General features: G+C 66.4%; 14 protein-coding genes, 1 long non-coding RNA gene, 1 other non-coding gene and 1 pseudogene across 27 annotated transcripts in view; 12 read left to right on the forward strand and 5 right to left on the reverse strand.

The window, feature by feature from the left end:
* Positions 1 to 10,419: 10,419 nt before the first annotated feature.
* Positions 10,420 to 13,283, forward strand: LOC129151210 (uncharacterized). Its single transcript, XR_008557950.1, has 4 exons — positions 10,420 to 10,445; positions 10,978 to 11,016; positions 11,515 to 11,546; positions 12,975 to 13,283. It is a non-coding gene; the product is annotated as an uncharacterized LOC129151210 (long non-coding RNA).
* A 3,117-nt stretch (positions 13,284 to 16,400) lies between these two features.
* Positions 16,401 to 46,284, forward strand: CARS1 (cysteinyl-tRNA synthetase 1). Its single transcript, XM_054724884.1, has 22 exons — positions 16,401 to 16,490; positions 24,075 to 24,166; positions 25,268 to 25,356; positions 25,726 to 25,822; positions 26,778 to 26,876; positions 30,443 to 30,592; positions 32,112 to 32,252; positions 33,121 to 33,209; positions 33,902 to 34,023; positions 37,956 to 38,068; positions 38,397 to 38,525; positions 38,823 to 38,952; positions 39,250 to 39,353; positions 39,571 to 39,668; positions 39,773 to 39,962; positions 41,350 to 41,418; positions 42,726 to 42,807; positions 43,448 to 43,528; positions 43,965 to 44,032; positions 44,984 to 45,043; positions 45,409 to 45,492; positions 45,937 to 46,284. Exons 1-22 carry the CDS (start codon positions 16,466 to 16,468, stop codon positions 46,069 to 46,071), a joined length of 2,247 nt encoding a protein of 748 aa, XP_054580859.1. The 5' UTR covers positions 16,401 to 16,465; the 3' UTR covers positions 46,072 to 46,284.
* Positions 46,285 to 49,250: 2,966 nt separating this feature from the next.
* NAP1L4 (nucleosome assembly protein 1 like 4) lies at positions 49,251 to 83,594 on the forward strand. Of its 5 annotated transcripts, XM_028138323.2 has the most exons (16): positions 49,251 to 49,313; positions 57,721 to 57,751; positions 58,220 to 58,278; positions 60,371 to 60,470; positions 62,186 to 62,327; positions 62,552 to 62,638; positions 63,943 to 64,074; positions 66,588 to 66,659; positions 71,514 to 71,653; positions 72,803 to 72,948; positions 75,872 to 75,894; positions 76,210 to 76,329; positions 77,789 to 77,818; positions 78,177 to 78,233; positions 79,748 to 79,781; positions 82,613 to 83,594. In XM_028138323.2, exons 2-15 carry the CDS (start codon positions 57,738 to 57,740, stop codon positions 79,751 to 79,753), a joined length of 1,128 nt encoding a protein of 375 aa, XP_027994124.1. In that variant the 5' UTR covers positions 49,251 to 49,313; positions 57,721 to 57,737; the 3' UTR covers positions 79,754 to 79,781; positions 82,613 to 83,594. The 5 variants fall into 5 exon arrangements, with proteins under 5 accessions (XP_027994124.1, XP_008159236.1, XP_027994123.1 ...); XM_008161014.3 differs by lacking the exon at positions 79,748 to 79,781; XM_028138322.2 differs by lacking the exons at positions 49,251 to 49,313; positions 79,748 to 79,781 and adding an exon at positions 49,319 to 49,337.
* LOC114229474 (small nucleolar RNA SNORA54) lies at positions 67,558 to 67,682 on the forward strand. The gene has a single exon (XR_003615508.1). It is a non-coding gene; the product is annotated as a small nucleolar RNA SNORA54 (small nucleolar RNA).
* Positions 83,595 to 90,512: 6,918 nt separating the features above from the next.
* PHLDA2 (pleckstrin homology like domain family A member 2) lies at positions 90,513 to 91,572 on the forward strand. The gene is made up of 2 exons (XM_054724924.1): positions 90,513 to 91,062; positions 91,287 to 91,572. Exon 1 carries the CDS (start codon positions 90,634 to 90,636, stop codon positions 91,051 to 91,053), a length of 420 nt encoding a protein of 139 aa, XP_054580899.1. The 5' UTR covers positions 90,513 to 90,633; the 3' UTR covers positions 91,054 to 91,062; positions 91,287 to 91,572.
* Positions 91,573 to 92,961: 1,389 nt separating this feature from the next.
* Positions 92,962 to 110,325, reverse strand: SLC22A18 (solute carrier family 22 member 18). Its single transcript, XM_054725136.1, has 12 exons — positions 110,275 to 110,325; positions 110,073 to 110,154; positions 107,896 to 108,135; positions 106,390 to 106,487; positions 105,613 to 105,773; positions 104,967 to 105,099; positions 98,427 to 98,545; positions 97,851 to 97,958; positions 96,967 to 97,067; positions 95,072 to 95,173; positions 94,728 to 94,848; positions 92,962 to 93,183 (listed from the first exon to the last, which is right to left on the reverse strand). Exons 3-12 carry the CDS (start codon positions 108,010 to 108,012, stop codon positions 92,996 to 92,998), a joined length of 1,248 nt encoding a protein of 415 aa, XP_054581111.1. The 5' UTR covers positions 108,013 to 108,135; positions 110,073 to 110,154; positions 110,275 to 110,325; the 3' UTR covers positions 92,962 to 92,995.
* Positions 110,326 to 118,546: 8,221 nt separating this feature from the next.
* On the forward strand, positions 118,547 to 120,975 carry CDKN1C (cyclin dependent kinase inhibitor 1C). The gene is made up of 4 exons (XM_054724792.1): positions 118,547 to 118,764; positions 118,921 to 119,591; positions 119,912 to 120,052; positions 120,147 to 120,975. Exons 2-3 carry the CDS (start codon positions 118,931 to 118,933, stop codon positions 120,049 to 120,051), a joined length of 801 nt encoding a protein of 266 aa, XP_054580767.1. The 5' UTR covers positions 118,547 to 118,764; positions 118,921 to 118,930; the 3' UTR covers position 120,052; positions 120,147 to 120,975.
* A 25,825-nt stretch (positions 120,976 to 146,800) lies between these two features.
* Positions 146,801 to 377,860, reverse strand: KCNQ1 (potassium voltage-gated channel subfamily Q member 1). 4 transcript variants are annotated; one of them, XM_054724929.1, is made up of 17 exons: positions 377,828 to 377,860; positions 373,332 to 373,396; positions 353,288 to 353,378; positions 326,001 to 326,127; positions 325,554 to 325,632; positions 325,149 to 325,245; positions 324,467 to 324,607; positions 317,586 to 317,696; positions 316,309 to 316,404; positions 315,579 to 315,707; positions 314,735 to 314,879; positions 282,204 to 282,324; positions 202,843 to 202,918; positions 202,584 to 202,678; positions 201,864 to 201,910; positions 200,912 to 200,973; positions 146,801 to 147,701 (listed from the first exon to the last, which is right to left on the reverse strand). In XM_054724929.1, exons 1-17 carry the CDS (start codon positions 377,858 to 377,860, stop codon positions 147,477 to 147,479), a joined length of 1,740 nt encoding a protein of 579 aa, XP_054580904.1. In that variant the 3' UTR covers positions 146,801 to 147,476. The 4 variants fall into 4 exon arrangements, with proteins under 4 accessions (XP_054580904.1, XP_054580902.1, XP_054580903.1 ...); XM_054724927.1 differs by lacking the exon at positions 377,828 to 377,860 and having other exon boundaries at positions 373,332 to 373,745; XM_054724928.1 differs by lacking the exons at positions 316,309 to 316,404; positions 377,828 to 377,860 and having other exon boundaries at positions 373,332 to 373,745.
* On the forward strand, positions 363,460 to 363,887 carry LOC103303258 (ubiquitin-conjugating enzyme E2 L3-like; annotated as a pseudogene).
* Positions 377,861 to 389,694: 11,834 nt separating the features above from the next.
* On the forward strand, positions 389,695 to 402,152 carry TRPM5 (transient receptor potential cation channel subfamily M member 5). The gene is made up of 24 exons (XM_028137414.2): positions 389,695 to 389,832; positions 390,368 to 390,548; positions 391,088 to 391,254; positions 391,677 to 391,860; positions 392,628 to 392,692; positions 392,774 to 392,965; positions 393,354 to 393,456; positions 393,728 to 393,846; positions 394,200 to 394,502; positions 394,582 to 394,722; positions 394,825 to 394,948; positions 395,205 to 395,350; positions 395,706 to 395,818; positions 395,978 to 396,070; positions 396,170 to 396,428; positions 396,793 to 396,911; positions 397,071 to 397,203; positions 397,344 to 397,518; positions 399,762 to 399,915; positions 400,236 to 400,417; positions 400,642 to 400,774; positions 401,386 to 401,458; positions 401,735 to 401,801; positions 402,049 to 402,152. Exons 1-24 carry the CDS (start codon positions 389,695 to 389,697, stop codon positions 402,150 to 402,152), a joined length of 3,468 nt encoding a protein of 1,155 aa, XP_027993215.2.
* A 933-nt stretch (positions 402,153 to 403,085) lies between these two features.
* Positions 403,086 to 405,943, reverse strand: TSSC4 (tumor suppressing subtransferable candidate 4). 2 transcript variants are annotated; one of them, XM_008160284.3, is made up of 3 exons: positions 405,781 to 405,943; positions 404,343 to 404,462; positions 403,086 to 404,268 (listed from the first exon to the last, which is right to left on the reverse strand). In XM_008160284.3, the coding sequence occupies exon 3, from the start codon at positions 404,246 to 404,248 to the stop codon at positions 403,283 to 403,285; it is 966 nt and encodes a 321-aa protein (XP_008158506.2). In that variant the 5' UTR covers positions 404,249 to 404,268; positions 404,343 to 404,462; positions 405,781 to 405,943; the 3' UTR covers positions 403,086 to 403,282. The 2 variants fall into 2 exon arrangements, with proteins under 2 accessions (XP_008158506.2, XP_054581505.1); XM_054725530.1 differs by lacking the exon at positions 405,781 to 405,943 and adding an exon at positions 404,749 to 405,096.
* A 1,174-nt stretch (positions 405,944 to 407,117) lies between these two features.
* CD81 (CD81 molecule) lies at positions 407,118 to 422,381 on the reverse strand. The gene is made up of 8 exons (XM_054725510.1): positions 422,207 to 422,381; positions 412,865 to 412,979; positions 409,998 to 410,095; positions 409,214 to 409,288; positions 408,878 to 408,982; positions 408,380 to 408,478; positions 407,722 to 407,808; positions 407,118 to 407,646 (listed from the first exon to the last, which is right to left on the reverse strand). The coding sequence occupies exons 1-8, from the start codon at positions 422,270 to 422,272 to the stop codon at positions 407,584 to 407,586; spliced, it is 708 nt and encodes a 235-aa protein (XP_054581485.1). The 5' UTR covers positions 422,273 to 422,381; the 3' UTR covers positions 407,118 to 407,583.
* A 22,907-nt stretch (positions 422,382 to 445,288) lies between these two features.
* Positions 445,289 to 461,320, reverse strand: TSPAN32 (tetraspanin 32). The gene is made up of 9 exons (XM_054725852.1): positions 461,251 to 461,320; positions 460,102 to 460,216; positions 459,423 to 459,520; positions 453,770 to 453,844; positions 449,313 to 449,414; positions 448,704 to 448,790; positions 447,117 to 447,200; positions 446,822 to 446,913; positions 445,289 to 445,737 (listed from the first exon to the last, which is right to left on the reverse strand). The coding sequence occupies exons 1-9, from the start codon at positions 461,314 to 461,316 to the stop codon at positions 445,605 to 445,607; spliced, it is 852 nt and encodes a 283-aa protein (XP_054581827.1). The 5' UTR covers positions 461,317 to 461,320; the 3' UTR covers positions 445,289 to 445,604.
* An 11,173-nt stretch (positions 461,321 to 472,493) lies between these two features.
* On the forward strand, positions 472,494 to 474,366 carry ASCL2 (achaete-scute family bHLH transcription factor 2). 2 transcript variants are annotated; one of them, XM_054725853.1, is made up of 2 exons: positions 472,494 to 473,414; positions 473,972 to 474,366. In XM_054725853.1, the coding sequence occupies exon 1, from the start codon at positions 472,849 to 472,851 to the stop codon at positions 473,407 to 473,409; it is 561 nt and encodes a 186-aa protein (XP_054581828.1). In that variant the 5' UTR covers positions 472,494 to 472,848; the 3' UTR covers positions 473,410 to 473,414; positions 473,972 to 474,366. The 2 variants fall into 2 exon arrangements, with proteins under 2 accessions (XP_054581828.1, XP_054581829.1); XM_054725854.1 differs by lacking the exon at positions 473,972 to 474,366 and adding an exon at positions 473,568 to 473,635.
* A 37,430-nt stretch (positions 474,367 to 511,796) lies between these two features.
* On the forward strand, positions 511,797 to 518,637 carry TH (tyrosine hydroxylase). The gene is made up of 13 exons (XM_054725850.1): positions 511,797 to 511,886; positions 513,066 to 513,275; positions 514,131 to 514,305; positions 514,535 to 514,623; positions 514,803 to 514,870; positions 515,265 to 515,315; positions 515,746 to 515,891; positions 516,432 to 516,567; positions 516,654 to 516,723; positions 517,089 to 517,145; positions 517,343 to 517,438; positions 517,666 to 517,799; positions 518,478 to 518,637. Exons 1-13 carry the CDS (start codon positions 511,797 to 511,799, stop codon positions 518,635 to 518,637), a joined length of 1,482 nt encoding a protein of 493 aa, XP_054581825.1.
* A 2,450-nt stretch (positions 518,638 to 521,087) lies between these two features.
* On the forward strand, positions 521,088 to 522,312 carry INS (insulin). The gene is made up of 2 exons (XM_008160271.3): positions 521,088 to 521,274; positions 522,179 to 522,312. The coding sequence occupies exons 1-2, from the start codon at positions 521,088 to 521,090 to the stop codon at positions 522,310 to 522,312; spliced, it is 321 nt and encodes a 106-aa protein (XP_008158493.2).
* A 17,868-nt stretch (positions 522,313 to 540,180) lies between these two features.
* The window catches only part of IGF2 (insulin like growth factor 2), a 7,563-nt gene continuing 243 nt past the window's right edge, over positions 540,181 to 547,500 (forward strand). The window contains exons 1-4 of one of the 3 annotated variants that reach the window (XM_054725856.1): positions 540,181 to 540,200; positions 545,124 to 545,285; positions 546,535 to 546,692; positions 546,931 to 547,500. The exon at positions 546,931 to 547,500 is cut by the window's right edge and continues 243 nt beyond it. In XM_054725856.1, the coding sequence (XP_054581831.1) occupies positions 545,129 to 545,285; positions 546,535 to 546,692; positions 546,931 to 547,170 (555 nt within the window). In that variant the 5' untranslated portion in view covers positions 540,181 to 540,200; positions 545,124 to 545,128 and the 3' untranslated portion in view covers positions 547,171 to 547,500. Of the gene's footprint in view, positions 540,201 to 542,300; positions 542,734 to 543,606; positions 543,688 to 545,123; positions 545,286 to 546,534; positions 546,693 to 546,930 lie in introns of those variants that run through there. The other 2 variants (XM_054725855.1, XM_028137434.2) reach the window with 2 other exon arrangements.

Raw genomic sequence — 547,500 nt, forward strand, 5'->3', positions numbered from 1 at the left:
AACAATCCGTTTTCTACTCTAGCGGTCTTGCGGTTTCACTGCTTTCTATTTTCTTTTTTTTTTTGTTAATCCTCACCCAAGAATATTTTTTTCAGATTTTCAGAAAATTAAAAAAGAATTTTTATTTTTTTATTTTTTTAAATATATTTTATTGATTTTTCACAGAGAGGAAGAGATAGGGATAGTTAGAAACATCAATGAGAGAGAAACATCAATCAGCTGCCTCCTGCACACCCCCTACTGGGGATGTGCCCGCAACCAAGGTACATGCCCTTGACCGGAATCGAACCCGGGACCCTTCAGTCCGCAGGCCGATGCTCTATCCACTGAGCCAAACCGGTTTCGGCAAGAATTTTTTTTTTGAGACACAGTGGGAGAGGGGGAGAGAGAGACATCTATATGAGAATGCACACGCCCCGCCTGGGCTGGGGATGGGACCCGCAACCCAGGGGCGTGCCTTGGCTGAGAACGGAGTCCATGCCGACACTGACCACTGAGCCACACCGGCCAGGATGAGCGGCGGGTTGCCCAGTGGGTCCTTTCGTTCGGCCCGGGATGGCGTTATGAATAGCCCGCGGCCCTCGCAGGAGAAGGGCTCCCACCCCTGCTTCTCGGGGGGTTGACTGAGGACAGTTCAGGGGGCTCGCCCGCAGCGCTCACTCACCTGGAAGTGACCGCTGTCCCCCGTGATTCCTGGGGACCCTGTGGGGAGCTGCTTCGAAACTATGGAAATATTCCTCCGTGTGCTCTCACTTCGTAATGCTGGTTCTTACCGGGAACCGTGTCTCCCGTGCTGTTTGCAAGCTGCGTTTCCTTCTTTTTAAAATATATATGTACTAGCATTGCCCTAGCTGGTTTGGCTCAGTGGATGGAGCGTCAGCCTGCGGACTGAAGGACCCCGGGTTCGATTCTGGTCAAGGGCACATGCCCAGGTTGTGGGCTCGATCCCCAGTGTGGGACGTGCAGGAGGCAGCCGATCAGTGATTCTCTCTCATCATTGATGTTTCTATCTCTCTCCCTCTCCCTTCCTCTCTGAAATCAATAAAAATATATATGTTTTTATTGATTTCACAGAGAGAGGGAGAGAAAGAATCATGGGTCGGCTGCCTCCTGCAGGCCCCACTGGGGATGGAGCCCACAACGCGGGCATGTGCTCAGATTGGGAATCCAACTCTGACCTCCTGGTTCAGAGGTGGACGCTCAGCCACTGAGCGATGCTGGCCGGGCGAGAGGCCTCTGGCTAAGCCCGTCTCCCTGGCTGATTTCAGGCGGCGGCAGTCGGCTCAGAACCGGATGACCCCAACCAGCACGCAGCGAGGAGCCCCTGTGAGCCTGGTGAGTGAGCGTCCCGCGGCTCCCGAGCCTTCGCCTTCCGCTGACCTGCCCGGAGGGCTCAGCCCGGCCCAGAGCTGCAGGCGCCCTGGCCCTGGGTGGGTGGGGAGAGCCTGGTGGGCGGGCCTCTCCCAGCACTTGCCCTGGCAGCACCCGCTGCTCCCCGCCCTCCCCCCTCCGCACCCTCCTGGGCTCTCCCCTGACAGAGGGACTCTGTGCTTACTCAGACGGAAGTGGGGAAGTGGGGGGCGTGCCCAGGCTCCCTGCTCCCCAGGAAAGCCCTGTCAGGAGCCCCCCGCTTGGGGCAGTGATGTCAGGGCAGTGATGGGGCACCCAGGCCACCCAGGCTCATTCGGTCTCAGGAGGAGGCTCTGAACCAACCCCCAGAGCAGCTGGGAGCCCCGCTTCCAGGGCCTGCTCTGCCCGCCCTCCAGCCGCGCCCCCTCCTGGCCAGTCAAGGCCAGAACCCGGGCCCCGAGGAGCCTGGTCACACCCTGCAGCCCCCACGCCTGGACCCCCCTGCACACAGACGGGACCACATGGTCAGTGAACCTGCCTTCAGGGGTCTCTGCTTTGTAGGACCGACCACACCCCTGCTCCCCTCACCCTCCACCCCCACTCACCCCACCCCACCCCACCCCACCCACACCTCCTTTCAGCCAGGAGCTTCCTGGGGCTCCCAGCTCAGGGACTGAACCCCCAGCCCCGGACCACTCACCTGACTCCCACGCACACACGCCATGCACACGCTGCACCCTCTACATGTCCGCACATCTGAGCGTGCACACCCACAGGCATGACGGAGACGCAGCTGCTCCCACAGCAGCCCGAGGCTCCGTGTGCCAGGGGGCGTGGCTGTGGCTCCAGGACAGCCTGGCAGGGCGGCGCTGGGCCTGCGGGCGTGGCCCGGCTGCTCTCTAGCTTTCCCGGCTGCCCTGGGGGGTAGATGCGGGGTCTCGGCGGGCTCCAGTGTGCACACCCACACCCCTCTTAGCCGAGCTGCGGGATATCCGTAAAGGCCGAGGGGTGAGGCAGGTCCCCAGTTCCTGGGACTCATGTAGCCGAGGCTCGGTCCAGAACATTCCAAGGTGACAGGAGGCGAGAGCTGGTGCTGTGGGGGGCGGGGGGGCGGGGGGGGGGCTGGCCTCAGGGACCAGGAGGGATCGGTGCCGGGCCCCCCCTCACCTCTGTGCCTCCCCTGCCTCAGGCCACTACCTCACCACGGACTGCTACATGGGCCAGGCCATGGGGTGCTGTCCGTGCCCCCATGGGTCCTTCCTGAGGTACCACAACGGGGTAATGTCCTGCTCTCTGTGTACCCCGTGCCGGGAAGGTAAGAGGGCGCCGTCAGGCGTGGGGGTCTGTCGGGTAGAGCTCGCCTCCCCTGGACCTGGCGTGGGGGCGTCGCCCACAGGCGCACGGGTGCTGGGCTGCGGAGCGCCATCCGGGGCAGGTTCGCCATCCGGGGCAGGTTCGCCATCCGGGGCAGGTTTGCCAAGCGAGGGGAGCGAAGCCGGAACCCGTTCCCAGGACACAGGGCGCCTGCCCATCAGTGCTGGGAAGGTTGCAGTGAGCTAAAATAACAAGAATGATGATGATAATAAAATAAGCTGAAATGGAGACGCAGGCATGGCAGCGAGGATGAGGCGTGAGTGGTGGGCGTGTGTACGAGGAGCCCTTAGGCCCTTGGTGTGCGGGGGGGGGGGGGGGGAGGGGGGGGCAGTGCGTGAGCGGCGTCCCGTGCTCCGGGGTCAGGGCAGGGGTCTAGGTTGCTGGTACAATCCCCAGTCGAGAGCGTGCAGGAGGCAGGCAGTCAACGTTTCTCATCGATTTTTCTGTCTCCCTCTCCCTTCTCTCGGAAAATCAGTAAGAACAGCCCTGGTCGGTTTGGCTCGGGGTGAGGGTCAGCCGAGGACGGAGTGAGGGGTGCCGGCTGCCACACCTCAGTGGCGGGCTCCATCCCTGGCCGCAGTTGGGTTGTGGGTGGACGGCATCTCGTCACTGTCTGTCTCTCTCACATCGCTGCTTCTCTCTGTCTCTCCCCTCCCTTCCACTCTCTCTAAAAAAGTCCGTGGGGCCCGGCCGGCGTGGCTCAGTGGTTGAGCATCAACCAGTGAACCAGGAGGTCATGGTTCCTCCCGGTCAGGGCACATGCCCAGGTTTCGAATTCCTGGTCGGGGGCGTGCAGGAGGCAGCTGATCCATGATTCTCTGTCCTCATTGATGTTTCTCCCTCCCTCTCCCTTCCTCTCTGAAATCAATAAGGATGTATATATATATATATTTTTTAATTTTTAAAAAAATATATTTTATTGATTTTTTTACATAGAGGAAGGGAGAAGGATAGAGAGTTAAACATCGATCAGCTGCCTCCTGCACACCCCCTACGGGGGATGTGCCCAAAACCAAGGTACATGCCCTTGACCGGAATCGAACCTGGGATCCTTCAGTCCCCAGGCCGACACTCTATCCACTTATCCAAACCGGTCAGGGCAAGAATCCTATCTAATAAAAGAGTAATATGCAGATTGACCATCACTCCAACACACAAGATGGCTGCCCCCATGTGGTCAAAGATCCTGCCCCCATGTGGACACAAGATGGCCATCAGGGGAGGGCAATTGTGGGCGATCAGGCCAGCAGGGGAGGGCAGTTGGGGGCAATCAAGCCTGCAGGGAAGGTCAGTTAGGGGTGACCAGGCCAGCAGAGGAGAAGTTGGGGGTGACCGGGCCTGCAGGGGAGGGCAGTTGGGAGGGACCAGGCCTGCAGGGAAGGGCAGTTGGGTGGGACCCAGGCCTGCAGGGGAGAGCAGTTGGGGGGGGGACCAGGCCTGCAGGGGAGGGCAGTTAGGGGCAATCAGGCTGGCAGGGGAGCAGTTAGGCATCAATCAGGCTGGCAGGGGAGTGGTTAGGGGGTGATCAGGCTGGCAGGCAGAAGCAGTTAGAGGCAATCAGGAAGGCAGGCAGGCGAGCAGTTGGGAGCCAGCAGTCCTGGATTGTGAGAGGGATGTCCGACTGCCCGTTTATCCCTCTCCCTTCCTCTCTGTAAAAAACCAATAAAATACATTTAAAAAAACAAACAAATAAAAAACCCCAAACAATCAGCAGGGACCTGAGGCTATGCCCTCCCCTGCCCCCGTGGGGCTCGACAGGGGACCTCAGGCCGAGGCCCCATCCTGGCGCCGGGCCAGGGGACCTGAGGCTACGCACCCTGCCCGGCAGAGCTTGACAAAGGTGGGACTGGCCGGGTCTGGATCTAGCCCAATGTGGGGGGGCGGGGGCGGCCGGGTCTGGGTCTCATGCGATTTTGAGGTGCATGTGGGTGGGCGGGGACTTGACTATGGACCCCATGGTGAGCCCCAGACTCTGACAGGAGGAAGGTTTTCATATACATTTTACTAATTTTCTCTCATCTCTGACACTTCTATTATAGAGAAAGGGCAAATAGCGATATTAAATTATTTCCTCTAATTAATCCCCTTTTAATGTGCACGAATTTCGTGCACTGGGCCTCTAGTATAAATATACTTAAGAGAGAAAAAGAAAGGGTCTCTGAGGAGTGGAGAGGTGGACCGTCTCACGTCCGCCAGAGCCGGTGCCGCACGTGCGGGCGCAGGGCAGCGGGGACTCCTGGCCGAAGGGAGACGTGGGATCAGGGCCAGCCCTCGGAAGGAACATTGGGGTGTGGTGGGTGACGTTCCCATGGGCCTACGCCACTCCCCGCCGGCCCGCCCACCTCCGTCAAGACCGGGCCCGCTCTCCCCGTGTGTCAGAGCCGGGGGTGTGCACCCCGTGTCCACTGGCAGAGAGGGCGGGGCACAGCACCACGTGACTTCACACAGTGCCCCCCACGGAGACCAGCCCGGTGCCTGACCCAGCCTTCCCTGTCCCCCGCAGATCAGGAGATGGTGAGTGACTGCACCCCGACACGGGACCGGCAGTGCCGGTGCAAGACCGGGGAGTACTACTGCGACTCGGAGCGCTGCCCGGAGAGCTGCCACCGCTGCACCAGGTACCGCCTCGGGCGCGGGCAGCCGTGCCGCCTGGGTCCCCGCGCCCGCCCGTGGCCGGTCTGCCTCGGTTACGCTGCGGCCCCCTCGGGGCTCCCGTCCGGAGCCTGGTAGCACCTGCCGCGTGGAGGCGCCTGCAGAGGAAAGCGGGCCCACGGCCTGGCTGTGTCCACCGGGCCGCCCTCGGGCCAGGGCTCCGTCCACCCCCGGAGCCACCGCCCGCCCATCCCTCCAAAGCCCCCGGGGAGTCGGGCACAGAGGCCAAAGCACAGGGACCTGGGCGGGTCCCCGAGGGGTGGAGGGCGGGGGCTGTGGGAGACAGCAGAGGCCCGAGGAGGGCGGGCAGGTGGGAGCCATCGACGGTTCCAGAGAGGAAGCTCCGGGCGGGGGAAGGGCAGTGCGCACCGCACACGTCCCAGCTGAGCGGCCGTCCCCGCAGCGGGCCCTGGTTCGGTCACAGGCGCCGGCCCGGGGCTTCACAAACCTCGGGAATAATCTCTCCCAGCCCCGCAGCCGGAGGCCCCACACCCAGGTGCGGCCGGGCGGCTCCGCGCAGGCTCCGGGAGGCCCTTCCTTCCTCCTCGGCTCTGGGTGGCGGCTGAGGCGGCCCCGGCGCTCCTCCTAGACCTGCTGCTGCGACCTCTGCTCTGTCTGCGTCGCCGCCTCCTCCTCCTGCGTCTCTGCGCTGCTCTCTGCAAACCGTCCCTCTTAGAGGAGGCTGCTCACGGGGAGGCCGCTCTCCGGGATGGCCGCACTGAACGCCATCACGCACACATTTCCGGAGCAGGTTCATCCTGGGGTTCCGGGTGGGCCTAGATGGGGGGGCCTTCTGGGGAGACATGACAGAGGAAAAGCGCTAGCAGAATAGCTCCCTTTTTAAAATAAATGGGTTTTAATTGATGTAGAGAGGAAGGGAGAGGGAGAGAGAGAAACGTCAGTGATGAGAGAGAATCATGGACCCGCTGCCTCCTGCACGCCCCGCACCGGGGATGGAGCCCGCAACCCGGGCCTGTGCCCTGACCGGGAACCGCATGTGACCCCCTGGTTCCTAGGCCGATGCTCAGCCCCTGAGCCGCGCACTTTCGGGAGGCGCGTTGTAGGCCCTTCGGTGCAACTCCGACCGCGTTGAGCCGTGGCCCTGGCACCCGACAAGCCAAAGTAGGGGCCGCCTGCAGGTCCGGTTCGATCAGGGCTCGGCTTCTCTCGACTCGCTTGCCCGCCTTCTTTCCATGGGCTTCCTCTCGGGGCTGCTCCCTCTCGGTGGAGCTGCGGCTCCAGCAGGTGCCGTCCTCAGAGCCACACCCCAGGGGCCCCCGAACTCCCCGCTGTGCACTCAACAGTCCCGGAGCCGGGTGGGCCCTCCGGGCGGGGCTGGCCTGGCCGGGCAGTGATGCTGGGTCCTTCGCTCCTTCCTCTCAGCTGTCCCGGCGCCACCCTGCAGTCCTGCAACGCCACGAGGGACACCGTGTGCGCCCCAGCAGCCCCCGCAGAGCCAGGTGAGCGGACCCCCCCTCTTCCAAGGGCAGCTGCCTCTGCAGAGGGCACAGCCCGGCTCTGGGCCTGCGGGTCAGTGCTCAGCTCTGCCCGGAGGAAAGAGGCTGCAGGCAGGAAGGGGTGGGTGTGCGTGGCTTTATTTATTTATTTATTTTTAAATTTCATAAATTTTTATTGTTCAGATTATTACAGTTGTTCCTCATTTTTCCCCCCGTAGCTCCCCTCCACCTGGTTCCCACCCCACCCTCTGCCCTTACCCCCCCACACACTGTCCTCATCCATAGGTGTACGATTTTTGTCCAGTCTCTTTCCACATCCCCACACCCCTTTCCCCCCGAGAATTGTCAGTCCACTCCCTTTCTATGCCCCTGATTCTATTCTATTCACCAGTTTATTCCGTTCATCAGATTTTTTATTCACTTGATTTTTAGATTCACTTGTTGATAGATATGTGTTTGTTGTTCATAACTTTTATCTTTACCTTCTTCTTCTTCTTCTTCTTCTTCTTCTTCTTCTTCTTCTTCTTCTTCTTCCTCTTCCTCTTCCTCTTCCTCTTCCTCTTCCTCTTCTTAAAGAATACCTTTCAGCATTTCATATAATCCTGGTTTGGTGGTGATGAACTCCTTTAGCTTTTTCTTGTTCGTGAAGCTCTTTATCTGACCTTCAATTCTGAATGAGAGCTTTGCTGGGTAATCTTGGTTGTAGGTCATTGCTATTCATCACTTTGAATATTTCTTACCGTTCCCGACTGGCCTGCATAGTTTCTGTTGAGAAATCAGCTGACAATCATATGGGTGCTCCCTTGTAAGTAACTAACTGCTTTTCTCTTGCTGCTTTTAATATTCTCTCTTTGTCTTTTGCCCTTGGCATTTTAATTATGATGTGTCTTGGTGTGGTCCTCTTTGGATTCCTTTTGTTTGGGCTTCTGTGCGCTTCCTGGACTTGTAAGTCTCTTTCTTTCACCAGGTAGGGGAAGTTTTCAGTCATTATTTCTTCAAATAGGTTTTCAGTATCTTGCTCTCTCTCTTCTTCTGGCACCCTCGTAATTCTGATGTTGGTACACTTGAAGTTGTCCCAGAGGTTCCTTACACTAACTTCAAATTTTTGGATTCTTTTTTCTTTTTGCTTTTCCGGTTGAGTGTTTTTTTTTGCTTCTTTGTATTTCAAACCTTTGACTGGATTCTTGCAATCCTCTAGTCTGCTGTTGGGTCTCTGTATAATATGTTTTATTTCAGTCTATGTATGCTTAATTTCTAGTTGGTCCTTTTTCATATCCTCAAGAGTTTCGCTAACTTTATTGGCCTTTTCTAGGAAATTCTTGAAAAACGTTATAACCGTGGTTTTGAACTCTATATCCAGTTGTTTGCTTTACTCCATTTCTTTCATTTGTGATCTGTTTCTTTGTCTCCGCATTTTGGCTGTTTCCCTGTGTTGATAGAGTGGCTTTGTGTGCTGGGTGTCCTATAGGGCCCAGTGGCTTGGCCTCCCCAGTTACCTCAGGTGGACACTCTTGGTGCACCCCTTTGTGGGCTGTGTGCACAGTCTTGTTGTAGTTAAGCCTTGATTGTTGTTGGTATCACTGGGAGGAATTGACCTCCAGGCCAATTGGCTGTGAGGATCAGCTGTGTCTACTCTGGGAGAACTTCTGTGCTGGAGACACCCTTATGAGACAAGACTTGCAAAATTGCAAAGGCCTCTGTGCTCAGCCTGGATGGGGCAGAGTCTCAGGGCTGAGCAGACAGCCTTGGCTTCCTGTCAGCCCTGCCCTATGAGGCCCCTGGGTCTCAGTGTCCCTCGGTAATCGCTGCAAGCACCTCTAAGAAGTAAGCCGCCCTCGAGTTTCGCCCGCTGTCAGACAGTCCACTTTCTCCCCCAATGAATCTGGATTCCCAGATTCTCGCCCGGAACTGGAGTTCAGTGCAGTCAGGAGCTTCCGTTTCCCATTGGCTAGAGAAAGCCAGCGGCACACTCAGCAGTCAGTCCTCCCTTTGCGCACTCGCGCGCGGGCCTCCCGACCTCTGCCTTTCGCGGCTCCCCTGAGTTTCCGCCTGACAGTCCAGAATTCCCCCGTATAGGCCTGGGTCCCCAGGGTCTCACCCGGAACTGGGGTTCAGTGCAGTCGGAACTGGGGTTCAGCGCAGTCGAGAGTTTTGTCTCCTTCCTGCTAGAGAAAGCCAGCCAGGCGCTCAGCCGCCCGCGCGTGCGTCTCCGTACCTCAGCCTCCTGCAGCTCCTCTGATTCTCCGTGAGCTTTCCTCTTTCCTTCTAGTTGTAGAATTTCCACTCAGCCAGCCTTCCTGTGGTTCTGGATGGTGTTCGTTTTGTCTTTTAGTTGTAGTTTTGAAATTGTTGTGCGAGGCAGCAGTTTAGGTGTTTACCTATGCCGCCATCTTGGTTTCTCTCCTATTTATTTATTTTTAATATATTTTTATTGATTGCCGAGAGGAAGGGAGAGGGAGGGAGAGAGAGAAATATCAATGACGAGAGAGACTCATGGACCCGCTGCCTCCTGCATGCCCCACACTGGGGATCGAGCCTCAACCCGGGCTTGTGCACTGGGAATCGAACCGTGACCTCCTGGCTCATAGGTTGACGCTCAACCACTGAGCTAGGCCGACCGGTCTTAAAGCACGTTCAGTGCCCATCCCCCCACAAAAAGAACATAGTTAGGAGCTAATCTGCCATTAAACACAAGTGGTCAGAGTGCTGGCCGGGTCGGCTTGGGGGTTAGAGCCTCGGCCTGTGGACCGAAGGGAGGTGGGTTCGATTCCCAGTCAAGGGCACGTACCTGGGCTGCAGGCTCCATCCCCAGCCCCGGTCGGGTGGCGTGCGGCAGCCCACTGGTGTCCCTCACACTTTCACATCGACGTTTCTCTCTGTCTCTCCCTCTCCTCCCTCCCCTCCGCTCTCTCCAAAACAATCCATGGGAAAAATGTCGTCGGGTGAGGATTAATGAAAAATAAATACACTTCCAAAAAGTGACCTCTCGTGGCAGGGTCACTGCTGTCCCTCCGCCTCCTGGGCCTGCCCCGCCCCCGCCCCCAGCTCCGATGGGCCTGCCCCGCCCCCGCCCCCAGCTCCGATGGGCCTGCCCCGCCCCCGCCCCCAGCTCCGATGGGCCTGCCCTGCCCCAGCCCCCAGCTCCGATGGGCCTGCCCCGCCCCCGCCCCCAGCTCCGATGGGCCTGCCCTCCCCCGTGTCCGTGTGGGGGGCTCCGCTTGGTGCTGTCACGTCACCCTGGAGACCAGGCCCCCGAGCGGTCTCATCAGCTGGCTCCTGGGCTGGCGCTGCCCTGTCCCTCGGGCCGCCGTGCCGGGCCTTCCCGCAGCCACCGTGGGGTGCTCTCCCTCGTCCCCACCTTCGGGGGCACTGCCCTCCGGCCCAGGAGTCCGTGACGCTCGCACCAGAGCCCCACCCTGGACACCGGGCCTTCGCCCCTCTTCTGGGAGGGCGGCCCCTGCGGGTGGCGTGTCCTTCGGCGAGGGACACCCTTACCCGCTACAGCGCTCTCTGTGCCCCCAGGACCCGCAGCCGGTTCCCTTGCTGTCAGCGCCTTGGTCGTGTCTGTGGTGGCCTTTGTCTTCAGCGCCATCGCCTGGTGGCGGACACGAGGTAAGCGGAGGAGGGCGCTCCGGGAGGAGAGAGCAGCAGCCCGGCCGGGAGCCCCGGCAGGTTCCTGACCGGCATTTCCACTAAGAATACAGCTGCGCTCACTTTCTTATCTGTTTTAATACATTTTTATTGATATCAGAGAGAAAGGGAGCGGGAGAGGGAGAGAAACACCAATGATGAGAGAGAATCATGGGTCGGCTGCCTCCTGCACGCCCCACACTGGGGATTGAGCTTGAAACCCGGGCCTGTGCCCTGACGGGGAATTGAACCCTGACCTCCTGGTTCATAGGTCATCGCTCAGCCACTGAGCCACGCCGTCCGGGCTGGGCTCGCTTTCTAACTCGGGGCCCCTGTGCCGTGTGCTGCGTGCCGCTGACCAGGTGCAGGCTAAGACCTCGGCCACGCAGCGCTGCAGACGGGGCGCATTGCGGGGGTGCATGGGGGGGCGGCAGGGGGAGCCTGGGGCTGCTGCAGCCGGGGTCGTGGGGGGGGAGTGCACCGAGGACGCTCACGGCTCTCCGTGTACCCACAGGGGTGCCGCTTCCCCAGTGGCTGTGCCGTTTCACGAAACGTAAGTACTTTCCCTGCCTTTGCCTCTCGCGAGTCCGTGTCCGGTTAATGTCCGTCTCAGCCACGTGCCCTGTTGGTCCCGTCACCCCCCCCCCCCCCCCCCCCGCCCCGGTCTTCACTGTAGTTCATTATTCTCCAGTGTCCCGGGGGGGGGGGGGGGGGGCGGTGCGTGCCTGTACCTGCCGCACTCCTGTCCGACTGCACCCAGCTCAGGCGGCTCCCGTGCGCACCCCCACCACAGGCCCGGGGTGCCCAGGGGGCGGGTTCTGGGGCCGGGGCGGGGGCCGAGGCGCCGGGAGGACTTGGTCCGGGGCAGAGGGGAGACCCGAGCAGGAGTGTGCCGCGTGGTGGCCCCGGACGCGACGGTGTCACTGGTGACGGAGCTTCCGGCCCCGCTGCCCTCTGACGGGGTCAGGGCGGGACAGGGGCCCCTGGGTGACCGACGGCATCAGGCGGCGACGACAGTGCCTTCACCTGCTTTTCTCCCGTCTGGTTTCAGCGGCGTCGGCGGAGCCGGGCGGCCACAGCCACGTGAGTGTCTCCCTGGGACGGCGGCGGCCTGGAGGGCGGTGCAGACAGCGGTGGGGAGGCGGCCGGCCCCCGCCTGCGTGCACAGCGCAGCTTTCGGGGCGGCGTCTGCATCCCTGTCCTCGAGCCCCGGATGTTGCTGGAAGAGCCTGCCCCTGCCCTGGTCGGCCGCGTGGAGAGGAGGCGCAGGGGCCAAGCGCTTCGTACGGGTTTCCGGGGCTCAGAAACGGCAGTTATTGTCCCCCGACCCGGGGGCCGGAGGGTGGGCTGCCGGAGAGGCCCTGGGGGTCCTCGCCCCTGCCCGCCGCCCCCGGGGTGCCGCCATCCGGGCGCTCCTCGGCCTCCGCTCTCCCCTGCCTCCTCCCAGGCGTCGCTCTGAACCGCCCTCACAGGGACCCTCGGCAGACACTGGCTTTGGGGACCCCTCACCCGGCGGGGCCTCTGCGGCAGCGAACACCCCATTTCCAAATGAGGCCCCATTCACAGGCCCGGGGAGGGCGTGGGCATGTCTTTCTGGGGTCACCATTCAGCCCTGTCTTTTTTTAAAAAATTTTTTTATGGATTTCAGAGAGAGGAGGGGAGAGGAGGAGAGAGAAACATTGATGATGCCCCAGCCGGTGTGGCTCAGGGGAGAGAGCGTCGGCCTGCAGACTGAAGGGTCCCGGGTTCGATTCCGGTCAAGGGCAGGTACCTGGGTTGCAGGCTCCTCCCCGGCCCGGGGCCCTGATCGGGGCTCGAGCAGGAGGCAGCTAATCCATGTGTTTCTGACACATCAGTGTTTCTGTCTTTCTCTCTCTCTTCTACTCTTACCCCTTCTTTTTTTTTTTAATATATTTTATTGATTTTTTTACAGAGAGGAAGTGAGAGGGATAGAGTTAGAAACATCGATGAGAGAGAAACATCGACCAGCTGCCTCCTGCACACCCCCCACTGGGGATGTGCCCGCAACCAAGGTACATGCCCTTGACCGGAATCGAACCCGGGACCGCTCAGTCCGCAGGCTGATGCTCTATCCGCTGAGCCACACTGGTCAGGGCTCTCTTTTCTCCTAAAAATCAATGGGAAAATATCCTCGGGTGAGGATTAACAACAACAACAAAAAGTGGAAGCATCCATGATGAGAGAGAATCAGGGACCGGCTGCCTCCTGCACGCCCCCCACTGGGGATGGAGCCCGCAGCCGGGCCTGTGCCCGATCTTGAACCCAGCCTGACCTCCTGGGTCATAAGTGGACGCTCAGCCACTGACCACGCCGGCCGCGCGCCACCTTGTGTTGGGCCCGAGCTGGGACCGGAGCCCACGGGGTGTTTTCTCTGAAACGACAGCCCCGCTGACCCTCAGGCAACGCGGCCTGTCCCCCCCTTCCCCCCCCCCAGTGGCGTGGGCGGCGGTGCCGCGGCTCCTGTCACACGGGAATGGCTTTGTCCTTTAGTCACTTGGCAGCGTCCAGCCCGTCCCGATCCTGCAAACCACGGACCCTGAGAGGGGCCCCCCGGACCCCGATGCGGAGACAACGCGGCTGTTGCAGGAGGAGGCCTCCCCGCCGACGCCCGGGGCCCAGACCCGCCCGGGACCCTCAGCCGACCCCGACCCCGACCCCGACCCTGAGGCAGGAGCGGAGCTGCAGGTGGAGGTTGTGGGAGGCGGCCGGGCAGCCCCAGAGCCGGCGCCCCCGACTCCGGCTGCCGCTGCCCCCGGGGCCCTGGCCTGGGCTGAGGTAGCCGCCGGCCTCCATCCTGTGGAGCAGGTGAGGGGCCTGGGCGGGCCTGGGGGACAGTGATGCACCCGGTCTCTGCCGTCTCGTTCACGCGGCGTCCTCCCTGCCAGCGCGTCTGTCCATCAGGGGGACCCCGTCGTGCTGGGCCAGGGCCTCCCAGTCCCTCCTTCCACCTGCACGACCCTCTTTCCACAAGAGGCCGCCTTCACCCTCGGGGGTCAGGATGCCAGTATCTGGGGGGACAGGACTCCACCTGTAGCAGTCCCCACCCCACCTGTTGTCCACGGACAGTGACCCCGAGGGCCATGGAGACGCAGCGAGTGCCCGCCGGGTGCCGCCCAGGGAGCTGTGGCAGGAGGGGCCCCGCTCCAGGGCTGACACCTCCGCCTGCCCCCCCCTTCGCCCCCCGCCCTGGCTGCGCCCCTACAAAGCCTTCAGGGCTGACACCTCTGCCTGCCCCTGTCCCCGCCCGGCCGAGCCCCCACGAACCGCCTGGGACAATGCTCTCTTCTCTCCTCAGGAACCTAAAGGCCTGTTTTGTGAAGGATGCGCCCTGAGGTGAGTCATCCCGGTCTGGCTCTGCAGCAATTCCTGGGCAGGGCCTGAGGGTGCCACTCACTCTCACCTTCACCGAGGACCTTGGGGCAATGGGCCTTTTTCAAGGATAAGTTTTGGCCCTAAGGCAGTGGTTCTCCACCTTCCTAATGCCCCGACCCTTTCATACAGTTCCTCATGTGGTGGTGACCCCCAACTGTAATTTTGCTACTGTTATGAATCGTAATGTAAATATCTGTGTTTTCCGATGGTCTTAGGCGACCCTGCTAGCGGTTCTCAAACAGGAGCAAAATTGCAGTTATGAAGGAGCAACGAAAATAATTGTATGGCTGGGGGTCACCCCAACGTGAGGAACTGTATGAAAGGGCCGCGGCGTTAGGAAGGTTGAGAACCACTGACCTCAAGGAAGGTGGCGGGCTGCCTGGTTTTAGAACGCGTGGCAGGTGGGGTACTCTGTAACCTCGCCAGTGGGGCCCTCCTGGCTGTGGGCTGCCATTACTGGTGTAAGAGGAAGGACTTCTTTTTAAAATATATATTTTATTGATCTCAGAGAGGAAGGGAGAAGGAAAGGGAGAGAGAAACATCAACGATGAGAGAGAATCATGGATCCGCTGCCTCCTGCACGCCCCCCACTGGGGATGGAGCGTACATCCTGGGCAGGTGCCCTTGACTGGAATCGAATCTGGGACCCTTCAGTCCACAGGCTGATGCTCTATCCACTGAGCCACACCAGCCAGGTTGCCAGGTGCTTTCTGGAACCCCATCCTCTCGGCAGCTCTGGGACACCTCCCACTTCACAGACCAAAGTCCAGCCGCCCGGAGCCCATGAGGCTGCAGAACTCCCCCCGGCCTCCGTCCCAGCCAGGCTCCCTTGGGCCTGGGAGCTGGAGAGGAAGCGCAGGGCCAACCTCCCCAAACTGGTTCCCTCCCCGCCCCCAGGGCTGCCGACTCCCCCGGGTCGTGGGTCCCTTCTGCCAGGGTCATGGGCTCCAGGACGAGCGAGCTACAGGCAGGCAGGTCAGCAGCCGCGCCAGGTCCTGGCCACACGCACCTTCCGGAAGTGTGAGTCCCGTCTTCCCTCCGATTTCCCTCTTCAGCCGCCGATAGGCTCCATTGTGAACTTGGACCTGAGGCCCCAGGACGTGACTAGAGCCTCGTGGTGGCAGTCAGGCTGGAAGGAAATGGCTGCGGGATGCGTGGCCACAGCAGCCCGGAACCCGCGGCCGCGTTGTAGCGAGATGCCGCTCGCTGTATTGGAGGACCCGCCGGGAGGGAGCGGTCTCCACGCCACGGGAACCATCCCACATCATTGATCCACTGCCTCCTGCACACCCCCTACTGGGGACTGAGCCCACAACATGTGACCTTGACCGGAATCAAACCCAGGACCCTTCAGTCCACAGGCCGGTGCTCCATCCTCTGAGCCAGGGTCAGAGACCTTTTTTAAGTGCCTTGCTAAGATGTTCTTTTAGCCGAAGGTTGTGTGAGTGACTGAATACATCCTTCCATACCTGACACTCCAATGAGAAAGCATGCACGCACCGCCGTGTTCAGAGCAGTGCCCCGAGCAGACGCTGGATAAGGAGCCGTGGCACAGGTCCCCCCGGGAGTACGTGCAGCCAAGAAAGAAGGTCCCTGGCCCTTTTCGACAGCACGGAGGGCCCTGGGGAGGGTTCTGCTGAGCGAGAGAAGCCGGTCAGAGAACAACGAGGATCATGTGATCTCGCTCATGTGGAATCTAATGAACAATAAACTGATGAACAACACAGATCCAGAGCCATGGAGCAGGAACAGACTGTGGAGTCTCAGAGGGAAGGGGGTGGGGAGGGGAGAGATGAACAAAGACCTGTGTGCACCGACTCCTGCTTCCCCACCAGAAGTGTGTGCATTGACTTGGTCCCTTCCAGCCCCCAGAGGCCGCCCTGCTGTGACCTTTCTTATCTACAGCCGTGTCCGTTCACTGTTTACAAATAAACACTTGAAACACCAAAAGGACACAAAATGTAGGTGACATTTTAACACAAAGGAAGGGAATATACAGTGAAGAACGTTCCCAGGTCCACCCCCTGAGGCGCCAACAGGGAAACGGACTCCGTGGCGCATTCTCTCTTGTTTTCACCCGAGAGACGGGTTTTCAGGGTGAGCAGCTCATTGTTGGAGGTGGGAGACGTCCAGCGTTGAGGTCCCACAGGACCTGGGTTTCTGCTGTCCCTGAGGGGGCGGCTTCGGCTCTGTCCCCGCTGGTTGGGGAGGAGAAGGGCGAACCGTGTGCTCGGAAGTGTCCTTGGCTGAGGGGAGATGGGTGGGTGAGGTGGCTGCAGCCTGCTGGGCATCTGACCTGCCGCGCTGGCCGCACCGCTGTGTCCCTGGCTGCTCCGCTTCCTGTCCCCTCGTCCCGGCTTTCTGCCCGAGTCTCCACGCTGTGCCTTCCACGCCGTCTCCTCGCTCTCCGGCGGCCTCGCCTGCAGCCTGGCGCTCCTGCCCAGCACCCAGCGTGGTCCTGAGGACGCCACTCCAGCCAGCTAATTCAGAACTACAACTCCCAGAATGCCCCCGGGCGGCTGGCGAGTGACCGGGCGCGGGGCGGGACTTCCGGCAGTTGCATCAGATTCTGGGAAGCTGTGGCTGGGGATCGGGTCGGGATTCCCAGGATGGCAGGTTCCTCCGCGGATCAGGGTGAGTGAGCGCGGCGTGGGTGTCCCTCCCGGGGCTGGCGGGGGAGACCCGGGCCAGGGGACTGCGTCCCGGGCGAGAGGGGTGGGTTCTGGGGCTGGGCGGGGGCCGAGGCGCCGGGACGACCGTGGTCTGCGGGGCAGAGGGGAGACCCCGGGCCTGGCGGGGTGAAGCGGGCCCGGGGCGGGGGGAGCGGGGCTGCCCCTGACCTCGGCGCACCCTACGGGGCCCGGGTGCGGGACGATCCCCGCCGCGCCACCCCCCGACCCGGCCCGCCGTGGGTTGAGCCGGGGGCCCCGCTGCCCCCGCTGCACTCGGGTCGGGCCGAGCTCGCCAGCGTCCCGGGGGTGCGCGGGGTTGGCACTTGGGGAGACGGGGCTGGGGAGACGGGGCGCGCCGCACCGGACCGGCCGGCGTTAGGAAGGCTTTCCCCGCGGCCGGCACACGGCGCCCCGACTCGCTTTATCGCCCGGGGAGGTCCCGAGAGCAGCCGCGCGCGGCCCACCGGCCCCTGGTGTCCCCCGGGGTGGACCGGGGCGCCCGCAGGGACCTCCGGGGGCCGCGCTGTAGGTGCCGAGAGCGCAGCGGGCGGCTCCCGGGCGCGGGCAGCCGCCTCCTCCGGGAAAGGCGGGGTGCCGGTCCTGTGCCCTCGGCTGGCGGACGACACGCCAGGTCTTGGGGACGCCGCCCCCGCCCGCGTCTCCCCCCGACCTCCGGGGCCGTGCCAGGCTCCCCGGGCGCCCTGGGGTCCCCGGCCGGGAGCTGCCTGAGTGGGCGGCACCGACGCCGAGGCTGCGGAGCCACACGGGCGCCCACCCTCCCGGCACGCGGCTGCCACCTACCGGTGCGCCCGGATCGCCGTCCGGCTCCACCCGGGAGCCAGGCGGCCCAGGGTCCACCCACACGCACTCCCCTGGGTCGCGCCGGGGTCTCAGCTCTGCCCCTTCCTCAGGCCCCGCCCTCGGGAAGGCGCCGGCCTCCTGCGGGGTGTGGGCGGCAGGGCCCACAGCGGCCCCCCATAGCGCTGTCCAGGCGGAGAGTGCAGCCTGGTTCTCCTTGTCTTTTATTTTATTTTATTATTTTATTTTATTTTATTTTATTTTATTTTATTTATTTTATTTTATTTATTTTATTTTATTTTATTTCTTATTTTTCTTACTTTCTTTATTGACTAAGGTATCACATATTTGTCTCCTTGTCTTTTAGAGAAGTGTGTTCCTGGTTCATTTGGTGTCCTTGCTAATTCTCACCCCAGGATCTTAATCAGTCTTTCCCATTGGTTTTTATTTATTTTATTTTATTTTTTAAAATATATTTTATTGATTTTAGAGAGGAAGGGAGAGGAAGAGAGAGACAGGAACATCCATGATGAGAGAGAATATTGATGGGCTGCCTCCTGCACGCCCCCTGCTGGGGATGGAGCCCGCAACCCAGGCAAGTGCCCCTGGAGGGAATCGAACCTGGGACCCTTCAGTCCGCAGGCCCACGCTCCATCCATTGAGCCAAACCAACCAGGGCTGATTTTGATTTTTATTTATTTTTTAATAATTGACCATAATGGTGTGTTTTGTTTTGTTTTTTTATTTATATTTTTGATTTCAGAGAGGAAGGGAGAGGGAAAGAGGTAGAAACATCAACAATGAAAGAGTATCATCGATCGGCTGCCTCCTGCACGCCCCACACTGGGATCGAGCCTACAACCCAGGCATGTGCCCTGACTGGGAATCGAACTGTGACCTCCTGGTTCATAGGTCGACGCTCAACCACTGAGCCACGCCAGCTGGCCCCATTCATTTTTAGAGAGTGGAAGGGAAGGAGAGAAGAGAGAGGGGGGGGAGAGAGAGGGGGGGGGGAGAGAGAGAGAGAGAGAGAGAGAGAAACATTGATGTGAGAGAAACACATCGATCGGTTGTCTCCTGCACACCTGCCCCAAGTGGGACTGGGGATCAAATCTGCAACCCAGGTACGTGCCCTTGACTGGGATTTGAACCCTCAGCCCTTTGGTACTTGGGCCGACGCTCTAACTACTGAACACACTGGCCAGGGCTTGGTTCGTTTTTGACCGTAAATGACATTGTTTTTGCTTTCTGTTTCTTTCTTTTCATTTTTTTAACTAGAGGCCCAGTGGATGAAATTCGTATACTTGGGGGATGAGGGGTGGGGTGGTCCCGCAGCCCGGCCTGCGCCCTCTCCCAGTCCAGGAGCCGTCAGTCGGACATCCTTAGTGCTCGCCAGCCTTGAGCCCGGCTTCTGGCTGAGTGGCGCTCCCCCTGTAGGGCGCACGGACCACCAGGGGACAGCTCCTGCGTTGAGCGTCGGCCCCCTGGTGGTCTGTGTGCGTCATAGCGATCGGTTGTTCCCCATTCGGTGGATTTGCATATTAGCCTTTTCTTATATAGGATAATAAAAATTAAATTTTATTTTAAACGGTGAAGGTCTACACATACCTATCTGTAGAAGCAGTAACATTAAACCAGTGTAAAACGTCAGAGTTCAAAATCACAGTTTGGACCTTCCAGGTTCAAGTGTTGTCTGCCCTTCAGTGCAGTGCGGTCAGTTCAGAGAGAATTCTTCCTCCGGGCGCCCCGCTCTCCATGAAGCCTGCCGTTACCGCCGGTGTCTCACCCAGCGGGGAGCTGGCCGCGGGGGCGACTCCACGGTGGATCCGGTCTTTGGCATCTCTCTGTAGCCATCCTTGCCCCGAGCTTTACCCCGGCTGTTCTGGACAATCCAGTCTTTTTTTTTTTTTAATGTATTTTTATTGATTTCAGAGAGGAAGGGAGAGGGAGAGAGAGATAGACACATCAATGATAAGAGAGAACCATTGATTGGCTGCCTCCTGCACGCCCCCCACTGGGGATCCAGCCCACAACCCGGGCATGTGCCCTTGACTGGAATCGAACCAGGACCCCTCAGTCCACAAGCCGATGCTCTATCCACTGAGCCAAACCAGCCAGGGTGACAATCCAGTCTTTATTGTTACTCGATTCTTGTCCTTCAAAGCCATAGCCCAGCACCAGACGCCCTGACCTAGATCCACGCCTCTGCAGCGCCGGTCCTCATAGCTGCCGTCTTCACCGAACCGGAAGCAGGGAGGCTGCATCTGTAGCCTCAGAGGGCCCCGCGGAGCCGCTGCCTCCCGGCGGGCGCCCTCCTGCTGAGGGATGCCCACGGCGCCGGCGTCGTTGGCAACAGAGACCGTGGGCCTGATCTGCGGGTCCGTCTTGGCGTGATGGGGATAGGACTCCTCCAGGTCCAGGCCCCGTTGGACCGAACCTCCTGGAAGGCAGCGTCCCCGGGGCCGCACGCAGCCTCGTGCCCGGAGCCTGGAGCCGTGCACACGCTCCGCTCACTCCGCGGAGCGCGCTGGCCAGTTCTCCGGAGCAGCCGTCCGTCACGGGCACCGGCTGCGCTAAATGCCCAACGGGGACCACAGTGACCTGGCTGTTCACGGGGGTTACAGAGCCGACCGCTCCCAGCCCGCCGCGGGGGAGTCCAGCAGAGGGTCCCACACCCTCTCCTTCCCTCGGCCTCTGGTTTGGATGGCCGTTCAGGCCTGCCTGCATCTTCACGGTCCTGTCACCACAGGCCTTCGTTGCCACGGGGAGGCTGTGTCCGCGGGGAGGCTGTGTCCACGGGGAGGCTGTGTCCACGGGGAGGCTGTGTCCGCGGGGAGGCTGTGTCCACGGGGAGGCTGTCTCTATGGGGAGGCTGTGTCCGCGGGGAGGCTGTGTCCGTGGGGAGGCTGTCTCTATGGGGAGGCTGTGTCCGCGGGGAGGGAGGCTGTGTCCGCGGGGAGGCTGTCTCTATGGGGAGGCTGTGTCCGCGGGGAGGGAGGCTGTGTCTGTGGGGAGGCTGTGTCCGCGGGGAGGCTGTGTCCGCGGGGAGGCTGTCTCTATGGGGAGGCTGTGTCCGCGGGGAGGGAGGCTGTGTCCACGGGGAGGGAGACTGTCCGCGGGGAGGCTGTGTCCGCGGGGAGGGAGGCTGTGCGGGCCCATCCTCGTCATGTCCTCCCAGCCGCTGTCCTCCGTCCTGTTCCTTCTGGAGACACACGTGTAGGCTGTCCTCTCTGCTTCCTTTACAACCACGTCGCCTTCCCCGGTGGATTTGCAGACGAGGGGAGCGCACCCTGGCGGGAGGCCTGCAGGCCCGGAAGCTGTTCCCCGGCTGGGGGGCGACTGAAGTCATTGCCCGGGAAGCGTGGCCTCCAGGGCGGCTTTCTGCGTTCACTCCCCGGAGCCGGGCGCTCCCTGAGGCCCCTCTGACAGCCCGGGCGTCGCCCCCCGCACCAGGCAGCCCTCTGTGTGTCCTAATCAAGGGCGGTTGAGAGGAGGGAGGTTCACGTTCCCCACACCGCCGGGGCCACCGCGGGCCTCGTCTCCGACCGCTTTCCTCTCCGCTCTGTTGCTCCAGACCCCGAGGCTGGGAGCCCGAGGGACGCGGCCTGGTGTGGAGGCTGGTGCTGGGCTGGGACCAGCCGCCCAGGATGCCCGATGCCGACAGGTTTTCCTGGGCCTTCACCTCGGGCATCTCCCGCCGGGCATCTCCCGCCGGGCTGCCCGGCACTGAGCCTCGAGCGCTTGCGTTGCTGCCACCCACGCGGCCCCGGCCCCGGCGCTCCCTCCTCGAGGGGCCTCTGTGAGATGCCGGAGGCCCCCCAGCACTAGGGGGTGCCGGGGCGTCTCCGTTTCTGAGGCTGGTGGTTCCCCAGCCTGGAGGCCTCCAAAGGGACCATCTTCCCCCCCGGCCGGTGTGGCTCAGTGGATAGACCGTCAGCCTGTGGACTGAAGGGTCCGGGTTCGACTCCCATCGAGGGCTTGCACCTCGTTTGCAGCCTCCTCCCCAGCCTGGGCCCTGGTTGGGGCGCGTGCAGGGGGCAACCAATCCATGTGTCTCTCTCACATCAGTGTTTCTCTCTGTCTCTCCCCGCCCCCATTCTCTCTAAAAATCAGTGGAAAAATTAAAAAGAAAAATAAATAAGCATCTTCCCAGCCCTGGTCCCCGCCCGGGTCCCCTCCCTAGGTGGACTCAGACGTGGTCACCCAGCTTCTCGCAGCCCCAGCCTCTGCTCTGGACCCGGGAAGAGAGGGGAGTGGGGTCGGGTGGGGGGCTCTGGCACTGGGCCCTCAGTAAGGGCTGTGTGGCTTCCAGCGAGTTCCGCAGGCCAGAGCGGGAGGCGCCCTCAAGGTCAGGTCGGCCTCGGCCGGGTCTGCGGGGCCTGGCGCACATTTCCGGGATTTCGGTCTTGCCTCTGCGGTGGGAAGTGTTGTCTGTGCCTCCTCAGGTGGAGGGGGCGGCAGGAGAGGTGCCGAGGCCGGGAGGCCAGGACGCGGGGGGCAGGCCTGGGGTGGGTGCAGGCTCCATCCGGGGAGTAAGAAGGGAGGTGCCCGCTTCCGCCCGTGGGGAACGCGGCCACCCCTTCCCTGGGGCCTGTGCCCAGGTTTGGGGGAGACATGAAGCCCTGGTACAGCCCCGCACAGGTGCCGGCTGGCGCTCAGGAGGGAGGTGGGCTGGCGAGGGCCCTGGGGCAGGAGGCTGGGGAGGAGGCCCGGGTCCTCGGATGGCCTCGCCCCCGGGCGCACGGCCTCTCGGCTACCTTCCAGCCCTCCTCCCAGCCCCTTCCGGAGCCCCGGCAGGCGGCGTCCCCCAGGGAACGTGCGGGGCGTGCGGGGGGGGGGGGGGGTCCCCTGCTCAGAAGCCGCTCTGTCACCCCAGAGCTGACCTGCTTTTGCTCCCTCCCGACGCTGAGGCAGCGGCTGCAATTACCCCGTGACTGTCCGCCCCGTGGGACGGCTCCGGGCGTCACTGCCCTCCCAGCCGGCGCCCTGCCCTCTGGACGCGAGACTGGGTGACGCTGGGAGCCCCTCGGCCGGTGTAATAACAGGGCAGCCCAGGGCGGCGCCAGCAAAGCTGCTCGTAAAGGCCTGGCGGGTGGGCTGTGCCGGGCGGGCTGTGCCGGGCGGGCTGTGCCGGGCAGGCTGTGCCGGGCAGGTGGGCGGCACCGAGCATTACGAGGGGTGGGCAGCTCCCGGCTCTGGGGCAGGCTGTGAGGCCGGGCGGTGCTTAGAGCGGTGGGCGTGTTTTATTGTTTTAAAAGTGTTTATTAAGGAAAACGCGAGGGCGGGGGACACGAGGGAATGGACTTTCCTGTGCCCGCCCATCCCGGCCCCCCACAGGCAGCGGGGAGGGGGCTGTCCTCCCTGGAGCGGGGGGGGGGGGGGGGGGGACCCGTGTGAGCGGGAGGGGACCCGTGTGAGCGGGAGGGGACCCGTGTGTGCAGGGCAGTGGAGGGCTGGTGACCGCGGGCTCCGCAGATGGCGAGCAGAGCTGAGGAGGAGCAGTTGCTCGACGCGGCGGCGGCACTGGTGGATGCGCATGTTCAGTGCCGTGTCGTGTTCACTGTATGTTCTGTGCCGTGTCATGTTCACTGTATGTTCAGCGCCGTGTCATGCTCACTGTATGTTCAGCGCCGTGTCATGCTCACTGTATGTTCAGCGCCGTGTCGTGCTCACTGTATGTTCAGCGCCGTGTCATGTTCACTGTATGTTCAGCACTGTGTCATGCTCACTGTATGTTCAGTGCCATGTCATGCTCACTGTATGTTCAGTGCCGTGTCATGCTCACTGTATGTTCAGCGCCGTGTCGTGCTCACTGTATGTTCAGCGCTGTGTCATGCTCACTGTATGTTCAGCACTGTGTCGTGCTCACTGTATGTTCAGCGCCGTGTCATGCTCACTGTATGTTCAGTGCTGTGTCATGCTCACTGTATGTTCAGCGCCGTGTCATGCTCACTGTATGTTCAGTGCCGTGTCATGCTCACTGTATGTTCAGCGCCGTGTCATGCTCACTGTATGTTCAGTGCTGTGTCATGCTCACTGTATGTTCAGTGCTGTGTCATGCTCACTGTATGTTCAGCGCCGTGTCATGCTCACTGTATGTTCAGCGCTGTGTCATGCTCACTGTATGTTCAGTGCTGTGTCATGCTCACTGTATGTTCAGCGCCGTGTCATGCTCACTGTATGTTCAGCGCCGTGTCATGCTCACTGTATGTTCAGCGCTGTGTCGTGCTCACTGTATGTTCAGTGCTGTGTCATGCTCACTGTATGTTCAGCACCGTGTCATGCTCACTGTATGTTCAGCGCTGTGTCATGCTCACTGTATGTTCAGCGCCGTGTCATGCTCACTGTATGTTCAGCGCTGTGTCGTGTGCACTGTATGTTCAGCGCCGTGTCTTGCTCACTGTATGTTCAGTGCTGTGTCATGTTCACTGTATGTTCAGCGCCGTGTCATGCTCACTGTATGTTCAGTGCTGTGTCATGCTCACTGTATGTTCAGCGCTGTGTCATGCTCACTGTGTGTTCAGTGCCGTGTCATGCTCACTGTATGTTCAGCGCCGTGTCGTGCTCACTGTATGTTCAGCGCCGTGTCATGCTCACTGTATGTTCAGCGCCGTGTCATGCTCACTGTATGTTCAGCGCTGTGTCATGCTCACTGTATGTTCAGCGCTGTGTCATGCTCACTGTGTGTTCAGTGCCTCCCCGTGAGGACGAGGCCTGGAGCGTGAGACCAGCTGCTCTCTGCCCGCAGGTAAAGGCCGGCGCGCGCAGCCCCCGTGGGCCCCTCCGGCCGGCTCCGAGCCCTGCAAGCTGCGCCTGTACAACAGCCTCACCCGGAACAAGGTCAGCGGGGTCCCCGGCGTGGGGTGGGGACCGTGTCGCCTGCCTGTTGGGCTCTGGGCCCGTGAGTCCGGGTGTGAGACCTCGCTGCTCACCGGGCGCCCTCCCTGCGGCCCGGGCAGCGCTGTGCTCTGAAGCCGGGCACACGCGGGCACGCCTGGCAGGAAGCCCGCCCTCGCCTGTGGGTGCGGAGGAGGCCCTCGGTCCTTCAGAGCCGAGCCGCGTGTCGGCTGCTCTCAGGCGCCCGGGGACGGCGGATGTCCGAGTGGCCAGCGGGACCGCAAAGCCGGGCGTGTGCGGTGTTGGTTCCGCGTGGATGGCCAGTGGCCCCAGCGGTCGGGCCGTGGGGTTTCCATCAGCGAGCGCACGGCGGCCGGCCCCTGGTGGCCCGAGGCTGCGGGCGGCGGGGGGCGGGGGGCGAGGGGCGAGGGGTCCCGCTTCCAAGCTGCACCACTCGGGTGCGGGCCGGGCGGGTGCGTGGAGCCGTGTCTTCCCGGGGACAGGACACAGCGCCCGCCTCCCGGGTGCTTCGAGGAGCCAGGCCAGGGCCATCCGAGCGCTCGGCGGGGCCCGGCACACGGTGGCCATCACAGCTGCTGGTTTTGTGTGCTTTTTATCGATTTCAGGGAGGAAGGGAGAGGGAGGGAGAGAGAAACATCCGTGATGAGAGGGAATCACGGATCGGCTGCCTCCTGCACGCCCCCCACTGGGGATCGAGCCCACCACCCGGGCACGCGCCCCGACCGGGGATCGAACCGGGACCTCCGGCTCGGCGGATGGGTAGGCGGGTGCTCACTGAGCCGCGCCGGCGGGCGGCCGCTGTTGGCGGGGAAGCAGCATTTCAGCAGGAAGCGTGGACCCTTCCTCCCGCCTGCGTCCGGGAGCAGCGCCCGGGGCGGAGGAGGGCGACCCCAGGGCCTCTCGCTCGGTGGGAAGTCGCCTTCGGGCCTCACGGGCTTGCGCCCGCCCCACGTTGTGACTTTTCACACCTCACGGTCCTCGTCGGCCGGGGTTTGAAGCGCGCCGCGGCGTGGTGGCCGCTGGCCCGGCTGGTCCGGCCTGGCCCTGCGCTCCTTGCGACGGCCGTGCCTTGTTTCTGCCCAGGACGTGTTCGTACCGCAGAACGGGAGACGGGTGACCTGGTACTGCTGCGGGCCCACCGTCTACGATGCGTCCCACATGGGGCACGCCAGGTAGGCGCCCGCGGGCTGGGACCTGCCGCAGAGCCTGGCATCTGAAAGGGGGGCCAGCCAGACGTCTCTTCTCTTGTTGTTGTTTTTTATATATTTTTATTGATTTCAGGGAGGAGGGGAGAGGGTGAGAGAGAACATCAGTGATGAGAGGGAACCACGGATCGGCTGCCTCATGCGCACCCCGCAGCGCGGGTGCAAGGGGGTGGGAGGAGGGAGGAGGGCCCAGGCACTGGGTTTCCCGCCTTCTGACCTGAGGCGGGCGGCCCCCGGCAGGGGTGAGCCGTGGCTGGGGCGTGCCGTGGCCGTGGCAGTAGTGGCCGTGGCTGGGGCGGGCTTGGCATGCAGTGGGAGACGGCCTCTCTGCTCCAGGTCCTACATCTCCTTCGACATCCTGAGGCGGGTGCTGAGGGACTACTTCCAGTTCGACGTGTTTTATTGCATGAACATCACGGACATCGACGACAAGGTAGTGGGTGCCCGAGAGCACACGTCATTTTATTTATTTACGTTACCAGGGGCCTGGTGCATGGATTCGTGCACCGGTGGGGTCCCTCGGCCTGGCCTGCGGACATCCCCTGAGGGGTCCCGGATTGCGAGAGGGCCCAGGCCAGGCTGAGGGACCCCACTGGTGCACGACTGGGGCCGGGGAGGGACCATGGGAGGGATCCAGGGCGTGTCTGGCCTGCCCCACCCAGTCCTGATCTGCCGGACCCCAGCAGCAAGCTAACCTACCGGTCAGAGTGTCTGCCCTCTGGTGGCCAGTGTGCATCATAGCTACTAGTCGAATGGTCGCTAAGGCTTTTATATATATAGATTTCATTTTTAGTTTCTATCTTTTATGAATCCTTGCCCGAGGCTATTTCCCCCCCTCTTCCTTTGATTTCTAGAGAGAGTGGGAGGGAGGGAGGGAGGAGGGAGAGAGACATTGATGTGAGAGGGACACATTAATTGGTTGCCTCTGTACTCGCTCTGACCGGGTCGGGGATTTAACCTGCAACCCAGGTACCTGCCCTTGACCGGGAATCGAACCCGAGACCCTTTGGTGCACAGGGTAACGCTCTAACCACTGAGCACACCGACCAGGGCAAGATAACATGTTAAAGAAACGACTTTGGGGAAAGGAAACAGGACGAGGTCGGCCTGAGCCGGTTGGGGTCCTGACCTGCTGGGCGTGATTGGACCCCCGGAATGAGTGTCGCAGTCCGTGCAAATGGCCGCGCCCGGAGTCAGACCTCAGGGGCAGGTTGCTCAGGACCCGGCTGGTCCCATGATGAGGGGAGGGGCCGGCGGGTGGGCGCTGGAGGGGGTGGTCGCGGTCGCTGGTGGCGTGCACTCGGGCACGGTGGCCCTCACGCCGGGTGCGCCTGCCGCAGGGACGGGCGTGGGCTCTGAGCTGCGCCCGCGTGGCCTTCTCTCGGCAGATCATCCGCAGGGCCCGGCAGAGCCACCTGTTTGAGCGGTACCGGGGGCGGCGGCCCCGCCCGGCCCAGCTCCTGCAGGACGTGCACGCCGCGCTGGAGGTGGGTCCCGGCTGCGCTCCCCGATCCCGGTCACGGCTGCGTGTTCGCGTGTCGCTGGCCTGGAGTAGGGGCTCCTCGGGCTCGGTGCCGAGGCCAGTCCGTCCGGTGGGCGTGGTGGGCGGGTGTGGCTCCTGTGGGAACCGGGATCCTCGGCGCCTCACGCGCCCTCACTGGTGTGCCCGTCCCGCTGTGGGCCCTGCCCGGCCGCCCGCTGCCCCCGCGCTCCTGGCCCAGGGGCAGAGCTGCACCGGCTTTGGCCTCGAGCCCCGGAGTTCTGCAGCGTTAGCTGAAGAAATGGATTCCTTCCAACTTCGTATTTCGTTCTGAATGAACTGTTAGAAATCACTGCGTTGCTTAGTGAGCATAGCTTATGCTGTTTTACTCTCTAATCATCGCTGTCTTCAATAATTAGAGGGATAACCATGGTGCCTTTGTCTGTGGGTAAAAACCTGGATAAAAGGACAGCTTAGCCATCTTTTAGGGAAGGGCCACGTGGCTGGTGGCACCTGTGTAACCCCCGGCACAGCCTCAGGAGGGCGGCTCTCACGCCCATTTTATTTTTTATTTATTTTTATTGATGTCAGAGAGGAAGGGAGAGGGAGAGAGATGGAAACATCAATGATGAGCGAGAATCATGGATCGGCTGCCTTCTGCACGCCCCACACTGGGGATGGAGCCCACAGCCCAGGCATGTGCCCTGACTGGGAATCGAACCCGTGGCCTCCTGGTTCAGAGGTCGATGCTCTACTCCTGAGCCATGGCAGCCGGGCTCATGTTTCTCCATTTTTTATAGAGAAACAGGCACAGGGGTGAGGGTGGCTCAAGGTCGCCAAGGTCACATGAGGTGCCTGCAGCGCCGAGCTGCCTGGGCCTGGCCGGGTCTCCAGCTGCCGCCTGGGGAAAGCTGGGGCCACACTCTTAAGGACACAAACTTCTTTTTTCCCTTCATTTAAAAAAAAAAGATTTTATTTTTTAGAATAAAAACGATACACACTTAGAGGAAATAGGAGGAGCTAGTACCACGAGTTCCCATGTGCCCGGATGCTTCTGTCTTTAACATCTTGCCTTACTGCCTACCGACTGACGCTCTTAAAGCGAGGGGCGTTAACAGGGATACATTGTTACCGACTGACATCTAACAGGGATACATTGTTACCGACTGACATCTAACAGGGACACATTGTTACCGACTGACATCGAACAGGGACACATTGTTACCGACTGACATCTAACAGGGACACATTGTTACTGACATCTAACAGGGATACATTGTTACTGACTGACATCTAACAGGGACACATTGTTACCGACTGACATCGAACAGAGATACATTGTTACCGACTGACATCTAACGGGGACACATTGTTACTGACATCTAACAGGGACACATTGTTACTGACTGACATCTAACAGGGATACATTGTTACCGACTGACATCGAACAGGGACACATTGTTACCGACTGACATCTAACAGGGACACATTGTTACCGACTGACATCTAACAGGGACACATTGTTACCGACTGACATCTAACAGGGACACATTGTTACTGACTGACATCTAACAGGGACACATTGTTACTGACATCTAACAGGGATACATTGTTACCGACTGACATCGAACGGGGACACATTGTTACTGACTGACATCTAACAGGGATACATTGTTACCGACTGACATCTAACAGGGATACATTGTTACTGACTGACATCTAACAGGGACACATTGTCACTGACTGACATCTAACAGGGACACATTGTTACTGACTGACATCTAACAGGGACACATTGTTACTGACATCTAACAGGGATACATTGTCACTGACTGACATCGAACAGGGACACATTGTTACTGACTGACATCTAACAGGGACACATTGTTACTGACATCTAACAGGGACACATTGTTACTGACTGACATCTAACAGGGACACATTGTTACTGACTGACATCTAACAGGGACACATTGTTACTGACTGACATCTAACAGGGATACATTGTTACCGACTGACATCTAACAGGGACACATTGTTACCGACTGACATCGAACAGGGACACATTGTTACCGACTGACATCGAACGGGGACACATTGTCACTGACTGACATCGAACAGGGATACATTGTTACCGACTGACATCGAACAGGGACACATTGTTACCGACTGACATCGAACAGGGACACATTGTTACTGACATCTAACAGGGACACATTGTTACCGACTGACATCTAACAGGGACACATTGTTACCGACTGACATCTAACAGGGACACATTGTTACCGACTGACATCTAACAGGGATACATTGTTACTGACTGACATCGAACAGGGATACATTGTTACCGACTGACATCTAACAGGGATACATTGTTACCGACTGACATCGAACAGGGATACATTGTTACCGACTGACATCGAACAGGGATACATTGTTACCGACTGACATCGAACAGGGACACATTGTTACCGACTGACATCTAACAGGGATACATTGTTACCGACTGACATCTAACAGGGACACATTGTTACCGACTGACATCGAACAGGGATACATTGTTACCGACTGACATCGAACAGGGATACATTGTTACCGACTGACATCGAACAGGGACACATTGTTACTGACTGACATCTAACAGGGATACATTGTTGTTGACTGACATCTAACAGGGATACATTGTTACCTACTGACATCGAACAGGGACACATTGTTACCGACTGACATCGAACAGGGACACATTGTTACCGACTGACATCTAACAGGGATACATTGTTACCGACTGACATCTAACAGGGACACATTGTTACTAACTGACATCTAACAGGGACACATTGTTACTGACTGACATCGAACAGGGATACATTGTTACCTACTGACATCGAACAGGGACACATTGTTACCGACTGACATCGAACAGGGATACATTGTTACCGACTGACATCGAACAGGGACACATTGTCACTGACTGACATCAGGGTTTATTCGTTTCCTTAGTCTTCCCCTCACGGCCTTTTCTGTCCCGGGACCCTGTCCCGGCACCACAGGACCCTTAGTGGCCCTGTGTCTCAGGCCCCTCTGATGGCAGCTCATCAGACTTCCTTTCCTGTGTTTGTCTGTCTTTAATGTTTTTATTGATTTTTAGAGAGAGAGGGAGAGGAAGAGAGAAACATCGATGAGAGAGAAACATCATTGATTGTCTGCCTTCTGCACTCCCCACATTGGGGATCGAGCCCGCAACCTGAGCATGTGCCCTGGCCGGGATTTGAACCCTGACCTCCTGGTTCATGGGTTGAAGCTCAGCCCCCGAGCCACGCTGGCGGGGCGGACTCTTTGTTTTTAATGATCTGGGCCATTTTGAGGCAAGCTGGTTCATCTGGGCACTTCATAGGACGCCCCCTGCTGGAACGTTCCTGGTGTCCTCCCCCCCCCCCCCGCCCCCTCATGGTTGGATTGGGGAGGACGCAGCCCTGGACCGCCAGGGCCGTGGGGAGACGGCCTCTCGGGCTGTGGCCTCTGTGGCGGGGCTGTGAGCAGGGCTCATGGACGCCCTCTTTGCTGCCGTCGCAGCCGCTCTCGGTGAAACTGAGTGAGACCACGGATCCCGACAAGAAGCAGATGCTGGAGCGCATGCAGCGCGCAGTGCAGCTCGCCACCGAGCCGCTGGAGGAGGCCGTGCGCTCCGACCTGGCCGCAGAGGAGGTCGACCGCCGTGCGCAGGTGAGAGCCCCGGCCGCGCTGCACTGCGGGGCTGGCCACGGTGATCCTGCGTCCTGGCACTCGGCGAGCAGTGCGCCTCCTGCCCCCCCTTCTCCTGCCCCTGCTCCCCACCCCTTCCCACCACGCCCTCAGATGAGCAGGAGGCGAGGTCGAGGTGTGGGGAGCAGCCTTCCCTCGAAATTATCTCAGGTCCTCAGGTGGGCCCTCCCCGGCGTTGAACGGCAGCACCTGCAGAAAGAGGGTGAGAGGTTGAAGTTGCAAAGAGCTGGAGGTGGGGGTCACCTGCCGACCTGGGCCCTCCTGGGGCGGCTCTTCTGCCTCTGAAAGGCCTCCCTGCGGACAGTGAGGGCACCGCCACCCAGTGCCCGGGCCCCTCCTCCCGGCGCTCCCTGCCCGAGCTGCCACACGGGGCTGTGCTGTCACCTGCCACCCTCAGCCTGCAGCCCCCCACAGCCATGCCCTGCAGACCCCAACCCCTGGCCATGCCCTGCAACCCCCCACCCCTGGCCATGCCCTGCAGCCCCACACCATGCCCTGCAGACCCCCCCCCCCCGCCATGCCCTGCAGACCCATCTCCCTGGGCCATGCCCTGCAGAACCCAGCAGACCAGTGAGATGGCCCTTCTCCTTCACACCTGCGCCCCCTGCTGGTCGCCCTCCAACCCTGTGAAACCCGCTGAGGGCACTGCGGCTGGTGTCCCGGCACAGCAGGACGTGGGCCTACCCCGCCCTGTGGTTGGCTCTGGGTGTCACCCTCTGTGTCCTCACGTGGCAGGTGGCGTGGGTGCGGGGTCGGGGCCCTGGTCTCGGACGAGGGCGTCCCTCAGGTGTGCTGAGGGGCCCCACGCGGTGGGTGTGCTGCGTGGAGGCCGGGGCCCGCTCCCGGGCCTCTCCTGCTTCCGCCTCAGCAGTGCGCCGATTTTAAAGACATAAACTCTTACTGACATCAGGGAGGGAGAGGGGGAGAGAGACATCAGTGACGAGAGAGTCGTGGGTGGGCTGCCTCCTGCACGATCGGGGACGAGTCCGCAACCGAGCACGTGCCCTGGCCGGGAATCGAACCGTGACCTCCTGGTTCGTAGGTCGATGGTCAGCCACGCCGGCCGGGTCTGACTTCTGTTCTATACGTTTGTTCGGCCGTTGGTCACGGCCCAGCTTGTGGCTGGTCTTGCTGACTGTTCCGTGGGGCCTGGGAGGCGTGTGTTGGATGAGGTGGTCTGGGTGCCCGTCACAGCCGGGGCCTGGGGGCCGTTTCCGCGCCCATCTGCCCGTCTGCGCGGGAGGCGCGTGGAGGTCTCCGCGGGACCGGGGACCCGTCTCCTGCTCCTGCGGCTGCGGGCCTGGCCCTGGTGTGAGCTGCGTCTGAGGGCTGTGAGCTCTTCCCGGTGACCCAGCTGTATCACTGCGTGCTCTTAGCATGAGCGGGAGCACCGCAGGCACGGGAGAGGGAAACCACCGGCTGGGGCACGCGTGTGGGTGGGTGTGACCCGTGGGCCTCACGCGTGTGCCCTGCTCCCCAGGTGCTGCTGGAGGAGGCCCGGGATGTGCTCTCTGACTGGCTGGACTCCACCCTGGGCAGCGAGGTGACCGACAACTCCATCTTCTCCGAGCTGCCCCGGTTCTGGGAGGCGGAGTTCCACAAGGACATGGCGGCCCTGAACGTGAGTGACCCGCTGCCCCTGCCCCACTGCCTGGCCCCGCCGCCCGGCCCGGCTGAGGGCAGGACTGAGGGCAGGGCTGAGGGCAGGAGGGCAGGGCTGAGGGCAGGGCTGAGGGCAGGACTGAGGGCAGGAGGGCAGGGTTGAGGGCAGGACTGAGGGCAGGGCTGAGGGCAGGAGGGCAGGGCTGAGGGCAGGGCTGAGGGCAGGAGGGCAGGGCTGAGGGCAGGACTGAGGGCAGGAGGGCAGGGCTGAGGGCAGGGCTGAGGGCAGGACTGAGGGCAGGGCTGAGGGCAGGACTGAGGGCAGGGCTGAGGGCAGGGCTGAGGGCAGGAGGGCAGGGCTGAGGGCAGGAGGGCAGGGCTGAGGGCAGGGCTGAGGGCAGGGCTGAGGGCAGAAGGGCAGGGCGGAGGGCAGGGCGGAGGGCAGGGCGGAGGGCAGGGCGGAGGGCAGGGCTGAGGGCAGAAGGGCAGGGCGGAGGGCAGGGCGGAGGGCAGGGCTGAGGGCAGGGCGGAGGGCAGGGCGGAGGGCAGGGCGGAGGGCAGGACTGAGGGCAGGGCTGAGGGCAGGGCTGAGGGCAGGAGGGCAGGGCGGAGGGCAGGAGGGCAGGGCTGAGGGCAGGACTGAGGGCATGGCTGAGGGCAGGGCTGAGGGCAGGGCGGAGGGCAGGACTGAGGGCAGGGCGGAGGGCAGGGCTGAGGGCAGGACTGAGGGCAGGGCTGAGGGCAGGGCGGAGGGCAGGGCTGAGGGCAGGGCTGAGGGCAGGGCTGAGGGCAGGACTGAGGGCAGGACTGAGGGCAGGACTGAGGGCAGGGCTGAGGGCAGGGCGGAGGGCAGGGCTGAGGGCAGGGCTGACCGGCTGTCGCCGCAGGTCCTCCCTCCCGACGTGCTGACCCGGGTCAGCGAGTACGTGCCCGAGATCGTGCGCTTTGTCCAGAAGATCGTGGACAACGGCTACGGGTGAGTCAGCCCCGAGCCCCTGGCTCCGGGGGGGTTTCCCGGGCGAGCGTCTCCCCATCCTAGTCGGTTCTGGGGGCGGGACCGGCGCTGTCGGAGCTGCCGGCCGTGAGGGGCCTGGGGCGGCGCTCAGAGGCCCGGCCGTGGCCGAAGCAGCACAGCAGGGCCGCTCCCAGCCCCGGGCCCCGAGGGCAGGTCTGGGCCAGGCCCCTCCAGGCCGGCAGGTGCTGTCCGCACGCCGCGGCTCTGCGTGCACCCGTGTCTCCCTGAGCCCCGATCTCGGGTCAGGACACCGCCCTGCTGACGGCCACCTGGCCCGGCCCCCTCGGTCGCCTCTGGGAGCTGACAGCCACTGAGGCACTGGGCTCAGGACTGCACCCCACGCAGTGGGTCCCTGCGCCCCTTTCACGCTGGCGGTCCCCCTCGCGCTCCCCGCGCCAGCTGCGTGCTCACGGGACACGCTTCCGGCCGGGGAGTGAGGCCTGGGCCTCTGCCTGTGACGTGTTTTTGTTGCGTCCGGATCAGGCCACGCAGCGCCGTGGATTTGAGCACCTCGTCTCGGAGCCGGCAGGCGGGGGGCCAGGAGCCGGGGCTGGGCGGCTGCAGCCTGCCGGCCCTCCGTGTCAGGGTGCCCTGCGGCGGCTCCGGGCCGGCCTTGGGTCGGCCACACGTTCCCAGTTCTGCCTTGTTTCCAGCTACGTCTCCAGCGGGTCCGTCTACTTCGACACGGGGAAGTTCGCGTCCAGCGAGAGGCACTCGTACGGGAAGCTGGTGCCCGAGGCCGTGGGGGACCAGCAGGCCCTGCAGGAGGGGGAAGGTGAGCGGGCGGCCGGGGTGCCGCCCTGGGAGGGTTCAGGGATTTCCCACACGAAGGCTGTGAAAAGCATTGTTTACTTATTTTTATTGATTGACGGGGGGGGGGGGGTGCGGGGGGCACCGGTGTGCCGCCTCACTCGCTCGGCGTTCAGTGGCTGCGGCCTGTGGCCCCGCGTCGCGGCGAGGCTGCAGTCGGCGGCTGTGGGGAGTCGGGTCGGAGCGGTCGTGCTGGGTTTTCCACGGGGCGTGGCGCCCTGACCGTCGCGTCGTACGTAGATGCCGTGCCGCTTGAAAAGCTGGGCGAACCCGGGCCTGAGCAGGGCTGGCGGGTGGAGGTGGGGCCGAGCCCCCCGGGCAGGGTGAGGAGCTGCGAGCGGGGAGCCTGGAGCCGGGCGCGAGGAGCACGAGGGTGCAGGCGGGACGAGGCGGTGCGGCCGCCCCCCGGGCTGGGCAGGAGCTCCCTTGGGTCCGAGTCCCACTTGGCGGAGGCGAAACCCCGGCCGCGGAGTGAAGGGCGCGCCCGTGTCTGTGACAGCAGCCCCCGCCCCCCCCCCCCCCGCTCCTGATCTGATGTTTTAAGCAGACGGGAGGCTCTCGGGACCGGGTCGGGTCCTAGTGGCTCTCAGCGTCTCTCCTCGCGCCCTGAGGGATGGGGCGGGCCACAGCAGCCCCCTAGGCACGGCCCCCACAGCCCCCCACGGCCCCCCCACGGCTGGTCACACCACATCACCCGCGGTGTTTCCGGAAGGCAGTCTGGCGTTAAAATGTTCGCACGTTTGGCTCCAGTGACCACCGTTCGGGCTCTGTGCTGCAGAAACCCCAGAACCGAAGTAAGACCCCGGGGAACCTCGCAGGGAGACTGAGGGGCCATGAGCCCGATGGCGCTCGAGGCGAGTTCATGACGCTGAAGTCTCACCCCCCCACCCCGTCCCCCAGGGGGACCCGCGTGGGCTCCGGCCCGACCAGACGGCAGGACCTCCTCGTCCTGGTGCCCAGCAGGTGGACACACCCCGTCCACGGGGGCTCCTCCTCCAGGAGGATGGACCCGGCCAGGGCCCGGGACCGGGACAGGATGGGCACTCGTGACCGTGCCTCACGGGTCACAGCGTCACCCCAGGAAGCTAGGCATGTGCTCTCCTAGGGAGACCATGTGGGCTGCACATGGGGCCGCACACACACACACACACACACACACACACACACACACACACAGGGCCGCACATGGGTCTGCACACGGGATCGCATGTGGGACCACACACACACACACACACACACACACACACACAGGGCTGCACACGGGGCCGCACACACACACACACACACACAGGGCCGCACATGGGTCTGCACACGGGATCGCACGTGGGACCACACACACACACACACACACACACACAGGGCTGCTCACGGGGCCGCACCAACGTGCACCGCAGGCCACATAAAGGCGTCCCTGCAAGTCCCGGGGCGTGGCTTCTCGTGGGCCCGGCCAGGATGAAGGCGTGTCGTCTGTCCCCCGTCCTCCCCCCCGCACGGCAGGGACACAGACCACAAACCTGGGGCAGCGGAGGCCCCGGAGGCCAAGGGGGCCGCGCCACGGCCACAGGAAGAGGCACGCACGTCACCCGCCTTCCCACGGCCCCCGGCCCCCGGGCGCCCCCTCTCCTGGGAAGGGTGACCCCGGAGAACAGGCCTCACGTGGGACCGAGGACGGCGGTGACGCGCTGTGTCGCTGTGGACGGCGGGGCCCCAGCACCAGGCCGACAGTGACAGGCCGTGCCGGACGCGGCGGAGAAGGCGTGTGTGACTGGGTCATCGGGCCGAGGCCGGCGCCGATTAAAACGTGTTCACTGAGAATGGAAATACCACCCTCACAGCCCGGGGCCATCCCGAGTCTCCAGGAGGGCGGGGCGCCCCCGTGTGGACAGGACGGGCGTCTGCACTGCACGCGGCAAAGGCAGAGGCGCAGACCTGGGCGAGGTGCCGCGTTCCGTCCAGGAGCAGGTGAGGGGAAGGACAGGCAGGAGACGGAGGAAGGAGACGGAGGTAGCTGTCCACAGCGGGCTCTGCACAGACAGACACACAAGCAGGACAGCGCCTGGGGAGACGTTTCGTGGGCAGATTCCGGACGCGCGAGGACCGTCAGGCCCACGGTGGACGCGGCGGCGTTCGCAGGTGGTTTTCACCGGCGCCGCGGGAGTTTGAGCCGCCCCCTGACTTCAGCCAGGGCCCGGCCGCCGTCCCTCAGACCGTCCAGTAGACTGAGCCCGCCGGCTCGGCCACAGCGTCCCTGGATGGACCAGAGCCGTGCCTGTGCTTCTGAGGGTCGGGAAGGTGCTCGGCTCCTGTGCCGGGGCCGGTGGAGGGGGGGAGGGGGGGTGCCGGGCCGCCTTCGAAGGTCCGCGGCAGGAGGGGACGGGCAAAGCCGGAGGGGCCGCAGGGCGAGAGCCGGACCCCAAGGTCACACGGAGCGGGGCCTCCCGGAGCTGGGGTCCCGGCCTCTGGGCCCATGGCCGTCCTGTTCGGCAGCCTCGTCCTGGGCCTGTCCTCCCCGGCCGACCTCCGAGTCCACGTCCCAGAGACGGGGAGAGGCGTCCAACAGCGGACAAAGGGCGAGGAGGGACAGGCCCCTTAGGGACAGGGCCACCTCCCCTCGCGGTCACACTCGGCCGCGTGCCCCTCGCTGCAGGGACGCCGGAAGCGCTGTCTGTTTCGGGGTCCCCGGGGCGGGCAGCCTGCTCGCTCTCCGAGAACCACGGGCGTGGGTGGCAGTGAAGGCCCTGCTGACGGCCCCGAGGTGCGGGAGTGACACCGGAGGGGGAGAGCAGGGGCGAGGGAGAGGCCGGGTACTTCCCTCTCTCAGAAACCTCCAGCAAATCGTCTCGCCCAACAGCGACATTTGGCGAGGGGCAGGGTGAGAGCGAGGCCCTGCCCTCCGACGCAGAATTTGTTCGGAATAAGTTCCTAAAAGTCAGAAACACCCCGGGGGGAGCCACGGACCTGAGCGCCCGTTGCCTGTCAGCGGAGGGCGGGTCGAGGGGTGCCAGGCGCCCATCACAGCCTGGACGCTCGGGTGAAGCTCGCCGGGGGGCAGACAGGACCTGGCGGGTGAGCGTGTGGGGTGTCGGTGTTGTGCAGCCATAGGTTTTAGAGCCCACAAACCTGCAGGTCCGCGTCGGAGGGCGAAGAGGAACTGGGCCCTGGGCCCTGATTCCCGCCTGTTTCCCAGCGCCTCCCGCGTGCTCCCCGCGTGGTCTCCGGCAGCGGACCGGAGCTGGTAGCTGGTAGCTGGCACCTGGCATCTGTGAGGTCGGCTGCCTGTGCCGGAGCCGTCCACCAGGGGGCAGCCGCTCCCAGGACAGGGGCCTGGCAGACCCTGTGGGGCCTCGGTGCGGGCGGCGGGCCTGCTCTGCCCACTCGCCCAGCTCCTCCCGTCACCACGGGGTCTCCCTGTCACCGCCCGGCGTGTCCCGGGGGCGCCGTGGGGAAGGTATCCCCCCTTGCTCCTGCCAGGCCCGGGGCCACAGCGGCCGCTGGTCTGCTCTCTGGGGCCGCAGCCCCTCCCGGCACCTCTGGCTGTGACCACGGGAGGCGGGCGAGTGTCCCGATGGGCCCCCTCTGGCCGAGAAGCCGCACGGGCCTGGCTGGTCCTCACTCTGCCCAGGACCAAGCTGAGGTGTTACCCCGGCCCCGCCTCGCAAGCCAGGTCCCCAGGGCCCCCGCGAGCTGCCGGCCACGTCGCCTCACGGAGACCAGAGCCGTCGCTCGCCAGGAGCAGGACGAACGAGCTCATGACCAGGACTTGGCCAGCCTGGACGTGGAGCCCCCCAGCACCTGGGCAGAGCGCCCAGAGGCGTGCCTGGCCACGGCACAGCAGGCAGTCAGAGGGACGCGCGGGGATGGCGTCCAGGCCGCGCTGACCGACCCCTGTCCGTGCAGGCGACCTGAGCGTCTCGGCAGAGCGCCTGAGCGAGAAGCGGTCCCCCAACGACTTCGCGCTGTGGAAGGCCTCGAAGCCGGGAGAGCCGTCCTGGCCGAGCCCGTGGGGGAAGGTGAGCACCGAGAGGGCGTGGGCAGGCCCCTCCTGGGCCCGGGTGCCCTGAGCCTCGTGGCCTGTGGGCTGCGGGACCCCCCAGGAGGCTGCACCCAATGGCTCTCACCTGAGTATTCCGGGCCGAGGCCCCCTCTGAACTCCGTGACACGCCCCTCGCCCGGAGCCGCGGGGGTCCAAGCAGGACCCGGGGACCGTGCAGGCGGGTCCCCTCGCTTTCGGGTGCAACTCACCACCTGCTCCCGGAAAGCTCAGGCTCCGGGTCGGGACGTCGGGGGGAGGGCAGCCGGAGGGAGGGCCCGCCGGTCACTGGGTCCTTGGGTCCCTAGGGGCGCCCGGGATGGCACATCGAGTGCTCAGCCATGGCAGGCACCCTCCTGGGCGCCTCGATGGACATCCACGGGGGCGGCTTCGACCTCCGCTTCCCCCACCACGACAACGAGCTGGCGCAGTCGGAGGTAGGTGGTCCCGGGGGCGGGCCTGGCGCCCGCGGGGGCTGGGGGAGAAGGGGGGCTCTCGCCGTGGGGCTGGATCCTAACCGTTGAGGCGGGTTTCCCACACGAGCGCCTGGCCTGGGCCCCTGGCTCCCTCCCGCTCGTCCCCGGCCGCCCTCTGAGCCCGGGGCCCCCGGAAAGGCAGCGCCCTCCACGAGGTGGGCGCACAGGGCTTACCCGGCGCGGGCACCTCCCGCAAGCAGCCGCGCCGCGGACTCAGCGCCCCGCCGCGCCCCGTGTCCGCGCCCCGTGTCCGCGCAGGCTTACTTTGAGAACGACTGCTGGGTGCGGTACTTCCTGCACACGGGCCACCTGACCATCGCCGGCTGCAAGATGTCCAAGTCGCTCAAAAACTTCATCACCATCAAGGACGCCCTGAGGAGGCACTCGGGTGAGCACCCCTCCTGCGGCCGCTGCCCCTCGGGCTCGGGGACCGGGGGGGGGGGGGGGGGGGACGGGGAGACCGGGACGGGACGGGGACGGGGGCTGAGGACGGGATGTGGACGGGGACGGGGGATGGGGACGGGATGTGGACGGGGATGGGCACGGGGACGGGGACGGGGACGGGGACGGGGACGGGGATGGGGATGGGGACGGGGACGGGGGATGGGGACGGGGACGGGATGAGGACGGGCTGAGGACGGGCCGGGACCCTCAGGACGATGAGTCGGCGGTGCCGTCTCTGCAGCGAGGCAGCTGCGCCTGGCCTTCCTCATGCACGCGTGGAAGGACACGCTGGACTATTCGAGCAACACCATGGAGTCGGCCCTGCAGTACGAGAAGTTCATGAACGTGAGTTCCTCGCTCAGAGGGGGCGCGGGCGAGCGTGTGGGCGTGAGGGGACCCGCCGGCCGCCGGCCTGGAGCTGCCGTCTGAGCGCCCAGGAGCGAAGGAGCCGCCTGGCCGTGCCCGCGTGAGGGCCTCAGTGCGGCCGCTCTCGGTCAGCGTTCTTGCGGGGAAGGCTGCGGGGACGGCTGTCGCCTGCTGCTGACGGCTTCTCGCCCTTCAGGAGTTTTTCCTGAACGTGAAGGACCTCCTCCGCACGCCCGTGGACGTCACCGGCCAGTTCGAGAAGTGGGAGGAGGAGGAAGCCGCGCTGAACGAGAGGTGAGGGCTCTCCTCGGGGCGCAGGCGTGCCGGGCCCCGTGCCCCCCGACCAGCGACGCTGAGGCTGTGGGGCTCCTGTCCCGTTCCCTCCCCCGCCTGCTCAGCTTTTACGATAAGAAGACGGCGGTGCACGAAGCCCTCTGCGACAACGTGGACACGCGCTCCGCCCTGGAGGAGATGCGGGCGCTGGTCAGCCAGTGCAACCTGTACATGGCCGCCCGCAAGGCCGCGAGGAGGAGACCCAACCGCGCCCTGCTGGAGAGCATCGCGCGGTACCTCACCCACCTGCTCCAGGTGAGCCCCTCCTACCTCCCCCACCTGCTCCAGGTGAGCCCCCCACCTCCCCCACCTTCTCCAGGTGAACCCCCCATAACCTCCCCCACCTGCTCCAGGTGAGCCCCACCTCCCCCACCTGCTCCAGGTGAACCCCTCCTACCTCACCCACCTGCTCCAGGTGAGCCCCCACCCGCTCCAGGTGAACCCCCCCACCTCCCTCACCTGCTCCAGGTGAGCCCCCACCCGCTCCAGGTGAACCCCCCCACCTCACCCACCTGCTCCAGGTGAGCCCCCCACCGCCCCCACCTGCTCCAGGTGAGCCCCCACCCGCTCCAGGTGAACCCCCCCACCTCACCCACCTGCTCCAGGTGAACCCCCCCACCTCCCCCACCTGCTCCAGGTGAGCCCCCACCTCCCCCACCTGCTCCAGGTGAACCCCCCATAACCTCCCCCACCTGCTCCAGGTGAACCCCCCACCTCCCCCACCTGCTCCAGGTGAGCCCCCACCTCCCCCACCTGCTCCAGGTGAACCCCCCATAACCTCCCCCACCTGCTCCAGGTGAACCCCCCATAACCTCACCCACCTGCTCCAGGTGAGCCCCCCCACCCTCCCCACCTGCTCCAGGTGAACCCCCCCACCTCACCCACCTGCTCCAGGTGAGCCCCCACCTCCCCTACCTGCTCCAGGTGAACCCCCCCACCTCCCCCCCCTGCTCCAGGTGAACCCCCCCACCTCACCCACCTGCTCCAGGTGAGCCCCCCACCGCCCCCACCTGCTCCAGGTGAGCCCCCACCTCCCCCACCTGCTCCAGGTGAACCCCCCCACCGCCCCCACCTGCTCCAGGTGAGCCCCCACCTCCCCCACCTGCTCCAGGTGAACCCCCCCACCTCACCCACCTGCTCCAGGTGAGCCCCCCACCGCCCCCACCTGCTCCAGGTGAGCCCCCACCTCCCCCACCTGCTCCAGGTGAACCCCCCCACCTCCCCCACCTGCTCCAGGTGAGCCCCCCACAACCTCACCCACCTGCTCCAGGTGAGCCCCACCCCCTACCTCACCCACCTGCTAGAGGTGAGCCTTGCCCCCCACCTCACCCACCTGCTAGAGGTGAGCCCCCCCCCACCTCACCCACCTGCTCCAGGTGAGCCCCTCCTACCTCACCCACCTGCTGGAGGTGAGCCCCGGGCCCTGGCGCTGAGCGATCACACCTGTGCACCTCGGTTTCCCCTCCATCTTGTGTGGGAAGCAGAACCAGAGGCCTTGCCCTGCGCCCACCTCGTGCCCTGGGTCCTGGGTCTGTGCCGCAGCAGCACCTGCGGGCGCCCTCCCGCGAGCAGCAGGTAGTCTGGAGGACCCGTCAGCGCCGCGTCTCAGGACCTCTGCCTCCCACACCCATCTCTTTCCTAGATCTTCGGGGCCATCGAGGAGGAGAGCTCCCTGGGGTTCCCTGTCGGGGGACCCGGAAGCAGCCTAAACGTGAGTGCGGCCCCCCTGCCCCTGGGACACGGTGCCCACTGCCAGGCCCCTCCTGCGCGCACAGCATCCCCGCCTTTCTCCCTGCTCCCGTGGGGTCAGCCTGTGGGCACTGGGTGACCGGCATCCGGTCCCACTGCCCTGACCTTCCGGACCGAGCCCCGGTCACGGCCGCCCTCCCGGTGCGGACGGTCACCTGGCCGCTGTGATTATGTGGTTAGGACAGGTGGAGACGCTTAGACCTTAGACCTAAGGACGTGACCTAGAGGAGCAGGAGGCGGGGAATCGGAGGGAAGGGCGGGGAGCCTGCAGGGAGTGGCCCCGGCAGCCCCAGGGCGGGCGCAGCAGAACCCCCCCAGCCCCCACGCCCGCGGCCTCAGAGCTGGCCGCTGATGTCTCCGCCTGGGACCGTGGTCGGCTCTTAGAAAGCCCCCAGCTGCTTCCTTCTCCTGCACGTGACCCTAGCCATCCCTTCCCTTCCACAGAGAGCCTCCTGAGGACAGCCTCCCTTTGAACTTGACAGAGAACGCTTTGCACGCTAAATGCCCCGGGGGGGGGCCTTCAGTGGCTGTGGGTGCGGGTTCCCAGGACCCCCATGGGACACAGGACGTGGCTGGTGAGCCTGCCGGGCACAAGGGTGCCGTGCAGTCCACGCCATTTGAAGTTCACGGCTCACTTCCAAACCCGACCAGTGTCAAGAGCCGGGGAGGCAGCTCAGCACCGAGCAGTGCCCGGCGCCGGGTGGTCGCTGCCCGTGGCCCAGGCCCAGCCGTGAAAGCTTCCGCCCTCCCTGCCGGGGTCTCCCCGACCGCCTGCCGGGGGTGGAGGGGGCAGAGAAGTACTGAGACCCCGGAGCCCAGCTCCCCCGCAGGGTCACGGCCCTCGGCCCGGTGCCAGGGGCCCAGAGGTGCAGGTGGCACGGATGGCCTGCCCCTCACCAGCCTTCGTGTTGGAAGGTTAGCTTCTTGGGTTAAGGCGCTGTCGCCTGGGAAGTGTGGCAGATGGAACAGTTTTCCCACTGCCCTGGGTTTTCCAGTTGTGCCCGCCCCTCCCGTGAGGCTTGTCCAGTGGCTTTGCGCTCCGTCGCCGTCCCGTCTGCCGCGGGTTCGAGGGACAGCAGGGCGAGCATGTGTGTGGCCCGCAGGCACCCCGAGGGGCGGCAGGAGGAGGGGTGTGGCCTGTCAGGGACAGTCCCCCGCTGAGGGAGTGAGCAGCGAGGCCGTTGCCCCCCCCCCCCCCCCCCCCCGTGCTGGAGGCGGGGATAATAGACACGAGGGCAAGCCCCTGAGGATCGAACCTTCGCCCCACAGCTCGAGGGCGCCGTCCTGCCGTACCTGCAGGTGCTGTCGGAGTTCCGGGCGGGCGTGCGCAGGATCGCCCGGGAGAAGCACGGTGAGGCTGCTCCCTGGGCCGCTTCCTCGCGGGCGCTCGGCCCGGGGGTCACGCGCGGACGCGCTGCGGACATTTGGGCCAGCCCTTCTCTCTCGTGGGGCCGTCACGGCAGTGACACGCCTGGCCCTACTCCCTGGCCTGGTAGTCCCCTCCCCAAGTTGTGACGCCCACCGACGTGTCCAGGTGCCCCGTGTGCCCTCCTGGGTGGCCTCAGGGCACAGGCCCAGAGCTGGTGGGCCCAGGCCCCGGGCCTGGACCGGAGCTCGCCTGCCTGTCAGGACTGCCGCTCTGGGGCCGCAGGTGCCCACTGAGCCTCACTGCCACGTGGCGGCATCTAGTTCCGTGGACCTGCCGGGGCCCAGCACCCCCCCCCCCAGCTTTTCCCTGCGTGGCACCCCGGGCCTGTCTGTGCAGCCCCAGACAGCGCCCTCCTCTGAGAGGTCCTGAGACGGGGCCCCGGGACCGTCCTGGGGGTGCGGACCCGGCCTGCTGGCTGCGCTGGACGCTCTGCCTCCCGTGGGTCCGGTCCGGTCCGGTCCGGTCCGTCTGGTCGGGTGAGCAGCTCTGCTCCCTCCGGAGGCTCGGGAGGCGCCCGTCCTGTGGGTCCCGGGCCTTCCCTGACTCGCTCCTCTGCGCCCAGTCCCCGAGGTCCTGCAGCTCAGCGATGCCCTGCGGGACGACGTCCTGCCTGAACTTGGGGTGCGGCTGGAGGATCACGAAGGTGGGTGCTGCCCGCTGTCTCTGGGGACTCGCTGCGAGGAGCTTTCGCCAGGATGGCGGGTGCTGGGAGGATGCTGGGGGGAGGGCACGGGGGAGGGAGGACGCGGGGGGATCCTGGGGGCGTGTCAGAGGCGCCACGCCGCCCACTCCTGCGGCCGAGGGCCCGGGCCACCTTCCTTGCGCTGTCACTTAGGCGACAGCCTGTGTCACGCGCTGTCTGGGAGGTTCAGAGACAGCCTGAGGCTCACGGGTTCCGGTGACTCGCGCTCCGTGACTGGTTTTCTGTCCCGAGCAGCGAGGAAGGGGCCCACCTTGCTTCTCCCCAGGGACCCCCGGGGGCAGGGGGGAGGGTGTGGTGAGCGGGCGGCCGTGGGGCGTGCGGGGAGGCAGGACAGATGGACACCAGGCCTCAGCTCCCTCCGGCGCTTGGCTTGCAGGCCTGCCGACCGTGGTCAAGCTGGTGGACAGAGAGACGCTCCTGAGAGAGAGAGAGGAGAAGAGAAGGGTGAGTGGAACCGCGGGTGGTTTAATGTTTTATACGTTTTAAAGATACGTATTTTATTGCTCTCAGAGAGGAAGGGAGAGGGAGAGAGGGATAGACACATCAACGATGAGGGAGCATCATGGATCGGCGGCCTCCTGCACGCCCCCCACTGGGGATCGAGCCTGCAACCCGGGCCTGTGCCCTGACTGGGAATCGAACTCTGACCTCCTGGTTCCTAGGTTGACACTCAACCCCTGAGCCACGCGGCCGGGCTCTACTTTTGTTAAATGCCAGGAATTGCCCGTGTAAGAGGGAAACACTAACAACATAGGTAACTGGCGACTTGATAACAAACGAAGGAGGCGGCCCTCCGAAGGGCCTCTGAGGAAGCTCCGGACGCGGAGGGAGGCGGGTCCCGGTAGATGGTGGAGCCGACCTGCTCAGTCACACCTTGCTGCTGCCTGAAGGGGTGTCTCTCTTGTCACCGGGGTACAGTGTGTTACAGTTGTAACTGCCCCCCCAGAACCCATCCCCCCACGTGCCTTGGGCAGCTGAGCCCCCACGGCCAGGGGTGAAGCCAGGCCAGGGCCCCTGGAGGGCCTTGGTGCCCCATGGAGGGCGCGGCTGGGACACAGCCGGTGCCAGAACTGGGCAGAGCTCAGGGTGCCCACGGGGACACAGGCCGCACGGGCTGCCCCTGGTCACCATGAGGGACCCCGGCCAGCTCGTCCGGGCTGTCCTTCAGACCCTCCGGCCGGCGTGGTGTTGTTGGTGCAGAGCAGGGCTGGGCACCCCGAGGCCCGACGGCCCCGCCCGGCCCAGGGTGCTCCTGGAGCCCATTTCACTCGATGGCTCGTCTCCATGCCTGGGGCAGGCCGTCCGCACCCCAGGGGCCAGCAGGGGCCTTGGGTCCCACCTCCCATCCGGAGGGCCTGGGGCAGACCTGGTCACGGGTGTGCACTGTGCCCCCAGGCGGAGGAGGAGAGGAGGAGGAAGAAAGAGGAGGCCGCCCGGAAAAAGCAAGAACAAGAGGTACTGCTCGCGTGTGAGGGCTTCAGCCCTGCCCTCTGCCCTCTGCCTCCATCCCTCCCCCCCGAGGCCCCTCCAGGCTCCCCGCACACCCCACGGGCTGGGAGCGGCCCTGGGCGCCGCGTAGACAAGCCCACTGCCTCCCCAGAAAGGCACTGCCTCCCGTCCCCTCGCCCGTCGGCGGCATCTGCACTGGGAGCGGGCGGTCCTGGGAGCGGCCCGTGTGGCTCCGTGCAGTGGCCCGTGTGGCTCCGTGCAGTGGCCCGTGTGGCTCCGTGCAGTGGCCCGTGTGGCTCCGTGCAGTGGCCCGTGTGGCTCCGTGCAGTGGCCCGTGTGGCTCCGTGCAGTGGCCCGTGTCTGTGTTCCAGGCGGCCAGACTGGCCAAGATGAAGATCCCGCCCAGCGAGATGTTCCTGTCCGAAGGCGACAAGTACTCCAGGTTTGACGAAAACGTAAGAACCAGCCCTTTTCCCCAAAACAGGGTCACCTGCCAGTGATGCAGGAACTGGCACCTGGGGGGCAGGTCTTGTTTGGGGTGCAGCTGGGGGGGAGGTGGGGTCCCCTGGCGCCTGTGGCCCAGGGTGCCCGGGGCTGAGCCGAAGGTGACCGCCTGGGAATCTGTGGCCTGTCCCCGAGCTGGCCTGGTGTGCCCGCCGCGCCAGGCCCCGCATGGCGCCGTTTGCGCTCCCTCGAGCCCCTTGGCCTCCCCGCCGCCCTGTGTGTACCTGCACACCCCGGGAGCCGGCGCCGAGCGGGGTGGGCGCCGTGCCTGGCCCAGAGCCTTGCTGTCAGCAGGTGGCCCGGGGGGCGGGCGGGCGGGCGGGCTGCCGTCAGGAGCGGAGCCTGTGAGCCGGCGGAGGCCTGGTGCCCTGGCTGACTCCGCGGTGCTGCCGCAGGGCCTGCCCACACACGACACGGAGGGCAAGGAGCTGAGCAAGGGCCAGGCCAAGAAGCTGCGGAAGCTCTTCGAAGCCCAGCAGAAGCTGCACGCGGAGTACCTGCAGATGGCCCCGTGCAGAGGCTCCCCGTGAGCGGGCGGGCGGGGGGCGCAGTCCGGCCACGGCCGCTGGCCCTCTGCCCGCGGTGACTGTCCCTGCTCTGCTCAGCGACCGTGGGGACTGAGGCTCAGGCCCAGCTCCAGCTGCTGGCGCTGTGGTCTGCGCACGCTCACGGCGGCCTCGCCGGTCCTGTGGCTCCGGGGCCTGCCCCGCGGCTCAGCCGTAATAAAGTCTTCCCACAGCGAGGCCCGCACTGTCTGCCCGCGCCGCCTGCTCAGCAGGTCACCCCAGGAGCCCGCTCAGCTGAGCTGCCCAGGAATGTCCGCATGCAGATGCGACCTGCTGACCTCTGCGTGTGGGCGCACCGGGAGGCTGTGAGCAGGAAAAAGCCGGCTCGGCGCGGGGCCCACACAAAGCCTGCCCGGCGGCCTCCCTCGGGTTCTGATGAGTCAGCGCTGCAGCCTGTCGCGGCCGTCCCCCTCGGCCACCGCCACCACCTCCCACGGCTGGCTCACAGGTGGCCGCTGGCCGCTGCCCAGTGCGCCCTTCATGGCTCGGAGGAGGTCTCCACGCAGCAGGGCGGCCCCAGGTCACCGGGCCCTCCCCTCCCTGCTCCCGCGTCCTTGCTCACTAGGGCTCAGGATCGCCACCTGCACCGAACGCACCACGCCGGCCCTGATTGCGGAGGGTGCTGGCCGAGCCGTGCCCGCTCCGCGCCTGGAAAGCTGGGCCACGGGCAGCTCTGTAACCGGACATTCGAGGGGTCCAGGCTGCCTGTCACTCCTTCAGCCAATTCAGCAGAGACAGGGTGGAATCATATGAGCGTTTATTCCACTCCTGCCGGCTGCACGGGAGAGCAGCAGGTCATGTGCAAAAATCTGCTCTGCACCCCCCCCCCACCCCCCCCCCCCCGGCCCCGCATAAGCCAGCTGCTTATCTTGGGTAGAAGGACAAGGATTACATGGGAACGGAGGAATTGCAGGCATGGGGAAGCGGGCACGGGATAGTCATTACAGGGCACAAGGCATGCAGGCTGGGGGGGGGGGGCGGTCACACACGGGGCAGGCGCCCCAGGACCAGATTACAGGCATAGGGGCTGGGGGTTGTGAAGGGCAGGTGCCTCCGGGACTAGGAGGCTTCGGCCACGAGGTTGTCAGTCTTTCCGTGATGGCAGGCAGTTCTCGGGCAGGAGGATGGACTGCATTCCGACGCGGGCTCCCCTGTCCCAGGGCGCTCAGCTCCCAGCCAGGCTAGAATGTGCTCTCCCTGAGCAGAACAGCCACCGCCGGGAACAGCAGGATTAATGTTTCTCACCATTGGAGCTGGTCCCCGCTGTTCACTTCTGCCCCTCAGCTCTCTCAGGACGACGACGGTCATGGTTGGGGGAGCCATCAGGTCTCGGTTGCCAGCGATGCCCACTGGGGACAGGGCGCCTTAGTGGCCAGGGGTGTCGGGCTGGGGGGGCCGGCACCATGGCAGGCAGGGCCCACCCTCTGGACCAGGGCAGGGTGTTTTCCTCACTCCTGTGACGCTGACAACCCCGTGGAAGAGCCAGAAAATCACCAGTCTAGAGGCAGTGTCCCTGAAAGGGCGTGGGGAGCCTGGCACCATTTGGGGACCCTCTGGGCTCCTCCTCTGAGGGGTGCGTCTGCACGGGATGTACTGATACTCCGCCCACCCACACCCCACAGGGCTGCGGGCTCGGGCAGTGCTCACGCGGACACGGAGCGCCGGGCACTCTGAGTAGGGTCTTTGCCGATGTCATCAAGTGAAGGCGAGGCCATTAGGGTGTGTGCTAGTGCGGCGACTGGAGTGGCCTCCTGAGGCACGGGGACTCGGAGGCCACAGGGAGACGAAGGGCATGACGGGTGCTGAGGCCACAGCCCAGGATTGCCTGGAGCCCCCGCAGCTGGAGAGGCCGGAGGGACCCTCCCTGGAGCCTCCCCGGCCAACACCTTGATTCCTAGCCTGGCCTTGAGCCGAGAGCCCACATCTGCTGTGCTTCCTTCCCACCTTCGTGGCCCTTTGCCGTGGGAATTAACGCGGCGTTCCCAGCACCTCCCACCAGCTCACTGAAGTGACCCAAGGGAAGTCCCCACGACCACAGCCAGCCCACCCTCCTCAGACCCCAAGACCAGGACCAGCTTCCTGCCTCCCTACCACGGGGAGGGGAGGGGCGTCTGGGCAGGGCCTGATCCCTGCGGAACGTGCGCCTTCATTAAACGGGAGGAAAGACCTCCGAACCTGAAAATGCTCCTTTTGTCTTCTGTTAGTCGTCTGTCTCCCCCTCCAGCTCCGCCCCCGCCCGGCTGATAGCAAAGCGAGGTTATCACCGAACATTTCCAAGGCAGCCCCCCAACAGTGCACCAGCCAAGAGGCTCGGATGTGGGGGTCACGCCTGGTGCCCCCGGCCACCTTGACCTTACGCCTGGCAGGGCCCCTCAATCAGGGGCCTCTGGATGGCTCCATGTCCCCCCCAAGCACCATGGCACAGGACACACCTTGCTCAAGATTAGTTAGAAACTCTTCCCAAGCAACCCCACGCAAAGAAACGAGAGTTTCTGAATAAACGAACCAAAGCCATGAAAACCCCAGTCTCAGGTGCAGCATGGACCCGAACCTCCAGCCCCGGCCTGGGGGCCAGTTTTCCAACCCAATTGTCATCACTCCCGTGTTTTTAGTTCAATTATGTTCTGCACCCTGGGAGGTGCCCAGCCCCAGGGCCGCACTGCTCGCATCCTGCCTCCTGGCCCGCGGGGCCCCCCATGTGCGTGGGATGCAGGGGGTGAGGGGGGGGGGCGGGGGCGGCTGACTCCACGTGCGAGGCCCCGGGGCCAGAGGAGACCGCGGGTTCCTGGAAAGAGGCCAGGCACGCGGCCACAGGGTCGGAGGAGGTCGGCGGGGCCAGAGCGCGCATTCTGGGGTGGAGCCAAGCTGGAGGGGCCTGGAGGGCGCGGGGGGTGGCGCCGGCCCCCGGGGGCAGGAGACCCAGGAGGAGGCGCCCCAGGAAGCGGAGGGAACGCAGGCCGGCGTCGCACCCGGTATTTGCATATGGCTCCCGGGACTTGCGCGACGCAGCCTCTGATTGGTCCTCTTCGCCGGCGCCGAGGCGTAGTTGACTTGCGCCGAAACAGTCCAATCGTAGCCCGCCTTCCTCGTGGGGGGCGGGGCCAGTGGGCTCGGCCAATAGAAGGAGGCGTTGTTGGCGGCCACGGCGGCGCTATCCCAGGAGCAAGCGAAGCCACAGCCGCCGCTACTGCCGCAGGAGGCGTGAGGTGCGGACGCGCGTTCTCGGCGGGGTAACGGCGCGCTGGGGTGGCCGTGGGGCCGGGGTTCGGGGCCGGGGAACAGGCTGGCCGCCCTCGGGAGGCCAAGGCGGCAGCGGCGGGGCCGGGGCGCCCCGAGCGGCGGTGGCTCGCGGGCCCGCCGGGAGGCCGGGCGGCGGCGGCGGGCGGCGGATGTTCCTCTCCGCTCCGCCCGCCCCCGGCGCGGCCCTGAAGGTCAGGAGGCGCTTTGTTCCCGCGCGGCGTCCCCGAGAAGGGTAACGTCGCGGGCCGGGCCGCACCCGTGCCGCCCGAGCGAGCCGGGGCCGGGCGGGCTGGGCTCCCGGGGAGCGCGGAGCCGCCGACGGGCCTTTGTTTCCGGAACTGGCGCTGCCCGCGGGGAGCGGGCCCGACCTCGGCGGCTCGGCTCCTGACGTCCGTGGGGCGGGGTTGGTGTGTTTACGAGGAGACACGACCGCGTGGCGCCGTGTAGGGCTCCCCGCCCACGGAGGACTCGGGGTGCAGGCCGGGGGGCCGCGGGGCTGCTTCCCGCCACCGAGCACGTCTCGGGCGGGGAAGTCCCACCCGGCGGCCCTCGCTCCGTGTCCGTGTGCGCGGCCCCCCCTCCCCACCCCGCGGGGTCCCCTGCCCGCCTCCCCGCTCCAGCCTCCAGCGCGCACCCCTCCGCATGGGTGGTGGCCGTTCTCCGGTGCAGGTGCCTCGAGTAAGCGGCGGGACCTAAACGTGCGGAACTCTTCGCCCTGAGCGACTGCCTTCCTGCGGTCCTCGCGGCCCCTCCAAGCGACGGCCCGCGGGGGGCGCCGGTCCCCCTCCCCCGTGTCTCCTCTGGGTCTCGCAGTAGCTGCCGGGCGGATGCTGCGCTGCCCGCTGCCCGCTGCGAGGGTAACGGCTGGGGCAGGTGGCGGCACTTGCGCTCGGCCCCGCTGTCCTGCCTCCGCGGAGGGAGGGAAGCTTTCGTGTGGGTTCCGGTTCCCTCCGGCTCACGGGTCCTGGTTCCGCTAGATGCCTCCCGGAGGGGAGTGGAGGCCGTGCCCGCTGTTTCAGACCGAAGTTAGCGGGTGGCAGCGGGGGAAACTGCGGGTGCCCTGGGAGCCGCCGAGAAAGGAGGGGGGCGGGGGGCGCGTTCCCGAGGTGGAGAGAGCGGCCTCCCAGCGCTTCCCTCGGCCAGGCCTCGCCGCCCTGGGGGAGACAGAACCCCAGGAAGTGAGCGTTCTCCCGCCGGGAGCTGCCGTCTGGGAGCTGCTGTCGGGCTTGTATGGGGACAAGGAACATTGTTTCTTCTTCGAGGGTCATTGAAGAGAAGACCTTTTCGCTCAATGAAAACATAATTGCAGAACTCGGTTTCGTAAAGAGCAATAGTGACGAGGAGGCGTCAGTCAGCGGGTGAAACGTTAAGTGTGGGACCGGGAGCCCTCCCGGTTCTCTCGGGGGCGCTCTCCCCAGACCGGGGCACATGGGCGCACGTACTCTTAAGACGTGTATAACGGTGTAACTGACCACTTCAACCCGGTGCTGTCCTAGACGCCTGTTACACACCCACCCGTTAGTGATGTGCGAGTGTCTGCATCACAGCACCCAACACTTTGTGAGTTTGTGTTATTTTACAAAACAAATACAGAGTAGTGATCGGAGAAATTAAATTATTTGCAGTAGTTGACTCTTACCATGTTTGGTTTGATGACCTCAGTAGACTGGATTCTGAAGAGGATCGTTGTTTTTTATGTGGCTTTGTGAACGGGCCTTGTAGGTGACCGACTCCTCGGGGAGTGTGAGTTGAGGTTCTGTGTGCGCGGTAGCTGGTGGTTCTGTAGCTGAAGCGCGGAGTCCCGTGTGGTTCCCTGGCCCTGGGAGGGTTTTAGCCGCCTCTCCCGACCCAGAGCCGTCAGCTCCCGCATCTGCGGTCCCCGACCTGCGCGGCTGGTTGGGCCGGAGGTCTTTTCCGCTTTCCTTCTTCTACGCAGGTGATGGGCTTCTGGCAGCAGGAGGGGGTGACCTCAGATGTACGTGTATGAAAGGCATAATGGAGTTCAGAAGTACTTGTTTTTTAGGGTTTTCCTTTCTGTTCTTCGTTCGAAGTTTTCAAGTGTTTTAAAACTGTTTTGATAAGCTCATGTGGCCAGAGGACCTACTTTATTGGGTTGGTTTGGGGAGAATAGTATCTGGGCAGCAGTGAGGACCTCGGAGTTAGGTCTGAGGTTGCTGGCTAAGAAGGGCATACTTGGTTGTGGTTGTGGTTTCTTGTTTGTTTGTTGTTTTTATCCTCACCCGAGGATATTTTTCCATTGATTTTTAGAGCGAGTGGAAGGGAGGGGGAGAGACACAGAAAGAAACATCGATGTGAGAGAAACAACACATCAATTGGTTGCCCCCCTCCTCCTGGGGCCTGACCAGGGCTGGGGTTTGATCCTGCAACTGAGGTACGTGCCCTTGACTGTAATCAAAACCAGGACCCTTCACTCCAAGGGCCAACACTCTAGCCACCGAGCAGAACCAGCCAGGGCTTTTTTTGTTTTTAAAGGGAAATGCTGTAGGCATCCAAAGTAAAAGGCTGATCCTACTTAATTTGGCTGTCCTGCCACCAGGGTGATCTTCGGAGAAGGAGGTACTGATGTGGAGTCGTAGGAAATCGCTCTCATCGGAGCTCATGTAATGGCATCTCCTAGGTTAGCAGGCTTGTCCCTACGCTGCTATCCTGAGGTTGGTCCATGAGCACATAGTAGTGGGGAAATCCTTACTAATGGGCAGTGAAAATGTTTTACTGCTACAAAATATTTTAAGAAATAGTTTGTGCCCTGACTGGTGTGGCTCAGTTGGAGTGTTGACACCCAAAGGTCTGGGTTTGATTCCTGGCCAGGGCACATTCCAGATTGTAGGTTCAATCCCCAGTTGAGGCCCATGCAGGAGGCAACCGATGGATGTTTCTCTCTCACATCGATTCTCTCCCTCTCTCTCAAATTGATAAAAGTATGTCCTCGGTGAGGATTAAAAAGGAAGAGTTTGTGATGGCGATTCTTTTTTCCATTTGATGGCCATTGGTTTTCTACCCGGTCCTCTTCAGAGAGCAGGGCTCTTTACCTTGTTAGCCTTGAGGAACTGGAGAGGCAGTGAGTTTTTGTAGGAAGAAAACGTTTTGTTCGTAAGCACGGGTAGCCTTAAATCTCCTCTTGCAAGTGAGGATGCTCTATCAGCGTTGTAACTGAGCGTGCTTCAGTTTGGGTCTTTGGGACTTTTTTTTTTTTTTTAGTTTTTTTTTCTTGATTTTTAGAGGGAGAGGGAGAGAAATATCTAAGTGAGAGCCAAACATCATTAGGCTGCTTCCTGCTCACCCCCTACTGGGGATAGAGCCTCACAACCTGAGCACGTGGGGAATCCAACTGGCAATCTTTAGCACCCCCCGCGCCCGCCAACCAACTGAGCCACACCAGCCAGGGCTGGACTTTTTTTTTTTTTAAATAATATACTGTGGCCCTAACCGGTTTGGCTCAGTGGATAGAGCATCGACCTGCAGACTGAAAGGTCCCAGGTTCGATTCCGGTCAAGGGCATGTACCTTGGTTGTGAGCACATCCCCAGTTGGAGGTGTGCAAGAGGCAGCTGAGCAATGTTTCTAACTCTCTTTCCCTTTCCCTTCTTCTCTGTAAAAAATCAATAAAATATATTTTAAAAATATACTGTTCATTTTATTGATCTCCTCAAAAAAGCCTGTTTAAAAACAAGGTGAGCCCAGCCTGCAGTGGTGCAGTGGTTGAGCGTCCTCCCATGCACCACAAGGTCCCAGGTTCAATTCCCAGTCAGGACACACGCCTCGGTTGCCGGCTTGATTCCCAGTAGGGGTCGTGCAGGAGGCAGCCAGCCAATCAACGATTCTCCTCATTGATGTTTCTCTCCCTTCCTCTCTAAAATCAATGAAAACATTTAAAAAATAAAATAAGGCGTTGTTTTTAAGATGAGGTTTCTGTGTAGTAGTTTTGTGGTAGAAATATCTTTACACTTTAAATGTTTGTGTAGAAGGTTCTAAGCGTGCAGCTGTGTTCTGACTTGGAACGTTTGTTTGCCCAGTTATCACCAAATCGCTCTCAGTGCTCCCACCCCTGCCCTCAGTCAGTGCTGACACTTCTGGGTGCAGGTCCCAGGTGCCAGGACCTCACGCTGAGCCGCACAGAAGACCTTTTCCTCTCGCGTCTCCACAGTAGAGGTGACGGTGTGGGGCTTCTGAAAGCAGAGGGAAGGAGCAGGGATTGGGGCCGTGGTGTTCAATAGGGTGGAGAGGGAAGGCCTTACTGACGGGTGACAGGGTCTAAGTACTGGGTGCAGAGGGACTTTTCCGTGTTTGCCTTCCTCAGCCATGTGCTAATGAACGCCGAGAACGGCCGAGGAGGAAATTGGAGCTATAGGAAGGAAGGCCATGTGCCTTGAGTAAAAACAGTGTTTTGGTTAAGGAAAGGAAATAGTTCTTTATTTTCTTCCTGAAGACAGGGCTTGGTCTCTAGTAAGTTTCTGAAAAAGACAGTCCACGCGTGCCTGGTGGCAGCGCGATGTGGTGAGCAGACGTGGCTGCCTGCGCGTCTTCGGAAACTGCGTTGGAGCAGCCAAGGTTCTGGGGTCCCTGCGCCTCGCCGTACCAGGTGACACCTGGGCGGACTGTCACTCAGGAGCAGTGAGCGGACCAGCGAGGGAGGCAGAGACGCTTGGCCTCTCTCCGCCAAGGCGCGTGCTGGGCACGGGTTGCTGCGCTGAGCGAGGGGACAGTCCCTGCCCTCATGGAGCTTGTTTGTCAGTGGGAAGACAAGCGCCATCGATGACCCGTTCTTTTCTTAAAACATCGGAAGACGTGGCTTCAAACGTACACAAAGTAGTGATCTCTCCTATACCTAATACACAGCTGTGTTAAGTAATTGTCAGTCTTATTAGTTCATCTGGAAAAATATATGTGCTTTTTTATTATTTTTAAAAATTGTTTTTATTGCCCTGGCTGGTTTACCTCAGTGGTTAGAGCATCGGCCCATGCACGGAAGGGTCTTGGGTTTGATTCCTGGTCTTGGATGAGGATTAAAGATAGATATCTATAGGTATAGATAAGTATGTTTTTATTGATTTCAGGGAGAGACCTAGAAACTTCTGTTGGTGAGAGAGAAATGTCGATTGGCTGCCTCTTGCATACCCCCTACTGGGGATCGAACCCAAAACCTCCGGCATGTTCCCTGACCGGAATTGAATTTCTAGGTGCATGGGATTACGTTCAACCAACTGAGCCCCGCGCTGGGCTATATGTGCTTTTCGAAGTGAAATCTTTTGATAAATGCCCGAAGAAGGAAGTGTGTGTATTGAATTAGATTATCAGTCATTACTTAGGATTGGAATCAGTTTGAATATAATTTCAGTCTGAATATGTTTAGGTTCTAGACACCTCTTTTTTGTTGTTGTTAATCTTCACCCGAGGATATTTTTCCTTTGATTTTTAAAGAGAATGGAAGGGAGGATGAGAGACAGACATTTCGATGTGAGAGAGGCATCAGTTGGTTGCCTATCACACATGCCTTGACCCTGGATCCAACCCGTAACGGATAACGTGCACTTGACCGGAATGTACCTGGGACCCTTCAGTCCTCGGGCTGACGCTCTATCCACTGAGCCTGCCTAGGGCTCTTTTTAAAATTGCTAAGTGAAGGTTATGTTAAACGAGAACATTGACCACTAGTTGGGGAGCTTAACGTACGTTATTTGGTTCTAGACATTTGTTTCCACTTACCTCTGACATACCGATTCTCACACAGTTATCTTCAGATACTAAAGACTGCAGCGATAGGTTGGGTAATGGCTACTGATCAGAGCACTATAAGTGAGATGGGCTGCCCTGGCCGCAGGTGGGCGGCATGTGTGGGCCAGGTTTTGTGGTGGATCCCAGGGTGGATCCCCTCAGAACAGGTGGCTCCTTGGTCCCTTTGTGTGGTCCTGGGCCCTGGGGCTGCTGGGACTCCGTGGGTGGGTAGGGTGGGATCCCCATCCTTCACTTAGGTGAACCCAGCGGCTGTGCTACATACAGGGCTTACTTGACTACCACCTTGGGGTGATGAGAATTGTAGACTAATGGGATTCTGGTCTGACAGAAACAGTGATTTCATGGGAGGTGATCTTAACCGGTTAACTGCCATGCATCCAAAACGGAAAAATCAATTTGCAATGAATATTGTAAAAATAAATATATTACAATTCAGATGTTCTTGAATATTTTCAGCTGAAAATTCTCATGAAAAATGATTTTAAAGTTGGTCAGGGCTGCCACTTAGGGAAAACTTTTTTTTATAGACGCGTGTGGCGTGTGGGGAAGGTCCACCGCTTGCGTCTGCAGACGCTTATGGCGTACAACGGGTTCATCGTTCATTTACCTCATGAAAGACCTGGGGGCTCTTTGACGTGATTAAGACATCATATCGCTGTAAAAATTTCGGTTGTATTCCCCAGCTCACATCTTCTTTCTCTCTCGAGTGGCCCTATTTGAAATAATATTATTACTTTAGCAGTAGACTAGATGTTTTCAGTTTAAAATTAAGGATTCTACATGATGCTGGATAATTTGCCACGAAAATTAAAGAAATTTCCCCTTGAAAAGTGTGTTCTTGTTTGAAAAGTAGGATCGTGAGTTAGATGGATAGAAGCAAAGGGCTTACGGGTGCCATCATGACGCGTGCGTGCCCGTCCACATGGAGAATGTGGCTCGTGAGGGAGCCCGCATGCGTGCCTGCATTCCTCGGAAGTTTCAGAGTTGTCTTTTGCCTGCGTCCCTTTCGTCCTGTAATTTGGTTGCCCTTCAGCAGTAGGAAAACCTGATGAGGATCGGGACTGTTTCATAAATTGACGTTCAGCTTGGCATACTAACTGGTTGTGAATCCTCACCTGAGGATGTTTTTTCCTGTTGCTTTTCAGAGAGAATGAAAAGAAGGGAAGGATGGGGAGTGAGCGAGAAGCATCATTGTGAGAGAGAGACACTGAGCAAGCCCGCGACCTTTAAGTGCGTGGGCTCCAGCCACTGAGCACGCTCACCAGGCACCATATTAATTTTTTACATGTGTTTTTTATTGATTTCAGAGAGAGGAAGGGAGAGATAGAAACATCAATGATGAGAGAGAATCATTGATTGGCTGCCTCCTCTATGCCTCCTACTGAAGATCAAGCTGTCAATCCTAGCTTTTGCCCTGATGGGGAATCCAACCATGATCTCCTGGTTCATAGGTGGATGCTCAACCACTGAGCCGCACTGGCCGGGCAGTATTAACTTTAAAAATCAGCCTTAAGCCCTGGCCGGTTTGGCTCAATGGATAAAGCGTCGGCCTGCGAACCGAAGGGTCCCGGGTTCGATTCCAGTCAAGGGCACGTGCCTGGGTCGCAGGCTCGATCCCCACTACGGGGTGTGCAGGAGGCCGCCGATCCATGATTCTCATTGATGATGTTTCTCTCTCTCTCTCCCCTCTCCCTTCCTCTCTGAAATCAATAAAAATATATTTTTTAAAAAATCATCCTTAAGTTAGAGTTTGAAAGACAAATGTACGAGCATCGACCTGTGAACCAGAAGGTCAGGGTTCAATTCCTGGTCAGGGCACATGCAGGGGTTTCAGGCTCTATCCCCAGTGTGAGGTGTTCAGGAGGTAACCAGTCAGTGATTCTTATTCATCATTGATGTTTCTATCTTTCCCTCTCCCTTCCTCTCTGGAATTAAAAAAAAGTGTGTGTGTGTGTGTGTGTCTCTATTTTTATTTTTTAATATATTTTATTGATTGATTTTTTACAGAGAGGAGGGAGAGGGATAGAGAGTTAGAAACATCGATGAGAGAGAAACATCAATCAGCTGCCTCCTGCACACCTCCTACTGGGGATGTGTCCGCAACCAAGGTACATGCCCTTGACCGGAATCGAACCTGGGACCCTTCAGTCCGCAGGCCGACACTCTATCCACTGAGCCAAACCAGTTAGGGTGTGTGTGTGTGTCTTTAAAAAAGACAATGTTCATGCCAGTAAATGCTTTGAATTGCTCTAAAGTAGTTGGCCTAGCATAAACATATATTCCTGTTGCTAAAACTTACAGAGACAAGGCAAATTAGAATTGTTTTTATTCTGAAGGCTGGTCATTTTAGTACCAACAAGAGAAATGTTTTGTGAGTAAAGTGTGCACACACTGAAAGGTACAGACCCTAATGTGGGGTTTGATGAGCTTTTTGTGTGCACCTGGGTGACGGTGCCCCATTCGAGATTTCGGACTTTTCATCACCCAGAAAGCCCCCCCGCCGCCCCAGTAAGTAGCTGGCATCCACATAGACAATGCTAGTAAAAGGGTGCATCTGACAAATGTTTTGTTTGTAATTGTTGAGTGGTGTTAACTGTTACAACTCTTCTTTAACTTGCAGGAGATAAAAACATTCAGATGGCAGATAACAGGTAAGCCAGAATGAACTTGGTTTATTGGCGTTTACATTCTAGTTGGCGAGCAGCAGGCAGGCCTTCGAGTTCCTGTGGCGGCTTACAGAGCTGCGGTGGGCGCTGTCCTCCCAGTTGGGAAGGTGGTTTTCTTGGTCAGCAGCCATCCAGACCCTGGGTCCTTGTTGGTTGGGCAGTGGGTTTGGTGTCAGAGCAGGGAGATTATTTGAGGAAAGAAATGGTAGAGAGGAGAATTTAGAAGCTGTGACGAGGGCTGGAAATTAGAACTGTTGGGAGTGGCATGTGGGGGCCCAGGATGAGGATGGGGTTGTTAAGTTACGTACCACGTGTGTCTGTAGTTCTCGCCCATCAAATCTGAAGTCACTGTTGACACCTCTTAACGTGTTAAGTGTGAAGAATGCCCTGTGGTACTTATCTTTGGGACTTTGTTCACGGTAATACTTCCTTACCTTTAACATGTTGCTCTAGCTTTTCAGATGGGGCTCCTTCAGATTCCTCGGAAGCTGCTAAAGATGCAAGTGCTACAGGTCAGTTCACTGCGGGGAGGGCTTCACCTGGAGAGCTGGCGTGCAGAGCGGGTCTCCACGCTGGGCTTCGGCGCCGCGGCAGGAAGAGCGGCTGCTCTAACAACAAAGCGTTCCTCACAGCCGGAGGAGAACGTAGCGTGATGAGAGGAGAATCAGGACACCGTCTAAAACTGACTCGGCAGAAGGACCGCGCCTGCCTCACTGCCGTCAGCGGCGATCACAAGTGACCAGGCTCTTTCCTCCCATCGGTGCCTTCTGATTGGTCTGAAGCAGGTCCCAGACCCCCGTTTCCCCTTCCATTTCAGAAAGGCCCCCTGAGCTTTTGGAAACCAGTTGTGGCCATATTGGCTAAAAGGGTCCTAAAACAATTGGGTGAAAGTTCCCTGAGCACTGGGAGGGATCCTCATAAGCACAACCCAGAAGTTCGTAGCGTTGATGCCATGTTGTGTGCAGTCGTGTTGGTACCTCCCCCCAGGACTAGCCCGTGGGAAGTCCGTGTGTTGCAGGTGGTTCTGTCTCTTTGGTTGGAGAGCCCCCACCCCCTTACCCTCACCGCAGCGACACGGTGCCCAGCTCTGTGGAATGCCCGTGCTCTGGATTGCGCTGCTCTTCCCTCCTGAGAGTCGGGGTAAACGTTTTGGCTGGACTGCCACGTGGGTGACCTTGTGCAGCGGGAAGGGCAGTTGGGCCCGTGGCAGGTGCTGGCGTTGGTGACCTGGTTAAGACAGCGTCTGCCAGGCCTCTCCATCGTGGGGGTCCTTTTGTTAAAGACTGCGCTGGCCCCTGTGGGTCCCGTTCTCCACGAGACGCTCCCCTGGTGTCGGCACCACTGGGATCCTTGCTGCATCGGTAATGACCCTGGGGCTGAAAAGGTGCTTTCTGATTCTCACTGTCCTGCCACAGACCACAGCTGTGGACCCCCCCCCCATTGTTACTATAGAGACGTGGGTTACTTGTCCGTGTTTTACAGTTGCCATCATTACTCTCTTGGGTGCACGATTTGTCCCACTTGATGAGTGGGGTCCCTTCAGGCTGGCTCTGTCCTTTCGCTGCTGTGTCCCCATTACTTGCAGTGCTTTTTTTGAGTAGCTTTGTGCACAAGCCATGGTCCATTTTCCTTTGAACTTGCCTTGCCCCCGACTCGGGCTCAGTTGTCTAGGGGCTCTGTTTTTGTTCGTGGGGAGAGAGTTAAAAACCACAGTGTAGGTGCTAGGTGTCATTGTGTCTGGGCCTTGGCACGGCCAGAGCTAGAGAAGAGGTGTGTGCACACAGTAGACGGTTGTGTGTGGACACGGTGCTTCCTGGTAGTGGTTGCTTGTAGCTAACCTGGGGCCTGCTCGGTGCGCTCTGCTTGCCCACGCACGTTCTCACAGCGGCTGGGGAGCTCCCGGCTGCAGCGACCTGTGAGTCTGGCTGGCTGCACAGTGGCAGGAAGAGGGGGTCGGCTCAGCAAACGGGAGTCTGTGCTGCGGCCGCAGTGGCGCACGCCATGGTCACAGTGCAGCAGGGTGACGCTCCCCTCCTGCTGTCTGGAGTGTGTGCTGTGAGGGCCGCGTGACCTCTGCGAGGAGCCGGTCAGCACACAGCGGTGCAGGAGGTGGGTGTGCGCCGGAGGATGGTGCCGGTGAAGGACCAAAGGGCACTTGGGAAGTCGCCACCAGCGAACTGACTGGTGAGGCCGGGCTTTCCGGGCTGTGTGCTGGGCACACGTGGGCACTGGTTCACTCTAAGGAACCGTCTGCTTACCCCTGTCCTCGGCTTCTGGGCCCACGTGGGACTTGGGGCGTGAAGGCAAGGTGATAGGAAGCGACGATGTCCTCAATTGGGAGATTTGGAGCTTAAACAGCCAAGATGAGACCCAGAAATCCCTAGGGCCCTCTCAGGCTGTAATCGTCCACTCTGGTGACTGACATAGAATATCCAGTGCCTTAGAGTGCACCTGAAGTATTTTCAAAACATGTTTTCGCAAGCCACTGGCCACGTTTAGAAATTCCAGTGGGTGAGCAGGCTCAGTGGCTGTGCTGGCGATGCGGACCTGGCTGCTCTGTGGTGGGCACGTGGTGAATTGTTTCGCCTTGTTTTCAACTTGTAGAGAAGCTCACCGATCAGGTGATGCAGAACCCTCAGGTCCTGGCAGCCTTGCAGGAGAGGCTCGACAGTGTCTCCCACACTCCTTCCAGCTACATCGAGACGTAAGTATGCTGTGCGCGAGGCGAGGTGCCACTTCCAGGAACGGAGGAGGAGGAAAGCGACTTCCCTGTTCCTTAGAACAGGAACAGTGTTTCCATTCCGCGTAGAGCCTGCCGAGCCAGGCTCTGGGCTCCAACGAGGAGTGCTGGCTCGGGTTCAGGGCCGGGCAGAGGGGCTCAGGCCTGTGGAAGGAACGCAGCAGGCGGGCGCTCGGACCTCTGCGCCCGTCGGCCGTCCTGTGGCGATGGCGGACTGTGAGCCAGCAGCACGGGGAAGGAGTGGGCGGGGAACGGGTGCCAGGTGAGCGGAAGGCTTTCTCTTCTGGGGGCTGTCAGCTGCGAGCCGTTCCTCCCGGACTCACCTGCGGTGCCTGCAACACCGCCAGCGGCTCTTTCAGGAGAGGCGTGTCCGGTGCCGCCCAGCGAAGGCTCCTCGGGCAGCTCTCTCCCGGCCGGCCGGGCGGCCTTCCTTCTGGAGGCCGGGGCTGCTGCTGGGCTCCCGCCTGGCAGTCAAGCCGGGACTTGGTCTCAGATGTCCCACCCTCACGGGTCCGAACGCACGGCTCGACGTGTTGCAGGCTGTTAGGGTGGGGAGGGGCCCTCGGGGCGGGCTGGGGCGGCATCTGCAGGCTGTCAGTGGCTGCAGCGCACTGGGCAGCAGTGGGAGAGACGAGGGGGCAGTGCTTTAGAGCGGGGACAGGGTTTGTGGGGACAGACACGCTGCACGTGCAGGGCCTGTTGTGGGGAGACTGTCGTTATTGTCGCTGACTCAGGATGGCCAGGGGACAGCAGGGACCAGTTTGCTTAGGACCTTTTGTTCTCACTGCGTGAGGAAGACTTAAGTTAGAAAACGATTTCAAAACGTGTGACTCGTGCAGGGAGGCTGTGAAGGTGCAGTGTGTCCCCTCTTGTGAAACTTTCTCCGCTGCCTGTGTCCGCCTCCCGCACTCGTCCTAGCCGGTGACAGGGTCTGGGAAGGCCCTTCACGCTGAGGTGGCCTGGGGATGGCTTACCAGTGCAGGGTCCTTGGTGAGCCACAGCGGCCAGGACAGGAGTGCTTTGTCGTTGACGTTCTTTGGGACGTTGAATGAGACCGGACGGCCCTAGCTGGGTGGCTCGGGTGGGTGGGTGTTGTCCCTGCACCCAGTCAGGCACATGCCCAGGTTGTGAGCTTAATCCCTGGTGGGGGACATGGTGGAGGCAGCCGATCAATGTTCTGCTCTCACATCAATGCTTCTCTTCCTCTCCTCTCTCTCTAAAAATCAATGAAAATATTTTAAAAATTAATTAGATTGGAGGTTTCTTCTGTGTTTATTTTTATTTTCTTTTGTGAATTATTTCTTCAGCTTCCTTCGCACTGTTTTTTCCCTGTTGGGATGTGTGACCTTTTTAAAATACATTGTTATTGAGTTCAGAGAAGAAGGGAGAGGAGAGAGACACCAGTGATGAGAGAGCATCATGGGTCGGCTGCCTCCTGTACGTCCCCCACTGGGGATCGAGCCCACAACCCGGGCATGTGCCCTGACCAGGAATTGAGCCGTGACCTCCTGGTTCAACCACTGAGCCACGCAGGTCGGGCCTTTGTTAATGGTTTTAGCTCTTTTTCATAGTAAGGATGTTAATTCTATGTTAACCTAAATTTATTTTAATAAAACAGAAAAGCATGCCACTTTGATTTTGTAAGCATGTGACAGTTTTCTTTTCTGCTTTCTCTTTAGTTTACCTAAAGCCGTGAAAAGAAGAATCAACGCATTGAAACAACTTCAGGTGAAGTGTGCTCACATAGAAGCCAAGTTCTACGAAGAGGTCCACGACCTGGAGAGGAAGTACGCGGCGCTCTACCAGCCTCTCTTTGACAAGGTGGGAGCATCTCCTCTGCTTCGCACGGCTCAGACCTTTGAGGTCGAGCGCCCACATTGCCCAGGAAATCGCCCCGTGCTGCTCTTTAAGTCCCAGGCCGAGTCTTAGAATGAGTGATGGGAGCATCCGGGTTTCAGTCTTCTCATGGGCACTATCTGCAGACTCGGCCTTAACGCCTGCCTTTCCGAATGACATAACTCTAAGAAGGTCTCGCTCTCACTTAGAGAAGGGAGTTCGTCACTGGTGACGTGGAGCCGACAGATGCGGAATCAGAGTGGCACAGCGAGAATGAAGAGGAGGACAAACTGGCTGTAAGTTGTTCTTTTAATGAGCGCCACTTGTGTCCTCTCTCTCACTGTTACAAGTGAGACACGTCTCTTACGGTCTCCGTGCTCCACCCGACTCGACAAAGAAGAGAGCTCCTCCCAGGAGGTGCTGCTCCACCTGAGGCCGGCTGGTGGGGTTCTTTATGGCTGGACACCGAGCAGCTGCAGCAGCTGCGGGCCTGGCGTCTGACGGGGCCATCAGCTCGTGCAGTGGCCCAGGCACCGTCTCCCCACGTCGCTCGGTGACCTGAGCAGCTCTGCACTGTCTGCAGTGAGATCCTGGAGCCGATGAGCGAGGTTGTCAAGCCTCAGTGACAGGCTCAGCCAGGCGTGTGGTGCTGGTCACCAGCAGATGGGGTGTGGTGAGGAGAGAGTACCGGGAACACCCGCCATCCTGCTCCAGGACCAGCACCTCACCACTGGACCCTTTAGATCAGCGGGTTATGGGTCCTTTCCGTGACGTGCCCGTCCCTCACCTGCTCACAGCCTTTGCCTGACGGTCCCATTCCAGTGCCATCGGCTCACTGTCAGCCTGATCTTGTGTTTGGGAGACAAGTAGCGTGCATCTGTAAAGCTCACTTTCAGGGGCGTTTTGAGGTGTGTGCTAGTTTTGGTAGCCACGTGTTTGGATCTAAAAACATGCAGAGCCTGGCCTGCTTGTAGCTGTGGCTGCGGACCAGTGTCCTTGTGCATCAGATCCTTTTTGCTCAAGAAAAACCTGCCTCTGCTGTTTCCTCGGAAGGTCCCGGTGGCACAGCACTCGCACCTTCCCGCGGCCTGTGCACGCGTCTCCCCTCCCTCCAGGGCCCTGTGTCTACACGGGCACCTGGCCTTTCTGGTCACCACCCTCGTGTGGGCACAGTGCCTCTGCTGGCTGAGGTGGCAGTTAGAGCGTCTCCCTGGGCGTGGGTGTACAAAGTGGTTGGCAGTTCTGGTTGCAGAAGCCACTGGAGTTGCGTGTGGTAGTGGGTGATCATCCCCAGGTGGGGGCCTCGTGGAGCCAGCACTGCACGGCCTTTCCCAGTATGTGGCCTTTGACCCCTCTTGAGCTTTTCCACCAATTTAAATTGTTTAGTGGAATTACGTCTGGACGGAGTTCCTTGAATGCTTTGTCCCGGAAACCTTTAAATCGTGACCTGCTCAGCGGGCTTGGCATGCAGGGTCAAAGGACAAGGGTTTGCGATAGCAGTCTGTGCGGGATTCTGGAATGATTGTCTGCGTCAAGCCATGGAGTGTTGGTTGACTTGCTGCTTTGTGGTGACTGTCTGTCCTGCATCGTTACTTTTTAGGGAGACATGAAAAGCAAAGTAGTCATCGCGGAAAAAGAAGCCGAGGCAGCAGAGGAGCCAGCCCCCAGAGGGATCCCCGAGTTCTGGTTCACCATCTTCAGAAACGTGGACATGCTGAGCGAGCTAGTCCAGGTGAGCACGCTTCATCCTGGGAGGAAGGTTGGCCTTAAAACTGGGTGTGAGCTGCTCGCTGGGGCTTCCTCAGTGGTTCATTGTGGGTGGAAAGGCACTCCTGTGACCCCCACTCCGGAGAAGTGTTGGCCTCACAGGGGGGCTGTTACTGTGCGGACCCCAGTCACACCTTACCGCAGCTGGAGCGGGAGGCCTGCTGCCTGAGCCAGAGCCCTGAGTCCGCTCCCCTCCTGGGAAAGGGCTGTTGCCTCAGCCAGAAAGCCTGTCAGCAGGTTCGAGACCCCTTTCCATTTTTTGTTCTTACTTTTAAAAAAAATCATGGCTGGTTTTATTGTTTTTCTTTAAATTTATTGATTTTAGAGAGGAAGGAGGGAGGGAGGGAGGGAGGGAGGGGGAGAGAGAGAGAGAGAGAGAGAGAGAGAGAGAGAGAGAAGCAGAAACATCAGTTTGTTCCACTTACTTATGCATTCATTGGGTGCCCCTTGTGTGTGCCCTGGCTGGAGATGGAACCTGCAGCCTTGGGGTATCGACCCTAATCCCCCGGCTAGGGCAGCCCTTCTCCACCTCACTGATGTGGACAGGCGGGGAGTGAGGGGTGTGAATGTGTGCATGTGTGCGTGTGTGTGAATGTGTACACGCACTGCGCTAACACATACTCGTTACACTTCTCCGTTGGTGGGTATTGGAACTGAAACAGGCCTGTTGGGCAGTGTCCGTGGCCGAGACGCGGGTTTCTCGGGTCTGGGTGGGGCTGAGGGGCTGCTCTTCTGATGTGCTGCTGGTGGTATCCATGCTGCTGGGTGGGCACCTGGGGGTGTGGCAGGCTTGTCGTGATGGGCTCTTGGTGCCAGTAGGTGACTTGCTTGGTAACCTGGCTCCTGGTGCTGGTTAGCAGTCCAGGGGTGGCGTGGCTGCTGCTTCCATGCAGTTCTTGGTGTTGAGGGCGGTAGGAAGCTTAGGCCTCCTTCAGTGAGGTGTCTCCTTCATTCTCCCAGCACCTCTGGATCATGGCCTACTTCAGTGTGTAGGCCACAGAGCGTCTTAAAGCTGTGGGAAGACAGGCTGGCGTTTCCAGAGTGTTTCTCTATAGGAGGGAGTGGTGAGAGGTCATTGGCCCTGACCTGACAGCATCTGTGGCCGGAGGTGCCATTCGGGCCAGATGTTAATTCCTGAAGATGGGCTCGACTGAGTGCTTGGTGCTCGACGTGGGGGTGGCAGAGCGGATGCTGCAGGAGAGTTTAGAGGGTCTGGACAGCAGCTTCTGCTCAGCCCCGCGGTGCCCAGGGCTGGGCTTATGGGCCCCTAGTTCTGATCCTGTCATCAGGGCGTTGGGCTCTGCTGGGAACACGGAGTTCTTGTCCTCGAGGCCCGGGAGGAGCACGGTGGTATTTCATGGACCTGGGACACTGCAGAAGGCACTGCGGGTTGAGGGGAGGAGTGGACGGCCCCACATGAGGGCAGCTCGCTGGGCAGCATACGGGTGATGACGTTCCCCTTGGCATTTCACACGAGGCACGGCACACAGCGACGTGCAGTCTAAGCCAGGCGTTCTCTGGAAGGCGGGGTCTGACGTCTCAAACGGCGATAACTTTCTGTCTAGAGACATGCTTGTGTGCCTGTGTTGTTGTTGTTCTTTGTCAAAAGAATTTAAAATTGGGAACTTGATATTCATCAGGCTCAATTCTTAGAACTTAGTGGAACCTCAAGAGATCTTTCAGTTCAGTCCCCAGACTTCAGGGGCAAAGAAATAACTGTTTGCTCGGGCCGGTGCAGCTCAGGGGTTGGCACATCAACCTGGGCACCAACAAAGGTGGTGGGTTTGATCCCTGGTCGGGGTGCATGTGGGAGGCGCCCTATCGATGTTTCTCTCCCTCTCCCTCCCTTCCCTCCCTCCCTCTCATAACAACAACAAGAAGTCACTTACACAGACGAAGCAGCTCGTTAGGGTGTGGTTGCTGGGTTTCGAGTCTCGTCTTCCTTTTCTGCTCTCTCTCGGACTTTCTCCGATGAAGACATTGGTAACTGCGTGTGAGTGACCCTCGGAGTAAAAGCGTGCAGCCAGTGTTGGAAGCGCTCGAGTGATGCCTGAGCTGTAGGCCTCTGATGCGCCTCGTGCGTGGTGGTCGCTCTGCGTGACTGTGTTGTGGTTTGGGAGATTTATTGCCACAGGCCAATGGCAGTGGGATGGGGGCGGTGGCTGCCGTGTCATAGCTGATCCAGGTGATTTCTGTGATTCTGTCTCTTCAGAGTGCTCAGGACCGGCATGGGGGTGATGGCACCTCTGTCCCGGTCCTGTGCGCTGTGTGAGAGCAGCCAGGGCCCTGGTCTCAGTGTTGAAGGCGCTGCCCCTCAGACCAGTGGTCGGACAACAGCTTGGGTGGCTCCCTGGAGTCAGGCCTTGGCAAGAAGAGGACCCACCAGGGCCCCGCGTCCACCCAGGAGGGACGCAGCAGCGACTCGGCAAGGACGCGTGCTGTTCTCACAGAGCTCGGTTTCTTCTTCTCTTGGTGCAGGAATATGATGAGCCAATCTTGAAACACCTGCAGGATATTAAAGTGAAGTTTTCAGACCCTGGACAGCCTATGGTGAGTACTGATGGAGCTCCTGGTTGGTGTCGGGGCGTCAGGCCATTGAAGGTTAAGAAGGGGCTTGGGTCCAGGGCAAGAAATCAGACCCATCACTCACATGCCGGTGACATGAGCGAGATGCCTCCTGAGGATTCGGGCAGCCTGGCAGGTAGCCCAGGCCGCCTGCTGGGGGAGGGCAGGTGCAGGGGACCGGCAGGGTCGGACTCCTCCGTCCCACGTGGTATCCACTGAGGTGCTGTGGCTTCTCACTAGCTTGTTCCTCTACCATCCTTTCCCTGAGTGGCTCCTGGGTTTTTGAGGCTCTCGTGTCTTTGAAATGGGTTTGAAAGGATGGTGAGTGTAGACTCACTTGAATATGAGAAGCATTGAACAGAAACCTACTAGGTGTTTGTTCCAAAAAGCACCTGCAGACCACCCTGGCCCGTGGCTTGGTTGGAGCGTCCTCTCGTACATCAAAAGGTAGTGGTTTCGATTCCCAGTTAGGGCACGCACCTAGGCTAAGGTTGGATCCCTAGTCAGGGCGCGTACGGGAGGCAACTGGTTGATGTTTCTATCTCACATCAATGCTCCTCTCTCTCTCTCTCTCTCTCTCCTCCTTCCCTCTCTCTCCTCCCTCCCTCCCCTCTCCCTCTCTCTCTCTCTCTCTCTCTCTCTCTCTCCCTCCCCCCCCTTTCCTCTTTCTCTAAAAAAGCAATAAAAACATGTCCTCAGATGCAGATAAGACTGAAAATATGCTCCTCTGCTCTGATTTGTCACAACCCCCCCTTTCCAGAACACCTGAGACTGCGTGTGTTAGTGTGTGGGGGTGGTCTGCCTGCCAGTGAGACTCACCCAGCCTCCCTTTTCTCTGGGGAGCCTGATGGTGCACACGGTCCCCGCTGAGCTGGGCTCGCAGGAGCACTGTTCGTGGCCTGTTCGTCTGGCGGTGGCTGATGGGCTCCATTCCAGCGCCACAGCAGTTCCAGTGACACGTGACTGCCTGGCTCACTGGGGGCTCCGTTTCAGGTCTTGGAGACAGCACGTGGGGCTGAGGGCTAGGGACCTTGGCCAGGAGCTAGCCTGGGCCTCATCGTCCCTCCCTGTCACCGAGCACCAGCCCCAGGTGGGGGTGAGGGCTAGTGTGACTGGGAATTCTCTCCCTAGTGCTGCAGGTGACGCTTGCTGCAGGTGGGAGAGGGAGACATGCCTATATATGTCCCTTCCCTTCCCTGTCTGCTGTACTCCGGGAGTGACATCCTGCTCTCCCTCTGCAGGTGACGTGTGGGCATGAGCCACAGATGTCTGCTCCAGGCTGAGGGCCACTCTGGTGGCGGGGACGACCCCTTTTCTCCTCCTGCAGCCTCGGGGGTAGCCTGGGGCCCTCTTCTCAGCCTCTCCCAGTCTGGGCTCCTCTCTGTGCAGAGGCTTTGCCATAGCGCCCCCTGGGGACCACCTGTGGCCATGGTGGTCTGATAAGATGTGAATGCTCTTTCCCGTGTGAGCACACTTGTATGATTCTGTGAGTTTTTCCTTCCACTGCTTTCTCGCCTGTCGTTCGTCTGGATTCACTTTATTGACGTTTCCTTTTTTCATTGATTCCCTTTCTTCTTTCTCGCCATGTGTCGGATGTGGCTCCCGAGGACTAGTGCCCGAGCGGGTAGGCCACGAGCCAGTGTTCCTCGTGAGTCCTGTGTGCTCGCTCTAAAAACTCAGAAAATCGAGACGGTCTCCAGCACCTAGAGAGATGCTCCAGCCAGTCTCCCTCAGCCTCGTCCTGTCCAGTTACATGAAATACCTAGGACATGAAAGCTCGAGAAAAAGCCCCCAGCTTCAGAATGAAGGGCCGGGTGCATTGGCCCCGCCCCGCCCCGCCCCCACCTCCTTTCCCCTCTCCGCGGCCATTGCTCCTATGCGGCAGCAAGGGGCGTGAAGTGAGAGCGTGAGACACTGTCGTGCTGCTCCTTCCACCCACACACTCGGCTGGGTGGGACAGCGTTCTTCCTGCACCTGTTGGTGTAGATGGTTCCGTAGCATCCCCTGTGTGCCCCACCCCCACCCCGTTCTGAATGGCTGCATCAGGGTCAGCATCCTGTTAAGCTACTGACAGTTCTGTTAGTGGAACGGCTGGGTCAGCGGAGGTGAGCATCCGTGAGGCCCCGAGGTGGTCAGTTCTGCTCCTGCTCGCAACGTGTCTTTCCTCTCTTTTGTAATAACATTTATGGTCTCTGTTTTGGGAGAATCCCGTGTCTCTTGTCCACCTTCACCGCAGGGGCTGGACACGCCATGTCTCGGCAGGACTATGGCGAAGACAGCAGCGGCGACTCCCCTGCTGGGTAGAGACCACCGTGAACCAGTGTGGGAGGGGCACGAATGCGGTGGCCTCACCCTTGGCCCTTTTTGTTGGTCCGTTAAACACTTTAATTCACCCCAGTGCATTTGGGCTAATCTAGATAAACAGAGGCCACGGGGAAGGGAAAGTCAGAAAATAGGAAGAAAGGAAATGACCTGGGTGGGTAGGACCTGGGCCGGGAGGGGAAAGGGAAGCACTCTCCCCGGACAGACCGGGTGCGGAAGGACCGAGTCCAGCACAACGTTCGTTCGCCCAGCCGGTCCGCATTGTGGTCATGGCCCAGTGGTCCCTCCCATCTCCCTCTTCATGCTGGGAGGGAGGGACAGGGACGGTTCCCCGCGGCTGCCTCCCTGTCCTGCTGAACCTGGACCCGCCAGACCAGTGCCTTGTATTTGTTCACCATCCTTCCTTTCCAGCCCACACGGCTCTGGCAAAGGTCAGTGGACATCTCCTGGCCAGACCCTGCTGCCATCCTTCCAGACACTGACTGGGTGTCCCGTCTCTGATCCCGTGTCTGTGCTCTCGTGCTGTCGTGGCCTCTCTCTCCCTTCACCCCTTCTTTGGAGAACCCTGTCTCACTCCCCTTTTGTGTTCTAAGTGCTGCTTCCATGGATCAGTCTTCAACTCGGAGAGGGAGGGTGTCATTTTCACTGTACAGATGAGGAAAGCGCAGTGACTTGCGCTCCGAGCAGTGGGGTTGCCCCAGGCGGTCTGAACCCAGACTTGGCCTTCACAGACGCTCCTTCGCTCACTTACCAGGACAGGCTTCTTTGTCCTTGATCAGCGGGCGGGGTGAAGGAAAGTGCACAGCTTCCTGCGTCCACTCTGCATCTCCTCAAGTAGAAGGCCTTCCTCGAGAGAGGAGCGTGAGGTCACAGGTGGTTTTTCTTAGTTTGTTAGTTATTTTGATATTGCCAAGCCACCCTTCAAAAAGCTATTTACAGTCCAACCAGTGTGGCTCAGCTATTGAGCGTTGATCCAGGAAACAGGTCACTGGTTGGAATTCCGGTCAGGGCACGTGCCGGGTTGTGGGCTCGATCCCCAGTGTGGGGCGTGCAGGAGGCAGCTGATCCATGATTCTCTCATCGTTGATGTTTCTCTCTCTCCCTCTTCCTTCTTCTCTGAAATCAATAAAAATAATATTTAAAAAAAAATGTATAGGCCTGGCTGGTTTGGCTCAGTGGATAGAGTGTCAGCCTGTGGACTGAGGGGTCCCGAGTTCAGTTCCAGTCAGGGGCACATGCCTGGGTTGCAGGCTCGATCCCAGTATGGGGCATGCGGGAGGCAACTGATTGGTGATTCTCTCTCATCATTGATGTTTCTGTCTCTCCCTCTCCCTTCCTCTCTGGAGTCAATCTAATAATAGAGGAATATGCAAATTGTCTGGGACGCCATCACAACCAGCAGGCTGCCTGGGACGCCAAGGCCGGCAGGGGGGTTAGTGAGGGACGACCAAATGACTGAATAGCAGGCTGCATGGGGTGACCAGGCCGGCAGGGGGTGTAGTGAGGGACTACCAAACAACTAAACAGCAGGCTGTGTGGGGTGACCAGGCTGGCAGGGGGGCCGTTGGGGGCGACCAGGCCAGCGGGGGGGGGGGGGTGGCAGTAAGGGACGATCAGGCAGAGGCGGTTGGGGGGGGGGGGGCCAGTTAGGGGCAATCAGGCAGGCAGGTGAGCAGTTAGGAAGTTAGGAGCCAGTGGTCCCGGATTGTGAGAGGGATGTCCGACTGCCGGTTTCGGGCCTAAACCAGCAGTTGGACATCCCCTGAGGTCCCGGATTGGAGAGGGTGCAGACTGGGCTGAGGGGACAGCCCCCCCCCCCCCCCCCCCCCCCGCATGAATTTTGTGCACCGGGCCTCGTGTGTGTAATAGATAGAAAAAATATACTGGAAGTTTGTAAACACAAAACTTAAAAAACAGTTTATAAAGCTATTTACCTTGTGTGAGTATTTCCCAAAACACTTACTAGTAGACTACGTTTTGTTTTATTGTTCATTTGCTTCGGTGCTCCTGAGTGTGCGTGTCCTCTGTGCCGGCCATGGCTGCCGCTTTGCACGCCCGTGCCCATTCTCCCGGTGCAGCTCTCTCTCCAGGTTGCAGACTGCTCTGTGGCTGAAGGGAACTTGTCGGGGGGCGCTTGTGTTGACTTTCCTCCCCCACGTGGGGTCTTGCCACTTCCACTGCAGAGCAAAGACAGCCGAGCTCTGCCTGCACCCCGGAGATAAAGGAGAGGAGGGCGTGGCTGTCGATGCCCAGCTTCTCCCTCCAGACCCTCACCCCACCAAGAGCTCCACCTCCCGGGAGGAGACGCACAGGCCCCGCCCGCCCTGCCACTGGCTTTACCTTGTGCCGCTGCTTTTTGCAGTGAAGACGTTTTTCTTGTTACGTCGCCACGCTGTTGGCTTCTGCCTGTGTGTGCTGCTGAAGGGGGGCTGGTCCCGGGAAGCACTGTGGCTTACCAAGTCCGTCACTGGGTGTCTGTAGATTTTAGGGGTGCTCACCCTGCGTCTCTGTCTTCAGTCTTTTGTGTTAGAGTTCCACTTTGAGCCCAACGACTACTTCACCAATTCAGTCCTGACCAAGACGTACAAGATGAAGTCCGAGCCGGACAAGGCCGACCCCTTCTCCTTCGAAGGCCCTGAAATCGTTGACTGTGACGGGTAAGGAACGCCGTTTCGCCCGAGAACTTTGTCAGATAGAAATGGGGTGAAGCTGGAAGTCTTGAACTTGCCCAAAGCCCCGTAGACCACGAGGAAGTCGTTTTCTGTTTGGGGATGTGATGGCAGCGCTGGGGGAGGGATCACGTGGTTCTGTGAAGGCTTTGGGGCAGTGGTCCGGCTCCCTCGTTTTCGTGAGGGGATCGGTTCCCCAGGCCCCACCGTGAGGCGTGGCCGTCAGCCCCAGTGGTGGTGGTGTCCGCGCAGAGCAGTGCGGCCAGCGGCTTGCTCTGCAGATCGGGCGGTGTGCTTGTCCTTGACTCCGGGGTGAGCACCTCGGCGACCTCAGTGTGCCGGTCGCCAAGGAGTGCGTGCCGTCCGAGTCACTCCTCCTGGGCGTGGGAGGTGCTTTGGCACTTGTTTTCCGCGGTTGAAACGTCACTTCTCACTGAAACCTGGTGCTTGTCCTCACGACGCTCCCTGTCGGGCGATCCAGACCTCAAGCCCTGCTGGGCCCACCCGGCCAGGGGAGCTGAGAAAGGGCCATGGCCCAGGGCAGCGCTCCAGGCTTTCTAGAGCCGACACTGGTCAGGTGCTGTCAGGTGTTACCTGTTGGTCCGCGGTGACTCGGTGGGAGAGAAAGCTCCTGTGCTCCGCCCGCCCCTCCGCACACTAGCAGCTGGTGTGCTTTGCACGGCTCATCGGCGTTGGCCGTGGCCGCCTGCTTCCTTTCTCCAGCTTGTCCCGCTCAGTTGCCTTGAGAATTGGGGTTTGAGTGGTGACTTCAGGTGCACTCGGGGGTGGGGGTGGTCTGTCCAGGGGCAGCAGGTGAGCGGCTCTGGAGGTGCCTTTGCCCGGCCATGGTCAGGGTTCTTCGCAGGAAACACGCTGCAGCCTCCAGCCCGAGGAGGGGCCTGGGCGCTGGCGCCCTTGCGCTGCAGAAGCCGCGCTGGAGGCAGTGCTTCCGGTCAGGGTGAGGCAGGCAGCCCGTTTCTAACTGCCTGCAGGCGAGCTTCCTGGGCGAGGATGTGTGCTTGCAGGTGGGTTGGTGAAACTTCCAGGTTAAGCGTAGAGCCGTGGTTTGCTTGTTACCTGCATTTGTCGTCGGCTTTTCTCACGGAGACTGTATTGACGGCTGTCTTGCCCCTGTAGGTGCACTATTGACTGGAAGAAAGGAAAAAACGTTACAGTCAAAACGATCAAGAAAAAACAGAAACACAAGGGTCGAGGCACCGTCAGAACCATCACCAAGCAAGTCCCCAACGATTCCTTTTTCAACTTCTTCAGTCCGCTGAAAGGTGAGGGTGGCTGTGAGGCGGGTGATGGACAGGTGTCCCTGCTTTCCGAAAGCCCCTGTCCCGCCGCTTGGCTTTTACAAAAGACCTGCAGGAGGGCACCTCTCACTGACCCAGAGAAATGGGAGAGGGTTTTGGTTTTTACGAAAGAAGGGGAGAAGCGACATAGCTCTCAGCGTTCCTTTTGCACGAGCCGTTGCTGGGACGGGGGCGCCTCGAGCAGTGCGCGTGGCCCCCGAGCCCCTTCCCAGGACCACGCTCGGCACCTTTGCCTCCAGCCCCAGCTCTGGCGGTGGGACCTGGGCTTTGCCCGTGATCCTGCGCGTTCGTTAACAGGACGCACACTGAGGTGTGAGCAGAGCCTAAGAGCTCCACAGGGTGACGCTCGGCATGAGACCGGGCGGGAGTTCCATCCTGATGAGCAAAATAAAGACACAGCGCGTGCGCTGATCCTGCCTGCAGCCGCCATCCGCACTGTGTGCAGGCCGAGGGCGCTTGAAAGCTGCCAGGGCTGGTGCTGCCAGCAGCCAGGTGGGGACTCGTGGGTAAAGTGCCGCTAGGGGATTGGCAGGCGTGCAGAGAGTGTGTGTGTGTGTGTTGATCACGGCGTTCTGCTTTCACCACGTGCTGGTGTTTTAGGCTTTGTGTGCAATTGGGTATGATTTGGAGTTACTTTTTGGTTCTGAGAACACTGAAAACATTTCCATCTAAATGAACGATAATTGCTGCTTGGCTTTCCGCCTGGCCGCTTAAGAACAATTTCATAGGAACCCTCTGCTTTTGGATAGCGGGGACCTGTGCTTATGTAAGAGCTTGTATCCTCAGAGTCCAGTCCTGGTCCCCAGGCGAGCTGGGCTGGTAAGGGGACGGCGCTGTGCCAGAGGCACTTGTGCTCACGGGGTGCCGGGGGCAGCAGTGGGGTCCTTGCAGCAGGAAGGGGGGCCGAGACAGCACCCCAAACTCCATTGTAGAAAGCCCAGAGTGCCTGCAGGGGCCCTCCCACGCCTCCCTCTGTCTCCAGGCTGCTCGCAGCCCCTGTGCTGCAGCTCAGCTCTGCGGCACCGGTCACTGCGCGCACTGCGGTCACGCTGGCGCAGCTGCCCGCCCTCTGCCTCACCCAGGACGTGGTGGGGCCCAGGCGTTTGGAAATGTATCTGTTGGGGCGCTCAGTGTTTGGATCGCCATCGTGAGACGCTTGGGGCCGAAGCAGAGCTTGGAAGCTTCTGTTTTGAGTGTTGCCCCGAGCGGTAAAATACAATAAAGGTGGCCCCAGCGGGAAAGGCGAGCTCCTGGCTCAGAGTAAGTTCCTTGGACACTGAGTGTCATTTCCTGATCTTGAGAGAGCGTGAAGGCGGAGCAGCCGGCTGTGCTCACGCACAGAGACGCGGAAACCATTGGCCCTTCCCCTTCCCCCCGAAAACCAGTTGGAGATGAAGAGCTGCCAGCTCTGCCCCAGGACCCGGCGCCTTCGGGCCGTCAGGCAGCGCCTCACGCAGCTCCTCAGGCCTGAGCCGTTGACTTTTGACCTTGTCTCTGAGCCCAGTGCCCCTTCGTCCCGCTCCCGCTCCCCCCGCTGTCCTGTCTCCTCGTCGTGGATGTTTTCTGCGACTTGTCTTTGAGCCCAGAGAGTGCCAGTGTGTGCTGGTTAGGGGGCGAGAGTAGCCACAAACGTGGCCCCTTCGTGTCCCTGTGTGGGAAGATCCCTCCGAGCCTGCGTGGAGTCATGACTCAGAGGCACTTTGATCTGTGGGGAGTTTCCTTAAAACTGGATTTAAAATGATGGATGAAATCAAAACGGAACCAAGGAGACTCGCGGGTGTGGGCATCGATCCTTCGTGGGTGGTCTCTAGAACTGCGGTGGCTGCACAGCACCGAGCCTACAGGCAACGTTGACTTCACACCTGGTGGGGTGAGCTTTATGGCACGTACGTTATAGCTCCATGTTGCTGTGTTCACAGCAATCACATGAACATCCCTACACGTGATGAGCTCCATGAAAACACGGTGAGAGTGGGGCAGGGATGGGGTAGCCAGAAAAACATCAAAATGGATGAAGTGATTTTTGAAAGGAAAGAAACATAAGATGGCCAGTCCAGCAGCCTCTTGGTCCTTAAACCTACAAAACGGGTCCAGAAGTCAAGTTGGGGAGGTCCTTGTACTGATCCCTAACCCTCAGGCCAGGGCCCCCAAACCTGAATCTTAAACAGCCGTGGGGTGCTCGTGTGCCACAGCCTGGGGAGAGGCGGAGACTCCAGAGGATGGACAGGCAGGAATGAGGCCCGCAGTTCAGGGAGGGCCTCGGACCAGCACCGTTAAGATTAGGGATTCGAATCCCTTCATCGATTGAATGTCACTGGCTTCACTGAGGGCGGGTCTGATTCCTGGTCTGCCCGTCACCCTCAGTCCAGCACAGTCTGTCGTGTGTGGAACCGACTCTCAGCGTCATGGTTCGTGTGGAGTTGAGGTGCTCTGGGGTGGGCAGGGATCGTGCCCCCGGCACACAGGGCAGTTTCTCACCCGCAGCCAGGGGTCAGCATGCTCGCTCCCTCCTCGCAGACAGGAGTGCGGTGCTGCCCTCTGGGAGCCTCACTGACGGCCTTGTCTGCCGCACGGTCACTGAGGCTCTGCAGGACCCGAGTTCAAGCCCACTCAGCACAGGGGCGCTCCGTGGCCTCAGTCTGCGCCACTCGGCACGCCTTCCACCTGCTAACGTTTAAACGGCGTCAGGGCCTCGGAAGGTTGGCGTCCTGCAGCTGGGTGCCCGCACAGGGTGCGGGGGAGCGGGCACAGGTGCAGTGGGCGCCCACCAGGAGGCACAGGTTAAAGCTGAGCTGGGAGGCCCTCCGCTGTCTCTGCAGCGCGCTTCCCGAGTGGAGCTGGGCGATCTGCTTCTCAGTGTAACCTGGGTGTGTTCTGTTTTTTCTAGCGTCCGGGGATGGAGAATCGCTGGTAAGATGTGTGTCGTTATCGAGGGCTCTTACTTGGCTGATAGAGTGTGTGTTTCCTAACTAGATACCTACTTGCTTTGTAATCTGTTCCTCTTCCCTGAACCCGGGCGGGGGTTGGGATTTGTGTTCACTGCTCTCTGCGCTGGGGCACAAGCCCGTGTTGCCCCTGTGGGCTGCACTCTGCCTCCCTGCCGTTGCTGTGCCTTTAGAGCAGCTGAACCTCGGGCGCTGTCACCGGGCGGGTGGTGCGGGGCGGGAACGTGAGCACACGTGCCGGTCCCACTGAAGGGAGTGACCACGTGGGCTTCCCTCTCAGGATGAAGATTCCGAGTTCACACTAGCCTCCGACTTCGAGATTGGACACTTCTTCCGTGAGCGGATAGTCCCGAGGGCCGTGCTGTACTTCACGGGGGAGGCCATAGAGGATGACGACAATGTATGTGTCTGCGGAGCCCCGGCCCAGGATACGTGGCGCTGCTGGTGGTGGTTGGGGGGGCATGGAGGGAGAGGGGAGGTCACCACAGTGGAGGAGGCAGGCGTCTGGGGCGGTCCCTGTAAGCTTTGGGTGACTGCCAAACAGGAGGGACCCTCATTCACAGAGGTCTGACCGTACCCCGCAGTCATCAGCAGCAGAGCCGACGCGTGCTGGCCTGTGGCTCCGTGACCTCGGGTGTGGGCCCGCGCTCGCAGAAAGGTCGCTGCATGGAGACCAGCCCTCCCCAGCCAGAGTGGGAGGTGGCCCCGAGCACAGCCTCCCAGGACCTACCAGTCCTGTGCCCATCACCTGAGGCAGTCTCCTCCAGAGCCCAGGTTGCCTTGGGTCCTGATTATTGGCCACAAAGTTCTGTTTCATTATATATATATATATATCATTGACTTCAGAGAGGAAGGGAGAGGGGGAGAGAGAGAGAGAGACATCAATGATGAGAATCATTGATTGGCTGCCTCCTGCACACCCCACACTGGGATGGAGCCGAAACGTGGGCATATGCCCTGACCGGGATCAAACCCTGACCCCTGGTTCATAGGTCAACGCTGAACCCACTGAGCCACGCTGGCTGGGCACCACGTTCTGTTGTGTAGCACGTTGCTGGAGGGGCGTGTCAGGTGATGTTCATCCCTTGCTTTTAGAGCTCTGGCGGCTCCTGGTGCCTCTAGGTTTCCTTGCTTGCGAGGCCTGCTCCCCCCACTCCTGTGCTGAAGGCCCTGCTGGGCTGTGTGGTCCGGACTGGAGGGCGTGGTGGGCTCGGGCATGTGTCCACACAGCTCGGCCCGTGCTGGGCCACCTCAAGTGCTTGCTGAGACTTAGGATTTAGGAAATGCTGGCCACACGAAGAAGTGGAGGCGGGAGTTGTGGGCTCATCCCAGGGCCTGTGCGCCCCCACATAGGACCAGCTCTGCCGAGTGTAAGATGGGTTTGAGACAGGCCTCTGCAGACCTCCAAAGGCGGCCCTGTGAAAGGGCGCACGTAGAAGCTCCGGAAACCCGTACCTGAGCCTGTCGGAGACAGAAAACGACACAGGTTCCTGTGTGCTGCTGTGTGCTGAGCTCAGCGCCAGCCAGTGTCCTAGTTGGCCCAGCGCACCCCAGCTGGCAGTCTCCTTTCTTCACCCCCGTTATTAGTCCTTTTGACTGGCATCCTATTAATGGGCAGGGCTTGTGAGCGAGCATTCCTGTGGCGCTGGCCCTGGCCAGCCGTGGCGTTGGTGCCCAGGCCTGCCCAGCAGCAGATGGCCTCTTAGCACTTGGCCTGGAGTCACGCTGCCCTCTGCTCAGTCCGAGCAGGATCGCCTGCCTTCCGCAGGCCTGACCAGTGGGGCCCTGGACAGGGCAGTGTCTGGGTCGGGTTGCCACCACACTTTCAAAACCTAAAAACATGTTCCCTTCTTTTTCAGTTTGAAGAAGGTGAGGAAGGAGAAGAGGAGGTAAGGCCAGCTTGTATGCGGCAGCTCAGTGCTCCGGGCGGGGAGCGGGGGGACAGCGTGTGAGCCCCGGGGCCTGGTTACATCCCTTTGTGTGACCCGTCAGACGTGGGCCCTGTTGAGAACTGAGAAAGATGGCACATGCCCTGGCAGTGTCCCGGTGGACCCTGCGTTTGGCTGATAGGAAAGCTTCTTAGGAAATGATGGTTCAATCACAGAATCAGCTCGAGGTTGAATTCAGGGCTAAGCACCAAAGACACCGGAAACAGGATGAGTCCAGAGGGCGTTTCAGTCCGTGGTGGGGAGCAGTTGCTTTCCTCCTGAGCGGAAGGGTGACGCCTGTCCCCTCCTCTCCATGCAGGAGCTCGAAGGAGACGAGGAGGCGGAAGAAGAGGACGATGCCGACGCGAGCCTCAAGGTGAGTTGCTCTGGGGCTGCCCAGACCCGTGTGCTGTGCTGCTGAGCACGCCCGCGCCCACTGGGTGAGGAACCTGGACCGTCCCCTCTCCCCTCCAGTTAGAACGTTGCCTGGTACCAGGACACAGGGAGCGGGACTGCTCAGCGCCCTGGACGGCGAGCGAGAGTGCCCAGCGCCTGCCTCCCCAGCTCCTCGCGGCTGTTCCCCTCCCCCAGTCCCGTTCTGGGGACACTGTCACTGACCACACAGATGCACTCGGGTGCTTGTTTTTGGAAAGGATGCAAAGATGGCACTTTGTGGGGGGGCGGGGGCGTTGTTCTTATTTTTTAAATAGCGTAATGAAAACGTAAATATAATTTACAATTGTACTTGGGCTGAGAATGTTTAGAAATGATGTCTAGATTTCTCATAATTTAAAGTAAAGTAGGAAGCTTTTTAAAAAAAATGACAAAAATGAGTGGACAGCCCCGTTAATTTTACTTGTAAGTCCGGAGCTGTACTCCTGCTCTTGATTGGCTTAAACCCAGGTGCTTTGCCACTTGACTCGTACTGACTGCAGTGCCGCCTTCCTGGGACTCGCTCTGGTCTGCGCAGGAGGCCTCTGGAGTCGTTCCCTCACGTCACCTGGCCTTCGTAGCGCGCACCACTAGTTCACCCGTGTGTGCGTGTCCCCGTCTTTCCCCAAGTGCAGTGTGCCCGAGGCTGTGCGTGCAAAGCCTGGTCTTGTCACTCGTCTGTAACACCATGTGTCCCTGTGAACGCATGCTCACCACGGGAGTTCCCGCGGGGAACGATGCGGGGTCAGCGCTGTAAATGCGCTCACCGAAACGAGCATCGTTTCAGGTTGGCCTGTCAATCACGGCAGCTATTCAAAACACACCTGTGCTCACCTCTGAGCGACAGCCGGAGAGGCGCGCAGACCTGGGGCCGGCTGTGAGTGCGTCACCCTTGGGGGACAGGAGTTGGGGGGTGTCTGTCAGTTAACAGAACTGGGTGGTGACCCCTGACACTGCCGTGCCGAGCCCCAGGTGTGTTCTCTGCCCGTCTCACTGGCAGCGGGCGCTGGGCTCCTGTTGTTTCCTTCTGGTGTCCGTCCTCCTGTTCCCTCACGTCCTGTATCCTGGGGGCACTGTCACCACGCGGTCACATGACCTGGCAGAGGTGGAGGGTTGTCGGCACTCACCCCCATGACGTCTCGAGGTGTCTGTTGGGAGCGGGTGGTGCTGTGAGTGCTGGAACTGTCAGCCGTGCAGTCAGACTCAGGCTTGTCCTTGTGAGCCCTCTGTCCCCCGTCCCCTGTCCCTCTGTCAGATGGCACCTCTGTAGAGGCACTTGTCAGAGTCCGTGCGCAAAGGAGAGCAGCAGAGTCAGGTGCAAGGCACAGCTGTGCGTGGAGGCTCCGCTCGGCGTAGCTGCAGCCCTTTCGTACTGAGACGGGCTGCTCCCTCCTGTAAGATCGTGTGCCTTCATTTTCCTCATGCTGACCGTGCCTTTCAATTTTCTTCCCCGTTTAGGTGTAATTTTTGTCTGTTAATCATGCGTTTCTAGGTAAGGTGGAATTCCATTCATTCCTAACTTCCAATTTGTTGATCTGTGCTTTATGACAATGCCTGTTGTGACTGGGGACAGAGCAGGCTGCTGTGCGGGAGCACGAGCCAGGCGGACACGGGCCTCCTGACCAGCCGTCTTGTGGGGGGCTCTGTGTGTGCCCGGGGAACCGGCTGGCCACAACCACTCGTGGCTCCTGCTTGCCGAGCCCAGGGTTTCTTGCTGACCACGCAGCCAAGGGGTAACTGGTGTGGCGTTTTTCTCAACAACAGGACTGCCCTCCCGGAAGAGGACAGAGGGGAGGGAGGCCCTGGGCAGTCTGCAGGGGCACAGAGCCAGGGGGCCAGCGGTCCTGACCCTGGAGGCGTCCCGCTTCCCTGCCCCTGCTGCTCCCTCGGGCCCTGCGCCCGTGCCACCCCCGCTCACAGGCAGTCGGAGTCGATCCCGCGATGTTCCTGGACGTGCATCTGTCCGTTGTGCAGCCAGTGGGTAGTGAGGGTGCTGAGCTTGTGCCAGTTTCTTATCTGGAAAGCGACTGCCCGTGTGGGGTGGCATTAACACGTGTGTTGAGGTCGCTGCGGTTCTGACTCAACGCCAGGTCAGCTGTTGGTCTCAGCAGCAGCAAAGCCCGGGCCACTGTCCCTGTGTGGGCCATCGTCGCCGCGCTCCATGTGGGCTTGCCTGTGGGACACTCACTGCTGCCAGGGCTGGGGCGCAGCAGGGGGGAAGCTGGGAACTGGAGGCAGACACGTAGGCAGCAGGTGGCCTTCTGGGAAGTCGGGTTCTATGGCCAGAGGCAGTTCAGACTGGCCGTGCCTGTGAGAGCCGGGACCGGGGCTCCCTGTAGGAGGCGCCTGGTGCTGGTGTGAGTTCAGGTCGGCGTCGGCGCCTTGGACGGTCTGTCGCACTGTCCTGTCTCGCTCGTGGGGCGCAGACCGGGCTGAAGGTACGTCTCAGTGAAGTGCAAGGATCTGGGCGCTAGGTCAGGGCTGATCACCTACCTGCGTGTTGGCGTGGCTGCGCCCACATGTCTGGGGAGCTTGTCTGCCAGGTTGTACCCGAAGCTCACGCCCCACCTGCCAGCTCCTCAGCATCACGCGCCGTGCAGCCTGGGCCTCCCAGCGGAGGACCGGGTGTGACCACAGCGCCCCATGCCCAGCGGCGCTTGTTAGCCGCTCAAGCCCTTCTTTGGTCCCCGGATTGGCAAGGGTTTGACTTAAGTTTGTGCCTTTGAAACACCAGCTCCTCTCCCTGGTCATCGGCGTGGAGTGACCACGCTGCCGTCGCACTGGCATGAAGCAGGAGCTCGGCCTGCAGCCTGTGCTGTCCTGGGTCCACAGCCCTCCTGGCCTTGGGTGGGTGCGGCCTCTTCCCGTCTCCACAGCCAGGCTGGGGCTGCATGCAGACCAGCAGGCAGTTTGTGTTCCCTGCGGGAAGCAGCACACGCAGCTGATACAGTCCGCCGCGTCACGTGACGCGGATGTGTTGTTCATGGCGCGGGGCAGCGGGAAAGCCCGTGTCACCTCCGCAGCTCCCTGAGCACTCTGCTCGGCCGCAGCGCGGGGCCTGGCCCACGGACGGCTCTTTCCCTGAAAGGACGCTGCTTGTGCTGAGCTCTCTGACCACGACTGCTGGTCAGGTGTGTGGTTTTGGTGTTTCGGTGAGCATGTGACAGGGCAGGCCCCAGCCCAGGGAGGCCTGCCACCGGCCTGGGCAGCCTGTGCTCTTTCCATTACGTGTGCCAACCGGGAGCGTGGACCAGGGTCCGAGGCTGCTGCTCGTCTGTGTGCCCCTTTACGTGCACTTTCTCATCCCTCAAATGTGATTCCCAAAGACCAGCTGGAGCCCAGCTCACGGCTGAGGGTGTCGGTGGTGTGGTCCCAGGTGCTTCTTCTCAGCCCTGGGTGCCGAGTCGATAGGCGGGCCGGGTGGGGTCCAGAGAGGTTGGCAGTCTTAGCTCGGACGGATGGGGGCACCTGCTCTGCTGCCCCACCGCATGCATGGGGCGTGGGTGTGGTTTCAGGGGTCGGGATGCACACGACAGGGCACATTGAAGTGGTTCAGGGGAGGGGGACTCCCCTCTGCCTTGTCTGAAAGGATAGCATTCCCACTTGGGGCTCCTGGGAGGGTTGCGGCTTGTCTGTGGATCTTGGAGTCGTGCTTTGCGGGCATTCCTCATTATCAAGGAGGGGCCCTCCTGGCGTGGGGCTGGGGCAGGAGCCGTCAGGACTCCAGTGTGGGTCCTGTTGGGGGCGGGAGGGGAGGGGGTGTTCTGCTGACTCACGGGGCAGTGCCTGGGCACCCAGAGCTCCCAGCCGCCTTCCAGCCTGGAAACGGGGTCTCCTGTCACTGGTTGACAAGTGAGCGCTCAGCCCGGGCCTCCTGCTGCCCTGCCCACAACGAGAGGGTCTCACGGGCCTCTTGAAACAAGAGGCAGCTCTGCTGTGACATTTCTCTGGGAAGTTGGCTTACGTTTTTGCTACTTTTATGAAATATGTACGTTTTGACTTCAGAGAGGAAGGGATAGAAACATCAGTGATGAGCGACAATCTTGGATCGGCTGCCTCCTGCACACCCCACTCTGGGGATCGAGCCCGCAACCCTGGGCCTGTGCCCTGACCTGGATTCAATCTGGTGAACTCCTGGTTCACAGGTCAGTGCTCAACCACTGAGCCACACCAGCTGGGCTTGTTACCCTTTCATAAGTCCGTTAGCAGTAACCATGTTTTCAGCCACAGTGAGTTGCACACTTGGGTGTTGGTTTTCCTGGTTGGTGGGAAATGGCGGGGGGACGTGGACGGTTCCACAAGTCTTGTCTCTCTCGTTGACAGAAGGAGCCCAGCCAGCCCTCGGAGTGCAAGCAGCAGTGAGCAGCGACCTGTCGGCGCAGCGCCCACACCGGCCTTTTTCAAGTGCATGGTTTTCGCTTCATTTTCCTCTTTCCTTATTATTTTGCTTAACCTGTACAGCGGCCACTTACACGCGTTTCAGAAGTAGGAGGTTGAATCTAATCCCGCACCCTCTGCGGCCTTGGGTGCAGCTCAGTAGACTTCCCCAGGCCCACCTTTGGGGGGGCCCGTAGACCACGTGGGGTGGGAAGGTCCCCAAGCCCAGGACAGAAGTCCGGGGGCTTCTGCTCCCATCTCTGTTTGAAGACACCACACGCTCTGTCCAGCCACCGGGTCCTCTGTCTGACCTCGGCGGAGCCGGACCGTCCGTGCTGCCGGGGTTCTCACTTGGGTTTTCTTTTCCTGGGGTGGGGTGGGGTGGGGTCGTGGCGCCCACAGGGCTGAGGCGTTAGCTTGTGTGGTGCGTCCCCATATTTATTTGTTCCTCTGCTGTGAGCTCGGGTGGGTGCTGGCGCTTGTCCTCAGGTTTCTGAAACCATGTTTGTGATGGGGACGGGGGAGGGGCCGGGAGGAGGGGCGTGGCTCCTGGGAGCGAGGCCTGAGGGCGGAGGCACTCCTGGACGGGGGGCTCCTTGGCCACGCAGTGCCGTGTGCCCGTCTTCTGTGGGAGGGCTGGGCGGGCACGGGTGTCCTCGTGTGTACGTGTCGCGTCTCCTTGCCCATTTCTCAGCCCCGCGTCCATCGTGTCTTAAAGCCCTGGGTTCAGAGCGACCTGTTCTTGGCTGGCGTGTGGGGCTCCGAGTGTGTGACTTGTTCCCTGGTCCCTGGCAGCCGGTGACACGGGCCCACGCGGACCAGGCCTGGAGAGTGCTCAGCCTTATTACTTAGATACATTTGTAACTGAAGATGCTGTTTTCAATTTGTACAGACGAGTTAGAGTATCTATTAAAGTGGTGAAACCTGGGCCCCGCGTGTGTCTCTCTGTGGGGCGGGGGGTGGGGCGGGGGTGGTCACACCCCCTGAGGTGTGGCCAAGTCCGGACCCCCAGTGTCTGGTTTTCCTCCTGTTCCTCAGGCTCATGTCGTTGCCTGCTGGTCTCCAGGCCCTGGGGAGCCCTTTGCTGGCTCCTCACCCTGCACGAGAGGGCGGGCTCCTCCCGGGAACCCCAGCCTGAGGATGCTGCTCGGGCCTGGTTCCCGGGCTGCAGAGAGGAGCCTGCGCTGGCCGCTCAGGGTCGGTGCTGCTGCCCACAGCCCCGGGCTCTCGGCAGGACCTGGCTGTGAGCACCTGGCGTATAGGTCATTGCGACGTCAGAGCTGCTGCACAGAGCGCTGTCCCGGGCCATCTGCAGGGCAACAGTCTTCCAGGGAGAGCCGTCTCCGCTGCCCGAATCACGGGTGGGGTCACGTGTCATACAGAGCGCCGCACCGCCCGGACGTGGGGCCTCGCCAAGGGAGCGGAAATGGAGCGGCCACGAGGACTTGGGCAGCTCAGCATGACGAGGGCTGAGAGCGGGAGGCTGCCAGCTGCTCGAGCTCCCCGTGACGGAGCCCACGCCCGCGAGGGTGCTGCAGGTGGCATATACTCCGCTCCGGGTGGCGTACACTCGCGGTTTGAAATGGCCAGGAGACCGGTCTGGTCCGCCCCTACCCACAGTGGACTTGGGCCAAGAACAGGGCTGCCCGGGGACGTGAGGAACAGTCTGGATGGGATGGAGTGGAGCAGGGGAGGGGCGGAGCCTCATGTGCACACTCGTGTGAGTGGGGGTGTGCACAGGGATTCCGTGGGGAAGCCACAGGTAAACAGGAAGCTGGAGGCGGTGGGCTGCCGGGGTCAGGTGGGCAGGACAAGCAGGTGCTGGCCGCTCTGCGTCCTCCGTGCGAGCCGGGCATTGTGGTAGCGAGGGACCGTGGAAGGGCACGGGTTCTCTCCCTGTGGGGGTGAGGGCCGGCGGACCGGGACGGGGACGGGGACAGGCCTCCAGCGCCAAGCCCAGAGGCAGAGCTCTCCCTGGCCGCCCACGGGCTCAGCCTCGCCTGCACCAGGGCTGTCACGACGCTGTCCTCTGCCCTCCCACGGCTCCCCCTCCTGGACAGTCAGGAAAGGGAAGGGGGTTCTCCAGTGGCCAGGGGGCCGGGCCCTGCCCCAGTGGAAGCCACTCCACTCCCGGTCACAGGCCTCGCCTCCAGGACGCCGCGGAGGCTGCTCTGGGCAGTCACGGAGCCCCAGCAAGGGGGCCGCAGGGAAGGTGACGCTTGCAGCACTTCCGGGTGGCCACCGGCCTGGCCTGGCCTGGCCTGGCCTGGCTAGGCGCACTCGGCCTGGGAGCTGCAGCCACCGGCCTCAGGACCCGTACGCCCACCTGGCTGCTGCTTTGTCTCTGTCCCCACTGATCCCTGGACAGCCATCAGCCCAGCCTCCAGCCCAGCCACCACTCTGGGCCCAGACATCACAGTGCTTTCTGGTGACAGGAGGGTGTCCCAGGCCTCCTCCCGTCCCTGCGGCCCCTGCTGCCCTCGCCGCCCCCAGTCCTTAGGGTGACTGACTCCCCAGGCCACCCTTGCTCTGTTAGAGGCTGGGGCGCCTCCCTCCCTCAGGGCTGGGGTGTTGCCTGTCACACAAGACTGGGTCCCGCTGCCCTTTCTGACTCTCCTGGCATCCCCCTTGGAGGGGCTCGCCTCCCCCAGGCAGCTCAGTGCTTCCCCCAGGTGCCAGCAGTTAAAGGTGGGGTGCTAGCAATGCTGTGTACCCCACAACAGAGTGGCCCCAGCATCAGGTCCCCCACGACACAGGAAAGCATGACCTGAGGGAGGGTGGGCCGGTGGGGGACGGGGTTCTGGGACCTGGGACCTGCTGGGGCGGGCCCTGTTTGGGAGAAGGAAGTGGTTACACAGGTGGTACCCGCGGCCTCTGGGTGTGAATTACACCGCATTGGAGCTCCTTTTTCAAAAGCCCCCACATTGGGGGGATTCCACTTAAAACGCTGGTTTTCCTCTCGAGGGGTCAGGAGTTGTGATCACCCACAGCCTGGCGGCAGCCTCTGTCCACCCCTGCGGTGGCTCATGGCTCCTGTTGGCCCCTGCCATCCCCTCAGCCCCAGGGCTCCTGTTCCCAGAGGGGTTTGCTGGGAGGCTCCTCCAGGACTTGCCCAGCCGAGGGAGGTGGGCGGGGGAGGGAGGGGCTGGGCCCTCGGCTTCAGCCAGGCCGGTCTTGGTGTCGGTGTCGCTGACCTCTGTCCTGCCCTGAGGAGGCCCCTCTGCTCAGAACCTGGGTGTCCTGTCTCCCTCCCGAGCACCCGTGGCGGGGAACATGGGGTGGGCTGTTCTCCCTCACCGGTCCCTCCTGCTGCAGAGCCCCCGGTTGGAGAAGGGCTGTGGGCGTGGAGTCCTGCCGGCATCGCCCGTGTGGGCTGCCCTCGGCTCCCTGCCAGCTGGCCGCCCCGCCACCCAGTGTGGCCGCACCTGGACTTCGGTCCCTTCCTGTCAGAGTGACTTCCCAGCCTCCTTCCTCGGGAGGCAGACTCCCCTCCCCCCTCAACCTCGGCATGTCTGGGGGGCAGGGGAGGCTGAGGAGCCTCAGACCCAGCATCTGGCCCCCCACCAAGAGACACAGTGGTCCCCAACAGCAGGACTGTGCCCCCCCCCCACCCCCCCCCACCCCCCACCACCACCCAGCTCATCCTCAGAAGCTGGTGAGGGTCCTCAGGCACCTTGTCAGCCTTGGACCCTCCAGCCATCGCAGGTCCCACGACAGCTCCCCGGCACCCCTCCCCCAGGCCAAGTCACCTCGGTGCCCCAGACACCACTCCACCCGCCCCAGGTGTCACCACTGCCAGTCACTGGCCCCGCCCGGCCATGCTGACTGTGCTGTGGGCGGCGGCCGGATGTTACTTTCCATGACAACCTAACAGGCCTGGCCCTGAGCCGACAGCCAGGCCCGGCCTCCTGGGGCCTGTGGCTCAGTCCTCCTCCAGGCCCCGCAGAGGCCGGCGGAGCCGCGGGCACCCTCTCGACTCCCAGGGCTCCTCCAGGAGCTGGGGACCTGCCTGCGGAACCGTCCCTTCCCCCAGGAGCTGGGGAACCTGCCGAGGACGCCCCTCGTGCTCAGACCGAGGGCCTCAGCACAGTGTGCCCTCTCGGACGACAGGAGGGGAGCTGGGGACAGGAGTCTTCCCCCACTTTCCTTCATGCACTTACTCACCAGGCTCCCGGAGGCCCTCCCCTACCTGGTTTCACTGACAGGCAGCCTCCACCTGCCCTGGCTCTGACCAGAGTGAGGTCTTTGGGGCAGCGAGGTGGACACTTCAGTCCCCTTTTCCCCAAAATGTTTCCTGAGCACCTGGGGCCCCAAAGAACAAGATTGTCCCTGCGTCCGGGGAGCTGACTGCCTTCTAGCAGGGCGCCGAGGGATGGAGGGAGCTGAGCTGTCCGGAGAGCCACGGGGGGGGGGGGGGGGGGCGTTCCGGGAGCATCACTTTCATTGGACCCCCAGGGCCTGCTGAGGTGGGCCCGCCCATCAGACTGCAGCCGGGGCTCAGCAAGAGCAACAAGGGACACAGCTTTAAGGAGCCAAGGCTGAGCCTGAGCCTGAAACCAGGTGGGAGCAGGCCTCCCCCTTCTGCCCTGGGCCTCCCTTCTCCCAGGCTGCACCTCCAGCAGAGGGCAGGCCTGGACCACAGGCTGGGCCCGGTGCACCGGCGCCGGCCGCCTCTCCCTCTCCCTCTCCCTCTCCGGTGCTGCAGCTCCGGGCAGTGTGGGCCTTTCTCCCCTGCCCCTCTCCCTGCCTCCCTCTTCTCCCCGCCTCCCCTCCTCTCCTGACAGTGGGTGGGAGCGGGCCTGAGAGTGCCCTGGCAATCTAGGAGGGTTCCCTGGAGGAGGCCAGAGGAGAGGGTCTTCCAGGCAGGGGACCCCGTGGCAGTCTGCACCCCCCCCCCACCCCTCCACACAGGAAGGGGTGGTGTCCAATCCCAGGCCCCAGCCGCTGACGCACACCTTCCTCTCAGGCTGGCTGGCAGCAGCCTCGGGCTTGGCTGCGTCACTGCTGTGGAGATGACCTCACGCGGAGTTTCGAAGAGGCGCCTCGTTCTTCATGGCCACCTGACACCTCCCAGCTGGACGGGATGGCCGGTGTCCCTGGCCAGGGGTTCGAGGGCCAGTTTCGCTGCCTGGGAAGGTCCCCGCGGACCCTGAGTATCCCAGGGGCCATACCCACTGAGGAGGCGAAGCCCAGCGCACCCCTAATGCCCCCAACCCAGAAGCCACCTGCAGGGGGCCGTTCCCTGCCCAGGCCTTGGGGTTCGGTGCTGGCCAATCCGTCCCACGAGTCACCTCTCAGGCCCTCATCTTATTCCCAAGAAAACAAGCCCCACAGCCCAGCCCGGCCGTGGCGGAGAGTGGGGTCAGGGGTCTGTCTGGGGCCTAGATCTCGGGGGGGGGGGGGTCCCCGGTGGGCAGCTATCCTGGTGCTCCTCTAGGCTCCTGGCTGTCCAGTGGTCCAGGGAGGGCCTCCCCACCCCCAAGGTGTTCGGCCGGCTTTTGCCTCTGTCTCCCAGGAAGTGGCCCCTCAGACGGGCAGGCCTGCTGGGGGCGGAGACAGGGCCTCCCCTCGCTCCAGGGTCAGGCTGGGTTGGCCCGAGCTGCACGGGGATGGAGCAGCTTCAGACACGGTGGTCAAACCCGCTTCCCCTACCCCCACCCCCGCAGGTCTCAGGCCTGGGCGGGGCTGTTGGGAGTCAGGCTGCCTGGGTGGGCCTGGCCTGGCCGGTTCCCACCAGCTCCCTCAGGGTCCTCTCCCCGGGTCCCCTGTCCAGGAGCCTCTGAGGAAATGAGCGGTGGGCTCCCCACCCCCCAGGACCTGTCCTCTCAGCTCCCGCTCACGCCCACTTGTCAGCACAACCCCCAGGTCACCACCACCGCCTCCCAGGCCCGGGGCAGAGTGAGCCCCCGGAGGGGAGGGCGAGACGGGAAGGGCACCTGGCCCCACTCTCCCAGCCTCCCTCCCACCACCCCAAGCCCCGCCTCTGCTGTTTCTGGTCTCCCCCATTCCCTGGGGCTTCTCTTTCCACACCTGCCAAGTAGGGGGAGCCTGCCTCCCGCGGGGCGGTCTGGGTCGGTGCACAGAGGCTGGGCCTGTGCCTGCACTCCGACCCCACTGACCTTCACAGCCCCACCCCACACCCCACACCCCACGCGCCTGCTGGGGCTCCTCTCCTCCCCTGCGAGGACGAGCACCAGGAGGGCCTGCAGGCACACGGTAGGACCTTAAGCAGTGCCCAGAGTTCAGGTTCCACCAGCTGGCCCTTGGTGGGGGGTGGGGCAGGCTGGCGGCTGGTGGACCTCAGAGGGTCCCTGCAGAGCGGCGGGCACCCGGGGTGGCCGGACGGTGGCTCCCTAGGGACAGTGACAGCGGCACCCCTGGTCTGTGCCTGGTGTCCCACTGCCCCAGGACCAGGTCTGCCCAGCAGCCCCAGACCCCCTCGGCTCAGCACAGGCTGCGCTGGCCCTGCAGGGCCGGGTGCTGGGGTGTCCGCAGGCTGGTGGAGCCTTTAGCGAGGGACTCACCTGCACCCCCAACCAGTCCTCTAGCCACACGGTGAGCACCACCTGGCTGCTTGGCACAGCCCTGAGCCCGCGATGTCCCTCCAGGGTCTGGACCACCCTCAGGGGTCGGGGGGCTTGGCCGAGCCGCACAGCCAGAGCCGGGGTCGGGGAGGGGAGGAGGCGGCTCGCCCGCCCGCTCCTGCCCTGGGCGCCCTGGGCTGTCCCGGGCGGAAATGTTTAATTCGGTGGCACCGGGCACCTGCGTTTCAGTTGGACCCATCCCACAGATGGAGGTGCTGGTTCTCACCGCCCCGCTCCCTGCCACTCCTGCTGGGTCACAGCTTCCGTGGGTGTTGGAAGGTGGGGGCCCCCGGGCGGCTGAGCGCCCCAGAAATCCCCTTGGCGGCTCCCCCCGCCCTGGGAACCAGGAGGAGTGGCCGCCAGTTCCTGCTCCCGCTCAGCCCCGTAAGGAAGGCGGTAAGGAAACGCCCGCCGGGCGCCGGCTGGCAGGCGATGACTCAGCCGCCCCCGCCGCCCTCCGCCCTCCGCCCGGCGGACAGGCCTCCCGCACCGCGCCCCCTGCGCTCCCGGCCGCTCCCGCCGCACGTGCGGCCCCAGCGGATCCGTCCCCCCGCACCCCCCCCCCCCCACGGCGGGACTCCAAGCTCGGGGCCCAGGGAGAGGACAGGCCGCCGCCCCGGGACGGGAGGCGCGCGGCCTTCACCCCACATCTGCCGGGCACCACGCGGAGCTGTTGTAACACTTTCCGCTGTTACCGCATCTGAAAGGGGTGCCTGTCCGCTTCTCACCGCCGGACAATGGGGCTCAGAGCACCTGCTCTCCAGGGGCCCGGCCCTCGGGGCCAGGTGGGCGGGAGGCGATGGTGGCCAAGCCCCCGGAGGGTCTCCCGGGAAAAGGGCCCCTGTGGCGTGGGAGGGACTGGGGGCCGAGACCTGCTTCGCCCCAAGCGCGCTAGAGCGGCAGGGATGGGTGTTGGGGCGCCTGGAGGGTGGGGATCTGGGCGCCCCCTTCTCCGTCCCCGCCCTGGGTCGGCCCGGGCTGCGGGTGCTTCCCGGGGCCCCCGGGTGTTGAGTCACGGCGGGCAGGGCCGGACATTCCTCCGCGAGGCCGGCGTCCTGGGCGGGGCGGGGACCGCGTGTCACCCATGGGTCTGGGGTGCCGGGGGATCGGAGGGGCGCTGATGCGTTTGCAGACTTAAAGGAAAGGGTGACCGCGGGCGGCCGGGTGGCCGGGCTCGGGGGCTGGGACGGTGGGGCGCCGGTGGGCGGGACACGGAGCTGGGCGGGGGCGTGGCCTCCGGGGGCGTGTCGCGGAGGGGCGGGGCCTGGCGCGGGGCGGGGCCGCTATAAAGACCGCGCGCCCGGGCGGCCCGACCACACTGCTCTCGCCACCGCCGCCGGAGCGCGCCGCCTGCCCCGGCCCCGCCTGCCCGGCCCCGCGGACATGAAGACCCCCGGCGAGGTGCTGCGCGAGGGCGAGCTGGAGAAGCGCAGCGACAGCCTCTTCCAGCTCTGGAAGAAGAAGCGCGGCGTGCTCACCCCCGACCGCCTGCGCCTCTTCCCCGCCGGCCCGGGCGCGCGCCCCAAGGAGCTGCGCTTCCACTCCATCCTCAAGGTGGACTGCGTGGAGCGCACCGGCAAGTACGTCTACTTCACCATCGTCACCACCGACCGCAAGGAGATCGACTTCCGCTGCGCGGGCGAGAGCTGCTGGAACGCGGCCATCACGCTGGCGCTCATCGACTTCCAGAACCGCCGCGCCCTGCAGGACGTCCGCCTCCGCCAGGAGCGCGCCGCGGCCCCCCACCCTCCAGGCGCCCCGACACCCGCGGCCCCCGAGCCCCGCTCGGCCCGCGCGTCCTGAGCCCGCGCGGTGAGTGCGCCCGCCCGCCCGCCCGCCCCGGACGGCAGACGGTGGGGGGAGGCCCTGCCCCGTCGAGGGTTCACTTCGGAGAGGGGACCATCCGCGGCGTGTCCGGGGCGCGCGTCGGCAGCCGCCGCTTGCCTCGGTGGCATCGGGACCTCCGGGAACCGCAGGGGGGACCCGGCCGGCCCGCCCGGGCCCTGGCGCAGCCCCTGACCCCCGTCTCCCCGCAGGAGCCCGCACTGGACGAGTCGGCCGGGCCGCGCCGGCAGGAGCTGCTGATGCCCCCCTCGGACCGCGACGAGGACTGAAGGCGGGGCCGGGGCGGCCGGGTCCCTGCCCCGCAGAAGGGGACCTGCCCTGCGGAGTCGCCCCGCCCCGCCGCGCGGGCGCGTTAAATTATTGGACTATCTATGTATTTATTTTATGGCTGTTTGTTTGAACCACGTCTTACGTCTTAATATTCTGTTTTTGCACCGGTGGCATTCCAAATAAACCGCTCGATCCCTCTCTTTTCTACCCGCGGTGCGGCCTGCCTTCCTGGGAATGGGGGGCCGCAGTCACGGGGTGCGGCGGTCAGCAGGGCAGGGAAGGGCCTGAATGAATGAGCGGTGGCCCCTCCTCCCCGGCAGCCGCGCCAGAGGCAGGAAGCCACTGGGGTTGGGCCCTGGCTGACTTCCGCTGGGGCGGGACCGGCAGGACGGGGCGGGGGCGGCTTTGGCTCCGGGAGGTCATTTACACGCGGCGCCCCGTCAGGAGCCTCCCCGGGCCAGCTGCCCTCACGCCCACACGCCACCTGCTCGGCCGCCCGGCCTGCGGGCCTCTGGCCCCACCCGTCTGGCCACGCGCTCCGGGTGGTCCGGCCGCCCGGCCCCGCCATCGCCCGCCGTGCTGGGAGGATGTGGCGGAGCTGAGGCCTCGGAGGGCCCGGACCAGTGACAGGGGTGGGGAGGCCTGAGGGATCTGACACACTGGCCGTGTCCGCCCCCGCCCCGCCCCCTGGGTGCTGGGCCCAGAGAGGAAGCCGCTTCCTGCCAGGCGTGCTCTGGAACACGGGGATGAAGTCCCCGGGCAAATGGGGGGGCGGGGGGTTCAGAGGGTAGGACGGGCCAGCCGCATGGTCCCCGGGCCCCCGGAGGGACCCTCCCACTCGTGGGGACGAATGAGCAGCCCGGAGCGAGATCCCGGTCCCCAAAGGGGTCCAGAGGAGTCGGGCTCCGTCCGGTTGGGGCCGGAATCTGAGGGTTTAATGGCTTTAAAGGCAGCCTGGGGGGGGGGAGGGGTGGCCTTCAGGTCTCGGGCCGTGCACCCGTCAAGGTTGTCGTCGGTCACAGCAGCCCCTGGTCTCTCCTGCCCCGCACCCCTCTCCGGGAGCCGGGGTGAGGGTGCAGGGGGTGATGGTGCACCCAGGTCTCAGGCCTGGCTGCCCGGGCTCCCCGCTGGGCCCCCCACACGGAGGGAGGCCTTATGCCCACGCCCTTCCCAAGCCTGGAATTCCTGGTCTCTAAACACAAAAACGTTTTCTCTCAGGAACAGGAACAACTTGGAGAATTCATGGGGCGTGCGGGGGCCGTGGGGGTGTGTGGGGGCGCCGTGGGGGCCACGTGCTCCCAGGGTCAGGCCCATGCTGGAGCCGGAGGAGGGAAGGGGGGCAGCAGGCTCCCCCTCTCTGGGTGGCAGTGGGGGCACTTCTCACGGGAGGTGGTGATGGACTTCAGGGGCAAGGCCCCCCTCACACCGGGACAAGCTCTGGGTGGTTCTGCCCCCCAGAGCCCGGGGCCCAGCTGCACCCCCTCCTCCACGAAGCCCTCCAGCTTTCCAGGCTCCATCTCTCCCCGCCAGGCCCCTGCCCAACCAGACGCAGGCCTGAGCGGGAGCCGCAGAGACGAGGCCGGAAGCGGTGCCCAGGGAATTTATTGCCAGTCTGCGCCCGGGGCCAAGGTCACCGGACTTTGTCCGTCTTCCGGGGCGTGGGCTGCCTCCAGAGGGTCAGGAAGACGAGGAGGTTGACGGCAAACTGCACGTGGCCGAAGACGGGGACGCCGAAGGCGCGGTACAGGAGGCCCCCCAGGGTGGGCCCCAGCGTGCGGGTCAGCGGCTGCACCGCGGCACAGAGGCCCAGCATGGTCCCTGTGGGGCGGGGGGTATGGGTCAGGCCTGGGGGTCCCTCAGCGTCACCACCGCTCACTTCCTGTCTCCCCAACCCTCCGCTGGGCCCCGCCCCTCCCCCACGGCCTGCGGGCCTGCTCCCTGGGGACCACTCAGCCATGAAGGGCCCGCTGGACCGGCCGCCCTGGGCCGGAGAGTTCCCACGCACAGGAGGGGCCCCGGCCTGGGCCGTCACGGGGGGGCCCCGCCCTCGCCGGCCGCCGGGGAGATGGCGATGGTGCGCAGCCGACAGAAACGGGGTGGGGTGAGCCTGGCGGTGAAAGGTGAGCGGCCAGGCGAGGGCTGGGCCTGGGGAGCAAGGTGGCCACACATCCCAGGGTCCCACACAGCCCCCCCATAGGACCTGGGGGAACGCACCCCACAGGGCCCGGAGGGCTTTGGGGGCTTACGAAGGGCACCCACCGCCTCTGACCCCACCTCCAGGTTCCCCTCGCTGTGGGCGAGCATGTCGTGGCTCCTGGCCCAGCCGGGAGGTCAGGGCCCCGGGCCGGCTGGGAGCCTGGCTGGTCCGGGAGCCGCCTGGGAGCTGCGCTGGGCTCAGGGCCGGAGGGAAACTGCAGAGCAGCCTCTCCCATCGCCCACGCACCCCGCCCGGCAGACACGGGGAGCAATTTACCGCCCCCTCTGTGGCCCGGGGTTCCCAGGCTGGTGCTGGGAACCGGCTCCTGGCTCCTTCCAAGCCGGGGGTGGGGCCTCCGGCACCGTGAGGCCGGGCCCTGCCCTCCCCTCTCAGGCCTGTCCCCGGCTGCTCCTCCCACGCGCTGGCCGCCCCCTCCGGGAAGCGCTCCAGGCCCCACCTGGCCTCCCGGGACCCGGGACCACAGGCCTCAGCCAGCGCCGCCCTGACAGACAGACAGACGCACGGACCGAGCGTCAGCCAGGCCCCCCGAGCTTTCTACCCCTGCTGCTGGGGAGCCCTTCCCCTCGGACAGCCGCAGGAGCCCCTGAACTCGGTCTGCACCAGGCCCGGAGCTGGGTGGGGGCGGGAGCCTGGCCCTCTGAGGCCCAGGGACTCCCCGTGTCCCCCCGGGGGGCCCGAGGCTGCCCCGGTTTAACCAGCTGCGCCATCGCCCTGACTGGCACCTGCGCACCATGCTGGGGGGAGAGGGGACTGGCCCGCCTCGGCCTCCGCCCTCCCCCCGCCCCGCCCACCGGGCTGTCTCCCTAACTCGCCTCGCAGGAGCCTCTCCTACGCCCACCTCCACATCTTTGCTCAGCTGGGCCCAGCCTAGACGCCGTCTCCCCTCCTTTCCGGTGAAGTCCTGCCCGTACTTGAGAGCCAAGCCGGTGCCACCGCCAGGGAGCCCTCCTCCCGCCCCCAGGTCTGGCCCTGGACTGGTCTGCAGGGTCAGGTGCAAGGCCGGCTGGGCCCAGCTGGGCCGAGTGGTGGCCAGCCTCTCACCCCACCCTGCCCCGAATCGGGACAGCTGTTCCCCCCGAGCCCCGAGCAGGCTCCCGAGGGCGGGCCCGGCCCCGGGCCTCCTCGCCGCGGCCGCTGTGCTCACCGGTGTCCGAGGCCGAGACGGCCTTGGTCAGCATGCTGTCCGTCACCACGTTGAGCAGGCACAGGCCGAAGACCAGGCCGGGCATCAGGAGGCAGAAATGGAACACGTTGGACATCAGCGCCTGGCACGGGGCGGGCAGGGCCACGGTGACTGGGGCGCCCAGGGGATATGGCAGGAGGCCCCATCCCCGAGGTCCCATAGCAGGGCCCTGGGAGGGGGTTAGGGGGTGGGAGGGGGTGGGAGGGGGTGGGAGGGCCCGGGAGCTCAGGCGCAGCGGGGCAGAGCCGAGGGTCAGGGAGCCCCCAGGCCTGGAACCCGCCCCGTGGGTGCAGCCGGGTGCTCACCATGGCCAGGCCCACCACGCTGAGGACCAGCACGCTGGCCCGGAGCAGTGCGGCCTCGGAGAAGCGGCTGCTCAGCCGGCCGATGACCAGGCCCTGGATGACCTGGGGGGGGGGGCGGGGGGGACAGGAGGAGGGTCAGGGCTGCGGCCAGCCCCCCACGGCTGGGGCACCTCCACCCTTTGCAGCCCAGCCCTTAGCAGCGACCGGTTCTAGGGCAGGAGGGTGGGCCCCGAGGACCCTGGGGAGACAGAGGAGAGGGGTGGGGGCCTCGCATATGCATGCACACACACACACACACACACACATACACGCTCCCACACATGTGTGCGGCCAGCCACTCAGAAGTCCATGTTCACATTTACTTCGAATCCCGTCTCTTTAATGTCAGCGTCCTAATCCGAGAGGGGCCGTTTCACTGGGGGGGCGGGGGTGCTGGGGGTGCTGGGGGTGCGATGGATTATGTTATGTTAAAACACGTCCTTTATCATTTGAAAATGCTCGGTGTGGCCCTGGGTCCAAGTCTGGGGACCCCGTGGTCCTGTGAAGGCCCCTCCAGTGTCCCCTGGCCCCCAACTCTGCTTCCTCAGCCCCTCTCTGTCCCCTGCCTGAGGGGGAGGGCCTGGCCATTTCACGGGGGGCGGGGAGACGGGCTCAGAGAGGAGGTGGCTGCACTGGGACCCCGGCCCGGCCTGTCTTCGGGAGACACCCCTGTGCCGGGACTGGGCCAGGAGCTGTGTCCTCCCCACGCCCTAGGAGCCACCACCTCAGTTACAACTGGGTAAACTGAGGCCCGAGGGCTGGCATGGCTGCCGCTCCCACCAGCAAGTGCCCGGTCCTGGGAGCTGCTCCTCCTGCCCTCGGCTCCGCTCAGGAGGGTGGGAAGGGTCCACTCAGAGAGCAGGCCCAGCCCCCAGGCCACTCCCAGGCCAGCCTGAGGCTCCCTATCTGGTCCGCTCACCCCTCCCCTGGGCAGGCACCTGGGGCTTGGAGCTCAGCAGCGCCCGCCTGAGCTGGGCGTCCTGGGGCGGCCCCGCCCTGCAGAATGGCACCGACCACCTCCTCTCTGCCTGCTTGACATAAATCTGTTTCAGCCCGGCCCGCGTGGCTCAGTGGTTGAGCGTCGACTTATGAACCAGGAGGTCAGGGTTCGATTCCTGATCAGAGCACATGCCCGGGTTGTGGGCTGGATCCCCAGTGGGGGGCGTGCAGGAGGCAGCCGATCGATGATTCTCTCTCCTCATGGATATTCCTCTCTCTCTCTCTCTCTCCCTTCCTCTCTGAAGTCAATAAAAACGTATTTCAAAAAACCTCTTTCAAATCATCAGCGTTCTCTGAAAACACCCGCTCCCACGTCCCCCTCGTGCGCAGTTGGCCTCAGCGTTCCACGCAGACAGAGGCCAGGACCCGGCGTGTGGGCTTGGAGAAGCCTGACCGTGGCTTAACACGCCGTCTCCTTCTCCCAACACCACACAGCGCTCCTGGAGCCCGGGGGGGGGGGGGGGGCAGGGAAGACCTCGTCTGCCTCCCGGGGGCCCCCTCCTGCGGCCCCACTTGGCCCTGCAGACCCCCCATTCGGTGTCTTATACAGAGCCCGGGGCTCCTTCCCACGCCCAGCACTGGGCCGGCCCCGCCCTGTCCCACCTGCCTTGGGGCACTCAGAGGACTCTCAGTGGACAGGCCAGCGTGGGAGCCGAGGGGGGGGGTGAGCCCGTGGGGGGAGGGGAGCCGGTGGGGGGAGGGGAGCCCGAGGGGGGAGGGGAGCCCGAGGGGGGAGGGGAGCCGGTGGGGGGAGGGCTCGGAGAAGCAGGTGAGGAGGGCAACAGTGCAGGCCCCGCGTTGCCGGGCGACAGGCACGCCCAGAGCCCCTGCCCACCCTGGCGCCCGGCCTCACTCACCATCAGGAGGACCCCGAAGGCGGACATGAGGTAGCCGGCCTGGGCGGCCTCCAGCCGGAAGAAGTCCATGCAGACGATGGAGAACATGACCATGAAGAGCCCTAGGCAGGGGCGGGGTCAGGGATGGGCAAGCGGGGTCGCCCTCAGGACCGTGTCGGGAGGAGCGGGGGATGCCAGCTGGACCAGGCGCTTCCCTCCGTTTGGCCAGGTCCCAGGCACGGGACGCCCCCTCAGGGCTGTGCGAGTGAGCAGGAGGGGGCTGGGCGCTGGCCCTCGCACGGGTGGGCACCCCAAGAGGGCAGATGGGAGACGGGGTCCCAGGGCTGGCGATGTGGGAGGATCCGACCCCAGACCCACCAGTGGCCCTCGAAGGCCCCTTTTGATGGCATGGTTCCAGTCCCTGTGCCCAAAGAGCCGGCCTGGGTGGGAGCCGGGGCCTGGGTGGGAGCCGGGGCCTGGGAGGGAGCCGGGGCCTGGGAGGGTGCTGGGGCCTGGGTGGGAGCCGGGGCCTGGGTGGGTGCTGAGGCCTGGGAGGGAGCCGGGGCCTGGGTGGGAGCTGGGGCCTGGGTGGGAGCCGGGGCCTGGGTGGGTGCTGGGGCCTGGGTGGCCTGGGTGGGAGCCGGGGCCTGGGTGGGTGCTGGGGCCTGGGTGGGTGCCGGGGCCTGGGAGGGTGCCGGGGCCTGGGTGGGAGCCGGGGCCTGGGTGGGTGCCGGGGCCTGGGTGGGTGCCGGGGCCTGGGTGGGTGCCGGGGCCTGGGTGGGTGCCGGGGCCTGGGAGGGAGCCGGGGCCTGGGAGGGAGCCGGGGCCTGGGTGGCCTGGGTCAGAGGTGAGGGCCTCCGTGCCTGGCTGTGCCGGCTCTGTTGCCCGGGGCAGCCGGGACTCACCGGAGGGGAGGCCGGAGACCACCTTGACCAGGAACACGGGCCGGACGCCCGGCCGCAGCAGCAGGCGGGTGATGGCCTTCAGGTCAAACACGCGGGCCGTGGGGACGCCTGGGTCACAGGAGAGAAGCCGTCAGGCCGCGCCCAGGTCCTCCCACCTCGGCCTGACACTGGGCACCCGCCCGCGGCTGGGGCCTCGGGGTCCTGGTCACCACCGCCCTGTGCCCGCTCCTGCTCCGCCCCAGCGCCCACTCCCCACCCAGGGGACCCCTCGGCCCCACCGGAGGGAGGGGGACCGAGGACCCAGGCTCCTGGCACCTCCCCGCCCCCACCGCCTCGGCCCATCCATGGTCTCTCAGACCAGGGCCCCTCTGTGACCCCGCCCCCCTCCCGCCCCCGTGGGCTCCAATGGCGTCAGCACCCGAGAGGCTCACGGAAGGGAGGAGTTGAGGGGCGCCGAGTCCCTCCCCAAGCCCGGGTGCCCGCAGGCGGGGCGCGCAGCCCGCCTCAGTGGACGGCGCCAGCCTGGCCCCGGGCTCAGGGCTGCTCTGAAGGGAGCGCGTGGCTGGTGGGACTCACCCGGCGGGGCGGCCTGGGCGTGGGCGCCGGGCCCCTTGGTGCTGGTGGGGATGCAGGTGACGCTGAGGGTGGCTCCCAGGAGGTTGGCCACGAGAGCCACGAGGACTGGACACTGAATCCTGGGGGGACAGCGGTGGTCACGCTGGGCTCAGGCCCCAGGGCCGGGCCGCCTGAGCATCTCCCCACCCTCAGCCCGTGACCCGGCGGGCGGGGCGGGGCCGCAGGCGCACTTGTTCAGGGCTCTCCCTGACGACCTTCCTGACCTCACGGCCGTCACGCCGTGGCGGAGGCCCTCAGCGTTCACAGCAGGGAGGCCCCCGTGGCCCCCGGGGACTGGAGGGAGCGGAGGTGGCCGGAGCCAGGATGGGGAGCCCCGAAGGGCTGGGGTGATTCTCCCGAGGGCTCTCAGGCTGCCCAGGCGCAGGAGAGGCCGCCAGAGGCCAGGCCGCGCCCACTGCTCCGGGCTGGCAGGTGTCCGAGCCCCGGGACCCGCGCGGCACCGGCGGCCACAGGCCACGTCGTCCCTGAAACTGGGACCCACATGGAGGAGCTGCCCCGTCGCCCGCGGGCAGAAGTGGGCAGGGCAATGTCCCACCCATTTTACAGAGGGGGAAACTGAGGCTGCCAGGCCCTCAGTCCTCCTCCCTCTGGTGGGGCCAGAGGGGTCCCCTGGGATGGGGGATGGGAGCTGAGGAAGCGACTGGTCCGTGGTGACTGGGCTGAAGCGGGGAGACCCGGCAGCTCTGGGCCGGGCACCAGGAAGGGGCCGGCGAGACTGGGCCCGAGGTGCCGGGTGGGCAGGTCTGGGTTTGAATCTCAGCTCCCCCCTGAGGCCCTCAGCGTGGCCTCATCCGAGCCACAGCACAGGCCTGCACGCGGGGCCTCTGGGTCTCCTTCCCATCCCCCTCCGGGGCGCAGGGCACGGGACCTGGGGAGGCGTCGGCCCCGCAAAGCCCAGGACACCACCTTCAGGCCGCTGTGACCCAGGCTGTTCCTGCACTTTCACTTCTGAGGGAGCCCCCCTCCCCCCGCCGCGTCACCACCTGGAAATTTGGCCCTTGACCCCCACCAGGAGGTGAGGACAGGCCTGCGCCCCCAGCCCCAGGCAGCCGGTGTCACCTGGGAACGAAGGCACAGGCGCGGGTGCGAGGTCCGTGGCCTCAGCGGGCGCCCCTGACCTCCACAGGCAGCCTCCCCCCAGCTGCCCTCAGCTCCCCACGGAGGTCAGAGGGGGCGCCCCCACCCTCCCCCCACAACTGTGCGAGTGTCAGACACGTACACCCCCCCACAAACTGCACACACACACAAGCTGTACACACGCACACACACATGCACACACAAAAACTGCACACACATGTACACACATGCACACACACAAACTGTATGCACACACACAAAGAGGGAAGCCGGTGGGACTAGATTCTTGGCCCCCTCGTTTCTCGGGCTGGGACCCGCCCGGCTCACACGGGTGCAGCGGGCCCGTGTTCAGCCTGCACGTGCCGCCCTGACCCCTCCCGCCCACACGGGCCTGTCCCTGCCCCCCTACCCACAGCACCCCCTGCCCACGAGGCCACTGTTCAGGCTCTCCCACTGCCAGCCCCCCCTCCCCAGCGGGCCTTTCCGTGGCCTGGCCGGCTGCAGGCTGCAGGTCCGGGGCTGGACCCGGAGTGGCCGCAGGGACGCCCGGTGCTGGCCCGGAGAGAAGGCTCTTTCTTCAGGGCTCTGCGCAGACGTCACTGCTGGGCCGGGGACAGACCTGCTTTCTCTGCCGGTGCCCCGGAAACGCGGGGGCGGAGCGGCCCCTCAGACGGCTATTTTGGGAGGCTGGTGACAAGCGGGGGTCGGCGGCGGGAGCCAGGCCGCCTCTGGATCCTGATGGTGCCCTGCGCGGTGGCGATGACAGAGGGGCCCGGGAGGGAGGGGGGCTGTCCCCCACCTCAGAGGCCCCCGGCTCCCCCAGGACAGAGTGCCAAGGGGGCGGGAAGGAGGGACACGGGGGCGGGGGGCCTCGCGGACGCCCCTGGGCCCGTGCCACTCGGGCCCTCCCGCCGATCCTGCCCGGGAGCTCGATCCTGCCCGGGAGATCGGGCGCGGGGCCGCCGGGATGGGGCCGCCGGGATGGGGCCGCCGGGATGGGGTCCTGGGATGGGGTCCCGGCTCACGGGGCCCTTCTTACAGGTGGAGTGCCGGCCGCGAGGGCAGCGTCTCCATGCGACTCTGTCCGCCGCCCGGACAAGAGGCTGGACAGACAGCCTCACGGACGCCACGAAGGGCACCTGAGTCCTCTCTGTCCGTCGCTGTGGCTCCCTGGACGGGACCTCCCTCCTCAGACACAGAGGAGGGCCACCCTCCCGGGACCCCCAAGGCTGCACTGGTCGCCGGGGGCTGCCCGCTGTCCCGATGCTCCTTGTGGCCCAGAGGACACTGTCCGGAGGGCGGGGCCTGGCCGCCTGCCCCCCAGGGACCCCGCTGTGTCCTCCCGCCAGCCCTGGCCGGCTCCAGGGGCCGATCCGCGGCTCTGAGGGGCTGGCAGGTGGCCGGGTCCCCTGGCCTGGCTGCAGGTGGGGCTTGGGGTCTCCCCGGCTGTGTGCCCCTCACCTGTCCCAGCTGGAGGGCAGGCTGGGGTCAGCTGGGACATGGGGGGCTAGGGCCGTGGAGGAAGGGCCCCTGGAGGGGGGTTCCTGCGGGGCGGCTCCTGACAGCCCCCCTCCAGCCCCAGGTCCACAAGCATCCCCTGGCCCTCACTGGGCCCACAGGCCTCCCGCGGGGCTCCTGACCCCAGCCCATCACCCCGCCCTTCATGCCCTTGATTGCACACCCGGCGCCTGGCACCCGGGTTGTCTGAGGGCCTGGCACCCAGGTTGTCTGAGGGCCTGGCACCCGGGTTGTCTGAGGGCCTGGCACCCGGGTTGTCTGAGGGCCTGGCACTCCGGGCTGGAGGCAGAGCCTGGCACGGCTGCGGTGAGCCACCCAGCACCAGGCGGGGCAGGTGGCCTGGCTGAGGGTGAGTCACTCCTGCCCCGAGACAGTCAGGACAGCCGGATGCCGGCTCGGCAGCGGCAGGGGAAGCCGGGGTGTTGCCGGGCGGAAACCTGTCAGCGAGATAAGGGTTTCCCACGCCTTCGCCGGGCCGCGGGCGGGATCGGCCTTCCGGGGAGGGCCGGCTCCACCTCCTGATAAAGCCGGTGAGTCTCCGAGGCCCACGGGCGCAGCTGGGTCAGAGCTGGGCCACTCACAGCCGGTGAGCGCCCGGGAGGGCCGGCAGCGGGCACGGAGGCCCAGCTCCCGCTCCGCCGTGGCCTGTGGCCCACGCTGCCCGCCCCGCGTCACACTCTCCTGGCCGAGACCCGTGGCCTGGCAGGCATCTGCCGGAATCCGACCACCGCGGGGGAACAGAGCCTGGGGGTCACAGAGCTGTCCCTGCCCCAGAGGGAGCCAGGCCTCCAGGCCCGAGCTCCAGGCTGAGCCCAAACCAGTTATGCCAGCACCCGTCACACAGCCCAGCCCGGCCAAGGCCACTTCCTCTCGGCTCCCCCTCCCGAGGAGGAGGCGGGGGAGGCGAGCAGGGAGGGGGGACAGGGAGAGGGGTGCCAGCCCTGCCACGGGCATCAGGCATCTGGAGCCGATTCCCCTGGGCCTTGGGTAAGGCCTGGGCGCTCCACCGGGGAGCCTGTCTCCCCGCCCATCAAAGGAAACTCCAAGGACATAAAGCGCCTTAGATCTTGGGATGAAAGAGGGAAGCGAATGGAATGTTCTGGAAGCCGCTGGCAGGGAGAGAGAAGTGGCCTCCCCGGGGCCAGCAGCTGGGCTGGAGAGGAAGCCGGGGGGCATGGGAGGGAGTGGGGACAGGGCTGGCGAGGGGGGGCCGCTGCCCAGGGGAGACCACCCGGCGAGGCCAGGAGCGGAGCCAGTGGGAGCAGGTGCCGGGCTGAGAGGCTGAGGGGGGCCGGATGGGGGGCAGCAGGGGGTCCTCCCTCTCAGCCCCTGCCCCCCTTTTCTCTCCCTGGCAGATGGGGGCCCTCCTTCCCCGGACCCTGACTCAGAACTGGAGTCAGGCTCCCGCCCGCCCGGCACAAAGGAGGCTGTGCCTGACCAGGCGGAATCCGCGGTCCCTCCGGCCTCGTCGGCGTGGCGGGCCCTCCCTCCGTGACCCCATGCCTCGCGGCTCCCCGAATGGACCTTCCCTTCGGCCCTCCTGTGCCTCCACTTTGACACCTGCCCCTCCCCACCCTGCGACCCAAACCGGCTCCCAGGGCTCTGAACCACCCGGAGCCGGCTCTTCCCAGCCTGGCCTCCCTCCCCGCACCGTCCCTCAGCCCGAGTCGGGCACCACCTTGAGTTCACACACGCATCCCCCCCCCCCCGCCCGTCGGCAAAACCAGGCCGGAACCGGCTCTCTGTCCCCCCTCTCCACCCCCACCCCCCACCCCCCGCAGCCGCTCCTGGGCCGGGGCCACCCTGCCCTGCCTGGGGCAGCCCAGCAGCCCCTCGCTGCTCTCCTTGCTCGGCCCCCTCCCCCCAGTTCTCAGCACGGCAGCTCGGTTACACCTGCCTGCTCACGCCTGCCCGGGGCTCCATGGCCTGCCTGCCCCTCGGTCCCCCTCCCCTCCACTCCAGTCACACGGATCCTCTGCCTCTGCCCTCACCTTCTTCTTCTTTTTTAAATTTTTTTATTGATGTCAGAGAGGAAGGGAGAGGGAGAGGGAGATGGAAACACCCATGATGAGAGAGAATCATGGACTGGCTGCCTCCCGCATGGTAAGGGATGGAGTCACACCTGGGCATGCGCCCTGACAGGGGATTGAACCATGACCTCCTGGTTCACAGGTCAACGCTCAACCACGGAGCACGGCGGCCAGGCAGCCCCTCCGTCTCCAGGTGAGGTGACGGCCTGTTCACGCGGCCCCCGGTCCTGCTATTCGGCCTGACGTTACGGGAATATGTGTCACAGTCATTGCGTCTGAGGCCTCAGCCTGTCTGTCTGCCACTCGATCCCAGAACCCGGGTCCCAGGGGCACTCAGTAGGTGTGCAATAAACATTGCGAGGAGCATGAATGTCCTGCCTCCTGCCGGGACGCTCAGCAGAGGGGACTCCCCAAACCCAGGCCCTGATGGATGCTGGGCGGGCACAGGGTTCTGGGACAGAGACCTCCCCAGGGGGCCGCCATTCCCTGGACCCCCACCCCTGGGGTCAGCCACCACCAGCCGCCTCCAGCACTGTGGGCTCGTGGCCCGGGGAAACGCCCCCCCCCCAGCCTAGGGGCTGGCACAGGGTCCTCCAAGATTGGGGGGCCACGTGTCAGTGTCGGCCAGAAGCCGAGCAGCGAGCCGCTGTCCTGTGTGCGTGAGCGTGTAAGGTGTGTGTGTGCATGTGTGTGGGAGCATGTACAGCGGATGTGTGTGCACGTGAGTGTGTGTGCACGTGAGTGTGTGTAGTCCGACACCAGGACATCTGCCCCCTGAAGGCAGCCCCGGGGAAGCTCACCCGCCACCACCCAGACCAAAGCCAAACCGGCCCGGAGGGAGGTGCGGTCAGTGCGAGACTCGCTCCCGTGAAGAAAGCTGGTTTGAGCGGGTGTGGGGGCTTCTGGGGGGCGGGGGGGCCCAGGAGGGCACTGGGCTCCGGGCGGTGGGAGGAGGCCCCGCCCCCTCGCCAGGCGGCCTCTCCAGGGCCAGGCATTCCCCGAGGCGCGCCCAGGCCACAGGGACAGCAGCGGCGCAGCCCCTCCACAGGGGTGGGGGGTGGGGGGTGGGGGGTGCGGCCGGGATGGTCCCTGTGACCGCCTGTGGGAACTGCTGGCTGGGCTCTCGGGGGTGCAAAGCCGGTGTGCGTGTGTGCGCATGTGTCCGCGTGCGTGCATGTGTGCGTGTGTGCGCATGTGTGTGCACGTGTGTGCATGTGTGCGTGTGTGCATGTGTGTGTGCGCGCGTGCGTATCTGTGCACGTGCGTGCGTGCGTGTGTGCGCATGTGTCCGAGTGCGTGCGTGTGCGCGTGTGCGTGCGTGTGTGCGCATGTGTCCGCGTGCGTGCGTGTGTGTGCGTGTGTGTGTGCATGTGTGTGCGTGTGTGCATGTGTGTGCGTGTGTGCATGTGTGCTCACGGAGGGGACAGAGGCCTGTATTTCACGCGCGGTTTTAAACCGCCCACAAGCTGCCCTCCCGGCCTAGGGGCTCGCGGCCCAGCACCCCCATCGCAGGGCCCGGGGCCCGCCATCCGGTTTCCCTGAGGAACTTGGGTTTCCGGATTCCGTCTGGCTGGGCTGCCCCCAGCGAGGCTGCAGCCCCGCGGCCGACGGTGACGGTGACGGTGACGGTGACGGCGCCCCCTGCCGGCTGCGGCCGCCCCTGCAGCCCCTCCCGCCGGGCGGACTCGGCCCCGCGTCCCCGCCAGACCCCGCCCGCCCGCGTGCAGGAGGGGAAACCGAGGCCGGAGGGGCGGGGCTGGGCGCCGGGCCGAGCCTGCTGGCGGGACGGAGCCGACCCAGCCCGCCGTCCCGACCCGCACTCCCGCCCCCTCGACGGCCGCGCCCGTCCACTCACCCGCACGCGGCGCTCAGGGTCCCGCCGAGCAGGGAGCCGAGGATGGTGCCGACGCCGAAGCAGAGGCCCAGGCGGCCCAGGGCCGCGGGCCGCTCCTCGGGCGCCGACAGGTCGGTGATGACCATCTGGGCGGCTGGGGGCGAAGCGGGGGGGGGGGGGGGGGGGGGGGGCTGAGCGGCGCCGCCCCTCACTGACCCCAGTGCGGGCCAGGCCACGCCCCCACCCCTGCACCCCGACCTGCCCCCACAGGCCACGCCCCCACCCCTGCACCCCGACCTGCCCCCACAGGCCACGCCCCCACCCCTGCACCCCGACCTGCCCCCACAGGCCACGCCCCCACCCCTGCACCCACCACCGCCCACAGGCCACGCCCCATACCACCCCCTGCAGCCCCATAGGCCACGCCCCCACCTCTGCCCCCGACCTGCCCCCACAGGCCACGCCCCCACCCACCGCCCACAGGCCACGCCCCACCCCTGCCCCCCCCACCGCCCCACAGGCCACGCCCCCACCCCCTCTTCGCTCTGAGCTGTCCCCCTCAGCCCCAGGCCACGCCCCCACATCACCCCTCATCCTGTCCTGCTCTTAGGTCCAGACTAACATCTTGGGGTGACCCTGCCCGCCCTGGGGTCAGGCCCCCGCCTACCTGGCAGCGCGTGCATGAGCGGGGCGGGCAGGCGCGAGGCGAAGAGCAGGGCCGCGCCGGGCAGGGCCGGGCTGCAGGCGGCCGCCAGGAGCAGGTAGAGCGCCGAGGCCGCCAGGAAGGACGCGGCGAAGGCGGCCCGCGCCCCGCGCTGGTCTGCGAACCTGGAGGCCCCGCACCTGAGACCTCCGCCGCCCCCGCCCACCCCGGGGCTGATCCGGGGGGGCCCCGTTTCGCTGCTGGGCCTCCCTCCCGCGGCGGCCTCGGTCCCCACCCTTCCAATGGGGCGGCTGCGGTGACCTGGGGTCTGACCCAGCCCGGCGCCCCCATCCCGAGCACAAGGCGTGGGGTCGGAGGGGACCCAGGGTGTGTGCAGAGAGCCTGTCCTGTGCGGTCGCCCTCCCTGCTCTGGGCCGCCCGCCCCACGACCTGTCTGCCGGGTTCGCTGCCTGGGGAGGCCCTTCCCTGCGGAGTCCCCCAAGACCTGACTCCTGCCACGTGGCTCTGCCCCCCAAGGAGTGTGCAGGAGGGCGAGGCCAGTGGGGCCCCAGGTCCCAGTCCCCGTGGAGCTGGGCCTTCCAGCCACGAGTCTCACCAGGGAGATCCTCTCTCTTCTCTGGTGGAAGTCATGGGGTGACTCCGCAGCCCGAGGGACTAAAGCTGTTCCGTGCCTCAGTGTGCCCCTCTGTGGAATGGGAGCTGGCGTCCCCCTGGGGGGCCCAGCGTGAGGTCGGGGACCTGGCAGGGCAGCCCATGGCTTTGTGGGGGGGGGCACGGTACCTGCCGAACATGGGCCCGCCCAGCAGCTGGAGCGCGCCGAAGGCCGTCTGCAGGTAGCCGAAGGTCACGGAGTCCAGGCCCAGCCTGCGGGACAGGTACTGGGACACGGGGGGCCGTCAGGGCGGGAAGGCCGGATCCGGGGTCCTCTGGGGCAGGCGTGGGAGGGGCAGCCCTGACAGGCTGGGGGAGGGGGGCCGGGGGTCTGTCCCCGGGGCTCTGCGCTGTGCCCGGAGGGGACGCAGGTGCTCTCGTGGAAGGGGGTGCTCTCGTGGAAGGGGGGGCTCATGGGGGCCTCTGGGTCCAGGGTCCAGGGAGGGCTGCGTGGAGGCATCGGCTGGCCTCCCTCCCTCCCTCCGTGGGGCACATGCGCCTCCCACCGTCGCTCAGAGCTGCCCGGTGAAGGCCGAGTGCCCCCAGGCCACAGGAGATGGTGCCCAAGCGCCCGGTGAGCTCCGGGCGGTGGCCCCGGCCTGCTCTGCAGTCTCCGGCCCCTCCCGACCCCTCCCACTGAGGCCCGTCTGGGGAGCAGAGGGCAGTGACCCGTGTCCCCCCAGGGGACAGGAGGTGGGGACCCCAGTCTCCTGGCCGTCAGCCCCTCCCCACCAGCTGCTGTGCTGGCCACCAGCTCTCCTAGGGGTTCTAACTGTGCACTCATCGCTCCCACTAGCCCTCCGAGGCAGGGTGGCTGGGACCCATTTTACGGCGAGGACGTCGGGGCCTGCCCCGGCCACCCGTGCTGAGGACAGGAGGCCGTGGGCGGAGGGAGCTGGCCTTGAGGGGCGGGTGTTGGGCTCACGTTGCCCTGGAGCCCCTGCCAGTGCCAGTTCGTGGCAAAGGCGATGGCCACTCCCACCCCAGGCCCAGGCAGGGACTGGACGGACCAGACGGGGGCTCTGGCACCCCCAAAGCCCCTGGTGCTGTCGCTGGGTGGAGTGAGAGCCTGTGGGGGGCTCCCAGGGGTGCAGGGGGGTGATGGGCTGCTGGGTGGGCGGTAACCGGGAAGCCACAGTGGCCTGTTCACCCACCGCCTACTCGGGAGGCGCAGGGAGGCATGGATGGGGCCATCCGCCCCCGCCTCCTGCTGTCCTGGGGGGACAGGTCATCCGACCCCGTGGCCGAGGACCTGGGCTCTGGGCTGCCCCTGGGAGCAGGATGGAGGGAAGCGCTGCAGGCGCCAGGCAGGTTGGCCTGGGCAGAGGCGAGTGCGGCTAGGAGGCTAGGGCGTGAGTGAGCTGAGTGGGTGTGAGCGCGGGGAGGGAGGGGCGGGGTCAACAGGGCAGAAGCCCCAGGCTGTGGTTGGAGGGCAGTGGCAGGCTGGGCGCCAGAGCCCAGGACGTGCTGATGGGTGCCAGGAGGCGCGGTCCCGGGGTCCTTCACCCAGCTCCAGTGTGGCAAGGGCCCCCAGCGAGAGGGTCCGGGGCCTCAGGCCCCCCGCCCTGCGGGTGCACAGGTGGACGGGAGCGGGCCTGAGCGCAGCCGGGGGCCGGCGGAGGGGAGGGTGCTCACCGGCAGGACGGAGAACTGCATGAAGAGGCAGGTGAGGTCCAGGGTGGTCAGCAGGTAGGTGAGCAGGAGGACCCTGGGCCGGCCCAGGGCGCCCCCGGGGGCCCCGGCACCCTGCATCCTGGGGATCCTGCGGGGATCCAGGTCGGAGGCTGGCAGGGGCCAAAGTCCTGCTGTGCCGGGCGAGGGTGCTGAGTCACCGGGCGGGCGGGCGGGAGCGCGGGCGCCGGGCCTGCGGAGGGCCTGCGGGCGGGGCGGGTGCTGTGGGACCCGCCGTGCCCACACGCCTTCCACCGGGAGGCGCGCAGCCGTCCTCAGGGGCAGGCAGGCCTGGCGTGATTGCTGACTGCCGCGCAGGTGGGTGCCTCCTGCCTGGGGTGGATGGGGGTCCCCGTGAGGGGGTGCGGGGGCTCCTTAGGCCCAGTGCACCCCACGACGAAGCCGCTTCGAGGGGAAGGACCACTTTCTGGCCCGGTGACCCGGGGCTCAGCCTGGCACTGTCTGGGAGGGAGCCCTCCTGGTGAATTTGAACCCGGCCCATCTGGGCTGGGTGCGGGGTCCCACCCTCCCGGGTTGACCTGAGACTCCAGCCCACCCAGAGGGACCAGGACACCCCCTCTCTCGGGGACACCCCGGTGTCTGTAGCCGCCTCGCTCTCATTGGCCCAGCCTGACGCACACCCCTTCCCCCTGCGGCCGCCCCACAGCCGGGCACCCTGCCAGCCTCCTCCCTCCCCGCCCGACTTTGCCCCGACTCGCCAGCACGCCCATTTCTCCCTGTCGCCGTGGGAGGCAGGACCTCTGACCTCTGAGCAGCACTGGGCGTCCAGTCCGGACATGGGGTGCAGAGGGGGAGGGGCAGGGACAGGCTGGGCAGGATGAGAGGGATGGAGGGGAGGGGCCACAGAGACCAGAGGAGGGCCAGGGAGACTGGAGCATTTCTGGGGATCCTCCCCCCCCCCCCCCCAACCAGGAGGCTGCTGGGAGTAGCAGGCACAGCGCTTTCCCCGTCACACTGGGTGACGCCCCCATGGGGTGGGGCCACCAGAGCCACTTGCTTCAAGAGGTCCCTCTGCGTGGCTGGGGTTGGGGGGCTGCGGGCCTGGGGGGTTGGGGGCCTGGGGGACTGGCAGGCACTGGGGGCTGGAGGCCTGGGGGGCTGAGGGCCTGGGGGCTGGAGGCCTGGGGGGCTGGGGGCTGGCAGGCGCTGGGGGCCTGGGGGCTGGGGTGCTGGGGGGCTGGGGGCCAGGGGGCCTGGGGGGCTGGGGGCCTGGGGACTGGGGTGCTGGGGGGCTGGGGTGCTGGGGGGCTGAGGGCCTGGGGGCTGGAGGCCTGGGGGGCTGGCAGGCGCTGGGGGCCTGGGGGACTGGGGGACTGGGGGCCTGGAGGCCTGGGGAGCTGGGGACTGGCAGGCACTGGGGGCCTGGGGGCTGGGGTGGGGGCCTGGGGGGCTGGGGGGCCTGGGGGCTGGGGGCCTGGAGGCCTGGGGGGCCTGACAGCCACAGGGAGCCCTGGGGAGCACACAGACCCGGCTTCCTGCAGGCAGTGTCCCTGCTGCCACCCCTGCCAGGAGCTCAGAGCCAGGCCGAAGGCCCAGGTGTCAGGACCCAAGCCCCCCGCCCCGTGTGACCTGCAGCTCAGCAGAGCAGAGAGCAGGAGGGACAGGGGCGAGGCTGGGCAGACGCCTGCGAGCCAGGCCTGCGGTGCCCGGAGGCCGGAGGGCAGGCCGAGGCCCAGGTGGGTGAGGGCCGAGCCGGAGCCTGGGCGACCCTGCACCTCTCAGCGGGGCAGCAGGCCTGGGCCTGAGCGAGAGGGCGATTTGAGCCCACACCGTGCCACGGGGACAGAGTGGGGGTTCCTGCCAACCTCCGAGGGCCTGAGCGAGAGCCCGCCCGGCCTGCCAACCAGCCGGCTTTCGGAAGGGGCGTGGCGGCGGCATCAGGTGTCCCAGCCCGGGGCTCCGGCGGGTGGGAGCCCAGGTTCCCAGCTCCCGGGGGCAGGGACGGGGCTGTCCCCGGAGCCTCCGGAGCCCCGGGCCGCGGGCTCCCTGCCTGCTTCCGCGGGCCTGCCTGGCGGTGGGCACGGGGGCTGGCGGTGGGAGTCTCCAGCGCCAGGCGGGGGTGGGGGGTGGGGGCCGGGGCCCTGGAGCCTGTGGGTGGGCGGAGGGGGCTGGCTGCTCACCTCTCCCCTCCTCCTGCCTCCTGCGTCACGCGGGGCCCGTGGCGGGTGAAGCTGGAGCAGAGCAGTCAGATCTGGCTGGTACCTGCCGAGAACAGGCCGGGGAGGGCGGGAGCTTCCTGATGCCAGGAGTGTGGGGAGCTGCGGGCGGCTGGGGGAGAGGAGCGCCAAGCCCCCGCCCGCCCCCGCCTCCTCCAGGGCCAACCTGCTCAACGGAGCCGCACCATACCCTCTGCGTTCCCGGCCCACACCCAGCCCCGGGCATCCAGCCCCTCAGAGAACTCCTGGCGGGCCAGGCTGGGCCGGGCAGGCGTGAGGCCTCTGGGGGGCGCTGGGGAGGAGCCTTCAGGACGGGTGCACCGTGGCCGGGTGTGGGAAGAGCATGCCAGGTGGAGGGGACAGCAGGGAAAAAGCCAGGCGTGGGGGGCTGGGAAACCGAGAACGCCTGCCTGACGGGCAGGGGCCGGTGTGCAGTGGGGGGAGGAGAGGGCGGCCAGGCCCTGGGGTCCCCGGAAGGGCTGGGAGTGGGAGGATCAGGGTGAGATGGGCCGGGGGAGGGCGGAGACCCCGTGAGTGTCCCAGAGCCGGAGGGCCGGAGGGCCTACACCGGGCAGCCTCGCCGAGGCGGACCGGCCTCACTGAGCGCCACGCCACGCTGCGCGGCGCCAGGGCCTGGGCTCGTCAGCTGCGGACTGCCTGGCCCGGCAGCTGGCATCACGGTGCGCGGAGTGCTGTGCGTGTGCACGCCCGTGTTCACCTGTGTGCGCGTGGGGGAGGGCAGACGGTCCCCGAGGCGTGTGGCTGGCTCACGGGTGACGGCCGATGGCACACGCACGCGAGGCTCCGTGCACCGCGGAGCGGCGGGCCCTGAGCTCCTGCTCCGAGGGCTCCGGGGGCCCGTGCTCACGGGGAGGGGCCGGCACAGGCCGCTGCTGCAGGCCACGGGGGACGTGGACGAGGCTGGGGGCGCAGAGGGTGCGAGGGGGCGGGGGATCTGCACCTCCGGGAAGGAAGGGCGGCCGGGTGTCCTGACGGGCGGGGCGGGGGCCCGGTGCCTCCAGCCCCGGAGAAAGGACAGGGGCCGGCGAGGTGGGTCCTCCGAGCTCAGGGCTCAAGCGGGTCCTGCAGGGGCTGCCGTCGGGCTGTGGTCCAGGTTGGAGGTCCGGTTCTGACCTCCGTCCCACACTCAGCCTCTTCTAGAGCCTCCGGCCGCTGGGCCTCCGCTGGGAAGCCAGGAAGGAGCAGGAAGGACGACGGAGCAGGAAGAGGTCTCGAACCCGCGCACCCTCCGCACCGAGGGCCCCGCCTCGCCGGCCCAGTGCCTCCCTCGCTGGACGGCGGCCTCAGGGGGCCCGGCCCGTGGCTTCTGGGGGGCCTGCACCTGACCGCTCCCAGGTTTCAGCAGCGGCACCACCTCTGCTCGGGCACCTGGGACCTGGCGGGGGCAGGCGGGCGTCGGGGCCGCCGCGCAGGGCCAGGCCGGCCAGGGCTCGCTCACCGTTTGCAAACCGAAGCAGCCGGAGGGACCCCCCTCGGGACTCTGCCCAAGTCGTGGCCCTGATCTGCCTGCACCCCTGTGTCATGCCTGGCACCACCCGGTTTCTTCGCCTATTTCTTCCCCCCCACCCCCCGCACCCACTGGCCGGAAGCCCCAGAGGGGAGGGCTCCCGAGGTCCCGGGGAGATGGGTGGACACGGATGAGGACACAGACCAGACACTCCCAGTCCAGGCCCCAATTGGACAGTCGAGGGGGCTGCTAACGGTGGCCATGCTGGGACCAGGCCAGCTGTGCCGTCAGCCCTGCTGGGCCGGCTTCTCCATGGCGCCCCTTGACGAGGGCCTTGTCCTCTTCAGCCTCAGTCTCCCCATCTGTGAAATGGGACACTTGCTCATCGGATACTCGTGACGATGGAATGAGATAATTCACACAGGGGGCCCGGCACGGGCTGCCTGGCACAGAGACGGCGGGTACCAGCCAGCGCCCGCCTGGGCCGGAGCCGGGCCTGTGTGCAGCGGGTGGGGGGCGGGCCGAGCGTCAGACTCTGTGCCAGACTCCTCTGAACCCGGCATTGTCCCAGCTGCTTGTTATGCAAACCCTGCTCCATCCGCTCCCACGGTCCCCAGGCCTGCGTCGCCGGGGCAGCGCCTTGCTGGTGGCGGGCTCTCCCGGCATCCCCGGGCTCGGCGAACGCGCCGTTGTCATCACAGGCAGCTGGGCCGGTCTCCGTGCCGGGGCCGTGCCCTGCCCGCCCCGCTGGGCTGGAGGGAGAGACGGCGGCTGGTCCCGGGGAGGGCCTGGCCGGGCACCTGTGGACATGGCCTCTGAGCCTCGCCAGGAGCCTCGCCGGCGAGAAAGCGGAGGCCCGGAGAGGTAAAGCCACTTGCCGAGGACGCACGCTGGGAAGAGGCCTCGGCTCTGCCTGGCTCCTAAGCCCACAGGCTGCCCCTCGGCCAGCACCGCCGCCGTGCCCGCCATTCCCCCAGCTGTGGGTGCTGCTGGCAGGGAGCGGCCCGGGTGGAAGAGCCGGCTGCCACCGGCAGGGACCCGGGCCACCAGCACCCTGGGCGCGGCCGAGTGTGGGCAGTGGCTGCACCCCCTGGAGCCCAGCAAGGGCTGCTGCCTCTGGCCTCTGGCTGCCTTCCAGCACCATGGGGGCCCCTCCTGGCCCCATCCTCCCAGACTCCCCCCGCTGTCCACCCCCCACTCACATCCCAGGGCCTGGGAGCCTCTGGCGTCCCCTCTTGGGCCCTAGCCCCTGCCCTGGCCTGCCACCAGCCCCATCACCACCTCCCTCCAGCCGCTGGTGGTGGCACGTGCACCCACCCCCCAGTCACAGGACCCGGACCCCGAGCTGGACCCTCCAGGCATCGGGCCTGCCCGGCGCAGCCGCCCCCGGGCCGGGCCCGGAGCCCAGCCCTCAGCCCAGCTCCTCGCGGCTGGCCCGTGCTCCCGGTGAGGGGCTCAGGCCTGTGTGCGGCCCCTCCCTCCTGGGCTCCCTCCCTCCCAGGCTCCTCCTCACCCCAAACCTGGGGGGCCCCTGCCGGGGTTCCTCTGACCCCCACTGCCCGCCCTGCAGCTGTGCAGCTCCAGTGTTTGCACCTGGCTGTGGGCGGCGGGAGGGGGACCCCAGGGCTCCCTTCGGCTGTAGGCTCATTGGGGGGGGGGGGCGGCCGATGGGGAGAGTGGGGCACACATAGCCCTCGGGCCTGCTTGCCTAGGTGACAGCCCCCCACGCCAAGCACCTAGGGGTGCTGCTCCCCAGGCCCAGCTCCTGCCGGGAAGGGCTGTGTGGGGCCCAGCTCCCAGCCCACGAGTGGGAGCCAGGGTTTCCACGTTGGCACGGGAGGCGCTGAGCCCAGGTGCTGAGTGCATGCCCCTCCGGTGGCCCAGGCCCAGGCCCAGGCCGGACAGGCAGGGGGGCAGGGGGGCAGGGGGGCAGGGGCGCAGGGGGGCAGGGGGGCAGGGGGGCAGGTACAGGCAGCCTCGCTCCGCAGCCCGGGGTCTGCCCGGCTGCACTGACACAGAACGAAGGCAGAGGGCGCTGGGAGGCCGGGCGGTGGGGGGGATCGGCAGGAAAAGGAAGAGGAGGAGCTGGGGGAGGAGGGAGGGGAAGAGGAAGGGAGGGAAGGGCTGCGGGGCTGAGAGGGGAAAGCGGGAGGGGAGGCGGGAGGGGAGGGGAGAAGGGGGGAGGGATGGGGAATGGAGAGGGGAGGGGCTGGCCTTCACCTTGCAGCGTTAACCTCGGCCTCTCCCTCCTCCCCTCCCTGCTCCTTGGCCCCCTGGCCCCTGCCCACCCTGCGTGCTATTCCCACTAAGGTGTGAGGGACAGCCCCCAGCACCTAGGGGTGTCATTTATTTATTCATTTATTCATTTAAATAAATCGTCCCCCTGCACAGTCCTGATGGCCACATTGGGCAGACACCCCCACCTCGGACTTGAGGAGACTTGGGGTCACGGAGAGCTGGGCCCTTGCCCACAGGGCGAGGGATGAGTGAAGGCAGCAGGGGGCAGTGTGGCCTGGGGGTCCTCTTTCCCGCCCGGTGCGGGGCCCACAGGCTGCGGGCTGCGCTGCCGTCTGTGGACACCAGGGGGCAGCAGGCGTCCAGCTCTGGGCCTCAAGGCCTGGGGCTGCTGGCTGGCGGGAGGTGGCCGGACTGGTCTGGCAGGCGGCCCAGGCTCTGGGGGGAGGGAGGGGACGGCGCCCCTTCTGCCGAGCCCCCATTCCGTGCAGCCCTGGCCCCCGGGAGGACCGGCCAGAGCTCGGCTGCTTTGACCTCCTAGCCTTGTCCCCTGGAGGATGGATGAACGCGGGGGCGAAGGAGTGGGGAGGTCTCCCCCCTCGACCCCGACCGTGGACGTGGGCGTGGGCGGCAGAGGCCTGAGCCCGCTCTTCCGCGGGAGACTTGTCCCCGAGCGGGCCAGGTGGTGGGTGCTCACCTCGCGTCCACGCGGGGTCTCCACCAAGGCTCAGGAAGCTCTGGGGTGGGGGACACAGTGTGGGGGGGTCTGCCTCTTGTTCCTCTGTGACCACGGGGCCAGGTCCCCGCTGTGGGGGAGGGACGGGTGCTGACGGGACCCTCACGCCTCCTCCCCGGCGTTCCTGGCTTCTCAGAGCACCCCGTGGCGGCGGAGCCCTGGGGTGCCCCGTGGGCTGCACATGCGGACTCAGAGGGGTCCCCACAGTCCAAGAAAAGCAGACAGAAAGTCGGGGCACAGTGGTGTGAGGTCCAGGAAGGGGGCATCGGCCCCTCCCGGATCCGTTTGCTTCCCTGGCAAAGTGAGCCCCCCCGCAGCCCCGGCCAGCCCGCCCTGTGAGGGGCCTGGGGAGGGGCCTGGAGGTGGGGGTGCCCGTGGCTCAGAGCGGGCCCCGCGGTGTCTGAGACCCGCTCCGTGCCCGCGCCTGCCCAGCCGGGGGACGGCCTGCGAGCACCAGTGGTCCAGGCCTCCGGGACGGTCAGTGTTAAAACCAGAGACGTGCCCAACCAGTCGGGAGGGTCCCCGCTGGAGACCCAGGCCCAGCCCCCCTGGGGGTGGGGGTGGGGGTGGGGGCAGTGACGCTCTCCCGTGCAGGGCTGCTCCCGGGCCCCGCTGCCCCTCCCCCAGCCCCGTCCAGGCGGGGGGCGAGGACCCGGCGGGGACCCCTGTAACCAGAGCCCGAGCCGACCATCACCACAGGGGCCGGCACCTGCGGAGGACGTGCCTGGCAGCCGCCGAGAACAGCCCGTCCTGGGGGCTGGGGCGGGGCGAGCCGAGCGCGGGAACTCGGTCGGGAGGAAGGCTCCGGCCCAGGCGCTGGGCCCCCGCCAAGCAAAGCCTCCCCCGCGGGCGGGCGCAGAGCTGGCCCCGCCTGGCGCTGGGCCGGCTGGTTAATCTGTAACTCCCCACACCCGCGGGGCCTCCGGGCCCCATTTTAGGGAGGAGAAGGGGGGCTCAGGGGCCAGGGCCTTCCCAGGGGGGTCTCAGAGGGTCTGCTGTCCAGGGCCTTATGGAAGGACCACTCTGGGGGTGCGGCTTGAGGCCATGGGGGTGGCCCTTCTGGGGCCATGTGGGTGCCCCTCAATTGTGGGGGGGAGTGGATGAGGCAGGGAGGGCTTGGCCCTGGTGGGTGGAGGGGGACAGGCCCAGGTCTGCGGGGGAAAGGCTGCTGGCCTGGCGGGAGCCTGGTCCCCTCCGTCTGGGTGGGAGGTGCCAGGGGTCAGCCATCCTGGGCAGGGCTGTGTCCCCCTGATGCCCAGCCCCGGGCCTGGGGCTTGGGGTTGTCAGGGGAGGTTAACCGGGGACCCTTGACGTTCTTCCTGCTTCCATGCCCTCCAGGCCTCGAAGTCCGCGTCGGGGCCCAGGGCTGGGAGAGGCTCAGACCTGCCCCCGCCGGCTGCTGGGTGCGCGGGCTGCTGCGCTGCTCGGACTCGGGTCCCTCCCTCGCAAAACGGGCACCCAAATGCCTCCTCGGTGGGTCTTGGGAGGATTCCGGAGGCCGGCCGGCCCTCGGAGGCCGGGCTCGAGGTGGCTGGGTGTCTGGTTTGTGTGATCGGGGAGGCCTCTGCAGAAGGGCACGCCCTGGACAGCGTCAGAGGCTGCCTGGTTGGGGTGCACACACAGACACCCCCGCAGGGTCCCGGGGCACAGGAGGGGGTCGCCCCGGCCCCAGTGGGTTTCTAGAGCAGCCTGGCAGGGCTCCCCCGAGAAGGGAGGTTTGGGGCAGCTGAGAGGCGCCGTGGCGGAGTCGGCCACCAGGGGGCAGCATGCGGCCAGGCAAGGTGCCGCCCAACACTTAGGCGAGGGTTGGTGATCCGACCTGAGTCTTAGGCTGTGAAGGGAGCCGATACCGAGCCCTCACGGGGCGCGGGGAGAAGGACACCCCACAGGGGCCGGCCTGGGCCTCTGTGAGCTGCGGAGCCCGGAGCCTTCCCGGTCCCGGGGCCCGTGCCACATGAGAGCAAGCGTGTCTGTAACGGACACCCCAGTTCCACGGAGTAAGATGCAGTAAAAGTGTATTTCTCATCCCACTGCAGGCGCGTGTGCAGCGGGCGCCCGTGGGCCCGTGCTCTGCTCGGCGTGGTCACTCAGGGCTTCTGTGGCGTTCCGGTCCCTCCCCCCCCGCCCCCACCCCCGGTTCTTCCCTGACCGCGGCCACCTCGGGGAGAGGAGGGAGAGGCTGCTGGCGGGAGGCGAAGGCTGTGATGCTGGGCCCCTCTGCTCAGGCCGAGGGACTTCACACGTGGCCTCTCCGTGCCTTCGGAGGAAAATGGAGGCCTGGGGAACGGCACCCATTCACTCCGAGGGAGGGGCCAGAGTGATGAGGGGCACGTGCCAGGTGCCATCAGGGCGCCGGGCCTCCACGCCCCCGCTAAGGGCTCCCGGACCCCAGGCCGCAGGACTGCGGTGCCGTCTCCAGCGCCACACAAACACGACTCCCTTTGCTTCCTTCGGACACACTTTTAATTACAGAAGTAGAACGTGGTGTTCGTATCCAGAGGACGTGGTGTTTGCTTGCCTGGGCCCCTGGGGTGACCCGGGCCTCGGCCTCCTGCCCCAGCCCCGGGGCTGCCCTCCCTCCCTCCCTCCCCCGGCTCTGCCCCTGCCTCGCGGGGAGGGCCTGGCACGGTCCCGGGGCCGGCGGGTTCAGTAAGCCAGTGGCTACCGTTCTTGATTCAATTCAGGGTCACGCCAAAGATGGGGTCACCTCTCTGCTGAGAGAGGAGGGGTCCCACGGTCCCCAGAGAAATAAGCTAGGAAGCCAGGCAGCTGGAGAGGGTCGGCCCCAACCCGGCTCCTTCCCGGCGGCGCGGCCTCGCAGCTCCCTTCCCGGTAAAACGGGCGAGGCCTGCAGGGCGTGTCCCTCCGGACCCCGGGCAGGACTCCGTGTCACGCGCTGCGGGTTGTCACCGTCGCTGGCCCTCACGGAGGCGCTCGGCGGGCGCCGCAGGCACAGGAGGGGCCGCCCCAGTCCGTCCACACCCCTGCCCCCCAGCCCTCGTCCAGCGTGGGGCCGAGGGCACGAGTCCTGCCCGGTCCTTCCTCCGGGCAGCTCCGCATCCCGGCTCGGCGACTGTCCTTCTTACAGTCTTTCTCGGCACCGAGGGGCGCGGTCCGTCCGTGTGGAGGAGGGTGCAGCTGCAGGGCGGCCAGGGCAGGGTGGCAGGGTGTGTGTGGGGGGCTGTGCCCTGTCCAACAGCCCACCCCGCAGGGGCCCCAGCCAGACCCCTGCCTGCCGTGGCCCGGTCCCGGCCTCAGAGGTGCCCACCCGGGTCAGAACCTGTTTCCCACCCGCTGGGCAGGCCTGACCGGGCTCCGCGGGCCGAGGGCCAGCATCCAGGAGTCAGCGCCGCGGCTCCGGAGAAAGACGGGCGCGGACTCTCCCTGCCCCCGGCCTCCCTCTTCCCGCTGGAGGGCCCGAGGGCCGGCAGGTGTGTTAGGGCTCCAGGTGCGCGGAGCCCCGCCAGGGACCCCAGCCCGCGGGCGCAGCAGGCCGCGCGGGGGCAGCTGCAGACCCCGCCTCGCTCCTGCCAGGGACCAGCGCCCCGTCAGCGGGCGCGGGGTGCCCAGGGGCGAGCGCTAGCCGCCGGCCGGGCGCCCTCGGGGGGCGACTCGGTCCAGGCCGGACGCCGGGCTCGCGGTGCCAGGGAGGGCGCGCCGGCCGAGGGGGGGCCGGCCCGGCCGCGGAGCTGCCCCCGCCTGCAGACAAAGGAGCCCTGGGGGGCGGGCGCGGGTGGGGGGGGGGGAATGGGGCGAGGGGGCGGGGCGCGGGTGTCACGTTACCGCCCGCAGCGCCCTTTAACTCCGGCCCCGCCCCCGCCCCGCGCCCCGCGCCCGCGCCCCGCCAATCCGCCCGCCCGCCCGCCCGCCCCCCCGCCCGCCGCGGGGGGGGGAGGTGCGCTCGCGGCCAATGGGCGGCGCGCGGGGCGGGGCGGGCGCGCGCGGGGGGAGCGGCGCGGCCAATCGCCGCCGTGTTGTGAAACTGAAAATACTACTTTATGCTAATCGCGGCGGGGCCCCGCGCGCCGGGGGGGTGGGACCCTCGCGTATAAAGGGGCGCGCGAGGGCTGGGCGTTCCACAGGCAAGTGCCCTGCGCTCGGTGGGTGCCAACCAGGCCGGAGCCAGCCCTGCGAGCGAGCACAGGCATCGAGGGGGCGCGGCCGCCAGCCGACGACACCGCCAGCGACTCAGGAGCCGTGCCCGGCCCGACTGTCAGGTAGCGCCGCGCCCGCCGGTCCCCCTGCAAGTGCGGACTCCACCCGCGGGGTCTCACTTGCGCCCGGCCTCCGCCCTGCCCTCCCCGCTCCCCTCCCCGCCTCTCCCGCGCCCGCGCCGGGCCGCCCCGAGCCCCGTCCGACGTGTGTCTCCGCAGCGACTTGGCAATGGAGCGCCTGGTCTCCCGCCGCGCCTACCCGCCGGTGGCGCGCAGCAGCGCCTGCCGCAGCCTCTTCGGGCCCGTGGACCACGAGGAGCTGAGCCGCGAGCTGCAGATGCGCCTGGCCGAGCTGACCGCCGAGGACCAGCGCCGCTGGGACTACAACTTCCAGCAGGACGTGCCCCTGCGCGGCCCCGGACGCCTGCAGTGGACCGAGGTGGACAGCGAGTCGGTGCCCGCCTTCTACCGCGAGACCGTGCAGGTGGGGCGCTGCCGCCTGCTGCTGGCGCCCCGGCCCCGCCCGGAAGGCGCGGGCGCTAACCCGCCCCCCGCGCCGCCGGCCGAGGAGCCCCTCGACGAGCCGGGGGACGCACCGGCGTCGCCGACCGGCGGCCCGGAGGTGTCTCCCGCCCCGGCCCCGGCCGTGGCTCCGCAGGAGAGCGCTGAGCCGGAGGCGGGCCCGCCGCCGCGCAATCAGGAGCCGCTGGCTGAGCCGCTGCTCGCGGGGCGCCCCGCGCCGGGCGCTGCGGCCGCCGCCGCCGCCGCCGCCACCGCTGCGGCCGCAGCCCCCGCCGCTGCCGCCGCCGCCGCCGCCGCCGGCGCTGCCACCAACGCCGCGGCCGCGGGAGGCGCCGCGATGAAGAAGCTGGCCGGGCCTCTGATCTCCGGTGAGTCCCCGCGGCCCCGCCCCGGCCCGCCCGGCCCTGCTTTGTCCGGCCGGCCGGGCTCCCCGGCCCCGGGGCCTCCCCCGGTCCCCGCCTCCTCCCGTGGCGTTAAAGGGCCCGCACCGGCCCCGCCCTGGCGTGCGGCTCCCGGCCGGCGGCGCGGGGCGGGTTCAGTGCGTGGCGCCGGGGGGCTTGGCCGCGGGACAAGGGAAGCGCTGACACAGCAGCTCGCGGGGCGACGTAAACAAAGCTGACCCGCCGCGGACCCCGGCGAGGGCGGGGCGCGCCCCTCCCGCCGCCCTGACCCGCCCGCTGTCCCGCAGACTTCTTCGCCAAGCGCAAGAGATCTGCGCCCGAGGCCAAGGCGGCCAACGAGGTGCCGGTGCCCGGCGGCTGCGCCGCGCCCGGCGGCGGTCCAGGCGTGGGCCCCGCCGAGCAGACCCCGCGCAAGCGGATGAGATGAGGTGAGTGGCGGCGGGCGCGGAGGGGGCGCGGGAGGGGGCGCGGGAGGGGCCCTGGGCGCGGCCTCGCTCACTCTCTCCCCCCGCCCCCCCGCAGCCTCTCGCCCAAAGAGCCCGCGGGAACCCCCTGAGCAGCGGACAGGAGACCATCCTGGGCCTCGGCGGGACCGGTCATGTAGCAGCTGCTGGCGAGCAGCGTTCGGTTTTGTTAAAGTTTGAAAACTGTGCAATGTATTAATAACTCTTCTATATCTAAATGTATTCTGCACCGAAGAGTACACTGGTCCCAAGGTGTAAAGCTTTAAGAGTCATTTATATAAAATGTTTAATCTCTGCTGAAACTCAGTGCAAAAAAAAATGAAAAAAAGAAAAAAAAAGGATAAAAGGAAACATGTATATTTGTACAAAAAGTTAAAAAAAAAAGTTATACTAACTTATATTTTCTATTTATGTCCAGGCGTGGCCGCTCTGCCCGGGGCAGCTTGGCCACGGGCTTTGCCAAGGCACGCACTGCACCGGGGTCCCCGCCAATCCATCCCATAGCGGACCCGGGGGGGGGGGGGGCGCCCACCAGCCTCGCCCGCCCGCGTGCCAGCCACCTGCGCGCCAGCCACCGGCGCGCCTGCCCACCTGCGTGCCCGCCACCTGCGCGCCCGCCCACCTGTGCGCGCCTGCCCACCTGCGTGCCAGCCACCGGCGCGCCTGCCACCGGCGCGCCTGCCCACCTGCGCGCCCGCCACCCGCGCGCCCACCACCCGCGCGCCCGCCCACCTAGCTTGCAGTCTCTCTCTCTCTCTCTCCGCGCTGTCGCTGTCTCTGTAGTCGCTTCCTCTAAACCTGACATCTGTCGAAAAGGTCCTGAGCCGGCACACGCGCCCGGCCCCTGTCCGCTGGGTTCCAATAAAGAGGCCAAAAAATTGCTGCAACTCGGCGTGTGTGTGCGTGTGTGTGCGTGTGTGTGCGCGTGTCCACTCAGCCCCGCCCCACAGCAGGGCAGCCCAGGGGCACGTCCTCCTGCCCCAGCCGGCGAGTGCCCACCTGCCACTGCCCTTCACTCGTCCCCCCACATACACAGAGTGGAGCCCCCACTGCTGCCGGGTGGGGCCCTGAGGTGCTGGCCTCCCGAGGCCTGAGGGCGGGGCGGGCGGCGGGAGGACAGGCCGGCAGCCGGCTCCCTGGGCTTCTGTGGAAGGACCCGAGGCCAGGCCTGGCTCCCGAGGGCTCCCTCTCCATCTCACCATAAACCCCGAGAGGGGTGGTTTACCACGGGGAGGGCGGGGGGCCGAGGACTCGTGCGCTGCCACCAGTTTCCAGTTTGGGGGCGATGACCCCCTCCCCCCGCTCAGGGACAAAGGCTGGGTCCACCCTGGATCCTGGAGATGAACATGGACTCACAGTTAACCCGCCCAGTTCCTGAAGCGCCTGCCCCAAGGCCCAGCTGAGCCGTGCCCCACCCCATGAGTGGGACCTCTTTCCCCTTCAGCAGAGATGCACCCCACCCCCATGAGTGGGACCACTTTCCCCTTCAGCAGAGATGCACCCCACCCCCATGAGTGGGACCCCCTGCCCCTTCAGCAGAGATGCACCCCACCCCCATGAGTGGGACCCCTGCCCCTTCAGCAGAGCCGTGCCCCACCCCCATGAGCGAGGCCCCATCCCCCTTCAGCTCTGCATCCACCTGGTCACAAGCAGGGAGTCAACCCTGCAAAGACTGACTTGAGGCCTCCAGCCCGGGGGTGGGGGGTGGGGGGGGAGGGCCCCACCCCCTGTGTGACAGCTGAGCACAGCGGGCTGCCGGGGCAGGGTGGCGGGAGGGAAGAGGGGCCCTGGGGGACACCCCTGAACTACAGCGTGTCACTGAGGGTGGGATCTGGAGGGTGGGCACCTACGGTCCCCAAACACCACGCCGCAGGGCCTCCCCCTGTGGGGGGTCCCAGTGGATCCCGCGGCGCGGCTCGCCCTGCCCCCGCCGGCCACCTGCCTCCTGCTCCAGAGGGCGGAGGGCTGGCGGGGACAAGGTGACACGCTCTTACCTGGGGGGGGGGAGTGGGGGCTGGGGGGCTGCGGGGAGCCCGCCCTCCGGAGGGAGAAAGCATGGGGTTTGGGGTCACACAGGCGACTCGGGGGAGCCCTTCTTCCCCTTGCGGGCCTCAGTCTCCCCTTCCAGGTCCTGGGTGAGGGTAACCTGGAGGCCCTGTTTGCAAAGCTCTCTGCTTGCCTGGGGAGCCCCGTGGTCAGGATGCCCCCCCACCCCCCGTCTGGCCCAAGCCCAGAGGGTCCGACGGACGGCGCCCACATGGGGGTCTGCCTGTCACAGGGGACCCCAGCTCCACTGGGCCCATGAGGAGGAGGAGGATGAGGAGGAGGATGACAATCAGGACCAGGACCCTAATGTCTCAGCTCTGTGTCCCCGCTCTGTGCCCGGCAAGTGCTGAGCCCGAGGCGTCTTCTGAGGTCAGACCCCCGAGCCCCCAGCATGCTCCTCTTTGTCCGAGGAGGACACGGGGCGGGAGTCACCTGCCCAGGACGAGCCGCTGACCTGGCAGGGCCGTGGGGCTTTGTTCCGGGGCTGCCGGCTCTGCCGCCTTAAGGGTTGCACGGTCCTGTCCCTTGGAGGGGGGGCTCCGGTGGGGAGGGGACCAGGCCCCCATGACAGTGGGCCCCAGGGGCACAGCCAGGCACAGCCAGGCAAGGATGCGGTGCTTCCTTACGGAGTGTGCGCGGTGTGCCAGGCCCGAGCGAGGCGCCGATGAGAAGGCGGCTCCTTGGCTGCGCTGGGAAAGCGGGTGACTGGCCCTTGACCTATAAACCCACAAAGCGGTGCCAGCCAGAGGCTGGGGAGGGACTGCCCGGCAGCCGGGGCGGGCACGGCAGCCACAGGTGAGGCCACAGCCGGTGCAGAGGTGGGCCGGGCCTGCCGTGGAGGGAGGGCAAAGGCCACGGGGAGGCAGCGGGGGCGTCAGACCGGCCAGGAGTCGGGGGGCGGGCTGCTTGGGGTGCCAGGTCCTCTGGGCCCCCCTCCGGCCTGGTCTGGCGGGTGTGTGTGTGGGGGTGTGTTGGGCCTGCATGTGCTTTAAACGCTCTCAGTGAGCGAGTGCCTTTCGGGGTGTGCCTGTCCGGCCTCCCGCTCCCGGGCCCTCCCACTGGTCCCCTGGACCTTCCCGGGTCCTGGGGGAGAGGCTGGGTTTTATCTGCAGGCAGCAGGGCGCCCTGGAGGCACGGAGAGGGGGTCAGAGCTGAGGCAACTTACAAAGCACCTGGGGCTGCTGGGTGGCCGGGACATGGGGACCAGGGAGGGGCTGCGTGGCCACTCAGGCAGGAAACACACAGGCAGACACTCCGCTGCCTCCAGCGCCGCCTGCTCTGGCCCGGAACCCGGCGGCGAACAAGAGAGACAAGCTCCCTGCTCCAGGTGGGAGCCGACGGGACTAAACCTGCCACGTGAGCAGGGATGTGTTGGGGGAGCAGAGCTGAGTCTCAGGCCGGGCCGGGCCTGAAGCCCCTCCAGCTCCCCGCAGGCGCCATCCGGGCGTGGCTGAGCGAGGCTGGGAGATGGGAGGGTTAAGTGAGAGGAGAGTTTCGAGCAGAGGGAACAGCCAGTGCAAAGGCACTGAGGCCTGCAGGATTCATGGAACAGTGGGCAGGGGTCGGAGGGGGGAGGGGCACGCAGTGGGCGGGGCCGCGAGGCGCCATGGGTGACACCTCCAGGGACAGCGGCTCTGGGACAAGCCGGGCCCTTGCCTGGAGCACAGGACTCTGGGGGCCGCCCCGTTCCGAGGCCCCGGAGACCCGTGCCTCCTCTGCATCGCAGCCCAGCTCCCCCTTCCCAACCTGCGCCTCCAACCCACAGGGGTCCCCGAGAGTGGCCCGGGGCCACTTCCTGCACATGCACGCAACACACAGACACACACGGACACACATGGACACACACAGAGACATGCACACACAGACACAGCTACACAGACATGCAGACACTGTGCACACACACGGACACGGAACCACAAACACACATACGTTCACATACGCACGCACATGCGTCCAGTACTCCGGCTTATGTTTTTCTTTGGTGAGGGGGAGAATCGGTAGGGTTTGGGGTGTCACCATCCTGATGGGGCACACTTGAGCCCCACTCGCTGATCTGGGCATTTTGAAGGTGCTTAGGTCCCGGGGCGCGTGTTCCCGGGGTCACACACGGATGACATCCTGGGACGTGCCTTTGACATGAGGAACGGAAATGGCTCTGGGGGCCTTGGCGGCGTCAGGGAGAAATGGCCCAACCTTTGCCGGCGCCGAAAGCCCTGGGGTGGGGTCCCCGCCTCGGCCGCCCACACCGCGGGGCCTGCTTGGGCTTCCTCACGGCATGGCGGCTGCACGGTCTCTAAGTGCGGGGGGCGGGCGGGGGGCAGGTGCTTTGCACCCCAGGGAGGGGACCGCCCTGCTTCTCCCGAGAGCCCGCAGCCACCGTCCGCGGGCACCCACCTTCCTGGCAGTGCCCAGCGCGGCGCTCAGGGGCCGCCCAGCACGGCCCGGCGTCTCCTTCGGGGCTCACAAAACAGTCGCCCCCAAGTGAAACACAAAACGGTTTCCTGCGGCGTGGCTGTTCCGTGGGCACGGAGGGAAGGCCACTGAGCACGTCTTGTGTTCCACAAGCGCCTGGAGTGGCCGGTGCGCCGCCGGCAGAGCTGGGTCCCGGCGGAGGCAGAGCCCGGCGGCCTGTGCCGGGACCGTGAGGACCAACTCCCCGGGCCGTGGAGAGAGCGCAAGGCCACCCTGGCCCGGCGCCACCGGCCCGGCGCCACCCCGGCCCGGCGCCACCCGCAGCCCGCAGCCCGCAGCCCGCAGCCCGGCTCTGTTATCTGTGTGTGTGTTGCAACCAGCAGCAGTGCAATGTGATGGACAACATACACAAGACTCTGTTTTCCTCATCTTCACAGCGGCTTCGTGTTTTCTCAGCAACAGTATCGCTTGTATCTCCTGGAAAACATTCCGGGGGCCAGCAAACAGACCTGAGCGGGCAGCCGGGCGGGCCTCCGCCTGCCGTCCCTGTCTCTCCCCCAGCGGCTTTATTGTTTTCCAAAGCAGCCCCAGACCCCGGAGCGAGCGGCATCGGCGTGGAAGGGGCCACGTGGACCCACCCTCAGGGCGGTGGCCAGCTCAGCCCGGACACAAAACCCTGGCTGCCCCCGGGCCACTGCCACGCCACGGTCACCGAGACCCTGCCCGGGGCCAGCCCAGTGGGGTCCTGTCGCTCACCGCCCCTCGGGGGCCTCCCTCCCTCCCTCGCTGCAGCTCTGCGCCCTCCGGCTTGGCGGGCGGTCCCTGCGGGCGGGGGACACGCGTGCGCCACGGAGCCCGGCATGTCAATGCTGTTCCGAACCTCTTGTGAGCCATCGGTCCCCTTTGGCGGCGGCAAAAGTCATAAAAATGGTCACGTCGCACGTGCACACCGTCTCGGGCAGAGAGCAGGAGGCATGTTGCCGGGACTGACCGGCCAGGAGCGTGTGGTCTGTATGTGGACACGAATCACCCCCTTTCCTGGAAGCTGCCTCCTGCCTGCGGCTGCTGCCCAGGGAGGGCCGGGGTCTCGGGGGCTCCTGGGGAGGGCAGAGGCCGCCCGGGGGCTACTGGGGCCGTGGGCAGGGCCTTGAGCCGGTGGTTGACTCGTGGCTGATGTGGCCCCCCCACAGGGAGTCTGTACCAGCCCCGCCTCTTGGGGGGCAGTGGCAGTGGGGATGAAGGGGGTGTCTTCCCTCCTCTCTGGGGCCTGGCACCCCCTTCCCAGGGGGTCCAGATGTGGTGAGAGAGGCAAGCATGAGCCCCTCCCTCTCTGAGCCTCGGTTTCCCCTCTGAGCACTGGAGGCTCTCCGAGGGCTGTGCAGCTGAATGTCCTTTGAGTCCACGAAGCTGTCAGGCCTTACACGCTGCCCACAGCCCCGTGCTCAGTGCCGCTGCCCGGCCTCCGGCCTCAGGCCTGGGGCCTCCTGGCAGGTCTAGGCCGAGCCCGGCGGGGAGCCCTGAGGCTCCTCGATGCTCACAGGGGCTTGGCCCCCAAACCCAGACGCTCCCCTCTCAGTCCCGGAGCCCGCACACGGGGTAGGTGTCAGGGGCCGCGGGGGCAGGAATGAGTGCCGGTCACCAGTGTCCCCTGACTGCCGCTCTCGGGCCAGGGGTGGGGGTCACGCTGCACCCCGACTCTCGCAGAGAGCACCCCTGAGGGCAGGGGTGACCCACAGCCTCCGCCTCCACCCTCGCCCGGCTGCCCCATGGAGGAGCCGGCTGGGTGCACCTTCCTCCGCCTTGGCCGCTGTGCCGGGGGGGTCCTATGGACCCGTCGCACCCCAAAGGGGCAGCGACCGTGTCATGGCTTCTGCTGTGCTTGGAGCCCAGAGCCTTGTGCCTGAACTGGAGAGAGAGAGGGAGAGAGAGAGAGAGAGAGAGAGAGAGAGAGAGAGAGAGAGAGAGATGGAGGGAGGGAGAGAGAGAGGGGGAGAGAGAGAGAGAGAGAGAGAGAGAGAGAAAGGAGGGAGGGAGAGAGAGAGGGAGAGGGAGAGAGAGATGAAGAGGGAGAGAGAGAGAGAGGGAGAGAGATGAAGGGAGGGAGGGAGAGGGAGGGAAGGAGAGGGAGAGAGAGAGGAGGGAGAGAGATGGAGGGAGAGAGATGGAGGGAGGGGAGGGGGAGGGAGGAAGAGAAGACAGGGCATTTGGGTTCTGTCAAAAGTCTTGTTTTTTTCTTGTTTTCTTTTCGGTGGCTCATTTCAGGGGTTCTCTCTCTCTTTTGTTGTTAATTCATTGTCTATTATAATTTTAACTATATTTTATTGTTGATAGTATTACAGATATCTCCCATCTCCCCCCCCCCCGTGTTCTCTCAGTTTACACCTGCCACTTTTGGGGCTCCCCAGCCCCCCTCGGAGAGGCTCCCACGGCTGGAGGCCCCGCTCCCCACGCTGCCCTCCCGCCTCCCGCCCAGCTTGCCCCTCGAGGAGGCGGAATGAGCCCAGCAGCCAGCCGCCCCCCCAGGAGGAGCAGACCACCCAGCCCGGCCTGGGAGCGCCGTGGGGAGAGGGCTTTCGGGGGACCTTCCGTGGGAACGGGGTGTCAGGGGCCCGGAGGCCTGGCGGGTGGGGGAGGCAATGGCGTTGCTGGGCCGCTGCACAGGAGGCCGGTGAGGAGAGCAGCGTGCGTGGGGCTGTGGACGCGGCTGGAGGCCAAGGTGCCCGGGCAGGAAATGAGATGAACTTGTGAGGCATCAAAGGTCGTGGGGACGGCAGGGCGAGCGGGCGGGAGCGCTGGCCGCTGTGAGGGAGGGCGGTGTGCGGGGAGATGGCACCAGATGCTTCAGGGTAATTACAATCGAGGGATGGAGACCCGGGCGGGGGCGGGAGACCCGGGTGGGCGTGGACCCTCCAGAGGTGCACCTGCCAGGGGTGGGCGGTGGTGCCTGCTCCGAGGGCAGGGGTGGGCTTGGTGGGCAAGGCTCAGAGAGGCCTCCAGCGGCCCTGAGGCCCCACCATCCCCTCCCCCCAGGATCGGCGTCGCCCGTGCACCGTGGGGGCCACCAGTGCAGGCCCGGCCTTGCCAAGCCCTGGGCGCCCGACGCACGCCTTTGCCTGGAGGAAACCCCGGCTGGACCGAGGGCAGCGGTGCCAAGGACGTGCCCGAAGCCCGGTCCTGCTCCCTCCACGCAGAGGGCAGGGTGCGTCAGGCCAGCAGAGGGGCGCCCCGCCCACGGGGAAGAGCCGGGGCCCACGCCTGCCCGCTCCTCCGGGGCGGCCCATCTGCAGTGCCGCCTGAGGGGGCTGCTGGGAGCAGGCCTGCACCCCACTCCCAGGCCGTGCCCCAGGCCCGCCTTTCCCGCGTCCGGCAGGTCCCAGTGGCATCCCGGCTGGGGGAGCGCCCGACTCCAGGGAGGCAGAAGTCCAGGCCAAACAGGGTCTGGGAGGCGCAGAGGCCCAGCCTCTGAAGGGACAGCGGGCAGCGGGCAGACCCCTGGGCCTGGCACCCAGGACAGGGGGCGAGGGCTTGGCCATGCCTTTAAGGGCGAGCCAGCCCCCCTGGGCCAGGCCTTCAGCTCAGCCAGCGGGGGCCGCGCAGCGCAGTCCCGGGAGCGAGCGGGGCGCAGAGGCAGGTGTTTACCCCAGGCCCCGGGGGGGGGGGGGGGGGCAGGGGAGCCCGGAGCCCCAGGAGGGCGCTTTCCTGGCGCCCAGCCTTCTGGACGCAGCATCAGTCACAGCGGAGGAGAAGGGCCTGGTGCCTGCGGACAGGGGACAGAGGGCCGGGCGGGGCGCAGCCTCCGCCGGAAGACGCACCGGACCGGACCGGACCGGGCCGCTGCGCCAGGGCGGAAGGAGCGCCGGCCCCACGGAGGGCGATGCGCGGAGGCCCCAGGCCGGAGCGTCCCCCTCCGGGCACGGCCGGCCGCGCCGGGCTCGCGGGTCCGCAGGGAGGGGCGGGAAGGCAGCTGGACGCGGGGCGATTTATGGGCCTTTCAGGGCGAGCAGGTGCCTCCTCGGCCGCGCATTGTCTCGCCGGCCTCACCATGGGCCGTCCGTCCGCCGCGCGCGCGCCCGTCGGGGCGTCGGTCCGGCGTCCTGCGCGCGCCCGTCGGGGCGTCGGTCCGGCGTCCTGCGCGCGCCCGTCGGCCTCGGTGCTCGGCCGTGGTCCCCGCGCACGACCCGACCGCCCGGCCCGCCGGCTCCCCGCGCCCCGACGCCGCGCCCTCGGCCGCGGCGCCCGCTCCTCCCGCGCCGTCGGGCAGCGGCTCCGCCCGGCTGGGCTGGCACGGCCCGCGCCGCTGCGTCCCGGGCGCACACAGGGGCCCATTCTTCCCGGCCCCGCGCAACCATATGGCAAATCCGCGTCGGCCGGGCAGCCCCCGCTCATTCAGGCGCAGAATGTCCCGCAACGGGGAACAATCACGACTCTGTTCGCGGCCATTATGGATGCGAGCGGCCCGGAGACAATCGTTTCGCTCGGGAGATGGGCGGCTAATTACCGGCCATATGCGCGCCGCCTCCGCCGCGGAGTTCATTCCGACCGGAGACTTTATCAGGCGCAGGAGACAGATGTCCCGACGGCCACGCATCGCAGGGCGTCGTGTCGGGAGCCCTTGAAATGCCCGGGGGCTCTTTAAATATTAAAGACGGAGGCGGCCGAGCGGCCTTAGCAACAGCCACGGGGCGGCCGCTGCCCTGCCGGCCGGCCTCCTCCTCCACCCTCCCCTCGTGCCCAGCCCCCCCCCCCCCCCCCCCGCTGGAGGGAGGGAGGGAGGTGCAGTGGGAACCCCGCACACATGGATGGCTCACTGCGTTCTCTGGCGCCTCCAAGGGCCAGGGAATGGCTTGGGGGGGGCATCCCTGAAGGATGGTGCTGCATTTGGGGGTGTCTGGTGACCGGGGCCCAGCCAGAGCTGGGCTGAGCTGGGCTGCAGTGGGTCTCCCAGGGCCATTTACTGAAGGAAGGAATGAATGAATAAAGGGAGGAATTGAAGGAAGGGAGGGAGGAAGGAATGAATGAAGGGGGAATGAATGAATGAAGGAAGGAAGGGAGGAATGAATGAATAAAGAAGGAAGGAATGAAGGGAGGAATGAATGAATGAGTAAATGGAGGAAGGAATGAGTGAAGAGAGGAAGGAAGGGAGGAAGGAATGAATGAAAGAAGGGAGGAATGAATGAATGAAGGGAGGAATGAATGAATGGAGGGAGGAATGAATGAATGAATGAATGTATGAAGGGAGGAATGAATGAGTGAAGAGAGGAAGTAATGAAGGGAGGAAGGAAGGAATGAATGAAGGGAGGAATGAATGAAGGGAGGAATGAATGAATGAAGGAAGGAATGAATGAAGGAATGAAGGTATGAATGGAGGGAGGAATGAATGAATGAAGAGAGGAAGTAATGAAGGGAGGAAGGAAGGAATGAATGAAGGAAGGAAGGAATGAATGGAGGGAGGAATGAATGAATGAATGAATGTATGAAGGGAGGAATGAATGAGTGAAGAGAGGAAGTAATGAAGGGAGGAAGGAAGGAATGAATGAAGGAAGGAATGAATGAATGAAAGAAAGAAGGAAGGAATGAAGGGAGGAATGAATGAATGAAGGGAGGAATGAATGAATGAATGAATGTATGAAGGGAGGAATGAATGAATGAAGAGAGGAAGTAATGAAGGGAGGAAGGAATGAATGAATGAAGGGAGGAATGAATGAAGGAAGGGCCGGTGCAGCCAACCAGGGGCAGGTGCCTGGGGTGGGGCGGGAGCCAGGCTGGCCCGTTCTGTGAGGAAGGAAAGAGCTCCTTAACGGGGGGGGGGGGGGCTCCCTGTTCTCCATGCAATTGTGTCCGAGCTTCTCCTCCTCGTTATTCTTTTAAGCAAATGTCTGAATAAAAGGGTCATTCCCGCCCCCCGGCCCGTGGGGGGGGGGGGGCACGCCGCCGATGACCCGGGCCATGGCTTCCGCCTTTCCTCCGTGAACACGCGGGGTCAGCTGCCCTTCGGGGCGGCATGTCCACTTGGAAATTTAAATATGGGAACCAGAGGGCGAGGGGGATTTGCATTTCCGCCCAACGCTCGGAGAAAGGGGCCGTTTCCGGGGTGAGCTGTCTCCGAGGGGGGGGGGGGGTCCCGGACAAAGGCCCTGCCCCTCCCTTTGTTTCTCCGGCTTTTGTTTTGGGCCGTGTTTTCTCCCCTCGAACCCGAACCCGCTCCAAACCCGGAGGTGTTTTCTGGGACGTGGTGACTGACCGGTTCTGAGGACGGAAAGAAAGATGGAAAATCGCCGGGCTCCGCTCGCATCACGCCTGCCGGGCACCAAGGCAAAGTGCAACTGCTCATGTGCAGGAGGAACACAGACACGGGGGCTCCCGGGGCCCCTCGGAGGGGCTAGTCAGCTGACTCCCGCTGCCCTGGGCGAGGGGGCGCTCAATGCAGCCCCGACTGAGTGAGGCCCAGGGTCCCCCAGGCTCAGGGGCCCTGAGCCCCACCGGCTCGCCCTCCAGGACACCCATCCTCCCAGCCACCCCGCACCCTCAGCGCCTCTGTCCCCACTGAGCGGGCCCACGGCCATCCCCTCGGCACAGGGCTCGCGGCCTGGGGCACGGCCGTTGGGGGGCTCCCGTTTCCTGGGTGTTGGGCTGGAGCAGCTGGGCGGGCGTGCTCCCGGGTGGGTGGGTAGGACGCTGGGGTATTAGTTTGCGGGCGCTGCTCTACCCGAGTCCCGCAGACGGGAGCCTAAACAATTCACTGCCCGTCCTGGAGGCTGGAGCCCGAGACCCGGTGCCGCAGGCTGGCTCCCCGGCCTCTGAGCCGACCCCCTGCCTGGCCCCAGGCCCCTCGGCATTGCTCCCCCTCATCCCTCTCTGGTGCCTGAGCCTCCTCTCCTCTCCTCTCCTCTCCTCTCCTCTCCTCTCCTCTCCTCTCCTCTCCTCTCCTCTCCTCTCCTCTCCTCTCCTCTCCTCTCCTCTCCTCCTCTCCCCTCCCCTCCCCTCCCCTCCCCTCCCCTCCCCTCCCCTCCCCTCCTCCCCTCCCCTCCCCTCCCCTCCCCTCCCCTCCCCTCCCTTTTCCTTCCTTCTCTTGTCACATTCCTGCTCTTCCTTCTCTTCCCCCAATGAATTCCTAGAGGCCAGTGAAGGCCGCGGAGGCTGCAGCGAGGAGGCTGGGCAGGGCGGCCTGGGCCAGAGTGGGCCCTGTCGCTAGGTGCTGTGTGGCTCTGAGGGGTGTCGGGGCCTCTCTGAGCCTCTGTGGCGGCCTCGCGGCGAGGACCATGCCAAGCGGACCTGGGAGAGTGAGAAGGCGCTGACACAAATGGCCGAGGAACACGCCGGGCATTGAACAAAGCCACGTCACGGCAAAATAATAACAAGAGCCACATATACCGTGGAATAATCTTGCTGGAACCGAGAGAGGCCCCAGCGGGACAGGCACGGAGCGGGCCTGCCCGGCCCCTGTCTCCCTGGGGGTGCAGTGACGGAGGTGCCCCCGACGGCCCCGGACCCCGGCTGGCAGCGTAGCCACGCCCTGAGGCCCGTGGCTGACAAACCCGGGGCCTCTTACGTGTTTTAGTTCCCCAGTGAAAGGAGCCTCTATGTCCTCGTGGCTGTAGAGCCAGCATGGATGGACTCGCTGTGAAAAAAACCCCAACAACGCAGAAACGGACGCGGGAGGTTGTAAACGCGCCCCAGCTGCCTGCTCCCGCCGGAGGTGACCATGGGTGGCAGCTCGGGGTTCTACACAATTTGGGGGCCCGCGTTTACATTTTCGGCCGAAAGCACATACTTAGTGCATAGTTTAGAGCATTAGAGTAAATAGACGTGCACACACATACACAGATGTGCTGCTTGGATTTCAAAACATTTAACCACGAGGAGAGCTTCGCAGACCCATCCTGCGGCTCAGCCACTGCGAGGAAAGGCCCGCCGCCCGGGTTCGGGTTCAGCGGCCACCGTTGCTGAAAAGTGGCAGCGAGCCCGGCCGGCGTGGCTCAGGGGCTGAGCGGCGACCTAGGAACCAGGAGGTCAGGGTTCGATTCCCGGTCGGGGCACGTGCCCGGGTTGCGGGCTTGATCCCCAGTGTGGAGCGTGCGGGAGGCAGCCGGTCCATGACTCTCTCTCTCATCACTGATGCTTCTCTCTCTCCCTCTCCCTTCCTCCCTGACATCAACACAAATATTAAAAAGAGAAAAGGAAAGTGGCAGCGAGAAGAAGAGGGAGACACAGTGTCTGGAAGAAACAGCACAGGCCCTGCTGGCTTAGCTCCGTGGATAGAGCCGTGGTCGGCAAACCGTGGCTCGCGAGCCACATGCGGCTCTGTGGCCCCTTGAGTGTGGCTCTCCCACAAAATGCCACGGCCTGGGCGAGTCTATGTTGAAGAAGTGGCGTTAGAAGAAGTTTAAGTTTAAAAAATTTGGTTCTCAAAAGAAATTTTAGTCGTTGTGCTGTTGGTATTTGGCTCTGTTGGCAGATGAGTTTGCCGACCCCTGGGATAGAGCCTCGGCCTGCGAACCGAAGGGTCCCGGGTTTGATTCCGGTCAAGGTCACGGACCTCAGTTGCAGGATCCTCCCCGGTCCAGGCCCTGGTCCGGGTCATGCAGGAAGCAACCGACGTGTTTCTCTCACATCGATGTTCCTCTCTGTCTCTCCCTCTCTCCTCCACTCTCCCTAGAAACCCACGGAAAAAACCCTCGGGTGAGGATGAACAACAACAACAAAGATGGCCGAGGGGCACAGACGTGGCAGCCGCGAGGCAGAGCTGGGCTTCGGGGCCAGGACGGCTCGCGGGGGGAGGGGACGTCTCCGGTTCGAATGACGGAGGGCAGGGGGTGGCCAGACCGGATCTGTGTCACATGGTGCACAAATCCCACGGAACCGCTTCCTGGAAAGACGTGCGCGGGGAGGCCGCAGGGTCACCTGCTCTTTCCACAGCGACAGGAAGCAGCTCCGACCCCAGGGCCGTGGAAACTTCCAGTGGCTGCGCGTCCCCCTGCCCATAGCTGGTCCCGGGAGGCCCAGGCCCAAGGCCGGCAGGACGGGCATTGGGGGTCGGCTGGGCCTTCCGGTCCTGGCCCGAGAGCCAGCGGGAGTGGCAGCCCCGTGACCCTCCGGGCGGGCACAGAGCCCTGGCTGGGGTGTGGGCTGGCCTGAGGAGCCGGGGAGCGTGAGGGTCGGGGGAGCCCTGAGCAGCCCGGGCAGCTAGGAGGGGGCACAGGAGGCGGCAGGGGAGGTCTCGGGTGGAGGGCCCACCGCCGGGCACCAGGGCTGGCTGTTGGCAGTGGGGCCGGTTCCCTGGGCAGACGGACCTCAGACCCGGCCTGCAGGTCGCCCTGTGGTGGCTGTCAGCCTTCTGTGGGAGCGGATGCCACAAACACCACACCACGGCGATGGCCACTCGGCCCGAGGATGGGCTGGCCCAGGAGTCACAGCTGGCGGGAGCCACCTCGCCCGAGGATATCATTCCACTGATGGTTAGAGAGAGTGGGAGAGCGAGCGGGAGCCAACAGTGCACAGGGCTGGTAAGTTTGCAGAACCTTCCTTCATTCTTTCTCCCATTCATTCATTCATTCATTCCCCATTCATTCATTCATTCATTCTCTCCTTCATTCTTTCTCCCATTCATTCATTCATTCATTCTCTCCATTCTTTCTCCCATTCATTCATTCTTTCTCCCATTCATTCATTCATTCATTCTCTCCTTCATTCTTTCTCCCATTCATTCATTCATTCGCTCCCCATTCATTCATTCATTCATTCTCTCCTTCATTCTTTCTCCCATTCATTCATTCATTCATTCTCGCCTTCATTCTTTCTCCCATTCATTCATTCATTCATTCTCGCCTTCATTCTTTCTCCTATTCATTCATTCATTCATTCTCTCCTTCATTCTTTCTCCTATTCATTCATTCATTCATTCATTCTCTCCTTCATTCTTTCTCCCATTCATTCATTCATTCTCTCCTTCATTCTTTCTCCCATTCATTCATTCATTCATTCATTCTCTCCTTCATTCTTTCTCCCATTCATTCACTCATTCATTCTCTCCTTCATTCTTTCTCCCATTCATTCATTCATTCATTCATTAATTCTCTCCATTCTTTCTCCTATTCAATCTCTCATGCATCCATTCTTTCTCCCATTCATTCATTCATTCATTCATTCTGTCCAAACATTCTCCCCAGGTCAGTTCTGCAGCTCCCCCCGCGCCCCCTGCGGTCAGAGCAGAGCTGCAGGGGTTACAGAGCTGTAGGTGTGGGGAACCCCCTCCCCCCGGAGCCGGAGGCTGCGTTTAGGTGATGGTGCAGGAGGCCTGGCTGAACACCGCGGCCCTCTGTGCCCAGTCTCCGCGCCCAGCCTGGCCTGGGCTTCGGTTTCCGGCTGGGAACTGGGGGAGGGGAGTCCTCGTTCTGGCGGCTCCGGGGCCGGGAAGCGGCCGTGCCCGCCGGGACTTGCCAGGCCGCCCTCCGGGCCGCGGCCGCCCCTCCCCCGCCCGCGCCCCTCCCCCGCCCGCGCCCCTCCCCCGCACGGAGCGCTCTGTTTGCAGAAGAAAGCGGCCAATTTGTTGTCATTCAGAATCACTTCAGACCCCATTTTGGAGAAATGAAAAGAGGAAAGCGCTTCGGAGCCGGCCCGCTGGGTGCCCGCTCGTGCCCTCGGTGCGCTGGGGGTGCGGCGCCCCTCCTCTGGCCCTCCCCGCCCCCCCACCCCCCCCCCCACCCCCACCCCCACCCCCACCCCCACCACCCACCCCCGCCCCCACCCCCGCGCCGGCGCGGCTCTGGTCCGGGTCCGAGGGCGGCCCCGCAGCGCTCATCTGCAGGAAGCGCGCACTCGCGCAATTAAACGAGGGGGGAGGGCGGGGGGGGGCGGGGGGGCCCCCGAAATTAGCATCTCCGCGGCCATCTGGCGCGAGGAGCCGGACAAAGGGCGCGGGCCAGGGCAGCGGCGAGTGTGCGCCGCATTGACCTGCAAATGAGGCTTTATCTGCGCATTAAAGCTGGACGGACCCACCGGCCTCGCCCTGCAGCGCGACCCTCGGCCCCTCGCGGCCCAGGCCGGCCGGGCACCCAAGGCCTGGGCCCTTCCCGGCCTGGGCAGGAGGCCAGCGGCGAGGGCATGGCCGGAGCTTCGGGCCCCGTCCTTCCAGCAGGGCCAGCGGCGCCCTCCGCCCCGGCCTGGACCCTCTGGGCCTGGGCTGACCCGCCTGCCGCCTGGGCAGGGCTCTGAGGTGCCGCCTCCACCTGCCGGGTGGGGAGGGTGGGGTGTTTGATGCTGGGAGACACTGAAGCCTGGCCGGCTGGCTCCCGGGCCGTTTCCCGACGTCTTCAATGCCCCAGCCTCTGGACTCGGCGACTCGGAAGCATTTCCTGGCTGCGACTCTCAGGGAGTCTTCGGCGACGGCGTGATGGGCTCCAGGGACCAGCGGCTCTCCCTCGGAGCCTGTGCGAGGATCTGGGGCGCCCTGCGGCAGGGCCAGGCCCCTGGGGGCCCAGAGACAGAGGGAGGGTCAACAGCGTTGCTCTGGACGCCCCCAAAGGCCCGGGGGAGTGTGCCGAGGCCCCCAGGACAGCGCAGGGCCTTCCTGGGCCTCTGTGTCCCCAGGTGGACGGCGGAGTCTTGGCCATCTTGTCCGCGTGATGTCCCTCCTGGTCGCCCTGCCCCCTCCCCCTTCGTCACCGGCTCCTGGCACACCTGGAGGGGGTCCTGTTCGGGGTACACGGCGGGGGTTGGGGTGGGAGGGTGGTGGGGTGGGGAGGATGCAGGTGGGCACTGGGTCTCCCGGCAGCGAGTGCCGGACTGGGACTGGGTCGTGATTTGAGGGGGCCCTCAAGTAACCCCTTAGCCGGGGCCAGAATTGTAAACTCTCCCCAGAAATAGACACCCCTGCCCCCCGGCTCAGGCTCCCTTTCTGGGGTGCGGATTCTGTCGGGAACAGTAAGCTGAGCCTGGCGGTGGCGTGGCTTAGGTCCATGAACCAGGAGGTGGCTGGTTTGATTCTCAGTCAGGGCACATGCCTGGGTTTCAGGCTCCATCCCCAGCAGGAGGCAGCCAATCGATGTTCCTTTTTCATCCATGTTTCTCTCTCTCTCTCCCTCTCCTTTCCTCTCCTTCTCAAATCAATAAAAGCACATTTAAAAAAACAGTAAGCTGAACGTTGAGTAGGAAACACTCTCGGGAAAATTCATCAGCCAACTCACTTCCCTGGGCGTGGGGTCCCCGGGACCAGTGCTGAAGGCGGGGCCTGTGTGTGGGTGGGGAGGGGTGGGCACCGAGGCGCCTGGTGCGGGACCGCGGGTGTGGGCTCCGGCCACCAGCGTGGGGGGCAGGGGCCCGGCCTGTGGGCCCGGCCTGTGGGGTGGGGCGCCCGTCTGCCCGGGAGCTGAGGAGCCTGTTGGGGCGTCTCCACGTGGGGCTCTCGCTGTGGCTGTAAGGGGGCAGAGTCACCCCCTCCTGCCCTTACCACGGGGTGCGGGGGGGGGGGGGGGTGCCAGGGATGTGGTGGCACCGGGCACGCAGGTGTTCTTTGTTTTTTTAAAATATATTTTTATTGGTTTCAGAGAGAGATAGAAACATCGATGATGAGAGAGAATCACTGACTGGCTGCCTCCTGCACGCCCCCCTCTGGGGATCGAGCCCACAACCCGGGCCGGTGCCCTGACCGGGAATTGAGCCGTGACCCCCTGGTTCCTAGGCCGACGCTCAGCCACGGAGCCCGCCGGCCGGGCCCAGGTGTTCTTCGGAAGCCGGAACGAGCTTCATCGGGCACAGCTCTGCATCTGAGGCGCCCTGAGCAGCCCTGCAGGGGAGCCCGCCCAGGAGACAGCTCCCGGGGGCCGCCTTCTCAGTGCAGGCGTGGGGGGAGGGAGGAGGGCTCTGGGGGTGGGGGGCCTACACAGCGGGCACACGCATGGGTGGAACCCTAGGGGCCCCTGAGGGATGCGGGACAGCTGATCGTGGGGACAGGAGACAGGTGTGGGGGGCCCCTCTCCCTCTGTGGCTCGCAGTGGACGGCCCGTTCTCTAGGATCAGGTCCCAGCCAGCCCCCCCGGCTGCGCCCTGCCAGGCCCGGGTCCCTCACCCACGCGGTGGGGACAGGGAGACTCGGCTGACGCGTGTGGACACAGCGTGGACAGCCCCCTGCGCCCACGCGGGGCTGCTTGCTCTCTGTGAGGCTGGGAGGGGGCACAGGGCCTCAGCCCCTTCCCACCCCCCTCATGCCTGTGCTGGGCACCAGGGCGGGCACGCCCCAGCCCTCCGTCCCGGCCTCTGGGTGGCATTGGCTCTGGGAGGCCGGTGCCAGGCGTGAGGTGCCCAGGGGTGAGGTGTGCAGGCGTGAGGTGCCCAGGATTGGGGGGCCTAGGCATGGGGGGGCCTAGGCGTGGGGCCCGTGAGCAGGCAGCGCCAGGCCGGGCGGCAGTGCAGCGTGGGTGAATGGGCCTCTGTGCCCCCCCCCCCCGGGGCTGGCATCTGCCGCTGGATTCAGTTTCCTGGAAGCGGGTGCGGCTGCAGGTGGATCCTTCGGGCCGGTGACCTCGGAGCCCGGAGCCGGGGTGTCTGGGAGCCAGGCGGGGGCTGGGGAACAATGGGCCCTTTTCCCGGGGGACAGGGCTGAGCTGGCAGCGGGAAGGGAATCTGCCCGCACCCTGAGGCCTCGGCGCACTGGCAGGGAGGGGGCCGCGGCCGCGGTGCCAGGCCTTGGCAGGGCCTGTGGGAGGCAGGCCAGCCGGGCACCGGGTAACCGAAGCCGCCTGGACGCCCGCGAGGTTCTGGGGAGCGTTTTCAGGGCTCGGCTCTGCCTCACCTGGAGGCTGGGGGCGGGGCGGGGCGGGCGGGAGGAGGGGGGGCCGCTGACCGCCCTGGCCTCGCACCCCCGTGGCAGCTCGGGGTCCACAGGAGGGAGGGGGGACCCGTGCTCCCACTCACTCTGTGGGCGGAGGTGCCTGGGGGGCGGGCGGGGAGCTTGGAGTCAGAGAGGCGCCCGGGCACCCGGCCCCACCGTGGGGTCCTCCCGTCTGCTCCTGGCAGTGTTTCCAGCTGAGTCACTCATCCATTTGTGCATTTGTTCTGTCCACCTGGTGCGGCCACCTGGTCGCCTGGGGCAGAGGCCCGCCGTGCCAGCCAGGTGGGAGGGGCGCCTGGGCCTTGGAGCCTAGGGGGGCCTGTCCCTGGAACCTGAGGGTCTCTCTGGGGGGTTGGTCCCTGGAACCTGAGGGTCTCTCTGGGGGGTTGGTCCCTGGAGCCTGAGGGTCTCTCTGGGGGGTTGGTCCCTGGAACCTGAGGGCCTCTCTGGGGGGGGGGTCCCTGGAGCCTGAGGGTCTCTCTGGGGGGTTGGTCCCTGGAACCTGAGGGTCTCTCTGGGGGGGGTCCCTGGAGCCTGAGGGTCTCTCTGGGGGGTTGGTCCCTGGAACCTGAGGGTCTCTCTGGGGGGGGTCCCTGGAGCCTGAGGGTCTCTCTGGGGGGGGAGGTGGTCCCTGGAGCCTGAGGGTCTCTCTGTGGGGGGAGGTGGTCCCTGGAACCTGAGGGTCTCTCGGGGGGACCAGCTTGCTCTGAGGTGTGAGGGGCAGAGCTAGGACCCCAGCTCAGTTCCGGGAAAGCAGTCTTGGCTCCAGGGGGTGTGGGGTCCCCATTCCGCCTCAGTGACCGCACCCTGGAAACAAGGGGCCGTCCTGGGGACCAGCGGGTGGCCCTCTGCCAGGTGACTGTGGCCGCGCACTGCCCGCGGGAACCGACTCTGAGGCCTGCGCGCAGCTGGAGACCCTGGGCGGGTGGGTGGGTGGGGGAGTGTGAAGGGCCAGCCCTCTCCCAGCCATGGGGGTGGGAGTGGAAGTCTTTACACCTTGAAAAACAGCCACAGGAAGCAGAGCGGGGGGGGGGGCGGGCTCTGCAGGAGGGACGGAGGGACCTGGGAGGGGGCTGAGCGGCCCGGGAACCCCAGGAAGCACCTGCTGGCCACCTCCTTGCTTTGCCCGAGGGCGCGACCACGTGGGTGGGTGTGGCCGCCTCCAAGGTGGATGGGTGCAGACGGGCCCAGAGGGATGGGGGTCCCCGGCTTAGGAAGCTCTGACCCCCACATGGCGCGGCTCCACGCCTCAGGGTCCCCTCCTGCAGCGGTGGGCAGGAGCCTCTCGCCCGTGGCCTGTGCCCCGAGCCAGGCAGCGCCGGTGCCCCTGGGCCTTGGGGGTGGGGGTGGAGGGCGGCCGGCCCCGGGCCCAGGGCGGCCAGTTGGGTCGATGGTCTGCGCCCCTTCCCTCTCCTGCTCTTTCGCGCGGCCCCGTGGACGGGAGGGACTCGACTGAGGTTGAGACCGTAGCAATCTCTGATGACCCCCTCCCCACAACCCCCCTCAGAAAGTCTCTCTGTCAAGGGCCCTTGTCTCCGGAGAAGCCGCGGTCCCCAGGGCCTGCCCAGGCCCCAGCCCATCCACAGTCTCCATCCCCCAGGGCCTGGGGCCCCCACCCGGCCGGGGCTCCTCAGCACGAGCCTCCTCTGCCCTGGCCCCCTGGCCTGGGCAATCCATCTCCGGCCTGTCACTCCCATTGTCCGCCCAGAGGGGCTGTGGCTGGGCCTTCGAGGGAGGGGGTGGAGGACCCAGCTGGGGAGAGCGCTCCCGGGGCCCTCTGAGCCCCCAGGGGGTGCACGGAGAGGTGTCCCGTGAGTGGCGGCTCGGGGCTCCCACCTGAGGGTGCTGGCCCCGCTGTGGGGCAGCCCATCCGTGGACCCTGGGCCGTGTCGCCCCGCGGAGCGTCCGGAGAGCCGCACGGAGGAGAATGAGGCCCTCTCCCTGGGCCCGGCGCCGGCAGCTGCCCATTCAGGGCTGATTTGCTACGGGGCCTTCGATCCCGGCCGGCCGTGTCCCCGCTCCATAAAGCGCACTGCGGGCCACCGCGCCGCTGACACACGTCCTTCCCTGAGCTCCGTGGACGAGTGGCCGGGCAGGGACGGAGGGCAGGAGGACAGATGCACCCTGGGTGTGGGAGGGACTAGCCCGGGGGTGACCTGGGCGCTGGCGAGGAGAGCGGGCTGGGTGGTGCGTGATGAGGGGAAGGGCCAGGAAGGATGGGGCGGGGGTGCAGGCGGGGGCATTCATCAGGTAACAGGACAGACGAGGGAGCCTGTGGCCCTGTCTTTCCGACGCTTGGCGCCTGGCCCGCAGCTCGTGAAGTTGGGGTGCAGGGACCTACTGAGGCTGAGAGAGAGTTAGGGGCTCTGTCTGAGGACACGCAGCGAGAGAGCGGCTCAGCCAGGATGGGAACGGGAGGCCCCGGCTTCCGGCTTCGGTTCTCTCTTCACCCCCACGTTCTTGGAGGCCATTCCTCCACCAAGTGTGTGCACGCGCATGTGTGTAAATGTATGTGTGCATATGTGCAGTGTGTATTTATGTGCATGCATGTAAATGTATGTACGTGCACGTGCATGCATGTGTGCACATGTATGTATGAATGAGTAAATGTATGTGCATGTGTATGTATGTGTATATAGGTGTTAGGGTGTGTATGTGCACATGTGTATCAATGTGTGCATACATGTGTGCATGCATGTGTGCATGCATGCATGTGTATCTGTGTATGTGCATGTATGTGCGTATATATGTGCACATGTGTGCATGTGTGCATGTGTGTATATGTTTATATGCATGTAGGTGTGTATGTATGTGTGCACACATGTATATGTATGTGTGTTTGTGTGTGTATGCGTAGGTGTGAGTGTATGTATATGTGCATGTGTGTATGTGTGTGCACGCGTGTATATGTGTGTATGTGAGTGTATGTGTGTGTATGTGTGGAGGGAGGTGTCTGGTGAGTGGCGGCTCGAGGTTCCCCCTGAGGGTGCTGGCCTCGCTGTGGGCAGCTAAGGAACACCCCAAGTCGGGGGATGGTGGGCTGACTCAGGAGACAGGCTGTGGCATTTCCTGAGGATCCCGTGGGGAGCTTGGCATTTTCCTGAGCTGCTGGGGCAGCGGCGGCCTGGCTGGGGCCGGGGGCATTGTGGGGGCCCACCTGGCACTCGGTTCTCTCTTCACCCCACGGGCATACGTCCCGGCCGTGTGGGCGCGGGCCCTGTGCTCACACCGCGGGGGGCGTTCTGCACCTTTCCATGGAGGGGGCCTCTCTGGTCCCTGGAAGGCCCGTGTCTGCTCCGGCCGCCCGCCCGCCCTGCCCTCCAGCTTCCTGCCGGCTTTTCCTCCGGACCTCGCTGCACAGGAAGTCCTGTTTCTCCTCGGAGGCCTTTCCAATGCAGATTCCCACAAACAGGTGCTGCCCCGGCCTCAGTTTACCCACGTGCACTAGGTGGGGAGGACTCCCGTGCCTGAGGCCTCTCTGCTCTAAGCGTGCCCCTCCCCTCGTACAATCTGTGCCCTCCGAGCCCCGGCAGGCAACCCTCACCTGTGCTGGCCGCTGCTGCCCGCAGGGATGCCGCTCAGAACGGTCATCGCCGCCGGGGCTGGATGCGGCGAGAGGTCACGAGCGGGTGTGGAGGGCCGGACGCGGGCGGGGAGGCCCTGGCAGCTAGAAGTCACTGTGGCGTCCAAGAAACAAGATTTCTTTTTTGTTAAAAACATATTTTTTTATTGATTTGAGAGAGGAAGGGAGAGGGAGGGAGAGAGAAACATCAACGATGAGAGACAGTCATGGACCGGCTGCCTCCTGCAGGCCCCACACTGGGGATCGAGCCCACCACCCTGGGCATGTGCCCTGACGGGGAACCGAACCCTGACCTCCTGGTTCATAGGTCGACGCTCAACCCCTGAGCCACGCTGGCCGGGCGAGAGACAAGATTTCAACTCGGTCTCAACACGCCCCCCCCCCCCCCCCCCCGGTCTCCCCGGGAAGCAGCAGGCGCTGAGCTAGGCCCACGTGGGCACCAGGATGGATCCCGCCACCCAGCCTGTCCTGGCCCACAGGCGCCTCAGGTGCGGGGTCGCTGCCCGAAGAGGGACCCTAAGCCGGGACAGGTGAGGGCAGCCCCCTTCTGGGGCCATGGAGGGCGGATGGCTCAGGGAGGGAGGTCCCCGCTGGCTCGGGGAGGTCTGCCCTGGCACAGCTCCTCCCCCTCTCCTGGCGGGGGGGCTGGCGGCGGGGGGAGGGGTGGGGAGGTGCCATGACTCACTGGGCGCTGGAGGAGGGTCAAATGGCAGAATCAGGCCCGGGAGTTTAGGGCTCAGAGAGACCTCCCACTGGCTTCCACCCCCTTCCACACAGCTCGTGTCTACGGTCTGGGAGGGCGCCGGGGCCTCAGGGCCTTGGCCTGGAGGGGGCAGGTGGTGGCCCCTGCCCCACGACGGGTCGGGGCCCCACTTTAGGCCAGTGTCTCGGCCTCTGCCCAGGCCTGGCCCGCGGGAGCCGGCAGCCTGCCTTGAGCAGGTGAAGAAGCGGCAGCTGGCCAGCGAGGTCAGAGGTCACCTGCTCCAGGGTTCACTTGCCGCCAGGCGGGCGGCCTGTTGCCGAGGCTGCGCTGCCGGCGGGGGGGCTGGGGGGGGGGCTGGAAGGGCCGGGGGGCTGGCAGGGCAGGGGGGGGCCTGGCCTGGGCTCAGAGGGAGCGGCGTTCGGCCCTGCTCTGCCGCCTGGGACCCGGCCCCACTGCCCAGCTCGGGCCGATGCCCTCGTTCGCTGGCTCTCGGGTGCCGCTGGGGCTGAGATGGTGAGCCGCGGGGTCCAGGGTGCAGGGGCGGTCCCGGTACAGCTGGGCCCGGGAGGTGGTGTCGGGGAGCCAGGAAGGGCCCCAGACCGGGACCGCCCGCGGGACCTGTGCGTGACTCTGCGGGTCCTCGGCGCGGAGGCGCTGGCTCGGGGCTGCCCGCTCTGCCTTTGCCACCCCACCCCACCCCACCCCACCCCACCCCAGCTGACTGGCTGCCCCACCCCAGGGCACAGGGTGGTGGGCCCCCCAGATGGCAGTGCCCTCCAGGTGCCCTGCTTGGGTCAGGACCTCGTTGCAGACTCTCCTTTCCTCCCTAATTGAACGGGCACTGCCCGCGCCTGAGGGTCCAGGCCTGAAGGTCCCCGCACAGTTCCTTCTCCGGGGGGGGGCGGGGGGGGGCTGGGCATGGCTCTGACCCAGCCTGGGGGGGGGGGTTGCCTGCCCACACGGTCCCGAGCAGGGAGGGCCTGTGCCCGCTGGCAGCTCTGGGCCTGACCCAGGGCAGCAGGAGATGCTGTGGGGCGTCGGCCTGGCTGGGGCACCGGGAGCGGGCAGGGCCCCAGGGCTCACAGGCCGGGGTCACAGGGAGTTGGGGCCGGAGCCGGCTCGGGTGCAGGAGGCGAGCAGCCGCTGAGCGGGTCCTGGGGCGCAGCTGGGTGCAGAAGGGTAGGAGGTCGCGCTGAGGGGTCGGCAGGCCGGGCGGGGTGCCGGGAAGCGGTGGCGCCCGGACGAGGCACGCCCTGGGCCGCGCGGACTCCTCTGAGGCCCTCGCGGGGTGCCCACGGGCGCTGAGCTCACACACTTCTCCCCCGGCCCCTCCCTCCCCCGAGGGTCACTGTTCCTGCTCCCCCGTCACGGACAGGGCGGCGGGGGGGGGGGCAGCCCTCCCTCTCCTGGCTCCGGGCCAAGCCAGTGCCCGTGAGGTGCCACCTTCCCCCCCCCCCCGGCTCCGAGGGCGCTCTCGTGGGGGAGGGTGTGGCAGAGGAGGTGGGTGCCCAGGAAGCGGGCAGCTGCCCCGCCCCTCCCCCTTCCCCCAGCAGATGCTCGGGCGCCCGCTGGGCACCACGGAGCTCGCCGAGAGCCCAATTTGGAGACAAAGGCCGGGCACCGCGGACAAATGCTCACGGGTGTTGTGAGCGTGAGCAGCCGGGCGGCCACGGAGCCCACAAAGGGGCGGGGGAGGGGCCCTGAATGGGCCTGGCTGCACATGCCACGGTTGCCCGGGCGACGGCCTTCCCCCGGAGAGGTCGGCCGGGCCATTGTCCGGGGCACAAGGACGTGTCACACACCAGATGGCCGTGTGCTGGCGAAGTCAGTTATCGGGGGGCAGAGTGAAGGAATGCGGCGAGGCGGCCGGGGCGCCATCTGTCCTCAGACCGCGGGCACCGGGCGGGCACGGAGCGCCCGCCGGCCGGGCCCCGCCTCCCCCGGGGCGTTAACGAGCTAATTCCATGATTGGGCTTTATTTCAGGTAAATTGCATTTCACACCCGGGAGGGCCGCCGTGCCCGTCCAGGAGGGAGCCCCGGGCACTCGGTGCGCAGACGGGGCCGGGCCGGGCGCGAGGGCGGCCGGGGAGGCCGGAGGCAGCGGGTCCTGAGCTGCCGCCCACCTGGCCGGGGGCTCCCTCCCCAGCCAGCCGCTTCCTGGGGTTTCCGCTGATACTTACCCAACACGGAAAGAGCTCTGCCTTTCCAGTAATTGTTGCTCCGCCCCTCCCCCCGGCGGGCTGGGAGCCCCAGGCCTGCGGCCCCCACTCCCCTGCCCTGCACCGCCCGTCCCCTCGGTGGGTGCCAGGCCGGGCTCTGGGGAGCCCCTGGGGGCCAGACACAGCGGGGCTCAGCCGAGTGGGACCCTCCCCCAGGGGCCCCTCCACACGGAACCCGGGATTCCGGACCCACGCTGGCCGTCCTCTGCCTCCTGCGGCCCCGGGACTGGGGGCTCTGGCGGGAGGAGAGAGTGAGGGACAGTCAGAGGTGCAGTGGCCTCCACCCCCCGCCCCCGCGCACTGGCTGAGAGTCCCCGCCTGTGAGCAGGAGCGGAGGATGGGGCCTCGCCGAGCACTGGGGCACCACCTGGCCTGGGAGCCGGATAGGCCTGGGGGCACTGAGGCCTAGGGGTGCTGCGTGCCGTGGGGACCCTGAGCTTGGGGCCTTCCCTGCACCCACTCTGATGGTCTGAGCACCTCGAGCTCCTGGAGGAGGGGCCTGGAGGCCCCTGGCATGGTGGGCTCGGGGGTCCTTAGACGAGGCCCAGCCCGGCCTGGGAGGGCAGATGGGGAGGCCCAGTGTGGCCCCGAAGGTGGCCCCCGGGGTGTGGGCTGCTGTCCCCGCACCCACAGCCCAGCCAGGCCGGGCCCCGGACTGAGTACGGGCCCTGAAGAGGGAGCCCCCGCCCCAGGGGCTGCTGGGAGAAGGGCAGGGGCCATATCGTGACCAAACCAGGGGCCCCCTCACGGACAGGGGACACCCCAGAACCACCAGCGCCCCAGTCGGGAGGGACCCTGGCTGATCCCAGCCGTGGGCCGGGCTGGCGGCCTCTGAGCCCCTGACCCGCTCACTCCTCTGTGAGGTGGACTGTGGGCTCCTGTCCAGCAGCCACTGGGGCACCTGCTTCTGAGGGGACCGCAGGGTCCTGTGCACGCGGGAGGCCTGGGGCGAGGAGGCTGGGCCCAGGAGGGGGCGGGGCCCAGATGCCCACCGGGGGCAGGGCCCAGATGCCCACAGGGGGCGGGGCTCAGATGCCCATAGGGGGCGGGGCTCAGATGCCCACAGGGGGCAGGGCCCAGATGCCCACAGGGGGCGGGGCCCAGATGCCCACAGGGGGCGGGGGGAGGAGCAGGGGACCATAGGGCCCCTCCCGGCCACACCCAGCGCCATGGCCCTGGCAGTGAGGGTGGAGCTGGCGTGCGGCCACGGGCATAGAAGACGGCTCCCTAGCTCTGCCCTCACTGCTTGTCTGGGGGCAGCGACCTCACCAGCTCACCCCTGCCCCCTGGGAGGGGCACAGGCCGGGAGGGGCGGTCATGGGGGCTATCAGGGAGGGCTTCCTGCAGGAGGGGGCTTTGTGCTGGGCTGGCGGCCACAGCACCATTGTAGCAGGTGGGGAGGGGTGGGAAGAACATTCCAGCAAGAGCGAGGCTGGGCGGCCGGGCCCACTCTGGCCACCTTCTTCCCCTCCGCTCGGTGCTGTGGGCAGAGACAGCCACGGTGTGGGGGCAGCTCCAGGAAGGCCCCCGCCTCAAGGCACTCCTGGCCCCGGGGGGGCCCCGGCTCCCAGGCCAGGTGCTGGGGCTCCTGGCCGCCCTCCCCCCCCCCACCGGGCGGGTGTGGACAGAGCGGGAGCTCTGGTGCCTGGAGGGGTGACAGCTCCGAGGGAGGACGGGGTGGTCCCAGAGGAGGGCCCCCCAGGAACGAGGCGAGAGCAATGCCGAGATCAACCCGGTGACTCCACGTTTATTAGGAAAAGCCGGCAGAGAGAATCAAAATCACACCGTGAGACTCATTAAAACACAGACTCCAATCACCACAAATTACTCTGATTTCTGTGAGCCGTGACGCCCGAGGAGCCGGGTCGGGGTCGGGGGGGCGCACCCCCGTGTGCGTTTGCCCAGCTGCTCCGCAGGGCGGCGGCGGCGGCGGCGGCTGCCGGAGGGGTGGGGCGGCCCCTCTCCTCTCCGGAATGGGCAGGAGAAGCTGCCAGTCCACAGTGGGGGGCCGTCCACCCCCATTCCGCCGGTGGACATCCCGCCCCAGTGAAGCGTGGGGGACGTGGGCCGGTCCCTCCTGCTCGAAGCGCGGCCTCAGGACCGGCTCCTCACAGTCCTCGGCCGTCGAGTCAGCATCTCCGAGACCGAGGCTCAAGGCCCAGGCCCGGGGGCCCTCTGAGCGGGCATGGGCATCCTTTGATTGGCAGGGACTGGGCCCGCCCTGCCCTGCCTGTCTCCTCCCTGGGCCTGCCCGCCTGCCCGCCTGCCGTACCTGGAGCGAGTGAGTGCCAGGGTCCTTGCCCCGAGGGCCCGCCTGACCCCGGCCACTGAGTCCCAACCACCACACACACCATGTGGGGCCACGGTCCCCGAGTGGAGGGGGCGCCCGTCCCCAGCCAAGCGCCGGTACCCAGCGGCAGGAAGCGGCGGCCTCAGCCCGCCCCCAGCCCAGGCCCGGGCGGCAGCGTGGTCCCAGGGTGCCCAGGGGCTGGGAGAGAGGGGCTGCCCCGGGACCTCAGGAGGTGCCCCTGCCGCGTGGGAGGCGGGGCAGGCCGGGTGGGGGCTCCTCGGGGCCGCCCCTCTCAGGCCCAGGCCCCCCTCAGGACCCCTCGTCGGGGCTCCTTCGGGGCACGGTCAGCTGCTCGTAGGTGGGCAGGGCGTTGCTGGGCAGGAAGAGCTGGGGGTCGATGGGGCCCCGGCAGGGCTGCAGGGGGGCCCCGCCGCCGCTGGGGGGCCGGCCGCCCGGGGGGCCGCCCTGGTGCAGCGAGAGGAGCTGGTGGAGCAGGTCCGTGATGAGCACCAGCCGCTGGTCCAGCTGCGTCACCTGCGGGGAAAGAGCGAGGTGAGGCGGCGCGGCTCCCTGTTCCCGCGGGTGAGCTGCGTGCGCTGGCCACATGCGTGTGCGTGGACCGGGCACACGTGTCTGTACGAGCACGGCCCTGCCCGTCGGCACGGTGTGGACACGTGGGCCAGGGAGCCCGCCCTCTGTAGCCAGGACGGTGGCCCAGCGCCCGCGCCCCTCCCTCCGTCTGAATGGCGGCCGGGCGGGGGCTCTGCCTCCTTGGCTGGCACCCGGTGAGACCCGCCGGGCCCAGGGGGGACAGCCACACCTCCAGGGTCCTGTCCCCGGGCCAGGGGGGCCTCATCGTCGATCCCCCCGGACAGAGCTGGTGCGGGAGGGCTGCCCTGGGCCTGGGGCCACGCCCTCAGCCCCCCAGGCGCTGCCCCGCACCCCGTTCTCTGCAGAACTGTTTGGAGACCTCGACTGAGGTCTGTACCACGCCCCCCTCTTCCCCCCCCCCCGGAGAAGGGCCTTGCCCACGCGTCCCCACAGCCCCCACCCCGATTCCATGCTGGGAAGACAGCGTTGGGCAGGAGGGGACGGGCTCAGGAGGTGAGCGAGGGGGAGGCACGTGGGAGACCTGCTCACACCCAGACCCTGTCCCTCTCCCTGGCCTGAGACCCCGGGGTCCCCCTCAGCCCACTGCCTGCTCCTGCCCTGGGGGGCCTGAGCGTGAAGGGGCCCCGGCTTAGGGGTCCACACGGGCTCCCTGGGCCCCGCAGCCCCGTGGCCCCGACGAAGGCCGGTCCAGGCGTGGCTTCACGCCGCCTAACTGCGCAGGCCCGGCTCCGAGCACCGATTGGTTTGGCACCAATTAATGCGCCAAACGCTTCACAGAAGAATCCTGTGGTTTCGTAAATTTTCACTTTATGGCACTTGAACATCTGTGCAGGCCTCCAGATGGGCACGTGGGTGCGGAGGGTTTACGGGGTGCTCTCAGGGAGGGGACAGCGGTGCTGGGATGCAGGCAGGGGTGGGGCTGCTGGGCGTGGCTGAGGAGGCGCAGTCCAGGGCCACCTCGAGGTGACAGTCCCTACTGGGGGGCAGGAGGTGTGGGGGACACGGGGTGGGTCAAGCCCTGTGGCGCCTCCCAGCCCCACCCCAAGGTGTGCCTCCTCCTGACCGCCCAGGGGCTGCCTGCTGCCCCCCGGCTCTGGGTGTCCTGAGTTTGCCCGGCACTGCCCAGCCCCGGGCCCTGCCGTGGCCTCTGCCCAGCACGCACGGCCTTGTCCCGGTCCCCTCAGTGGCTGATCCCACTGCCAATATGTGGCCTGAGCCGTGGCCGGGCTGGTCGGGGGCTGACTCAGGCCCGGCTGCCGCTCGGCTGCCGCCTCCTCCCCGCCTGCTCTGCCCTCGGCGGCCGTCTTGAGGGTGAAGGGAGACGGTCCACAGCGGAGCCCCTCGGACGCTCTTCTGCGGGTGGGGTCTCGGGGGGAGCCCGGGCTGTGGGCGGGCCCTGGGCCAGGGTTACGGCGGGCGGCCTCTCCTGGGCCTTCGTGGGGTGCAGAGAGAGGGTCCCCGAAGTCCCCTCACCCTCTGGCCCTGAGCACAGACTGTCCCTCCCTCACGTGCACGGTGACAGGACCCCGTGAGCGGTGGGGCGGCCACGGGCAAACCCCAGCTGCAGGGAGGCAGCCGTGGGGGGACCTGGAACCGTGTCCTGATTTGCAGTCGGATAGTGACGGCGGGGCAGGGCCACAAAAGCGCCTTCTTCCTGCCTCCACGCGCCCAGCTAACGGTCAGCGCCCACGTGGCCTCCCTCGGAGGAGAAAGAAGCAATGATCAAACCCTCGGCGACGGGGGCCAGCCTGATGTGCTTACGAGTTTGTTTTCAAACGAAAGTCCCGAACAAGAGTCTTTCAGGGGGAATTTTGGCAGAACCTGCTCAGCCTTGATCCCAGCTCCGGCCCGATGGCGGCCCGGCCACGACTGCCGGGGCTGCCTCAGCGTGCTGCCGGGCCGGGCCGGGCAGGAGACAGCGGGCAGGAGGCGGGCGCCAGGCCTGGGGCTCGCGGGGAGGGAACCCGGGTCCCTGTGATCCAGCCCAGGCCCCCCGCCCCCCCCCCACCGGACCAGTGGCCGCCCGGCTGCTCTCAGGAGCGATGCACGCCGGGTGGAGCTGGGTGCCAGCCTGGAGCTGCGCCGGGGGTGCAGGGAGCTGGGGTTCCAGGCTCTGGACCGGGCACGCCGGGGACACGCACGGGGTCACGGCGTGACAACTCAGCACGTCTGTGCACCGGCGCGGTGCTCACTTCATCCTCCGTCCGGCCCACCACGCGGCTGCGAACTTCCCTACGTCCCAGCAAGCCAGGCAGGACCCACCCGACGGACACCCCAAGGCTCACACCTCGCGACGCCCTCCTCCTCTGCCAGCTCTGCCCGCCCCGCTGCACCGACCCCGCGCCCACCGTCGCCCTCCCGCCTGGCCACCGCCTCGCCCGGCGGCTCTTGTTTTATTTATTTTTGAATCCTCACCCGAGGACATTTTCCATCGATTTTTAGACAGAGTGGGAGAGAGAGGGAGGGACGAGGGAAACGTCCATGTGAGAGAAACACATCGATTGGCTGCCTCCTGCACGCGCCCCGACCAGGGCCCGGGCCGGGGAGGTACGTGCCCTTGACTGGAATCGAACCCGGGACCCTTCAGTCTGAGGTCCGACGCTCTGTCCCCTGAGCCACGCCGGCCGGGGCGGGAGTTCTTGTTTTAAATTGGCCAGTTTGGAAGGTTTTGCACGAAATGTGGGTGTTTCTGGAAAACATTCTCTCTGAAAGGTAGAAGCCCTTCAGGGAGACACCCGGCCCCGCGCCCCCTGCCCCGCGCCCCCTGCCCGTCCGGCCGAGGAGCTGCGCTGACTCCTCGCTGGCCTCACGCCACACGGCTCCGAGGCAGCCGCGCTGGAACCCGTCCTCAGAGCTCACTCCTGGGGTGGCCGCGCAGCCAGGTCCCGGGGCCGTGCCCAGCGGGGGCCGGGGGCTGAGGACTCCCCAGGTGGCACCCTGTGCGGTCTCCGGGGGCCCAGGGTTGGGGTGCTGCTGTGGGACGCGCTCAGTGTGGTCTGCAGGCCTCCGGGGCCTGGGGCGCCCCCGTCGCAGCCTGGGGCCCCGCCTCGGGCCGGGGCCTGGGCCTGGGCCTCAGAGCCCCTCCTCCTTACCACTCAGCTCACAGCTCGGGGGACCCACGGGCAGAAGCCCAGCCCCCTTTGTCACCCGAGTTCAAGGTGGGGACGGGGCACCCACCGGTGAGCCCTCCTCTCTCCCCACCGCCCTGTCCCGCACACCCAGCCCCCGCCACCCAGAGGGCTCCACACGGCCACATACGGGGTCAGCGTGGAGGGCCGCCTCTCCTGCTCCTCACCACCTTCCTGCTCTTCCCAATGCCCCCGCCCCCCAGCTCCCCAGCGCCATGTCCTCCCCGCCCCCTGCCCCCCCAGATCCTCAGCGCCATGTCCTCCCCCCCAGCTCCCCAGCACCATGTCCTCCCCCCCAGCTCCCCAGCGCCATGTCCTCCCCCCCAGCTCCTCAGCGCCATGTCCTCCCCCCCAGCTCCTCAGCGCCATGTCCTCCCCCCCCAGCTCCTCAGCGCCATGTCCTCCCCCCCAGCTCCTCCCCACCCCCCGCCCCCCAGCTCCCAGCGCCATGTCCTCCCCCCCAGCTCCTCCCCACCCCCCGCCCCCCAGCTCCCAGCGCCATGTCCTCCCCCCCAGCTCCTCAGCGCCATGTCCTCCCCCCCAGCTCCCAGCGCCATGTCCGCCCCCCCAGCTCCTCAGCGCCATGTCCTCCCCCCCAGCTCATCAGTGCCATGTCCTCCCCCCCAGCTCCTCCCCACCCCCCCGCCCCCCAGCTCCTCAGCGCCATGTCCTCCCCCCCAGCTCCTTAGCGCCATGTCCTCCCCCCCCAGCTCCCAGCGCCATGTCCGCCCCCCCAGCTCCTCAGCGCCATGTCCTCCCCCCCAGCTCATCAGTGCCATGTCCTCCCCCCCAGCTCCTCCCCACCCCCCCGCCCCCCAGCTCCCAGCGCCATGTCCTCCCCCCCAGCTCCTCAGCACCATGTCCTCCCCCCCAGCTCCTCAGCGCCATGTCCTCCCCCCCAGCTCCTCAGCACCATGTCCTCCCCCCCAGCTCCCAGCGCCATGTCCTCCCCCCCAGCTCCTCAGCACCATGTCCTCCCCCCCAGCTCCTCAGCGCCATGTCCTCCCCCCCAGCTCCTTAGCGCCATGTCCTCCCCCCCCAGCTCCCAGCGCCATGCCCTCCCCCAGCTCCTCAGCACCATGTCCTCCCCCCCAGCTCCTCAGCACCATGTCCTCCCCCCCAGCTCCTCAGCGCCATGTCCTCCCCCCCAGCTCCCAGCGCCATGTCCTCCCCCCCAGCTCCTCAGCACCATGTCCTCCCCCCCAGCTCCTCAGCGCCATGTCCTCCCCCCCAGCTCCTCAGCGCCATGTCCTCCCCCCCAGCTCCTCCCCACCCCCCGCCCCCCAGCTCCCAGCGCCATGTCCTCCCCCCCAGCTCCTCCCCACCCCCCCGCCCCCCAGCTCCCAGCGCCATGTCCTCCCCCCCAGCTCCTCCCCACCCCCCGCCCCCCAGCTCCCAGCGCCATGTCCTCCCCCCCAGCTCCTCAGCACCATGTCCTCCCCCCCAGCTCCTCAGCGCCATGTCCGCCCCCCCAGCTCCTCAGCACCATGTCCGCCCCCCCAGCTCCTCAGCGCCATGTCCGCCCCCCCAGCTCCTCAGCGCCATGTCCTCCCCCCCAGCTCATCAGTGCCATGTCCTCCCCCCCAGCTCCTCCCCACCCCCCGCCCCCCAGGTCCTCAGCGCCATGTCCTCCCCCCCAGCTCCTCAGCGCCATGTCCTCCCCCCCAGCTCCTCCCCACCCCCCGCCCCCCAGCTCCCAGCGCCATGTCCTCCCCCCCAGCTCCTCAGCACCATGTCCTCCCCCCCAGCTCCTCAGCGCCATGTCCTCCCCCCCAGCTCCTCAGCACCATGTCCTCCCCCCCAGCTCCTCAGCGCCATGTCCTCCCCCCCAGCTCCTCAGCGCCATGTCCTCCCCCCCAGCTCCTCAGCGCCATGTCCTCCCCCCCAGCTCCTCCCCACCCCCCGCCCCCCAGCTCCCAGCGCCATGTCCTCCCCCCCAGCTCCTCAGCGCCATGTCCTCCCCCCCAGCTCCTCCCCACCCCCCGCCCCCCAGCTCCCAGCGCCATGTCCTCCCCCCCAGCTCCTCAGCACCATGTCCTCCCCCCCAGCTCCTCAGCGCCATGTCCGCCCCCCCAGCTCCTCAGCACCATGTCCGCCCCCCCAGCTCCTCAGCGCCATGTCCGCCCCCCCCAGCTCCTCAGCGCCATGTCCTCCCCCCCAGCTCCTCAGCGCCATGTCCTCCCCCCCAGCTCCTCAGCGCCATGTCCGCCCCCCCAGCTCCTCAGCGCCATGTCCTCCCCCCCAGCTCCTCAGCGCCATGTCCGCCCCCCCAGCTCCTCAGCGCCATGTCCTCCCCCCCAGCTCCTCAGCGCCATGTCCGCCCCCCCAGCTCCTCAGCGCCATGTCCTCCCCCCCAGCTCATCAGTGCCATGTCCTCCCCCCCAGCTCCTCCCCACCCCCCGCCCCCCAGGTCCTCAGCGCCATGTCCTCCCCCCCAGCTCCTCAGCGCCATGTCCTCCCCCCCAGCTCCTCCCCGCCCCCCGCCCCCCCAGCTCCTCAGCGCCATGTCCCCCCCCAGCTCCTCAGCGCCATGTCCTCCCCCCCAGCTCCTCAGCGCCATGTCCACCCCCCAGCTCCCCAGCGCCATGTCCTCCCCCCCCCAGGCCTTCCGCCAACCTCCCCACCCGCCTCCCCATCTCTCTCTCCTTCCCTTCATTCTGGAGCTTTCCGGCCGCCAGCAAGCCCACGTGGAGAGCTCTCTGGGTGCTGTATCCTCCACCCCCCATTCCCGACCCCAGAGGCACCCCCACGCTCTCAGCTGCCCTCGGTACCCACACCGCGGCTGCCGGTTCCTCGCCTCCGCAGTGTCAGCGTCCGCAGTGACTGCCCAGGACGGACGGCGAGATCAGGATTTCCTTTCCCCAGCCCCGTCTGAACCCCCGTAGCAGCGGCACAGCCCCTCCCAGGAGGCACAGGGCAGTCCCAGGCCAACGACTCCTGTCCCAACTCAGGTAAACCTCACGCCGCTTCCCGTCGCTACGGAAACCCTGTTTTCCGCGGCGTCCCGCGGTCTTCTAGGACAACCCTTTGTTTTCCCCGGGGTTCCGCATCGCCTTGTGCTTTGCTGAGCTTTTCATGCACCTGTCAGTGGCTCACCCTCTTCCTCCCATTGAGAACCCCAGCCGCCTGTCAGCGCCCCCCTTCTTCCTCCTGGGGGGGCTTCCTGGCGTCCCCGGGAGCTTCCCGAGGGAGGCGTGTGGGAAGCCAAGCTTCCGACGGTGCACGTGCGGAGGGGCCTGCCACCTGCCCCCGACCGGAGAGCGGGGCTGGGTATGGCATTGTAGGTTGGGGAGGATGCCCCCTCGCAGGTCCGGAGGCTGTTTGCCCTGCGCGCTGGCTTCCTTCGTTGCTGTGGGAGACGCTGATGGCCGCTGTGTGGGACTCACGTTTTTCTCCCTGGAAACAGGGTGTCCCCTTTGTGGCGGGTGCCCTGCAATCACATCTGTGCCCTGAGGAGGGCCTTCTGGGAAGTGAGGGGAGGAGAGGGGAGGGGTCTTACGATTTCGCACAAAAGCGTTCGCCGAGTCCCCCTCGTTTTATATCACGAAAGCTAATCCCTCACCCACAACTGCCCCTGGGGTCCCCAACTTCGGGATCTCTCAGGTTCGGCTCCTCTGGGCGGGGCTGGGACCAGACAGTACTTGGCGTCAGAGGCAGGGGGGTGTCTGGGGGGCCACGGCTGCTCAGATGGACCTTTGCTGAGTGTCTGGCTGTCTGAGCGTGGAGGACACCGGGCTGAGAGTGGGACTGGGTGTGGAAGTCTGGATTGGAAATGATTTCCCCCCTGTCTGAGGCCCGAAGGCCTTTCTCCGTTACGTGCTGGCTCCCTCCGTCCTCCGGCCTGCCCAGGGTTCGGGCTGGGGGCTGTCTTGTTCTCGGGGGCTCTCGCTCCGCCTCCTCCTCCTCCAGCCTCTTGCCTGCACTCCCGGGCTCCACGGGTCCTTCCGCGTCCCCATTTCCAAACTTCTGTCAACACCGTGTGGTGTCTCTCTCGTCGTCTCTCACGGTCACTTGGGCCTCGTTGACTGACACCCTCCCTGTCCTGGGAGCAGGATTGCAGGGGGCGGACGTGACGTTAATTCGCCGCGTTATCCAGAGGTTGTGTACCCGCATTTCAGCCCTTGTCACCCGGACTTCTGCCCCCAGGGCTCCAGTTCCCGGTGACCTCGCAGTGGTCACTTCCCCCATCTTCTCTCCTGACCTCTCCGATGTCCTGAGGGGCGGGCCCTCGCCCTCCCTGCCGAAGCTCTTCCGCGCCAGGGCCCACACCGCCCGGTGTCTCCCCCCCCAACCCCCGCGGCCCCTTTGTCCACTGGCCACTGTGTGGCCGCCGTCTCTGCTTTTGCTCCCTGAAGGGGGCGCTCCCTCCGCTGCTGACCTCACCCCATCCACATGCTGGTGGCTCCCGGGTCGGACTCCTGGGGTCAAGCAAGCCATGGAGCCCGGCGCTGGCCTCAGTGCGTGGTGTCTCAGAAGCATCTGGAACCGACGCGTCCCGTCTCCCGGCGGCGTCCCCCAGAAATGGCAGCGTCCGCCTCTTACGTCCAGGTTCTGCCTGAGTCCGTTCTCCCCGGCCTCCCGGCCCCACGCGCACGTTAGCCTGCGGCAAAGGGGGCTCATGGCCCCGGAGCCCCGGTCTCCTTTCTAACCCGCAGGGCCGGACCTGGCGAGGGGCCTGGGCGCCTGGAGGGAGCCGGTTTCCCAGGGGCCCTTGCGGTGACGTGGGGGGCGCGTTCCATTCTGGTCAATGGAGGTAAGGGGGGAGGGGCTGGCAGGGGGGCAGCTTAACCTTCTGTGCAGCCCTCTCCCTCCTCCCGCGATGGCGGCCGTGGGAGCAGCCCCAGGGCCACGGGCGAGGCCTGTGCTGCAGCCGGTGAGAGGCAGGGAGAGGCCTGGGGCCGTGCTCGGGACCCCTCAGCCCTGAGCGCGTCAATCGGCTGGAGCCCGGGGCGGGGGGAGGGGGGCGGGCACAGTTCTCTCCTGATGAGGCTACACTGAGGGCACCGGCTCAGCAGCAGCCGGGACCCCCCCGTCATCCCGAATCCTGTCCACATCTCTGTGCCAAGGGCCTCGACCGGGACACCCGTCTGTTCTCCACGCGACGAGAGAGTGCGGACCAGAGCATGTCATGGGGGTGGAGGGGGGGCTCCAAGTCGCCGGGGCTTCTCATCGACGGAGAGCCGTCCTCAGGGGGCAGCCGGCCCTGAGCTGGCCCCGCCCGGCACGGGCCCCACGCTCCCCGCGTCGCCCTCGCCCGAGAGCCACGGGCCTGGCTGTCACTGAGCCCGAACGCGAGGTCCTCTCGTGCCCGGACCTCAGGCCCACGCTCCCGCCCGCAGCAGGCCCGTCATGAAGACGCTGAACGCCCCGGCGAGCAGGGAAGGAGTCGCCGCCTTAAAACAAATCTTCACGTGGGGACGTGGCCGTTGATCTTAGAGCGGGGGAGGGGAGGGGGAGAGAGAGAGAGACATCGCGGGGAAAAGAAACTTCACGGGTGGGCTGCCTCCTTGTACCGCCCAGACCGGAGAGCGAGCCCGCCACGGTGCCTGTGCCCTGACCGGGTCTCCGAGGGCGCAGGACGGCCCGCCGCGGGGCCTCCCCGCAGCCCCTGCGCCGCGGGCACCCGGAGGCACGGACCCTCTGAGCCGGGCACCCGGAGGCACCTCCGTCCTGACATCTCCCAGCTCACCCGTCCCGTTCGGGTTCTGCTCCCACGTCACCTCCTCGGGGACCCCCTCCGCCGGCTCACTCACACCCGCCAGCCCTTCCCCCGGCCTGCGTCTCAGCAACGCGCCCCACCCCCACCCACCCCCGCGCTGGCTCCGCGCCCGGCTCTGCCTGGACGAGCTTCCTGAGGAAGGGGTTGGTGGCTCCAGCACCTGGCGCCCCTCCAGGCACACAGTAGGTGCTCCCGTCCCTGAGGCCCTGGGTCCCGGGTGGAGGCAGGGCTGGGCCCTGAGCTGAGGGGCGCCCAGGGGACCCCCAGCCACCCTGCATCCCGGCTCTGCTCCCCGGGGCCCGGGGTGGTAGGCTGGGCTGCTGGCCAGAGCCATTTCCATGTGGGGGGCGCTGGGCTGCACCCCCCTCCCCGGGGTCGGACCGGCAGGGCGGGAGGGGGACGGGGCCCAGGGCGGGAGGGGGACGGGCCGCCTGGCGCCCTCAGCACGCGGTTCTCCGGGTTTCCGTGCCTGTCTGTGCGTAACCGCACGGTGGTTTCCATCGGCGCTGCCAAGCGGCGCTGCCGGGCCGGGCCCCGGGCTCTGATCCCCGACAAGCCTGCTCCCTGCCAGGCACCCCCGGAGGCTGGGGCGCGGGGCCCGGAGGGTTAAGCTGCCCCCCACTGCCCCGGGGTCCGCTCCCCCATCGCCCAGAGGCCGGGCCCTCTTTCCTTCCAAGTCACAGCTGCGGTGCCGCGCGGCCTCCAGCGCAGCCGACACGGGAAACAATAGCGTCCCTCGGAGAGGCTCGCTGCGGCCGGACGGCCCCCCGCCCCCCAATAATTACTCAAGACATGGGCACGCGCCAGGCGTTAGGTAACGGGCGGCGTGCCCCGGAGAGCTATAACTCAGGCGCTTCACATGATCGCAGACAACAAAATCGCTTCCAGGACAGGGGAGCGGGGCCTCGGGGAGAGGGTCCGGGCCAGGAGAGGCCAGGCCGGGCTGGGGGGGGGGGGCGAAGGAGGCCTCCCGGGGGCCCCAGGGGTGCAGCCTGGAACGTGGGAGCGGGAAGCATCTGTGGAAAGAATGCGTCCGCCCGCGCGCTGCCGGCTCCCCACATGCACCCACTCCCCGTGCGGCCACCCTGGCGGGTCCTTCCTGACGGAGCCCGAGGGGCCCACCCCCGGGCGCCCGTCGGCTCCCCGCCGAGGCCCTCGCCCGCCCCCAGGCCGGTCCGCACCCTCCCCGGCCCCCCCGGGCCGCGCGGTGCAGGCCGTCAGGGGTTATCTGTGGAAGACGGGACCTCTGCCTTCACTGCCATGATGCAGGCGCACGTGGAGCCGGCGGGCACCACAGGGAGGCCGGCACCGTGGGCGGGGCTCCCCCCCTCAGGGCCCATCGCCCCGGAAGGAGGCTGAGCCGAGTGGGCGGAGGGTGCAGGCCGCGTGGGCTGGGAGGGCCCTGCCTCGCCCTCCCTGGGGGCCCAGGTCTGCACCCTGGCACCCCGGCCACTGCCTGCACCCAGGGAGCCTCGTCCCGGCTTCCGGCCAGCGCCCACGCCCAGCTCTCCGGCCTTTCTCCTCCGCGGCCGGCTCTGGGCAGGGAACCTCTCGCCAGGTCCGCCCGAGCCTGCTCCCCGCCCCAGGCCCAGGCCACGCTCAGGCCGCCTGGCCTGTCCCCACGCGCAGGCCCCGAGGGGCGGTGGAGCGGCCCCCGGCTCCCCCCGCCTGGCCTTCTGGCTTCGTCGACGCCCGTCCCTGTCCCGAAGGCCCCCTCCCGTCCGGTCACTCAGGCCGCCGGACCTCACAGCACGCGTGTGCCGCACGGAGGACCTGGTGACTTGGGCGTGTGACACGTCCGTAGGTGCGGTGTCGGGCGGGTCCGGGTGCACGTGGCGGCGGTGCTGAGTCAGACGGAGCCCGGAATTCCACGTGGCCATACCCGCCCGGACCCTGGCCCCTTCCTGGAGCCCCTCCCCTGGTGTCTGGGACCTGGGCTCCCGGTTCTCCTGCCGGCCATGCCCGGCGTCCGTGGTCCTGCCTCGTCCCCCAGCCTCCTGCCCGTCGCCTCGTCCACCCCCGGCCTCCACGCAGACCGGCTCCAGCGTCAGTGCCAGCTCCGACCTCTCCTGTGAACCTCACACCTCACGCCCATGGCGCCCGCGGACGCCTGACTGCCAGCCCTCCCGCCCGCTCCTGGTGAGAATGTCCTCCTGAGGACCCCCTCCCTCACCCCGAGCCCCCACTGCCCCCGTCTGCGACTCCACCTCCTCCGTGGTCCTGCCCCCACCCTCTGCCCACCGCCTGGTCCCCCCTCCTCCCAGGCCCTGGGCCCTGGCCCCTTCCCGGCTCCTGTCTCCCCGTCTCCTCTGGTCCCCCAGGGTCCTCCCACGTCCCAGCCAGCTAGTGCGCTGTGGGGAGAGTTAATTATGTGTGTGTGAGTGTGAATGAGAGTGTGTGTGAGTGTGAATGATTGTGTGTGTGTGTGAGAGTGAGAGTGTGTGAGCGTGTATGAGTATGTGTGTGTGTGTGTGAGTGTGAATGTGAATGTGTGTGTGAGTATGAACTTGCCAGTGATTGTGTGTGAGTGTGAGTATGTGTGAGTGTGAATGTGAGTGTGAATGTGAGTGTGTGACTTGCTGGTGAGTGTGTGTGTGAATGTGAGTGTGTGAGTGAGTGTGTGTGAGTGTGATTGTGTGTGTGTGTGTGAACTTGCCAGTGAGTGTGTGTGTATGAGTATGAGAGTGTGAGTGTGTGAGTGTGTGTGTGTGAGTGTGAGTGTGAGTGTGTGACTTGCTGGTGAGTGTGTGAGTGTGTGTGTGTGTGTGTGAGTTGTGTGTGAGTGTGTGTGTATGAGTATGAGAGTGTGAGTGTGTGTGTGTGTGTGAGTGTGTGTGTGAGTGTGAATGTGAGTGTGTGTGAGTGTGAATGTGCATGTGTGTGAGTGTGTGAGCTTGCCTGTGAATGTGTGTGTGAGTATGAGTATGAGAGTGAGTGTGTGTGTGTGTGAGTGTGAGTGTGTGACCTGGCCAGTGAGTGTCAGGGGGAGAGTGTGTGCTCACTGAGCTTACCCTGGAAAAGGCCACTCGGGCTCGGCTTGTGCCCGTCCCATGGGGCAGGGGGTGGGGGAGGGGCAGCTACTAGTCAGGACCCTGAGGGCCGTCGGGACGTCTTGGTGGTGATTTCTTGGTTTGTGACTTCCCACGTGGCTGCGCCCCTCCTTGTCCTCCCTCGGGCCCCGGGCTCCGGCCTTGGACCTTCCCCTCCTTCCGTCCACGGGGCCGGCCCGCCCGAGCCTGGGGCCCTGGTCCTCGCCTGCTCCCAGCCGTGCCTGCCGCCTTTGGGGTGACCCCGCTGGCTCAGCCCGCCGTCCCAGGTCTCCCTGGGAGCCCGCCCCCGTGTCCCGGGGGGACAGGCCTCCTGAGCGCGCCCTCCCCCCACGGGCTGGGCCCCCTGGCTCTCCCCGCACAGGACCGGGCGGCTGCCCTCGTCTCCTCCGCCCCACGCGGCTGGGGCGCCTTCTCCCAACCGTGAGAGAAGGTGCGGGAAGTAACGCGACGACCCCGCGTGTCTGAGGCCGCGTGCCCGCGCCCTGGCGTCGCTGGGCAGAGTGATTCCTTCTGAATTCCGAAGGCAGCGTGTGGCTCCTCTCTCCTGAGAACCAGCCGCTCCAGGGCCCACGGTTTGGGGTGGGGGGTCGGCTGTCAGCTCCCTGGGACGCCGGGGGTTTCTGGAAGGACGTGCGGACGTGGTGGCTGGCGCTGGAGCCAGGTTCGCGGTGGGCGCCCCTCCCGCCGCCTCCGGCTCGTCCCCCGCCCTGGAACGGCCGCTTGGACGGGCGCTCGCTCCTTGGATGCCGCTCTTGGCTGGTCTCCCCAGTTTCCATCCCTCTGTCTCTAGGCCACTTTCTGGGAGATTTACTTCAATTTCTTCCCGAGTTTTTTCACTCGGCGGCATAGTTCACATTTCCAGGGGCTCCCCCCGGTCTCCGACGGGCCCTCGCAGCGTCCTGTGCTGGCTGGCCGGCCCCTCTCCGCGCTCCCGAGCCACCTTCTAGCGCACACGCTTTCTCCAGGGGCTCGGTCGCCAACGCCCTCGGGGCGCCCTGCTGCCCGCACTGCGCGCCCCCGGCCCAGCCCTGTCTGGCCGTCGCTCTCCCTCTCCCTCTCCCTGCCCTCGCCCCTGGCCCCGGCTCAGCCCCCGCTTCCTCTCAGCCCCACCAGCCAGGCCTGCTCCCTCCTGCGCGGGCGGGCGCTGTCTGTACCACCCTCGGGAGCGCCGTGCCTCTCCGCCGGCTGGCGTGCACTCCGCTGCCTGCTGGGCCGCAGCTGCTTCCTGGGGATGTCTTTGCTGACTTCCTGGCCGGGGTCACAGCCCTGCTACGTGCCCCGGGGCGCTCCTTCCGGCCGTCAGCTCGGGCTGACTACCTGTCCCCCCTCCTGGCGGGCAGCCCCGGGGGCAGGGTTCGCCCGCCTTGCCCGCGGCCGTACCCCGGGCGGCACCATGCCTGGGCTGCTGTCCGAAGGCCCCACACACTCAGGACTGTCTCGTGGCCCTGGGCTCAGGGGTCTCCGGAGGCGCAGGACGGCTCTGCCTCCCGCCTCCCGCCTCCCCCAGCGTCCAGAGCTGCCTGCAGGCCTGGGCTCATGGCCGCCCCCAGCGCAGCGCCCTGTCCCTGCTGCACCTGGTCTCCGCGGAGGCCCTTCCGCTGCCTCCGACCCTCCTCCAGGCCCTTGTGAGCACCTGGGGGCAACCCGGGTCACGCCCCGTCTCCAGGTCCCGACCCCCGACCCCCGACCCCGGCACCGTCCCCGTTGCGTGAGGGCCCAGGTGCAGGGTGGGGGGCATGCATCTTGGGGCTGTTCGGGGACTGGGTGCTCCCGGCGCTTTTCCAGGGCACGGCTCCCGGAGGAAGTGCCTCCTACGGAGACGCCGCGGGCCAGGGGGAAGGTGTCGCGGGCAAAGAGGTGATGGGGCCACGAGGGCTCAGGGGCGACGGCCAGGGAGGGTGGCCGGGCCCCCTCAAAGCCCAGGAGCCACCGAGAACTGTCCTGGATGTCAAGGGCTCCAGGGGTCAAGGGCTCCAGGGGTCAAGGGCTCCAGGGGTCAAGGGCTCCAGGGGTCAAGGGCTCCAGGGGTCAACGGCTCCAGGGGTCGGGGGTCCTGTCCTCCCAGGGCTCGGCCTGGCGTCCCCTCGGCTTCCCAGTGGCCCTCCTTTGCTCAAGCTCAGACCCAGTGACCTCCATCCTCAGAGCCCCCTCAGCCAGCCCCCCAGGCCCCCCGGCGCCTGCAGCCTGAGCGACAATCCAAAACACAGCGGTCCCCACCCTGGACCGCTTGAGCGCTTCGGCCGGGATTGGCGTGGAGGCCCAGGAGGCACCGCGCTCCCCAGACTCCCCGTGCGTCCTCCGCCGCCTTCCTGCCCTCACGCCCCTCACGCCCGCCCTGCACGGGCCGTGGCACAGGCAGCGCCTGCTGCACCCGAGGCACAGCCAGAAGCAGGGGGCGTGCTCGCCAGCGCTTGTCTGGAAAGGAAGCCCCTCCCCAGCTACAGGAGCTCACGCCCTGAGAGAGGAGTCGCCACACACTTGAGGAGCGGCCCCCCCCCCCCCCCCCCCCCCCGCTCCCGCCGGGGACGAGAGCCCCTGCCTGCCGGTGAGCTCACCCCGAGGAGGTTTTAGAGAGCTGCGAAGGGTGGGGCGTCTGCAGGAGGAATGGAGGCCTCAGACCTGAGCACCCCTGGGGAGGGGCCGGCCGAGCGGGAGGGAGGAGAAGCGAGGGAGGTGGCGGCTGGAGGTTCCAGACCGGCGGCCAGTGTTCCCGGACAGAAGCCCGAGGGGGAGGGGAGGGCGCGCTCACACGTGGAGCCGAGACTGTTGCACGCGGGGAGGAAAGGTCACGTGTGCCCAGAATGAGGGGAAGACAAAACCGAACGAAACCAACGGAAGGAGGAACCCACCGCGTCGCCAGCAGCTCCCTCCAGAGCGGAGACATCCCGGTGGGAACACCAGAGGAGCAGCACAGGATGGAGACACGGAGCGGCCCAACGGACACGCCCGCCTCAGTCGACGGGCGGGCTCTGGGGCCTCCACGCAGGCACGGCGCCCGGAGGAAGCGCACGTCCAACAGCCCAGACCGCGGGGGAAATGGGAAATCGGCAACAAAGAGAGAGGGACAGCTGATACCCCTGGAAGTGAAAAGAACGCCGTTCTAAGTAAGTCTTTGAGCAAAAAGAAGATAAAATAGAAAGTCAATTCGTTTAGAACAGATCCACTACGAGAGTACAACATATCAAAACCTGTGGGCGCTGCCGAAAGGGTACACAGAGGAACATGGATAGTAGTTTCAGAAAACCAGAAAGGCTGAAAATGAACGTGCGAAGCTCTCAGCTCAAGAAGCGAAAAAAAAGAAAAAACCAAAATGAACAAATACATAAATAAACACACGAGTAAGAAAGGATAAAAGAGGACATTAACAAAACACAAAAATGTTTATGAAAACAGAGTTGGTCAATAAAACCCAATGCTGGCTGTTTGAAGAACAAATAAAATAGATGAACTTTAAGGAAGCAACGTAACCAATAAAATTTAGGAGTGAAAAGAGAATAGTAACCGGAGATGCAGGGTGAATGACCGAGTAATTGTAAGTGATTATGATTTTTAACTTTATGTCCATAAAATTCAAAACTTGATATGACGGATAATTTCAAGGAAAAAAAAACAAAACACCTCAAGTGACTTCTGAAGTGGAAAATCCTAACGAACAGAAACCCAATGGAGAAATGGAAATGATGGTCACCCACCTTTCTCCAGCAGGTTCCAAGCCCAGGTTTTTGGGGGTGATTTCTACAATGTTCTCAGGAAGCAGATAACATCGATCCCACACAGAATGTTCCGGGGCACAGGCAAAAGTGGGATGCCGCCCAGCTCATCTTATGAGCCAAAACCAGGCCCCCAAACCGGGCAAGGAAACACAAGAAAATCCTAGGTAGGCCACGCCCAGTCACCGACACAGACGTCCAAATGCTACATTGTACAGAAGCGATGGAATCCAGCAGCCTAAGAGAGTCACGATCATGTGAATCCCTGGAATGCAAGTTCACTTCTGCCCTCGGGCTGTCCACCGGCCATTTCCTCCACCGGGGCTTTGCCAAGCTGGCTCCTTGCTGCCACGGGGGTCTCAGGTCCTCAGGGACCTCCCTCTAGGCCCCTCCATCTCAACCCTCATGCTTCTCCTTTTGTGGTGCTTACAGCAGTCCCCCCCAGTCTGTGCGGTATGCGTCCCAGGATCCCCCCTGGATGCCTGAGACCTAGGTATACAATGCGTTTTTCCTACCCGTACGCACCTACAATAAAGTGTGATTCATAAACGAGGCCCAGTAAAAGGTTATCGACAACACTACTAACATGGGACCGTTCTAACAGGCCCCATAACACGGTACACGACTGTGGTCTCCCTGCGCTCTGTCCTTTTTATATGTCTTAGCCACACCTGTTCCTGAGGGGGTGTGACCATCCCTCACTTGCAGGAAATGGCCTGGTTTGGTGTCACTTGTTTCGGGGGGGGTGGGGGGTGTCCCTGCTGAAGGCTTCCTGTAGGTTCAATGCTTTCTAGAACAACACAGCGCTGTCCGTCGGAAATGCTTCTTTTCTGTCTCTCACCCACAAACGAATGGCTTTCCCATCCGAACTGGACACGTCTCACGCGTCTCTTTCCCTCTTCTCAATCTCACTACAGACCCCCCAGACCTCGGGTTTTCTTCCTTATGTCAAGAAGGTTCATTTTTTCCCCTTTTTTTAAAAAAAAAATATATATATACACTGAGTAGCCAGATTATTATGATCTCTGAATGCATAATAATCTGGCCACTCAGTGTATATCTTACCTAATAATAGACAAACATGTAAATTGACCATACCTCCACTACGCCCACCAGCCAATCAGAGTGAGTATGCAAATCAACCCACCAAAGATGGCAGTTAATTTGCATACACAGGCGCTCAGCGATGGGGGGTTGGGGCGGGCGGGCATGGCGACGACACAGGGTTCCGCCCCACCCCCGTCTCTCAGGGCCTCCGGGCAGCGTGGGAAGGCAGGGCCAGAGGGGAAAGGGACTGGGCCCGAGTGGAAAGGCCGGCAGCCAGGGAAAGGAAGGCCCATTCTAGCACAAATCTTCGTGCATCGGGCTTCTAGTATATATGTATTAGAGGCCTGGTGCATGAATTCGTGCATGGGTGGGGTCCAGCCAGCCTGGCCAGGGCGAGGGGACATGGGCGGTTGGCTGGCCTGCCTTCTGGTCGAACTCCTGGTCAAGGGGACAATTTGCACATTAGCCTTTTATTATATAGGGCAGACACTGAGTGGCCAGATGATTATGGGTTCAGAGATCATCATCATCTGGCCACTCTGTGTATTTATTTATTTTATTATTATTTTAATATATATTTTTTTAAATCCTCACCCAAGGACATTTTTCCATTGCTTTTTTTTAAAAGGAGAGTGGGAGAGAGAGGGTAAACAGAAACACCGATGTGAGAGAAACACACCGATTGGTTGCCTCCTGCACGCGCCCCGACCAGGGCCTGGGCCAGGGAGGAGCCTGCAATCGAGGTGCGAGCTACGTGCCCTTGACCAGAATCGAACCTGGGACACTTGGGTCCGCAGGCTGACGCTCTATCCACTGAACCACACCGGCCAGGGTACCTTTTCGCTGAACGGAAGTGCCTTCCCGCTTCCCTGGGCGAATCCCGCCTGCCAGCGCCACCACTCTGGTGCTCCGGGGCGGCCGTTAATCCAGCGAGGCCCCTCGGGCCCGCGGCCGGGGACCTGACCGCCCAGCCGGCTACCGAGTGGCTGCGAGGTGGGGGTGGGGGCGTCTACAGCCGGAGACACGGGATCGGGGGACGACCCGCGTCTCGGGGGGGACGGAGCCGGACGCCCAAGATGTCATCACGCCACTCAGAAGGGCGCACGATGGAAAACGTACGAACGGCTTATTTCTGGAAATTCCCTTTTCGCAGTTTAGACCGCGGTGGGCCACGGTGACTGACACCGAGGGAGGTGACGCCACGGGTCGGGGCTGCTGCGGCCACCGGCCAGCTCCTGCGCACGTTCTGTTCCCCGATGGCCGTCTGTCCTTCCTCCAGGTCACAGGCCCGGAGCCGGGAGTCTGCCCTCCGGGCCGCACGGACGCCGGGAGCGCGGGGCGCGGGGCGCGGGGGAAATGCCTGTGGAGTGAGGCCAGGCAGGGACACGCGGGGTCCTGCGGGGAGAACCTCCCTGGGAGAGGGTGGTCTTTCCTTTTTAAAAATATTTCTTTTATTGATTTTGCAGAGGAAGGGAGAGGGAGAGAGAGACAGAAACACCTGTGATGAGAGAGGATCGTGGATCGGCTGCCTCCTGCACGCCCCACACTGGGGATGGAGCCCGCAACCCGGGCACGTGCCCCGACCTGGAATCGAACCCTGACCTCCTGGTTCCTGGGTCGGCGCTCAGCCCTGAGCCATGCCGGCCGGGCAGGGTTGGTCTTTTTGACGAGCAGGAGACGCCCGACCCCGTCTCTGCTGGAACTGGGAGCCCAAGGAGAGGGGGTCTGGTGGGGCCGGGGCAGCCGCTGGGCAACTGCGGGAGGCCGGGCCAAACCCCTCCGGCCACCTGCCTTCCGGCGTGGCCGAGGCCCCGGCCCCCGGCGTGGCCCTGTGTGTGGGGGGCAGGGGTAGGGGAACAGCAGAGCCACGCTGTCTCCCAGCAGTTGTGGGGACACCTGTTGGGGCGGGTGTGCTGGGCTGTGCTGGCAGCTGAGCGGGGGCCTGGCTGGGGCGTCGGGCCGGGCTGGGGGCTCAGCAGCTGGGCTGGCGACAACTGGAGCAGGGTGGGTGCACCCGGCAGGTCCGGCCCCCGAGCTGTGTGCGTGCGTGTGTGTGTGTGCGTGTGTGTGTGCCGGGGTAGAGGGGACCTGGCGTAGGAGGAGGGACCATGCGGCCCCGTGGCCCCGAGCGGCGGTGCCCTGTGGCAGCCTTGGCGTTGGGCTCCGTGGGCCGCGGGCTGTCTGGGCCGGGAAAGGGCTCATTGCTTTTCGAGGCGTCTGGGCGCCCGGGATGCGGACCCCGAGGGGGTGGTTGGAAAAGAGGTCAGGACGTGCAGGGCACCTTCGGTGCGGGGTGCGAGTGGAGGGGGGACCCTGTGTTTTCCTGGGGACCCCTCTCCCGCCGAGATGAGGGGCTCCGACGGCCAGGCCTGCTCTCCGGGAGAGAGGTCTCGGCGGTGGAGCGGATGGCCGAGCCGAACAAACGTCGGTTCTCTGACCCGGGCCCTGCGGGGCCTTTCGCGGGCAAATGAGCCCGTTGGCACGAAGCTGGGGGGAGGGTGCCGGGCGGGGCGGGGGGGGGCGGCCAGGGGGGACGAGGTCTCCGACCACGTGGGGACCCCGAGCTGCATCTGAAGGGTTCGAGGGCTCCCACGTGCTGGGATCTGCCTTCGTCAGGAGAAGGAGAGGCCCTGGGTGAGGGGCGCGGCTCTCACCCTGCCGGTGCCGCCCGCACCCCAGCCCGGGGCGCGTGGCTCCCACGGGCGTCCTGGAGCCGGGCGCCTGTCCCGCGAGCCTTGCTGGCCGTGGCCCCACGGAGCCTCCGGAGGCTCCAGGCACCGACACGGGAACCTGCTCCTCGGGGGCGGGCGGCCCTCTCCCTCCTGGTAGGGCTGGGCCTCCGTCCTCCATCGGGCCAGCCGCACTCGGGGGCTCGGCTAGAGCTGGGGGCCCTGGGTACCCCCTCCCCCCGCCCTCGCCCTGGGGTACGCGAGGTTCGGGGTGGCGCCCAGAAACTGGCTGCAGCCACGGAAAGAGCGGCCGTGCGTTCTGTCCGACGTAGTCGAAAACATCTGACTGCGGCCGCAAGAATGCTGGCAGCGCGGCTGCAAGAACATTCCTGGGAGACGGGACGCCGTCCGAGGAGCCGCTTAACCCTTGGAGGGAGGCGCGTGGGGGGCAGGGCCCGGGGAGCCCACCGAGGCCGCCGAGGGGCGTCCAGGACTCGGGGTCCTGCAGGGGCGGAGGGCGGTGGCACCCGGGGGCGGGGCCATGGCTCACGGACGCGGCGCATTCGCGGCACAAAGCAGCAGGGAAAGCCCCGTGGCGCCCCGGACACCCCGGACGGGGACTGGGGTACATCCCGGTGACACCCCGGAGTGGGGGCTGGGGCACACCCAGGTGACACCCCGGAGTGGGGGCTGGGGCACACCCAGAAGTGGAGCCGAGCAGGGCCCACCCGGCCGCGTGGCTCCGTGGGGAGAGCGTCGGCCACGGACTGACGGGTCTCCGGTTCGATTCGGTCAAGGGCACGTAGCTCGGTTCCAGGCTCCGTCCCTGGCCCTGGCCGGGGCGGGCGTGGGGGGCAACCAATTGATGTGTCTCTGTCACATCGACGTTCCCTCCCTCCCTCCCGCCCTCCCTCCCTCCCTCTCGCTCTGAACATCAGTGGGAACATATCCTCGGTGAGGGTTAACCTCAAACACAAAAAGACGGAGCATGTCCTGTCGGAGGGGGGCCTGGGGGGAAGATACACGGAAGATACGGGGGGAGGGGTGCCCCAGGGAGCGGCCGGGCGGCCCAGCACCCTCAGCTCAGGCCAAGCCCCTGCCCCAGCCCCTGCCCCGTGGCCAGCGCGTTGGCGCCCCTGTCCCAGCCTGGCCAGGTGGCCTGAGCTCCCTTGATAGCAGGTGAGCGTGTCCAGCTCGACCGGGAGCACCTGGTCCCACGCGGCCGAGGGCTCTGCGCTCCGGGAGACTCCCAGGGCGGCCGCGGGGCAGGAGGCTGGGCACAGGGCCCTTCCAGGCCCCGCTGCGGACACACGAGGGTGTGGGGCCTCCAGACCTGCGCCCGTCGCGTCCCCAGCACTGAGCGGGGCTCTCCTCTCGAGTGTTAGCGCTGCCTCTCCGAGCCCGTGCGGCCGGGCCCTGACCTGAGGCCTCCCGTCCCCTGCACGCGGCCTCGCGGCTTCTCCAGGACGGCGGCCTGGCCTCACTGCAGGAGGGGGGCGAGGAGCCTTTGCCAAAGGCGTTCGCGGGGGCTCTCCCTGGGGTTGTCCAGGCTGTCAGCTGTCGGCGTCCGTCTGGGGCGGCCCTCGCCCGCGGCTGTGCGCTCACGGGCCCTGCGCCGGGCCTGCCTGCCAGGGAGCTCGGCCAGGCCCCCGCCCCGCCCCGCCCGACAGGTGTGGGGTGACTCAGCCGCCCTTAGTTTTTCTGCACAGGCAGCTGTTGGAGACCCCTGGGCGGCCTTCCTGGGCGGAGGGTGGGGGGCTCAGCCCGTGCCTCTGGGGCCCCCTCTTTGCTCCACCTTCGCCGGGGCGGGGGCTCCAGCACCTCCTCCCCCACCCCCTCAGGGAGAGTCTTGGCCTCCTGCAAGCCCGGACCGGCCTGGGCAATGGTGCCGGGCGCAGTGACCTTCGGGCGAGGTCCGTGCGATGACCTCTCGGCCAGGCCTTTCCCTGGGGCTGGCGGCCGGGACAGGAGTCCTGTCCCCACACCCCAGGTTCTGGGAGGGGCGCCGGGTGGGGGTCCTGACTGGTACCGGCGTCGGATCTGCAGGGAGGGACTCCAGACCGCCTGTCTGCACGGCCCAGGGCAGGGGCCGCAGCTCCCTCAGAACCCAGAGATGCCCACCGAGGCTCCGTGGTGGGCCTGGCCCAGCGGGCCCTGCGTGGGTGCCCCAGGGCGGGCGGGGTGGAGTGGCCGCTCGGCGCACGGTCTCCACGGGGGCGCGGGCGGCGGGAAGCAGAGCGGGCCGCGTTCGGGAGACCCGGCCTTGGCGGGACGGCGGGGGGCACGGGCCTCGAGGGCGAGGCACCCACGTGCTCCTCGGGAGGCATCCTCGCTGGAGGCCCTCTGCTCACCCACGTTCGCCGTGGCTCCCTCCCTCGCCCCGGCGGCCCACCCCCCGCACCCACCCCATGCAGGCGCGTGCCCGCCCGGCTGTGCGGCCTTCCTTCTGTCCACAGGGAGCAGCGGCCACGTGTGCGTCTGTGGCAGCGACAAGGAGATCCGAGGGCCTCGGAGTGACAGCCACCACCGGCTAAACACAGGCCGGAGCAAGATGCCGGTCCTCTCGCCACGGGGACGCCCGCCACGGGGACGCCCGCCACGGGGACACCCGCCACGGGACCCGACGTCCGGATCAGAGGGGTCTCAGGACGGGACCAGGTGCTGTCAGGGCTCGGGGGTCAGGCACGGGGGGAGGAAGGGTGACTGCAGGCTTTGGCTGGCCTTGTGGACAGTGGCCATCGGCCGAGAGCCGGTGACTGAGGAGGCAGGGTTAGGGGAGGAGGAGGCGCGCCCGCCTCTCGGCCCAGCGCGTGTGGGGTGTGGCCGGGCCGGGTCAGGGTCCTGGGACCGCGTGGCCGTGAAATGGGCCTCCGCCCCTCGCTGGGACACGTGACCCCGGCGCCGAGAAAGACGAGGGCTCGGCCTGGCCTGCGCTCACGGTTCATTCACTTGGGCAGCGAGGCCGCCGCTCGCTACGTGCCAGGCCCTGTCCGGGCACAGGGCTGCCATTCCCACGGGAGCCGGACCACGGCACCCCGCCTGGGAGCGGGTGGGACGGCGATGGGGGAGGGGCGCCGGGGGACGGCGTGCCAGGCGGGGGGAGGGCACGTGTGGGCGGTGTCCCCAGGTGTGGCGTGCGGGAGCCCTCCACACAGACCCAGAGCCTCACAGGGAGCCGTGGGCCGGTGAGGCCGTTGAGGCCGGTGAGGCCGGTGAGGCCGGGAGGTGGGCGCGGAGGCCGAGGCCCGGCGTGGAAGGACCCTGGGCCGCATTCCGGGAGAGGGGAGGCCGTCGGGGGTGGAGCGGGCGCGGGCTCTGGTTTATGTTTGAAAGTCCTCTGGCTGCTGCGTGGAGACAGGAATGTAGGGGAGAGAGAGCCCGCGCCCCTGGGGACGGGGAGGCCCGGCCTTCGGGAAGGAGAGCGGCGTCGTACGCGCCGTTCCCGCCACCGGAAATGCCCTTCGCCCTGGCAGAGGCCGCAGACGGAGGAGGGAGGCTGGGCTCCAGCCCGTCTCCCCGTCACTGACGACCGACAGCGCTGTGGGCGCGTCGCATACCTGGCTGGTCCGCGGGCCCGCCTCCTCCAGGCAGCCCTTCCCGAGTGCCCACCGCCCAGGCGGCTCCCTCCCCGGAGTCTCTCCGCCCCGGACACTACCAGTCACGGCTCCCCGCACCCCCACTGCGCCAGGCTGCCCACCCCACAAGGGCCTTCCCCCTGCCAGATGCCCGTGAGCAGCTCCGCGTGACCCCCGCGTGACCCCCGCAGCCCAGAGCCGTCACTGCGGCCAGGACACGGCCTCCGGGCCGGCCTCCGAGTCGGGACCAGGACCTCGGAGTCCGTGTGGGGTCCCAGCTCCCAGGAGCGAGCAGGCTGCTCCTGCCGATAGGATAGTGGGGCGTGTGCCCCGTGGGCACCAGCTGGGCAAGCAGTGGGGGTGGCTGTGAGGGGGGCTGCGTGCCAGCACCCTCCTCACTGCCCGGGGTCAGCAGGGGGGGGGCTCATGGCCGGCTCCGAGCCTGGGCGGCGGGGGCACATCTGGGAGGGGACGGGCTCGGAGGGGCGTGGGGCCCCTGAGCAAGGGAGCTGGCTGCCGTCCAGGAGCCGGCTCCATGCGCCTTGTAGATAAACACGCCTTTACAGGATAAACATGTCACAGGGAGTAGCTGGGGTACAGTCATGCTAAAAACATGAGACGTTTGGGTGTCCTGCGTCGTTATTGCTGAATCCTGCCCCTCGGGTGGCCCTGCGGCCGGGGCGGCTTCCTGGGCTGGAGCCCGCTCCCCCCGGGGCGCGAGGCCGCTTCTGCGGGGGGGCCTGCCTGCCTGCCGTGGGTCCCTGGCCTCAGGCAGCCCCCCGGGACGCCGGGCTGAAGCCTGTCAGCCCCCCCCCCCGCCCCCCGTTAGCTGGCGAGGTGAGCCTGCTGCTCCCCCTCGGGCAGGTGGGTCTCGGGGAGAATCCCACCCGGGGTCTCCCCTCCACACCAGCTGTGGAAATCACGCACGGCCCCGGCTAGAAAGCAGCCTTCCCGCATGGACACGCCACCCCCGCTGGTCAGCGAGAGCCCCCGGGGGACCCGCGTCCACCATCATTGTGAGGACACGCCCACGGGCCCAGGGGAGGAGAGACCCTGACCGAGGGCCCCTCAGCACCTTCCAACCCCCAGCCCGCCCGCGGCCGCCTGAGCGACCCTCCGTGTAAGACGCGGAGATGGGGGCTGCTTGTTACGCGGCACAGCTGACTGGCGCGTAGGGTTGGGCCCGGCTCGTGCTCACTGAACCCGGGCCCAGCGCTTGTGACCCTGTCTTCCCTCGGCGACGCTGACGACAGGACACGTTCTCAGGGCGCGGCTTCTCCGTCTGCCCAGCCACAGGCCGTGGCACAGCCAGGGACCGGGTCCCCCGCTGCGTGCCCCACCCCTCGCCGGGTCTCGCTCTGGGTGGCCCTCGTTCATCGCGCTCCAGCGGCCGGAGCCGAGGAAGGAGGCGGCCACGGGACGCCGTCCTTCCTGCAGCGGAAAGTCTTTCGCCCGGAGCCGATGCGCCAGCCCCAGGCGGGACGCGGGCCCCACACCATGGCCACAGAGAGGGCGGAGGCACGCGTGCCCGGCGGCAAAGCAGCCCTGCAGGCCCGGCGAGATGAGGGCGCGCTCAGGGAGGCCACGCTGGGGGTGCCCCGAGTCTGCCGGACCCCGAGGGGCTTGGTTCTGCTCTCACTCCCTGGGACCCGTGTGCGTGGTGTGGGCCGCCCGGGAGGGGGGCACGCGGGTTATTGCCGGGGCACAAGCTGCCCGGACCTCCCACGTCACGGGGTCTGGAGCACAGCGGGGGGCGGTGCGACCGTCTGTGTGGCCCCACAAATCACCGTGACGTCGGAGGCGACCGCATGGCCCACATGGGATGGGGGGGGGGGGGCGCCGTTCTAAACGCCTCCCCAGCCATTTCCCATTCATCCCCGCTCCCTGGGAGGTCCCCGGGCGGCGTTCCCCAGAACCGGATCCTAAGGCCGGGGCTCAGGGCAAGGAAGGGGGAGCGAGGGAAGGAGGCGGTGCGGGTGGGAACTCCTGGCTGACTTCCCTGGAGGGCGAGGGCCCGGGGCCTCCCTGACCCCCTGCAGCCTGGCTGCCCCGGTGGCTGCCCCGGGCTCAGGCGGCACCACCTCCACAGGGAAGGGCGTGGCCCTCGGGGGTGGCCATGGCGCTGGGCACCGTGTGTCCCTCAGAAGCCCAGGCCCAGGTGGGGCCTGAAGTTGGGCCGGGTGAGCCCACACGGTGACCCCACGGGGCGCGGCCGCCTGGCAGAGCCCCCCTCTGTGGGCACGCACCGCTCGCAGGGCCCGTTTTCTGCACCGGAGCCTGCACGGCGGCCTCTCTCCAGCCCGCAGCTCCCGGGCTCCCCACCGCGCCCTCCACCTTGCCACCCCCCCACCCCCGCCTGCCCTGGCTGGTGTCTGCTCCGGATGCCCCACCGACAACCTCAGCCAGGAGCACCTGGCCGCCCTCTGCTGAGCAGGTGGCCTGCCGAGCCCTGTGCCCCCTGCCCGCCCACCCTGTGTCCCTGCTCCCTCCGTGGCTTCAGCGAGGCCATGAACCTCAGCACCGTGCTCGGAGCCACCACACAGCCTGGCGTCCCCAGCCTGTGACATCGCAGCCACCGCCTCACGCCCCCTCGCGGACCCGGGGGACACGGAGCAGTGACAAGGGCCAGGGAGCTGAGCTCGGGGACCTGGAGAGGGACCCAGGTGATGCCCAGCCTTCAGTAAGTCTCAGGCTCGGGGCTCAAACCGGATGTGATGTGACCTGAGCTGTGGACACCAGCAGGGCCTTCACGGGAGGCTCCGTGCCGGGCCGCGGGAGCTGTGCAGGGGTGGCAGGCCGGGACAGCAAGGGGGCACCCCGGAGGAGGACATGACACAACCCAGTGTATGGCGTGGGCATGGAGATGTGTGGGACCTCGTCCGCCCTGTCGCCGGGGCTGTGGCAGTGCCCGGGCCAGGGCCATGGCGCCGAAGGCCATGTCGGGAAGTTGCCTGCAGCCCCGCGAGGGCAGGAGCGGGTGGAGGGCCGGGCCAGAGGGCCTCACCCCACCCCCGGCCGCACCACGGGGCCCTGAGCAGTGGGCTCCCGGCCACCAGCCCAGTGTCTCCAGGCAAGCTCTCCGCAGCAGTCGCCTCAGCACTCTGCCGCCAGGGGTCCCCTAGGGAAATGGCTGGCACCCCCTAATCACTGTCAACACACCCCGAGTGCCAGAGAGCCCGCCGGCCTCAGACCTCGAGCCAATGTCTGCAAAAGCTCAGAGCGTGAGGGAGAGGTCGAGCCGCCCAACGGAACCAGAAGAGGAGGAAGGAGCTGATCTGAAGACGGAGAGACGCGCCTGGGGCCTGCGGAAGGACCGGGAGCCGCTAGACGCAGTGAGTGCGCAGGCCAGGGCGCGTCCCCGGGAACAGGACGCCGCCGAAGGACATCAGCAAGAGGGCTGCTAATTTGCCAATCAGATCTCCGAGGAGGCACGTCAGGGCTGTGATCCCAGAAAGAAAGAGAGGAAAGCGGGGAGACATCGACGTGTCATGAAACACGCCTCCAGCCAGACGCAAAGGGATTCTAGGAGAGCAGAGGTGGTAGCACAGAGGAACGATCAGAAATAGCCAGGAGAACCTTCCGGAGTTCCAGGGCTCCAGTCCCCGCAGGGCCCACCGAGGCCCAGCATAGTCAACGAGCGAAGTCACCCACCCAGGCACCTCCCTGGGAGACCCAGACTCCTGAGGCTGGACGCACATGCGGAACTCTCCCAGGAAACAGACAAACAAACACCTCACACACGGCGGAGCGCCCTGCGCAGGCGGGACAGAGGAGCAGACGTGACCCTTCTCGAGGGCACGTCCAGGTGCCCGGAGACCAGGGGCGCGTCTTCCAAGCTCTGCAGGGAAAGCACTTTCAACTCGACATTCTATACCCAGTTCAACTATCCGCAGGGCACCCTGGCCGGACAAAGGGCGCGCTCAGATGCCTGCGGACTCAGTGCTCACCTTCCCAGCTTTCTCAGGAGGAAGGCATGCCTGGTTTCCCCAGGAAACGGAGGAGACGCAGGAGGAAGGACACGGCAGAGCGAGGGAGCAGCAAATCCAACCGACCAGTCACAGAGGCAGCGACGCCGGGCAGGAGCCCTCAGGGAAAAATCCCGCGTGGAAGGAGGGGCGGGGGCAGGGGATCGTGACTAGGACTAAAGCGCCACCTGAGAGGCGGGACCCAGCCCTGATCTGGCCACTGGAAGGAGGACGGGAAAGCGGGAAGAACTGCGGGGCCTCCTAGAATCACTCACTGGAGGAGGAAATCCAAGGAGTCAGAAGGTTAATCAAAACCGAAACGAAGGCCTAAGGGCCCTGGTGAGCCTGACTCCACCTGAGCACCGAGCCGGGGGAGCCGACCGTGGGAAGCAGCACCTCGGGGCAGCGCCGGATGCTCGTGCGCCGGGCCAGCGTCATAAGAACAGGGACGCGAGGCAGGGAGGAGGGTGGGCGCAGCCCCAGAGCCGTCCAATACCACACAAGGCCGCGAGGAGACCATGAAACCCACAGCGACCCCAGCTTCCCACATTCTAGAATTTTCCCCCAACCTGACAGTGACGTGTAGGGACAGACCTCTCCTTAGGTGGAAAAACCCACCATTTGTCTGAATCCAACGGTTTTTCACTTGGTTTTCTGTCTGTTAAGAGAAATCTTACCTTATAATAGACAAATATGCAAATTGACCGCACCTTCGCTACGCCAAAGCCACGCCCACCAACCAAGCCACGCCCACCAACCACGCCCACCAGGAAACCATTGCAGGGACGTTGGGGTGCGGCCGAGCCCAAGGCCGGGAAAGCCGCCCGAGGCTTTCCCAGCCTTGGGCACCAGCGGGGAGCCTGCACGGATCGCAGGAAACCACTGGGGGTCGGCTCCTGCGATCGGTCACAGGGACGCTGGGTGCGGCCGAGCCCAAGGCCACCGCCCAGGGCCAAGCCCCGACCCTGAAAGAAGGCAGAAGGCGGTGGCCACAGCCAAGGCCTGGGTCCCCGGTGCCGGCAGAAAACTGGTGCAGGCAGCCAGGTGAATGAAGGTCTATTGCACGAATCTTCGTGCAAACGGGCTACTAGTGAATAAATAAAAAATAACAGTACCATATTCATAATAATTGCTGATGGTGTGTCTCTTTATTAGTCCATCCACCCACCCACCCATCCATCCATCCATCCATCCATCCATCATCCATCATCCATCCTTCCCCATCCATCCATCCATCACCCATCCTTCATCCATCCATCCATCCATCCACCCATCCACCCATCCATCATCTATCCCTCTATCCATCCACCCATCCATCCATCCATCCATCCATCCATCCCTCCACCCATCCATCCATCCATCCATCATCCATCCATCCATCCATCCATCATCCATCCTTCCCCATCCATCCATCCATCCATCCATCCACCCATCCATCATCTATCCCTCCATCCATCCATCCATCCACCCATCCATCCATCCATCCATCCATCATCCATCATCCATCCTTCCCCATCCATCCATCCATCCACCCATCCATCATCTATCCCTCCATCCATCATCCATCCTTCCCCATCCATCCATCCATCCATCCATCCTTCCCCCATCCATCCATCCATCCATCCATCCATCCATCCATCCCCCATCAGTCTATCCACCCACCCACCCACTCATCCACCCACCCACCTACCCACCATCCTACAAACACATGTCCGTCTGCCTGTCCATCCATCTGCCCTTACCCAGGCGATGGGCCTGGAATGATGGGAATTTCTGGGACAACGAGGGGCCTCCGTAGGGAGAAGCGAGGCTCTGGAGTCTTCACGCTCCTGGCCTTTCTGCACTGCTCGAGTTTTCTAGAGATTCAAACGGAACTAAATGATCCCCCGACCCATCTACCTGCTCCCACTGAAAAGAAGGAACGGGCGTCACGCCATCCGCGGGGAAGCCGGGTCCTCTGTCCGCTCCTGGGAGAGCGTGCCCAACCTATTAATAGCAACCCTGGGCGCTATTTTCAGACGCCCGCCCCGAGGTCTCCCCTGACCCCCGCTCCCGTCACAGGCCGCTCTGTTCCTGCGCAGTAATTATCCCGGCTGTAATTACGGGGTGTATTTCTGACTGGGGGCAGCTCCTTAACGCCGGGAACGCCGTCCTGCGCTGCAGCCCCTCCAGCCCCGTCCACGGTCCGGGCCACGGCAGGCGCGGCGGGTGCCACGGGGGGTGGGCACGGGGTGGGGGTGGGGTGGACGCGGCTCAGCCCGGGCGCACACGCGGAGCTGCAGCCCCCACGGCTCCTGGTGGCTCAGGCGGATGGAGTCAGATCTCAGTCTGGCGCTCGGCAGTGGGCGGGGAAGACGAACCCACAATGGTGCCCGCAGCGGTGCCCATAGCGGGGGGGGGGGGGGGGGGCGGGAACTTCCACCTTGCCACGTGCCGGGCGCCCGGCCAGGCGCTCCGCAGACAGGGCTCCAGGTAATCCTGGCCACAGGCCCGGGAGCACATCCCTCTCCTGCACCCAGGCTCGGGGCGGCGTGCGCGGTGCCGGCCACACAGCTGGGAGGGGGCGAGGGTCCAAGCTCAGCCCTCTGCGCAGCCCCACACCCCTGCTGGGGGGTCACCGGGATGCAGGGGCTGGTGGGACGAGCGAAGAGGGGGCTTCCAGACGCTGACGGGGAGCGCCAGGGGCACGCGGCCTGGGGCACAGGCACGAGGGGCGGGAGGGGTGGTCTGTGCAGGGCAGTGGGCAGTGGGCAGTGGGCAGTGGGCAGGCAGAGACCGGGGCAGAGGGCCCAGGAGGGCTGACGAGAGGGGGTGGGAGCCAGGTCCAGGGCTGCTCCCCCAGCTGCCCACCAGCGCGTGGGGCCCACTGGGCCTGCACAGCCCCTGGGCGCTGGCTCCGGGGTGGGCGGGGTGTCTTTCCTGGCCCCCCAAAGCCATGCTGGTCCCTTCTCCGCAGAGTGGGGGGCCCTGGGCAGGTCAGGCTGAGCTACCTTCTGGGCCCCAAAGTCCAGGGCCACTGTCCCCCACCCCCTGGCCTCGGGACAGCCGGGGGGGGGGGCCGTGAGGGGGCTGTGGGGGTGCGGAGAGATTACCATCCCGGTCTGCCGCCCATTCCAGGCGGGATGGAGGGCTGGGGGCAGAGAGAGGTCACCGAGGCCGGTGGGGAGGAAGCGAGGGAGGAGAGCTGGAGCGGGAGCCGGTGGGGGGAGGACCGTGGGGAGTGGGCGGGGGCGGCGGGGGAGGGGAGAGGCCTACAGGCCGAGGCGGGTGGGCGGGCGCCCCTGGCAGGACCAGGCTGAGCCGGCCACTCCAAGCATTGCGCCCTCGCCGGTGCTGTGCCCCCCGCCCCTCCGGGCGCCCCCCGCGGGGGGCCCCTGCAGCCCTGGGCAGGGGGCCCGGCCAGGCAGCGGGGCCCTGAGAGCCGGAGCCGCGGGGAGCGCTCCAAGCAGAGATTTATTAGTGAAACAAAAGCACATTTTTTCAGGCAGGACTGTTTGTGCAGTTACCTCCTGACACATCGCCTTGGCCGGGGGCCCGGGCGGGCGGGGGGCCCGGGCGGGCGGGGGGCCCAGGGCGGATGGGGGGCCCGGGGCGGGCGCGGTGCAGGCCCACTCCTGCGCTCGGTCCCCTCGCCTCCTTATCTGGTCCCCGACATCAAAGTGGGGCTCTGCAGGCACAAATTAAAGCCGCTCACACACAGCACGGGGAGAGGAGACCCCGGCCAATTAGCTCCACGTCGGGCCGGGCCCCGCGGGGGTCACCGCGGCTTGTCGAACTCCATGAAATATTTTGCCCAAAGCTCATTACAATAATGAAGCCGCGCTTCTTTCCTCCCGAGAATAATTAGCAGACGTCCCCGGGGGCAGAGCCCGAGGTGGAGGCTGCCCCCTAATTGTCCCCTTGACTTCATCTGCGAGGAGGAGGCATTGGCGCCCTCGGAAGGAGCCGAGACTCCCGTGCCCGCCCCTCGGCCTGTGGGGCTGGGAGGCGCCTGGGGCCGCGGAGAGGGCCCCTCGCCCAGGCCCGGCTCTGCCATCCTCCCGGCCGCGGGGGGCACGGTCGTCCTGCCGCTGGGCCCCTTGCCCACCTCCAAACGGGGGGTGGCACCCAGACCCGAGGAGTCTCGGAGAGGCTTTGGGCCGGGCCCTGAGCCTGCCCCTGGGAGGGCAGCAGCCTTTTGGGCACAGAGAGGGGTGGGTGGGTCCTGCCTGCAGACAGACCACCGACCTGGCCGGGGGACTCCTCGGTGGGCACCCCCAGCCCGATGCACCCATGCTAGTGCCACGCCGGTGCCGCCGAGGGAGTGAATGGGGTGCCAGGTGGGAGGAGGGGAGAGTTAGGTGCGGGAGGAAGTCAGGGCAGGGGGAGCCTGGGAGGCACCGGGTGACCTGAGGCCCCGCCCCCCCAGCCAGCCCCACGGAAGCGCCGTGGCCCGACGTGGCCGTGGGCAGCTTGGACAGCATGAGAGCATCCACGTGGAGACGAGGCCAGAGGGTCAGCCTCCTCCGTGGGGGGAGCCCCCCAAGTCCTCCCTCCTCCCCTCCCCGTTTATCCTTACTTTCCCAGCGATGAAAACAAGAGCCGCTCCGGACAGAAAGTCTCTCAAAGACGCGCCGAGCCCTCTGGGGACGCAGCCGGCAGGGAGGCGTGCACGGTGCTGTCTCGTGTGCCCACACCCACCACGCCCCACGCCGGGCCACGCCGGGCCCGTTCCTCTCCACGTCACCGTGGGCAGGTTCGGGGGGCACTTGCCCGGTCACCGGAAGCGCCCGAAAGCGGCAGAACTGTCCCCGACGCGCGGCCCAGCCAGGCCCGTCGCAGTTTCTCGCTGCGGTGAACCAGGCCCGAGGAACGCGCCCGTGCGGACCCTTGGCGGCCACTCTGAGCTGTTCTCCGAGCCGATTCCTGGAAGGGGGCGCCGGCCGCGGGGGGAGGAACAGTTGCCAATAGGCTCCGTGCACCTCATCGAGCGCTTTCCGGGAGGGCGGGCGGGCGGGGTGCAGCCCGTTTCGCTCAGCGTCACCGGAGAGACGCGCTCACGACACGAGTTCCGCCGTCGTGCTGGGCACCATCGAAATCCCTAAGGCGAGGGTCTGAGAACGTCCGTGAAGGCCGGGGCCTGAGTGGACATGGTTGTAGCTAATAAAACTTTATTTATAAAAACAGGCCGAGGGCCGATTAAACCCACGGGCTCAGAGGCCCTCCTTTTGTGAACTGCCTTTCGGGCCCTTTGCCCGCCCTTAGTGCTTCTCTCAGAGATTTTTAAAAAATAAGTTTTTATTGATGTCAGAGAGGAAGGGAGAGAGAAAGAGAGACTCATCGATGATGAGAGAGAAGCATGGGTCGGCTGCCTCCTGCACGCACCCCACTGGGCTGGAGCCCGCACCCCGGGCCTGTGCCCTGACCGGGAATGGGAATCGAACCGTGACCTCCTGGTTCCTCGGTCGACACTCAGCCCCGGAGCCACGCCAGCCCGGCGGGAGTGCCCTCTCGACTCCGCCCTCTCGACCCATGTCAGCGCGCCCCCCGGCCGGGCCACAGTCCCTCCTGCGCGGGCAGCGGGTTGCGGGTCAGCAGCTGGGCCCGACCAGACGCCCGGTTCCAGCCCCGGGGTCACCGCGAATGCACTGGAGGCCCAGCGGCACGGGAGCCCTCAGCCTCAGTTTCCCTCCTGCTCCGTGACCTCGGCAGGCCCACGCCCAGATCGGAGGGCGGGCACCCAGCGGCTCAGCCCGCAAGGCACAGCTTTCCTTGTCCCGGGACCAGATACCCCCCCCCCACTTCCAGTTGGTGATTGGCTGTCGGGGACCGAGGGCCCTGGACGCGGCAAATTGAAGCCTCAGATGGCTCCCGGCTCTTCCCGCACCACAACCACGGCTCCCTGCCCAGCCCTACCTCCGCCCTCCGCGCCGGCCCCGCCCAGGGGCAGGGGCCCGTGCTGCTGGGGGGGGCGGGGGGCGGCTCAGCCCCGGGGCTGCTCAGACGGGGTCCCCTCACCGCCCGGGGGGCTGTGCTGCCCTGACTCAGCCCGTGGTGTGGCCCTGAGGGGCAAGGACACCCCAAGTCCCCAGCTCTCCCCTCCTAACCTCCTTCGTCTCGCTCCTGAGCCTCGCCCGGGCAGGGTATAGGGGGGGCTGGGGCATGGGATCCACGCTTGGTGCCCTGGTGCTGGGCGCTGTCAGGGGCTGACTATGTCCCCCGCCCACAGGTTGAGGCCCAGACCCCACGGGGGCTGCTGGAGACGGCCCTTTCGGGGGTGATTCTGGTGAAGAGGCCCGAGCGTGGGCCTGGTCTGTGGGGTGGTGTCCCCAGAGGAGGAGAGCGAGGCCAGGGCTCTCTCCGCTGCCCAGGGAGACGGGCCGGGGGCGGGCACAGGGCTGCCCAGCACGTTGGCGCCAGGTCACGGGCCCACACCCCCCGCCTGCAGGCACCGCGGCCGCCACTCCGGCCCCGTCCGGCGCCCGCGTGCTGGTCTGTGCCGCGGCTTCTCCCTCTCTCCAGCTCCCGCCCACGGTTCCCACCTGGATGCCTCCCGGATCCCCGCCTCCCCTGTTCTTTCTGGAAAGTTCTGCAGAGTGAGCACGTAGAGTGGGCTCTGCGGTCCTGTCCTGTGGTCAGAGCCCCATGTGCTCCTCCCCTCCCACTCGGCCCCGCCTGCTCCCCGCTGCCGCCATGGAGGCAAGATCCCGAACTTGGAAAGTCGTGGCCGCCAGCTGTGTCCCTGGCGGAAGCTGTGCACCAGCCCTGGGGCACCACCGGGAGCGTCCCCCGCCCTCCGACACTCCCCGTCACGTCAGGGCTGGGGAAGCGGGGGCACAGAGAGGCCGTGCGAGGGGCCCTCCGTGGCTCCGGCCGCCCCTGTCCACCTCCCGGGGCCGCAGGTGACATGGAGGAGGCAGAGCCGAGAGCGGCTGCGGCGGGTCCCGGCCGAGGCAGGAGGAGGACGGGGCTGCACAGCAGGTGGCGGGGGGCAGGATGGGCCCCTGGAGCTCGGAACGGCAGGTGTGGGAGTCACACCCTCCGGCAGCCACAGAACCCTCCACGCACCCTCCACGCACCCTCCACGCACCCTCCACGCACCCTCCACGCAGCCTCCACGCAGCCTCCACGCACCCTCCATGCACCCTCCACGCACCCTCCATGCACCCTCCACGCACCCTCCACACCCCTCCACGCAGCCTCCACGCAGCCTGCCGACCCCTCCCGCGACGGGGAACTCACTCCCACCCTTACACTCGGGCCACGGAGAAGTTCGTGTAAATGCTCCCGACACTGACCCAGAAATTCCCCTCGCAGAGGAGGCGCGGGCGGGGTGCGCCATGACGGTGGAGAACGCCGAGCTCAGCGTCCTGTTCGCGGTGCGCCAGCCCCTGCACACACTGCTGCTCCCAGCACCCTCCAGGCGGGCCTCCCAGGCCCCGAGACCCCCCGGCGGCGAGGCCGCCTGCCCAGGGCCGTGGCTCCTGCCATCCCCTCGGCCCGGAGCCCCCCCGCCCGCCCCTCCCCCAGGAGGGAGGTGCTGCCCTGGCCCTGGCGTCCGGGCCTCCCGTCCGCCTTCTTCGTCGCTTCCCTCACGGGGTCGCCCCCTTTTCTCCGCCCCCCTCCTCCCTGCCCTGTTCTCGGCCCCTCTGGCCCCTTCCCCGGATGGCACCCCAATAATCAACCCAAACCAGCCCCAAATCAGGCACACGCTCTCCCACAAATCGGCCGGGCCCCGGGCCGCAGAGGCGAGAGCTCCAACGATGCGACCGATTTGTAAACCATTTTCTCGGTGATGGTTAAGCGACACCCCAAAAGCTGCTTCCTTTTCTTGTCAGAAAGACCCAGCGTCCACGTTGGTCTGGCTGCGAGGCCAGCAGTTCCCGGGCCTGAGTAAGCCCTCGGTTTGATACCCGCGAGGATGACAACGGCTTCGAGCTGCCGTTTACACGGGGCCAGGAAGGGCGTCCTGATCGCAGTTACGTTAACGAGGAGACGAGGGGGGCGTTTTTGGGGAGCTCGGCATCTCCGCGTTTCTAGCGAATCCGTGTCAGAGGCTCGGCGGCGGCGGCAAACCCTCCGGGGCTGTTTTTAGGGTGACCCCGGCCGGCGAGGGGGCCGAGGAGCGGCGAGCCCCCCAGGAAGGCTTAGGTGGGACCGGCCTGGACGTGGGCCCGTGAGCTCCGGCCCCGGCTGTGCCCACGTTGCTGGCAGCGAGCCGGGCCGGCAGGTGGGACCGGAAGCTTCTCCCAGGCCCTCCCCCTTCTGACGGCAGAGGAGACGGGCCGGCCAGGGCACAGCCTCCCGCCCTCGAGCACCGGGGCACCCGAGCTCCAGGCTGCCCCCCGAACCCCGTTCCCGCTGAGCGCGTTCTCAGAGGCGGCCCAGGCGGGGCGCAGCGCGGACAAAGGCTGGGGCGGGCAAAGGTGCCCTGGGCCCGAGAACGGCCCCGAGCAGAGGCAGCCGGGCAGGCGGCGGAGGACGGGGCGCTGGGCCACGCCGGACGGCCACGTGGCCCTGCCACGCAGAGAAGGGGCCCCTGAGACCTGCACGGAGTGGCCGGCGGTGAGGCCGAGGGCGGGTGGCAGCAGAGGCCAGGGAGGAGCAGCAGACAGGGCCGGCCCAGGGCAGGGGGCCGGGGAAGGGGCAGCCACGCCGGGACCTGGATGTGAGAGCTGGTGTGAGACCTCACCGAGGGTTGGGAAGGTGGACCCCTGTGGCCCGGCCCCGGGCGACGCGGGAGGAGAGGCTCACGGGGGCCGTGACCTGTCAGGTCTGCAGCCTCATCACGGCCAGCATGCTGCACCCCCTCCCGGGCTGTGTCCCCCGTCCCCCGCCCCCCCAGCAGGCAGCCACGAGGCTGCGGCCGAGGCCCTGTAAACCCCGGGGCTGGTGTCAGCCAGGTGAGGGGCACAAGCCCCTTTGCGGCCGTGGGGGCGGCGTGCCAGCCTCACCACCAGCTCTGCAGATCCCACCTCCCCTCCTGGCCCCGGGCGGGGGGGGGGGGCGGTGGTCAGGCCCGAAGCCAGTTACGGGATTAAGGCCACGTCGTGGGCACGGGAGGCACTGCCCTGCCCCCTCGCCCTGTCACCACACCGTCAGGTGATGCCGGCCGGCTGGGGACAAGGACGGCCACGAAGGGAGGAGCGGCCAGTGTCCGGCTCCTGGGACACCATGAGGCCTGCCCACGGCCCAGGCCTGGTGGGCACCTTGTGGGGCAGCTCCCGGGTACAGGGGCGCCCGAGCCGCAGCACCGAGTCAGGGAGGCGCGGGGGGCCGGCCGTGCGGCGGGGTCTCCCCTGACGTCCCCCCTGCCAGGCCCTCAGGCTGGGGAGAAGGGCGGGGACTCAGTAGGGGGTGCACTGGGGGCCTAGAGCCGGTCTCCCTCCCTCGTCCGGCAGACAGAGGCCGCAGCCGCCGTGTCCCCCCGGCTTCCCGCCACCTGTCCTGGGAACGGTGGTCCGAGGGCCTCCTCACCCGGGAAGGCCCCCCTGGACATGGGGGTGCCATGCCGACCCCTCCCGTCGGCAAACACACCTGCCTGGCCAAGGTCACGTCTGGGGAAATGCTGGCTCACAGCCACGAGCCCGGGCCCTCCCGCCCTCAGCCACATCCTCCCCCCCCCCCCGCCCCCCCCCCCCCCCCCCCCCGGTCTCTCTGGTCCCTGGGCCCCGCCCTTCTCCCTCCTGCCCCCCCCCCTGCCCCGGGCGGAAAAGCAGGCTCCCTCGGGGTTCATGGAGCCGAAGAGCTCTCAGTACCGGGGTTCCAGCCGCCCCCTGGACACAGCCAAACAGCATGTGGGATCGCCCCGACGGGTCCCACCTCCAGCACCCTCCAGGCGAAGCGCCCCGCCCAGGTGCTCACAGCAGAAACCAGGGTCCCCCTTGACACCCCGTCCCCCAGGGTCTGCCTCCCCGGCCCTGCACTCTGAGCTGTCTCCCTGCAGGACTGCACCCGGCCCAAGGCCCCGGCAGGGCACCCCGATCCCACGCGGCCTCTGCTCCCAGCCCCACCCTCACCGGCCTCTCCTCTTTCTCAGGCCCCTCACTCAGCTGGCGGTTTGGCCACGCCCAGGCCTGCCTCGCCCACGCTCCGCTCGGGGGCCCTGTGCCCCAGGGCCTTGGCACAGGCCGCTCAGGCTGGTACTCTCCCAGCCCACACCCCCTCCGCCTCATCCACTCTGGGGGCTCCAGGCCCCTGACCCCAACCAGGGAAGCCCCTGCCTGCTCGAGACGCGCCCTCCCCTGCCCACCTGCCCCACCCGTCCTGTTTGCAGGGGGGGCCCGTGGGCATGGACCAACGCGCCCCGTGGCAGAGGGACCCCTTCCTGGTGCTCCCCCCTCTCTGCGCCCCGGGCCAGGCAGAAGGGCCTCGTTTGTGGGGCACCCCTGGTCCTGGGGGGTGCAGGGCTGAGAGGACCCCTCGTGGGACCCGGGAGCCTAATTCCCGCCCTGGTCACGGGCGTGGCCTTTTTTATCAAAAGGGAACGTCACGAAGCCGTAAAGCGGAGACGCGCCTGCGTGCCCGGTGCGCCGGGATGGACCCCACGCGGCGCCTGCGGGCTGGCCGGGTCGGCACACCCGGGCGCTGGGGCCCAGCGTGGCCAGGTGACCCTGCTCTTTTGGGCCTCGATCGGCACCTCAGGCCTCGGCCCCCTGCCCCGCGGCGGCGCCCCTGCCCGGGGCGGGAGCCGGTGGTCGGCGGGGAGGGCGGGGGCCCGGGCGGTGGCAGGCCACCGGCCACCTCGGTGCCCACACAGACGGCTCTTTATGTGCGAGCCTGACCTGCGGCTCCCGGCCGGCGGGGAGCAGTGGGGGCTGTGCCGCTGACCGGCCTGCGCCTGGGCGGGCGGCGGTGGGCAGGAAGCGGGGAGGGTGGGAGGGGGTTTGCGCCGGCCCCACGGGTCCCCTTGCGGCCACACTTGCCCCTCTGCAGTCCGTTCTGCACATGCCAGACTCACGCAGCTAAAAATACGGTCGGATGGAGGCCCCCCTCGGCCCCTCGGCCCCCGGCTCTCTCCGGTCGAAGACTTCGGCCCCTCCGGTGTCCCCCAGGGTCTGGGGTCTGTCCACTCCTTTACCCGCCTGCTCCTACCCTGGGCTCCTCCTTAACCAGTGGCTCTGGCCATACCGCTGTCCTGCTGTTGATCAGACAAGCCAGGCAGGGCCCACCCCAGGGCCTTTGCACTTGCTGTGCCCTTTGCCCTTTGCCCTGACACTGTTCCCTGGGATCCCCATATGCCTGTCCCCCCCCGCCCCCCGAGAGAGCTTTCCTGCAGACCCACATCCCCTCTGTCTCCTTCCCAGAGTCACCGGCCCCCCTGCACACGAGGGCTTCCCCCCGAGTGGGAGCGAGACAGAGGCCTGGCCCCTCACTCGACTCCTTTTGCCTTCCGGAGAGCAGGAGCCATGACAGGGCCTCTGCTGGGCTCTTCCGGGTGCCAGACCCCTAGGCGTGCCCCGCACACGGGTGCCCGGTCCTCCCAGAGGAGGAGCTGGAGGTCAGAGTGGCCCCCGGTGGAGCAAGGTTCCCGGGGAGCAGGCCTTCCTGGTCGCCCCTGCCCCCCGCCCCCTCCCGCAGGCCCTTCCAAACGCGGGGAGGGGGCGAGCTGCCCGGTCCAGGCCACAGGCGTGAGGGAGGAGCGGCCGCGGCGGAGGGGCCGGCGGAGGAGCGGACGCATGAATGGGAGCCCGGTGGTGAGGGCGGCGCAGCGGATGAGGAACGGGGTGGGGAGGCCGGGCGCTGCCAACGCAAACAGCCCAGCGCGCCTCGGCCCCGGGCTTAATCCACAAAAATTTCCATCTGCCTCTGCAGCTCGGGCCTGGGCGGCGAGGCCGGCGGCACAACAACACACAGAGGCCGTCCGCTGGGCTCGGCGGCCATCTTGTGCACACGGGTCCGGGTCCGAGGCCCAGGCGGGGTGGCCCGAAGCGGGGGTGGGGGGGGGCGACTCTCCCAAGTGGCTTTGTGGCCATGGACCTGCCGGCGTCCACCTGCCACCGGCACCGGCTCCCACCCCATCGGCCGGGGTCCCCCCGACGGCCCCCAGTTCCCACCCCTGTGTCCCAGCCCCGCTCTGCGGACCCTGGGGGCGGCGGGGGGGGGGGGAACCCCGAAGTCCCCGCTGCCTCCTTCAGGGCCGGCCGTGGCCAGAGTCGCACGCACGGCAGGGCCCGGGCAGGCTGCCCCGTTCCCGCCGCCCCCTCGCCGCCTCTCGTGGGGACGTCTATTTTTGGTGGCCAAGCCGCTGCTTAATATGCAGGACTGGCCGGGCAGGCTGTGCCCTGACCGCAGGGTGACACGTTTAAAAAAGAGCCCGTTTTCATCAAAATACGTGTTTTTCTGAGGCCGGCCCGGGCGGCCGGCTAGGGTTCGCCGCAAAGACAAGGCCGGGGCCGCCCTCGGACGGGCCGTGCGACGCCGCGGGAGCCCGGGGCCGGCGCATCCCCAAGGAGCACGCGCCGTCTGCGGCCCCCCCCCCCGCCCCCCACCGCCTCGCCCCGCAGTCAACCCACAGGAGTTGACACGGACTTGAGCTACGTTTTAAAAAATGTAAGTTTCCTCTCTGGCCCGGCTCGAGGCCTATAAATAGAGCCATTGAGGGGAGGCCTCGCTGGGACTGCCCCCCAGACTGGCCGGCGGAGAAGCCCCCAGGAGAGAGGAAGGGGGTGCAGGGGGGCACGTCCTTGGGGGCTGCCGAGGACATGAAAAGCGGGCGGCCAGGTGCACCTGGGGAAACTGAGGCTCGGACGCACGAGGCTTGTCCAGGGCCACCACCTCGGGGGCTGGTGTGGGGCAGCGTGAGGCCGCCTCCCGCCGCCAACCAGGAGGCCCAGGAGGCAGCCCCCCGGCTCGCCGCCCCGCACCGGCTCTGGGTCTCAGCGCCGACCTCCCGCCCACACCTGTGGGCGCCACAGGGCCTGGGGCGCCCCCTCGATGGGTGGACAGTCCGGAAGGCCTCGAGGCCACCTGACCAACGCCCGCGTGTCTGGGACGGGGCGCCACGTCCCCGAAATGGGCGGGAAGGCGACCTGACCATCCCTCGCAGAACTCAGATGCACAGATGTGATTGGACGCATCTGTGGGCGGGGGGGGGGTGGGGGCTGCTGGGATGGGCCACCCCCCTCTCTGGCCTTAGCGGGGGGCTGCCTACCGGTGTGGCTCAGCCCCTCAGACCGAGGAGCCCGCGCCACCCTGTGCCCTGGACCCGGACGAGGGCGGAGAAGGGGCTCCGCGGCGGTGCCGACCCCGTGCTGACCACGCCTCCTCCCATCACCGTTTGTCCCTTTTGTGCAAGCTCAGCTCTGCTGCCCGCTGCCCGCTGCCCGTGCGGGGCCAGAGGGCCAGGCGTGGGTTTCCCGCAGGCCCCTCCCTGGCGCCCCTCACCCTGACCCTCCGAATCACGCCGGCACCTGAGCCCCTTGGGTGCTGGGCTTGGCTCCAGGCTCCTACGGGGGCAGAGGGCTGGGCACTGCCTCTGGGCAGCCCCTGACCATCGAGCTGTGGGTGAGCAAGGACAGGCTGGCGGCAGAGGCCACCTCGCGGCCCGGCCTACCGCCTCTGGGAGCGCACGGTGGACAGACGGACATCCTATCACACGGGGACTCCGAAGGTGCCCACTCCTCCCACGTGTGGCTAGAAATCGGTGGTCCTGCTGGGGACTACATTCCCCAGAATGCCTCTGGGTGGGGCCGCGTGACTCATTCTCACCAATGGGATGAGCGGGAGGGATGTGTGTGCCCCTTCGGGGCTGGCCTTCCTGCCTGGGCGGGGCCTTGTCCCCAAAGGGCAGCATCCCATCTTGGCCCCGAGGGGCTCTGGGGGCAGGAGGCTCAGAGCAATGCCCGAGACCTGGGTCGAGACCTGGGTGGCGGGTGCCGAGTGAGCCCAGAGCCTGCAGAGGGGCCTCAGGGGAAGGGTCACAGGCTGGCCAGACAGGGGAGAATCCTGGGGGGACCCCGCTGGCCGAGGGTGGGGTCACAGGCTGGCCAGACAGGGGAGAATCCTGGGGGGACCCCGCTGGCCGAGGGTGGGGTCACAGGCTGGCCAGACAGGGGAGAATCCTGGGGGGACCCCGCTGGCCGAGGGTGGGGTCACAGGCTGGCCAGACAGGGGAGAATCCTGGGGGGACCCCGCTGGCCGAGGGTGGGGTCACAGGCTGGCCAGACAGGGGAGAATCCTGGGGGGACCCCGCTGGCCGAGGGTGGGGTCACAGGCTGGCCAGACAGGGGAGAATCCTGGGGGGCCCCCGCTGGCCGAGGGCAGGGACGGAGCAGGAGGCTCGGCGCGGGGTTCCCTGCGCCCAGATCCCGATCCTGGCACCTCAGGTGTGTGACCTAGCAGCTCGGCAGTGCCCGCCTCCCCGTCCCTGTCCCCCCACCTGACCGGGCTCATTGGCGTCCGGCACGAGGGCTGCGCCGTGGCCGGCACCTGGGCGTCGGCTCCTCTCACCCAGCCACCTCCTCCGGCTTCTCGCCGTTGCCAAGGAGAGGGCCAGGGACGTCCTCGCACCTAAACCCCCGCCTGGCGCTCTCCTCCCGAAGGGCAGCTGTCAGGTCAAAGGGCGCACGTAGCTTCTCTCAACTCCGAGGGAGAGGCCGAGAGTCGCGGAGGCAGAAGAAGTGAGCCAGCCGGGCCGCGTGGGCTCAGGAAACACGCCTCGGAGGCAGGAGCCGGGCCCTGGCGCTCAGAGGGAGGCGGGGCGCCGGGCGCTAACAGGCGGCAGTGGCTGCACGCCCCTTTCCGGAAGCTCCGGGACCCCGGGGACGCCCGTCCCACGCGCGATGCGCACGGCCTGCGTCCCCACCTCGGGCGGGTGTGGCCATTTCCTCCATTTTGACGCTTGTGCACTTCCTGGCCGCGGGGGAGGGCGGGCGGGCATCTCCCCGCCGAGGCTGGTGGCCGGAGCCGGGCCTCCAGGGAAAGGCGCCTTCGAGCCAGGCTCCGGGCAGGCCTGTGGGGCGCCATGGCGCGACCGGACCCGGCCCAGCTTCCCGGGGCCCCACGCGCCAGGCCCCACGGGCTCGGCCTCAGCTCCCTCCAGGAGGGGCAGCCCGGCCCAGGTCCCAGGGGCCTGTCTCCTTGGCGCTCCCGGGCCCGGGGACTCCCCGCCAGCCCGCCCCCCGCCCAGGAATGGGGGGGGGGCGCTCCATGTCAAGTGACGCTTTCATGAGGGGTCTATCTTTGGAACCCCAGACAAAACAGGGCTTGTGTGGTTTGACTGGAGAGCCAGCACCTCGGGACCTCACCATCCACCACGCCGGCTCCTCGGGAAAGAAAAAATACACGGACCTTAGAATAACCGTTCCCAGAATAGCAGCCAATGACGGCTCTGAAGGGGGCCTTTGATCAGCCAGAGCCCCACGCCGCCGCCTCGTTACGGCGCGTCACTCACCAGCAGCTCACCAGCGACGAGGGGAGTGTTGGGGGGGGGGGCGCGCAGAAAGTGGGGGGCCGGGCGGAGAGGCGGGGAGCAGGGACGGCGGTGCCCCTCGGAGGCCGCCCGGGTGGTGGGTGCGCCGGGGGGTGCGGCAGCGGGAATGCAGCCCCACGCAGCCCACGCCCGGGGAAGCCACGGCCCGGCCAGTCAGACGCACGTAAGAACCAGAATCCCACGTGCATGGGCCTCACACCTCGGGAGGCGTGGCCAGGGGCTCTGAGGGCTCCAGGGAGGGAGTCGGGGAGACTCGGGGGCTGGGGGCCCAGGAGGGGTGCGTGAGGACCAGTCCCCGTTGGGAGAAGGGGGTGAAGGGGAGGCCGGGGCCCTAAGGTGCCGCTCCCCCACCCGGCCGGCCCATCGCCCTGCGGCAGGCGCTCACTCATCCTCCCGGCCTGGGTCCGAGGCCGGAACAGCCCCGCCCGCTTGTCGAGAGCGCCCGGCGTGCGGCTCCCGGGGCTGCAGGACCGATCTCAGTGGGATTTGCTTGGAACACATTCAGGTTTAAATCCAGGCCCCGCCCCAGGCGCTGGGGACGCCGACGTAGGGACGCGCGTCTCCTTCTCTGACCGTCAGCGGTGTGGCCTCTGCACGCAGACCAGCCGGTCCCGTGAGAACGCAGCAGCGAACCGGAGGACACCCTGGCGTTGGAGGCAAAGGCCCGCCATCCGGCATTTTAAATACTGATTAGATAGGGACACGGCCTACGGCCGCCTGTCGGGCGACGGCCATCGGGAAAGTTCCATCACACGGTGGCTCCCACTGGCTTCCGTGGGGGTCCTGGGCCTGATGGGAGCAAGCCGCTCGGAGGAGGGCCAACGGCGAACAGCGTGGGCGCCGCGGGAGCCACGCCGCCTCTGCAGCACGCCCGCCCGTTTGCTTAGGTTTTTGTTTTCTTTTATGCGACAGCAGGTGGGGCCCAGGGCGGCCATGGCCACGGTGGGCTGGCCACGGTCTCGGGGCCCCTCCTGAATCAGACCGCTGGTTTCCGGACCAGTTCGGGGGGGGGGGTGTCCCTCCCCGTCCAGCCTCTGAGGGCGGGTGGCCCAGCCCACACCCCCGGGTCCCAGCAGGAGGCCCGGTCACAGCTGGGACCCACGGACCAGCGTGGACAAGGCGAGCTGCCGCCGCCCAGCAGCTCTGGGTTTCACGGGGAGACGACACACGGAAGGGCCCGGAACCAGTGCGGGGGCCGGGACGCAGCAGCCCGACCCCCGCTGCCCACCAAGCCCCGTCTTCAGCATCCTCATTCTGTCCCCTGTGCGTGGACGAGAGCGGTCCCATCACGTGTTGTGGGGGACTCACAGCGTGGACACGGGGAGGGCAGGGGCTGAAGACGCGGCACAAGCGGATCGGCCCGGCCGGCGTGGCTCAGGGGGTGAGCCTCGACCTATGAACCAGGAGGTCAGGGTTTGATTCCCGGTCAGGGCACAGGCCCGGGTTGTGGGCTCGATCCCCGGTGTGGGGCGTGCAGGAGGCAGCTGGTCCATGATTCTCTCTCATCATGGATGTTTCTCTCTCTCCCGCTCCCTTCCTCTCTGAAACCAATAAAAATATATTTAAAAAAACAAACAAAACCGGAAATAACCCACAGAGGAAGGAGGTGCCTGAGGCATCTGATGCCTGCGGCCACTTGAGGTATGGGGTTCAGTGTCCCGGGTGGTGGGCGCGCCCAGCAGAGCCGTGCGTGGAGCTCTCGTGGCAGCGAGGGGGTGGGGACAGCCCAGCCCCACAAAGCCCCTGAGGAACGTGGCCCTGCACCGGGGGCCGTGGAACAGCTTCTGTCCGGAGAAGTCGCGCCCACAAGCTGGTCCCACGAGGCCGGGGAGCCCCCGAGCACCCCACCTGGCTGGTCTGGGAACCTCGGGTCCCAGAGTGTGAGGTCCGGGCCGGCGGTCCTCCCCGTGTACCCCGAAGGAAGCGGTCGGCGCAGGTCTTCCCCCGGGACCGCGGCTCCATCCCAGGCCTCGACAATTCCCCCCGACACCCGGGCTCCGATTCACAGAGGAAACCCTCAGAGGGGACGAGCTCGTGACTGACATCGGAAACGGACGCGCCGAGCAGCTCCCCGAGCCCCTGAGGACCCCCGTCCATGGGAACGAAACACAAACCACGTCCTCCCACGCCAAGGAGGTCCCGACGTTTACATCCACGGCGAAGAGAACGGTGTTCCAAAAAGGACCCACTGAGCGTGCTCACGCACCGAATAGAATTTCCACACGTAGAAATAAGACACAGTGACAGGTTTCACAGCCCATTAGGCACAGCCGAAGAAACGATGAGCGAACTGGAAGACGGATCCGAGGAGTCACCCCGAAGACGGCACAGAAAACCAAAGGGATTAACAAAGCAACACAGGGCGGTTCCAAGACTCGGCGGGGCCTGAGACGGCCCCCCACGCGCCCAACGAACATTCCAGAAGGAGCAGACCAGGAGCACAAGTAACCCGACGAGACAGCGGCCGAGAGAAACCGAAAACCGATGCGAGAGGCCAAACCGCGGGTCACGGAAACGCGCGGAGTTCCCAGCAGAACGAACAAAAGAAACGCGCTAACGCGTCAGCCAGGACACGCGGAGCCCGCAGCCAGAGGGAGGCCTCAGAGGCAGCAGAGAGGGGGGCGTGTTTTCCCGCCCGGCCTGCGTGCTCAGGGGCTGAGCGTCGACCCGTGAACCAGGAGGTCACAGTTCAATTCCGGTCAAGGGCAGAGGCCCCGGGCGCGGGCTTGATCCCCAGTGGGGGCGTGCGGGAGGCAGCCGACCCATGATTCTCTCTCATCACGGATGTCTCTCTCCCTCTCCCTCCCTCTCTGAGGTCAGTGAAAATGTGTTAAAAGAGGAGACGTCCTTCCTCCCGGGGATGCTGCCCGGGGATGTCTCTCTCCGCTCTCAGCAGTGCCCGGGGCCCACCAGCCGGGGGACCGACTCCAGCGAGCGGAGGGAGAGCCATTGGGTACCCGAGGGCCTAGAATTGCACTCCGAGTGGGAATACTTTCTAAGAACAACAGTAAAAAAAAAAAGTTATTTGAAAACAGATAACATCTGCGAGATCTTGATTTTCACCGAAGGGAAAATCTAATGACTACATCAGCCGGAAAAAAAACCCACAAAAAAACAAAGAGCCGAGATGTAAGAGCCGAGATGAGAAATAAACCACGAGACACAAAAGAGGCCGCGAGGTGGGCACATTGAAAAATAAACAGAGCCCTGACCGGTGTGGCTCAGTGGATAGAGCGTCGACCTGCGGACTGAAGGGTCCCGGGTTCGATTCCGGTCAAGGGCATGTACCTTGGTTGCGGGCACATCCCCAGTGGGGGGTGTGCAGGAGGCAGCTGATCGATGTTTCTCTCTCATCGATGTTTCTCTCTGTCCCTCTCCCTTCCTCTCTGTAAAAAAATCAATAAAATATATTTAAAAAAAAATAAAAATAAACTGATCGTGTGAAACGCAACTAACTGAATCGTTGGGGTAGAAAACAAACACGGCTGCAGGAACACACGCAACAGCGAAGCGTGTGCGTGGGCAGGAGGCTGACGGAGGGGCGTGCTGCGAGGCCCTTGTTTGGTTATCCGGTGTAGACAGCACTGAACTCTGCTACAGGTCCATGCAGAATGTTCTAGATTCTCCTCTCCAGGAATGGCAATAGACTCTACGGCTTCAAAGCGGTGGAAGAAGGAATGGAGTGAGAAAGAATCGTTAACCCAACAAGAGGCAGGTAAGAGGGGCAAAATAAACACGAAAACGTCAAAACACACGGCGAGACTTCAATCCAAACGTATCAGAAACTACACGGAGTGCAAACGCGTTAGGACTCTTTAAAACCCACGGACTGTTTACGAAAGCCACCCAAAGCGCGTGTGAGGAATGAAAAGGAACGTGAAAGACTGATACCCAAATCAGAAAAATAAAGAAAAACCCACAAGAAAACCACAGGTCAATATCCTTTGTAAATAGCCCTGGCCGGTTTGCTCAGTGGATAGAGCGTCGGCCTGCGGACCCAAGAGTCCCGGGTTCGATTCCGGTCAAGGGCATGGACCTCGGTTGCAGGCTCCTCCCCAGCCTGGGGCCCTGGTCAGGGTGTGTGCAGGAGGCAGCCCATCCATGTGTTTCTGTCACATTGATAGTATTTCTGTTTCCCCCTCTCTCTTCCACTCTCCAAAAACCAATGGAAACACGTCCTCGGGTGAGGATTCAGTATATACAGAATATCCCTTATAAACAGACATACGAACAGTCTTAACCAGACAGCAGCACACCAAATCCTGCAACTGATAGAGGAGCGGACGTGGGGAGGTGGCGTAACATTCCCAAGTCAATGGCTGCATTATCCCATCTTCACAGCACGAGAGGCAGAACCCGTGGGTGCAGACGGGCCGTGAGGAGAGCCACACCCGCCCCGGGAAGAGCCTGACACGCGGGATGGCAGCAACGCCGTCACCGACAGACTCCGCGGGAGGCCCCGGCTGCCTCACACTTGTGGCAAGTGACTGAATGCTTTTCTCCATCCGATTTCCCCGGCCACTTCCAGTCGACATTCTGCTGGAAGCTCAAGCCAGTGTAAGCTAGAAAAAAAGAGAGGGGGGGGGGGAGAGAGAGAGAGAGAGAGAGAGAGAGAGGAGAGAGAGAGAGAGAGAGAGAGGAGAGAGGAGAGAGGAGAGAGAGAAAGAGAGAGAGAGGAGAGAGAGAGTGAGAGAGAGAGAGAGGGAGAGAGAGAGAGAGAGAGAGAGAGAGAGAGAGGGAGAGGAGAGAGAAGGTAAAGGCATCTGGATTGGAAGGAAAACGTGAAACTGCTTTATTCACACGCGGGATCCTGTACGTAAAACATCGTAAGGAACCAGGAACGACGACATTCACCAGAATTCATGACAGCAAAGTCTCCGTTCACCAGCGTGAGATGAAAAGGCGGTTGCATGTCTACACACGAGTGAGAAACGGTTTGAAAACAACACGGAGAGGAAGCAATTCCATTCACAATAAAAAATAATAAGATGCTTAGGGGTAAATGGGACAAAAGATGTGCAAGGTTTATGCACTAAAAACGACAAGACACTGCGGGAGGGAACTGAGTACAGCAAACGAGTGGAAGGGTGCGCCGTGCTGGGCACGCCTTGTCCCGAGCCCCGCGGCGCTGGTTCGTCTGTCTGTCTGCTTTGTAGAAACGGACGAAATGATTCTGAAATCCACAGGACTGCCCTGGCCAGTGAGGCTCAGTGGGTATCAGTGTTGGCTTGTACACCAAGAGGTTGTGGGTTCGATTCCTGATCAGGGACTGTGCAGGAGGCAGCCGATCAATGTTTCTCTCTCTCTCTCTCTCTCCCCTTCTCCTTGGGTGAGTATTAAAAAAAAAAAAATTCAGCCCAGCTCGTTGGCTCGGTGGTTGAGCACCAACCCATGTACCAAGAGCTCGCTGGTTCGATTCCCCGTCAGGGCACAGGCCCCGGTTTCGGGCTCGGTCCCCAGTAGGGGGCGTGCAGGAGGCAGCCGATCCACGATGCTCCCTCATCATTGATGTGTCTTTCTCTCTCTCCAAAATCAATAAAAACACATTAAAAAAAAAATTCATAGGCCTTCGAAATGGGCCGAACAATTTGGCAGAGAATGGAACTGGAGGGCCTGCGTCGCCCGCCCTCGGACTCACCATAAAGCGACAATCGTCAGGGCGATGCCGCGTGGGACCGAGGACGGAGCGGAGCCCCGCGGACGAGCCGAGCCGGTGCTTACGCTGAACCGGCCGTTGACGACTCCATGGGAGGAAACGGCCTTCGGGGACGTGCGGGGGCTGCTGATGGCCCGGGGCGAGGGGAGCGAAGAGAAACCTCCCCGGGGCTTCGCCTCCCCCCACGCTCCCACACGGCCCCCGCCGACCACCGTCCACGCAAGAGTTAACGCTGCAAACCTTCTAGAAGAAAACGCTCCTGACCCTGGATTAGGCGGCGGCCCCGCGGCACACCATTAAAGGCAGGGGCCGTACGGGAGCAGAGAAATTGGACTTCATTAAAATTTAAAACGTTTGTGTCCTAAAAGACGCGATTAAGTGAGTGAAAAGGCCGCCCCAGAATGGGGGGAAATATTTGCAAGTCATATATCTGATAAAGGCCGCGTCGCCAGCCCCATAAACAGCTCCTCGGGCGGAACAACGGGACCAACTGCTTAATTAGAGCATCGGCGCGAGAGTTGAATAAACATTTCACTGAAGGCGGCGCTGAATGGCTAATAAGCACATGAAAAGTTGCTCAACATCGTTAGCGGGGAGGGCGATGCAAATCGGGCCACAATGAGATGCCGTGACACGCCGGCCACATGAAAGGGCCGGCCGGCCGGCCGCGCCGAGGCGGGGGAGCGGGACCCCCGCACGTGACTGGTGGGAAACCGAGGCGGCCGGGGCCTTGGGAAACGGGGGGCCGCCTTCCAGCCGGGGCCGCCGCGGCCCGCCCCGCCGGCCGGCGTTTCCAGGCGCGGCCCGCACCCCGAGCGAGCGGCGGGAACGTGTGTCCACACATACACGCACACAAAGGCCCGGCGGCCGGCCCACAATAGCCCGGGCTGGAAACAGTCCAGACGTCCATCAGCGGGCCACGGGACTCCCCCATGCGCCTCGGCGCACAACGGGGCGCTGTTCTGCATTCTGCGGGCACGGCGTGGGGGTGCAGCCCGGGGACCCCCGGACCGCCGTCCCTGTGAGAACGGCCGGGCGCAGGCTCGGCCAGCCGTTTGATGCCATTTATGGGACGCGGCCGGAGGAGGCACGGTTCCAGCTGCAGAGAAATGGAGGGACCCCGAGACAGAGCAGGTCAGCGCGGGCGGCCGCGGCCGGGGCGGGGGCGGGGGCGGGAGCTGCGCGGCTGGAAAGGGACCTTGGGAACCTGCTCGGGGGCGGGGGCTGGGAACGCTCCGAGACGCGGGGCGGAGGCTGGCCGCAGCCCGGGCCTCACTGAAATGCGTGGCACGCTCACCCCGGGCTGTGCGACGGCGCAAACGGAGGACATTTTACGGCGTCAACCGGGCCCCACGAACGCTTTGACCAAAGAGAGGGACAGACAAGACGGAGGCCGTTAGCGATGGCAGCAGACGGTCGGGGAAGCGAGGCCACGGGAGGCAGGGAGGGGGCTGCCGCCGTGAACGGGGCCCGGCGCCCCGCGCGGAGGGAGGAAGCGTGGATGTCACGGGAGCCACGCGCGTGCAGAGCGGACACGGACAGAAACATGAGGAACACTGCCCAGGGCTCCCCGGGGCCGGCCTCTCGGTGGATGGAGGGGGTGAGAGCCCCCCAGCAGGACCGCTCGGCCGTCGGAAAGGACGGAACTCGGCCACGGGGGACGGCATGGCGCCCGGGAGGCCGTGCTGAGTGAGCTCAGGCAGGCGGCCGATGCCAAGAGCCACGCCATCTCACGCACACGGGGGACCGAACACGGAAACTCGTGGACACAAACAGCCGTGTCGTGGTTGCCCGAGGGAAGGGGGTGGGGAGGGGGTGGAGGGGGCCTAACAGATGGTGACAGGAGAGGACTGGAGGCCCTGGCTGGTGTTGCTCAGTGGGTAGAGCGTTGGCCTGCAGACTCAGGGGGTCCCAGGTTCGATTCCGGTCAAAGGCACATGCCAGGGTTGCGGGCCCAATCCCCAGGGTGGGGTGTGCAGGAGGCAGCTGACCCATGATTCTCCCTCATCATTGATGTCTCTCTCTCTCCCTCTCCCTTCCTCTCTCTGAAATCAACAAAAAGATATTTTAAACGCGGGGACGGGTGTGTGTGTGTGTGTGTGTGTGTGTGTGTGCAGCTTGAGTGGCAGTTAAAGGGAAAATGCATAGCCTCCCGCTGAGACGCACACCTAGAAGGCTAGGACGCCTGCAACGCAAGGGTGCCCCGACCTGGGGACCTCGGGGGGCCGAGTCTGAGGCTGCGGAACGGGGAGGAGACGGGAAGGGAATGAGGGAGGGGACCCGTGCGTGGAGTCCGCAGGGCGGGGGTCGTTGAAAACGTTAATAAAACCGGCACCTACAGAAAAACAAGGACCGGCCCAAATCGACAACCTGGGCCCGGCTGCGGGGGATACAGACGTTAACATGACAATGACCTTGAATTCCCGGGAGACGCAGCGTGTCACAACGGACAGAGAGGAGACAGCCGGCCCGCCCCACACCCACTCAGGTCGCGGCAGCCGAGGGAAAACCAGGCCGAGGCGCCTTTACCCCTGCGTGCGAGGGGAGACGCGTCCCAAGCCTGCCCGGAATATTCTAGAACACGGAAGGAGCGGGAGCCCCTCTCAGCGCATCCGCCCGGCTCGCATGCCTTCGGACGGGACCCGGGGACAGTGTGGGGAGCTCGCGGTGGCGTGTGCGTCTCCCACATCGATATTGTCACAAGACGACGGCGAAGCAGCGGGTTTCAGGGCGCGACCACAGAGACTCGGAGAGATAACCTAAGCACCGGGCCATAGGCCGTCCTCAGCAGGGAGGGCGGGGCTTCTGTGCGGGGCTGAGCTCTGGGGGTGGGGGGGGGAGGAGAGGGAAATTGTTGGGGTAACAGTATCTTGGGGTGCAGCTTGTAGGCCTGGGAGATGGCGGGAGAGACAGGAGGGGCAGTGTCGGGACAGATGTCCAGGGGACTGGGCCTGCCCGGTCTGGGGCAGCCGGGGTGGTGGGGGTCCCAGGCTGGAGGGCATGACCGGGCGGGAGAGGGTGGGAGGAGGGTTAGGGGGTGCGGCCCCTGCGCCCCCCCTCTGGGCCGGGGCCTGGAAACCCAGGGCTTCCCTGAGCCTGTCTCTGAGCCACGGACACTTCCGGCAAACACCGAGCAGGAGGGACCCTGCGGGCCCACTGCGCTCCTCGGCCGGGCGCTCACTCCACCTCACGGCCCGAGCCGGGGCCCTCGTGCCCGGTGGCCCGGGCGTCGGAGAAGGGGCTCCTCACGGGGAGGCTGAGCCCGGCTTTCCCCAGCAAACGGACCCCAGGCCCCTGCCCCTCGGAAGGAGCGGCCCCAGGAGCGGGGCCCGGCGACCAGGCACCCCAAAGGCCCCTCCCATTCTCTCCGAGCCCCTGGTCCTGCGGCTGAGGGGCCAGCCTGGGACGGGACCCTGTCACAGCCCCGGTCTGAGCCGATGAGGAAGCCGGGGGGGCTGGAGCCCCGGCTCCCCCCGCCAGGCAGGCTCCCTCCTGGCCCCAGGCCAGCGGGCGGGGGGAGGACGACATGGGGGCCCGAGGGCCGGCGGCTCTGCGTTTCCTGCCCCACTTCCCGCGCCAGCCGGCAGGATTGTGGGGGTTGTTTACGGTCCCGATGGCGGCGGCGATAAGTGCGACTGCGTGGGGCCCAGGACGTGCCACGGTGCCCGCTGGGCCTGGGGGGCCCTTTCCCGGGGTCTGTGCCAAGGGGGCATCGGTCAGCACGGGGTGGGGCAGGCAGGCCTCCCCTCGGTGCCTGATGGACAGCGGGGCCGAGACCCAGCGGGCAGTGTGGCCCTGCCCGCTCCCCAGGCCCCCGGGCAGGGGCCCCCACCTCCGTGGGCAGCACAGGGGGTGACGATGGCACAGACCAGTCTCCCCAGGTGCCACGTGTGCAGAATGTGACCGGTCCCCCGCAGCCCATTCCCCCCCCCCCCGACCACGGCCCACCCTGGGCTGGTCCAGGCTAGGCCCCCGGTGGTGTCACCCCAGCCCTGGAGGGTCACTGCTCGGGGGACCCTGTCACCCACCCGCTGTCACCCCACCCAGAGGACACCAGGCTCCCGGGTGTGCGGAGAGCCGTGGGCAGAGCCCCCAGAAAGGCCGGACAGCCAGGCAGGGGAGGGAGGAGGCCGAGCGCATCTGGAAGGTGGGAGGGGGTGCCCCAAGGCTGCACTCGGGGGTCCCCCCAGCAGAAGCTGCCGAGGCCAGGCCAGGCCGGGGCCGGTGAGGAAGCCGGGGTGCCCTGGACCAGCCCCTGCCTCCTCTGGGTGCTCCCCTGTGTCCCTGCCCCAACTCCACGACTGAGGCCAGGGACCCCTCCGCCGAGTGGCCGAGCCCAGGCCGCCGGCTGGCCTGGTGGGCTGGCCGCTCCCGGCTCCGTCCCCATCCTGCCAGACGGGCCATGCCTGGGAGGGGGGGCCCCAGGCCGCTCAGGCCGTGCTGACCCAGGGGCCAGGCCCGGCGTGGGAGCCCATGGGCCTGGACGGCGGCCTCCCTTCGGCCTGACCCCTGGACTGGTCTTGGGGCCCCGCGGGGCGCAGCCGGGTGCAGGTGAGGGGCCAGAGTGGACGGGCCGTGCCCCGCCCGCCTACCCGGCTGCAGCCCACGAACACGGGCCAGAGCCGGGCGTTGCCGGGGGAACGAGGGGCAGCACCCCCTGCCCAACCGAAACTCCTCTATTTTTAGCGCCAGCGACTCCGATAAAGTCCGCGCAGCCCGGGAGCCGCTCGGCAGATAACCGCCGCTCACCGGACTTCAAAGGCGGCCCAGCCTCCCGCGCTCCCAGGCCCCTGGGAAGGGGGCACGGGTCCCACCTGGGGCCCAGCGGGGTCTCGGCCGACACCCCACACCTCCGAGCGCAGTGGGGACCACACGGCCCCTCCCCCAAACACACCCCTGGGTCCCCGAGTGCAGGGGCTGGGGGGCGAGGGGTGCTCCTCGGGGAGGGGCCAGTGAAGAGGTCACTGGTCAGAGGTCAAGAAACCAGCGGCCTAGGCTTCCTGCGCGGACGATGCCCAGCGGTGCGAGGAGTGGGCACCGGGGTCACTGGCGGCTGCGTCCACCTGAGCACGGGGAGGGGGCACCCCCGGGCAGCTCCGTCCACGTCCTCACACCTGGAGAGTGAGCGGTGCTCGTGGGGGCACCGTGCCGGCCCCGGCATGCCGACCGCCGACGCGGGGAGGGCTGGGCCTCGCGCCTACCTTGTCCTCCACGCGGCTCAGGCGGGCGCCGATGGTGTTGCTGCCCCGGTCCTTGCTCTTTTCTGGGGGCAAAACATCGTGTCAAGGACGTGCGTGTGGGGGGCAGGCCTGGACCCCGACTGAGCGGGGAGAAGCGTGGCTGAGGGAGGGGAGCCCACGGGGGAAGGCTGAGCCCTGACCTTCTGCGGGAAGAGCGTCAGAGGGTGCGGGTGCGGTGGGTGCAGTGGGGTGCAGTGAGGTGAGGTGGGGTGCAGTGAGGTGGGGTGAGGTGAGGTGGGGTGAGGTGAGGTGGGGTGAGGTGAGGTGAGGTGGGGTGCAGTGAGGTGGGGTGAGGTGAGGTGAGGTGGGGTGAGGTGAGGTGAGGTGGGGCGCAGTGAGGTGGGGAGGGAGGGATAGCCGTGGCCCCTCCTGCTGCACCATCTCAGCGCTGTGGCCTGAGTCCCTGAGACCCGCTGTGCAAACCCACTGCAGCCCCCCCAGGTGGGAACGCCCGCTGCCCCCCGTCCTGCCCCCCGTCCTGCCCCCGCGTCCTGCCCCCCCGTCCTGCCCTGTGGAGCTGCGGCTTCCCCGTGACCTCGGGCGAAGGCGGCCTCGAGGAACCTGCCGGCCCGTCCTCCCTGGAGTGACCCGCAGCCCGGTCCAGGGGGCACGCGGAGTTGGAGCCGGAAGGCGGCACCGCCCGCCGCTGCCCTGCCCGGGAGCCTGGGCTCGCCCTCCCCACCGCCCGCCAGGCCCCCCCAGGTCAGGCCGCAGGCCGGCCCGGCCCGGCGCTCCTGCACGGGGCGCCTGGGTGAGCTGGGCTTGAGGCCGCTTTGCTAGGGGTCCCCTGCCCCTCGCTCTGGCTGTCAGGGCCTGTCACCCGCTGCGGAGACCCCGAGGCCCGTCTGGCGGGGGTGGGGAGGGAGGGAAGGGTCTGGCGCCCGCCGTGCCCGGCGCTCTGCCCGGAACCCACCTGAGATGGAGATGAAGAGGGAGGGCTTCCCGATGGACTGGTCCAGCCTGGGAGGGAGACAGAGAGCCGCTCACGCCCGGCCGCACCCGCCTGTGGGCGAGCAGACGGCCGATGTGCCCAGCGAGACGACACGCCGCCCGCCCCGGGGTCCCCGCCGCCGCCACGGACCTGCCAGCTGCCTCCCAGACCCGAGGCCCGTGCTCCCGCCGGGGCTGGGCGGCCCGGTGGTCAGGACGTCCCGCAGACTCCTCCTGGGCGGGCAGGGCCCGGGGTTGCCCAGTGTCAGACCGGGCACCGCGGACACGCCCGGGAGGCAGGCCTGTGGCTGGGCCCTTGGGGAGGCCAGGGCCCTGAGCGGGGAGCCCTCGTGTCCCAGGGGTGGGTCAGTGCCAGGCAGCGGAGCCCCCGGCCTGTGGGCAGGACCAGCGCCCCCCCTCGCTGTCCCTGTGCAGCCGGGGCGGGAGAGTGGCCCCCGGGCCGGCCCCCGGGAGACATGGCTGGTCTGAGCCTGTGCAGGCCCCAGGTCGGAGGCCAGAGCGCGCCGCTCCCCGTGGCAGGCAGGGTCCCCGCGCCAGTCCCGGGCGGGAGGCCAGGGTGGGCGTGCGCCTGGCGGGGTGTGCCCGGCGAGGGCTCCTGGGGCTGGGCTGGCGGGGAGGGACCTGCAGCTCCGAGCAGGGCCAGGCGGGGCCACAGGGGGGCCCGCAGGTCGCCGGCGCCCACCTCCTCTGCAGCTCCTTGATGCGCACCATGAGGTTGAGGTGGCCCTGGGAGTACTGCTCGATGACGTCCCGCACGTCGTACGGCTTCCGGGCTTGCTGCGGGCAAAGGCACGGTCACCCTCCGCCGCGCTCCGCGGGCGCACGGGGCCCCGGGGTCTCTGAGGGATGGGGGAGGGGACCCGCAGGGCGGACAGGTCACCGCTGCTGGGAGCTGGGAGCCCGCGACCTCCGACCCCCGGCGGAGGGGCGCGGGGACTCACCTGGAACCTCTTCTTGGCCACGAAGTACTGCATGCGGCGGATGACCTTGATGGTGGCGCGGTGGTGCTCCCGCAGCCTGCGGGCAGGGGAGGCGTCAGGGCCACCGCGGCGGGCACGGCCCTTCCCGGGTCCCCGCGGCGCGGCCGGCGAGAACCAGGGGCCCGGGGCTCGCCTGGCTGCCCCCTAACGCACAGCAGAGCCACCGACACGGCTCTCTACGTTGGGCCTTCAGGGCCCACGCGTAATGGGGGGGGGGCAGGCACCCCGAGGCCCCTCTCAGCCGGACGCTCCGACCGAGCCGCTCGGCTCCGTTTCTAAAGCTCCTTCTAGAAACACCATCGACAGACACCACAGTCCACCAAGTGCGTTCGCAGAGAAAAGGCGGGAAGGGCCCGGGGGCTCCGCTCCGGGGCCCGATGTTCATTCCGGCCAAACCTGCCGAAACCGCCCGAAGCCGGAGCAGCCGCCCGACCCCCCGCTGGTGACCCCAGCCCAGCAGAGCCCGGCCGGGAGCGGGGACCCACCCGAGCCTGCGGGTGCCGCCCGCCTCTGTCCTCGGGGCACCTAGGGGTCACGGTGCGGACACAGGCGGAGAAGCAGGGCGTCCAGGGCACATGGACATCACGGGTTTGAGGGGAAGAGACCCCGGTCATCGGGGGACCCCAGAGAGGGGAGCGCCTGCCCGCCAGGCGCTGGGGGCGTCTGGAGTTAGGCGGCGCCGGCGTGGCGCGGGCGTCCGATGCGCTGAGTGAGCCACAGGAGCTGCGAGGAGGGAGACGCTCAGCAGAGAAGGCCACGGGCGCTGAGAAGAACGGGGGTTCAGCGTTTACTGAAGGAGGGGGGCTTCCGCCTGAGACCCCCATCGCCTCAGGTCGTCCCGTCCCGGCCTGGACCAAGGTGCCCGCCGGCACCTTCCGCAGCCAGAGGGGAACGGGTCACCTGGAAGGAGGTGATGCCAGGGCAGGGCGCCCCGACATTGTCTCAGCCCCCCAAAGACCGAGAAGTGGGGGGAGCTCGGTCCGGGGAACAGATCCGAGAGGGGGGAGGCTCAGTGACGTACGTGCTCTCAGCTCCTCCACCGAGAGACACGGTTCCCCAGCACTTGAACTTGAGATGACCTTGAACTTACCGAGAGGGAAAGCGTGCCGGGGAGGTCCCACTGTGTGTAACTCACGTGCCCTGGGGGCCCCAGGAGGCCGCCTGAGTGGCCGAGGAGGCTTGGGGAGGACGGAGGTGCCCCGGCCAGGAGCCCGCACCGAGCACTGGACACGTGGGTGAGGCCATCTGCGACCACCCATCCTGAGCGGCCACCGCCTTGGCAGCTGCGTGGGTCACCCCTCCCCTCTCCGCGCCCCCCCCCCCCCGCCACGCCAGCAGAACCGCCTCCCCGCGGAGCCCACTTGCCGACCACCGTGAGCGGCAGGAGCTGTGTTCAGCCACGAACGTTGGATGTATTTGCTACCAGCAGCGGATTTCAGGTAAAGAAACGGGGAATTGAACGGTGACCTCCTGGTTCATAGGTCAAAAGTGGACACTCTTACATCAAAACCCCCAACCACACGGAGCCGGTGTGGGTCCCAGGCCCTGGGCAGCGGCCGGAGGAGAGGCCTGTCGCCGCGTGCCGGCTTGGAGCGTGGTGCCGTGGCTGACTGGACGAGGCTCGGGGTGTCTGGGAGGGGTGGGGATTGTGGGGGGATGTACGAAGCTACGGCCGGAGGGCCAGCTGCGGTGGAACAAAGAGGGGTGCAAATCCTTCACGTTCCCCTCATCCGAGATGGGGTCTGTCTCCCCCGTGGTGGGTGGGAACCCCGGGTTCGGAGCCACGGCCACAGCTTCCACTCACCCTCCCACGCGGCTGCCCTGGGGACACGCGGGCGGGGCGGCCTGGGAAGCCGCGTGGAAGGCGCTCGGCTGGCACCCAGCAGCGGCGGAGAGGTGAGGCCCGAGAGACCACGTCCCAGCAGCTGCCCCTGGGACGAGCCACGGGTGCCCACAGACCCCCACGCAGGAGGTGGTGGGGTTCACGTCAGAGCTGTCTGCTGAGCCCTTTTTTAAAAAAGCGTGTATGCTCGTTTGTGGTTACTTTATTGTTATTTTTTAATATATTTTTTTTGCTGATTTCAGAGAGGAGGGGAGAGGGAGAGAGAGAAACATCAGTGATGAGAGGGAATCACTGACCGGCTGCCTCCTGCTCGCCCCACACTGGGGATCGAGCCCGCAACCCGGGCCTGTGCCCCGGCCGGGAACGGAACCCTGACCTCCTGGTTCCTGGGTCGATGCTCGGCCCCTGAGCCACGCCGGATGGACTGAGACCTGAAATAACCATGATGAACAGGTTCAAGGAACTCGATGGAAAGAAAGCTGGAGCGTTTTGCCAGAGAAATAAAATCTCTATGAAAAATTAAACCGAGGAAATGCTGGGACACAAGGGCCATCATGGACGCGAAGATCGCGCCGGCGACCCGGAGAGCAGAGCAGGAGATAAGGATACTTGTGAGCGGGATGAAAATAGCCACCGGGGAGCGGAAAAAAGCAGAATGGAACCGAGAGGAAACCGTGCAGCCGGGAGCCACGGTCAAAGGTCCTGCCACTCGTGAGAGCGCAACAGGAGCGGGGACACGAGGGGGACGCGGGGCCCTGAAGACGGGGGGGCTGGTCGCTCCCCCAGGGGTGGCAGGCCGTGACCACCCGCTCCAGCTGCTCTCGGGACCCACGGCGAGAGACGAAAGGCGCCCAGACCCCGGCCCCGAGAGCAGGCTGAGCCGCCGGAGGCCCCGGGCGTGCCCGGGAGCTGAGGGCGGGAGGGGCCGGCGTGCCCGACAGCTGGCTTGTCAACGGGAGGAGGAAAGCCAGATGGAGTCTTCAAAGTCCTCCGGGACAATTATCAACTCAGCGTTCTATACCCACCGCAGGGTCCTCGTACTCGAAGGTGCGAGTGAGGGAAGCCAGGCCCGGGGGGACAGAGCGGCTGAGCCACCCGTGGGGTCCCCACGGGGTCAGATCCAGAGACAGGAAGCGGGGCGGTGGGCGCCGGGCTGGGGGAGGGGCGGGGACGCGTGTGCGATGGGGACAGAGCGTCAGGGGGAGGATGCGAAGTGCTGGCGGTCGGCGGGAGGGGGGGGGGGGTTGTAGGACCCTGTGAATGCGTCTCTTGCCGCCGAGCAGTGCGCTGAGCTGGCTCAGACGGGGACCGAGTGCGCACTGTGCGCGTACAGACGAACGGACACACACAGAGGGGTGTAGCCCAAACCCGGAGGCCCGGCTCCAGGGGAGCGGCCTGAAGAAGGACTCTCCCCCCCGCCCCCCGGCAGAGAGAGGGACCCCAGAAGGGAGCTTGGAAGTACGGGGAGGGGCTGAGCGCACAGAGGAGGGCAAGGGGGCGAGGGAGCTCGGACGTGTGGCCCGGCCACCGTGTTCCACGAGGTGTGAGTGTTTCGGAGTTTACACAGAGGCCCAGCCTGGCCCGCGTGGCTCCGTGGGGTGAGCACCGTCCCGTGCACCCGAAGGTCACTGGCCCCCCTCCCGGACAGGGCACCTACCTGGGTGGCGGGCTTGACCCCCAGGGGAGCGTGCGGGCGGCAATGACGGGTGTCCCCTCGCACACCGATGAGGCTCTCTCCCCGCCCCTCTCTAAGCACGCCCGCGCGTGCGCTGTCCATCGGGTAGGAGGATGTTCTAAATCCGTGGGCGCCGAAAGGCCCGCCTGCTCGCGTCTGGGAGCCACAGGCGTGAGCGGAGCGACAGGGAGCAGAGGCCTCGGGGGTTTCAGGGGAAGCCCCGTGTTGCCAGGGCGACAGTCCCGTGCCCATCGGAGGCCACGCTAGTGTCCAGGGTGGGCGTGAGGTCTCTAGGCGACCCCTGAGGGGTCAACAAACTCCCGGAGGGTCGGAGGGAAGAGCCGCGACAGGAAAGGGGTGACAGGAAGGCGCCGGGCAGCAGGTGGCCGCGCCCCGAAGACCAAGCGTGTCCGGCGGGTTAGAGACGCACCGATGCCGCCTAGAAACCCCGTTAACGCAGGAAGCTGGAGGGGAGGCGCGCAGGGCAGGCGGCGTGTGGCCAGGGGCACGCCGGCGCCACGAGCTCTCGCTGACGCTGAGTGTGGAGTGTCGGAAGATGACGGGGGTCCTGAGGGCACCCATTCTAACCCCGTGCGCACTCACAAGCCGAGCCCTCACACCCACAGGCAAGCCGGCAGAACGCAGAGGGGACAGGACCCGCACAGCCAGGTGCGCGGCCGCGAGGAGAGCAGGCAAGCCCCCCGCGGAGACGTACGCACGGACAGAACCTCAGAGGCACCGGCGCGGACAGCGAGCCGCAAGGGGCCCGGGTCAGCACGGACCGCGGCTTCGTCACCGCGGCGGCCCGGCGGGCACCCAGGCCACACCGCCGCGGCCGCCTGCTCCCGGGCCGCGTGGAGTCGGCGGGAAGTCCGTGAGGCCGACGGCCAGCACGTGCCTCGCGTTGGGGGATCGGTCTAAGGGACTGCAGGGCGGCACCCCGTCAGAGCCGGGCGGCGCTTTTATCTGAATGAGGACCAAGTGTCGCCAGTGAAAACTTCCAGAGAAGCGCCTCGCGGTGCCACGGAGCAGGCGCTCGGGGGAAATGTGGCGGCTGATCGCGTCTCAGGGGAGAGGAGAGGCGGCGTCCGGCTCCAGAAGTCAAAAAAAGAGCCAATTTAAACCCAAACAACAGAGACAAGAGATAACAGAGGCAAGAGCATAATCCAGTGGTGGGAACACGCACACGGCGTTAGGGGCGACCGGCAAAGCCGCCGTTCCGTCCTCGGAAGGGACCGGTAACTGCGAGAAACTCTCGGCGAGACGGACCGGGACGGCCCGCGCAAACGGCCCACGGCGGGGAACCCCGTTCTAGGCGGACAGGTGTCTTTAGACCCTGCCCAAAGGACCTGATGTACAAAAGCAATTCTTACAGTTTAGATAAAAGTAGGTTAACCTCTTAAAAACACAATATGTAAAAGGAGGCACAAAAAAGAGACAAAAATATCCAAATGGCCCAATCTCAACGAAACGCGTGGAAGCGGGAATGTGACCATCTCCCCACGCCCACGACGAAACCTTTCCGTTCAGGGGACGTCGGGGTGTGTGTGTGTGTGTGTTTCTTCTGACCACGAGAGGCGGTGGATACAAACCTTCGGGGGCACCTAGGGACCCACGTAACCTCGACAGCGGGCGGCCTCCCTCACCAGCACCGACGCGAAAGCCCCGCCCCCAGGCCGGCGGGCCGGCAGCTGGATCCCGTCACGCGAGGCTGGTTCAGCATCCGAGGACCCGTCGCCTCGCTCACCACATCAACGAGCCCAGAAGGAGAAACATATAATCAACTCAAAAGACGCAGAAAAGCATCTGATAAAGCGGACGCCCCGTTCCTAACGAGAAACACGCCCGCGGGGAGCCGGGGCGAGGAGCGGGCTCCCTCCCGCGAAAAACCAGGCGCCCAACCCCGCACGCCGCTGACCCGCGACACGTCACGCACCTGCGGCGGGGGCGGGGGCGGGGGCGGGGAGGCGGGAGGCTGCGCCGCTGTGAGGTCCGTTTGACATGGGCCCCACGTCTCAGCCCGGGCGGGCGTCCAGGGCAGGGCCGGGAAGCAGGAGGCAGCGTGATTGGAAAAAGCAAGCCCGCCGCGCGGTTTGCCAGCGCCGTCCCCGTCGAAGTGAAAGACCCCGAAGAGTTTCCGGGTAAACGACTCCGTCGCCAAACAAATGCGGCAAGAACGCGGGTTTTAAAGACGACGAACAAAAACCGACTGTTCCCGGGGGCCGGGGGCGAACAGCGAGGCGCGAAGTGAAAAGACGTCTCTGCGCCCCACGGCACGAAGGGCCCCCCGGCTATTGAGGCGAGCGAGGCCGGCCCAGGGGACGTGACGTGCGTGTGAACTGGGCGCTCTGTGTGTGTCCGAAGCAAAGTCCCAAGATGCAGTGCGGTCCCAAGCAACACCCAAGGGCTTCAATTGCCTTCTTTCCTTTCTGTTAATCCTCCCCGAGGACATGTTCCCGCTGATGTTATGGAGGGTGGAAGGGAGAGGGAGAGACAGAGAGACACCGCTGTGAGGGAACACGTCCGGGCCGGGGAGGAGCCTGCAACCGAGGTCCGTGCCCTGGACCAGAGTCGAACCCGGGACCCTTCAGTCCGTAGGCGGGCGCTCTATCCACTGAGCCACACCGGCCGGGGTTTTTTTTTTTTTTTTTCTTTTTGGGAAAATTTTCAAGCGGATTCTGAAATCGTCATGAGAAAGCAGAGGCAGGAGCTGTGGAGATTGCTTTGAAGAACGGCCGAGGGAGCGGCTCCCCGCGGGGCCGAGGACTCCCGTGCGGTGACACCTCCGAGCTCGCGAGCTCGCCTGCTCCCCACACCACCCGCTCCCCTGTGCTCCCACCTGCCGCCCTCCGACCCCAGTGCAGGCCTCTGCCCCTCGCTCAGTCGTTCCTGCCAGACACGCCGGACGCTGCCCTGGCCCCGGACTCCGGGCGGCGTCCTGGGAGTGCCCGGGGGGCTGTCTGGGGCACACGTCACCCCGTGGTGCCGCCTGGGGCTCCAGCTGGGAAAGGAGCCCTGGTCACATCCAGGTGGTTCTGTGCCCTCGGCAGAGACGGCATGACACCCAAGGTTAGGAGACGACAGGTGAGGGCTCTGGGCTTTGAAGGTCAGGACCCACCCGGCAAGGCCACCCAGCCCACCCAGCCCAGCCAGCCCCAGCCAGCCCCAGCCAGCCCCCACCCAGCCCAGCCAGCCCAGCCAGCCCCAGCCCCCCAGCCAGCCCCCACCCAGCCCAGCCAGCCCCCAGCCAGCCCCCAACCAGCCCCCAGCCATGGCGAGGCCTACAGATGGCTCTGAGGGCAGAGAAGGCCTCATGCTGACGCAGGCGGGCGACTCTCATGGAGCCTGGGGGCGGCTTCCTGGGGACCCTGGAAAGGGGGCCCAGCCACCATCCTGGGACAGCTCAGGGGTGCATGCGTGGCCTTTGTCCCCCTCAAACATCTCCCGACCCTTGCGGGGTGTGGGGGCCATGCTTGGGCCTGACCAAGCCGTCAGTCTCCAAGGCCACGGGAGAGGAGGCGGGCAGGCCGGGGCGTGGGGACCAGGCGTGGGGACCAGGACACGGGACAGTGTCTGCCCTTCCGTGGTCTGACAGCACAGGCCCAGGGTCTGGACGGAGGGCACCCCTCGCTCGGGTCCCCGCCTCGTTTATCAGTGAGTGTGGGCTGCGTGTTGTGGTGCCGGCACCGGCTCTGACCGGGAGGCAGGTGAGCCCCTCTCCGGCCTGCTGGTTCGGCGCTGTGACCTCCAGGGCCACACCCTGCCCGGCTCAGGCTCCCGTCTGGGGAGTGGGCGCGTGGTCACATGTGCCCAGCCTGGAAGGGGCTCTGAGTGTCCGTGTCCAGCCTGGTTGCTGGGAGCTTGCCGGCCTGCGGTCCCCCCGCCCCCATCCCTGTCCTTGACCTGCCCTCCCGGTGGCCCTGGCCTCCGGCTCCAGCTCTGGCTCCATGCGGGCGGGCGGGCGGGAGGCTTGAAGTCGGTGGCGGCCCCAGGTACATTCTTCAGCTGGAGCAGGCCCTACGGCTGTGGATGGTGCAACCCCATCACTCAGAGCGGCCGCCTGCCCGCACGGCCCGCTGGCGCCCAGAGAGCATTCCGCCGCCGGGCGCCACCCATCCCCCAGGCCTGCCCGCATCTGCGAGGCCATCGCACTCCGCGGCCGGGGCAGCTGGGCCCTGTGCTCGGCTCCTGCTGACCCCGAACCAGACTGGGTGGCCCCAGGGACCCGTGTAGCCACCTCTAAAGGGTCCAGCTGGGAGGGTCCACCCAGCCGGGGGCGGGGGGGGGGCTGCCACGGTTCCCCCACAGCCTTCCTGCCGCCACAGCCCACGGCCACAAACCCCTGCCACACCGCAGCCACGCTCACGCCCACCCACCGTGGGTCCCAGCAGGCACAGCCCTCCCTCCCCTCCTCCCTGGCCAGAGCCCAGCACCCATTCCCGTCTGGCTGTGCGCCTCCCGTGAGCCAGGGCCCCCGCTGTCCTGGCACCTGGAGTCCCCGCCGTGTCCAGCACCCCATGGGCCGGGGGTTTCACCACCCTGAGGCCGTGGCCTTGGTGGGACATGGAGCCGGGAGGGCGCGTTGAGAAACCCTGGGCCGGGCTCGGCCCCTCTGGGTGGTGGGGTCCCCGGGCGGGGGTGGGGGCGGGGGCCGCCTGACCTGAGAGGCGGCCGGTTCACGGGCTCGGGCTCCGAGGAGCCGGCGAAGAAATGCCTCTTTGTCTGGGGCTCGTCCCCAGGAGGCGTGGGAAGAGGGTTGGGGTGTGCGCAGCGGCCGGGGGGACCCCATTAAACCCGGGGAGATTCTGAGGCGTGTGCTGCAGGCTGTCAGCCTCATTAAACCGGGAACGGCGAGCGGGTGGCCTTCCAGCCGAGAGGGAAAACGAGGGGGGCGTTTTGGCGACGGAGCCGGGTCCCCCTCACAGCCCCGGGGTAACCACCATCGGGACCGGCCCCTCCGAGATGACTTACCGGGAACTTGCTGATTAAAACAAGGGAGCGAGAGCCCCTGACGTCAGAGAAGAACTACCTGGGTTCCTTCTTCCTTTTTAAAAACATTTGTATTGATGTCAGAGAGGAAGGGGGAGGGAGCGAGAGAGAGAGAGAAACGTCCACGATGAGAGAGAATCACTGATCGGCTGCCTCCTGCACGCCCCCCACTGGGGACCGAGCCCACCACCCGGGCCTGTGCCCCGACCGGGAATCGAACCGGGACCTCCTGGTTCCTAGGTCGACGCTCGGCCCTGAGCCCCGCCGGCCGGGCCGTGGGCTCCTTGTGATTTTCGTCCCCAGAGTGCATTTCCGAGAGGCCTGAGACTTGTACGTCGGCCTGGTCCCCACTGGCCGGCTCCGGCCCCACGGCCGCTTGGGTCCCCGGGCGCCTGCGGAGGCCGAGTGGCCCTGCCCTCCCGCTCTCAGCCGCCCCCCAGGTCCTGGGGCTGCAGAGCCCAGACCCCTCCTGCCCGTCTTTCCCGAGACAGAACCCTGGTGGGCACCGCGTGGGGGTTCCGCCCGCGATGGGGGCAGAGCCCTCTCTGGGGCACCGTGTTAAGTGCCCCCCCCCCCGATTCCCCAACCTGCTCACTCCTGGGTTCGGCCTCCGGGTGCGCCCCGTCCCCTGCTGGGGGCTCAGACACGGCCCGCTCTCCAGTCTCTCCGAGCTGCACCCCGAGCCCCGGGGGCTTCAGGCTGAGTCGGGGCTGCTTTGTTCTTGCAGAGCCTGAACCCCCGGAACATCACGGCCTCGGTGGGGTGCTGGGAGGCAGACCCCCAAACCAGGGGTGAAGGAAGACGGCGGAGCGGCCTTCCTCCCAGAGCCCCACTCACGCCGACCGGGGGCCTCGGGCTGCTTCGACCCCCACCCCCCCCCCCACCCCGGGCTGCACCTCCCCCTGGCCTGCAGGCCTAGCCCCTCTCGCCACCAGCTCAGAGGGCTGGGCCGGCCCTGGGTCCACAGCTAAGCTCAAGGGCAAGGGGACGACGGCAAAGGGGGGCGGTGGGTACGCGGGGGCAGAGGGGGGTCCCTGTACCCCCAGCCGTCAGAGGCAGGGACCCCGTCCCGGAGTCGACCACCTGGCCAGGTCACAGCCCTGAGGTCCACCGTGAAGGTGAGAAGGCCGAGTGTGTCCCTCTCGGGGGACAGTGACCCTGATGCCCAGGGGCGGAGGGATGAGGGCCTGAGCCCCGGGGGAGCAGGGACAGAGGAGGACCCGCTGGCCGCCAGGCCCGGTGTGAGCAGTGGGGGTCCCCGTGGTGGGTCCCCAGCGGCCACCGAGGCTTCATCTGCACGCTCTGTGCCTCGGTTTCCCCCCGTAAGTAGGGAGGGGGTCAGAGGCCCCGCTTCTGGCTGCCCCGGCTCCCACACCCCTAAATCAGTGCTGGGCCTTGCCCCCGGCCTGGCCCTCATGGTCGGGCCTGCCCACCTGGGCCCAGCCCTCCTGGCGGCTCCTGGCCTGGCCCCCAACGCAGCTGGAGGGGGGTCAGCGGGCACCCCTCCAGGACACCAGGCCCCTGCAGGGTCCAGAGCTGTCAGCCCGGCTGCCCGTGTCCCTCTGTCCCTGTCCCTCTGCCCGTGTCCCTCTGTCCGTGTCCCTCTGTCCGTGTCCCTCTGTCCGTGTCCCTCTGCCCATGTTCCTCTGTCCGTGTCCCTCTGCCCGTGTCCCTCTGTCCGTGTCCCTCTGTCCGTGTCCCTCTGTCCGTGTCCCTCTGTCCGTGTCCCTCTGTCCGTGTCCCTCTGTCCGTGTTCCTCTGTCCGTGTCCCTCTGCCCGTGTCCCTCTGTCCGTGTCCCTCTGTCCGTGTCCCTCTGCCCGTGTCCCTCTGCCCGTGTCCCTCTGTCCGTGTCCCTCTGCCCGTGTCCCTCTGCCCGTGTCCCTCTGCCCGTGTCCCTCTGTCCCTGTCCCTCTGTCCGTGTCCCTCTGTCCGTGTCCCTCTGCCCGTGTCCCTCTGTCCCTGTCCCTCTGCCCGTGTCCCTCTGTCCGTGTCCCTCTGTCCGTGTCCCTCTGCCCGTGTTCCTCTGCCCGTGTCCCTCTGTCCATGTCCCTCTGTCCCTGTTCCTCTGTCCGTGTCCCTCTGTCCCTGTTCCTCTGTCCGTGTCCCTCTGCCCGTGTCCCTCTGTCCGTGTCCCTCTGCCCGTGTCCCTCTGCCCGTGTCCCTCTGCCCGTGTCCCTCTGTCCGTGTTCCTCTGTCCGTGTTCCTGCCCGTGTCCCTCTGTCCCTGTCCCTCTGTCCGTGTTCCTCTGTCCGTGTCCCTCTGTCCGTGTCCCTCTGTCCGTGTCCCTCTGTCCGTGTCCCTCTGTCCGTCCCCTCTGCCCATGTTCCTCTGTCCCTGTCCCTCTGTCCGTGTCCCTCTGTCCGTGTCCCTCTGCCCGTGTCCCTCTGCCCGTGTCCCTCTGTCCCTGTCCCTCTGTCCATGTCCCTCTGTCCGTGTCCCTCTGTCCCTGTCCCTCTGTCCGTGTCCCTCTGTCCGTGTCCCTCTGCCCGTGTCCCTCTGTCCCTGTCCCTCTGCCCATGTCCCTCTGCCCGTGTCCCTCTGTCCGTGTCCCTCTGCCCGTGTCCCTCTGTCCGTGTCCCTCAGTCCGTGTCCCTCTATCCGTGTCCCTCTGTCCGTGTCCCTCTGCCCGTGTCCCTCTGCCCGTGTCTCTCTGTCCGTGTCCCTCTGTCCGTGTCCCTCTGTCCGTGTCCCTCTGTCCGTGTCCCTCTGCCCGTGTCCCTCTGTCCGTGTCCCTCTGCCCGTGTCCCTCTGTCCGTGTCCCTCTTTCCGTGTCTCTCTGTCCCTGTCCCTCTGTCCGTGTCCCTCTGTCCCTGTCCCACTGTCCGTGTCCCTCTGTCCGTGTCCCTCTATCCGTGTCCCTCTGTCCGTGTCCCTCTGCCCGTGTCCCTCTGTCCGTGTCCCTCTGTCCGTGTCCCTCTGCCCGTGTCCCTCTGTCCCTGTCCCTCTGCCCGTGTCCCTCTGCCCGTGTCCCTCTGCCCGTGTCTCTCTGTCCCTGTCCCTCTGCCCGTGTCCCTCTGTCCGTGTCCCTCTGTCCGTGTCCCTCTGCCCGTGTCCCTCTGACCGTGTCCCTCTGCCAGTGTCCCTCTGCCCGTGTCCCTCTGCCCGTGTCCCTCTGTCCCTGTCCCTCTGCCCGTGTCCCTCTGTCCGTGTCCCTCTGCCCGTGTCTCTCTGTCCGTGTCCCTCTGCCCGTGTCTCTCTGTCCCTCTGCCCGTGTCCCTCTGTCCGTGTCCCTCTGTCCGTGTCCCTCTGTCCGTGTCCCTCTGCCTGTGTCCCTCTGCCCGTGTCCCTCTGCCCGTGTCCCTCTGTCCCTGTCCCTCTGCCCGTGTCCCTCTGTCCGTGTCCCTCTGTCTGTGTCCCTCTGTCCGTGTCCCTCTGCCCGTGTCCCTCTGCCCGTGTCCCTCTGCCTGTGTCCCTCTGTCCGTGTCCCTCTGCCCGTGTTCCTCTGCCCGTGTCCCTCTGTCCATGTCCCTCTGTCCCTGTTCCTCTGTCCGTGTCCCTCTGTCCCTGTCCCTCTGCCCGTGTCCCTCTGTCCGTGTCCCTCTGTCCCGTGTCCCTCTGTCCGTGTCCCTCTGTCTGTGTTCCTCTGCCCGTGTCCCTCTGTCCGTGTCCCTCTGTCCGTGTCCCTCTGTCCCTGTCCCTCTGTCCGTGTCCCTCTGTCCGTGTCCCTCTGTCCGTGTCCCTCTGTCCGTCCCTCTGGCTACGGGCCCTTCAGCAGGAAGCCCACCCGCTGCCCGTGCCCCGAAGCCGGGCTCCTTCCTGCCGGAGGGGCCTGTGTGGGGCCCGGCACGTTCCCCGAGGCCTGCTTTCTCACGCCGCGTTCCCAGTGCCTGACACGCAGCGAGTGCGGGCAGAGGAACACACCCCGGGTGCCAGGCGGCTCCGAGCCAGGCCTGGGGGCAGGGTGCCGGCTGCCAGGGTGGGGGCGGGGCGGCCGCAGCGGGCACTGGCCGAGGGGCAGAGCCGGGAGGGTCTCCCCAGGCCCACCCCCTGCCTGCCCTCCCCCCGAAGGAAAGGAGAGGTTCATAAACCAATTACTTTGGGCAGCGAAGCAAAGTAAGTCCCATGACAGTAGTCACGGCCCCGCGCGGCCATCGGCGATCCCTCTCCGCGGCGTTGCTTCGCCCCCTCCACCGGCCCAGTTTAAGGCGCCGTTAATACTTTCACGACGGGCTCGGGGCCAGACTAACGAGATTTGCATACCCACCGCGGGCCAGGCCCGGCTCGGATGTGCCCAGTGAAAGAGCCCGGACCCCCAGCGGCCCTGGGGGGCAGCACCCCCTTTGGGAAGGGGCCCTGTGTGGGTTCCCACGTCTGGCCTGACACTGCTCCCCGCTTCCCAGGCCCCTGCCTCTGGGGTCCCTTCCGGGGTCCGCCCACCCCCAGGCTCATGGAGGTCCAACCGGGTGATGCAGGGCCCCGGAGCCAACCCCCGGCGGTCCGAGGGGTCGGCGTGGGGAGGGGAGAAGAGCAGTTGGGTGGGGGGACGCCTGGCAGGTGTGGTCTGGCCAGGCGGTCAGGGTCAGCCGCCAGGGACAGGCTGTGCTGACAGCGTGTGCCCTGATGTGACGAGATGAAAAGGGCACCCCGGGTTCTCCCCCAAACCCACAACCCCGCTCGAATCGTGGCACAAACCCCAACAGAGCGCCTCCTGCAAACACGGCCCCGTCTCCTCAAAACCCCACGTCAGCCAACCAGGGAGCCGAGGGACCGGCCCAGCCCCGACGAGGCGTGGGGACCGGTGTGACGCGGGGTCCCGGCGGGTCCTGGGAGCCGGGTCAAGTGTGGGCTTCAGTGCACAAGGGGGTGAGGCGTCGGTCTGTCGCTGGGACAGTGCGTCTCCGTCCCCCCAGTGTAGGGTGCTGACAACTGGGCGAGGGGACCTGGGCCCCTCGGCACGACCTCCGTCAGGATTCGGTAATTCCACCGCTGTTTTACCGCCCCCCCCCCCACCCTCCGTCGGATGGGCACCCCACCTGCCCCGGCTCCACCACAGGACCACCAGGAGCTCAGGTGGCACCAGACGGGCAGGGCTGGCAGGAATAATGCCCAAGAGACAGCGAGAGGCCCAGCCAACTCGGGAGTCCGAGCGCCGTGTGAGTGTGGCCGGGACACGTCGGCCGGTCGGCGGGGGTCACAGCCACGCGAGCCCGCCCGCTGGGGCGCCGCCTGCGGTGGGAGGGCTGGAGCGGGAGGCGGGGGCTGGAAAGGCCGAGGACAAGGTTAGGCCCGACAGGCCCTGGGCGCCGGGTGCGGGGCTCGGAGGAGAGCGTGGGTGCGGCCCGAGCCGCCTCTGGGTGTGAGAGCGCCGCAGCCGGGGGGCACGCGGACGTGGGCGGCGGTGCCCAGTAGAGCTGACCTTCCGAACATCAGCCGCCCGAAGTTTGGATTTCGGGGCAGCTCTGTGCATCGGAACCGTCCCTCCTTTCTGGGCTGCTCCCACCATTTGGAGAGGGAAAGGCGGCCGCGGCTCCTGGGCCACACACACGGCCGCGCGCGGTCCGGCTCACCCCCCGCAGCGAAGATTCCCGGGCGGGCAGGCCTCCGCAGGCCGGAGCGCGACCTCTGATGGAGGGGCGCAGGCCGGGCAGAGATCTCAATCGGGCACGGGCCGGGCGATGAAAGGCGGGGCAGGAATGGGAAAAACAACACAGAGAGCCGAGCCGCGGACATCTCGGAGCGATCGACACGGAAACCCAGATAAAACGAATTCCTGGGACGAGATAAAACGTCAGAACTGATGTGTGTGGAAACAGAGGATTTGCATAAATATGTATTTACTGGTAAGATATGGAGACCTCATCAGAGGTCACCTCCAAAAATGCACGTCTGCCCGCATGGCTTCCCGGGACGCCCGGGGGGCACATGCCGACCGTGTCCACCAGGGGCAAGCACGTCGCATCTCCCGGCTCCGGGGAGCGGCTGGGAGCCTGCCTCTCCGTCCGGGCAAGGGAGACACAGGAGATAGAACCACCGGCCCGTTTCACGTGTGAACACAGAGGTAAAGACCCAAACAGAACATTCGCCAGCCAAACCCAGCCATGTTCTCGGAAGGAGGTACCAACCAGGAGCGGGGTCCGGAAGGCACGGACGGTTTGACACCCCCAATCTACCAAGGGGAGCCGCTCCTCGGCGGGAACGATGACAGGATCGCCGCGTTAGACCGGGAGGCGTCTGTGACCGAGCTTAGAGCTTCCAGAGTCATGCCCACGGGCAACAGTGCAGTGAAGACCTGGGGCGGGGGCTTGGGGGGCTTGGAGGAGGGAGTGAAGGGGCGGGAAGGGGGAGAGATCTGTAATACTACCAACAATAAAAACACATGAAAATACCCTAACTGGTGTGGCTCGGTGGATAGAGTGTCGGCCTGCGGACTGAAGGGTCCCGGGTTCGATTCCGGTCAAGGGCATGTGCCTTGGTTGCAGGCACATCCCCAGTGGGGGGCGTGCAGGAGGCAGCTGATGGATGTTTCTCTCTCATCGATGTTTCTGCCTCTCTGTCCCTCTCCCTTCCTCTCTGTAAAAAGAAATCAATAAAATATATTAAAAAAATAAAAATATATGAAAATAAAACAAGCTCCTATAGTAAAACAGAGGAACTTGCTGGAGGACAGGAATAGAAAGGAATGTCCTTAACTTGGTGGCTGGTAGACCAAGACCCCGCCGTGAACCACGCAGTTCACGAGGAGCTTCCCGTGCCCTTACAGCGGCACCTGGAGGGGGATAAGGTGCCCGGGACCCCGCGCCGTGGAACGTGGTCCCGGAGATTCCCATCGGAGGCCGCAGGGAAGAGACAGGTGTGCGGGCGGAGAGAGGGGGACGAGGGTCCCCGATGGCAGCTGATAACACCATCTGCTTCGAAGACCGGCGAGGCCCGCGGTCCGTCACGAGGACGAATCCGACAAGTGGGTGCGTGGCCGGAGAGCAGGCCCACCCGCTTGAGCCGGGGCATTTCTTTCTTCCAGCCAAAACGTCGCCGGAGAAACCAGTCCCCAGGTAGCACTGGAGAAGGCGTCAGCCAGGCCGAGGGGGCCGCCGCGCTGGAGCCCACGCAGGGCACTCCCGCCGCCGGGCGGACCGGGACGCGGCCTGTCTGAGCGCAGGGACGCCTGGCTCTGGGGTGAGGCGGGACGTGATGCCGGAGGTTTCTATTTTCCCCAGACGTAACCTGTGAGTCCAGTCACCCAAGCAAACCTGCCACTGAAATGAAGAAACTCGGGCCCGGCCGGTGTGGCTCAGTGGTTGAGCGTTGACCTATGAGCCGGGAGGTCACGGTTCCGTTCCTGGTCAGGGCACATGGCTGAGTGGTGGGTTCGATCCCAGTGTGGGGCACGCAGGAGGCAGCCCATCCCTGATTCTCTCTCCTCGTTGATGTTTTCCTCTCTCTCCCTCTCTGAAATCAATAAAAATTTATTTTAAAAAAAGACATGAAGAGCCCTAGCCGGCTTGGCTCAGTGGATAGAGCATCAGCCTGCGAACTGAAGGGTCCCGGGTTCGATTCTGGCCAAGGGCACCTGCCTGGGTTGCTGCTTGATCCCCAGTGTGGGGGGTGTGTGTGTGTGCAGGAGGCAGCCGATCAATGATCCTCTCTCATCATTGATGTTTCTATCTCTCTCTCCTTCTTTCTTTTTCTCTTAAATCAATAAAGATATATATTTAAAAAAAAAAAAAAGGCACGGAGAAACTCGGTAAACTTTATAGTTGCCACAGGGGAAAACAGTCTCCAGCCAGAGGAGTGGAACTGAGCAGGGGTTCGGCGTGGGGGCGGGGACAGAAGCGGGGCCGAGGGGCGAGGGCGTGGGGTGCGGGCTGCTGGCCTGGGACCTATTTGCAAACGGAGCAGCAGGTCTGCGTGGCGCCGGCGTGCCCTCCGGCAGCAGCTGCGACAGGAGCCCGACGGCACCCCACGACACTGGAGAACAGAGTCCCCCACGCAGATGGCACTGTGAGCCCCGGACAGGCTGGGGGGGGGGGTGAGCAGGAGAGCGAAGGCGGGGTCTCACCTCACGCCCCGGCGAGCCTGTGGGGACGGGAGGCCTCACACAAGAGGCTGTTGACCGAGAAGACGCAGGAGGACACCTGACAGCCACACGTGAGGCCGGTGCACCCGGCACGCCAAGCCGGCGTTTCCGTCACGGAGGGACGCCGCCGGCGGCCTGGCTGGGCTGCTCTCGCCCCGTCAGCCCTCTGCATGGCGGTCCGGCCGGAACCTCACTTCTCTGTCCCTGTCGTCTTCCCTGCAAACGCTATGGGGGGTGTTTGGTCTCTTTTGTTGAGTTTTGTATCTATGGGGCCTAGGACGGTGCCTGGTACATGAGGGTCAGTGAATGAAGCAATGAAGGAAGGCTTGAATGCATGCACACACACACACACACACACTCATGCAGGCACACACATGCATGCACACACTCATACATGCAAGCTCATGCACGCACACACACATGCACACAAGCTCATGCACGCACACAGGCACGCGGGCCGGTTCTGTCGCAGGCGCCACCCCCGAGCAGTCCCCGCAGAGCCCGGCCTCAGGTGAGGGCCGGGAAACGGGTGCGTCTCAGACCCTAAGGTATCCGTGTCCACGGGCAGGAGCCGGCGAGAAAGGCACCCCCCCCCCAGGGCCCGGAAGGGGCCACAGGAACGCCGACGCCCCGAGAGACTCCCTAGCTGACCAGCCGTCCTCGCCAGCTGGGCCCAGACCTGCTCTCCTCAGGGTCACCATGAGGGGTCGCCTTCTCGTCTGGAGGGAGCCCCAGGGTGGACGCAGGGCATGCTAAGCAGGCAGGATGCAAGCCACGCCTTGGGCGGGTCCCCAGGGGCAACCCCACCCCACACGTTCACTCCAGCGAGAAACCTGGACCACCCCCCCCCCCCCCCCCCCGCCCTGTTTCCCATTCCCGGTCTCCGTCCTGCACCCCCGGCCGGTCAGTGACTGGGGCAAGGGGTCCACGCAGCAGCCACAGGCTCCCCTGCAGTGGGGGGCGGGGGGGGGGCCTAGGGAGGATGGTGCCCCACGGGGCCCCGGAGTTCCAACCAGATAGACCGCATGCCTGAGTCCGGCTGGCGGGGCCCTGAGGCTCATGGTTTAGAGCCGTGGTCGGCAAACCGCGGCTTGCGAGCCACATGCGGCTCTTTGGCCCCTTGAGTGTGGCTCTTCCACAAAACACCACGGCCTGGGCGAGTCTATGTTGAAGAAGTGGTGTTAGAAGAAGTTTAAGTTTAAAAAATGTGGCTCTCAAAAGAAATTTCAGTCGTTGTGCTGTTAGTATTTGGCTGTTGACTAACGAGTTTGCCGACCACGGGGAGGGGACCCCACCGGGTGTGTCCCATGGGGAGGCTGGGGTCCCCAGCCTGCGGAGGAGGGAAGCTCGGAGCCCAGGCCTGGTTGGGGGGCGGGAGGGGGTGAGCACAGGCCGCAGCGGGCCCTCCCCCAGGCCCCCCAGGTTGTCCTGGGAAGACACCTGAGTCATGGCCCTGAAGCATCCGGCCCCACCGGCCTGGCCGGTGCCGGGGCGGGGACATTCCTTCCCCGGGGCAGCGCAGGCCTAACAGGCCTCAGAGGCCCGGCCGGAGCAACCGGCCTGGAATGCGGGCAGGGTACTTGGAGTAGCTGGTGGGACAACAGGGGGCGGGGGAGGGGCGGGCGGGGTTCGTGGATTCCTCACTCGGGCTCCGAGGACCTAGAAAGTGCTGGGAGCACCCACTGTCCAACCCGGCGATGCCGCCACGGCCCGCGGCACCACCACGCCAGGGTCTCCAGGATTCCCGGGCGTTTCCTTAGGCAGAGAGAGAGCTCGGGTTCGAGACTCACAAGAGGTTTGCCTTCAGGTTGCCCCACAAGGTCCTGTGAGTTCTCGCCTACAGCACTCTCCCCGCGCCGTGGGCCGTGGGCCTGGGGACACCTGGGCCCCGTCTCCCCCGAGCTGCCCCCAAGTCCGCGTGTGCAGCCCCACGCTCACCCGGGCCCGGGGACTCTCTCTACGGCCACGTGCAGCCTGTGCCCCGGGGACCGCTGGGCTGGGCAGGGCGCCACCCCACGGGACGTCACAATGGTTTTCAGTCGTTGAAATCACACTTACTGTTTATTACGTGACCTGTTCTGGGTTTGAGCTACTTCCTACCCATTTGTTACACATAACGTAAGTGAAGCGGTTAGTTCAGTGGTCGGCAAACCGCGGCTCGTGAGCCACATGCGGCTCTTTGGCCCCTTGAGTGTGGCTCTTCCACAAAACACCACGGCCTGGGCGAGTCTATGTTGAAGAAGTGGCGTTGGAAGAAGTTTAAGTTTAAAAAATTCGGCTCTCAAGAGAAATTTCAATCGTTGTGCTGTTGATACTTGGCTCTGTGGACTAAGGAGTTTGCTGACCCCTGAGTTAGTTCCTAATCATTATCGACACGAGAGTAAAATGACTGAAACAGAGTGGGACCCACTGGAGGGAGACATCACAGCAGGCCACCCATGTGCTTGGGTGGGTCTGGGGCCCCCGCCCCCCGGGGAGAGGCGCCCGGCCTCTGGGCTGCGGTCAGTGCGGGCACTTCCCAGAGGGCCTCGGGGCGTGGTCTCGGGTGGACGGGGCAGTTAGGGGGGCTCAGCTCCACTGCCCTGGGCCCAGCTGTGCAGACCCAGGAGCTGGGCAGAGGCAGCCCGGGCAGGCCCCGGAGGCCCCTCTCTGCCGGCTCTCGTCTGTCGTGGGGGAGGTCAGGGCAGAATGACGGCACGCCCCGCTGGGCCACGGTGGGCGAGTGCTGGGCCAGGCCCAGGGTGACTGCTGCCCGGTCGGCGGGGGAGGGGGCGGGGGGCGGGCGCTGGGGCGGGCGCTGCTGGGCGGGGGCTTGACTCCCGCTTCTGAAGTCGGGGTGAAGGCCGCCCCTGGGCGCCCGGGAGACCCAGGGGCAAACCCAGTCCCGCGTGGCGTGGCGTGGCCGGGGCACGGCTGCGGTGGAGCAGAGGCCACGCCGTGTCCCCGGTGGAGGACGTGACCGGGTCTCCGGGCGCGGGCTCACCTCCCAGTGACCTGCTCGGCTTCGATGCTTATCGGGCCCTGTGGCCGAGGGCCGAACAAAGAATTCGCTGAAAGCTCGGGAATTCCACCTCGGGGTTGGGGGGAGAGCGGCCCCCGGGCCTGAGCAGGACCCACCCAGCCCGGATTCCTGCTGGCGCCCTGCGACCTGGGCCTCCTCGTGGCCTCTGTCCAGTCTCGCCCGCGGCCCCCCCAGCCCAGGGGCCTCGGCGCTGGGCTCCCCGCCGCTCCCCGGCCCCAGGCCCCCGCTGCTTTCCTTGGCCGCGTCTCCTCGCTCCTCGCGGCCTGTGCAGGAGGCCGGCCGGCCCAGAGAGGAGCTCCGCGGGGGAGGGGATGCGGAGCGAGGCCTCCAGAGGAGCAGGCCGAGCCGCACCCTCGCACCCTCAGCCCAGGACGCGCGTCAGTAAACACCCAGCCCTCCTCCTGGGACGGGCTCAGTGCCAACCGCCCGAGGGGGGCCGGGCCGGGACAGTGTCCATGCCCCCCCCCCCGCGGGGTCACAGCGGGCGGACCCCCTGCAGAGGGAGAGAGGGGCTCGGCGGGCCAGGGGCCGGCCCTCTGAGAAGGGCCGAGGTCCCGGGAAGAGGACCCAGCCCCAGCCGTCCCTGCGAGGAAGCTAGCCCTTCGTAGGTCCTCGCGGGTCAGTGGTGGCAGAAAGTTCTGGAATGTTCTACCAGTAACAGAGGGGCTAAAGGGGGGAGGACACAGACCCAGATGGAGGTCGGGGCCGGGGTTCGGCTGGGGGACAGGCCACCCCCAAGCTCCCCCAGCTCACAGGGACCCCCTCCCAGGCCCTGGTCTGCGGCCGCCCCAGGTCCCTGCCTTGTCTGAGGCAGCAGAGGTGGCTGGGATGGGGTGCAGGGATGCACATGGGACCCTGCCCACCCGGCACCATTGCGAGCAGAACAATGGCCCCCGAGTGTCCATGTCCTGACCCCTAAAAACCAGGAATGTATTTGGCCACATAGCCCAGGGGAAGACGGGGTCCCCAGGGGGAGATGGGGTGCCCAGGGGGAGATGGGGTGCCCAGGGGGAGATGGGATGCCCAGGGGGAGATGGGGTGCCCAGGGGGAGATGGGGTGCTCAGGGGGAGATGGGATGCCCAGGGGGAGATGGGGTGCCCAGGGGGAGATGGGGTGCCCAGGGGGAGATGGGGTGCCCAGGGGGAGATGGGGTGCCCAGGGGGAGATGGGGTGCCCAGGGGGAGATGGGTGCCCAGGGGGAGATGGGATGGAGACCTCTGAGTGGGGCCCAGTGCAGGCACCAGGGACCCCGCACCACGCCGCCCACCCGGGTCCAGGAGGACTTCAAAGCCGGTGGGCGCAGGCCCCGGGGCGGGCGGTCCCCTCGCGGGGGCGGGCGCCCCGCTGCCTCGGCATCTGCCACTTGGGCCCTCGCTTTGAACACCTGTCCGCTGTTCACCTACGATTTCCTCCCAGCGACGCCTCTCCTTATCGGCGGGCTGAAGGCGGAACGAGTGGCTCCAAATAAACGGCGTTGTCCAAACACCGTGGAGAGGAGCCCTCGCCTGCCGGGGCCTGAGGCCGCCGGGGGCCTGGGGTCCCGGGGGGCCGGGGCTGCCAGGTGGCGGGGCTGCCGGGGGGGGTGGGGGGGTGGGGGCTGCCGGGGGCCGGGGGTCCCTGTTGTGCAGGACTCGGGACGCCTTCCTCGGGCTGAGACCGGGTCCTCAGACTTCCTGGGATGAGATGCTGGTCACGGGGCAGCGGCCTCTGCAATGTCCTTCGTTCAGTTGGAAGACTCCATCCCATTGCTCTTTCAGAACCGGGCTGGACAATGGACTTTTAAATGTATCTGTTTTTTATTGATCTCAGAGAGGGAGCGAGAGAGGAACATCCATGAGGAGAGAGGATCACGGATCGGCTGCCTCCTGCACCCCCCACACTGGGGATCGAGCCCGCAACCCGGGCCTGTGTCCTGACCGGGAATCGAACCCTGACCTCCTGGTTCGTAGGTCGATGCTCAGCCACGGAGCCACACGGCAGTGGGCGTTTCTGTGGGGCCTCCCTTGAGACCCACGGCCAGCCGGCCAGCCAGGAGGGCCCTCTGCACCCTGGCCTGTCCCTCCACCCTGGACACCCCGCTCACGGGCGCCCTGGAGCTGGCCAACGTCATCCCCCCTCCCCCCTCCCGGGAGACCGAGACCCCAGGGCAGTCCTCGGCCCGTCCTTGCCGCCCGGCCTCCGCTCCTGCCGGGGTCTCCACCTCCCATCCGGTGAGTGACGGCGGCACAGCGCCCGCCCACCTGGCCCCGGACGCCCACTCGCACCTGCAACCACAGGGGGGCCGCGCGGCGTCCGGTCACAGCCCACTCCGTGGCGGCCCCGGACGCCTGTGGACGCCGAGGCCGGGGCCGGGAGGACAACCCCCCACCCCCCGTGTCTGCACGCCTGGCGCCACGCGTGGTCTGCCAGGAGGACGGCCTGGCCCGGCGGGGACCCCAGAAAAGTCAGACCCCCTCCCACCGCGGAGCCCGGGGACCCTGGGGTGGGCGCCGGCTCCGGCCTGTCCTACGGCTGCACGGAGGCGCTGTCCCCGGAGAGGCCTGGGCAGGCCAGCGGAGTGTCCTCGGGCTGGAGGAGGGACCCTGCCTGTCTGTGCCCGGGGCCAACCTCACCTCCTGGGGCCTCCCGTGTCGCGCTGAACCCCACGAATGGGATGTGGAACCCCAGCTGCTGCTCCGGGGGCGGGGGGATCCCGGGGTGTGGACACTGAGGCCAGGGACACTCAGGACCCCCAGAAGGGCAGGCAGGTCTGAGCCTCCTCCCCGGTTAGTCGGTGCCTTGAGGGGCCCGAGGCTGACCTGGGCTCCACCTGGCTCCCCACCTGCGCCGTGGGGTCCCTCAACCTTAGGCGTGCTGTGCCGACGGAGCTCCCGCCTGACCCCCCCATCCTCCGCCCGTGGCGCACAGCCCCCGGAGCGGCCTCCGGGCCCACCAGGGCGGCCCCGCGGGCCGCGGACGCACACATCCGGGCTCTGCCATTGGCTCCAGGCCACGCCCGAGTCCGTGGGCAGCCGTGCCCCCGGGTCTGTCCTGGCGGGAGACCCCAGAGGGAGCGTGGAGGGGCCCGTGGGGTTCCCAGGCTGGGCGGCGGGGCTGGGGGCAGCCTGAGCCAGCCGGCCACGGTGGGACCCTCATGGCGCCTACCCCTCGGGGGTCTGAGCCGGGGCTTCCTCCCGGGCAGCGGGTGCCGCACCCCCACCCGGGAGCCCAGGCGGGGACGTTCCCTCTGACCCCGCGGTCCTCACAGGCACAGCCTTGGGGACTGGGAGCCGGAAGCTGCGGAGGCCCTGACAGGCCCGGCCTGGCCCTCAGGCCCCGCGGCAGCTCCGGGATTTTGAAACTCAAGGGCCAGACCGAGCAGTTTCCCAACATTCACAGGCCCGGCTCCCTCAGGCCCCGGGAGCCCGCCGTCACCTCAGCCCACGGCCCCCCGAGCCAGGGCCGGGTCTCCGCAGTCCCAGGCCTGCACCCCCGGATGTGGCCCCGGAAGGGCCCTCCAGGGGCAGGTGGGGGCTGGGCCCACAGGACGCCTCCCACGGCAGCTGCAGCCCTTCCTGGCTCCTGCCCCGCATCCCCGGGGGCGGGGGGAGGCGCCCTCCCTGCCTCTGACCCTCCTCCTGACCCTGAGGAACCTCCCGCCCCCGCCCGCCCCCGCCCGCCGCGGAGCCTGTGTTTGGAGGGGGGCTTTAGGAGGCTGATCGCAGTACAGCGAGGTCCGGTCCAATGTGACGGGTCCTCATAGGACGGGACCAGGCCCCGGACACACACAGACCACATGGGGACACGGGGAGGGGGCACGGGGGGCGGGGGACGGCGTCCACACGCCCAGGAGAGGCCCCGGGGAGCCGGCCCTGCAACACGGGTCTCGGCCCCCAGCCCCCAGGACGGGGCAGTGTCTGTGGTTCCTGGTGGCGTGGCAGGTCCCGAGCTGAACCCCCACCCCCATCCCCTCGCTCACGGAGCCACGGCTCACACCCGCCCAACGGGAGCCCTCAGGGGAGGCGGGTCGGATGGGTGAGGGGTTCCGGGGACCCCTGTGCTGGTCGAAGCCGAGAGCCCCGAAAAGGCTGGTCCCCCGACTCCGAGTCCCGGGTGAGGGGCTGGGATCTCCCTCCTGCCGCCTGGCAGCCCCGGGGAGCTCAGGAGGAGAGATGGGGGAGAGGCTGCAGAGTCCTGCGGCGGAAACTGAGTCCGTGAGGGGGGCTGGGGGCTGCCCAAGGCCCCGCCCCCCACGGCCTGGCTCGGCAGCTGGCCGGCCGCCTGTGGGTGGTCACGGGCTCCCGTGGGAGCAGCTCTGAGAGGAGACTCAGCCCCTCCACCTCGGGCATGCCGGGCCGGGCCTGCGGGCAGGGGGCCTGGCGGGGGGACCACAGGGGCGGGGGTCCCCTCCCCAGGCCCGGGTGGGTGGGACGGGGCCCCGGCGGCGAGGCGCGGCCCTCGGTGCGGCCACAATAAATATGTTTGTTCAAGGGAAGCCGGGCCGGGAGCCGCGCGCCCCGGCCCGGCGGGAAGAGAAGGCCGCTTGTGCCTGCACACTGGGGCGATTGTTCGCACTCACGCAACCGCTGCCCCGCGGCCGGAAAGGTCAGACGCCCCTCGGCCCCGTCGGAAGCACCGGGGGCCTCGGGCCCCTTCGCCCGCTCCCAGCTGTAGGCGCGTCCGTCCGCATCCCCGCTGGGCCCGGCACGGGAGGACTGGCACCCCGGCAGAGGCGGGCGGGAAGAGAAGGCCGGGTGGGCCTGCCGGGCCGAGGCCCCAGGGCGCAGGGGGCGAAGCTGGGGCGGGGCCGGCTGGCGCCTCTGGCACGAGGGGCTCCCCATGGGGGCGGTTGGCTCCTGGGCGAGTCAAGCGGCACGTGCCACGGCGTTTGGATCCCGGGGGTGCCGGGGTGAGGGTGGCGGAGGGACCCAGGAGTGGGGTGGCCGGCTGGTGAGGGGCAGGGAGACCACAGAGGGAGCGTGGAGGGGCCGGTGGGGCTCCCGGGCTGTGCAGTGGGGCTAGGGGCGGCCTGAGCCAGCCGGCCACGGTGGGACCCTCACGGCGCCTACCCCTCGAGGGTCCGAGCCCGGAAGCCAGACCAAGCCCGCACCCCAACCCAGCAGCGGAGAGCGAGGCTGGGCCCGGCTGCTCACTCGCAGCCGCGGACGTGCCCACCGAGACCCGCCAGGGGAACACGCACGGGGAGGCCGCTCTCCCGCGGATCCCAGACCCAAAGGCCGAGGGCTGGGACCGAGCCTGGCCCCCCCTCCCCTGGGCCCACGGCGTGGGGCCTCAGGGTGCTGCCCCAGCCACGCCGGGCTGGGCCGGGCCTCCTCCGGGTGCCATTGCTCGGCCCCGAGGCTGGATCCTGGCCTCCGCCTGCCGGGAGCAGGGACCGGGGACCTGTGGCCTCCCGCCCGCCGGGGCCACCAGGGTGGCGGGGAAGGGACGCCTGAAGGAAGGGGCTGGCTGACCTCCCGAAGGTCCGGCGACGGCTGTCCTGGTGGTGACGTCGCAAGAGGCTGCCACCGTGACCCGCTGACCCGCTGACCCGCTGACCCGCTTTGGCTGAGCGACTTCCTCCCTGAGGTCTCTCCACCAGGAGACCCAGGGCCGCGCGGGACAAGAGGGGGGGGGGGGAGAGCTCCCAGCAGCTTCCAAAGGGTCGGTGCCACGGAGGCCTCTGGAGAGCGGTGCCGGGCGGCTGACCACAATGAACATGTTCTATTTGCCGGCAGCCATGTGCCCTGGCTCCCCCGCCCCGGCTGGCTCTTCGGCGGACTGTCAGGGCGTCTCCGGGCATCGACCCAGGGCCACGGGCCCTGGGAAGACAGGCCATGCAGGGCCCCAGGGAGGCCGTGTTGTGCGACGGGTCACTGAGGACACGGGAGGAACCAGGGGGTCCGGCCCGGGGCTGAGGCAGGGACACGGGCCGAGGGCGGAGGGGTTCCCGCCGAGAGAGCACCCCCAGCGGGCGCTGAGGTGGGCGTGGGGCCGGGGGGCCTGCGCCTGGCGTCCTTGCCCAGGACTCTCCCACGGACACACGGCTGGGATGTGCCAGACCCACCAGGCCTGCATTCCCCAGGGGCCCCGCATTCTGGCCGTGGGGTGCGGCCCTCCCGGGACTGTGTTCTCGGAGACAATGGTGGCCCCCCGGGCTCCGGAACCTCAGCAACCCTCACGCTGGGGGTCCCGCCCGGCCGGCGCGGCTCAGGGGCTGAGCATCGACCTAGGAACCAGGAGGGCACGGATCGATTCCCGGTCGGGGCACAGGCTGGGGTTGTGGGCTTGATCCCCAGTGTGGGGCGTGCAGGAGGCGGCCAGTCAGTGATTCTCTCTCCTCATGGATGTTTCTCTCTCTCTCCCGCTCCCTTCCTCTCTGAAATCAATAAAAATATATTTTGAAAAGTGTTGGGGGGCCGTGCATGGAGCGGAGGTCCCTGTCCAGGGGTCTAGCCGGCCGTGGGGACGTCCCGTCGGCCTCTCTCCTCCCCGCCAGCCTCCGTGGCCTTCGGGGACTGGTTTAGTGGTCGGGCCTCGAGGTCCCCCGCGCTCTGAGCGTGAGCTGAGCGCCCCGAGCCACGAGGCACCTCGGCCGGCCCTGTCCCTGTGGCGGCCCGAGCCCAGGCCGGCTCCCGCCACAGCCCCCCAGGCTGGCCCTGAAGCAGCCCTGCCGTCCGGCCTGGCCCCTGGCCCTCTCGGCCTCTGCCCAGCCCAGGCCCAGGGCAGCACCCCTGGCGGCCCCTCCCCGTCGACGCCACTGGGACCGGCGCAGGAGGTGGCCGCACACGCCTGGGACAAAGTCCTCGTCCTGGGCCTCCCGGTCCCGTCTGCCCATGGCTCCCCTCCCAGAAGCCCCTGCTCACCCTGTGCTCCTGAGAAGGGAAAGAGGGGGGCAGGAGAGACGGGCCGAGGGAGGGGGGACCGCTGAGGCGGAGGCTGGGCCCTGGGAGGGTCCCGGGGTGTCTCCCAGGTCAGCCCCGGCCCCTCTGCTCTGCAGCCGCCAGCACCGGTACCCTCAGCGCTGGGTCGCAGGCCGCCGGACCGACAGCCAGCTTCCTCCTGGACTCAGGGCCCCGGCCCGAGCCCGCCCGAGCCCGCAGCCACGAACCTCCCTTCCCAGCTGGGCGGAACCCCCTCTCCTCGAGACGCCCCCTGACCCAACTCAGGACAGGCCTTCCCGGCCCGCCGCCTCGGGCCCTCCCGGCACCTGTCCGTGCATGTGACGCGCTGGGGCAGCCCTAGGGCGCTAGTGGCCGTCCCCGGTGCCCCCTGGAATGCTGGCTCCTCAGTCGGCACCAGCTCTGGGTCCATCTGTGGACGCCCGTCCACAGGTGTTGAGCGGCATCGGCTTCGTAACGGTTTTGTATCGACTTTGTGTCGAATCGCACTGCCGCCCTCCCCGCCTCCCCCCCCGCAGGTGCTCCTGTGTGGCGAGCGAACCCACGGGCGTCTCTTTAAGGACTTTTCTATTCGATCGATTTCACCCGCAAGCAGCTGGCGCAGCCGCTCCTGCAGGTGGCCCTACGGGGGGCGCTGGGCCCGAGGGGAGAGCCGGGGGCGGACCCAGCCCCGCTCCGCCGCCGACTCCAGGCCGGACGGCGCTTGCCCTGGGCCTTCTCCCCGGGACCCGCACCCTGTGGGCCCGTCCGGGGTGGGCGGCGGCGGGAGGGCGGCGGATAAATGGGCTATTGTCTGGCCGGCGCAGTTGCCAGCCGGGCGCACACAACGGCCCCTGTGTCCGCCGCGGCTCCCAGAAGCCAATCAACACCTTATCGCCGGCATTAATCACCCGCTATCGGCCCCCGATCAGGCAAACACTTCTGGGGAGTTCAAGCCCCTGACTTCACAGAGGTTTCTGTGTAATAATAGATTAGGTTTCTGGCGGGTCAACAGCGTCCACGGGGCCAGCCCTCCGGGCGGCGAGGGTCCGGGAGGCGCCGAGGGGCGAGGGGCTGCCAAGGGCCTGCCACCTGCCTGGGAGGGCCCTCCTGGGGCGCCCCCCCCCCCCCCCCCGCCAGCCTCAGGGACCAGATGGCCGCCTCCCCTGAGCCAGCCTCTGGGAGGCTGCGGTGGCTCTGCCTGGCTGGCCCCTGCCCTGCCGTGTCCCCTCCAAGGTCGCCTGAGAGCGGCTTTAGAGTCTCTGCAGGGAGCGGCCGGGACCCTGCGGCCAGGACAAGTGTCCATCCCGCCTCAGAGCCTCCTGTCCGGGGCAGAGACGACATGCCCTGGGGGACACGGGGTGCAGGGAGCCGAGGAACCACAATCTGCTCAGAGCAGAGGGTGTGGGGGAGGGGCAGGAGAGGGAGGCCTGCACGTGGGGGGCATGGAGGGGTGCATGTGGGGGCCTCAGGGCAGAAAGGCCCTTAAGAGGCTGAGGGACAGCAATGCCCTGCAGGGAGAGGGGCTGGGAGGGCAGGGCGGTCGAGGTGAGCAGGGACTGGCCACAGGAGCCTGGGGCTGGGCAAGAGGTGTGTTTATTTATTTGTCTTTATTTTAAAAATACAGATTTTTATTGATGTCAGAGAGGAAGGAAGAGAAACATCCGTGATGAGAGAGAATCATGGACCGGCGGCCTCCTGCACACCCCTCTCTGGGGATTGAGCCCGCACCCCGGGCCTGTGTCCCGACCGGGAATCGAACCGTGACCCCCTGGTTCCTAGGTCGACGCTCCACCACCGAGCCGCGCCGGCTGGGCGGAGGCAGAGGTTTGGCTTCTCCGCCGTGAGCGAAGGGGACGGAGTGGAGGGCAGGGGTCCCAGGGACCCCTCGGCATCTTCCGAGGACAGAGCGCCTGCCCGTGGGCCCGCCCTCCATAGCGCCCTGCGCGCCCAGCCCACACGGCCCTTCCCGCCGCCGGCTCCGCCCCGCCGGTCTCTGGCCGTCGCTGCCGGCTCCCTCGGCTTCGGCTTGTGCCGGGCCTCCTCCAGCCCCGAAGCTGCCGGGCCGCTGTGACCCCCACCCGGATCCGCGCTGCTCTCCGCAAGGTGGGCTGTTCCCGCCCCCCCCCCCCCCGCGTCCCGGGGGCCTCTGCGAGGACACCCCCTCACAGGCCCAGTGGTTCTGACCGCCCCCCCCCCCCCCGACATGGGGATAAGCCCACGGGGTCCTGGTCCCCATCGAGCTCCCGGTTCCGCCCGCCCTGCAGGTGAGGAGAGGGACCTCGTGGGGAGGACGCATGGCCCCGTCCCCGTGACCTGGGATGTGGGCCCTGGAGCTGCCTTCTCGCCCCTGACCCCCCCCCCCCCCAGCGGCCGGCCTGCCCCCCGCACTGCGCCTGAGCCCGCGCCCGCGCCCAGCGTGCCGGCCGCGCTCTGACTTGGCTGGGGCGTTGCCGGACCTCAGATGTGGAAACAAACAGGCCCGGCGGGGGCCCAGGGGCTGAGCGTCGACCGAGGGACCAGGAGGTCCCGGTTCGATTCCCAGTCAAGGGCACAGGCCCGGGTTGGGGGCTCCATCCCAGTGTGGGGCGTGCAGGGGGCAGCCGATGGAGGACTCTCTCTCCTCGTTGGTGTTTCTCCCTCTCCCTTCCTCTCTGACATCAGTAAAATATATTTTTAAAAAAGAAAGAAGTTGAAGCAAACGACGGAGTGGACGGCAGGCACGAGCTTGGCTGCGGACATGCTTCAAGGTCCCGCAGGGCGCGGTCAGGGCCCCCCACCCCGGGGGACGGGAGCTGGGGGTGCAGAGCCTGCGCCCCCACCCCGTGCGCCAGCTGCCCCTGCCTGCTGCATCCACTCCAGGGCCCCCGCCGGCCACCTGGGGCCGGGGCCAGAGCAGGGCTCTGTGGGCCTCTTGAGGGGGCGCGGGTGTGAGCGGGGGGCTGCGGGGAGGCATCTGGGCGGCGCCCCCCGCCCCTGGGAGTGGGGTGGGCGGGCAGGCGGGCAGCGCCTCTGCTCACGGAGGCCAGCCCAGTGGGGCGGCTCAGGAGGACCGTGATCTGGGGAAGAAACACCCATCGCGCGCCTCCCGCCGGGAGCGGCCTCGCCCAGCGCTCTGGCCTCCGTCCACGGGCTCGTCACCACCCGCCCGCCCAGAGCCCTCGGGGCTCCCAGCCACGCTGTCACGGGGGCCGGGTGGGGGGCGGCGGGGCGGGGGATGCTGAGACCCCCGGGCGGAGCGGTCACTTCTCTGCCTCAGTTTCCCGGCTCGAAGAGGCCAGCCTCGCTTCCTGTGTGGCCCGGGCCCTCTTGCTTCAATACCCCCCTGCCCCCTGATCTGGGAGCATGGTGGATCCCCCAAATCTATTGAGGGGCTCTGAGTTCCTAGGTCAGGAGCCTGGTGGACGGGCCTCCACATGCACTCCCCACCCGAACCAGCACATGTCACGTGAGCCGTGGTGGCTGAGCCTCGGCCCGGACCCCCCTCCCCGAGGCCACGCTGCCGGGGCAGCTGGGAGCGCTCTCGGGCGGGCAGGTGGGCCTCCTCTGCGGCTCCAGCGGCCGTCCCGGCCCCGCACCCACTCTGCACGCACAGCCCCCGGGCCGGCCCCGCACCCACTCTGCACGCACAGCCCCCGGGCCGGCCCCGCACCCACTCTGCACGCACAGCCCCTGGCCCCGCACCCACTCTGCACGCACAGCCCCGGCCCCCCACCCACTCTGCACACACAGCCCCAGCCCCGCACCCACTCTGCACACACAGCCCCCGGGCCGGCCCCGCACCCACTCTGCACGCACAGCCCCCGGGCCGGCCCCGCACCCACTCTGCACGCACAGCCCCCGGGCCGGCCCCGCACCCACTCTGCACGCACAGCCCCCGGGCCGGCCCCGCACCCACTCTGCACGCACAGCCCCGGCCCCGCACCCACTCTGCACACACAGCCCCGGCCCCGCACCCACTCTGCACGCACAGCCCCCGGGCCGGCCCCGCACCCACTCTGCACACACAGCCCCGGCCCCGCACCCACTCTGCACACACAGCCCCGGCCCCGCACCCACTCTGCACGCACAGCCCCGGGCCGGCCCCGCACCCACTCTGCACACACAGCCCTCAGGCCGGCCCCGCACCCACTCTGCACACACAGCCCCCGTCCCGGCCCCGCACCCACTCTGCACACACAGCCCCGGGCCGGCCCCGCACCCACTCGGCACACACAGTCCCGGCCCCGCACCCACTCTGCATGCACAGCCCCAGGCCGGCCCCGCACCCACTCTGCACGCACAGCCCCCGGGCCGGCCCCGCACCCACTCTGCACACACAGCCCCGGGCCGGCCCCGCACCCACTCTGCACGCACAGCCCCCGGCCCCGCACCCACTCTGCACGCACAGCCCCTGGCCCCGCACCCACTCTGCACACACAGCCCCCGGGCCGGCCCCGCACCCACTCTGCACACACAGCCCCGGCCCCGCACCCACTCTGCACGCACAGCCCCCGGGCCGGCCCCGCACCCACTCTGCACGCATAGCCCCGGCCCCGCACCCATTCTGCACGCACAGCCCCGGCCCCGCACCCACTCTGCACGCACAGCCCTCAGGCCGGCCCCGCACCCACTCTGCACGCACAGCCCCCGGCCCCGCACCCACTCTGCACGCACAGCCCCGGCCCCGCACCCACTCTGCACACACAGCCCCGGGCCGGCCCCGCACCCACTCTGCACACACAGCCCCGGCCCCGCACCCACTCTGCACACACAGCCCCCGGGCCGGCCCCGCACCCACTCTGCACGCATAGCCCCGGCCCCCCACCCACTCTGCACACACAGCCCCGGCCCCGCACCCACTCTGCACGCACAGCCCCGGCCCCGCACCCACTCTGCACACACAGCCCCGGGCCGGCCCCGCACCCACTCTGCACACACAGCCCCGGGCCGGCCCCGCCGGGTGAACCAAGCGCTCTGGAATTCATGAAGAAATCAGGGGTCTCTCCTGCTGTTGTTCTTGGCGAGGCCTTATCGCACGAGTGGGGACGCCCGAAGGTTAGGGTTTCAGTCGGCTCAGCAGAATCTGAGAGGCGGGGGGGGGGGTCCCCCTCTCCTTGACCTGCAGGCCCCAGGGAGCCTCGGGGCAGGAGGACGCGTGGAGCAGGGGACCTGCGCCCCGGCAGCAGCCAGCACGGGCCCCACCTTCCCGAGGTCCCTGGGCTGGAACTGTGAGTTCGGTCTTGGGGTCCAGAGCCCGGGCCGCAGGACCAGGGCAGGGGGCCTCGAGTGGCTGGTGTGTCCGGGAAGCTGGGTTGGGGTCTGGAAGTAAGCCCTTGAACTTGGGACCCTTTTCAACCTGGGGCCCCTGCTTCAGTGCCTCGAAGAGAAGACCGGGGACCCCCAGACAGACAGATGCAGGGGTCCCCACGAAAAGCCGTTCTTCTGAGGCAAGAGGGCCTGGGCGGCCGCTCCCCGCTGCCCGCTCCCAGCCTGGAGGCGGTGAGGACCCACAGCGAAATCCCCGCCTCTCCCTGCAGCCGCGCCCCCACCTCGGAGAGGGGCCCTGACCCCGCGCTTCTCAGACTCTGTGACCTTTGCTCACTGACCTTTGCTCCGTGAGCCCATGGGTGACCTTTGCTCACTGCACCCCTGTCTCCACGGTCACAGATTTGTACCTGCCGCCCCCCCCCCCCCCCCCCCCCGGCCCAGCAGCCACAGGCCCTCGAGCCCTGGTTTGAGACGCCCACGCGTCCGACCGTTTTCAGCGAATCACACGCGAGCTACTGGCGATCTGGCTGTGGTCGATGAGCCAGGAGCTCTGGCGATAGCCTAGTCCCGTGTGATGGGTCCGAGGGACCATCTGGTTCTGAGCACCTGAACCTGGGCCAGCGACCGGGTCAGCTGCCTGCTCCCTGCGAGACACCACTGTGTCCCCCACGTCCCAGCTGAGCACACGGAGCTGGGGCCTCAGCAGCTCCTTCCAGATCGCGGCGTTGGTGTGGGGTGGGGGGGGGGGGGGCAGGGTGAGCCGCGGGGTGCGAGGCCGAGGCCGCATCCCAGAGACCCTGCGACGCACGCACGCACGGGACAGGCGACCCCTGCCCCCTCCTGCCTCCTGCTCGGTGGGCAGTCCCACTCCTCAGAACCACAGCTCTGCCTCCCGGGGGGGGAGTGACGAGAAGGGGTGGGCACGTGGGCAGAGGGCAGAGCATGGGGCTGGGGCCCGGCTGCGGCCACACCAGGGTGCCCCGGCTCCCGCTGCCCTCCTCCGGGAGGGACTGCGCTGGGGGGCCACGGTGGGTGGGGTCTCTGCGGATGGCACCTGCAGGACGTCCTGGCTTCCTCCTCCTCCCTCATCGTCCTGACTCCAGCCCTCACCGTACACCTGCTGTGCCCAGGGGACCCTGGCTGCCGCCCGTCCCATGGTGCAGAGTCCCAGCCCACGCGGGGGGATGGCTGTCGCTCCCAGGATTTAGGGCCGTCACCCGGCAGACAGGCGGGCTCTCCACCAGGACAGCAGGAGGGGCCGTGCCGAAAGGCGACACCGTAAAGCGATGGGGGCCTGCGGGAACGCCAGGTATTGTCTGAGCCGGCGTGTGTCCGTGGGTCCTGTCCCTCTCCTTCCTGGACTGCTGGTCCCCGGGCCCTGGTCATGGCTCGGGGCACCCGGTCCAGGAGGATGGGGTCCGGCAGGACGCAGGTTCCACGGGAGGAGGGAGGCAGGGGTGGGTGGCTGGAGGGCGGGCCCATCAGAGGTTGAGCGGGTTTACATTTCTGCTTGACCTGGTGAGCAGAGCGAATTCCTACACACCTGCGGCCGACCCTGAAGGCTGCCAACCCCTCCCCGACTGGCATGGCCCTCTGCCAGTGACGTCCCCATTTTCCCAGCCCGGGAGGACGCTGTCTCCCCACGCCCTGGAATCTGGGTTTGGCTGTGAGACCTGCTCTGGCGACTGGGCCACGAGCACAGGCTGGCAACGCTGTGCACTGAGCTGTCCTCTCCGGCTGCCGAGAACCCTGTGGCCACCACCCTGGGAACCAGCCCCAGCCAGAGGTCTGAGCGGTGAGTGAGGCCGGCCCAGACCAGCCAGACCCTGCTCTAACCTAACCACTCACCCTGCTGAGCCACCCACCCAGCTGTGAACAATAAGAAACGGTTGCTCTTTGAGTTGCTAGATTCAGGGATGGTTTGTTTGGCAGAGGAGCTAGCTGATACATTGTGTCTGAGCCTCTAACCGATACATTGTGTCTGGGCCTCTAACTGATACATTGTGTCTGGGCCTCTAACTGATACATTGTGTCTGAGCCTCTAACTGATACATTGTGTCTGAGCCTCTAACTGATACATTGTGCCTGAGCCTCTAACTGATACATTGTGTCTGAGCCTCTAACTGATACATTGTGTCTGGGCCTCTAACTGATACATTGTATCTGGGCCTCTAACTGATACATTGTGTCTGAGCCTCTAACTGATACATTGTGCCTGAGCCTCTAACTGATACATTGTGCCTGAGCCTCTAACTGATACATTGTGTCTGAGCCTCTAACTGATACATTGTGTCTGAGCCTCTAACTGATACATTGTGTCTGAGCCTCTAACTGATACATTGTGTCTGGGCCTCTAACTGATACATTGTATCTGGGCCTCTAACTGATACATTGTGTCTGAGCCTCTAACTGATACATTGTGTCTGAGCCTCTAACTGATACATTGTGCCTGAGCCTCTAACTGATACATTGTGTCTGGGCCTCTAACTGATACATTGTATCTGGGCCTCTAACTGATACATTGTGTCTGAGCCTCTAACTGATACATTGTGCCTGAGCCTCTAACTGATACATTGTGTCTGGGCCTCTAACTGATACATTGTGTCTGAGCCTCTAGCCCAGGGGTCCTCAAACTTTTTAAACAGGGGCCAGTTCACTGTCCCTCAGACCGTTGGAGGGCTGGACTATAGTTTAAAAAAAAACTATGAACAAATTCCTATGCACACGGCACATATCTTATTTTGAAGTAAGAAAACAAAATGGCAAAAACACCCGCATGTGGCCCGCGGGCCGTAGTGTGAGGACGCCTGCGGTCTAGCCCATACGTTGTGGCTGAGCCTCCCCCGTGTGTACGCGACGACACTGCCTCCAGGGACCACCGTCTCACCAGGGTCAGAGCTGGGACCGGGACCGGGCCTGGGGCTGTCTCGGCGGGGCCTCCGGATGTGCCAGGCTTGTAACGAGCGCCGTTTGGTCTCACCTGTGCCCCTCCCCTCCCTGCATTTAGCCAGAAGGGTATTGTCATGGTCCACACGACAGGGAGGACACAGAAGTTTGAGAGGGAGAGACTTGCTGGGGTCTGGAGGGCTAGCGCCCCAACCCCCAAGAGGCCTGCATGCCCAGGCTCCCTCGGGGATTCCGTGACCCCTCGCTTGTCCCACAGAACATGGGACAGCTTGTCATGTCATCCCGTCGGGCAGTGCTGTGGGCAGGCACGGGACGTCCCAGGTGGACGCCAGGCCCAGTCAGCAGCCACGCCCACCCGGGCCGGACGGGAGGCGGACGCACCCGGAGCCTGGCTCTGCCTGGGGTCGCCCCTGGCTCACAGCCTCTGGGCCCCCATCGCCCACAGAAACCATGGGGGAGACGCCGCCCTGGATGGCCGCTCCCACTGTATGCTGAGGAGGGGACCTCATTAGGCACGTGGAGACAGGGACGGGAGACCCTCTGGCCGCCCCCGCCTCCCCGGCCGCCTCGCTGGGCACCTCCCTTCCCCTGTCCGCCGCGCCCCCCCCCCCGCCCCCGTTGTACATGGGGGAAAAGCCGGGAAAAGACTCTTGACCACCGGAATGCAAATCCCTAGAAATATTTCTCCGTGCAGCCTGCTAATTCCACCCGCACCGCGGACAGGAAGCGCGGGGCACGCCCTGGGCCGGCGCGGGGAGAGGCCGCTCCAGGAGGCCGGCGGCCAGTGGAATCCGGGCCCTCGACGCGGCGCCCAGCGGGAGCGGGCTCGTTAGTGGCCTCGAACAAAGGCTGCGAGGGCCGGGGACCCCTTGTGCGCAGCCCCCCGCGGGGAGCCTTTCAACCCCCAAGTGCTGCCTCTTAACTCGCCCCCCCACCCCCCGCCAGGCCGACAGGGAGGAAATTAGCCAGGGACGGGGCTGCGTGCTTTGTGCTTGTCCCCCTGTCCCCCTGGAGTGGGTCTGGCCCCGCCGCCCGCCTGCCCCCTTGACATTCAGGAAGAATAACCTCGGGCCCCCTCGGCCCCTCCCGCCTGCCTTTCTGACTCTCACCGGCTCCAGGAGACAAAGCCCCTCTCTGGCATCCCGGCCCGGCCTGGCCTTGGCCTTGGCAGGTGCCCGGACCCCCTGCGGCTCCCGCTGCTGCGGGCGGGGCCGGGAGCTCTGGCGAGGCCTCTGGGGCCAGGGACCCGGAGAGCCACCCTGTCTCCCTCGGTCCCGAGCCCCAACGGCCTTGGGGTCCAGGCCAGTGTCCAATTCCCAACCTCACCATTCAAGGAGGAGAACCAAGCATGATTGCCCCCGAACCCCCAGCCCCCGGCAGGACCTCCAGGCTGCAGGAGGGACCCCAAGGAATGCCCGGGCGGCCCGTTTTCAACGGCCAAGGAGAGGGCCCCACCTCGGCTGCTTCGAGAAGGCCCCGCAGGAGCGCGGAGCGAGGAGCAGGCAGGGGTTGAGCGCGCGGTGCTGGCCGGCCGCTGGGTCCCACGCCCCTCGGAGAGAGCCTCTGCTTTGGGGGGCTCTTCCAAGGCCAGTGGGCTCTCCTGGCCTCCAGCCGTCCCCACAGGCCCGAGGAGGCTGCCCTCAGCCGGGACTGCAAGGCAGCTGCGGCAGGAGTGTGTGCCTGCATGTGCAAAGCTGCCTGCGTGTGCAAAGCCGCTGTGTGTGCAAAGCCGCCTGCGTGTGCAAAGCCGCCTGCGTGTGCAAAGCCGCCTGCGTGTGCAAAGCCGCCTGCGTGTGCAAAGCCGCTGTGTGTGCAAAGCCGCCTGTGTGTGCAAAGCCACCTGCGTGTGCAAAGTCGCCTGCATGTGCAAAGCCGCCTGCGTGTGCAAAGCCGCTGCGTGTGCCAATCCGTCTGCGTGTGCCAACGTGCCTTCCTAAGGACACTTCCCAAAGAGAATGCCGTGTATCCAGGCAGCCCGGACCCGTGTCTTGCCTGAGTCTGAACTTCACCTCGCCGTCCACGTGGAGCCTCCTGGGCCCCCTAACGGCCTGGAGTGGCCCCTTGCGGACCCCCAGGCAGTGCCTGCGGTGGCAGGAGCCCTCGGGGCGGCTCTGGGAGGTTGTGGGTTCGGTGAGTTGGCACCGCGATGCAGCGGCTCACGTCTGAGGCGCGTGCCCGGGGTCAGGCATGGTGCCCGGCACGGGCTGCGGGGGACCTGGTCCTGCCCCCGAGACGGTTTGGTCATCTTCCCGTGACCGAAGGCGGTGGGACGGGAGGCTGCCTCCAGGGGGGGGCCTGGCACAGCCTTGGGACCGAGGGCTGCCCTGCCTGTGGGGGTTCCCGCCGGCCCCGGGCACCAGGGCTGCCGGCACCGTGGGCCGAGGGTGTGAGTAACCGGGGCGTGTGCGGGCGGAGGCGAGCCTCCCGGCTTGCTTCGGGCTGCGTTCTCCGAGCTCCGGGCCGGGAGCCAGGGTGCCCGCGGCATTCACTGCTGCTGCCTCTTGCGATGGCTAAAGGGGTGAACCCGCACCCACAGCCACGACTGGGAGGTGCAGGCTGCTCACCGCCCCATCGGGACGGACGGACGGACGGACGGACGGACGGGGAGACTCAGGAGGTCGCACAGCTCGAGGGGCTTCGACCTCAGAGGCCACCGGGCCCGTGTGCCAGCAGGCGCGCCGGGTGGGGGGACGGGGCAGGTGACCCCACACAGGGCGGGGGCTGGCTCAGCACCAGGCTAGACAGCAGGCCGGGGCGTGGCCGTCAGGGCGCTCCCCTCCTGTGACAGCTGCACGTGGCCGGCCGCCCACACGCCCACGCAGAGCCCCCCCAGGGCGCTGACGGCCATGCCCACGCGCGTGGTGGTGGTGGTGGTGGTGCGGCAGCCGTGGCTTTGGCTGGCCTGGCTCCCGCGGCAACTTCGAAGGTTCCCTGCAGCCCAGGCCCTCCTCCCTGCTGCTCACGGGGTCCCGCGAGCTGTGTCCCCAAAGGGGGGTGCTAGGGGAGGGGGTGTCCGTGAGTGAGGAAGGTGGAGAGGGGAACTGAGAGGTGAGGAGGGCCTCAGCCAGGCGGCGGGGGTCCAGGCTGGGCAGGGGCGCTGGGGCCCCTGTGGGGTCTGCAGGGGCTCCGGCAGGGGGTGCCGGGGAGGGTGTGTGTGTGTGTGTGTGTGTGTGTGTGAGGGGACAGAGTGAAGGGGGGACGGAGTGAAGGGGGAAGGGGAAGGAGAGGCAGGGCTGGGGTTGGGAGCTCTGCCCTGAGGGCGGGGGCGGTCTCAGGTCTGAGTCAGGCGGCCTGTAGCCCGGCAACCTGGAGGTCACCTTGAGAATGTATGGCTCGACCCACAAGGAGCTGCGGCTCTGAGGCCACACCCTGTCTCCACCTGGAGCGCCCTTCAGCCTCAGGACCCCAGAGGCACCCTGACTCAGAAGGACTGCCCGGGCCGGTGCCCGACCCCCAGGGGGGCACCTGGGGTCCTGGGGCAAGTGGGGCGCGGGCGGGTCCCCAGGGGGCCCAGCAGGCTTGGGTCTCACTCCCTCTCCCCTGAGCACAGTCTTCCTGCCTCTCCCCTCCCGAGCCTTCCTGAGGGACCTCCCAACCCCCCAGTCCCCGGCCTGCCGGCTCTGAGCGCCTGTGTTTAGAACAAAGTGAGGAGCCAGCCCCTGCGACTTTCCTGAGTGGGGGAGGGGCCGGGCAGGGGCTGCCACTTCCTGGCGCTCCCCTCCCCCGCCGCCTCCTCCAGCCGGGGGCCTGCCGGGGCCTGCTGGGGCCGGTGGAGGCTGGGGGGCGGGGAGGGGGAAAGGGCAGCGAGGGGGAGGAGGGGCGCTCCGGGCCTCCTCCGAGGTCCGAGCCCAGCTCTCTGCAGGAACGCTGCTTTCTGGAGCCCTAGGTCCGGGCTGTCCACATTCCTGGTGGGCCTCCCGGCTCCCCTCCCCCCGCGCAGCCTTGACTGTGGCTGCAGGACCCACCGGGGGCCGGGCGCCAGGGACGCTGGCAGGGAGCGCCCGCCGCCTCCCCCCTGCAGGGTGGCCACACTGGTGGCCCTGCTGAGGGTGAGAAGGACCAGGGGGCACTGCCCAGGGGCCCGCCCCCCCCGCCCCCCGGACCCAGGCCGCTGGTTTCGGTGCCCCCGTCCCAGCCCCAGCCGGCGGGGCGCTTTCGGCCGGTCCTGGCTGATGATTAACTCGGGGCCCAGGTGCCGGAGCCTGCGGCCCTGCAGGGCGCGGAAGGCCCCGGAGGTCGGCCCGGGCCCCTCACCAGGAGCCCCCGGAAGCCGGTGCACTCACTACGTGCTGGGAACTCCGGCCCCGTGAATCTCATTTCGGCCCCGCGGGGAGGGCCCGTGCCCCCCAGTTGACCCTCAGGAACATGAAACGTCAGGCTGAGAACACCGCCGCGTCGGGTAGGGGGCCGAGGGGTGTGAGCCAGGCTCTGCACCGGGAGCGGCGGGTCCAGGGGGAAGGACAAAGACCAGCCACGGTCAAGGCCGAGGCCGAGGCCTAGACGGCCGGCCTGAGTCCGGACAGGCTGGAAAGAGGAGGCCTTGTGCCCGGCCGGCGGGGCTCAGGGCTGAGCGTCCACCTCGGAACCAGGAGGTCACAGTTCAATTCCCGGTCGGGGCACGTGCCCGGGTTGGGGGCTGGATCCCCAGTGGGGGGCCTGCAGGAGGCAGCCGGTCCATGATTCTCTCTCATCACGGATGCTTCTCTCTCCCTCTCCCTCTCCCTTCCTCTCTGACATCAATAAACATATTTTTTAAAGAAGAGAGAGGAGGCCTTGGTGTTGTGTCAGGATGGTTTCCACGCGCAGATGGGAGCCGCCCTCTCCTCGCCTCCGCCTGGGTTTACAGGCAGACCCCGGCCGGCCTGGGTCGGACAAGCGACGAGAGGGCACCAACCCAGCGGGCTGTTTGCTGCTCCGAGGACCCTGACCGCCCAGGTCCGGAGGGATGTTCCGCAGCTGAACCCCCTCCCTCGCTGAGGACTGAGCTCCTCGTGCCTGCCTGGCCGGGGCCGGGGCGCCATCCGGTGCAGTGCTCGGTGCGCATGGCCTCTGGCTCCGGCAGCCCCGAGCCCCGAGCCCCGTGAGTGTGGACAGAGGAACAGTGCTTGGGGGACAGACACCAGGCCCTGCCCGGTCCATGTGGGGCGCCAGGTCCCACCCCCAGGAGCCCCACGCCGCGGGGCCTGCCGCAGCCCCCTGGCTTAGTGGGAGCCTGCGTCTGGGGCCGGCGGGGGCCTGGCCATCTCGGGAGGCCCTGGAGATAAGAGGCTCTGGAGGCAGGAATGGAAATTCACCAGGGCCCGCAGAACCAGGCCTGTCTGTGCTGACGCCGCTCGGCAGGCCCCCCGGGAGGCGCTGGCGGAGGAGGGAGGCCCAGCCATTCCCAGATAGCCATCGCGGGCGTGGCCCCCCGCGGCCCTTCCCTGCGTGCGGCCAGCTGGCCTCGCAGCCCTGGTCCCTGAAACCACCCCGGGGGTGGGGGTGGGGGGCTGCAGGTGAGCCACGGCACGTCCGAGGCTGGGGTGGGGGTCCTGGGCCTCGGGGCCATTGATGACCCCCCAAACGTGAAAAGGTGAAGTGATACAGATGGGCACGTGGCACGTAGTGTGGGCCTGGCAACCAAGACAGATGGCGCGCGGGTGGGGAAGGGGGTGTGACCTCCGAGGGCGGACGACAGAGCGAGCCCACCACGCCGGGCTGCAGAGGTCAAAGGCGGTGCGTGGCCGGGGTGGCTCAAACCCTCAGGAATTAAACCCCGGGGTTGTATGGGAAGCCGTGTGTGTGTGTGTGTGTGTGTGTGTGTGTGTGTGTGTGTGTGTTTAAATATATTTTTATTGACTTCAGAGAGGAAGAGAGAGGGAGAGAGATGGAAACATCAGTGATGAGAGAGAATCACTGATCGGCTGCCTCCTGCACGCCCCACACTGGGGATGGAGCCCACCACCCGGGCTTGGGCTCTGACCGGGAATTGAACTGTGACCTCCTGGTTCCTAGGTCGACGCTCCACCACTGAGCCACGCCAGCTGGGCCGGGAAGCCCTGTTTCATCTCAGAGAGTCAAGTCCAAAATGTGTCCCCCGGCGGAAGGCAGCTCCCTCCCACCGGCCGTCCTGGGCAGGAGGGGGAGGCGGAACAGGCGGGCACGGGTGTGTCTTTCTCAGCCCGCGGGGCCCCCGTCCCACCCTGCCGCTGCCCGGAGCCCCTGGCCAGCCCCTCAGAGGCCCTGGCCACGCTGCCTTCCCGGGGCCTGGACCCCGGCGGCTCCTGCCTCACCCTCCCTCCTCTCGGTCCCCCTGCCCTGCCGAGACCCGGGAGGCTGTAAGAGGGCCCCCCTGACTGCACTCCACCCCCACTGGCCACCAAAGGACCTGGGTAACCGCAAAGCCCACCGCGCCCCACCTCTGGGTGCCCCGCCCCCCGCGCAGGCCTTCAGGCTGGGCTCCCTCAGCTCCCCAGAGAGCAGGGGTCCCCGGGAGAGGCCGGGGCGTGGGGTGGTCGGTGGGGCAGGGCTGGTGCCGGAGCCCCCCTCAGAGAGCTCCCGGGATGGGCGATGCCGGGCGGCTGTCACCACCTGCTGAGTGTCACTCGGCGTCATTATCGCTGGCCCGCCGACCTGCTCTGCCTCAGCCACACCCCGGGCTGCTCAGGGCCACACGGAGGGCTGTGCGCCCCGCGGGGAGGCGGGGGGGGGGGGCCTTCCTCCTGGTTCCACCAAGCCACCCTCAGGCCTGCGAGGGGCTGCGAGAGGAAGCCTGGAGCCCGGGGCCCGGGGGCGGCCTGGGTCCATGCGCTGCCCTCGGGACCCTGCCGGGCCTGGGGACCCCGTGCTCGGGCTGTGGGGTGGGCTGCATGGGAGAGGAGGCTGCACGCCCCCCCCCACCCCCGTCTGCCCGGGGCTGGGGAAGGACAAGCCGCCTCCTCGGCCGGGACCGGAGGGCCACGCCTGTCACAGGTCCCAGCGGCAGGAAACGCTCAGGAAAGAGGCCTCAGACCCTGGCTCTGTTCTCTCTGCAGCGGCCGCGTGGGCTGGGGCCACGGCCGGCACCCCCCCCCCCGGGCGGACACACAGCCTCGGGGCGCCCTGAGGAGCGGGGACAGAGCGGGACCGGAGAACAAAGGCGAGGGGTGCGCTGCGCCGGCGTCGCCTGTGCCGGGCCGAGTGGGTGTCTGCCCATCTGGAAGCAATATCGCGTAATGCAAGCCGGCCAGGGCCGGGCCGGCTCCGGATACGTGAACTCGGCAGCGAGGGGTACGGGTTTAATGGGCAATCGCACCAGCAGCCAGGGGAACCCAGATTCCTCCCCGGGCCTTCACCCCGCTCTCGGCTCCCCGGAGCCCCGCCCCGCCGGGGCCGGGACCGGGCTGACCGGGACGCGCTCCCTTCTCTCTCCTTGGGTGGGTGGGGACTGCAGATCTGCCCCCCGACTCTGAGGAGAATGAAGTTGGGAAAGTAACACGTGGGGGGTGGGCTCTGCAATGGCTGCGACCAAGCGGGAACCCCGAGCAGAAGGCTGTCTGCGCCCCCCGTCTCGCCGGGACCATAAACCCGACAATGAAACCACAGCGGGAAGGTGGCGGGCCCCGGAGGGAGCGCCCAGAAGGCCGAGGGAGGCGCACCATGGGGTCCCGCCGCCTCCGGGGCGCAGGAGGCGCGAGTGGGGGGCCCTAGCGGGCTGGGGGAGGGGGCTCCACGCAGAGGCCGCCGGGCAGGTCCCCTGCTCTCTGGGGTCTCGTTTCACAGGCTCCCGAACCACCCCCCCCGCCCCCACAGAAAATCCCGAACACGGAACCCTTCACCACGCGCTGAGCATCAGTCTTCGACCCGCCTCCTGGGTGCCCCGTCCCCATGCCATTCGCCATCCAGGGGCTCTGACCACAGCCTCGCAGGGAGGCAGAGGTGGGGGTCCCCCGGCCCAGCTGAGGCCCCGCCCGGAGACAGCATGGGTGCCCCGTGCCGGGCGCTGCAGGAAGGTGCCGAGCCCGGGACGCCGGCTTCCAGGCTGCGGGAGGACGGGGAGGGCCCGAGGCTGGGGTGCTCGCTCGTGGGGAGGCTCCCGCTGTGGCCCCCCGACGCTGTGTGCCTATCCCAACGGGAACGGGGGCCCCAGAGCTCCCACCCTCCCTGGACTCGGAGGTGGGGCGGGGCCCAGGGCGGGCACCGGCCTGCCCGCTCCGCTCAGGACGCCTTGGCTGGGTGGCTCCCGCGGGGCCCGGCCCTCGCCCTGCATCCTGCTGCCGGTGGGCGAGCCCGCGCCGGGCCTCCCCTGAGCCCCGGGGGCTGCTGGCGGGCACCGAGCCCTGTGCCGTCTCCCCGAGGCCGGGCGGCCCAGCGGCTCTGAGCTCCCGTGGGCAGCACACCTCAGTCATCACCCCACCAGCCTGCAGGCCCCGCGCCACAGAGGGCGCCCAGAGGGAGTGAGGAGGAGGCGTTCTCCGTGCGGCAATCGGCCACTCACAGGGCCTCGCCCGGGTCCAGAGACTCACAAGCCACGCCCTCCTGGGACCTGGGTCCCCTGGCTTTCCGGGGGGCAGGGGTGTGGGTAGTGTCTCCCCCTTTTACAGAGGGAGGGAGGCGCCCGGGCCGGTGCACCCGCAGGCAGCCACCCCCTTTGGTGCAGGTGGCTCGGCCCAGCCCCACCGACGGGGACAGGCCCAGGTGAGCAGAGAGCAGCCCAGCCGCCTGCCACAGGCCGGCAAGCTCGCCGCGGTCCAGCCCGCCCCCCTCCGAGCCCCTCCTCGGTGCCAGGACCCCCCCCCCCGGGCCCCGGGCTGCCCACTGGGTTTGAGACCCCGAGCTGAGAGGGGAGGACATCGTGGGTCCCGGCGGGGACGCAGCCGCGGACAGGGCGCCTGTGTGTGCGGCATCCGGGTGGGCTGGGGCCTGGCGCAGGGGGAGACTCGGGGCGGGGGGGCTGTGCCCAGAGGCCGGGCAGGGCCAGTGGTGGGAACGGATGGCTGTGGGTCCCCAGGACGAGTGACACCTTACACCCTGAGGACGACCAGAGGTGCCTGAGAGGGTGTGAGAGACGGTGAGCTGAAAGGAAGAGCGGGCGCGGGATCGTGGGCCCGAAGACACAGCTGGCGGCGCCCGGCCGCCCAGGAGGCCCGCCGATCCCGTGCGACCCGCTCAGAACCTCAGCACCTTCCCGGCCGGAGCGGGCACGCCGACCCCCAACTGCGAATGGAAACGGGAAGGGCCCGGAACAGCCAAGCGACCTTGAAGGGAAGGACGCAGGCCGCGCAGGCCCGCGCTTCCCGTCGGCCACAAAGCCGCGGCGATGAAGACCGCGGAGGCTGGCACGGGCACGGGCACGCAGAGCCGCGGGACGGAGCGGGGACCCGGGGGAAAGCCGCGCGCTTACGGTCAATTGGTTTTGACACGGGTGCCAAGGCCATTCAACGGGGAAAGAATCGCCTTTTCAGCCCGCGGTCCCGGGACAGCGCGATGTCTCTATGCCAGAGGAGGGGGGCCCCTGCCACATACCAAGGACGGAGCGAGCTCGCTGACTCAGAAACCGGGACGGGGAGCGGACAGGAGAAAACGCCGGGAGGAGACGGGGAGGAACCCGTCGCGGCCTCGGATTTGCACGCGGCCGCTTCACTCACACACGTTCACACACGTTCACACACGCGGCGACGGCACACACACGCCGGCTCCGTCGCAGTTCAGCGTGTTCGTGCCTCAGAGGACACCGTGAAGGAAGGGGAGAGGCCGCCGCGAGACGGGAGGGGCCGGGCCGGCCGGGGCTCGTGTCTAGAATCCGTGACGAGCTCTCCCAGGAGGACAGGGGACCTGGTTCTAACCGGGCGAAGGCGTCTCAGCCACAAGACACACGCGTGGGCGAGAGACACGAGAAGGTGCTCCCACCGCCAGCCGCCGGGCTACGCACCTCAAACCACGAATAGTCGTGTGGGCCCCGCCGGGCGGCGCCCTGGGCAGGACAGACAGTGACGAGAGCCGGCGAGGACGCGTGGGGAAGCAGAGCCTCGGCCGCCGCCGCTGGCAGGACGGGAGACGGGGAGTGGCGGTCTGACCGTGTGAGTCCGGCCGTGCTTCTGAGGTCGAGCCCAGAGCTACCAGGTGACGCGGCCGTTCCACGCCTTGGTGGATTCCCGAGATACATGCAAACCGCGCCCATAAAACACGCACGCACACACCTTGTGCCCCAACGCTCATGGCCACGTCATTCCTCGTGGCTGAGACGTGGGGACAGCCAGACGCCCATCCGTGGGCGGGCGGGTCAATAAAAGGTGGTCTAGACGGACAGTGGGGTACCGCGTGGCCACAGCCATGACGGACACACTGCTACACGCTAAGCCTGGACGAACCGTGAGAACGTGCTCCGTGAGAGAAGCCCGTTACCAAGGACACGTGCCGTGTGGTTGCATTTATCGGAAATGCCCAGAGCCGGCGAGTCCATGGGGACAGGCGGGGATCCGGGTGCCTGGGGGGGGAAGAGGGAGGGGGTGATGGCTCTCGATGGAGGGTTTCTTTCGGGGAGCGGGGAGGGGCGGCTGCACAGCTCTACAGTGAAAACCGCTGACACGTCTGCTTCGGGAAGGAGCCGCACGGGGTGTGAGGGTCCGTGAACAAAGCTGCTCCCAACGCAAAACACGAGAAACACAAAGCGAACGCCCCCGCGGCCCGGGAGCGCCCCCTCCCCACCCCCACCGGCCGCTCTGGGCGTCCCTGGATGTGGGGCCCGGAGCCCCCGCGGCCCCGCGGCCAAGCGGCCCACGTGCTCCCTCCGAGGGGCCCAGGTTGGATGTTTCTCAGGGAGAGGCCGGCCGGCGCGGAGCCGTGTGCAGCTGGGAGGGGGCGGGGGCCTGGCAGCCGCCGCGGAGATGGAGGCTCCCACGCTCCAGGGCCAAGCTGACGTGACTAAAGCTAAACAGACCCCATGCCACACGGGGTTACGGCTAATTCTGCGCCGCGGAGCCCCTCGCCGGCGATGGCAGTGGGGAGGGCGCGGGGGGCGGGCAGCCCCGAAGGTAATTTGCACACGCAGTTATGAGGCCCCTCGGCCCTTTTCAAACATATGCTCCTCTGATTATAAACAGCTGATGGCTCACAAGATTCAGATTTTCCAGGGAGCCTTCCAGGGAGAGATTGCTCTCCGAGCGAGCGAGCGAGCGGGGAAAGGTGACGGGGGCTCGCTGCTCGCAGGCGGGATCCGCCCCTGCCCCCGGCCTGCGGGTCCCCCCGCCCCCGGCCTGCGGGTCCCCCCGCCCCCGGCCTGCGGGTCCCCCCGCCCCCGGCCTGCGGGTCCCCCCGCCCCCCGGCCTGCGGGTCCCCCCGCCCCTGGCCTGTGGGTCCCCCCGCCCCCGGCCTGCGGATCCCCCGCCCCCGGCCTGCGGGTCCCCCGCCCCCGGCCTGTGGGTCCCCCTGCCCCCGGCCTGCGGGTCCCCCGCCCCTGGCCTGTGGGTCCCCCGCCCCCGGCCTGTGGGTCCCCCCGCCCCTGGCCTGTGGGTCCCCCTGCCCCCGGCCTGCGGGTCCCCCCGCCCCCCCCTGCGGGTCCCCCATCAAAGTTTGCTGCCATCCAAGTGTCCAGAGGAGGGCTTCGGCCGCCGCGGGGCTGGGGAGGGATGGGGTGCAGGGAAGGAGACCCCCGCTCAGAGGGACCCCGCCTCCTGGCGGCTGTGCGAAGCCCCCGACCCCCGCATTTAGATGGAGGTGGAGGCCCAGACAGCGCCCGCCCTGTGCCCGCCCAGAGGCCTCTGCCTGACCCGCCGGGGTACCACCTCCTGACTCCAGTCCCCCCCCTTCGCCCCATTGGGGGACTCGGTCCACCTCAGGGGAGCAGGAGGGAGAGAGCGGGCGGGGTCGGCTCCACGGCCCCGGTTGGGCGCACACGCCTGGAGGACAGGGTTCTGCCCCGGACAGTGGCCACGGCGTCGGCCGAGTGGCTGCAGCCGGAGTGCGCGGGGCGGGGGCGTCCCCTCCTGCTGAGGAGGGCCCCTGAGGCCCCCCGACCCGCACACAGTGAGGGCCCAGGTGTTCCCGGGGTCCCCAGTCTCACCGCCATCGGGAGAGCCTTGGGGAGCCGGGCACAGCCCGGAGGGGCCGGGTATGGGGTCGGCTGCCCGCACGCCTCCCCCACCGGGGCACACGGGCATCGGGGCTGAGGGCGCATGGAGCTCAGCGCCCGGCGGCCAGCTGTGGGCACGGGCTCACCTGCTCCTGCCTGGTAAGCGCCGGGTCCGCCACGGACGCCCACCCACACGTGGCCGCTGCGCAGGCAGCACCGTGTCCCTCCGCCCAGGCCTGAGGCGATGAAGCCGCGCTAGGACCTGCCGCCTGTGTGATGCCGGCAATCCCGTGACCTGGCTGTGCCTCAGTTTCCCCATCCCCACGGCGGGTTGGGATAGGGTTAAGGGAGTTCCTGTCTTACGGCCCTCAGAGCCGAGGCTGGCTCAGCGGCCGTGGGGAGGTGAGAGGGACCCGGCCTCCCCGCGTCGGGGGGCCCTGGCCGCACCCCCTCACTGCCCTCCCCATCCGGCGGCTCCGAGGGCCTTCCCGCAGGGCCAGCCTGGGAGGCAGGGCCGCCTGGTGAGGGGCCGGCAGGGGTGGGGTCCGGGCTCTGAAGACGCCCCTGTAGTTGGATGGGTGCTCGAGGGCAGAAAGAATCCCGCCAGGAAACGGCAGGGGGCTTCGGGCTAAGGGCGTGCCGCTGGCACCCCGACTCGCCTGCTCCCCTTCACGGTGGCTCGCCAACGAGAGGGCCCCTCGGGGCTGTGGGCACAGAAATCATCCGGGACAGCACTGCCAGCCGAGGCCTCACTGGGGCCCCAATCCCGCGAGAACCACCAGGAGGGCAGGGCCTCGGGCCCCGGCTGAGGACAGGAAGTGGTACCCAGGGGAAGCCAATGAGTATGCGGGTTCAATGCCAGCCCCCAAAAGCGGGGTGCCAGGAGGGGAGGAGAGAAGGGGAGACCCCAGGACAGCGTGGGGTTCCCGCCTGCCCCAGGTCTGCGTCCTCCGAGACGGGCCGGGGACAGCCCGTGGGGACCCCTGCGCCCAGGTGCCCCGGAGGCCGCCTGGTGAGGGGCCCTGCTCACAGGCCTGGGGGAGGCGATGGCCCTCAGTGCACCCGTGTCCCCGAGAACTGGCCGGGGTGCCCTCGGGGAGAATCAGCCGCCGGCAGTGCTGTGCTGCTCGCCAGGGTCGGCTTCTCCCCACCACAGCACGGGGTCCTAAAGCCACCCCGGCTCCCGGCTCGAACCCCCAGCTCCTGCCGCCCGAGGCCCTGCTGAGTCGACCTTGTCCTCTGGGAGAGGGCCCTGCCCGGGGCGGGTGGCGTGGGCCCCTCAGGGAGAGCCGGGGCCTGGAGGGCAGAAGGCACACTCGGAGCGCAGGAGCGCCGCGTGCACGCCTGGCGGAGGCCGTGTCGGCCAGGGCACCCTTCCTCCCAGCGCCCAGACGCCCCGCCCCGGTGGAACCTGGCGAGGGGGCTGTCACAGCTAGCGGCCGCCAAGTAACAAATGACCCCACAACGTCCCGGCTTAACGCCACGACCTTTATCATCTCCTGGTTCTGAGGGTCAGGAACCCGGGAGCTCGGGGTCTCTGGTGAGGCGGAGGCCAGGGGATGGTTTGCCGGGGCCGGAGGCTCCATTTCCAAGGTGGCTCACGCCGGAGCTGCTGGCTGGAGGCCTCCTTGCCCCGTGGCCCTGTCCTCGGGCTGCCTGAGTGCCCTCACAACATGGCGGCCGTCTTCCGGAGCCGGGATGCCGGAGGGAGCGAGCGAGAGGGTGAGGATCTGTCTCGAAGCCCCCCCGTCACGTCCACTGTGTGTCCTGGTCAGAGGCAGACCAGGAAGCCCCGCGCCAAGGCCGGGGAGGAGGCGCCAAGGCCTGGCGGCGGATCTTACCCCCACTCGCTGCCCGCCACCCGGTCAGATGGCTGTCTCCCCGTTCCCGTCTGTCTCGGCCCAATGACACCCGTCCTCGTAGCCTGCCTGGCTCAATGCGGACCTTCCCATTGGTTCCGGGCCCCTCCCAGCGCCCCAAGGCCTGGCGGGCTCCCCGTGGACGCCTTCCCTCTAGACTAGCACAGAGCGCGGGGCTGCGGGGGGCTGTCCGCACACGTGGTCTGGCCTCGCCACTAACATGGACGGACGGCCCTTCCGTGATGGAAAAGAGCGTAGGACCCCCAGCGCGGCAGGGAGGCCCCGTAACACCTCTCCCAGAGCCCGGAGCCTGGAGCCCGGAGCCCGGAGCCCGGAGCCCGGAGCCCGGAGCCCAGAGCCCGGAGCCCACTGCAAGCACATCTGGTTGGGCCTCAACGGCCTGGGCCACCCTCCCGGCCCGGAGCCCGGCAGAGTGATGCGAGGACAGGGCAGGCCGGGCGGCTGGGGCGGGCAGGCCCTGGGGTGGGCTGCACTTGGAGGACAGTGGGGGACAAGGGTCTCCAGGCCGTGGGTCTGGCGGGGTCCGGCTCACTCTGCTCCCACACTGAGCACCCACCCGGCCCCACGCCGGTCCTCGGGAGACAGCTGCTACGTCACCGCCTCGGAGCGGGGCTCGGGGAGCACGGCGCGGCCCAAACCTGTGCCCACACACGGCGCAGCTGCCCTCCCCATGGGCGCCGCCCCTCCCAGGACCCCCTCCCGGCCCCCTCCCGGCCCCCCTCCCGGCCCCCCTCCCGGCCCCCCTCCCGGCCGTGAGTCACAGAGGGAGCCGCTCCGGAGGGAAGGCCGGGCGCCCGTGCGGAGCTGAGTGGCCCCCCATCACTCGTTCGGAGCTGAGTGGCCCCCCATCACTCGTTCGGAGCTGAGTGGCCCCCCATCACTCGTTCGGAGCTGAGTGGCGCCCCATCACTCGTTCGGAGCTGAGTGGCCCCCATCACTCGTTCGGAGCTGAGTGGCCCCCCATCACTCGTTCGGAGCTGAGTGGCCCCCCATCACTCGTTCGGAGCTGAGTGGCCCCCCATCACTCGTTCGGAGCTGAGTGGCCCCCATCACTCGTTCGGAGCTGAGTGGCCCCCCATCACTCGTGCGGAGCTGAGTGGCCCCCCATCACTCGTTCGGAGCTGAGTGGCCCCCATCACTCGTTCGGAGCTGAGTGGCCCCCATCACTCGTTCAGAGCTGAGTGGCCCCCCATCACTCGTTCGGAGCTGAGTGGCCCCCCATCACTCGTTCGGAGCTGAGTGGCGCCCCATCACTCGTTCGGAGCTGAGTGGCCCCCCATCACTCGTTCGGAGCTGAGTGGCCCCCCATCACTCGTTCGGAGCTGAGTGGCGCCCCATCACTCGTTCGGAGCTGAGTGGCGCCCCCATCACTCGCTCCGAGGATGCTCTTGGGGCCAAGGCTGTCCTGGGACTGGACCTCCCGGGGGCGCAGGACCCACGGGTCACACCGGGGCGCCCTGAGCCTTGTGCCCGCCCCAGGCCCTGGGCAGCTGAGATGGGGAAGGCGCCCCACAGCGGGGGGAGGGTGGCGGCCGGCCATGTGCACAGCTCTCTCAGGATCCCACCTGACTCCCCACCTGACCCTTGACCCGTCCTAGGGGCTCCCTGACCGCCCCTCCCCCCTCCCCGCCTCCTGCCTCTCTCACTGTCTCCACCGGCTCCTCTAGTTCTCCTTCCTCAGCAGCCAGAGGGACCCTTCCAGAGGGAGAGCTGACCCCCAAACCTCCCAGATACCCCACCACCTGCACCACCACCCCAGCATGGAAGGCCCAGCGTGCCCGGGAGCCTGCCCATCCTCATGGGGGGGGGGGGGGGGCTGAGCTCTGCAGAGGGAACGCGGGCAGGAGATTTGGAGGTCAGAGCTCTGGGGGAGGGTGTGGGGTGCCCCCTGGGAGTGCAGGGGGATAGGAGGGCCGTGGGCCCACGTGCGGAGAGGGAGAGGAGAGAGTCTTGGCGGGGCAGAGCCGTCGGGGTGGAGAGGTGGAGGGGCGGGCGGCCTAGGTAACGTGCAGGTGCAGGGGACCCAGAGGCCCAGGAGGAGGAAGGTTCCAGAATGAGAACATGGGAAGCAGGGTCCGTGGAGAAGCTGCAGGACGGAGGGTCACGGGGTCGCGGAGACCTCGCCCAGGACAGCTGCATGGTGTGCGTGCGCGGGTGCCTGCGCCAAGAGCTGTGCGCGGGGCCAGGGGGGCCGAGGAGGGGCCGCTGGAGCCGGGCAGGGGGGCCGCATGGCTGAGCCCGAGGACCGGCTTCTTGGCCACTGTGCGGGGTGCCCGGGCCCCCGGTGCCCCCACGCTCCCGCCCACTTCGGAGAGCGGCGTGGAGCTCCGGCCCTTCCCGGGGAGACGGGCCGGGGCAGCCACGTGGCCCGGCCTCTGCGCCTGGGGGAAGCGTGTTCTGGGAACCTGGCTGAGCCCGGAGCTGGTTCCGCCCTGCGGCTCGGGGTGGGGAGCGGCGGGGGATGAACTGCGGCCCAGAGAAGCCGGGCCAGGGCCTGCCACGTCTCCGCGCTCGCTGAGCGAGGGGCTCCCCCTCCCCCCTCCCCCCGCGGGCCTGCAGGGATGGAGGAGGGCTGCCCCCCCCCCCCCCAGGCCCGGGGGCTCTGGGCCCATCTGCACTTCTGTGCTGGCGAAGGCAGGGAATTAGCTCAGCCACTTCCTCCCCTAATCCCCCACCCCCACTCCGAATACCTCGGAGCGGAGAGAAACGCCGAGTGGACGTTTTGAGCCTAATTCTCTTCAGCTGTGTGTGCGTGTGTGCGTGCGTGCGCTGGGCTCGGGCCTGCGAGGGAGCCTTTTGAACCCGGGCACCAGTGCTGGGGGGAGCGTGCGGCGCGCTGGGTCAGCCCCGCCACGTACAGATGCACAGATGAGACAAACCAGGCGTCCGCTGTCACCCGGGGAGCTGGGGGCGGCCGCCAGGTGCCAGCCTCCGCCCCGCGCGCACCCTGCGGCCCTGCACCCAGGTGACAAGGGCCAGGCGCCCCATCGGGGGCTTTTAGGAGCAGAGAGCCCCCAGGGTGGCTCGGAGGAAGCAGGCACCACCGAGAGGGGAGCTGCTGCGCCTGCCGCCCCTCCCCAAGTCCTGCCAACGTGCCCCAGGCCAGCTCCAGCTCCCCTCCCCGCGTGCCGGGCAGCCCCCAGGGGGCCCCGGCTGGCCTGGAGCCCGCCCAGCCTCACACGCTTCCCCAGCCAATTCCCACATGTCTCTTGTCTCCCAACGAGACAACAAACCCCTCTTAGTCTCGGACTGTTTTCCCCTCTGTCTCCCCCGAAGGACTAGAGAGGGGGTGGGGGCGGGGGGCCCACAACAGGTGTGCAGGGCTGGCAGTCGGCACTGTCTGATTGACAGCACCCTGTGTGCGGGGAGGGGCTGAGGGAGTGAGGGCTGAGGACTCCAAGCCACCCTTCCCGACAACCGTGGCAGAGTGGACAGTGGCAGGCTCCTCCGCCCGGCTGCAGGCGTGTCCCCCTCACCCCCCCGGGACCGCCCCTCGGGCACACCGAGATCCGGGGCCTTGGGGTTCACCCTGAGCGTCCGGGTCCGAAGGTCTGAGGTTAGAGGGGCGGACGGAGCAAGCACCGTGGCATGCAAACACCTGTGAAAGGAACCGGCTACTGGGGAGGCGTGCCCGATCCAGGCCCACAGGGAGAGCCCCACGTGTGTGACGTGTAAGATCGAATCCACCGATGTCCACCACGTTGGAGACACGTTCTCACAAACCCACCAACACCCTTGTTACTCTGCTCGGAGGGCGGGCACCCTCCACCCCACCCTCCACCTCCTTGGATTGAAGAAAAACCTGGCCCGGCCGGCATGGCTCCGTGGTTGAGCATCGGCCTAGGAACCAGGAGGTCACGGTTCGATTCCCGGTGAGGGCACAGGCCCGGGGTGCGGGCTGGATCCCCAGTGTGGGGCGTGCAGGAGGCAGCCGATCAGTGATTCTCTCTCTTCATTGATGTTTCTATCTCCTTCTCCCTTCCTCTCTGAAATCAATAAAATATATACATATTTATAAAAGAAATAAAAAGGGAAAAAAGAAAAGCCAAAACTTGCAAAGGTTGGGAAAAGCTTGAGGTCATGAGCGAGGATGAGGTGGTCCATCAAGTGCCTGCAAATGAAGCCGCTGACCGAGCCCCCAGGACCCCCAGGACCCCCAGGACCCCCAGGGCCTCCAGGGCCCGACAGCGGAGAAGGCCCCGGAACTCGGAAAGCGTCTCCTGTCCTTTCTGCTGGACTTTAAGCCCCACGTCGGCAGGGGTTTCTGTTTTGGTGAAATCTGGGAAATCGCTCTGAGCTCCTCTCACTCCCCTGGCGTCCCCCGGGAGGTAGAGGCAGCCATGCCCTTGGGGATCCTGGGAAGGGCCCTGGCCTCACACAGGAGGAGGCCCGGGAGGCAGCGATCCGGCTGAATTCCTCTTCTCACAGCAGCAAGGGCCGGGCAGCACCTGCGGCCGCCCTCACCTGCCCCCTGCCCCCCCGCCCTGCTTCCCCATGGGGTCTCTCTCACCCTTGTCTCCACAGCTCCATGAGGCTGGCCGCGTCACCTCCCCCCGGCAGGTAGGGGTCCCGGCATGGCAGAGCGTGGGCCAGGACTCCAGCGCCTCCTGCCATCCTCGGCCAGGGCCAGGTGGCCGTGGGAGTGGGGAGGAAGGGGGCTGGGCAGAAGGGGAGTGGGCAGCTGAGCGTCTGTCCTGAGGAGGCAGGGAGGCGGTGGGCACACTTCATGATCCTCTCAGACGTCACATTCGAAACGCAAGTTCAGAGCTAAAATTACCCCTGGGTCCGGGTGAAGGCCGTGTGCCCCTGGATCCGGGCGAGGCTGGGTCCCGGGACCGGGTGAGGCCGTGCACACCTGGGTCCGGGTGAGGCCACGCACCCCTGGGTCTGGGTGAAGCTGGATCCCGGGTCCGGGTGAGGCCACGCGCCCCCTGGGTCCGGGTGAGGCCACGCGCCCCTGGGTCCGGGAGAGGCCACGCGTCCCTGGGTCCGGGTGAAGCTGGATCCCGGGTCCGGGTGAGGCCACGCGCCCCTGAGTCCGGGTGAAGCCGTGCCCCTGGGTCCGGCCGAGACCAAACCAGAGGGAGTCGGACCTGCATTACCACCATTTGTCCACCATCCAGAGCTGAGGGGTCAGTGCCGATATGTACACATAAGGAACTGGTGGACATTGAAATTGGGTCTCAAAAGAACTGTTGGTCCAGAAAGAAACTCACTACAGACTGATTCATTTGCCTGTCAGCATAACTATTATTGCTCGTCTCACATTCAGTTCTTATAAGTATATCTCTAGTGACACATGATCTCTCTCATCTAGGGGAAATGATGAACAACATAGACTGAGGAACAAGAACAGAACCAGAAACAAGGAGGCATCAATCGGACTATCGGGCCTCAGAGGGAGGGTAGGGGAGGGTGGGGGGAGGGGGGAGAGATCAACCAAAGGACTTGTGTGCATGCATATGAGCCTATCCAAAGGTTAAGTTCAACCGGGGGTTGGGGCATCTGTGGGGAGGGGTGTGGGATGGGAATGGGGAGATGAGGACAAATATGTGACACCTTAATCAATAAAGAGATTAAAAAAAAAAAGAGCTAAAATTATTCAAGACGGTCAAGCAGAGCATCAGACCCGAAGCTGGGGCCCCTCAGAGCACGGAGCCACATGTGGCGGCGCTGGTCACACCTGCTTCTGGGACAGGCAGGCGCCCAGAACCACCCCACCAGGCGGCAAGGGTGGAAATGACCCTCTGAGCCAAGGGCCCCCACCCAGGCTTGCTCTCTGGCCTTCCTGTGGGCTCAGCAGCAAGTGAGGAGACCACCCATCCGGGTGTTGTTTCTGAAGGCCAGAAAGTAAGCGCCGCCCCCACCCCCCCACTCCAGGCTGGACCCCAGAGGAAAAGCACGCAGGTATCCTTGGAGAGAGTCCGGGCTCTCTGTAGACCTATACTTCAGGCAAAGCTTTGAGGTGAACGCCTCGTCGCCCGCTCTGGGTGCGGGGACCACCAGTCGCGTGGCTAGCTCCAACCTCCTTCCTCCTCCTGTTTGAAGTCAACCCGGAGCGGAGGTGGCAGGCCTGGTACCCTGGATGAGTTCAATAGCCATGCAAGATAGATGGGTGGATGGATGATGGATGGATGGGTGGTGAATGGGTAGATGGATGGATAATAGATGGATGGATGAACAGGTGGACAGGTGTGGGGGGGACAAATGGATGGATGAATGAATGGGTGGGTGGGTGGGTGGATGGATGGATGGATGGATGGATGAATGGGTGGGTGGGTGGATGGATGGATGCATGGGTGGGTGGGTGGATGGATGGATGCATGGGTGGTGGATGGATGCATGGGGGATGGATGGATGGATGGATGGATGGGTGGATGGATGGGTGGATGAACAGGTGGACAGGTGTGGGGGGGACAAATGGATGAATAAATGGGTGGGTGGATGGGTGGATGGATGGATGAATGGGTGGGTGGATGGATGGATGAATGAATGGGTAGGTGGATGGATGGATGGATGGATGGGTGGGTGGATGGATGCATGGGGGTTGGATGGATGCATGGACAGAGGAATGGGGGTGGGTGGGTGAGTGAGTGGGTGGATGGTAGGGAAGATAGTGGAGAGATAGACTTGGCCTCCAGGCATGGGGCAATCAGAAGGAGGCGGTCACACGCAGGGTTGTGGGGTCAAGCCGGGCGGCTGACCTCCTGGGTCCCCTGCGGGAAGGGACCGGAGAAGGTCCTGGAACCTCCTACAGGCGCCCTGTCTGTCGGAGCCCTGGCACCTCTCTTCCTCCAAGCGTCTCCCAAAGGCCACACAACAGGACGCCTTCAGAAGCTCTGCCGCGGGTCCTTCTGGGAACACCAGTCGCCCGCCTATCCCATCACGCGGCCCCACGCGCGTCCACCCTCTGGACCCCGGGGTAAGGGCTGCAGCGGGCCACCGAGCGCTGCAAATGGCCGTGGAGTCACTCGGGGGCTCGGGTTGGCTCGCGGAGGAGCGGCCCGTCTGCGCAGCGCCCTCCGCCCGGTGCGGACGCGCGAACAGAACCCGTGATCTCGGGACCACGGGGTGGGGGTGGCGCTGCCGCCGAGCCCTGGGTCGGAGGCGGGCGCACCACGTGGTGCTGGACTCGCCCAGCCAATGCACGCCCGGGTAGCACAGGCAGCGGCCCCTGCTGGCCAATGGCAGAACGCGGCACTTCGCTTGCTGCGGACAGCCAATCCGTGCCGCGTGAGGCGGCAAGCCCGCCCCGTGGGCCCGACCAATCAGCAGCGGGGTGGCCGCCACGTCCATCTGGGTCGGGGCACCGCCCGCCCCGCTCCGCAGACCGTCCCCGGCCGCCACGCGGCACGCAGCTCGCTCCGCGCTCCTCCGCCCAAGCTCCGAGCCCGCGCTCCTCGTGGCCGCCTCCGCTCCCCGGCGGCGTGGGACGGGCGGCCGCCGTCGCTCCGAGGTGAGCCCCGTGGCGGATGCGTGGCGGCGGGAACCCTCCAGCCTGCCCCGCTGGTGCGCTCCGCTCTGCGACTCGTGGAAACGGGGCTGGGCACCGGGGTCCTGTCGTGGTGCCGAGTCGGGGTTCCGAGTTGGGGTCGCGGGTCCGCCACGTGGATTTGAGTTGGAGTCTGAGCCCGGGATCGGGTTCGGCATCGGAATCCGCTTCGTGCTCCTGGGTCGGGGATCCGAGGATCGCGGTCTGGGTCGGCGCGCGGCGTTCCGAGCCCCGTTAAGTCCGAGCCCGGGATCCGAGCCCGGGATCGGGGTTCGGCATCGGGGGAGTTCGTGCTTCTGGATCGGGGATCCGAGATCGCGGTTTGGGTCGGCGCGCGGGGTTCCGAGTTTAGCGTGGTAAGTCCGAGCCCGGGACCCCAGCCCGGGATCCGAGCCCAGGATCGGGGTTCGGCATCGGGGGAGTTCGTGCTTCTGGGTCGGGGATCCGAGGATCGCGGTCTGGGTCTGCGCGCTGGGATCCGAGCCCCGTGTCGGAAGTCCGAGCCCGGGACCCCAGCCGGGGATCCGAGCCCGGGATCGGGGTTCGGCATCGGGGAGTTTGTGCTTTTGGGTCGGGGATCCGAGGATTGCGGTGAGGATCGCGGTCTGGGTCGGCGCGCGGCGTTCCGAGCCCCGTGTGGGAAGTCCGAGCCCGGGATCCGAGCCGGGGATCGGGTTCGGCATCGGGGGAGTTCGTGCTTCTGGGTCGGGGATCCGAGATCGCGGTCTGGGTCGGCGCGCGGGGTTCCGAGTCCAGCGTCGTAAGTCCGAGCCCGGGATCGGGGTTGGAGTTCGGCACCGAAGTCCGCCTCGATGCCTCTGGGGCGGGGACCCGAGGATCTTGGTCTGGGTCGGCGATCGGGGATCCGAGCCCCGCGTCGGAGGTCCGAGCCCGGGATCGGGGTTCGGCGCCGGGAGATCGCGGTCTGGTTCGGCGCGCAGGGATCCGAGCCCGGGATCGGGGTTCGGCGCCGGGAGTTCGTGCTTCTGGGTCGGGGATCCGAGATGGCGGTCTGGGTCGGCGCGCAGGGATCCGAGGTCCGAGCCCGAGCCGGGGCTTGGCGTTCCGCCTCGAAGCCGCCTCCAAGCTTCTGGGGCGGGGATCCGAGCCCGGTGTCGGAGGTCCGAGCCCGGGATCGGGGTTCGGCGTCGGCAGTTCGTGCTTCTGGGTCGGGGGCTGCGAGCCGCGCCTCGGGGTTGGCGCCTGGGAGCCGCGCGGGGATCCAGGTCCGCGCTGTAGCCCCGAGTCGGGGGCCGGCGCCGGCGGGACTGCGGGCCGAGTTGGGGGGGCCGGGATGGAAGACCTGAGTCGGTGGCGGCCCCGGAGCGGGGTCTGCAGACGCTGGGGAACCCCCTCTGGATCCCCAGGCGCCCGGGTCGGGGGTCTGAGCGGGCGACGGGGTTCCCAGATGGAGTTGGGGAGCAGCGTTGGGAGTTGCAGCCGAGGCTGCTGCGCGGTGGGGTCCCGAGTCCGAGCGGGGCCGGGCGGGCCGGTCCTCCCTGGGCGGAGCCGGGCCGCCTTTTCTGTAAAATGGCGAGCGCCTTCCCCGGACTGTCCTGGCGGGAGGAGGCCGCCCTGCCCTAGGCTGCGTGTCTCAGAGGAGGAGGAGGTGGCTGATGACCAAGGTCCACTTTGGGGGTGCATTGGCCAGACTTTGGGGGTGCGCTGACCAGTCCCGGAGCTCCCACGAGGCGCGGGGCTGTTTGTTCGCCCTGCGCCGGCCCCGCTGGGGGAAGCGGGCGGATTAACCAGATTTCTGCGGGGCCTTCCGCACCTGTCCCCTCGCCCTCACCTGGAGGACAATCTAAGGCCTGGGCTGCGTGGTAACGGCCCCGTTTTAACGTCCCCACACTTGCCGGGAGGAGCGCGGCCGCGCAGGAGGTACGCTCGGCGGCACGGCCGTCCGGCTCCAGCCCGGCGCGGGGGGCGGAAGTCGGGAGCCGTCTCCCTCGTGCACGCGGCTGCCTGCGGCCACGCCCAGCCCCAGCGGACCAAGCCCCGCGGCAAACGGCGCTGCGACGGGTGGGATTTCTCCCGGGAATGCAGGATGACCCGACGTCGGAAACTCATGGGGGGGGGGGGGGGGGGAGAAAAGCCCGCGCCGCGCTCCTGGAGGCGGGAACATTACATGATGAAGTTTAACGCGCATGTGTGGTTGGGGGGGGCGCACCCCGTAGCCCGCCAGCACTCACGGGCACTTCCCTAACCAGACCACGCTGTAGACCACAACCTTACGTTTTTAGCAAACTTAATCCAGAACCCCAAGGGTACCTGCTCCTTTAAGAGGAGGAGCAGGCCTGGGTGGCCGTCCCAAGCACATGGCAGGGAAAGGGTGGCCGAGAGGGCCAGAGGGAACTGCCCGGCCCGGGGGTGCTGGCCTGCGTCAGGGTCTCAGGACCGCGGTCCCCGCAGAGCTTCTGGGGCTGTGTCCGTGGACACTGATGTCCGTGGACACTGCTGTCCGTGGACACTGATGTCCGTGGACACTGATGTGCGGGGAAACGGGACGGCGCGAGCACAGATCCCAGGGCCCGGCTGCCTTGGGGAAGCGCTGGAGGCAGAAAAGGCCGGTCATGACGGGGTGCTGTTAGGAAAGGGGTTCTGGCCTCGCGTGGAAGGGCCTCGGGGGTTCCGGGGGCCACACTTTGGAAACCCATGAGCTACACGGGGGGAAAAAATTAAGGTTTTAGAATAAGAGGCTTTGCCGGCGTTTTCGGCTATAAGGTCAGTGTTTGGTGAACCCTCACGGATGTCGGTCGCTTCTGCGGCTTTAAGGGGAACCAGGCATCGTTCTACCACAGGCCAAGGGGCATCCACACCCGTCCAGCCCCCGGGGCGTCTCCTCGGGGTTTTGAGGCGACCTTGAAGGAAATGTTACTCAAGGGCCTGCTAGACCCCCCCCCCCCCCGCCTCCAAAAAAAGCATTTCCTTCTGCGAGTAGAATGGAAGTTAAGGCTGAGATGACCGGAGTAACAGCACAATCCACACCGGGTCTAGGAAGGAACAAAGCAGACTTGACGGGGGAAAGTGTAAAATTCTGTTGAAACATATCAAGGAGGAGCTTTAGGGGTGGAGAGAGTCTCCTCTCAGCCTCGCATGAGGACGATGTCGGGTTTCCCCAAATCGGGGGGTTCCCTCCACTCCCAGGTGGAGCTTTTGAGGAACTTGACAGACAGATTCTGAAATGGACGTGAAAGCAACAGGAGTGAACTGGGAGCAGGGAGAACAGAGAGCGCCTTGTCCCAGCAGCGCGCGGCCCACGCCAAGCCTCGGGAACGGAGAGGCGGGGCCAGGGGCCAGGAGCGCCCTCGGAGGCAGGCGGCCCCGTGGGGGGGAGCGGGGGCCGGAGATAAAGGTGGCCCGCCGCCTCTGGGGACCGCGCAGATCACGGTTGGAGAATTAGCCCCGAGGGGAGAAGTAGACTTGGGGGGCCCTGCCTGACCCGCCAGAGAAAGCAGACTCCAAAGGCACCCGAGATCTCCGGCCCCGAAGGGGCTCGGTGTTTGTTCAGGGGAGGAAAGTTCTGGAGCGCGATTTCACGGCCCAGGGTGGAGCCAGGAAGCGAGGCTTCAGGCTAAAATGGATGGACGTGGACAGACGCACGTGACGTCGTCCTGTTAAATAAACCCAGCACGACAGAGGCACGCTGGCCTTATCGCCCTCACGCGTGTCCCTGTGCCCAGGTTGCAGATGGCAAATGAAAAGGTATTTGATTTAAAAAAAAAAGATACTTGAAACGACTAACATGGATAAGGGGCCATCGCTGAAATATCCCAGCAGGTCCCACACGTCCATTAGAGACCAAAGAGATCGGAGCCCAAATGACATGAATTGGCCCTTCTCAGGGGTTCGCGGCGGCTCCGAAAAAAGCCCTCGGGCTCATCAGTAACCAGCGCAGGGCCGGGGGAAGCCACGGCTCTTCCTCGGAGAAGCGCGAGAAAGGCCGGCCTGCCAGGCGCTGGCAGCCGCGCGGGAACAAGCGCCCTGTGTGCTGCAGGTGGGAGCGCAGCCGGGCAGCCGGTCGGGAACGCCGGCCAGCACTTCTTCCTCAAATAAAATCTTTAATACCTGCAGCCCAGCAGCTTCCCTCCTGGGTAAACAGCCCGAGCGCCTCTCCCCAGAACAACGAGGGGCTGTGTGCGCTGGGCGGCCGGCGTGGGGGTGGGGCGCTGGAGCGGGCGCTGTGGTTAGGAGTGGGGACTGGCTGTGCACGCTCTTCGCAAGACGGAGACGTGTGCAAACACGGCGCGCCTCGCACCCGTGCCGGGCGGAGTGGGGGCCTCGGCCCACGGCTCCGCATGGAAATGAAAGTGACACGCCGGCCGGCCAGCCAGCCGCGCTGGAAGGGGATGGAGCCTGACCAGGGCGCAGGGACACGGGTGCGGGGGGTGTGAGTAAGGGGGAGGATGGGGGTGGGAGGGCAAAGCGGGGGAAGGGACAGAGCGATGCCTCCCAGGGACCCTCCCCGGACCCTCCCAGGGACCCAGGAGCTTAGGCTGCGAGGCCCAGAGTGAATGAATGAATGCACGCCCGCCCCCTCCCTGACAGGCACCCTCTAGGGGCGTCTCTTTCTAAGAAATAAAACTCACATCCCATCGTTTCACAAGCTCGGCCCTGCCCTCTGCCCTCCGCCCTCGCCCACGCCCGTCAAGCCAGCCTTCTGCCCGTTTCTCAGACCAGCCACGTGCCTCAGGACCTCGGCACCAGCCCCGGCCCCCGCCCCCCCCCCCCCCCGCCCGGCTGCCCCGTCCCTGTGACTGTCCTTCACGCCCTCCAGGTCTCGCCCCCCAAGACCCTTGGTCGGGGAGACCTCCTCTGACCTGCCCCCCAGTGGGCCCCTGCGGTCACTCGCTAGGCCGGCGCCACGTTCAGGCCCCTCAGAGCACAGGCTCGGCCACAGAACGTTCTAGTCCCCAGGCATCTACGTATTTGGTGCCGCTGTCTCCCTCGCCGGAAGGGAGGCCCGTGAGAGCGTCCGTCCTGCTCGGCGCCTGCCCGCGGCGTGCGTCACGCGTTTCTGGTGAATGGCTCCATTGATTTGTTGAACGAAGGAAGAGGCCCGGCCCCGCTTTCTGAGCGCGGTCAGCAGTGAGCCGCCGAGGACCCGGCCCTCAGGCCGCACGGCTGGCCGGCCTCGGGGGAGGGCTGCCTTTTGCGTGTAAGAGATCTAGCAGCCTCTCCCCGCAGCCACTGCAGCACCCCCACATGGTGATAACGAAAATGTCTCCAGACAGCACCGTGTGTCCCCCAGGGGGGCCCTGACGAGGGCACTGCCTGAGACCGGCTCCAGGGACGGGGATGGTTGCGTGCTGGCCCTTTAAATGAAGCCAGCCCCGGCCTGCACCCCAGCACACCCAGCACACCCAGTACGCAGGGCCTGACCTCTCCATGAGAGAGACCCTGCCCAGGCCTGGCCGTCCGAGCACCCTTTCCCACGACCAGCGGACCAGCCATATCAGGGTGGCGGGTGCCCAAGTCCCATGGCCCCCGGCCGCCACCGACGGCTTCACCGGGACCCACTTTTCAGCTGCAGTCCCGAAGCTGCTTCTGGCCTGGCCCCGTAACTTGTCCGAATTAGAAGCCCCCCCGCCCCCAGGGCAGACTGAGGAGCGAGTGCCCGGGGGACCCAGAAGGTCTGCACACTCGCTGGAGGAGGAGCAATCCCGGGGGCCTCACGGGCCGTGTGGGCAGGAGGGAGCAGCCTCTTACCCTGTCCTTCCCCCCAGGGCCCCTTTCGGCCTTTGCCCCCCAGGGCTGGGTCACTGCAGGGAGCCTGGTAACCCAGGGTTCCAGTCCAGTCCTCCTTCAGAGCGCACCCCCTCCCTCAGAGCGCACCCCCTCCTTCAGAGTGCACCCCGCACCCCCTCCCGCAGCGCGCACCCCGTCCCCCAGTACGGGCCCACTCCCCCAGCCTCTCCCGGGGCCGGCCGGCCCTTGTTTGCAATGTAAATGCTCCCTCCTTCACGGAAGTCCCTGCTCCTCGGAGAAGCCTGGGGCTTGGCTCACCCTCCCCAGCAGGCCGCAGCCGGGAGAAACTGATCTAATAGGCCTTTCTCCTGCTAATTGTGGCGATTAGTGTCACAGAATGAGGGCTCCCTGGGGGGCCGTGCCTGGCACACAGGCCGTCCGGCTCAGGCCTCTGGGCCCACCGACTGGGCCTTCTCCCGCGTCCGCTGGGCTGGGCCTCAGGTGGAGGTGGAGGTGGGGGTGGGAGAGGGCCGGCTCCCTGGTGCTCACGGGGGTTGTGGCAAGTGTGTGCTTGCCCAGGTCAGCCTGGCGGCCACAGCCCGGGCTGTGACAGTGACCCTCCCGGCAGAGGGGCCGGCTGGAGCCACGCGCCAGGCGGGCGGGGGGGAGCAGCCAGTGGCACGACAGAGCACATTACGTCCGCAGCGTGGGGAGCCCTCCCTCCCCTCCCCCGGGAGGGAGCTCCGGGCCCCGCACCCGAGGCCCACGGAGCACCCTGGAGCCCTGCGCTTCGGCGCCGCGCTCGTGCCACAGGCCACGTGGTGGAGGCCGTGGACCGGCCGTCTCCAGGGCGGGGTCTGCCAGCCACGCAGCTCCCCCTCGAGTGACGCTGAGAGGCTGGCACTGCCCCCTACAGACGCGTCCGTCCATCTGCTGTGAACACAGCAGGCCCCAGGCCCTGGCGGCCCGGGTGGAGGGATGTGATCGGAGCAGGGACTGAGGGGGCCCTGCCCAGTGGGGCTTGTGGCCCAGAGGGGAGAGACCCCCCAATGTGAGTGTGAGCTGCACCCCCAGGGCGTGCTCCGCAGGGGAGATGAGGGCCCGGGAAAGGCTCTGCACAGCCCCCTGGGAAAGGCGAGGTGGGGGCAGAACAGGGTGCAGGCTCAGGGCTGAGCGAAGCCAGGCCTCCGAGCAGAGATAAGACGAGGATCGCTGGGTCCCGGGGACTTTGGCCTGTGCGGAGGCCCCAGGTCTCCTGCAGGGAGGGACTGCCTTCTAAGGTGTCCCTCCCTCTGAGCAGACAGTGGGCTGGAGGGGACAGCGGCCGCCGCAGTGCCCAGAGGCGGCGGCCTGCCGGGCGGAGGGGGAGGGCGTGGGGGGAAGCAGGACACGCGTGGCCGATGCGATGCGGGTCCTCCCGCGCGGCTGGAGGGGTGGCATGGCGTGGGACGTGCCGGGGGCCGTGGAGGGGCTGCGGGGCAGGGCCGAGTGTGGGTCTGGAGGGTGAGGCCCGGCCGGACAGACACTGGGGAGTCAAGGACACACAGACACTGCAGGTCCCGGGGGGCACGGCTGGGGGGCGCTGGGTCAGCAGCCTGGCCCGAGGACAGAGCTGGGAGGCCGCAGGAGGGACGGTCACCTGGAACCGGGCTCCTGGCACGCGGACCCTTGGTGGTGACCACCGGCCTAACCGGGCCCCGTGGGAATGCCCCCCGGGGGCGTGGCCCTGCCGAGCACCTTCCCAGGGCAGAGAGGGCCCCCTCCCTGCCGCCTGCCTCCCCTGCCGTCCTGCCTCCCCTCCCGGCGCCCCTGGATCGGCGCAGGGCCTCTCCCTCAGCACGTGCGGGAGGAAGCGGGCGGGGGAGGGGCGGCCTCGTCCTTGCCGAGCTATTTCATAACCTCGGGTGGAGGGTGGAGGGTGGAAAATCCCCCCGTGCTAGCGTGGAGCCAGCAGCTGAAACGGCCTTGAGTAGCTGATGAGAAACAAAGGCGTCCACCGCCACGGAGGGGGAGGGCGCGGCCCCACGCAGGCAGCAGCGCCGGCCGGTCCCGTGCAGAGACCGGGACCCAGAGCCCAGGAGGGGCACAGCCAGGCGTGGGGGGCGCAGCAGCCCCGAGCTCAGCCCCGTGACTCGTTCCGACGGGCTCCAGAGGCTCAGGGGTTAACTGCACAGCCTCCCACTCCTCCGCTCGCTAATTTTTAAACGCAGCTGAGCTCCGAGCGGGCGGGCGCCCCTCCCAGCAGCCCCGAGAGGGCCTCCGCGCAGCCCCCACCCCCACCGCCAGGAATCCACGTGCGCCTAGAACAAAGACTCCCCGTCCCCTCCCTCGCTCAGCCCGTTCTGATGCCTCGCCTGCTGGGCTCACACAAGCATGGCTCCCAGATGAAGCCTCGAGGCTGACCCCCGCCAGCCGGGGACACGGCTGGGCGTGGCGGCTCCCGCTCCTCTCCCCAAAGCCCGCTCCCCGCAGTGGGGCACCGGGGGCCTGTCCCACAGCCTGCACCCCACTTCTCCTGACCCCCTGCCGGGCGCTCCCCCCTGAGGGCCCCGGGCACACGCCCCGTCCTCGCCACCGCACGGGCTGAAAACCCCTCAGCAGCCGGCCCCTGCCCCCCACGCCCCGGCACAGCCCGACTCGCTCACTGACACGCGTGTCCAGTCCGGCACCCGCTCCCCATGAGGCCTGCTTCCGTCCCCTCTTCGTGCCACGTCTTGTCCAACCCACGGCCCGATCCACCTTCTCTGAGACGGAAGCTGAGGCCCTACTGGGCCCGTGGCTGTGTCCCAGGCCCAGGCCTTCGCTCTCACACCGTCCACTCCCCGCCTTAACGGCGTGGCCCCTTCGCTTCCTCACCTCTGTGCGCACTGAGTCCCGTAACAGCCCCCGGGAGGCTCACTGGCCACACGTGCAGACGCAGCAGAGCCGCCAGGCCGCACCGGGGCTCCCGGCCACTCCGAGGCCACTGGGCACTGACATGGCGGCCTCGGGCCCGGTCCTCTCCGCCCGGGAAGGCTGCGGGCCCCCGGCAGGCCCCGTCCCGACCTTGGGAGAGAGGCCCTGTCCGTTCTGGGGGAAGCAGCCCCCGGAGGGAGGAGAGGCAGGCTGCCCGCCGAGGCTCGCACCCCCAGCCCACGCGGGGCCAGGGCTCCGGCTGCCCACGCTGCCAGGCTGCAGCCTGTCACGGTCGGGGCCCCAGAGGCTGAGGCCACCTCGATAAGGCATCACCCCCCTTCCTGCATGGGCCACTCCAGCTTCCTGCAAGCCCGTGGGACTGGGCCCCGTCTGGGGGCAAAGGTCAGCGGCCCCCTGCAGCCACCCACTCCCCTGGCCGGCCGGCGGCCCCTTCCTCTGCTGCCAGGGCCGCAGGCCGTTTGCTGGGCTCCTCATTGGTCCGGTCCCTCCCGCGGGGCGTCAGACGGGGTGCCCCCGTGAGCCCCCGGGCTGGTAGAGAAGGCAGGGGAGGGGAGGAGGGGGCTGTGAGGTGGATGCTTAGGGGCCACCCCAGCTGGCTGGGGCTCTCCTTCTGGGCCAAGAAGGGCGGGCGGGCGGCTCTCGAACACCAGCTAGCCCAGGGCGCCCCTGGGGAGCAGGGCCTGGGGAGGCAGAGTGGAAGCGGGTCCTTGGGGGCCTGTGTGCCCGGCCCAGCCCCCCCCCCCCGCCCCTTTCCCAAGGGGGCTTCTCCCACCTCCTCTTCCCAAGGCCACAGAACGGCCTTAAGCTGTGGGGGCGCCCCGAGAGCATGGGCGGGCGGCGGGGGGGGGGGATTATCTGCTCGGGGCTGATAGGACGTCCCCCACAGCCGACTTCAAAGCCCTGCTGCTAACTCGGCATCAAAGTCGGGCGGAGCTGTTTGAACACGGGAAGGGGAGGGCGCCTCCCCCGTCACCTGCCCTCCCCCTCCCTCTTCCCCTCCCCCTCAGGGCGCAGGCTCTCCTGGCGGGCGGTGGGGGCCGGACCCTCCCCCCCGGGCAGGTGAGCCATGACGGGGAGGCATCGCTGCCCCTCCCCTCGCAGGCCTCAGGGTCCCCATGCTGGGCCCAGCTTCCTGGTCTCCCCGCCATTTCTTTAGGGCTCGTCCAGAGAGGGGACCTGCCCTGCAGCCGGCGGGCACACTTGCCTGGACCCGGACAGCCCGCCCCTCTCGGTCCCCTCAGGGGCAGTCACGTGGGGGCGCGGTGGGGTGCCAGGTGAGGGGTGGCTGACGGCATGGGTGCCACGCGGCAGCGCCAGGCCAGGCCGCCGGGGTGCATCTGGCTCTAGCGTCAGACGAGGCGCGTGTCACTGGGTGGCCGCCCGGTCTCTGCCCCATTATCCCCATCTGTGACCCCGTGAACGGGCATCACAGCCGGCAGGTCCTCCTGGGCCATCGGGCGGTCAGGGCCGGCTCGGCCCCTGCTCGGTCGAGCGCCTGCCTTGGTACCGTGTGTGGGGAAGGGGCGCTGCCGGAAGGCACCGCACGCAGAGCCGGCAAACGGCAGTCCCTGGAGAAGGCCCCCGGACGGAGAGGAAGCTGCCCGCGGGAGGCCGTGTCCCCTACATGGGCTGGCGTGGCGCCTCCCCCCAAGCAGACCATCGGGCAGGAGGGCCCGTGAGAGTGGAGGCGCCCTCGGGGGGCTCAGGGCAGACCCTCCCCCTCCCTCCCCTCGCCGGCTGGGATTTTTCCACCCGCCTCCTTCCCCACCCCGCCCGCTGGGCCCCTGCCTGACCCCGGCATACCCAGGCCCAGAAGCACAGCCAAGCGCAGCCGAGCGAGCGTGTGAGCGAGCGTGTGCCCGGGACCAGGGGCGACCCCTCCCGCGCACGGAGACATCAAAGGGAAGCCGGAAGCAGTGGGCCCGCTGACCCCCAGCAGGCGGGGAGGGCCAGTCCGCGCGGCCTGGGGCCCAGGCCTGGGGATTTTCCATCCCACTGGGATTTCCGCAGGACACCCCCGCCCCGGGACACCCCTACTCCAGGACACCCCCACTCCAGTACACCCCTGTCCCAGGACACCCCTGCCCCAGGACACCCCTACTCCGACTGTGAGGCTCCTCGGGAGCTTGTGGGACCGGGCAGGGGTCAGGCGGGGGGCTCCCTGGCGGGGCCAGGGGCAGCAGGAAGCCCTGTCCTGGTCTCCCCCATGTGCTGCCTGTGGCCCGGGTGCATCAGACACCGTGCCCGGGACTGGGACCCGCCAGCAGGAAGGACCACAGAGTTTGCAGAGGGCAGAGAATGTGGCCGCCCCACAGCCACACCTCCTCGACGGGTGGGGCCAGGCCCCCAGGAGGCTGTTAGGCACGTTGGGGAGAGGACCCCACAGAGAACAGTCCAGAGTCCCCGGTTCCCAGGCAGGCAGGCTTGCTCCCTGACCGGCCAGGCCCAGGGGATCCACCGAGAGAACTCCTACAGGCCTCAGCCCCAGCCCCAGCCCCCAGGCCCTAGCCCCAGCATTCAGCCCAGGCTTCAGGCCTCAGAACTCAGCCCAGGCCCAGCCCAGGCCCAGGCCCAGCCCCAGCCCCAGCCTTCAGCCCAGGCTTCAGGCCTCAGAACTCAGCCCAGCCCCAGCCCCAGCCCCAGCCCCAGCCCTCAGCCCCCAGGCCTCAGCCCCAGCCCCAGCCCCAGCCCCAGCCCTCAGCCCAGCCCCAGCCCCCCCCAGCCCCAGCCCCAGCCCCAGCCCTCAGCCCAGGCTTCAGGCCTCAGCCCAGGCCTCAGAACTCAGCCCAGCCCCAGCCCCAGCCCTCAGCCCAGGCCCCAGCCTGGGAGCCGGCACTCACAGCCCGGGGCTGGTGGACAGGCCGGGCTCCCAGCTCCCAGCGTGGAGGGGACTCATGTTTCCTTGACCTGCCTCACTTGGGGCGACTAATTCCGGGGTCCTGCCCTCCCAGAGCTGAGGCTGCCAGCCTCCCCCAACTCCTGCCCCCTTCCCCAGGACGATGGGCGGCACCCTGGCCTATAAGGCCCTCCCCGACGTGGTTGCTAACACACCAGGCCCTCTGCCGGAGGGAGCGCACCCATTCCCTTTGGGGTTCCCTGGGGGGCAGGATGCTTGTCCAGGGGTGCAGCTCTATGGTGGGAGCGCGGGTCCAGGCTGGAAGGGCTCGCAGGGCACCCCGGCCTCGAGTCCGGGTTTGCCCGCGGCCATGCTCTGGGGGCCCGAGCGTGACCCCAGCAGGCGCGCTCATGGGAAAGTGCTGGCAGGCCGGCCCGGGGTCGGGTTACCGCAGCTGTCCTCCCGACACCGGCCTGTTGTTCGGGCCGGAGCGAGGCTGCCCGGGGACCAGGCGGGGTGTCTGCGGGGGGCATTGTTTCAGAACAGCCATGGGAACTTGGCGCAGGGTCCCGGCCTTCGGTCGGGGTGAGCTGCCTGCCCCGCACGGAGAAGCCGGGGCGGGGTCCTCCCCGGCCAGGCACCAGGCTCCAGGGGGCCAGGGCATGACTGGGGCGGGGGCTTTGCCCCGAGCACCGAAGGGCTGCGGTCACTGCCAGGCGGGGCGGTGGGGGCGGCGGGGGGCAGACGGGCAGGCACAGCTGTGTTCTCAGGGAGGCACCCGGCAGGGGGGGTGAGGCGGGGTGAGCACCGTACGTTGTCGGCGCCTCAGACTTGCTGGGGGCTGGCTCAGCACCCTTCTCTGCTCCCCCATCGCCCAGGTGGGTGGGAGCCAGAGGGGCCCAGTGTCCCCAGCGGCCAAGAGCGAACAGTCCTCCGTGACAAAGGCCCAGTGCCTGGTGGGAACCGCCCAGCCCGCGCTCCCTGAGCCCCGACCCCAGACCCCAGGCCCCAGGCTCAAGCCCCGAGCCCACGGGGCGCCGAGGGAGAGGCCAAGGGGGTCTGTGGCGTGAGTGCCCTTGGGGGCTCGTCCCCGCCCCCCACGGGGTGGCCCCACTGCCTGGCCTCGGTGAGTGCAGTGATCCTGTGGGGTCCCCCGCCCGGGGGCACGCTGCCTGCTGGTCTGTGCCCACAGGAAGCCCCGCCCCGTTGTCCCCAGGGGCCCACGTTTCAGACCCAGGAGCCACGCGTGCCGGAGCAGGGGCGGGCGCGTGAGCGGAAGCCACCTCGCCCCTCGCTCAGCCGCTGGCGCAGCGTAGCGTGCTGCGTGGATGGGAACACAGACCTTTCTGATGGCTCTCTGCAGACATAGCCAGGACTCGGGCTCTCTGGAGGGGGCCCCCCTCAATCTGCCTGTGCCCGGGGCAGCTTGCGAGGGAGAGTGGGGGGCAGGTTCCCTCTCCCGTCCACGAGGGCAGGTCTGGCCCAGGGGCTCCTCACCAGGAAAGCTCGGCCCCCGGGGCCTGGACAGGGGCCATTTTTTTCCACGGAAAGTCGCCTCCAGCACATGGAGGAAGCGCGAGGATTCTAACCCTCCCCGACAAGGAGGAGGAGGGGGAGGTCAGCTAGAAGGTTCTGGAACAGAGTCCACGTGGAAGGGTGCTGTGGGGAGCAGAGGGTCCCTGGGGACCGCCACGCCGACCCGGGGCTTGCCCGATGCCGGCAGCCGGCCGGGCCCTGGGGCCCACGCTGGGGCGGCCTCCCCGGAGGCCGGGGCAGGGGGGGGGGGGAGCATGGGCAGCCACTTCAGCCACTTCACTCCCCTTTGGTGAGGCCCGTGGCCCAATCGGAGCGGCCAGCCCGCGGGAAAGGGCCTCTTGAGAGCCTGAGAGCGAGGTTCCCAAGGTGCTGCCCGTTAATGAGCGGTTCCTCCAACAGCGTCGCGATAAGGGGAGGCCGCTGTTGACTGAGGGGCGCGGGTCCCGGGGAGCGCTGCTCAATGGGAAGGAACAAAGGGCCACGTCGGGTCTGCCCGCGGGGGACACGGCGGAGGGCGGCCCTTCGGCCATCTCTGTTTGTGATTCGGAAGAGAGGCCGCCTGAGTGGGGGGCGGGGGGCGGGGGCCCGGAGCTGCTGTGAGTGCGGGGGGGGAGGGCCGAGGTGGGGGGCCCAGGCCGGCCGGTCCCTGTGCCCGGCGGGAGCGGGTGGGGTGGGAAGGGAGCTGCTCTGCAGGCGGCCGCGGCCTGGCCAGTGTCAGGGCGCGGCCTCCCCGAGCCCCGCTCGGCGGCCTGTCTCTGCTTCCCCTCAGCAGCTCGGCTGTTTACTCAGCGCTAAGCCGGCGCTTTCACGGCTCGTGTTTTAGGAGGAAAACCGTCTTTGATGGAACCCTCTGCACTCCCAGCCGGCTCTGCAGGCCCAGGACGGGCAGGTGCCCTCCCTCACCCCAGCCCCGGCGCCCCGGCGTGAGCCCTCCGGCGGAGCCACAACTTGGGGGCCAGCTGTCTCCATGCCTCCCGTCTCCCGCCTTCAGGGCGCTCATGGAACTTTCTAGGTCCCTTCAGCTACGGCAGCCTGGACCCCGCCCCCCACGGCGCCCAGGCCCCGCGATGCCACTTCCCCGAGGACCTAAAGCAGGGGTCCTCACACTTTTTAAACAGGGGGCCCGTTCACTGTCCCTCAGACCGTCGGAGGGCCGGACTATCGTTAAAAAAAAACTATGAACAAATTCCTGTGCACACGGCACATAACTTACTTCGAAGTAAAAAAACAAAACGGCAAAAACACCCGCACGTGGCCGCGGGCCGTAGTTTGAGGACGCCGGATCTAAATGGTCCAGGAGCCCAGCCTACAGGCCTCGTCGCTGCACGGGGGAGGCCTCAGGGCCTGCCCCCCCCGCCCCTGGTCCCCTGCCTCCTGGCGGGCCCGGGAGCTGCTCTGAGGGCGGGTCTGAGGGTGCTTAACAGCAACTAAGGGACAGAGCGGGCGGGGCTTGGAGGTGACGGGCATGTGGTGGCCTAGACCACGGCCCCAGAACCACTGGGGGAGGTCACGACGTGTCCCCCACACAGGGCAGGCCACTGCCCACGCTGGGCGTTCCGTGTGGCCCGAGGACGGTGCGATGGAGACCACGTGGCCTTGGGCAGTGAAGGACCCCCGCTCCCCCGTCCCCCCTCCCGTCCCCGGCCCAGGTGGCGGTGACGTTCCTATGGGTGTGCCGGCATCCCCACGCACCTCCACGCGCATCACGTGTGTGCGTGAATTACGTACAGACCTCACGTAGTCACACCCAGTGGAGGAGTTTAAAAAAATTAAAGACAAACATCCTTCCCGCAGAAAACGCCACAGAAGCAGCTAAAAAGCAAAGAAAAGCTGGGATGAGGCATTTCCCACACACCGGCTCCTCCATGTCAGTCAGAGGTACAGAGGGGTGGCCCCTGAAAGAGAAGCGGGTGCGTCGAATTCCTTGGGCAGATAAACGCCTCACTGACCATAAAAGGTGCCCTTAAAGCCACGGCGCCCCTTCTCCTCGCTCCCGGGGCGCCGCGGCCCCTCGCGCAGGGGGGTGGGGAGGGCGTGTGTGCGGTTCTCACGTGGTGTGTGTGCAGGTGCGGCCTTCGGCCTTCACTGGGCAGCGTCGACCGAAACCTGCTGGGAAGGGAGGGTGGGGGGCTGAACCTCTGGAAGGGACCCCATCGCCATGGGGACCCGAATATCACGCAGAAGAGCCTTGTGTGGGAAGTCACCCTGAACAGTGGCCCTCGGAGCTGGGACCCGGGACGGCCCCTCCCCCAGCGGGCGGTGCAGCCGCAGCGTCTCCTCATTGGAGGGGAGAGGGGCCGCGTGATGCCGTGGGGCGCGTGGTGGCACCGGCAGGCACGGGCCTCCGTGGACGCGGCAGCCCTCGGTGCGAGGACGTGGGCGGCGAGGAGCCGGGGCGGCCGGGCCGCGTCGCCAGGCCGGGCCGCCCGTCACCTCTCACCATTTCGTCTGCTCGGCTCCCAGGCGCTTATCTGGCCCGGCTCGGCGCTGCCCGCTGACGGCGGGCTTAGCTCTGCCTAATCTCCTAATCTCCGCCGAGAGGTCCTTCAGCCTCACTTCACTTCACGAAACCTCACGTCCGGCGAGATTTACGGCCTTTTCTCCACGTTATTTACTTTACGCTGTGCTTGTGATAAGGGACGGCCCCAGAGAGCCTCCGCCCGCAGGGACGGGGCAGGGTGCGCGGACGGCGGGGCGGACGGCGGGGCGGACTTCAGGCGCGGCCGCTCACGGGGCACAGGAGGGCCCATGGCTCGTACCGCCCTGTCCGTCCGTCCACGGGCCAAGCGGCGAACATCTGAGTCCCCACTGGCACCGGGCGGTCCTCCCCACACACGCAGACAGACGTGTCCGTGCGAGAAGCTGGGAAAACACACTAGGGCCGTGGTCGGCAGAGCCAAACAGCAACAGCACAACGACTGAAATTTCTCTTTAGAGCCGAATTTTTTAAACTTAAACTTCTTCTAACGCCACTTCTTCAACATAGACTCGCCCAGGCTGTGGTGTTTTGTGGAAGAGCCACACTCAAGGGGCCAAAGAGCCGCATGTGGCTCGCGAGCCGCAGTTTGCCGACCACGGCCCTAGGACACTGTTCAGTGGTGACCTTCAGGGAAGGAAACGGGGGAATTAGGGTTCAGGGGTGGGGCAGCCTGGCTCCCCACGTCCCCCCTGCGCCCTGGACCCGCGTGCCTGGGCGCCCGGGACGCCCACTCGGTCATGATCTCCGCGGCGTGAGGTTCGGGTCCGCCCGCACAGAGCGGGGGGGGGGGGGGGGGGGGGTGCTGCGCGAGGGGCTGCGGGCGCCTCTGCTTCGTGTCGCTCCCCGGAGCAGGGCTGTGCACAAAGGGCTTTTTGACGGGGAGCGGCCAGGCCGGAGGCCTCCCAGGCGCCCCCTCCTGGGAAGGGGTGCGCTCCACCCGCCGCAGATCCGCGTTCTCCCAGGGGCAGACCTGACACGTGTTCGGTCCCCGGAGCGGGGAGAGGGGTGGTTTTAAAGGCGCGCACGTGGGCAGCATGTCCTGGCTGCCGCGTCCCGCTCCGTATCTCAGTCTTTCTGCAGCTTTCCCCAATTCTCCGGTCACCGCTCATTCCGGTGAGCGCGGCGGGGACCGCACACTTCCTAGTGGCTCGATGGCCGTGCCTGGCGCCCGTATGCACGTCAGTACTTCCCAGCACACTCACGTTTCCAACTCCCCGGTCTCCACGGTGACTCGGACCCCATTTTGCATCCGTGCTGTCTGCGGCTCAAACTCTGCTCTGGGGACGACTGGGCCCCCGTCCTCCCATGTGAAACCCGGCTGGGTGTCCGGGGCAGTGACACCGCGTGGACCGAGGAGGGCCGATCTCTCCCGGGGCGGGGGGCGGTATCGCCGAGGGGGGACGGAGGAGAGTGGAGGGGAGATGGGGCCGGGGACCCACGCGGGACAGGCCCATACTAGCCACTCCGGCGGCTCTGCCCGGGCACCGCGGCCCCCGCCCCGGCGCGGGGAGGCCCGGCTCCGCCACTGGCAGAGAAGCTGGCGGGAAGAGCGGCCGAGCGAGGCCTGGAAAGACGCTGCAGCTGGAGCGGACACAAAGGGCCGTTCAGAGCGGCGGCCGCGGTGCCCAGCGCCCTTTTTTTACAGCCATTAGGGTGACGGGCCTCTCCGGGCCGGCGGGTGCGAGGGTTTCCAGGAAGCGGGTCTGGCACCGGCTGGCTGGAGCGACTTTAACGAGTTAACTTCAGAAGGAAGGATCACCGGGAGAGGTTTAAGGTTCAGCAAACGTTCTGAATTATTGTGCAAAGAGCCCTGGCTCTCCGACGCACAGGCGTGCTTGGCCGGGGGCCCCGTTCACGGGCGGAACAGCCCCCCTCCGGGCATTTGTCTGAGCCCCTCGGACGGACGGACGGACAGGCTCCCCGCATGCCACCCGGTGCCGGGAACCCCCCGCGTCGCCTTCCCTGCCTCCCCGAACGCCCCCGCCCCGCCCCGCCCGGCCCCAGCCCCCGCGGCGGGCACACGTGCGCACACAGCGCACCTTCCCCGGCAGGAAGCCGCCCTCTGCCAAGAGCGCATGGAATTCGGTTTCCAGAAGGTGTCCTTGGCCCCCCGCTCCGCCGCCGCACGGGAAGAAAGGTCCCAGTGTGTGCCGGGCGGAGCGAGAAGGGGCCTCCGTCTCTGCTCGGGGTTCTCCGGGCCCCGAGAAAACCCACAGCTCCCTGGGCCCCGCTCCGCCAGCCACGCCCGCCCCAGCCACATTCCTTCCCTTCCTGCGCCCGCACTGGGTGGCCCAGCAGCCAGCTCCACGCCGCCCTCCCCGCGGCGGGGAGACCCCGGCCAGGTCCTCCCGAGGCTGCCAGCACGCAGAACGGGGGCCGCGCCCCAGGCCCGCAGCCGCCGGAAACCTCAGGGCCGGCCTCCCGCCCGTGGCTGCCTCGCCGAGGAGCACGGGGCTCGTCCCCGTCAGCAGCGGGCTCACTCCCACAGGAAGCCTCCTTGCTCCGTGCCCCACGCTGCCCGCCCCACTCGAGGGGCCCCACATACCAGCTAGAAGGCCTCCCACCCCCACCCTCGCCCCGTGCAGTCTGGGCCTGCGTAGCGTGAGATCCAGCATCCTCACGGGTGAAACATTCACAGGCCGAGGCCGAGGCCGACCCGGCCAGGGAGACACAGCCCGTGTGCGGCCGCGCGGCGGACAGGCTGGTCGCGCTCAGCCCCTCGGGCCCCCTCACCCTGCGCCTGCCTGGCCAGCGAGCGGCCGGCAGAGGGTCTGCCCCCGCAGGTCACAGCAGCAACGAGGACTGATGCCCAGGGGCGTGGATGTGTTTCAGGGGTTCAGGGGGACCTGGTGCCCCGGCGGCACCTGGCCCAGCCCGCTGCCCAGGTAGAGCATGAGTAGCGAGGCTCCTCTGCGCCCCCCTCGCCCCCTCACAGGAGCCCACACAGCTGGGAGCCCCTGCCCAGCCGCCAGCGGCCCTGCCTCCCACCCCAGGCCCGGCTCCCGGGCCCCAGGCACCCGTTAAGGACAAGCCCTGGTGGCTACAGGCCCTGACCCCTGACCCCGTGTGTTCCCAGGGAAACTCGTGACCTGGCAGTTTCAGGAGCTCCTGGCCCAGGGAGGGTGTTCCCCAGGCTCCCCCTCATTTATACGGGGGACACCTCTCCGGCACTTTGTAGAGCAGGTCCACGCCGGACGCCTGACCCATCTCTGGGCCCAGAACCGGCACCGGACGCCCGAACCTCCCCAACGTGTGTAAGGCTCAGGCGAGGTGACTGCCCAGCGCCCACAGGCAGGACGCAGCCCCCCGAGCTGGCCAGGCCCTGGCGGACAGTGTCCCAGGCTGGGTGGACACGCCCCGGCAGGCGACAGGGGTGAGCGTGCACGAACCCCGCCCTTGAGGTGGGGTGCGATCTGTGTGCCGTTCCTCCGTGCCCTGACCAGGTGACAGGATGTCCGGGTGTCCCTTCGAGCCCGGAGCCTGCATCCGGGCGGCCGGGCCTGCCCGGGGCCCCCCCGTCAGGGCTCAGCCCCCCTGCCCGGTTTAGGCCGAGCACATGCGGGACCCCCAACCTCCGGAAATGCCCCCAGGCCAACAGCACGACCTGTGGAGTCATTCTGGCCCCACCCAGCCCTGCGGCCTCCCTGGTCCAGCGGCCTCGCCAAGGGCGCAGCGGAGGCCGAGCCTGGGCCGAGGCCGCGAGGCTGCCCGCTCTGCTCTGGGCCTGCTCCCCGGACAGCGGCCGCCCCACGTGCTCAGTGGACGAAGCGACGCTCCCAGAGGGGAGGGGCCGCCCGCAGTTGGGCCGGTGCGGCCGGGAGCCAGCCTGAGGGCGTCCCGTCCCCTTCCCGCCGAGCCGACCTGCTGGCGTTTCATTGAGTCGGGGCAACATTTCCTCCCCCACTCCATGCCTTTCGGAGCCGGGCTGAGCCTGGCCGGGGCTGTGAGCTCTGCCCGGCGGGGAGCCTGTGACTCACAGCTCCCCGCAGCCCTCCCCGGGCCGCCTGGCCACCGCGTGCAGGCAGAGGTGGTCGCGCCCTGAAGAAGAGGGGACACTGGTCTCCTCTGTTCCTGCGAGCCCCCTCCCCCGTCCGCTGGACACTGGTCCCAGCGCGGTCTCCCCAGCCCCTCCCCCCGCCCTCCCCGCCAGGTCTGCGGGGCGGGAACAGAGCAAGGAGCCGGCAGAGGGGCGCTGCCCGTGCCGCCGTGGCCGGTGGGCGCGGGGCCCGAGTCACCGAGTGGTCCCACCAAGAGCTACCCCGGGCCCCACGGAGCCAGCGCGGGGCCGAGCCGGTGACATTTGCCCCGTTTCCGAAAGGCAGGGCCGGGCTGGCCCCGGCCTCGCTGACAGATGCAGAATTCAGGAGACGTTAGCAGTGATGTGGACGAAAGCCAGGCCGCAGCGGCCTCGCTGGAAAGCAGAAACGGGAACGTTTTGGCGTGAGATTCTGCAGGGTCCGGGAGAAAGTTGGAGACATGGAAATTCTAATTAACACACACGAGGCTGGTTTTGCTCAAGGATCTACGGGCTGTCATGGCGCAAGAGGCCCGCAGCCACATGCTCGCGGGGGCGCGGTCACCTGTGGGCCGAGGTGCACAGGGCCCGCCGCGCACGCTCCCCTGCAGGGCAGGCTGGGGCGGGGGGCGGCTGGCAAACATGAGCGAGTGCCCCCCACGGAGGGGACCCGGGACCAGCTCTCCTGGAGGGACCCTTCGGGGAGCCACGTGTCGCTGTGCTCATGACGGCCTGGCCTCTGGCACCTTCTGTCGCGGGAGCCCCGTGCCATGGACGGGGCTGGCGTGGGTTCCAGGCCGGTTCCGGATGACTGGGCGGGGGAGGGGGCTGCATGGAACGGCCGCCGTCCCCAGGGCTGCTGGGAAAGGTGCCCACGCCCCCGGCAGCGGCCCTGAGCTGAGCCGTCTTCCTGCCCAGGCCTCTCTGCCCAGCTGGCCCGGCTCTGGGTCGGCACCGAGGCTCCGGGAGCCCTCGCCCTCTCCTCCATGGGATGTGCTGGCCGGGGCGGGCGGCGGGGGGCTGTCTGCTCTGGGGGAGGTTGGAGCTACCCGGCCTGGGGCTTTGAGGGTGCTGGGGAGGCAGAGGCTGAGGACCCACCCATGCCCTGCTCCCCAGAAGCCAAGGGTCGGACACCCCAAAAGGTCCGGCCCCGTGCTAACAGCTCTGGGGGGGGCCGAGGGCCTCGTGCGGGAGGGGGACACGCTGCCCCCCCGCCCGGCTCCTGGGCCTCTGCTGAGGGCGAGCGGGTGCTGGGAGGAGGAGGACTCCGCGGCGCGTTTCCGAAGGGCGCCATGTGCCGGGCCCAGGGCCCGGGCCCTCCTCCCACCGCTGTGCCTGTGCCCTCGGCGGGCAGAAGCCCCGAAACCTCCCTGGCTCTTGCTGGGGTGCAGGGCTCCCCTCCTGCGGAGTTGGGGAGGGGCTCCCCATCCCCACACTGTGCCCGACACGTCCTGCCTCTACCTCATACTTGCCCCTGGCAGCCCCGCAGCCAGGCTCGGAGTGGGCGCGGGCGCGGGTGCGGGCAGCCAGCCGCTCCCTCTGGCCCCGGGGAACCTGGGAGACCGCCGGAAGGGGGTGCGGGCTGCACAGAGCCGGGGTGGCTGACCCCACTGTCTCCTCAGCCCCCAGCTCTGCTCCCAGCGACGCCCCAGTTTGCACCAGGCTGTCAGTGACCTCGGGGCCCCCGCCCCTCGCTTCTCCCCGCTCCGGGACCTTCCGTCATCGAGGCTGCGGTGACCTCACCTCCCTGGGGCCCTCGGGGCGGGGAGAGCTGGAGATGGAAACAAACGTGTCTTTATTTATGCTTTTAATCTGGATTCTGGAGCCGGCCCAGCGCGCAGTACATCCAACGTCAGCAAACGCCGAGGAAACGGGCCTGCTCCTCGGGACCCTCCCGCCCGCTCGGCCCCTGTGAGACCCCGCGTGCATCCCCGTCTCTCACACGGGCATGTGGCTCTCCCCGGGGGTGGGGGGCCGGGAGCGCGGCTGTCCCCAGCAGCTGGGGCGGGTCATGGGGCTCGGTCACCAGGCAGGCTGTGCCGGAGGCGCAGGAATGCGGCCCCAGCGCGGGCACCGAGGCCCGGCTCCCCCCCGCCCCACCCTGAGGTGGTGGCAGACCCGAGTAAACACGCTGCCCACGCCGCCTGCAGCCATGGGGGGGGTTGTCTGCCAGGCCCGTGGCCCCAGGGCACATAGTTCAGAGGCCCCAGCCCCTCGCACACGCCTGCACCCTACGCTCCCCACCAGGGCTCCCCTGAGAGGTGGCACCCCGCCTGCTCTGCACACCGACCCCTCCCATCGCGGCCTTGACCAGACCACAGTGCCTGAGGTGGCCCTGCACACAGACCGTGGTCCCCGCTCCCCGTGCCCGCAGACCCCTCACCCGAGCCCCATGCCCCGTGGTCACTCCAGCCTCTGCTTCTGAGCAGGTCGGTGCTACCCAGAGCTTCCCAGTCACGGGGTGAGGACGGGTCCTGCCTGCTTAGGCCCAGCCAGCGCTGGACAGACCCCCCCCCCCACTGAGCACGCAGGCCATGGTGCTCCCCCCCTTCTCCCCCACCGAGCACGCAGGCCATGGTGCTCACCCCCCGTCTCCCCCACCGAGTGGACAGGCCATGGTGCTCCCCCTCCCCCTTCCCCCCACCGAGCACGCAGGCCATGGTGCTTCCCCCCGTCTCCCCCACCGAGCACGCAGGCCATGGTGCACACCCCCCGTCTCCCCGCACCGAGTGGACAGGCCATGGTGCACACCCCCGGTCTCCCCCCCACCGAGTGGACAGGCCATGGTGCTGTGCTTCGGGCTCTGGTGCCCAACGTGCAGGCCTCTGAGCCAGGGTGAAGCGGGTGCTCTGCCCGTGGGCACCGGCCTGGCCCTGCCAGGCTGTCTGGCTCAGCTGCCGCCCACACCTCGGCTCCCGCCCAGTAACCAGGCCGCTGGCAGGTGGTCTCCAGGCCGCACCAGAGGTCGGAGCCCCCGCCCAGGCCGACAGCCGCAGGGGCGCGTGGAGAAGTCGCCGTTTCCCAGGGACCGGCCCCCCACCCAGCCGGCAAACACAGGGTCTCCCGTCAGCCCCCCGTCACACAGGGGCCTCCAGGGATGGCCGGCGGGTCCATCTGATCACAGTACCACCCAGGACAGCCACAGCCGCCTCCTCCTCGCCACCCGACCCTGCCGGTCCCCCTGATACGAGCACCCAGAGGCCCTGCAGTTACCGTCCCAACACCCTGCAGCGCCTGCCGGGCAAAGGCTGTGCCGGCCAGTCGCACGGGCAGCCGGCTCAGGGCCTCACTTTACAGCAGCGCCCACAGCTCAGGACAGCCCGGGCCCTCGGAGCCCCGAGAGCCAGGGGCCTGGAGGACTGCGCCAGAGAGAGGGAGGCGGGGAGGGCCAGCGAGGGCTCCCACATCCCGACACGACTTCTCCCGGGACATCCCTGGTGGGTGGTGGCCAGAACAGGCCTCGCTTGTCCCACTGACCCCGTCCCAGGCTGTCCCTGCCGGGTGCCCTGACGGAGGGGCATCCTGGCCCGTCACGCCTCGGGGCAGGCCAGCGGGAAGGCGTGGGAAGGGAGCCGTCCCCGCACCTGAAAGAGCCCCGGACAGCAGCACCTGGCAGCCACCCCGCGCCTGCCAGGGCGCCGGCCAGGGCTCCCCGGGGAGACGCTCACACAGGGCTGTGTCTCTGGGGAGGGCGGCGGGGCCGGGGCACGGCCGTCTCAGACGCCCGAACGCGAAAACAAGTGGAAACCGACGGGCGGGTTTTCCTAGTCAGACCAGGGCCAGGCTCCGCCGAGCCGCACGTGCCCGCGCTCCTCCCGCCTGGCCCGCCCCGGCGCCGCCCCGGCACACGGCAGACCGCCCCGCGCCCCGCGACCGGCGCGGGCACTCACTGCGACACGTGGGTGATGGGGACCAGCAGGGTCTCCCCCTCCAGGTCCAGGTCCTCGGCGAAGCTGTTGGTCCTGGTGAAGTGGGGCGCGCTCACCTCCAGCAGCGTGGGGCTCTTCTTCGCTGCGGGGAGAGCGGGCGCGTCAGGCTCCGGGGGCGGCTCGGCGGCCAAGGGCCCGGGGCTCTCCGGAGCCGGAGCCGGGGCCGGGCTCGGATGCCCACCCAGCCTGCCACGCTGGCACGGGCACCCTGACCCCTGGGCCTCCCCACGGACGGACGGACGGACGGACGGACGGACGGACCAGATGTCCTGGGGGCGGGGTGGAGACCCCGCAGGGAGCCCGGCACCGAGCACCTGGGGTTGAGGCGCTCATGGGCCTGGGCTCCAGGGAACGGGGAGCCGCAGGGGCCGCGATGCCTCTGAGGACGGCGCCCTGACCTCCCCCAGCTCCGCACCTGGTCCTCGGGGTCGAGAATCCGACCAGCGCAGTCTAGTCAGAGGCACGACCCACCCCCACGCCGCCATGCAGATGGCAGGCTGCTGACGCCACGGAATAGCCTCTAACATTGTGGGAGGTCAGCCGTCAGACAGTGGGTGGGGGGTCAGAGCCCCGTCGGCGAGGACGGAAAGCCAGGAGGAGGGGCATCCGCTCAGGCCAAGAGGCCACGTCCCCAGCTGCACCCCGAGGTGCAGGCCCCCTGCCCACGAGGGCTGCACACGCGGGCTGGGTTCCCAGCTTGCCCTCCGCAGGCTGACGGGGCCCAGGCCCGACCGAGAACACCCATCCGTCCCCTGAGTTTCAGTCTGGACTTAATTGTTTTAAATTTATTTGAAGTTTTTTAAAAAATATATTTTTATTGATTTCAGAGAAGAAGGGAAACGGGGGCGGGGGGGAGGGGGGAGAGAGAGAGAGAGAGAGAGAGAGAGACAGAAACATCAATGGTGAGAATCATGGATCGGCTGCCTCCTGCACGCCTCCTACTGGGGATCGAGCCCGCACCCTGGGCGTGGGCCCTGACCGGGAATCGAACTGTGACCTCCTGGTTCAGAGGTCAATGCTCAGCCTCTGAGACGTGCCGGCCGGGCGCTAAGTGTATTTAAAGTTTTCCCTGTAAAAGAGTTAATTGCTCCTTGTAAAAGGTAAAGATTCACCAGGCCCTCCCCCCCCAAGGCCATCAGTGTGAGCCACCGGCCGGATTCCTGCCTCCTCCTCCTCTGCTTGTTGGGGCTGCAGACAAGCGTGGATCCCCGTGACGTGATTGCCTTTTATTACCGATTGTTTCAGAGAGTCAGGGAGAGGAACATGTAGGTGAGAGAGGAACATGGATCGGTCGCCTCCCCTACACTCCGGACCAGGGCTTGAACCCTCAACCCAGGCGTGGGCCTGACTGGGAACTGGACCTGCAGCCTCTGGTATACCGGACGACGCTCCAACTGGCTGAACCACCCGGCCAGGGCAGGGTGTTTGTGTTTAAAACAGTATACCTCTTTTCGCTTTTTTGGAAAAGGGAGGTTTTCCCAACCCCAAGTAATGCAACTGTTCCCTAAATCTCTTTGTGATTTAAGTGTGTGTGTGTGTGTGTGTGTGTGTGTGTGTGAATTTCATGTATTTAGCACTCACACCTAACATTGTGGGAGGGCAGCCGTCAGACAGTGGAAGTGTAAGAGCTGGTATCGACCCCTTCCTGGAACCCGGAAGTGAAATGCCCAAGGAAACGGGAACGTCCCTGGGCCTCGGACTCGGCCCTGAACGTTGAACTCCGACACCAGAAGCTCGGTCAGTGAGGGGGAAACGGAGGAACTGGGCTTGATCAGAATGAGAAGCATTTGCCCCGCGGAAGACACCGCCCAGGGAAGCAGCCAGGCCACGGACGGGGAGACCTGGACGCGTCCCCACCCGGCCAGCGACTTGTCTCGGGACCAGAGGAGCGGGCGCAGTTTGCCGACGAGAAGCAGACACCCCCACGGACAGCGTGGCTCGCGGCTTTGCTCCGCCAGCCTCTGCAGTTACGAGGAAAACGCCGGTCACGCCCCATTGGAACTGGCGTCGGGTATTTATCTGGGGAGAAGAGAGAGCCCACCTCTGACTCGGCCTAGCGAAGGGAGAGAGTGGAGCCGGCGTGCCGTGTGCTGAGGGTGTGGAGCGGCGAGGAGCTCGCGTGGCGCTGGCGGGCGGGGCGCGGCGGCCTCGGTGGGACAGGGCTGGGCCGCTCCTTACACGTTAGACAGTCACTCGCCGGGGGCCCAGCCGTCCCTCCTGACACTCCCCCGATGCAGGGAAGTTCACGCCCGTGAACGGGGACGGCCGCCTCGCGCACGTCGCCCAAACCCGGAACCGTCTGAGCTGTCCTCCTGTGGGTGCACGAGCAGACCACGCGGCCATCGGAGGGAACCAGCTAGCGGCTCACCAGCAACACGGGAGAGCCTCACACGCGTGTTCGGAGCAGCGAACGAAGCCAGAGGCAAAAAGCTACATGCCGTCCGGTTCCGTGTACGTGACCTGAACGGCAGGAACATGAAGCAGATCTCGGTCGGCCCGTGTTTGGGGGTGAGGGGAGCACTCGCTCCCGAAGGGCCGCACGCGGGAAGTCGTAGGCCCAGGGGCCTTCTGGGAGCTGCTGCGGTGGTGGGTGCGTGACATGGTCAGCCCCCCCCCCCCACCCGTGCGTTTCCACGCCAGTTTACTGTCTGCAAACTCAGCGAAGTCGCTCGGAAGGGAAGGGGAAGGCGCGCCGGCCCACGAGCCTCGGGAAGCGGCCCCGGGGCCGGACGCCGCGGTGAAGGACGAGGAAAGCCGCTCGTAAACACAGGATGGGCTTGCGAAATGCGCTTCTCCGAGGGGCCGCCGTTCACACGACCAGCAGGCACGTAAACGAGCGACGGGCCGCGGCGGCCGGCTTCCCACGGTCAGAGGAAGAAGTAAATCAGCGGGCGGTGCGTGTGGACGGACTCTGCGGACGGAAGCGCCAGCTGGGCACCCACTTAGCTGACGTGGACACGGGCAGGCTACGTGCGGACACGGGTCTCCCGGCCCCGTCCGCTGAGATGCTGGGAGCAGCGGCACCCCGAGGCAGCGCGCCCACCCTGGGCCCGGGGGCTGGTTTCTGGCCCCCTCGCTTCAGCGACGGGGGCCGGGGCCGGGCCGGAGCGGGGGAGACCCAGGGCCCCCCCAGTGCGTCTGGAATATGCTCAGCCCTGGATGAGGAGGGTGAGGGCCTGTCACGGAGACCCCGGAACCCCGAAGAGCTAGCAGCCCCGTGGCCGTTAAAACGACGCCCTAACCTGAGCAACAGGGCGAGCAGCCTTGGGTGTTCAGCTCCCCACACCCCCGAGCCCCGACGCCCTGGGTGAGGGAGGAGAGCCGAGCAGGAGAGGGAGCGCCTTCCTCACGGGGTCCCGAGTGACGGAGAACGAGGAAGACGGAGGCAGCACGAGAATGCGGTGGGACCTGCTGCGGGCCGCCTCCACGGACGGACGGACGCGGAAGTCAGTAGGTGCGACTTGGAGGCGCAACTTCAAAGCATCTCCCCTCAAATATGTGTGCCCCGCCGTGGCCGTGGGAACAGACGTCCCGATTCTTTGATCCGCCCTCAGGGCCGACTCCCCCCCCCCCCCCCCCCCGTGCTCCCCGAGGGGGGGCCGCACCCGGCTGGCTTCTCACGACTACGCTGTGCGAAGGGAGACGCGGGGCCCGCACGGGGGGTTGGGTGGGAGGGAGCCTGGCTGGACCCCCTCGCCCAGGTGAGTCGAGGCTCACGCCCGGGTCCAGCGTGTTGAGGCCACGGACCACGTCCATGCACTTTCTCCAAACCCCTATCACCTGCCTGAGCCTGAGGGCGTGAGACCCACCCAGATGTCCGACACCTGAGGGGTGCGCCTCCCAGGGCCAAGGTCACGGAAGAGCAGGCCTCAAGGTCACGGAAGAGCAGGCCTCAAGGGGGCTCAAGAAGACCTGCGAACTACACCTGGGGTCTCGGGACAGAGCAGGGACACTGGTGAAGCGGGGACGTCTGGACAGGTGGCCGGTGCTGCCGCGTGGGGATTTCTCGTTCCTGTCACCACGCGGCTGTAGGAGGCGCTAACGGCGGGGAAGCAGGAGAAAGGCGATGGGGCTCGGGCGATCTCTGCCTCCTGCAAAAAGACCAACAAGGTCGAGCGTGCGTCCTGGAGGAGCTGCAAGGACTCGGGAGAGGCGGTCAGGCCTAGCTCAGCGGCGCGCCAGGCGGACACACAGAGCAGCCTGCTTGGTTCCGACTCCAAGACTCCCCCGTGAGGAGATTCTCCCCACACGTCCCTGAGGCTCCCGGGTGTGTGCTGGGCGGGGCAGCCGGCTCGGACCCTGACCGGGCAGGGCAAGCGGACAGGAGGCCCGTCCGCCCGAGAGACAGGCCATGGGGCCGGGCCGGGGCGGGAAAGAGCCGCACCCTAAGGGACGCCCACCCGGGGTGGCCGAGGGGGTCAGGGACAGCGGCTGTCCACGTGGGGACACGTGAGAGTGGCCCCTTCCCTCACGCCGTTCACACGCACACAGGCGTGGTGCCAGGCGACTGGAGTGACAGCCGGTGACGGCGCGAGACCCGGGCCCTGGCAGGATCTGGGTGCACGAAGCAGGAGCTGGAAGGGACAGGCCGGCCCGTTTGGGGCACGTGACGGGCGGCATCGAGGACCCCTGACGAGGAAGGCGGCCCCCAAGGCCAGTGTCCCCGGGCCTCGTCCGAGCAGTGAGAACAGCGTGACCCGCTCAGTGCGAAGTGGGGGGACAGGCAGACAGCGCTGGGGGGGGGGTGCCGGGCCCAGGAGCCTGCGGACAGGTGTCCCTGACCAGCAATCAGGGATGTAAAGAAATCGGGGGGCTGCCGCCATGGGGCGAGGGGCCGCCTCCCAGCAGGAAGCCGCGCAGACACGGCTGAGTCACCCCGAGCCCCGCGCAGGGAAGAGCCGGGGACCTGCGCGCGCCCCCGCCCGGTGTGCAGGCTCGGCGGCCGTCCAAGTGCCCTGGGCTGTGTCACGGCTGTCAAGCGACGGAGCTAGAATGCGTCCAGGGTTCGAATGTTCTTCAAAAAAAGAAGAAGAAGAAGAGGGACAGGACGGGCACATACTTTCACGGCTGCATCACCGCCCAGGAGGGACGGCGGGCGGCCGGGCAGCGGGGCCCTTCTCCGCGGCTCCGGATGACAAGTGCCATCCCCAAGCCCGCGGGCAGGGCAAGCCCCTGACCCCGCGAGGCCCCACCTGGCGCACGTCAGCCGGGCGCGGCTGCACCTGCCACAGAAGAATGTGCGCCGTGTGGTTTAATCCTGGGAACGGCACACGGGGCCCCGGGAGAGGGCGGGGGGTGCGGCGGGCGGCTCCCCAGCAACAGGCTGCTCTGAGCGGCTCCTAGGTCCGAGTCGGGTCTGCGGCCTCCGCCACCCCTGGCGGGCAGTCCCTGGGGCCTCTGCCCCCCCCCCCCCCGACAGACGGAGACCCTGCCCCGGGTCCGGCCTGTGGCTACAGCCCGGCCAGGACCCTCACAACGGTGCCAGGAGGGCTCAGGTGGGGGGTGGGGTCCCGAGGGCCCCGGATTCCCCTCCGCAGGGAGCTCAGCTCGGTGGTGGACCTCCGGAGGCTGCGGGCCCGCTGAGCCGGCGGGGGCTGGGGGGCCTGGGGGGGTTCAGGCTGCTCCTCCCGACACCCCGGCCGCAGGGGGCACGGAGCCGCACAGGGAGCCGGGCCTCAGCAGAGGCGAGCCTGCATCCTGGCGACTGAGGTCACCTTCCTAAGACGCCCGTTTCGGATGCTCTCACTTCCTGGCTGCCTGGGCCTCGTCGAGGCCGGAACCGGGCCTCCGTGCTCAGGGCAGAACAAAACAATTCTGTTTTCTAGGAAAATGGGAGGTCGGGATGGCGAGCGCAGCCTCTGGCGTGGCGACGGCCACAGCTGGCGACCTGGCTGCCAAGTCGCACCCACTCTCCCGAGAGCCGGAGCCCAGCACCGCGGCCGCCTCCCGGCCAGGGCCCTGCTCGGCAGCCCGTGGAGGTCTGTTTCTTTTTTGTTGTTTTTTTTAATGCGGGCACCGAGAAAAGACGGGAAGGAAACAGCTCACAATGTCCCTGTGTGCGGGCCGCTCTTCCCCTCTGAGCGCGTCCACGCCACATCTTGCCCAATCCGAGCCTTCCTTTTTTTTTTAAATAATCCTCATGGGAGGCTATTTTCCCGTGGATTGTTAGAGGGAGTGGAAGGGACGGAGAGAAACATCGATGTGAGAGAGACATGTCAATTGGTTGCCTCCTGCACGCGCCCCGATGAGGGCCAGGGAACCTGCAACAGAGGTACGTGCCCTGGACCAGAATCGAACCCGGGACCCTTCCGTCCACAGGCCAACGCTCTATCCACTGAGCCACACCGGCCAGGGTGCCCAGTCCTTCCCAAGCCAGAAAGCACTGGGGGGGCGGTCTCCCCTCCTGCCTCGCCCCCACCTCCCATTGCCCTGCACACCCTGTCCTGTGGCTGCACCAAGGCCTGACCGGCCACGTGGCCCCACTTCCTCCAACACCCGACACAGCCCCGGCCCCAGCCCCAGCCCCTGCCCCGGCCCCAGCCCCAGCCCCGGCCCCGGCCCGGCCCCTGCGGCCCTCCGTCACAGCAAGGCCGCTCTAGCCCACCACCAGGACACCCCTGTCCCTGGACATGCCGGAAGGGATCCCCGTCCCCCCTGCTTCCTTGTCGCCCAGAGTCACTGGCACCAGAGCCGCAGGGCTGGCAGCTTGGCCTCCTGGTTTCATGTTTATTTTTTCAAAACCTTCGTTGTTGAAAGCACCACCCAAGTCCCTTCTTTTCCCCAGGTGACCCCTCGGCCCGCCCCGCCGTGTCTGTGTCCATGGGTGACGCATGCATAGATGCATACAAGGCCTTTGCTTGATCCTTCCCCCTCCCCCGCCTTCAAGGTGACATCCCCCGAGGCGACTCCTCGGAGAGGCTGGGTGTGGAGGCGGCCCCCAGCCCCGCCCTGCTGCCCTGAGTTCTCGGGAGTCTTTCTGGAACCTTCCCTGGCCCCGGCTCTCCCTGGTGACCGACTAAGACCTGCCTAAGCTCCCCGTGTAACCCAAGTCCTCGCTCGGCTTCCCAGGCTCCGAGCGGCCCCCCCTCCAGACACAGGCTTAGGTGTACCCGGCCTTCAGGTCTGCTGCTGCCCAGCGCGGCCTCGCCCCGCCTCCCGTCCCTCCAGGCTGGCACGGGCGCCCCCTGCCCCCCGGGGATCAGCAGAAGCTGCCCCTGTCCTTCCAAGCAAAGCCCCTTCCCTCGCGCCCTTGACACCCCCCCTCCCCGGCGGATCCGCCAAAGCCCCACAGATCCTGCCCGGGAATGAGCCCCCTCCCCGGCATCCGGACAGCTGCAGCCGGGCCTGCGTGACATCGCTGAGCCCCAGGCCCCTGCCAGCTGCCCAGGCCCGGCTCAGACCCCGAGCCAGCGGCCCCGCCACCACCTGTGCCTCCGCTCAGCGGCGGGAAGGAAGGGACACGGGCAGAAAACCGAAAGCCATTCCCACGCCAGCTGCCAGGAGTGGGCGCGGGAGTGAAAGCGAATCCACAGCTGGCACGCGGTGCCGCTCACGAATACCTTGCCCGGGGGACACCTGCTGTTTGTGCCTGTCCCGCCGCCAGGCCCGGCTGTGGGAACAGCGCCCTCCCCGAGGGGCTGCACCCTCCCTGCTCCCGCCGGGCCGGCGCCCACGCTGTCCCCACAGGGCGTCTGGGCCCAGCCTGGCCTTCCAGGCACAGGGCAAGGCTGGGACCAGCCCCTGGCCCCGGCAGGAATGTTGGGGAGAAAGATGGCCCCTTTCTGGGGGTCGGCCGAGCTGGTGGCCTCTTGCCCCTATTGGAAAGTGGCTGCCTGGGGACAGCCCCAGGGCAATGGGGAGAGGGAACACGGGGCGCAGGAGAAGGAACACGGGGGGCAGGAGAGGGAACATGGGGGGCAGGAGAGGGAACACGGGGCGCAGGAGAAGGAACACGGGGCGCAGGAGAGGGAACATGAGGGGCAGGAGGGGGAACACGGGGGGCAGGAGAAGGAACATGGGGGGCAGGAGAGGGAACATGGGGGGCAGGAGAGGGAACATGGGCAGGAGGGGGAACACGGGGGGCAGGAGAGGGAACACGGGGGGCAGGAGAGGGAACACGAGGGGCAGGAGGGGGAACACGGGGGGCAGGAGAGGGAACACGGGGGGCAGGAGAGGGAACATGGGCAGGAGGGGGAACATGGGGGGCAGGAGAGGGAACATGGGGGGCAGGAGGGGGAACAGGGGGGGCAGGAGGGGGAACAGGGGGGGCAGGAGGGGGAACACGGGGGGCAGGAGGGGGAACGGGGCGGGTGTGGGGGAACATGGGGGGCAGGAGGGGGAACACGGGGGGCAGGAGGGGGAACACGGGGGGCAGGAGGGGGAACATGGGGGGCAGGAGGGGGAACGGGGCGGGTGTGGGGGAGCACAGGAGGAGGAGAGCCAGCAAACGAGATGGCCCGGCCCGGGGTCCAGCTGCGCCTGGAACAGCTGGGTCCAGATGTGCGAGCCAGAAAGCGTCCCTTTGTGCTTGGCTCGCTGCGCGGCTCCGGCGTGTGTTACCAGAGAGGCCTCAGGAATGTGTGACAAACGGGTGAGGCCCGGGTCCAGGCTGGGCTGGGGTCGGGGTTACACACAGCTGAACCCGTACATTTCCTGGCTGGGCTCGGAGGGGCGCGGGGAGGAGGGGAGCTGGCGGGAGAGGAGCTGGGGAGCGGGGCCCCTGAAGCTGCTGGCGGGCTTGTGGACGGGCCCTCCCTCCCTCCGCGGGGCCCTCTCCCACCCTGTGAGGTGATGTTTGGAGCAGACCGTGGGACACGCTGCGTGTCACGTCCCATCCAGCCATGCAGAGAACACGTTCGACATGAGCGAGGCAGCCGTCACCGGCGACCTGGGGCGTCCTGGCCAGACCCACGGAGGACACGGGGGTCTCCACACCACGATCGGGCACCGAGGACCCTGCCCCTCACAACGGGACACACACACACACACACACACACTCACACACACACGCACACGCACACGCACACGTGGGAGGGAGGGGAGTGGGTCTGTGGGCCCCAGGGTGGGGCTGGGCAGCGGGGTGCTGGGGAGGACACCCAGCCCGACCCAGGGAGGAAGTGGGGAAGGAGCCACGCAGCCTCCCACACGCGGCGGTGACCTGGGGGTCTGCGCCAGGAAGTCGGCGCCCGGGCCCCCGACCGGCCTGGCCGCCCCGCAGCCGCGCGGCCCCAGGAAGCGTTCACACACAATGGAATCTGGGTTAAGCGGCTCCTCCAAGAGCTGAGCTCACAGGACATTCCCAAGAAGCCCCTGGAGAGGTGGGAGGGCGTTGCTGGGCCTCTGGACCGAGAAAACAAAAGAGTGGCCTTGATTTTCAAGGCGAAATTACAGAGGGAGAAAGAAATGTCTTTAATCTAATTAAGAGCGATCTTTTCACCTTCGTCCCAGCGCGGGGAGCCTGCCAGGGCGCTGCGCGCAGCAATCAGGGCAATTAGTGCGGGAGAAGCCTTGGAGACGGTGCAGATGTTCTCGGAGTGTTCAGTGGGGAAATGAGTTGCAGGCCCGGTTCCCAGCATCCGGCTCCAGGCCTGGCTACCAGATCCAGACATCTGCTCGGCCCCCCTCCCGGGCCCCGAGGGCGCGGGCTTGAGAAACACCGGGCCCTTCCCAGGCCGCCTCCCAGCCCGGCCAGATCCGGGCCCCGAGGCCCCCCAAGACCCCCGAGCCAGAGCCTGGACACAGTCAGAGCCACCCCCGAGCAGGGGGAGGCTTAGTGTCAAAATTATGTTAACAACTGATGTCAGGAGCAATCAGCTCAGCCCGCTCCCCTGGCCGCGGTTCCGCGGGGCAGGGAGAGGCCAGGGGCTCCGAGGGGAGCTCGGCTCTGAGGTTCTGACCCCCTCCTCGTGCACGGGCGCCATGTCGTGAGGAGACACGGTGGCCTCTGGCCCGTGTGGCCCTGTCCCCACACAGTCGGCCCCTTCCTGGGCCCGGGGTCCAGCTGGTGGGAAGAGGGGTTCCCCATGACCAGGGGTGAGGGCGATGCGGGCGCAGAGGGGCGCGGGGTGCCGGTCTCTGGCTGTGGGGACGCGGCAGGACTGGCTCGGGGACACAGGTGAAGGACGGGCTGTCCCTGTTCTCTAGGGCACAGGCCACACGGCGGCCCCACCCTGCGCCCTCGGCGCTCCCTACGTGCCGTGCTGAGGGTGCCTCGCCGCAGACCTGCCAGATGCCCTGGGCGCCACCTCTGGCCTCTGGCCTCACAGGGAGGCGGTGACACAGCGAGGCCCCAGGCGCAGCGCTCGGCGGGGACAGACGTGCCTGACCCCTCGGCCGAGGCCCGGAGCCTTCCCAGCGGCCGCCACGGGCTCTTCCTCAGCCAGCAACCTGCACACGGCCCTGCGCCGGCTCTGCATCCGGAGAACTGACCCGAGACAGCGACAGGAAGCCTGGGGGCACGGGCGCGCGGCAGCTCCCCTGCCTTCAGAGCTCCTGGGGAGTGGGGGGGGAGGAGGCGAGGGCGGAAACTGAGGCCGGGCAGAGGGGAGGCGGCAGCGGGCAGAAAGCATGGCAGTGGAGGTGGCTGGAGGGGAGGCAGGAGGCAGTGATGTCCAGGAAGTTGACGACACCCGCGGGCGGATCACGGGGCCCCGTCCCAGGCGGGACTCTGGAAGCCTCCCGAGGGTTTAGGAGACAATGGCAGGCCGCCCCTGCCCCCAGGTCTCCATCGCCCTGCCTACCCCCTCGAAGCATAACACTAACACGAAGGGCAAATAAAGCTGTTCAGCACCCCACCTCCCCCAGCACAGACACATGCGGGGCCTGCACATCGCTGGGAGGGGGGAGCCAGGTGCCTGCGCCCGGGCCACCTGCCCGCGCCAGCCTCTGCCCGCAGCGTCAGGAGATGAGGCCCACGGCGCTAAGTCCAAACACGCGAGGAAAGTGCCTGTGTGCCTTGGAGGGCCGTCCCTGCAGGAAACATGAAGTCCGGCCGAACCGGCGCCGGCAGGACGAGGAAGCAGCCGGAGGTTATAGCCACCAGGCCAGGAGGCAGCCACGCAACAAGGGAAGCCTGTGGCCTTTTTGCCGGCCCTCCAACACTCCCTGCCCTGCTCAGCGCAGCCGCGGGCCAGCGGCCCACATGCCCCGTGTGGAGCCCTGACCCCGGGCGCAGGAGCCAGCAGAGCCATTTCAAAGGTGTGTGTCTGTCCTGGATGGTCTGGCGGCGGCCTAGAGGCCTGACACCAGGCAGTCGCCATGGTTTCCTCTAACAGACTCACCCAGGGCGGAAAGCGTTCCTGAAAAACACCAGGGAGGCAGGTCCCAGCCACCTGGGGGCCGGCAGCGGAGGCCCCAGCACTGCACGTGGGGGAGGGGACGCGGGGAGAGTGTTTCCTTGGGGAATCGGGGGTCCAGAGGCACCGATGTGTCCTGAAGGATGGAGAGCCAGGAGCAGGCCCAGGGCAGGGTGCGAGCTCAGAAACGTGCTGAGAAGACTCCACGCGTCACCTCTGGCCGACCTCCACGCCCACCTCCAACAGGAAGCGAAGGCTAAGATGGGTTTGCAAACAGACTGGCCAGATCTGAAGGGGTTGCCCCAGCACAGGCTAATCGGCAAAGATGGGCAGTTCTTCTCCCTCTCCCCTTTCCTGGCACCCCAGGAAGTCTCTGTCAGAGGACCAGCTGAACTCAACCTAGAGAAACTGACTTCAGGGCCCACACATGACAGAGAACACAGATTTCACGGAAATAGAAGTCACTAAAACGGCTACAGCTCGCAACAAGAAAGACCTACTGGGGACAGGAGAGAATCTGATGTCTAGAGGTATTACATTTAATAAAAAAATTAGAAAGTATGACCCATTCACAGAAGAAATGGACAGAAACAGTCCCAGAGAAAGTACGGACCTTGAACTTACTGGACAAAGACTTTAAATCAGCTTTTAAAAATAGGCTCCAAGAAAACAACGAAGAACCGAAGGAAACCAGGAGGACAAATGGAGACTATCAACAGAGCGGTAGAAATTATAAAAGAATTATGCAAATTTTGGAACGGAAAAGTATAATGATGGGCATGGAGAACTCACTGGGGTTTTATGAGATATGTGAATGGAGAGAAGAATTGGTGGGCCTGAAGCTAGGTCAATTTACACGATCTGATCTGAGGGGCAGAAAGAAAAAAAAAATGAAGGAAAAATGAACAGCCCCTCAAATGTCACACCCTCAAATATACCAACATACCCATAGTGGGAACCCCAGAAGGCAAGGCGAGAGAGAGGGGCAGGGAGAACATTGGAGGGAGTAACTGCTGACAATTCCCCAGGCTGGATGGAAAACATGACGCTGCCCCTCCAAGGACCTCTGACCTCCAGGAGACAGATTGCAATCATCTTGTTGAAAGATAGAGCCATGACAGGAGTGAGCGTGACTCATCGCACACGGGACGCTCCAGGTTTCGTGTCGGGAAGCACGTAGGCCGAAAGGAGTGTGACTGGATTTGGAAAGTGCTAAGGGAGGAGAAACTAAAGAATGCTATGTCTCACAGGATTATCTTTCAAGGGTGAAGGAAAAATTACGACATCCCCAGGTGACAATCGCCGAGGGACTTCATGACCAGTGGCCTAGCCCTGCACACAGGGAAGTCCTTCAGGCTGGAGGGAAAGGCCAGCCGAAGGTCACTCAAAGGCACACACAACAGAATTCCAGCCACAGGTCACTGCCCAGCTCAGCAGGAAGCCAGCATGACCGCAGTTTCAGTCCATAACCCTCTTTGCTCCCTGTACGACTTAGAAGACAGATGCATGAAACAGTACTTGCCCATCTGTGTTGCTGGCAGTCCAGTGCATAAAAATGCAACGTGGATAATCACACGAGGGGCTGGAGCCCTATAGGAGCCAGTATGCTATTGAAGCTAAGCAGGTAAGAGTTAAAACTAGATTTTGAATAAATTTAGGATGTCAAATGCAATCCTCCTGGCAACCACCTAGAATACACACACACACACACACACACAGAATTGAGAAGAGAATCACTATTGCGCACTATTAACAAAATCATTTCCACGTGAGAAGGCAGCAAAGGAAGAAATGAGCACCAACAAAAAAAAAGCACAAGACACACAAAACGGGGCAAAATGTTCAAAGTCCTTACCGATAATTACTTTAAATGTAAATGGGTTAAATTTTCCAATGAAAATACAGAAATCGGCCGAATGGATTAAAAAAGTATCGGACCCACACTGTCTGCCACCTGCGCATTTCAGACCCAAAGACACAGACTCGGAGGGAAGGCCGGGGAGTGGTCGCCGATGCGAACGGTCCTCACCAGGGCGCTGGGGGCTACACGACCATCAGGAGAACTAGGTTAAGTAAAAAAAATGGTGACAGGAGAGCAAGGGCAATTGAGAAAAGGACCCATTTATTCATACAAGCTTACATGTAACAACAAAGCCCCCCAAAACATGAAGCAAATATTGACAGAATCGGAGGGAGAAATAGTCAAACCGTTGGACACGTCAACACCCCACACTCAACAACGGATGGAACAGCCAGACGAGATCAAGCAGGAAGCAGAAGACTGAACTGCTGTAAACCAACCAGAACTGACAAGCGCCTGGGACCCTCCACCCAACGGCAGCACACACACCCTTCGCGAGTGCATGTGGAATATTTTCCAGGGCAGCTCCCATTCGGCCAGAAAGCAGGACATTTTTAGAAACTAAAATCATACAAAGCATCTTCTCCAACCAAAATGGAATGAGGCTGGGAATCAATAATAGAAGGAGAGCTAGAGTTACAAATATGTGGGAATTAACACACGCTTTAAAAACGAGTGGGGCAAAGAAGACATCACAGGAGAAACTTAAAAGTGATTTGGAATAAAGGAAAATGAAAACCACATACCCAGACTGACCGGGCACAGGGAAATCGGTGCTCACACGCTCCAGGTCCCCACAGGAGAGTGGAGAGAGGAGGAGGATAGAACAGAGCCGGTTATTGTAAAAGATCAACAAAATCGGCAAACTTTTAGCTAGGGCAGTGGTCGGCAAACTCGTTAGTCCACAGAGCCAAATGTCAACAGTACAATGATTGAAACTTCTTTAGAGAGCCAGATTGTTTAAACTTAAACTTCTAATGCCACTTCTTTAAAACAGACTCGCCCAGGCTGTGGTATTTTGTGGAAGAGCCACACGCAAGGGGCCAAAGAGCCGCATGTGGCTCGTGAGCCGCAGTTCGCCGACCATGGAGCTAGGACGACTAAGCAAAAACGAGAGAAGATGCAAATAAGGAATTTCATAAATTAGAGTGGGGAGATTACAATGGACTCATGGAAATAAAATAACGCCATGAAAGAATACTATGAACAACTGTACGACAATAAGTCACCCAACCTGGGTGAAACAGACAGATTCTTGGTGACACGTGAACTACAAAAACCGCCGTCAAAAACAGAGGTTCTGCACTGAGACCCAGTAGGAAGTTCCCATCCATTTTCAAGAAGGTCTGAGCGAACAGAAGTCCCACGTCTGACACCAACCCTTAAGGAAGAGTTAGTCCGAGTCTGGGGCAAGACAGAGCAGTGGAGACACTTTGCAAGGCCGTCCGTGAAGTCACTGTTCCTGACGGCAACGCCAGGCAAGGCCACCCCCCGAAGACAGCCAGACCCGGCAGCCCCCGCCGGCGCCACCGCCCCCCAGGACACACCGGCGCGCCCGCTCTCCGGGTGTCGTCAAAGGCCCCTGCGTCGGGAGCAAGTGGGATTTATCTCGGACGGGGAAGGGGCCGTCCGCCATGAATAGGACCCTCTCTATAGACAGAGAAAGCATCTGACCACCTTTCAGCACAAACACTCACAATTTGGAAAAGAGGGGAGTGCCGTGTGACAACAGCATCTGAGAAGCCCGCCGCTCGCCTCGTCCTCCCTGGTGGGAGCGCAAAGCTGCTCCCCGAGCGGAACCAGACGAGGACGCCCGTTGGCACCGCGGCCCCTCGACAGCCCCGGGAGCTTCCGCCGGGGCAATTAGGCGAAGGAGCCGGAGCGCCGCCCGCAAAGGAGGAGGAAGGGTCCTTTGTGCGCAGGTGAAGTGCCCTTTGCTCAGAAAAGCCCGGAGGAGCCCCTAGAGCTAATGGACAAGCTCAGCAACGCTGCAGGGCACCTGTCTGACGCACAAAAACCGTTTGTGTCTCTCCGCACCGCCAACAACCGGGAAGGGGACATGGGCCTCCGTGTACAATCCCAGGAAGAAGAAAGGACCCAGGGGTGCAGTTGGCCGCGGAGGTGAGAGGCTCCTCTGCTGAACACGGCTGACTGGAGGTAAAGAGCGAGACAGACAAAGCCGCCGTCCGTCCGTCCGCGCCCGGGCGGGGGAAGAGCCCCAGTGACCTGAGCCCCAATGGCCGTGTTCGCGGAAGTGGAGACACTGACCCCCAGATGCTTATGGACTTGCTGGAGGGGGTGGGGGGGGCTCTGAATCGCTGAAATGATTGGAAAGCACCAAGCTGGAACTCACACTTCCCAGTTTGGAAACTTCCAGAGAGCTGAGCATCTGACCCGTGCGGCCCTGGCGTCAGGACAGACACAGACAGAAACCGTGGGACCGAGGAGAGAACCTGGGACCAACCCTCACGCGCGGCCGGTGGGTTTCCAACGAGGGGGCCCGGGCGATGCACAGGGAGGGCACAGCCTTTACCACAAACGATGCTGCGACACCTGGCCGTCCAGGCGAAGGGAGGGAGGCGGCACGCTCCCGCCGCAGCGACAAATGACAGAGCAACCAGCGGCCTGGCACGAGAGCCACGCCGCCCGCTCCACAGAGGAAAGCCGGCTCGCTCTTCGGGACTTCGCCGCTGCGATATATCGCGGGATACGGGAGCCCCGTGGCTGCACCAAGCACCGCTGAGTTGTGGCTTGGAAACAATTCGTCTTGTTACACGGAGTTCACTTTAAAAAATGGGGCACAGGAGCCCTAAACGTGTCACAGAACAAGGTCCAGCAGTAAGTGTCAGAAGAGCGGCCACCGTCGGCGACAGGCGGCTCCCGCACCTGTGACAAGGAAGGGCGCGAAGGGACGGACCGGACCGGAGGGGCAGCCCCAGTGTCACTCCGGGGGAGGCGCAGGCGTGGAGAGAAGGGGCCGCAGGAAAGGCGAGGAGGGAAAGAGCGGAAGTGAGAATCCTGTGGGACCTCAAGACAGACCAGACGTGCCACTCCCTCCCCCCGGGCCCGGCCCCGAGCCACAGAGGAAAGAAGCTGCGGGAACGGGAACGAGGGAGGGCCTGACGGAGGAGCGCCCACGTCGGAGCCTCAGCGAGCAGGCCGCGCACACGCTCCCGCTGTGGGGGCATCGGGAAGGGAGGGCACCCCCTCTCCTGCTGATCGAAGCCCCCAAGCACCACCCATGGCGCCGTAGACAGTATTCAGATGGCAGAACACCCTCCGCCTTGGGGGCGTGAAAACACCTTGAGTCAGTGGTGAAGACGCGGGAGACAGAAATGGGCCGAGAGATAAGAATGCGAAATGGCAGCAGGCGATGGAGGGAAGAAAGGCCCGAGAACAGCCAAGGTCACAAAGATGAGAGAGAGAGAGACCGAGACCACGGGTCCGCGTGGCCGCAGCTGACGTGGGAGACGGCCAAGGAGGTCACGCGTGCCCCGAGGTCGTGGAGGAAAGAAAAAGGACAGGAACGTGTCAGACCACCTCGAGAAACACATCCTGTAAGCACAGCGCAGGCTCGCTCACACGCAGAGGCCCCGCAGCGCGAGGACACGGATCGGGAACGCCGGCGCGGGCACTTCGTGGTCAAACCACCAGACTTCCCCACGGAGACACCTGGGCCTCCCGGGGGAAGCGGGAGCAACTGACGAGGCGCGAGCTTCACGCTGGCCACGGCCGGACAGAAACCTCAGCCAGCAGGTGACGGTGGGACAGAGTCTTCAAGAGACTTGAGAGACCGCTTACCCAGGTACAGGGTTCTGCGCCCACTAGGCCTTGCGGAAGAACTTACTAGAAGTCAGAAGACGGGGAGCTCGGGCAGAACTGCGGGGGACAGTCTTTGCATTTCACCCGGAGCCAGAGGAAGCCCAGGATGGAGTCGTGGCTGAGGAGGAATATCTGGACGCCGTAGGTGCTGGCAAAGCAGGAAGAAGACAGACCCGAGAGAGGAAGGGGGCGGGAGGAAGCACGCGCTCTCCATGGCGCAGGGGAAGCCGGACGTACACGCATCCCAGGAACACGCAGAGTTACACGTGGCGGCCCAGCATCCAACGTGAAGTAAATAAAATGAATGAACGACAACACGCTCGGGAAGCCAGAGGGGGCCGCTGGCACGTGCCCGTAGCACCCGGACACACGAGAACACGGCCCGAGGAGGCAGCCGCGCACGGCCTCGCGCAACGGGAGGCGGGTGATAGCCCGGGCAGTGCCTGCCGTGCGTGATCGTGTAACGAAATGGAAACCAAACGTCACTCATTAACATACGGGCACACAAACGTGCCTCCCACACAGATACTCACACGGGGCAGCGAGTTAACCCCAACTCCACGAGCAAAAAGCAAACCAGACTCCCCAGCGGTGACGGGGCCGGCCGGCCAGCGCGGCAGCGGGCCGGGACGCAGAGGTCGTGATGCCAACGGCAGGGAAGGAATTTAGTGCTAAAAGCACTGAATGAGGCGAGTAAGGAGACTCTATAACTAATGCCCAAAGCCACGTTGTGTAACGAAGGGGTAACCGCTGTGAACAACTGCAGCCAACACCACGGCAGCCACTCCGCTGGGACGCAGACGCCAGACGAGGGCCACACGGCAGACCCAGCGGGCGAAGCCGCTGCCAAGGAGGTCTGCGCGCGGCACGGGGCCGAGCGGCCTGCGGAGCCCACCTGGGGGCGCACGTGAGGACCACGTGGGAGAGCTCGGAGAGGCACGGCGTGGAGAGCGCACGAGGAAGGAACGGCGGCGATAAGGGCAGAAAACGAAGAGGCAGAAACCGGGAGAGGAGACCCGCTTGATACCATCAGGACCCTGGTCGCTGGGGAGACAGACCAAGTCCTCTTTCGGGAGCGGAGAGGAAGCTCCAACACGCGGGAGAGACGCCGGGCGGGGCCTCTGGCTGGGAGGGAGCGCCGACTTCCCAACCGACGGCCGCCCGCGCCTCCGGGGAAACGGGGAGAACACGGCGACACGGGTGCCTTCCTTGCAGGAAGCTGGCCTCGTCAGGAATTGAGAGCCCGAACACACGCGTTTCCCCAAAATATTAATAAATAAAAAATAAATAGGAAACTGGACGCAGGAGCCGCCCTCACAGACAGCGCCGCAGCCCGTGGGCTCCACGGGGGGATTCAGCCCGGCCTGTGCGGCCGGGCAACGTGCGCTCCCGGGCGTGGCTTCCCAGCACCGAGCGCGGCGGGCCGGTGAGCCCCGTTCTGAGCACGTGCGAACCGGTACGCCGACCTGACGGGGGAGCGCGGAGAGGAGGCCGCCATTGGTCCTGACGGCGGACGCAAACCTCTGCCAGCTCTCCCGGGTTCACGGGTTTAAGAACGAACGCGATTGCCCCCAAGAGCTCATCCGTAGCCCCCGAAACCCCGTGCGTGTGCGGCGGCGGCTACTCCAGGGGACAGGCACGGGAGGTGGAAGGCGGGAGGGGCCTCTGGATGGCGCTCGGAGGAAGGCCCCCCACGTGTGACCGCAGCCCACAGGCCAGGAGCGAGCCGTCCCTCGACGGCAGCCACATGCAAACCGCCCCGCGCACCCCACACAGCGAGAAGGCTCTGGTGCACGGCCACGGTGCCGGACACGCAGGCTCCATGGAGCAGCAGCTCGGAGGGTGAGTCACCGCCGTGGTGCTTCCACGTCTGACGGGGTTTGCAGTTTCTCTCGGAAACCGTCCGTGCCTGCGAGAGCAAAGTCCAGATACCATTTTTCCGCTATCAGATCAACAAAACGCCCAGGTCTCGCTGACATTCCTGCGGCCGCCTGCGTGCGGTCCCGCTGCCCCGGAACGCCGGGGCCCCATCCCCGCGGAGCGGAATGCGCGGGACTGAACAGAACCACGGCTGTGTTTGTCTTTCAACCCAGCAGGTCCAGTTCCAGGAATTCACCTCAGGGATATGCCTCCAAAAATGTGCAAAAAATAAAATAAAAAAACACCCAAGGTTAAAAAAAAAATAAAGTCCCCCAGGTTACGCAGCCCAGCATGACACGCGAGGACGAAATGTTAGAGAGGGGCCCGGCACCGGCCACGGGATGGTGTCCACGCGCGCAGAGGACACGGGCTGGGAAGCCCAGCGCACACGTGCACACGCAAACTCACGCTCACACCAGGGAACACACACATACACACCCCCAGGGAAGAGCAGCCGCTGGAGGGAAGGGAGTGAACCCCGTGAGCGGACACTGCGTGGGCCTGGGGGACACGCTGGCGCTTCCAGAACAAACACTACGTCTGTTGTGACGAGGGAGGGCGATGAGAAAGCAATCACGTCAAGGACACGGAATCTCACAGATAAGCAAGCAGGATGCACACAAGTTCGTTCCCCCCGAGGGCGGCGAGGACCGGGCCGGGCGGGCTCTGCTCGGGCACGGCCCTCGGACCCTCTCTGCGGTCGGGACGGAAGTGGGCCCATGGTCTGCAGACACGGAACCACGGCTGAGTCGGCGGACACACCTCTGCCCTGGCGGCCGGGGACCGGGCAGTCTCCTGAGAAAGCAGCCATGACACGGACAACGTGGTCAGAAGCGACCGTGTCAGACGCCAGAAACAGCCGAAGGCGCAGACACGTTGAAAAGTGCATCCGGGAAAACCTCCGCCACCGTGGACACGTCGCTGCGAACAGCATGGCCCGTGGCGCTGTCTCGTGGCCTGCGCCCCCTCTCCTCCCTCGCTCCGGGCACAGCGGCCTCGCGGACCCTCCGCTCAGCACCTGCACCCACAGACGGGGGCGCGGGGGGTCTGTGCAAACCCCACGCACAACAGTGATCGCTGCGGCAATGACCGGGGAGCTCGCGTCACGGCTACTGGAGGGACTTCAAGGGGTGCCTGAGGCCTGGAGGCCGCACACGCCTGAGCGAGGCCAGAGGGGACCCCCGCGCCCCGTCTCTCCCTGGCCGCCGTGAGGCCCTGCGCAGCAGGGAGGACAGGCGCGGAGAGACCCGTGAGCTGCTGGGACTCGACCTCTGACCTCACGCACAGCCCCTCGGTACACAGTCGGGGCCCTGGCTCCAGCGTCAAACAAAACCTCTGAGCCACCAGTCTGACCACGAGCCGGGCTGACCCGGTGGTGACACTGAGGAAGCCAGGCCTAAACACACACAAACAGGGATTTAAAGCCCTCGAGCCGACACGTCAGCGGCCGCCCGCGGCAGGAGACGGACTGCAGAGCCAGGCCTGGCGGGGCCGCAAGCCGCGCCCGGGCCTGGAGGGAGGGCGTGAGCCCCGGCTCCCCGGTGACGGCACAGAAGTCGGGGTTTGCTGGTGGCTGTTTATGTTGATTTCAGAGAGAGGAAGGCCGAAGGAGATAGGAATAGAAGCATCCAGGATGAGAGAGAAGCACAAGCAGCTGCCTCCTGCGCGCCCCCCACTGGGGATCGAGCCTGCAACCCAGGCCTGTGCCCCGACTGATTCATGGGCTGACACGCAACCACTGAGCCACACTGGTCGGGCAGCCCCCGCCTTTTGAGACGCGCAGGGCAGCGGGAGTAGAGCTCACACGTGGAGTGAGCAGCAGCCAGAGACGCGGGGCCCAACCCTCCGCCTCAGAGGCCAAGACTTCAAAGCGGCGAGCATACCCGCGCCGAGGAACTCGCCGGAACAGCGTCTGAAGCCTGAGAGGGGGCGGTGACCGTGACTCGCCGAATGGAGAACATCCACCAGAGAGACGGGTTATGAAACAAGCCACACGGAGTTCCCGGCGCCGGGAAGCACACACATGCCGGTGGGACCCCGGAGGAGCGACAGGGCACGGGGGAGGCGGCGGGACAGGAAGGCCAGCGGCCTTGGCGGCGGACCCGCCAGGATGGCTCCTTCCTCAGAACAGGGAAGAGGGAACGGAGCCCGTGAGCCGGGCGTCTGCGGCCGGCGGGCAGCGTGGCCAGCGACCGCGCGTGTGCAGTCAGAGTGCCGGGCGGAGGAGGAGAGGGAGCACGGAGCGGGACTGAAGCAGCTTGTCTCCGGCTACGGTGTTGACTGCCGTCCCCAGATCACGCTGCTACGAAAGCAACGCTGCAGAGAAGAAACTAACCCGGGAGTTAGAAGGGACACGGACGCGTCTCTGATTCGGCCCACAGGGGGCAGGAGAGGAGGGGGAGGGGCTCCGGAGAGGCACGAGGCGCCCGGCACAGGAGGAGCGGACGGCGGATGGGAATCCTACCGCGTACCCATAACCGCATTAACCGACGTGAACTAAACACGCCCCAAAGCAGCAGCGACGGCCGGATGGCCCGGAGCAGGAGCCACGGACGCACGCCCCGCAATGGACACGTGACAGACTCCAAGACGCGCACAGGTTCCGGGAACCGGGGTGGGGGAAGGGGACACGCCGCGCCGAGCACAGAGCTGGGGCGGCCACCCCCACGCCGGCGGGAAGGTCCTCAGAACCACCGATGTCACCAAGACGACGAGGGACGGGGACCATGGCCGAAGGCTCGGCGCAGGAGCAACAACGATAGAAACGCTACAAGGCAGACGTCACATACAGGAGTGACAACAGAGCCCCAAACGCAGGAAACAAAAACGGAAACAGACGCCCCCCCCCCCCCCGGAGGCAATTCCACAAGAAACAGCACGCCCGGCGAGGAGACGGAGCGACGCTCCCACGTGGCGCCGAGGCGACGTCCCCGGGTCAAGGCGCCGCGTGAAGACGGCACGAGGCAGGCTGCGCCCAGACGCATCGCCGGCGTCTGAGAACGGGAGACAAGAAAGCGTGCGAACGCCGTGACGCGTGGCGGAGCGGGGGACACGACTTTGAGTGACGGTTCACGTCTCGCCAGAAACCGTGGAGACCCGACGGACGTGGCGTAACATTTTCCAAAAACCTAAAGGAAAGAATGGCCGGCTGGGAGCTCTGGAACCAGCGGAGACGCAGGGGAGGGACGCGAGGGAGAGAGGATTCCCGGAGGAGGGGCACGGGGCGGGCAGTGGCGAGCGGCGGTTGAAGAGCAGGAGACCGCTCACCGCCGGCGGGAGCTCAGCGGGCGCGGAGGTGGCGTGGAAGGGACCGCATCTTGAAAGTGGCGAGGACAAAGGACCACGGCGGAAGGGAGGTTTAAACCAGTGGCCCCACCTTTTCTGGCCACGCCCCCCCTGGGCGTCTCTAAAACCCGATGCCCCCGGCGGCACAGAGTTCCTACGATTCCAAAAGCGAACCCCTGTTCACGTGGAGGAAGCCCAAAGGCCATGAACTTGGTCCAAACAAGCTTCCCAGGAACACGGCATCCACGAAGGAGGAAAATCAAAGAAGGCCAGGACAGCGGGAGTCCAGAGGAGGAAACCACTGAGAAACGGTTAAAAATAGTGATCATGTGAAGGGATAGGAAAAATAGCAAATAAAGTTTCAAAACATAAGAGACCTGGAATGCACACACGTGTCACAATGTGTATTTATGTTCTGTATACGAGGCCCCGACGGCCCTAAGAAATGCCAAAAACTCACTGAACAACTCCTCCTCGAATTGCCCCCTTAGACGTCACATGGCCCCTGGGGGCGCGCGCCCCACGCCGGGAACCCCGGTTTACACCCTCCACTCAGAGACCAGCAGGTGATGCCAAACCGCAGGTGCACGCGGCCACGCCGGGCAACTCCTCAGAAAACGACACAAAACAACCAAAGTCGCTCAAAAGCACTCAACACGGGAAGAACCCGCAGGGGGCCCTGGCCGACGGGGCTCCGCTGGGTGAGCAACGACCTGTCCCCCCGAAGGTCGCGGGTTCGATTCCCGGTCAGGCACATGCCCGGGTGGTGGGTCCGATCGCCGGTAGGGCGTGGATGGGAGGCAGCCGGCTGATGTTTCTCTCTCACACAGAGGCCTCCCTCTCTCCCTCTAAAATAAAAACGTCCATCCTAGGATGAGGGTGAAGACGATGGATGCTCAGGGAATGCTTCCCACAGCTGCACGCACGTCAAGCCGACGGCTTGGGCGAGATGGGCCGGTGCCTCAGAAAGCACAGACCGCGCCGCGCACGCACGCAGCGCGAAGCCGGGCATTGTACGGCCCCGGGCCTCGCAAGGAAGTTCCGCTGGTGATTTAAAGGTTCCTGCTCTTTTCCTCCCGGCTGCTTGAAGGTCGGCCACCATCGTGAGCGACACGGCACCATCTGGACCGGGAAGTTCCTGGCCATCCTCAGCGGAAGCAGATGCTCGCGGAGGGCCCCCTCCCGGGGCCGGCTCCGGAACTCGGGGCAGAAGTTTGGGGGAAACGGGCCAAGCGCACACGTCCGAGCGGACGGCATCCTCGGGTCCGGATCCCGAGCCGCTGTGGGCGGTGGCCGGGCCGCGGGGGGTACGGCTCCTGGGGCTCCAAACACAGACGCACACGACGTGGCCCCGTGAGGAGACCCCGACCTCGCGGACACAGAGGAGGGAGCGCGGGGCCCGGTGGAGCCGGGCGGGCGCGGGCGGGAGGGCGGGAGGACTGAGCGGAGGCTTTGTCTTACCCGCGGCGTCGGCAGTGGCCACGGGGGCGTGCCGAAGCTGGGGGCTGTGGTGGGGAGACTTCCCGGGAAGGACTTGCCAGGCCCAGGTGGTTTTCCTCCCAAACCTTCACGGGAAAAGGAATGATAACGGCACAGCACACCTCCCGGGAGATAGGAGAGGGGTCTACTTTCAACTCGTTCTATGAAAATAGAATTCCCCGATCACAGAACTGGATGAGGGCAGTAAAAAACCTGCACACGTAGATGCGAAAGCCTTTAACGCACGGACAGGCACCTCGCTCCCTGGTTTCACACGGGACGGGGCTGGCACAGGAGCAGACACCCAGTTCCGTGGCAGGGAGAGAGCGCCCGGCAGTGACCCCACGCCTCGCTGGCCGAGGAACTAGGGCCAAGGAGCCCAGCAGACACGGGGACGAAGGGCGGTCTCTTCCGGAAAGGGAGCTGGTGCGGACACCCCCGATACGCACGTGGGGGTGACCAGTGCTGCCGGCAGCTCGTGAGACCGGATCCCCTCGGGCCACACGGAGGGACTCCAGGGGGCAGGCCCCCGGCCCACAGGCCGGCGGCGGGCAGGTGGCGGGTCCCCTCAGGCCACACGGAGGGACTCCGGGGGGCAGGCCCCCGGCCCACAGGCCGGTGGCGGGTCCCCTCGCTGCTGCTCGGCAGGTCATTCTCCCTCCCCCTCCGGTGGCTTCTCCAGCCAGACCTGCCGCCTCCGACCAGCTCGTCTCTGTGGGGGTACAGGCTCGGACACAGACCCAGGAAGGTTGGCCCGGCCGGTGGGGCTCGGGGGTTGAGCGTCGACCTGTGAACCAGGAGGTCAGGGTTTGGTTCCCGGCCAGGCCACAGGCTCCAGCCCCCGTGTGGGGTGTACGGGAGGCAGCCGAGCCATGATTCTCATCATTGATGTTTCTCTCTCTCTCCCTCTCCCTGCCTCTCTGAAACCAATAGAACAATGTATTTCTTTAAGAGAGAGGAAGGGCAGGCGGCGGTGCGGAATGAAGCCACATGAGCTCGGACCCGCCGGGCACTCTTCGCGCTCCGTCCCGGACGCCCCGGCCTCTGGGGCCACCGACCTTTGCTGAATGCGGCCACGGGGGAAGGTGGACCGCCGAGAGGGGGGGCTCTTTCTCTGACGGTGTCGCTCCCCAGCCCGAACCCCCTGGGGCTCCCCTCTGCCTGCGTCTCAAGCCCAAGTCCTTATCTCGGTCCCGCAGCCCCGGAGCCGGGCTCCCGCGGGTCCTGAGTGTGCACCTTCCGAGCACGTGACCGCGGGAAGGCCTTTGATGGCTCGGCCCGGCTTCCTCTGCCGGCCGGGGAGATAAACAGCCGCGGACCTCGCCGGGCACGGCTCCTGTGCTGAACCAGATTCTGCCCAGCACTCACCAGCCACATGCCCAGAGCGCCGTCTCCCCCGCCCCCTCCCCACCGGGATGGAATGCACCCCCCCCGCGGCGGGGCGTGGGCCCTGGCATCCATCCCCAGGGGCCGCCCGCAACCCAGAAGTGGGGGGGCTCGTGCACCGGCTGATGTTTCTGTCCCACACAGATGTCTCCCCCTCTCTCTCTCTAAAATAAAGAAGTCTATCCTAGGATGAGGATGAAAACAATGGACGTGATGTCAGTACCTGTGTTTTCCGATGGTCTTAGGCTCTACAGCAGCGGTTCCCAACCTGTGGGTCACCTAAGACCATCGGAAAACACAGATATTTACGTTACGATTCATAAAAGTAGCAAAATTACAGTCATGAAGTAGCAACGAAAATAACTTTATGGCTGGGGGTCACCACATGAGGAGCTGTATGAAAGGGCCGCGGCGTTAGGAAGGTTGAGGACCACTGGCCTAGAGATACAAAGTTTCGTTTTTAAAAATGGATGAAGCCCTGGCCGGTTTGGCTCAGTGGTTAGAGCGTCGACCCACGGGCTGAAGGGTCACGGGTTTGATCTCCGGTCAAAGGCACGTGCCGTGGTGCAGCTTTGATCCCGGCGGGAAGCAACCAATCGATGTGCCTCTCATTCTGATCCCTCCCTCCCTCCCTCCCTCTCACTGTCCGGAAACCAGTGGAGAAAACACCCTTGGGTGAGGAGTAAAAGGAGGAGAGCCGGTTGGGGCCGCGGTGGGGCCGCAGGGCCCGTGGAGGAGAGGGCCACGGAGAGCAGAGCCCTGCCAGCCGTGAGCGCCCCAGCGCCCCAACTTAGGTTCCCAATGAGCTCATCCCCCACTTAAAGGCCCGGGCGCCGGGCACGGCCTGCGTGCAGGGCTGGGCCGAGCGGGTATAGCACGAGCCTGAGCCACGGGGCACCGGGACAGAGAGAAACCCTAAAACAGGGGCCATGAGCCCGCATGGGGGGCTCCCCCGCCCCCCGCCACGCCCGGGCCACCGGAGGCGCCGTCACGAAGGATGGCCAAGGGTGAGGACAGCGTCCACACGACGCGCGGCCGAGAGGAACCGATCGGAGGGACCGCGGGCGGAGGCTCTTCCCCGGCCCGGCTCTCCTGCCGACGGTCCTGTCCGCGGGCGGTGCCAGGGCCCGGAGCTGCTCAGCCGTCGTCACCATCGCCAGGCCCGGCCCCCTCACCGGGGCCTCGCCGGGAGCCCTCACGGGCGCTGTGTGCGGAGGAGCAGGTATCTGTGCACCTCGGAGCTCCCCGCCTCCTGGGTACCAGGCCCAACGGCGGGTCGGCCCCGCGGGACCCGGGACGGGGTGGGACGGGGGTCAGAGAAACCCCTGCGGCATGAGATGGCATCGGGGGCCTGGCGGTGACTCGGAGAAGCACACCTGGTCACGCGGCCGACGCTCAGGCCCCAGGTCACCGCCAGGAAACCTCAGACGGGCCCGCCGTCGGGGGGGGGGGGGGGGGGCGGGGGTCTTTGAAATGTCAATGCGCAAAGACGGAGCCGGGCCGTGTCCGCTTAGAAGGGATCAGGAGACGTGGGGGTGGAAGGCGACTGGCCCTGGGCTGGATCCGCACGGGAGGCCGCCGCCACGCCAGGGCCATCGCCACGCCAACGGGCAGGGAGCAGGTGGGGGCCGGGGGGCGGGTGAGCACTCCCCGCCGAGGGGAGGACGGCGCCGCCTACGTTTTCTAGCTAACACAGCACCGCGGTTCGGGGCCACGTCCCCTCCGAACACCAGGGTCCGGGGCGCACAGACGGGGTCACTGGGAAAGCTGTGGGGTCAGGGGTCACCGTGTGCGAAGCACATCCGGTCTCATTCTTCTCCGAGTTCAACATTACTCCCAAGAAACCCTGCACCCCAAATCTCCAAACCCTGCCCGGCGGCGTGGCTCCGTGGCTGAGCGTCGACCCAGGAACCGGGAGGTCACGGTTTGATTCCCGGTCAGGGCACGTGCCCAGGTGGCGGGCTCCATCCCCAGTGTGGGGCGTGCAGGAGGCAGCCGATCCATGATTCTCTCTCATCGCTGATGTTTCTCTCTCTCTCCCTCTCCCTTCCTCTCTGAAGTCAATAAAAATAATATATTTAAAACCCCCAAACCCTGGGGTATCCGTTTAGCCCAGTGGTTATCACCTGGGGGTCCCCTCCCCCCCCCCCCGCAGGGACATTCAGTGATGCCTGGAGACAGGTTAGTTGTCATAACCTGGGAGGGCGGGGTGTTGCCGGGACCCTGACGGGCTCGCAATGCTGAACAGCCTACGACCCACCGGCAGGCCCTCGGCAACGGCCGACGTGGCCCCGAACATCGCTGGTGCCCACAGAGGCCCCGCCCACGGGCTGACGAGACAGGACCATGGATGGCGCAGGGGAGCCAGGGAGGGCCTCACCCGGTGTGACTGGGGTCCCCGTAAGAAGAGAGGACAGGACACACACACACACACACACACACACACACACACACACACACGGAGGGACCGCGTGTGGACACAGGACGGGCGGGGCCTCAGGAGGAGCCGCCGGTGACGCCGGTCTCGGACCCCGGCCTCCATCACGTCTGTCAGGCCACGCAGCGGAGAACTCCGTCAGGACGGCCTGAGCAAACGCGTGCATCCGGGAAATGGTCCCCAGAAACGAACCGACGTGTCGTAGGGACGCGGGCGCACGGAGGCGCTTCGAAAACCGCCCGGAACCGGGCGCCGAGTGGGTTTGCCGCCACAGAGCGCGGCGCGCCGAGCACAGAGGGAAACCCAGGACCTCGAGATGCCTTTTGGAAGAACGACGTCCAGTGAGCGGACGAGCATCGCTCTGAGTGAAGTTACAGGAAGGACAGAGTCTCCGGGAAGAGGGTTAACCAACCGAGGGCCACGCTGGGGAACAGAAAACAAGAGCCGAACCGTTTGGAATGAGCGGCTCCAGCGTGCGTGGAGGGACGCCACACGGTCACGGAACGGGGGGCGGGGGCAACATGCAGACAGCACGCGTCCGACGGCCCCGTGTGTTTGGACGTGAACGCCGAGCCCCGTTCGATGGCGCGCGTTGAGTTCATCGCGTCCCATGAGCCCCGGGACCAGCGAGAGGACAGGGACAGCTCAGAGGGAGGCGTGTGCGCCTTACCTGTCATGTCACTTTAAGAAAGCTTTCGAGAGAGACCCGCCCTGCCCCAGCTGGCGTGGCTCAGTGGATAGAGCGTCGGCCTGCAGACGGAAGAGTCCCGGGTTCGATTCCAGTCAAGGGCTTGAACCTTGGCTGCAGGCTCCTCCCCGGCCCGGGCCCTGGTCGGGGCTCATGCAGAGTGACCAGGCACGTGTCTCTCTCACATCGACATCTCTGTCTCTCCGTCTCCCTCCCACTCTCTCTAAAAACCAATGGGAAAATGGCCTCAAGTGAGGACTAACAACAAAAACAGAGAGACCAGCCCTGAGACGCGTGACAGGGAGCTGGTGGCGTGTGGGCTGCTGGGCAGGGGAGGGGAGCGGAGGGGAGGTCAGAGCAGAAGAGGGGGACAGGGGGGTGCAGGCGCTGCACAGACCTGGGGCCGAGGCGTGTGGATTCACTCCGTCAACACGGAAGCGGCCCTGCCGGGATCCCTGCTTCGCGGATGGAGACACGGAGGCACAGAGAGGGCAGACGCTTGCCCGGAGTCACACCAGAGAAGGGGCAGACCCGGGCTTCTGCCCAGGGGCTGGCCAGCAGGCTGTGCTCCAGACCGCCCCCACGCCCGCCACAGGACGCCTGGACACGGAACTGTAAAGGCGGGGTTTTGTCTTCCTGGTCCCGAATTCGGCAGCAGGTACATTGGATAAAAAGAATGGTCGTCATAAGGAGGGTTGGAGCCGATCCGAGGGATGCAATGAGTAAGCGTGTGCATCTGTGCACGAGTAATCATCTCACGCATTTGCACGTCCCTGCTCCATGCACTTGGCCTGTACATGCCAATAACCCTTGGTGTTCCACCAAGAGAGAACACTCCTTCCCCGCGTCCGTCCACGAACACTCACGGACGCAAGGATGCTATTTTTGCCCCTGGACACTAAGCACGCCTTCCTTTTCCAGAGCGATGTCACAGGCCACACGCTCTCCCCGCAAGCCAGTTAAATCAGAAATAAATAACAGCGATAAAAAGCGGACTGCTTGGCCGTTAAGAAAACATCTCTTAAAAGAACCACAGATCAAAGAGGAAAATCAAAACACGAAATAAAAACTGCCGAGAAAGCCATGAAAAGGGACGTATTTCATGGTGAGGTCTGTGTCACAGCTAACGCTGCAATCAGAGGAAAATTTATAGCCTGGAGGTGCCTTTTGGAAGGAAGACTTCACATAAATGAACTGAGTATCACTCCGAATTAAGTCTAAAGAAAGGATGGAGTTGCCCAGGAAGAGGGAACGGATGAACATAAAGGCCACGTCGGGGGAATAGGAAACAAGACGAAAGAGGCGGCGTTCTGACGAGAGACCGAATGCCTGATAAAACATAAATCTCTCATGAGTTTGGTGTGGTTTTCTTTCTTTTTTTTTTTTTTTAAATAAAAGCAAAACAATAAAGCTCGAAGGAGGGAAAAGAGAGGCAACAGCTACAGAAGAACATAAAATCATCAAGAGACGTGCGTCTACCCAGTGGTGACACCCCGAGCCCCTGGAGGAATGGAACCGCCATGGATTCGAACCCACGACCGTAAAACAGACAAAAGAGAGTCTGGGGTCCTGGAAGACGGGCTCCGGCTCAGGGGACTGACAGCTTCCTCCTGACATTTCACCTTCGAGGGGGCGGCTCCCCGTTCTCGGGTCTGTCCCGGGACACAGAGGGGCAGGCGGGCCCCCTTCTGTCAACACCCCGCTCGCACACGCCTGACGACAGGGCCCTGATCCTCCGCCCCCGGGCGCTGCCATTTCGGGGGCCAGACATCAGGGGTGGCCTTCCCCAGGCAGAGGGGACAGCGCGGCTTTCATGCTTCGGAGCAGACGGACCTGCAAGGCGGGCGTGGCGGGCGTGCGGGGGTGGGGGGTGGGGAGGGCTGGCTCATGTCTGCTGTTGAACGCACGCGCACACGTCGGGGTCCTGGTAACAGGCCCCTGAGCGAAGGTGCGATGTCGGGGCAGGACTGCTTCTGGCGGGGTCGAAGGGCGCCCGAGCCTCTAACGTCCACGGAAGTGGCCGCGGCGGTCTCCGGGGAGGTCGCTCGCCGTAAGCTCTTTCCCACAGGAGCGCCGGGGGTGCGCCCACCCGGAGGGCGCTATCAGATGCCTTCGTCCTGAGCGATCAGATAAGTAAAGAACTCCAGCGCCTTAATTTGTATTCCTCTTATCATAATGCCGCTTATCAGCATCTTTTCATCCCTAAGACTGATTGGTATTTCCTTTCCTGGGGACTGCTTCGTACGGACGTAAGCCTTTCCCCTCATGATTTACAGGAGCCGTGCGGCACGGCGATAACACGGGCCCTGGGCCTTTGAAACCAGAAGTATTTCTGGTTATTTTCTCGCTTTGCAAAATATTTTTGCTGTGTACGTTCCTCTCCTCGAGGCAGAACGGACACGCCATGAACTGCATGTGTGTCTGAAGTGTGCGATTTGGTCACTTTTGATGCACGATGAGACCATCGCCACAGTCAAGGTCATGGACGTACCACCACCCCCACTCGGGTTTCCTGTGTCCCGTGGACGCCTCCCCAAAACTGTCCCCAGGCTCCCCCCATCCCTAGGCGGCCACTGAATGTGTCCCTCTACGGCGGTCTGCGTTTTCTGGGTTTTATAGAGGTAAAATAGGACAGTTTGTGCTCTTTTTTTTTTTGTCCTGGCTTTCCTCACTCCTAATTATTCGGAGCCCTGCCACGGCTCAGCCGGTCAGAGCACGTCCCGATTCACCAAGGTTGCGGGTCTGATCCCCCGTCAGGGCACATACAAGAATCAATCAATGAATGAACGCATCAATGCGTGGAACAACAAACCTCTCTCTCTCTCTCTCTCCCCCTCTCTCATCAATAAAAAATAATGATTACTATTTTGAGATTCACCCAGGCTATTATGCACATTAACAGTTTATTTCTTTTTTTAAAATATATTTTTATTGATTTCAGAGAGGAAAGGAGAGGGAGAGAGAGAGATAGAAACATCAATGATGAGAATCACTGATCGGCTGCCTCCTGCACGCCCCACCCTGGGATCGAGCCCGCAACCCGGGCCTGTGCCCTGACCGGGACCCTTCAGTCCGCCGGCCGACGCTCTATCCACGGAGCCACGCCTGCAGGGCCATGAGGAGTCTATTCCTTTGTTTCTGAGCAGCACTCCATTGCACGGATTGGTTACAACTTTAAAAAACGTTCAAAGCCGCTGGCTGTGGGTTTCCAGTTTCCCTAAACCTGCCACGCGCTCCCGTGCCGGGTGGGGGCGTGCGTCTCCTCGCTCCCCGGCCGGGCCGAGTGCGGGAGGGGGTGGCGCCAGCCTGACCTCCCGTCCGCTCGCCCACAGTGCACCTGCCAGGCTCAGACGGAGGCCTGGGCCCGGCTCGGCTGTCGGACCGAGCAGGGCTGCGGACGTCACACGGGGAGCTGGGGCCGCACCCTTCCCCCCACGCCAGGCTCTCCACGCCACGCCCTGGGCAACCCTCGGGGCGAGGCTCGACGCCGAGGGCCGCTGACGGTCGGCCTCGCTGGGGAAGAGGACCGGCCGGGCAGAGCCGCACGCCAGGCGCCGACCTCCCGGGCACGGGCGCCTCATCAGCATTCGGTGGGCGCGCCGTGCGCTGGGCAACGCACGGCTGAATGGACGCAGCGCCGGCTCCGCAGTCGGCCGGCGGAGGAGGCCTCTCCCGCGCCCGACCTGCCCATTAGCATCCGCAGAAAGCCCCCATTTGCATCCCAACAATGGCCCTGCCCCCAGGCCCAGCCGCGGGGCACCGGGCATCTGTGGGCACAATTGTCCTTTGTGCCCGGCCGGCAGCAGCGGGAGCACGTCCCGGCCTCACCGGCGACGCGGCTGGGCCGGAGCCACAGCCAGAGGCACGTGATGCGGCCACGGCAGCCCGGGGCCCCGCGGGGTGGGTGCCCGGCTCCGTCCTGCCCGCCCGACTCCCAGGACGACTCCCACGGGGCAGTGCCCCTCCCCCGCCCCCCCCCCCAGCGCACTGCCAGCCTCCTGCCAGGGACGATCACGAGGTACAGAGGACACAGCGGGCCCTCTGCCCGTGAACCCAGTGCTGGTGGGCCGGCACGGCGCCCGTGGGTGCGGAGGGTGAAGGACAGGCTCGGCCACGCTGGGACAGTGGCCCCGTCCTCACGCAGGGACTCGGCGCCCCGGCTGGAAGCAGGGGCAGGACTCGGAGGCGACGCCGGGCCGGCAGGCCAGTGCCAGGCCCCGGGACCCCTGAGCCCACCCGGTGACCGCAGGGTCCTGGGCAGGAGTGGGCAGGGGTCCGAGCCGCGCCCAGGCCCTGCGCAGCCTCCCGGGAGGGGCTCACCGGCACTGTCGTAGCCGTCCGCGGCGAAGGGGTCCAGCCGCCGCTCCTCCGAGGCGAGGTCACACGTGATCTGAGGGACCGTGAGCGTCTTCTCTCCCGGACTCAGCCCGTTGTCCTTGTCCAGTTTGAACTTTTTTTTCTTTACCTAAAAAAACAACAAAAAAAAAACACGCAGACAATAAATGGGCAGTTCATGGGAGTCTCCCGCCAGCCTCAGAACGCCGGGCCAGGGCCCCGGCCCCAGCGCCCTCCCACCCACAGGGCCCGGCCCAGGCTCAGCCCTGAGAGCTCACGCCCGGGGCGGGTGGACGGACAGACGTATAGGCACACGCCAGGGCCGGGGGACCAGGGCTGGGGCCCCAGGAGGCTCAAGCACGTGAGGGGGGAACTACGGGGCCAGCCAAGGCCGCCCGGAGGCCGAGCCCGGCGGAAGGAAGGACACAGGCCGCGTGGGGCCCTGGGAGAAGGTTCCGGCCGAGGGACGGCGGTGCAGAGGCTGCAGAGGGAGCTGGACACTGAGGCGGGTCCCCCAGGGAGGGCGTGGGCCGCAGCGGGGCCACCCACCCGCCGCCCCCCACTGCAGCCAAACCTGCCCGGAGTCCCCCCCCCCCCCCCCCCCCCCCCGCTATCCTGGCTGTGACCTCAGCCCAACACCGGGGCCCCTCAGGGGCCTTCTCCCACAGCTGTCTCGCCCGGGGACCCCCTCTGGCCCGCCCGCCGTGGCCTTGAGTCTGGGGACACGGATGGCGGTCGAGCATGGGTGTGCCCCCAGGGCCCGGGGCTGATCCGCAGTCCCCGCCTGCCGGCGCTGGCCCGTCCTGGGAGGGGGGAGGGGGGCGGGTACCATGGCCGACTTCTTGGGCCGGGGGCTGGGGGAGAGCAGTGCGTGGCTGTGGCCGCGGGGCAGCTTCCGCACGTAGATCTTCCAGGTGGCAGAATCGGGGTTCTCGGCCGCGTAGCACCTCCACGCCGTCTGGAACCGGAGGGAGAGGCTGTCACCTGCCGAGCCGTCCGCGGGGGGCGGGGGGACGGGGGGGCACTGTGGAAGCTGCAGCCCCGATCCTGAGGTGCCCCCACCCCCACTGCAGGAGAGCAGGCCTCCCTTGCCAGGCCCTCGCCTCTCCAGCCCCCCAGGCAGCGGGCAGCGCACGCCTCGCACCGGGGCTGCGGCCCAGACCAGAGGCCTGGGCTGTGGCGGCCTCTCCCTGAGGTGGCACAGTGAGGGCGGGGGCGGGGCGGGCAGAGCCGAACGGCTGGGCTCCCTCCCGCGAGGATGCCAGGGGCCCTGGGGCCGGCGGGAGGCGGGGCTGAGTGGCCAGGAGGCAGAGCCCCTGAGGCCCAGGTGCCCACTCTGGACGGGACGACGCGGAGGAGGGCGGCCACGGGAGCCTGGGGGGGGGGGGGATGAGGTGGGCGGTGCTGGCTGAGGGGGGGGTCCTGGGGCAGGGACACCACCTGTGGGGGGACCCCACGCCCACTGGCACTCAGCACCATGCCTGCGGGGACGGCCCAGACACGCTGAGGCCGCGGAGCCCCGGGCCCTGACCCCCGGGGGGCGCCAGGCGGCACCTCACCTGGATGAGCGAGGCCGCCGCCGGGATCTGCCGGTTGAAGTGCTTCTGCCGCTGCTTCTGCTGCACCTTCAGGGCGAACCCGGAGCCGAGGATCCCCTGGGGGACGGGCCGCTCAGCCGCGTGGTGCCGGCCCCCGCGGAGGGGGACACCCAGGAGGGGGACACCCAGGAGGGGGACACCCAGGAGGGGGACACCCAGGAGGGGGACACCCAGGAGGACACCCAGGAGGGGGACACCCAGGAGGGGGACACCCAGGAGGGGGACACCCAGGAGGGGGACACCCAGGAGGACACCCAGGAGGGGGACACCCAGGAGGGGGACACCCAGGAGGGGGACACCCAGGAGGGCGGACGGCAGGGACCGGCTCCTCACGCGGGGAGCCCCCGTCTGCAGAGGGTCCAGGCGTACGAGACACGTGCACACACACAACACTGCACTGTGGCTGTGACGTGTGCGCTCCACGTACAGCATCCACAACACACACGCAATGTGTGTGCGCCGCATACACACAGGACACAGGTACAGACACAACATGTGCCGGGCGCAAAGCATGTGCAAATACACACGATGCATGCACCCGTGAGACACACATACACACACATTCCACATGCACACCCCACACGGTACACACACCACACAGTGTGCACGCACACGCACGCACACACACGCGCACACATGCAGCGTGCACCCGATTTACCCCTGGGCTGTGGGTCTGGGAAGGATGTGGATCAAGGGCCCCTCCCAGGCCACAGTGCAGGGCCACGAGCTCCTCACCAGGTACCCAAAGGGCAGCCGCTATTGGGGTTCACCCTACCCGTTGGGGACTGAATAAGCAGGCTGCACCCCAGGGTGCAGGGAAAGGCCCTCTCCAGCCGCCTCTCCACTGGGGCCCGGGCAGGAAGCGGGGCTTCTCGTGTTTTGCCCCACTAAGCAGTCTGCTCACAGCAGGACCCTGCACACAGTGGGACCCTGCACACAGTGGGGCCCCTACACACAGTGGGGCCCCCGCACACAGTGGGGACCCTGCACACAGTGGGGACCCTGCACACAGTGGGGATCCTGCACACAGTGGGGCCCTGCACACAGTGGGGCCCTGCTCACAGTGGGACCCTGCACACAGTGGGGCCCTGCACACAGTGGGGATCCTGCACACAGTGGGGCCCTGCACACAGTGGGGATCATGCATACAGTGGGGCCCTGCACACAGTGGGGCCCTGCTGGCCTGGAGCCCGGGGGAGGCTGGTGAGCAGCGGCGACGCCCCACGCGGAGCACCTACCGCTGGGAGCGCGAAGAAGGAGATGGCGAAGACGGAGAAGCAGGAGGCGATGGTCTTCCCGACCCACGTCTGGGGCACCTTGTCCCCGTAGCCGATGGTGGTGACCGTGACCTGGGCGGGAGGCGGGGCGGACAGCGGTCAGCGGCCGAGGCCCCAGAATCCAGACACGGGCATCTGTCTCCCTAAACCACCCCCGCCCCACGAGCAGGGGCAGGCGGTCTCTGCCGGACTCCTCATGTGCTGCCCTACTAAGTGCTCTGCTCACAGTGGGGACCCTGCCGGCCAGTGCACACGGGGTGGTCGGGATCCCCGTGCTGCGCGCTGCTCCTGGGCCCGCTCACCGGGTGGGCACGGGGCCCGGCGCCAATGGAAACCAGGCCGCGTGGACACGCAGGCCCCCCACCTCCCGCCCGCGCCTGCCTCATCCTGAGGAGGCTGCCCCAGGCCACCGACGTCGCTGAGCACGGCCCCCGGAGGCCGGCCCGCGACAGAGCCGGACGGATGACACGCACTTCCTGACGCCACCAGCACCACATGTTTCTGAGTCCTCTCCTCCCCGAGAAGCAGCCGCAGCCCCGTCCTCCCGTCTGGGGGGCCTCCGTCCCCGTCCCAGGCTGCGGAGTGACAGTGGGGCTGGGGCTCCCCCACTGCGGCCGGCCTCCTGCTGCCACCTGAGCCCCCCCACCCCCCGCCCGGCCTGGGCTCCAGCGTGAGCTGACGGGGACGTGCTGCAGGGACTCCGGAGACCACCCGGCCCAGCCCCGAGCTGCCCCCGAGTCTGGGATTCCCAGGGCCTGGCTCGAGCCTGGCCAGGAGACCGAGGATGTCCCAGCGCCCGCTGCCCGGCGGGCACAGCTCACTCCTGCACGCAGGAGAGCAGGCTCGGGGCCCAGTGTCCCTGCGGCTCCCGGGCCGTGGGAGACCCCCTGGCTGGCCCTGTCGCCCGTGGACCGGCCGGCCTGGGCCTGGGCAGCGGCTTCTCCCTGTGGGAGGCCAGGCCAGCGAGCGGCCTCCACAGCCCGAGGTCCGCGGGGACCTCCCTTCCATCCGGGCCCCGCCCCTGCCTCCCGCCCAGGCCGTGTGGGAGCGGGAACACGGAGGCAGGGCCTGGCAGGCCCCTGAGCAGCCTCTGTCCGCCTGAAGGTGAGGCCCTCACAGGCCCATGTGGCACGGTGACTGCACAGAGCCGCAGGAGCGAGGCGAGGCCGGCGGGAACCGGGGCTGGAGGAGGCCGGGCCTCGGAAGACACAGCACGTCCCAGGCCAGCCCGGCGCTGGCCCTACGGCCCCTCACGCGCACTCGCAAACCTTCCTACGCTGGTGGACACCACGCACGTGCAGAGGGGTGCAAGGGCCTGGCGTGCAGGACGGCCACACGGCACACACGTGCATGCCTAGCACACGCACACGCACACGCACACGCACACACGGCACGGCAAGGTCACACAGAGCGGCTGCTGCCAGGTCGAGCCTGACACCCGGGCACGCTCAGACCCAGGCCCTCGCACCTCGAGCGGGGCCCGGGGGCCTCAGGGCGGAGACAGACCGGCTGAGGGCGGGTGGCAGATAAGGGGACCCTGGGGGAGCCCAGGCCCCAGGCCCCCTTGTCGGCGGGGTGTCCTCCCGGGAGGGCCTGGGCCCCACGTGGGACGCCTGGGCCCCAGCTGCCTCTCCAGGGCCGGGCACTCGGAGCAAAGGCAGCTTCGGGGCTGCAAACGGGCCGCCCCCTCGCCCTCCCGGCCCCCGCGCCCCCCCCCACCCTCCGGCACTGCCCCGCCCTCCCTGGGAAGCGAGGCCGCTCTCAGGAGTTGGTTTTATTACGCAAACAGATGCTATTAGCGTGTGAGGAGCGTCTCTTACTTTAATGAGTTACTACGGAGGCATTTAACAGTTCCTCAGTTTCCCTCTGTGCTCAGGCCAACAGACAGAACCCGCGTGTGCACACGTCCTCGGGGGACTTCGGTCGCTAAGAGTAAAGAGCTCCGACTAGGGCTGCACGGCAGGGCCCTCGGCGACGAGGCGGCAGGGAGCCCAGGGGGCACCCACATCTGGGCACAAAGGTTGGGGTGCCCGGACACTCAGGAAACATAACAAAAACATGTAACACAACCTTCGAAATGACCAAAATTCCTGCAAAAACCCACAGGGAAGGAGGGGAGGGAGGGAGGGAGGGCTAAGGGGGCAGCGGGAGCGGGTGGCGGGCGAGGGGCCTGAGACCACCCCCCCCCCCACCCCGAGCACAGAGAGCCCGGCTGGGCCCTCGTGCAGGTCCCGCCCAGGCCGGCCCACGCCGTCCGCGAGGTGCAGGGGCTGCCTGCCGCTGGTCAGCACAGGTTGGGGTGCCCGGGCCAGGGGTCCCCCAGCCCCCACGGAGAGCACAGGCCCAGAGCTGGGGACGCGGGGCCCTCGGCCCCCGTCACAGACCCTCTTTGTCAAGTTAACGAGGTCCTCCCGCCCCTGAGGAAGCGGCCGTCCCCACGGCTGTTTGTTTTTCCGGAGCTCGCAGACACAGGCAGCTCAGGAATGGCCCTCCAGCCGCCTGCTCGGGGCTCGCCCCCTACGCGGCACGCTAGAATGCAGATCGGCACGTCCGCGGGGCCCACAGACCCGGGGCGGGGGGATGGGGGGACACGGTACGGCCACCGCGGCCTCGCACGGGCGCCGGGCCGCTCAGACGTGACCGCACGGACCCGGCAGGCCCGTCCCAGGGCCGCGTCCTCCCACGAGCCTCTGCTGCTCCGCTTCCCTTTCGAAGGACGGGACGCGAGAGGCCCGCCAGCCCCACCCGCGCCCCACGCGCTCCGCTGAGGCCGCCCTCCTGGGCCCGAAACCTGGACCCCGCTGGGCAGGAGGTCGGCCCGCGGCCACCCCACAGGCCGGATGCATCTGGGACTGGCACGGCCATCTTCCCGGGGGGAGGGGTGGCCAAGAGCAGGACCCTTTGGGCTCCCACGGGTGGCACGTCCACACGACAAACTGGCGCTGATGCCCTGAGTGAGGGGAAACTGAGGCCGGGGGGGGGCAGGCTCATCGCGGGGAAGTGACTGAGCGGGCGTGACCGCGGCCGGCCCAGCCCCAGACGCCACACCTGGATGCCAGGAAGGCCGGGCAGCAGAGCTGAGGCCAGCGGCCGCCCCCCTCCCAGTCCAGCCCACCCAGCCTGCAGCCCCCCACCTGCCCAGAGGACCCTCAGGCCAGAGGGCGAGGGAGTGTGATTGGACCCTGGGGTGCAGGGAGGGTGGCGCAGCCATAGACACGTCAGTGTGAGTTAGCTTGCTCTGGGCCCATCCTGAGCGTCTGGCTTCGGGCCCTGCCAGAGGAACTGGGACGGGTAACGGCCCCCTAAACGTATAACCAGCCTTTCCTGCGTCCTCGCTGGGCGCCGGGTGCCCCAGGCTCTCTGAGCTCTCCCTCACGGCGCTCTCCGACGGGTGCATCTTCTACCCATTTCACAGATGGGCCCAGAGAGGGGGCGTGAGCCGCCAAGGCCACACAGCGGGTCCGCGGTGGAGCTCAGATGCCGCCCCGCGTCTGGCGTTGGCCCCAGGCTCCTGCCCACGCGGTCACGGCGCCGCTTCCTGTCTCACTGTCTCCTGGTGCCGTCATCGTCCCTCCCCCTCGGGCTGGAGCGGGGAAGCTCTTCCCCTCGCTGCCACGTGCTGACCCCGCCCCAAAGAGAACCAACCCCGCGCGCCACCCTCCCTGCACCCCCGGTGTCCGCAGGGGCAGGAGAGGAAGCGCCTTGTAAACTCCTACCCATCCTGCAAAACCCAGCTGCAAAGGCCCTTCCTGGGGGAGGGCTCTCTGGCGAGGCTCCCAGAATCCGCAGGGACCTCCCACTAGACGGTCCACAGGCACCGGCTGTGCGGGACCCGCAAGTCCTCCCAGGCTCCCCCAGAGCCGTGGTCGGCAAACGGCGGCTCGCGAGCCACAGGCGGCTCTTTGGCCCCTTGAGTGTGGCTCTTCCACAGAACACCACGGCCTGGGCGAGTCTATTTTGAAGAGGTGGCGTTAGAAGAAGTCTAAGTTTAAAAAACGTGGCTCTCCAAAGAAATGTCAGTCGTCGTGCTGTTGCTATTTGGCTCCGTGGACGAATGAGTTTGCCGACCACGGCCCCAGAGGAAGGGCCCTGGGTGGGGGGCTCTGAGCGCGGGCGGGGGTGGGGGCCTGGGGCCTCCGTTTCCCCAGCTCCAAGGAGGTCCTGACCCTGGCCCCACCCAGGGCTTATGTGTGAGTGTCTGGGGGGCCCTGTCCTCACCCAGGCGCCCACTCGGCCCCAGAGCCCTCTGACCTCCCCCCCCCCCCCCCCCGCCAGGATGCAAGGCAGCCCGCGAGGCCGGAGCCTGCGGGAGCCGCGGTGGAGGAGGGCGGGCACGGGAGTCAGACCGGTGGAAATGGCGGCCGAGAGGCAGGCGGCTGCCCGCGCTTCCACGCTGGACTCTAAATTTAGATCCGGGAAACCAGAGCCCAGCGGCCTCCGATCGGAGACCCCGGGGCACGGAACAGAGGCGCCGTGTGTCAGAGCCGTTCCCGCCGCCCCGGCTTGAACACAAACACTCGCGTTTTGTTCCAGGGGCAGAGGGAAAAGTCTCCCATCCTCCCCCACCCAGCGGCCGGGCGTGGGGCGCCGCACGTGGGGGGCGGGGGGCGCTCACACCACAGGGGCGTCCCCACCTCAGGGGGGGGGCAGGGGGCCCCTTCGCTGCAGTGTGGGAACTCGGGGGGGGGGGGGGGGCCAGCACTGTCCCAGGAAGTCCACCCGCCGCCGCTGTCCGTCCTGGCTGAACAGTGACCCTGAAACGTGTGTCCACCCGAACCCGCGGCGTGTGAGCGCTCCTGGGAACAGGCCCTTGTCCAGGAGGCTACGGAAGGGGGACCCCGTGACCCCGACCAAAGCGAGCGTCCCCGTAGGAGACAAGATGCGGCCACACGCCCAGAGGGTCCCGGAGCCCCGGCAGCGGGAGGCGGCACGGGGACTCTCCCCGAAGCCTTCGGAGGGAGCGCGGCCCCGGCACTCAGAGGTCAGACTCCGGCTTCCAGACCTGGGGAGCATGCGGCTGCTGTGTAAGACCCCGTGGGGGACCCCGGGACCCCGGGACTCCGGGAGACCAACACCCCACTGCCCGATGCCAGGCAGAGCCCCCCCGAGGCAGCGGCTCATTCATTCCTTCGTTCACCCAGCAACCACCAGGGCTGACGGCCCGCGGGGACCACGCGGCCTCCCACGGGGCTCCCGGCTCCAGAGGAGACGCAGTGCACAGCCCTCCCCAGGCCCCGACGCCCCGTTGTTGGGTCTGCCCCCCACGCTGAGCAGCTGGTCTGGCTCCTGGCGGCCCCGGCCTGTAGATCAGAAATGGCCCGGCCAGTGATCCTCGCCCTGTCCGGGGTCTGGGGGCCTCACTACCCATTGGGTCGGAGCCCCCCCCCCCCCCCCCCCCCGGTCTCTCAGGGCTGGGCAGGGGGAGGAGGTGCCGGCACGCACGGGGGGTGGACGCAGCCGGGACACAGGAAACCGATGCGCGGCAACTGCGCGGCCACAGATGCCGCTGGCCGGGAGCCCCAGCCAGGCCGCGCTGTTTGTCCGAGACGCGCCAGGAACACAGCCCATAACTCAAGCCGCGGGGGCACCCGGACAGCTGCAGGGGCAGCCGCGGCGATGAATGGGAGCCGTTTGCCCCCGGGCCCGGGTGTCAGGGGCCCAGGCGGCCCAGGGCCCGGCGGGAACAATGGCCAGGCCAGGGCCCACGGTGGCCGAGGCTGGGGCTGCAGCTGACGGCGAGGCCTGGGGCACCGGTGCCAAGCCGGGCACAAAGGGGCCGTTTTCCTGGCCGGCGGGCGGATGTTTGCACAGGTGTGGGAGTGGGCGCGCCGCCGTGCCGAGGGCGGGGGCGGGGGGACCGCGCTGCCCGCAGCTCCAGGAGCCGGGAGGAGGGGGGGCGGCACCACGCCGGGCGCCCGGGTCGGCCGGGCCTCAGCCTTCGCCACGTGCTCCTGGCCCTGGGAACCCTCTGCTCCTCACCAGGCTGGCACCCCTCGGCCCTCCACAGGCAGCTCGCTGCTGAGGGCGAAGCCCCACCAAGCCTGCGGGGGCTGCCCCCCCGGACCTGGGGGCACAGACCGAAGGGAGGGAGGGCAGCCAGGCCGGAACCGGGGCCGTGCCCACCCAGAGCCGGGTCAGCATGCCCTTGCCTTCGCTGAGCAGCCTGGCCTGTTGGAAGCTTCCAGAAAACACACCGACTCGACCGATGTCAGGAGCCCTGTCTGGGAGCCCGGCCTCATGGGTGGGGACCCGGGAGCAGCGAAGGCGCGTGCCTGCCCGGAACCAAGAGCCCCCTCTGCCCCCCGAACCATCTGAGAGGGGCGTCCGTTGGGGGGGAGGATGGGGGGCCCTGGAGAGAGGGGGGGCCCTGGAGAGAGGGGGGGCCCTCCCTCTTGGAAGGAGAAACACGTGGGGGCAGCACAGGCCCTGACCCTGCCCAGTGCCCCGGGACCTGTGCTGTCCCCAAGGCCCGGGCCCACCTCCTGCAGGCTGCCACCCGCCCGTCTCCCTGGTCCGAGCAGGCCTGGGCACCCCGCCCCCCTCCCCCCCCCAGCTCAGGGGCTCCCGCTCGGCCACAGCCTCCTAGGCCACGAGCTCCTGTGGCCCCAGAGCGCTGTGCCCCGGGGAAGGGGTGTGGGAGACCCGGCTGCACCCCTGGCCCCCGCAGCTGGTGGCCGGCCGGCCCTCACACACCCAGCCCTGCGCAGACGGCGTTTCCGGCTTTGGGGCCGGAGTCCCCATCAATGAGGCGTCGAGTCTTGAGAAACCAGGCCCCGGGGGCGGGGGGAGCAGAGGCCGTGCAGCCCCCACCACACAGACCGCCCGCCCGAGGCCCCACCTACCACGCCCCACCACAGGGCATCGGCGTAGCTGCCGAACTCCACGCGGCCCGCCTCGTTCACGGCGTCCTTCTCGGCCAAGTACACGAAGTAGGAGGAGAAGATGAGGCCCAGGAAGCCGATGTACAGGGTGGTGATCAGCTCCTGGGGGAGAGGGCGGGTCAGCGGGCGGCGCGGGCGGCGGCGGGCCGGGGAGGGTGCCGCACGCCGGCCGCCAGGCCCCACGGCACCCAGACAGGGACACGCCATCTCCGCCACGTCTCCCACGCGGACCCTGCACTGCTCAACGGCTGTTTCTCACAACTCTGGTCCAAGACCGCTGGGCCCCCCCCCCCCCCCCAGGAGCTGGGCAGGCCCCGCACCCCCTGGGCACACGGTCTGGGCGGCTCGGGCTTCCCTGACGCCGGTTCTCCTCCTGCGGCGCCGAGGGCCGGGTGGGGACACGGGAGCAGGTACGCGCCTGCCTGGAACCGCGAGCCCCCGGGCTGGTCGTGGCCGCCTTTAGGCTCGGAGTCCCCGGACCTTCCCCACACGGCCCGTCTCCCTCTCCTCGGCCGACAGCCCCTTGTCCCCACCCGGGAGGAATGTGGGCGCCTATCAGACTGGCAGGCCGGATGCCAGCCACAGGCCCCTGCCCCCCCCCCCCGCCCCGCCCCGGCCCCCCCCCGTCCCCGCCCCGGCCCACCTGGCGGTGGATGAAGACCACGGAGCCCAGCAGCCTCCAGGTGCCGCCCTGGCGGTCCACGTGCAGCATCCGCAGGATCTGGAGGAAGCGGATGCCCCTGCGAAGGAGGAGCCTGTGTCCCCGCCGGGCAGGTCCCCGCCGGGCGCCTCCCTCCCACCTGGCCGTGCGCCCGCCACTCACTGCAGTCCACCCCCCCCCCCCCGGTCCCCTCGCCCTTCCCCGAGCCCGGCCAGACCTGCACGGACCCCCCTCCCCCCCCAGGCCGCCTCCGGCCGGACCCCTCCAGCTGATGGAGGAGCAGACTGAGGTCCCGGCAGCGAGTGAGATCCCGGGCCGGGCCGGGCCGGGATCCCTAACTCAGCTCAGCGGGGCCCGATCCCGGCCGAGCGCCTGCAGCCGGCGTACCTGATGGCCGAGGTGGCGAACACCTGCCCCTTGGAGCCCACGCAGAGGACCACCATGGAGGCCACGACCACGATGAGGTCTGCGGGCGGAGAGTTCCCGCGTCACCGCGGAAAGAGCCGGTGGCTGGAGGGACCGGGTCCCACAGAGGGACTGTCCCAGGCACCTGCCGAGCCCACCGCCCACCCCGGCCGGCCCGCAGGCCGCTGAGGGCAGCAGGCAGGCACCCTGCTGTGCCGAGCGCGCCCCGAACCCCTGTCCCGGGAGCAGCCCCTGTGCTGGGGGACCTGGAGGGCACCCGCCGGCCTCGGGTCCTGCCTGTCAGGGGCAGTGGAGCCCGAGGACTCCCCCGGAGGCGCTCAGGACGGGGGTCTGCCCTGCCGGACCCGCCCTTCGGGGGCGCTGGCCTGGAATCTCGGGGCGACGCTCCGTGGGGACGGCGTGACTCACCGATGATGGAGATGGGCTTCCTGGCGAAGCGCAGCCGCCCCCAGACGCCCACGTACTTGCTGCGGCAGCCGGCCGACCAGAGGCGCACGGCGTACTCCGTCCCGAAGAACACGACCAGCACGATCTCCTGTGGGGAGGAGGCCCGTGAGCGCCCGCCGGGCTCCGCCGCCCGCTCCGCCGCCGCGCCCAGCCCCGCCCGGCCCCGCCCGGCCCAGGCCGCAGGCAGTGGGCGCCTGCTCTGCAGACCGGGCGCTCCAGGCCCAGGGGGCGTGCCCGCAGGGCTCGGGTGGCTCTGGTCGGGAAGATGCCCTGGCCTGGCCCGGGAAACGTGGCACCCGGGGCCGCCGTCTCCGGCCAGCGCTCGTGTAACGTGTGGAGCCCCAACGCTCAAGCCACGCAGCATCCGGGGTCCCTCGGCCGCCTCGGGCCGGGGGGCTGGGCCGCAGCAGGAAGAGCCCAGTGGGGTCAGAGGGCGTCACGGACCCCGGCCCGGGGGGAGGGCAGGTTCACTGTCGGCTGTGACTGCACGTGGGAGACCCTGCCATCGCCCGGCTCCGAGAAAGGCTGTGCCCCACGTCAGCCTGCAGCCGGGGACCCGGGCGAAGCCGGGGCCGAGGCGAGCGTCTGAGTGACAGCGGACGGACGCACAGAGGACAGACGGCCGATGGGGGTGGAGGGAGAGGGGGCGGAGGGGGCGACAAGTGAAGACGGGCGGGTGAGACTCCGGTTCAGAACGCCACGGCACCGGCCAGTCGGGTGAAGTGGGCCGATTCCTGGAAGCGCAAAACCTCCCACGACTCAGCCAGGAGGAAGCAGGAGCGTGCCTGTGAGGGGTCCGGAGATGGAGGCAGAAATCACCCCCCTCCGGCCCCCGGGAAGGGAGAGCCCTGGGCCCCCCGCTTTGCTGGTGAGGTCCACCCAGCACTGAAAGAACCGGCACCAATCCGCCGCAGACTTTCCCCAAAATCTGAGGGGGAGGGGACACGTTCCAGCGGTGAAGCCAGCATCGCCCCGATACCAAAGCCACACAAAGTCACTCCCAGGAAAAAAGAAAGAAAGAAAAAACCAACCCAGAGCCGTATCTCTCCGGAACATCGATGAAAAAAACCCTCCATAAAACCCAGGCACGCGGACGCTGCCGCATACTGAACAGATTAGGCGCGATGACCAAGAGGGATTTATTCTTGGAATGCAAGGACGGTTCAGCATGTGAGCATCAATCAATACAATACCTCACCCCAACGGAATGAGGGGAAAAAGCATGATCTCAACCGGCTCGGAAAAAGCGTTTGACAGAATTCAACACCCTTTCAGGGTAAAACACCCCACGCACCGGGGAGGGAGGGAGCTGCCTCCCTGGGATAAACGTCTCCGGGAAACCCCACGCCAAACAGCGTCTGAATGGGGAGAGACGAAAGCTTCCCCTCTGAGACCGGGAACGAGACAGGGGTGCCCCCTCCCCCCACTGCGACTCAACGCAGCCCCGACGTTCCAGCTGGAGCCGCGAGGCGGGGGCGGGCAGTGAGGGGCACCCCTGGAAAAGAAGAATGAGACCCTCTCAGCTGGCAGGTGGTGTGAACTCACCTGGGGGAACCCTCACGATCCCCCCCAAACCCTGCGAGGCCCAATCCCCGGGTCTGGCAGAGTGGGGTCCGGAGTCACACACAGGAATCGGTGGCCTCGCTGTAACGGTTGCGTGGTTTCGGCCAACAGTGGGCGACCTGGAAGGAAGTTGCCGCGCAATTCTGTGTACGCTGGCGTCCAACAAAGCGTACACGCTGGGCGCTCACTCAGCCACGGAGCGGAGCGGCCCGCGCGGCGCACGCAGGCTGGAAAGGGCCGCGGGCAGCGGCGAGAGGAGACACAGATCAATGCGAGCGCACCCGCCGCCGTGGCCTGGGAGAGGGCCGCGGCCGAGCCGGGGAGGCGGCGCCACGGGGACTGCGATTCGGTGCGAACCCTCTGGGAGCCCCGGGATGTGTTTTTGCCGAAACAGAAGAAAGGCGTCCTCCGTGCTTACGGCATCCCGGCAGCCCAGACACTCCGTGGCACAGCCACCCCACGGCATCGCGCTCGGCCTCAGAGGAAGCACATCCTGACGCCGGCTCCCGCGTGGACGGGCCTGGAGGACGTTATGCTCAACAAGACGAGCCGATCGGGGGTCAGGCCACCGACAGCTGGCTCCCTGCCCCGTGCCCACCCCAGGACCCGGCCCTGGCAGGGGCGTCTGCTCCCACGCCCGGTGTCTGCCCTCCCGCCACGGAGCCCAGCACAGGGGCACGGGCGCTGCCGGCTGGCACGCACGCGCTGTGCATCAGGGCGATGTGATGCCTGTACCACCCGGCGGGTGTGTGGGGCCCGCCCCGTGGGCGACGGGCGAGCCTGCGGGAACACGGGGGACGGTGGCAGGGCAAACGGGCGCGGACTCTGCGGCCTCATGGCGGGCACCGTCCCTCCTCTCTCCTCAGCTTCGGGGGCAGCGGCCCTGGCTGGGAGCTGGCTGAGCCCACAGGGCAGGGGGCACGTCCAGCTGTCCACCCCCTGGCCCCAGCCCCGGTGGGCACTTGACACAGACACACTGAGTGGAGAAGGGAGGAGGATCGGACGCGCGGACGGGCCGACCGACGAGCCGGCAGGCACTGAGTCTCGTTCTTGTGTCCCGAGAATGTCCCGATACGCACGGGCTGGCCGTCCCGTTAGCAGGCGTCTCTCTCATTTCGGAGCATTTTAAATCACTAAACTCGTCGGCCGCTTCCTCGGCAGATCAGGAGCGACAGGCGTCTGGGGCGAGACCTCAAAGGAATGACCGTCGCGAGCCTCCGCCGACGGCCGCGTGACCCCCGGTTCATCCGGCCTCCGCTCCGGGGACCCAGCGGCCCCTGCCTTCGGGGGCGCCGGCTGAGACGCGGGACCCCTCCGGAGGGTGAGGTGTAGGAATAATTTTAAACAATGCTAATCCCCAAATCCTGTTTGAGTCTGGAATGCAGAGCCGACCGCTGGCCGCTGGGCTCACCGTATCTAAGTGGCCCGGGCCCCCAGCTCGGCGACACGGCGGCCGGCTTGCTGGGAAGGGACGGGAGGGAGGCCCGGCCTGTGACCTCCACCCGCCTCAGGCGCCCGGCAGCATAGCCACGGCCAGGCTGGACCTCAGAGCAGGCGCCCTCAGCGGGGTCCTGGGGCTCCCGGGGCCGGCACTCCTGGGGCCGACGTCCCGGCCAGTCCAGTCCAGGCATCGCCGGCTCATGGTGCCACCCTCCTTCCGGGAACACCCCTCCTCACTGTGGATTTAGGGGGGCAGCCGCCAGCCTCAGGGCCCATCCTCCATGCCCGGGGGTCTCTGTCCTGGGAGGGACGGGCCCCAGCGAGCCCTGGGTGTGCGCCTGGTCACCGTGGAGATGGCCCTGAACTCTGCCCCGAAGGCGGAGGACAGGGGCCTCTCCGTGTCGGGGTGAGACACGGACTCCTTCCCTCCTTCCCTCCTCCCCCCCCCCCCCCTGCACTGACCAAGCGAACCTGCCTCCTGGCTGCTGGCTTCACGGATGGGCCCGGCCGGTCTGGGCGCCGGGACTGGGTACAGACGGAGCATGGCCGGCTGCCAGAGGCCCCGGACCCGAGACACAGGGACGTGCGGGGTCCGAGCAGCCACCTCGCCCGTCCCCGCCGAGGCGAGGGCGGGTGCTGGGAGGCTCTCAGCGGGTGACGTGTGTCATTCAGAATCATCATTAAGGACACCGTTCCCACAGACGCCCCGTTAAAACGGGCGAAGAACCTGAGGAGGCATTTCTCCCGAGGAACACGGCAACGGCCAGCGAGCCCACGGAGGCCCTCGTCGCCAGGGAAACGCAGACCAGACCCCGGGAGGCGCCCCTCACGCCCACAGGGCGGCTCCATCAGGAAGAAAAGAAACAGCCCGGCCGGCGGGGCTCAGGGCTGAGCATCAACCTCGGAACCAGGAGGTCCCGGTTCGATTCCCGGTCGGGGCACGTGCCCGGGTTGTGGGCCCGATCCCCAGTGTGGGGCCTGCAGGAGGCAGCCGATCCATGATTCTCTCTCCTCATGGATGTTTCTCTCTCTCTCCCTCTCTCTTCCTCTCTGAAGTCAATAAAAATATATATTATTTTTTTTTTTTTAAAAAAAAGAAGACAAAAACAGACAAGTGTTGGCGAGGACGTGGCGAAACCGGGGCCCTAGGCGCTGAGCTGGGAACGCCCGGCCCCGCTCTGGGCGGGTCTCGGCACCAGACTCTCTGGACACACCTCGGGCAGCAGCACCCCAAGCCCTGATGGCCGCCGTGGCCAGGAGTGTCCCCCGCAGTCCCTCAGGCCGCACCCCTCACCGTCAGGCACCGTCAGCTCAGCGGTCAAGGAACCACCGAGCTCAGGCCACGGGCTGCAGCCACGACACGGGGACCGGAGCACAGAGGACGGGCTGCGGTGTGGAAGGGGCGAGGGCCCCCCTCAGTGCGGCCCTCACGGAGCGACCCCACGCCGGCCCCGAGACCTCCTCCTCACGCGGAGCCTTGCCGTCCGGCAGGCACACACCCGGCCACAGTCACGAGTGAGGAGCTGGGCCAGGCAGGCACGCAGGCCCCGCCAGGGGTCCCCGGGGTCAGGGCACACACGCAGGCCCCGCCAGGGGTCCCCGGGGTCAGGGCACACACGCAGGCCCTGCCAGGGGTCCCCGGGGTCAGGGCACACACGCAGGCCCCGCCAGGGGTCCCCGGGGTCAGGGCACGCACGCAGGCCCCGCCAGGGGTCCCCGGGGTCAGGGCACACACGCAGGCCCCGCCAGGGGTCCCCGGGGTCAGGGCACACACGCAGGTCCCGCCAGGGGTCCCCGGGGTCAGGGCACACACGCAGGTCCCGCCAGGGGTCCCCGGGGTCAGGGCACACACGCAGGCCCCGCCAGGGGTCCCCGGGGTCAGGGCACGCACGCAGGTCCCGCCAGGGGTCCCCGGGGTCAGGGCACACACGCAGGTCCCGCCAGGGGTCCCCGGGGTCAGGGCACACACGCAGGCCCCGCCAGGGGTCCCCGGGGTCAGGGCACACACGCAGGTCCCGCCAGGGGTCCCCGGGGTCAGGGCACACACGCAGGTCCCGCCAGGGGTCCCCGGGGTCAGGGCACACACGCAGGCCCCGCCAGGGGTCCCCGGGGTCAGGGCACGCACGCAGGTCCCGCCAGGGGTCCCCGGGGTCAGGGCACGCACGCAGGCCCCGCTAGGGGTCCCCGGGGTCAGGGCACACACGCAGGCCCCGCTAGGGGTCCCCGGGGTCAGGGCACACACGCAGGCCCCGCTAGGGGTCCCCGGGGTCAGGGCACACACGCAGGCCCCGCCAGGGGTCCCCGGGGTCAGGGCACGCACGCAGGCCCCGCTAGGGGTCCCCGGGGTCAGGGCAGGCACGCAGGCCCCGCCAGGGGTCCCCGGGGTCAGGGCACACACGCAGGCCCCGCCAGGGGTCCCCGGGGTCAGGGCACACACGCAGGCCCCGCCAGGGGTCCCCGGGGTCAGGGCACACACGCAGGCCCCGCCAGGGGTCCCCGGGGTCAGGGCACGCAGCGGCGATCTGGAAACCCCAGGAGTCGAGATAAAGACTTAGAAAGGCAGGTGCTCGTCGGGGCTCACCCTCCGGGCGCCGAGGGGAGCTGGCGATGGCTCAAGGGTTTCGAAACTCGTGGGGATGAGGGTGGCGGCCGCCTTATCTGCCACTTCGTCCCCATCAGCCTCGTCCCGGGGGGACTTCGGAGCCCGGCGTCCGGGGCTCCCCTGCGGCACCGGTGCCTGAGCTGCTCGCACGGGACCAGCGGGGCCGAGGCCACACCCACCGGGCCGGGCGGCCGGCGCCCCGACCTCTGGGATGAAAGCTTTCGTTTCGGGGTTCTTGCTGTACAGCAAAGGCAGCCCCCCGATTCCTGCCTGGCGCCCCGCTCCGTCAGAGGAAGGGTCACCTTTCGGGGGTGTGGGGCGGCGATGGGCGGGGGGCCGAGGGACAGCAGGCCTGGGGTCAGGGCTGACCCAGAGCGGGAATCGGGGTCCAGGACAAACGTCACCGTGGACCCTGGCGGCCTGTGGGTGCCTGGCGTGGCCGCCTCGGACCCGGCCGGGGACCTTTGCCGGGGCGCCAGGTCCCCTCGAAGGCCTCTGGGCGCGGGGCCTGCCCAGCCACCTACCGGGCAGGGGTGCGCTGCCGGGGCGAGGGGCCGGCTCTCCCACGGGCTCGCAGACCCGGGCCGGAGGGTCCCCACAGCCGGCGGCCGGCTCGGGGCAGCTGTTCCTTCCACGTGGGCCCCGCTAAGCTGCGGAGGGAGCGGGCCCGGCGTTCCGGGGGTCAGCTGGCCGGTCGGTGCGAGGCAGGCGCGAGGGCTGCTCAAAGCGCCCTTTGTTCAGGGTCCCGCCTGCGGGCAGCTGCTACGGCCGCGCCCCCGAGAGGCTCCTGGGCCCCCCTGACATGTGCCGGGCACAGCTGGGCCTCCGTGCACGCCGCCTCCCGCCCCGCCACGGCGTCGCCTGGCGTGGGGCAGGGCCGGGGGCGCCCCGTGGAGCGGGCGGAGGTGGGAGGCGGAGCAGGGCCGGCTGCTGGGACCACACGGGGACTGACCTCCCGGCTCCCGTCCGCCTCCTCCTCAGCCCTGTGCTCGGCCGCTTCCCTGCCCACAGCCCCCCCACCGCCGTGGCCTGAGGTCCTGGCTGCCCCCCGTGACCCGGAGTGTCTGTCTCTGCTGCTCGTGACCTCTGACCTGCCCACTGGGCGCTGGAGTGGCGGGAGGGGTGACCCTGGTGGTGAATGGCCCCAAGAGAGAAGCGACCGGAGGAAGGAAGGAGGACCGGGTCCCAGCACAGGCGGGCGGGGAGGCCTGGAGGAGGGCCTCGCCCAGACCTGCCATCGGGACCCCCTGCCATCGGGACCCCCTGCCACCCACAACACAGAGACGCCTTGATCTGACACCTGAGCGCCTAGGACAGACCTCACACCCTTCACACCACCCCGGCCCGGCCTTCTCTCCCTGGCCGGCCTCTCTCCGGCCCAGGCGGTGGGACTCAGCCCAACTCAGGAGACCCCTCCCCACCTCCCAGCATCCCCCAGGTCGGGTCTGCCTTTCCCACTCGACCCGGCCCAGCACGGACCCCCCAGCCCAGCGCCCGCCCCTCGCGGGAAATTCCGGGGTCACGCCCGCTCCTCCCCAGCCCTCGCGCGGGCCTGTGCTACCTTCGGCAGGCTCCGTGGCCATCTGGACCGAGCCTTGCGAGCCCCCCACGCGGGCATCGGGGACTCCTCGGCGGTGCTGACAGCCGTTCAGGAAGCACTAAACCGTGAGGGTGCGCCTTGAGCAAACCCGTCCTGCAGCGAAGCTCAGGCGGCCCCGGCTCCAGCCCCACACGCTTCTCCGTGCCGTCATGCCAGTGCCTCCTGGCGCTTGTCACCAGCTCTGCGCCCGGGTCCGAGCCGCTTGGGGAATCAGGACGAGACGTGAGACGCAGCGTCCCAGCAGGTGCTTGGCCCCTATCATGAGCCAAAGTCATCCCAACCGCAGGCTCCGGCTCAGCCTCCAGATACAGACGGCCACGTGGCGTGGCAGCGAGGGGCCCCTCAGCCACGTTGAGTTCCTGTGGACTGACTGACGGTGCCACCGGCCGACTAACGGCACTGACTGTGGGCGGCTCTGGCGGGGCCCCGCCCCAGGCCCTGCTCGCGGCACCGCGGGGTCCCGGGCACAGCAGCCCCCGGCGCCTGGCTGGGCCAGGGAGGCAGACACGGTCCTCTCTGCGTGCGGGACTGGGCTGACCCGCTGGTTCTGAGCACACATAGGCCACAGGCCCCCCAGACACCCCGCCGAGACGGCAGGCCCGGGAGGCGCCTGACAATAGGTGTGCTGATGCACAGATGACGTGTATTTTCTATGTTAGCATTTGCTCCTAATGACGGAACGTCAACCCGTGTGGGGAGCAGTGCTCGCAAACCCAGCGAAAACCCCAGCCAGCCGTGTGGGCCCGGCGTGAGCGTCGCCCGCCGTCAGGCAGCTGGGGTGGAGGGTGGGGGACACACAGCGCCGTGCTGCACGCACAGGGCCACGCCCCAGCTCTCCACGTGGCCGGCACGCTCGTCCCCATTCGAGAGAAATGCAGGCCGTTCGCATTTAGATCCATCAATTCCTTCCCATCTTCCCCCGTTGGCTGTTTCACGGCACGGCTTCTTCCGTGTGGCTGTTTCACGGCGTGGCTTCTTCCGTGTGGCTGTTTCACGGCGTGGCTTCTTCCGTGTGGCTGTTTCACGGCGCGGCTTCTTCCGTGTGGCTGTTTCACGGCGCGGCTTCTTCCGTGTGGCTGTTTCACGGCGCGGCTTCTTCCGTGTGGCTGTTTCACGGCGCGGCTTCTTCCGTGTGGCTTGTGGTTTCTGAGCTGATCGCTCCTTTCTTCCTCAGGAAGGCGGGCGCTTCCCCAACCTCCTCCACCACCGAGACCCTGCTAGGCCTTAACCGCGGAGCCGAGCCTGCTCTGAGCTGGGAGTTCCCGCCCCAGCCGTCCTGAGACTGCGTGTGAATCACTGAATTTCTTCCCTCTCCCTTCACCCTCGACAGCCTCGTGGGCGAATAAAGCAGCATCTCCAACATCACTTTCATAGGCTCACAGGGACCCGTGTAGAATGAGGTGTGGATATGGATATGGATGTGGATGGAGATTGGATATAGCTATAGATGTAGATGTAGATATAGATATAGATGTGGATGTGGATGTGGATGTGGATGTGGATGTGGATATAGATGTGGATGTGGATATGGATGTGGATATAGATATGGATGTGGATATAGATGTGGATGTGGATATGGATATGGATGTGGATGTGGATGTGGATATAGATATGGATGTGGATATAGATTGGATATAGATATGGATGTGGATGTGGATATAGATGTGGATGTGGATGTGGATATAGATGTGGATGTGGATGTGGATGTGGATATAGATATGGATGTGGATGGAGATTGGATATAGATATGGATGTGGATGTGGATATAGATGTGGATATGGATATGGATATGGATATGGATATGGATGTGGATATGGATATGGATATGGATATGGATATGGATATAGATATGGATATGGATATGGATATGGATGTGGATGTGGATGTGGATATGGATGTGGATATGGATATGGATATGGATATGGATGTGGATGTGGATATAGATTGGATATAGATATAGATATGGATATGGATATGGATGTGGATGTGGATATAGAAATGGATATGGATATGGATATAGATATAGATATAAATATAGATATGGATATGGATATGGATGTGGATGTGGATATAGATTGGATATAGATATGGATGTGGATATGGATGTGGATGTGGATATGGATGTGGATATGGATGTGGATATAGATTGGATATAGATATGGATGTGGATATAGATGTGGATGTGGATATGGATGTGGCTGTGGATATAGATGTGGATATGGATATGGATATGGATATGGATATGGATGTGGATATGGATATGGATATGGATATGGATGTGGATATAGATGTGGATGTGGATATGGATATGGATGTGGATGTGGATGTGGATATAGAAACAGAGAGAGAGGGGGGGTATAGATAGGTATGGATATATAGACACGGATATAGGTAGATTACTTATTTTTTTGCAAACAGCCTGCATGTGGGGGTGTCCTGTCTCCTCCCGGGCGGCCCCTGGCCCTAGCGCGCCCCACACCCCGGCAGGAGTCCCGAGTACAACAGGTGACGCCCTGGCCGCTCTCCTCGGGCACCAGAGCGGCACGGGTCAGAGTGAACCCCAATGTCCCTCGCTCCGCGGGCCCACGCGGCGCCCACGCCCCGCCCCGCTCAGGTGGAGCTGTGCCTCTCCGATTCATATGCTGAGGTCCTGAGCCCGGGGCCCGTGGGCGGGACCTGGAACCGGGGTTTCTGCGGACGCACCCAATCCCGATGGGATACCGACGCGCACGCAGGCGGGGGACCCCACTGAACGTGAGGGCTGAGACGGGTGTGGCTTCTGGGGCGCAGGGAGCCCACCGGTCACCGCAAACCAGCAAAGGGGGGGGGGCCTGGATCAGAGGCCTCCTCACGCCGGAGGGACCACCCGTCACTTCCTGCTGAGCGGGCGGCCCGGGCACCGGGGCTCCCGGTGGCTCCGAGCTCAGGCCAAGGCCGGCGAGGGTCCCTGGGGATGCCCAGGCCGCGGGCTCTGAAGCCGCTCTCCTGGGAGGTCGGGCGGGCCCGGGGAGACGGGGCCCCCTTTTTCCTCTCAGGAAAGCACCGCCCACCCGTCCCCGCTCCATGGGACGACCCGGCTCTGAAGGCAGAGCTCAGCACGTGAGGGCATTCCCGGGAGAGGAGCCGCGCCCGGGGATGGGGGGGCGGGAGGGGGGCGCCCAGGACTCTCAACTGTGAGAAGGCGGGGGCTTTGGGAGAAGCAGGTCCTGAACCCCCCTGAGCCCCACTGCACGGCCTCGGGGCCGAGACTCCCCGAGAATCACACACGGGGCCTCGCGCACAGGAGGGGCCGGCGGCCGCCCTGCAATTAGTGGTGGGAGCGGGAGGCCCGCGGCCAGCTTTACGCACATTTAAAGCGGCCCCCGTCCCCCCCGCCCCCCCTACCCCCGTCCCCGCCCGCCAGGCTATTTCCGTCCGCAGGCCGGCGACGGGGGAACCCCACTACGGAGGGCTGTTAACCCCAAAAGCAGTCCCACCCTGTGGCCGCTCCCCACCGGGGGCTGGGGCAGGCGACGGGTGGTGGGATGTCATTGCCGAGAGCCTGAGCTTCTAGAAAGTTCTACTGAAGAATTCACCCAGAACTAGACGCACACCGAACCGAGAGCCTCCGGTGAACGGCCGTTCTAACCGTCTGGCCGAGGTGCCGGGAAGCCGTGTGTGGCCGTGGGTGCGAGTGGGGTTTCCTGCAGCCGAACCGAGGGCGCCCGGGACCCAGGGACCCAGGGACCCAGGCTGGAGGTCGGGAGGGAGGGCCGGTGTGTGCGGGGAGCGTGCCCATGTGGAGCGGGTGCCGTGAGTGCACGCGGTGCACACGTGTGTGCGCCAGGCCGCGCCGTGTGCCCGCCGGGCCCTCGCTGGCACCCTGGCACCCGGGGCTCCGACGCGAACAGCTCTGGGCCGTGTGCTGTCTGAAGGCTGGAGTCACGGAGCGCGAGTGTGAGGCCCCGCATTCCGTGCCCAGAGCGCAGCTGGAGGGAACGGCCGGGGGCGGCCTCCCGCGTCCCCCCACCCAGCTGCCCGGCCCCAGAGCGCGGTGCGGGGCGCCCGCTGGACGGCCGGCCGCACAGGGACGGGGGCGGGGGGCCCAGCGCCGTCCCCGCTCCAGGCAGGGAGGAGCCCCTGCATCCGGACAGCTGCATGCGGACGCAGCAAACCCACGGTCCCCAGGCCCCCGGGCTGACATCCATCACGAGGGGCCTCGCTCCCCCAGCTGGCGGGGCTCCGGCTCCGGGGAACGTGGGAACAAGCACCTCCAAAGCCACAGCCTCAGGAGCGGCTCGGGGGTCAGGGGGGCCCGGGGGCCCGGGTCCAGGAAAGAAACGGGGTTCCCACCAAGACGGCCCGGGGGCTCCGCACAGTCCGCCCACCGTCCCGGGAAGCGGGGCAGCCATCGCTCACGGACTCCCCCCCGCCGCCGGCCCCTCACCCGGCGCCAAGAGCAACGCGGCCCCGGGAACACGAGCCCGGCAGCTCCCTCGCGACCGCAGATGCGGAGCCGGCCCGCCCAGCGCCGTGTGAGTGGAAAATGCATCCTGGCCCGGCGGGCCGTGTGTGAGGTCGGCGAGGGGACATGTGCACGCGCGGCCACGGCGATGGGCGAGGGAGGGAGGGACGGGGAGCGAGGTCGGGGCCGGGGGACGCGTGGAAGGCCGCGGGCCGGGCGCCATGTTAACCAGCAAAGGAAGAAAGACGCGGCCCGCTCAGTCGGCGCCGGGAAACCGTTTACAAAACCCAGCAGCCCGCTCGCTGCCCACTCCCGGCCGGGAAGGGCACCTCTGAAACCCACAGGCACCCCCGCCGCACGGCGAGGGGCCCGGCCTCCCGGCCAGAACACACAAAGGGCAGAGCCCGGCCCGCGGGGCCCAGGGCTGAGCGTCGACCTGTGAACCGGGAGGTCAGGGTTCCATCCCCGGTCGGGGCCCAGGCCGGGTTGTGGGCTCGATCCCGGGTGGGGGGCGTGCAGGAGGCAGCCGGTCCGTGATTCTCTCTCAGCACTGATGTTTCTCTCTCTCCCTCTCCCTTCCTCTGACATCAATAAAAACATCTTTAAGCCGGGACTGGTTTGGCTCAGTGGATAGAGCGCCGGCCTGGGGACTCAAGGGTCCCAGGTTCGATTCCGGTCAAGGGCACGTACCTTGGTTGCGGGCACGTCCCCAGTGGGGGGTGTGCAGGAGGCAGCTGATCGGTGTTTCTCTCTCGTCGATGTTTCTAACTCTCTATCCCTCTCCCTTCCTCTCTGTAAAAAGTCAATAAAATATATTTAAAAAAAAAAAAACATCTTTAAAAAACAAATAAACACCACAAAAAGCAGAGGTGGAAAAGGCGGAAATAAAAGTGACTGTTTGGGTCAACGGGGTCGTCAGCACAGAAAACCCGGAGCCAGGAAGAAAGAAATTAAAAAAGAAAGAGAGCGAGGGAGCTGAGCCGCCGGGCGCCAGGCCGGCCACGAGCAACCAACCACCGAAATGGAGCTGAGAGACACGCCAGTCCGCGGCCCAGCACACGGACTGCTGGGTGACACGCCGCACACGTCACACGTGTGGTCCGCGCACTCGCCGTGAGAGAGGCTGGGAACGTCTAGAGAAGCGTGGAGACACGCCGAGCTCGCGGGCCAGGACACGCAGCCTGTGGGACGCCCAAAGTCACGGCGCCGGTCGGCGCGAGGTCCCCGCAGGGTCTCGGGGGAGAAACGAACAAACCGACTCTCGGGTTTACCTGGAGACACGGGCCTCACCGGCGCAGGGGCCTTGGTCGGCAGCCCCGGCTCGCCCATCGCTGTAGCCGCACGTGCAGATGTGGACGCCAGATGGGACACGCGGAGGTAAAGTCACGGTGAAAGGACCAACTTAATCCACACGGAGAACTATTAGGACCAAGACGGGAGTTAGAAACCCGCCCCCCCGAGGTCAGATAAATACGACGACACAATCTCGATGCTTCACGCTAACAACGAACCGTCAGAGGTCAAAGTTCACCACCACCCCTGACAACAGCACGAGAACATGAACCAGGTCTCTGACCCAAAAAAAAAAAAAAGATGCGCAAGACCTTGACACTGGACGCCACGTCGTCCGACAGAAATAAAAGTCACGATAAACAGAGAGACACGTTCGTGGGTCAGAGGCTCAATGGCGGCGCGAGATTCATTCTCTCCCCACGGGCCCCTGGGTTCAGTGGGATCCCAGGGAGAATGCCCGAGCCTCTTCGTAAAAACTGGCAAGCAGCTTCTACAATCCCATCGAACAAAGAGAGAATATGCTAATTCACTGTCACACCCTCACAAGATGGCAGCGCCCACAGCCAATAAAGCGAGAATATGCTAATTCACTGTCACACCCTCACAAGATGGCAGCGCCCACAGCCAATAAAGCGAGAATATGCTAATTCACTGTCACACCCTCACAAGATGGCAGCGCCCACAGCCAATAAAGCGAGAATATGCTAATTGTGGTCACGCCCTCACAAGATGGCAGCCACAGCCAATAAAGAGAGAATATGATCATTCACTGTCACGCCCTCATAAGATGGCAGCACCCACAGCCACAAGATGGCGGCGCCCAGTCCCCTCAGCCCCGCCTCATCCAGCCAGAGTCCCCTAGTCCCCTCAGCCCCGCAGGGGAAGGCAGTTGGGGGCAATCGGGCCGGCAGGGGAGCAGTTAGGTGTCAATCAGGCCAGCAGAGAGTGGTTAGGGGGTGATCAGACAGGCAGGCAAGTGAGTGGTTAGGAGCCAGCGGTCCTGGATTGTGAGAGGGATGTCCGACTGTGGGATCAGGCCTAAACCGGCAGTTGGACATCCCCCAAGGGGTCCCAGATTGGAGAGGGTGCAGGCTGGGCTGAGGGGGACCCCCTAAGTGCACAGATTTTGTGCACCGGGCCTCTAGTTTGTACATAAAATGCAAAGGAGCTGGACTCAGCACAGCAACGCCACAGAGAAGCATGAGGTCGGGGACTTAACTTGTCTCAAGGCGATGTATAAAGCCGCGCCCTCGGGACCCTGCGGCATGGGCACGAGGACAGACTCACAGACCCGCGGGCCGAACAGAGGCCCGGAGCCGGCCCGACCTCCGTGGAGAGCCGAGCTTTTGAGAAGGGGTCACGGTGACTCGACGGGCCAGGGCCACTCTTTCCGACACGTGGCAGTGGGACAATCGGACGTTCACATACGTGGCTCACCTCAACCTCCACTGACAGGGTTTGCAAAAAGTAACCACGGATCGAAATGTAAGCTTCGAATTAAAGCTGCAAACTAAAGTGACCAGAATGGACCAGTGCTGAATGAGTGCAACACCTCCTTCCCTCCCTCCCTCCCTCTCTCAATCAATCAGTAAATGGAAAAAATAAAACTACCGAAGAACAAACACAATAGGAGAAAATCTCAGTAATCACGTGTTTGGCAGAGATTTCTGAAATGTGACATAAAAACAGCACAAAACACAGAAAAACGGAAAAAGCAATACATTTTACTTCATGAAAATGGATCACTTTTCATCTTTTTAAAAAAATATATATTTTATTGATTTTTTACAGAGAGGAAGGGAGAGGGATAGAGAGTCAGAAACATCGATGAGAGAGAAACATCGATCAGCTGCCTCCTGCACACCTCCCTACTGGGGATGTGCCCGCAACCAAGGTACATGTCCTTGACCGGAATCGAACCCGGGACCCTGCAGTCCGCAGGCCGACGCTCTATCCACTGAGCCACACCGGTCAGGGCCACTTTTTGTCTTTAAAGGACACCATTAAATGAACGAGAAGGAGCGCCGCGGGCGGGGGCACGGGGGGGGGGGCGTAATCTGTATAACGCGCAGCCCTGTGCCCAAAGGGCAGACGGCGCCACTGGAAACGGGCAGGGACCCGAAACCGTGCCCGCTCATCAGAGACGCCACACGGAGGGGGGGCGCGTGGGAGAGGGTCGCATCGGCAGTCACGAGGAGGGAACATTAGAACACGACACCGCTCCCCGGCCACGGGGTGGGCTCACGTGAGAAGACGCCCGCGTGGGGGTGAGGGCGGGAGGCACGGATGCTCACGGAGGCGGGAATGCAGGTCGGCGCGGTCGGGTTCTTAAAGAGTAAAACCCAGCCCGGCCGGCGCGGCTCAGCGGCGGAGCATCGACCTGGGAACCAGGAGGTCAGGGTTCGATTCCTGGTCGGGGCACAGGCCCGGGTTGTGGGCTCGATCCCCGGTGGGGGATGTGTGGGAGGCAGCCGGTCCATGATTCTCTCTCATCACGGATGTTTCTCTCTCCCTCCCTCTCCCTTCCTCTCTGAAATCGATATAAATATATTTAAAGAGACAAAAGAAGTAAAATCCACGCCGACTCAGCGACGGGCCGTTCCACTCCTCTGTATTCACCCACGAGAAAGACACGCAAGTCCTTCCCAAGATGCGGACACACGTGTATTCGCGGTAGCTCACGACTGGGGATGACCCAAATGTCACTGAGCATGTGACAGACATGCAGGAACACGCTAGGTCATGAAAAAGAACAGGCAATCGACACGCCACAGCCCAGAGGGCCCGCGCACGGCCACGCCCAGTGAAGGAGCCACACGGGCACTAGCGAGGAGCCCGAGGACGGAAAACCGGAAAATGCAGCCCCACCCACACGGACAGGAACAGGCCAGCGGGGGCAGGGGGTCCCCAGGTCACGAGGACACTTTGGGGGTCAGGGACGTGCTCGCTGTCCTGATGGTGGCGATGGTCTCGGGGTGCCCGCAGATGCCAGCGTTTACACCCCTAAAGCGGGTCTGGGTGTAAGTGGGCAGAGTTCATACCCCAGAGGCCACGCACCCTGTGCAGACCCGGGTGCGTGGGTCTGTCGGTCTGTCTGTCCGTCCGTCCGTCCGTCCGTCTGTCCCTCCCCCTTGGGTTTCAGGAGAACGTCAGGTCTGCAAACTCCCGATCGATCCCCCAGACCCCGCCGCCCCCGCCCCCCAGCTTCATCCTGCCGGGGGAGCCACTCTCTCCTCAGCCCTGGAGGCCGTGGGCTCAGGACAGCCCTCCCGCCCCGCGTGCCCACCGCCGCAGTCCAGGCCCGAGGCCCCGACACCCCCCGAGTGTGACATTCAAGGAGACCCAGGTCCGGGAGGGTGGTGACACGTGTGGGGGTCTGGACGCCCCTCCCGGAGCCTGTCTGTCTGTGTGGTCCGGGCGCCAGGGGCCTCGGAGAGCCACGCCCACAGCAGGCCTCCCACAAGCCAGGCAGCCCAGGCCCCCGGCGCTGCCCCGCGCCTCCCCTGCTGCCCGCCGAGCCCCTCGGAGGCCACTCCACGGGCCGGCGGTGGGACTGAGGGGCTCTCTCTCTGACACGGGGAGAAACGGGGCGTCGCACACCTTCCCAGGCGGAGGCGTCCCCCCGGCCCGGAGCCCCCGGTCCCACAGATGTGCTCACTGAGGCCAGCGGGTGCTGGGGAGGGGGGCCCGGCAGGACGCAGCCCTGCTCACGGGCCTGGGGTCCAGCTCAGGCCTCCCCGCCATCGCCTGCCGTGACCTCCCGGGGTCGGTGCCGCGGGGGAAGGGCTGACACGGGGCCCCAGCCCGGTGCCCCCCGAAGGGCGGCGGCACCGGCCCCGGCCCTGCCTGGCCGGGCTCAGACCAGGGTCGGAGAAGGGACACAGGCCCGGCTCGCGAAGCTGGACACGACGTGGAGAGGCCGCCCCGCCCCCGGCGCCCCCCAACCGGCTCTGAGGGCTCAGATGCTTCCCGGCGCCTCGAGCTCGAAACCGACCAGATCGGCGCCCCCAGGAGGGGCCGGGCCGCAGCTTCACACGGTGTGACAGCCCGACTCAATGCGCGGAACGCGGCCCGAGGGTCTCCTGGCCGCCCGCTCCAGGCCGGCGTGCACGTGCGCACAGACACTCGCGTGGTGCCTCCACACGTGTGTGTGTGTGTGTGTGTGTGTGTGTGTGTGCGCGCGTCTGTGCGTATCTGTGTGATGGTGCGTGCTGTGCCGCTGCGTGTCTGTCCGCTGTGTCTGTGTGTCTGTCCACGTGTGTACCTGTGCGCTGCCTGCTTCTCAGTCCGGCGTCCGGTGGGCCAGGGGCCTCTTCCCAACCGGCCACGTCTACCAGCCTCGCCCTCGCCCTCGCCCTCCTCGTCCTCGTCCTCGGGCAACGCCGGTCCGGTCACGCCCGTGGCCCGGGGCCAGCACAAGGGGCTTTCCTGCCCAGCCGTGGTTGGGTCCACGTGACCAGGCAGGGGTGCCCCTCGCCACGAGCCCCGGGCTGGGGCCTTGGCCCCGACGCTGCCCCCCCCAGGGAAGGGGAGCTGCCACGGCCCACGGCCACACGTGCTTCCCGGGGGCCAGAAGCCCGGCAGGACCTGCACGCAGTGGGGGAGGGGCCGTCGCCCGTTCCTACGGCCCCGGGGACGCTGCGGGCTCCTCGGCCTCCCAGCACGGACGGACGTCTGCTCGCCTGGACCCCGAGGTCACCGGTGGGCAGTGCTCTGGGCACCTGGGCTGGACCTGGTCACGGGCATCTGCCCCCGGTTACCGCACAGGCTGCCCACAGCCCCGGCCCTGGGGCCGCCCTCCCTGTAGGCCTGGCTGTCCCTCGGCTCCACAGTGTGGCTGCCGCGCCGGTTCTGAGGCCAGTTTGTGAGGCAGCGGCTGGGGCTGGGGCTGGGGGCTGGGACTGGGGGCTGGGGGCTGGGACTGGGGAATGGGACTGGGGTCTGGGGGCTGGACTGGGGACTGGGGACTGGGGCTGGGGGCTGGGAATGGGACTGGGGATGGGGGTGGGAGTGGGGTTGGGGGCTGGGACTGGGGGTGGGGCTGGGACTGGGGTTGGGACTGGGATTGGGGTCTGGGCTGGGGCTGGGGGTTGGGACTGGGGGTGGGGTTGGGGGCTGGGGGTGTTGGGGCCCAAGCTCCCTTCCTCCTGCCGCCCAGTTGCCTGGTAACCAGGGAAGCGGTCGATGGCGCCCTGGGGGCCCTGGCTCTCGGTGGGACCGGGAGGCGGGCGTGGCTGCGGCCCCTCTGAGTGGCGTGCGGCCATTCTGCACCTGCACAGCTGGGCCCCCCTCTCGCCCAGCCCCCCGGGCAGCCCCCTTGTGGGGCAACAGCTGGCGGCCCGCGCCGCACCCCACGGCTCATCCCATTATCCCGCCGATCCCAGGCCGCCCCGCAGCCCCCACGCGGCTTGGTGCCCGGCCCCGCCTGCGCCCCGAGCCCCGTTATGTTGTGTCAGCTGCTGCCCGCGCTCACAGGAGGCGCTCCAGCTGGCCGGGGTCAGATGTGAAAACAAGGCCCGAACAAAACCGGCCTCGGCTGCCCCGCGCGGACCCCCCTGAATGTGGCACTAATGACCGGCCCGGCCGAGCATAAAGGAAGCACCTGTCCCAGGACGACGGCCCCTCTAATCCCCTAAATCCCCCGCGGCCCCGGCTCTGACTCGGGTCCGTGCCTCGGGAGAGGCCGGCGAGGGCGGAGGAGCGCACGGGAAGCCGGGCCTCGCGGGGCGGCCGGGGCGCAGGGGACGAGACGCCCTCTGGGCAGGTGTCGGCTCCTGGGAGGGCGCGAGGGGCCTGCTGCCCCCCAAGGCCCTCCCGCCCACGCTGAGCTGGGGCTGGGCTGGGCTCCCCATCCGAGCAGAGCCAGCGGGGCCCCCACCCGCCTGCACCCCAACCCGGGAGGCTCCGTCTCTGGTTACCGACCAACCTGGAGCTGAGTCATCAATTTCTGAAAAGAGGAAAAGAGGGGGGTCGTGGGGGGAGGTGGGGGAAGAGACCACCCAGACGCCGGGCTGTGCAGGGAGAGAGACCTGGAAACCACGCACACGCAGACACACACAGGCACATGCAGACACACAGGCACACACACGGACACGCATGCACGCAGACACACACATGCAATACAGACACACAGGCTCACACATGGACACACACAAATGCACATACAGGCACTCACACACACACCCACACGCGTGCACACATGCACACAGAGACACAGGCACACACACAGGCAATTGAAGACACGCAGACATACGCACACGCCCGGTGCCGGCCAGGGGGCCTGCTGAGTGGGCACCTGTGTGGTGATGGGCCCTGGTCAGCCCCAGAGGGGACGAGGCCCAGAGCTCCTGCCTCCCCCGGACCAGGGGGGTGGCCCCACGGAGGAGGGTGGCCCCACGGAGGAGGGTGGCCCCACGGAGGAGGGTGGCCCCACAGAGGAGGGTGGCCCGCGGACCCAGGGGCTCCGGGCAGGACGCCCCCAGAAGGAAGGTCTCAGGTGCCAGGCCTCTCCTTGCAGCACCCGGTGTGAAGGCTGGAAAACAGGAAATGCTATGGAGACACGCAGGCCCGGCTCGCCGTTCCCACAGCTGGGGGGAGCCCCGCGCCTGGCCGGCCTCGGGCCCCCGGGGCCCCCAGTGGACCCTGTGGGGTCTCCCCAAGATCCAACGGGACCCAGCACCAGGCATAAGCCGAGGGCCCCTCCCCTCTCCCTCCAGGGGCCAGCTGAGCATGCAGGGCCCAGAGGTGCCTGTGGGGAGGGAGGGGTGGAGGGCCGGGAGGGGCAGGTGGACGTGCTGGGCCGATCCCTCCCTCCCTCCCTCCCTCCCGGGACTCTCGCCGGCCAGGACCGTCCACCTGACTCAGACCCTTCGCCAAGGCTCGGGTTACGTGTTTTTCGGGAACGTTCCAAACGTTTCCCACAGCTTCCTCTTCCCCCGGCCCCCACCCCCCGTTCCGAACGGTCGTGATCGATAGGACAACTCTGGCAGAGAGGCCGTGGGGCCCGGCCGGGGGCCGCACAGAGCCCGTCTTTGTTACAGAACAGACACGCAGGACACCCCCGCCCAGGGCAGGGTCCTCCAAGAAGGTTCTGGTTACAGCGCGATCCCCGTTTTCACGCTCTCCGAGGCCCCGCGCGAAGGAATGCCAGCTGTCCCCCCGGCAGCTGCCTCCACCCGGAGCGCGGCCAGCCAGCCTGTGCCCACCGGGCGGGGCCGGGAGGGGGCCATCGAGGGCCTCTCTCTCCAGCCTCGGCCCTCCCGCTCGGACACCCTCGGGGCCAGAACACGGACCCCCTCACCCGTGGGACTCGCCCCTCGAGGCGACCGGGACGGGAGGGGCGAGGCTGCTCCAGGGCCAGGCACCCAAACCAGTGACAACCACGTGCGAGGAGAAAAAATGGCTGCAGCCCAGTCGGCGGGGCCCAGGGGCTGAGCGTCGACCTAGGAACCAGGAGGTCAGGGCTCCATTCCCGGTCGGGGCACAGGCCCGGGGGGTGGGCTCATCCCCAGGGGGGGGCGTGCAGGAGGCAGCCGACCCATGATTCTCTCTCGTCATGGATGTTTCTCTCTCCCTCTCCCTCTCCCTTCCTCTCTGACATCAGTAAGAACACTATTTTTTTTTAAAGAAGAAGTTGCTGCAAACACTGGGCTGGCCATGGCCCGTGAACAGGGCACCCATCAGGGTCAGGGGTCAGGGAGCCGAATGCCCTGCCTCGGGGACGTGGGAGGTGGCTTGGGTTGTGTCCCCGGAACCCCCCAGGGCGGGGTTCTCATTCTTGGGGTCCCTGAAGTCTCTGCTTACGGTCTCACGCAGGGACCTCGACCCCACCCGGCACCGCCCCCACCTGACAGGCAGCCTCCAGCCCAGCCCTGGACCCCACTCCCTCCCTCACCCCTCCCGGCCCCAGAGGCCCTCGCCCCCGGCCCTCGTCCCTGGGGTGGGCACCGGGGGCTCCGATGAGGAGTGAGCAGTGGCCGTGGGCCCAGGCCTCGGAGCCGCACCGGGCACCGGGCACCGAGGTGGCAGACGCGCCGCCGCCCTCCCGGCAGACAGCAGGAGCGCGGGCTGCGGGCGCCTCCTCCAGCTTTCAGTGTTCCTCCCCGAACGGCGAGCCCCCTGGTTTGCCGCGGAAAGCGGGCTGCCACGCAGAGGGTCAGCCGGCGGCGGCCGAGCGCCCCACACGTGTGCCCGCACACAGACTCACACGCGGGAGGCCACATGCCTGCCGCCTCCGGCTCCCGGGAACTGAGGGTCAGCCCCGCCCGGGCAGGACGCCCTCCTCCGGGCCCCAGGGTGAGGGTCGGGGTGCAGGCATGAAGCCGGGGTGCCGGCTGAGTGAGGGGGCAAGGACCCACAGCCGGGCGCGGCGGCTGCGCTCCGGGCAGAGGGGCTGCGGGAACATCTCAGCCAGCGGCTCCCAGGGGCCGGGACGGAGACAAAGGAGCCGAGGCCGAGGGTCCAGGAGGGGCGAGGGGGTCCTCCCGGGCACCCCGAGGTCCGGGGACAGCAGGCAGGCACCCCAGAGGCCACCTATGAAATGAGGTGCTCGCCGAGCAGAGGTGAGGGCTGAGGGGGCCCCCACGCAGGAGGCGAAGGAGAGAATAAGACCTTGGGGTTCTTAATGGAAACGCAGGGCGGACCCGGGGCAGAAGTGACCTCAGCCCTGGGGCTCACCCCTCCAGCGAGAGAGGGGCGCGCAGGGCAGGGGCACGGGGACCTGCGGCCTCTGGGCCCCTCCTGGCAGGGAAGGGTGTGGGGGGGACAGCCCGGACCTCGCCCCACGGGCCGCAGAGCCCGCCGGGCCTCCGGGGCAGCTGGGAAACGCCAGGGCCCGGGGTCTCCCGGGCCGGGGAGGGGGATGCAGCTGGCGGGAGGCGGTCACCGGAGGGGCCGGGCGCAGCGGCCGCAGGAAGCCACGGCGATGACCTCGTCCCCGGCCTCCGGGCTCCCGGCAGTTACCTGTCTGCTGGCTTTGGGGAGCTGCTCTGCGTGGGGTTTGAGAAAAGCAGAAAAGAGTGTGTTGTAGAGACAAAGCCGGCCTCTCCCGGCGGGGAGGGTCTCCCCGAGAGCGGGGGTTCTGCCCCAGCAGCAGGACAGGGAGGGGCGCAGAGAGCCCCCCAAACCTGGGACCCCTTCACGGGGTGCGCCCGGCAACGCGGGCACCGAGCGTGGACACGCGTGTGCCCCCAGCACCGTGCACGAGCAGGCACACAGTACACACACACACACATGTGTACACACACATGCACACACACATGTGTACACACACATGTACACACACACGTAGGTGGCCGGGGGCCTGGGGTTGGGGTCTCCACACGCGGGGGCCGTGCCGAGCGTGGCCGCAGCCCCAGAGGCGCCCCCGCCCCAGAAGCCACGAACAAAGCTCGGAGCTGCAACGTGGCGGCGCGCAGGCCCCGGACGGACCCCGGGCAGAGACGCGATTCCAACAAAATGGCTTTTTCAGGCCCGAATATCCCTGGCTCAGCAGAACGCTAATCCCCGGGGCCGGGCCGCCTTCCCGGCTGAGATAACAGCGTTCTGGCACCGCAACCCGGAGCCTCGGGAAGGGAAGAAATATGGGCTCTCTGGGAAAACACAGCGCCGAGCGCATTTTTTCCCATTTTTTTCCACCGCCGGAGCCTCGCGGCCCGAGCCCCTCGCAGGAGCCCGCCCCGCCCTCCGCCCTCCGCCCTCCGCCCTCCGCGCAGCCTGCGGTCTGGCTCCGCGCGCTGGGCCCCCGCCAGCCGCCGCCCCGTTTCGCTGACAACAGCGCCACCTGGTGTCCGGGGCCGGATCCGTGCGGACGCGGGCGGGGCTGCGCCCTGGGCTTCCCGGCCCCCTCCCCACGCCCTGCCTCTGGGTGGGGTCGGCGCCCCGCGGACCGAAGCCCCCCAGGCCGTCCCCCCCCGACTCCCGCTGCCCCGGGAGCCCCCGGGCCCACCCTGGAGACTGTGAGCTGGGGGGGCCCCCTGCCTGGGCCTCCCCCCAGCACCGCGTGCACCTCCCGCCAATGCCCTTCGCAGGGTGACCCCTCCAGGGCGCCCTCACGACCTGGCCGCAGTCTCTCTTCACCTCGCACCCCCTTCCCGGCCAGTCCCCGACACTCACATCTGCGCCCCGGGCGGGGGACCCAGGGCTGCCCCATCCCGTCTCCCCCGCATCCCCCACACCCTGGCCCTGACTCAGCCGGCTCCTGAGACCCAGCAAGGCCTTGGCCGAGGCCGTCCCGCCCACCCCTCCCCTTACAGGTGGGGAAACTGAGGCCCAGGACCCCTCAGCCACTCGGCTTGTCCTACGGGGTCGCTCGGGGTGCGTGGGCTTGAGGCGGGAGCGGCAGACCCAGGGAGGCCACGCTGGGCTTGTGGGTGAGCACCCCTGGGCCTGGCCTCCAGGAGTGGGAGGGGCACTGAGCCACCCCAGCCCCCAGCACACGGGTCTGAGAGCAGGGGCAAGGGAGGGTGGCAGGGACCCCACGGAGGGCAGGGACCCCATGGAGGGCAGGGACCCCACAGAGGGCAGGGACCCCACGGAGGGCAGGGACCCCACGGAGGGCAGGGACCCCATGGAGGGCAGGGACCCATGGAGGGCAGGGACCCCACGGAGGGCAGGGACCCCACGGAGGGCAGGGACCCCATGGAGGGCAGGGACCCATGGAGGGCAGGGACCCCACGGAGGGCAGGGACCCCACGGAGGGCAGGTTAGGAGGGCAGGTTAGGAGGGCAGGGACCCCACGGAGGGCAGGGACCCCACGGAGGGCAGGGCCCCACGGAGGGCAGGGACCCCAAGGAGGGCAGGGCCCCACGGGGGGCAGGTTAGGAGGGCAGGTTAGGAGGGCAGGGACCCCAAGGAGGGCAGGGACCCCATGGAGGGCAGGGACCCCACGGAGGGCAGGGACCCCAAGGAGGGCAGGGCCCCACGGGGGGCAGGTTAGGAGGGCAGGGACCTCATGGAGGGCAGGGACCCCATGGAGGGCAGGTTAGGAGGGCAGGGACCCCAAGGAGGGCAGGGACCCCACGGAGGGCAGGGACCCCACGGAGGGCAGGGACCCCAAGGAGGGCAGGGACCCCACGGAGGGCAGGGACCCCACGGGGGGCAGGTTCGGAGGGCTCATGGAGGCACGGACAGCCAGGCTGCGCTGGGAAGGGGCCGAGAAGCGGTGCTGTGACTTGCCGGTGGGGGAACAGCGGGGCCCAGCGCGGGGAGTGTCCGGTCAGTGAGAGGGCATGGCGCAGGGGAGCGTGGGGAGCGTGGGGAGGGCGGGCGGGCGGGCGGGGTGCCTGGCTGAGGAGCACCCTGGGGCCCGAGAGGCCACGCGTGTCCTACGTGCGCGGGAGCTTCTGGAGCGATCAGGTCTTTTCTAAACACGCGTGTTGTACTGACTTCAGAGAGGAAGGGCGAGGGGGAGAGAGACCTCAGTGATGAGAGTCACGGATCGGCTGCCTCCTGCACGCCCCACCCGGGATGGAGCCCGCAACCCGGGCCTGTGCCCTGACCGGGAATCGACCCGTGACCTCCTGGTTCCTAGGTCGTCGCTCAACCGCTGAGCCATGCCGTCCAGACGATCAAATTTTTTTAAGGAAGACCTGTACCCCGCTTTCCCCCATGCGCACGCGTGCACACGTACACACACGCCAGGCCGGCTGTGCGCAGAGGGTGCCTGGGGGGCAGGAGGGCGGCAGGGGGTGGCCCACAGGACAGAAGAGGGGACCAGGGGGGGGGAAGGGAGGTGGAACCAAAGTGGGAAGGGGCTCTGTGCTCAGGGCACACCCCCTCCCTGGTCCCCCAGCCCAGGCCCAGGCCCCATCCTCAGGGAGGACACTGTGCCCACAGTTCAGAGATAGGCCACCAGGGGGCAGGCAGACCTCAGAAATGTGAGGAGGGAGGAGGAGGCGCCAGGAAGGAAGCTGGCAGCAGGCAAGGATGGGGGCAGCGGGCAGGGAGCAGGGGGCAGGGGACAGGGGACAGGGGGCAGCGGACAGGGGACAGAGGGCAGGGGACAGGGGGCAGGGAGCTGGGGGACAGGGGACAGGGGACAGGGGACTGGGGACAGGGGGCAGGGGACAGGGGACAGGGGGCAGGGGACAGGGGGCAGGGAGCAGGGGACAGGGGACAGGGGACTGGGGGCAGGGGATGGGGCAGGGGACAGGGAGCAGGGGGCAGGGAGCAGGGGGCAGGGAGCAGGGGACGGGGCAGGGGACAGGGGGCAGGGGACAGGGGGCAGGGGGCAGGGGGCAGGGGACAGGGGGCAGGGGGCAGGGGACAGGGGGCAGGGGGCAGGGGACAGGGGACAGGGGGCAGGGGACAGGGGGCAGGGGGCAGGGAGCAGGGAGCAGGGAGCAGGGGGCAGGGGGCAGGGGGCAGAGGGCAGGGAGCTGGGGACAGGGGGCAGGGGGCAGGGGGCAGAGGGCAGTGGGACCCCAACACGCTGTCCCTCGCGGGCATGGTGGCCATCCAGCTCTGTGGCCGCCTGTCCCTACTTTCACGTGAGCAGCGACAGAGCCGAGCGCAGGGCAGTAACCAGCTGCCGGGACCCGGGGCGGGCGGCCCCAGGAAAGCGAGGGATCCCCGTGGGGTCAGCCACGACAGCCACCTCCACGCGGCCAGCGAGATGCGCGTGGGCACCTGCGTGAAGCCCCGGCTCACGGACGCCAGGCCCTGCCCCCAGGCCAGGAGCTGCCCCGACGGAGCCAGCACGGCCCACGGCCGAGTCCCCACTGCCAGGCCGCTCCCCAGGCCGCATGCACCTGCTCGCCCGTGCGCGTCCAGAAGCCACGGCAGGACCAGCGGGTCAGCCACCGCCCGCGGGAAGGGCGCTCGGGGGACAGAGGCCCAGCCACGGAGCAGCAAACCCCGGCCCGGGGGAGGGAGACGCCGTCTGGCTGGTCCCTGGTGATCGCGGCCATTGCAGTTCCCAACGGACGTGACCCAGCGCCGCCTCGGAGCCCCGCCCGCAGAGCCGCCAGCCCCCCGACACGGGCACCACGCTCACGGACGGGCACCCCACGCTCACGGACGGGCGTCCCCCACGCTCACGGACGGGCACCCCACGCTCACGGACGGGCGTCCCCCACGCTCACGGACGGGCGTCCCCCATGCTCACGGACGGGCGTCCCCCACGCTCACGGACGGGCACCACGCTCACGGACGGGCACCCCACGCTCACGGACGGGCGTCCCCCACGCTCACGGACGGGCACCCCACGCTCACGGACGGGCGTCCCCCACGCTCACGGACGGGCGTCCCCACGCTCACGGACGGGCGTCCCCACGCTCACGGACGGGCACCCCCATACCAGACACTCAGGCCCCCACGCTCAGCAGAGGCATCGGGGTTTCCGGGGGCCGGACAGGTGTTGGCGGGGTCCCTGGGAAGAGCCAGCGGGGGGCACTGGAGAGCCGGGCAGGGAACCAACCAGAAGAAGAAACGGACTCGGCCGCGTGTCTGCGCAGCAGGCGGCCCTGGGACGTGAGGTCGCTCAGACCCGGCCCAGAACAGGGCCCCGGAGCGGCCGCTGGCCCCGGACACCCGGTTACGGTGAACACGCCACCCGCGTCCGGGCCCGTGCCCATGGGTGGCGGTTGGATTCCCGGTCGGGCACACGCCCCCGTGTCGGACGGTCAGGCAGCCGCCCCGCGTCCCACCCCCTGGACGCCAGCCTCCCCGGGGCCGGGGCCGGCGCTTCCGGCACCGACCGAGGCCCTGCCCGCGTGGTCATCGCTGGTGGGGGAGGAACCCTGAGGCGGGGACAGGGGGCCGGAGGGCCGGGCCGTGTCGGCCATTTTCCTGGGCTCACAGCGCGGAGGCCCTCTGTGGGGGCCGGAGACCTAGGCATGAGGGTGAGAGCTCGCAGGGCAGTGGGAGGGGAGTCCAGGGAGAGGGGAAGGGCAGGAGGAGGGGCTGGGACAGGGTCTGTGTGTCCCGTCACAACCCAGGTCAAGAGTCACCCAGACCGAGGGCCCAAGTGCAGGCCGGGGCGAGTCCCTCCGACCACAACCCCGGGTCCCCGTGGCCACGTCCTCCTGTCCTTCCCTCCGGGCCCAGCTCAGAAGACGCCTCCTCCAGGAGGCCCTCCCAGACCACCCGCCTCAGGCCTGCCGTCTCACTGCTCCCATCCTGCTCGTCCCAGAGCTGGGGATGGGGTCCCCCACTCCTCCGGTCCCCGACAGCGAGGCAAGACCACAGCCGCTGGCCAGCAGCGGGGGGGCCGGTCCAGGGGCTCCATGCAGGCGGGAGAAGCCAGGGGCGGCTCCCATGGCGGGCAGACGGGGCCCCGGGCGGCGCCGACGGCTGTTGGTACGTACCATCCAGAAGAGGGTCCCCGTGGCCAGGGCGACGTACTGCTCGATGGTGGACAGCACGCTGAAGATGAGGCAGACCAGCACGATGAGGAAGCTGCGAGACGGGGGACAGCGGTCAGCCCGGGGGCGGCTCCCGTGGCCACCTGCCCCCCCCCACAGCCCCCCCCCACACAGCCGCCCCCCCCCCCACAGGCGCCGTGCCCCTCCCCAGCCCCCAGCGCCCACCAGCCATGAACCAGGCGGTGAGGGCTGCCCGGCCAGCCAGCGGGTGGGAGCTGACCCCCCGCCAGGGACACGCCTTCAGCCAGACAGTGAGGAGCAGGAGCCGGGGACCCCAGGTCCCTGAAGTGTCCCCATGGGCACTCCCCAAGGACAGACGGACGGACAGACCGCTGCTGCTGGGCCGTGACCTTTCTCAGCCCTGAAGCCGTCCTGAGGCCCAGGGACCGGACCGCGGACGCCCCCCACCCTCCCCGCACCTCCCAGACCCCGGGCGCTGCCCCCGGACCGCGGGCCCAGGGAGGTGCCTGCCTCCGTTTCCCTGACACAATCAGAGCTCTCCCTCACGGGACGCCGGCGGCAGCACAGCGGACGCAGGAGGAACGGCCGGTCGGGGCTCCCGGGCCTGGGAGCAGCCGTGCCTCCTGCCCCGCCCGGCCGTGGGGACACGCCGTCCCGCTCGGGGCCACAGAAAGCACCGCCTCGTCCCGGCCACCAGCACTACACGCAGCCACGTGTCCCGCAGCACGCAGCGCTGCCCTCCCACGCACGTCACAGTCGGGGAGCCGACGCCTCGCTCTCCTGAGGCCCCCGAGAGTCAGCGGGGGGACGGGGCTGTGGCCGGGCCTGCGGGGGGGCAGCGAGGACAGCAGCTGGTCTCCCCTCCCCCCGACCTCTGACCCCATCAGGATACCCGTGACGACCGTGGGGCCGCAGGGGGGCACGGGGGTCCGTTATCCCGGGGACGCCTTCCCGCGCCCCACCTGAGGCCCCTCTGCCATGACGGTCACCGTCCCAGGATCAGGGGTCGGGACCCGGACTCCTCGGGGCCATCGCTCCGCTGACCGAGTCCCATCAGCACGCCGCCCGCACCTGGTCACCTGTCAGGCACACGCCTCACGCCGCTGCCCCCAGCCTGCACGCCGACCCCGGCCCCAGGCTCCAGCCCCGTCCCCGCTCTGGGGGCGTCGGCATCGGCGGCCGGCCTGCCTGGCTGTGACGGGGCCTCAGCGGGAGCGACTCTCTCTGCAAACGGCAGACACAGCGCCGCTCTCGCCCACGTCTGCGCATCCTCGTCTGTCTCTCCCGCCGAGACCGGCTGGCGATCTGGTTACCCACGGTCGGGGCAGCCTCAGCCTCAGGGCTGGGCCAGCGACCTTGAGGTGCAGGGATGGCGACCTTGAGGTGCGGAGAAGGTGACCTTGAGGTGCAGGGACGGCTCCAGGCCCCGCGTGTGGCTCTGATGTTGGAAGGCATCGTGCTAACGGCAGGCAGAACCTGCGGGGCTCGGAGACCCAGGGGCGTGGCGCCCCATCCTGCCGTGCAGGGCAGCCCGGCCCGCTGTCCCAGCCGGAGGCCCCAGGCTCTGAGACCAGGCAGCCAGACCCTAAGAGCGGGGACACGGAGCCCAGGGTACGAGGGGCTCGGACCCATTCCCCAGGCAGGGCGTGGGGAGAGGTGCTGGGAGGAAGGATGGGCCCCAGGCTGCCCGACCCAACCCCCCGAGGGCGCATGAGCGTCGGCAGGAGGAGGCCCTGCCAGGGGCGAGGGTGGCCCTGGGCCCGGAACAATGCCCTGCCTGTGCCCGGCGGCCGAGCCACCTCCCAGCCGTGACCGCAGCCCGGCCCCAGGGACGTCCGGGCTTATCGGACATCGCGCGCCGCCCGCAGCCGCCAGGTGACCCGGAGCACGCGGGAGCCCAGAGCCCTGCCAGGGGCGAGGCTCCGCGGAGGGCACTCCAGGCCAGCCCTCCTCCCGCCAGCAGCCGGCCCCGAGGGGCACCCACACGGGCCGGGGGGGCTCAGGTGACCCAACCACCGAACCCAGGCCCGGCTGGTCTCCCGGGAGAGGCAGGGGACAGCCCGGAACCCCGGGGAAGCCCCTGAATCCACGGCGACAGTGTCCCCCACCCACGGGCGGTTTCCCGGTGACAAGGACCACACACGTCGCCTGCAGGGGAAACACGGCTGTTGCAGGGGCCTCGGGACCCGTGGCCGGCGGACCCGGGCGTGAGCTGGAATGCCAGGCCCCACAGGCAGCACCGGACAGCTCGGAGGATGTTAACTCACGGAACGATACAATGTATCACATTCATCATACATTCTAACTATGGACGATACAATGTATCATGTTCATTATACATTCTAACTATGGACGATACAATGTATCACATCCATTATACATTCTAACTGTGGACGATACAATGTATCACATCCATTATACATTCTAACTGTGGACGATACAATGTATCACATCCATTATACATTCTAACTATGGACGATACAATGTATCACATCCATTATACATTCTAACTGTGGACGATACAATGTATCACATTCACCATACATTCTAACTGTGGACGATACAATGTATCACATCCATTATACATTCTAACTGTGGACGATACATTGTATCACATTCATCATACATTCTAACTATGGACGATACAATGTATCACATCCATTATACATTCTAACTGTGGACGATACAATGTATCACATCCATTATACATTCTAACTATGGAGGATACAATGTGTCGCTTACTGACGGGTCAGTGCGGACGTGACGAGGCTGGCTGGCGCAGAAGCCATTGTCCGCAGCCACAGAGGGCGCTGTGCCCCTGGAGGAAGCGTCTGGGGTGCATCTGGGTGGGGGCGCACGTGCCGTTCTGTAGGGATCAATCCCTCGGAACACGACGGCACGTCCCAGGGCCAGGCTCGGGGGGCCGACCTCGGGCCCGGGCCCCGGCCCCAGGTGCTTTCTCCATGTTCATCAGACCCAGCGAGGCCCACCCGCGGAGCTGGGACCCCATCTGCTCTCCCGTCGGGCCCCGTGGAGGCCCCAGTGCCTGGCGGGTCCGAGGCCCCGGCGTGGCAGGCAGGTGGGAACGAGCCGCTCAGGAGCCCACTTCCTGTTCACGCCCCCTCACGCGAAGCCTGTCCCTCATCGCAGGAGAAAGGGGGAGCTCAGAGAGGGTGAGCGACCGCCCGGAGTCACACAGCACCAAGCGCCAGTCAGCCGAGGGCCAGACTCCAGCCCTGGCCCCGCCCACCAACCGAGACCGGTGCCTCCAAGAAGCCAGCAGCCAGGGGCAGCCAGGAGTGGGGCCCTCCGCCTTCCCTGCCCCCTGGGAGGCTGCGGGGAACCTGGTGGCAGGGGGGGGGGGACAGGCCCCGGAGGCTTCAGGGGGTCCCAGCCCTCGGGGTCCTGCAGCCGTGCTCCGAGGCCGGAGGTGGAGGCAGGGCCGGCCGCTCCGTCCCCCAGTTCCCCTACCCCACGCCTGGCTGCACGGCGGCCGCGATAAGAAGCCCTCACCGGGTATATTTAGAAGGTGCCGGAGAACAGACTAGAGGGACCTCGCAGACGGGCCTTCTCTGCCAGGAGGCACCACGTCTCCCCTGAGGGGTCCTGGCCGGGCGGGAGGGCCCCGCAGCCTCGCAGATGCGCCTGCACCTGTCACTCCCCTGTCAGGCCTGCATCTCGGGCGGAGAGTCCGGGGGAGCCCCTGCCTGGGCCCGCTGCCTCTGCAGGCCTCCTGGGGGCACTGAATGCCAGGGCCGCTCGCTTCCTGCCGCAGCACCGGGGGGGGGGGGGGGGGGGCGCCCACAGGCCTCCCCACGAATGGTGCCTGCAGGGTCCCTGGGGCTGTGACCTGGGGCGGTGACCTGGGTTTGTGACCTGGGGCTGTGACCTGGGGCTGTGACCTGGGGCTGTGGCCTGGGGCTGTGACCTGGGGCTGTGACCTGGGGCTGTGACCTGGGGCTGTGACCTGGGCGGTGACCTGGAGCTGTGACCTGGGACTGTGACCTGGGGCTGTGACCTGGGGCTGTGACCTGGGGCGGTGGCCTGGGGCTGTGGCCTGGGGCTGTGGCCTGGGGCTGTGACCTGGGGCTGTGACCTGGGGCTGTGACCTGGGACGGTGACCTGGAGCTGTGACCTGGGACTGTGACCTGGGGCTGTGACCTGGGGCTGTGACCTGGGGCTGTGGCCTGGGGCTGTGACCTGGGGCTGTGACCTGGGGTTGTGACCTGGGGCTGTGACCTGGAGCAGTGGCCAGGGGCTGTGACCTGGGGCTGTGACCTGGGGCGGTGGCCTGGGGCTGTGACCTGGGGCTGTGGCCTGGAGCAGTGGCCAGGGCCTGGCCCCCGGGGGGAGGGGGGCAGGGCCGGCCAGCACTCAGCGCTGAGGGCCGGGCTCTGTGCAGGGGGAGGGTCCGAGGGACAGGTGTCTGGTGCGAGGCAACTACTTGACACTGGGCGTCCCTGGTCACCCAGGGACAAGGCGGTCCTGCCCATCGAGCCGCCACGTGTGAGGGGTCAGCGTGTCCAGGAAGCGCCTGCTTCCTCCCTGCCCGGCTGCGGGGGACACAGCCCCGGGCCTGGGCGCCTCCTCCGCTTCGTCTCCCCTCTCATCTGTGCCCTTCGCCCCGAAAACACACTCGGGCCCCCACGCGTGTGTGTGCGAGGCCGGGCCCAGGTGCAGGCGCTCTGCGGGCTGGACCCACGCGGCCACCCGGGCCTGACCCCGCCTCCCCTGCGGGAGCGGCTGTGGCCGAGGGAGGAAGCGGCGGCCGGCAGCCTCGGCGCTCCCCTCGGGGCAGGCTGCGATTGCGCCATGCCGGATGCAATTAGCAGTTTTATTTCGGGCTCAGCATCCTCGTCCCCCCAGATGGCAGCCCGGCTCTAACCCCGGGGGGGGGGGGTTCACCACCCCGCCCAGCGCTGCCGGCCGAGCGAGGGCACAAAGACAGTCCTCTGTCACCGCCGCCCGCCGCCCGGCCCCGAGGGAGAACCCCCAGGCCCCGGAGGGACCAGGACTCAGGAAAGCCAGGCCTCACCCACCGGAGCCATGCTGACCCTGTGGAGGTTTCAGAGACGGGAATCCGTCGGTGCCACTCGGCCCCCCAGGAAGCCCCCCCCCCGCCCCCCCGTGGCACCCGGGCACTCAGAACAAAATACACACTCCATGCCCTGCCCGCGAGGCCGTGGGGTCTGTCCCTCACGCCCACGCCAGCAGGGAAGCACCCACTATGTGCCTGGCGCCATGCTAGGCTCCAGGGACAAGGCAGACATGGGGGGAAGATAATAAACCAGAAAACCTATGCACAGACCGTGACTGCTGCTGGGAGCGGTCGCAGTGAGTGACAGGGCGGGGGGCTGTCAGTCACAGTGAGTGACAGGGCGGGGGGCTGTCAGTCACAGTGAGTGACAGGGCGGGGGGCTGTCAGTCACAGTGAGTGACAGGGCGGGGGGCTGTCAGTCACAGTGAGTGACAGGGCGGGGGCTGTCAGTCACAGTGAGTGACAGGGCGGGGGCTGTCAGTCACAGTGAGTGACAGGGCGGGGGGCTGTCAGTCACAGTGAGTGACAGGGGGGAGGGCTGCTCTAGGAGGTAACATATGAGCTCAGGCTGAGGATGGATACTCCAGGCAGAGGACACTGCCGTGCAAAGGCCCTGAGGCAGGGTTGGCAGCTGGAGGCCAGGAGCTGAGAGCAGGACGAGGACCTGGGGGCCGGCAGCGATGAGGTCCGAGGCAGGCCAGGCCCGGAGACCTTGCAGGCGGAGGACGGGCATCTCCGAGTACCACGCCCCCTGGAACCAGCGGACACAGGCTCTGGGCTGGGACCTGCCGATTGTCGGCCGAGCTCCTGGCCGGGGCCCCAGAGACCCAAGCAGACGTCAGCAACACTCCTCTTCCGTCTACACCGACCAGAGGCCGGAGAAAACGCCAGGCGCTCTGAACCCCAGGAAACCGGAGTCGGATGCCGGACGCGTCCAAGCAGAAGGGGACGTCCGCAGCGGGTCCGTCCCAGCCCTCACACGTCACCACGGCGGGCGCCTCCCCAACAGGGCTGCCGGCGCCCCGAGAGCCGGGGTCTAGCTCCGTCACAGGCTGTCTCCTGGCCCGGGGCCAGGGAGCCGCAGCCAGGAGGAAGCAAAGCAGAGGAAAGGGGAGCCGGCCGAGGACGGGCCAGGCCTTGGGGCCGGGAACCCTGACACCTCCCCCGCCGGCAGGAGCCATGCCTCCCGCTGTCCTGTCCTCGGACCGGCCACTTCCGGCCGCCCCAGAACACAGACATCCTCGAGCAGCCCCCCGGGACCCTGGCTGGCCGCACCTGCCCCGCCGCAGACCCCGCCTGGTCGCTCAGCTCCCCACGTACGCGGCCCGCCGTCCAGGCCTGGCCCCTCAGCAGGGCAAGGGAGCCCCCGGTCGGGGTCGGGGTCGGGGTCGGGGCCAGGGGTCCTGGGAGCAGAGACGGGAACAGGCCTGGGAGTGACCGGTCCGGCGGCGAGGACGGTGGTAACACCGTTTACAGCTGGAAGTTCACAACCGGTGTGGCGAGCGGGACGCGCAGGGAGCGGCTGCTGAGAGAACAGAAGGGGGTGTTCTCGCCACACGGGGCACATGGGGGGGGGACCCGTTAACTCGCCAGGGACCCGCCACGAGGCCACGTCCCCCGTGTGCGCTTTGCTATCTTTCCATCTTGTCGGCCAATCAGAGCGCCGTAACGCTGACCCTCCCCGGCACCGGACTCGGATCCACGTGTCTCGGAAGGAGGCGCGCGGCGAAGGGCCCGCAGCCGGTGACGAGGCCCCGCGTCACCGATCACCAGGGAGACGCGACCCAGGCCGCGGCGAGGGGCCGTCGCCCGCCGGGTGGCTCTGTCCGCAGCAACAGAGAGTGGGGCCATGGGAAGCCTGGGCGTCGGGGGAAGGGGAGACGGCGAAGCTACGGTAAAACTGGGGCGGCACGCCCTCCAAAGACTTAAAGAGAAAGCGCCCACACGGCCCAGCAATCCCACTTCGGGGAACGGAGCCGCAGCGCGGCAGGCAGGGCCGGGAGGAACGGTGGCCCGTGCTCAGCGGCCTCGGCGAGGGGACAACACGCGTGTCACGGAGGCCTGGGCGTCGCTCTGACACCTGCCACAGGCGGACTCGCCCGAGGGAAACACGCCAGCCAAGGCTTCTGCTCCCACGGGGACCGTGGCGTCGTCAGAACCACAGATGGGAGGCACGGTGGGGCCGGGCTGGGGGCAGGTAAGGGGGCCGGAACGTCAGTCTGGGACGAAGGAAAGTTCTGGAGACGGTGGTGGTGACGGCGGCGCAACGCGAACGTGCTTCACGCCTGAGCCGTGCCCGTGGCGGTGGCTACGGGGGTCAGTTCTATGTTGTGTGTTTCACCACAATTAGCAATTTCACGCTTCCCTTCTTGTCAAAAGGGCGATTGATTGGGAAAAAAAGACTTAAAATTAAAAATGAAGAAAATAAAAAGGGCCATTGACAATGCAGGTGGGCCCGGCTGGTGGGGCTCAGGGGCTGAGCGTCGACCTAGGAACCAGGAGGTCACAGTCCGATTCCCAGAGGTCAGGGCACAGGCCCGGGGTGCGGGCTCGATCCCCAGTGTGAGGCGTGCAGGAGGCAGCCGATCCGTGACGCTCTCTCATCATGGATGTCTCTCTCTCCCTCTCCCTCTCCCTTCCTCTCTGAAATCAACATAAACATATTTTATAAAAGAAAGCGATGGCCCTAACCGGTTTGGCTCAGTGGATAGAGCGTCAGGCCTGCGGACTGAAGGGTCCCAGGTTCGATTCCGGTCAAGGGCATGTACCGTTGGTTGCGGGCACATCCCCGGTGGTGGGTGTGCAGGAGGCTGCTGATCGATGTTTCTCTCTCATCGATGTTTCTAACTCTCTATCCCTCTCCCTTCCTCTCTGTAAAAATCAATATATTAAAAAAAAAAAAAAAGAAAGGAAGTGATGGAACATACACGAACATTCGCTCCTCTGTGCAGAGGCCAGCAGGACGGGACAGCGGACTGCAGAGTCCGTGTACGTGGGGGTGGGCGGGGCGCCGCGGCGGGCGGGCGGGACGCAGGGAGTGGCAGTCCTCGGGGGACATCTCAGCCGAGTTTCCAAAACGCCCGGTGCTTCCAGACCCCAAACCACAAGCAATAAAGCCCTCAGGTGCCGGCGTCTAACAAGCGAGCGTGGCTGTGCTCGGGCCGACGCCGTGGCCGCGCGGAGACCGAGGGAAGGCGACACCCGGGGCGTGGGGACAGGAGCCGAAGGACACCCCAGACCAACAGGGCAGGCGCACGCGCTCTGGCCGGGAACGCGGTGTCTCGGGGGAGTCGGCAGCTCCGCGGGGTGCACGCCGGGCCGGACAGACGCGTCCGTGGTGAGAGCCACGCTCCCCGTCCACCCCCCCCCCCCCGCCAGACGTCACCCGGCAGACAGGGCGAGGCTGAGCGGCGGGCTGAGCTGGAGTCGGAGACCGGCTTGGCGGGTGCTCTAACCACTGGGCACACCGGCCAGGGCGTCCACGTTCATTCGTTCACTCACTCATTTATTTATTTCGTCAATCCTCACCCGATGGTATTGTTTCCATTGCTTTTCAGAGAGTGTAGGCGGCAGAGATGCTGCTGCTAAAACCTGGCTGACCTTGACCATGCTTCCCTGGGCATTTGCCAAAAAATGTACCTATTTTGTTCATAGGCATTTCCATATCACAATGATAGAAGTATCTGTTATCTATTTAGATGTTAACTAAAGGCAACAGACACCTGGAAAATAAAATAAAATAAAATAAAATAAAATAAAATAAAATAAAATAAAATAAAATACAAAATTAATGAGACGTACATCCCAGCCAGTGGATGTACGTCATCCTATTCCCCGAAAGGTTGTGGGTTCGATCCCCGGTCAGGCCACATATGGAGGACAACCGGTCGATATTTCTCACATCGATGTTTCTCTCTCTCTCTCTCTCTCTCTCTCTCTCTCTCTCTCTCTCTCAGCACGTCCTTGGGTGGAGAATTTTTTTAAAAAGCACAGAAAGCAAAAGGCAGATCCCAGCACTCCTCACTCGAGCCGCTCGGTGCCCCAGTGCTCAGAGTCATGGCCCTCACCCCTCCGCCTCCCCCAGCCCCTTGCTCCGCCTCACATGTGCCAAGCACAGCCCTACCCCAGGGCCTTTGCACATGCTGCCTCCTCTGGCCAGATGCCCTTCCTTCAGGTCTCTGCTCCGGGCAGGAGGCTGCCCCTGACCACCGCCTCCCCACGGGGCCCTCAGCACCGCGGCGCCCACTGGTCGCTGGTGCACGTCCCTCCGCACGCTCAAACGTCTCCGCGGCGATCCTGCCTCACTGACGGGTGGTTCCCGAGGCCCACGGGGCGGCGGGCAGCGGGGAAGGCGGGTGAAGCACGGGGGCCGCAGGCATGCAGGCGTCCGCCCGGCTTCGCGCCAACAACCGGATGCTGTTTTTACCCAAACGGCAGCTGCTCCGTGACAACCCCGGCCTCGGAGAGCGTGAAAAGAGCGAGGCCGGCCAGGGGCGCGGGGGAAGGGCGGGAAGGCTTCGGGGAGGAGGTGCCCGCGCTGTAGACCCGCGGGAACCTGCGACCTGCCCGTCTTCTCGCACGCCAGGCGCAGGGAAATGATGCGGGTTCCGGCACAAAGGTGTCCCCGGATCCGGCGCCGTGTTCTTTACACGGTCGCGTAGGCGACGACCCGGGCCCACGGGAGGGAGACGGCCCTGCGTCCGGTTCGAGAAGCGGTGGGAGCGCCAGGCGGCCGCCGAGACCCCCGTGGGGGGGGATGGACGCGGGCGACGTCCTCCTACGTCACAGGATGAAAAGGGACGGACGTGGTCATCTCGGTTTTACCGCCCCCCCCCCCGGGTCACACGTGCAGGTGCACACGGGCGACACTGCTCACCGCGGAGCGCGCTGCGCTGTCACGTGCTCCCCCGCGGCCCCGGGAGCCCTGCGAGCACACGGCCAGGACCCAGGTCGTTCCCGCTGCACAGCGGGGAGACGGAGGCTCAAGCCGGGTAGGCCCGTGGCCGGGGGGGGTCCAGCTGTGGGCCCGCCGCTCACCGTGACGGCACCAGGTGCTTCCACACACACGTGCCCAAAACACACGTGGCAATGGGAACGCCGCGGCACCAGACCCAGGATGGCGGCCAGCAGGAGGCTGATGAAGGAGCTTGAAGAAATCCGCAAACGTGGGATGAAAAACTCCTGTAACAATTTATTGACTTGACAAGGGCTCGTTGTTCCTGACAACCCTCCCCACGACAAGGGGGCCTTCAGAATCGGAATCAACTCTCCAGCAGAACACCCATTCAACCCACCGCCCATCGCATTTCAAGCAAAGATCTGTCACCCCAACATCCATGAAAAGGGACGGGTCTGTCTGCCGGTAATTAGTGCTGAAAGCCGGAAGCCAGCAACGAAAACCGACCCAGTGACCCAGTCTCTCATGGCCCTGAGCACCCGCTTCGGGCTGAGCTCGCTGAGGAATGCTCTAAGGACCGTAAAAAATTCTGTAAGAACGCCGAAGCGTTTACAAAGAAATACGGGGAAAAGCGACCTGTGGACTAAAACCCGCCACGACTGATTCCAGCAGGTGTGAGCAGAGACGCCGAGCAGCGCAGACACCCCGCAAACAGGACTGTGGGAAACTGACACGGGCCACCGCCTGGCGTTTGCTTGTGGCTGTTACTAATTCTACAGTTTTCTTAATCAAAAGTGGTCTTAGGTGACCTGTAAAGAAAGGATTAAAAATGTAAGATGTTCTAAAAAACAAACAAACAAAAAAACACACATGGGTGCGCACACAAACACGCACACACATGTGTGCGCTCATACATACATGTGTGCAGTCACGCACACAGGCACACATACATGCGTGCACACAGGAAGGCACGGGCGGCAGGCACTCCCGGGTGGGGGTGGAGTCGTTTCATTGTCTGCAGGACGTCGGAAAGGTCTCCGCTCAGCTTGTCCGAGATTCATTGTCAGAACGACGCACCTCCTGGCCGCATGTCCCCGTGGCGGCGGGACAGGGGCCGTGAGCAGCGACCGCAGAGGCAGGGGGTGGGGGGCGGCGGGGAGGGCACCGCCCACGCGGTGGGACAGGAAGCCAGAGCGGCGGTCACTTCTCCTTCGTGCGGTTGAATCTCGGGCGCTCGGAGCAGCTGCAGGAACTCCCGCCCTTTGCCCAGACTCACCAGAGGCCCCGCTTCCTGCGTCAGCACCCTGTCCCCTCGGCGGGCTTTCCGGGCCTCCGGGGCCCGGCGGGACACAGCCTGCCTGCTCGCGGCCCCATGCGGCCGAGGGTGCTCCTCGGGACAAGGGCGTCTGACAGGCACGGGGCTCGGACGTGTCCGCGCCGGACGCTCCGCACCGACACTGGCCCCAGCACCCGCCCGGTCCCGCCAGCACGCCTTCCCCGTGACGGCGACGGAACCGGCTCCCCACGGCGCCCCCGGCTCGCGGCCCCTGCGCCTGAACTGCTGACCTTGACATTTCGAAGCGCTCGGCGCGCTGCCCCGTGTCCTTCGGCGTGGCCTTATCTGCTCCTCCGCGATCGGACGCGGGCCTGTGTCTGGCCAGAACACGGCGGCCGGGGGCAGCCGCGGGCTCCCTGGCGTGGGTCTGCCCGTTCCCGGAGAGGGGGACGCTGCCCGCCCGGGCCAGGCAGGAGCTGCGGGTGCTGCCCCCCGAAAGGGCCCTTCCCTCGTCGGGAACCGGCCCCGTGGGAGGCTCTGAGCCCACGGACGGCAGCCGCCTCCAACCAGGGGTGCCCCGTCCCCCACAGACACGCAGGTGGTCCGAGGGCAGGCGGGCCTTGAGTTCACGATCTAGAGCCGTGGTCGGCAAACGGCGGCTCGTGAGCCACATGCGGCTCTTTGGCCCCTTGAGTGTGGCTCTTCCACAAAATACCACGGCCTGGGCGAGTCTATGTTGAAGAAGTGGCGTTAGAAGAAGTTTAAGTTTAAAAATTCGGCTCTAAAGAGAAATTTCAATCGTTGTCCTGTTGATATTTGGCTCTGCTGACTAATGAGTTTGCCGACCACGGGCCTAGACCGCTCCCACCACGTCTCTGCTCTTGGATTCGCTCCTGTCCCACCTCTGCTGGCGCACATGCCGGTCGGCAGTTTTTTCTTACTTTTTAAAATATGTTTTTATTGATCTCAGAGAGGAAGGGAGAGGGAGGGGAGAGAGAGAGACATCAGTGAGGAGAGAGAATCACGGATCGGCTGCCCCCTGCACGCCCCACACGGGGGATGGAGCCCGCAACCCGGGCCTGTGTCCCGACCGGGAATGGAGCCCTGACCTCCTGGTTCCTGGGTGCTATTTCTCAACGCTCACCCCTGGGCCACGCGGGCCGGCGGGCGGCAGTGTTCAGTGTATCTCGGCGAGGTGTTCACGTCAGCACTGTGCTCACAAGGTGAAGCTGGCCGCTCGCCCGTGGGGGGGGAGGGAGGGGAGAGGGGGAGGGGTGGGGGGGAGGGCAGTGAGGACGGAGGAGAGAGGAGACCTCCGCCATCCTCAGGGGCAGCCCCTCCGGGGGCTGTGCTGGGCACCCCCTGGCCCTGCCTGCAGCCGTGGGGACCAGTGTGGCTCCGCCCGGCACAGGTGGCACCCGGGGCTGAGGCTCTGTGCCGCCTCCCGCGGGGCCAGCGGCGGCTCCGGCGACAGGAGTGGTGGGCGCGCACCAGGCAGGGGGGAGCTTGGTCCTGACGGAGCCGGGCCGTGTGACGGGTCAAGGTGGGCAGGGAGCGGGCCGTGGGAGGGCTTCCTCCAGGGCCAGGGCTGGGGGATGGGAAGGGGCAGGCAGGAGGGGCCAGGGGCCCCCAGGGCGGTGCTGGCCGGCAGCCCCAGGACCACAACCACCCGGGGTGGGCACCCAAGGATCCAACCAGGTGTCCAAACGAAACCCCGCGGCTCGATGGCAGCGGCGGCTCACAGACGCCGGGAGGCCACCGAGGGTCCAGCGCCGGTGAGCGACCATCGAAGGTCACTCGGCTCCAAGGCAGTGGGACCGGCACCCGCCTCCCGGGGAGGAGGACTCCCTGTCAGGTCCCGGCCAGGAGTCCGGACAGAGGGTGGACACTGGGGGCGGGCACTGGAGGGGCGGGGCATCGGAGGGGGCGGGGTCACGGAAGGGCATGGGGGCGTGGCATATGAGGGGCGGGGCGCCGGGTGGGCGGGGCGCTGGGGGCGGGGCAGGGACAGCCCTTCCAGCACGTGGAGCTGGAAGTTGGGGAGCCCCGTGCTCAGGCCCCACACAGAAGTGAACCCCAGGCCGCCTGGGCCTAAACGAAAAAAACAAACGACACAACTTCTCGAGGAAAACGGAGACGCGTGTGCCCGGTTCGGCGGAGGGTCCCCAGACATTCCGGGAGCCACAGCCCCCCCCCCCCCAAGAGCAAGTGGAACATCCCCGCCAGGAAAGGGAAAGCCTCTCTCCGACCACGGAGGGGGCGGGGGGGGGGGGGGGGGGAGGGGGAGGGGGAGGGGGCGGCCGGGGGGGGGGGGCGGGGGGGAGACAGGGTCCCGTCCGGAAGGAAGTGACCGGAAGCTCCCCGAGTCCCCGGTCAGCGAACAGCCCCCTTCCCCGCAGACAGAGAGGAGGTCGCAGGGCAGGTGCCGGTGAAAGACAGGGCGTCGCGGTCGTCAAGGAAACGCGATCAAGTCCCGGGCCGCACCCCAGGGGCCTCCCACAGGGGGAGGGGCAGCTCCCAGGTCGTCCTGGCCCTGTGGGCGCCTGGCCGGGCGGGGGACGGCCCAGCCCCACCAGCTGAGGGAGCCCCGCCAGCCCCTCGCCCGGGAGGGTCTGCAGGGCACGGAGGTGGGGTCGGGCCCAGGGTGTTTGCGCCACCAGCACCCTGTCCAGGGTGGAAGCTGGCCCAGGCGCCACCCGCCCCCCCCGCCCCCCGGAAGGCCCCGTCTCTGGTCGAGGCCTCGGTGTCCCCAGCGCTCGGACGGGCAGCGAGGCCAGAACGTGTCCCAGTCTCCTCAGCGGGAGGGCACGGCCCAGCCTGTGGGCGACACGTCGTGGACAGAGGCCTCGGGAGGTGCTGGTGGTTCCCGCTCGCCTGGGTGGCCTGCGACGGCTGCCCTCGGCCGGGACAGGAGGGAGTGCCCTCACCCAGCCTGGGGCACACACACCTCCCCCCCCCCCCCGGGGCCGGGGCACCAGCGTTCTCCGCTCCTGGGGAAACAGGTCAAATTACCAGCCAGGCAGGTGGCACCAGGACTGTCCAAAGCCAGAGCCACCCGGCGAGGCTCAGCGCCTGCCACTGCCAGCCGGGCCGGCGATGCCCTTCCCGGCTCTCAGAGGCACCGTGGTGAGCCGTCGGGCCATCCCCTCACCACCCCGCTCCCCCCGGCTGCGCAGGCTCAGGGCACGCTGTCCCCACCCACACAGTGAGCCCTGGGCTGCAGGCGAGCCTAGCCAGGGTGCGTGCCGGTCTCGCCCGCCCGGTCCATCGGGAGGCCATGGAGAGAGCGCCCGAGGCCATCCCTCCCCAGCCTGCCACAGGCCTCCGGGCAGGACCCTCCGGAGGAGCCCCTCTGCCCCGCCCCCCTGCCCCTCTGCCCCGCCCACCCACCCCAGGCAGCCGGGCCTGGACTTGCCCAGACAGTAGCCTGGGGCTCAGAGGTGCCACCCTGGGGACATGAGCCAAAGGGAGAGGCCCTGCCTGGGTCTGGGAGGGACCACGGGCAGGCACAGAGCCCTGAGCAGCCCCCCAGCCCCAGCCCATGGCCCCGAGGACACGGCCTGCCCGGGCCCACGGTGTGAGCAGGCACGGGGTGGGCGAGTGCCGCGTCCTCCGCCTGACCTGCTTCGTGAGCTGCCGCGGCCCTGGCGGCTGACTCCCTCCCATCAGACCCCGACGGGCCTGGCCGTGGAGCAGGCGTGGGCGGAGGGCCGTTGCGGTATCGCCCCCGAAGCCTCGGGGAGGGCCCTGGGCCTCCGTCACGTAGGTGGGGGCCACGGGGCCAGCTGTGAGCCTGGTGTCGGGGGTGAGCCAGGCCTTTCGGGGCCCCGTCTGGAGACAAGGGGCCCTCCTGCCAGACACTCTGTTCGGCCCCCTCGGGACAAGCCGCCCGATGACCCCCCAGGGGGCGGGGGCATGGCTTGGGGTCATCTCATCACTTGTGTTATAAAAACAACCGTCTACCGTCTTTAAACAGCCAACGTTTTTAAAGTAGAAAGTTCATATTAGGCAAAAGTTTAAAAACGGCCACACAGAACCCACATCAGGGCCGCCAGCACCCCCCGCCCCCCCCCCTTCCCCGGAATTACCCTGCAAATCACCCGGGAGGTCCGGGGGCCGTGCTGGGTTTGGTTTATTCAAAGTGGCCAGGACAAGGCCCCGTGGAAAACAGATCGTGCGAGACGCGCAGGCCAGGCCACTGGGGGCTGCGGGACAATCACCGCCGGACGGACGGACGGACGGACGGACGGGGCCTGCTGACGTGGGACACAGCACCCCCAGCAGCCACTGCGCACCGGGGCCGAGACGCAGCCAGGAAAGGTCCTGCCGAAAGTGGGGTCTCCGGGAGCGAGAGGCGGGGTTCAGAGCTCGGCTCTGCCTCTCTGGGAGCTCCCTGAGCGCGAGTCCCCAGATGACCGCACCCCAAGGCCGTCTGGGGGGGCGGAAGGGCCCGGATGCCCCTGGGCAGCGTGACTTGGAGGTGGCCGGAGCTTGGCAGCGAGGAGGACGTGATAAGAGTGCAGGAGGCGGGGCCTGCCCGGGGACCAGCCAGCCAGGCCGCAGAGCCCCCAGCCGCCCATCCCCCGGGCCAAGGGCAGCCAGAACATTCCAGCGCTGCCCAGGAGGGGCCTGGAGGTGCTCACCTCCTCGGAGCTCACGCAGGGACCTTGAGCGGCCTCTGATCCGGGGAGACTCGGGCAGGAATCAGCCCCGTCCCGGGCTGTGGGGCCTTCAGGGCCCATGTCCCCATGTCCCGGTGTGTCCCCGCCCAGCGAGGTAGGGGTGGGCCTCCCCAGAGACCCAGGGAGGCCAGCCGGTCTCCCCAGGGTGCCCAGCAGCTCGGGGACAGCCTGGCAGGGCGACATGTCGGGGTCCCCACTCACCACACACACGCCGGGGCCTCCTGGACCCAACCCGCTCCCCCGGCCCCAAAAGGCCCCCATAGCCACTCACCCGGCCCCAAAAGGCCCCCATAGCCACTCACCCGGCCCCAAAAGGCCCCCCATAGCCGCTCGCCCACCCCCACCCAGCAGCTCCAGAGGCTCAAACCAGGTCGGGACCCCGGCCCTAAGACGCTCAGTAGCTGTTTGGTGCCTCGGCGGAAACCTGGCCTCCTGGCTGGGCTGCAGGGCCCCGCTGAGCCCCCCTGCCATCTGCGGCTGGGACGGGTCCGGCTCCTGCGCCTGAAACAGCCGCCCTCTGTCCGCTGTCCATCCATCTGTCCATCCCCCCCGGCCTCCGCGGGGGCCGGTCCCCTCCAGCCCCTCGCCCTGGGCCCGGCTTCCCAGCTGCTTGACCCTCAGGGGCTCACCAAGGAGCCCCACCCCGCGGGTCCCGAGCCCCACAAGGCCCGAGCGCACCCCTCCTGCTCGCCCTGCGCCCAAGGACCTGGAGGCGGACGGGGAGCGTAGAAAGGACCCCGTGCACGTGAGCGCTGGCCCGCCGCTCGGTAATGGCGGGTCCCGAGGGCTGGACCCCTGCCGCCGATCAGAACCGCCCCTCACAGCTCCCACCAGGCCCCGCTCAGCGCCTTCTGGACCCCGAGGCCTTTGCTGGGAGCCCGGGCAGGAGGGAGGCTCAGGACCAGATGGGTCGGAGGGAGGAGGGAGTTGTGAGTCTGAGGAGGGCAGAGACCGAGGCCCCAACACTGGCCACACTGGCCGTCCACCCGCGGGGCCAGAGGGCCTGCACCTCGTGCCGTGACGCTGGCCTCGGGGACGTACGGCGGCCACCCGCCACGGATCCGGGCCCAGGTCGGCGGCTCCCCCGCCCTCGGAAAGGCGCAGGGCGGCCCCTGGAACGGAGGAGCCTCGCCTTCTAAGTCTCGGCGTCGGCTCGCTGGCCCCGGACACACAGAAAAGTTCCGTCGCCGGGACAGACCACGGGACGGACCACGGGACAGACCACGGGACAGACCACAGGACGAAACACGGGACAGCGACGCCCCCAGCCAGCCGGGGGCAAGGCTGGCCAGAGCCGCAGCGACCCTCTCCAGAGCCCCCTCTGAGGTCAGTGTGCCCGGGGGGCTGGGATGGCGTGCAGCCGTCCGATGCTCCGTGCACCTGGCCATCCCTCCACCCACCCACCTGTCCATCCTTCCTTCCTCCTGTCCATCCGCCCCACCCACCCGTGCATCTACCCATCACCTCTCCATCTGTCTGTCTGTCCACCCACCTACACGCCCACCCAGACGAGACCTTCTGCTCTGCAGTGGCCGCGGCCTCACGCTGGAGAGTGTGCTCACAGGAGCTGAGCCCTGGAACCCGACCCCGTGAGCAGGGCGCCCACATGCACGCGGCGCCGCGGCACAGGGGGACCATGCAGCCGGGAGAGGGCGGGGCCTGCCCACACGCCGCCGACATCGGTGCTGCGAGGGCGCCCCCTCCTCAGCCCGTCATGCTCCCGGCATCGCGTCACAGAGAAGCCCCTTCGGGTGGTGAGCCGTCTGTGCTGGGCCTCGGCCACGTCGTGGCCGTCGGATCCTTGGTGCGCCCGCCCGCCCCGTGACTCAGTCTCCCCCTCCGCAACAGTGCCCCCGAGGTCAGCGTCCCCGTGATCAGGAGGCCCGTGGAGGTCGGGCCCGGGACAGTGGGGAAAGACAGCCCATCCTCGGACCACGGCCCTCGCCCTCCGCGCCCTCACTGCCCCCTGCCCCCTCCTGCAGGGTCCGAGAGTGGCAGGAGCCTCCAGCCAGGTGGGCACCAGGAGCCACCGCGTGGGGCACATGGCCCGTCTGCTGGCCTTCACTCTGGGAAAGGCGGGCGGGCTTCCAGCCCGTCAATGATTAACACCATGAAGGTGCCGCCGAAGCCGCCGGAAAGTCCTTGGGCCCGGCAGGGGCGGAGGGCAGGGCGGGTGGCACCGCGCCAGCCTGAGAGCCTCGCCCGGGTCCTCATCCTGGGACCCTCCTGCACCCCCCTCCTCTCAGCCGCCCGGGCTCTCCAAGCTGCTCCAGAGGCTCAGGGGGCAGAGACACGGGCCCGGGTCACACAGCCGCCTCGGGGCATCCCTTCCCGCTCCCCCCACCCCCCAGGGAAGCCACCCTGCTCGCCAGATCCTGGGAGGCTGGGCGAAGGCAGCGTCTGCTGAGCGAACTTCCGAGAGCCGAACAATCGGAACCAGGAAGAAAACACAAGGGCAAGCGGGGACTTCCTCTGGGGCGGGCCGGCCCTCTTCCTCCCCAGGCACCGCCGGGGCCCGCGTCCCCGGGCGCCGACCCACGGGGTGTCTGGGGGCCCCTCGCCCTGGGGGGCCTCTGGTCGGGGGCACGCAGCACTACCCGGCAGCCCTCTGCCCACACCCCCTGCCCCTGCTGGGAGCTGGCACCACAGGACGGGGAGGCAGCTGGGCAGGGTCCCCTCCAGGCCCCACCCCCGGCCTCGAGGAGTTTGGGGCCAGCAGGTGAGGGCGGGGAGGGACCTCGTGTGCAGGTGACCCCACCGGCCCGGCGCTGGCTGGGTGCTTGCAGAGCGGCGCTGCTCGGGCGGGGTCCCTTGAGGTCACTGCACATGACACCCCGAGACCAGCCGCTGGGCCCTGGCGGGTGGGGCAGGGGCTTGAAGGCCGGGCCCCCTGCCTTTGGGGACATGGCTCTCCGTCCCCGCTGCCATGGAGGGGCTGCCCTCCCAGCATGAGGGCAGCAAGCCTGGTACCACCCGCACCCCCAGACCCGAGGGGAGAGGCCGGGCTGCCTGGCCCCACCTGCCTCACCCGCCCCAACGAAGCTCCGGCGGCCAGGCCTGGCCCTGCTGCCCCTCGGCCCGCTGGGAGAAAACGGGGCTCTGGACGCCCCAGCTGGTCCCCCAGCCCCGGGCCCGAGAGGCAGCGGGTCTAAGCAGGGACCGTGGGAAGCCAGAGGAGGCCGCCCCACGCAGCCCCGAGGCCGGCACGGCACGGCTGAGTGAAGGCTCACAGAACAGAACGGAGACTGGCACCGGGCCAAGGGCACCTGGCGGGGCCGCCCAGCGCCGGGGCCACCGCGGGGCGGCACGGAGGGTGGCCCCGAGGCCTGAACTTCCTGGTGCCCCGTCCCTGAGCAATGGGGCGCCCTGCCCTGCCCCTGGCAGGCATGCCACCCCGCGGCCTGGAGCCACCTGTAACGGCAGGGCAGGTGCTGCTGGGAGGGCCCCGCTTCCTCCCCCCACGGCTTCCTGGGACTGACACCCTGGGCCGTCCCTCCGCACCACGCGCCCCCTCAGTCTCTCTGCTTCGGTCCAGGTGCTCCTGAGCTGGACCAGGTGTGGACACTCCGCCCCGCCCCCAACGCTGAGCCTCAGGGAACACCACCAGGCCCGCGCCCTGCAGGGCACCCGCTGGGCAGGACCCCCCCAGGGGCATGTGGGGTCTGGGGGGACTGGGGGGTCTGGGACACTGTGGCAGGGGCGCCGCCCCCTCCGGGGCTCCTGAGCCGAGGCATTCTCTCCCTGGCACCCAAGGGCGCGCCCCCTGGCACAGGTCCCTTCCCAGAATGATTAACACCTGGAGTCCCTCCCGCGCTGGGCCCCCCTCCCCAGCCGGCTCCCCCCACGCACAGGCCTGGGCAGGGCCAGTGGGGGGCTCCCCGGCTCAGCCAGGGTGTCCCTCATCCCTCCCAGGGTCAGACCCAAGGTCCCTGAACTTCAAGGCGCCGGCTCGCGCGGTTCCCGTGGTTCCCGTTTCTCCCGCCCCCCCTCCTCCCCTCCCAGCGCCCGGGGCGGGCGGCGCGGGGACCGCAGGTGGCGCGGGCCGCGCGCCCAGGCTCCGCCCCGGAGGCGGCGGCGGGAAGAGCCCCCGGGGCGCGGAGGGCGGGCGGCGGGGAGGGGGCGCCGGCACTCACACGGCGAAGTGGTAGACGAAGCACTTCCAGCCGGTGGGGCGCTCGAGGAAGTTGTAGACGCGGCCCTGGACGTGGGTGCGCGCGAGCAGCGGGCGGCGCGCGCTGTAGATGGAGACGCGCGGGTCGAGGCTCACGGGCGGCCGCGGGCCCAGGTCGGCGGCGGGCGGCGCGCCGGGCGCATAGAGCGCGCCCCCCGCCGGGCGCTCCTCCGCCAGCTCCAGCGAGAAGGGCGCCTTCCTGGCCAGGCCCGCGCTGCCCCTCCGCGCGCCCGGCAGGCGGCCCCAGCCCCAGCGCTTCCTCTCGGCTCGGGGCGGGGAGGAGGCCGCGGCCATGGCCGGGGAGGGCCCGCGCGGGCCGGCCGGGCAGCGGCTCCGGGAGCTGCAGCCGAGGCGGGCGTCGGGGCACGGAGCGGGCGGCCTCTGGTGCCAGCCCTGCCGCGGGGCCGGTGCCCGCCCGCCGGGCGTGGGGGCGGGGCCGGAGGGGGCGGTGGCCACGGGCCGGTCCCTGGGGATGGCGCGCCCCGCCCCGGGCCAGACGCCCCGCCCCTGCCAACCGGCGCACGGGGCGCCCTGGCCTGTGGCGAACCTCGCTCACCTGCCTGGTCCCGCCCCGCCTCTGCCCACCTGTTGGGCCCGCCCCTTTCGCCTTCACCTGTTTGCCCGGCTCTCGCCCTGCCCTCGCCCACGCCTCCGAGCTCGGCTCCACCTGCGCCCACCTGCTCCCCACTCGCACCTGTTCAGGCCCACCTGCGCCCACGTGCTCGCTCCCACGCCCACCTGCTGCGCCCGGGGCCAGCCCTCGCTGAACCGGGAAGGAAGGCGCGGCGCAGGTGCAGGGACAGGCAGAGCGCGGTTAGGGCCCGGGCACCCCGTCACCCTCTCTGAGTGGCTCCCGGGAAGCGACGAGGGGGGAGCTGGAAGGAGGGGCGTCCTGAGGCTCTCGGGACCCTCTTGGCACCCGAGGGGCCATGTGTGAGTCCCTGAACATCTGAGCTGCCCTGGGTGCTGGGAACACCTGCTGGGGGGGGGGGGGGGGGGGGAGGTGCAGTGGGACCCAGGAGGCCAGGGGCCAGGGAAGGTCAGGGATGGCCCGGGGGGCGCTGGGGGTGGGGGGGTGGGCCTGCGGGGAGGGCAAGGATGGGGTCTGGGCGGGATCTGACAGGCGGGCATGGTGGGCGCGGCTGTCTGGGCAGAGAGAGGATGCCATTTGCACGACCTTAGGGGCGTGGAGAATGGGTGCTGTGTCCTCCTGGCCTGCAGGGTTCCCTGGTTTGGGTGGGTGTGTTGCGGGGTGATGGGGTCAGAAGGTTGGCTCAGGCCCCCACACTGCCCCTGGCCACCGCTGCATTGAGGTTTGGGGGGCTCCCTGCCGTGGAATGGTCTCCAGGGTGGGAGGAGGATGGGGTGACCAGAAGACAGCCTCTCTCCGGATGTTGCCGTGGGCCTGGGGACAACTGCCCCCCCCCCCCCCGCCGCAGGTCAGGGCCCCGTAACTCATGAGACTCCCCAGGTCTTCACTGAGCACGGCTGGTGTATGGAATGTGCCCCCAGGAAGGCAGCTCTTGATTTTTGTTAATTCTCACCAGAGGGTATTTTTTTCCGTTGCTTTTCAGAGAGGGAGGGAGGGGGGAGGGAGGGGAGATTGGTTAGAGGCATGTACGTGCCCTTGACCTGGAACAGAACCCGAGACCCTCCGGTGTGAGGGCCGACGCTCTGACCACTGAGCACACTGGCCAGGGCCGCGAGTCAGCTCTTGGTGGTGGACAGAGGGCAGCTGGGCCCTTCCCCGCCTCCCCGCTCCATGGCGCCGCACACAGAGCGGATGAGTGGAGGGTCCCGCCTGAGCTGGGCACAGGAAGCTGGTGGCCGCGAGCGAGCGAGCATGCGAGGCGAGGACACGGCGAGGGAGCCTTGCTGGGAGGCGCGTGGGGCAGGATGCGAACGGGCAGCGAGCCAGAGGAGGCGGAGCGCCCGCCCCCGCGTGGCCGGGACAGCCAGGGCGCACGGCGGGCTTTCATTCAGGCCACACTCCCGAGGGCACGCGTGTGCGAGGGCACAGTATCTGCAGGAGGAAGGGGCCTCCTCCTGGGCCGGGCGAGGGCACCGGGCGAGGAAGACAGGCCGCCTGGCTCCCAGCAGCTCACGTCTCCCTGAACCAGAGGCTGACCTGCAACGTTGGCGTGGCGCCGAGGAGGCTCTACGCGGAGGGTGGGTGCGCCCCCCAGCCACCTGGGAGTGGCGTCCCTCCTGTCTGAACCCAGACCAGGCGGAGTCAGCAAGGAAGGCAGGGAGGGACCCGCTGCCACGGGCCTGTTGAAGCCACAGCACAGGCAGAGCCCGGCCGGCGTGGCTCAGGGGTGGAGCATCGGCCTAGGAACCAGGAGGTCACGGTTCGATTCCCGGTCAGGGCACGTGCCCGGTTGCGGGCTGGATCCCCAGTGTGGGGCGTGCAGGAGGCAGCCGATCCATGACTCTCTCTCATCATGGATGCTTCTCTCTCCCTCTCCCTCTCCCTTCCTCTCTGAAATCAATAAAAATGCATTAAAATAAATAAATAAACCGCGGGCAGAGAATGAACAGCACTGACACACGGCCTCACACACCAAGGAGGAAGGAGAGCCGCGTGGACACGCGGGCAGAAGGCGTGTCCGTCCACGAAGGGCTGCCTGACCTTGGCGTGTACGGAACGCTGTCCAGCGTCACTTGTAGCGAGAAAAAGGCGCCGGGTGTGGGCCTGTGGGGAGGGCAAGGATGGGGTCTGGGCGGGATCTGATAGGCGGGCATGGTGGGCGCGGCTGTCTGGGCAGAGAGAGGATGCCATTTGCAGACCTTAGGGGTCACTCTGCGTGAACACGTCACATCCGGGGGCCTAACTGCTAAAAAGGTGCCCTAACTGCCCTCCCCTGCAGGCCTGGTCACCCCCAACTTCCCTCCCCTGCTGGCCTGGTCACCCCTAACTGCCCTCCCCTGCTGGCCTGGTCACCCCTAACTGCCCTCCCCTGCAGGCCTGGTCACCCCTCCCCTGCCCTCCCCTGCTGGCCTGGTCACCCCTAACTGCCCTCCCCTGCTGGCCTGGTCACCCCTAACTTCCCTCCTGTGCAGGCCTGGTCACCCCTATCCCCTGCCCCAGCCGGAGTGGGAAGCCCGGCCGGGGGAGGGCAGGTGCGGAGCGTCGTGGGTGGGAAGGCGCCCGGCGGTGCTAACAACGCCACTCCGTCCCGTTGGACCCAGCCTTGGACCCAGCCAGGCAGCTCCCCACCCAGGGGCGGACCCAGCGACGAGGAAAATGGGACATGATTGACAGGGCGACCTTGTTTGCGTCAGCAACAGCCTAGAAACAGGCAGAAGGCCCGAGCGGGTGGAGGGGGGCGGGGGGGGGCGGTGCTCGGCCATGGTGCCGCCCTGGAGCCCCTTATCAATGAGAGCTTCGTCGATAACCCGCAGGGAGGGGCCGAGTCAGTGTGGGGCTGCTGGGCCAGTCAGGAGACTCTGTGCTTCTGGGTATGTTTCCAGGTTTTAAAAATCACAACAGGCCTCGGCCAATGTGGCTCAGTGGGTGGAGCGCCTGCCCGTGGACTGAGGCCCCGGGTTCGATTCCGGTCCAGGGCACCTACGTCGGTGGCAGGCTCCTCCCCAGCCCGGGCCCTGGTTGGGGCTTGTGCAGGAGGCAGCCAATCGATGTGTGTCTCTCCCATCGATGTTTCTCTCTGTCTCTGTCTCTCCCCCTCCCTTCCATTCGCTCTAAAAAATCAATGGAAAAATATCCTCGGGTGAGGATTAACAACAACAATAATAGTTAAATATAATCTACTAGAGGCCGGTGCACGGAATTCATGCACGGGGGTGGGGGGGTGTCCCTCAGCCCAGCCTGCATCCTCTCCAATCTGGGACCCCTCAAGGGATGTCTGACTGCCCGTTTAGGCCCAATCCAGGTGGGATCAGGCCTAAACGGGCAGTCGGACCTCCCTCTCACAATCCAGGACTGCTGGCTCCCAACTGCTCACCTGCCTGCCTTCCTGATTGCCTCTAACTGCTTCTGCCTGCCAGCCTGATCACCCCCTAACCATTCCCCTGCCAGCCTGATTGATGCCTAACTGCTCCCCTGCTGGCCTGATTGCCCCTAACTGCCCTCCCCTGCTGGCCTAGTCACCCCTAACAGCCCTCTTCTTGCCAGCCTGGTTACCCCTAACTGCCCTCCCCTGCAGGCCTGGTCCCCCCCAACTTCTCTCCTGTGCAGGCCTGGTCCCCCCCAACTTCTCTCCTGTGCAGGCCTGGTTGCCCCCAACTGCCCTCCCCTGCAGGCCTGGTCCCCCCCAACTTCTCTCCTGTGCAGGCCTGGTCACCCCTAACTGCTCTCCCCTGCCAACCTGGTCCCCCCCAACTACCCTCCCCTAAAGGTCTGGTCCCCCCGCAACTACCCTCCCCTACAGGCCTGGTCCCCCCCAATTGCCCTCCACTGCAGGCCTGGTCCCCCCCCAACTTCCTTCCCCTACAAGCCTGCCCCCCCAACTGCCCTCCCCTGCCAGCCATCTTTTGGCGGCCATCTTGTGTCCACATGGGGACAGCCATCTTTGACCACATGGGGCGGCCATCTTGTGTGTTGGGGTGATGGTCAATTTGCATATTACTCTTTCATTAGATAGGATATACGAAAAGGGTAAACCATGGAAAGGATTCCTTTAAAAAAATCTTAACAATCAGCCACCCAAGCACTGGGAGGCTCCTGGAGGGCGTCCGTCCACGCTGCGCGGGAGCCGGCTCTGGGGTCCTGGCCCTGTCGGCACGGGGACACGGAGCCGGTGGGGCTGGACTGAGCTCGGACGGGAGGGCCCAGAGTGAAGGGCCAGCCCACGGAGGCAGGAAACGCCCTGCTCACGGCGGGGGGAAGACGGGGAGCGCGGCAGGCCTGCCCAGCCACTGGCTCACTAGCTGCCCTCCAGGTCCCCCCCCCCCCCCCAGGAAAGCCCACCTCCTCCCAGGCCTGCACGGGCTCCGAGGTCACTCTGCGTGAACACGTCACATCCGGGGGCCTGGACGCAGGGGCTGAGGGATCTACTGAGGCCCCCCTCCCGGCCTCAGAACATTCCGGAAACACTGCACTCACCCTCCCTGGGCGGCACTTTTTCTTCAACTCCTCACCCGAGGATATTTTCCCAGTGGTTTTTAGAGGGAGTGGGAGAGGGAAAGACAGAGAGAAACATCCATGTGAGAAACACGTCAGTTGGTGCCTCCTGTGTGTGCCCCCGCCAGGGCCCAGGCCGGGGAGGAGCCTGCCCCCGGAATTGCGCCCAGCCACTCAACGGGAACCCGACCCCGACCCTGAGGCCTGAGGCCGACGCTCCATCCACACCGGCCAGGGCTGGGCAGCACCTTTCACTCCCCTCTGCTCGGCGTGCCCACCCCACGGGGTCGGAGCCCAGCTGCCTGTGTGTGGCACCACAGGCCCACACTCACCCTCCCAGGCCCGGACCCGGGGCCCACGGAGCTGGAGGGAGGGGGACTCCCGCGTGTTTTCTTTGCTCTGAGGTTAGGTCATCTGACATCACCCCTTCCTGCGAGCTGGCCTCCTGCTCCCTGTGCTCTGACGCTCCCAGAATGCCCAGGGGCACAGCCAGCTGATCGGTGGCAGTCGCTCTGGGCAGAAAAGTCAGGTTTGGGATTCGGGATCGGCTTCCACCGTGTGACAGATTGCTGGGAATTTGCACCAACTACTTGCACAATCAAGACATGAATCCAGCCTGGCCAGTGTGGCTCAGGGGCTGAGCACTGACCTAGGAACCAGGAGGTCACGGTTCGATTCCCAGTCAGGGCACAGGCCTGGGTTGCAGGCTCAGTCACCAGTGTGGGGCATGCAGGAGGCGGCCGGTCAATGATTCTCTCTCATCACTCATGTTTCTATCTCTCTCTCCCTCTCCCTTCCTCTCTGAAATAAATAAAAATATATATTTTTAAAAAGACGTTTATTCATTCCGCCTGGCGGTCCAGCTGTGAAGTCACCCCTCAGACACTCACCCTAATCCTTTGCTTTCCTGGTGACCCGAGACCAGCAGGCAGGGGCTCTGTGAGCCAGGTGGGACCCCCGGGCCCGCACCTGCGCAGTGTAAGCTGGAGAATGAGGGCGGGGCCAACACGCCCCTCATCTGATCAGCAAGACCCAGACCTGCCAGCCCTCACGGGTCCCCTGCCCGAGAGGCAGCCACTGCGCACCACACACGCCCGCGGCTGCCCCTCCCAGGGAGCACGCTGAGTCACATCCGAGGAGCCGGGCTGCTCGCTGGGCATCTGAGCAGGAATCAGGCCTTTCCTTGCGGGAGAGTCAGGGGGGTGTCCCTGACCCCTAGAGACCTGGGTGAGGTGGCTGTCCCCAGCCCTTCGAGGCCATGTGGACAGGTTACTGGCCTGGGCCCCGTCCACCCTGCTGGGCTTCAGCACCTGGCTGGGGGGCTGGGGGACTGAGGGGCTGGGGGACTGGGGGGCTGGCGCTCTGAAGCCATCCCTGGGGCCCATCACAGAGCCAGCACCCAGGCCGGGCCTGAGCAGAGCAGACTCAGAGGGGCAGATGAGCAGGTCAGGCCACTGACTGGCAGGGGGACTGGGGTGACAGAGCCAACAGGATGAACGAGGAAGAGGAGGCGGCAGGGGTGACTCAGCCAGCAGGCTGGTGTTTTGGGGCGCCTACTGAGTTCCCAGCCTTCCTGGGTGATGGCGGCAGGGGGAAGCCACGTGAGCAGAAGGAGAGGCCCTGCCTCCGGGGGATAGTGATCTCGTTGGTGAGACACACAGACTGAGGGAGAAGCCACGAGACAGCCTCACATGCTCTGCTGTACCCAGCCCTCCCCCCTCCCCCCACTGCCTGTGAAAGAGTGTCCTCACGCCAGCATGTGGACACCCTGAGGCGGAAACTGACTCATTCATCTCTGTGAGTCCAGGCGCCCAAGAGAAGTGACTAGAGAGAGGGATGAATGCGTGGGTGGGTGGGTAGATGAATGGAGGGGTGGAGGGATGCTTAGAAGGATGGAGGGTGATGGGTGGGTGAATGGATGGCTGGGTAGACAGGTAGATGAATGGACAAATGATGGAAGCATGGATGGATGGATAGGTGGGTGGGTGGATGGATGGATAGGTGGATGGACAGATAGATGGATAAATGGATGGATAAATGGATAGATGATGGATGGATGGATGGATGAATGGATGGATGAATTGATAGATGGATGAATGGATGGATAGATGAATGATGGATGATGGATGGATGGATGGTGGATGATGGATAGTGGATGGATGGGTGGATGAATGATGGATGGGTGGGTGATGGATGGGTGGATGGATGGATGATGGATGGTGAATGGATGGATGGATGGTGGATGGATGGTTGGATGTATAGACGGATGGTGGATGGATGGTGGATGGTGGATGGATCGATAGTGGATGATGGATGAATGGATGGATGGATAGATGGATGATGGATAGATGGATGATGGATGAATAGATAGATGGATGGTGGATGGATGGATGGATGGATGGATGGATGGATAGATGATGGATGGATGGATGGATGGATGATTGGATGTATAGACGGATGGTGGATGGATGGATGGATGGATGGATGGATGGATGATGGATGATGGATGGATAGATGATGGATGAATAGATAGATGGATGGTGGATGGATGGATGGATGATGGATAATGGATGGATGGATGATGGATGAATAGATAGATGGATGGTGGATGGATGGATGGATGGGTGGATGATGGATGGATGGATGATGGATGAATAGATGGATGGATGATTGGATGTATAGACGGATGGTGGATGGATGGATGGATGGATGGATGGATGATGGATGATGGATGGATCGATAGTGGATGATGGATGAATGGATGGATGGATAGATGGATGGATGATGGATGATGGATGGATGATGGATGAATAGATAGATGGATGGTGGATGGATGGATGGATGGGTGGATGATGGATGGATGGATGATGGATGAATAGATAGATGGATGGTGGATGGATGGATGGATGGATGGATGGATGGATGGGTGGATGATGGATGGATGGATGATGGATGAATAGATGGATGGATGATTGGATGTATAGACGGATGGTGGATGGATGGATGGATGGATGGATGGATGATGGATGGATAGATGATGGATGAATAGATAGATGGATGGTGGATGGATGGATGGATGATGGATGATGGATGGATGGATGATGGATGAATAGATAGATGGATGGTGGATGGATGGATGGATGGGATGATGGATGGATGGATAGATAGATAGATGGATGGTGGATGGATGGATGGATGGATGGGTGGATGATGGATGGATGGATGATGGATGAATAGATGGATGGATGATTGGATGTATAGATGGATGGATGGATGAATGGATGGATGATGGATGATGGATGGTGGATGATGGATGATGGATGGATAGATGATGGATGGTGGATGGATGGATGATGGATGGTGGATGGATGGATGATGGATGGATGGATGGATGGATGGGTGGATGATGGATGGATGGATGATGGATGAATAGATGGATGGATGATTGAATGTATAGACGGATGGTGGATGGATGGATGGATGATGGATGATGGATGGATGGATGATGGATGAATAGATGGATGGATGGTTGGATGTATAGACGGATGGTGGATGGATGGTGGATGGTGGATGGATCGATAGTGGATGATGGATGAATGGATGGATGGTGGATGGATGGATGGATGGATGATGGATGGATGGATGGTGGATGGATGGATGGATGGATGGATGGGTGGATGATGGATGGATGGATGATGGATGAATAGATGGATGGGTTGTGATGGGTGGGTAGATGCATAAAGGGCAGATAGATGAACAGATGGATGAATGGACAGACAGATGGACAAATAGACAAGTGGATGAGTGGGTGGATTGATTGGTCCATGGGTGGATGGTTGGATTGTGATATGTGGTAGAAGCACGGATGGGCAGTTGGGTGGATGAGTGTGGGAGGGTGAGTGGGTGGTGTGCAGATGGACCACCTTCTCCCAATGCTTTGCACAAATGGTACCTTCCGAATAAGGTATTCTGCAACCAGCCCATCCTATCTAATAAAGAGGGAATATGCTAATTGCTGCCCTGCCCTCAAAGATGGCAACGCCCACTTCCCTCAGCCCCACCGGGGTGGCAGGTGTGCAGCAAGGCTGGGCCCACCCCCAGGCAGGCCCGGCCGCTCTGCACGCCTGCCTCCAGGGTCCCCTCCCCTCAGCCCCCCAGCCGCCCAGGGCTGGCCCGAGGCGCAGGTAACCAGGGCTGGCTGAGGCTTGCGCTGCCGGCAGTGGCAGCAGCAGAGGTATGATGGGGGCGTTGCCTTCCCCTGATTGCCGGGTTGCCTCCCGCCCCTGAGGGCTCCCGGACTGTGAGAAGGGGCAGGCCGGGCTGAAGGACCCTCCTTCCTGTGCATGAATTTTCATGCACCGGGCCTCTAGTCTATATATATAAAACCCTAATATGCAAATAGACCAAACGGCAGAACAACCAAACAACCGGTCACTATGACATGCGCTGACCACCAGGGGGCATGTGCGGGACATGGCGGGCGTCGGCTGTGGTGAGATGGTGGAATAGGTGAGTGGGGGGTGCCGGTCGCTGTCATCGGGGTGAACCTCCGGTGGTTACTGAAAATTCTTTGCTCCCGCATGCCTCGGTCCCACCTGCCACTCGCACCCGCTGCCAGCGCCCAGCGCCAGCCCCAATTGCTTGGCGCCATCAGTGGGTGCGAGCAGTGGCTGCCGTCCCCGATCACCCCTCAGGGCTTCTCCACCTCCCCCTGCTCCTGAGGGGCGATCGGGGCCGGCAGCCATCACTCACACCCACTGCCAGCGACGGCCCCGCTCGCACCCGCTGCTGGCGCTGACTCCAATCGCTCCACGCCATCAGCGGGCGCGAGCGGGGCCGGCGCCATCAGTGCGTGGGAGCAGCGGCTGCAGGAGCAGGGCTGCAGGCAGACAGGGGACCTGGGCCGCGGGGGAGGGGCCAGGCGGGGGCGCGGAGGATGGGCCGAGACCCGCCCCTGTGCCCGCCGCAGCCTCACGGCCCACAGTTCCTTTCAAGGTGCAGGAATTCGTGCCCTGGGCCCCTCGTTTAAAAATAAGATCCTCCAATTACAATCTCTCCCAGCTTTACTTTCTCCACGCCACTTTAACCACGTTTTCTTTCTACTTTGTGTTTATTTCTTGTTCATGGTCTGGTCCTGCCGGACACCGAGCAGAGGGCGGGCACAGAGAAGTCACTCGATAGTCGGGACTGACAATGAGCCACGGTGAGGGGAAGGCTGAGGAAGAGGCTGGTGGGCAGTGGGGCCGCACAGAACGGGTGGGGCCCTCGGGTGCCTGTAGCGTAACGAACCCCAACGCCTCCTTCCTGCCGTGGCCCAGGAGGGGGCTTGCCTTTCCAGCCTCCTCAGGGCCAAGAGGGAGGGCGGGGGCAGCTGAGGACCAGTGGGTCCCCCTGGCCTGATGCCTCCATCCAGGAGCTCCATCCAAACCCGCAAGGTGAGGGCCTGTGTGTCCACACACACATACACGCACATACATGCACACACACACACACATGCACAGAGAGACACATATGCACAGAGACACACATACATGCACAGACACAGAGACACATACATGCACAGACACAGACACACACAAACACATACATACATACACAGAGACACACATACATCCATGCACATAGACACACACAGACACACACACACAGACACACACATACACACACACATAGACACACACAGACACACACACACAGACACACACAGAGAGACACACACATAGACACACAGAGATATACACACACAGACACACACATAGACACACACAGATACACACACAGAGATACACAAAGACACACACAGAGACACACAGAGACACAGAGAGACACAGACACACACAGAGAGACACATAGACACACAGACATACACACACACACAGATACACAAAGACACACACACATACACACAGACACACACAGACACCCACACAGACATACACAGACACAGAGAGACACGCACAGACACACACACAGAGAGACACACATATATACAACAGGCACACATAGACATACACACAGACACACACACACACACAGTCACACACACAGACACATAGACACACAGTCACACACACAGACAGACACACACACACAGAGACACAGACACACACGTGCATGCCTGCTGGCCCGCACGCACTGCTCACTGGAGGCTCAGGGGCCACGTGGGGCCCTAGGAGTCCAGGCTCAGGCCCGAGCGCTCTTCCTGGACCCACGGGCCCCAGGGGGTGGCGTGCTCATCCCCATGGCACGTGGGGACCGGGTCCCAGCAGCTGAGGGAGCCCCTGGGGTCGCAGCCCAGCCCCTGCAGGCACAGGCGCACTAACACGCAAAGGGCACAGGGCAGCCAGGCAGGGCCCTTCTGGGTCGGGGCGCCAGCTGCCCGCTCTCCACACGGACACCTGCCCCGCTGCCCGTGCCGCTGCCCGTGCCGTGTGGACGGAGGAGGGAGGCACGCCTTCGTTTGCAGTCCTGCGCCTGACCGCCAAGCACCCTCAGGTCTCCTTCAGAAACCGCCAGGGACCAAGTGGTGGTGGCGGGGGGGGGGAGGGGAGACTGCGGGGGGAGGTGAGCCGAGTCCTGGCTCAGCCCCTCCTTGGCCTCTGGGCCTCTGTTCCCGAACCTGGGGCAGGGTGGGCGCCTCCTCCCGGCTGAGGGAAGGACTGGCACGGGGCAGAGGGGTGGCCGCCTGCAGGCCCTGCCCATGGGGCCGGGGCCCGGCCGACGGGACTCAGTCCAGAGGCTGCTGCCACCCTTGGCCCGCCCCCTCCCAATCTCGGCTCCGGGCTCGAGGTCGGAGGCAAGGATCCAGGGCTCAGGAGAGCTGGTGGCCACGTCTGGGAGAGGACAGTGGCCATGGCTGTGGGACGAGGCCCCATCGGGCACAGCTGCAGAGGGTGGGTCCCCTGGGTGGGGTCAGCCAGGGATGGGCCTCCTCGGGGGCAGGGAGGCGGCTGCTGAGCATGGGTGTCCCTTACACGAGGTGGCCCTGCCTTTCGGCCTCCATGGAGGCTGCCCGAGACCACGAGCAGGGCCCGGGCCTCAGCGCCTGCGGGTGGACAGAGGGGCCCCAGGCCAGGCAGGCCCCTCGGGGCCCTGGCGTCGGTCCCAGGAGACAACGGGCAGACGTGGTCGGGGCTGAGTCCTCCTGCCAGTGTGACCCCGGGGCACCCAGCATGCACTGGGGGAGGTGGCATCACCCGGCCTGTCCTCAGTGACCGCACCCCCTCCCGGGCAGATCTGGGCGGTGGCAGGAGACGGTGGGTGGCTGCGGCCATTGGGACCTGCCCCAAGGACAGAGGCTGTCCGTCCGTCTGTCCTGTGTGGTGCTGCCCGGGGCCAAGGGTAGCAAAGGGGACGAGGCGGCTGGAAATAGAGCCGGAGTGTGTCCGTTTGGACGCTCCTCCAGGCGGCGTCAGTGGGCGGGTGGCCCCTGGGCATCTCCGACCCTGGGCAGCGGAGCCCCAGCCGAGCGGAGCCCAGGCCTCCCTGCCCAGCCCACTGGCCCCACGGACTTGCCCCCGATGCCGCCTCTGCCTGGGACAGCTCACAGACTCCCAGGCACCTACTCCCTCCCGCACGCACCCCCGCATCCCCCCCCGCCCCCGCCCGCAGCGGGTCCTGGGCCGGGGCAGCGCTGACCGTCAGGGGCCAGTGGTTCCCAGCAGGAGGCAGACACAGCAAAGCGTGAGTGAGGGTCACTTCCGAGGGTCGGGCCCCTGGAAAGCAATGCCAGGCGGAGCGGAAGGAGAGACCAGGGCAGCTCCACAGGGCGTGGCTGGGGCCTGGCGGCAGAGGGAAGGCTCCGAGGCTGCTGAGGAAGCAACTAGAAGGCTGGACGGCTGGGCAGGGCTGCAGGCCGGCGATGGCGTTTTTCGTCGGGGTAACAGGGAGCCAGGGAGGGCTGCAGGCAGGGAGGAGCACAGCCTGGTTCTGGGCTGGGGTGGCCAGGGAGGGGTTCAGAGGCCGAGGGGCAGGACTGGAATGGAGGGAGGAAGGGCAAGTCTCCGAGGGAACCCTCCCTCTCCACGTGCCCGACACTGGCCGGACTCACAGGCCAGCAGGGGAGGCGGCCCGGCCTTGCCAGGGTCCCCAAGATCAGCCTCTGCCCCTCAGAACCTGGCCCCAAGGCTTGTGGGCCCGCAGGCCTGGAGCCCCATTTCCGGACCTCAGACGGCCCGCCCCTCCTGGGTGAGCTCCAGGGGCCGCTGCCGGAGGGCATGACCCTCAGGTGGCCCCTGGGACTGACCAGTCCCTGTGTCCAGGGACAAAGCCGGCAGGGCCTCTGCTGCCTGGGCCTCCGGGGCCCTCCCCCTCCGCCTGCGGTCCTGGGGCGCCCTCTGGTGGCTGGCGGGCCAGATGCCGGGCCAGACTGGAGGACGCTGGAGTCCCCAGGGCAGGGCCCGACTCTGCCCACCCACCCAGCTCCCTCCCGTGCCCACCCCCCCACCCCCCTCCCGTGCCTGACTCGGGGACAAGGGGGCCCTGCAGGGGACTCCGGGAGGGGCCTGGGGTCTCTCTGGGGAAGGGGCACACGCAATGTTATCCAGCCCTGGTCTTGTCCTGTGTTACCCACAAGCGCCCAGAGGCGGGGTCCCCATATTTTCAGAGAAACGGCGGCCCAGGGGCGTTAAGGAGCCTGAGGATGTGCGGAGGGAGCCCAGGACTGTGGGGCTCCAGAGGGCACCTCCCCACGGCACCCACCCTGCCCCTGAAGGGGTGGTGTTTGTGAGGTCCCCACGGGGCCAGCAGCCCGCCCACGGCCTGCCGCCCTCCTCCGTGGACCCTCCCGGGGACCAGTGCCTGTGGCTCTGCAGGACCCCGGAGGGAGCAGGCACCTCTGGCCTCCAGGGGGCGCTGGCCCCGCTTGTTGGAGAGGTGAACTGAGGCTGGGTGGGAATCGGAGACTGGTCAGGGACACTGGAGCCATGGGGGGCTGTGGACAGGGAGGAGCACAGCCTGGTTCGGGGTTGGGGTGGCCAGGGAGGGGGTTCGGAGGCAGAGAGGCAGGACTGGACTCCCCCCGCCCCCCTAGGCACAGCCCACAGGGGCCATGACGGCAAGCGAAGTGGCCCAGCAGCCCGCCCCACACGGGTCCCCTCCCTGGCTTTGGCCAAAGCAGGCCAGGAGGCCAGGCTGTGCCAAGCGTGGCGCCGGCCCCGCCTTGGTCATGGCATTGGCTGCCCAGGGGCCGGGCCGGTGGGCGGGGAGGAGGAGGAGCAGAGCTGGCTCCCGGGCGCCCGTTCCGTGGGCAGCCTTCACCTGCTCCTTGGCGAGTGGCAGCGTGTCGGGGCGCCGGGAAGAAGGCAGGCAGGTAGGTGCCCCCTGCAGTCAGCTCCCGGGTGGGGGCAGGAGTGGGGCGCCCTCCTCCTGGGCAGGAGGGCAGGGGGGCGGAGGGGAGGAGCGGCCTCGCGGCCCGGGGTCCTGGATGCGGCATGTGGGGCCGGAGGCTGGGTGGTACCTGGGGCGGTGGGGGGCGGTGAACCCTCAGCGACCCGCCTGGGTCCGAGCCCACACCCGTTCCAGGGAGACCCCTGAGTGTACAGTGGGGTGAGGGGCCACAGCGCCGACTGCTGCATCGCGGGTGGGGGGGGGGTCGGGCCCAGAGAGGCCGAGGGGCTGGGGGTCACCCTGCAGGGCGCTGCCCACACCCAGGCCCTTCCCGGGTGGCCTGGGTGAGGGGTGGCCGGGCTGAACGCGGCCTGTGCCCCTCAGGATAGGGGTGGGTTCCAGCGGGGCACGTCGGACCCGGCTGCCCGCCCCGCCCCCTCCGGGAACAAGGGGACGTTGAGAACTGGCACCTGCTCATGCAAATCCTCACATTTGCATCCCCTCCCCTGGGCCCATTTGCCTGGCATCGCACTGTGCCCCCCACGTCCCCTCCCCGACCCGGAAGCCAAGGCCAGGCCGAGGTCGTGGGGGTGGGTGAGGGCTCCAGGCAGCTGCCCCCAGAGAGGAGGGGCCTGGGAGCACCCGGGCCCCCCGCAGGGGCCGTCCCACCAGACCCCCACCCAGCTGCCTGAGGCTCCGGCTGCGAGCACACGGGTGTTGTCCGGCCTCTGAGCCTGCAGCCCACACCCACCCGGGGGCGCCCAGAGCCGAGCACCCCTGCTTGGGGCGTGGTCCCCTGACGTGGACAGAAACGACCCTGCTGGCGGCCAGGCAGGTCAGGGCTGGTGGGAGTGAGGGGCCCCCCTGGTCCCCCTCCCCACACCCTCCCTGCATGGAGCCCACTCCCCACCTCCCTGCCTGTATATTGGGGTTGAAGACTGTCCCCCAAAATTCATGTCCACCCGCAACCTTATTTGGAGAGAGGGCCTTTACCACGTGAACGGCTCGGATGCGGTCTCCCTGAGGGGCCCAGCGCGAGGGCTGGTGTCCCTGTGAGAAGGGGAGGGTTCGCGCAGCCCGCAGCCTGGAAGGAGCGCCAGGAGCCCCGAAAGCCGGGAGAGGCGGGACCCTCCCCTGGAGCCTCTGGGGGTGCGGCCTGGGGCAGCTGGGTGCTGAGGGGGGGCCCCCACACAGGGCAGCAGCGTGGAGGGCCGCCCGCAGCCTGGCCCCGAGTCCTGCTGGGGGGCGGGGGGGGGGGGCCGCCGGCTCCTCTTCCCTTTTCTGTTGGTGAATCCACTGAGGGTGTTTGCCACTGATTTTTAGCGAGAGAGGAAGGGGGAGGGGGAGGGAGACACTGATGAGAGAGACATCGATGGGCTGCCTCCTGCACGCACCCGGACCAGGGCCGGGGAACCTGCCACCGAGGTACATGCCCTTGACCAGAATCGAACCCGGGACCTTTCAGTCTGTGGGCTGATGCTCTAGCCACTGAGCCAAACCGGCCGGGGCCAGGGCCCCCGGCTCTTGGTACCAAAGCCCCTGGGGCCAGGCTGCTGGGACTCGGGGGCTGTGGGCATCGCGTGGGCACAGGCACCGGCCCGCCCGCCCCGAGGCCTCTGAGGGGTGACTGAGTGCCCGCTGTGGCCATAACCACTGACCACACACCGGGCACCTGAACGCAACAGACCTGGTTCTCAGGGTTCTGGACCCAGAGTTCCCATGTGGGGGGTCGCAGGGCCACGCCCAGGACGGCCCTTCCAGCCTTTGCCGGGTTCTGGGGGCCCGGGCGCCCCTCTCTGCCTCTGCGGTTACACATCACACGCGGCTTACCGAGCCCCAGGCCCTGGGGAGGCCTGGCCCCGTGGCTCACCTTTAGAGGGCCCACCCGCAGGTGCCAGGACACACCTTGGGGGACATGGCGGGGGCCCATGGCGAGGAATCCCCACCCTGCCTGAGGCGCCCCACCATCCCCGGGGGTGCTGGAACCGGGCAGGGGCCGGGCCTGTGCCAGGGCGAGATTGAATTCGGAGGGTCTGGGAAGAAGCGAGGCAGGGTAAGCCCACCCACACCCCACACCCCACACCCACACCCTGGCGACCCAGCCCCACACGATCATGGGAACCCTGGGCCCCATTCCATCCAGGACACCCATCCAGCCCTCCCCTGTCCAGCTCTCCCCCAGCCAGCCCTCCCCACCCAGCCCTCCCCTGTCCAGCTCTCCCCCAGCCAGCCCTCCCCACCCAGCCCTCCTCACCCAGTCCTCCACCATCCAGCCCTCCCCACCCAGCCCTCCTCACCCAGTCCTCCACCATCCAGCCCTCCCCCGTCCAGCCCTCCCCCGTCCAGCTCTCCCCCAGCCAGCCCTCCCCCATCCAGCCCTCCCCTGTCCAGCCCTCCCCCATCCAGCCCTCCCCCATCCAGCCTGGCCTCTCCTCAAAGCAGAGCAAGGCCCAGACAGGGGATGGGACCACACTGTCACACACAGGCCTCTGGCTGCCCGTCCACCCCCCTCCATGCCCAGTGCCCCCTCAGCACCCAGTGCCCCCTCACACCCTGTCCAGCACCCCGCCCTGCCCCCTGCCCTGCAGTTTGTGAAGGTGCCGAGCAGCGTGGCCCCGTCTGTGCTCTTCGACCTCCTGATGGCCGAGTGGCACCTGCCGGCCCCCAACCTCGTGGTGTCCCTGGTGGGCACGGAGCGGCCCGTCACCATGAAGTCCTGGCTGCGGGACGTGCTGCGCAAAGGGCTGGTGAAGGCGGCTCAGAGCACAGGTGAGGCCCCAGGTTCTGGGGCCCGGGACCCCACGGCCCTGTGTGTGGAGCGCGCAGCCCACCGACTCCGGCACCGAGCCCGCGGCCCCCTCCCTCCGCACGGCCTGAGGTGGGAGCAGCTCCTGGGGGTACGGCAGAGGGGCCGAGGGTCACCCCCAGGCCCAGAGCCTCCCCCTGGCCCTGCACTCATCGGGCCACAGGCCTCAGCGAGACGCCCCCGGGGGACAGCGACAGTTCCCACCCCGTGGCCCACGGTGCGCCCACCGCCCTCTGCCTCCGCGGGCGCGCTCCGGGGCCGGAACCAACCCCCGGGTGTAGCTCAGGCGCCAGGGCTGCAGAGCCCAGCCAGGACGGGGCTGCTCGGTTCGCACCGGAGCGGCTGCAGCAGAGAAGGGGCCGCGGGCCGGGAGGTGGAGAGAGCCGGCCCCTCCCTTCGCTGCCCGGGTGCCGCAGGGCGGCTCCAGCAGATGCCCTGCGGTGGGAGGGGCGCCAGGGGAGGACCTGGGGCCGCCGGGCACAGTGAGCCCCCACGCCCGCAGGCGCCTGGATCCTGACCAGCGCGCTCCGCGTGGGCCTCGCCCGGTACGTGGGGCAGGCGGTGCGGGACCACTCGCTGGCCAGCACGTCCACCGAGGCCCGCGTGGTGGCCGTGGGCATCGCCTCGCTGGGCCGCGTGCTGCACCGCCAGCTTCTGGACCAGGCCCAGGTGAGCGTCCGGCCGGAGCCCCACCCCCGCCCCCTGCTGTGCGCCAGGAGAGAGCCAGCCAGCAGGTCCCTCAAGGAGGGACGGTGGGAGGCAGAGGGAGGACGGAGCACACGGCCAGCGGGTGGCAGCATCGCCCAGGGAAGGGCGTGGGCAGGGCACAGACCTGGGCAGGGGACTGGGCTCCAAGGACCCAGCCGGGACAGTGCCCAGAGGCCAGTCTTAGCCCCTGACCCTGGGCGAGCTCCCCCCTCCCCCCAGGGCTGTCCAAGGCAGGGCTAGGAGTCGCCCTTCAGCCCCTGGGGAGTGGAGCCCTGCAGCCCGAGTTCTTTCTGGGGGCCCCTCGCCAGCAGCCCAGCCCTCCGGGGGTGGGCACGGGCCGGGGCAGAAGCCGGGCCCGGCCTCACAGTGTGCACGGGGCCCAGGAGCACAGCCCCGTCCACTATCCCGCGGATGAGAGCGGCGGCCAGGGCCCCCTCTGCGCCCTGGACAACAGCCACTCCCACTTCGTGCTGGTGGAGCCCGGCGCCCCCGGGACGGGGGACGGGCCGACGGAGCTGTGGCTGAGGCTGGAGAAGCACATCTCGGAGCAGAGGACGGGCTATGGGGGTGAGGACGCCCAGGAGGCCCGGGAGCACGGGTGGGGGCACAGCGTGCGGGCGGGGCTGGGAGGATGCAGCTGTGCCAGGAGCCGCAGCAGCTCCCTGTCCACCGGGCCTCCCGGCCAGAGGCTCTGGCTTTGGGAAGTGAGATTTGCACATTTCCCGAGGCCTGTTCCCTCCGCTGCCACCAGGGGGCAGCGCCGCCCAGGGGACAGGTGCCCCGGGGCCTTGGCGAGCTGGATTTGGTAAGAAATACTATTTATAACGTGACACAGCACTGCTTATGGCGTTGATCCACTGAGCACCCTTTAAGGATGAAACGCGACCACGGTGTTCGAACCGTCGCCACGTGGGCCCAGGGCCGCGCGGCTGTGATCCCGTGCCGCCTCGTGGTCCATCAGGAGGCACCTTCGGGAGCCTCCCACCAGGCGGACCCCGCAGGTCCAGGCGTGGGGGGGGGGGGGAGGGAAGTCTCCTTCCTGGTCCGTGTTGGGGGACGGATGCCCCCAGGCCCTCCTCTACCCCTCGCTCAGCGTGGGACCAGCCTGAGCAGCCAGGCCCGGGGTCTCGCGGCCCGGGCGTCACTCTGTGTGTGAACAGCCACAACGCGCCCCCTTGGACACGGGGGGGGGGGGGGTGAGGGAGGCGGGGCGGACGGGGTCCTCGTCCCGGGTGACGGGGCCTCGGGCGCACGGCCCAGCGTCAGCCCGCAGCCCTCACGTCGCCGGGAGGCCCCCGCCGGCACCGGGAGGCCCTCATGGCCGCTCCCCACAGGCACCGGCAGCATCGAGACCCCCGTCCTCTGCCTGCTGGTCAATGGGGACCCCAGCGCCCTGGAGGTAGGGGGCCTGGCGGCGGGGCCTCCCGCGGGGCCTCCCAGGAGCGCCGGGAGCTGACGCGGGTCTTCCCTGCGCCCGCAGAGGATGGCCAGGGCGGTGGAGCAGGCCGCCCCGTGGCTGGTGCTGGCCGGCTCGGGGGGCATCGCCGACGTGCTGGCGGCCCTCCTGGCCCAGCCGCACCTGCTGGTGCCCCAGGTGGCCGAGGAGCAGCTGAGGGAGAAGTTCCCGGGCGAGCACTTCTCCTGGGAGGACGTTCTGCGCTGGACGAAGCTGGTAGAGCCCCGAGCCCAGTCCGGAAGGGGACCCGCTCCCCGGGCACCCTCCAGGCGGGGCTGGCCGCCGGGAGCTCCATGCCCCTTCCCACCCGGACGGCCCAGCCCTTCTAATGCCAAGTCCCAAACTCCATCCGGGTCAGGGTCCTGGAGCAAGCCCCCCGGTGGCAGTGGTTCTGTGCCAGGCCCGTGAGTGTCAGGCACACAGGGTGGCAGCTGGCACTCTGGGCTGGGGACCCTGCCTCACACACCACCCCGCGCTGCCCAGAGCCTGCCCACTGCCCCGCCCTGCCCAGAGCCTGCCCTCTGCCCCGCCCACTGCCCCGCGCTGCCCAGGGCCTGCCCTCTGCCCCGCCCCCGCCCATGGGCCTCCTCCGTGTCGGCCCCAGCTGCAGAGCATCGCCTCCCGCCCGCACCTGCTCACCGTGCACGACTTCGAGCAGGAGGGCTCCGAGGAGCTGGACACGGTCATCCTCAAGGCGCTGGTGAAAGGTGAGGGCGGCAGCCAGCCCACCCGCTGAGGCCCGAGGGCGCCAGGCGCGGGGGCTGTGTCGATGGATCGGGCCGTGCCCACTTGGTGGCTCGGTGGGCTTTTTCCTGGAGATGAGCTCGTGCCGGGGGCTGACGCTGGCAGCCAGTCCCGAGGCTGCATCCCTGCCCGGCTCCCGGCATCGGGTCTGGGACTCGCAGCGGCGTTCCGAGGGCACGGGGCGGGCAGAGCCTGCGGGGACCCGCGGCCCCCACCCTGCCCGCCTGCCCGCAGCCTGCAAGAGCCACAGCCAGGAGGCGCAGGACTACCTGGACGAGCTCAAGCTGGCGGTGGCCTGGGACCGCGTGGACATCGCCAAGAGCGAGATCTTCAACGGGGACGTGGAGTGGAAGGTGCCCCTGCCCGGGGCCAGGGGAGGGCAGGAACTTGTTGAGGGCCTGGGCAGGCGGCGTCCTGAGGGCCAGGTCCATTCTCCCCGGGGTCGCCAAGGGGGGACCGAGCACCAGGGGGCTCTTCGCTCCCCCAGGCTCCCCCCCACGGGAGGCGCTGAGCAGCCCTTGGTTGTGGGCCTGCCCACAGCCCCGGGACCGTGCCGCCCGCAGCTGCCTGAGCCCTGAGCCCTGCCCACCGTACCCGCTCTCCCAGAGGGACAGGCTGGGTGCCCGGGAGCGGGGGGTGTGCCGAAGGCCCCTCTCCCAGCCTCTCACCCGCCCTGTCCCCGCTCTGGCTGGCCGGGCGGCCGCAGTCCTGCGACCTGGAGGAGGCGATGATGGACGCGCTGGTGAGCAACAAGCCGGAGTTCGTGCGGCTGTTCGTGGACCACGGCGCGGACGTGGCCGACTTCCTGACCTACGGGCGGCTGCAGCAGCTGTACCGGGCCGTGCCGCCCAAGAGCCTGCTCTTCTCGCTGCTGCAGCGCAAGCTGGAGGAGGGCCGCCCGGCGCTGCCTGCCCGGGGGCCGCCCCCGGGGCCGCCCGCCTTCTCGCTGCAGGAGGTGGCCCGCGTGCTCAAGGACTTCCTGCACGACGCCTGCCGCGGGCTCTACCAGGTGCAGGCATCTGGGGGGGGGGGGGGGGGAGGTGGCAGGGCCACGCCAAGGGCTGACCCCCACCCCCGTCGTCCTGCAGTGGGGGGGCCCGGCCCGCCGGCCCGCCGGCCAGAGGTGGCAGCTGGACCTGACCCAGAGGAGCGAGAACCCGTGGCGGGACCTGTTCCTGTGGGCTGTGCTGCAGAACCGCCACGAGATGGCCACCTACTTCTGGGCCATGGTGAGCGGCGGCCACGGGGCCCCACGGCCGCGCTGGGTCCCCCAGACCCCCCAGGGCCCAGGGAGGGCAGGTGGCGGGCAGTCTCCTCAGACCGTCTCGCAGGGCCAGGAGGGCGTGGCCACCGCTCTGGCCGCCTGCAAGATCCTCCGAGAGATGTCGCACCTGGAGGCGGAGGCCGAGGCGGACCGCAGCTCGCGAGGGGCGTCCTATGAGCAGCTGGCCCTGGGTGAGCCCCTGCCCGGCCTCGGGGACCCTCCTGGGCCTATGGGCTCCTCCCCAGGGGGCCTGGCCATCCCCGCCGAGGGACCACATGGGCACGGCCATGAGCCGCAGCCACACCTGGCGCCTGAGGCCCTGTGGTGGGAGGGACGCCCAGGGTGACTGAGACTCCCAGGGTCCCGAGGGGAGACAGAGGGCCGGGCGGCGGGTGGGGACGCCCCGGGCAGAGGCTGGCGCCTGGTGGCAGCGCTGGCCCCGCACAGGCCTCTTCTCCGAGTGCTACAGCAACAGCGAGGACCGGGCCTTTGCCCTGCTCGTGCGCCGCACCCGCTCCTGGAGCCGGACCACCTGCCTGCACCTGGCCACCGAGGCCGACACCAAGGCCTTCTTCGCCCACGAAGGGGTGCAGGTGAGCGGCTGGGTGGGAGGGCGCCGGGCGAGGCGGCAGGTGGCAGTAGGTGCCCGCTGGCCCCCACCTCCTCCTGGCCAGCAGCCGCCCCTCGCTCTCGCGTCCCAGCCTGCGGGGTGGGTCCTCGTCCCCGTGCCCGGCGGCCAGCCCGCAGCCACCTGGGGTCTCCACGAAAGTGCTATTTCCTCAGCTCGTCCCTCCGGCCCCCAGCCTGCCCCCCGCACAGCAGGGGAGGTCCCTGCCCACCAGGGTGGAGGCCGGGAGGCAGGGCTGGGCTGCAGCTGAGCGGGAAGGGTGTGCCTGGCACAGGGCGCAGCACGGGCAGAGGAGGGCAGCAGCGGCGCCTCTCTTCCAGGCCTTCCTGACCAAGATCTGGTGGGGGGACATGGCTGCGGGCACGCCGGTCCTGCGGCTGCTGGGCACCTTCCTCTGCCCGGGCCTGCTCTACACGGGCCTCATCGCCTTCAGGTGTGTGGGCGGCGGAGCCGCGGCGGGCGGGGCTCTTGGTCCAGCATCCATGCGGGTCCCATGTGCCGCCCCCCGCATGCCTTCTCCGTGCACCCCAAATTCCCTTGCTGGCTGGCACGAGGCCCCTCTCGTGGCCCTGAGGGTGCCCTGTGCTTGCAGTGAGGAGGCCCCGCAGCGGACGGGCCGGGAGGACCTGCGGGAGCTGGACAGCCTGGACACGGAGAAGAGCCTGCTCGGCGGCCCGGGCGGCGGGTGCGGGCCTGGAGGGTGGGTGGGAGGAGGGCCTGGCGGGCAGCGTCTCCCGGGGGCCCCTGGCCCTGCCTCACGGCTGTGACCCCCTTTGCGGAGCAGGCCGGGGGAGCCGGCGGAGACACGGAGGACGCAGGGCCGCCGAGACCCACGGGCGGCCTTCCTGCCCACACGCTGGCGGCAGTTCTGGGGCGCCCCCGTGACCGTGTTCCTGGGGAACGTGGTCATGTACTTTGCCTTCCTCTTCCTGTTCACCTACGTCCTGCTGGTGGACTTCAGACCGCCCCCCCAGGGGCCGTCGGGGCCTGAGGTCACCCTTTACTTCTGGGTCTTCACCCTCGTGCTGGAAGAGGTCCGGCAGGTGAGTGGTGGGCCCGTCCCAGCCGCCGAGCCCCCATCCCAGACGCCGAGCCCCCGTCCCAGACACTGAGCCCCCGTCCCAGCCGCTGAGCCCCCGTCCCAGACACTGAGCCCCCGTCCCAGCCGCTGAGCCCCCGTCCCAGCCGCTGAGCCCCCGTCCCAGCCGCCGAGCCCCCATCCCAGACGCCGAGCCCCCGTCCCAGCCACTGAGCCCCCATCCTACCTGCTGAGCCCCCGTCCCAGACGCCGAGCCCCCGTCCCAGACGCTGAGCCCCAATCCCAGCTCCAGACTGAGTGAGCCCTGAGCCCTGAGCCCCAGCTGGTTGGGGGCGGCCTGCAGTGGGGGCCTGTCTGCCCTCGGCCAGGGCTTCTTCACCGACGAGGACACGCAGCTGGGGAAGAAGCTCACGCTCTACGTGGAGGACAACTGGAACAAGTGTGACATGGTGGCCATCTTCCTGTTCGTCGTGGGCGTCACCTGCAGGTCTGGGGTCGAGGGGTGGCCGAGGGGGCTGGGGGCAGGGCCGCCGTCCAGACGGAGCCACTTGGGCCTCAGGAACCCCGCTTCCCCCAACGCCTGGGCTGTCTTGGGGGCCCTCGCCCTCTGGCACCAGTAGCCCTCGCAGCCCGCCGTGCCCCACAGGATGCTGCCCTCGGCGTTTGAGGCTGGCCGCACGGTCCTCGCCATCGACTTCATGGTGTTCACGCTTCGCCTCATCCACATCTTCGCCATCCACAAGCAGCTGGGCCCCAAGATCATCATCGTGGAGCGAATGGTGCGCCCTGGCCTGCACCCCGACCTGGGTGGAGGGTGGCCCTGACCTGGGTGGAGGGTGAGCCTGGCTTGGGCCCTGACCTTGGTGGTGGGTGGCCTCCGACCTGGGTGGAGGGTGACCCCTGACCTCCGCCCACCCAGATGAAGGACGTCTTCTTCTTCCTCTTCTTCCTGAGCGTGTGGCTGGTGGCCTACGGCGTGGCCACCCAGGCGCTGCTGCACCCCCACGACGGCCGCCTGGAGTGGATGTTCCGCCGCGTGCTCTACCGGCCCTACCTGCAGATCTTCGGGCAGATCCCCCTGGACGAGATCGACGGTCAGCACCAGCCTGGGGGTGGGCACCTCAGGTGGGACCCCACGGGGCAGTCGCACTGCGACCAGGTGACCAAGGTTCCTCCATGAGACCAGCCCGGAGCGGCCGAGCAGGGACTTCCTGAGCCGGCCCCGGCCCCTGCACTCGCCCAGGCGGGCACGGCCCCGACCTCAGGCCTGGGCTGGAGACAGGCACCAGGAGGCCTGGAGGTGGCCAGGGCCGGGCTCCTGGGGGCGGCCTTGCTCTGGTGGCCTGTGCAGGCCGAGCAGGCGACAGGTGTGCCAGCAGCGGGACCACCCCAGCCCGCCCTGACCATGGCCGGAGTCTGGGCTCCGCTGGCTGGCCCCACGCCCCTGGGCCTCCGCCCTCTTGCACGACCCCGCTGGCCAGCGAGTCTCCTGTCACCTCCCCACCCAGGGCCCCCGCCGGGCCCAGGCCACCCACTGTGCGCCTTCCCTCTCCCAGGGTCCCTCTCCCGGGGCCTCTATCCCAGGGACACCCACTGTGCGCCTTCCCTGTGGTGGGAGGCTGGCCCCTGTGCCTGGTGGGGGCTGGAGGAGGCTCCGAGCCTTTCCCACAATAGGGACCAGGAGGGGACAGAGCTGCCAGGCTGTGAGCTGCAGGAGAGCCTGGGGTGGGGACCGGGACACCAGCACAGGCCCCGGGGATGGCTGGGGTCTGTGAGGAGGAGGGGAGAGGGCTGGCCCCTTGGATGAAGGTGGGCAGCAGCCAGGTGCCAGGGGAGGGGCCAGGACACAGACCCGGGGGCACTCCTGGGCCGTCACGGGCTCACTGGGTCGTAGAGGCTGACCCTGACCTTCCAGCTAATGAGGCAGAACCGCACGGTAAACATTTGCCCAGAGGATGGCGCGTGACTGAAGCGCACAGGCCGGCAGGAAGGGGGGCCGCGCCATGGACGTGCCCCCAGCTGGCGCCCGAGAGGCCGGCTCCGCGGGCTGTTTTCTTAGCCCTCTGCACCCCCTCGTGTTTGCTCATCCACAGCCTGGTGTTCCAGGCCATTAGCTCACCAGACCGCTGCCCTCGCCATGGCCCCGGCTGGGGGACGGCACCACGACCCCCAGGCAGGAGGGAAGCAAGGGGCCCCTCCAGTGGGAGAGGGAGGGGGAAGGGGGAGGGGGAGGGCACTCCAGCCCGAGACCACATCCCTGGCCGCCTGTCCCAGCGCAGGCTGGTCCGGGGAAGAGTGGTGTGGCATGGGGTCCCCTGGGGAGGCCGAGGGCATGAGACTCCGAGGGGTCTGAGCCCTCCTCGAGGCCTGACCTGCCGCCATGCTGGGCGGGCAGACCCGCATCAGAGAGAGGGCCCAGGGTCAGGGCCGCCGGGCTCAGCAATCCTGTCCTCCGGTGAGCCCGCCAGGCTTCGGGTGGAGAGTGAGTCACTGACAGGAGGGCCGAGAGGGAAACTGAGGCTCGGGCAGCCTCCCTGCCCTCCGCGCCAGGCGGGAGGGAGCCTGGACTGAGCTGTGACGGCGACAAGTTAATTTGCAGCCCGGCCTGGCGGCGCCTGGGTGAGCCAGGAAGCTCCGGTCTCATTACCCGGAGCCGCTTTAAAGGAGATTTACAGCTTCACAAACACGCCACGGGCCGCAGCCCCCTGGGAACCGGCAGGAGCGGGGTCAGGAACCGGCCCCGGAAGGAGAGGCGGCGGGAGGGCGGGAGGGAGGTCGCTGCGCTGCCCCTGGGTCACCCAGGAGAGGGGAGAGGGACGCACAGTGAGGAAGGCATGGCACACGCGTGCCTAGTGGTGGGGACACGGCAGAGACCTCCGTGTCACCTGCCAACGGCCCATCCTTCGTGCAGGCTTCGCACGCCTCCACACAGGCTCCCCACAGAGGGGCCTGAGCACCTGGGACCCCACGGGCCGCCCCTCCTGTGCTGAGGGCCCGGCTGGGGGCCAGGGCGGGAGCCGGCCTGTCCCAGATGTGCTCCCCGGACGGGAATTGGTGTCAGAAAAGCCCTGAGAAGTCCTGCCCCTGCCAAGTCCCCTCGGGGACCGAGCGGTGGGGGGAGTGGAGGGGCAGCGTTCATCCCCAGAGCAGACACGGGGCCTCTGCCCCCACGGCCTGTGCCCTCCCCGTGGCCACGGCCTGGCCTGGGGTGTCCCGTGATGGGGACTTCCAGGAACACGCGGGCGGTGGGTCACCCTGCCATGCCCTCACCCCCTGGGGGCACGGCCACCCAGGAAGCAGATGGCGCGACCGCCCGCCCAGCAGCCCTCCCTTTCAGAAGCCCGCGTGAACTGCTCGGGGCACCCGCTGACGCCAGAGGGCTCACCCGCCTGCCCCAATCTCTATGCCAACTGGCTGGTCATCCTGCTGCTGGTCACCTTCCTGCTGGTCACCAACGTGCTGCTCATGAACCTGCTCATCGCCATGTTCAGGTGCCCGGGACCCCGGACCTGGGCCCCACGGGGGGAGGTGTGCAGGGGGGAGGTCACCCGAGCACTGCCCCTCCCGGCACCGGGGAGGGGTGTGGGGAGGCTTTGCCAAGCCCCTGCCCCGAGGGCCACCCTCACACCAGCAGGGCCAGGGCCTTCGGAGGCTGAGGGCTTGGAGGTGTCGGGGCAGCAGCGGGGTCAGTGGAAGACCCCCGATGAGTGAACCCCACGTTAGACTCCCCGCCAGAACCCAGGGATTGGAGCCGATCAGGAGGGGGGCCTGGGGTTCTGAGGGCCCCTCGCTCAGCGCACGGGCCCTGCAGCTCCACCTTCCAGATGGTGCAGGGCAACGCGGACACGTTCTGGAGGTTCCAGCGCTACCACCTCATCGTGGAGTACCAGGAGCGCCCCGCCCTGGCCCCGCCCTTCATCCTGCTCAGCCACCTGGGCCTGGTGCTCAAGAGGGCCTTCCGGAAGGAGGCCGGGCAGAAGCGAGCACGCCTGGGTGAGGCCGCCGGGCGCGCGGGAGGGAGGGGCACCGTGTCCGGGCCGGGGCACGGCTGCACTGATGGGGGGAGAAGGGGTTGGGAGGGGCTGCAGGTGGGCACCCCTGGGCAGGCTCCGGATGAGCTGCCCGGCTCCCTGCCCCCCGCCCCCTCCGGCGGCTGGCCCGGGCTCTGCTCCAAGGCCCACCTGCTTTGTCAAGCCCGTGGCTGCCCGCTTCCCCAGAGAGAGACCTGCCGGAGCCCCTGGACCAGAAGATGGTGACCTGGGAGGCGGTGCAGAAGGAGAGCTACCTGAGCAAGCTGGAGAGGAGCAGGCGGGACAGCGAGACCGAGGTGCTGCGGAGGACCGCACACAGGTGCCAGGGCCGACGCGGGCTGGGCGCTGAGATCACCCCGGGCCGCTCAGGGCACCGCGGGCCGTCAGGCTGCCTGGAGCCGTGGCCCTCTGCACTCAGGACGAGCTGGGACGCTGAGACTGGCTGAGAGGCACGGGCTATGGCGGGGTCTCGAGGGCCCAGCACCCGCCTCCTGACCCCGAACAGGGCTCATCTGGGGCCTTGCCTGCCCCATACTTGGGGGCCAAGAGCCAGTATGTGTGGTGTCCTCCCTGCTCCGGGGTCTCCGAACGGAAGCCCACCCTTCATCTGCCTCCCCAGGTGCCCCAGATGGTGCACCCGACCTCCCTGAGCCCTCGGTGCCTGCCTGCCTGCCTGCCTGCGGGTGGGACGGTCCTGCCCCCTGGAGGGCGCCAGCCCCATGGTGCCCGAGGGGAGGGCGCAGCAGCACTGTGTGCACCCGGATCTGAGGCGAGGGGCAAGGCCAGAACACCCTGGACTCGGGACCAGAGGCCTCAGCGACCCCAGCCCACCCAAAGGGCCTGGGCGGCAGGACGAGGGAGGATGGGAGAGCCCCCAAATTCAGAGGCCCTATGGCCAACGGTGGCCTGCTGTCCCCCTGCTCTCCACAGGGTGGAGGTCATAGCCAAGCAGCTCGGGGGGCTGAGAGAGCAAGAGAAACGCATCCGGGGCCTGGAGTCACAGGTGGGCTGCAAACCAGACCCTGCCCCCCTCCCGGCTAAAGCCACACCCAGGCTGGGCTCAGCTCCACCCCTACCAGCCGTCACTTGAGAGCAGGGTACCCTCCCTAGAGGGGGGCCTGTCCATTCTACACACCCCTGGAGCCTCACCCTCCTGCCCTCTTCCTGCGAGTGCAGCCAGGGGGTGTCCCAGGCAGCAGGGTCCTGGCAGGAGAGGGTGGGGAGGGTCCTGGGCCTCGGCCTGGCCTGGGGCTCCCCTGGACGCCTCTCCCTCTGGCAGGTCAACTACTGCACGGTGCTCCTGGCCTCCGTGGCCGACAGGCTGCCCCTGGGCAGTGCCCACCACAGTAAGTGTCTGGGAGGCCGAGGTACTGCCCCCCTGCCCGGCGGGACATGCCCTGGCCTCGGATGGCCCTGGGCTGCCCCACCTTTGAGGTGCAGAGATGCCCTCTGGCCAAGCCCCTAACCCAGCCAGGCCTGAGGGTGGTCTCAGACCCCGGGGGGGGGGGGTCCCAGGCTCCCCGACGGTCACCCCTCCCTCCCCTTAGCCCCTCCCTGGCACCACAATGAGCAGCCCTCCTCCCCGCCCCCCAGACTCTTGGAACTTGGCCATGGGGAGCCGGCAGGGCCCTGAGTGTGGAGGGGGCCGGGGGAGCAGAGGCCACCCAGAGGCCGGCCCACTGCTCTCGGACACCTGAGCCACTTGGACGGCAGCACACGGCCCCTCCCGGAGCCCTAGGCCCAGCCCTGTGGCCCAGGGTGGGTGGGGGCCATGGCCCTTGGTTATCCCAGGTCCAACCCACACACTGTGCACCCTCACCCCCCCCACCCCCCCCCCCGCCCCATGGCTTCATCGAAAGGGACCCCTCCATGCCTGCCTGGCACCTGCTGGAGCCTCAGAGGTGGCCGGCTGGCCTGCACCAGGACAGCGAGCGCTCGCCAAGCCCCGTCCACCTCCCGCCTCGGGGCCCACACCAACCCCTACCCAACCTGTCGCCTGATAAGAAACTAACCGCTCTGACTGACGTGCTGTGGCTGGAGTGCCTGCCCTTAAGACCCTGCGTGCGTGCTCGCCGTGCGTGTCGGCTCAGAGGCTGCAGCGCGTCCAGCCCGGGGAGCAGCTCAGGACACTGCCCCCACCCACCCCGCCCTGAAGGCTGCTTTAGCTGGGACGGGACCTGGAGAACAGGCCCAACCTTGGCTGCAGCCCACAGACCCGTGGGCCCTGGGAGGCATTCGGGTCGCCGGGTTGTGGACCATGTGCCGTGGGAGAGGCTCCCTGGCCCGTGGGTTGGGGTCAAGGCTCCCCCGCCCCCATGCGAGACGAGGGCCAGCCACTCAGTCGCTTGGGAAGACCCACTGCTGCTGAACGCAGGGCGATTTAGACCTCTCTGAGCCTGTGACGCTGTCATGACGCTCGCGTGGGAGCCCGTGACGCTGTCAGGACGCTCGCGTGGGAGCCCGTGATGCTGTCATGATGTTCGCGTGGGAGCCCATGACGCTGTCACGATGCTCGCGTGGGAGCCGTGACGCTTAGGAGGCTCGCGTGGGAGCAGCCCTCGGTGGGCTGGAGAGCAGAGGTCCCGGTCTTCGGAACCTGGGAGGGGGGAGGGTCTAGAGCGACACGGAGCCTGAGTAAAACCCAAAACCTTTATTGTTCCTCCACGGGCACCAGTGGGCCCAGCTTCCAGTCCCCTTGGCAAGGTCCCTGCCCAAAGACCGCTGCCTGAGCCCAACCAGGCCACGGCGCCGACAGGTTGCCCACCTGGCTCCCAGCCCAGGGGCGGGCTCCTGACTTGGGGGCCGTTGCTGTCAGCCCTCAGCGCGGTCAGCCCTCTGCACCGGGGGCCTCGGGGCCCGCACTCTGGCTCCGGAAGTGGTCTCTACTCCGCTTCCTGCTGCCGTGGAAGCCAACCGTCTCCACCGCTGGGGGGCCTACCGCTGGCCTACTGTGGGGGGCCCCCTCGGGCATGTCCACCTCCTGCAGGCCACCCCACTCCTCAGCCTCCGGGCTCCCAGGCCTGGCCAGGTGGGCCAGCTCCACGGTGCCTTCGGCCCCGCCCGGGCCCCCCGCCTCCTGCAGGACCCTCTTCCTCTCGGGCCTGGCCGGCCTGGCCTCGGCGCGGGGGGGCTTGGAGAAGACGACCCTCCCCTCCCCGCTGCTGGACGGGTCCTGGTTGAAGGAGGGCTCGTAGTTGCCGGGCGCAGCCCCACGCGGGGAGCCCAGGAAGTCCAGGGCGGCTGCCCGGTTGCTCTGCTCGCTGGCCTCGGCCACGTCCTCCAGGCTGTACCTGGTCCAGCGCTCGGGGTGGGCCACGTAGTCGGGCACGGGGGGCACCCTGGGGGGGATGAGGCTCTGCGGGGCTCTGCCCAGGCCCTCTGCTAGGGGCCGGCTGGAGGGCACCCGGGGCTGCTTGAAGCCCCCACTGTCACCCAGGCCCGCCTGGCCCGCGGAGGGCAGAGCCCGCCTGGCCGCCCCCTCCAGGCAGTCGAAGATGCTCTGGCTGCGCTGAGAGAAGGTGCTGCTGGTGCCCCGCAGGTGGAAAGGCTGCACGGCGGCTCCGGGGGGGCCCCTGGGCGGCGAGGGGGAGCTGTCGGGGCCTGAGTCCCCCTGGGTCTCCCCAGGCAGCAGCTCTGGGGACAGAGCCTCCGGCGGGGCGCTGCCGGGCCAGCTGAGGTCGGAGTCCGAGTCGGAGTCGCTGAGGGAGACGGTGGGCGGAGGCAGAACGTCGTACTCCGTCCCCTGCTCCACCTCCAGGCCAGGGGAGGGCTCGCCGGCCCCCACCTCAGCCATGCGTCCTGGCCGCAGCACACCTAGACCCAGACAGCATGAGGCACGCGCTCACAGCCCTGCCCGGCCCGGCCTCCCCCGCACGCCCTCTCCTCACCTTCCTGGGTGCCGGGTGCCGATGCCGATGCCCGAGTCCTGTGGGCAGAGCTGGGAGAGGCTGGGCTGTGTCCTCAACAGGAAGTCCCCTGTGCGGCTCTGCTCAGCTGCTCCACCGAGGCTGAGGGAGGGGAGGTACGGCCCAGTCAGACCAGACAGTGAATGTGCCCAGTCGCGCCACAACGGGTGGGAGGGGGCCTGGGGGGAGGGCTGGCGCCACTACCAGGGGGACTAGTGCCATGGCCCGGTGGCTGGTGCCACGACCCGGGGCTGATACCATGACCAGCTAGCAGCAGAGGCCTGGGTAGCGGTGCCTCCGACCCGCCACCTCACTCAGCACCCACAGGCCAGGGGAGGGCTCGCTGGCCCCCACCTCGGCCACCCATCCTGGGCCGCAGCACACACACCTAGACCCAAATGCTAAGTCCAAATGCAGCGAGGAAGGGGCCTCTGGGGACGGCGGTGCCGCCAGCGGCCTTCAGGCTTGAACCCAGGGCCCCAAGCAGCCTGGGCTCCACTCGGACCCGCCCCACCGGCGCGGCCCCTGCCAGGCCCGCAGGACGGGGGGCTCCTGTGTGTGCGGGGAGCTGCCCTGCGAACTCCCGAGGTGTCTGCGGTCACGTCCTGGACATCGGAGGGTCCCGCTCAGGGAACAGGGCGCCGACCAGCACCTGCAGGAGCCCCGCTGGGCGGAGGCAAGTCCCTGCGGCTCCAGGAGCGGCTTCCGGGGGCGCCTCTCCGGCCCCCCAACCCCCACCCCTTTCCCGGCTGGGCCCAGCCGGTGTCTCCGGGCCCCAGCCTCGCCCTCTGCACCGCTCGCGGCCGCCCGCCCGCCCCCCTTCTCCCTGCGCCCCTCACCCCTCGGCCAGGCGGGCCCGGGGGCTGAGCGCGCCCTACACAAGCCTAACACGACGAGGTCCCCATTCCCGGGGTCCCGCTCCCCCAGGAAGGAGCACACCCCGCGGTGTCCGCTGGGGCCCGACAGGGCCAGCGGGGCGCGTCTGCCCGGCACACGGCGCGCTGTCGGCGAAGCGGGGGCTCCGAGCTGCTCCCCGCTTCCCAGGGGGCCTCCCGCCCACCACACTGCCCGGGAGGAGCGGCCGACGGCGGGGCAGTCGGGGCCGAGGGGCGTCTCCGAGAACGGGAGGAGCTCAGAGGGCAGCGCCGCGTCGGGGCCGCGGGGCTGGGCGCTGGGGAGCGGGACCCCGGCTCCCGTCCACCTCTCCCCGCGGGAAGCAGAGCCTGACATCCCCACGGGATGGGCCCGCGGCCCGCCCCGTGCGCAGCAGGCTCTCCCCTTCGAGGCCTGGGTCTCGGGGGCCACGGCCCGGGCCTCACGAGACTCGAGGACCCAAGGGCCAGGCCTGGAAGCCCGGGAGACGCAGAGGCCCCCCTCGAGGTGCTACGGGCCCGCGCCGCCGTCCGCTCTCTTCACAAACCTGCGGCTTACAGCGGCCCGGCCGTCTCCATCTTTGCGTCGTGCTCGGCCCTCTGGGAAACCGAGTCCTTCGCCGGCCGAGCGCCGCAGCTGCTGGGCCCGATGAACTACAACTCCCACAAGGCACTGGGCCGCTACTCCCGAGGCCTATCAGGACATGTGATCGTTACTCATGCGCTCCCTTCCTAACCTTCCCATCCCCGGAAATGGCGTCACCGGTTCGCGAAAAGAACCCGGAATTGATTAAAGGGGGTTAGGGGTGGGGACTTTGTCTCCCAGAATGCGCGAGGTCTAACGGTCCTCGCCTTGTTCCCGAGGCTCCAGCGCCCCCTACTGGAGGCCGTGAGGACAGCGGCCCCTCGAGCCGGAAGTGCGTCGTAGCGCGAGGCGGGCGCCGTTCGCGGACACTTCCGGTCCTGGCCGGAAGTGACCGGCCGCGTCCTTCGTGGGTTCTGGGCCCGGATTGGGCGGTCAGGCCAGGCGGAGCCGGGGCATCCCGCTCGGGAGTGGCTCCGGAAGCGGCTGGCTGGCTCCGGGTACAGGCCGCAGGGCCGCGCGTAGTGCCCCACGAAGTGCGGGGACCTTGTCCCTTGGCGCCCTCCCCGGGCTGTCCCGGCGCCTCGGGAGTGCGGGTTCCGGCCCGTTCCCCCTGCACCCCGGCCGCCTCATCCCGTCCGTGTCACACAGGGTCACACCGCAGGGCGTCCGGACCTCCAGCCCCTCGGCCCTCTGCCCTCCCACCCGCCCGCCCGGCACAGGCTGTGGAGGGCGACCTGCTGAGGCCCCAGGGCTCCCCATTGCCCCCAAGGAGGCCGCCCACGGGATCCACAGCCAGGCCCCTGGCCTCCAGGGGTCAGTTGACCTTCCACATTGTGGGTGCCTGCCTGAGGCTCAAGGTGACGCCCCCAGCGTCTCCCCGCCAGCAGCCCTGAGGCAGGAGACGCGGGGCCTGAGTCCGCAAGATGCAGCTTGGCCAGAGCCACCCAGCTCCTCTGGGCACCGAGATGGGCAGGGAGGAGCCTTGGGAGAGGCAGGCACCGTCCCCGGGGGAGCCTCCTGCAGGAGGAGGAAGGCGGGTCTTGCAGAGGCCACCCCAGCTCATCCCCTCCTGCCCCCTCCGGGCAGGGTGCACAGGAGTGGGGGTGGGGGTGAGGTTGGGGGGAGGATGTTTCTGGGGGCACAGGGCCCAACAAAGGGGCCCCTGCCACATGGAGTGCTCCCCAGGGCCCCCACCACCGCCCAGCAGGGTGGGCAGCACACCTGGGCCCAGCCAGGCCCACAGAGCTGAGCCCCCAGCCCCCAGACCTCCCACACGGCGGGCACAGGCAGGGCCGGTGGTGTGTTAGCATGCCTAGTCTCTCCTCCTTTATTAAGTGACTTTCGAGATGTAGTTACAATGAAAGGTGCCGTTAGAAAGGACAGGTGTGTCGAAGGCAGAGGCTGCTCACAGACCCAGCTCTGAGGCCGGTGGCAGGAAGGGAACGAGGATTAAAAAAGGCGGAGCCTTTGGGGGTGGGCGTGCGGGCGGGCGGCAGGTGCTCTCGGCCCCGAGAGGCCTGGCTGAGCGGGCAGAGCCCCCACGTGGCCCAGAAGCAGAGGGGACCCTGCCCTGCAGTCCCCAAGGCCTACTCCTATGCCACCTACAGGTGATGTCAGCCCCAAAAGGTAATGGGGAGCAAAACCTCAAAAGTAAAAAGGCTAGTAAGTGTAGCAGAGTAATACCAGGACGGTTATCTACACAGGCCGAGCCCGCCCTCCTCGGACGCCCAGGCCTCGGGCAGCGGGCCGGGCAGCGGGCCGGGCCTCAGTACACGGAGCTGTTCCGGATGCCGCAGCAGAGCACCATGCTCAGGATCATCTCGAAGATCTGCGGGGAGGGAGGGAGGGGCGGCCGTCAGCACCCGCCTCCCGGGGTGGGGAAGGCGCCCACCCGCCCACTCACCATGATCACGGCGACCACGATGGCCGCGATGCCGATGAGGTACAGCTTCCCGGAGAAGAGGTCGTCGATCTTCTGGTGGCAGTCCGCCTGTGGGGGGCGGGGGGGGGGCAGGGGCGGGGGTCAGGGGCGCCAGTCCTCCCCCCCTCGTCCCCAGCAATGCAGGAGGGTCCCTGCGGAAGAGCATGGGTGGGGGGGCACTCCCCCGCCCCTCAGAACAGGTCTCTGCCGTGTTCGATCTGACACGTTTTCAAACCAAAGTGGCTCGGGGGTTGAGCATCGACCTCGGAACCAGGAGGTCACGGTTCGATTTCCCGTCAGGACACGTGCCAGCCGCAGGCTCGATCCCCAGTGTGGGGCGTGCAGGAGGCAGCCGATGTCTCTCTCTCTCTCTCTCTTTCCTTCCTCTCTCTCTAAAATCAATAAAATGTATTTTAAAACAAATGTGGGCACAGCGTGCCGCGCCCTCTTCCCCTCGCAGATCACGAAGCAGGACCTGGGCGTTGACCGGGAGGTCAGGGCGCCCGCCCCGCCCTGGCCGTCGGACCCAGAGCTGCCCCACCAGGAACCAAACCGGTGGACAGTCCCCTTCCCAGTGTGGCCACCCCGGGACCCCGGAGGGCGGGGCTGGGCAGCAGGCGGGCCCCGCCCGCCCACTCACCTGCAGGTTGCTGAACAGCGAGCTGCCGGAGGGACACAGGTTGTTCTTGAGGATGGAGGTGGTGAGGGTGACCAGCGCGTCGGAGCCACAGCAGTTGAGCTGCAGAGACAGAGGGCGGCCGTCAGCCCCGCACGCGGCAGTGACCGAGGGGAGGGCCGAGGACCCGCCGGGCAGAGGCCCCGGCTGGGCGTGGGCGAGGGCAAGGGGCTGGGACGGTCCCCTCCTCCCCTCCCCTCCTGCTCAGCTCTGCTGCTCAGAGACCCAGCACCCCGGCTGGCCTAGCCCATCTGATCCCCACCAAGGGCCACAGGTCCCAGAGGAGCCCCCCACCTTCCCCCACCCCCAGCTTACAGGGGGGCCCACGGTCCTGGAGGAGCAGGAAGGTCCCTCCTGCTCCAGAGGTCGGAGCTGAGGCCAGGCTTCACCCCTGCCCCCCGCCTCCCTCCATCCCTCAGCACCCCCGCCCCCGTCCTCAGCGCCCTGCCCCCCGGCCCGCACCGTCTCATGGAAGGTCTTCACCACAGCCTTGGCGTTGTTGGCCTCGTCGTCCACCACCGCCTGCTGCAGGGCCTGGTCGTAGAACTGCTTCACGTCCTTGGCGATCTGGGGAGGGGAAGCCCCACCAAGTGAGGGCCGGGCCTCACGGGCTCGCAGCGCAGACCCAGCCCCCAGCCCACCCCAGGCCACTCCCCCGAGCGCCTCCGTGGCCTTCCTACCAGTCGGCCCCAGGAGGAGCCCCAAGAGCACCCACAGTCTGACTGTCCCCCAACCTAGCAGTGGGTGCTGCTCCCTGCCCCCAAGCTGGACTGGCCATCCCCACGGACCCAGGCTCACCTGGTCTTTGTTGACAAAGCCCCAGATGCCGGCGGCCACCTCACAGGCAAAGAGGATCACCAGGCAGGTGAAGAACTGCAAAGGCCGAGAGAGGGGGGTCAGGGCAAAGAGGGGGTTCAGGGCAGGGGGGGTCAGGGCAGATGGGGGGTCAGGGCAGGCCGGGACCACCCGGGGCTTTCAGAGGCCCAGACCAGTGGCAGGCGTGGGGCTGGACTCCCACAGATGACCAACATCCAAGTGACCACTGTGTGGGGGGGGGGCTGGCAGGACCCCCACCCACCTCCTGCCTGGGAATGAGCCCCATGGAGCCGGGGGCACAGAGGCTAAGACTTGGCCAAGTTCTCCTGGTGGCCACGGGCGGGCAGCTGGGCAGGGAGGCGAGGCCAGGGCTCGGCGGGCGGAGCACAGGTGCCCCTTCCTCCCTCTCCCGCAGGAGGGGTCACCGGAGGCCCTGGAGGCCACGGCCAGGTCGCAGGGCCGGGGACCCCTGAGGGTGGGGCTCCCCATGTTATTACGTCCGGGACCCCTGAGGGTGGGGCCCCCCAGGTATGACCTCTGTGGCATTTTGAAGAAACACAGAGCGGCTTTGGGACTTGGCCTCGGGACCCAGGCAGAGCAGCCATCAGCCCGGTGGCATTTACGAGGGTCGTGAGCACCGGCCTCGGGGAAGGTGCCGGCTGCCACGACCCCTCCACCAGCCCCAGCTCCTGAGCTCGCACAGCCTCCCGGCGCCCCAGCTCTTCCCGGGCGTCAGCCCTGTGGCTCCCCACCCCCCGCGACCTACCGTGCCCAGCAGGCACTGCGACTCCTGGATGGCCCCGTAGCAGCCCAGGAACCCCACGAACATCATGACGGCGCCCACGGCGATGAGGATGTAGATGCCTGCGGAGGACACGCGCCTCAGTGCCGCCCACCGGGGCCTCCTGGCCGTGTCCCCTGGCGCCCACCCCCAGACCTCTCCCCGCGGGTGCCGCCAGTGAGGCCCCGTGCCCGCTTCCTCTTCTCGGCACCATGGCATTCTGGGAAGGGCTCAGAGCTCTAAGGGGACCGTCTCTCCCTGTGTGACCCCTCCAATCAGCACCTTTTCGGCCCCCACAGCCCTGTCTTGGTGCCACAGCGGGGAGGGCCCAGCTGTGGGCTGGGCTGGGGCAGATTGCCAGTGGCATGCAGTGCCCACTGTTGCCGGCGGCTCTGGGGCAGGGGTCAGGCCTGGCTGCCTGGGTGGCTCTACAAATCGGAGCTCAGGGGCTGGACCCGCCCAAGGCCCAGCCTGGAAACCGCAGGCGCAGTGGCCGGGAGCTGGGGCGGCGGGCGGCGGGGCCCCCTGCCCGGACGGTGTGTGGTGGCAGGGCAGCTTGAGGATGGCACGCAGGGGTCGGTGTGTCCTCCTGCCCTGCCCGAATGCCCACCAGGCTGGGCACACCCTCCTGGGGAGGCAGAAGCGCCACCGGGAAGGGGCTCCAGAGGCCCCGGCGGGCCATGCAGCCTTCCTGGTGTCCCCGTCCCACCAGCCGCCGGTGCCTTTGGGGACGCTGACCTCGTCCCTGCAGGGCCTCCCAGCCCCTCGCCCTCTGCAGCCCCAGCACACACGGGCAGCCCGTCTTCTCCAGAGCAGGACCCCAGCTCAGCCCCCACCCCCTCATGCCCGGGGCCAGGCCCCACCGCCGGGCTCAGGACAAAGCCTCTGGTGGTGGCCGTAGCCTGGCCGAGGGGCCGCCTCCCCCACGGCTGCCCTAGGGGCTCCCCACTCCCGGCACAGCCCCGTCCCTCAGTGAGGTTCATGAGATGCTGAGGGCCCGGGAGGAGACTGTCGTGTCCAGGGCCGTGGAGGGTCCTGCAAGGGGCCAGCAGACCCCCGAGCAGGTGCCCGACCCACAGCCCCGCAGGCCCAACCCCAGACCTCCCCCAAGCAGGGACCCGTCAGCTCGCAGGTGAGGTTGGCACCCGCCTAGGCCGCAGGGTTGCCCGTGCTGAGGGTGCCCGCTGACCCGCCCCACGTCCTGGCGTTGCACAAAGAGCCCTTGTCCTGGAGAGCCCACGTCTGCTGCCCTGCCCCAGTCCCTGGCAGGCCCAGCCCACATCAGGGCCGCGCCCCAAGGCCAGGGCCTCGTGGCCGGGCAGGGGCTAGGCAGCGGAGGGGCTCTGGGAGGCCCGTGCCCACGGCGGTGGCAGCAGCCCAGTCCAGCCCTCACCCTGCCCGCCAGGTGGCCCAGCACTGAGGCTGCCTCCCCAGGGCAGGCTGCCCAGCCAGGAGACTGGCAGAGGCCGGGGCGCACCTGCCTAGGGGGACGCCTGCTCCACGGCCAGCCTTGCCCCCGGGCCTCCTCAGGAGCCACTTCCCCATGGCGCCTCGGCACAGCCCGAGCCTCCACCCTCTGCCAAGGGCCAGAGCAGCTGCACCCCACGGGCCCCCCAAACCTCCCGACCCGCCTGTGCCCTGTGCCCTGCTCCCGCCCAAGCCCAGCCCTGGCCTGAAGCCGGGAGCCTCAGGTCCTCTCCAGCCAGGCCGGACCTCGAGCAGGGCAGCTCACCCCCCGGAGAGGGACCCCTTCCCACATCGCCTGCCCAAGGGGGGCTCCCGTCCCCGGCCCCAGAAAGGGGGCGGGGAGGGGTGGCAGCAGCCCCTCCGGCATTTGGACGGGACAGGGACCCGCTGGGTCACGCCTGGTGGCCGCTGGCTTAGAGTCCGGGGGGGGGGGGGGAGGGAGGAGACACCTGCAAGGGGCCCCCCAGGAGAGAAACAGCCCTCAAGAGCCCAGGGGATCCCCCGAGTCCTCAGACACCTGTGAGGCTGGCCCAGGATTGGTGGTGCCCACGTGTGCTCTCGTGGCAGGGCTCCCCTGGGACCAGCCTGTGAGGGGCTCCCGTCTGGGGGGCCTGCAGATAAGGGTTCAGGGAGGGGAACCTGTCCAGGTCCCTGCAACCCAGGCCTCTGTCTCCCGGCCCGGCGAGGACCCTGCACCCAGGTCTGTGGGGCTCCAGACCAGGCCTTGCACCAGGCCAGGCAGCCCGCCTGAGCTGGCCCCGAAGGTCACACCCACTTCCTTTGAAGGGAACATCTCCCCAAACACCCAGATCCCAGCAGGGCCAGGCCCGCCTCCGCCCGCTGGCTGGGACCCACGACAGGCCTCCCCCGCCCCCCCGCCGTCCCCCCACCCCCACCCCCAGACAGCGGAGGCCGATGGGCCAAAGGGCAGCCTAACAAGGCAGCAAGGTGTGGCTGTGGGTGGCCTGAGGCAGCGCCCCCGCCCCCCCCCCCCGCCCTCCCTCCTGGGCCTGAGTTTCCACCCCCCAGTCTCAGGCGCTGGCTGCCCAGGCATCTGGCCCCCTTCCCAGGGAGCCTCCCAAAATACCCACCAGGACACAGCTCCCCCGCCCCCCTCAGTGGCCGCCCTCCAGCTCTGGCTCAGCCCCCAGAGCGATCGGGGGACCCAACAAGCCACACCCCCTCAGTTCCAGCTTTCCCTGGACCACCCGGGGTGGGGGACACAGGCTCCAGGCTGACCTCACCCCACTCAGCCCCGCCTCCTCCTGGGAGCCCCGCCTCCTCCTGGGAGCCCTCCCTGACTGCCTGTCTGGCCTCGCTGAGCTCATGACCAGATACCTACTGAGCCACGGTGCTGGCCCCGCCCGCAGCCCCCCAGAACTCACCTACGTAGAAGGTGTTGGGTGCAGGCCTGTCGCCCAGCTCCAGGTAGAGGAGGCTGGTGGTCTGCGGGTCATGACGCAGCCACAGGGCCACGCCCAGGATCACGCCTCCGGCCAGCTGGGGAAAGGACAGGGCAGGTGTGACCTGTGGCCCAGGGCCGCAGTGCAGGTGTGACCGTAACATACCGCGTGTGAACCGCCACCCACGGAGCAACCGGGGCGGTGCCGGGCCTCCCCTCCGCCGCTCCGTCTCCGAGGGCCTCCGCGGCCGCCGGCCGCCGGGTGCCGGCTCTGCGGGCGTTGTTGAGGTGCCCCAGGAAGGCCAGCAGGGACCACGACGCGGGTCCCCACCCCCCACTGCAGGGCGTGCCCCCTGAACACCGCGGCACACGCCGAGTGCCCAGGCGTGCTCGCTGCCGTCTGCAGCTCCGTGTAACTGGGTGCCCGTGTTTTTAGGGGGCGCCCTCGTTTGCATTTGCTGGGCCTGGCCACAGGCCACCGCAGACCCCAAGCAGCCCAGGGAGCACCGGGCCCCTCGGGGATGGCACTGCCCACAGTCCTGGCACCTGGGAGCCCGTGGAGGACGGGCGGGGGAGGCAGCGGGAGGAAGGAAGCCGCCGGGCTCGCCGGACGGGGCGGGAGGGAGGTTGCGCTGAGCCGTCGGCAGGAAGGAAGACCCTCCGAGCCCGGTGAGCGACGGGGCGCCCGGGGCCCTCAGGGGACTCGGTGCGGCTCGGTGGCGAATGGGTCTGCCCTTGGTGATGAGGCCAGACCAGGCCCGCCGGACCTGCGCCCCCTGAGCACCGGCCAGGGCGTGCACAGTGGGTGCCCTCCGAGGGGGCTGAGCTCCGGGAGCCGCAGGGCCCTGGTGGGAAGGCCTGGCCGCTCCTGCCTCCAGCGTCCACGCTGAGCCCGGCCGCCCATCCCGATGCTGGGAACCTCCAGGCGCCGACCCCACTGACGGCGGCCACGTGTCCAATGGGGAAGAGAAATCAAAACACAGCCCGGCTGGCGTGGCTCCGTGGTTGAGCTTTAACCTATGAACCAGGAAGTTACAGGTTCGATTCCCGGTCAGGGCACATGCTCTGGTTTCGGGTTCAATTCCCAGTGTGAGGCGTGCAGGAGGCAGCTGATCATCCATGTTTCTCTCTCTCCTCTCCCTTCCTCTCTGAAGTCAATCAAAATAATTTTAAAAAAAGAAAAAACCAGACCCGAGAAACTAGCTGACCAGCCTCAGGCCTGACCCCACGGCCCTGGTCAGGGAGGGGCCCGGGAGGGGGACCAGCGGGGGGACAGGTTCCCTGTGAGACTCAGGCCCAGCACCAAGACCACCCCAAGGGGAGCCCCCAGCAGCCCAGGCAGGAGACACCCCCCACCCCGGACCCTCTACACCGGGCTCAGCTGGGGGGCGCGGGGCACAGGCACCCAGCAGCAGCTGGACTCCCTCGGGCTGGGGCTGGGGTCCTCAGCTCCTCCTCCCCAAGTTCGTGGGTTCTGCTGGTTGGGCGGGGGGGGGGGGGGGGGGAGGGGTGTGAAGCGCTCCCTCCTGGGTCCCACTGTGCACCTGCTGGCAAAGTCAGGGCACTCAGGCCCCCGCGTACCCTCAGAGGGCAGGGCCCCAGGCCCCAGCATCCTGGCCCTGCTCTGTGGTGCCTGTCACCCCGAGAGGGGGCTGGGGGGCCCGTGGGACCTGCATGGGGGGAGGTGGAGCGTGGGGGCGGGGCGGGTGGGTGCCCGAGCCCTCCCCTCTCAGAGCTGGCTGCCATCTGTGACTCCAGAGGAGGCTGCGGGTTGCCGTGGTAACTCTGGCCTGAAAACATCACTTCTTCTGTTTGGAAAGTGTGGTCCAGAGCGCTTTGTGAGCCGTTCCAGGACAGCGGGGCGGGGCGGGAGCTGCCCGGGGCCTCCCTCTGCGGTCACACAGCCGGCCTCAGTGTCCCGTGGCCAGGGGAGCCCTGCGTGGGGTGGCGCCCGGCTGGGCTGGGGCCGCCCCCACCTTTTCTGCGCAGCCAGCCCCTCGCCCAGGAGCTGAGGGGAGAAGCCGGTCCAGGGACACTGGGACCCACCCCCAGCGCCTTCATCAAGGAGGGATCCTCGCCAGCCCCCCACCCCCGTGACCCCCAACCTGCCCTCCGAGAGTAACTGGGAGGCTGCGGCAGGGCAGGGCCTGGCTGGCGTGCCCCTCCTCCCGGCCCGTCACCTGCACCACAACGGAAGAGCAGAGGGAGGGGCGGGACGGCGTCTGGAGCCCAGAACCCCACAGCCTCGGCCCAGGAGGCAGGCCAGGGCCCTGAGACAGCGCCCGCCCCGAGCCTGCTCCCCGAGACCAGCTGCCCACTGGGCGGGCGGGCGGGCGGGCGGGCGGCTCCCTACGTCTGGAAAGCACTTTCGAGTCTCAAGGTAAGAAAACGGCCGGATCTTCCCGACGGACGAACGCTGTGAACGGCCTCCCCCGAGAGGAGAGCCCACGGCGGTACGCGTGGACAGACGGCACCACGGGCATCGGGGACCCCGAACAGGTCCCCGGGGGCCCCCGCCGAGGGGCCACAGGATGACGAGGACAAGGACCTCCAACGGGGGGGGGGGGGGGGGACAGCTCCGAGGTGAGACCGCGCCCACCCGTGCCTTCTCCCCTGCGCCGAAGGGACGCCGCGCCCACGGACAAGGTCCAGGTGCCCCGGCAGCTTCCCGTGACACAGCCCCAACCTGGGGGCCGCCTGACGCCACCCGCAGGGGCCTGGATGCGGGAACAGAGCCAACAGGTGCGGCAGCGCGGGGACCCTGCCAGCAAGAGCGTGGGGACCGAGGCAGCGACACCCGGCGACGGCGCTGATGGGCAGCCCCCCAAGAAATGCAAACTCGGTCCCGGAACCGGGCTGCCTGGCACGGGGGGGGGGGGGGGAGCGGAGGGGGGAGCGCACGGCCGAGGACCCTTCGGGCCTGGCAGGCGGGTCCACTATCCCGATGGGGGGACAGCGTCACAGCCGCCTGCTTGGGTCAAAACTTCACGAGTTGTACACGTTACACACGTGCCGTTTATGTCAAATAAAACTTAAAAAAAACACAAGTCACCCCAAACCCCTGGCCCCTGAACCTCTAAGCAGCAAGGCCTTTAGGGGACACGCTCTGGGGCTCGCCGGCCCGCTGTCCGTCACGGAAGGCGAGCAGGAGCCGCCGCGTCAGTGACGCCAGGACATCGGGGTGCGTGAGCTGACCGCGTGGGCGCCGGGCCCGGTGCCGCGTAGGGAGACGGTGCCGAGCTCCTCACGCCAGCGGGAGCTGCGAGGCCGGCCTACCGGGGCCCTCAGCGTCCACGCGGGACCTCGGGACACCGCCCCTGCCAGCCGGCCGTGGGGAGGGCGCCTGCTCGGGCGGCCGTTCTCGGGGCTGAGCCGCCACCCTGTGGGCTGGCAGGAGGGCCCACTCGGGCCCGGCACGGGCGTCCGTAACCCTGCGGGACGGTTCTGCTCGTCTCCTTCCTCCTCCTTTCCGAGAATCAGGCTGATGGCGCCGGCGGAGCAGGGCTGCCAAGCACGCTGGGCTCCTGCCCGGCCCTGCGTTTCCAAGAAGCCGCGTCGAGGGTGCTCGAGGGAGGGGTGCTGCCCGGCAGGCCCGAGGCCCCCTCACCGCCAAGCCAGTGCCCAGCCGGCGGCCCCCCCCTCTGCAGGGACCCAGACACAGGCCCCACCCAGCTCCCCGCCCCCGCCCCCGCCGGCAGGCCCAGCGCCACCCCGGGTCCTGCCCACGCATTCCACCGCCACGGCAGGACGGCTCCCGCCCGCGCAGGGACGCTGGTCTAGCCGGACCCCGAGCCCGTCCTCTGGAAAGGCAGCCGGGAGCCGGGTGGGCCACCGGCCGGGACACCCACGGGCCTCGGCTCCGCTCAGCCCAGGGGCACATCTTGCTGAGAAATGGCACCGCCAACACCCGCCGGGCGTGGCGACGGGGAGGCCGGGCCGGAGGCTGTGCCCCGGCGTGAAGGCCCGTGAAGGCCGGAGGCAGGAAACGCCCCCGGAGACACTGGGAGTCGGAGCCCTTCCCGGCGGAGATGCCAGGGGAGGGGGCGGGGGAGCGGAGGTCCCTGCGGGCTGACCCTCGCTCTGCCCACACGCGGGGACCGGGCAGACTCCTCCCTGGTGGCACCGGCCCCTCGGGCTCCGGGCGCGCGGCTGTCCCAGGCCCGCGGAGGCAGGAAGGACGCTCGCCGGGGACCTGGCTCACAGGAAGCTGAAACCTCCCTCGGCCCCTCGACCTCAGGAAGCCGCCAGCGAGGCGTCTAAAAATAGGGCGGGGAGTGGGGGGGGGGAGGGACACTGCCCCCCTGGGCCCCACGGGCTGGGGAACAGGTGCCACCTCCTACCGCGAGGGCCCCGGCCACCTCTCCGGGGCAGTGGAGGCCCAGGGCCCAGCTACTCCCAGGGCCAGACCCCGGGCCTGCCCCCTCCCTGGTCCAGCCAGCCCTGCTCCCCACCCCACCCCCCCACTGGCCGGAGGGGCCCTCCTGTGGGAAGCCCCTCTGCCCTTGGCCCTGCTGGGGGCCACGTGGACACAGACGTCGGGTGGCCTGCAGAGAGGGGAGCGGGGCCGGCGGGTCTGACAAGGAGGGTGTGGGGGACGGACAGCCACCGAGGAGGAGATGGCTCAGGCCGGGCGTCCCGGGCCAGCAGCACCGAGAAGCTGCCGGGCACCGGCTGGCTAAGGGCTGGCACCTGCCCTGGGGGAGCTGCGAGGGCTGTGAACGGCTCCGGTCCCAGCTCTGGTTTCCGGCCTGCCCACCACTTCCTCCTGTGGCCACCGGGAATCTCAGGCGCTGCCAGCCAGTGGGAAGGGCCCGGCCCGGGAGGAGGCAAAGGGGACGCTGCAGCCCAGCGCCTGCTGGCGTGGGGACGGCCACCTCGCGGAGCGGGCTGTTACCGGGTGGGGCCGAGGGAAGGCTGTGCGTGCGGAGGGCGGGGCCGGCCCCGGGGTGGGGAGTGGAGCCCCCTGGAAGCCCCGGGTGGGCTGCAGTCACTGGTTCCCCAACCCGCTGCCCTCAGTGGCTCCCGCACCCGGGCCCCCAGCACGGAGCTCTGGGCTCAGGCCTCCCAGCCCCCGGGAAGGTGGGCCGCCTGGGTCCTCTCTCCGGCGCTCACAGCGGTGCCCAGTGTCTTGAACCCCGAGTCTCCATGCCCCCCACCAGGAGCTGCTCTCCGCCGGCATAGAACCAGCCTCAGTACCGCCCACAGGTGCCGCACAGGTGAGACGGGTCACGGCGCCGTCAGACATCCCCCGAGGCGCCAGACCTGGACGTAGGGCAGTCGGTGCAGAGATCCCTGGGCGGCAGCACCGGGCGCCAGGTGGGTCCCCTGCCCGCCCGCTCCACACGGCGGGCCAGCCCTGCCTTCCTGTCCCTTCGCCTTCTGGGCAATGGTCACGTCACCCCGTAACTTGCAAAGTTAGCAGCAGAGCCCGGCCGGCGTGGCCCCGCAGCCGAGTCGGCCCACGAACCAAGAGGTCACTGGTTCGGCTCCGTCAGGGCGCATGCAGCCGATGGGTGGCTCTCAGCGATGTTTCTCTCTCTACCCCCTCCCTGCTCTCTAAAGAAGTCAGAAAACAACACGGAAAGCGTGTCCAGTTAGCAGCAGGGGGCACTGCTTCAAGGACCAGGGCAAGGCGGTCCCTGCTCCCCAGCCCCCGAGCCGTTTCAGGACCCCGAGCCTGGCCACCCGGCCCTGTCCCAGGCACCCTCGCTGCCACACGCTGGGGGCCAGCTTAGGATGGGGTCCAGCTGTCAGCCCCTTGGGCATGGCCCCTGCCCGCTGGCGGGTGCTCCCCGAGCATCTGAGGGTCCACATGGAGGCCCCCAAATGGTCTTATGTAAACCTGCTCTACCATCGGGAGGGGCTGGGGCCAGGCCCCCAAGTACAAAGTGTGTCTGTGTGTGTGTGTGTGAGAGGGGGGGTGCGGGGGCTGAGAAGCCCAGAAGCTTCTGGAAGCGTGTTGGCTCAAACCACCTGTGCTGGGCAGGTGGGAAGCGGCTCCGAGGGTCGCCGGGGCCATTCCCGGCGAGGCTGGTCTCCCGTCTGGACCCAGAGTCCGGCCACCGGGTCGGTGTTTCCCGGCTGAGTCACCCAGCCCTCGCCCGTGCCCGGCCGGGTCCTGGGGTGCCAGGGCCAGAACCAGCAGCTGGGCGCCCCCCCCCCCCCCCGGCCTCTCCAAAACACGGGGCCAGTGCCCAGGGGACCGTCTCCCTCCACGGCTCCTGGACTGCGAACCTCACTGCTCTGAGGACTCAGCTTCTCCCCCTTCACGATTTAGGTGACGTGGAAGCCGGGGCTCGGTCTTGGGGAGCAGTGGTTTGGGGCCGCCCCCCTGTCGGGACAGGGAAGCAGCAAGAAATAAAGACAAAGCTGAACTCAGGGGCCGGAAGCTGAGCTGAGCGGGTGAGGCCACCAGCCCGAGGCCGCGGGCCCAGGATCAGACTTCCTCTTCTCAGCCAGACGCCCAGGGCACCTAGGGTCCCCTCGCCCACCCCAGAGAGCCCACCCCAGAGAGCCGCAGGAGATCTCCACCCCGCCCCCCCCCGCCAGAGCCTCCACGGCCCCCCCTCCCAGAAGGAAGGCGACAGCACCGCTAAGTGACAGACAGTCATGTGCCGTCTGGAAGCGAAAATTAAATGCCCGTTAGTGAGGCTTCTCATCAGCCTCGTTCCCATCAGGCCTGGAGCCCGGCCGCTGGACCGCGGCCACCGGCTGCATTAGGTAGAGGATCTCCAGGCCCAGGCAGGCACGCTCGCCGCGCCGCCGCCCCCAAGGACCGGTGGCACCTCCAGGGCTCTCTGGGCAGCCCCCAAGGAGAGGGCCAGCACATACCGACCCCCAGGCGAGGCCAGTCCCCGCCCCGTCACGCCCGCCCAGGTCACGCCTGCCCAGGCCACCGGCTCGGTGGGTGAGCAGGGTGGAGCCTCGCCTCCCTGACCTGCCCCAGCACTCGGCTCCCGGCCACCTCGGCCAGGAAGCTCCCAGCCCACCCCAACGGGGGATTTCCTCGCTGCGTGGCACTGTGTCCCCGCCTCAGAGCCGGATGCCGGCGGTTGGGAGCCCAGAGCAGGCGGGGGTTGGGGCAGGCTGCGTGGATGCCGCCTGGGGCCCAGGGTGTCAGCAAGGGTGAGGGCGGGCGTGCCCGAGTGGGCGTGGGGGTGACCGCTCCTTCTGGACCAGCGTGCCAGGCCGCCTGAGGCCACTCCCGCGAGGGGGCTCTTACTCTCTGAGACGTGACTAATGTTCCCGGATCCAGACACCCACCGTCACCCTCTTCTCCGGGCTCCCACCTCAGCGCCCACTCCTGCCCTGCGGCCGGGATGCCCAGCGAGCAAGTCAGGCTGGGCACTGGGGACCTCCCTCCCCCCAGGGCCCGGGGGCCGTCCCCAAGGCAACGCCTGCACAGCCAACACCGTTTCCTGCGTTCGCCCCTCAGCGAGCTCATCCACCGAGACCCGGGGGACAGGGTTCAGAGGACCCCTCTCTAGGGGAGAAGCTGAGGGCCGGCACCAGAGCCGTGGGGTGTGGCCTCCACCCAGGTCCACGCCACGCTGCCATGCTGCAGCCAGGGGACGGGGGCGCAGAGGGGGGTCCTCAGGGAGTGCCCCCAGCACGCAGGGCCCAGCGCTCCCCGCCGGCGTGGGTGGGTGGGGCCCGTGACTGGGGACCAAGGCACTCTGGGCGGATTTGGCTCTCAGCTCCACGGGGCAGGCCCAGGAGGGAGGCCCTAGGAACACTCCCATCCGTGTGCCCGGGGGACGTGCCGGGCTCCACCCGCTGCCTGGGAAACCACCAGGCCACCCAGCGGGGCTCCAGGGGGGCAGGTGGGAGGGACAGGCACCCACTCCTGAGAAGTCCCCTTCCCGCGCCCACCCTCCCCTTCCCGACGGCGTCCTCGTCCTCACATCCAGCTCAGGGGCCAGGGGGTGTCTGGGTGGCCCCTGACCCCTACCCCAGGGCCAGAGCAGGCAAACGCTAAGTCCGAGAACACCGTCCCTTCAGCAAAGGCCCCGTGCCTGCCTGGGGCCACGCAGGCCCGCCCCCGGCCGATGTGACACCCCACTGCACCCCTCGCTAGAGCTCAGTCCCGTCCCTGTCCTCTCACCCTGGGCCCCGGCGGTGACCGTGTCCTCACCCCATACTTGCTCCGGGGCCCACTCCTCAAGTTCGCCTTCCTGCGCCCACTTGAGGAGTACACCCTCCACCCCCTGGCACCCCGTCCTCTCCACGGAGGGTGAGCAGCCAGCAGCGTGGGGCCTGGGCGGGGGTCCCAGTCACTGGCCTGGGGAGGCCGGGCATGGCCGTGTGACCCCCACCCATTCCGGGCCCCTGCGCACCAACAGGAAGTGAGAACAAAAGTCCAGGCCCAGCCAGCCCCCGGCGGCAGCTGAGACCCAGGCCAGGAAACGGCTCTCAGACCCTCCTGCACCCACACATGGCCATCCTGTGGGCGCTTCTTTCCCAAGTGGGTGCCCAAGGCTGGCTCCGGCCCCGTCAGGGACGCCCAGGTCTCCCGCTGCTGCCCTGTGCCAACTGGAGGGGCTGCCGCAGCCCCACCCCCCTCAAGGCCTCCAGGGTCCCCCGCGAGGCCAAGCTGCAACCTTGGTCTGGGTGAGGAGGGCGGGGGGCCAGGCTCCACACACGGGTCCCCACGGTGCAGGCACCCCAGCCCACCGGCCACTCCAGGCCCAGTGAGCCTGGACCCCCCACACGATCCCCAGGGCGGTAGCAGCTGAATGAGGGGTGCGCTGGGCTGGGCCAAGAGTGGGGTGGACGGTCCCAAGACTCTGACGGAGGATGCACCCCCCTGGACCAGCCACCCACCCAGGGGCGGTGGCCCGGATGAGCTCATGGGGGCGGGACGCCGTGGGCCCCGCCCTCGAGCCCCCCTTCCGTCCCCGCGAGGCAGGATGGTCCCAGACACAGCACCAGGGGGTGGAGTGGGCAGGGCGCGCGGCCTGGAGCCCGCACCCCCCGCACCCGCCGCCTCCCCCGAGCGGGGACAGACCCGAGGCCCCGAAATGCCTCGGCCCGGCCCGGCCGCGGGGCTCCGGACCCCACTGACCACAGGCCCCCAAACCCAGCTCGCAGCCCCCCGCCCGCCATCGAGGGGCGCGGTGGCCCGGACGACCCCCCTCTCGCCGGCTGCCCGCCCAGGACGCCCCCACCCCGAGCCCCGCGCGCACAGGTGGCCCCACAACTTGGCGGCCCGACTGCGCCCCCTCGGCGGGGCCTAGCGGGTCGCGCGGCCTGCGGGCCCCGGGGCGCCCCCCGCCCCCCCCCCCGCCCCCCCGCCCCCCCGGCCCCCCCGGCCCCCCCAGCTCACCCAGAAGACGAAATTGAAGACGAAGAGCAGGTACTTGATGCACTTGGTGCAGCCCTCCACCCCCATGGCGGCGCGGCGGCGGGCCTGGGGCGCGGCCGGTCCTGGGCGGGGGCGCGGGGGCGCGGGGTCTGGGCCTGGCGAGCGGCCGGGGCCGGGGCCGGGACGGCGGCCGGGGGCGCGGGGGGCGCGGGGGGCGCGGGGGCGCGGGGAAGAGTGACGCGGGAGGCCGGTCGGGACACGTGAGGTCGTCGCCGCCGCTGCGCGCTCGCTCTCTGGCGGGGCGCGCGCCCGCTCCGCTATTTATACGGCGCCGAGGCCCCGCCCCCCGGAGGCCCCGCCCCCGGCCCGCGGCGCGCGGCGCCCCCCGCCCGGCCCAGGGATGCTCCGGGTCTCCGCGCAGCTGGAACCCCAGGCCGGGGCGCCCTCCGAGCCCCGCGGGGCTGCGCCCGGGGACAGGCCTGCAGCCAGGAAGCCCGGGGAAGAGCCCCGAACCCCGAACCCCGCCTCGGGCGCCGTGGACCCGCCAGGAGGCCCCCTTGGAAGAGGGGGTGTGCCTGCAAGGCCCAGCCTAGACGGCCGCGCGCTGTGTGCACGTGGCTCCCGCGGCGGAACGAGGGGCCCGGGAGGCTGGGGTCGGGCTGGGGTCAGGCTGGGGTCGGGCTGGGGTCTGGGGCCGCCGCTGAGGGTCCTGGAAGGCGGCTCCGGGCCGCGGGGCCCAGGGCGGGCCCCTGAGAGGGCGCCCCCTAGACGAGTGCGGGGTGCTGGGAAGCCCAGGCCACCTGGAAGAGAGCCTCCAAGTGTGTGTATTTCGTGGGTGCCGCAGCGGCCATCTGTACCCCACCAGTTTCCCGGTTAATTTTTCCAAATATATGTTTTTATTGATTTCAGAGCGGAAGAAGGGAGAGGGAGAGGGAGAGCGAAACATCCATGATGAGAGAGACTCACGGATCGGCTGCCTCCTGCACGCGCCTTAGTGGGGATCAAGCCCACCACCCGGGCCGGTGTCCTGGCCGGGAACCGAACCCTGACCTCCTGGTTCATAGGTCGATGCTCAACCACGGGGCCACGCCGGCCGGGCTTCCTGGTCAATGTTAAAATGTGCTGTGGCTTCGCACTCGTGCAGGAGCTCCAGGCACCCATCGGCCCCCGTGTCAGTTTGAACACGTCCGAGTGACACTGTAACGAGAGTGACACGGCCCGGCCGGGTGGCTCCGGGCAGTGGTTCCATTCCCGTGGGTTTGAGGTTCGGTCCCCAGTAGGTGGCGTGCAGGAGGCAGCTGATCAATGATTCTCATCATTGATGTTTCTCTCTCTCCCTCTCCCTTCCTCTCTCACCAGAATCGATAAAAACATGTTTAACAAATAAACGAAGAGTAGCACAGGCCTTCACGGAGGGTGGAGGAGCAGGAGGAAGGCAGGGGGTGGAGCACGGGGCAGGGGAGGCCCAGGGCCGGCGGGGCGAGGGGGCATTGGAGGCCCGCGGCCAGCGGGGAGCTCCCTGCGCCTCTGACTGCCGTGGGGGCGATGGGAGGGTTTTGCAGGGAAGTCGCAGGCCTGGCTCCCCACGGAACGCGGACAGGAGTGGCAGGAGGCTGCCTCAGCCCCCAGTGGGACCAGCACTCCCAGGGACCGGGGGCTGGCGAGGCTCGGGGCCTCCTCTTGGCACTTGCACAGGTGGGCTGTGCCGGGACCCCTTCTTTTCTTTTCTTTTTTAAATATATTTTTATTGATTTCAGAGAGGAAGGGAGAGGGAGAGAGATAGAAACATCAATGGTGAGAGAGCATCATGGACCAGCTGCCTCCTGCACGCCCCACGCTGGGGATGGAGCCCACAACCCGGGCCTGTGCCCGACCGGGAATGGAACCTCCTGGTTCATAGGTCGACGCTCAGCCACGGAGCCACGCCGGCCGGGCCCGGGGACCCCTTCTGAAGTGCCTGGTCCAGTGGCCACCAACTGACCTTGCGAGGACTGAAGGGCCCACCGTGTATGAGTCAGGGTTCTCCAGAGAAACAGCCCGCAGGAGAACGTGTGTGTGTGTGTGTGTGTGTGTGTGTGTGTGTGAGATGCAATATGTGTTACAAAGGAGGTTATGGAGCCCGGAAGTCCGGCCCGGCCGCCTGGAAGCGGAGACCCGGGGGTGTAGCTCATCCCCGTCCGGAGCCCCGGAAGGCCGCGGCGTGCGTCCCGGACGGATGGAGGCTGAGGAAAGCCCAGGTCCCGCTCCAGGGCTGAGGCAGGGGAAAGGGGGAACTCCTCCCTCCTCCGCCTTCGGTTCCGGAGCCCCCCACTCACATTGGGGGGCCACCTGCTTCTCGAGTCCCCCCACTCAAATGCTAATCTCGCCTGGGACACCCCCAGAAACACGGTTCCGTCGGGGAACCCCATGGCCAGTCACGTTGCCACACGACACTAAACATGACCGGCAGCGATGGCGTGTGCCCGTGTGGTGAGGGCGGGCGGGCACCAGGGGCGGCGTCCTGAGAAAGGCTGCCCTGTGGCTGGTGGAGCTGAGCCCCGCGCCCAGCTGGGCTGCAGTAGAGAACGAGGGGGAGTGAGGAGGGGAAGGTGGGGCTTGCCTGCGCCATGCCTGGGATGGGGCACCCCTCCCTGCGCCCCCTCTGCCCACCCCGAGGACAGGCGGGGCTGAGGGTGTGAGGGGGAGATGGGGCCAGCCGCCCCGCGGGGTTTGGCGCCCAGGCTTCCCTTCCGTGTGCCTTCACACCGGCTCCTCGGTTTCCCGCGTGCAGCGGCGCCCCTGGACGCGAGGGTGTGCGAGAGGACGCCGGGCGCTGCCTCATCTGAGCTGCTGGGACCAAGGCCTCCCTGCCAAGCCCAGCTCCAGGCCCGCTGACTCACTGCTCCCCTGGGGCGCCCATGCGGGGGGGGGGGGGGGGGGACGCGCTGAGCCCCGCCCTGTGCCTTGATTTCCTGTGGAAATAAACGAAGACCACCCAAAACAATGAGCCAGAGCCATGGGCACAGAGAATGCCGCCGGAGGGAGGTGCCCCCACGGGGGCGGCGTCACACTTTTTAAGAAAGAAGCCTTGCCCGGCCGGTCGGCCTGCGGACTGAAGGGTGCCGGGTTCGATTCCCGGTCGGGCACAGGCCCGGGTTGCAGGCTCGATCCCCAGTGTGGGGTGTGCAGGAGGCAGCCGATCCATGATTCTCTCTCATTGATGTCTCTCTCTCTCTCTCTCTCTCCTCTCTCTCTCCCCCTTCCGCTCTGAAATCAATAAAAATAACTTTTAAAAAACAAAAAGGAAGGAAGACTCCAACATCCTAAAACACGGGCCCCAAACGAGCCTGCCAGCGGGGCAGGTTCCGGGATGTTCTAGGTCCTTCCTCGGGGCGGTTCCCGTTAGTATCTGCGAACAAGCTCGCCCCCCTCCCCCCGAAGTTCTCTCGTCCGAAGTCCCTGCGGTGGCTGCTGGGAGGTGCGCACAGGTTTCGGCCAGGAGCCCAGTGTCCATCCCAGGGACGCCCACCACAGAGAGGCCTGTCCCCGCGGGCACCCCGCCCCTGCCCCTCAGCGAGAGGCTCCCGCCCCTGCCCCTCAGCGAGAGGCTCAGGCTTCCCGGTCCCGTCCAGTGGGTCCACTGCTCCGAGGGAGAGTCAGGGCCGCGTCTTAGCAGCGCTGGGCAGGGGCACGCCCCCCGCAGACACGTGCCACGTTCCTTCTTATCTAACTGCCTCGGCGGGACTAGGAATCAAAGCGCCAGGCGGCACCGCGACGGAGGAAATGACCACGTGTGTTACGGATGGACGGACGGACGGATGGACGGACGGACTGGCTGTCCATAGGATAGGGGCCCCAGGACGGCCAGGCAGCCAGGGCCTTCTCGCCCTCCTGGGCTCAGGAGGAGGAGGTGCTGGGTTGTGGTTTGGATTTCAAAGAGGCAGAAGGCAGTGCTCCGGGAGCTGAAGCGTTAATGTTTGTTAAACGGGTGTTCGCTGGGCCGGCTCTGACCGGGGCCGGAGGACTTTGGTCCAGGGATGGCAGCTCCTCCCAGGCCGCCCTTTATCTCAGCCGCCAGGGAGGAGGTCAAAGGTGGTTTGTGTGTGTGTGTGTGTGTGTGTTTTTCCTGCGTCTTGTTTCAGGTCCCATGAGGCATGCCTGGGGGAGGGGAGCTCGGTGTCCACCCCACAATGCCACCAGGCGCACGCCTGTCCCGATCTCCACCTCGGAACCCTCCCTCTCCACATGGCCGCGTCCTCCCAGCCTGGTCCTAGCGGGAGGAGGGCGCCCCAAGGTTGTGGTGCCGCGGGGCCGGGGGGCCTGGGCCCTGCCTCCCCGCCGACCGCGTTGAAAAGACGGGAGGCCCCAGTGGGGGTTGAGCACAGGGACCCTGGCCCTTTCGTCCGTCTGTGTCCCGGCGAGGCTGCCCCGTGTCTGCCCCAGGCAGTCTCAGGTCGGCCGTCTCATTGTCATCTCTACCTTTCGGCGTCTCTAAATCCCTCCAAACTGGGGTCACGGAGCAGACTTGTCTGGGGCCCTTAAATGTTGGGGGGCCTGGAAGGGGTCCCTGGGCCCTGCCAACCTCGAGAGTGCGGCATGCACCCCTCTGCGTAGCGCCAACATGCCCGTTGGTTCATTGAATCCATCCGAAGACCCCCGCACGGCTGGGGCGCCCGGGGCTTCCGCTCTCCCCGCTTCCGAGGAGGGGAATGCTCTCAGCATCTGTGAGGCCAGGAGGGCGGCTGAGACAGCAGGTTCCTCCTCGGGCTTCCTGGCCCCGGGCAAGGGGTGCCAGGCCCCCCTGGATGCCTCTTTGCAACTTCCTGTGAGCCTAGAATTATTTCAGAGCAGCGTGAGAAAAACAGGAGCTCTAGGCCATGACTTCGGAGAACTCCAGTGGAATGGAAGCATCGATAGGAAATGCTAAGTGGACAAAACCGGGCCAAAGAAGAAATAAAACTAAGAATCTCACACGTTCGCAAGTAGGCCCGGAGGGTACGGGAAGCCGACTTCCTGAAGGAGGGCTGGTGGAGGGACAGGAGGGCGCCAGCCAGCCCAAAGCTTAGCGGTTTGAAACGGCAGCCAGTCGCCCTGGCAGGTGTGGCTCAGTGGATAGGGCATTGGCCTGCGGACTGAAGGGTCCCGGGTTTGATTCCAGTCAAGGGCACATGCCTGGGTTGTGGGCTTGATCCCCAGTAGGGGACGTGCAGGAGGCAGCCGATCTATGATTCTCTCTCATCACTGATGTTTCCCTCTCTCTCTCTCTCTCTCTCTCTCTCTCTCTCTCTCTCTCCCTCTCCCTTACCATCTATGTATATAAAAGCCTAAGCGACCAGACAACCGGACGACCGGATGACTGGCCAGTAGCTATGACGCACAATGACCACCAGGGGGGCAGACGCTCAACGCAGGAGCTGTGCTCAGCTGACAGACGGGCGCCAGACGCCGGGCTCACGGCTGGCCAGTACAGCTGTGGCAGCGCGAGCTTCTCCCCTGCGCCCCGAGTGGTGGTGGTGGCAGGCGCAGCGGGGCCAGGATGAGCGGGAGCGGCGTGGTGCCCAGCCCGGGCTCGGGCTCCTCCCCGGCCGCCTGCGGGATCCACACGGACACGGGCTGGAGCCCCACGCGCTGGCGGGTAAGGCCGGGCTGCAGTGGTGTAGGTCCACTGATCCCCACAGGCCAGGCTGAGGGCCGGGGGACCCCACCGGTGCACAGATCCACACACCGGGCCTCTAGTAATAATAATAATAATAATAATAATAATAAATAAAACCGCAGCCAGTCCTCTCCCTTCCTGCTGGCCAGGAGCCCGCTCAGTGCTGAGCCCTGGCTCAGGGTCCCTCCCAGGGATGGCCCGCATGTGGGCTGGAGGCCACCTGGGTTCCTGGCCCGAGGGCCTCTGCACAGAGCCGTTTCCTGCGGGCTCCCAGCAGAGCCGGCAGGTGAGAGAGCAAGAGAGGGAGAGGAGAGGGAATCTGAAGGGATACCATCACTCTGACCTTATCTGGCTGTCCGCAGCGGGCGCCAGGGCCAGGCCAGCTCGACAGGCAGAGGAGGGGGCGGTGCCACGGACAGCACGCGGTGGCTGGTGGCACGGAGAGCTGCCCTCTCCGGTGGGAACTCGGTGGTCACCCAGCGGCCCTACAGCCGGCGAACCCGGGACAGGCAGACGCCGCGTGCCGCATGTGGGGGAGCTCCCGCCTGAGCCAGCCTTCGGCGCCCACCTCCGGTCACAGGAGACACGGGGACAGACGGGCACACAGCGTGGCACCACGTGGCAGTGGCATCAGGGACCTTCCACACCTGAACCGGGCCTGGGCTCCTGAAGGCGCTCCTGGCCGGGGGGGGGGGGGGGGGGCGCGGGGAGGAGGGGGGGGGGAGGAAAGGGCTGTAAATGAGAAAAGGCTAAAGTGACCCAACGGGGCCTTGGTTGCACCTCCGTGTGACCCACCATCAATAGCTGTGGGCACGGGGACGGCTGGGTATGGGCGATGCGTTTGGTGCCGACAGGGACTCGGTTTAGCTGGATGTGAAGTGGGGTTGCAGTTTTTTTTTTTTTTTTTTTTTTTTTATTAAATATATATTTTTTTATTGACTTTTTACAGAGAGGAAGGGAGAGGGATTGAGAGTTAGAAACATCGATGAGCGAGAAACATCCATCAGCTGCCTCCTGGGGATGTGCCCGCAACCAAGGTCCATGCCCTTGACCGGAATCGAACCCGGGACCCCCTCAGTCCGCAGGCCGACGCTCTAACCACTGAGCCACACCGGCCAGGGCGGGGTTGCAGTTTTGTTGGAGATGTTCTGTTTCAGGAGATACGTGCTGACCTTGACGAACTACTTACTTCGGGTTGAAGGGTCATGATATCCATAATTACTGTAAAAACGTTCGTGTCAGCGTAAGAAGCATTCGGACCCGTAGAGAATTTGTGTGAGTTTGAGCCAAACCGTCGACGATCGTGGGGAAGCAAGATCTCAGCAGACTGAGACAAGGCTCCGGAGAATGGCAGTTCTCCCGTGTTTTGTTCATGCACTCAAAGGAGGAGACGTAAGAGGGCGCCATGAAATCCATCGGGGATCGGTCAGGGAGGCGGGAGAAAGCAAAGCGGGGACACCTCTGGGATTGGATAAAAAGTAAAATGATAGCCATTTCTTTTTTAAAAAACAAAAACATATATCTTTATTGATTTTAGAGTGAGAGGAGGGAGAAGGAGAGAAACATTGATGTGAGAGAGAAGCATCCATCAGCTGCTTCCTGCAGGCCCGCTCCTGAGGTGGAGCCCGCGACCTGTGACCCTTCGGTGCACGGGAGGACACTCAACCAGCGGAGCCTCGGACCCGACCGCGACACGGTCTTCTTTTTCTCAGGTGGGTCCCCGAGAGTCAGCAGTTAACTCCTCAGCGGCTACAAGGTCTGTAGTCTCTAGGCGGAGGGGGGTGGGGGGGGGGCGGGGGGGGGGGGGGGAGCACAGGTTGTGCCCCGAGGGTCCAAGGAAAGGAAGTTGCTGTGACATCCCAAAGGCAGGGTATCCAGATGCAAAAGGACAACAGACTCAGCCGGGCTTGGTTAAGGTGGACACTCGCCTGTGTCCAGGCGGTTAGGGTGGTTAAGGTGGAAACTCGCCTTTGTCAGGTGGTTAAGGTGGAAACTCGCCTTTGTCAGGTGGTTAAGGTGGACACTCGCCTTTGTCCAGGCGGTTAGGGTGGTTAAGGTGGAAATTCGGGTGGTTAAGGTGGAAACTCGCCTTTGTCCAGGCGGTTAGGGTGGTTAAGGTGGAAACTCGCCTTTGTCCAGGCGGTTAGGGTGGTTAAGGTGGAAACTCGCCTTTGTCCAGGTGGTTAGGGTGGTTAAGGTGGAAATTCGGGTGGTTAAGGTGGAAACTCGCCTTTGTCCAGGTGGTTAGGGTGGTTAAGGTGGAAACTCGCCTTTGTCCAGGCGGTTAGGGTGGTTAAGGTGGACACTCGCCTGTGTCCAGGTGGTTAGGGTGGTTAAGGTGGAAACTCGCCTGTGTCCGGGAAGATTTCTCTCCTAGGGCATGACCGCACACCATAAACTGCTTTTAGTTTAAAAGTCTTGATTTCAGACGTCCTGTTACCAGGGAGAGGAGGAGACCTTGGTTCTTATCCTTTTTTTTTTTTTTTTAAGGCTAATTTTTTTTTGGGGGGGAGGGGTTAATCCTCACCAGAGCATATTTTCCCGTGGATTTTCAGAGAGAGGGAGGGAGGGGTAGAGACAGAGAGCTCGAGAGACATCACACATCGATTGGTTGCCTCCCGCATGCAGCCGAGGTCCATGCCCTTGACCAGAACGGAACCTGGGGCCCTTCAGTCCGCAGGCCAATGCTCTATCCACTGAGCCACACCTGCCAGGGAGGTTCTTGTCTTCTGGAAGGAAGGAGTCCAGTGAAGGGACAACGTGCAGAAAAGCACAGCAAGAACTTAGTGGCTGCAGCAAAACACTCTCGGGACAGGGAAGCCCCGGAGGGCTCAGGGTAGAAGAAGCGACCGTGAGCCCAGGCCGGGCTGCTCTGGCTCCTGGGAAGTCAGAGAAAAGGGGGCCTTGGAGACAGGTTCAGGGGTGAGCCCGGGACGAGCTGCCGCTGCCCGCTGCGCCCCTGGTAGCAAGTCTCATGGGGTCCCTTGAGGGGTTGGAGATGGTGCCTGGGTGGGGTGGGGGAGGAGCGGGGGAAGGTAACAGCCACTCTAGGACCTCGGTGTCCAGGGGTTTTGGAGGACGGGCGTTTAGCCCTCACCGATTTGGCTCAGTGGGTAGAGCGTCAGCCTGCAGACGGAAGGGTCCCGGGTTCAATTCCGGTCAAGGGCACATGCTCCGGCTGCAGGCTCAATCCCCAGTGGGGCGTGCAGGAGGCAGCTGATCCATGATTCTCTCTCATCGTTGATGTTTCTATCTCTCTCTCCCTCTCCCTTCCTCACTGGAATCAATATATATATATATGTGAGAGTGAGAGAGAGGGTGGGGGAGAGAGAGAGAGAGAGAGAGAGGCATTGTGGGAACCATGCCAGGTCCCCAGATAGTCAAGGCCAGTGGAGCACAGAGGCCTGTTGTCAATACACCAGAATGGCCACAGGCCTCAAGGGGATGTTCAAGGACTCCGGGCCTGGGAATCCTAATCAGGCCAACGTACCGTGAGCGGGTGCAGGGACACACGGTACACTGTGTCCTTCTGTAGCCAGTGAGATTGACGTCACTGTTGGCACGAAGCCTTGTCTAAATAGTGTAAACGTAGGTACTGACCAGCTAGTTGGCTGGAGTAGGCTGGAGTGAGGAGAAGCCTGCCGGAGAGAGCAGCTGGGGTGGAGTGAGGAGAAGCCTGCTGGAGAGAGCAGCTGGGGTGGAGTGAGGAGAAGCCTGCTGGAGAGAGCAGCTGGGAGAAGTGAGGAGAAGCCTGCTGGGAGAAGTGAGGAGAAGCCTGCTGGAGAGAGAAGCTGGGAGGAGTGAGGAGAAGTCTGCTGGAGAGAGCAGCTGGGAGTGAGGAGAAGCCTGCTGGAGAGAGCAGCTGGGGTGGAGTGAGGAGAAGCCTGCTGGAGAGAGCAGCTGGGAGGGAGTGAGGAGAAGCCTGCTGGAGAGAGCAGCTGGGAGGAGTGAGGAGAAGCCTGCTGGAGAGAGCAGCTGGGAGGAGTGAGGAGAAGCCTGATGGAGAGAGTAGCTGGGGTGGAGTGAGGAGAAGCCTGCTGGAGAGAGCAGCTAGGGTGGAGTGAGGAGAAGCCTGCTGGAGAGAGCAGCTGGGAGGAGTGAGGAGAAGCCTGCTGGAGAGAGCAGCTGGGAGGAGTGAGGAGAAGCCTGCTGGAGAGAGCAGCTGGGGTGGAGTGAGGAGAAGCCTGCTGGAGAGAGCAGCTGGGGTGGAGTGAGGAGAAGCCTGCCGGAGAGAGCAGCTGGGAGAAGTGAGGAGAAGCCTGCTGGGAGAAGTGAGGAGAAGCCTGCTGGAGAGAGCAGCTGGGAGGAGTGAGGAGAAGTCTGCTGGAGAGAGCAGCTGGGAGTGAGGAGAAGCCTGCTGGAGAGAGCAGCTGGGGTGGAGTGAGGAGAAGCCTGCCGGAGAGAGCAACTGGGAGAAGTGAGGAGAAGCCTGCTGGGAGAAGTGAGGAGAAGCCTGCTGGAGAGAGCAGCTGGGAGGAGTGAGGAGAAGCCTGCTGGAGAGAGCAGCTGGGAGGAGTGAGGAGAAGCCTGCTGGAGAGAGCAGCTGGGGTGGAGTGAGGAGAAGCCTGCCGGAGAGAGCAGCTGGGAGAAGTGAGGAGAAGCCTGCTGGGAGAAGTGAGGAGAAGCCTGCTGGAGAGAGCAGCTGGGAGGAGTGAGGAGAAGTCTGCTGGAGAGAGCAGCTGGGAGTGAGGAGAAGCCTGCTCGAGAGAGCAGCTGGGGTGGAGTGAGGAGAAGCCTGCTGGAGAGAGCAGCTGGGAGGGAGTGAGGAGAAGCCTGCTGGAGAGAGCAGCTGGGAGGAGTGAGGAGAAGCCTGCTGGGAGAAGTGAGGAGAAGCCTGCTGGAGAGAGCAGCTGGGAGGAGTGAGGAGAAGTCTGCTGGAGAGAGCAGCTGGGAGTGAGGAGAAGCCTGCTGGAGAGAGCAGCTGGGAGGGAGTGAGGAGAAGCCTGCTGGAGAGAGCAGCTGGGAGGGAGTGAGGAGAAGCCTGCTGGAGAGAGCAGTTGGGAGAAGTGAGGAGAAGCCTGCTGGAGAGAGCAGCTGGGGTGGAGTGAGGAGAAGTCTGCTGGAGAGAGCAGCTGGGAGGAGTGAGGAGAAGTCTGCTGGAGAGAGCAGCTGGGAGTGAGGAGAAGCCTGCTGGAGAGAGCAGCTGGGGTGGAGTGAGGAGAAGTCTGCTGGAGAGAGCAGCTGGGAGGAGTGAGGAGAAGCCTGCTGGAGAGAGCAGCTGGGAGGGAGTGAGGAGAAGCCTCCTGGAGAGAGCAGCTGGGAGGAGTGAGGAGAAGCCTGCTGGAGAGAGCAGCTGGGGTGGAGTGAGGAGAAGCCTGCTGGAGAGAGCAGCTGGGGTGGAGTGAGGAGAAGCCTCCTGGAGAGAGCAGCTGGGGTGGAGTGAGGAGAAGCCTGCTGGAGAGAGCAGCTGGGAGGGAGTGAGGAGAAGCCTGCTGGAGAGAGCAGCTGGGGTGGAGTGAGGAGAAGCCTGCTGGAGAGAGCAGCTGGGAGGAGTGAGGAGAAGCCTCCTGGAGAGAGCAGCTGGGGTGGAGTGAGGAGAAGCCTGCTGGAGAGAGCAGCTGGGGTGGAGTGAGGAGAAGCCTCCTGGAGAGAGCAGCTGGGAGGAGTGAGGAGAAGCCTCCTGGAGAAAGCAGCTGGGAGGGAGTGAGGAGAAGCCTGCTGGAGAGAGCAGCTGGGGTGGAGTGAGGAGAAGCCTCCTGGAGAGAGCAGCTGGGAGGAGTGAGGAGAAGCCTCCTGGAGAGAGCAGCTGGGAGGGAGTGAGGAGAAGCCTGCTGGAGAGAGCAGCTGGGGTGGAGTGAGGAGAAGCCTGCTGGAGAGAGCAGCTGGGAAGGAGTGAGGAGAAGCCTGCTGGAGAGAGCAGCTGGGAGGGAGTGAGGAGAAGCCTGCTGGAGAGAGCAGCTGGGAGAAGTGAGGAGAAGCCTGCTGGAGAGAGCAGCTGGGAGGAGTGAGGAGAAGCCCGATGGAGAGAGCAGCTGGGAGGAGTGAGGAGAAGCCCGATGGAGAGAGAGCAGCTGGGAGGGAGTGAGGAGAAGCCTGCTGGAGAGAGCAGCTGGGAGGGAGTGAGGAGAAGCCTGCTGGAGAGAGCAGCTGGGAGGAGTGAGGAGAAGCCTCCTGGAGAGAGCAGCTGGGCAGGAGAGACGGGAGAAGCTGCTGAGCCGGAGTTCAGGTGCTGCTGGCGGTGAGTCTAGGAGGCAGCGGCTGCTCAGCTGAAGCTGTGGGTACGGGGACAGATGCTGCTTTATGGGAAGAGGTATGGTCACCAGCCGGTGTCCGCTACCTGCCTGCATGGACTTGGCTGTGGGGACTGTTCTGTCTGATGGCTATGTGGCCACTGGCTCAGCAATGAGAACTCATCCTTACACACCCACAGCCTCTCATGGCTTCTCCATCTGAGACCCGGCGTCCTAGGGGGTCCAGCCCCGGGCTAGGGGCTCAGACCCACCACCTGTTACTAGTGAGCAGAGGACAAAGGAGGACCTTGGACTGAGGGGTCCCAGGTTCGATTCCCGGGCACATGCCTGGGTTGCAGGCTTGATCCCCAGTGTGGGGTGTTCAGGAGGCAGCAGATCAGTGATTCTCTCTCATCATTGATGTTTCTCCCTCTCCCTCTCCCTTTCTCTCTCAAATCAATAAAAATATATTTTAAAAAAAACACACAAATCAATCAATTCAAAGGATGCATTGATGGCCAACCTTTTGGTTGGATAATGGAGTCCCAGGGTGCCAGGAAGCTCATTCCTAGGAAGACTCAGTGTCAGCATCTGTCTAGCTGAGCAATGGACCATTGGGGCAAGACTGTGACTCTGGCTGGAAGTCAAGGCTGAATTTTTTCTCCCAAAGGCAGGTAAATGGGAGGCAGTCAGGTTTTCTGGGCCTTTATTTATTTTTTTAACATGTTCTTATTGACTTTTTTAGAGAGCGAGGAAAGGAGAGGGATAGAGAGGTGGAAACATCTATGAGAGAGAATCATGGATCGGCTGCCTCCTGCGCGCCCCACACTGGGGATCGAGCCCACAACCCAGGCACGTGCCCTGACCGGGAATCGAACCTGGGACCTCTTGGTTCATGGGTCGACCCTCCACCACTGAGCCACGCCTACCCGGCTTCTGGGCCTTTATTAAGAAAACCTCTGTGGGTTACCTTCAGTCTCTCAGCTGTCATGACGCAGGTTTGGTTGCAGCCCACGTTGCTCTGAGTTGCATCTGGTAGAGCACTCACTCCCTGTGTGAGGGCAGAACACATCCTTCCAGCTTCCGTGGTCCGACCACAGGATGGGTTTCGGTTCGGTGACAAACGCTTTGATGCTGTTGCTCATTCGATTCCCGCTAGTTGTGCAATTGGAAGCCGTAGCGACATAATGCTGTGAATTATAATCATTAGGCCAGTGTCCCAGGCCGGGAGGACGGTACGAGTTTCCTTAGAGAATCCCTGTGCCTCAGGGAAAGGCCGTGGGTGAGAGCCACTGCAGCTTCTATTGGAGTTAGTACAGTGCGTTGTCTGTGCTGGGTTAGGGGGGAAGCACATTTCCATAAATAGGTCTTGGTGTTTACATATAAAATTCCTTTCTTTTTTTTTATTTTATTGATTTTTCACAGAGAGGAAGAGAGAGGGATAGAGAGTTAGAAACATCGATGAGAGAGAAACATCGATCAGCTGCCTCCTGCACACCCCCTCCTGGGAATGTGCCCGCAACCAAGGTACATGCCCTTGACCGGAATCGAACCTGGGACCCTTGAGTCCGCAGGCTGACGCTCTATCCACGGAGCCAAACCGGTTTCAGCTAAAATTCCTTTCTTAATCTTGCTTTTCTACTAACTTCTTTTTAAATATATATATATATATATATATTTTTTTTTATTTCAGAGAGGAAGGGGATGATGAGAGAGAATCATGGATCGGCTGCCTCCTGCGCGCCCCACACTGGGGATCGAGCCCACAACCCAGGCACGTGCCTGGACCGGGAATCGAACCTGGGACCTCTTGGTTCATGGGTCGACAATCAACCACTGAGCCACGCCGGCCAGGCTCCACTAACTTTTTGCAATAGCATTTTTTCAAAAGTTCAAGAGAGAGCCGAAACCGGTTTGGCTCAGTGGATAGAGCATCAGCCTGCGGACTGAAAGGTCCCAGGTTCGATTCCGGTCAAGGGCATGTACCTTGGTTGCGGGCACATCCCCAGTGGGGAGAGATAGAAGCATCCATGATGAGCGAGAATCATTGATGGGCTGCCTCCTGCACGCCCCACACTGGGGATCGAGCCCACAACCCGGAATCGAACCTTGACCTTCTGGTTCGTGGATGGACGCTCAACCACTGAGCCACGCTGGTTGGGCCATTTCATAACCTTTAGAGACGTAGGTTCCTCTATTGGCAAACACACTCACGTTCAAGAAAGACACCTCTCACAAAGCACTAGCCCAGTGGTCGGCAAACTCATTAGTCAGCAGAGCCAAATAGCAACAGGACAACGATTGAAATTTCTTTTGAGAGCCGAAAACCGACTTCTGCGCATGGGCCACGAAGTTTCAATCGCGCCCGCACGTGGTATTTTGTGGAAGAGCCACACTCAAGGGGCCAAAGAGCCGCATGTGGCTCGCGAGCCGCGGTTTGCCGACCACTGCACTAGACGTTTCTTATCGGCTCCAAATCCACGCCACAGCCTCCCGGCAACAAAGGCGAAATCAGGGCAACCAAGACGCGTCTAGCAGCCAGAGTTCCGTGTTTCACGTCGTTGCAAATATCCAGGTAGTCACCGACTCTCCTGGGACTTGCTCCTTCGGAGAGGAATAGCTGAAATCAGCTAAACGGGTTTGTCCAGGCTTGGCTAAGGTTTTTGTTTTGTTTTTTACCTCAACAATTGGGTTGCCACCCACCCAAACGTTGATGACGGACACACACATCCACTCGCCCATTTTTGGAATGTTCCTTCCCATTTGGGTCCTTTTTTGGGGTTTACAGACAGCACGCGGCTTGGGGTGACCGGAGGCCTCACGGCTGGGACATGTGGGACCTCTGCCCCGTTCCCTTGGGAATGGTGAAACAGGCCTGGCTGCAGCATCAGCTAAACTATTTCCTCTTGTGTCCTCGGTGCTGCTTCAGAATGTCCTGGGATTTTGACAGTTGCCCACTGTTTCCATGTCTGTGTGGCCTCTAATAATTCTGCAGCCCATTTTCCATTCTTTATGGGCTGCCTCGGAAAATTAAGAAGCCTACCCAGCCGGCGTGGCTCAGCAGTTGAATATTGACCTATGAACCAGGAGGTCACAGTTCAATTCCCCGTCAGGGCACATGCCCGGGTTACTGGCTCCATCCCCAGTGTGGGGCGTGCAGGAAGAAGCTGATCCATGATTCTCTCTCATCATTGATGTATCTCTCTCCCCCACTCCCTCCCTCTCTCTCTCCCTTCTTCTCTGAAATCAGTCTACACTAATAAAAGAGAAATATGCAAATTGACCATACCTCTGTGACGCCCACCAGCCAATCAGGAGTGAGTATGCAAATTAACCCAACAAAGCTGTTGGGTTAATTTGCATACATACGTGTGGAGCAGCCAGGCAGGGCGGGAAACCTGCTATGAGGGGGAGGGCAGGGGGCAGAGGGAGCTACAGGAGCGGAACTCCAGCCGGAGTGGAGAAGACTGAAAGCAGGGGCCAGCGCGAAGGCCTGGGTCCCGGGTGCCGGAGGAAAACCGGTGCCGGCAGCCAGGGGAAGGAAGGCCTATTGCACAAATCTTCGTGCAACGGGCCTCTAGTAAAAATATGTTTTAAGAAACCAAAGAAAATTAAGAAGCCTCGCTGCTTCCGAAACATGCTAAAGGTGTGAGCTCCCCCAAAGGCACAGCCTCCGCCACTGAATACCGGCCATGACTTCACCTTCGGCCCGCTGACAAGCCCGAGGCAGCACCATGCGGCCTGTGGGCAGGTCTCATTCGGGTAAATGAGGACCTTCCATTACGTCCGCCGTGGAGGTTCCTGCACCTCAGCTCGGGCGCATTCCTGCGTCGCCTTTCGAAACCCACCTGCCAGCCAGTGCCGTCAGCACCCCCAAGGAGTTCCCTGTACACCACCCGGGGAAGGAGCCGGCGGTCGGTAAGCAGCACGCCACCACAACCACACGTGTCCTTATCCTGCAAGCCCAGTCGCAGAGCTGCTGGGTTCCGCCCGTGACGTCGCGTTTAAGTGCCACTGGGGCAGAAGCAAGAGCCGGGCGGCTGACGGGTGCCGAATGGGATGGGAACTCGGTGGAGGTTTATAGAACCGGAGGAGGCCCCATCACCGCCTTGGCCGTTTGCTTACAAGTGTCCGTCTGTCGCGGAGACGGCTGTCAGGCAGGGCGGGCCTCTGGCTTCTGACTCGACTTGCTGGCTGTGAGCGCCTCCGGGTCTGTGGCGGCCTCTGTGTTTTCGAGGTAAAGTTTCCATAATGACGGTGTCCCCACGTGGAAGCTCTAGATCCTTCTTCAGAGGTTTTAGCTTGTTTCCCTTCGGGGTGCCACGGAATTGGATCCGGTCCATGTAGAGCCTGGGCCATCAGTGAAGAATCTGGAACCCAATTGTGACAATATTCGGTCAAACCCAGGGATCCTGTAGGCTGCTTTCTTGTTTGTTGTTGTTGTTTTTTAAGAGGAAAAGATGGGATTCCACCCATCTCTGATTTTTTTCTACAGAGAGGAAGGGAGATAGAGAGCTAGAAACATCGATGAGAGAGAAACATCGATCAGCCGCCTCCTGCACACCCCCTACTGGGGATGTGCCCGCAACCAAGGTACATGCCCTTGACTGGAATCGAACCCGGGACCCTTCAGTCCGCAGGCCGATGCTCTATCCACTGAGCCAAACCGGTTAGGGCGTGTAAGAAACGTTTTAGTAGAAATTTCTAACTTAATTTTGACAATATCCTGTTATACATAATTATTAATGAACTACAATGTTTGCTAATGACTGATGACTATAACTGTGTTGCATTCATTTCCCTCACACGCCTCACGCGCAGGCGCACATTTCTCTCCACTAATACCTAAGAGCGAATATTTAGCAGCCGACGGCCACGTCATCAGTCTTGGACTGACTTGTTTGGTGTGAGCAACAGGAAATATTTCGCTTTCGGAGAACGAGGAAAATAGTTTTATTTGCATTACGCTTATTAATTTGTGCAGTTATTCAGTGTCTGGTAAGTGAATGTTCAAGAAAATATTAATTTTAATGAAAACTTTCTATTAATTTATGCTAACGATGACTCATTTATTTCAGCCCTTTGTCTTCAGCATGTCTCTATCGAAATAAACCCACGTTTCTATGGAAATTGAAGCTTTTGGTTTTTTTTCGGCCCACGTCCACTTAAACCTTGTTTATCTGGCCCGTGTCAGCCTTCGGGTTTGACGTGCTTGATCCAAGGCAATGGGCGGGACACTCCGTCCGTATGTTGTTGACGGACAGAGAAAAGCAAACTTGTAATCTTCCCCGGTGAAAGCAAAGAGGCATGGACCGTCCTTCTACCAGAACGCTGCGCTCACGCCGCATTAGCCCATTAGGGAAAAACATCCCGGTCACAGGAAGGGCCGCTAATCAGGTGCGCGGATTTGGATCCTCAGGATGTCTGGGATTAACCAGCCTATTTATAGCTCCGAGGTCTTGTACAAACCTCCATCTTGTTCCACTGGGTTTCTTCACGGGAAGGGGAGGAGAATTACAGGGGCTCGTACGTGGAATTATAAAACCCCCCATTTTATTTTTAATAAATTGATTCTAGAGAGAGAGGAAGGGAGAGGGGAGAGAGAGACACACATCAATGTGAGAGAGAAACATTGATCGGTTGCCTCCCACACACATCCCAACGGGGGACGGAACCCGCAACCCGGGCGTGGGCCTGACCGGGCATCGACCTGGCGGCCTTTCAGTGCACAGGGCGCCGCTCACCCAACAGAGCCTCACCGCCAGGGCAGACGCCCCTTTTAAAGGGATCTCGCGTAGGGGCTTCATTCCAGCTCGTGCACCAAGGACACGGGTGCCCGGACAAGGCCTGGAGTCGCGTTGCCATGTCCTGCACCACACGTCCGGTTTCTCCTGTGGAGGGAGGTTTCTTTAACGTCATTGCTCTCACCCGGCCGGCGTGGCCCAGTGGCTGAGCGTCGACCTACGGACAGGAGGTCAGGGTTCGATTCCGTCGGGGCACACGCCCGGGTTGCGGGCTCGATCCCCAGTGGGGGGCGTGCAGGAGGCAGCCGATCCATGATTCTCTCTCATCACTGATCTCTCTCTCTCTCTCTCCCTCTCCCTTCCTCTCTGAAATCAATAAAAACATATATTTTTTTAAAAAATCATTACTTTCCCAGTGGGTAGAACTGGATGCCCCTAGCCCGGCACACAGCTTTCCTCCGCTCAGCGCGGTGCGGCTGAGGACAGGGAAGGGAGCCCGGTGTCGGGAGGGCTCCGTGGTTCCACCTTTCATGGTAACCTGCATTTCTCCTGCACCGTGGGCTGTCTTCTTCCTAAATCCCACCTCCGTTCCTATCACCTCGAGGGGACGGCTCCCGGGCGCTCTGCGAGCCTTGGTGAGGACTCTGTTGCTTTGGCTCCCAGGAGCCAGTAGGTGTATTACCTGGAATAGGTTAGAGTGGCCAGGGTGACATGTTCTAACCACACACACCACACACACACACACACACACACACACACACACACGTGGACAGAAAGGGGCCACATATGAAACCTGACAAGCTCCAGAGAGGCCTTACACGCAGAGACTGAGAGTAGCCACACAGGCCCGGCCGGCTCGGGGGGGCGGGCGGGGAGCGTCCACCGATGCACCTGGAGGTCCCAGTTTGACTCCCGGTCGGGGCCCAGGCCCAGGTTGCGGGCTCGATCCCCAGTAGGGGACGTGCAGGAGGCAGCCGATGGATGGCTCCCTCTAATCAACATTTCCATCTCTTTATCCCTCGCCCTTCCTCGCTCTCTAAAAAATATGAAATAAAAATCAATAAAAATAGCCTATCTAATAAAGAGGGAATATGCTAATTGACCATCACTCCGTCACAAAGATGGCTGCACCCACAGCTGAGGCCAAGTTCCCATAAGGAGCCTTAACGAGCAATCAGCAGGGACCTGAGGCTACGCCCTCCCCCGCCCCCGTGGGGCTTGACAGGGGACCTCAGACCGCACCCCCCTCCCAGCGGGGCTTGACGAGGAACCTCAAGGTGCACCCCCAGTGCTGGGTTGGGGGAACTCAGGCCGCGTCCCCCGCCCAGTGGGACATGATGGGGCACCTGAAGCTGTGCTCCCCTGCCAGTGGGGCTTGATGGGGGACCTGAGGCTGCGCCCCCCCCGCCTGGCGGGGCTTGACGGGGGACCTGAGGCTGCACCCCCCCTGCCTGGCAGGGCTTGACAGAGGACCTCAAGGCATGCCCCCCGCCCTGGTCTGGGCTGGGGGACCTCAGGCCACGCCCCCCATCCTGGCACCGGGCCAGGGGACCTGAGGCTACGCCCCCTGCCCGGCAGGGCTTGACAAGGGTGGGACTGGCCGGGTCTGGATCTAGCCCAATGGGGGCAGGGGGGGGCCGGCCGGGTCTGGGTCTCAAGCGATTTTGAGGTGCATGTGGGTGGGCGGGGACTTGACTCTGGGTCCTGTGGTGAGCCCCAGACTCTGACAGGAGGAAGGCTTTCATATACATTTTACTAATTTTCTCTCATCTCTGACACTTCTATTATAGAGAAAGGGCAAATAGCAATATTAAATTGTTTCCTCTAATTAATCCCCTTTTAATGTGCACGAATTTCACGCACCAGATCACGAGTATAAAAATAAAAAATAAAAGTAACCACACAGGATGGTCTGAATGAAAACGTTCTAACTGGAAGCAGTTCAGGCGGTAGCCCTGTCCTAGCCGGCGTCTTCCCTCCGAAGGCCCATCGACGCCTCCGCTGACCTGCCTGCATCTTCTCCGGCCTCTGGGGTGACGGGCTGGTAACACGCCTTTGGAAAAGGGAAGTGATTTTCCTTTTCTCCGGATCCCTCAGGGCCCAGCGCGGCCCCAGAGCAGACACCACAGACCCGAGTAGTCATCATGGTCACGTTCCTCACCATGACTATCCTGCATCCAGAACCCTCCGGAAACACCCGGAACCCTCCACGGAAACACCCGGAAACACCCGGAACCCTCCCAGGAAACACCCGGAACCCTCCCCGGGAACACCCGGAAACACCCGGAACCCTCCATGGAAACACACGGAACCCTCCACGGGAACACCCGGAACCCTCCACGGAAACACCCGGAACCCTCCCCGGGAACACCCGGAACCCTCCACGGAAACACCCGGAAACACCCGGAACCCTCCACGGAAACACCCGGAACCCTCCCCGGAAACACCCGGAACCCTCCATGAAAACACCCGGGACCCTCCCGGAAACACCCGGAAACACCCGGAACCCTCCCCGGGAACACCCGGAACCCCTCCATTGTGTGACCTTTTCTACTTTTCTGGATGGAAATTTTCACTTCAAGGTGAAAACCAACCCCCGGAGGACTCGCCGCCAGAAGTCACCGGAAGGGACGCGAGAGGCAAACCTAAGGTGACCAGATCGTCCCGCTTTTGGCGGGACAGTCCCGGTTTTTAACAACTTGTCCCGCGTCCCACGGCGTTTTAAAAAGCCTATTTTTATGTCTGTTAATCCTTGACCGGGAATTGAACTGTTAATGGGACGATGCTCTAACCCAGTGGTCGGCAGAATTTTCTTTTGTTTCTTAACCCAGATGTCTGTTAATCCCTGACATCCCAGCTATAAGATCCCAGAAAGATCTTTCCAAAAATAGGGACTTTTTTAAAACGCCGTGGGACGCGGGACAAATTGTTAAAAATCGGGACTGTCCCGCCAAAAGCGGGACGATCTGGTCACCTTAGGCAAACCACAGGTCAGGACATGGCACTTGCCGCGCCCCAGGCCACGTGATGGGAGTGCAGACTCCCCGCCGTCAGTGGGAGATGGGGTCCCCGTCAAGCCGGCAGCGGCGCCAGAGGCCTCGCGCAAACAGGAGACAGACGCAGCTACCTGAACCGGCTCCCCGCAGGGCAGTGGCGGCCGGAGCCACGCGGGACCCGGTGAACACCTGCCGGACTGTCGGAAGCTTCGTCTGTGGGCCGGCGGCCGCCTGCGCACACGGGACCTCGCTCCCGAGACGACGGGGTGCGGGGAGGGCGGCCTGCACACGCCCAGCCCCTCTCCACGCCCCCAGGCCCAGCCGGAGCCGGAGCTGCACCGTGGGGAGGCCGTGGCAGGTGCTGTAAGTTGCGGGGAGGCCGTGGCAGGTGCTGTGAGTCGGAGCTGCGCTGTGGGGAGGCCGTGGCAGGTGCTGTGAGTCGTGGGGAAGGAGGCCGTGGCAGGTGCTGTGAGTCGCGGGGAGGCCGTGGCAGGTGCTGTGAGTCGCGGGGAGGCCGTGGCAGGTGCTGTGAGTCGTGGGGAGGCCGTGGCAGGTGCTGTGAGTCGGAGCTGCCCGTGGGGAGGCCGTGGCAGGTGCTGTGAGCCGGAGCTGCCCGTGGGGAGGCCGTGGCAGGTGCTGTGCGTCGGAGCTGCCCGTGGGGAGGCCGTGGCAGGTGCTGTGAGTCACGGGGAGGCCGTGGCAGGTGCTGTGAGTCGGAGCTGCCCGTGGGGAGGCCGTGGCCAGGTGCTGTGAGTCGCGGGGAAGCCGTGGCAGGTGCTGTGAGTCGCGGGGAGGCCGTGGCCAGGTGCTGTGAGCCGGAGCTGCCCATGGGGAGGCTGTGGCAGGTGCTGTGAGTCGCGGGGAGGCCGTGGCCAGGTGCTGTGAGCCGGAGCTGCCCGTGGGGAGGCCGTGGCAGGTGCTGTGAGCCGGAGCTGCCCGTGGGAGGCCGTGGCAGGTGCTGTGAGCCGGAGCTGCCCGTGGGGAGGCCGTGGCAGGTGCTGTGAGCCGGAGCTGCCCGTGGGGAGGCCGTGGCAGGTGCTGTGAGTCGCGGGGAGGCCGTGGCAGGTGCTGTGAGTCGTGGGAAGGCCGTGGCAGGTGCTGTGAGTCGGAGCTGCCCGTGGGGAGGCCGTGGCCAGGTGCTGTGAGTCGGAGCTGCGCCGTGGGGAGGCCGTGGCAGGTGCTGTAAGTTGCGGGGAGGCCGTGGCAGGTGCTGTGAGTCGGAGCTGCGCTGTGGGGAGGCCGTGGCAGGTGCTGTGAGTCGTGGGGAGGCCGTGGCAGGTGCTGTGAGTCGCGGGGAGGCCGTGGCAGGTGCTGTGAGTCGGAGCTGCCCGTGGGGAGGCCGTGGCCAGGTGCTGTGAGTCGCGGGGAGGCCGTGGCCAGGTGCTGTGAGCCGGAGCTGCCCGTGGGGAGGCTGTGGCAGGTGCTGTGAGTCGCGGGGAGGCCGTGGCCAGGTGCTGTGAGCCGGAGCTGCCCGTGGGGAGGCCGTGGCAGGTGCTGTGAGTCGTGGGGAGGCCGTGGCAGGTGCTGTGAGTCGGAGCTGCGCTGTGGGGAGGCCGTGGCAGGTGCTGTGCGTGGGCAGCAGGGCAGGTGTTTGCCGCAGAAGCAGCTCCGTTTGCTTTCGCTTCTCTCAGGTCTGTCCCCGCCCAGGAACCGCAGGGCCGCAGGCGTCCACCTGCCTCGCCCGGCGGCACGCACACGCTGGCTCTGGGCCGTCACTGGGTCCCCGGGGCCTGACCACTGCAAGTCCCCCAAGTCAGATGCAGGGGTGCGAGGGCCCCACTTCTTGTGATCGGAGCGAACGAGCCATTCCCGAAAGCTCGCCCCTGGGCCCTGTTGGTCCTCACTGTCCTGGCTGGAGGTGTCAGTCACAAAGGGGTGCTGTGACCAGGACAACGTAAGCGTCCTTGGGCTGGACGCTGTGGGTGCCCCCTGGCCCCCCCGGGCTCCTGGGCTACTGGGTTAGAGACCATAAGGCCCGGCCAGTGTGGCTCAGTGGTTGAGCGTCGACCTATGAACCAGGAGGTCACAGTTCAATTCCCGGTCAGGTGGTTGTGGGGCTTGATCCCCAGTGCGGGGCGTGCAGGAGGCAGCCGGTCCGTGATTCTCTCTCATCGTTGATGTTTCCATCTCTCTCTCCCTCTCCCTTCCTCTCTGAAATCAATTAAATATTGAAAATAAATTTTAAAAAAAGAGAGACCCTAAAAGGGTCACAGTGATGGCAGGGGTGGGGTGCAATCAAGAGGAAGTGGGGTGTTACTACTTAGTGTGAGTGGGAGGAGGGGTCCCCAAGGTCTCCCCCCTCCCATCCTGCACCCCTGGCCATGAAGGTTGGTGGAAGGCCAGGGCCAGAGAGATGAAGGTCTTCATGCTTCAGCTCCCTCTGCAACGAAGACGGGGTCACGCCGCCGGAAAGGGAGTGGGGGGACCGCGAGAACGTGACCTCGGGGCCGTGCCCGGGAGGAGCAGCCATAGCTCCCGCCGAAATGTCTCTTCCTGCTGCCATACACGCTCTTACAGGGTTTTCAAAAAATACGTTTATTGATGTCAGAGAGGAAGGGAGAGGGAGAGATAGAAACCTCAATGATGAGAGAATCATGGATCGGTTGTCCTCCTGCACGCCCCCCACTGGGGATCGAGCCCACAACCCGGGCCTGTGCCTTGACGGGAATTGAACCCGGGACCCTTCAGTCCACAGGCCGACGCTCTATCCACTGAGCCAAACCGGCCAGGGCTGGCTGCCCTGTTGGGACTCCATTCCCAGCCTGCCCCACTGAGTCTGTGCGTGAGGCCGACCCCGACCCTGTCCCACCTCCATGTGGAGGGCACGGCTCACAGCTCAGTGAGGGGACGGGGCGGCCCGGCTGTGAAGCGGCATCAGTTGTCCTGGAGCAGCCGAGGGTCCCCCGAGGGTCCTCCTGGGCCCCAAAGGTCGTCCAGGTGGTGAGGGGCGGGGCTCCCCGCAGAGCGCCTGAAGAAGCCGGGCTCCTGGGGCTGGCGGCCTCGGGCTCTGAGAAGCAGAGGCGCCAGGAGGCTGTTCTGGGACCCGGAGGGGCAGGCGAGGTGCCGGGGCAGCGAGGGGACCCCCTGCCAGGAGGGACCGGGCGGGGTGAGTGGAGGATGTGGCCGGCAGGGCTGGCTGCGAGCCGAGGGGGCTGCCTGGCTGCTGGGCCTGCGTCCTCCCTGCTCCCCGTGCCTGGGGAGCCGGGGGATGCCCAGGGTCACAGGCCCTGCCCGGGGCTGTAATCTGGGGGCCGGGAGCACCCGTCACGGTGCTGGGGGCCAGGGCGCCTGTGAGGTCAGGTCTCGGTGCGGCTGGGGACCCGCAGGGGGAGGCGGTCCCTGTGCCCGCAGACGGGCCGTAGAGTGGCGTGCATGTGGGTCTGGCACCTTCCCCAACGCCCCCCCCCCCTCCTCTCTGTGTGTGGCCGTGGTCGGCAAACTGCGGCTCTCAAGCCACATGCGGCTCTTTGGCCCCTTGCGTGCGGCTCTTCCACAAAACACCACGGCCTGGGCGAGTCTGTTTTAAGAAGTGGCGTTAGAAGAAGTTTAAGTTTATGCCGAAACCGGTTTGGCTCCGTGGATAGAGCGTCGGCCTGCGGACTGAAAGTTCCCGGGTTCGATTCCGGTCAAGGGCATGTACCTTGGTTGCGGGCACATCCCCAGTAGGGAGTGTGCAGGAGGCAGCTGATCAATGTTTCTCTCCCATCCATGTTTCTAGCTCTCTATCCCTCTCCCTTTCTCTATGTAAAAAACCAATAAAATATATTTTTTTTTAAAAAAGAAGTTTAAGTTTAAAAAATTTGGCTCTCAAAAGAAATTTCAGTCGTTGTCCTGTTGATATTTGGCTCTGTTGACTAATGGGGTTTGCCGGCCAGTGCTCTGGAACCTCAGCCTGGCCCTTGGCTCTGGGGTCCATGCGGGGGGCGGGAGGGTTGGGGGGTTGGGGGGCGGGGGGTGGGGAGGGGCGGGGCGGGGTGGTTGGAGGGGTTTGGGGGGGCAGGGAGGGGAGGGGAGAGGGGGGTGGGGGGGTTGGAGGGGTTTGGGGCGGGGAGGGGCGGGGGGGCGGGGAGGGGCGGGGCGGGGGGGCCTACCGGGGCCTCAGTGCATAGGTCCCTCTTCGGTCCAAGCTGCGGCCGGAGCGGATGGCGAACCAGAGGAAGGAGCTGAGCAGCATGGCGTACACCTGGGAGGGCGGCGCCTGGGCCAGCGGCTCCCGGGAGGGGCTCCCGCCTCCCCGGGTTCCGGAGGGCCCCCCCCCCCCCCCCCCCCCCGCCCCCGTCTAGGGGAGGGAGAGAGGCGGGACCTCCACCCCAGGCCACCTGCTTGGGGTCAGCCCTGCCCTTCCCGCTGGGGTGGGAGGGGCGGTGGGGGAGGGCGCGCGGGTACCATGACGGCGAGGCCCACGCCGGTCAGGGTGGAGGCGACGTGTCCGTGTGTCCTCAGGAAGCGCCGGACGCCCTGCAGGCAGTCCTGCGGGGAGGCAGCACGGTGGCCCCACCCGCCCGCTCCTCCCTGCCAGGGGCCTGCAGTGCCCGCCGGGCCGAAGGCAAGGGCGGGCAGCGGGGTGAGGGGGAGGGGGGGCTGACTTGGTGGCTGTCTGTCTGTCTGTCCGTCTGCCCACACGTTCCCCCGACAGGGCCTCCCTGCTGTGTTGGGCCCCTCGCCCGGCCGGAGCCCCGCCCCGCTCACACTTGGTGTCGGGGTGACTCCGGTTGCCCTCGACGACGTCGGGGCCTCTGGCTCCTGGGAGCAGCCGGCACCCAGGTTTGTCCCACCCAGGAAGCCACCCCGGATCTCCGGGCGCAGCCCTGCAGCCTGGCCGGGGTGCCCCTCGGGAAACCGAACCCTAGCCCGGCCAGCGTGGCTCAGTGGTGGGCATCGACCTATGAACCAGGAGGCCACGGTTCGATTCCCGGTCAGGACATGTGGGCTCGATCCCCGTCGGGGGGCGTGCAGGAGGCAGCCGATCGGTGATCCTCCCTCATCATGGATGTTTCTATCTCTCCCTCCCCCTTCCTCTCTGACGTCAATAAAAATATATTTAAAAGAAAGAAAAGGAACCCCAATCAGCCGTCTCTCCACGAGGCCCGCTGCTCTGGGAAGGCAGCCCCGGGCAGACCGCGGTCCCGGACGCGTGCCCGCCTGCCCGCCCTCCCCGCCGGGGTGGCTCTGCGGACGGCAGGCCCAGCGCCCGTGCCCCCTCCTGTGCGGCCCCTGTCCCCACCCGGAGGCCTGAGCAACCTCTCCTTGGGGGCAGGAACCTGCCTCCCCGCTCTCAGCCCTGCCCCGCCCGGCAGGCAGCCCCTGGGGAAGGTGCTGGGGCCGACTCCCTCCCCGGCCCTGCCGTTTGCATCTTCCTGTCTGTTTCCTGGAGGGCGGCCAGGAGCCCAGCGATAGGGTGGATTTGTTTCCTGGAGGGGGCGGGGAGGGGGGGGCCGCGGGGCCGCGGGGGGGCGGTGCCAGGCCCTCTCTCGGCCTTCGGGAAGGAGGCTTCCTGCGTCTGGTCTCCCTGGAGCCTCTGCAGCCAGGTTGGCTCAGCTGGCCCTCCGGCGGGCATGCCTCCTCTGAGGCATGCCCTCGGCTCCTCCGGGGCCCTCAGGACGCCTGGTTCCCCCTCCCCCGCCCCCCGCAGGCTGACCGCCTCTGCTGTGCACCCTCAGCCCTGATCACCTCCACCCCCCGCGCCTCTGGAGGCTTCCGAGGGCGGGGTCTGGCGCCTGGCGCTGCGCCGGGCCGGGAGCCTGCCAGCTGGGAGCTGCAGGAATGAAGGCGTGATGGAGCACGGGGCTGCGTCCAGTGGAGGAGGACGGCCTGTGCGGGGTCAGGCCCGCCCAGTGCCTCCCTGCAGCCTCCTCTCCCTCCACGGCCTCCCCGAGCCCAGCAGGGGCTGGTGCCCCAGGGCCTGGGGGAGGCTAAGGGGGGGCCGAGGCACTGGTCAGGGGCTGAGCCCCCAGCGTGGGCCCTCCCCCTCACCTGTGTGGCCGCCTCCGGTCCCCGGCACAGGTCGGCCTCCGCGCTGCCCAGGAGGCCGGAAGGAGAGCTCTTCCCGCAGCACAGGAACTGCAAGGACAGACAGAGGGGCCTCAGGACCCGGGGTTCCTGTGCGAAGATGGGAAACCGAGGCACAGAGACCAACTGACGAGGCCGGGTCAGGCAGAGACCAGGACAGGGCTGGGGCGACTGCCTCTGTGGGGGGGGGGGGCAGGCACCAGGCACTGGGCAGCCTCCCCCTCCTACCCCCGCCCCCGCCTACCCAGTGGCTTCCCAGGGGTGAAGGAGGGCCCCTGACGCCACCCACCTGCCTGGTGGGCCACACCTGCCAGGGTCAGGGCCGGCCTCATGGGCTGCGGCCCTGCTCTCTTGGGCCTGCTGAGTGCCGTGCCAGCCGCGGCTTGCGACCCGCCATCACTGTGGACGGGGGCCTTGCCTTTGTTCTGGACCACGGATTCGGTGGCGGCCCCGCCCGGGCCCAGGGACCCCGACTCAGCCCCTGGCCCGGGCCGCCGGCTGGGGGCCACCTGGGGAGGCTGATGGGCCCGGGGCGCCCGCGAGGGGGCGGCCCCCCCCCCCCCCCACGCTCACCGTGTCGTGGATGGCCGCCAGCTCCTGCCGCCGGGCGCTGGACGGGCTCGTCACCGCCCGGTCATACACCAGGTCGTAGGTGTCCAGCAGGGCGTCCTCCACCTGCACCCAGAGGGTCTCCATGAGCCCCCCCCCCATCCTCCCTCCGCCAGGCGAGCTCCCCGACTCTCCTAGGTTCCCGGTCACAGTGGTTCCCCCAGAGTTCAATTGTGGGGACCTCCCCCACCCCGAGAACGCCTGTCAGAGCCACTCCTGCTCCCAGGGAGCCCTGAAGGATAAGCCAGAGACCCCAGCTCTGGGCTTGCGGAGCGTGGAGGGCCGGCCGAGGGGTGTCCACGGGCAGGGGGGCAGGCAGAGCCGGGCCTGGGCAGCGTGGCCACGCATGAGGGCGCTCTGGCCATTTCCCCAGGATGCCCGTGCCTTTCAGGAAGCCCAAGAAGCCGGGTTCCTGGCCAGGGGACGCCGCGGGCCCGCAGGGCCAGCTCCGAGCCAACCAAGGCCCTGGGGTAGAGGACAGAGGAGAAGGGTATCCAGGGACCACGGGCCTGGCCGGGCTCTGCCTTCCCCGGCACCCTGACCTCATTGCCTCCACCCACCTAACCGCCCTGTTGGGTCTTTCCCCACGCTGCCCCCCCGAACGGAATGCCTTCCCCTGGCCGTGTTACTCCTTCAGAGACACACTGGAATCTCGCCTCTTCCAGGAACACTTCCATGATTGCTCTGGGTGCTGGCCTCCTGGCCCAGGCGCGGCGTCTGAATCCCCTGCCCTCTGAGGCCTCCCTTCCATCACCGCCCTGCACCCCACGCCACACTGAGCTGGGACATGCTGACGGGTGCACGGGGTGCCCCAAAGGGCTGGGGTGAACGGAGCACCCACGCCTGCTCCGGCCACTAACACCCGCCCTTCGGAAAGGAGGTGGAGGGCTGGGGCAGCCAGCAGGCGGGCAGTGGGCTGTCTGGACCAGCGTTTCCCGAAGCCCAGTAGGAACCAGATGGACTTCTGTCCGGAACACGGCTCCGGCGCTAATTAACCTTCCTTGTGAGACACGCTCTGCGTCGTCCCAAACTCACACCCAGCCCCCGCCGGCCGTCGGGAGGGGCAGCACCCTGGGCTGGAGGGCCTGGCTGGGGGCCCTGACTCCCCTGTGTCCCAGGGAAATGAGGGTGGGGACCTGCCGGGCCACTGTGTCCTCGTGGGAGGAGCTCCTGGTGCCGATGGGCCCTGGTGGAGCTGGCCCGGGTCCGCGGGGCAGGTGGCTGTGGCCAGGAGGCCAGCTGGGACACCCTCTCCTGCTTCCCGCCCCCACCAACTGCTCTGCCCCACTAGGCCGGGGCCCCGGGGCCAGCGTGTCACGGTCACACCGCCAGGAGGGACGGCTGTGGCTGTGCTGGAACGGCCGTCCCACGTCCCCTGCCCAAGGCCCCGGGCCCGGTCGGGGGGCCAGGCTGGACTCTCCCTGCAGGCCTGGGCGTCCGCCCCCATCACTGTGTCCCGGGGGTGTGGAGGCTGCGGGTGCTGACCTCTGGGTGCTCCCGGCCAGGGCGCCTCACTTTAAGCTCATCTTCCAGAGCTCCGGGGGTGCCCTCAGGATGGGTCCTCATCTCAGATCAGGGGAGTCCACGTCCCCCCTTCCCGGCCCTGGGCCTGGGCTCGGCAGGCCTGGGCTGTGCCCCAACCCCACTGTCGGCTAAACCTGTGTGTGTGGGGGGTCCGGTGGGGTCCGGTGGGGGCTGCGGGGGGCTCTGCAGACCCGCTCACGGGGCCCACAGCCCACACGGCGGCCGGACACCCGGGAGAAGAGTGGCCTCAAGGTGAGGTGGGGGCGGGGCCGGACCCGCAGCGGAGGACGGCGCCGCTCTGCGCACTCACTCCTCCAATGAATTATTCAGCGGAGCCGCCAGTTCATCTCCCAGGCGCCTGGGGACCGCGCTGGGCTCTCTCTCAGGCTGCGGCCCTCCGCTGCGGCCGGCGTAATTAATCGCCTTCTCATTCGGCATTCATCGCACGGCCACCGTCCCCACTGGCCTCGCCAGCTCTGGGCGCCGGCCAGGCCCTTCCCCCACCCGCCAGGTCTGCAGCCTGGCTTCGGGCCACAGGAAGCCGTGGCCGCTGCCTCCTCTGTGCTGGGGTTTCCTGTCTGTAGGGTGGCCCTGCATGAGCTGGCCTGACCCTCTTTCAGGATATGTTAGGGGCCCCTAGGGGGAGGCGGGGGGGATAGGGGTTAGGGTTAGGGTTAGGGTGGTTAGGGTGGTTAGGGTTTGGGTTTAGGGTTTAGGGTTGGGGTTGGGGTTGGGGTTAGGGTTAGGGTTAGGTTAGGATTAAGGTTAGGGCTAGGGTTAGGGTTGGGTTAGGGTTAGGGTTAGGTTAGGGTGTTAGGGTTAGGGTTAGGGTTAGGGTAGGGTGTTAGGGTTAGGGTTAGGGTTGGGATTAGGGTTAGGGTTAGGTTAGGGTGTTAGGGTTAGGGTTAGGGTTAGGGTGTTTAGGGTTAGGGTTAGGGTTAGGGTTAAGGTTAGGGTTAGGTTAGGGGTTAGGGTTAGGGTTAGGGTTAGGTTAGGGTGGTTAGGGTTAGGGTTTGGGTTTGGGTTTAGGGTTAGGGTTGGGGTTGGGGTTAGGGTTAGGTTAGGATTAAGGTTAGGGTTGGGTTAGGGTTAGGGTGTTAGGGTTAGGGTTAGGGTTATGCTCAGGCTCTGGACCCCCCGGAGCAGACAGCATCCCTGCTCACAGGACCTCGTGGGCAAAGGAGTCTGGCGTGACCTCTTTGGCCTAGTCAGGCGTCCTCAAACCATGGCCCACGGGACACATGCAGGTGTTTTTGCCGTTTTGTCTTTTTACTTCAAAACAAGATATGTGCAGTGTGCACAGGAATTTGTTCATAGTTTTTTTAAAACTATGTGCAGTGTGCACAGGAATTTGTTCATAGTCCGGCCCTCCAACGGTCTGAGGGACAGTGAACTGGCCCCTGTTTAGAAGGTTTGAGGACTCCTGGCCTAGGTTGTCCCGAGGCCACGGTGCCTGCCACGTCCCTAGGTGGGGGCACAGGAGGGAGGCTCGGCCTGCGCAGGCCCTGGCTCCGAACACCACAGTCCCATACGCGGGAGGACTAATGGGGGCCCACTGAGCCCCCGCACACGCACTGGCTCACCCCCCCGCGCAGCAATGCCTCTTACATACGGACGGCCCCATCAGGTGAATGAGCCGCCCCGAGCCAGATCTCTGGCGAGGCCGAGCCGGACTCTGAAGCCAGTTCCTTCACCCAGGCCTCCTCATGCCACATGGGCCTGGACGCTCACACGGCCGCCCGGAAGGCGGGGGGGTCCATCCAACCATGGCCCCAAAGTGACCCCGCGCGTCGGTCAGAGCACGGGCCAGGCCGGGACGGTTCTGTGGGGGATGGTGGAAGGGGTGGGACAGGGAGAGGCCCAGCTGGGAGCCCTCAGCTCTCACCACCCCCTGCTCTGGCGGAGCCCCAGCTGGACGGCGGCCTGGGACCCGTCCCTGCAGCAGGGACTCCCCCGGGGCTGCAGACACGGAGTCCGGCCTGCGAGAGGAGAGGGTGGAGGGGCTGCGGCACCCCAAGAGAGCTGGGCGGGGCCCCAGGGCGCCCTGGCAGCTGTCTGGACCGGGACCACCCACGCTGTGACCCAGACCGCAGCCGGGGGGATGGGTGACGTGAGCCCCAACGCAGGTCCGAGCCAGACGGCTGGCCTGCCCCACCGAGAGCCACGGCCGCCTCTCAGGGGCTTCGAGCCCCTCCAAAAGCCGGGGAGTGTCCTTTCCCGATCTGGTCACGGGTGCGTGACCCCGAGTGATGCCGGGGGGCAGGCCGTCTGGGGAGACCCTTGGGCAGGGAAGGGAAGGAGGCGTTGACCTGGGGCAATGAGCCCTGGGCTCTGCGGGGTAAGGCCTCCCCCTCTCGGCCTGTGTCCTCCCACGCACAGACCCATGAGGGAGACAAGGCCGGTTTCTGAGGGTGAGGAGAGCAGGGACCAGAGAGGGTGGTCACACACCCAACAGCACACAGCACGAACTCCGCCCCCATCGCCTGGCAGCTGGCTCCAGTCAGGTCGGCCCGGGGCAGGGGCGAGGCCTGCACACCCCGTCTGCCCTCTGCCCAGCGCCCCGGCACCGCCCTGAAGGCCCCATCGGGAGTGCAGACCCTCAGTGCATCTTCGGGAAACCGCCTCCCCCCCAAATCCACCCCTGAGAGGGACAGCCCTCCCCCCCTCCCTTCTCCCAACTCCTGGGAGCCATCTTCCTGGGCCAGGAGGGGACAGGAATGAGGGGCCCTAGTGGGGGGGGGGTCCGAGGCCTGTACCTGCCTCCCCTCCTTCTCCTGGGAGGTGCTGCCCCCACCCCACCCCCAGGGCCCCACAGTGTCCCCCAACCGCCCGCCCATCTCAGTGACGGCTGGAAGGAGCCCTGGCCCTCCGCTCGGCGGGTGGCGAGGGGCACTCACCTGGGTGGGGTGATGCAGCCTCCAGAAGGCCCCCTGCACCAGGGCACAGAAGACCAGCGCAAAGCACAGGAAGCCCTGGGGAGAGGGGGGCACGTGGTCAGGAGCCCCTGAGCCCCGCTCCCGACGCCCGGGGCAGGCCCTTCTCGGACCCCGCTGCCATTGCTAGTGGTGGCTCCCAGGGTCTGTCACTGGCAGTGCCCCCCCCCCCACCTCCTGGCCCAAGGACGGAGGGGATCCCTGGCCTGACAGACCCCGCCCACTGCGACTGCCCCGGGAGGGCCCTGACCCTGACCCTGACCCTGACCCTGACCCTGACCCTGACCCTGACCCTAACCCTAACCCTGACCCTAACCCTAATCCTAACCCTAACCCTGGGCCTGGGCCTGGGAGGAGGTGCCCCTCGCCGTGGCCGGGCCTCAGCAGGGACAGCTGGCTTATCTTTTGTTTGTTTGTTTGTTTAAATATATCTTTATTGATTTCAGAGAGGAAGGGACAGGGAGAGGGAGAGAGAGACATCAATGATGAGAGTCATGGATCAGCTGCCTCCTGCACACCCCACCCTGGGGATTGGAACCCGCAACCTGGGCACGCGCCCTGACGGGGAATCGAACCGTGACCTCCTGGTTCATGGGTCAAGGCTCAGCCCCCGAGCCCCGCCAGCCGGGTGGTTGTTTTTGGAAACCTCTGCAGCTGGGCTCCCCGGGCCGCAACCCTCAGGTGCGGGCAGCTCGGGCCAGGGGGGCCCACCCAGGTCACACCCTCCCTTCGTCACACCCTGCTCCTCCCCGTGGCCATGGGCCCGGGCCCCGCACTCTCACCCCGGCCCGGACCCCCGTGTTGGAGGAGAACTGGGCCCAGCCACGCCGCCTCCCTCTCTGCCCCTCTCTGGGGTCAGGCCTCTGAGCGTGCAGAAGCCACTGCCCATCGGGGACCCCCCCTGACAACGCACTGGTGCCCTGAGCCCTTTGGGGGGCCGTGCAGAGGGTCACCACAGGCTCGGCCCGGCCGGTCCGGCCACGGACCACACACACCGTGTCTGCAGGTCCGCAGGCCCCAGCAGCACCCGGCACCCCTCCCCCACCCCGAGGGAGGGCGCACGGAGTGGCTGCCTGGGCTGACGGCATCCCCCTCCCTCCGGGACGGCCCACAGCCGGGCACCCTGCGCCTCGCGTGGGGGAGACACCCGGGAGCCCTTGCCAATCGACTAGAGAGGTGCCTGCCGATGCAGACAGACACACAGACACCGGCCAGGCCAGGCGGGCAGAGAAATGGCTCGTGTGTGTGTGCGTGTGCGTGTGTGTGTGTGTGTGCGTGTGCGTGTGTGTGTGTGCGTGTGCGTTGGGGGGTGGCTCTGTGAGAGGGTGGACCACCCACCAGCCCCCAAACTCTAGTGTGGGCGCAGGGCCCCACCTGCCCTGATGTAGACAGCCCCCCCTCTTCCCTGCGTCTCAGGCGGCCTTGAGGGCCCCTCCTCCTTCCTCCCCTCCCTCTCCCCCCCATTCTCCTCTCTCCTCCCCGCTTCTCTCTCCTCTCCCTTCCTCTCCCTCCCTCTCTTCCTCTCTCTCCTTCCTCCTCCTCTTCCTCCCTCCTCCCCATCTCCCTCCTTCCCTCTCCTCTCTCCTCTTCCTCCCGCCCCCTCCTCCTCCTCTCTCTGCCGCCGCCTCCTCCGCCCTGGCTGGCTGAGGGCTGCCTTCTCCATCTGGAACCCATCGCTCCAGGCTGCCTCCCAGGCTAGGGGCCCCGAGCCAGCTCAGGGCAGCGGCATTTCCTCCAAGCGAGCATCCCCCACCCACGGCTCCCGCCACCCTGCCGAAGGGGCTGTGGGCCGAGGATGGGCCATGGACCCCCGAGGCCTCCCCAGGGCTCGGGCTGCTGGTGTGGCCAGGGTGTCCTCCTCCTCGTTCTGAACAAAAACCCGAAACACATGGACACGGCTCCCTCCGGCCATTCGCAGACGCTGGGCTCAGCCTGCAGGCTCGCGCGCTTCCTGTCCCGGAGGCCGCTCTGGGGAGAGGCCGGGGGCGGGGGCCGGAAGGGGGGGCCGCCGGGCGCCTGTCACTTTGGGAAAGATCTCCCCGTCCCCAGCTGCTTCATATGTGCTCACACGCACACGCGCGCGCACACACACACACACACACACACGCCAGACACAACACGCACACACACGCCAGACACAACACGCACATGCACGCAGGCAGCTTAGTGAGCAGGTATCTGAGAGCCAGGGGGTCCAGCACCCACAGGCCAGACTGGGGGCCGTGGGCAGGGACGGGACACCCCCCCCCCCCCCGGAACAGCCCTGCTGCCGTCCCAGGTGCTGCCTGAACCCCTGCCCGCAGAGGTCAGGGGTCAGGGGAGCTGGGAAAACCCTGGTGCCTGGCTGAGCTAAGAACAGGCCTGAGCTCTCCAGACAAGAAACCTGGTTTGCTGCCTTAAGCCAGCACCACGTCGCCCCCTGGTGGACGCTGCTGGCCTCTGCAGGCCTCCTCCCCAGGACTCCACAAGGGCTCTGCCCCCTGCGGGCAGCCTGCCCTACTGTGCGCCCTGCTGGCTGGCCCCTCACCTGAGGGCTCCCCTCTGGGGGGACAGGCCACGGCCCGGTTGGCTTCCCTCCCCCAAGCACCTGGCTCAGCGATTAGGTCAGCGATTTTCAACCTCTCTCACCTCATGGCACATAAAATAATAAAATTCTGCGGCACACCAAAAAATATTATACATTTTGCCGATCTGACAAGAAATATAAAGGTATAATTCTGACTCATTCACACCTGATGGCTATTGTTGTGTTGGCCATTGTCTTTGTTTTTAACTAGGTGTACTGGTTAATAATGTGGATACCGGTTAATAATGTGGATTTTGTAATCAAAGAAAACACGATAATTTCAAGAGGAACATCAAAGTGCTTTGTTTAGCCCTAACCGGTTTGGCTCAGTGGATAGAGCGTCGGCCTTCAGACTGAAAGGTCCCAGGTTCGATTCGGTCAAGGGCATGTACCTTGGTTGTGGGCACATCCCCAGTGGGGGGTGTGCAGGAGGCAGCTGATGGATGTTTCTCTCTCATTGATGTTTCTAACTCTCTATCCCTCTCCCCTCCTCTCTGTAAAAAAATCAATAAAATATATTTTTTAAAAAGTGCTTTGTTCACAGTAATGTTCATTGCTAGCTACACATTTCCCCATCTTTCAGGTAATTTGTGGGTACCGTCCCAATAGAACTTTTCTTGTTTTGAGGCAGACCATTCAGAGACCCCATTGTCCACGTCTTCGTCCGTCTTGAAGTGCTGCTCAGAAAGTGCGTGTGCCATCGATCGGAACACGTGGTCGTCTGAAGGAGCAAGGTCTGGTGAATACGGCGGGTGGGTTCATACTTCCCAGGCAAGATCCTTTAACGTGTCTGTAACTGGTTTTGAAGGGTGTGATGGTGCGTCATCATGAAGCAAAATCACTTTGCCGTGTCTTCTGGCCCATTCTGGTGGTTTTATGAACAAAGCGTGGTTCAGATTGATTATTTGTTGTCGGTAGCGATCAGTATTAACCATTTCACCTGGTTTTAGAAGCTCATAGTACACCACACCTTCCTGATCCCACCAAACGCAGATCATTGTCTTCTGTCCGAAGCGATTTGGCCTTGCAGTCGATGTTGATGGTTGACCTGGATCAACCCATGATTTTGTGCATTTGGGATTCTCCAAATAAATCCACTTTTCATCGCCAGTCACAATTCGATGCAAAAAAGACTTACTTTCGTGCCATTGAAGCAACATTTTACTGATGACTTTTCGGTTTTCCATTTGTCTTTCATTCAGTTGATGTGGCACCCATTTTCCTTCCTTTAAAATCCTTCCCATTGCTTGTAAACGATCGGAAATTGTTTGCTGAGCAACGTTTAATCTTTCTGCAAGTTGTTTTTGAGTTTGACACGCATCTTCATCCAGTAACGCTTGTCATTGTTGGTCTTCAAACTTTTTCGGTTGACCTGGACGTTCTTTGTCTTTCACATCAAAATCATCACCTTTAAAGCGTTTATTAAACCAGCGTTCACAAGGATCTTGAGATGGAGTATGTTCACCATAAGCTTCCCGAAGCTTTCAGCAGCACTTTTCTTCAAAATAATTAATTAGAACTTCCCGCAAATGCTCTTTTTTTGGCACAAAATTCAACATTTTTAAGCGTAAAAATATCTATGATGTTAACACCTTCAGAAAATTTGACATATGAAGTTTTGAAGCTTCTTGTCAATCCAACAAAATAGCACACATATCAAATCACATATATATCAACATATGTGTAACCCCATCGATTGAAAAAAATCCGCATTATTAACCGGTATACCTAGTAAATATATATATTTTTATTGATTTCAGAGAGGAAGGGAGAGAGAGATAGAGATAGAAACATCAGTGATGAGAGAGAATCATCGAGCGGCTGCCTCCTGCACGTCCCCTACTGGGGGGTGATCGAGCCCGCAACCCAGGCATGTGCCCTTGGCCGGAATCGAACCCGGGACCCTTTAGTCCACAGGCCGACGCTCCATCCACCGGCTCGGGTGCCATTGTCATTTTTATTTTTTATTTGACAACCTTAGGGACAGAGGTCGGTGCCCCTAGTAGCCAGATGTGGCATTCTTAAATTTCTTGCTGGGCACCGGGTGCCACAGGTTGAAAATCGCTGCCCTGGGCTCTGCATGGGCTGCAGTCAGGGCGGACACCCAGCCGGCCCTGCCCGGCCCTGCCCTGCCCGTGGGGGCTGGTGGGGCTGGGGCCGCAGCTCCAGGGGGTGACCCTGTCCCTGCCCTTGGAGAAGGTTACGACCAGGGGTCACTCAACAAACATGGATGGCACAGGCGGGGCAAGAACCCGGACAGCCCTGGGGCTCCGACCCGCCTGGGGAAGCCCAGCCCCTCTCCCCGCTGGCTTCCACAGCAAAGCAGGGGCCTCCTGGCTGGAATAGGGGGGCCTGGACCCCATACACCCCGAGCACTGAACACGCGCCAGGTGGTATCTGGGGGAGCGGGGGAGAGAGGGGGAACCTGAGCTGGCACAGGTCTGTGGGGACCCGGGTGGGCAGGTTTGGGGACAACGCAGGCCGCTGCTGTGGGGCCTTGGGGGCTGGGGAGGCCCCGTGGACAGCTGCACAGGGCGGTGTGGGGCTCAGGAGGAGCCGGGGTGCAGGCCACCTGGGGCGACTGCTCAGACCCAGGCCTCAGGTGATGGCCGGGCAGGGGCGCCGTTTGCTGCCTCTTCTACCCGGAGAGGAACCGGCCTGTCTCCGAACCGGACTCTCCCCGGCCTTCGAGAAAGGCGCCCGGAACTGGGAGGCCAACGCTGCTTCTCATGGGCCAGGTGGTTCCCTGAAGGAGGGGGGAGAGGGGGGCTGGCCCACGGAGGGGGACCCTGACTGGTTTGGGTGGAGGGGCGCTTCTTGGCCTGGGCAGAGGGGCCCTGGCTGTGGTCTAGGGGGCGGGGCCTGCCTGGTGTCCAGGGGGAGGGGCCTGCCTGGTGTCCAGGGGGAGGGGCCCTGGGGGGCTCACATCCCTCCAGTCTCTGTTTCTGTCAGGCCCCTGTGAGGAGAGGCAGGCTCCCCGGCCTTACAGTCCTGACATTCTGGATTCCGTCCTGGGGGGTGGGGGCTGGGGGCGGGGCATGGAGGACTCACCCCGGCCATGAGGCCCCCGGCCTCCCGCACAGTGGCTGCGGCGCTCAGCACAGCCCCCAGGGCGAGGAGCCCGGCCAGGCTGATCCCTGCGAAGAAGGCTGGGTGCAGAGAGGAGGGTCAGGGTGCCCCGGCACAGAGCCTGGTGTGAAATCCACCCGAAGTGGGGGGGGGGGGTGCTGCTGGACTTGGGGAGCCATGTCTCCCTATCAGGCAGGGCCGTGCCTCCTGCCACAACCCCGTCTCCACACTCAGCAGGGCCCAAGGGAGGGAGGAGGCCCTGCCCCCACTCCGCTTCCTGCCCTCCTGGCTGGAGCCTCTGGAGCCACATGCACGCCCCCCCCCCCTCCGCCGCCCGAGCAGCAGGTGGCCACGTGGGGCTGCCCGCTTATCAGTCCAGACCCAGGCTTCCTGCAAGGAGGCTGGGGTTCAGGGTTGAGGCTAAAACGTGGGGCCCGGGGGCACAGGCCTGGGGCTGAGGCCGTCACCAGCCCGGGGGCCTCAGTGTCCCCCACCCCCTCCTGGGTGCTTTCACCTCAGGTCAAGCCCTGGAGGGACCCTGTCCCTGGGAGCTGCTCAAGGCCCCCCCAGGGCTGAGCCCCCCTTTGCGGGGACACCCGCTCCGGGTCACTGCGGCCGGTCCCGCTGCCTGTCCCAGTCCCGCCCCCCTGGCCTCACTTACCCCAGCGGTGCAGGGCCGGGTAGGGGGACCCCTCCGGGGACACACGGCTGAAGACGGCAAAGTGGGCTCCGAAGTAGGTGAGAGCCGCCATGGTGGCCACGAGGAGGCCCAGCAGCTGTGGGGGCAGAGCCAGCCTCCTGGTCTCATCGGAGAGGCTCAGCTCCGGGTGCTCCCCTGGGTGGTCTCAGGGAGGCCTTTGCCCAGATTCCCCCGACACACACAGACCCCCCGACACACACAGACCCCCCGACACACACAGGTGCCCCCGACACACACAGATACCCCCTGACACACACACCCCAACACACACTCACACAGACCCCCCGACACACACAGACCCCCCGGCACACACAGATACCCCCGGCACAGGCACCCAAACACACTCACACAGACCCCCCGACACACACACACTCACACAGACCCCCTGACACACACAGATACCCCCGACACACACAGGTGCCCCCAGCACAGGCACCCCAACACACACTCACACAGACCCCCCGACACACACAGATACCCCCTGACACACACACCCCAACACACACTCACACAGACCCCCCGGCACACACAGATACCCCCGACACAGGCACCCCAACACACACTCACACAGACCCCCCGACACACACAGATGCCCCCGGCACACGCACCCCAACACACACTCACACAGACCCCCCGACACACACAGATTCCCCCGACACAGGCACCCCAACACACACTCACACAGACCCCCCGACACACACAGACCCCCTGACACACACACCCCAACACACACTCACACTCCCCCCTCCCCCCCCAAAGACACAACCAGGGACCTTGGCTCACTCTGCACAGGGGGAAGTGGGCCCCCCAGCCCCGGTCCCCCCTGTGACAGCAACCCCCAGGCGTCACTCCCCCCCCCCCCCCCAGTGCACCCGCCACCCCCAGTGCACCCGCCACCCCAGGCTCCTGCAGGCGTCGGGCTGTCCGGTGGGGGGCAGACACCACTCACAGGCACCCACCCCAAAGGTCACTCCTGGGCGCCCACCACCAGGGACCAGGAGCGTGTCCACGGGGCTGGTGTGTGGGGAGCCACCGTGCTGGAGGCCCCGTCACACGGTCCCACCCTCTCCCCTGAGCCCCCCCCCCCCCCCCACCCAACCGGCCTGTTACCAGGACAAAGAGGCTGGTGACCAGCATCTGGCATTTGGCCACCCTGACTCGACTCCGAGGGCCCATGGTGGTCGCCTCTCCTCTCCTCCCGTCCTCCTCTCCCCTCCCCTCCCCTCCCCTCCCTCCCCCCCTTTCCTCTCTCCCCTCCCCTCCCCTCCCCTCCCCTCCTCTGCCTTCCCCCTGGGGTTTCAGCTGGGCGGGATCTCAGACGCAGCTGCCCTCCCAGGAGGTGGACGGTGCCCGCCCATCTGTCAACACACCCTGAGGACTGAGCGGGTGCCCGGAAGGAAGGGCGGGCAGGAAGGGGAGTGGCGGCGGCCGGCTCTGCCACCCTCCTGCCCCGGCCCTGGCCCAGGGCACCAGGGCATTGTAGGCCTCAGAGGCCCGGCCCAGCAGGAGGAGGTGGGTGAGTAGGCGAGTGCGCCCGGGTGGGGGTGAGCTCCCCGTCGCGGGAGTGTGCGAGCAGAGCCCGGCCCTCCCGGTGAGTCCTACCCGGCTCGGTCCTGGGGCCTCTGGGGGGGCCTGGGGCAGGCCTAGTGGGGCCCCCACCCTGGAGGAGCTGTCTGCGGTGACATTTGTCACAAGGACATTTCCGAAAAGGGAACTCGGTTTGCGAGGCCTCAGAGGCAGGATGGGTACCTTGGAGCAGAGCCGTCCTGAGGGCACGTGGGGGGCTGACTCGTACCCACCTGGGCCTCCGATGGAACCCCAGGAAGGGCCGTGCTGAGTGGGCCGCTGGGGCCACATGGGGGGGGGACACGCGGTGAAGCCACCATCTGGGCCCAGGCCTGGCGGGTTTGCAGGAGGGCCGTCGCAGTGGGGGGTGGCCGCCGTGGGGGATGGCTGCCGTGGGGGATGGCCGCCGTGGGGAGGGGGCCGCCAGGGGTGATGGCCGCCGTGGGGGGTGGCCGCCATGGGGGATGGCCGCTGTGGGTGATGGCCGCCGTGGGGGATGGCCGCCATGGGGGATGGCCGCCGTGGGGGATGGCCGCCGTGGGGGATGGCCGCCGTGGGGGGTGGCCACAGTGGGGAGGGGGCCGCCGTGGGGAGGGGGCCGCCATGGGTGATGGCCGCCGTGGGGAGGGGGCCGCCATGGGTGATGGCCGCCGTGGGGGATGGCCGCCGTGGGGAGGGGGCCGCCATGGGTGATGGCCGCCGTGGGGAGGGGGCCGCATGGGGGGTGGCCGCCGTGGGGAGGGGGCCGCATGGGGGGTGTGGCCGCCTGTGGCTCTGGGGCTGGAGCTCTCTCCTGCGTCGGGCACTGTGGGGAGGCACGAGGGGATCCCCCGCCATGGGCCTGTGGTGTCGCCCCAGGGGGCACCCGGGCGTGGCCCAGGCTGGGCGCGGCTGTGACCGGAGGGTGCATCAGGGCGTGGGCGGTGGGGCTGGGCCTGAGCCCTCTCCCCGGGGACGAGCCACGGGCACGGGTCTGCCCACTGGTACTTCGGGAGGAGAGCAGTGCGGCCCACGGAGTCTGCGCCGAGTCTGGAGAAAAACGTTGGGAGTGAGAGCCGGGCCTGGGCCCTGACCTGCCTCTGCTGAGCACCTACTGTGTGCTGAGCACCTACTGTGTGCTGAGCACCTACTGTGTGCTCGGCACTTTGCAAAGATGACCTCCCAGTGTCCTCCCAAGTGGCACCAACCCCCCTGTGGGCAGAGAGCCAGGCTCCCCCAGTGACCGGCCACGTGGGAACTGACCAGGCCTCTGACCACGGCCCCTTTCCGTGCCCACTGGCAGATCCCAGGTACCAGCCATCTGTTCTCTGGGCTGAGCCGCGCCCTCCCTCCCCGACACCCGCTCTGCACAAGGCAGTGGTATCTGAGGAAGCCACTGGCGCTGTCCGGCCCTCAGCCCCTCCGCCCTCTCCCCTGCACACCTGCGGTGGCCACCCCCCCACCCCGGGGCAGCCTGTGGGGGCCAGGAGGGCCCTGAAGCCGAGCTGCAGCTCCAAGGCTGGCCCGGTGCACAGATTCCCGTCCCCTCCCTGGACCCGGCGGAGGGTCAGGCCCCACCCGAGCAGGCCTAGGCTGCCTCCTGTCTTCATCTCCAGGAAGTGCAGGGCTTCAAAGTGTGCAAGTGGGAGTGTACATGTGTTTGTGTGCACGTGTGTGTGTGCATATGTGCGTGCACATATTCATGTGCATGTGTGAGTGCGTGCATGTGTTCACATGCCCCTGGAAGAGTATGCATGTGTGTGCATGTGTTCACATACCCATGTGAGTATGTGTGCAGCTGTGGGTGTGTGCACATGTGTGCATGTGTTCACCTGCCCTATGAGTGTGTGTCTTTGTGTTCATGTTCATGTACATGTACATGTATTCATGTGCCCGTGTGTGTCTGTGTGTGCATACGTGCATGCATATGCATATGTGTGCACCTGTGAGTGTGCATGTGGGCATGTATTTACATGCTCATGTGTGTGTGTGCATATGCGTACACCTGTGTGTCCGTGTTCACATGCTCGTGTGTGTGCCTGTGTACGTGTGTGCTTACCTGTGAGTGTGCATGTGGGCATGTATTTACATGCTCATGTGTGTGCGTGTGCATATGCATACATCTGTGTGTCCGTGTTCACATGCTCGTGTGTGTGCCTGTGTACATGTGTGCTAACCTGTGAGTGTGCATGTGGGCATGTATTTACATGCTCATGTGTGTGCGTGTGCATATGCGTACATCTGCGTGTCCGTGTTCACATGCTCATGTGTGTGCCTGTGTACGTGTGTGCTTACATGTGATGTGCATGTGTGGTGCACATCTGCATGTGTGTAACATGTTATTTGCTGTCCAGGGGCCTCCTTGTCCTCTCTGTTCCCCCCATCAGCCAATGAGCATTTGGTTAATTGAAAACCGTGGTCCCAGGAGGCACATGAGAGCTCCCAGAAAACTGGGTAAGGCCGGACCAGACCGGAACCCCGTGCGCGCACATGCCCGCGTCTACGGCGTGAACGAGGGCTGGTGAGACTCAGATGGGGAGGGAGCGGCCAGCGGCCATGCAAGAGCACCCCACCTGCTGGGTTTGGGCACCCCGTTGGGGAGGGCCCCACTGCACCCCTGGGCTGTGCCTGGGGCCTCCTTCCCCTCGGGGGGGTGCAGGACAGATGGGCGCAACCTGACCAGCGCGCCTCAGCCAGGCGGTCAGGGTCAGCCGCCGGGGGCAGCTGTGCTGACAGCGTGTGCCCTGATGTGACGAGATGAGAAGGGCACCCCTGGGTTCTCCCCCAAACCCACAACCCCGCTCGAATCGTGGCACAAACCCCAACAGAGCGCGTCCTGCAAACACGGCCCCGTCTCCTCAAAACCCCACGTCAGCCAACCAGGGAGCCCGAGGGACCGGCCCAGCCCCGGGGCCCGAGGAGGCGTGGGGAGTGGCGTGACGCGGGGTCCCGGCGGGTCCTGATCACGGCCTGGCCACCGTTCACACAGCAGGCCAACCCTGACCGGCTGTGTGACACGCCCGTGTCCACGTCACATGTTCTGGCGTGAACGTTTGGCCCCTGTCGTTCCTATTTCGTGGGGAAGGACCGTGTCTGCGTCCCGTTGCTCCTCACAATCTCACTGTCGGAGCGCCCATGTGCGACCTGCACTTGGCGGTGCTTCGGTCAGCCAGGGTGACCGTGGCCCGGCAACATGAGGCGCAAAATCCCAGCACGAACAACGCGCCCGCACACGAAGCTCGCCGTGCGGAGCGACTTGACGAAATCTCAGGCCCGGTTCCGTCCCGCCGGGCCTGACTCACCCCGTCCATCTGGGGGCCCCGGGCCGCAGACGTTCCCCGCCTGTGAGTCACCCAGTGGCCGCGCGCTTATCAGATCGGCCGCACCAGGCTAACTCGGCCGCCGAGGACCGGGGCACCCCCCCCCCTCGTCCTCCAAAGAGCTGTTCGCGGTGCCTCCCTCCGGGGGGGTCCGTCAGACAGTCCCTCCGCCCTCGCTGGCCCCCACAGACCTCGCGTCCCAGCGGCACGCCGCTGCGGACGCCCACTCCCCGGAGACGTCTGTCCCCTTGCTCAGGCCCGAGGCCCCGGAGCAGGAGAGCAGCGATGCTGGCCATCCCCCAGGGTCAGAGGTCAGCGCGCTCTCCTGCTGCCCAAGGCGTCCCCTCCCTGCATCCCCTCACGTAGGCAGCCAGCGTATCTCCTCCCAGCATCACGGGACGAGGCGAGCACGGCGAGGGCGGGAGGCCCGTCCACATCGCTCTGACGGGAGCACGTCGCCAGGACGGCGCCGTTCTATTCCTGGTTGTTGTCGGGAACGCCACCGGGCCTCGCGTGTAAATGACACGTCATCGCGGGCATGTACGTGTGGGAGAACACAGAGTGCGCATAGGGTCCGGTGTCATCTGTGGTCTCAGCCCTCCCCTGGGGTCCGGGAATGTGTCCCCGTGGCTGAGGGGGGACCCCCGTGGCTGAGGGGGGACCCCCGTGGCTGAGGGGGGACCCCCGTGGCTGAGGGGGGACCCCCGTGGCTGAGGGGGGACCCCTGTGCTGTGATTCCAGGTGGCGAGGTTCTACGTCTACGTTTACTGCCAACAAGGCTTCCTCCTCCACAGGAATGAGTGAACGAATACATTTCAACAGACTGGGACCTGCTACCATCTACTGATCTCTTTTTCTTTTTTGAATTCTCACCCGAGGATATTTTTTAAAAATATATTTCATTGATTTTTTACAGGGAGGAAGGGAGATGGATAGAGTGTTAGAAACATCGATGAGAGAGAAACATCGATCAGCTGCCTCCTGCACACTCCCCACTGGGGATGTGCCTGCAACCAAGGTCCATGCCCTTGACCGGAATCGAACCCGGGACCCTTGAGTCCGCAGGCCGACGCTCTATCCACTGAGCCACACTGGTTAGGGCACCGAGGATATTTTTTCCATTGATTTTTAGAGAGAGTGGAAGAGAGAGGGAAAGACAGAGAGAAACACCGATGTGAGAGAAATACATCGATGGGTTGCCTCCTGCACGCGCCCCAACCAGGGCCCAGACCGGGCAGGAGCCTGCAACCGAGGTACGTGCCCTTGACCGGAATCGAACCCGGGACCCTTCGGTCCTCAGGCCGACGCTCTACCCACTGAGCCACACCGGCCAGGGCCATCCACTTACCTTGATGCTAAACTCGTCCCAGAGGTAGCCAGCAGGAGCCCCTTCGCCCTGGCTTCTGTCGGGCTGATAAATGCTCATCGTTTTGCGAGCAGCTTGCTTGTTACTTCCTGACACGTCCAGAGGTTCCAGGCCATCCCATCACCCCCTTCCTCAGCTCTGGGACCAGCCCCGGCTCCAAGGAGTCTGCTTCCCTTTCGTGGAAAACGGTACTTAGACGCCAAGACCCGACCCGGCCCGGCCGGCGTGGCTCCGTGGTTGAGCATCGACCCAGGAACCAAGGGGCACTGGTTCGATTCCCGTCAGGGCACAGGCCCGGGCTGCGGGCTCCATCCCCAGTGTGGGGCGTGCAGGAGGCGGCCGACCGATGATGTTTCTCTCTCATCAATGTTTCTATCTCTCTCTTCCTCTCCCTTCCTCTCTGAAACAAATTTAAAAATATTTATTAAAAAGTGATAAAAAATAATCACCCAGAACTAAGGAGAGGAGAGCCAGGGCTCTCCAGGGCCAGCAGGACCTACCAGGAAGAAACTAGACCCATCGCAGTGACCTTTACAAACGCAGAGTTCCGGAATGTTCCAGAGCCTCCCGCAGGCCGCCTGGAAGAATGAGAGTCGCACTGTCCTTCTGCGGGAGCCCTGGGCCGGAGCAGAACAGAGCTGCATTCCGAGGGCGTGGGCGAGGGTCACCGGGCCCCCCACGAGCAGCTAAACCACCGAGATCCCACTTAGCACAGGAGCGACGCGGGGCGTGTGCCCGGCCGGCGGGCTCAGGGGCTGAGCGCCGACCTATGAACGGGAGGTCAGGGCTCCCTTCTCGGTCGGGGCACATGCCCAGTTGAGGGCTGGATCCCTTGTGTGGGGCGTGGAGGAGGCAGCCGATCCATGATTCTCTCTTCATGGATGTTTCTCTCTCTCTCTCCCTCTCCCTTCCTCTCTGAAATCAATAAAAAAATATTTATTTAAAAAAAAGAATTGGGCGCGTCCAGGAATGAACGGACCCCTCTGTGGGGAATGCTAGACTCCAGTGAGAACCCTGGCGGGTGCTGTTTGGGGTGAACAAACTGCCTTCATAGGACAGGATGTCAGAGCTCCCTGACCCCGGACGTCCAGGGCCACCCGTCAGCATCGCGGCTGGAGCGGCACACGCCTGGCACACTCGGGTGACCCTGGCGTGGAAGCGCGAACGTCCCCGAGCAGGCAGGTCCGCCGTGAATAAAGGACAGCAGAGGGGCGCTCGCCCTGTCTGACATGAAGTCACTCGATGACGCCTGATAGAAAAACTCCCAAACGCACGGGCTCGCCCCAGAACAAGATGAGACCCAGGACAGCCCGGGGCGGCGGGAGACAGACTCCTGGGGGCCTCGGTGCTCAGGAATGCTCCTTTGTTCACGGACGCCCTCTGTGAAAAGCCGCTGAAGGGGCGAAATCCCTGCGAATTTCAATGGTCAGAATCGCCGTGTGCCCCCAAATGTTCACGGGTTAAATGATCTGTCACTTGAGGAATGAAAATACATTTGTGTAACAAAACACATGAATTTTTTTAATCCTCACCTGAGGATATGCTTTTATTTGATGTTTGTTTATTGATTTTTAGAAAGAGGGAGGGGGAGGGAGGGGGAGAGGAGAGGAGAGGAGAGGAGAGGAGAGGAGAGGAGAGGAGAGGAGAGGAGAGGAGAGGAGAGGAGAGGAGAGAGAGAACCATGGATCAGCTGCCTCCTCCCGTTTGAGCCAGACCTGAAACCTGGGTGTGTGCCCTGACCGGGACTCGAACCCACCACCTTTCCGTGAACGGAACGACACTCCTACCAACTTGAGCCAAGCTGCAGCCCACAGGAGAGGACATTGTCACATCAGCTCACCAACTCCTACAACATACCTGCTCCGACTTTTCATGGAGACGGCGTGGAGCCGTGGGTCAGTTTGGGGAAAACGGACGCCTTACTGTTGGATCTCCCAATCTATGAACACGGTGCCTCTCTCATTTCTGTGGGTTTTCTCTAATTCCTCTCACCCACGTTTTGTGGTTTTCAGTGTACGGGTTTTGCACCACTTTTGCCATTATTCGTATCAAAGTATTTAATATGTTTGATGTTATTGTGCATGGCATTTTAAAGTTCGATTTCCAATTATTTTTTAGTTGTGTGTGTGTGTGTGTGTGTGTGTTGAGCTTGTATCATGCAACCTTGCTAAACCCACTATTGTTCGTTTCTAGAATTGGTCAGATTTCCTTCACAGATGATCATGTTTTCCGTGACTAAGGACTTATTTTCCTCTTTCTTTCCGATCTGGGCCTCCCCCACCCCCGCTGGGTTTTTTTTCTTGCCGTTTTGCACTGGCTAAAGCCTCTAGAACAACGTGAAGTAGAAGTTTTGAGAAGAGACATCCTTGTCTTGCTCCCGATCTTAGAGGAAAATCGTCCCGTTGGGACGTATGCCCCCTTTTCCGTGGACACGGATGAGTTTACGTAGAATTGGTCTTATTTTTCCCCCTGAACAGTTGAAGGCGTTTACCAGCCAGGCCACCACCTGGGCCTGGAGTTGTGTTTGTGGGAAGCTTTTGACGACACGTTAAATTTACTGAGCACATATGGGGTCTTCTGGTTGCCTATTTCTCTTTTATTTTATTTTTTTTAATATATTTTATTGATTTTTTACAGAGAGGAAGAGAGAGGGAAAGAGAGTCAGAAACATCGATGAGAGAGAAACATCGATCAGCTGCCTCCTGCACACCCCCTACTGGGGATGTGCCCGCAACCAAGGCACATGCCCTTGACCGGAATCGAACCCGGGACCCTTGAGTCCGCAGGCCGACGCTCCATCCACTGAGCCACACCGGTCTCGGCTATTTCTCTTTTATTAAAAAATATATTTTTATTGATGTCAGAGAGGAAGGGAGAGAGAGAGATGGAAACATCATCAGTGAGGAGGGAGAATCATGGATCGGCCGCCTCCCGCACGCCCCACACCGGGGATGGAGCCTGCACCCCGGGCCTGTGCCCTGACCGGGAATCGAACCCTAACCTCCTGGTTCCTGGGTCAACACTCAACCCCTGAGCCACACTGGCTGGGCCCCCTATTTCTTCTTGACCGAGTTTCGGTGCTTCCTGTCTCTTAAGGAGTCGATTAAATCTTCGTGACGACGTTATCGCCATCGAGTCCCTGCTGTCCTCTTAGTATCCTCTCGATCTCGGCGGGGCCTGGGTGATGGATGCCCTCCGCTCCGTCCTGACGCCGGCAATCGCTGTCTGTCTGTCTGTCTTGTAGGGAAACCTGTGTGGATGTCACTGACTCTGTTGGCTTCATATTTTGACTTTGCTGGTTGCTGACCACTGTTCTCCGTTTCACTGATTCTGCTCCGACGCTCATGTGTGTGCGGCTCGTGCTTACGTTGGGTTTAATTTCCTCTTACTTTTCTAGTTTCGTGAGGAAGCGGACGTCAGCGATCTGAAACCTCTGTTGTCTCACTGGTGCCGAGGGCTTTAAACTCTCTGCTAAGTGCTGCATTCCACACGTTTCACTTTTATCTGGTTCAACGTTGTTTCGAATTCGAATCATGGGTTATTTCTAACTTTTCTTTTCCCCAAATATTTTTATTGAAAAAAAATTTTTTTTAGAGAGAGAGAGAGAGAGAGACACATCCATGTGAGAGCATAACATCCATCCGCTGCCTCCTGCACACCTGGCACCGGGATCGAGTCCAAGCCCCGAGCAAGCAAGCGCCCTGACCAAGAGCCGAGCCAGCACCCTTCTCGTGCCGGGACGATGCCCGACCCACCGGGCCGGCGCTGGCCGGGCGAGATCTATTTCTCTTCTCCAGTGCGCGGCGTGTCCCAGACCTCCCTCTACCGGCCTCCTTGAGTTCCATCGTGGCCACAGAGTAGGCTTTGCGTAGCTGGGATCCGGTTACGCTTTCCACGCTCTGGTTCCGTGGCCCGTCGGGGCTTTACCCTTCATTGTTAGGAAACCGCCTTCTTTATCCCTGGTAACAATCTTGGCTCCAAAAGTTATGTTTTCAATTTTTATTTTTAAAAATGCATATTTTTATTTATTTCAAAGAGGGATAGAATATCAACGATGAGAGAGAATCATTGATCGGCGGCCCCCTGCACGGCCCACACTGGGGACGGAGCCCGCAACCCGGGCATGTGCCCTGACCGGGAATCGAACCCTGACCTCCTGGATTCTAGGTCGATGCTCAACCACGCTGGCTGGGCCAAAATTTACCTTTTTATATATTAAAACGGACGCTCCGGCTCCCTTTCCTTTTTCCCAGTTCTGTAGGAACCCTGAAAGCTCTGAGACCTTCCGAGGGGCAGGTTCCCACAGGGGTGGCCGTGGGCACTCATCTCCCAGAAGCCCGCACCGCTGTCTGCTCTCTTCTCTCCTGAGAGTCACCTGGCTTCAGAGTCGGGGCCCCCATTGCTACCTGCTGGCCCTGCTGGCCAGAGGGGGGACTGTGGACACAGCCCATGTCTCTCGCGGTCAGCATCCCCCTAAGACACACGGCCCCGGGCCTACCTGGCTCCCGGCAGGTGCCGGCCTCCAGGTCACTCCCCGAGCTGGAGGGCCAAGGGGGCTTGCCAGGAGCACCCTGTAGGGGGGCAGGAGCCGAACGGGCAGTGGCACCGGCTGGCAGCAATGCTGGGGGCTCCTTGGGACCAGCCCTGGGCCTCCCCCAGCCAGACCCGAAGGTGCCTCCAGGCAGAGGTGTCTTCCTGCTACTCCAGGCCCAGAGGTCCAGCCCTCGGCCCTCGGCCCTCGGCCCTCGGCCCTGGTCTAATGACCCTGTCAACCCCCTGGCGGCTCTGGCCTCCTGAGGGGCAGGACAAAACGCGCCATTAACGGTGCATTCTGCACGTCCTCAGGCCCTGTCCCCTCAGACCCCAATATTTCCCCCCAACAGTCAGCGGGAAACTTCCCCTAGGGACCTCCCCCACCGGCTCCATCTCAGTGCCCTCAGGGCAGGTGGGAGCGGGAGGCCAAGAGAGGCAGAATGAGGAGGGCCAAAGGGGGTGAATGGCTGAGTGAGGCACAGTGGGACGCAGGAAGATTTGGGGTGTGTGGGGGGAATACGGGACAGGACAGGCCGGAGAGAGCTGCGGGGGGGGGGGGGCACGGGGGGGGGTCGGTAGATGGCTGCCCCGGGTTGGAAGCGGTGGGTGCCAACCTTCAGGCCCTGCTTCAGGGCTCCCCAAGGCCCAGGGCGCACGGAACCGCAGGCAGAGGGAGGAGCCCGGCCAGCAGGGCTCCGTGGTTGAGCATCTACCTAGGAACCAGGAGGTCACGGCTGGATTCCGGTCCGGGCACGTGCTGGGGTTGCGGGCTGGGCCGATCAGTGATTCTCCCTCATCATGGATGTTCCCCCCCCCCCTCTCTCTGAATTCAATAGAAAGGCGCTTTGGAAACCTGGACTCCCCACCTCAGCGCTCGTCTCCAGGGCTCCTGGCTCCTTGCTCCCCGCAGGTCTGCGCGGCCCTCTCCCACCCCGGGTGGAGGGATCAGGTGTACGGGAGGTGCGCGCTCCCGGTCGCGAGGGGAGGGCCGGGGCGGGGCGGGGCGCAGCGGGAGCCCAGCTTTGTTAGAGACGCTCCGGGAGCCACGCGCCCGGCGTCTGCGCTTCCTCCCGGGGCTGGGCGTGGGGCCGAACAGACGGCACGCGATTGGCTGGGACCTGCGCCTCCGCCTCTCGGCCGGCGCGGCGGGGCGGGGTGCGGTGCGGGCGGCGGGGCGCGTGCTGCCCCGGGGGGTCTCGCGCCTCAAGTCCCAGGGGTCACGCCCTCCCTCCTCCGCGCGCCGCGCGTGCGGGCCACTGGCCACTCTGGGGACTGGCGGCTGCGCACGGAGGTGGGGGTGCCAGACCGTCGCAGACCCGTGGGCTGCTCTCGGGCGGGGGTGGGGGGGTTCGCACAGGGGAGCTGACAGCGCCCGGAGATGGGGGCGGGGTGCACGCGGGACCTGCGTACTGCGTCTGGGGGGGGGGAGGGGGCGCACTGAGCACCTGCTGTACGCGGGGGGCCTACTGGGGACCTGCGGACTGTACCTGGGGGGTGGGCGCATCCGGGACCTGCGGACGGCGCCCCCAGGATGGGAGGGGGACGCGCTCCCGGCTTGGCCTTTGCAGGCTGTGTGCGCGAGGGGGAGGGCGAAGCGTGGCTGGAGGGCGAGGCGAGGGGAGGAGGGCGTGAGAAAGGAGGCGGCGGCGGCGCGGAGGAGGGTTATCTGTTCATTTAAAAACCGGCCGCCTCGTCGCCTCGGGAAGACCTGGAGCGTCTGACTGCACGCGCGGGACACGAGCGCTCCACGCCCGCGGCGCCCACGGCCCGCCGTCTCCTGGCCGCTTGCGCCGTGCGCCCCAAGACCTGCGACGCGGACCCCGGGAAGTGGCTGAGGGGCGCAGTGCCACAGGCCCCCCCTTGGGGCGTGGCCGTCGTCCCGGCACCCCCGTGCCTCTGCCCGCACCTCCCTGCGGTGTGCCGGGGCCAGTGGATGCGGGTGCGATGAACAGCGGCGCGCTGCCCCGGACCGCGGCCCCCGCGCTGGGCGTCTCCGGCGGTGGCGCCGCCCGGCGGCGGCCCGCGTCCCCGGAGCTGCTGCGCTGCAGTCGGCGGCGGCGGCCCGGCGCGGAGGGGACCGGGGGCGGCGCGGCGGCCGTGGCGCGGCGCAACGAGCGGGAGCGCAACCGCGTGAAGTTGGTGAACCTGGGGTTCCAGGCGCTGCGGCAGCACGTGCCGCGCGGCGGCGCCAGCAAGAAGCTGAGCAAAGTGGAGACGCTGCGCTCGGCCGTGGAGTACATCGGCGCGCTGCAGCGCCTGCTGGCCGAGCACGACACCCTGCTCCTGGCGCCAGCCGCGCGGAACCCCGCACCCCGCGGGCCGCCCGACACCCCGCCGGACGCCGCCTCGCCCTCCTGCGCCTCCTCGTCCCCGGGCCGCGGGGGCAGCTCGGAGCCCGGCTCCCCGCGCTCCGCCTACTCGTCCGACGACAGCGGCTGCGAGGGCGCGCTGAGCCCCGTGGAGCGCGAGCTGCTCGACTTCTCCAGCTGGTTAGGGGGCTACTGAGCGAGGTACCCGCGGGTCGGCGGGGCAGAGGGGTTCGGAGGCCGGGGCGGCGCGGGGGAGTCCACGGGCCCGCGGCTCGCGCCCCTGTCCTGTCCGCCGGGGGAGCCGAGCGCCAGGCCCGGCGATGGCTTAGATTCCGCTCGCTTTTCATTTCCCAGCTTCTTCAAGCCCGTGCAAGACCAGCGTTTGTTTGTCCGGGATTGCAAAACTTCCTCCCGCTGCTCTGCCGCCGAGGGGGGAGGGCGGAGCCGGGGGGGGGGGGGGCGGGGGACACGGCCCTGGGGCGGGTGAGGCCCCGCGCGCGAGCGGATCCCCGGCAGCGGAGGGCGCCGGGAGGCGGGGGGACTTTGCATTGCAAATCGGAGCCGGCGGTTCGGAGCCCTGACTCACCGCGGCTGGGTGCTGCCCCGCCCCCGCTCGTGGCTCGGGCCGCAGACCGGAGCGAGGCGCCCACAGCCTGGAGCTCCCAAACCCACCGACAAACGAAACTGCCGCCTGCGATCGCGGCGGGCGGAGGCGGCTGGATCCCGCACTGACGCGCCTCCTGTCCCCTCGCTTCCAGGCAGCGCCGCCCCGAGGCCCCGGGCAACTCCATCCCCGCCGAGGAGCCAGCACGGGCGGCCTGGCCTCCGTCCCGCCGCCCGCCCGCCCGCCCGGTGAGCCGAGCCGCCTGGGAGCCCACACCGTCCATCCTGACCACGTGCCAGTTTGAAACTGGTCCCCGCCGACCTCCCCCAGGGGCAGCTTCCTGGGACCCTGACTGCCCGCCCTGAGGCCTCCGCTGGCACCCGGCCGGGCACCAGCCCGCAGTTTTCCCGAAGGGAGACGCGATGTGAGGCCACAGAGCACCTACGTTTTCTACGTTACCTCGAACTGCCCAGGGACGCGGGCAACATGAAACTTATTTTTATACAAAGACTCCGTCACTTGGAACACAATAAAGACGGTTGACCCCCACTCCCCGGAGTTCTCCAGCCTGGCCACGATCTGGACACCACGGCCCCGAGGGACAGGGCCCCTGGCAGGGTCTCCACGCTGCCCCGGGGGTGATGCAGGGCGGCCCCCCAGCTGTCTGGGGGGGAGTGGGCTTTCCAATTACACCTGTGCTGTGTGGCAGGGTCCTGGGCGCCTGCGGGTGCCAGCGGCGGGTGGGGGTCCGGGCAGGGCTGCGCCCAGCCGCGAAGTGGAGATGGGGAAGCTGCTGACCCACCCGGGCGTCTGGGCCAGGGCCAGGGCCCAAGTGCAGGCCCCAGGTGGTCCCCCTTGGCAGCCCGCCCTCTGGGTCAGGGTTCAGATGGCCACTTCCTGCCGCTTGCTGGGTGACCCTGGACAAGTTGCTCGGCCTGCAAACGGGAGTGACCCCAGAGCCACCCCGCGGGGTCGTAGGGGACTTCAGGACGTGTCTGGCTCCCCGTGGCAGGCTCCTGGCCACTGTGCCTGAGCCCCAGCCGCCGGGAGAGGATAAGGCAGCCCCCCCCCCCCAGGTGTCCCCCAGCTCAGAGGCCCTGCAGAGATTGCTGGGCGGGCGCTGCCTTTGACCTGGGCCCCGGCAGCTTTGAAGTCTAGGCCCAAAGCCCTCTTTTATTGCAGGGGTGGGGGCGGGGATCCCCCAGGCTGTTTTAAGGTGCCGAAGGCACCCCTTCTCTCAGCAGGGAGTGGTGGGGTCAAAGCCGTTGGGAGGCTGGCAGAGAGCAGATGTCTTGTGGGTACCCATGGTGACTGGAGAGGTGGGTGAGGTCAGACTTGGCTGAGTGAACTGGCCTCCAGGGGACAGAGGGGGCATGGTCACCCCACAGTTCTGTGCGTGGTCACCCCACAGTCTTCTGGGACCTCACTGAGCCACAGGCCCCGGGCTCTCCTGCGACTCTTTACCTTGACCCCAGGAGAGGTCTGGACACAAGGTGGTGGGAGTTAGGGGGGGACCACGTGAGTTTGGGGAGGGAAGCCTGGGAGGATGGGGCGTCAAGGGTGACTGATGAGGGGCCACTTTTACTCCCACGTGGTTTTGAAGCGAATCCCAGACGCTGTATCGTTCCACCCCTGAATCCCCCAAGGAAAGGCCACACCACTCTCGCCCCCGTGCACACCTGTCCCTCCCCTTCCTCGAGCGCCAGGCCGGCGGCTCGGCCTCTGACATCGGCGCCCACCGCAGGCTTCACAGACAGAGGCCCCGTCCCGGGCCGCACGTCCAATTGGCGTTCGGGGCCTGTGCAGCCGCCGTACGTGTTTCTGAATTGAAGAAACGGGGTCGTTGGTTCTGCAGCGTCTCCCGTGTCCTGGCGGCGGCTGCTGGCACCTCCTGGGCGTTATTTGCTGCCTGTCCCTGTGCTTTCTCGCTTTGGAAAAGGTTATTGATGTCAGAGAGGAAGGGAGAGGGAGAGAGAGACAGACACATCAGTGATGAGAGAGAATCATGGCTCGGCTGCCTCCTGCACGCCCCACACGGGATGGAGCCCGCATCCTGGGCCTGTGCCCTGACCGGAATCGAACCGTGACCTCCTGGTTCATAGGTCGATGCTCAACCACGGAGCCAGCCGGCGGGCGAGGGAGGACACTTTTGAGGGGGAGGACGGTGGTGGGTGACCAGCCAGGACACAGGTGTGTCGCCTGGGCGTGGCCCCTGCCACGGAGTCGGAAATGGCAGCACCCCGAGACGATGGGGGGGGGAGGGGGATTGTCCCTGAGTCAGTGGCTCCCAACGTGAGCACACACCCATTTGACTTTTAAGGGGGGCAATTCGAGCACGAGTTATTCACAATGAATTTTTTGCATTTCTTATGGTTCTAGGGGCCTCATATACAGTGTATAAATATATATCTCTACCAATAAAAGGGTAATATGCTAATTAGACCGGTCGACCCACCATCTTCCAGACGTCCGACTTCCTTCCAGACAAAGCCATGGTGGTGGGGGCCGAGGCAGAGACAGTTAGGGGCTAACAGGCAGGCAGGGGAGGGCAGTTAGGGGCTAACAGGCAGGCAGGGGAGGACAGTTAGGGGCAATCAGGCAGGCAGGCAGGTGAGTGGTTAGGAGCCAGTCGTCCTGGATTGCAAGAGGGATGTCCGACTGCTGGTTTAGGCCCTGTAGATTGGGCCTAAACTGGCAGTCGGACATCCCCCAAGGGGTCCCAGATTGGAGAGGGTGCAGGCCGGGCTGAGGAACCCCCCTCCGTTCACGAATTTCGTGCACCGGGCCTCTAGTTGTGATATATTTATGCATTTCAGTTCTCTAGGATATGTTTTGAAACTTTATTTGCTATTTTTTTTTTTTTTTTTTTTTGGCAGCACAGCCATGCCCAAAGGCAGCCTCGCCTCTGAGCCCCTGGCTGGGCTGGGTCTGGGGACCCACCTCTCACCCCTGCTGTGTTTGCCTGGGGTGGGGCATCCAGGCCAGGGGAGGGGCCACGAAGGCTCCTCCTCCGTGACATGGGCCCTCCTGTGCTCACGGTGAGGCGGGTGGCAGTTGTGTGCGGCCTGGAGGGCCTGGGAGGGAGGTCCCACAGTGGACAGCTCCTGAGTGGGCACTGGAGGGGGCGGGAGCGGGGATGGTGTGGGCTGCAGTCCCATCTCCCAGCGCCCCAGGGGCCACGGGATGGGGAGGGATGGAGGCGGGGGAGGGCAGTGCCTGCTGCTGGGGTGGAGGAGGCATGGCCAGCAGTAAAGGTTGGGGTGGGACTCCCTGTGGGGCTGTCCTAGGCTCCGTCTTTGTTCCCATAAACTCGGGGAGTGGGTCAGGTGACCCTCGGGCCTGCCCAGTGCCGGCCGGCCCAAGTCTGTGGGCCGAGTCAGTCCTGAGCCCTCAGGAGTGACAGCAGTGGGGACAGGTTCCCCGGAGTCCAGCCCCTCTCGGGGGTCTTGTCCCCACCTCTGGGCCCGGGAGCTCAGTGGATGGCCCGAGGCCCAGGTGCCAGGGGTGCGTGGGGTTCGCAGCCGGCAGGGCGGGCTGCAGCCCCGTCATGCTTCCATCACGCTTCCTCGGGCCCCACACCCGCCTGGAGGCCCGCTGTTGCTGGTCTGCTGCTGGGCGCAGGAAATGGGGGGTCTGTCAGCCCTGAGTGACAGAGAACCCGGTCCTGGGGGCTGGACGGGGCCAAGCACCCTGCCGGCTCCCAGGCTTCTCCCGGCCGGGGCAGGAGGAAGAGGAGGAGGGGGGGACCGAGGGAGGACAGTCTGGGGCCCTGTCCCCACCCCCGCCACCTCCCAGGACCCCCAGGGGCTCCTGCCTGGGACCCCGGAGCCCCACCTGCCCCGGCTGCTGGCTGTGATTAATGGGGCACATCAGTCACCCGGGGGCCCCGGATGCCACAGGAGCTGCCAGCAGGCCAACCTTGCCCCCTGCGGCGCCCCCCGCCCCCGAGGCTGGACCCCCGCCCCCTACACAGTGAAATGGGCCTTTGTCACCGGAGCTGTGAACGTCCAGCTTCCCAGGGGCAGGGAGAGGCCTGCTGGGGGGTCAGCACCCCCAGAGCAGCCCTGGCCCAAGGCCACACACCTGCTCGGCTCCCCCACCCAGCGCGGGCCAGACCCCTGGGACACACACGGTCAGGGGGACAGCGGGCTCCGAGCCAGGTCCTGCCTGCTCCCTGCCCTCGGCAGAGCCCTGGCCCAACCAGGCCCAGCGCGAACTCGCCCACGGTGGGCGTGGCAGAGTCCCGGCGGCACCCGGGCCCTGGAGCTGGAGGCGCTGCTGCCGGCCCCAGAGCCGGGCTAAGCCAGCGGGAGCCTCCGCTCCTGGAGGTCAAGGTTCTCTCCGGGCGCCTGCATCCTCGCTCCCCGTCCCGGCGCACGAGGAGGCCCACCCTAGGGACCTTGCTGTGACGTCACCTCCACGCGGAGGCTGCTCCCCCGTGCGGCCACTCCAAGCTGCGGGGCTCAGGGCGCCACCGTGTGAATTTGGGGGACACAACCTGTAACGAAGGGCGTTCCCGGAGCCCAGCCCCGGGGCCACTGTCCCCCCCCCACCTTCTCGACTGTGACTGCCTCCACGTGGGTGACCGCCGTCCCCTCCCGGCCCCTTCGTGGGCGCAGCTGGCTCAGCGAGAGGCCACGGGCCCCTCGGGGGGTGGGCACTGCTGGGGACACAGAGGCCAGGGCCCCTGAATGGCCTGGGACAAGACGCCCCTTCTCCTGGGACCCCCGAGCCCACGGAGGGTGGGACAGGCCCCAGGCCTCTTCAGGGAGGGCCCCGAGCCTGCACTTCCTGTGACCCCATGTGACAGGCCCAGGGCTGACCCCTCGGTGGGTGTCACGGGAGGTCTGTGTGGGGGACCCACTGCCTCCCCTTGCTCATCCCGCTGGGCTCCGCGTGTCCAGGCCAGGCCGTCTGTCCTGCAGCCCAGCCAGGCCCCGTGGCCTCCCCCAGCTCAGGTTGCCTGCCTGGTGTCAGTGAGGAGATGCTGACACCCCCCCCCCCCCCCCCCCCCGTGCCCCGAGGCCTCCCCCCTCCACACACTCCTCACCTGGCATTTGCCTACAAGCCCTGGGGCTCCGTCCAGGCCCCAGCCCTGGCCGTGGACCCCATTGATAAGCATGCAAATCTCTAAATGAAATCCAATTAACACCCAAATGAGGGCCTGGGAGCAGCGCCCTCAGCCCGCCCTGTGGAGGCCGGGGCCACCCCTCCTGCTCAAATATTTGTCTCTCATTTGAATGTCTTTGTGGGCAGGCGGGTAAGCGAGCGAGCGACTAAAAAAGGGGCCAGAAGACAAAGCCCGGCCCCGCCCGCAGGTGAGGCGTGGGGAGATCTAAGCTCTGCCGGGCTCACCCCCTTCCCCCTTCCCAGTCCTGCACGCGCTCCCCCCACCCCCGCCCCGCCTCGAGGCCTTCAGGGGCCCCGTGGCCCCTCCCCGACTGCCCCTCCGAGCCCCAGCCCTGCAGGCCTCTTAGCTGGGTTCTCGGTGCTGCCTGAGTGGGGGGAGGGCACCCGGCCACTCCAGCCCTCCGTCACCCCGGGCCCCCCACGTCCTAACTGCCCTCGGGTCTGGCCTGCTCAGTCCATCCTGGTGATGTGCCCATTTTACAGGCGTGGAAACCGAGACTCAGGGCGTCGGATACGCTCCCGAGGCTGGTCAGCGAGCAGGATTTCCAGGGAGGGGACGCGGCGGCCGCTCTGCTCAGGGGAGGCAGGGTGGGAACCCTTCCTGTGGCCAGCCACCCGAAGGGAGGGACCCGGCAGTCACCCCCCTCCCCCGAGTGTCCCTCAGCCCCAACATGACCTCGCTGACCCTGGAGCAGTCAGGGTGAGCCTTCAGGGCTGGGCCGGGGGAGCGGCACGCAGTGTTTGGGCATCGGGCGTCGTGGGCTTCCTCCCGCCTGAAGCGGGGGCTGGGGTCAGGCACGCTGTCCAGGGTCACCCACGGGGCTCCTGACACCCACTCCTCCACCCGAGGGGGGTGAATCTCCCCTCCCGCTGCCCGGCCTCTGCCAGGCACCACCTCACGGTGACCTCCCCGGACCTCCCTCTGGAGCTGCCCCCCCCCCCCACCCTCCGCACAGGCAGAGCCGACGAGGACCCCTCCCACCCCTCGGGGGCGATGGGGAGAAAGGTGGACGGCCACAGACGAAGGCGGCAGGAGGCACCCAGCCCGGTGGCCCCACTCACCCCTGGGCCAGCCTGTGACCCCGCCCCTCCTCCCCGGGGGTGGGGTGGGCACTGAGGCTGCAGCAGGAGCTGCAGGAGGGGCAGGGGCTTTGGCAGCGGGGGTGGGGAGTGGTGGAAGGAGCAGGTCAGAGGTGGAGGGGGCAGTGGCGCCCAGAGCTCAGGGGTCTGAGGTATGAGCTGAGTCTGGAGAAGAGCCATTGGCCCAGGGGCTCTGGTCGGGCCCCCTGACCTGGGGACCAGGGAGTGACCGGGCCTGCAGGCACCTGGCCAGCGGAGTGAGGGCTGCAGCGAAAGCAGGAACGGACCAGTCGGCCAGCCCTGGGGACGCACGGGGCAGGTCTCCTACCCGTGTCTTGTGGTGGGACCCAGCCCTGCGTGAGCCCTAACAGCCTGCACTGTCCTGCTGCCTCCATGGCCAAGAGGAGGAAGAGGAGGCGTTGGGAGGGGGTGCAGCTGGGGCTTTGGGGACTCACCTTGGCATCCCGGACCCCGGCCATCCCACCGCACGCTCCCAGGCTCCCCAGAAGCCTCCGGGCTACCCCGGGTCCGGCCTGGGTCCCCGTCCTCCTGGGCCTTCGGGGGCCTCTGCGGATCTGGGGGACCCTGGCCCAGCAGCACGGTCTTCCAGTTGGGGTAGAATTTACCTAAAATTGGTGAGTCTGCACCCAGATTGCCATAGGCCTGTCCCTGCTCAGGGGGCGTCCGGAGACCCCGGCCTCTGCCCTGTCTGACCTCTGTCACGCACAGGGGCGCGTCCGCACCCCCATCCACCGTGGCCCTCGGGCCTGCGCGCTGAGCTGATGGGGAGACTCGGGCCGCGCCCTCCTGCTGAGGAGCTGGGGGCCTGGGCGGCAGTCGGGGTGTGTGTGTGTGTTGGGGGCACGGGGCACCCCTAGAGTGGGCCTTCTCATCTCTGTTGGGTTCAGGGAGGTCCCGTTTCTGCTCCCTCACCTCCCATTCCTTCCGGAATGAGGCAGAATGTCATTAAAGTCAATAGATGCCCTGATTTTAAACAAAAAGGAAACAGAAACCAGAGCTTTTGCCCGAGGGCAGACAGCCAGAGGCGAGGCAGGAGGGACACGTGGCCGTCTGACCCCGTGGCCCCTACGTGGAGCTGGGCCTGAGTGAGGACCCCCCTCAATGGCCAGCCCGCCCTCGTGCTCAGTCCCTGGCTGAGGCAGCGCGGAGGGAGGCAGTGGATGAGGGTTTTAGGGGCCCTCGCATGGATCCCTGGATCCCCCACCTCTTCGAAGCCCTGTGTGTGCTGGGAGGAGACCCGACGTGGGGGTCAGAGCTCAGCTCAGGGGGCAGCCCAGAGCCTGGGGGGCTGGCAGGCCGGGAGGCTTCCTGGAGGCGGCCTGGGAGCCCATAGGACGGAGAACCTTCAGGCCAATGGCGCGCCTGGCAGTGGGCTCACATGTCGTGTGGGACCCCAGGGGGAGGGGACCCAGCTCAAGCCCAAGTGGCCCAGGGGCTCAGCCAGGCCTGGTCCCCACCCGCACCACCCTGACTTCCCCTCCTGCCCAGCCGGTGCCTGCTCCCCCGCCCCCTCCTCGCCCGGCAGTGCTCCGTCAGGTCCAACCTGTTCTGGGCAGGGCCAGGGTGGCTTCCAGCTCTTTCGGTCTCACTTCACCTGAAGGCCCGCAGCCTCGCCTCCGCCCAGCCTCGCCCTCCCTGCCTCCCTCCCGCAGCCCCAGGGCCTTTGATCGGAACAGATCAGGCAGCCAGAGCCTCCTTCCCTCCTACACACACACTCACATACAGACATACATAGACACTCATGCCCAGAGACACACACATGCACAGCCACAGCGACACACTCATATGCACACATACACACTCGTATAGACTTACAGATATATCCAGCCACACATGTTACACTCATGCTCAACACAGACACACGTACGTATACACAGACACACAGGTACACAATGCACACATATACACATAACACAGAGGCAGGCACATGCATATACATGAACATACACAGAGACATATACACATAGAGACACACTCATACAGAGACAGCCACGCCATCACACTCATGCACACATAGAGACCCACATTCGCACAGTTATACCTCACACTCATATGCATACATGCAGACACACACACATACACACGTACACACATACAGACACGCACGGCAGAGCAGGCTTGGGCTTGCAGCTGTTAGGCTATGGTGACGGGCCCAGGTTGCCCTGGGCTGGGTGAGGAAGCTCGGTGCCATGAGGCCACCTCGCCATCGCCGTGGCTCTGTGGCCCCCACCCCTGGCCCTCCTAGCCAGTCCCCCCATAGGGTGCGGGCCCCAGGAGCACAGAGCCTGCCCTGGCACGCAGCCCCCTGCAGCCTGCTCCCTGGGCGGCGTGCGGGCTCCGCTCGCTGCACACCCCCCGGCCCAGGCACTGTTCCTTCTGCCTGTTTTCCATGGTCTGGTCTTAACTGGAGGTGCCTCCCTGTGGCTTTAACTTGCCTTTCCCAAATAATTTCCCATCTGACTATATCATTGCTGATGTTTTTTTAAATATTTTTATTTATTTCAGAAAGGAAGGGAGAGGGAGAAAGAGATAGAAACATCAGTGATGAGAGAGAATCATTGATTGGCTGTCTCCTGCACGCTCCCTACTGGGGATCGAGCCCACAACCCCGGCATGTGCCCTGACCAGGAATTGAACCCTGACCTCCTGGTTCATAGGTCAACACTCAACCACTGAGCCACACCAGCCAGGCTCATTGTTGACTTTTAAATTGTGCTGTTTGTTTTCTTATTGTTGAGTTTTGAGAGTTCCCTTGCGTGTTCTGGATAGAAGTTCTGTATCTGGCAAGTGATTTGCAATATTTTCTTCCAGTCTAGGGTCTGACTTGACAGAGGAAACATCTTACGTTTAACAAAGCGCATCGGCTGTTTTCCTTTGGCGGGCCCTGTTTCGGTGTTGTAGCTGGACACCAAAGGACTCTTTCCTAACCCGGGTTTTCAGTGAAGGGCCACTTTGCCCCCAGGGGGACTTGGCAATGTCTGGAGACCTTCCTGGTTGTCATCATGGGAGAGTCATACGGCTCCATATCCGGCAGCACTGCCTGGCCCCGCATGCCAGCCGTGCTGACTGACTGAGACCGGAGACCCAGGCTCTCCTAGAGTCACAGGGCTTTCTCCCACGTTTTCTTCTAGGTGTTCTTTAGTTTTATGTTTCACAGTCAGACCCACGATCTTGCTGGGAGTTAATTTCTGCGATCTCTTGTGGGCCAAGGTTCTGTTTTTGCAGACGGATAGCCAGTCGACCCCGCACCACTTTTCCCTTTTGCTGACAAGGCCATCCTTTCTTCCTCGAATTGCCTTTGTGTGTTTTTGCCCACACTCAACTGACTGTATGTGTGTGGGTCTATTCTGGGCTTTCTGTTCTGTCCCATTGACCTGTGATTCGTTCTCGTCAGAGGACACACTGTCTTGATGACTGTAACTTTTAGTAAAACCAGGTAGTCCGTGGTAGACAGATAGTAAAATAAAAGGAAACCGGGTAGTGTGCGTCCTCCCATCGTGTTCTCCTTTCTCTAATTTGCTTTAACGATTCCAGCTTATCTGCATTATCCTATTAATTTTACAACCAACTTATCAACATCTACAAAAATGCCTGCTGAGGAAATAGTTGAATGTGTGAATCTTTGGATCAACGTAGGGAGAACTGACAATACTGCATCATTCAATCCATGAACATAGTATACCTTTCCATTTATGTCGGTCTTTGATTTCTTTCATCAGTGTTTTATCACCTTCAGTATACAGGATCTACACACTTTTTGTTATGTATTTATATGCAAGTGTTTCATTTTCGGGGTGCTACTGTACCAGTTAATAATGCGGATTTTTTTCAATAGTTACACATATGCTGATATATATGCAATTTGATATGTATGCTATTTTGTTGTATTGACAAGAAGCTTCAAAACTTCATATGTCAATTTTTCTGAAGGTGTTAACATCATAGGTATTTTTATGCTTAAAAATGTTGAATTTTGTGCCAAAAAAAGAGCATTTGCGGGAAGTTCTAATTAATTATTTTGAAGAAAAGTGCTGCTGAAAGCTTCGGGAAGCTTATGGTGAACATGCTCCATCTCAAGATACTTGTGAACGCTGGTTTAATAAACGCTTTAAAGGTGATGATTTCGATGTGAAAGACAAAAAACGTCCAGGTCAACTGAAAAAGTTTGAAGACCAACAATGACAAGCATTATTGGATGAAGATGCGTGTCAAACTCAAAAACAACTTGCAGAAAGATTAAATGTTGCTCAGCAAACAATTTCCGATCATTTACAAGCAATGGGAAAGATTTTAAAGGAAGGAAAATGGTGCCACATCAACTGAACGAAAGACAAATGGAAAACCGAAAAGTCATCAGTAAAATGTTGCTTCAACAGCACAAAAGACAGTCTTTTTTGCATCGAATTGTGACTGGAGATGAAAAGTGGATTTATTTGGAGAATCCCAAACGCACAAAATCATGGGTTGATCCAGGTCAACCATCAACATCGACTGCAAGGCCAGATCGCTTCGGACAGAAGACAATGCTCTGCGTTTGGTGGGATCAGGAAGGAGCGGTGTATTATGAGCTTCTCAAACCAGGTGAAGCCGTTAATACTGATCGCTACCGACAACAAATAATCAGTCTGAACCACGCTTTGATTGTAAAACGACCAGAATGGGCCAGAAGACACGGCAAAGTAATTTTGCTTCATGATGACGCACCATCACACCCTTCAAAACCAGTTACAGACACGTTAAAGGATCTTGCCTGGGAAGTATGAACCCACCCGCCGTGTTCACCAGACCTTGCTCCTTCAGATTACCACGTGTTCCGATCGATGGCACACGCACTTTCTGAGCAGCACTTCAAAACGTACAAAGAAGTGGAAAATGGGGTCTCTGAATGGTCTGCCTCAAAGCAAGAAAAGTTCTATTGGGACGGTACCCACAAATTACCTGAAAGATGGGGGAAATGTGTAGCTAGCGATGGACATTCCTTTGAACAAAGAATGTTAGATGTTTCTCTTGAAATTATCGTGTTTTCTTTGATTACAAAATCCGCATTGTTAGCTGTAATAACGCCTGGAGGAGGCAGCTCCGGCCGCCCAGCAAAGCACCACAGACGGGCTTGAACCACGCCTCTCACCATCCCGTCCTGGAGGCTGGCGTCCGAGACCCAGGAGTCGGCAGGGCTGGCTCCTCCTGAGGCCTCTGTCCTTGGCATGTGGACGGCCGTCCCCTCCCTGTGTGCCACGTGGTCCCTGTGTGCGTCTGTGTTCTCACCTCCGCTTCTGACGAGGACACGGAAACCTGGGACGGACTGGGGCCACCCCAGTGTCTCCATCGTACCCCCGTCCCCTTCGTGAAGCCCTTCTCTCCAAACGCAGCCACGTCCTGACGTTCTGGGGTGAATTTAGGGGACGCAGTTTAGCCGGGGACACTGCCCGTTGCGGTGTCCGCCTGGCGGCTGGCAGGCCCAAGTAGCTCCTGCCCGGCGCCGCTCCGGGAATCTCTCGCCCCGTCTCGGCCTGGAGCCAGGTCCTATAACAACACCCTCCACCCCAGCCCCCAGCCCCCGCCCCCAGCCCCAGACTCCAGATCCCGGTCACTGCCCAGCCCTCACCAGCCCCTCGAGTTGCCTTGGTGAGTGGCGCGCACGGGGCCCTCCTGAGGGCGTGGCGGGAGTCTTGGCTTCCACACCGACCGTGGGATGCCCAGGTCTCCGAGCCCCTTGCTTCCTGTGCCATCTGCCCCGTGGCTCTGGCCTCGGCCTCCTTTACTGCCGACCGTCCCCGCAGTGAGCTAGTCACGCCCCTCGGGGCCCTGCTGGGGTCAGACCGGTGTCTCAGGAAATGGCTCGTCTACACCAGTCTCCCGTTCCCCTTCAGCGCGACTGCGTTGACCCCGCGCCCTGCCCTCCCCAGGCCCCGGGGGCCCGCCAGCCTCCCTCCCGACCCTTGGTGTGCAACCTCTGACCACCCCTTCCCATGGGTCACGCTGAGACGCCACCACCCCAGCTCGGGGCCTGGAGCTGGGCAGGGGCTGGGCAGGCCCAGGAGGGCAGTGCTGCTTGGTCAGGCCTCTGCCTGCCTCAGGTCCCCGTGTGGTCCTGCCGCCGGCGTAGCCTGTACCTCTCGGGGGGAGGGGGGGCTCTTCTAAAGGCCCAGGGACACCGCCGAGTCGTGGAGGTCAAAGGTCTCGAGTGCGAGGCCTCAGGGTCTTCGTTCCGCATCAGCACGCGCCCGGCTGAAGGTCCTGTCTCCTCTGCGGCTCGGGGCTCCCTCAGCCCAGCCCTGGCCCTGGCCCTGGCCCTGGGCCCCAGCCTCTGCCTCTCTGGGTGCTGCCAGGAGCCCCTGGGACTCTCATGCTCGACTATTTATTTATTTATTTATTTAAATCTAATTTTTATTGATTTCAGAGAGGAAGGGAGTGGGAAAGAGAGAGAGAGAAACATCAATGACGAGAGAGAATCATTGATTGGCTGCAACTTGCACACCCCACACTGGGGATCGAGCCCACAACCCAGGCCTGTGCCCTGATTGGGAATCGAAACGTGACCTGGTTCGTAGGTCGACGCTCAACCACGGAGCCACGCCGGCCGGGCTCATGCTTGACTCTAAGCCTCCGCCCCTCCCACTGCCTCTGGGTCAGCTGCTCTGGCATCGTCGGGCCTGGGTGGGGCACGGCCAACACCCAGCCCACCCTGCCAGGGACCCTCCCCCGGGCTCCCTCAGCCCCTGCAGGACCTCAGGGCTCCCCACGGCCTGTCCCCCAGAACTGGGAGGGGTGCCCCAGGAGAAGGGCAGGGGCGGAGGAAGTAGATAAGCAAGGAGCAGGTCTCTGTGGGGGCTCTGGGCACGGATGGCACCACAGAGTGGTCCCTTTGAGACCAGGGCTGGCCTTTTCTACCGGGGGGGGGGGCGGTCCCTCGTTGGCCGGGATGCCCTCGGGGAGGGCCTGGCCTCCTGTTCGCCTGAGAAAAGTTCTCCGGGAGGGACAGTTGTGAGCAGTGGGCCCCCGACCTCGGTAGCCTGGGGGTGGGTGCAGGGCCCGGTGCCCTCTTGGAAGGGGCCCCACGTCTCAGAGGCAGGGGCCCGGGTGAGCCTGCAGGGAGCGGGGCGTCGGGAAGCTGCTCTGGACCCCGGGAGGCCCTTCCTGAGGTGGAGCGGGGCCCGCCGGGAGGCTGGGCAGGGCCGGCACGGCGGTGCCTTCTCGGGCTCCCGCCCCAGCAGGCCGGGCTCCGGGCAGACGTGCCGCCTGCGGCGTCAAAGGGCACGCGTCTGCCTGCACCTGCCTGCCGGGCGGCCGCGGCCGAGGCCCTGTGCCTGGTGTCTGTGCTGTCACCTCAGGCCGGCGGCTGGGAGAGGGCTGGGTCCCTGTGGGTGTGGCTGTGGGGTGCGTGTGGGCACGTGTGCCCCTGCCAGGCTGGGCACAGGTGTCTCTGAGCTGCGTGTGCGGGGGGATGGGAGCCGGGAGGCAGGGCCCTGTCCAGCAGAGCCTGAGGTGTGGGCTGAGCTTGTGGGGAGTCCCCAGCGGGGCCTGCCTGGCCGGGGTGCCGGGTGCCCAGCCGGTCGGAGGCGGGCTCCGACGTGCCGGCGGTGAGCTCCACTCCTTCCCTTGGGCAGTGCTGGTGACGGGGACTGTGAGGGGTGAAGGGGATGGGGGCGAGCTGTACTTTCTACTCAGTTTCCTATAAATCTAAATCTGTCCTGACAAAAAATAAAGGCTCTTATTTCAGTAAAAGAAATAAAGTGAAGCCCACGGGCTTGGGTCCCGCTGGGGAGATCGAGTTGTTAGGAGGAAGGTGGGTCCTGGCCAGGCTGGGCTCCCAGACGCAGAGCCGGAGACGAGGGGAGGGTGCAGAAGGTGGGGGAGGCCTGCAGGTCCGACGGGGCCACGTGCGAGGGGGCCGGAGAGGAGGGTGCGCGCAGGAGTGTGAGGGGGCGAGGAAGCCCCGGGCCCCAGCAATAGCCATGGCCAGGAGGGGGGGCTGTGGAGGTTGGGGCTCAGGGGAAGGACAGCGGAGGCTGGGGTACAGGAGGAGCAGGTGGAGGGGGAGGGGAGGGAGTGGGAGAGGAGAAGGAGGAGGGTTGGTTCTGGTGATGATGTGAGAAGCGCCGGGAGATCCCTGTAGGGAGAGTGCAACCGCACGCAGAAGAGGGAGGAGGTTGACCAGCAAGCCGGAGCAGACGGGAGGGTCCTAAGAAAGTTCGAGGAGAGCCCGGCTGGTGTGCTCAGTGGTTGAGCCTTGACCCATGAACCAGGAGGTCAGGGTTCGATTTCCCGGGCAGGGCACGTGCCCGGGTTGCGGGCTGGATCCCCAGTGTGGGGCGTGCAGGAGGCAGCCGATCCATGACTCTCTCTCATCAGGGATGTTTCTCTCTCCCCCTCTCCCTTCCTCTCTCAAATCAATAAAAATATCTTTAAAAGAAAAGAAAGAGAGAAAGAAAGAACGTTAGAGAAGGCAGGTCCTTGAGCAGCTGGAGGAGATGGGAAGTTGGAAAGGAAGCAGAGACAGGTGGCCGACCAGCAGGCTGCGGGGGCCAGGCGGCGGGCAAGGCGGCGGAGGAGATACGCGCTGACCAGCATGTGAGAGTGGACTGGAGGCTGATCAGAAAGTTAGAGGAGCCCTAACCGGTGTGGCTCAGTGGATAGAGCATCGCCCTGCGGACTCAAGGGTCCCGGGTTCGATTCCGGTCAAGGGCATGTACCTTGGTTGCGGGCACATCCCCAGTAGGGGCTGTGCAGGAGGCAGCTGATCGATGTTTCTCTCTCATCGATGTTTCTAACTCTCTGTCCCTCTCCCTTCCTCTCTGTAAAAAAATCAATAAAATATATTTTAAAAAAAAAGAAGAAGAAGAAAGTTAGAGGAGATGGGGAATTGATCAACCAACGAGAGGAGATAGGAGGTGGATAGTGAGCTAGAGGAGATGGGGGTTAACCAGCGGAAACTGGAGGCTGAGCAGCAAGCTTGGAGCGGGTCACTGGGTGGAGCCTGGGGAGGCCCCGCTGTGACCTGGTGCCCAGGGGCCCCTGGAGGACGGGGCGCTGAGGGTCAGGGCCTGCAGGCGGCTTCTCGGTAGAGCACGGTGAGCAAACCCGGGGGTTCCGGGGACGCTGTCCAGTGCTGTGCGCGGCCCCGGGGTCCTGACCTGGGCCTCTGAGACGGGCTGGGTGCATGAGGCTGCCTCGGACGTGGGTGTGGGTGTGACTCTCCAAGGCCCTCCGCCTCGGGCCCAGGAGGTGGACACGGGCCCCGGGGACACTGCGCCCAGGAGCCGCGTGGCTGGGTCACACGGTGAATGCTTCCCGTGGAGGAGCTGCCCTCACAGCGTGTCCCCCTCTTGCCCGAGGCAGACGAGGCTGCTGACTGTCCCGGCCCCACGCGGGTGTGTGGAGTGGGCCGCCAGCCCCATGTGGGTGTGTGGAGTGGGCCGCCGGCCCCACGGGGGTGTGTGGAGTGGGCCGCCGGCCCCACGGGGGGGTGTGGAGGGGGCTGCCGGCCCCACGGGGGTGTGGAGGGCAGTCACCGGCCCCACGGGGGGGTGTGGAGTGGGCCGCCGGCCCCACGGGGGTGTGTGGAGAGGGCCGCCGGCCCCACGGGGGTGTGTGGAGAGGGCCGCCGGCCCCATGGGGGTGTGTGGAGAGGGCCGCCGGCCCCACGGGGGTGTGGAGTGGGCCGCCGGCCCCACGGGGGGGTGTGGAGGGGGCCGCCGGCCCCACGGGGTGTATGGAGTGGGCCGCCGGCCCCACGGGGGTGTGGGGAGCAGTCCCTTGTAGCTCTGGCCGTGTCCCCGGGGCCCGTCCCACTCCAGGGTCCGGAGGCTGGTTCTAGAACGGGAGAAGCCGGTGCTCTTTGCCCGCTGGGGCCCCAGGACTGGACGGCAGCAGCTGGTGGGTGGGGGTGCCCAGGCCATGCCCGGCTCCCCACCCAGGCCTCAGGTTTACCATTAACAGGCCGGTGGGGGGGCTGCAGACAATGGGTGTTTGTTCGCTGCGGCCGGGGAGGCCCCACGGGGCCCTGGCACAGCCATCAAAGCCCGGCGGTGGGTCCACAGGGAAGGATTTGTGCAAACAAAGGGGCAGGTGCGGGCGGGCCAGCTGCGGGGCGGGCTGCGCGGTGGCCATAGAGGCCCCGGGCCACGGCCTCCCCACCAAGGTCTGCTGCCCGTCCAGGCCGGGCTGCGGGTGCCCCCCACGTCGGCCCTGTGAGCCCCCCCTCGCTCACCCCCCTCCCGGCCTGCTTGGAGCCTCGGGCGGGCAGGTGGGCGGGTGGGTGGACGGGCCCTCGGGCAGCTGGCTTTCCACTGGGTCCAGCCAGAGCTGGACACCTCACCGCTCCTCAGAGCGCCCCCGGAGGCCCCTTTAACCGAGGATCCTTGGGGAGGCCCAGCACCCACCCCCGTCAGGCGTCTGCTGCTGGGCCCTGCCCCCAAAGTGGGCATCCAGGGTCAGGGGTCAGGGTACTGGTGTCTCGGTCGGAGCCCACCTGTGGCCGGGGCGCTGACCAGGGCAGGTGCCTTGGGACGGCCGCCCTGGGTCTGAGGGGCACCTGGACACTTTGCTGGGCACCACCTCCCTGTCTGCTTCCCGGGGGGCCACATGGACCCGACGGGGGCGTGGGGCTGTTCTGACCGGCATGGGGCCACCTGGGGCTGCGTGGGGCCGCGTGGGGCTGCGTGGGGCCGCGTGGGGCTGCGTGGGGCCGCGTGGGGTTGCGTGGGGCCGCGTGGGGCTGCGTTGGGTTGCGTGGGGCTGCGTGGGGTTGTGTGGGGTTGCGTGGGGCCGCGTGGGGCCACATGGGGCCACGTGGGGCTGCGTGGAGCGCGTGGGGCTGCGTGGGGTTGCGTGGGGCTGCGTGGGGTTGCGTGTGGCCACGTGGAGCTGCGTGGGGTCGCGTGGGGCTGCGTGGGGCTGCGTGGGGCCGCAGATGGTCCAGGCTCCTTTGTCTTCACGTGACAACTAGACGTGGACCTGCCGTCCTCGGGAGCCACGCAGGGACACGCAAGGACAAGTCTGGACAGACAGACGGCCCGGCCGAGCCCAGGTGGGCAGGGCTGGTGACACGGGTGGAGGCCCCGGCGGTGGAAAGGAAGTGGGCCTGGGCGGCGTCCCCGCCTTCAGGACGAGCTGGGGGGCGTGGGGACATCAGCTCGTGTCCGGGGAACTCCGCCCGCTGGTGGCTCTGCTCTGACCCCTGCCATCCTGGGCCCAAGGGGGACACTGGCCCACGCATCCTGAGCCTGTGACCCCCAGATGCTCTACCCATCCCGAGCCCGGCCCCCCGCAGGCTCCTGCCCCCCACCCGGCCACGGGCACACCGGTCTGGCCCTTCTCCGGGGTTGTCAGCATCTGCGTAAGGGACCTGCCGTCCGGCTTGATGGCCCCCACGCGGGGTTCCCCTCTCAGAAGGGTCCTCCCTGGGTCAGCTGGGGCGCCCTCTGGGATCACCACCCACCTGAGCACCAGCCCCCCACTGGGGCCCCTCCCCCAGGAAGCCTTCTCTGACCTCCCAGGTCCAGGGGGGACCCGGCCCCAACCCCCCGGTGGACGGTCGGGCACACTGTGACCTCTGACTCTGCAGGAGGGGCCGGGGCCAGTGGGTCCCGGGATGCCAGTGCACACACGCCAGCCGTCCCAGGGGGACCCATCGCACCAGGTGACGGCCCCTCCTCCCCGTAAATGGCCGCAGCAGGGGCTTCTGGGAGGCTACGCTGCCGAGGGTCCCGGGACGCCAGCTACGGGTGTCTCTGTCCCTGATGGCCCAGGCCTTCCTGACATGAACCCCGCCCTCTCCCCCTCACCCCCACCCCCACACATGCAGAGATCGAGGCAGCCCTTTCTTGTGACCTAATCTTAGAAGTGATGTCATCACTTCTGTCGCATCCTATTGGTCAGAGTGAGTAAGTCCCACCCACAATCACAGGTGTCAATCACACAGGATGAGGATTGGGGAGGCCGGGCAGCGGGGTCCTTAGAGGATCAGAGCCTGGCCGGTGTGGCTCAGTGGACGGAGCGCCGCCTGCGGACTGAAGGCTCCCGGGTTCGATTCCGGTCGGGGCACAGGCCTGGGCTGCGGGCTGGATCCCCAGTGGAGGGCGCGCAGGAGGCGTCCGATCCGTGATGCCCTCTCACCGTGGATGTTTCTGTGTCTCTCTCCCGCTCCCTTCCTCTCTGAGATCAATACAAAATATTTTTTAAAAGTAGGATCAGTCTAGGGCTGTCCGTGGGATCACCAAGGGCTGGACCCGAGGGAGCAGAGGCCCGAGGGGGCGCACAGGCCGGCTGTGAGGCTGTAGCAGCCCCAGCTCAGCTGCCCCCCCAGCTCAGGTGCTCCCCCCAGCAGGTGCTGGGCTGGGCTGGTGCCCTCGACAGAGGAGGTCGCTTTGAGGCCCATGTGCCCCTCACGCCGGCCTGGATGCTCGCTTCTCTGCTCCAGGCGCAGGAAGTCTCCGATTGCCGACTCGGGACCCTCCCCTCCCCCCTCCCCCTGCCCCCTGAGGCGACCCTGTCCTCAGGATGTCCCTGCCGTGCCAGGGACACTGGGAGGCGGTGGCAGGCGTGGGCGTTCCCGTGGAGGGTGGCCTGCAGGTAGTGAGGGCCTGGTTCCTGGGAGTAAGCAACGTGGCGGCTGCAGCCCACCCACGGGGAGGGCGGGACGTGACTGCCACCATCTTCCAGGATGGGAGGGGCGGGAGGGAGGGAGGGAGGCGGCGGGCAGGAGGCAGGTCGGGGCCTGTAGCCCGAAGGGGACGGGTGGGGAGGGGAGGGGGGCCAGGCTGGCGGGGAGCACAGACAGCCAAGTGGGACGCCTACCCTGTCTCGCCCACGGCCACGCCTTGGTCATTCTAGGCCCCGAGCCCTCGGCAGTCCCATCAGCTTCTCTCCGGCTCCAGGTCCCTCTCCATGTGGGTTATCAGGGTCCGACCCCCTGCTGTTGGAGGGGGGAGGGCGGGCTGAGGTGCCCTGTCCCTCAGGGCTCCCTGCTTGTCCTGCCTCCATCGCCCCGACGCCCCCAGCCTCTCCTGGCCCCTCCAGGCTGCCTCGAGGTCTCGATCACCCGCTCTGCTGTCCCCTCTGTTCCAGTGGCTGCTGCTGCCCCTCTGCCCCTGGCCTTCCGGGCGCACCCCTCCCTCGTCCTGCCCCCCCGCCGGCCGCCTGCCCTCCTGCCCATCCCTCCTGCGGTCTCGCTGCCCCGCTGCTGCCCGTGGGGACCTGCTGACCTGTCCCAGGAGGGGAAAGGGCGAGCCTCCAGACAGGCAGGCTGAGACAGGCGCGGCCGGGCCTCCCTGCGCGGAGCGGGCAGCCCAGGACGGATTCTTTCTGGAATGTGGGGCCAGCCTGGCTTGGCACGAGGCGTGGGCACTGCCAGCTTCCTGCAGGCCTGCTCGCAGGTGGGGAGTGACCCCATTTCTGCTCAGCCCGCCATCCAGCCCACGCGGGCCTCCCTGCAGAGGCTGCCCACCTCGGAGCGGGGCACGGGGTCACTGCACCCCGGACACCAGCCAGGCCCCTCCCCCCGGTTTCCCAGACCCTCGGGTTCAGGAAGACCCGCTCCCCCATCTTCCACCTTCCTGCTCCCCCAGGCCCCAGGCTCCCTGGGCTGCCAACCCAGGCGTCCCAGGGCCGATCCCGGAGCCTCCGCACACCTCCGGGCCTGGCCCGAGCCCCTCAGCCGGTGGGGCCTGATCTGCACTTTACCCACCGCAAGCCATTCTGAGAGCCACCGCCCGGGGTCCCAGAGCCGGGCGCCACCTTCGCCTTCCTTCCCCACCGTGGGCACGCGCTGTCCTCCTCCCTCTCCCCTCCGAGGCCTGGCCATCTTCCCCTCCCACCCCTCCCACTCCGGCTCCTTAAACACAGCACACGCGTTCCTGCCGTAGGGCTTTGCACGTGCGCCCGCGCCGCAGGGGACACGGGGCCATGACATGTGCCAGCCGGCAGCCACTGCAGGCCTGGGAGCCAGGGGGCTTAGAGGTGAGGGCGGCTCTGCCCCCTCGGACCCACAGGGGAGGCCACGAGCGAACGCCGCCCAGCTGAGCCCATCGCCAGAGCTGGGGGAGATGGCACGGCCCCATCGCCGGGGGGAAGTCACAGCTCAGGTGCATCCTTTTTTAAAAATATATCCGTATTTTAAATGCATTTTTATTGATGTCAGAGAGGAAGGGAGAGGGAGAGAGAGAGAGAGAAAACATCAGTGATGAGAGAGAATCTTTGATCGGCTGCCTCCTGCACGCCCCCTACCAGGGATCAAGCCCACAACCCGGGCACGCGCCCTGACTGGGAATTGAACTATGACCTCCTGGTTCTTAGGTCGACCTCAACCATGGAGCCACGTGGAGCCCATGCCGCATTCCAATCCGGTGCTGCCTCCCGGATCCGCTCACAGCTCCGTGACCCCGGGGTCACCCCCCGCCCCCCCTGCCGCCAGCCCTGGTGTTTGGGCCTGGAACGTGGTCTGACCATGGCCTCTGCCTTCCAGCAGTTTCCCGAGGTCGTGAGGTGGGGGGTGGGGCAGATGGTGACTCAGCGCCTCAAGCTCAGACCCCGCGCCCGGATTCTGTCGTCTCCGCGGGGAGAGACGGGGATGCCGGGATCGGCGCTTCTTACAGCTCGGGGCTCCTCGCGCAGGTCGGGGCTCCCTGCCAGACAGACTGAGTCGCTTCTGAGCCGCAGGCAGACGGAGAATACCAGCCCCACGAGGCGGCCGTACCCACACGACAGTCCCCCCCTCCCCATGGCCTGCAGCCTCAAGGGGCGGCGGCTGGACCACACAGGCCTGTGGCCACGTGGCCCGGCCTCCATGCCGTCCAGGGGCCGCCCTCCTGGGCCTGGGTCTTCCCAGCAGGTCCCCACCGGGAGGGACAGCCACGTTGGGAAGCAGCCAGATGTGGCCGCCCCCGGGGACCGTCCCTGCCAATGGCTGTGCTAGATGGAGCCTGACTCTGCACGGTGACGTGAAAAGGAGTGTCCGCGTCAGTGAACTGCGGGGGGGGGGGGGGGGGGGGCCTTCCCCCGTGACCCTCCCTGGGCTCCCATCTGGCCGCGGACGTGTCCGGAGGTGGAGCCGGGCGGGTGCCTGCCTCAGTCTCCCCTCCTGTAAGGCAGCGGTGCCGTGGTCCCCGAGAGCCACCTACCCCGAGGGCACCGCCAGCCCAGCCCTGAGTCCCTGGGCTCCTGGGGAGGGGCCCCCTCGCGTGTGGCGTGCGTGTGGCGGGCAGGCCCAGCCCCGGCGGCGGCGGGGAGAGGCGGAGCGGCGGTGCGGCCGGCGGGCGGGTGTGGGCGTCTCGGTGAATCACTAGCCTGGGGACAGCCCGCGTCAGGTGCAGCTCCACCCCAGACGCCAATTAGCGATTCGTCACCTCCTCCCCGAAAGCCAGGCTGCCAGGCCCAACCTGCCCGGCTGAGAAGGTGGGAGACCTCGGGGGGCACGCCTGCCGGGGGCGCCTGCCCGGGACCCGCCAGCATCCCTGGGCGGCAGAGCCGGCCCGCCTGCCCGGGAATGGAGCCGGAGGCTGGAAGGCCTCCCGGGTCCCCCCCCCCCCCCCCCCCCGTGGGCAGCCCCACCCCCGGGACCCTGAGACGTGCCGCCCTCTGACCCTCCGGCCCGAGGGGCCGCTGAGAGGAGCAGGTGGGATAACGGTGCCGGGCCCTGTCCCGGCCCTGGGGGGCCCTGGGGCCTCCGTGGAACCTGGTGGTCACAGGGTGGCCTGGGGTGCAGCCCGGGCCCCAGGGGCCCCCCACTACCCTCCGCCTTTGCTGCAGATGCCGCCTGTTGGGAGAAGGCCCCAGAGGAGACCCTGCAGGGTGGGGTGCGCTGGGGCCCGGGCGGGGCTGGGCGCTCCCGGGCGCTCCCTCTGGATTAGAGTCCCAGGCGCGTCCTTTGATGTCCCAGAGGGGCCGGGCCAGGGCCGAGCTCCCTCCGCGCTTTGAAGTCGGCACGGCCCTGCGGCTCCCACTTGGCATCCTGTCCACCCAGGTTTTGGGGAGGCGTGGGGCCCCCCCGGGCCTGGGTCAGAGGCCTGTCCCCTTGGGGGTCTCTGGGGTCCTCTGTGGAGGCCGAGCTTTGTCGGGGCCCACATGCAGCCCCCCTCCGCCCCTTGCCCTTCCTGGTGGAGGAGGGTGGGGCCTGCCCCCTGCGCCCTGGGCCCGGGCCGATCAGAGCCGCCGCCGCCCGCCTGCAGCTGACTGGGGGCAGGGAGCCCAGCCATAAACCCATTTGTCCCCCGAACAAGAGGGAATAAAAGCTCATAAAACCGAGCCCGAATCAAAGCGGACTTATCTCCTCGTTTCGCCGTAAAATCTCGGAATCAGAGAGGCAGTGGCCTCTTCGTGCTCAGGATCCCAGACAGTTTCAGGCGCGCGGCCGTGAGGGGCCAGCACCGTTCACGTCACGCAGGCGCCAGGCCGGGCGCGAGGGCTTTCCGGAGCCCCCCTGTGGCCGAGGGGCCTGGCGGAGGGATGGGCGTGGGCTCCCACCCCCGTGGCCGCCAGGAGGGTGTGCACAGCTCCCCATGGACCTCCAGAGACACCCCGAGGCTGACGCAGGCCTGGGGGCCACCCCGAGGTGACAGCGTGAGCGTGGCCTGCAGAGCAGGGGTCCCACCCACTCTGGGCTGGTGTCTGGGGGTCTCCTGGCCTGGGGCCTGTGCCCTCTGCTCCCTGCGGAGACCCCCCCCACTTCCTGGGACCCCTAGACCCTCTGGGGGGACGGGGCCTCGGGGACACCAGACGCACCCTGCCATCGGTGGACCCTGAGGCTCAATATGGAAACCGGGGGGGGGGGGGGCAGGGCCCTCTCCCCCAGGCCCCTGGGCCTCTCCCTGTTCCCTGGGCAGCACCAGTCAGTGACAGCCAGCTGCCCCCCCCCCCCCCCGGCCTGGGGGTTCCATCAGGGACGATGTGTGTACACTGCGCGGGGGGCGGGGGGACATGTGTGGCACACACCTGAGCATGCTGAACATGCATTTACATCCACGTGCATGCCACGGGCCTCCATGCGGTCACATGCCCACACACACACACACACACACACACACACACACACGCATGGGCCTGCTGCCTGCACGCTCCCCGCACGCTTCAGCTCCTCTAAACAACGCCCGAGCCCTGGGCTCCCCAAGAACCTGGCGGCCCTTCCCTTCCAAACAGGACCGACAGGTTGGGACGCCGGATTGCAAACCTCCCCGAGGTGGATGGAGCGGGGAGGGGCCCGGAGGGTGTCCCAGGCCTGGACGCTGGGCCCCATGGCCCCTCCCCCCTCGCTCCTGCCCGGTGCTGGGCACCCCAGGGGGCTCGGGCCTGCGTGCAGGGGCGGGGCCAGGAGCCTTCCCGGGTGCCTGCAGGCCCGTCGGGTGCGGCCGGCTCAGCCCCGCCATCTCCGCTGCGCCCAGCCCCTCCGTCTCGCCTCTCTCTGCACACGGCAGGCGGGCCATGAGGGGGGTCAGGTGCAGACTCAGGGCCTGGATTTGGGGGGTCAGGAGGATGTGTGTCCTCAGCCTCCCTCCCACCTGCCTGCGTGTGTGGCTCTCAGACCCGCCCCCTGTTCAGCCTGGTGGGTGCTCAGGGCAGAGCCCAGAGCCGGGGGCTCTCAAAGACGCCCCTGGGGAAGAGGGCTGGGGAGCCCCTGCTTCAGAGGAGGTGCCTGAGGGGGTGATCTTCAGCGGGGCCTAGCGATGGGCAGGGACAGGCAGGCAGCTCCCGGCACTCTCTAGGGCAGTGGTTCTCAGCCTTCCTCACGCCGCGGCCCTTTCATACAGCTCCTCATGTGGTGGTGACCCCCAACCATAAAATTATTTTCGTTGCTCCTTCATAACTGCAATTTTGCTACTGGTATGAATCGCAATGTAAATATCTGTGCTTTCCAGTGGTCTTAGGCGACCCTGCTAGCGGTTCTCAAACAGGAGCAAAATTACAGTTATGAAGGAGCAACGAAAATAACTTTATGGTTGGGGTCACCACCACATGAGGTCCTGTGTTAATTAAAGGGTTGCGGCGTCAGGAAGGTTGAGGACCACTGCTCTTGGGGGTCTTGGGGGTCCCTTCAGGCGTTCGCTGAGCAGGTGTGGCATCTGTGGAGCTGGGACCCCTCTTCCCATCCCCTCACCCTTAACCGGGTGCGGGAAGCTCGGCGCGGGCCTGAAGGGCGCAGGGGTCGGCAGCCGGCAGCCTCCGTGCTCAGCTCTGAGGACCTCAGTCGGCAGGGCTGGGGGGTTGTGTTGACGACCCACTGGTTTGACACGGCGAAGGGTTTGGGTTTAAGCAGAGAGGAGGCCTGTTAGGCCTGTTTGCAAGAGAGCAGACGTGGCTTCGAGCTCCAACCAGCCAGAGATGCTCAGGGCGGGCGGGGCCTGCCTCAGGGTGGGCCGTGAGCCCGGAGTCCGGGTTCAGGGCTTGGGCACCCCAGGACCCGCCTTTGGCCAGGAGGCAGGAGCGGCACCGCTTGGTGCTGGTGACTGTGGGGGGCTGGGTGGACCCCGGGGGAGTGAGGAGCCAACTTCCACCCCCGCCCCCAGCCCGACCACCGCGGGTCCTGCTCCCAGGCTCAGAGACCTCTGGGTCTGGCTCCTTCCCGCGTGTCTGGGGCTGGGGTGACCTGTGCTGCTGACCCTGGCCTGGAGAGCTGCCCCCGGAGCGCAGGTCAGGGCTCAGGAGACCCAGGATGCAACCCCCTCATGCAGCCCTGGGAGCAGGGACATGGGGACCCGGGCGTCGCCCACAGTTCAGCCCGATGCCCACTGGGCCCCCGGGTCCTGAGGAGCCCCATTCATCCCCGCAGATGGCCCTGCAGGGCTTGTCGGACCCCCGGCCGCCACGGGCCCCTCCTGGGCGGGGGCTGTCTCTGTCCCCCGAAACCACAGGCTCGGAGGGAGTAATGCTACAGGTGGCCACGTGGTGGCGCCAACTCACAGGGAATGCAGCGAGGAGTGGGACTTCGGGCGGCGATTCCAGCCGGGCCTGCCGCTGCCCTAGGGGAGTATGGGAGCTGGGTAGCGTGCTGCGGGGAGGGGAGCAGGTAGGTGCAGGGTGGGCAAGGGGCCTGGGTGTGGCTGAGGGGCTGGGGGTCGGCAAGAGCAGGCTGCAGGTGCTGGGAGTGAGCTGGGAGGGCCCGAGGACCCCGCCTCCTCCACACCCCATTCCCAGTGTGAGCACCCACACACCTGTATACCCCACAGAAACACCCCACCCAGCTCCACCTCCACCCAGGTACCCCCCACCACGGGAGGCAGAGCCTCGTGCCCAGAGCCGCCGTCAACCTGCTCCAGCTCACAGGGGTCCCTGTCCCTCCCCACCCGGCGCCTGGCACTTCTGGTGATGACAGTGATGATGGCTGAGAGCGGGTCCGAGATCCAACTGGGCCATTAGGTCCAGGACCCGATTCCCTCCCGTTTGCTATCCCTTCCCTCCTCAGGGCAGGCTCCATCCCCCCTCTCCACAGGTGCACACGCATGCTCACTTGCTCACACACACTCGCACCCACACACATGCACCCTCACACATGCACACATGCACACATGCACACACACACACACACGCTCACATGGGCACATGCACATTCACACACATGCACACTCGTATATACGCACATGTGCACATGCACATTCGCACTCACAAGGCACACATGTGCACATAGTACACACTCTCACACACATGCACACACTCACACACATGTGCACGCACACACTTGCACATGCTCGCACAGATAGTCCCCAACCGCAGCTGTGCCCCATGAGCGCTGGGGTGTGACGGGCCCTGGGCTGGGGTCCAGGCTCCCAGGCCCCGGGGTGGGTTGGCTGTCCAGGGGGAGGAACACGGAGCTGGGAGTCCAGAGGGTGGTGGCCGGGTGGCAGGGGCGGGGTGCGTGCCCTCTGTCTCAGCTGGGCCCTCCTGGGCGCTGGGCCGGCTGCAGCTCCGTCCACAGCTCACAGTGCCCCCTGGAGTCGGCCGGCGTGAGTCAGAGCCTGTGGGTCTGGAGCGCGGCCCCGCCCACCCCCTGCCCCCCGCAGCTCCCTGCCTGCCCACCTTTGCCCGGGAGAGCTGGCCTGGCCTGAGCCCCTGCTGCCCCCCACAGGTTCCCCCAGCCCCGCCCCCACCCACACCGTCCTCTCGTGAGTCACCCCAGCTGCCCTTCCCCCGCCACCCCTCCCCACGCCGTCCATCAGTGAGGAGCGGTGTCACTGTCAGGATGACACAAAGCAGGGCCACCGCGCTGGGAGGCGGGAGCCGGGCTCTGAGGGCCTGGGGCAGGCGGGGACGTGCCCTCGGAGAGAGCGCCGTGTGCTGCCGTGCAGGTCGGCCGGGGGCAGGCACCAGGCCTGTGAACCGGAGGAGGACACCCTCCCAGCACCCGGCAACTCCCAATACGCAGCCCCAGGGTTGGTGCCAGGACCTCCGACAGGTGGGGACACCTAGGCCCACCGGGGGTGTCCAAGCAGAGACCCCCCCCATCCGGGCCTGGCTGAGCCCAGCTCCTGCCCCTCGCCTCTCTGCAAGGCCAGTTGGAGCCTGGACCCCAGCTTGTCCTCGGAGGGAGGGGCCGGGACCATCACCCCCGAGCAGGAGGCCTGCTGGCCTTGCCGTCCCTGCAGCGGACGGTGGAAGAGGACTGCCCCCCCCCCAGGTCCCTGCACCCCCTGCAGAGTCGTCTGGTCCAGGGGCCCCAGGGTCTGCCCTACGGGGGCCCCAGGGCTGCTCCCCTGGAGGAAACTGGCCAGGTCCCTGAGGCTGTCCGGATGGCAGGCCTGCGGCCAGTCGGGGTGACCCAGGCCTCCTGGGCCGGGCACCCCTCACCCCCGCCATCCCCTGTGAGCGCGTGCTCGCTAGCCGGGCAGCTGCTTGCTGACTGCTGGCCAGAGTGCCCTGGGCTTCAGCCACCGCCCTCTCCTCCCAGAGATGCAAACTCCTCCTCTGGGTGGGGGACGTGGCCGTGGCGGGCACCCTGGCCTGGGCTGGGCCGCTTGGTGCTGGGGCTGGGAGCCGGACGGGGTGGCCCGAGGGGTGCGGGTCCCATGCACCCTGAGCAATCACGCCGCACCCACCAGAGGCCCTCTGGGGTTGGGGTGTTCACGGTTTCACTGTCCGGCTCCCAGAGACGGCCACGCCACCAGCACCCACCGCACGCCCCGCCACCCACACGTCCAGGCCCCACCCGCCTCCTGCCTCCAACACGAAGAAACACGGGAAGCGTCCAGGCCCCAAACACGTCTGCTTGGTCCCGTCCCCACACAGCCGCCGCCTGGAGCTGGGCCCCGCCCCCTGGAGGGCGTCCTCCCGCCTGGCACTCGCCGCTGTCTCCACGGGCATCCGTGCGGGCGCCGTGTATCTGGCCCCGGGGGGCTCTCAGCGGTTCCCAGCGGCCCTGCCACGGGTGGTGGCGGTGAGAGACACGAGAGGGACCTTAGCTCCTCCTCCACGTGTTTCGGTAACTTCTGTTTTGCTAACGAGCAGGGGTTACTTTTATAATCGGGAAACGCTGTGTGTATTTTCTTCAGCTGAAACTGGTTTTTGCCCGGGCGGCGTGGCTCAGTGGCTGAGCGTCGACCTAGGAACCTGGAGGTCACAGTTCGATTCCCGGTCGGGACACAAGCCTGGGTTGCGGGCTCCATCCCCAGTGTGGGGCGTGCAGGAGGCAGCTGATCCATGCTTCTCCCTCATCATTGATGTTTCTCTCTCTCCCTCTCCCTTCCTCTCTGAAGTCAATATATATTGACTTCATATACACTGAGTGGCCAGATTATGATGATCTCTGAACGCATAATCGTCTGGCCACTCAGTGTACTTATGTATAAGGCAGTGGTCAGCAAACTCATTAGTCCACAGAGCCAAATATCAACAGGACAACGATTGAAATTTCTTTTGAGCGCCACATTTTTTAAACTTAAACTATATAGGTAGGTACATTGTTATTAACTTAATCAGGGTCCTCCGAAGCTGGCCTTTGCTAAAAACTCCAGGGGCCAAAGAGCCGCACGTGGCTCGTGAGCCGCAGTTTGCCGACCCCTGGTATAAGGGAAAGCTTGCAAATCTCGATATGTCAAGGGACCAGGAGATAGTGGCCCTCGCCTCTGGCTACTAAGTCCTCTGCTTCTTTCTAACTACCCATAATGCAGTTCTTCTACTTGGAAAAACCCTATTTTAAAATCCCAACTCTGTGATCAGTCTACACTGAGTGGCCAGATTATTATCCGTTCAGAGATCATCATAATCCGGCCACTCAGTGTATATTTAAAACAAAAACAAAACCGTGGTCCTTTAATAACGAATACAAAGCCCCAAACATGGCCGCCCTCCCACAGGGTGCGGTGTGGCCGCTGGAGTGCCCACGGGACTAAGGGACACGACCCGTAGCTCCTCTCCTGCTGTGGCCCCGGCCCCTGGGCCCTCTCCAGACCACAGTGCGGCTCAGGCAGGTCCCTCCACGGCCCCCCCTCCCCCTCCTCCAACCCAGCCCCCTGTGCACACAGCGCCGGCCCCCCAAGTCCCCCAGGCCCCCCACTGCTGGCCTCCATGGGGGTGCAGGGTTCCACGTTCCTGCAAGTACTCCCGTGTGTGCGAGACGTCAGCGTGCTGGCTCCGCAGACCCCCGCGGCCGTGACTGTGGACAGACAAAGGGGAAGGAACGCTTCCCCTGCCCGTTAGCTGCCGCTGGTTCTGCCGACGCCGCCCTCCCTTTCTTTCTTTAAATATGTCTTTGCTGGTTTTATTTTTTTAGAATTCTGAGCAGACTATTTATTTTTTATTTTATCGATTTCAGAGAGGAAGGGAGAGACAGAGAATCGTGGATCGGCTGCCTCCTGTGCATGCCCCGCATTGGGGATTGAGCCCCAAACCCGGGCATGTGCCCCAACAGGGAATCGAACCGTGACCTCCTGGTTCCTAGGTCGATGCTCAACCCCTGAGCCACGCCGGCCGGGGCCTGTGCCTTTAAGGCGTGTTGAGTTGCGGGGACGCAGGACAGCGATGGGACACACGGGGAGCGGGAGGAACCGGACGCCCCCTGGAGCGTGTGCTTCGCTGACGAGGGGGTGACGAAGGCGGCCCAGACGCCCGTGCTGGCGGCTGCGTGGGAGCTGGGCCCGCGCCTCCGTCCCCCTCGCCTCGTTCCCTTTGCTGCCTGATGGGAGATAACGCGTCATTAATAAGAAAATCCATGAGCGGGCCCGACGCCGCTAATGGAGAGGAAGTAAACAGCAGGAGCCGGGCCAGCTGCAGGCCTGCGCCGTCTGCCGCCCGCGAGCCCCAGGCTGTGCCGCCCGAGCAGGTGTAATCGGATCAGCGGCGCTGTGTTCCGGAGGGTGGCAGCCCCGCCCCCCGCGGTGCCCGGCTCCGGCCCCGAACCCGGGACGGCTCGTCCTCCCCGCCCTGCCTCCATCTGTGCCCCTCGGAGCCCGGGCCGTAGGGCACCTGGGCACCTGTGGGGCAGGTGGGCACAGGGTGCCGTCCTGGGAAGGTCCCGTCGGGCACAGGAGCGGGCCCAGGGGGGGCAGTGGGCCCAGCCCTCGGGGGGTCAGGCGGCCGGAGGCCAGAGGGGCTGGAGCCGAAGGAACGAGATCCTCCTGGAGGGTTCATTGGGGTTCCTGTCCTCAGAACCCCCACACCCCGTCTTGCTGCCCCCTCGCAGGTCCTGGCCTGTTGCACTCTCCAGGCCCCGCCCCTCCAGCCCTGACCCCCGCTTAGGGGGTGGGTGCAGAGGGCTGAGTTTCTTGGGGACCATGCTGGGCACCGGCTCTGACATCCTCAGGGAGCCCCGCCGGCCGCCCAGGCAGACCAGCCCCCCACCAGCGGGAGCTGCTCCCCAGTCCCGCTGACCCAGGCCTCGACAGAAGGCGGTCACAAGCCCCCACTGCTTCTTCGGGGGCACCCGGGCCTCTGGACACCTGTGACCCCGCGGTGTGACCCCTGACCCTTCTGACCAACATCGAACCCTCAGCATCGCCCGGGAGGTCCCGGCCCCTCCCCAGCGGGTCCGCCCAGCCCGGCAGGGCCTGCAGTTCACGGGAGAAAGACAGGCCGCCCTGCGTGGTTCTGTGAATTCGGGACCCTGACCCCTTGCTGCCGGGAAGGGGCTGACCCTCCCCCATTTCACCTCCTCCCCCCCCCCCCAATCAGGGCACCACGGAAGGAGCCCGAGGGAGCCCACAGGGCGGATGGAGATCGGGGGTCCCCAGCCTGCAGACCCGGCCCTCAGCCCTCCACTCGGCGCAGCCCCCTCGCTCCCAGCCTGATTAGACGGGGTGAGGGGACCCGGTTTTTTTCCCGTTCTTGGCGGTTAGGTTGCCTCCTCCCCCAGCCTCGGTCGCCTGGGACCACTGGCGGGACAGCAGCTGATCATGGCTGCCTTCCTCCCAGGGAAGCAGCTGGACAGAGAGGAAGGCTGGGGGCCCCGCAGGGCTCCCCCGGCTCCGAAGCTAGGGACCTTGCAAGAATTTGGAACCCTCTCCCAGGAACCTTGGGGTGCGGGCACCCAGAGTGCCATCCCTGCCTCCCGCCGTCCCTGCACCCCAAGGTCCTGTGCGGGACTCGGCCTGGGGCTGGGCCGGCGCCTCCCGGCGGCTCTCCCCTCGCTGGGGCCCTCCATGGGTTTTCCCCACCAAGTACCAGACCCTCGAGGGGGGGGCCCCTGTCGCTTCCCACGGGCGTCCCTGGTGAATGGAGGAGGGAGGGAAGCGTCCGGCCAGCCCTTCCCTGGGGGGCCGGGTGGTGAGAAGGAGCCCCAGCCCAGCTCTTGGGGACCCCGTGGGACCAGGCCCTGGTGTGGGAGCCGAGGCCCATCCAGCAGCCCCAGGGGAACCTGGGCTTAGCTCTCGGGCTGGCCCGGGGGGGGGGGGGGGCGGCTGGAGGGAGCGGCTCAGCCAGGACGAGTTTATTAAAAACCGGTCGGGATCCGGGTGTCAGCTGCACTCTTCCCAGGCCCAGAGTCATCACACACGCCAGGCAGATGAGCCCTGAATAAATGTCACGGCTCCGGTCGCGGGCGCAGCCGGGAAATGTCAGCTCCTCCGAGCCGGGGATTAGCTGCAGGCACCTGGAAGCCTGTGCCCGCGCGGCCCCCCCCCCCCCTGCCCATGCGGCCCCCCCGCCCACGGCCCCTCCTGCCCACGTGGCCCCTCCTGCCCGCGCCCCAACCCCCCCCGCCCACGCGGCCCCTCCTGCCCGCGCCCCAACCCCCCCCCCGCCCATTCGGCCCCTCCTGCCCGAGGCCGGGCCAGCACCTGGGCAGAGGCTCCCAGCCTCCAGCTGGGGGCTCGCGGGGCTCCGGGGAAGGGTGCCAGCTGCAGGGAGGTGGGGGTGGGGTGGGGGTACACACACCAGGGTCCAGACCAGGCGCCGGGTGGGGGGCAGGCAGCCGAGGGGGGAGCTGCCCACAGAAGACGCCGCGGGGAGGTGGTGCCGCTTAGGGGAACCAGGGGCTCCTCTCCCACGATGGGGCACATCCGTTTCCTCCCGGAGCCTCCGTTTCCCACACGTGCACAAGGCCCTGGCCCTGCGGGCGGCGTGACCCCCCAGGTCACCCCCTCTCTGCCCTTACCGTCTCCCCGGAGGTCCCACTCCAGCCCTGGGGCGCCCGTGTCAGCACTGGGAGCGAACTGTCAGGACAGACAGCGGGAAGAGAGACATTGACAGACACACTGCCTGCCACTCGCCTCCCGCAGGATCGGGCGCTTCCCGGGACCCCGCGTTCTGGCTGGAAGGGAGTCAGCACCTCCGCGTCGTCCTGAAGACGGGGGTGCGGGGCCGAGGCGGGGCCCAGAGCAGCCCCCAGGCCCCACCGAGCCAGCAGCCCTGCCCCCCGGAGGAGAGAGGGTGAGGGGCCAGGCGGGAGCAGGACCCAGAGGGCGGGCGTCCCAGCTGGTGAGGGTGAGGGTGCCGGGAGCACCGTGGAGGCCGTGCGTGGGCCCTGGGCCCAGGAGCGCAGGGAGGTGCTGAGCGCCCGGGACCGCGACGTGCAGCGGAGCCTGGGCCCGAGGAGCCCGCCCTGGCTGCCGCGGGTTCGGCTGGTGCGGTCGGGCCCACGCTGTGCAGGGCGCTGTCCCCTCCCGTGCTGTGGCCACGATGCCTCCGGGGTCCCGCGGTGAGGGGCTGGTCTGGTGCAGGGAGCTGGGCTTCCCTGTAGGAAGGGCGTCTTGGGGTGCAGGGCAAGGCGGCCCCTCACCACCCAGAGCCCCGGGGAGCCCAGAGCAGCAGGGCCGCGGGGCAGGTGACTGGAACCCAGGTCCGAGGCACCAGGGCAGGGGCGGGGCCCGGGTCTCGCAATTAGACCTGATGGCTGTCAAAGCACGGCTGCGTGGCCTGCCTGTGCGAGTGACTAATGGGAACTGAATGTCGCTCGCTGCTCTTCTCCCGGCTCATTTGTCAGACACGAGAGAGCGGAGGGCGCATGGGGGGCGTGGTCAGGCTGAGTCACTGCACCCGGGCGAGGGGGGCTGGAGAGGGACCCCAGGAACCAAAGCACGTGGCAGGAGCCCGTGGCCGTGGCCGTGACGTCATGCGAGGGAGAAAGGGGAGCCAGAGGTCAGGCCTTCTGAGCCCCTGCTGCATAGCACACGCACACACACGAACATGGAAGACACACACACACACACACACACACACTCACGCACACACACACACACACACACACGAACATGGAAGACACACACACACACACACGGACATGGAAGACACACACACACACACACACACGAACACACACACACACACACGAACATGGAAGACACACACACACACACACGGCACACACATACACAGGCTCAAACACACTCCTGTGCACAAATATTCATGCACACCCACACTTACACACGTGTACACATGTTCACACACACACACACACACACACAGAGCAGTAAAGCTGCAGGCAGGTCTCCCAAGCCGGCTGCACCACCAGGGGTGAGCCTGGCGATCCGGCATCTCCGGCCGCTGCAGCCACGTCCAGGTGGGGCCTCCGGGTGGGGATGGGCCCCCCCGAGCCTCCGCTCCCAGGCATGTGAGCAGTAAAGGAGGTGCTGTGAGATTTGGGGTGCTCTTGCCCTTCCCCCCGGGTGAATGGCTGATGGTCAGGGGCACGAGACTTCTCGCTGTCCAGGGCGTCTCACCGAAGGCCTCAGTGGCCTGCCCTCCGTCCCGGCCCCTCCTTGGCCACCCCAGCCCCTCCCGTCGGGGCCTCTGGCCACCTGGCTTCCCTCGCCTGGAAAGCACACCCTGACGGGTCCCTGTGGCCGTTTTGAACCCCGAAGACACTCCCCCTGCCGCCTTGCGGCCTGGCCCGCCCTCCCTCCCACCTGGCTGCAGCAGAGCCTGGGAGGGATGCCCGTGCCTCCTGCTGGGCAGGACAGACCCCCCCCCCCTGAAAGGACCCAGGATGGGGACCCTTGAGGGGGTGCAGAGAGCTTCTCCAGAGGTCGGAGGGCGCCGGTCCCTGGTGCCTGGAAACCCGGCGCCCCCACGCTGTGGATGGAAAAACTGAGTCTGGACACAAGGGGCTAAGCCGGGACCCCCTGTCCTGGCCCCAAAGGCGGGTCCCCAGCAGCGAGCAGGACCCCAGCCTCCGCCAAGGCAGGCCCCGCCCTCGAGGGTTTGGTGCTGGCAGGAAGGGAGCCCCGTGAGGAGGGAGCATGGGGGCCCTGTGAGGAGGGTGCCCTCGGAGGGACAGGGGCACGTGGCCTGCTCCTCACGCACCCCCTGCTGCCGGCCTGGCTTCCGACCGCCCCATTATTGCTAAATGCACCCCATCGACCCGCAGGCGGCCCAGGTCCGACGCGTCGATACTCTCCGCCGCCGTGTTCTCGCCCGCTGCTTGCTCCTCCGACGCCTCCGCGGGGCTAATTGCTCTGACATTTCCACTGACAGGCGCATGTCGGGGATCTGCAGCCCTATTCCTGCTTGGGGGGAGGCGGACACTCCTTCTCTGCACCCCCCTCCACACTTGAGGGCCCCCAGACTGGGGGCGGGGGGAGGGGGGCAGCCCAGGCGAGGCCTGGCCCCCCACCCTGCTCCCCACCCCGGGTGGGGGTGTGTGTGCGCTCCGCAGGGGCCCACACAGCTGTCCCAGACTGGGAGGGGGTGGGGCAGGCCTCAGTCCCTGGCGTCGGCCGGGACCCGGGGCCCAGGGACGGCCCGGCTGGCGTGACGTCCTCAGAGGTGGGCGTGTCCGTGTCCGGGCAGGCCTGTCCCCTGTGAGCAGGGACACTGGTTCCAGGACTCAAGGGATGTCCACACGACCTCAGAGACCTCTCCCCCTGACACCCTGGAAGTGACCTTTGACCCCAGGTCACGGGGAGCACCTTCCCCGACGGTTCCCACTGGTTTTCTTTCTTCCCTTCTTTTCGTTTCATCCTCACGCAAGGACATGTTTCCGTTGGTTTTTGGAGCGTGAAAGTGAGAGGGAGAGACAGAGAGAGAGACACATCGACTGGCTGCCTCCCGCACGCCCCCGACCAGGACGGGGAGCCTGCAACAGAGGTACGTGCCCTTGATTGGAATCGAACCCGGGATCCTTCAGTCTGCGGGCGGACGCTCTATCCATTGGGCCACACCGGCGAGGGCCCAGGTGGTGTTCGATGGTGGGGTCCCGCAGAGGCACGGGCTGAGGACCCCAGCGCTGCGCCCTCCTCCGCCCCCTCTGCAGCTGTCTCTGCCCCCGCCCCCTGGGGGGCGCCTGGATTCTGGGAGGAGATGGGGAGGGCGGGGTTTGCAGCTGGAGGTGGAGGGGAGCAGCCCCCAGGCCCGGAGGCCACCAAGCCCAGGCGGACGCCGCTGGCCCTGCCCCTGCCCCTGCCCACCCAGGCGCCCCTCGCCCCGTCTCGGGGAGCACGCTGTCATTATGGGCGATTAAGTCCCCGGGAGAGGAGGCCGTGGCTGGAAGAGGCTGTTGAGCTCAGCGCCCGCTGATTGCAGGCAGGAGCTGTGATTACTCAGCACGGCTGGGCGGGGGGCGGGGGGGACAGGGAGGTGGGGGCTGAGCAGGTGAGGGGACAGGGCTGTCGGAGCCACAGCCACGGCCACATCCCTCATCGTCCCACCTCCATGCGGCCCCTCCTCCCAGTCTGCCCCCAAAGCCTACCCCCTGGGCCTCAATCCCGCCCTTCTCCTCCTCTTCCTGCAAAGAGGAGGTCCCTTTCGGGGTCTCTGCTCACCCAGGGGTGCTGGCAGCCCGTTAGGTGTGCCCAGCCCCTGGGCACAGACCCCACTGGGCCCTTGAAGGAGCCGTGTCAGGGGGTGGGGAACACTGGCTGCTGACCCAGAGAGATTGCTCACCTCAGTCATCCCAGCTGCAGAATGGGTCCACCCTCGGCGTACCGGTTAATCATGCGGGTTTTTTCAATAGATGGAGTCACACGTATGTTGATATGTATGCGATGTGATATGTTTGCTATTTTGTTGTGTTGCTCCTTCAGACGACCACGTGTTCCGATCGGTGGCACACGCACTGTCTGAGCAGCACCTCAACACGTACAAAGACGTGGAAAACGGGGTCTCTGAATGGTCTGCCTCAAAACAAGAGAAGTTCTATTGGGACGGTACCCACAAATGACCTGAAAGATGGGGGAATGTGTAGCTAGCGATGGACATCACTTTGAATAAAGAACTTTCGATTTTCTCTTGAAATTATCGTGTTTTCTTTGATTACAAAATCCGCATTATTAACTGGTTGAAGATTAATCCACATTATTAACCGGTTAATGATTAATCCAAAATTTTAACCGGTTGATGATTAACCCATATTTTTAACCGGTTAATAGTTAATCTGCATTTTTAACCGGTTAATAATTAACCCGAATTATTAACCGGTTAACAGTTAATCTGCATTATTAACCGGCTAACGGTTAATCCTCACTATTAGCCAGTTAATAATGAATCCGCATTATTAACCACAATAATGCGGATTTTGTAATAAAATAAAACACGATTATTTCAAGAGAAACATCCAACGTGCTTTGTTCACAGTAACGTCCATCGGTAGCCACACATTTGCCCGTCTTTCAGGGAATTTGTGGCTCCCGTTCCCACAGAGCTTTTCCTGTGAAGGCTGTGAATGCTGATGTGAGGGCGCCTGGGACGGAGGAGGCCCTGAGGGCGGGAAGGGGAGACAAGAGGGGACCCAGGGGAGAGGCTGGGGGTGAACCGCCCGGGGCAGAGCCGGAGGACCGGGGAGCGCCTCCGAGTGAGCGCCTGGGGGTGTGGGAAAGGCTCCCCGGGACCCCCGGGGGCACGGACGGAGGGGCACACCGCGGAGGGGACGAGGGGACGGTGCCCCCGGGCCGGGCGGCTGAGGTCCTGGCCCTCCGCCCTGGCCGGGGTCACCGGGCCCAGGGGAGAATGGAAAAGCGTCGCCCCGGCCCAGCTGCACGCCGGCTCAGGTAGACAGGAATAAGAGACAATATTTGTGTTGGCAGCAGACATTTGCCGAAAGGTTAAGTCCACAGCGGCAGAGGCCTGCCCTTCCCCTGCACCCTTAGCGGATCCGTCGCCCCGGCCCTGCACCCCCACTGAGCAAACAGGTGGGGCTGGCCCCACGTCACCAGGGGTCCCCTGCAGCCCTCCTGGAGGGGGCACACGAAAGCCTCGGGGTCCCCGGGCTGCCAGGGACACGGGGCTCAGGTGGGTAGGCTGTGGCCTGGGCAGCGGAGGCCGCCAGACCCCGTCCGCTCACGTGGGGGGCCTGGAACCCCCCTCCGCGCCGGGGTCTGGGCAGCTGTGAGCCGCGCTGGTGGGGCTCCTGCCCTCAGGGCGTTTGCCGAGGCGGGAACGCCGGGAGCCGAGCAGAGGTGGGGGGTTCACAGCGGGTGTAAGAGAGCTGGGTTCTGTGGGGTGCGTAGGAGCCCACCAGGAGGAAAGGGCACGGACCGGGCGTCATGGGCTCCCGAGCCCCGGAGGACGTGGGCGCCCGGTGAAGGGGCTCAGCAGGAGCAGGTGTGGGAGGTGCTCCCCTTTGCGCCGGCCGAGCACTCAGCTGCTTCCCGGGGCGCCTGGGACGGAGGAGGCCCCGGGATGGGGAGCCACAGGGCCGTGGAGACGGAGACGCTGTGCGCGCAGCACCTCGGGGCAGGCCCGGGGGGAGAGGGGCTGCGATGGAGAGTGGGCGGCCCCTGAGGTTTGGGAGGTGCCGGGGAGGTGCCCAGCCGGGTGGACCTGCGGGGGTGGGGCTGCAGGCAGGCCTCGGGCTCCTGCTGCGCCCACTTGTCGCCCTGGGGTCCCCCTGGGCTGCCGACAGAGGCCCACCTCCAGTGGCCGCTCACCGGGACCACCCCTCTGCGGGGAGCGGCTGGTCGGCGGGTCCCCGAATTCACCGTCCACACCCTCCCTGTGGCAGGCACCCAGGGGCGATGCACTGCGGGGCCCTGTGGGGAGGTGGTGAAGGGAAGAACCATCTAGAAAGACAGGCTCTCCTCCGACCCCCAAGGCGGGTCTCCGCCTGGTGTCCGGGCAGCGAGCCCCAGTGGGTGCCTGCGTCTCGCCTCCCTGATCCCCGCCAGCCACCTGCCTGGTGGGGCAAAGGGGACTCGGCGGTCCCCAGCCCACGGAGCGCCCGCAGGAGCGGGGATGATTCAGAGCCGCTAGGCCGCCTGTGGGGTGGGTGACAGCGGAGGCAATTAGATTTAATGGGACAGAGCCCTCTCTCCGCCTCCCTCAGGCGGCAGCAGGCGGGAGAGGGATGTGAGGGAGGTGGGAGGTGGGGGACCCGGGGGGACTCTGACGTCAGCTCAGCCTATAAGAGGCCGCCTGGCCTGGCCGAGGGCTGTGGAGAGAGCCCCGAACCTCGCGGTGCCATGCCCACCCCCAGCGCCGCCGCGCCCCAGGCCAAGGGCTTCCGCCGGGCCGTCTCGGAGCTGGACGCCAAGCAGGCCGAGGCCATCATGGTAAGGGGCCCGGCGGGTGCCCGCTGGCCGACATGGGCCAGAACCCTGGGTGTCCCCGGGCTCGGACCCAGGCTTGGCGTGGTGTCCCGGCCTCGGGGCGACCCGTGCCTGCGTGTTTGAGGCTGGGTGGGTGGGTCAGCATGTGTGCGAGGGTGTCCCAGGCCCGGCACAGCTCACGGCGGGGGGTGCTGGGCACACGGGGGTGCAGCCCCTGGGGATGGCAGTCTGAGCCACGGGGTGATCTGGATTCTGGGGAGAATCCCACCATCATCGCCCGTCCACCGTGTCCCACAGCCCCTGCCCAGCAGCCCTGGGACCGTCCCCAAACCATTGCTACTTGGGAGCCCCGGGTTCAAGGGAGTTTGTGCCGGGCAGCCCCCTCGGCTGGCCCCTCTGTGAGACGAGGGAGGGGGGGACTGGTCGGCCCGGAAGAGGGGCCTGCGGTTCGTCCTCAGGGACACCCCGGAGTGGCCAGCCCCGACATTTAAAATGGCTTTGGTTTTAGACCTTGAGTGACACCGTGGTTTGCGTTCCAGAGATTTCACGCGTCGGCGCCTCCTCGGGGGTCGCGGGGAGAGTGCCCCGTGGAGGCCAGGGCCCTGGCTCTGTCCACACCCTGAGGTCATGTGGGGACCCGGAGAGGGGAGCCCTGCCCCTCCCCCTGCTCCAGACCCGAGGGCACCCGCACCTACTTGGAAGTTCAGCTCCAGGGGTGAGCCCCCCACCAGCTCCTCCTCCGTGCAGGCCTGGAGCTCAGGGGGGCATCGGACACGCTGGCCCAGGGGCACCCGTGTCCGGATGGAGGGGACGTGTGGCCAGGTGTCCCTGTGCTGCACACGGGCTGGGAGGGACCAGGAGCAAAGGTCACTCACAGGAGAGGCCGTGGGGGCGCGTGGAGGGGTCGGGGCCGCTCCCCGCCCGGCAGACACCCTGCCGGCTGCCCCTCCCTGCCCCAGGCTCTGGCCGCCGTCCATCTGGGGGCCGAGGGCAGCAGCCGAGTCGCTCCTTCCTGCCACCTAATCCAGTTAGGGCCGGGCCTAGGGACAGCGACGCGGCATCTCGGCGCCGTGGCCCCCACCCCCCCGCCCCCCACGCCAGGGGACGGCTGAGGTCCTGCCGGCAGTGGGTCCCGGGAGCACCCAGCAGGCGCTCACCCGCAGCCGGCCTGCCTGTCCGCAGTCCCCGCGCTTTATCGGCCGGAGGCAGAGCCTCATCGAGGATGCACGCAAGGAGCGGGAGAAGGCGGAGGCTGCGGCCGCCTCGGAGCCCGCGGAGCCGCTGGGGGCCGGCGCGTGCGTGGAGCGAGACGGGAAGGCCCTGCTCAGCCTGCTCTTCACCCTGCGTGGGGCCAAGACCGCCCCGCTCTCCCGCGCCCTGAAGGCCTTTGAGGTGAGGGCGGCGGGGGCCACGTGGGCACCTGGGGGCCGGTGTGAGCGGGACTCGGGCGCTGCCCAGGCCACGAAGGGCAGAGGGTACGAGGAGCTTTGGGGGACCCCACAGCCCCCATCACACCTCAGGTTCTTGGGGACCCCACGAGGCCGCCCGGCCCTGCCCGCCACCCTGCACGTGTGGACGAGTGGACGTGGCTCCCAGCAGCAGTTGGGGGGCAGGGTCCCCCCGCCTGCCCCCGATGGCTGATGTGGCAGCCGGCTGCGTCGGCCGCTCTGGCCACACCAGGCCGGGCGGGCAGGAGACTGGCCCCCGGCACAGGCTCCCAAATGACATTACGGCCAGACCGCCGTCCGGCTCCCGAGATGGCTCTGTGGCCGGAGGGCCCTGGAGACCCAGCGCCATGGTTGCCGGGCAACAGGGGCTGGCGGGAGCAGACCCTCCGGCAGCCCCGGGCTGAGTGTCACGTAGCCATCAGGAGGCGGGACCTTCTGGCAGCAGCGGAGGAGGCACGGCCGTGGGCTCCAGGGCGGGTGAACCCCAGTAGGCGGGGCCTCCATTACGGGGCCGTCACGCCCGCCCTGCCTCCCTGGGGATGGGGGTGGTTCTAGGGGGCCCCAAACACCCTCGTGGGCTTGCAGTCAGGTTGAGCCAGGGAACACCGCGGGTGCACCCAGGAAGCGGGGTGAGGGCACCGTGGCGACGGCATTGCCCCGTTTCCCCCCACAGGCCCTGCCCCGGGGCTGCGCAAGGGTCCACGGTCCGGGCAGGGCGGGCGGACCCAGGCCTTCCCCCCTCGCCCCCTCAGCTCTCGCTCCATCTCTCCCTCCCGCCCCCCTGCTCCGGCTCCCTCAGACCTTCGAAGCCCAAATCCTGCACCTGGAGACGCGGCCAGCCCAGAGGCCGCGGGGGGGCGCCCCCCACCTGGAGTACTTCGTGCGCTGCGAGGTGCCCAGCGCCGACCTGCCCCATCTGCTCAGCTCCGTGCGCCGGGTGGCGGAGGACGTGCGCGGCCCCGGGGAGAGCAGAGGTGAGGCCAGTCCTCTGCCCCGAGAGCAACCCGTGACCCCGAGCACGGGGGTGCAGGGCTCCCCAAGGGGAACCCTGACGTGACGAGGGGGTGCGGCCGGGGGACTCGCTCCCTGCCTGCTCTGGCCCCGTTCCCCGGCTGCCGGGGCAGGGCCACGCTCCCCCACGGCCCAAGGCTCACGGCCCCTCCTTCCGTCCGCCCGTCCGCCCGCCCGCCCGTCGCTGTGAAGTCCTGTGGTTCCCGAGGAAAGTGTCTGAGCTGGACAAGTGCCACCACCTGGTCACCAAGTTTGACCCTGACCTGGACCTGGACCATCCGGTGAGCGGTGCCTCCAGGCCCGTGGGCCCGGCCGTGTCCCCTGCACTCGTGGCCGGGGTGGTGGGCGGGACCCCGGGCTGACCCTGGGGGGTGTCCGGCTCCGAGCAGGTGTGGCCCCCGGGCACCCCCTGGGCGTGGGCAGGGCCGGGGCGCTTCCTGAGGGGCCCCTCTGCCGCCAGGGCTTCTCGGACCAGGAGTACCGCCAGCGCAGGAGGCTGATCGCCGACATCGCCTTCCAGTACCGCCAGTGAGACGCCGCCTGCCCCCCGCCCGCCCCCCTCCCGATCCCACCCACAGGGCCATCCCACCCACAGGGCCATCCCACCCCACAGGGCCCATCCACCCACAGGGCCATCCCACCCCACAGGGCCATCCCACCCCACAGGGCCCATCCACCCACAGGGCCATCCCACCCCACAGGGCCATCCCACCCCACAGACCACCCTAGACCTGCTGGGGCCGGGGGGAGGGGCGTCCTGGTCACCACCACCTCCCCCACTGCCCCTGGGGTCCCCAAGTCACAGCCAAGCCCACCGAGGCACAGAGCAGAGGCCACAGAGCCGGCCAGGCATCAGCCCCAGCCCTTCCCATCCCCCTCCCCTGTCCACGAGGGTCCCTGACCCACTGCCAATCCCTCACAGCGGTGACCCTATTCCCCATGTGGAGTACACGGCCGAGGAGATCGCCACCTGGTGAGACCCCACAGGGCTGGGCAGGGGCAGGGAGGGACTGGGGCTGGGGCTGGGCAGGGGCAGGGGAAGGGGCAGGGGCAGGGGCTGGGCAGGGGCAGGGGCAGGGGCAGGGAGGGACTGGGGCTGCCCCCGAGTCCGGGCCCAGGGCAGTGGCCTCCAGCAGGGCGTCCCGGGCCCAGGGCAGTGGCCTCCAGCAGGGCAGACCCGGGCCAGTGGAGGGGCTGCCGAGACCCCCATGGCGGCCTAATGGGGAGGTGGCCTGAGGGGGAGCAGAGGGCTGCCCAACCCCCTCCATGGAGCCTCCCAAACCGGGGGTGATGGCTCCCCAAGGAGCGAGGAGAGGCCAGTGGGGGCCACTCAGTGTAGGGACCAGGGGCGCCGGGCCAGGCCTGAGTCCCCGCCCACCCGCCCGCCGGCTGCCCGCCTGCAGGAAGGCGGTGTACACCACCCTCAAGGGCCTGTATGCCACGCACGCCTGCCGCGAGCACCTGGAGGCCTTCGAGCTGCTGGAGCGCTTCTGTGGGTACCAGGAGGACAGCATCCCGCAGCTGGAGGCCGTCTCCCGCTTCCTGAAGGGTGCGCTGTGGGCGGGGAGGCTGCGCTGATGAGAGGGGGAGGGTGCAGAGGGAGGGCAGGACTGGAGGGGAGGCTGCAGAGGGAGGGCGGGAAGGGAAGGAGGGCTGCGGGGAGGGCCCGGGGGTGTTCAGTGGAGAGGGCCTGGGGGTGCAGTGGGAGGACCGGGGGGCGGTGGGGAGGGCCTGGGGGGTTCAGTGGAGAGGGCCTGGGGGGCTGTGGGGAGGGCCGGGGGGGCTGTGGGGAGGGCCTGGGGGTTCGGTGGAGAGGGCCTGGGGTGCAGTGGGGAGGGCCAGGGGGGCTGTGGGGAGGGCCTGGGGGGCTGTGGGGAGGGCCAGGGGGGCTGTGGGGAGGGCCAGGGGGGCTGTGGGGAGGGCCTGGGGGGTTCAGTGGAGAGGGCCTGGGGGGCTGTGGGGAGGGCCGGGGGGCTGTGGGGAGGGCCTGGGGGTTTGGTGAAGTTGGGGAGAGGGCCTGGGTGCAGCGGGAGGGCCTAGAACCACCAGCCCCACGGCCCCCACCCTGACCGCCCGCGTGGCCTTGCAGAGCGGACCGGCTTCCAGCTGCGGCCCGTGGCCGGCCTGCTGTCCGCCCGGGACTTCCTGGCCAGCCTGGCTTTCCGCGTGTTCCAGTGCACCCAGTACATCCGGCACGCGTCCTCGCCCATGCACTCGCCTGAGCCGTGAGTGTCCGTCCCCAGGGGCCGGGGGAGCCCGCCTCCACGGGGGAGGCAGCCCCAGGCCCCACCCACCGCCTCTCTGCCCCCAGGGACTGCTGCCACGAGCTGCTGGGGCACGTGCCCATGCTGGCCGACCGGACCTTCGCCCAGTTCTCCCAGGTGCGCCTGCAGCTCGGCCAGGACCGGGGTCAGCGGAGGGGCAGGCCTAGGGCTGGGGGCCGCTTGGGCGCAGGAGCCGACAGGGAGACTGTGTCATCCTCACACGGAGGGGCGGGTGGGCTCTGACCCAGCCGGGAGGACCACCTGATACCAACTAAGACATTCCCTTTGCCAAGAGGCCGCCTGGGTCAGGGAGCCGGGGACCAGCTGGGGCGATTCCCGTGGCCTGTGCTGCCACCTGCTGGCTCTCTCGGGAACAGCAGGCAGCCGTCCTGCGACCTTGGTTTTTCCAGAGTCCAGGGCCCCCTGTGGGGCTGCCACCCCTCCCCCCCAGGGCCCCGGTCAGCCTCCTGCCCCCTCCACAGGACATCGGCCTGGCGTCCTTGGGAGCTTCGGACGAGGAGATCGAGAAGCTGTCCACGGTGGGTCCCTTCCCCTGCTGGGCCAGGGCGTGGGCTCAGGACCCCTGGGTGCAGGCAGGGCCTCTGTCTGGACTGAGGTCTCTGTTTCTGCCCCAGGAGCATCACCCTCACACGGGGGCCGCCCTGACCTGCCTGGTGGGTGGGGTGTCCAGGGCGGGCAGTGGGGGGCTGTCTCGCTGACCACACGGTCCCCGCAGCTGTACTGGTTCACTGTGGAGTTTGGGCTGTGCAAGCAGAACGGAGAGGTGAAGGCGTACGGCGCTGGGCTGCTGTCCTCCTACGGGGAGCTCCTGGTGAGCCCTCCCCTGGGGCAGGCGCAGAGTCGGGGTCCCAGCGGGAGGGCAGCCTCGGCCCAGCCTCCGGGATGGAGACCTCCCAGGAACGCCGAGAACGTGTGTCCCTGCCTGTCCTGCCCACGGGGGCCCAGGCCTTGGCAGGAACCCCGGGGGGGGGGAGGCGGTCACCCAGGGTCAGTTCCCAGGGGCCGGGCACCGGGTCCTGTGACTGTGGCCTCCCCCAGCACGCCCTCTCGGAGGAGCCGGAGATCCGGGCCTTCGACCCCGATGCGGCCGCCCTGCAGCCCTACCAGGACCAGACCTACCAGTCTGTCTACTTCGTGTCCGAGAGCTTCAGCGACGCCAAGGACAAGCTCAGGTGGGCCGGCTCCCGGAGCCCCCAGACGGGTGAGCCAGTGGCAGGCTCGGCCTGCGAACCCATTTCACAGAGGGGAAAACTGTGACCACCTCTGTGACAACACCCCTCCCACAGCAGCACCCCCAAAAGTCTGGGGAGTGGGAGACCTGAGGCTGGCCCCCCGCCCCCCCACCCATCAAGGCCGGGTCAGGGCCAGGCTCCTGGGAGGCGGAGTCTGATTTTGTAAGAGGAGGTGCAGATGCCCCCCAGCTCTGCCCTCTGAGCGGCCGGGGCCATGAGGAGGGTGCACACCAGGGCTGGGGGGCCTGGGGGGCCTGGAGGGAGCAAGGAGCCCCGTGGCCTGGGGCTGGGGCTGCCCACACACTTCTTTATCCTGGGAACGGGCCGGGCTCTGCTGCCTCGGGAGAAACTGAGGCCCGGGAGCTGTGTGCCCGGAGAAGGGAGGGTTGGATCCCACACACAAGCTTAAGGACAGACATCACTGGGATGCTCCAGGGTGTAGTCCGGGAAGGCTCTCTGGAGGAGGAGGACTGGCTGAGCTGGGCCTTGAGGAGCAGCAGGGAGGGACGGGTGTCCTGGAGGCCCTAGACCGGCCCACGCTGCCCCAGCTCCTCCGTATCCCCCCGGGGCCCCGAGTCCCCACCGGGAGACTGAGGGCGCCTGCCGGCCCATCCCCAGGAGCTACGCCTCCCGCATCCAGCGTCCCTTCTCCGTGAAGTTTGACCCGTACACGCAGGCCATCGACGTGCTGGACAGCCCGCGGGCCATCCGCAGCTCCCTGGAGGGCATCCAGGAGGAGATGCACGCCCTCGCCCACGCGCTCAGTGCCATCAGCTAAGTGCAGCAGGCGCCACGCTGTGCGCCCTGGCGGGCTGGTCTTGGGGTCTCCCGACCCTTCTGGCCTCCCCAGCCTCCCCGGCCCCTGCCCCTGCCCCTGCCCCTGCCCCTGCCCCTGCCCCTGCCCCTGTGAGCTCGCCAGAGACCCTGCCTGCCCCAGGGCACCTCGCCAGCCCCCACTGTGCCTCCCAGCTCTGCCTGTGATGTCCTTGTCCTGACTGGCTGCCCGCCATGCTGTGCGCCCCCCATGCTGTGCGCCCCCCACGCTGTGCTGCCCATTCACAACCCGAATAAAAGAAAGAACCCTGTGCCAGCCTGTGTCTGAGTCTGTGTCCCCCAGGCCCAGCTGCACCCCTCAGCCTCGCTCAGAGGCCTTCCTCCCGCCTCCTCCTGGGAGGCCTCCAGAGAAGCCCAGGCCAGCACGAGGCTCCCCCAGGCCCCCTCAGCCTGAGCCCATAGCGGCTCCAGAGGACCCAGGGGGTCCTGGTTGAGCTGCCTGCCCAGGGGAGCCCCGCCTGGGGCTGGCGGTTGGAGGGTCACAGCTGTGCCGATTGGGGGGGGTGGGTGGTCTCTAAGATCCACATGGAGGAGGATGGGGTTCTGGGGGCCAGCCTGGGAGAGCAGGTGGGCATGGCTGCCTCTGACCCCTGCACCCGCCCCACCCAGAGCAGGACCTGGGGTGCTCCCCAAATCTGAGCTGGTTCCCAGGTGGCCTCTCTGGCCTTGGTCTCCCCAGCAAGGCGGGTGGGGAGCCGGGTTGTGGGCTCTGTCAGACGCCCCCACGCTCACCGAGGGGTCTGGGCACGGCCCGCTCTCTAGAGCCCGGCTCCTCGGGGCTCCATCCCCTCCCCTGAGGGGACTTCCTGCCCAACTCCCAGGCCCTCACATCCCCAGTGCCTGGCAACACCGAGGGCCGGCTCTAAACTCAGGCTGTCAGTCCTGGCAAACTCCTTGTCCGTCAAGTCCCTACTGCAAAGCCTCCTTCCCCGGCCCTCACAGAGCCTGTCCTTCCATCAGCTGTGTCCCCAGCACCCTGCCTGCCCAGCACCCTGCCTCCCAACACCCCACCTGCCCAGCACCCACCTGCCCAGCACCCACCTACCCAGAACCCCACCTGCCCAGCACCCGCCTCCCAGCACCCTGCCTGCCCAGCACCCTGCCTCCCAACACCCCACCTGCCCAGCACCCACCTGCCCAGCACCCACCTACCCAGAACCCCACCTGCCTCACTCCAGCCCGGGAGGCCCAGCCAGGGCCGTTCTGACAGCTATGAGCCCCAGAGACTCCTGGGAAGAGTTGGTGACCGGCCTCTCTCCCTCCGGCCTAACTGATCCCTGGGCTCTGCCCTCCACCTGGTCCTCCCGTCCAGCCTCTGCCCTGCACACCCGTTCACAGAAGCCCCGTCTCCCCTGGCCCTGGAGGGGCTGTGGGCACAGAGATGTCCTGGAAGGTGGGCTCCCTCCTTCCTCGGCGAAGGGCCCCGAGACCCTGGTGCCAAGAGAGGGTTAGAGGCAGCAGGTGGGGTGGGGTCAGGGGGCTGGGGCACCACAGGAGGTCGGCCCGTGGGACCGTCGAGGGGACGATGGGGTGTGGGCCGGGCCTAAAAGGGGTCAGTGTGGGGGACGGGCAGGGGATCCAGGAAGAGATGGGAGCCGAGAGGGGACGTGGCTGGGCCACACCATGGAGTCCTGGGGCCGGAACCCAGATGGGAGCTGCCCCCCAGCCCCCCGCCCCCCGTGAAGCTGAGAGACGGGGCCAGCCTGAGGGCTTGGGCTGCTGGTCCCCACGGTCAGCCCTCCCCGCAGGGGCGCTGCTGTGCGGGGCAGGGTGGGCACGGAGCAGAGATGTCCCTCACCGTCCCAGCCCTGCGGCCGGACCACCCAGGGCCTGGAGGGCAGACCAGAGGTGCGGGCTCAGGGCTGGGCAGGAAGAGCCCCCCCTTCCCCCCCGTGCCCCCCCCCCCGTGCCCCCTGGACTGATGTGGAAACGGCCCGGCGCCCGGGGAGGCGGGGAGGCAGCGGCCTCCGCTGCGGGGACAGCAGCCCATCAGGCCCCTCGTTAAGGTCCTAATGACCCCGCGGCCTCAGAGGTGCTGACGCCCTAGGCGGTTCCTGCTCACCCAGCATCCCCGCTCGGGGCAAATGGTCCGGAAAGTGCAGCCTCAGCCCCGGGCCATCTGCCACCCCCTCACCCCCCGGGGCGCCCGCGGCCGGGCAGGTGGGGCTATAAAGCAGGCCGGGCCCAGCAGCCCCCAGCCCCCCGGACCCGCTGCACCCACGGCCGTCAGCCAGCAGGTGGGTCGGGGACTCTGCGCCGCCCGGGAGGGGGCTGTCCGGGGCGGGGGCTCGTCCCTCAGAGCACTGGAGGGTGAGCACGGGGTAGGGGTCCCCACAGGGCACGGGCCCCTCACTGGCATCCACCCCACCCGTCCCCAGTCCTCGACGCCCGGCCATGGCCCCGTGGACGCGCCTCCTGCCCCTGCTCGCCCTGCTGGCCCTCTGGGCGCCCGCCCCCGCCCAGGCCTTCGTCAACCAGCACCTGTGCGGCTCCCACCTGGTGGAGGCGCTGTACCTGGTGTGTGGGGAGCGAGGCTTCTTCTACACCCCCAAGGACCGCCGGGAGCTGCCCGAGCTGCAGGGTGAGCCCCCCCGTGCCCTGCCCCCCGCTCACCCCCTCACCCCCACCCCGAGCTGCAGGGTGAGCCCCCCCGTGCCCTGCCCCCCGCTCACCCCCTCACCCCCACCCCGACCTGCAGGGTGAGCCACCCCCTGTGCCCTGCCCCCCGCTCACCCCCTCACCCCCAACCCGACCTGCAGGGTGAGCCACCCCTGTGCCCTGCCCCCCGCTCACCCCCTCACCCCCACCCCGACCTGCAGGGTGAGCCACCCCTGTGCCCTGCCCCCCGCTCACCCCCTCACCCCCACCCCGACCTGCAGGGTGAGCCACCCCCGTGCCCTGCCCCCCGCTCACCCCCTCACCCCCACCCCGACCTGCAGGGTGAGCCACCCCTGTGCCCTGCCACCCTGCTCACCCCAACCCCACCCCACCCCTGCTCCGTGCTGGCCCGGGAAGCCGGCGGGAGTTAGAAAGGGAAGGTCGTGCCTCCGTCACACCCTAAAGGGACCAGCTCCCTGGCCAGTGTCGGCTCCAGGGCCAGAGAGTGGGTGACACCCGAGGGCGGGCCTGTCCCCTCTCTGCCGTCCATCCCCCCTCAGACATCACCCGCCTGCTCCCTCTGCCTCTGACGGCAGCCGCCGGGCAGTGTCATCTCGGGGTCAGGTCCTGGCAATGGGGGTGCCCCCCTCTCCTGCCCGAATGCCTGTGGGGCCCGGGAGCGGGGCCGGCTGTGTGGGGTTGGGAGTGGGGGGCAGGCCCGTGACAGGCTCCAGGGGCCCCGGTTCAGGCTCCCCCATGGCCCTGCCCTGGGACCACCCCAGGGACCCCCGGGCAGCAGGTGCCGCTCTCCCCAGGGCTGCTGGGGGGGGGCGGGGGGGGGTCCCCGGGCGGCCCTGACGCCGGGTCCCTGTCTCTCCTCCTGGCAGGCGGGGAGGTGGAGATGGGTGCGGGCGGCCTGCAGGCCCTGGCCCTGGAGGGGCCCCCGCAGAAGCGTGGCATCGTGGATCAGTGCTGTACCAGCATCTGCTCGCTCTACCAGCTGGAGAACTACTGCAACTAGGCCGCCGCCCGCCACCCCGAGCCCGGCCGCTCCCCGCGCCCACCACCCCTGAGCCTGGCCGCTCCCCGCCCCCAAGACCCAATAAACCCCTGAACCAGCCTTGCGTGTGTGGTCTGTGCCGTGGGGGGGGGGGGGGGGGAAGCAGGGGGCGTGGCAGGGCACAGGGGCCCCCGCCTTGGCTATGGCTGCCGCAGGGCACCCCGCATCCCCCTTCTCTGTTCTCTGTGCACTGGCCCCTCTGAGCTTCCTCCCCGCTCACGGGGTGCCCCGGGCAGACCGTGTACCGTCCCCCCAGGTGGCCAGCCCCTCCAGCAGCCCTCTGTCCCCGGCCCCGGCTGCTTCAGGACGGGACAGAGAAGGGGGGGGCAGTCTCCGGGAGCCGGGGGCCGGGCTGGCTGGGAGCTGAGCCTTCACTCACAGCCCCGAACGCTCGGACCCCGGGGCTTTAGGGGAAACAGAATGGGGCCAGAGAAGCCCATTTCTGGGGCTGTTCCTGAGGGGGCCCCTTGGAGGGAAGAGGCTGGGCCGAGAGGGGACAGGGAGGGCATGAGATGCTGCCCACACGGGGCCTTTCTCGCCGCCCCCACCGCCCAGCTCGGGGTGGGCCAGGCGGCCAGGGACCCCAGCCCGGGCCCGGCAGGAGGAACCCCGGGCCCTGGGGGACGCAGGACAGGGGCAGCACCCTGCGTCAGGGGACGGACTGGGACTCCACGGGCGCTGGGCAGGGGCCTGGGACCCCGTGCTGGGCAACCGGGCTGTGTGCCCCGCCCACAGCCCACAGCCCACAGCCCCGGGATGAGGCCGGGACCCCCCCCCCCTCCGCCTCTCCTCTCACCGTGCAGCCACGTTCCCCCGCCTCACGCCGGCGGTCACCCCCAGAAGTGCCACCAGGTCCCTCGAGGTCCAGGTCTTCACCCACCTCAGCACCCATGGCAGCCCAGGACGGCTCCACTGGGCACTCCCTCAGGCCACTGCCGGGCATGCCAGGGTGCCAGGTGCCCGTGGCCTGGGAGGTCAGCAGGTGACCTGACTGTACCAAGGCCTGGCCAGGCTGCCGGCCACCTGGGCCAAGCCAATCGGCACCCTCCCCGGAGGCCCCGCCCAGGCCGGCCCGCTGGCTGTGGGGCACGGGGAGGCCCGGCCACACCAGACCCTCGTGGTGGGGGCCCAGCGCTCGCCCTCCCCGCAGCCCTCCCCGCAGCCCTCCCCACCGCCCCGAGGCTCCCTCCCAGGCCGCCCCCTCCCCACGGCCACATGGACACCCCCAGAGGGGATGGCACTGGCCCCCAGCTGGCCCCGCCCTGGAGTGGGGGCCAGGGCTGGGCAGGTGGGCGGCCGGCAGACACCGGACCCGGAAGAGGAGGAGGCGGTGGCTGGGACCCAGGGATTGCTCATGGGAACAGCCAGGTGCCCCCAGTAGCCGGGAGAGGCAGGGCGTCCTGAGGGAGCTGAGGTATGTGAGCCCTGGCAGGCGGGGCAGGCGCAGCCGGGCTGGGAAGGGGCCGCCGGGGGCCAAGCCTGTGTCCTGTCTGGCCCGGCGGGTGCCGGGGACTCTGAGGAGGGGGACGGGAGCCCTTTGGGGTCCAGGGCACGTGGGCCTGGCCAGCGGGCGGGACTCGGAGCATTGGGCCCGGGGCTGCGGGTGTCACTCAGGGCTGCCCCCCGGGGCCTCCGGAGAGGGGTCACTCCAAGGATCCGGGTCGTGCTGTGCCGTGGTCCTCGATCCCCAGCCTGGGCTGGCCTGGCCCTCCTCCCGCTCCCGGGAAAGTACCCGGTGAGAATCTGACCTGCCAGAACCCCCAGAATTGGAGACCAGAAAGTCCTTAGGGGTGACCCTCCACCTGGCCCCTCGCTCCAGTCCCTGGGCCCCCGTGACTGTTCTTGAAACTATGGGGTGGGGTGTCCCCGTGTTCCCGGCATGGACGTGATCCTGACGGCAGAGGTGGGGTTAGACCCTGGGCTCCCAGCCCCAGGGGCCCAGCTTCCTGGAGCCCCCAAGCCGCCCCACAGGTGCCAGGCTCACAGGCCTTGCCCTGCCATCTACCAGGCCTGTGCCCGCCCCTTCTGGGAATCGGAGGACAGGCCTCCCGCGTCCTCCGGCCCCGCCTCCCCGGCCCGTGGGCTGGCAGTGGGGTCAAGGCCTCCAGGCCCGCATGTCACCTGGAGTGGGGGGCAGAGGAGCCGCTGGTCCCAGAGGCCCCCTGACCCTGGGGGCCCCCTGGCTCCCTCATGGGAGGGCTGGGTCTCCCAGGGTCCTCACGGAGCGCAACCCAACACGGGTCCCACTCCTCTGCTCACGCCTGTCCCGTGTCCCACCCTCCCACGGGCCATGTGGGGAGAGCTCCTAGTGGGGAGACTACAGCCAGGGCCAGGACGTCTGTGGCTCGGGTGCCCACACACAGCAAGGACAGGCTGCCAGTGCGGCCGCCTCCAGGCAGGCCCCCCGGATTGTGCCTGCTCCTGGCAGGCGTGAGCTGGCCCTGCACCTGGCCGCTGGGCCGTGTTTGCCTTCTCCTGTAGGCGGTGACTATTCACCGCCCTCACCGCTCTCCGGGCCTGAACAGCGCCGAGGGCACGGGAGGGCGGTGCGGGGGATGCCAGGCGGGGTCCCTGCCCTTGAGGGCCCAGTGCCTGGTGGGCCGCCCGGGAGTGGGAGTGGGACCAGGAACCAGGGGCCTGAGCGGCTGGAGAAGGGCCCTGGCAGAGCCCAGGCTGAGCCCCGGCCGGCACCCGTGTCCAGCGAGGCGTCCCCACTTGGGGCGTCCGTCCCCGGACTCGGGCAGGACCAGGCCCCCAGCGCAGGAAGTTTTGGGAGGTGGGCACCTGTCACATTGGGCAAGGTGGCCAGAGCAGCCATTGGCAGGTGTGACCAGCAGAGGGCGCCAGAGCCCCACTTTTGCGGGGCTTCCTGCGGGCTGGGCGGCCGTCCTGGGGACAGTCCTCTCTGGGGTCCACGGCCCACCTGCCGCCTCTCACAGGGGCCCCCCATGCCCGGGGCGGGGGCGGGGGCGCTCCTGGCCTGCCTTCAGGAGGCTCAGGTTTGGGAAGGAGACAGAGCGGCCATGTCAGCCCCCAGCCAAGTCCGCACCCTGCCTCTCAGGGGCTCGGGCCTCCAGGGAAGCCGCTGACAAGCGTGCCGGGTCCCCAATGTCCTGGGAAAGTACCCGAACCCCCAGGCCGGACCTCCGAGAACCCCCAGAATCAGGGACCAGGAAGTCCTTAGGGGTGACTTCCTCCAGCAACCCCATGTTACCGCTGAGCAACTGAGGCAGGAGGCCGGCCAGGAACCCAGGCCCGCGGGGCCCGGGAAACGGAGGCTGGGCTGAGGGCGGCTGCCCCCCTCTGTATGTAGCCTCCCCGGCCTCCAGTCGAGGCTCACGTGCTGGGGGGGGGGGGGGCCTTTGGGGACAGAGACCCCAGGCCAGGAGGCCTCAGGCGGGGCCGGCGAGTCGGGGTTAGCGCTTTCCCACGTCCACCCCGTCCCCTGCCTCCTGCTCCGTGTGGGGAGGCCAGAGGTCGGCTCCAGAAAGAATGTGGCGGGGGCGGGGGTCCAGGCGGGGCAGCCCTCCTCCCTCCGGCCTGTTGTTTCTGGCTGCCACTCAGGAACAGCCAGCCGGGCAGGGTCCCCAGGAGTGGGGGGACGGGGCAGGGGCCTCCCCACGTCCCCCTGCGGCCCCCAGGCTGCGCTGGCGCCCGCTCCGCCCCCCACACCCTCGGGTCCTCAGCCGCCTTCGGCCCGGGTGGTCGGCCCGTGTACCTCAGCGCAGACCCCCATCGCCAGCCTTGCCTTGGGGGGACCCCAGGCCTGACCCCTGCGCTGCCCCCGGAGCTGGGCTTGGGGCTGGCCCCACGTGCGCTGGCAGCTGCTGAGCCATCAGAACCGGGGCCCACATTCCGCCGGCCCCGCGCCAGCCCACCCCCTCCCGGCCCATCTGTGTTTTCGGAAAACAGAGCCGGCACCCCGCAACCCACCAGCTGCAGCCCAGAGCGTTTGTTCTCCCAGCCCCTCCCCCGGCTTCCAGCCGGGTCCCTGCACCCCTCCCGCACCCAAGGCCACTCCGGGACCTCGGGCTCAGGTTCGGGCTGGGGGTCTGTCCACACGGCCCAAGGACACTGCCGAGACCAGAACCTGGGGGCCCTGCGGCTCCGAACCACAGCTCTGCCTGACCTCCCCTGTCCCTCTCTGTCCCTCCATGACCTCCCCTGACCTCCCTGACCTCCCCTGTCCCTCCCTGACCTCCCCTGACCTCCCTGACCTCCCCTGTCCCTCCCTGACCTCCCCTGACCTCCCCTGTCCCTCCCTGACCTCCCCTGTCCCTCCCTGACCTCCCCTGTCCCTCCCTGACCTCCCCTGTCCCTCCCTGACCTCCCCTGACCTCCATCTCCCTCCCTGACCTCCCCTGTCCCTCCCTGACCTCCCCTGACCCTCCCTGTCCCTCCGTCTCCCTCCCTGGACCACCCCAAGGACAGGCTGCGAGTGCGGGTCTGACTCCGTCTGACAAGGGCAGGGGTGAGGAGGGTGGGAGGTGGGCTCCTCCCCAGCCTGGAGAGGGGGCCGGTCCTGTGCCCGCTGTGGGCAAGGAGGGCGCACAGGCTGGGGTCCCGGTGGACCCAGGGGTCTTCCCGGAGGAGGCGCCTGTGCCCCCCGGTGCCCGGACCTGAGAGTGAGTCCGGGCGGGACTCTGTTCGGGGCACGTGCCCTGTCGGAGAGGCTGTGGTCCCCGTGCCCCCGAGGCCCCGTGACCGCAGGACCCCTGGGCCTGGCCCTCATCCCCCGCCGGCCTCAGCAGGCAGGGCCGCTGGAGTGTCCGCCCCACGCCGGTGCAGGGCCGGAGGGAGTGCCGGGGGGCCCGGCTCCCCAGGACGCACCTCCCGGCCCTGCTCCCTCATCCACGGAAAGGGAATCAGAGGAGACCGCCCCCCCATAGGGCTGCGGGGGTCTCAGTCTGGACGTGGGAGGGGCACCCCTCCAGGTCCCGGGCTGTGGTGCTAACAGGATCCCCCCCACTTAGCTCCCTCCCCCGTAGGACAAGCGGGATGCAGGCTCTCGAACCCCCTGCACAGTCTGCCCAGAGCCCAGCGTCCTGGGCCGGGGTGTGGGGGAGGCTGGGGAGGCCTGGGCCTCAGAGACCGGTCCCAACTCGAGGTCCCCGCCTCCTGCCTCGGGCCAGTGAGCCCCCCTCCGTCCCGAAGGTCAGGACGTGTCCTCCAGGCGACGTGGGCAAAGGAAGCCGAGGAGTCCTCCAGGGGAAGCCCCGGGCTCGGGGGTGGCCGCGGGCATGCCACCGGCTCCCAGCACAGGAGGCGGGCTGGGCCACGGAGGGCTCGCGCGTGGAAAGGACGGGAAGGGAAGGAGGCCCTCAGAGCCGCCCGGGGAACGGGGGTCCCTGTGCCGGAGCCTCCCCAGCTACCAGCAAGAGAGCTGGGCATCGAGAAACCCCGCCTGGCCGGCCTCCTGCTCCCCAAGTTCTGAGGCCTCTTCCCCCCGCCCCATTTTTTTATTAGGGTATTACATGTGTACATATCTTCCCATTGCCCCCCCCTCCCATACATGCCCTCACCCCCCAGTGTTTTTCGTCCATTGGTCATGTTTATATGCATGCATACAAGTCCTTCGGTTGATGGCTTATCTCCCCCACCTCTCCCTAACTTTCCCCCTATAATTTGACAGTCTGTTTGATGCTTTACTGTCTCTGTATCTATCTTTGTGTTCATCAGTTTATAATGTTCTTTATTATCCACAAATGAGTGAGATCATGTGGTATTTTTCTTTCATTGCCTGGCTTATTTCACTCAGCATAATGTTCTCCAATTCCATCCATGCTGCTGCAAATGGTGAGAATTCCTTCTTTTTTATGGCAGCATAGTATTCCATTGTGTAGATATACCACAGTTTTCTGATCCAGTCATCTGCTGACGGGCACCTAGGCTGTTTCCAGATCTTAGCTGTGGTGAATTGTGCTGCTATGAACATAGGGGTGCATCTATCCTTTCTGATTGGTGTTTCCAGTTTCTTCGGATATATTCCCAGGAGTGGGATTACTGGGTCAAATGGGAGTTCCATTTTCAGTTTTTTGAGGAAACTCCATACTGTTCTCCACAGTGGCTGCACCAGTCTGCATTCCCACCAGCAGTGCACGAGGGTTCCTTTTTCTCCGCATCCTCGCCAACACTTGTTGTTTGTTGATTTGTTGATGATAGCCATTCTGACAGGTGTGAGATGGTACCGCATTGTTGTTTTGATTTGCATCTCTCGGGTAATTAGTGACGTTGAGCATGTTTTCATGTGTCTCTTGGCCTTCCTTCTGTCTTCTTTCGAAAAGATTCTATTTAGGTCCGTTGCCCATTTTTTTTATTGGATCACTTATCTTCCTTTTATTAAGTTGCATAAGCTGCCTGTAGATGTTGGAGATTAAACCTTTATCAGTGATAACATTTCCAAATATGTTCTCCCATACAGTGGGCCTTCTTGTTGTTTTGTTGATGGTTTCTTTTGCTGTAAAAAAGCTTTTATTTTGATGTAGTCCCATTTGTTAATTTTCTCTTTAGCTTCCATTGCCCTAGGGGCAGTATCAGTGAAGAAATTCTTTTGGCATATGTCTGAGATTTTGCTGCCTGTGGATTCCTCTAGTATTTTTATGGTTTCCCGTCTTACGTTTAAGTCCTGTATCCATTTTGAGTTTATTTTTGTGTATGGTGTAAGTTGGTGATCTAGTTTCATTTTTTGCATGTATCTGTCCAATTTTCCCAACACCATTTATTGAAGAAACTGTCTTGACTCCATTGTATGTTCATGCCTCCTTTGTCAAATATTAATTGAGCGTAGTGGTTTGGGTCAATATCTGGATTCTCTATTCTGATCCATTGATCTATATGTCTGTTCTTGTGCCAGTACCAGGCTGTTTTGAGAACAGTGGCACAGAGCCGCCTGGGGAACGGGGGTCCCTGTGCCGCAGCCTCCCCAGCTCACCAGCAAGGGAGCTGGGCATCGAGAGACCCCGCCTGGCCGGCCTCCTGCTCCCCAAGTTCTGAGGCCTCTTTTTTTTTTTTTTAATTGATTTCGGAGAGGAAGGGAGAGAGAAACATCAATGATGAGAGAGAATCATCGATCAGCTGCCTCCTGCACGCCCCACACTGGGGATCGAACCCGCAACTCAAGCATGTGCCCTTGATCGGAATCGAACCCAGGACCCTTCAGTCTGCAGGCCGACGCTCTACCCACTGAGCCAAACTGGCCAGGGCGCTCCGAGCCCTCTTGGTGGCCTCTTACCTGCAGGAGATGCAGGGGACGGAGGGTCCCCGCAGGCAGGTGTCCCAGGACAGCAGGGCCCGCTGCGGAGGTACTGACCCCGGGTGCGTTTCCATACGACCCAGGAGGGACCGCCAGGGGCCAATGCGCCTTCACATCGGGGGTGTCGGGCTGCTGGGCACCAGCACGTGGGACTCGTGTGGCCCCGGGGACATGGCCTAGCCCGCCGGCTGCAGAGCCAGGATTTGGACAGGCTCAGCCTCGGGCCTCCTCTGCCCGTGCCTCTCCCAGCTGGGCCACCTGACCAGGCACTGCAGGCCCCAGGGCTGTGTGCAACCTGGGGTGGCCTCACTCCGGCCTGCCGGCTGCCCACACGAAGGCGGCTGAGCCCTACGTTACCTGCTAGCGCGGGGCCTCAGGATGGGGGTTCTGTGTTACCCCCTCCTCCTTGCCCCCCAGGTTTGGTCAAGCGGCCCAGGCGTTACCCTAAGGGCGGTATTGATGCCCAGGAAAGCCAGGCGCTTTCTGAGGCTGTGGCTGCACTTCCTCAGGTGGCCACAAGGTGTCAGGCTCAGGCCAGATTTGAAAGCCTTGACGGCGCGAGGGCGGGGGGTAGAAACTGCGTCCCGCGCACGCCCACGCCCACCCTTCAGTCTCCGGGTCCCTGCCTGTGGCGGGGGGCGGGGGGGGGTCCCCAACATTCTGCCTCTCAGTAACATCTCATTTTATTCTGACACAAAGGTAACACCGCTTCCTCTAAGTCTCAGAGCACAACGGGAGCGTCAGGAGGGTCCCAGGGGTCACGTTTGGCTTTGGGCATCCACCTTTCCGCACCCCCTGGGGAGGGGGCCCTCTCCCCAGCCCCCCACCCCCCAGGGAGCCGGGGACCCTGGGGGAGGAGTTCCCTTAGGCCTCCACTAACCACTCGGCCATGCCAGGATGGAGGCAGACAAGACTCAAACTCGAGTGCAAAGGTGCAGAACGCCCTGTACCCCGACCCTGCAGGAATGGGGCGGGCCTCCCTTTGTCGGGAGAAATGGGGTTGCTTTGCCCCCACGCACTCCTCTCCTTAGGGGGCCCGGAATGTGTAATACCTTTGGGCTGTGACGTTGTAATTCTAGAAGTGACCACCAGGTGTCAGCACGAGGCCACCTAAAGAGCCAAGTGGGGGAAATTTGAGATGGGGATTTCTGGGGTTCTCTGATTCTCTCCTGCACCAGGAGGGCCCTTTTGTGTTCCCTTCACTGCCCTGTGTCCCCCAGAGGCCGTGGGTCCCTGAGGGCATGGCTGAGAGTCAATGCCTTCAGCCCTGCCTCAGTGGTACCAGGGTTGAGCCCCCCGTGGGCCCTCCCAGCCCTGCCTCTCCCATTCTCCCCGTCACCTTGCTTAAAACTCTGGGTTGCAAGATTCTGGTGGAGTAAAATAGCCCTGCCGTGGAGGGACCCCTTTGGGGGGTGGAAATGACAGAGCTCAGGTTCAAGACACCCCCTGGGGAGTGGGAAGTCCCCCCTGTGCGGGGGTCCGGTCTGTGGGCTTGAACAGTCGCTCCCTTTCTGCCCCTTAGCTGCCCACCCTCTCCCCCTGGGGACACCCCCTCCGTGGGCCTCCCCTGCCACGTTCTTGTCTGGCCTGGTCAGCCCCCCCCCCTCCCCAGCCCCACCTGCAGCTGGGGGTCCCAGCCACGCCTCCCAATAGGGACCTGGCCCCAGCACCTTGCCGGGGTCTAGGGGACAGAAGCCATGCCGCCTGCAAGACACAGAGCCTGAAGCAGAGCCACAGCTGGCAGAGCCTTCCCTCATCCCTCATCCCTCATCCTGCCCTGCCCCGAGCTCTGTCATTTCTATCCCGCCGGGCCGCTTCACGCCGACTGCCCTCCGTGTGTCTTGAACCTGCTCGGGGCTTTGAGCGTCCCTCATCCCTCCCTACCCAGAGCCCAACCTGTTCTGCCCAGGAGTGGTGTGGACCCGGGCCCTCTGTGTCCTGTTAGGCCCACCCCAACCAATTCGAGTCTCCCTCAAGGCAGCGTGCCTCCCCCCGTCCCCCTGAGAGCCCCGACCTCCCCACGGACTGCCCTCTCCCTCCAGCTAAGGAAGGACCTTCAGGTGGAGGCTTCCTAGGCAAAGGGAGAATTAAACGCTGACACCGGCTGTGGCGGTCAGGTGGACACACCGGGCGCAGGAACGCAGGGAGCGGAGGGCGGGTGGGACGGGTGCTTGTGTGCAGAGTGCATGCCTTTGCCTCTTGGTGCACCCTTGCCTGTTCCTGCCTCCCTGCAGGCCTGGAGAAGACGTTCCAATGCCCTATCGGTGAGATTTAGTCGAGTCAGGTGGCGCGTTGTCTGCCCTGCTCTCCCCACCTGGTCAGCTCTCTGAGGGCTGTGCCTTCCCTGGGGTTTCCTCAAAGGCTGTGACCCCATCATCCCACGTGGGAGCAGGACGCCCCGGCTCCCCACGGCTGTTGCCACTGGCGGCAGTGCCCCGAGGGCCTGGCACCACTCCTGTCGTGTGAGGGGCGTGTCCGGTGTGACTGGGGAAGGGAGAGAGCTCCCACACGGGTGTCCCGCCTCGGGGAGGAGGAAGGACGGGGCCGTACTGTGTGGCAGGTGTGGGGACCACCGAGGGGTGACTTTGCTGACCTCCCCTTTTAAATCTGCCGCCTCCCCCGTGTGCCCCACCCCCATTTTACCCGTGCCAAGCCCACCGCATTCCAGGGTGTCAGGTGACCGCCAAGTGTCCATCTTGTGAAGCCCGCCCCCCCCCCCCCTCCGCTCAGGCCCGCCAGCTGGCTAGCAGGCGCGCTTCTGGCTTGTGCGCAGGCCCACCAACCCCCTTCTGTGGGGTCAGGGGCAGGCCAACCTTCACCCCCTACCCCCACCCCTCGCCCCCCACCCCCCACACACGGTGCCCAGGCTTGGGACGGTGCCACGGCCAGCTGCCCCCCGGGGGCCCGGGCCACGCTTACTTGGTGCAAAGCTACCCAAATTTGGAGGGGCTGGAGGGACGGCGTGGGGGGGGGGCCGGGGAGTGAGGGGCCCGGCTATAAGGGCAGCTGGCACGTGGCAGGTGCCTGCTCAGCGGTGGACGCCGCCCGCTGCCGAGGGCCCGCTGCCATGCGAGCCCTCACGCTGCCTTTCACCGTCTCCCCAGCCTCCGCCTCGCCCCCCTCCTCGGCCACTTTGGGCGCCCCTGCCTCGGCGGCAGCTGCTCATACCAGCCCGGCCGGCGGCTCATCGGCCGGGCAGCTGGGGCAGAAAGCCTGGGGCACCGGCGACTCCCCGGTCCTCTTTATCCACCGCCCGGGAACGTCGGGGGGCACCCAGCAGCTAGAGCACAGGTAACGGGGCTCCCTCCCTCGTGCGGCACCTCGGGGTGCTGTTCACGCGTGGGGGCTGGGGGCTCGGGGTGGCTAAGGGGATTGCTGCTCCTGCTGGAGGGGACAGAAAAGACAGGTGGCCGGGGGCTGCCTGGAGCCCGGGGCTCCGGCGAGGAAAATCCGTTTTCCCTCCCTGATCTGCTGGCAGCCTGGGCGAGGGGCGCGGGCGGGGCTGCCCTGGGCGGGGGGGCGTGCAGCTGTGCTGGCAAATGCAAGGGGCAGGGTTTTGCTGTCAGGAGCCCCTTCCCGCCCCCCCCCCATCCCCACCGAAGACAAACGACACAGTACAGAGGCCCCAGGCCGAGATTTTGAAGCAGTTTTTTATACGATTTTTTAAAAGTCAGGCTCCCACCTTCCATCCCCTGCACCCCCCGACCACCCCCCAGCCCTGTTCTGGGGAGGGTCACCGCCCCACAGAGGGGCTGAGGGCCACGCTGCTCCCTGCCCGCGTGCCAGCTCTCCGGTGGCCGAGCTGAGTCCTGGTGCAGGCAGGTTCTCTCCCTCCGACCGGGGTCTGCCGGGCTCCGCTGCCCTGTCCACTGGGGGGGCGGGAGGCCTTCCCCAGAGGAGCTCACTCCCCACCCTCCGCGGCCTCCCCACTCGGTGGGGCTGCCGCGTGGGGAAGGCTTCCCCCCGTTTTGTGCTGTGATCCCCCGAGACAGGGCCTGTGTGTGCAGCCCCAGCCCATGCCCAGGCAGGGTCTTCCAGCCACAGGGTCTCCCGCCCGCTGGGGGCACGTCCTGAGGCCCGGCTCCGAAAGCCCGGCTCCGGGTACCCTGTCGGCCTCGCTCCTGCCCTCCAACGTGGCAGAGGGACCACCACCCACAGCCCAACACGATGACCCGAGGACCCACAGGCCTCCCCCCTCCAGCAGCCCGGGAGAGACGGGGCTCCCGGCTGCGGCGTGGGGGCCGTGGGGGCCGTGGGGTTTACAGCGACCACCTCCCTGTTTTCCCAGGGGCCGAAGGGTCACTGCCGAGCTCGGGGAGGAGGAGGCGGAGGCGGACTCCAGCCCGCGGCCCCAGGACGCTGCCTCCCAGCCGGCTCAGCCCCCGGCCCGGCCTGCGCGCCAGCCCCGGCGGGGGCCCAGGCAGAAGCCGCCCAGAGCAGCCCGTGAGCACAGCCCGCAGGCCGGCTGCTGCAGCCTGTGCCCCTGGCGCTCGGGGCGGGCCCCGCGGTCCCCCCGGCTCCCACACACGCAGCACTGAGGCGCCCCCGCCCACCAGCCCCGGCCCGCGGAGGTGAGTGTCTCCGGGGCCCCAGGCAGGGCCCGGTGTCCCCTCTCCACGGTCAGACTCGGTTCCTTCAGTGCAGGGAGCCCCGTGCGGCTCTAGCCCGCCCCCCTCCCCCTTTTACAAGGAGTTGAGGCTCAGCAAGGCTGGGGGTGCTGGGATTCAGGGGGCCGCTCCAGGCGTGTCTGCCTCCTGGGGGGCTCAGGTGGGAGCAGCAGCGAGGTCCTGCAGGGTGCTCCTGGGAGAAGGTCAGAGGGGAGCCGGGGAGCAGCCCAGCGGGAAGGCAGGGGTCAAGGTGCAGAGAGTGAAAGAGGAAGGAAGAGGAGGGAGAGGAGGGTGTGGAGAGCGGCTGGGCCCGGGCCCTGGACACCTGGGCTTCCCCTCGCCTTCCCCTGTTGTGGGGGGGGAGGGGGGGGTGCGGGGAGAGGGGGGAGGGGTGGCAGAGCAGCCCTGCGGGCGGGCGGGCGGGCTGTTGGGAACTGTGAGGGGCACAGCCCCAAGCGAGAAGCCTCCTGAGCCCCAGGAGTGCCGTGGGGGTGGGGGTGGGGGTCGGAGCCCTTTGTCCGAGGCGGCAGGCTCCCCGTGAGGGAGTGGAGGTGGCTGGGTGGGGAGGCCGAGGTCGCCGACCAGGTACCTGTCGGGGCACCGCTGAGCTGCCCTGGAGGGATGCTCAGCTGCAGGGTCCCGGTGGCTGCGGGCGTGGGCTGGCTCTGTCCTTGTGCCGGACACAAAAGCCACAGGGGCCACCTTCAGAGCCTGCAGGGACGATCCACCCAGCAGGTGACTCCCTTCCCGGCGGGCCTGCGGCCCAGAGCCTGCTTTCATGGACGTGTCTAGTTCACTCACAGCCGAGGGGGACAACGGGCGCACGGGGCTCCTTCCCCACGCAGCCCCGCGCGCCCTCCCTGCCCCGACCCTGACGTACTTCTGGTTTTCGGTTTATTGGCCCGTGGTGCCTGGGCCTGGGGTGGCTGGTGCTGTTGGGTCCCCTTGGTTCTGGTTCCGGCCTGGGCATCTGTCCCCTGCTTCCCCTCGGAGGTCGGGGCTGACCCTGAGTGGGCGTCCCTCCCAGAGCCCAGCGCGGTCCGAGCCCTGCAGAGGGGGGTGAGGGAGGGGCGCTCGGGGACCCTCGGAGATGGAGCCGGGTTTGCAAACGCTGGGCTTGGGCCCAGGGGAGCAGCTAGGTCGGAGCCAGAGCCGGGGGGAGGAAGCTGGGGGCAGACCACAGGCCAGCGACTGCCAGGAGCTGGGAAGGCCGTGAGCGGAGCTGGTGGGGGGCGCAGGGCAGTCTGGAGGGCTGAGTCCGATCCTCTTCCGTCTGTGTCTGTGGATCCAGAGGGGAGGTCAGTGCTGCCGGGCCGGCAGGGCTGGGGAGGGTGGCGGAGGCGCGGGGGCTGGGGTCCCTGCCAGCCACGCTCTGCCGAGGAGACCCCAGCCCCACAGGAAGCTCCGGGGGCTGGCAGGGCCCTCCCTGCCTGGGGGGCCGGCAGGCGGGGCGTCGGGAGGGTGGGTCCCGGCTGGGGGTGGCCAGTGCCCTTTTGGAGCCCTCGGGTGACCCGGATCGGCTCCCCTGCGCCTGCCCCTTCAGCCACACTTTTGACTAAATAAGGCGAGGGTTCTGGGCAGCACCGGGGAAGGCCATGTGCCCCCCGCCCCGCCCGCCCTGACCCCGGCCTGGCACCGGGGTGGCTTCCTTCCTACCTGTAAGGTCCCGGCGTGTCTCCCAGCACCAGCTTCTCCAGATGGGCGCCTGCGTGGGGCAGAACTCAGGGGGCGCCCCAAACGGGCCGCTGCCGTGCAGGCCTCCAGGCACGCCGAGGAGGGGAAAGCCCCGCGGGCTAAGGGGCTTCCCCCTGCGGCCGCCACCCCTGCCTGGGAAGCCGCGGGCTCCGGGGAGGAGAGGTGGAGGCCCCAGCAGGGCCAGGGAGCCCTGCGGCCGTCCGTTTGTCCTGAGCAGGATTTGGAATCTGCTCTGGGCTCTCGGGGACCCCCGCCCACAGACAGGCCTTATTTTAACGCTCCCCACCTCACAATTCACAAGTCGCCACGGAGTGGGGAGCAGGGCTCCCTGCGTCCCTCCCTCTGTAGGCACAGGCCTGAGTGCGGCCTGGGGCAGAGGAGGGGGCTGTCCTGGGGGGGGGGGGGCACAGACCAGATGTTCCTGGAATGGGACAAGGGGTGATTGATGTGGGCTGGGGTCTGAAGGGACATTCCCCACATGCCTGGGGCTGGGGGGGGGGAAGGGGCTGTTTTCCTGGGGTGGGGGCGGCCTTCCAGTCACACCTGTCCCTTGGCGTTAACCCCTGCCTTCCTAGTGGCCCCTTCCGGCCGGGTCCCCCTGTGGGGTGACCCTGGGAACTAACAGGGCCCTGTGCCCTGGCCCCAGGCCCCAAACCACTGTGCTACACCGCCCAGCAGAGCCTCCTCGCTGACCTCCGCCCCCACAGATCCCCGGGGAAGGGGGTCACTGCCCCACACCCCCAACACTGCCCAGTTCTGAGGGGTGACCCTGTCCCCACCTCCCCCCGCCCTCCCGCAGCAGCGCCTTGATCTAGTTGGGTTCAGGATCTGCCTCCCCTGCTCCCCTCAGTTCCCAGCCGCGGGGAGGAGGCCTTCGGTGAACATTTGCAGAAAACGAAAGGAGACCCCGGCCCCCCACTCCCGGGCAGGCCTGCCCCCCACCTCTGCCCCCACTTTCTCCCCGCCTTCCCACTTCCTCTGCTTGCTCGCATCACTCACACCGAACTGGTTTCGCTGCCGTTTGGTGACGGGCAAGACCCGGGCGGCGCTCGAGGCGTGCGGGGGCGGCCGCGGGGGGTGCTCCCGGGCCCCCCAGCCGAGCCGGGGATGAGCCTGCCCGCGGCGGCGTCCGGGCCGCGGCTTCGCCTAGGCTCGCGGCGCGGGAGCGCGTGGGGCGCGGCGGCGGGGAGCCCGCGGGACTCCTCGGAGGTGCCCGCCCGCGCGCGGAGCTGCGGCCCGAGGCGCCGGGGAACGGCCGCCGGGTTTCTGCCTCGAGGCTCTCGGGTTTCTCCCTCCGCCCCGCAGCCCCGCGGAGCCTCGGCCACGGAGACCTCTCGGGGGGGAGCGGGAAAGCGAAGGAAAGCGGCGACCCTGCCCTGGGCGCGCCCCGGGAGCCCCGCGCTCCCCGCACTCCCCGCGCGCCGCCTGCGCCGCGTCCCCCGGAGGGCGCCCCTGCTCCGCGCGCCCTGGACGCACGCGTCGGTTTCGCGGCCCAGGCGCCCGGCCTCTCTCGTGCAGACCCGTCTCTGGGGTCCCGACCCACTCGGCCACCGCCCGCTGCCCCCAAAGACGCACAAGGCCTTTTTGTCCTGGGCTCCTTCGGGGTCCAGTCCTGCTCCCAGGTCCCCCACACATTCAGCATTTTCCCAGGTCGGCAGAGTTTTCTTAGTCGCGAATTCCCAGGGACCTACACACCCAGGATGTCCTCCTCGGTTCCCCAAATTTACACGCTGTCCCCCGGCTCTTCACGGAGTCTCACGCCCCCTCGGGGTCCCGCAGACCCGCAGGCCACCCACCCGTGCTCCCGCAGCGTCAGCGGCCACCCGCCCTGCCCTGCGGCCCCGCCGCCCCGCGGCCAGCTTCCCCGGCTCCCGGGTGGACAAGGCTCCTCTGGCACGTAGGTCTGTGTCCCCAAACGAGTGGCCCTGTTTTGTTTTTCTTCTTGTGTCCCCACCATGTTGGACGCTAAGGACAAGGTCTCCCTAGCTTCCTGTCCCTGCTGACACCCCCACAGCCCGGGGTAATGCCTGCGGGTGCCCCTCAAAATTACTGGCACCAACCCGGGCTCCCTAAATTTTACACCGAGAGTCCCAGGTCCCCCAACCGGTGAAGCAAATTACCCCAAACCCCCAGAAGGTTGCTCCGCCGCCTCCACAGGACTTAGGAGTCTCCCCGGGCGCACCCAGCCCTTTTCCGAGCCGTGAGCAGGCCCCGCCGGGGTGGCCTAGGTCCCCCCCAAACCCCTGAGCACTTTCCCGGGGGCCTCGGGGCCCTGCTGGTTCCTGCCCAGGAGACCTGCCCTTCGCCCAGGTCGCCGCTGCCCCTGACCCTGGGTTAGGCAGGTCCCCCAGGCCCCTGGGCCACCCCACCCACGCGCAATACAAGGCTGAGCCTGGGATACTGGGTCCTGTGAGCGCCCGGCCACCAAACTGCCCGGACATGTTCTCCGCGTGGTAACGTTTTGCGTCTTTTAAAATCCCCGGGCCCCTCGCTGGCGGACAAGAACCCGGGTTTTCTAAAATTCAGACGCTGGTCAGACATTCGGACCCGCACGGACCGTCTCCTGGCCCCCAGGTCCGGTTTGCTTCGCTCTCTCTGATATTGGGCATTGCCCTCCAGACACCCCCCCAACACACAGACCCAGGGTTACACGCGGGTCACAGAAAGGCACTGGTTTCTCGGGCCCCCACGCATCCAGGACCTCACGGGGGGCACCCCGAATTTAATCAATATTTCCTACCCACCCCCCACCCACCCGCCGCTCACTCCCAGGGATTTTGGACTCCCGTTCCCCAGGTCCCAGGGTTTAGGAACTCGTCACCCGTTCCCCCCCAAGTTAGGTGCCGGCCTCCAGTTCTCTGAGGACTGGGGCCACTTCTCTGGATCCCTGATTCCAAGATGACTTTGGGGGGGGTCTGAGCTGAGGCGCGGCCCCCAGCCCTCCAAAGTGAATGGAGAATTTTTTCCCCTCCACAAAACAACGGAGCTTTTTCTGAACATTGATTGATGGGTCCCCTGACTTTATGACCCTTTCCCTGAGCCCCCTCCCCTAAGTGTAGGCAATTGTTCCCATGGGCCCCCCCAAAATGAAAATGCCCGGGACTGAAGAATACCCTCAGGCCCCAGACACTGCAGGCAGCGGAGGCCTGTGCCATACAAGCGTCCTCGCCACAAACCAGGGTACCTGGAGCCAGTTGTCAGTGGCCACTGGGCAGTTTCCAGTGACCCCCAAATTCGGGCCTTGTCTCACCAGGGATCCCCAAACACAGACAGTGCTCAGGGGAAAAAAAGGGGGGACATTTTCTCTTGTTCGCCCCAAACAGACCTCCAGTAAGTGAAACGAGTTAAAAATAAAACAGACAAGCTCGATTTTCGGTACTCCCCCAAAGCACTGCTCCTACCCCGGGCTCCCCCAAATTTAGACCGCGTTCCTGGAGGCCATGAGGGACACTGAGGACCCGCGGCGGAGCCACAGCCCGTGGAGGTGGCTCCCCGAGCCCCGGCGCCAGGCCCACTGCGCCCCGAATCGCGCGGGAGGCTTTGCCGAGATCCGCGCGCCGCGGCTCTTGTTGGCTCGTTTCAGTTTAGACCCTGCGCTTCTGGGTCCCCCCGAATGTCACCGAGAGAATTTTTCCGGAGTCGCCGAGAAATCTGCGTCCCCGCCAATCCTGCTGGGGTCCCCCAAGCCTGCCGCCCACGCACTCACTGGGCGCCCCCCTTGCGGGCCGCCTCCCCCAGCGCACGGAGCCATTTCCAGGGGTCCCCACACTTGGACCCTGTTTTCCTGGAGCCTCGGGTTTCGTGGCTCCTCGCAGCTCCCACCGCGGGAAGCCTCCACGTCCCTGCTCCAGGGACGCTCACTCTTTCCGCCCGCAAATCAGGCCGAGCTCGGGGGGCCCCCGTCCCCCCTCTGGGCACGGTTCCCGGCCCACCCGCCGCCCCCGCAGCCCCCGGCCCCACGCGCTCTGGCGCGGGTGTCGGCGGCTCTGCGTGGCCCGCGAAGCCCTGCGTTTAAGAATGTCTGTTCCCCTGACGCCCCGGCCTGGCAGCGTGTCCGCCAGGACGTGGGCAGATCTCCCGCGTCCAGGAAAGCGCCTGGGCATAGCCCCCAGTTCCCCCCAAATTTGGGCATGATCCCCGGGTCTTCCAACGCGCTGGGCGTAGCCCCGGGGCCTCGGGGACTGCCGCCGGGGTCCCGCTCACCTCCTGCACGTCCGCCGCCGGCCGCAGAGCCCTCGCTCCTGCCTCGCTCCCGGCGCGCCCGCCCGCGGACGGACGCAGCTCCCGGCCCCGCGGTGAGCTCCTGCCGCTTCCGCGCTCCGGCCGGGCTTCCGCCCGCACCCGCCGCCGCCTCCCGGCCCCGGCCCCGGCCCCCGGCCCCCGGCCCGGCCCCGCTCCCGCCGGGGCTGCCCGGCGCTCGCCTCCGGCGGCCGTTGGGGAAGCCGGCGCGGTGCGCGGGAGCCTGCGGCGGGCTTGCCTCCGGGCGGCCGCGCGGGCTGGGGCCAGGCGCCCCGAAACCGGCGCCGCTCCCGTTTGTTCTTTGCAAAGACCGTGATCGCGGGGCGGGCAGGGCGCTGGGTCGGAGGGACGCCGGGGAGAGGCGCACCCGCTCGCGGGGAGCCGCGCGGCGCCTCCCGCCCCGGCCGGGGACTCGGGGAAGTGCGCGCCGAGCGCGGGCGGGCGAGGTGATTGATGGCGGAGTTCGGCGACCCCGCGCGGTCTCCCGCCGGCAGCCCCTTCCCAGTGCAGAGGCGCGGGCGGCGGGGGCTGCGGGGGCAGGCGGCGCGCGGGGGCCTGTGCGTGGTTTCGACTTGGGAGAGGCCACGGGCCTTTACCTCGTGCACACGCTCGGCGGCGGCTCCCGGGCCCCGGGGAGCGTGGCGGCCCTCGGGGGCTGAACCCGGGTCTGCGCAAGTCCACCGCCCTGAGGCTGGGGGAACCATTACCCGGACATTTTGGGGGGCCCGAAGGCGGGCTGCTTAGCGCACCCCGTGAGCTCGGTCACGCAGGTAGGACTCGAGCAACGGTTCCCGCCTCGGTCCTCTCTCCCGGGCGCTCGCCGCCTCGCAGGCCCCGCGCGGGTGTTTTCCGCACGGACCGCACCTGGCGGCCGCCTGGGCCACGACCAGGCCCCCGCGCGGCACCGGGGGGCGCTCGGGCTCTGGCAGCGGCTGGAGGCGCCGCGCCTGCACGGGCAGGTGGCGGCTGCGCGCCCAGCGTCGACCCCCCTCCTCCTCCTCCGCGGCTCCCAGCGGGACTCGGGGACCCCGAGCCACACGGAGCCACCTGCGCCCTCACTCACGCCGACGGGGCGCCCCGCCGCGCAGCCCCTGGTGGGGAAGCGGGGACCCCTGCCGCCGCTGGGGCCCGGGACACCGCCCACCCCGCTCACTCCGTGACCCCCGCGCACGAGCGCCAGGAACCCGGTCCCCCAGAACCCGAGGCGGGGGCCCCTCACACTCTGGGATTGGGATTTCTTGCACACTTGGCCGCTCCCTGCCCCCAATCCCATCTCGTCCCCGCACACCCCACGGCCCCCTCCCCCACCCTCCAGTCTCCCGCGCCCGGGAGCCCGCGCCCCCCGCCCCTGGCTCGAGTTGCGGAGGCGGTCCGGGGGCGGGGCGAGGGCCGGCCGCGCGCCCATTGGCGCGGGCTCAAGGCCAGCGGGGCCCGAGCGGGCGCCGCGCCGCGGGGTGGCGCGGCTATAAGAGCCGGGCGTTGGCGCCCGGAGTTCGCCTGCTCTCCGGCGGAGCTGCGTGAGGCCAAGCGGGCCCCCGGCCCCCCCTTCCGGCCGCCCCCGCCTCTTGGCCCACGCCCGCCCTCGCTCCATCGGGCTCGCGGCCCCGCCTCGACGACGTCCGCGCGCTGCTGATCCCATCTCGGGCGCCGTCGGCGGGGTCGCGCTCCGCCGGGCCTGCGGATCCCTCGCCGCCTCCTCGTCTATCTACCTCAACGCCCTTCCCGCTTCGCCCGAGGAGGCGGTCCCCCCCGCAGGCAGTCCGGCTCGCAGGCCGCCGGCGTTGTCATCTCCCCGCGCTCCCCTCCCAGCCCTCCCCGGTGCCCGCCCGGCCGCTCCCACTCCTCGCGGCGTCCCGAGCGGCTCCGGCGCGGCCACCACCGCCCCCCCGAGGCCAGGGCTCGCGACGGCCGAGGGCTCCGTCGGCCCAAACCGAGCTGGGCGCCCGCGGCCCGGGTGACGCCTCCACTCCGCCCCCCCTCGCACCGCCCCCGGCCCCAGACGTGGCGTCCTTCCCTCGCTTCTCTGCGCTCCCCTCTCCACCTCTCTCGCCTCTGGCCCCGGCCCCTCGCACTCGTTTCTCCCGCAGCCTCCCCTCGGCTCCCTCCCGCCCCCCCCGGCCCCGCGCCTCCGCGCCCGCCCCCCCTCCCCGCCCGCCCCCGGATCGATTACGGCTCTGTTTCTCTCGGCTGTCCTCCCCCGCTGTGAGCCTGCCCGCCTCTCGCTGTCCCTCTCCCTCTCGCCCTCCCTTCGGCCCCCCCCTTTCACGTTCACTCTGTCTCTCTGACTATCTCTGCCCCCCTCTATCCTAGATACAACAGCTGACCTCATTTCCCGACCCCCTTCCCCCCCTAAAAGTACAACATCTGGCCCGCCCCAGCCCACAGAAGGCCCGACCTCCCCAAACAATCAGAGGATACTCCCCCCCCAAAAAAAAAGCCATCCCCCCGTTCGGCCCCGTCGCACATTCGGCCCCGGCGACTCGGCCAGAGCGGCGCTGGCAGAGGAGTGTCCGGCAGGAGGGCCTTCGCCCGCTGCCCGGTTCGCATTCACGCAGCAGGGAGGTGGGCGGCAGCTGTGCCGGCTTCAAGGTAAGCGCCGTGCGGGGCTGGCGGGGCTGGCGGGGCGGGGGGCGGGGGCGGGGGGCGGGCGGCGGCGGGTCCCCTTCCCCACGGCGAGCCCCGCGCTCTCCCCTGCGCCGCGGAGGGGGCGGGGTGGGGGCCGCGGAAAATGCCAAGAGAGGTGTGAGCGTCTGCAAAGGCCACTTCCTGGTCGGTTTGGGGGTGCGGGGCGGGGGTGGTGTTGGTGAGAGTTTGGGATTTGCGCCGCCCGTGCGGGGGGAGGGCCGCCCCCCCGGGGCGCTGGGCGAGGAGGGGGGCGCGGGGCTCAGAAACCCACCCTGGTATGTTAGCTCCGCGCCAGCGAGAGGGCGAGCGGGAGAGAGAGAGGAAAACGGGGTGGGCGGGGCCCGGAGGGAGCGAGGGGGGCTGAGTTGGCAGAAGAGTCCTGCCAGACGCCACATTTGCAGGATTCCCCCCCCGCCCCCCCCCCCGTCCCTGTCCCCAACATCTCCAAGTCGGAATCTGGGGAGAGGGGCTGCTCTGGGGCTCCCAGGGGAGTGTCCAGCCCCTGCTCCGCGGGCAGATGGAAGTTTCCATACAAGGAGGGGGAAGCAGCCCCCCCCCTGGCCCCACTGCCCTGTGCGGACTGGGGCTGGGGGTTCAGGAGGCGCCCCCACCCCACAGGGTCCTCTGCTCAGGGATGGAGCTGGCGGGAGGGGAGGGGGGGCGGGGGGCGTGCAGCGGAGAGAGGGGACTGGCTGGAAGCCGCGAGGGGGCGGGGGCAAAGGGGCGGGGGGAGTGGTCAGCGGGGAGGGGGGGCCGGGGTGGAGCCGGGGCTGGGAGGAGTCGACTCGCACATAAAAGCCGAGGCACTGGCCAGTCTGAGCGCTGGACATTAGCGTCTCCTGTGAGGCCACCTTCCAGCTTCCTTCTCCTCCTCCTCCTCCTCCTTCTCCAGCCCAGGGATCTCCTGTCCAGCTGCAGGTAACCAGCGCTGTTGAGCGGAACCCCCGGCCCTCCGGCCCTCCGCTCCAGCCTGCCTGCCTGCCTGCCTGCCCGCCTGCACCCCGGTTCCCGGCTCAGCCCTCGGCTGGCTTCTGCCCGCTGCCTCTAGCAAGGGCACTCCCCTCTCCTCCCTGCCCCTGCCCCTCACTGCCGCCCGCCTCGGGCATGCTCCCTCCTGGGCTCGGGGCCGGACCCCGCACCACAGGGGCCGGGCTTGCGGAGGGATGGAGCGGCTTGGCCACATGGGTTCTGAGGGGGCAGCTGGGAGACAGCTGAGGTCCAGGCTAGGGCAGCAGCAGGGGATGGAGGGGGCGGTTCGGATCCTTCCGTGGAGCTCCGGCCCTTGAGGGAGCTTAGGCAACGCGGCTCCCTGCTCATCCCGGCTCCTGGTTTATTGCATCCAGACTCCCCGGGCCCGGCGTCTCCATCCGGGCGGGGGCCACGCTGCTGGCTGCCCTGTGCCCCCGGGTGTGGAGCCTGGAGGGGCACCTCTCCGGGCAGCCCACCCAGCTCTCGTGTGGGTAGCCTCGGGGTGCCCATGGGCTCAGAGGCACTGGGCCGTGGCTGCCCCAGAAAGGAATTGTACCTGGGGCTGCAGGGACAGGCTGGGGCCGCCCGCCTGAGGGGCTCCCACCTTCTGGACCGGGTGGGGGTGACTTGCTGAGTCTGATGAGAAGCCGAGGCCCCCTCCCAAGCCTCCCACTCCTTTCGGGGTGCACAGCCTGTGCAGGGGGGGTGTGTCCTAAGACTGCCACACCTTCCAGACTGGACCGAGGAACTTGGTCTGGTCTCCAGGAGGCTTCACCTGCTCTCTCACGCTCCCCTGGTGCAGGGGGGGTGGGGGGGATCCTAAAGGGACCCTGAGGCTTTGACTTTTCTGCGGCTGTTGGGGTGCCCAGGGCAGACTGGAGTTGGGGGACTGGGTGAGTCAGGAGAACAGGGCCCCCTTCCCAGAGTCATGCTGGCCATCGGATCCTTGGCCTGAGCTTTGCTCATCGACAGCCAGCCCTGAGGGGTCCGGCCGCGGGACCCCCTGAGGCTTGGTCCGCTGGGATGCTCGGGCTGCCCGGCGGTGGGGTGGGGCCGTCTGCCATCTTGGCTGGCGCTGGGAGACCCAGGAGTGGCCGCTGCCTGGTGCTGGCCCCGCCCTCATGACATCATAGGCTGGAGGCCAGGTCCCCGCGTCCAGCACTGGCCCCTGCAGCAGTGACAATGGGGACCCCCCTCCCCACGTGAAATCACTGACCAGCACTTGCTGCCAATCAAGGGTGCTCCCCAGCGCCGCCTCAGGCGCGTCCCGCCTCCGTTGGAGCGACTGCGCTCGGGGAAATCGCCGCGGGACTTGCTAAGTTTGGGGACCCTGCCCGGCGGGCGGGCGGGCGGGCGGCGGGCTCAGCCTCCTCTCTCCGCCCCAGATACCATGGCGCTTCCAGTGGGGAAGTCGATGCTGGTGCTGCTTACCTTCTTGGCCTTGGCCTCGTGCTGCTATGCTGCTTACCGCCCCAGCGAGACCCTGTGCGGCGGGGAGCTGGTGGACACCCTCCAGTTCGTCTGTGGGGACCGCGGCTTCTACTTCAGTAAGTGGCTCCGTGTGCGGTGGGCGAGGGGAGGGGCGCACACAGCAGGTGCTCACTAAGCGCTGGTGTCCTCTGAGGGGCGGGGGGGCGGGGCCGGGGGGCCGGGGGGAGGGTGGAGGGAGGACTAGCCACGGAGGGTGAGCGGGGCTTTGGAGAGGGCATTTATCAGGCACCTGCAGGGTGCTGGGCGGCACGCATACCCGCCCCCCACACACACACACTCCCCTGCAATAAAGACTCAAAATGGAGGGTCGCTGGTCGCCCTGGGGCGGGGTGGGGTGAGCTGAGAGGGAGGCAGCCTCGCCCTCGCCCGCGGTGAGCAGGGCGGTGGGTGGTGCCTGACACTTTGACAATGGGCGCGTACTCCTGGATGTGCCCGTTGTGAGAATTTTATCACATTTACGATTGGATAAAAGGGGTTGGAAACCAACGGGAACAAAAGCACATGCGGCTGGCGGGGGCGCCTGGCCCGCGTCCTGGGGGCGCGGCTCCACCTGGGGGTGCAGGAGCGGGGAGCCCCTGCCCAGCTGCCCCCCTGCCTGTCACACCTGGTCCTGGCACTCCCTGTAGGCATCTCTTCTGCAGCCTCCACTTACCCACCCTAAGAAATGGGCGGGCCCCACGTGCCGGGTTTGGCCATGTCAAAGCCTCTCTTTGAAAAGCATTCCCGCTTCTTAAACCTGAAGCCCCTGCCTCCTGCCTGGCCTCCTTTGGGGCGGGAAGTGGCCCTGTACTTGGGGCCTGGCAGCCGTGGGCCCTCACCCAGAGAGAGGCTCCCTGAAGGGGTGCTGGGCCAAGCCCCCGCCCATGGGACCCATGGCGGACCCCTTTCCTAGGGGCTCCTCCCCTGCCCCCACCCAGAGCCCGAGGCTGAGGTGCTGGGGGCTGAGACTTGGAGCCTGGGGGAGCGAGGGGAGGACGGGAGGAGAGGAGGGCGTGGTTTCTGCAGGTCCTCACTCCTCTCCTCCCGTCTTCTTCTTCCTCCTCCCATTCCCACCCGTCTCAGTGTCTCGGGCTGTGGGCCGCCAGCCCCTGCTGAGCTCAGGGGGCCACTCGCGTCCGGGACCCTGTGGTCCCGGAAGGTGGGGGTTGGACCCTTCGCCGGGCGGCCCCCGAACCCATTTTCCAAGCCACCCGGGGTCCCGGGACCCTGAGGCTGTGCCCATTTTCAGTCCAGGGGGGAGGCACTGGGGCGGGGCGCCCTGCCCCCTCTCTGCGGGCGCGCGCTGACCACCCCTCCCGCTCGCAGGCAGACCAGCCGGCCGGGCGAGCCGTCGCAGCAGCCGGGGCAGTGGCATTGTGGAGGAGTGCTGCTTCCGCAGCTGCGACCTGGCCCTTTTGGAGACCTACTGTGCCACCCCCGCCAAGTCCGAGAGGGATGTGTCGACTCTCCCGACCGTGCTTCCGGTGAGGCAGCCCCTCCCCGGGAACGGGCGGTCTCCTCTCCCGGGAGCCCTGAGGTGGGAGTGCGGCGGGAGAGGGAGCCCCTGTGTGCCACGTGTACCCCCCCCGCCCCCCCAGGCACCTTGGCCAGAGCCGCTGGTGCCTGTAGGCTGGCAGGGGACAGAGTGCGAGCCCCTCGGTCTGCGGGGGGCGGGCTGCAGCGGGGGAGCTGGCCCCCCTTGACTGGCCCTTCCCCTCCCAGGACAACCTCCCCAAATACTCCGTGGGCAAGTACTTCCACTCCGGAGCCTGGATGCAGTCCGCCCAACGCCTGCGCCGAGGCCTGCCCGCCCTCCTGCGGGTCCGTCGTGGTCACATGCTGGCCAGGGAGTTGGAAGCCTTCAAGGAGGCCAAGCGTCAACGGCCCTTGAATGCCCTGGCCACGCACGACCCCGCTGCCCACGGGGGAGCCTCTCCAGAGGTGCCCAGCGATCGGAAGTGAGCCAAACCATCGTGATTCTGCGGAACGGCCCCACCCTCCTCCTGCGCTCCTGACCGGACTTTCCACCAGGTCCCGGGACTTCCCACCAGGTCCCCCAAACCTCTCTGCGCCGTCCTCCTCCCAGCGCGCCCCGGCCGCCCCCTGCCCCAACCTCCCCATGTCAGGCTACACCCCTCGGCCCCCTCCATCGGCCTGAGGGCGTCATCCCGACAACCTCAAAAATGTGCAAAATCAATTGGCTTTAAATATCCCCCCAAATTATCCCCCTAAATCATCCCCCCAAATTACCCCCCTAAATTATCCCCCCAAATTATCCCCCCAAATTATTCA

The sequence above is a fragment of the Eptesicus fuscus genome, chromosome 13 (genome assembly GCF_027574615.1).
Source record: "Eptesicus fuscus isolate TK198812 chromosome 13, DD_ASM_mEF_20220401, whole genome shotgun sequence".
In the NCBI taxonomy this organism is placed as follows: Eukaryota; Metazoa; Chordata; class Mammalia; order Chiroptera; family Vespertilionidae; genus Eptesicus; species Eptesicus fuscus.

What these genes read in the sequence shown, in the direction of transcription:
- TH (XM_054725850.1), top strand. Translation starts at nt 511,797, where the DNA reads ATGCCCACCCCCAGCGCCGCCGCGCCCCAGGCCAAGGGCTTCCGCCGG. An exon ending in CGTCTCCCGCTTCCTGAAGG is followed by an intron (nt 515,892 to 516,431) that starts GTGCGCTGTGGG and finishes GTGGCCTTGCAG; the next exon opens with AGCGGACCGGCTTCCAGCTG. An exon ending in CCCATGCACTCGCCTGAGCC is followed by an intron (nt 516,568 to 516,653) that starts GTGAGTGTCCGT and finishes CTCTGCCCCCAG; the next exon opens with GGACTGCTGCCACGAGCTGC.
- CD81 (XM_054725510.1), bottom strand. Translation starts at nt 422,272, where the DNA reads ATGGGGGTGGAGGGCTGCACCAAGTGCATCAAGTACCTGCTCTTCGTC. An exon ending in CGCAGTGCCTGCTGGGCACG is followed by an intron (nt 409,289 to 409,997) that starts GTAGGTCGCGGG and finishes CGGCCTTTGCAG; the next exon opens with TTCTTCACCTGCCTGGTGAT. An exon ending in TCGTGGTCGCCGTGATCATG is followed by an intron (nt 407,647 to 407,721) that starts GTGAGTGGGCGG and finishes CCCTCCCCGCAG; the next exon opens with ATCTTCGAGATGATCCTGAG.
- PHLDA2 (XM_054724924.1), top strand. Translation starts at nt 90,634, where the DNA reads ATGAAGACCCCCGGCGAGGTGCTGCGCGAGGGCGAGCTGGAGAAGCGC.
- NAP1L4 (XM_008161014.3), top strand. An exon ending in CAGACCCTGGACAGCCTATG is followed by an intron (nt 66,660 to 71,513) that starts GTGAGTACTGAT and finishes CTCTGTCTTCAG; the next exon opens with TCTTTTGTGTTAGAGTTCCA. An exon ending in CCATAGAGGATGACGACAAT is followed by an intron (nt 76,330 to 77,788) that starts GTATGTGTCTGC and finishes CTTCTTTTTCAG; the next exon opens with TTTGAAGAAGGTGAGGAAGG.
- CARS1 (XM_054724884.1), top strand. Translation starts at nt 16,466, where the DNA reads ATGGCAGGTTCCTCCGCGGATCAGG. An exon ending in GACCCGGAAGCAGCCTAAAC is followed by an intron (nt 41,419 to 42,725) that starts GTGAGTGCGGCC and finishes TTCGCCCCACAG; the next exon opens with CTCGAGGGCGCCGTCCTGCC. An exon ending in ACTCCAGGTTTGACGAAAAC is followed by an intron (nt 45,493 to 45,936) that starts GTAAGAACCAGC and finishes GTGCTGCCGCAG; the next exon opens with GGCCTGCCCACACACGACAC.
- TSSC4 (XM_008160284.3), bottom strand. Translation starts at nt 404,248, where the DNA reads ATGGCTGAGGTGGGGGCCGGCGAGCCCTCCCCTGGCCTGGAGGTGGAG.
- ASCL2 (XM_054725853.1), top strand. Translation starts at nt 472,849, where the DNA reads ATGAACAGCGGCGCGCTGCCCCGGACCGCGGCCCCCGCGCTGGGCGTC.
- KCNQ1 (XM_054724927.1), bottom strand. Translation starts at nt 373,663, where the DNA reads ATGGCCGCGGCCTCCTCCCCGCCCCGAGCCGAGAGGAAGCGCTGGGGC. An exon ending in TTCGTCTACCACTTCGCCGT is followed by an intron (nt 353,379 to 373,331) that starts GTGAGTGCCGGC and finishes CCCGTCTCGCAG; the next exon opens with CTTCCTCATCGTGCTGGTCT. An exon ending in TTCGCCACCTCGGCCATCAG is followed by an intron (nt 325,246 to 325,553) that starts GTACGCCGGCTG and finishes CCTCCTTCGCAG; the next exon opens with GGGCATCCGCTTCCTCCAGA.
- INS (XM_008160271.3), top strand. Translation starts at nt 521,088, where the DNA reads ATGGCCCCGTGGACGCGCCTCCTGCCCCTGCTCGCCCTGCTGGCCCTC. An exon ending in GGAGCTGCCCGAGCTGCAGG is followed by an intron (nt 521,275 to 522,178) that starts GTGAGCCCCCCC and finishes TCCTCCTGGCAG; the next exon opens with GCGGGGAGGTGGAGATGGGT.
- TSPAN32 (XM_054725852.1), bottom strand. Translation starts at nt 461,316, where the DNA reads ATGGGCCCTCGGAGTCGAGTCAGGGTGGCCAAATGCCAGATGCTGGTC. An exon ending in GACCGGAGGCGGCCACACAG is followed by an intron (nt 447,201 to 448,703) that starts GTGAGGGGGAGG and finishes GCCTCCCCGCAG; the next exon opens with GACTGCCTGCAGGGCGTCCG. An exon ending in GCGTGGGCCTCGCCGTCATG is followed by an intron (nt 446,914 to 447,116) that starts GTACCCGCGCGC and finishes CCGCCCTCCCAG; the next exon opens with GTGTACGCCATGCTGCTCAG.
- CDKN1C (XM_054724792.1), top strand. Translation starts at nt 118,931, where the DNA reads ATGGAGCGCCTGGTCTCCCGCCGCGCCTACCCGCCGGTGGCGCGCAGC. An exon ending in GGCCGGGCCTCTGATCTCCG is followed by an intron (nt 119,592 to 119,911) that starts GTGAGTCCCCGC and finishes GCTGTCCCGCAG; the next exon opens with ACTTCTTCGCCAAGCGCAAG.
- SLC22A18 (XM_054725136.1), bottom strand. Translation starts at nt 108,012, where the DNA reads ATGCAGGGTGCCGGGGCCCCCGGGGGCGCCCTGGGCCGGCCCAGGGTC. An exon ending in GGCGGGCCCATGTTCGGCAG is followed by an intron (nt 105,774 to 106,389) that starts GTACCGTGCCCC and finishes CGGGGCCTCCAG; the next exon opens with GTTCGCAGACCAGCGCGGGG. An exon ending in CGTCTCGGCCTCGGACACCG is followed by an intron (nt 93,184 to 94,727) that starts GTGAGCACAGCG and finishes CCCGCCCCACAG; the next exon opens with GGACCATGCTGGGCCTCTGT.
- TRPM5 (XM_028137414.2), top strand. Translation starts at nt 389,695, where the DNA reads ATGGCGGGGGCCCATGGCGAGGAATCCCCACCCTGCCTGAGGCGCCCC. An exon ending in CTGGGAAGAAGCGAGGCAGG is followed by an intron (nt 389,833 to 390,367) that starts GTAAGCCCACCC and finishes CCTGCCCTGCAG; the next exon opens with TTTGTGAAGGTGCCGAGCAG. An exon ending in TCCGGGGCCTGGAGTCACAG is followed by an intron (nt 401,459 to 401,734) that starts GTGGGCTGCAAA and finishes TCCCTCTGGCAG; the next exon opens with GTCAACTACTGCACGGTGCT.